At 36.0% G+C, this 576,716-nt stretch overlaps 1 protein-coding gene across 2 annotated transcripts; it reads left to right on the top strand.

Moving 5' to 3' along the window:
• The first annotated feature begins 115,002 nt into the window (after positions 1 to 115,002).
• Positions 115,003 to 568,410, top strand: Edil3 (EGF like repeats and discoidin domains 3). Of its 2 annotated transcripts, XM_038323643.1 has the most exons (11): positions 115,003 to 115,069; positions 223,354 to 223,482; positions 263,475 to 263,504; positions 317,461 to 317,589; positions 362,416 to 362,529; positions 397,787 to 397,968; positions 442,751 to 442,906; positions 444,291 to 444,435; positions 448,609 to 448,793; positions 534,977 to 535,132; positions 568,261 to 568,410. In XM_038323643.1, the coding sequence occupies exons 1-11, from the start codon at positions 115,003 to 115,005 to the stop codon at positions 568,408 to 568,410; spliced, it is 1,443 nt and encodes a 480-aa protein (XP_038179571.1). The 2 variants fall into 2 exon arrangements, with proteins under 2 accessions (XP_038179571.1, XP_038179572.1); XM_038323644.1 differs by lacking the exon at positions 263,475 to 263,504.
• The last annotated feature ends 8,306 nt before the right edge of the window (positions 568,411 to 576,716 follow it).

Genomic DNA, 576,716 nt, shown 5'->3' with positions numbered 1-576,716 from the left:
GAAAAAAAATATTTCTTTAAAAATAGGTGCTTGAATTTTTAAATAATTAATATACTACACTGTTAAATACTTTTATAACTTTTTAATGGGGAAATTTATATTATCACATTTGAGTACTCGTTTTTGCCTTAATATTTTTTTTCATCCAGAAATTTTGGATGTCACCTTGGTCTCATATATCACCTCAAATTCAATTAACCTTTCTTGTTTAGAAGGTTACACTTGGGTCTGATCAATTTAACTAGATATGTAAACTGATACTGACATTGGATATTATGATATGAAATCTAATAGATAATACTGCATTTTACAGCTACATGTAAAATTTTCTCTGAAATTCTCCTTTTAATTATGTTGTTTAGTTTTTTCTGATTTTAATATAATTTTACCACTTGTCCTTTCTCTTCCTCCTCCAGCCCCTCCAGTACCCCGCTGCTCTTTTGCAAATCACTTTTTTTAATGGAAATACAGAGATTGTGTGCCTGTCTTAGTTAGTGTTCTATTGCTGTGAAGAGATAGCTTAACCATGGAAATTCTAATAAAAGAAAATTTTTAATTGAGGTTCGATTACAAATTCAGATGTTTAGTCCATTCTCAACATGGCAAGAAACATTGAAGTATTCAGGCAGACATGTTGCTAGAGAAGTATCTGTGAATTCTACATCTGGATTTACAGTCATAAAGAGAGAGAGATACACTGGACCTGTCTTGGCTCCTTGAAACCTCAAAACCCACTTCTAATGACATACTTCCTCCAAAAAAACTGTACCTACTCTAACAAGGCCGCATTACCAAATCACTCCCAAGTAGTGACATTTCTTGATGACTCCAACATTCAACCACATGAGCCTATGTGGCTGTCCTTATTCAATCCACTACATCCTACCTCCTGGTTTCTATAGGTTCTTAAATATATCACAATGGAAAAATGCATTTAGTTCAACTTTAAAAGTCCTAAACGTCCACGTAGTCTTTTGGCAAAAATTTCTGTCCCACCAGCAGCTCCTACATAAAACCTTAAGACTTATATTAATTCTAAATCATTGGCCAATGGCTAAGGCTTATTACTAGCTAGCTCTTACAACTTAATTAGTCTATTTTTTTTTATCTAAGTTCTACCACATGGCTCATGAGTTATTGCATCATTTTATATATGTTCTGTTTCCTCTGTGTCTGGCTGGAATCTCCTGACTCTGCCCTTGTTATTCCCAGTGTTCTCAGTTTGACCTCCTCACCTAACCCTATCCTGTTCAGCTATTGGTCAGTCATCATCTTCATTAAACCAATAGGAGTAATAAATAGTCATAGCATACAGACAGATTATTCCACTGCAATAGTCTAGCACATTCAAAATCTCTTCTAAGACTCAAGGTGATCTCTTTACTGAAACCCACCATAAATCAAAATAAAAAAACAGATCACATACTTCCAAAATAGTGGCACATAACATGCATTACCATTCCAAAAGAGTGAAAAATGGAGCATAGTGATAAAATACTGGACCAAAGCAAGATTGAAAACCCACAAGACTTTATTTCAAAAACATATTAGTATGTCAGTAATTACTAACTGAAAGAATATGCTTATATGTTTGAAAAAGCATTTTCAAAACTCAATAAAAGAGAAGCTAATTTATGAGAAACATTAAAAAAGAATTTTCCTTTACAATTTAGTCAAAATAGTGACGTCTCTGACCATCTGGGTCTTGGCCCTGACTGCCCTTGAAGAAGTGAATATCTGCATTGATGGCTTCATTATCGTTGAATTCTAGGAAGTCTTTAATTCCTTTCTTTATTTCTTCCTTGACCCAGGAGTGGATCAATAGTTTCCTGTTCAATTTCCATGAGTTGTAGGCTTTCTCAGAGTAGTGTTTTTGTTAATTCTGACTTTAAACCATGGTGATCTGACAAGATACAGGGAGTTACACCATTTTTTTTTATCAGTGGAAGTTTGCTTTGTTACCAAGTATGTGGTCAGTTTTAGAGAAGGTTCCATGAGGTGCTGGGTGGAAGGTATATTCTTTTCTGTTTGGGTGGAATGCTCTATAAATGTCTGTTAAGTCCAGTTGAGTCAAGTCATCTATTACTTCTCTTATTTCTCTGTTAAGTTTCTGTCTGCCGACCAGTCCATTGTCAAGAGTGGAGTGTTGAAGTCTCCTACTATTAGTGTGTGTGGTTTGATATGCAATTTAAGCTTTAGTAATATTTCTTTTACATATGTGGGTGCTCTTGTATTAGGGGCATAGATGTTCAGAATTGAGACTTACCTTGATGAATTGTTCCTGTTATGAGCATAAAGTGTCCATCTCTGTCTCTTCTGATTGATTTTAGTTTGAGATCTTTGGAGTAAATTAGGAGCATGAGGATCTTGGGAAAGGGTTGAAGGGGAGGGGAGAGGAAGTAAGGGGAGCAGAGAAAAAAATGTAGAGCTCAATAAAAGTAAATAAAAAGGAAAGTGTTTGAGAATGATAAAAAGAAATCTATTTTGTTAGATATTAATATAGGTACACCTGCTTGTTTCTTAGGGCAATTGATTAAAGAACCTTTTCCAAACCCTTTACTCTGAGGTAACATCTGTCTTTGAGGTTGAAGTGTGTTTCTGTATACTGCAGAAGGCTGGATTCTGTTTTCATATCCATTCTCTTAGCTTGTGTCTTTTTATAGTTGAATTAAGTTCATTGTTATTAAGAGGTATTAATGACCAGTGGTTGTTAAATCCCTGTTATTTTTTGATGGTAGTGGTTGTGTGTTTTCCTTCTTTGGGTTTTCCTGATGGGAGATTATCTATTACCTTTGTTTTTGTGGCTGCAGTTAACTTCCTTTGGCTTGTGTTTTCTTTCTAGTACTTTCTGTAGGACTGGGTTTATGGATATGTATTGTTTAAATCTCGTTTTGTAGTGGAACATGGTGTTTTCTCCATTAATGGTGATTAAAATTTTTGCTGGGTATGATAGTCTGCATTCTTGGTCTCTTAGTGTCTGTAGCATATCTGCCCAGGACCTTCTGACTTTCATGATTTCCTTTGAGAAGTCAGGTTTAATTCTGATAGGTCTAGCTTTATATGTTACATGACCTTTATCCTTTCATCTCTTATTATCTTCCTTTATTCTGTATCTTTTGCATTTTGATTATTATATGGCAAGGCAACTTTTTTTGATCTAGTCTATTGGGTGTTCTGTGAACTTCTTGTACTTTCATGGGATATCCTTCTTTAGATTGGGAGAGTTTTCTTCTTTGGTTTTGTTGAAAATATTTTCTGTGCCTCTGAGCTGAAGTTTTTCTCCTTCTTCTATCCCTATTATTCTTGTTTGTTCTTTTCCCAGATTACCTAGATAATTTGTGTTATTTCTTGGACTTGCTGTTTTATTTGACCAATGAATTGATTTCCTCTATAGTATCTTCAACAAATGAGATTATCTCTCTTCTATCTCTTGTATCCTGTTGGTTATACTTGCCTCTGTAGTTTCTGTTCATTTACAAAGATTTTCCCTATCAAGAATTTCCTTGATTTGTGCCTCTATTTCTTGAACTGCTTGCCTCATGTTGATTATTTTTTCTTGATTTTTTGGGTTTCTTTGGGGGATTTATTAATTTCTTCCAACTTTTGTTTGTTTTTTTTTCCTCCATTTCTTTAAGGAAGCATTTCATTTTCTCTTTAAAGGTATCCATCATCTTCATAAAGTTACATTTAAAATTGTTTTCTTCTGCTTCTTCTGGGTTAGGATGATCAAGTCTTCCTATTGTATGATCACTGGGTTTTGGTGTTATCATGTTGCTTTTTAGGTTGCTGGGTAAATTCTTGCATTGGGACCTTTCTATCTCTTCCTTCAATTGCTGCCAGAAGTGTCTTTGCATCTTTATCCAATCCTTGCAGTGGCTGTATGAATCTCTAGAAATTGTTCTTGGTCTGCTCTGTTCTGTCAATGTCAGTGTCTCAGGGAACCACTGAGGTCTCTCTTAACCTACTCTCTTGGTCTTTTCTACTGGTTTGTTCCCCTGGTCCACTATGTGCAGTCACAGCTTGTGCTTTAAGTTCCTCTCTTGGTATTTTCTCTTGGTTATTTTAGCAAGAAACTCTCCTCTTGTCCTCTCAGTATTGTAGCAAGCCATGTTTCAGCTTTCTACTGAGGTTGCTGGGAGAAAGGCGAGTGTGGGGGCAGGATGTGGCTGGTAGCTTGAGGGGGATGGTGGATATGGGTGGGTATTGGGGAAGCCCACCAGCAGGAAACTCTCCTGCTAGCTGGCTAGAGAGGCCAAGGCAATTGGGGGAGGGGATTTTGCCCCACTGTGGAGAGCCTAGAGAGCGGTTTGTCCCAACACACGGCTGGTCACTCATCTCTAAGTTCCCTCTATATTGTAGAAATCTGTATTTCTGAGTTTTACCAAGGTTACAGGAAGATAGGTGAGTTTGGTGATGGGATGTTCCTAGTAGCTTGCAGGGTCCGGTGGATGAGGGTGTGTATTAGAGCAGCCTACCTGCAGGAAACTCTCCAGATGACTGACTAGAGAAGTCAAGGAAGTTGGGGTAAGGGCTAGAGTTTTGCCCCACTATGGAGGTCTTAGAGAGTGGGTTTCCCCACCACATGGCTGGTCATTCACTTTTTGGTCTGGTCTCTATTGTAGCAAGCTGTGTTTCAGAGTTCCCCTAAGGTTGCAAGAGGATAGGCAAGTTTGGTAAAGGATGGGGCTAGTAGCTTCTAATTTTATTATTATCTATTAATTAAATTATGAATTGTCTCTGCATGAATATAGTGCACTTTAATCATTTTCATCCTCTCTATTACTCCTTTTTTCACCTCTCCCATTTCTTTTTCCCATTGTTTTACTTCTGTATCCCTTTTCTTTATGTTTTATTTTCATCCTGGATTCCATGGATGGAAGAAATAGCATTAACATTTGTCTTTGGGAGAATGGCTTAGTTTACAATAATGGTGATTTCCAAGTCTATCTGTTGCCTTACCAAGGACATAATCTATATCTATAGACAATGAGGAAGGAAGCAAGAGAAAGTGCTAGAGCCACACACAATATAAGCTGTCCCTTCAGTTACACACAGGTAGACACTTACTTTTAGATAAAAGATGTGCATAAGTATTGTAGAATATTATTTTAAGATATTTCATATTTGTTTATGCAGTGGAACATTTGTTTTCATGATGCAAAGATGTATTGCATTCTTTTACGTTACAATTGTTTAACTCTGTGAAGCTGTAAGACCTTTCCTGTCAAAAGCACCTGATTGGCTAATAAGGAGCCAAATTGCCAATAGTGAGACAGGAGAAAGGGTAGGCAGAGTTGACAGGCAGAGAGAACAAATTGAAGGGGAAAAGAGAGAAAGGAAAAGAGACAAAGGAGCAAGGAAAGAACGGGCCAGTCCCTGAGCCAGACATGGCGTAAGAATGAAAGTAAGATGACAGAAGTAAGAAAAGGAAAAAGCGTGAAGGCAAAAAGTAGCTGGGATAATTAAAGTTAAGAAAAGCTGACTAGAAACAAGCCAGTCTAAGGTGGGGAATTTATTGTGGTATTCATTCTCCAAAAGCCAAAAGAGTAAAACGAACAATACATAAGATCACAGGTAGCTGGATGATTATGCATTTGGGTATAAGATAAGATTTCCAATGTTCATACCCATACTGTGAAACCAAAAACAGCAGAAACCACTTAATTATAGAGAAATAATGTTAGTACCAATGGCATCATTACATCATGAGATTGCTATGAAAGAAACAAGATAATACTGATGCTTTCAATTAATTGTTTATAGTTAGTATAGAAAATAAATGTTAGTTATTGTAACTCAGTGTAGAAGTTAACTCAATTCAGGAAATAACTAGGCTAGCTAAAAGAGAAAACAATTACATTTTTGTTTATTATAAGGGAAAAATTCACAAAACAGGAATGAAAAGTCCAAGCTCAACTGTGCTGAGAGAGAGAGAGAGAGAGGGGGGGGGGGGGAGGGAGAGAGAGAGAGAGAGAGAGAGAGAGAGAGAGAGAGAGAGAGAGAGAACCAGAGTTGCATGCCTTTTCTCTCCTGTCCTAGAAAACCACACCCTATCGTGGGCCTACCTCCAAAAGATAATTGGTTAACAAGACTTCTCTAACACCTCCCCCTTTTGCCTAATCAAGAGCCATCCAAACCCTATACAAAACTATATACAATAGGAACAGATATCAAGTATAAAATTACAAACAACATAAACAAAATTAAGCAAGGAATGTTTTAATAAATATTCTATTCTAAAGAATCTAAGTCTTGCATCAAAAATAGGCTTGGCTGAATCATAAGAGGAAGGTAACTATGACTATCTAATCTTCAACCCCATGGAAGGGAAAATAATGCTTGAGTTGAGTGGTATATGATGAAGACAATTGGCTACCTGAGCAATCACCCAAAGTATCATTTGCAATGTTTATGCAACCAACTTTGGCTAAGGCCTAATGTAACTGACAGACCATTTTCAAAGGCAGGGTATTTTTCAGAACTGTCTTACCCTGTCTTGGCAAGGTTTGGCAGTCTTTTTCCTTGTTTCCTGCTTATCAAGTATCATGTGCTTAGTCAGTGGTTGAGGCATGGGCAGTTTCTTGCCAAAGGCCAATTGTGCCAAGAAGAAAACAAACTCTGAGTGGAGTGTCTTTGATGCTCAACATTCGCTCGGGAATATATTGGTGCTACCAGGAGCAATGATGTCTCATGTCTACAGAGCCCTAAGTTATTTGAATGCCATGTTCTACAGATCCTTGAAGTGGTTGAAATTACCTATCTAAGCATAATATAATCTCTATGTATCTAAAGAACCTAATTAATCTGACTATATGTATAACAAACATGAACAACTATTGACCTATATTATTTAATACCTGTATAACTTAAATATTAAGACTTCATGTCAGAATATTAAGTAATCTGTAAACAAATGTGCAGCAAATGAGGACAATAACCTCAAAATGTAAACAATGTATAAGTATCTTGGCCAGAGGTAAAAATAATATATAATGCAATATGAAAATATATCCTAAAATTTGTATTAATATACAAAATGTTCTAAATAGAGGTAGAAACATGCATGCATACAGTCTGACAGAATAACTTTGCATAGGTGTACAAATATTGTAAACAGAAATAAAAAATATAATTTGAACTTGTATCAGTATACAAAATCTATACCAATGTAAATTATCCATAATAATAGCTCACAAGTATTTGCTCTATTATCCACTATTTGTATCCTTTTTTATTTCTGAACCTATATCGTTTCCAACCCAACTGCTAACATACACAAGTAATAATCAACAACCCCTTAATGGTGTTCCCAACCCTGAGGACAAACTTTTTTGGGAGAGGGGACATTATTTTCTAGAATTGCTTCCTGCTGTCATGGGGGCAATGTTCTCTTTATAGATCCTGCAAAAGTAAAGTGATGGTTAAGTTTCAAGATTACTGTGTAGTACATTTGCAAATAATTTCTGAGCAGTCGATAGGGCTTTTCCCTAAGTTCTTATTTGGAATTCTGGCCAGAACATCATGAGACAGTACATCATTTCAACAGCTGGTTCCAAAAAATTGATCTTGCAGTAGCATTATCAGCATCATGATGTCATCTCAACCAGATAGAGTTGCTGCGGTTGGGGCCCCATCTTCTTCCTGGAAACTTCCAATATTACTGAGGGAAAAGGATCTGTAGGAAATTTTATTGTTCATTGTGGAAAACGTGAACATTATTTATCTAGACATACATTCAACGAAAAATACAATATAGAAAAAGTAGACATGGAGAATGCAAATTTTTTCCTAAAGTTTTTCTTCTGTCCCATACCAGATGGCTCCTTGAAATATACTGGTTAATTCAATTCAGAAGTTTTTTCTATTATCCAATGTCTCTTTGCTTCTATTGTTGTTTTCTCATTAGTATTATGAACATTAGAGGTTAATGAAACACTATGAAATCAATTTCTGGGGTTTTTTCCATCCCTTTCTGTTTGTTAAGAATATCATTTATAGTTCAGTTTGACCATTCTATCACTGCCTGACCTGTAGGATTATTTGATATACCTGTAATATGCTTTATATTATAATAAGCAAAACCATTTCATTTTCTTAGTAACATGTGCTGGACCATTATCTGTCTTTATTTGTGCAGGGATACCTCTAACTTCTAATAAATATGTGATTACAGAGTCAGCCTTTTCTGAGCTCAAGGCAGTTCCCCATTAAACCCTGGATAAATGTCTATGATGTAGTGTACATATTTTAATTTTCCAAATTCCATAAAGTGAAACACATCCATCTGCCAGGTATCATTCCTTTGAGTACCCTTTTGGTTACTCCCTGCAAGCAATGGTGTTTGGTTGTAGTAAGAGCAATTAGGACATCTTTTTATAATCTCCTTAGCTTGTTGTCATGTAATAGGAAACTCTTTCTTTAAACCATGCTATTGACATGATGTTTTTATGATATTCTGAGGCCTGCGACATACTTCCAATAAATAATTGATCATTTCCGCATTACCTTACAGACCCATATGTGATCGGATGTGTGTTAGGTATATAGGGCAAAGCCTATTTCTGACTATGTCTTACACCTGAATGAATAACAAAGTCAATTTTGTATCATCTGGTATAAATTCAGTTGTTTCAATATTCAAGACAACTCTTTCTTCATAGTGTGAACCAGTAAATATAAAGTTCTTTAAAATCCCTTAGTACCATAAGAATAGCATATAATTCTGCCTTCTGGACAGAATTATAAGGGCTTTTTTCCACCTTACTTGGTTCTTCTGATTGGTAGCCTGCCTTCCCTGATTTATTTGCAGCCGTATAAAATGTACAGGTTCCAGTTATTGGTGTATCACTTATAATTTGGGGAACAATCCAATAAGTTCTTTCTACAAAGTTAAGTTTATCACTTTTTGGGATAATTGCTATTAATTCCCCCCCCCCAATAGCACAAGATCTTTGACATGGTTCATTTACATCCCATATTTTTTTATTTCATCAGTAGAGTAGTAAAAGGCATTATAATCTCTGCGTGGTCTATACCTGCTAATTGACAAAGTCTCAATTTTTCTTTTATAATTAAGTCAGAGACCTTTTCCACATAAGTTGTAATTTAATTTTTTAACTGGTTTATGTGGTAAAAAGATCCATTCTAAGATAACATCGTCCCTCTGCATTAGAAATCCTATAGGAGAAATTCTGGAAGGCAATATGACTAGAATACAATTAAGATTTGGATTTGCCCTATTCACATGTGCCCCCCCCCCCATAATTTCTCCTCAACAATTGTCAATTCCTTTTCTGCTTCAGCTGTTAATTCTCTGGGACTATTCAAGTATTTATTACCACCTAAGTGTTTGCTGAAATAAATTGTTAGATCAGGTGTTATCCCAACAGCTGGTCATAAACTGGAAATGTCTCCTAACAATCTTTGAAAATCATTAGAAGTCTGCCACCAGTACCTCCTAATTTTTACCTTTTGTGTGAGAATGGTCCATTGATATCTCCTAGTAGGCAGAGAGAGGTCATCCATTTGGTAACAGAGAAGGCAAAGGAATTCCATATCGTAGAGGGCCCATAGGTTGAATAATCTTGGTGATAGCTCTGAGATCAGTCACCATTCTCGATTTTCCAGACTTCTTTATAATGAAAAATACAGGAGAATTCCAAGGGCTAGTAGATTCTTCAATATGGTGAGCATCTAGTTGCTCTTGTACCATGTTCTAAAGTCTGCAGCTTTTCTTCTGTTTGAGGCCACTGCTTAACACATATTGGTTTCTCAGTTTACCATTTCAAAGGCAGGACCATTAGTACCTCTGAGGGTTAGTCAATTGCTTTGTGTTCTTGTACCATCTGAATGGCTGGTGACCTTTGTCTATAAAGTTTCTAATATCTTCCCAAGAAACATAAGGTTTTTGGGGGCTGTAGGAATGTTAATCTGAGTATTCCATTGCATTCCATTGTTGCAATTGGTCATAACCCCACAAATTCACTGCAATATTAGCTACTTATGGCTTCAGCCTTCCTCTATGTCCTTCTGGCCCTATGCATTTGAACAATTTCATGTTTTGTTTCTCTTGAGATAGGGTTCCAAGTCCTAGGAAATGAACATCTACCTCTTAAGGAGACCAATTTAGATGCCAAGATTCTGGAGTAATGATACTTACATCAGCACCCATGTCTAGTAAGCCTTCAATAAAAATGCCCTTCATACACACTCTTAATTTTGGTCTTTGATAATTTATAGAAGTCTGACAGAATATATGTTTCCTATGTCCTACTGGAGTGTTTGATTCATTCTCCACATCTATTCCACCATCAAGATCAACCAGACCCTTATTTTTTTTTTTTTTTTTTTGCAGTAGACAGTGGATTTTTTTAATTTTCCTGGTGAGACACATTCTTCACAGTAACTGGGAATGGTTGGATGTTTGTCATGGGGGCCTTCAAAACGCCCCAAGGAGTTTTATGAAGGTAATGGGTTGCCTTGTCTGTCTTTTGTTGACCTACGTCCATAAATCCAATGTCTGCCTTTGCTACACCTCCTACATATACTTGAAGGTTGAGTCCTCCTATTATTGCCATTCAGAGTAGACATTATTCCTAGGAATTCCTTGTCTACAATCCCTTTTCAGATACTCTATTCTACCACAATTAAAACATTTGGTATTTTGATGTAGACTCATATCATTAGAAATTGTTTCTCCTACCCAAGCTTCAGTACTATAGTCAAGTGTCTCAACATTCATTGTTTGAAAGATCCATTCATCCATTGGTGCTGATTTGACCTTTAAAGGCCCAAGGATATTTTTGTATTCTAAGCTGGCATTCTCAAAAGCTAAAGATTCAATTAGTATACATCTAGCTTCTGGGTCTGTTACCCCTGTTTGTACAGCCTTAGTTAATCTTTGTAAAAAGTCACTAAAGTGCTCTCTCTGACCCTGTTTAATGTTAATATATGATTCAATTCTCTTTCCTAGTTTTGTTGCTCAAAATTTTTCACTTCTTCTCTCCAATAACACTTCCAAAGCAGCTGAGGTCCATTTTCTAGGACTGTTGAGATCAATTGAATCCAATCTTGTGGCATTGTATTATTACTTGAAGTCCACATTTTGATCATTTCCCTAATGAAGGATGAATGTATTCCATAATATACAATTGCTTATTTAATTCCCTTTAGATCAGTCATGCGTATAGGCTTCCATGTATATTCTTTGACTACCTTAGGGTGTTTGGGGCCAGATACTCTTTCTGATGGTATCATTGGAAAAGCAGGTAGGACTCTGGGGAAGCTATCCCAGAGTTTATGTACTGATGAGGTTACATTTCTGTCTTTGTACCTTCTGTCCCTTGTCATCAAATTCGATAAATTTCTCAATATTTTCAATTTTTTTACCACTGCCTTTTATAAAGTCTGAATCTCCTGTCCAGTATTCTATTATAAAGACCTCAGTGAGGATTCCAAGGTGTGAAATCTGTCCAGTAAAGATAATGTCTGATCCTTGGACATAATTTTTACAGCATGCATATTATCTTTCTCAACAGACATTCTATCAGTCAATCTATCATAACCCTTTAACAGAGCCCAATTAACATATTCAACAGTATGAATTCTCTCAGACAATGTCTCAGCACCCTCTGTCATTGACTGGGTTTATTTTGTCAAATTGGTTGTATCTTTCTCCAGAGATTGAATTTCCCTTTTAGTTTGTCATTATCAGTCTGTAAAGACTGTATCTTTCTAAAAGTGCCTCATTCTTGGCCCTATTATCAAACCATGTTTTTTAAGGAGAAAATATGAAGGACAAAGTTAATTCCCAGAATCAAATAGAGGGATGTAGGAGGGAAATATTATAAACCCTGCATAATATCAGATGTGGTATAAGTAAAAAAGCTATTGAGTTCCTGGATTGTTAAATTGTCCATAATCTTGCCCCCTTAAATTATAAATTTAATAATTTATATTTTAAATTATAAATCTTACCTGTGGTTGGGTTTGAGCTGGAGTAGGTGTAATAACCTTTACCTGCCAGTAGGTATTGCAGCACACTTGTAGCCATGTGGGCAGTTTTAAACTGATTTTAGTGTTAAATGCTGAAAGATATGCTCAGATTAAAAAAATATGCAGTGTAAATCACAGACTGTGTGCTCCATGGTAGTCCCTGACTGGTCAACAGCTGCATGAGTACAAACAGTGCAGGAAAGCAGGGAAGCCCATGTCCTACCTGAACTTCCATGAGCACTGGAAAAACTGGACCCAGAAGGCAGGTGGCCAAGGTACTCTGAGACATTTACTGAGAAAATATTATTGACCATAGCAAGTGACTACTCAGGGCCACTGAATGGGAATTCTATACCCAAAATAAATGTTGTGAAGTCCTGAGCCCTATGATTTGGTGCACCAACTGTAGAAGTTAACTCAATTTGGGAAATAACCAGGCTAACTAAAAGATAAAACAATTATATTTTTTATTTATTATAAGGGGGAAAAGTCACAAAACAGGAATAAAAAGTCCAAGCTCAATAGTCCTTGAGGGAACCAGAAGGGGGGGTGGGGGGGAGAGGAAACAAACCTTGGTCACGTGATGTTTTTCTACTGGTCCCAGAAAACCACACCCTAACTTGGTCATTCCTCTTAAAGATAATTGGGTAACAAGGCTTCCCCATCAACTCAGAGTGGAAGTTCTCACTTACAGGCATATTGCACAACCTTCTAAACACTACTGCCTTTATCCATAAAATTAGTAAGTACACAGACTTAATTTCTTCTGTTTAATCTAATGAGAAGATTCCGTTTTATCGTGACTGTAATTATGTGATTTTTGTTCTACACTATCTTATAGTGTAGTATAAAACTATTATTGCAATTTTATTATTTTGGTAAGTATTTTTCAAATAATCACAGTTATTATCCTGATTACCAGTACTTATTTAACAGTACCAGAGAACAGTGTTTTGTAATCATTTTATTTTTCTACAAAATGGTCTTTAAACACAGATATTATTTCTCTTTTATAAAGCAAGAATATGAATCTTTTAAGAATTAATGAATTGACAAAGGCCATGTAAATGGGAGTTATGAAGAATACAACATGAATAGCAAAGGAACAAAAATGTAATTGGGAATAAAAAACAGGACAATGTGTTTAATGAGCATAATTTTAAAAGTCAGGGTTTGCTTGGGATTGCAGATCATGATGACAAACAAAAATCCAAGCTTCTCTAAGATAAAGAACAATGTTTTGTTTCCTACTATCTTTTATAGTAAGAACAATTTTCAATTGAACTGTACCAACTAAATTAGTAAATTCATAATTCTGTTTTAGTATTACATTGATAATGTAGCTGTTCGTTTCATTGAGACAGTCAGCTCCAAGCAAGAAGGAATATTAGTTAAATATTTGCATATTGTGTAAATAAGAATGCATACATGTGTACTTAAATGAAGAATAACCACTGAGCAAATGTGAAATACTCAGAACTCGGTGTGCTAAGGTGAGAGGGCAAGCCCTTGTCTGAGTACACTAAGTTCAGAACTCAGTGTATTGAGATTAGAAGCTAATCATGAATGTTTTTACATAAGGGGAAAGTTGGCAGAGCATTGACAGTTATCACTGCCCTTCTATGCAAACATCAAACAGCAAACAGCTGTCAGATGAGGGCCTGACATGGGTCAGTACTTACCACAAAAGGTCAGCTAGACATTTGTCTTTCCTAAGGACATATCATGTCTGATAACAGATGACATACCGAGAATTTCAACAACAACCCTCAGTTAAAATTCTAGCAAAAACCTAGATTATCTTTATCCTGATTAGCAGATTGTTTTTCTTTCTTTTTTGAAATATTGATTTTACAAATGTCTGAAGAACCTCGAGTACATATATATTTTCCCTAACGATATGATTGATAAAAACTACAAATATGACAAAACAACATAATTGCACAGAAGGAGTGAGTCATGTTGACAAAAGATAATTTTTCTCTCCAGATCTTAACATGAAACTTTTAAATGTAGTCTAAGTTTCAAAGTACAGAAGCAGGATAAAATATTACCATAACAGGATTCATAAGATGATAGTTAATATTAATCTCTCATTTATTTAACCAAAAGCATTGGATCAAAAGCATTTGCTCTTGAACCCTTTTTCATTAAGTAATTTTTAAATTTGCTTCCAAAGCTTCAAAAAGTAAGACTAAAAATGCAATCCAAAAAGCTGTTTAGATGCTGCTAGGAAACACTGGATCTCCATATTCTAAGAACAATATTCACCACAACTTACACAGATTTTATTGTATATGGCAGCATTCAGATCATTTTTCACATATTATTTCTTTAACATCTGACTTTATGAATGAAGAAACTATAAAGAAATTAAATAACTAGTCAAGGTGAGTGACTAACAGTGGAGGTAATTTCTTCTTTTTCTCTGACTACAAAATTCGTGGTAAACAGTGCTGTGGTTTTGATGAGAAATAGCCCCCATAGACTCAGCTGCTTGAATCCTCGGGCTATAGTTGGGTGAGTGTTTGGGAAAGATTAGGGATTGTGACCTTAGTGGATAAAGTGTGTCATGTGGAAAAGAAACAAATAGACATGCCTCATGGCCTTTTCTAAATATCCAGTCACATCGTCACTTCAGGAAACACTGTATGTAGAATTAAAAAAAAAAATGCATGGAAACACAATTCGTTTGTTTGTGAAGAGGAAGGCAACAGAATGAAAGAGTTCAAAGGGCCATAATTGATCAAAGTCATTATAGACATGTATGACATGTAAAATTGAATCTTATCATTTTGAACAATAGCTAATTAGCAATAAAATATATTTTTAAATTTTAGAAATTATAAAAAGGTTTTATAGGTTTGTGAATTAACCTCCTACATAAAAACACTGCATGGTCATCAACACAATGTGAAAATATCTTTATGAAGACATGCTTTCCCTTAATTCTGCAGAGATATTACACCATTCCAAAAATATAAACAAAATAATATTAAATCAAATAACAAAATTTAGTCCTGGATGCATTATTTCTGTTAAAATTGCTACTAAATATCTTGGAGAAAATATTTAAGCTTATTTTTGTTATTCCTTATTCATAGGATATTTAAAACAAACAAGCAAGGGTCTATGAAATATGTCATGATCAGAAGCTCTGATGCTCAGTTTGTACATTGATAATACAAAATATTATTAAGTCTCAAGGATATATTAAGTCTATATTATTAAACTGTTTCTCTGAAACTCTATAATTTTTATTTAACATTTTTTGTATTTATTTTTAATGTTTATGATAAAAATTATTTTCACTGATGCTGACAATTAAATGGATCTAAAACTTTATTTTATTTAAATACATCGAGATCAGAATACTGTCAGTACCTAGATATAAAATTATATTATTTTATATTAATCATATTATATATTTCATTTTCAATAAGTGGAAAGTAAGCAGTGCAAGGTATAACTATGAATGAATTATTCTAAAGTATACAGAGTTTAGGCATCATAGACATCAAGGAGCTTCAGTGTTTCCTTACTAACCACTTATACATATGAATTCATTTCATTCAGATGCCACAGTATAAGAATAGCCTGTTAGATCTAATTCTAAACTTCAGTTGAGCAATGCTGGAACTGATGCAATGAATACCTTCTCAAAAATACTATTATGTTTTTTATTGAAAGTAGAAAATTAATATTGTTTCAGCATGGTTTAAAGTATTTTCACTGAATGAAAATGAGTCAAATTCTTTTTCTGAAATGGCATTTACCATAACTTATATTTTTATGACAATTAGCACGTTGGAATGCATCAATTGCAGTGTAAGTATTTACTATAATGTACTTTTCGCATTTTTATTATTTGAAAATATTCTAGGTTGCATGATCCTATAGAAAACAAATGCGTTGTGCATTCTCACTAACTGTGGGAAGGCCCAGCAAATAAGAGATATCACTTCTGTAATTAGTTTATGTGACAAAGTGAATGGATTTTAGAGATATAATTAAGGCTTTTAGAGAGCAGACTTTAATCAAAAGAAAGATCCTGTTAGATGTCCTCCCCTAATCTGATAAGCTCACTTAAAAGAGCCAGAAGTCAAATAAAGAATGAATTGAAATGTCTGAGTCACTTTCTCCCTGGTTGAATAGAAGTAAGCTGCCTCATTGTACAGACAGGAAACTGTAACCCTAGGCAAGCAGAAGCATCTTGGAAGAAGAAAGTTTGGAGGAAAAGAGCCTCTTCCTTAAGAAGAGGTCACACCCTTGGAAGAAAATTGGATTTCAAACTAGAATGCTCATGAGCAGAACCGGGGAGCTGAAACTCAGCCTTGCAACCGTGAGCTAATGTGTTCACACTGATCTTAACTGTTTTCCTGTCCTTTGTCATACAGCAATGGAAAATTAACAGCGGCAGGTACTGCAGTTCTATTGACCGGCAGCAGAAGATTTTGTTTAGCACCCTTTGCATTACAGTAAGAAGTAACTGCAATGAAGCAATCTGAATGTCAAGGCAGTCATTAAGACAAAAATGACCAGTCTTTTAACCTCCTGACATTGCCTATCTTCTCTAGATGTATCAAATAGTAAAATTGAATAATTGCAACTTTATTAACTCCCAGTCAAGTTCTTAAGAAGAGCAGGATTAAAAAAAATGTAGCTGATATAAAAGCAGAGGTAGTGGCTGAGGAGATTACTCAGTGGGCAGAGGTATTTGTCTCACGAATGGGAATGACGTCTAGAGTTTGAAAGCCTAACATCCATGTTTTAAAAAGGAAACAAAAATAGAAAAAAAATGTAAAACATGGCCCCGGCAATTCTGAAGTATGCACGGGCCATCTGTTTATATTGAGTTAGATGGTCTGAGTTGATGAGAATGAATGATCAAGTCTCTCCCTCAAAACAAAATGGTACCTGACATTGAAGTTCAGTGAGTGAAGGTGCCTGGGTCTGAGACCGACAACTGGAGCCATATCTCAGCTACTCGCACAGTGTAAGCAGAGAACCAGCTCCTACAAGTTGTCCTCATACATCTACACTGTCCTTGCACATGAGGGCTCTCTCTCTCTCTCTCTCTCTCTCTCTCTCTCTCTCTCTCTCTCCATCTCTCTTTCTCTCTCCATCTCTCTCCATGTCTCTTTCTCTCTCTCTCCCTCTCTCTCTCACATACACACCACACCATCTCCACAAGGAGTGGAGGGTAATTTAAATTGATTTTTTTCAAAATCCAGACAGGCATGTTAGGAGGTAGAGACGCTGTTCCAAAAGCAAGCTAGCTATCTACCTTATTATAAATTGGAGCTCAATGTCCAGGTAAAGAACCCTGCCTCATTACATGAGATAAGGAGATATGAAAAAAAGACATGACGCATCAACCTTTGGAATCCATACACATGCACATATGTATCTATGCATTTTTTCCGTAGACATGCCCCCATTCACGTGCTAACACATGAATACACATGAACCAAGAACAAGTCATGGGAAGTCTATAATTGTCAAATCAATACTTCAAGTCACATTCTAACTTTTGTCTTCAAATATTGAGCATCAGTTTAACTTCATTTCCAAATTCCTCAACCTAGGCAATATATCATTAAATACATTGATTTAAAAACTCTCAGTTAAACTATGCCAACCAACTTTCATGTCCCTATGGGACTGCTGATGTACAGGGGACAAGCTGTGTGTATGATCTGTATGACATATAAGCTGTGCTGGGAAAACATATTCATCTTTCAGAATTTCCAATCACTAAAATATTTCTGACTGACTCACAGTTGGGGATTATTTTATGTGTGATGTTTTTGATGTTCAAGCTAACTTTTAAGTTACCTTTGAATTATGCAGCAATATGTATTCCTAGATTCTTTTGTAAGTTAAAGTTGTTAAGTCAAGTGTTATTTCTCTATTGAGTTCTCAGAAGTATAGTTCTAAAGGAGGAAAATGGACACAGAATAATTCTACACTGTGGAAATTACAAGCAAAGTTCTCAAAACTCCATAATCTTAGTATGAATAAAATATGAAAACACTTTAAAAATAATCTCAGGCAAATCTAAGATTTAATTGGAAAATCTGTTTTTAAAGTCATAGTAAATTATCCAAAGTGAAAATGAAACTCAAACAAAAAAGTAAATTTAATTTAGATAAGAATAAATTTCTGACAAATTATTTTTTCCTAAGAGGATGAATATTTCTGGACATCATCATAGGTGACCAACCTTTGGTACTTTCCTACAATTCAAGAACTGGCCAGGTTACTTTACAATGCTTATATCCTTCCCCAGTGGCAACACCAGGCGCTCCTCTAAGATAGATACCACATATATTCTCTTGAAAGACAGTGACTACTGGAAAAGAAATTCTTAATGCAATAATTACCTTACCAAAAAGTGGAAATAAGAGAGGAAAAATAAAGTGCTAATGAAGAAGTATGTTCATATTTAGATGAGAAAATGAGACATGATAAGAAAGAAAGAAAAAAAGGCATAGAGAAAGTAAGGAAAGAATGGGGGAAGGAAGAGAGAAAGGAAGGAGGACAAGTCATTAGAAGTCTTAGGTATAATCCAATTTTCTGCAGAATAAAATTATATCCACTCTTTAATAACTGCGTATTAATTGACTAATCTCTTCAATATAAGGATAATCTATATTTGATCAATCTACACAATAGGAAATTCAAAAATATATTCATGAGGTTGTGTCATATACTTCTGTTATGTGGACAATTCAAATTGCATGGTATTATTGTTCTGTTCTGTAAGAACAACAAAAATGTCTCAGTGTTCTGGTGTTCTGGGTGCCAGGAAAACTGAAGCTCTAAGGAAGAATTCCTCCTCAATGTATTGTTTATGTAGTGAGACAAATCCTATTTGTGAGAGCTTCACTTTCATGATTTGAATGTTCCCGCAAACCAAGATTCCTAATTTAATCACAATTTAAAGTAGGATGCCATCATAGAAATTTATTTTTAGTGGAGTCAAAACATTCATTCCATAGCACATAATCACGTAAACAAGCAGCTCTTAGAAGGGTGGTGCCTAAGAAAATATTTTGTTCTGAATTAAAATTCACCAACAGAGAGTGGAATGACTGCATTTGAAAAGATACTTAAATTTTTCTATTTCCAGAGCTTACAAAAGGAAGCACCAGCATCAGTCAGAAGGTATGTTGATGGAGAAGCCAATGTGATCCAAGAGATTGCATTGTGGATTCCATGCACTGTGGAGAGAAGGGACTCCATAAATGTGGAGAGAATGGGTAATATCCAGGAAGCAAGTTTCAGATAACTAATTTAAATAATTAGGCAGACTATGAACATGGACTTTTGGTACCTGGCATTGGTGCCTTCTGAGCAGGGCATATTGGGAAAGTCTGTAGAGTAACTGCACATGTGAACTCCACACTAGTGTGCATGCATACGAAAGCTATGTTTGCAGCTAAATTCTATGATAAATTGACTAATTTGGGGGAAGAGTTTTTACAGCCTATGCAAGGAGTCAAGTTGTTAAACATACCGTGCAGAAACTGGAAACATGGTTATTAACATGTGTTTATTACAGATAAGATATCTTTCTATATGAAGTAGGAGGCATAAAGAGGCATTTCCTGCAATGGATAATCTTCTTACACTTTTATACACCCATACATATAGACAGACAGATATGCATACTTACATACACACACATATATATATATATACACAGTTATAGTTACTTTGCTTCAAACTATAATTAAAACAGACTTGTGAAACTGGAAAACATATCCTTTATCACTAGAATAAAATAAAAATTATCACATGAAAAGAAAATAGAAATTGCTTTCATGTTACTAATCTTGAAATTCATCATATAAAACACCCAAATAAGGCACACAGCTAATGTTTTGTAATGTGTATTTTATTATTAGGGAAGAAAACAGAAAGGAAAGGCTGGGGAATATGCATTACTATTGCAGAGGTCCTGGGTTCACTTTCTGGGATCGTGTTGCTTGGTTCACAGCTATCTAAAACTCTTGTTCCAGGTTATTTTATGACCTAAACACACACACACACACACACACACACACACACACACACACACACACACACGAGATAAGAGAAAGAGAGAGAGAGAGATAGGTGAGAGTAAGAGAGGGTTGGGGAGAGATGGGGAGATAGAGAAGATAGAGACAAACAGAGAATAAATGTTTAAACAAAAAAGACTTGATTAGTACAAATGATTTTGTCTAAAAGCTCATCTTGAAACATTTGTGATATCTACTCCATTTGATACTAAGATGACCTTCCAAAATTTACAACTTTTAAACAATTGCCACAAAGAACAAAATTGTATCATTTATTAAGATATCTGTCCAAACCACAATAATTGCTGAATTTACAAATCATTGTTCTTTATAAATTCTACCTAATATTTAATCTGGCAAATACTAACCTTATTCTGTTTGTGCTTGCTTGCTTATCTAATTTTATTTTGGTTTTGGTTTTTAACCATCTATGTTATAATAATTTTTTAGGACTCAGTTCTGGTTACTTTTACTGGAACCTTTATAAGTCCTGAATTCATCAGATTCCACATTGTAGTTTCAAGATTCTGATTCTTTTCTACCACAAAAGTTGTCTAATGAGGTGTAAAACAGGATACTTCTGGATCATGACAGTTTATCGTGTGATCCAAGTTTTTAATCTGTGTCTGTCTGTGTATCTCTCCTTTCTTCGTTCCCTCACTACCCAGTCAGGTCATGTCTCAACCATGTTGGGTACAGCAATTAGCAAGCACTTGGTTGATTCTGCAAGGCTACTATTAACAAAAATGTGTTACTATAATTTTACTATTAACAAACATGTATTAAGTAGCCATCTTATTTACTAACCCATTCAAATATTGAAAAAGAAGAGAAACATGCCCCCGGCAATACTGAAGCATACATGGGAAGCCCATTTATATTGGGTATCATGGTCTGAGTAGATGAAGATGACAGAACAGGTCTTTTCCTCAAGAAACAGATTCCCTCGAGATATGAACTTAGATCACTGGATTCAGAGTCCAGTGCACTAACCATTACACCATAGGAGTTCAATTCAAATATTAAATTCTCAATACTCTGGTATTAGAGGGGTAAGGCTGATATTTTAACAACCTTAACCAAATAGACACAGTAACATTTTTATTATTATAGCTTTATTTCTTAAAATTAAAGAAAATTATTTTGCAATAAATGAATGAATAACTAAATAAGAATTAGAAAATAAACGTAACAGGTGACAATGAGAAAATGTAGATAATTCAAACAAAATGATGTGATGTGAAAGGTAGCAGGTACTGTTTGGATAAGAAAGTGCACATACCTGGATAAGGAATACTTTAACTAGAATCTGAATAATACGGTCAACTGGACTTGGAAAATCTACACAATGACAATGAGGAAGGGCAAACTTGTTATCTCCTAGGAATGAGAGGAAAGGCAGTGGTCTTGGATTTTTAACAAGGGGGGTTAAACATGCAATATCAGTTTGGAAGGTATAATTATCCAAATTATTTCCACTCAAAAAAAATCATACATGCCCCAAGCTAAGACATTCATGGCTATTATTTAAATAGTATGATTCTTATATTCAGAATAAAACTTTTAAATATTTGTATTTCTTTTGTGTCCATGTTTGTGTGTTTATGGGTTTTTGGTTGTTTGCCATGGAATCCATGGTCATAGGACACCGTTTAAGAGCTGGTTCTCCTCTTCTACCCAGTGGGCCTGGTGAATGGAACTCAGGTAGTCAGGCTTTACCCAATGTGTCATCCACCAGGGCCCCAGAACAGATCTTGATAACAGATCACTGTGTAGCATCTAGAAATAATTTAAATTCGGTGAATTTCCCAAACACAGAAGAGAAAACATGTGGAAGAGAAGAAAACAAGGACACACAAAGAGATTAAAAGAAAACAACAACAAAAACAACAAAACAGTGTCAGAAACTGGATTGATTAGGTCACATGATACGGAAACTAACACAGACTGTGTGCCAGCACCAGCCACATAGTGCAAGCCCATCCCACTCCAGAGATGCCAGATGGAGCACACAATTCTCCATGTTGTCACTTTGAACTCAGGAATCTACAATAGCTGTAGAAGAACAAATAACTCTTATGTAAGCCCATGTAATGTATGGTGATTTAATTCTCACTTCTATAGGAAAATAATTCAATGGGTAATCATTCAAAACATTTCAAATAAATATTAGGCTACTGATCTTTATTTATATTGGAAAAACAAAAATTATTGAGTGCTTGAATGTCTGTTAGTTTGTAATGGCCTTCTAGTAAAGAGGTGATTCCACAGAGACTGGTAAATGATTTTTATTAACTCATGTTTGTCACAGATAGCTTTGACTTGAATCCTGCAACCTTATTGGTTAGTTTTCTATCAGCTTGGGAACACCAGACATCTTTAATTAAGTCTCCTCAACTAGTTAATAAAAATAATGCCGAATTCATATTTATGCAATGAAATCTCATTTAAATTTAAATATTGTAGAATATTGTTTTAAGATGTGTTACATTCATTTATTCTGTGGAATAATTTTTAATGATGCAAAGATGTATTGAATTTCTTTTATGTTGAATTTGTTTAATTCTGTAAAATTGTTTTTCTCTGTCTTTCAAAAATACTTGATTGGTCTAATAAAGAACTGAACAGGAAGTAGCTAGGCAGGAGAGGGATAGGTGGAGTTGCCAGGCAGAGAGAATAAATAGGAGGGGTAATCTAGGATTGAGAGAGAAGAGCAAAGTGGGAGGAGCAAGAAAAGGAGAAAGAAAGGAAGACACCTGTGTCTATCCATCCCAGCCATGGAGTAAGAAGGAAGGAAAGACAGAGACTAAAGAAAGGTAAAATTTTCGGAGGCAAAATGTAGTTAAAGAGAAGTGGGATAATTTAAATTAGAAAATCTATCTTTAAAAAATGGTGAAGAAAGGCCAGTCATTTAGATGTAAAAATAAAATCATGTATTCATTTGGGTGCAAGTGGCAGGCCTCCCAAGAGTTAAAAAATATCAACTACATTTTGGCATACCAACATAAGGCTCAAATTACAATATAGGATCTGAAAAAAACTAAAACTAAAGACAGAACTCCTTTAAGAGACACTGTTCAGCAGCAGCACCAAGTTTAAAATGCCTGCCACAGCTAATGGTACCTGCATCCCAGAGCTGGGAGGTTGAAAGCAGTTCTCAGTCACATGGTGGAGATCCTAGCCACTCTACTTAGTAGTATTTTGCTCATTTGCACAAGAGATTAGAGATAAGCAATAAAAGAGATCCAAACAAGAAGAAAAACTCTAAAGAAGTTACAGTGTGCTTAAAAATGTGTATAGGCTTAAGAAAGGAAAGAGAAAGAATATAAACATTCATACAAAAGAGTAAATAGTTTAAAATAATAAAATAAAGTCTTCAAAAAGAAAAAAATAATAAAAAAGAAGAAGCCACATAATGATGGAAAATGTATAGGAAGTCAGGATTTTATACAGTATTGTGCTGATTTTGGTTTTTTTTGGTTGCTGATAAGCAAATGATAGCTGCTAAGACACATGAGATTAAAAAAGAAACCATTAAAATAAACCAATACTTTAGGAATGTCTTAACTTTAAAATGGAAATCAAGAATGCTTTGGGGAAGAGATTATGCTTTTGCTTCTATAGAAAACAAGATAATATGGGTTCCTCCCAGATTAATATGGATCAGGTTTGATCTTGGTAGACCTCCTAAATCTAAAAGGTGAAATATATTAACAAAGGTTATAGCTGGTGTTCCTATGATTTGGCATTATCTCACTTTTATCAGGGACCGCTAATGATGCCTTTGGCCACAGACAACAGGAAGCAATCTAGAGAAGATGATGTCCACATTCCCAAGAGATGGTGAAGGTGGTTGTTGGTTATATGGTAAGTTATGGATATTTGTTATCGTTTAGGGGAATATAGGAATATGGGATAAAAGTTCTTAATCTTATTTGCATTGGCATGAGTTTTGGTATAGTATAAAATTCTGAAGTTATTTTTGCTATAATGAATGTATGTTTCTGAAGTTTTGGCTTAAGCAGCTCGTTTACAAATGTAATATATAATTAAGAAATGAGGCTAGTAGATAACCTATAATAATCAATTATAGTAGCATACATATCTTTTCAAGTTTGAATAGATATATTTTAGACAGATACATGATTTTTTAAACAGCTTATGTAGCTACGGATTATGACATTTAAGATGTTTAATAATGTAAAGATTGTCATGGCAGCAAGAATTTGCTTCATAAGAGGATGATGGGCATCAAAAATACTGTATATGGAGTTTTTCTTTAGTTATAGAGTTTGCTTTTAATGTGGCAAGGCTAACCATTTGGGCAAGAATCTTCTATTGCCTTGACTACAGACAGTATACTCTACAGACTAAACAAGCAGGAGACAGGAAAAAGACTGTTGAATTTTGCCAAGACAAGGCAGGACAGATCTTTAAGATTCCTGCTTCACAGAAAAGTTTGCCAGATATTCTGTAGGACACGAGGAAAAGCAACTGATGAACTTTAATAATACAAGATTGGACAGTCATTCAAATATCCTGCTTCACTGAAAATTCTTCCAAATATTCTAGGCTTGTAGGCCAAAAATGGATACCTCAACATTGCCAGAAGAACTTTGGGTGACTATCCAGATAGTCAGATGTCTCTGTTCTTAGGTGACATCTTCCTGGTGTCTTTGATGGAATTAAATTCTAAATAGAATAACTGTTTTCATTAGTTATAATAGAAAGTAATTTAGGTATAAAATTTAGATAAGATAGATAATTGAGCATTTTCTCTTGATTTGCTAACTAAAAATACTTAAGCTAATGTATATTGAAATATATCAAATATCAGACTTCTTCAGTCCAGCTCTCAAGAGAGGAAATAACTTAGTACATAGGATGAGTTGGGTAAGTTTTGCTTATAGGATGACAGGTATTAATTCAAGAACCAGTGACTATACAGTAATACTTTCCTGTTACTGGAATAATTTCACCTTTTAAGAGTGTATGTCTGTCATAAAGAAATATGGTGTTTTTTTTATTTATTTTTTTCATGGTTTATTTTTTTATATTTAAAAATTTCCATCTCCTTCCCTCCTCCTCCCCCCTCCCTCCCCTCCTCCTCCCCCTTCCCTCCCCTCCTTCTCCTCCTTCCCTCCCCTCCCCTCCACCCATACCTCCCCTCCCTCTCTCTCAAGGCCAAGGAGCCATCAGGGTTCCCCACTCTATGATAAGACCAAGGTCCTCCCAACTCCCCCCAGGTCCAGGAAGGTGATCGACCAAGCTGAGAAGGCTCCCACAGAGCCCGTCCATGCAGAAGAATCAGAGCCCAGAGCCATTGTCCTTTGCTTCTCAGTCAGCCCCCGCTGTTGGCCACACTCAGAGAGACGGGTTTGGTCGCATGATCCATCAGTCCCATTCCAACTGGAGTTGGTGATCTCCCATTAGTTCTGTCCCACCGTTTCCATGAGTGAACGCACCCCTCTAGTTCCTGACTTTCTCCCTCATGCTCTCGCTCCTTCTGCTCCTCATCAGGACCTTGGGAGCTCAGTCCGATGTTTTTTTAAGGACAGGGATTTTTAGAGAAAATTATTTCTAAGAGTAAAGATCCTTGAGAAGTCACATTTAAGAGAGAAATAAGGGACAATATCAAGAACCCAAGTGAAACATGTTAGTGTAAGAAAACAGATGCCCTGTACAGCCTCATCAAAACACATCCACGATACTCAGATTAGCATTTGAATGCATCAAGTCTATACCTTCCCACTTTGCATATGCAGTGGAGATTTACCTCTTAAAATAAAAATTATTTCTTGTGTTCATTAGGCATACATGCATCAAATTATGGAAATTACAGAAAAAATGTTTGACCTATATGTGTAAAGGACACCAAATATAGAATATACACCCTATAGCTTGCAGGTGCTTAGTAGGTACCTGTTCAGTAGATGCGTGAATGCATGCAGGCTTTTCTCTTTTGAAAATGAGTTTAAAATATAGTAGGTCTCCACATGGGTTTTCTTTTTTTTTTCTCTCATTTTTTTTTATTAAAACTTTCCATCTCCTCCCCTCCTCCTCCCCCCTCCCTACCCTCCCCTCCACCCATACCCCCACTCCACCCCTCTCCAAGACAAAGAGTCATCAGGTCTCCCCTCACCATGCCAGGTCCACGGTCCTCCCAGCTCCCCCCAAGTCCAGGAAGGTGAGCAACCAAACTGACAAGGCTCACAGTGAGCCCGTCCATGCTGTAGAGTTCATGCTCATCGCCGTTGTCCTAGGTTTCTCAGTCCTCCTCCACCGTCAGCCACATTCAGAGAGCCCGGTTTGGTCCCCTGTTCCATCAGTCCCATTCCAACTGGACTTGGTGGTCTCCCGTTAGATCTGTCCCACCATCTCAATGGATACACGCACTCCTCACGGTCCTGACTTCCTTGCTCATGATCTCCCTCCTTTTGATCCTCATCAGGACCTTGGGAGCTCAGTCCGGTGCTCCCATGTGGGGCTCAACACGGTTATTTGTAGTTAATTCTCTCAATCATCCCCTTCTTTCTGACCCTCCCTTCTCCATTCACTTTGATTCCAGTCACATGGACACTTTCATAGTCTCCTATGCTTATTTACTACCACCTGGATATGTACATTCAGTTATGAGAAGATCTACGTACTGGAGAGAACAAACATGTTTGTCTTTCTATACTTCGGTTACATCACTAAATGTTTCTGAGTTAATTTCTTATGAAATTTTCTAACTTCATCTTCCTGTATGCCAATTGGTTATGTGGATCATATTTCAATATCAATGTTTTAATGGATATTTATGACAATTCTATTTTTTGCTGTTGTGAAATAAATTCATCAACAAATATAGATGTGTAAGTTTCTCTGTAGGATGGCAGATAGAACTCTGGCATCTGTCCAGGGATATAGCATGCAGAAACTCTTTTACAGTTTGGTTTCACATTGATTGCCACAGCAGCTGTATTAGTTTATACTCCCATCAAGTGTGGATAAGGTTTCCTCTTTTCTCACATCTTGCTGTCATTGATTGCCCTTGGTTTTCTTGATGGTGGCCCTAATAACTGAAGACATAGGCTTCCAAAATATTTTCATTTGAATTTTTATGACTAGAGTAGAACAATTCATAATATAGATACAGAAGAATTTAAAAATATACATTGGCCATTTTATTTTTTCTTTAGGAAATTGTCTGTTTAGACAATTGTTCTATTATTGTCTGAAAGTATGGAAAATTTTTTTCAGGGAAGACTTTTTTTCAGTTTGTTTCCTTTTTTCAAACATTTTTAAAATAGCTAACCATGGTTACCTCCCACTCTACAGGCTGCCTACTTATTCTGCTAATACTTTATTATATTTATGTACAAAACTTTTAACAAATTCATGTTATCTCATTTGTCAGTTCATGGGTATATTTTATGTTGTTGCTGCTATTTTCAGAAACGTTTGCTTATGCCAATGTCTTGAAGAGTTTTTCCTGTTTCCTTTTAAAAGATTCAGTGTTTCCAGTTGGAAAATAAGGTCACATTGATCCAGTTTAAATTGATCTATGTGTAGGGTGAGTGCTATGGATCTAATTTTTTTCACAGGTAGATAATTCAGTTTTACCAAAAAACATTCGCTGAAACTAAAGGGCAATCACAGCAACAATTTATAATTAATAACATCTCACATATTTGCCAGACAACTTGAAATATGATGTTTTAGCAGAATAATAATAGATTCACCTAGGACATATGACCTCCCTGCCCCGGTTTCTAAACCTGGTAAATAGAACTAAGCATGAGTTCCTTTCCATATAACGATCTTCAACTCAAACCAGTAAGAAATTGATTACCCAACATGCCATTAGAGGACCAACTGCACATCTTGCTAATTATATCATTTTTTTTTTGTAGTTTGTGGGATTCATGAAAGAAGTTCTTAATTCAGTAGGTAAAGGGTAATGAAGAATCCCATAACCAGCCAAGACTCTTGAAATAAGTAATGATGGACTGCTAGTCCTTAAATTTGACAGTTTTATCAACAGCTTCAAGTCTCAGAAATCAGTATGAAAGAGGGAGTAGAAAAAAATGGAGACAAAATTGTAACAATATATGTCAAAATGACATCGTCTGGAAGTGATGTAACCATTGTGTTCACAATTTTACGGAAGATAAATTTTTTTATCTTTTTGCTTTTTTTCAAAAGATCTAAAAAAAGTTGAACTGAGAGGTCGTTAGGTCTCATGCCTCCTGAGAAATTGTTGGCAATTAAAGGTTTCTGGGTGGAGGGAGTCGTCTCTTTAAGCCTCCTTTAAGCCTATTAAATGTAATAATCTGATTTTTTTCTGCAACTTAAGTTATTATCTTTGTTTTCATGACATTGAGGAGTTGTCAATATACAATGTTGTCTCACGTTTTTGTAGTGGTTTTTGAAATTATTATTGTTGTGTTTGTTCATCTTTTGAGATATATATGTTTTCTAGTTTGTAACTTCCCTACTTTGAAACTGTTTTTGTTTCCTTGTTTTGTTTTTGTTTGAGTCTTTTAGGAACATGCTTTGCTTGAATTTATGTTCAGGGAAAGTCAAATGTAGTACCTATAATCATTTGACAAAAATCTCTTTGATACCAGCAGAGGATGGTACTTGTCTCTTGAGTTTGCCCCACCGTGAATGATGTAGACAAGAATATTGTGGTGCTGGCTGTTGGAATACTGATTCATAAGCTAGTGACAGAGTTCTCTTGTTCAGCATCACCTGCTGTGAGGTTCCTGAGAATGCAATTCACAAGTAATCTTCATTCATTAAGAGCCTTTTATTGTCCTTGGTTTCTCAGCAGCCCTCATTGTCCGCCATGTTCAGGGAGTCCAATTTTATCCCGTGCTTTTTCAGTCCCAGTCCAGCTGGCCTTGGTGAGCTCCCATTAAATCAGCCCCACCATCTAGGTGGGTGGGAGCACCCCTCTCAGTCCTGACTTCCTTGCTCATGTTCTCCTTCCTTCTGCTTCTCATTTGGATCTTGGGTGCTCTGTCCGGTGCACCAATGTGTGGCTCTGTCTCTATTTCCATCCATCTCCAGATGAAGGTTCTGGATTTGGCTCCAACTACACATTCTGGCTTTGGAGGGGCCTAGCCTGATTGGATGCTCACCCTCCTAGACCTGGATGGAGGTGGGGAGGAACTTGGACTTCCCACAGGGCAGGGAACCCTTACTGCTCTTCGGACAGGAGAGGAATGGGGAGGGGAGGGGAGAGGGGAAGGTAAATGGGAGACGGGGAGGAGGCAGAAATTTTTAATAATATAAACAAATAAAGCTATCAAACATAAAAAATAAATAAAATAAAATAAAAAAGAGCCTTTTATAAGCTGGACCCAAATTTGTCTGCTGTAGTGACTGCTTTCTCTTCTTCAATTCTAGTCATCAACTCTTAGGTCTTTGTTTTTTATTTCAGCCCCTTAAATTCAGCATGTGTCTAGAGGAATTGGCTTGTCCACAGTGTGGATGTCTTGTGTTTCACTGAACAACTGCATTTTAATTTCCTATGTTTTTAAATTATCTTGGAAGAAGTTATGAATTTATCTTTCTTGCAAAGTGTACAGATCATTTAAGGTAAAATGTTCAGTTTCTTCAACCATGTAATTAACAATACTATTCAATTTTAAGATATTTTTCCCTCAGACCATAACTTTGTATGTAATTTTCCATTCTTTTGCAAAGGTACGTGTCCTGTGAAATGAAAAATTAATTATTTCCACAAATGCCACCCATGAAAAGGTAGTCACAGACCACATGAGAATTAAACTAGATTATTTGTATATTTTTTGCAATATATTTTATTTATTATTCAGTTAAAATAGATTCTAATGTTACCTTGCACAGATAAATTCTATTGGAGATTTACTACAAATATGTAAAAAAGCAATTTCCAACACTCATGAATAATTCAGAATTTCTTTTCACAAATCCATATACGTTTTCTCCCTAGAATTTGAAATTTCAGATTAGAAGAATCTCTGTAGACTCTGATGTCTCTAGAATGGTAAATTAGACTATTTAGAATGGAGTTGCCCGTATGTGTAAATATGAATGCAATGCAGAACAATGCCAATATCAAGGGTTGACTAAAAATCATCTGGAAGAAGATGCTGCATAGAAGCCCTGCTTACCCAAACAAAAGCATTCTTGAGACTTTCAAGGGTTTTGCACAATGGACTGTGAAATCTAGCTAAAGTAGAATATATGGGCTATGATTTTGGTGAATGAAACTGACACAAATAAATTAAATAGGAAACATAAAATAGATGAGATTAGTGTTAAAATAAAGGACACGGCATAGATGAAAGAGATAGATCATAATAGGAAAAATGAATGAGCCCTGATCAAACTTTAAAGAAAATAGGTTAAAGGTTAGTTAGGATTAAGACTATAAAATGGTAGTAGATATTTGTAGGCTGACTGGAGTTCTACAGTATTTAATGAATACTTAATATTGTTATTTATTTCACATTAGTGCTTAAATGTAGATTGTCCCACCAGTAGCAGCTACTGTGTGTGAGGAGGGAAGTATTTGGAGTGCTGAATCTCTACTGCATAGTAACTCCATACTTTCACATAGATGTGACTACCAGTAGCCAGGGAGATGACCTGCCTTAGTAAGGCATTACTAAGGATTTAGTTGTATTTAGAAAAACACTTGCCCTTTATTCATGTATCCTCTGGATCACAGATAAAGCTCCAGTTTACTATGGCAGTGTGCAGGAGACAGTATTTGAAATTTATCGTCCAAACCATTAATGATGCCAGAGGGATACACAACTAAAGATGAGAGGAAAAGGACTTGAAATACTTCATTCTGCTTCACCAGAGAATCTCATCATTGCTATTATTCTATGTGGTTAAAGTGTCTGTACTTTGAACTATCTAGGCATTGTCTCATTTAACCTTTACAGTTACTTCATGAACAAGCTATCATTTGCACCGATTTATGAGTTATTAATGTGAGCTTGGCAATTCACTGTTTCACAAACATGGGAAGGCGATCAATATTTTAATGGTATGTTTCACTTCTACATGTGGTTGTTGTTGTTATTATTATTATTATTATTATTATTATTTGTAAAAGAAAAGTATTGCTAAAGTTTTGAGAACCATTGTGTTTATCATTACACAGAACCTAGCAAACTCATCAATACAAGTTGCTTCAAAGGAATGTGAAGTATTTTTAAACCTATTTCTTTATAAAGTAGTATAAATAGTTATGTATTTTTTAGTTCTTAAATCTATGTTTTTTATGCCATAGCAGATTTTTAGCAAATATAACATACTAACAAGTTCTTATAAAAGAGCAAATGAACTAAAAAATACATATGTAAATACTAAAAAATACAGGGGCTAAAAAAATACATATGTAAATATGTGGGCCCATAAGTGACCGGGCAGGAAAGTGAATCAGCTGAGAGATGAGAATGAAAATTCCGTGCAGATTGACTTCATCAGCCTGGATCAGACTTTACAGTGTGCAACACCAGGAGATTCATGGTCAGCGTATTTAAAACACAGTACAATGTTGGAAAAAGTTTCTAGGCAGCAATCATTCCCAATCCAGTTTTCCAGGCAACAATCATTCCAGTTCCAGGTGCACAATAAAGCTTAGGGTGTGCCTACATAGAAACACCTTGCATAGTTCATGTGACCGTGATGGTGGGCTCTATACCTAAACAACCAAGAATCTAAGAAGGCCTCTAACCAAGATAGCATAACTATAAAATACATGTGATGTCACTGCTATGAGTTCTATTAACTGGAAATAGGAATGGGAATCAGATCTGCCTGTGTAGCGGAAGGTAGGTGAGGTCTGTTGTCACAGATAACACAAAGGTCACCAGGTTATTAACAATAACTACTTGCAGCTCTCTAGGTGGGAAAACAGGTATTTTATCTTCTCCATTGAAGAAAGGCCACTGTATGCTTTAATATTCCCAGTTTTCCTAGTGGTATGTGGGCAAAAAGACTTTGGAAAAGCGAATAGTTGAACTAAATATGTAAATATCCTCCTCCTCAAATTTTGAATCACAACCTCTTTCTTTTCTTTTCTTGAAACATTTTGAAATTTCAAATATTTAGAACATTCTAAAATGTTGCTAAAACAAAATAAGCATCAAGAATAATTTCATGCCAGTGTAGTAAAGCATTAGGTTAACAGACAAGTTATTGGATATGGAGAGACATTTTCTCTTGACCTACAGGTATACCTACTGTTTCTGTATAGACGGCTAATGTCTAGCTACAATTAGTGTTAATGTGAAATATTTAAGACAGTTTACTGAAAAGATAAGTAAAAGACTCCACAGGATGACAAAGAAAATAATAATATCAGACACAAGACCACCTCAGATAAACAACTTGTGACCTCATAATAGGCTCAATAAATCATCTTAAATAATCTCTTTATATTTTGTTGCCATTCTCAAATTGCTGCCACTTAAGTTAGTTAATTATTTATTTGTTGATGTGATACTAAAGTATAAAAAGGATTTTTAAACTTGTAAGGAAGATTATGATTCAGAACAGAAATACTTTGCTATCCAGATTCTTACAGGCTTTGGAATTATGTTCATTCTTTTGCTGTATTAGGGCACAGTCAGGAAAATGCATTAATGTGGTCAGAAAGGTTTCACTTCAGTCACTGGATTTCAGTCTAGAAAACAAGATACATATCACAGAACAGAAAAGGGGTTGCTATATCTTTTGATGGATGACTCTTGGGGTATTTAAATCCTTACTATTTTCAGTCATAATTAACAAGGATGATGAAAATAGCTTAATTATGTCAGTAATAATGATAACAATATGTACATGGGATATTTCATGTACGAATAGATATTTGTTAATTGTTATAGTTTGAAGGTGAACTGTCTGTCTATGGGCTGAGGTGTTTAAATATTTGGGATGCAGCTAATGGTGGTGTTTGGGGAAATTAGAGAAGAAATTGAATCTCACTTGAAAAGGTGAGTCACTGGATACTAACCCTGTGGTGTCACAGCCTAGCCTCATTTCCTGTTGGCTCCCTGTAGCTTAACTTTTGAGTAAATGTGAACAACCACCTTATGCTCCTGCCCCAATGTCTCCCCTTCATGATGTACACTTTCTTAAACTGTAAACGAAAAGAACCCCTTCCTTTCTGATATTGCTCTGTCACGTATTCTGTCAAGGCAACAAGAAAAGTCACTAATATATTAAATACTGAACTTGAGAACAAGAAGGTGAGCTTATTCATATTATAAATCTGAGAAAGGTTGGAACTAACACCTTTCTGGCTTTCTTAAGTTTCAAATTACTGTTATTCGCAGTTCTGTTCAAATTGTGCAGTCCATTGTTATTACTGTGTAAAGCTGCTTTTTCATTTTGGTAGGCTACGGTGACAATATATTATATGAAATAAAGTATGGTGCATACTATAATATGCAATGAAATCATCAAAATGATATGCATAATGTGCTCCCCTGTACCGGAACTAATAACTGAGAGTCACCTGTGACAATGGTTTGGTTCATAGCACAGTCTTTAAGTGACCTTTACCTCATAATCTTGTTTAGGATTTCTCATCAGAAATACTAGACTGAGAAGTGCTTAACTCCTTCAAGTGTATGTTAACCTTTAATATATTTCTATATAGATAGCCCTTAATCAATTTAACATTATTATGACTGATAGGATTTCCTGTTTTAGAGAAATTAGCTCATAATATGACTTAAGAGTTCCTGCAGTACAGGTAGGGAGCACAACACGGCTTCGAAAATTCTTAAAAGAGTTGCACATGGCAAGGACAGGGTATGTCATTTCTGTAAATTATATCTTTATGAATTACATATCTAAATATTAACTACTAAACTTTTGCATAAAAGAGCTTTCAAAATGTTCATTCAATAGCAAATACCTAATACTTCATGTTTGTATCACTAATTTGTGAATATAATGAGTCATGGTAAAGAAAGTGTATGAATATAAATTCATAAGGGAACACATACATGAACATGTCCATTTTGTAAGCATTTTTTGATATTGTACTGTGTGACAGTCATAGACATATAAAAGTCATTAAAGACCTCTACTATCACCTCCCCTCTTTTTCTTCCTTTTTCCTCTTCATTTTTTTTCCTTTTGTCTTTAGATGAAAGAGTTAACCGTATAGCCCAACTCTCCTGCAATTTCATCTGAAATCTAGGATGGTTGCAAACACATATCAATTCTGTTGTCTAAATCTCCAGAGTGTTGTGATCAAATAATGTGTCCTTATTGTTTTCCTAATTACCTTATTTAAGGTTGGATGCTCATTCCAATTTATGTATACCTGACTGAGTATAAATTTAAGGGACTGACCTAATTTGGAACCATCTTATCTTTATTAAAATCAGACTATGTCCATGAATATAAAAACATAAAATCCACCTTAATATATTGTTGTGATAATATAAATAGATTGATCTTAAATTTAATGTCTTGTGACTTATGCTATCTGTTTTTTCTTTTTTCTTTTTTTTATTAAAAATTTCCACCTCCTTCCCTCCTCCCCTCCCCCACTTCCCTCTCCAGTACAAAAAGCAGTCAGGGTTCCCTGCCCTGTGGGAAGTCCAAGGTCCTCCCTCCTCCATCCAGGTCTAGGAAGGTGAGCATTCAAACAGACTAGGCCCCCACAAAGCCAGTACATGCAGTAGGATCAAAACCCAGTGCCATTGTCCTTGGCTTCTCAGTCAGCCCTCATTGTCCTCCACATTCAGAGAGTCCGGTTTGATCACATGCTCCATCAGTCCCAGTCCAGTTGGGCTTGGTGAGCTCCCATTAGATCAGCCCCACCATCTCACTGGGTGGGCGCACCCCTCACGGTCCTGACTTCCTTGCTCATGTTCTCCCTCCTTCTGCTCCTCATTTGGACCTTGGGAGCTCAGTCCAGTGCTCCAATGTGGGTCTCTGTCTCTATCTCCATCCATCGCCAGATGAAGGTTCAATGGTGATATGCAAGATATTCATCAGTATGGCTATAGGATAGGGCCATTACAGGCTCCTTCTCAGCTGCCCAAGGAACTCGCTGGGGACATCTCCATGGACACCTGGAAATACCTCTAGAGTGAAGTCTCTTGCCAACCCTAAAATGGTTCCCTTAATTAAGATATATACTTCCCTGCTTCCATATCCTTCCTTCCTCCATCCCAAACGTCCCATTCCCCCAAGATCTCCCCATCCTCCCCTTCTCACTTTTCTCTCCCCATCTCCTCTTATCCCCACTCCACCCTCATACCCCAAATCCCAATTTTTGCCTAGCAATCTTGTCTACTTCCAATATCCAGGAGGATAACTATATGTTTTTCTTTGGGTTCACCTTCTTATTTAGCTCATCTAGGATCACAAATTATAGGCTCAATGTCCTTTATTTATGGGTAGAATCCACTTATGAGTGAGTACATATCATATTCATCTTTTTGGGTCTGGGTTACCTCACTCAGGAAAGTGTTTTCTATTTCCATCCATTTGCATGCAAAATTCAAGATGTCATTGTTTTTTACCGCTGAGTATTATTCTAACATATATATATTCCACAGTTTCTTCATCCATTCTTCCACTGAAGGGCATCTAGGTTGTTTCCAGGATCTGGCTATTACAAATAACGCTGCTATGAACAAAGTTGAACAAAAGCTTTTGTTCTTTGAACTTCTTCAGTTGAGAATTCTCTGTTCAGTTCAATGCCTCATTTTTTAATTGGGTTAATTAGCAACTTAAAGTCTAGTTCTTTATATATTTTGGAGATCAGACCTTTGTCTGTTGCTGGGTTGGTGAAGATCTACTGCCAGTCAGTAGGTTGCCGTTTTGTCTTTATGACAGTGTCCTTTGTTTGACAGAAGCTTCTCAGTTTTAGGAGGTCCCATTTATTCAATGTTGCCCTTATTGTCTGTTCTACTGGAATTATACGTAGGAGTGGTCTCCTATGCCATTGTAGACTACTTCCCACTTTCTCCTCTATCAGGTTCAGTTTGTTCAGATTGATATTCAAGTCTTTAATCCATTTGGACTTGAGTTTTATGTATGGTGATAGATATGGATCTATTGTCATTCTTCTACAGATTGATATCCAGTTATGCCAGCACCATTTGTTGAACATGCTTTCTTTCTTTCATTGTATACTATTAGCTCCTTTATCGAAAATCATGTGTTCCTAGGTTGTAGGTTAATATCTGGGTCTTCTATTTTATTCCATTGGTCAACTTCTCTGTTTTTATGCCAATAACAAGCTGTTTTCAATACTGTAGCTCTGTAATAGAGTTTGAAGTCAGGGATAGTAATGCCTCCAGAAATTACTTTATTGTATAAGATTGCTTTGGCTATTTTGGGTTTTTGTTTTCCATATAAAGTTGATTATTGTCCTCTCAAGATCTGTGAAGAATTTTGTTGGGATTTTGATGGTGATTGCATTGAATTTATAGATTGCTTTTGGTAGAATTGTTATTTTTACTATGTTGATCCTCCCAATCCAAGAGCAAGGGAGATCCTTCCATTTTCTGGTATCCTCTTCAATTTCTTTCTTCAAAGACTTAAAGTTCTTTTCAAGTAGATTTTTCACTTCCTTGGTTAGAATTACCCCAAGATATTTTATGCTATTTGTGACTATCCTGAAAGGTAATGCTTCTCTGATTTCCTTTATCCTTGGTGTATAGGAGGGCAACTAATTTTTTGGAGTTGATCTTGTATCCTGCCACATTACCAAAGGTGTTTATCAGCTGTAGGAGTTCTTTGGTAGAGTTTTTCGGGTCGCTTATGTACACTATCATACCATCTGCAAATAACGAAAGTTTAACTTCTTCCTTTCCAATTCAAATCCCCTTGATCCCCTTATGTTTTCTTATTGCTATTGCTAGAACTTCAAGCACTATATTGAAGAGGTAAGGAGAGAGTGGACAGCCTTGTTCCTGATTTTAGTGGAATGGCTTTGAGTTTCTCTCCATTTAATTTGATGTTACCTGTCGGCTTGTTATAAATAGTTTTTATTATATTTAGGTAGGAAACTTGTATCCCTAATCTCTCCAATACCTTTATCATAAAGGGGTGTTGAATTTTGTAAAATGCTTTTTCCGCATCTAATGAAATGATCATATGGCTTTTTTTCTTTCAGTTTATTGATATGATGGATTACATTGATAGATTTTCGTATGTTGAACCAGCCCTGCATCTCTGGGATGAAGCCTACTTGATCAAAATGGATAATTTTTCTAATGTTTCTTGGATTCAGTTTGTCAGTATTTTATTGAGAATTTTTGCATTGATGTTCATGAGTGAGATTGGCCTGTACTTCTCTTTCTTGGTTGAGTCTTTGTGTGGATTTGGTATCAGGGTAAATGTAGCTTCACATAAGGAATTTGGCAATGACTCTACTGTCTCTATATTGTGAAATACCTTAAGGAGTATAGGTATTAGCTCTTCTTGGAAGTTCTGGTACAATTTTGCATTGAAACCATCTGGTCCTGGGCTTTTTTGGTAGGCAGGTTTTTTTTTTTTTTCATTATTAAATTTGTCAGAAATGATTTATTTTAAGACTGTAAAAAACTATAATATAGGGCAAATCTTTTTTTTTTTTTCTCTCATGGTTTATTTTTTTTTATATTTAAAAATTTCCATCTCCTTGAGAGGGAGGGTGGAGGGAAGGGGAGGGAAGGGGGAGAAGGAGGGGAGAGAAAGGGGAGAAGGAGGGGAGGGAGGGGGGAGGAGGAGGGAAGGTAGGCAGGTTTTTGATAACAGCTTCTAATTCTTAGTGATTTACAGGTCTGTTTAGATTGTTCACTTGGTCTTGGTTTAACTTTGGTATATGGTACTTATCTAAGAAAATGTCCATTTCTTTTACATTTTTCAATTTTGTGGCATACAGGCTTTTGTAGTAAGATCTAATGATTCTCTGAATTTCCTCTGTGTCTGTGGTTATGTCCCCCTTTTCATTTCTGATCTTATTAATTTGCGTGTTCTCTCTCTGCCGTTTGATTAGTTTGGCTAGGGATTTGTCAATCTTGTTGATTTTCTCCAAGAACCAGCTTTATGTTTCATTGATTCTTTGGATTGTTTTCTGTGTTTCTATTTTGTTGATTTCAGCCTCCAGTTTGATTATTTTCAGTCTTCTACTCCTCCTGTGTAAATCTGCTTCTTTTTTTTCTAGAGCTTTCAGCTGTGCTGTTAAGTCTCCAATGTGTGCTTTCTCCGTTTTCTTTATGTGGGCACTTAGTGCTATGAACTTTCCTCTTAGCACTACTTTCATAGTGTCCCATAGGTTTGAGTATGTTGTGTCTTTATTTTCATTAAATTCAAGCAAGTCTTTAATTTCTTTCTTTATTTCTTCCTTGACCCAGGAGTGGTTCACTAGTTAACTGTTCAGTTTCCATGAGTTTGTAGGCTTTCTGGGGGTAGCATTGTTATTGAATTCTAACTTTATTCCTTATTGATCTGATAGTACATCGGTGGTTACTAGTCATAGATCAAAGGATTTTTGCCGAAAAGTTACTCTCCCTGATTTTAAACTACCACATTCACTTATTTTGTAACACATAAAACCCAATAAGCATTTATTTTAATTATGAGTTCTGCATGTTCTGCATTTGAACTGTAAATAATCCAAAACAGTCACCTTCCCCAGTCTGTTTATGACTGTATACTCGTAGAGGGGAAAACAGTACATAGAAAATGCCTAGGGCTGCAGAAACAGTCATACAGAAGAGTGCCAAGGGCATCCAGGCTCTTCCTAGGGACCCACAGCAAAATGTAAAACTGAAAGATATTGACATTTCTTTCAGAGACTTTTGCATCTTACATTTTGGTGCTTGGTTAGTGATATCATAACCTTGAAAAATCCATCAAGCATAGCCAATCTTTTTATTATGGCTCTTTGGTGACTAGAAAATTAACAATTATATGTAGTACCTTGTGTTAAAAATGCTTGAGAAGTGATACTGGTATATTTTCCCATAAGAAAGGCATTGAAATAAATGTTACACTTGTGGGAGGTTTAAAGACTTGCTGACTAATTGCTTGGGATGTTAAAATAAATACTTAGCCTCATGATAGCATTAAAATCCTCATCACCTCTTTTTGTGGGGGTAAAGGCCTTAGCTCAATTGCTCTCAAGTAGTTGTGGTATAATAAGCAGTGCCTATTACCCAGTCAACCCAGTGTTCAGGAAGAGTTACATAGAAAAATCACAAAAAAGCATCTATGTACAAATACAACTGTGTTTGGTGCAAATTTCAAACATCATCTTTGAGTCATGACATATCTGACTAATGGGGAGTATCATGTTATTGGGCATAATCAATATTGCCTTTCAGTGAACTGTTTTAATGAGGTAGATCTGGTTACTCACTGGGAAGCTAAGTACTTTCAGCTTAATGGATTAAAACCTTGGAGAAAACTAATTCTTTTGCACAATATAATTTTAATAAATAACATCCAAAAATACACACTAACCTTTAATATTACTGATTAAATAAAAAGGCTGAATTTTCTTCAGGATTCAAATCTACTCCTTTCCTAAGTAGATAAGGAAACTTAACATCTTCTCCAGACCATTTGGGCATCACTTAGGGAAGTTCTCAGTATACTGAAATAAATTATAACATTACAAAGATAAAAAGTCAATTATGTGCAAAACAAATCCTGGAATAAATAACAGTCACATTTGAACCTAAGTACAGTTCTATAAAGTATAATCATGTTTCCAAGCATCTTTAACATTTGATGGCACAGAAATAGGATAAATCCACAGGTATTATGTTTGAATGTTGGAAATCTTATTTTATTAATTATTCTATCATGATTTGATGCAATTTGTACCTTTTAGAATTTAACAATAATAAATGCATAATTCAATATTTGAATCCAGCTCCAGCAAACAGAACACTTTATTTATTTTATGCAGTGGCTCTGAAATCTTTGTAATAGTCCAGCAAATTACTTAATTACTGTAACTTGGAAAAGGAATTCAGGTTTTTACACTATTATGTAAATTTGTTGTTACACGTTGGTGACATAATGACAAAATTTTAAAAATATAAATGTTATTCTTAGAATAAATATGAAAGGATGAAGAGTTTGATAGCATGAGTCAGGCTTATAAATCCTCAATTTATTTACTGTTGTCAGAGTACTTGATGAACACCTCTAAATATCAAAATGCCTGTTTTTAATGCTTAAAATCGCTATAAAAAACTGGTCTACTATTGCTTTTATCTTTAGATGTATAAACTTTAGTTCTTTCTTGGAGAGGCATAAATTGGTAGCCATAAATAAGTCGATCAGTTTAAAATATTTATCATTTTAAAATTTATCCTCCAGGTTCTTCTTTGATACAAAATGATAACTGTAAGCTAAATATTCTTACAAAATACTGTGCCATCTCAAAGTAAGATATTATGATTGTGCTAATTTAGGTGGAAATATATTGAATACATTTTTACTGGTTACTTCTTTGTTTATAACATTAGATATTGATATTAGGTATAAAAGACACACAAATAGCTATTAATAAATCCATGTCACTTGCCTTTTCTGAATAAACAGCAAAAAACTTTAAGCACTTTCAGAGTAAAATACGTTGATCATAGATGTTTGAAGCCATCAAGATTTAATACAATATGGCATAGTATTTGTGTACATTGGATTAGACAGACCATATCAGTAGATCCTTAATTTCAGATAACAGGTTGAGATAATTGGACTCAAGATATATAAGAGGTCCATGTAAATCCAAGTTAGCTAAAGAATTAAAGTTTTCCTATGGAAAATGAATGACATTTTAAGGAAACTCATACTCAAGATAATGTTTTCTCTTTAACAAAGCAATATTTGGTGGGTAATAAAGGGAATTGTTAGATGCTACAGCAGGTACAAAGGAAAACTATTGATGCATTCCTCCAAAAGAGGCATTGGACTTTAAAGACAACCGTGAAAATATGATGAAAATTATAATAATGATGAAGGGGTAAGAAAATAATTTAAAAGTATTCAGAAGAATCAATTGGCAATAAGATAAGGTATATGATGGAGGAAGAGGAGTAAAGGACATGTACTCTTGAATTTTCCATTCGAGTGACTGTACACACTCTACAATACCAACCTATTAGCAGATCAAGGATAGTCTGATATGGAAGGGAATCTGGGCAGGATGTCATTACTAATCATTGCATTTTATGAAAAATCAACTGTTTTTACATTATTACATGATCAGTGTTAATATTGTGACTAAAGAAGTAATTTAAATGTAGAATATTAATTCTCAACTAAATTAATACAATTAGTATATCTTTGAGATATCATGACATTTTCTAAGAATATTTAGTTTGTAGTTATTATTTATTGTAGCCAATAAATGTGTGTATCAATTAAAAATATCTACCCAGACTGACCAAAAATGTGACCAACCCACTTTAATCTTTTAATTGAATAAGACCATCACTTAGTCATTTCCTGGTATGACAAATAAAACAAAGATCTTATCATAATTCATTGAAAATAGTTCAAAATGAAACCACACAATGATAAACACAGAAGCACACCTAACAATATTTAGTTTATCTACTTTCATGTGAGAGTAAGCTATTCTATGAACTGAAATACAGCAAAAAAGATCACAGGTCTTTTCTTGTGTAAAATTTAAGGTGCTCATCCATTGTGAGAAATAAAACATATATTGTTACAGACTCTAAACTTAATATTCTGTTATACATGACTTTCATATTTTAAAGTGTTAGAAAATTATATTCATTGAGTTATACTAAATCATTTTTTAATCTTTTATTTTCAATTGAAATTTAAATATTTCACCAGATAAGTTTTAATATGTTTTCATAAAGTATTTGTTATTTTATATTTCTACAATCAGTGTATTCTCAATTTTATTGTCTACTCTCTTTTTGCCTCACAATGAGTAACATCTCCTATAATATTTGTTAGCTTCTTCTTACTATATCTTCCAGACAACTGATTTTTTTAAATGTGGATGTCTTACTTTTCAGATCTTAAAGGTAATAAAACTTTTATCAATAGAATAATAGGGGTTACAGGTAATCTTATACTGCTGTCCAGATGCTATTCAGATTAAATAGCTCTCCCACAGGCAGTTAATGTGCCTGCTGAAGTGTTTGCAGTCATAGATTTAGTGCAGAGCCTTTCTTTTCAGGTCTCAGAATACTCTGTAGTCAAGGTGTTGATGTAGAAAAGAAAAACATGTTTCAGCTCAAAGAAATATACTCAATTCAGGTAGAACGTGTTTTCTGTAGTGGAGTGACACATTGCAGGAAAGATGAATTAGAAGTCAAAGAGTAACTACTGTTCTCATTGTGTCATAGTCTTAATGCTTTAAGCCATGGGAAGTCACCAAACAACTACTTGTCTCTTTCTACACATGTACAAATAGAGAAATATTTCTCCTCAAATAAGTAGAGGAAATTTGAAAGAGTTGCATTGATATTAAATTTATATTTCAAGAATGTAAATTTTAACAAAATTGAATGTACAATTTTTTCTTTATTCACCATTATTGGTAACATTTTGCACCTAGGAGTCATGTTGGGAACTTATAAATCTACATAAGCTTCCAACCCCATTCATCCTCACAAAGTTTATAAATCTAAAAAGAGAAAATCTAACTCTTCAGAATTACCAAGGGACATGACTTCAAGGACCAGACTTTCTTTAGTAAGCATGACTTCCTCTTCCAATACAGTTTAGAGAATCATCTCTTTTGAGGGACTTATTTTTGAATCTCCCTCTTACAACAGTGTTTCAGTCCCACAAGGTAGCAGTTCCCTTTATCCATACTCTGCTTTGCATTTATCTAGCATGTGTATATTACTTTCTAGCCTCATTCTATTATGCTTGCAGAGAATACTAGAAATCAGCAAACTAATATAAGCTAAATATTATAAACAGTATCAGCTTTCTGGGTTTTTTTTAATTTAGTATGTTTAGATAGAAAGGATAAGAACTTAAATATTAGAGTTCTAGAGAATAATTTATATTTGAAAACTGCAGTGTTTAAAATCTATTTAGAAATCACAGTATAGAAATTCCTGGCTAAGTAGTTCTTGATGACTGTAGCCCAGAAGAACAAGAGTGTAAATGATCCGAGTAAACTGTACTGTTACATAACACATGCTTTCTTTAGAATGGAGAGTAAATTAGTATCAATAAGAAGTACAGTAGGAATGGATACTATTGATGAAATTAGACAAAAAACATTTATAAGAATAAAGTAATACCAAGTAGGAAAATGCAAAATGAAGAAATAACAGACAAGGTTTGGTGAAATAAAAATGAAATCTTCTATAATTGACTATAGATACTCAAGGTTATTTATTTTGCTTAGGGCTCTCTAGAGAAGCAGAGTGAACATAGCAGATTTATTTTAGGGAAAGGATTATGAGATCTCAGAGGGTAGTTTTTTAAAAGTTTGCATTGTGTACCAGCCAGTTTGAGATTCAAGATAACCAAGGGTAGAGACCCATTCTAAATGGTGGCAGCCTGGACATTGGGAAGACTTGAGAATCTCCCATTTTTATACTCTTTTATGGCCTTCAACTGACTTCATGAGATTCACCCACATCATAAAGAACAATAGTTTGTAATTGGAGTTCTCTAAATACTAATTAAATCAAGTATCATCCTTCAAATTTACCATGGTAACTGGCAAAAATGACACTACAATGAGTTTCAGGCATAAATGACATGTCCTTCTTCACAGTTTCTTTACTGTAACATAAGTTATAATATATACTTGTAATATAAGTTTTAACATGAGGTGAAATCTCATTGACAGCAAATAAGGAAATTCTTACAAAGGGAATTTAATATTGTATATGATATTGAGCTGTTGTGAGCTTATTGGACAATGGAAACAGTCCTGGAGTATTCAGCCTATGTAAATAGAAGACAAGGTATGATGATGGGAGTATTTTGGGGTGTTTTGATGTAAAAGATACCAACCTTCCTTTGCTGGCTTTGGATATAGAAATGGGCCATCAAAGTTTGTGGCAAGCTTTTAAGATGTAAGAAGCAAGTAAATGGGTTCTGCCTAGATCATCCAGGAAAGAGGAAATCCTGCTGATACTTTCATTTTGCCCTACTGAAGCTGGCATTAGAAGGCTTTCTTTGAAGTCTCTATGATAAGAAAGTTTTATGGAGTGGAATGATTGCTCTGGTATGAAAGTCTCTGTTACACAAGAACGAGGACCTGACTAGGGACTGTGAACTCCCTAGTGTAATGTAGAAAAGCCAGGCGTGTTGGCAGTCTGAAAGTGAACCTAGCATGAGGGCAGACTGGTGGATCCCCGTAGCTTGTTTGTTAAACGGGATCTCCAATCTACGAGCCTAAGGTTCGGTGAAATAATGCAGAGTGAGCAAAGGACAGCTGACATCAACCTCTACCAACCATCTCTCTGCACACACATGCATGCACACATGTGCACAGCGTATCCTAAGCTGGTGCACAGATACAACATCGTTTATAAGCTTCTTGTAACTTAAGACAATAGCAATAGGAATGCCAGAGACACATCAACACAATCTAATTCTGCCACTTTAGAATATTACTTGAATTGACCAGTTCAAACAAGAACATGATGGTACAATAGAAATAATAGTGGTTTGTAGTAATAGAGAACCAACTTTGTCCTTGACCTTCACAAAATAACCAGTCAAGTGCACTTGCAACAGTCCTTACACTTTTGTAACTCACATATTTCCAGCACAAAATGACTATGATTAGAGATGCATCTGACATTCCTTGGACTCATATATTACCATAAATAGATATCTGACTCTATCTAAACTAATTCAGTTCTATCTTTCCATATGTGATGTTTTCCTAGGGTTTTATGTTTTGTTTTGTCTTAGTACAGCTATTTTTACAAATGGAATTCTGACTAGAAAATTGCTTAGGCAACTTCAAAAGATTACAGGTATAGAAAACTCCCTAATATTTCTAAATAGAAAAATAGGAAGTTCAGTGATTTACACAAAGACTTAAGTTTTTCCTGCAGGAACAAAATATAATGAAATCAGCTCAGCAGTAATGGTGCATGCCTTTATTCCCAGTACTCAGGAGGCAGAGGCAGGCAAATCTCTAAGTTTGGGGGCAGCCTGGTCTACAAAAGCTAGTTCCAGGACAGGCTCCAAAGCTACAGACAAACCCTGTCTTGAAAAAAAAAAAATAACAAAACCCGACATAAATAAATAAATAAAGTAAATAAATGAATAAAACAAAAACTAAATAAATAAACTGAAGTCCTGCAAGTCTACATGCATAAACTGGTTTCAGCCTTTGGAAGCATGCTTCCAAATATGTGTGCCCCTCTTCTCGTCATAAATAATTGGCATTCAGTGTACACCTGTTACAAGTTGCTGAATTTTCAACTCAAAACACCTTCATTGACTTCATTGGCTCTTTCATTTGAAGCCTGGATAAAAGCCTCTTCTGAGACAGGTCTTAAGTGTAGTGTTTCTGAATAAAGATAAAAAGGTTTGTGTAGAAAAACAAAAGAAATGATGGGCGTGTAGCTATCAGCAGGGACAAGAAACCAAACCAACCCATGATAATGTGGAGAGTATGAATGAGAAGGAATGTAAATTGCCCAATTCTAAGTAACAGGGACAATAAGCTGACTCTACGTGTGACTGCCATAACCAGTACCTGTAAGTGTATTATTATTTTTTTGGTGATGAGTTTATTGTCAGGGAATGCTTATTTATCAGGATATCATGTGCACATTGCTACTGAATCAACCCAGGATATTTAGGTTTATGTGACACCTCAACAGGCATTTATTGGTAATAAAGATACATAATCTGTTTTCCATGATATTTTTATTCAAATAATACTGTATTATTAAACACAACACCCCTCTCTGTGTGACAGAGACAGATGTAATCTTTCTGCTTGCCTGTGACTTTCTAGTCACTAACTGTTTATTCTCTACAATTCCCTCCTCTATCCTCCACTCAGTGATCCCTCATTGTTGCTATGAAGTTCTCTATTCTATAAACTCAATGGTGTAGATTTGACATTGCATCAAGAAAACTCAGTATGTACCTTTCTGTGCCTTGTTAATATCACTGCCTCTAGTCTCTAGGTCTGCCCATGTCATTGCTGATAATATTTCATCCTCTTTTTAGCTTAATAAAATTTACCTGAGTATGTATTTCATGTTTTCTTTACTCATTCACTACTAATTGGCCAACACATTAATCAATTATTAGCTATTGTGAAGAGTGCTGTAATCACTGCTGGAGAGCTCTTTAATGTATTGATATTATTTCTTTGAATATAGCTCTCCTTTAGAAGTAGCTACTAAGACATTTTTGTTTTCTTTGCTGTAAAACAATTTTATTTTAACAAAAGGCATTCACCCATTCTGCCTTAATTTCTTATGCAAAATCAAAATATTTGTCAAAAATAAAATTTAAATGACTGTGTCTTTCAATGTGCAGAATGCATAAGTAATAATTATTGAAATATACAGATTGATGAAGATTTGAACTCACAGCATTTCAACTAAATAATGAAATACATGTGCAAAATATTTTCCCTCTCCTTTGCATATGCACTATTCTTATGGAGAAATCCTAAGTAGATACCAAAGAAATGTATTAGTAGTATTGATATGGATTTAACCCAGGTAATGAGGAAGAAAGAAAACTCTAAAAGGCATATGAAACATCCTCTTACATTTCTACATACTTTATTACAAAATGTTTGGTTATAGACTTCTGAAGGTGACTTTGTTTAGCAGCCAAAAGTGATGAATAAGGATTTTCTGTGGGATAAAGTTAAATATTCTTTACTTAAGAAAAGAACTCTGCCACGATTTTTGCATTATATGTATGCTCAGTATTTTAGGAGTCTATCTTGGCTCTGCAAGTTATTAATTCAGTTTCTATTGTAGTGGGAAATATTCCTCTGCTTCAAAAAATATATAAAAATGTACAAACAGTATAATCTATTGATGTGTTACTAGTGTTGTGACTGTGACAGCTTGTCATATGCTTTGCAGAGAAAGTCATTAGCCAAATGGAAATTTAGGTCAGCTAGCATTTCTGAATGATATTTAGAAGATCACTGAAATTATTAAAAATGGGCTTCATATTTCATCAAGCAAATGTCAAACTCTATTTCATAGTCATTTATTTACAGTCATGGTCCCAGTGTTATTTTAGTATGGGACCAATGAAGATTAGTCATTTTATATCATTTACTCTCATGAATTCTTTAAAAAATTTACAATTTAACTGATTTTACTTTTGGGTTTTGTATTGTTTGTTAACCAATATTCTTAATCAAAATGCATGTCTCTGGAATATTTTCTTTCACAAGCTAGAAAGGTCCCCTCAGTGTATTATGACAATAGAAGTTAAACCAGCAACTTGGAAATTGCACATCACACTGTACATTTTGATAACCGAGTATAATAAATAGCATAGAATTAGTGTGGTCATGGAGCATATAAAAGAAATGGGTTGAAAATGTATATATGTAGCAATTACATGCATTCCTTTTAGTACTGGTGAGATATAGAGACAATAAAATATTGTCATAGATGTAGATTAAATGATGTGGATGTTTTATAATAAGCTATTGTTAAATAATGTTCATCACTCTACCATTGACTTTAAGTAACCTAGAATACATATAAATTCATGCACTCTACAAATATAACATATACAAGAAAGTAAATACATGGAAGAATAGGTGCTTATAACTTTTCTTACCATTCCCCTTATTAATAGTAATAATACTCATTATTTATTTGCTAGAGAACCTAGATTTCTCCATAGTTTCATAGGGTGCCTAGATAGCTAAAGATATTAGAATAAAATCCATGGAAATAGCAATTATAGAGAGACGTAAATGCAAAGAGAGAGGTTACTCAAAGGTTTAGAGCTCAAACTGCCATTGCAGAGCACCAGAGTTCAGTTCCCAGATCCAACATCAGTGGCTCAGAAACCTCCATAAGTCTACTTCTTGGGGAATGTGGTTCCCATGGGAACTTGTACCCATATAAGGCTCATGATTATCAGCTGAAGAAAACTGATTTTCCCTTCTTCAACAGGTATCAATTGCAAATAGCTTTTTATTTAAGAGTGCTTCACTCTGCCCACTTTCCCCTCTCCAAATGAGGACCCTAATTTTCAGGAACCTAAAGAGATCTTATGTGTGTTGCCACAGTCGCTAACAGTTTTTCCACCTCCTCTTTTGCATAAACCCCTGAACTTTGAGAGGAAGAATTTGACAAAAACATTTTATCCTTTGAAGAATGTTTCATAGTCACATTTTCTAGATTTTTTTTCCCAGTTGTATATCTCTGGATAATTCTCATCTACTATAATGAGAAGTTTCTATGATAGGTTTTGAGCTAGGCACAAACCTATGGGCCTAACAGTGTGCCATTAAGAGTCATTTAACAGAATAATATTAAGACTTTTCCTTAAAGTCCATTACTTATCTATTCTCGGGTTTGGGTCCACTTTATCAGTATCTGGTATAGCTTCTATCTCATGGAATGGGCCTTAATCACAACCAAAATGTGCTTGATTATGCCCATAACATTTGTGCCACCAATGCACCAACCTTGCAGACAATTCATTGTAATAGGATGCAGAATTTCTAGCTGAATGGTATTGGAAATTACCCTTCTTTTTTGGTAGCATGAAGAGGAGAATATGGATCACAATACTTAAAACTGTGGACGGTTTATAAACATGTAATAAATTAATATCTATGTTCTTTACATAGTACATTAAATGTATGTTACATGGCACATTAAAGCACCATGAATGGCTGATCAGTAGGAGTAAGATTTCTACTTAGGCGCCAGATTGACCCTTCCCTGTTCAGTGACATAAGCAAGTGTTGTTATCAGCAATAAGGCCTTACCTTCAGGCTTTGGAGAGCATTCCAAAGTTTTGCCAATAGCTTGTAATGTTTTACGGGTTCCATAACACTTCTTTGGTCAACAATTTAGCAAGATGTAATCCATTGTTGGCACTGGAGGTTTAATTTAATGGCATGTGGTCTCTACTTGAGTCTCTGTGTCCCCCATTATTTGTTAACTACATGTAAATTTCTTTCACATATGTGTATATTTTAGGAAGCTTGTAATGTTTTAGGTTTCCATATATCTTTTCAAGTGACCATTAGTATTAGTTGCTTCTCCTAGTATTCCCTAATTTATTGCTCTCTCTCATGCCCTGCCCACATAATTTTCCTATTTTATTCTAAATTTCCCATTAGCTCTTCAGAAAACTACATTCTCTTTCCTCTTTCTTCCTTGAGAGATTCTCTTTTCCCTCTTGGTCCCTTGCCTGGTACTTTATCTCTGTGATTATTTAGATTGTATCATACACATCAAAAATTTTAAAATGTAATATGCAAATATATGAGAAAACATGTAGCAGTTGTCTATGAGTTTTGCTTTTAACTTCATCCATTTACCTGTGCATTTCATAGCTTTATTTCTTAAGAGTTAAATGATATTACATGCTATAAATTTATGTTTCCTTACCACCCAAATTTGTGTCCTCTTCAGTTTATCATGTTTAAATCCTTAACATCCACTTTGTGTTTCTCATACATTCTGATATGTCTGGCTTTCCACAAGAGCATGGCTAAAACATAAGACATTATAGTCTTTTTTTCCAGTTTATTTATTTTTTATTAAAAATTGCCATCTCCTCCCCTCCTTCTCCCCCTTCCCTCCCCTCCCCTCCACCCATACCCCCACTCCCTCCCTCTCCAGGCCAAAGAGCCATCAGGGTTCTCTACACTATGTTGAGTCCAAGGTCCTCCCAACTCCCTCCAGGTCCAGGAAGTTGAGCAACCAAACTGACAAGGCTCACACAAAGCCCGTACATGTCGTAGAGACCAAGCCCATCGCCATTGTCCTTGGCTCCTCGGTCAGCCTCCACCATCAGCCACTTTCAGAGAGTCCGATTTGGTCCCCTGTTCCATCAGTTCCATTCCAACTGGACTTGGTGGTCTCCCATTAGATCTGTCCCACCGTCTCAATGGGTACACGCACTCCTCACGGTCCTGACTTCCTTGCTCATGATCTCCCTCCTTTTGCTCCTCATCGGGACCTTGGGAGCTCAGTCCGGTGCTCCTATGTGGGACTCTGTCATTTTCTCCATCCAATGCCAGGTGAAGGTTCTATGGTGATATGCAAGATATTCATGAGTATGGCAATAGGATCTGGACATTCAAGCCGACAGCTAACATCAAATTAAATGGAGAGAAACTCAAGGCCATCCCACTAAATTCAGGAACGCGACAAGGCTGTCCACTCTCTCCTTATCTCTTCAATATAGTACCTGAAGTTCTAGCAATAGCAATAAGACAAAACAAGGGGATCAAGGGGATTCGAATTGGAAAGGAAGAAGTTAAACTTTCATTATTTGCAGATGATATGACAGTGTACATAAGCGACCCGAAAAACTCCACCAAAGAACTCCTACAGCTGATAAACTCCTTTAGTATCGTGGCAGGTTACAAGATCAACTTCAAAAAATCAGTCGCCCTCCTATATACAAAGGATAAGGAAGCAGAGAAAGAAATCAGAGAACCTTCACCTTTCACGATAGCCACAAATAGCATAAAATATCTTGGGGTAACTCTAACCAAGGAAGTAAAAGACCTATTTGACAAGAACTTTAAGTCTTTGAAGAAAGAAATTGAAGAGGATACCAGAAAATGGAAGGATCTCCCTTGCTCTTGGATTGGGAGGATCAACATAGTAAAAATGGCAATACTACCAAAGGCAATCTATAGATTTAATGCAATCCCCTTAAAGATCCCATCAAGACATTTTAGTCTTAAAGTGACTTTAGTCACATTTGTCATTAAGGAGCTGCCTAGTCTTGAGTTAATGATTACTTAAGAAAGGAAAATAATGAGTGACCAGTTGATTTGATTAAGGTATGTATGTATATGTGTATGCCTGGAAAACTCACTATAAGCTATAAACTAAAATAAAAATGAAAATAGCATGTCTATTCACAATTAATAACTCTTGGCAACAGAAGACTTATTACAAAGGAAGATTTATTGCACAAAATCATTACCTATAAGACAAATGAATTTTTCTCTCAACATGGGCAACTGGAACTTATAAATCACATGAAATAATTGGAGAAGCTGGAGAGTTGTGATGCAAGCCTTAATCACATCACTCAGGAGGCAGAGGCAGGTGGATCTCTCTGAGTTTGAGGCTAGCCTGGTATACAAGAGGTAGTTCCAGGAGAGGATCCAAAACTAAAGAGAAACTCTACCTTGAATAAAACAAAAAGTAATAATCATTGAGAAGCAAAGCAAAGTCCTTTGATTGCTACGAACAATGTGAGCCTAAGTTGTCTGAAATGAAATGCTTTAGTGCTTGATTAACTTTGGTGGCTAACAGAGATAGGTGTTGACAGATTAGCAAGAAGGCCCCAATGACCCTGAATCTAAGTACTAAGAATGAAAGTAGAAAAGAGCTTCATCAAATATATCTTAATGAAATTTCAGCTCCAGCTGAAGAACCGTGGTCCACTAAAAGCCTAATGAAGTACTAGATGAGCAATTACACATATTGTTAAAGGATCAATCAGCAATGAATATTTCTGTGATTTGAGTAGAAAATTAAAATTAAGTTTAATGAATATGTAATCTCTTTCTCAAAGCTGAAGAGGCTTACATCTGTTTGATTTTTTTAAAGAAAGCATACATGGGAAGATTAGATGCTATAATATTCTTAAAAGACTGAACATTTTTATCAAAATATTTCTAGACCATTCTTGAAAGATTGAGAATTTGTTCCAAAAATATTTCAGTGTATTATATTTGCTTTACCAGACAGAACTGAGAATTAGTTTAATTCTGCTACTTAACTAATTCTAAGAATGTAATAATGATTCTTGTCCTCACTGAAGTGAGCCTAAGTTCCTCTTAGATTCATGTAACAAAATCAAGTGAAATATGTGTATGAGTTATGAAAAGTTAATGAATATAAAATAATATTGACCTTTACATAAAATAGAGATATTGTTAATGTAATTATTTTTATGAAGATACTGGTACTGTTATCAATGCAAAGTACTATCTGAAGATGAATATTGAAGTAAAGGAAATATGAATTATACATAAATATTGTTTAAACAATCTAACATAAATTCATCTTTAATAACTTGGAAAGCTAAGACCTTAGCAAAAATTATAAAATAAACACTTGCAAAAATGCTAGTGAAACTAAATTAAGTTCTTTTAAAATCCAGATAAAATGTTGCATTGATTATTCATGTTGGAGGATCAAGTAAATCTAAGAAATTTGTAATGCATGCTTCAGAAGATCATCATGTAAATGAAATTAGATATTAGATGCTTCACTCCAATAATGCCCAGTGCCCAGCATCAAGTTTAGAATTACTGTTTCCTCACAAGTATTATTTCCTTCACCAACTTCTATGTTATTTTCTTACTTATATCTAAAGGAAAAAAAAACAATTTCAGGATGATCTTTTCGAATATGCTTTCTATTCCTTGGAATTTTGAAATTTTAAAATTTTATTACTCTAGCTATGGGTCACTGGAGGTCACTATGTAGACAAGGCTCAACTTGAACTAACAGAATCCTTCTATCAATGTCTCCTGAGTGTTTAAAGGCATTACTTGATCAAAGGCATGTGTCATCACAGAGATGACAGCAAATTTCCAATTTCACAATACTCTCAAATAGTCCTTTCCAGGTAAGTGAGTAGTCCTGTGGTAAATACAGTTGGGGAGGTGACTACCATAAAGATTCTAATTACTCTCACTTGTCTCTTTAAGTTGCTGAGAAATAAGAGTTTCTGTAAAATTTAAAATAACTTAAAGCAATTTTGTAAGAAATGAGATAAAATGTGCAGCTGCTTAAAAGTGATTTCTGATTTCTCTGAAAATTTTGCCTTAATTTTTGATATTTTTGGAGATTGCAAAAATGAGCTCATGCATTAGAAATTTAATAGATTGTTGACTTCCTGCTGGAGGCTGAAAGGACTACAGTGCTCTCAGAACAGCCACAAAGAAAATAAATATTTGAGCAAGTATTCTGACTGACTGACATCACATATCTGAAGTGATCCAGATAAATATATTTTTATATTTTGTACTGTTCCCTTTTATTTTTATTTTCAATGACTTATATTTGAAATTATTTGAATTAAAGTATTTATTTGGAGAAAATGACAGGTGCATATATATTATTAATAAATAATACAGTCCTACATTCTTAAATAGTGATACACTCCATAATAACATCTTTCAAAACAATTTTCCAATATTATGGCCAGGATAATGTCATTCCTACAATTGATATGATCCATCATATTCATTCAGAGCTCCCCAATCAAGGGGACATTTATCTTTTTTTATTTTTATGTTATTTATTCAACTGAATGTTTTATTGTATTTACTACATTTGTGTATTAGTTTAATCATGCCTTTTATTTTTTTAAGATTATAATTACATTATTTCCTGTCTTCCTTACAAACCATCCCCTATAACACTCATTGCTTTCTTTAAGATTCATGACTTTTTTGTCATTAATTATAGTATATATAAATGTGAGCTCATTGGGGTCACTGTATAGACCAAGGTGGCTTTGAAAAAACAAGATTCCACCTGCTACTGCCTCCTGAGTACTGAGATTAAAGCTATGTGCCATGATACCGGACAAATTATTAAATTTATTATTGTTATTATTATTATTATTATTATTATTATTATTATACAGGGTTTCCATGCATAAGTGTCCTCCCTGTTATTATTCTGGAACTCACTTCATAGACCAAATTTCATCTTCTGCAATGAACCCTGAAGTTTATATGTTTGAGTTGTATTGCACATGTATCCATTGAGACTGGGCTCTATTCTGCATTTTCATTAATTATGGTTTTCTGTAATGATCATTATAAAGAGGAGTTTCCTTGATGAGGAGCAAGGACTATACTTACCTATGAATGTAAGGACAAATGTTTAGAATATAGTAAGGGATAATTCTACTTTAGTAATATGGTAGCTCTAGATTCTCCTCAAAGATTCATGACTTTGCTAGCCATTTTAATAATATTTATACTATTTATACCTAAAACCAGATTATGTAACTAAGCAGCGACAATATGCTGTTCACCACTTAGTCTTTCAAGTGCTTAAAATTGTTTGTTTCCAACATAGATATATGGGGAGATGATAATAAATCAATAGGTAATGGATAAAGATGTAGATAAATGGTAGAAGGATGCAGATATGGAGTTTCATTGTGTGTATGTACATGTACTTTTAATGCTTATTGTTGCAGAGTAACCCAGATATTCTATTATAGAGTAATATGATGTGAGATGCCCCCTCAGCATGCTATGAATATGTTTTATTTCCACTGGTTAATAAAGTAGCAGATTTATCCAATAGCCAGGCAGAGTAAAGACATATGAAAATTCCCAGCAAAGATAAAGGAAAAAAGAAGGTGAAGTCTGGCAGATGCCAGCAGCCACTAGAGAAGCAAGATGTTCTACATTTTACCACAAACTCATGGTAAAATACAAAAAAAAAGAGAATTAGGTTAATATAAGTTGTAAAAGCTAGTCAATAGTAAGCCTGAACTAATAAGTAAAAGATGTTTTTAATTAATATTAAGTCTCTGAGTGGTTATTCAGGAACTGGTGGTCAGGAGAGAAAACTACGGTTACAAATGGCATACCAAAGGGAGACTCTCAAACTTCCATAGGGCCTGAGAAAAGATTCTGAATGCACAAAAATGGAGCTGTACTAGGTTTCCTGCCTTACAGTTTTGTGCCAGCAGCAGCATAAATATATGTCTCCCATTTTTTAATTGGGTTAGTCAGAATTTTAATGTCTATTTTCTTTTTTTTAAAGATTTACTTATTTATTATGTATACAACATTCTGCCTGCATGTATGCCCGCATGCCAGAGGAGGGTGCCAGATCTCATTAAAGATGGTTGTGAGCCACCATGTGGTTGCTGGGAATATGAACTCAGGACCTCTGGAAGAGCAGCCAGTGCTCTTAACCTCTGAGCCATCTTTCCACCCCAATGTCTAGTTTCTTGAGTTCTTTATATATTTTGGAGATCAAGCGTTTGTCTGATGCAGGCTTGGTAAAGATCTTCTCCCAGTCAGTAGGTTGCCTTTTTGTCTTATTGACAAGTGTCCTTTGCTTTACAAAAGCTTCTCAGTTTTAGGAGGTCCTATTTATTCATTATTGCTCTTATTGTCTGTGCTACTGGGGTTATACGTAGGAAGTGGTCTCGTGTGTCCATGTGCTGCAGACTACTTCCCACTTTCACTTATATCAGGTTCAGTGTGGTCAGATTAATATTCAAGTCTTTAATCCATTTGGACTTGAGTTTTATGTATGGTGATAGATATGGATCTATTTTCATTCTTTTACAGGTTGACATCCAGTTATGCCAGCACCTTTTGTTAAAGATGCTTTCTTTCTTCCATTGTATACTTTTAGCTCCTTTGTTGAAAATTAGGTGTCTATAGGTTTGTGGATTAATATCCGGGTCTTCGATTCGATTCCATTGGTCAACATCTCTGTTTTTGTGCCAATACCAGGCTGTTTTCCTTACTGTAGCTCTGTAATAGAGTTTGAAGTCAGAGCTGGTAATGCTTCCCGAAGTACTTTTATTGTATATAATTGTTTTGGCTATCCTGGGTTTTTTGTTTTTCCATATAAAGTTGACTATTGTTCTCTCAAGGTCTGTGAAGAATTTTGTTGGGATTTTGATGCGGATTGTATTAAATCTATAGATTGCCTTTGGGAGAATTGCCATTTTTACTATGTTCATCCCACCAATCCAAGAGCATGGGAGATCCTTCCATTTTCTGGTATCCTCTTCAATTTCTTTTTTCAAAGCCTTAAAGTTCCTGTCAAATAGATCTTTCACTTCCTTGGTTAGAGTTACGCCAAGATACTTTATGCTATTTGTGGCTATCGTGAAAGGTGATGTTTCTCTGATTTCTCTCTCTGCTTCTTTATTCTTTGTGTATAGTAGGGCTACTGGACTGAGCACCCAAGGTCCAGATGTAGAGCAGAAAGAGGGAAAAGATGAGCAAGGAAGTCAGGACCGCAAGGCGTGTGTCCACCCACTGATATGGTGTGACTGATACAATGGGAACTCACCAAGGCTAGCTGGACTGGGACTGTATGATCATGAGATCAAACTGGACTCTCTGAATGTGGCTGACAATGGGGGCTGACTGAGACCCAATGATAATGGCACTGGGTTTTGATTCTACTTCATGTACTGGCTTTTTGGGAGCCTAGTATGCTTGGTTGCACACCTTCCTAGACTAGAATGGAGGGGGGAGGGCCTTGGACTTCCCACAGGGCAGGGCACCATGACTTCTCTTAGGACTGGAAAGGGAGGGTAACGTGGGGGAGTGGGAGGGAAATAGGAGGAGGGAAGGAGAGGAGGAGGTAGAAATTTTTAATAAATAAATAAAATAAAATAATAAAATAAAAGATATATGTGTCCCAGCCTGCCACCAGCCGCCATGAGCAAAGGTGCATGACAGGTTTCCTCAATCTCGTACAGCCCTGGTAGAAAGGGGATAATAGGCTCATCAGCCTGTTCTATGTGATTTATTTAGCTTTCACTCTTACAGACAATCAAAGTTTGTATGCAGGTTGCATACTACCTGATTGTAAGTTGGGGTGGGGAGGGTAAGAGTGATGCTCATTGTTACCTTTGCCATATTTAAAAGCTGAGGAAGGCAGAACTAAAAGTCAAAGGGGCTGCTTTGGCCCTAGCCATGCCCACTTATCAGTTTAAAACAGTGATCAAAAATTATTACAGATACATGATAAAGACAGTTTTTTGACAAAACAGTTGGATCACAGTGTGTTTTAAAAATGTACTTAGGTTTGGAAGAAAGAGGGAAAAGAGTATAGATATTATAAAAAGGTGTAAATAGTTTAAAAAATAAATCAAAGTCTTCAAAAAACAATAAAAACAATATAAGGGAAAAAGGCATGCAAAGATGGAAAATAAAGAGGGAGTCTAAATTTTAAATTTTTGATGGTTGATGGACAAGAGACAGCTGCTAAGTAATATGATTTGAAGAACAAACTAATAAAATGTACCACCTAATTTTTAAGCTGCCTTAGCTTTTAAAAAGAAGTCAGAAATATATTTGTGAAATGGAACTTAAAAGATACATTGCTTTGCAGAAGCCATTTTGCTTTTCTTAACATAGAAAATTAAAGGCTATTTATTTTTTGTCCAGGTTAAGATGGACCAGCTTCAATCAAGGGAGACCTCCCGAATCTTGACATAGTTCCATCAACAAAGATTACCACTGGCCTTTCCAGGACTTGTTCATTATCTCAAAATTTTATCAGGAACCATAGTGATAGTTCACTCACAGACAGCAGGAAGAATTTTGGAGAAAATGACATCCACATTCCTGATAGTTTTGTGAGGTATGGTTGGTCTTTGGTTATTTAATATGCTATGGATGTTTATAACATTTATGGAAATATAAGAATATAGGATAAAAAGACAACTATCAATCTCAGATATTTTACATTATCATGGATTTAAGTTAATTCTGTTATACTATATACATGTTTCTATTCTTGTTTAAAGGATTTTTGTATATTGATACAAATTTAAGGTAAATTTTTATGCTGTATACATATTTCTGCTCTTGTTTAAGGTATTATTTTATACAGCTAGTGAAAATAATATATAGTTCATAAATACAAATTAATAGTCATCTGTAATAGTCAAACACAGTCATATTAGCTAAGTTTTCTAGATATACAGAATATATTTAAAATAGGTAATCTTCAAACACGTCAAAGACCTACAGAATATGGCATTTAAAATATTTTAAGAACTTATACTTTTCTCAACAGTGAGACACATCTGCTCCTGGCAGCACCAATTACTAAAAGATGATGATGGACATCAAAAAAGCTCCTTATGGAATTTGTTTTCAGTATGGCAAGGCTACCCATTTGGGCAAGAAACTGCTTTTACCTGGTCTGTTTTTCTGTATGCTGTATAAACTAGATATATAGGATAGGAAAAAAATGAGTGATGAACTTGCCAAAACAAGTTGCAACAGTCATTCAGAGTTCAAGCTTTATGAAAGAGTCATTGGAGAAAGAGACTGACAAATTTTGCCAAAATAGATGGGATATCATTCAGATTTCCTGCTTCACTGAAAAAGCTGCCAGACAATCTAGGCCTGTTGACCAAAGATGGCAGACACAACATTACAGAAAAAATTTGGGTGGGTGAGTGTCCAGGCAGCAAGATGTTTCTTTCAATTCCAGATTTTGGAAGTTGCTTAGAGTGTACTTCCTATTTACTTAAGTAATATTATATCCTTCTGGGGTCTTTGAAGGAGTAGAAGACTAGATAGTTATAATTAGAGTTTTCCTTAGATATGAAAAACAAAATTAGACACAAAACTTTAGACTCAAAAAGGTAGGCTAGATAATAGAGTATTTTCTTTAATTTTGTTAAATACAAATAGACAACAATATAACTATAATTCTTTCTTGATAAACATGTTATTATATACAATTTTACAATATTAAATTTAAAACTTTACTTTTTAGTTAGACAGAAAAGGGAAGATGAAGTGAGATGGCTTTTTGTATTCTGTGAATATGTTTTATTATCATTGGTTAATCTGCTGATTTGACATATGTCAGGGCAGAATATAGACAGGTTGGAAATGTACGGAAAGATAAAGGAAAAATAAAATGGAGTCTGGGTGATGCTAGAAGCTACACAAAATGAGGGATGAAAGGTATCAAGCCATGTGCCTTATTGCAAAATATAGAATAGTAGAAATGGGTTAATTTAAGTTGTAATAGTGAGTTAATAATAAGCCTGAACTAACAGGCCAAACAGTTTGTAATTAATATTAAGCCTGTGAGTGGTTATTCGAGAACTGGTTGTTGGGAGAGGAACCTCCAGTTACACTAATAATTGTCAACTGAGCTACATCTCAAGTACATCAGTATATAGTTTAAGCTATTTACATTTGATATAATAATAAACTAAAATTTATGTACCATTTCAAATAGTATAATAAAAATTGTTTAATAATTTATGGTTATGAATTGTCATTGAGTGTCAGTAAACTATTTTGAGGCTTATCTTTATCAACCCCAATTCTTCATTCATGAAAGAACAATAAAGAACAATAGAATAAAGTATGACATAAGTTTTGTGTGACCTTTTTTGTAAAATCCTCAGTTATTTAGAAGATAAGATGTGTACTTTTTTGCTGTTCTGGATTTTTATTTTATTTTGATAAGTATATGACTTGGACAATGTTTTGAAAGTCAGTGAAGATGGTGGTATAGAGGATGCTGGGTTACCATTCTTGAAAGGAAGGATACAACCTGAAAAGTACTATAAGTATCTTTATAGCATGTGAGGTCAGCTTTGAATATCATGGAAATTCAAATACAAATACCTAATGGTTGCTAGAAATTGTCAGTTTTACTAAAAAGAGAAACCCACCCAGAATAATCAACAAATATTGGCATTATGCTTATTCCCAGATTTCCTATTCAGTCGTGGAATTGTGATTGTAACAGATAACTTTTAAACCACTATGAAAATCTTCAGTTCACAAACTATGTTTTTCTTACATATGTAGGTGAATGTCATCAATGTCAGTCAGGGAGGCATTGAAGAGATTGTGTACTAGGTCTCATGAAGCTTGAGGAAATCATTATTAAAGGTAAATCTTTGATAAAATGTAAATTATAATTAGGCACATGTGCATATAAACACACACGATCTCTTGGGGGAGAATTAATGCCCACTGTAAGAAACATCATAATAATGCTGTACTTGGTAATTTCTCAAGTCCAAAGCAATATTTGTTTCTCCTAGTTAACTAGAATTCCTGGATTTCCACTGGAATGGTTATACTTGGTTGTCAACTTGACTGTATCTCGAATGAACTATAATCCAGGAATGGGGGCACTCCTGTGATCAGAATCTTGAGCTGAAAAGAAAACATGCTTTTCATCCAGATCTTGAGTCTGGATGATACACGCCTTTAATCTGAACCTCCAGGCTGGAAGTCATACCTTTAATCTTGGCCACACCTTCTGCAGGAAGGGCAATGGAAAAATGAAAGGACTTTGTTACTTCCTTTTCACTTTGTCCTTCCCTTGTTAGCCATTCATTTACTTCACGGGCATTGGAGCCAACTTCTTTGGGATCCCAGCATATGTGGAAGACCATTTGATACACCCAGCCTTGTGGGACTGAACAACTCTAGATTCTTGGACTTTCCATTCCCAGCTTGCCATTGGTGGACTGCAGTCTATTATTCATTCCAGCAAATTATATATACATACATATATATATATATATATATATATATATATATATATATATATATGGAGAGAGAGAGAGAGAGAGAGAGAGAGAGAGAGAGAGAGAGAAGAATCATTCCATAAGTCCTGTGAGTAATACAGTTACAAGTGAAAGAAATCAATTATTTAGGTATTTTTTCTTTTTTATTGTTTTTTACTGTGCTCTACATTTTTCTCTGCTCCCATCCCTGCCTCTCTCCTCCCACTTCAAACCTCTCCCAATGTCTCTGTGCTCCCAATTTACTCAGGAGATCTTGTCTTTTTCCACTCTCTACTTCCCATATAGATTAGATCTGTGTAAGACTCTCTTAGTGTCTGCATTGTTGTCTAAATTCTCTGGGATTGTATTAGTAGGCTGGTTTTCTTTGCTTTATGTTTAACCTTTTTTTTTTTTTTTTTTGGTTTTTTGAGACAGGGTTTCCCTGTAGTTTCTAGAGCCTGTCCTGGAACTAGCTCTTGTAGGCCAGGCTGGCCTCGAACTCAGAGATCCGCCTCTGCCTCCCGAGTGCTGGGATTAAAGGCGTGCGCCACCACTGCCCGGTTTTGCTTTATGTTTAAAAACCACCTATGAGTGAGAGCATGTGATATTGTTTCAAAATAGGGGCTGAAAAATTGTAAGAGGTAAGGGAGTAGATATCCTTCATGGAAGATTATTATTTGCATAAGTGTACTGGGTGCTGAGTGTGTGTGTGTATGTGTGTGTGTCTGTCTGTGTGTGTGTGTCTGTGTGTGTGTGTCAAATTGACACAAGCTAGAGTCATTAGATGAAAGAGCCTCAGCAGAGTAAATGCTTATTTAAGGTCTTGATGTAAGGCATTTTCTCATTTAGTGATTAATGGGAAAGAGCCTAGTCTCTGGTGGGTGATGCTATCCCTGGACTGGTCCTGACTTCTATGAGCAAGCAATGAGAAGTAAGCCACTAACAGTTCCCCTCCATGGTCTCTGCATCAGCTCTTGCCTGTGCATTCCTGCCCTGTTGAGTTCCTGTCCTGAAGTCCTTCAGTAATGAACAGCAATGCTGAAGTATAAGTCAAATAAACCCTTTCCTCCCAACTTGGTTTTTGGTCATGGTGTTTCATCACAGCAATAGAAACACTTAGACGTTAGGCATGACTGGAAAGCTGAACACATGCACTCACAGTGGCTATCTACATGCTCAAGACACATGAAACACAAATTCAGAAAAAATGTCAACATGGAAGAGAGAAAGTTCATGAAACTTCACCAGTCACTGATGCCATAGGTAAATGAAGGCTGCTAGTTGAGAAGGTGTGAGTATCTTCAGAGATGTATTCCTAGGGAGTACTCATATTGTAGTAAATGGCCATAAAACCAGGGCATATGGCAGGACTAAGTGAACTCTGCAGGCTTTGGGGGAAAAAAAAACATACTCCTAAGAACATATCCATGTATGGGAATGACTTACTTTGCTCTGCGTCTGCACACTGCTTCTTCACAATTATGCTCATGAAGAGTTAGCCATTTCAGCCATTAAGTAGAGAGCTGACTGGGCTGAGCAATCAATTCCAAATAAAAATATCAAGAGTTTTTATTTACTATTACACATACACACACACACACACACACACACACACACACACACACACACACACCATTCTCCCTGAACAGCTAATACTTCTGCAACAGGAGTTAGGTTGTACAGAAGATAGTGAAGATGGCAAAAGAGACGGAAAATCTAAGACCAAAGTACCATCAGATTTACTACTTACCTGATGAGGACTCACTTCCTGCTTGACTGGTGACCATCTGCCATTGTATCTTCACATGACAGAAGGGACCCAGAAGCTCTTGGGGCCTCACTAAATGTTTCACAACCCATTATCTCTTAGCGCTCTCAGTGATGGTTATGCTTCAATGCTTGTACTTTAAGGGAAATCAAGTATTCAAATCACAGTAATGAACAGGTTTTGATGTTTCGTACGTTTTCTGTTTACTCCAAACTATGTTATTAACACTTCCCTTTTTTGTGTAGACGTTTGTAACAACAAAGAAGTATGCGCTCTGAATTAACAACACTAGAACAGAATGAACAAATCATAGTAGCTCTTTTCCAGACCTTCTGTGCAAGTTTTTCTAAACCTAATGAGGTTTGGTCTTAAGCTGTACAATTAATAATGTCTATTGATTCCACCCATTATGTTGTGATTGGAGCAATATAATTCCTAAGAAAATCAATAGCATCAATATACTTTTCTGAGAAAATGTTTACAGACTCTGTGCTATTTTCTCATAAGAACGAATAAGAACATTTTCCTTAAAAAATGCAAAAGAAGACTGTTGCTGAATATTTGCTTACAGAGCAAAGAGGTGTCTCTGCCTATGATGTCTTCCAATTGGTTCAATAGAGAGCTAAATGGTCAATAGTTAGGCAGGAGAGAATAGTGGGACTTTGGGCAGAGAGAGAGAAACTGGGGGGAGGAATCTAGGCGAAGTTTGTCCAGCAGACTCAGAGTAAGCTGGGTGTGACATGTTAAGTAAAGGTAACAGAGACACGTGAAAGAACATAGATTTTAAAGAATTAGTTAATTTAAATTATAAAAGCTAGCAGGACAAGCCTAAGCTAAGGGCCAAATCTCTGGGTCATTATTTGTGAGCTGGATGTTCCAACAAGAATATACTACTACCTTTGGTGCCGAAAGCACCACATGTATATCTCCATATGGGCTGAAAAAAAAACACAAAAGTTCCAAGTGGGCTTGGCGCTTGCTATGCACTCTGGAGCAGCACTTTTAAGAGGTCCTACTCCTGAGCACTTGAATGCGGCTTATGAGGGTCAGGAGTCATGCTACTTGATAGCAGGAACCTAGTTAGAATTGCCGACTGCACTGTGGACCCAGGAAATTCTCAGAGCTAGGGCAGATAGACTGTCTCCAGTCTGGGATCATTGGCATTGGATTTCAGCTCTCAACAACTCAAAGAAGGAAGAATCACCTGCTAGGCCATATGCTAGCAGTGGAAGGCCTAGCCATAGCTTAGCAGTTTAAGGTTTGCCTTGTATGATCAGAGGAGGCTATAGACATGTAAAAAGTCAGGTCTAGGTCATAAAACTTCTATACAGAATAGTATGGAGTAATGTCTCTAAATTGGCCAAATATAAATGGACTGGATAATGTAAATGTAATTCTCACCTGATAGTTGCTTTTATTCCATATAGTTTTACTATTTTTTAGTTAAAACACTTCCATTTTATTTAGACAATACCTGATAGTTTTTATTGTATATGGTTTTACTATGTTAGAGTTAAAACCTTTCCTTTTTAATTAGAATAAAGGGAAAATATTGCAGAATATTTGCTTACATTTTAATGATATGTCTTTGCCCATCAAACTTGATTGATTTAATAAAATGCTAAATGGTCAATAGCTAGGCAGTAGGGAATAGGTGGGATTTGTGGGCAGAGATAGAGAAACTTGGAAAAGGAATCTAGGCATGTAATTTTGCTAACAGACTCAGAGCAAGTTGGATGTAATGTATTAAGAAGAGGTAATCAAGCCATGTGAAAGAATGTAGTTTTCTTAAACAGGTTACTTTAATCTATGAATGTGGGACAAGTATGAGGCTAAGATTTCATAATTAACAACAATTCTCTGCTCATTATTTTTGAGCTGACAATCCTGACCAAATAATTACTACTATAGAAAGTATTTAGCAAGAAATACTCATGATATATGCTTCCCTGCTCCCATATCCACCCTTCCTATAGGGAGCCATCGGAGGGTTGTCAAGAAACTTGACTCTAGAGGGGTTCCTGGGTTTCCATGGAGATGCACCCAGCTAGATCCTTGGGCAGCTGAAGAGAGGGAGCAGGAAAAGGCCAGATCCTATAGCCATACTGATGAATTTCTTGCATATCACCATAGAACCTCCACCTGGCGATGGATGGAGAAAATGACTGAGCCCCACATTGGAGCACCGGACTGAGCTCCCAAGGTCCTGATGAGGAGCAGAAGGAGGGAGAACATGAGAAAGAAAGTCAGGACCATGAGGGGTGCGTTCATCCATGGAGACGGTGGGACAGAACTAACGGAAGATCACCAACTCCAGTTGGAATGGGACTGATAGAACATGCAGCCAAACCGGACTCTCTGAATGTGGCTGACGGTGGAGGCTGACTGAGAAGCCAAGGACAATGTCGCTGAGCTTTGACTCTTCTTCATGGACGGGCTCTGTGGGAGCCTTGTCAGCTTAGTTGCTTAACTTCCTGGACCTGGGGGGAGTTGGGAGGACCTTGTACTTAACATAGAGTAGGGAACCCTGATGGTTCCTTGGCCTGGAGAGGGGAGGGAGGGAGTGGGGGTATGGGTGGAGGGGGGGGAATGGAAGGGGGGAGGAGAAGGGGAGGCGATAGAAATTTTTAATAAAAAAATGAAAATAAAATAAAATAAAATAAAAAATAATAAAAATTTTATAGACATTCACAAAAATACTCATGATAAATGTAGTCACAAAGAATGCTTTAATATCCATACAAATGTTCAATTTCTGGAATAATTATTTGTGTCATATATACAAAATGAAAAAAAAAAAACTAGAAATGCCTTGGTCTCTAGCAGATTACCAGCCAAACTACACCAAAAAAGGAAATAGATTTCTTGGATAAGGGGCAATAAGTATTGGGGAAACATTTTATCTTTTCCCTTTCAAAAGATTTTTACCAGATAAATGTACATAATATTGAGGTTAAATTTGCAGGGTTTCAGTATCAATGGAGAAAGGTGTAAGACAAGTGAAATATAGTGTGTACTGCTTACTGTGAGTTTCAGTGTTGTCACATACAGAGCCATCTAAGCATATGAAGTGGAAATCTGAGGTGCCATTGATAGATTTGGAAACATCAGTTCTGGAATTCTTTTGAGTTTGTGATTTACTATTGGGAAGAAATCATTAGAAACTCCGGGGAAATGTCTTATGTTTTGCTTCATTGAAAAAACAGAAGACAATTAAGCGTATGCCTAGCAGTACAAAATGGATTTCCATTTCACTTTGTTTTCACATACTTGAGGTATTGACACCTAAATACTTGACTTCATTGAAATGTATTCGAGGATATTTTATTTATTGACAAAGTGACAGTTCATATAAGAATGATATACTCCTAGGAACTTTCTATATATCTTTTTTATATGAAGGAATGGTAAAACTATTTCAATTAAATGAAAGTCTGGCCAGCCTACTAGAAAATGAGGTTCTATGAAATGTCATGCCACTCCATTGTCTCAACCATGGCTGCTCTATACTAGTCAAGAAACATGTGAAATAGTCCAGGCAAAATGCTGAGCCAGCTTGCAGGGACAACACTTGTCACAGATCCATGAGGGAATCCAGCTAAAGACAGGAAAAGTACACAACCAATGGATACTTTTGTGAGCTCTTCTTAGCCATTGAATGCAAGTTATGCTGCTATAGGATACTGTTTTAGCAAAATTTCATTGCTATGCCACCATTCACTTCATAATTCTCTTTGCCCTGCACAATCAAAATCTGAGAAATGCCTCATAAAATGAGCTGTAGCATCTGCTTGAGATAATTTTGTTGTTAGTTTGTGACTTCACAAAAACGGCCAGCTTAACCTAGAATACAAGCATACTAAGATTTTATAACCTAAAATCATCATCAAAATTATGTGTTTAAAGTTTGATTGCTGATTTGTAACATTGTTCTTAGTAACTCTGAATACATAGCACAAAACAGTGTGTAGTCATCTCTTGAAAGTGAGTATTCTACAGTATTCTTCCTTCGAAATTTCATTTGTAGTCACCTCAACTTTAAGCTTCATTGTTCCTTTTGAACTTGTTGAGACCTACTCTTTCTTTAATCCTTACCCAGGATCTCATAGATAACTTCTCATCCTTTCCTAAGTCAAGGCATTCAATTTTCCTTGCTAGCATCATATATGTGGTAAAGTTTACATTTATATCTTCATGTTGTATGTTAAGTATCTACAATTACATAGATTTTAAAAATAAGTTAACTGACATTGTGTGTTTTCAACACTCATTTTGTTTACCTTTTGGCCTTAGTGCTAAACTCACAAAATACTTAATAATGCTTCCGTGAATGAAAGAATAAATTTAATTTAAAGTTATTAGAAAGTCTATTAAAATTAACTTAAACATTGAATATTGTACTTAATAATTCAAAAGACTAAAGCATTTTAAAAGCATAGTCAACTCTCTTAATTACCTTCATAACAAAAGCCATCAGATTCCAACTTTTCTGACTTCCTCTCAGGGTTCAGTCAGATTTCCTTAGTGTAGTGAAAGGATCTGAGGCTAGATCTAACCTGAGGGAAAAGACTCACATACTTGCACTTCCAGCGTGTCTTTTATTATTATGCTTGACATCTAATATCTTTGCCCTAACTCTGTCAATACTTTCTCAGGTCTGATTCTCTATCTTAATCTAATTCCAATTACTAACTCTGTTTTAATTCATTTTTGCTTCAATTCTTCCTCCTCCTCCTCCTCCTCCTCCTCCTCCTCCTCTTCTTCTTCTTCTTCTTCTTCTTCTTCTTCTTCTTCTTCTTCTTCTTCTTCTTCTTCTTCTTCTTCTTCTTCTTCTTCCTCCTCCTCCCTCTCTTCTTCTTCCTCTTCTCCTTTGTCATCTTCCCCCCTCTCCTCCCTCTCCCCCTCCCTCTCTTCTCCTTTTCCTTCTCATCCTCCTTCTTCTTCATTTTACTGTATTCTTTATCCTTCTACATTCCTTACCCTTCCAATCTTATTTCTTCTGCTGTTACAAATCCCCAAACACACCCCCCACATCCCCTACATATAATTTTATATATATATATATATATATATATATATATATATATATATATATATATATGATATATTGAGGGCCATGGTTAGTCCCATTCAGTTTCTCTGGTTGTTTAATCAGAGTCTTTAAGCTCCTAAGAGTCTAGGTGAATTGATTCTGTGGGTTTTGTTGTGATGCCCTTGACCTCTCTGTCTCCCTCCCTCTCTTCAGTAGAATTCCCCAAGCTCAGCCTAATTGTTGGCTATGGGTCTCTGCCTCACTTTCCAACAGTTACTGAATGGATCCTTTCTGATGACAACTGTGTTAGAAAAGCACAAATGACAGCTTGTAATGGAGAGGATTTGGAGTAAGGGGAACTTCCACTTCTTGTGGGAGTGCAAACTTGTATAGCTACTTTGGAAATCAATATATCAGTTACTCAGATAATTGGAAATCAATCTACCTCAAGATCCAACTATACCACCATTGGGCAACTATACAAAGAATGCTCAATCATTTCATAAGGATACTTGCTTAACAATGTTCATAGTATTTTTGTAATTGGCAGAACTTCAAGAACTATTAATAGATATGGAGAGAATTGACAGCATTGTTTGCTTCCTGATTTCAGTGGATTTGTTTAGAGTTTCTTTCCTTTTAATTTAATGTTGGCTAAAGACTTGTTGTAAATTGCCTTTATTATGTGTAGGCATGCCCCTGTATGCCTGATTTCTCCAAGACTTTTTATCATGAAAGGGTGTTAGATTTTGTAAATCTTCTTTCCAGCATTAATGAGATGACCATGTGGGTTTTCTTTTTCATTTTCTTTTATGGTGCATACATTGACAGACTTTAATATGTTGAACCATCCTGCATCTCTGGGATATAGGCTATTTCATCATTAATCTTTTTAATGTATTTTTGGATTCAGTTAGCAAGAATTTTATTGCATATTTTTTCATTGATGCTCACTCACATCAGGGAAACTGGTCCACAATTCTCTTTCTTTGCTGAATCTTTGTGTGCTTTGGGTAACAAGATGATTGATGTGGAATGGCTTTCTTTATTTGTATTGCTTTTAATGGTTGGTGAATAAAGTTGTTTTGGCCAGTAGCTTAGCAGAGTAAAGCCAGGCAGGAAATCTGAACAGAGATACATAGAGAGAGTAGGTAGAGTCAAAGAGATGCCAGCTGACACCAAAGAAACAAGATGTGTAAAAAAATGAGGTAACACTAAGTCCACATGACAATACACAGACTAATAGAAATGAGCTAATTTAAGATGTAAGAACTAGCTAGAAATATGCTTGAATCATCGACCAAACAGGGTTGTAATTAATAGAGTTTCAGTGTGGTTATTTGGGTTTTGCAGACAGAATGAAAAGTGCAGTCTCTGTTTACAAATAATGCCTCTATTTGTTTCTTTGTCACTGAACAGTTGTGGGAATGGCAAGTCAAAAATTTCCATTTACAGGTGACTGAGACTTCATAAAATGACCTTGATAACATTCCTTGTGTTTCTAGTTTGTGAATTAATTAGACGAGCATTGGCAGTATGTCTTTTTTCAAAGTCTGGTAGAATTCTGTGCTAAAACCATCTAACCCTAGACTTTTCTTTATTAAAGATTTCCATCTCCTCCCCCTTCCCTCGCTCCCTTCCACCCATACCCCCACTCCACCCCTCTCCAAGACAAAGAGCCATCAGGGTTCCCTTCACTATGTTAAGTCCAAGGTCCTCCCAGCTCCCCCTAAGTCCAGGAAGGTGAGCAACCAAACTGACAAGGCTCACAGTGAGCCCGTCCATGCTGTAGAGTTCATGTTCATTGCCGTTGTCCTTGGTTTCTCAGTCCTCCTCCACCATCAGCCACATTCAGAGAGTCCGGTTTGGTCCCCTGTTCGATCAGTCCCATTCCAACTGGACTTGGTGGTCTTCCGTTAGATCTGTCCCACCGTCTCAATGGGTAAACGCACTCCTCACGGTCCTGACTTCCTTGCTCATGATCTCCCTCCTTTTGCTCCAAAGAAAAACATATAGTTATCCTCCTGGATACTGGAAGTAGACAAGATTGCCAGACAAAAAATGGGAACATGAGGGTGGGGTGAGATGGGGGGAGGGGGGCAGGGGGAGAGAAAAGTGTAAACCTAGACTTTTTGTTGTTGTTGTTGTTGTTGTTTGGGAGACTTTTAATGACTGTCTCTATTACCTTATGGGTTATTTGTAGGATATATTTTAATTGTTTATCTGATCTTTATTTAACTTTGTTAAGTGGCACCTATCAATTAAATCATTTGTTTCTTTTAGATTTTCCAATTTTTTGGAGTAAGGGTTTTGCAAAATGATCTAATGAATCTTTGGATTTCCATACTGTCTGTTATTATGTCCCTTTTCATTACTGATTTTGTTAATTTGGATATTCTCTTAGTGTATTTTAGTTAGTTTCAATAACAGTTGTATATCTTGTTGATTTTCTCAAAAAAAATTTCTCTGTGTTTCATTGATATTGTTCTCTTTGTGTAGTGAGGGGCTGCGGGTTGGCCTGCTTTTCATCCTGCCTGGCTCCCGCATGGTTAGCTTTACACCCGAAATAACAACACACAAATTATATTCTTTTAAACACTGCCTGGCCCATTATTTTCAGCCTCTTATTCACATCTTGACTAATCCATATCTAATAATATATGTAACACCATGAGCGGTGTCTTACCGGGAAGTTTCTAGCGTACGTCCATCTTGGGCTGGAGCTTCATCGCATCTCTCTCTCTCAGGAGAGGCACCGCAGTCTGCCTAACTTAGGAGAGGCGTGGCATCTGACTGAGTCATCTACCTCACTTCTTTCTTCCTGTTCTGTCTACTCCACCCACCTATGTTCTAACCTATTAGGCCAAGCAGTTTTCTTTATTAATTAACCAATGAAATCAACAGATTGATAGAAGACCCGCCTCCATCATCTTTGAATCTATTTTATTGATTTCACACTGAGTTTGATTATTTCATACCTTATATTCCTCATAAGTATGTTCGGCTCTTTTTTATTCTAGAGCTTCAGGTTTTATGCTAGAGCTTCAGGTGTGACACTAACTTGCTGAAATTCAAAGAAGGTATATTCTTTGGTGTTTGTATGAAATGTTCTGTAGCTATCTGGTAGAACCAATTTATTCATAATATCTGTTAGATGCATTATTTTTCTGTTTAGTTTATGTCTGGCAGACCTGTTCATTAGTGGAAGTGGAGTATTAAAGTCTCACACTATTAATGTGTGAGGTTTGATCTGTAATTAAAGCTTTAGAAATGTTTCTTTTACAAATGTGGGTGCCCCTGCATTTGGAACATATTAGGACTTGAAATGTCATCTTGGTGGATTTTTCCTTTTATGAGTATTAAATATCTTTCATTTCTTTTGATTAATCTTGGTTTGAAATCTATTTTGATAAATATTAGAATAGTTAGACCAGCTTGCTTCTTAGGTCCATTTGCTTGGAAAATCTTTTTCCAGTCATTTAATCTTAGGTAGTACCTCTCTTTGTTGTTGAGGTGTGTTTATTGTATGCAGAAGAAAAATAAATCCCATTGCCGCATCCATTCTAGTAACCTGTGTCTTTTTATTGGCGAATTCAGTGTATTGATATTGAGAGATATCAATTACTAATGATTGTTAATTACTGTGACTTTGGTGATGTGGTGGTGGTGGTGGTGGTGGTGGTGGTATGTGTGTATATCTTTCTTTCTTTGGGGTTTGCTGCTGTAAGATTATTTCTTACTGTGTTTTCATGGGGTATAGTATCTTTTCTATGTCTAGATTTGTGGATAGATATTGTTTAATTGTTTAAATTGTACTTTGTTATGAAATACCTTGTTTTGTCCATCTATTGTGATTGAAAATTTTGCTGGGTATAGCAGTCTAGTTAGTACCCATGGTCTTTTGGAGTCTGTAAGACTTCTGTTGTCCATGAAATTCTGGCTTTTAGAATCACCATTGAAAAGTCACTGTATTTTCTTTTTAGGCAGGGTTTCTCTGTAGCATTTTGGAACCTGTCCTGGAACTAGCTCTTGTAGAACAGGCTAGCCTCAAATTCACAGAGATCTGCCTGCCTCTGCCTCCCAAGTGCTGGGATTAAAGGTGGATGTTACCACTGCCTGGGAGAAAGTCAGTGCATTTTTAACAGGTCTTTTCATGCTACATGTCCTTTTCTTTCCTTGCAGCTTTTAATAATCTTACTTTATTCTGTAAATTTAGTGTTTTAATTAATTTGTGTCCTTAGGACTTTCTTTTCTAATCTAATCTATTTTGTGTTATGTAAGATTCTTGTTCCTTTATAGTCATGTCCTTCTTTAGGTTGGGATTTTTTTCTATGAAATTGTTAAGTATAGTTTCTGGGTTTTTGAGCTAGAAATCTCCTCCTTCTTCTATTCCTATTATTCTTAGGTATGGTCTTTTGATAGTGTCCCGGATTTACTGGATTTTTTGATAGGAGTTTTTTGGATTTGACATTCCTTTGACTGATGAATCTATTTTTTTCTATTGATTGTTCAAACGCTGAGATTTTCTCATCCACCTCTTATAATATATTGGTGATGTTTGTACACGTATCTGTTCAATTACCCAGATTTTCTATTTCCAAAATTCCCTCAGTTTATGTTTTCTTTATTGTTTATATTTCAGCTTTCAAGTCTTGATAAGTTTCCTTAACCAGTTTTCTTGTTTTTTTTTTCTTCTTGACTTTCTTGGTATTCTTTAAGGGATTTATAGATTTTCTTAAATTTTTTGTTTGTCTCTTCCTTGATTTCTTTAGGAGATTTGTTTTTCATTTCCACTGTAAAGATCTAATATCTTTTTAAATTTGATTTTAAGACCATTTCCTTGTTCCTCAGCTGTGTTTAAATATTTGGGTCTTCTCCTTGTAGGATATCTGGTCCCCGGTGTTGCCATATTGCCATGGGTGTTGTTGATTGTATTCTTCCACTAGTGTCTAGGCATCTGGGTTTGGGATGATTATAGGTCTAGGTGCTTATATATGAGTTTGCCTTTGTTGGATGGTTGTTTGATTCCTTAGTTTTTGTTTCCTTCTTGGTCTGCTTATCTTTGTGTCCTAGATTTCTGGCAGCTGGCATGACTTCTGATCCAGTAGGGAGTCTCTGTCAAAGTCAGGAGCTGACCTTCTGGGGTCTACCTTTTACTGAAGAAGGAGGTCTTTGTTCTTCTTGTTGGTGTGGCTTGCACCCATTCTTTTGACTGGTATGGCTTGTTATTCTAACTGTTGTGGGCTGTCCCTGGTCTGCCTGGTTGGCCCCTGTGCCTGAGCAGTGGAAGTGGTTTGAGAACAGTGTCAGGCATCAGAGCAAGAGATGACCAAAGAGGCATGGCCTGCAGAATGGGTCCTTGGGAAGAGAATCGAAGCAGTTCAGAGGGTCACTTAACTCTTGTTTTGACTGGAATGATTCATACTTGAGCAGCAGAAAAAAAGTACTTTGGGGTTTGTAACACGGACCAACAGCAGGGTGGATTATGATCTGTTCTTCTGACTGGTGTGACCTATGTCTGAACAACTGAAGGAAATCCCTGACTGATGCTTTGTTGTTATGCTTTTATGTAGACATTCATAGCTAAAAACTTTCCACAAAATTTTTATTTACTTCCAGTATTTTAAAATGTTCCCTCCTTTGTTTTGTCAATGACACTTTTGATTAAGGTATACACTGTTAAGCCTACAAATACTGGTGTAGTTTCTGTGATCTTTTGTTATTGATTTCCAGCATTATCCTATTATGCTTTAATAAAACATAAAAAACTGTTTTACTTGTTTCATTTATTTAATAAGCTTTCTTTGTTGCTAGAATGCTGCTTGCTTCAGAGATGGTACTATGAGTGACTGAAAAGAAACCATATCATCTATTGTGTTGTTCAGCTATGAAGAGTTGGCTAATACCTGAGTATTAAAGTCACCCAATATTACTGTATCAAAACTTTAAAATTTTTAATGAAATTTTCTACCCAATTTTGAATTATACAATTGCTTATTATTAAATTGTTTTATCAATATAACTTTATCTCTTTTTAATAACTTTGGTTTGAAATCTACTTTTCTGAGTAAGTATTTCAGGCTTTTTAATCTTTCACTTGTTGACAGCAAACTAGCACATAAGGAAACATATATTTTACTCTCTAGGTGTCTTATGCTTTCTTGAGAAAGCTTATAGTTGACTCTTGATTTTTAATCCAGTTAGTTATTCTTGGTGTCTTTTTGGGTGGGGTGGAAGACATTTTGACTTAAGATTATTATTGAGATCTGCTTGCTAATTCCTGTCATTTTGTTTTCTCCCTTGTTTGACTGTTGTCCTCTCTTATTTGCGTTGTCACTCTGGTTGCTACCACCTGGTATGTATTCCTGCCTAGTTCTTATTTACTCACGTACTCCTTTTGTGATGTTTAAGTCTTCCTGTGTGTTTGTGGACAGCTTTGCTTCCTCCTCTATGTATACTCTTCCTAAATCAGTATCCGCATGTGTTAGTTGTGTTTGTCTGGAACAGTATGACTTTCTGCTTATCATAAAATGTTTATATTTTTCTATCTTCATTAAATGAACATTTTGCAGGAGACAGTAATTTGGGTTAACAATTATCTATTTTCTGGACTTAAAATATACAATCCCCTTTTTCCTGGGTTTTAGGTCAAATGATGAGAATCTGACACTTCATTGATGCATGAGCCTTCATAACTGAATTGTCCTTTTCCCTTTCTCTCTTCATCTTATTTCTTTGATTTGTACTGTTGAAATATTGACGAAATTGTCATAGAGAGGATCTTTGCTCACGTCTATTTGAGATTCTGAATGTCTCTTTTCTTGTCTCTATTTCAGACATACTTTTTTCGCAGTGGCTTAGTTTATTGATGTTATTTCACAATATTTTTAATTTACTGTTTTATTCTTTTCTACAATTTATATTTCTTTCAAAACCTTGTTGTTTGGGTGAAATTCTTCCATGTTGCTAATTTTTCAATCCGTCCAGTTAGATTTTTCTCAGCCATGTTGCTAAACTTTGCCTTTAGATGAGAGCTTCCACTTCAAATATTGCTATAAATGTTTATGATTATTTCCTCTTTGGTTTCCATAGCAATTTTCACTACTAAACATTTGAAATCTTTGTACATAAACTTATAACTACTTTGATATCTTAAATTTGTGCCTTTATATATTGTTTCCTTTGAAGAGCTATGTTGCCTAACTTTTCCAGGTTCCTTGTTTCCCGGTTTGCAACACATACAGTGGTTCATTTTTATGACTTCTCTGACTTTGAAATCTTCATTGTGAATTCTTCTCTTCTGGGAAAATACTTCCATGGAATCACTATGAGATAAAAAAAGAAAAAGCACTGTGCTGTAATTGCAACAAAACAAAATATATGAAATATAAAAATATGCTGAAAAATAGTCCACGAAAATATAACCCATGACTGTAGAAAAAGAAATAAAATAAAATATAGTAAATGAAGAACGTGCTATTAAGTGAAAAAAAACTCAGAAGAAATGTGAAAATAGTACATGGATGATAAAAAGGAATGAGAGAAAGAAAGGAGAAAAAGAGGAAAGAAAGTTTACAGAAATAAAGAGGTAAATGAGAAGAATAGAAAGAAATGCTATAGATTTGAAAAAATTTAAAAGGAAAGTTGAATATCAAAAGGAAGTTTTCTAATAATGAGAGAGTTGTATAATAAAGTTAAAGAGATCACAAAATAATTTGTTTTTAATATAATTAAACCTTTGCTGAACATGTAGTAAAGAAGGAAATGAGGAAGAAAAAAGAAACACCTAAAAATTGTAAAAGTCCAGACAAAAGCATCTTCTTTGCTGGATGAGAAACACCCAGACAATCTAAATACCTAGAAAACTCGTAGACAAGCTAACCTGCCTGGAGAAAGCAGAAACCAGCTGAGCTGTCTCATAGAAGCAATGAATACCTGAGCAGCACGGAAAGAACAGTATATGTCCAGTTTAGTTGTTTATAGCTTTGCAGCGTTCATCAGTATTCTGGCCTTGGTAAACATAACAAGAAAATGTTAACTATAAATTTACCAACGTAAAATGAATTGAATTACATGATTACTTTGGAAAAATAAAACACCATGGGGAAATCCACTTTAAAATCTTAGGTTTCCTTTGTACTGACAAAAATCTTAATGCAGGAAGAGAGTGATCATTGGAGAAGAGTTATTTAGAGGCATAATGTTACTCTTAAATAGTGAAATTTCTAACAGCAAAATTGCCAACCATCTTTTTATAGCCTTTGTTGGTGCAACTGTATTTGAGTCATTTCTGCTCCTGAAAGTTACCCTTTCCATATTCCTGTAATGTTAATAAAAATCATTAGTTCACCAAGTTGGTCTTTGATGGTAGGTATTGTTGCTCTGTCAATTATATATTTCAAGCAACCCTTAATTAAGGAGAAATTTTAGGGTTGGCAAGAGACTTGACTCTAGAGGGGTTCCCAGGTGTCCAAGGAGATGTCCCCAGCTTGTTCCTTGGGCAGCAGAGGAGAGGGTGCCTGAACTGGCCTTGTCCTATAGCCACACTGATGAATATCTTGCGAATTACCATAGAACCTTCATCTGGCGATGAATTGAGATAGAGACAGAGTCCCACATTGGAGCACTGGACTGAGCTCCCAAGGTCCAAATGAGGAGCTGAAGGAGGGAGAACATGAGCAAAGAAGTCAGGACTGCGAGGGGTACGTCCACCCACTGAGATGGTGGGACTGATCTAATGGGAGATCACCAAGGCCAGTTGGAACGGGACTGATGGAGCATGTGATTAAACTGGACTCTCTGATGGTGGAGGCTGACTGAGAAGCCAAGGACAATGGCACTGGGTTTTGATTCTACTGCATAGACGGGCTTTGTGGGAGCCTTGACCGTTTGGATACTCACCTTCGTGGACCTGGGGAGAGCCGGGAGGACCTTGGACTTCCTATAGGGTAGGGAACCCTGACTGCTCTTTGGCCTGGAGAGGGAGGGGGAGGAGGAGTGAGGGGAGGAGAAGGAAGTGGGAGGAGGTGTAAATTTTTAATAAAAAAAATAATTCTAACCATTTAATTTCTTTTTAAAAATATAGACTGTTTAGAAAATAGTAGGCTATCTAAGAAAGAACAAATTTCAATTCCAAAGTCTCTAGTTATGTTGATTTGTACTCCAATGAATATAACTCTAGTTGGCCAAACTGGAGTCATGTTACTCGAGTCTAATGCACTGGAAGTTGAGCTTGTACGTTGATGTCAGTCAACATGTGAGTCATTTAGCTGTCTTTCTTCTCAGGAACACAAGGAAGTCTTGGATTAATCCTGATCCCTTATACATCCATCAAATTGCAGCACATGTTTGAGATGGCATAGTCATTCTTGGGGGTAGGAGTAACAAACATTAGCTCACATAGTCAGCATTTTCAGATAAGAACCATCTGGATGGGCATTTTATTGATATATTCAATCTACAATTTAGGGGATAGTTTCACTCATAAGTCTTATTGACTTTTTTAAAAGTAACAAATGACAACAAGCTTTCATAATTCTACTTCATTGCTATGTTGCATTTTAAGTTTGAAATAATCTCAGACTTACAGGAGAAATCCCATTATGATATTTTTCCCTGAAACAGTTCAGTGTTGGCATGCTGCGCCCATTACAGACAGTCTTATTATCTGCTTTGCACTTTTGTTCCCTTACTACACTCTTCTGCCTGGGGAAAGGCAATCTGCCATGTCCACCTAATCACTCCAGAAAGGCCTTACTGAGGCAAACACAGAAAGAGCAGCTGTAATTATCCTTAGCTTTGCAAAGGACAGGTTTGTAAAGAGGTGCATCTTGTGTGATTATGTGTGCCCTCATGCTGATGGTGGGAAACCGTAGCGCCAGAAAAGTGTGGTTTCTCATTCCTTTCTATTATTGAAGGTTTGAGTCATGAGCTCTGAGGCTTCATGTGAAAAACATTACAGCTAGATAACAATAAAGTATATGGAACGGTATAACTCAGTCAGATATACTATCTGATGGTTAAATATTACATATCATTAATTATAAACGTAAAATAGCATCCTTAAGGCTGGTTGTGGTGGAAACAGTGGCAGAAGGACCAAACGTTTAGCATCATCCTTGATTGTATAGTGAGTTCAAGGGTAGCCTTGGCCACATGAGACCATGTCTCAAAACAAACAAATAAAACTGATTGTTTTTTTAAATGGTCTGGTATATCCTAAAGAAGTAAAATTTGTATGTCAGTCTAAGAAATTTTGAATATCTTCCAATTGTCTTATACTCAAATTTAGAAAATACTTTGTGCATATTTTAAGTATGCTTAGTCATGTGTTTTGTTACCTTTGTTTTTATTTATTTTTTATTTTGATTTATTTTATATGTGTTTCATTTTACAAGTTCATTATTGTAGATACCAAATATTAAAAGCTAGTAGGACCCAAGCTAAAAAAAATAAACAAGCAAAGAAAGATAACCTCTATTCTTTTTTAATCTCATTTCTGGAAAAGCCTCTTCTGTGGAGTCAGGAGCAAGGAATAAACATGCTATTAGTACTAAGTGCATTTTGTACAAGGAAACCACAAAGTACTTTTGTAAATCAATATGTTCTGAAAAAATATTTTAAAATCTATCCAGAGGGGAACTGATTTTCAAAGTGGAAAAATAGTTGCTGTGGTCCAAGAAGGTAATGCACACAGGAAGGCTCTCTTTCTTTTTCTCAAGATGCCTCTGACTTCAGTTTTTGCCCAGAGGCGATGGAGTTAGACATGTGGACCATGGAAGGGGAACAAAGGCTCAGTAATCCTGAGGCAGCCAGCAAGGTCTGACACTGCCATTACCACAGGCGAGCAAGATACACTGCTTCCCTTTCATCTAGCCAGACTTTTTGTGGGGAATTTTCTGCTGCTATAAATGTCACCATTTAAAAGCAACTTTCTGCCTCTAAATCACAATTCTCCTCCGATGATAATTATCTTCCTGTGTGAGGTTTTTGATAAGTAGAAAGGATACATATGTTTTATAAACAGTTTTTTTCTCATACTGTTTATTTTTTCCAAAAGCAAACATGTAATTCAATACACTCTGACTTGGAAATTTTACACTTAACATTTTCTTGTATTTCTAGGCAAGACATGGGGAAAGAGAGAACAATTTAGTTCAGAGTCATGGGGTTTGAAAGTATCTGGATTGTAGATATTTATATTTAACCAATTCACTGAGAAGTTATCAAGCCAACATTTAATAAATAGCTAAAATTACGGTCCCATGTGTATAGTGATAAATGAGATTGGTTCTAGGTCTGAAAGATACTCCCAGGCTAATGGACTACTCTATGGAGGGAATTTCAAAATATTTGGAAAAGTAACAGTGAAATTACTCTCTTATTTCCTCTTAATATCCACAAGAAGAGAGGTTTGCTTTAGAAACAAAAAAATAAATTGTAAGGGTCACTATATCTATCAAACATCTATTGAATATTCAAAGGTTTATATAATTCATGGAAAACAGACAAGAGAAGAAATCAAAATTTAAAGTGTTAAATTATAATGACCTAATCAAAAGGTGGTTTTAATATTCTGACAATAAAGATAATTCATTAACCTTAGCTAAAGTGTCTCTATCGCATTTTTTAAAGAAGTAGAGAATTAATCTGATGCATAATAATGCAATCTTGACAACTCCTAAGAATCGTCCATTTCCTTAATTGTCAAGATTTCTATGTATCTCTTAAAGAGTAATTATTTTCAGCCTGCATTTAGCTTTCACTTTGTAGACATCCTGCCCAGTGCTATGAGATAATGGTACACTTCAATATGTTTTATTCATTAAAAAAATACTGACTAAATAGATATTTTCAGCACATAATAAAAGTGTTCCCATTCCATTTAGCTGATGGATAGCCTCTTGTCACTTTTGTTGCCATTGCATCTCAGTAGAGTTACATGTTTATGGTGTCATTTTCAAAATCAATAAATTCTGAATTGATTTTCAACCACTTTAATTTCTCCCACCCTGCTATATGATCTGGTAAGGGTAAGGAAATGTGATAGTTATCTATTGTTGTGTACAAAACCATTTCAAATCCTAGTGACATAAAATAATAACTGGCTATTTCAGACATTTCTGTAGGCGGGATCATTCTGTGTTGGTTTTCATGGATTCCTTTTGGTGTGACTGGTGGGGATGGACCCAACCACATGTCTGCTGGGTTAATGCCACAGCTCAGATACTTGAGATTCTTCCACTTGGCTCATTCTTGAGGTTAACAGGAATTGGTTCCTTCATTGTTACTTCAGAGTTCCAAGGTAAATAGATTAGAAGTTCTCAGTTTTACTGAGGCCTGAGTAAGCTCCAGAACTCAACATTGCACTCGTTAGGTTTGAATGATTGAAGCTACCACTAGTGCCTCCCCAGGTACCAGGAATTATAGAAAACTGTTCCAATCTATGATACACAGCTCTGCACAAGGACATAGGCAGTGTGATTCTTAGAGAACAATATTCAAATATTTCATGAATTTGTAGGGTTATCATGTAATGTCTAGTTTGAAATATTTTTATAAACAGAGGAACACAAATTCCTTCCTATAATTTGAATATGAAAAGACAAGTTAATATTTAAATTTAACAACTATATTTAAAATTACTTTTTTATCAAAAATAGAAATCATGTCTCTTAAAACACTGATATTCTAGTAAAATTTGGAAATCATAAGCAAAAAATAAAATCACTGAACCTCTAAAACAACATTAGGTCAAGATGGTGTTTTGCTATTTTACTTTCTTTTTATTTTTGCTTTGTTAAAAAAAATTAAAATTAAAAGATAAAAAAATAAAAATAAAAAATATTTTGCTTCGTTGTTCACTTTTTAAAAAAATAAATTTATTTACTTACTTGTTTGTTTAATTTTTTGTAAACCTGGGGGCAGTTTTTGTTCCCTCTTCTCCTCCCAAGTCATCTCTCAATCCCTCTCTGCAAGTCATCTCTCACTCCCTCTCTGCAACCCCAGCCCAATCTACTCCTCCATTTCTGCTTAGGAAAAGGCAGATGTCCCGTGAGTATTAACAAAACATGGCATTTCAAGATGCACAAAGATTAAGCATCTCCTCATGTATTAAGACTGGGCAACTTGACCCACTATGAGGAGTATGCAAAAAGCTAGTAAGAGTCAGAGACAGCTCATGTTCCCACTGTTAGGAGTCCCACAAGAAGACATAACTCTAACGTGCAGATTGCCTTGGTTGGTTCTATTCAAGCTCCATGGTTGCCAGTTTAGTTTTTGTGAGCTCCTATGAGCCCAGGTTTATTGATTCTGTTTTTTCCTGTGGGTCCTACAATCCTTTTTCCTCATCTTCTGCAAGATTTCCAGATTTCTGCCTAATGTTTTGCTGTGGGTCTACATCTTGTTCCATCGCCTGCTGGATGAAACTTCTCTGACAATTGGGCTAGGCCCCAAACTGGTCACAGGAGATGACCATTTCAGGTTACCTATCCATTATTCTTAAGAATCTTAGCTTGGTGAAAGCATCCCTCACGGTTCTGACTTTCTTTCTCATGATCTCTCTCCTTCTGCTCCTCATCAGGACCTTGGGAGCTCAGTCCGGTGCTCCAATGTGGGGCTCTGTCTCTATCTCCATCCATCGCCAGGTGAAGGTTCTATGGTGATATGTAAGATATTCATGAGTATGGTTATAGGATCTGGCCTCTATGACAAGGACGGGCTCTGTGTGAGCCTTGTCAGTTTGGTTGCTCACCTTCCTGGACCTGGAGGGAGTTGGGAGGACCTTGGACTCAACATAATGTAGAGAACCCTGATGGCTCTTTGGCCTGGAGAGGGAGGGAGTGGGGGTATGGGTGGAGGGGAGGGAAGAGGGAGGAGGAGAGGAGGATATGGCAATTTTTAATAAAAAATAAATAAACTGGAAACAAAGAATCTTAGCTTGGGTCATCCCTGTAGATTCCTGTGAGGTTCCCTTGTGCTAGGTTTTTACCTGACCCCAAAATGCAACCCCTTTTTCCAGTAGCCTCTTTCAGTAGTCACCCCCAAATCTGATTGCTCATATCCCCATCCCCATTGTCCTCATTGTACTCATGAAATCTCTTTATTTTTCCTTCCTAGAGAGATCCACATGTTTCCACATGAACCCTCCTTGTTACCTAGTCTCTCTGGGTCTGTGAATTGCAGCATAGTAATCTTTTATCTTACAGCTAATATCCATTTATGAATGAGTACATACCATGTTTGTCTTTCTCAATCTGGGTTACCTCATTCACTCTTGATTATCGTATCATCAATATCAGGCATGCAGACAAATAGGGTAGATGTGAATGGTCATGAAAACATGGCTGGAAATTTCCCTGGTTTTCTTTTAGGCATAGCATTGCTGAGTTACAATATAAGTATCAGAGCCTATTTTCTTTATTGTGAGATTTTTGTTTAGTTATTGTTCCCTTTTATTCGCGTTATTTGTTAGTTCTTATTTTCATGTGAAACTGGGACTCATTTTATAATGTGACTACTGAGGACAAAGAACTTACTCATCTTAGTCTAAACATTTCAATCCAAACAATTTGATTTAAACTCTTAACAGATTTGCCTTATTGGGAAGCTAAGTGGCTCTAACTTTTTTCCAAGATCCACTTCTGGAATCTCATCCCTGTACAAAATGAGAAAAAAAAAGAGATGTGTTTTATACATGTAAAGACTGTTCACTAGGAGACAAGTATCTATTAAATCATAAACTGTATTTAATATTCTTAAGTCATTTTCATTAACTCTAGACATTGATTTCTCAGAACTAATAAATTTAAAAAACTTGTTTTGATACTGTGACACATTTTATCATCCCCTATCTAAAGCCAATCATAGGAAGAGAAATTCTCCTGATTTATATCTGGAAAGCAAGTGTTCCCCCACATATACATTAAGAACTCCGAAATAAAGTTGGAGAGATGGCTCATAAGTTAAGAGCACTGACTGCTCTTCCAGAGATTCTGACTTCAATTCCCAGCAACTAGATTGTGGTTTGTAACCATCTATAATGAAATCTAGTGCCCTCTTCTGGTGTGCATAATAAATAAATAAATAAATCTTTAAAAATAAAACGCAGAAATAAGCATGAAATGAGTTTAACAGTCTTTCAGAGGATAGAAATTAAATAGCATTATCTAATTGCTTTAGCTGATTCAATTCTAGAATGGAAATGTTATTTTACATTTATAAAATATCTGTAAGTCTAATGGTTTTAAAAATTATTTCAAGGAAAGCATAAAGCATTTGAAGCACATTCAAATCTTAATCAATAGTTTGATTTAAAATATATGTTAAGCATCAGTATATTTAAAATTAGAAATTAATTTTAAACTATGAATAAACATTTAACATTTTTACCTATATATCACCTTTTTAAAACTATGCTTTATAAAAAAAAGCCATGTTCTTCTTAAAATAATCCAGATAAGGGAAGTTTTTGCATTTTAGGACATAGACAGACTATGTTTAAATATATCAATTTCTTAAATAATTATGTGCTGGCAAGTGTGCCAGTTTCACTGAAGCTGTAGAGACCTGCAGCTAAAACCTATACACTAATATCCTCTTGGTATTTCCTATTTAATATTTTCTAGAATGATAACTCTGCAACAGAACACCCAGCTACCTTTATGTCATCAAGGGTTTCTTGCTTTTTCTGTATGGAAATGGTCATTTTCTTGTTAATGGATCTTTCAAACAACATTGGTAGATCACAACCTAGATGTCCTTCAGTGGAAGAGTGCATACAGATAGTGTGGAATATATATACATTAGAGTACTACTCAGGGGTAAAAAACAATGACAACTTGAACTTTGCATGCAAATGGATGGAAATAGAAAACACTATTCTGAGTGAGGTAACCCAGACCCAAAAGGATGAATTTGATATGGACTCACTCATCAGTGGACTCTAGACATAAATAAAGGTCAGTGAGCCTATAATTCCAGATCCTAGAGAAGCTAAATAAGAAGGTGAACCCAAAGGAAATTATATAGTTATCCTCCTGAATATTGGTAGATTGTCAGGCAAAAATTGGGATCCTGGGGGTGAGGGTGGGGTGGCAGTAAGGGGTAATGGGGAGATGTGGATAGAAAAGTGAGGAGAGGAGGATGGGGAGACCATGGGGGAATGGGATGGTTGGGATGGAGGAAGGGTGGATAGGGGTCCAGGGAAGAAGATATCTTAATTAAGGAAGCCATTTTAGGGTTAGCAAGAGACTTCACTCTAGGGGGGTCCCAGGTATCCATAGAGATGTCCACAACTAGTTCCTTGGGCAGCTGAGGAGAAGGAGCCTGAAATGGCCCTTTCCTATAGCCATACTGATGAATATCTTGCATATCACCATAGAAGCTTCATCTGGCGGTGGAGAGAGATAGAGACAGAGACCCACACTGGAGTGCAGGACTGAGCTCCCAAGGCCCAAATGAAGAGCTGAAGGAGGGAGAACATGAGCAAGGAAGTCGGGACCGTGAGGAGTGTGCCCACCACTGAGACTGCGGGGCTGGTCTAATGGGAGCTCACCAAAGCCAGCGCGACCTGGACTGAAAAAACATGGGATCAAACCAGACTCTCCGAACGTGTTGGACAATGAAGACTGACTGAGAAGCCAAGAACAATGGCACTGGGTTTTGATCCTACCGCATGTACTGGCTTTTGGGGAGCCCAGTCTGTTTAGATGCACACCTTCCTGGACCCAGATGGAGTGGGTTGGACCTTGGACTTCCCACAGGACAGGGAACCCTGACTGCTCCTTGGACAGGCAAGGGAGGGGGAAAGGAGTTAAGGGAGGGGGAGGGAAATGGGAGGAAGGGAAGAGGTGGAAATTTTTAATAATAAAAATAAATTAAAAATAGATTATTCTATAGACTGCTAGAACAGCCTTATGTTCTCACCATGGTTTGTATTTATTTCTGGGATTCTAGTAGAAAATATAAGTCACTGTGGTGATGTTTAGAGACAGAGATCTCATCACAGTTATGCCCTAATATTTTGTTGCTAAAGAGAAATCCTAAGAATCAGTCCTGCCCAAGAAATATTACTTTGGTAAATATTTCCAGAATTCTGTTACTTATGAATAAAAGAATAACTTCTAAAAGTGGAGTTCTACTGTTCTATGTAGTTTAAGATAAAATGGGAAAGACGTCTTAGATCACTATCTGGACTTAAATAGAAACTGAAAATAAACTTCAACACATAATTGTTAAATGCACATTCTGAGGTTATGATATGCCTTCCTACGGTGAAGCTTTTCAAATATTAGTTGGAATTTCAAATAACAGGACACATGTCATTAGATTGTGACCATAGATATGACAAGGAAAAGGTACCCATGAACATTCATGACTATAGTTGTCTATATAAGATCATCATAATGCAAATACCAATTGACCTGTCAGTGGGGACAGGAGGAATTTCACATAGTCCCACCCCTAAATGAAGAGATACAGGAAGTTAATGGTTATTGACAGAGAGAGAATCAATTCTCTGCAGGGACAAACTACTGTATAGTTGTCCAATCTCGAGTGATCAGTCCTAGACACATGAATATGGGAACAAAGTTCAGTGAACTTTGTAGGCTATGCTGGGAGAGGGGAGGAACTAGAGGGGGAAGAGTGAGATGCAAATACTGTGATTATATATGAAATTCTCAAGAAAACCCAAAACATCCTATCCCATTTCTCTTCTGGTGTTATGTAAAGTAACTTCCAACACCTTGAAAGCTAAGTAGATTTGGGGCTTCCAGTTGGATATCAGTTGAACATCCACATATTAGATGACAAAGGTAGGTTGTGACTTCAGCAATAGGGCCTTGCCATCAAGAGGGTAACTAGTAGTCATGTCAATACCCTGTGTTATTTTGTGGGTCAGAGGCTCTATGGGATCCCTTTCCTCAAGAACTTAACAAACTGCAGCCAATTCATGCCAAGGAGGTGTTATCTGGTGGGATAGATAACTAAGGCAGGGAGTGGTGGCTCAAGCCTTTAATCTCATCACTCTGGATTCATGAACTGATGGGTCTTTGCGAGTTTGAGGCCAACTTGGTCTATAAAGAGAGTTTCAGGAAAGTCAGAGTTGTTATACAGAGAAACCCTGTTTTAAAAGAGAGAGAGAGAGAAAGAAAGAGAGAGGAATGAAAAGAGAAAAGACATATAGAAGAGGTATTGTTTCCCATCTTGTATGATGACTCCAAGTAAATTGTATGATCCCATATAATTAAGGAAGCTTCTACAGTAGCAGGTCTCCATCTGGTTTTCAAAGGTCTTTAGTGTTAGTTGTCCCTCCCTTCATAGTGCCTCATTTATCCTATTTTCAGACTCAACAAAATTCCAGCATGGAGAAAATGCTGTACACACAAATTCCCACCCCTAACCAAGAGGCTATTTGCCACTGATATCTACTGGGAGATGGAGAATCAGTTTTTGCCAATGGAATTTCAGTGGATTATCAATCCCACTCTTGGGCAGTACAATACTCAGGACTATCTGGCAAACACCAAATGAACTGCATGCTTATTTTACACATTTATTTATTTGTTTGTTTGTTTGTTTGTTTATGGCATTTTCTGTTTTTCTATTTTTTATCTGTTCTAACTTTTTTTTCTGTTCTGTTTTGCTGTCTAGGGAGCCAGAAAGAGAAAGAGAACATGAATCTGGGGCTGTAAGAAGGTAGGGAAGATTTACAATGACTTGTAGAGAGGGAAAGAATCTGATGAAAACCTAGCTCATGAAAACATTCAAATAAAAACTATCCTTTTAAACAGTTTATCTAATCAAATTTCTCACATTATTTTAACAAATACTAAAATATAAAGAAGGCAAACAAATATAGTAGAGAAAGAATGAGTAATAAGTTTCTGTCTCTAGAAAACTTATTTTAGAATCATCTAAAACATAATACTAAACTAAAGGAACAACTCTGTCAGTGAGCATGTCTTAGGAACAGAAGTTTCTAAAGTGTTATTCCTGGGTAAACAGTGCAAGATTAAAAACGATTCAATGAGTAAACCTGGTAAATATTACACACTTTATACATATTATCTCCAAAACTTACTGGCCTCGTGTTGTCATATAAGTACCTATTTAAACATTAAAAAAGAAGGTGAATCAGAGAAACTCAACTAGCTTGTCAAAATGGAAGAGTTAGTATGGAGTTAGACCATGATCTTATTTGTTCCTTTACTCCCATTCCTCAATACCATAATCCAAGTCATTGATTTCTGGACCCTGGAAGCTATTTAATATTGCAGCCTAAGAATCCACATAAGGAACCATCAGTAGATGATTTGGCCATTAATTTTTCCTCAAGTCAGCTATGGAACATTAAGTTGTTTTAACACAGTTTTTCATACTATAAAGTGATTTAAATTGTGTGGCTTGTGTCACTAAAGATTTGAGTTCTGATTCCATAACATAGCTCTTTCTTAAGATGTATATTCTGTATACATCAAAAGTTCTATGGTTGCATTCGAATAATAATTTTATCAATTATTGATATTAAAGATCATTAGCTTTATTAAAAGAATCTGATAATAACTTTCAATAAATATGCCAAGGCCTTCTATATGGATGCTGAATACTTTATTTCAAAATAAATGATACACTACTAAATAGTATTGTAATGCAATACTTCTGTTTTCATTGGAAATTTCCGTCTTAACTGATGAATACTGTCAAATTTGGAAAGTCCAGTGAAAGAGAAAGTGCTCTGTTTTCCATGTTTTATATAATCCAAGGATATGTTTTTTTAGTTAAATTCACAATATAAAATCTGAAAAATAAATTAATGTTGGCATTAGAAAATCTCTAATGATTTTCTATTTTTGCTTTGCACACAATGTGAAATAAACCCAAATATACATCTCTGCTTGATCAAGATTTCACTAAATATAAATTTAAAATAAGTTTATTATCTAAATATGAAGTGCTTTAAGTATTTTCAGTATTTCAATAGTCACTACTAAATGTGTTTTACACTATATGTGAATTTTGCCTTGACTTATATCTAAGCACCAATAGACATGGATATCCTCTTCTTCAAATACTTCAAATACTTCAGTATTTGACCATCGTGTTAATGTTTTACCCATATAAACTCATGACAAACTAAACTATTTATGAATTTATAATATGGTAAGAAAAGGAGACCCAAATCCCTCCTGCAAATTCTTGCCTCACTTTAGAAATGAAACAATATTATTCTCAATCATCTAAAACCCAATTTTTAAATTTTTAATTTTAATTTTTGGAGTGACCCAGCCCATTTTCAGTATACTCTTAATGTATGTGACTCTGTTGGTTAGTTCAGGTTCCTGGTTATGACTCAGGCTTCAGTAGTGTGCTGGATTTCTTCGGCGTGCTGGGTGTCATCCCCTCCTCGACAGAGATGAGTCAGGGGGAACTCCTCTTCCACTGAAGCACTGAGTCAAAACTGTTTCAGACCGACAGAAGAAAGGTCAGCCCCACGCTAAGAAGTCTGCATCTTTCTTCTGAACCTGGGCAGGTTAATCTGATTGGAGCTGACACAGAAACAGACAAAATCAAGAGGAAGAATATATGCTATATTTGTAAGAAACTTTAATATTAATTGAACAATAGCTATTATGATTGTTCTTAGGAATTAATCACATAAATAATTCCTCATAATCAAAAATATTTTTGTAAACTGTATGTAAAAAGACTAATAGTATCTAATAAGTATTAATTAAATTATTTCACCTTCTATCACTTTGACTGCATTGCTTCAAAAATAATTTTTAGTGCTAAGTCCTTTTAAAGGTGCTCTTTTGTCCTTTACACCACTCTTTACATTTCCAGCCACCCACACTTCATCTATGGATATCTATTTACAGTTCAGAGCTAAAACAAAAAGTTGTCACAAGGCTCTTACTATTGTTCAAATACATTTTCTTAAAGTCTCCTAGTAATCATTAAATTTTATAGCCTTTCCATCCCTCACAGAGAAAGTTTTGGAGTCCAGTAACTTTAGTTGTTGCCTATTTTTTTTTAAGAACTATCTCCTTTAACAAGGCAGGAAATCAAAACCAACTACAAATTGTGCTGACTAAATGGAAATAGGAACATAATAACCAAAACATTGACATGAGATAGTTGATAGCCCTAAAAGCTCACGAATTCCAATTAAACACGAGGCAAGCTAAACTACATAACTTTGCAGGCAACACTGGCTATAATATCACAGAAATTAGAGCAATCATGTTCCTCAAGAAACACACAGTTCTTAATCCAGGAGCCAGAGAGAGTCACTCAGAACACTGTTCTAGCCTGATGCTGTTTAGGGCATGTTATATTATTCACAGTCCTTTTCAAAAGTGTGGGTTTTTTCTTATACTTTAATAGAAGAAACCATCTTATTCTATCAGATCTCTGGGTGCATTCTTTGCATTGAAACAGACAATGTTAGCCAAGATGAAAAATTACTAAATATATACTCACCACCCGAAAAGATGCTATCTTGACACATACTTTAGGAAAAAATAAGGTTTCTATGAAGCATGGAACAGTTTTCACAGTTTACCAAGTAAGACTCAAAGTGTCATCTGACTCTTCCAGAATTAGCTTAAAAAAAAAAGTAGGAAACCCACAGGGTACCAAGCCATGCAGAAGTACTATAGGACTGAGGCTAAAGTCAAACACTTGAGACAAAAATACAAGCTACAACACTGTAGTGTTTACATGAGTGAAAGGAGGTTCTTACTATATGAAATTTAAATGTGCTTAGCAAATTGCATGGGCTGTAACATAACAGATCTTTTTCTTAGCTAAAATAATTGTAAATGTAGAAAATACATCAGAAAATTAAAAGTAAAACTTAATACATAAATTTCAAATATTTTTATCATGATATATGTACACATATACATATATGTAGACATATTTATATGCATGTGTATATACACTTTGATTTTGAAAAGTAAAATTTTGCAAAGTATTTCTTACACAACTATGAACAATTATCAGCAAAACTGAATCACACTGTGTACAATCATTTCTATTTTTAGTTTGAGATTATAATATAATTACATCATTTCCTTTTAAACTCTTCCATATAACTTCTGTTGCTCTCTTTAAATCCATGTTTTTTCTATTAATTGTTGTATGCATTTATGCATATTTATATATACACATATTCCTAAATACAGCCTGCTCACTCTTTATAATGTTGCTTGTAAACTTGCTTCCTAAGCTGACCATTCGGTATCAGATAAGTAATTGGTGTGCTCGTCCCTGGGAAGACTGTTTCTCCCACTGTCAGCAATCCTTGCTTTCCCGTAGTTGTGTGAAGCTGAGGCCTTGTGGCCTCTCCATCATCTACTTGGGCATGAAATGAACAAGGACAATAGACATGCCCAAGGTAGCACATTCAAACATGAAACAATCCCAGTGTCACCATGCAAGAGAGGACATATAATTTTATTAATTAATTTTGGTTTTAATCAGTAGTACTTGGGAAAGGCTAGTTTACATACAACTATTGATTTATTAATGAAGTGATAGTTCTCCAAGAAGTTGAATGTATGTAGATTTTCATACATTATAAGAAAGTATGTGTTAATATGAAAAATAACCACAATTTATTCAAAATTAATAAATCTACAAAATAATTCTGGTACCTAAGGTTTAGGAAACATTGCTGAAGAGGGAGCAGAAAGACTGTGTAACTGCCAGAGGACCAGAGCATTTGCTGTGAATCTGTATCTTTTAGTAATGCCAGTATTAACACTCATAAAGTCTCAACAGCATGGCATGTGGTGGCTTCTCAGATGGGTCTCCTCTGCCCCAGCCTATTGTTTACTGTTTGTATAAACTCCCAGAAGAGCCCTTTGACTTTTGGAAGTTTCCTGTGAATTCTTTTGACATTTTGAGTTGGTTTTTTTTTTTTTTTTTTTTTGGTTTTTTCGAGACAGGGTTTGTCTGCAGCTTTAGAGCCTGTCCTGGAACTAGCTCTTGTAGACCAGGCTGGTCTCGAACTCACAGAGATTTGCCTGCCTTGCCTCCCGAGTGCTGGGATTAAAGGCGCACAGAGCATTTCCTACCTATCTAATGGATAAGTTTTAATATTAAAATGACAGCTGCATACCTCACCTGAAGAAGCATAATGATTTTTCAGCTATGTTGTAAACCACTGTTTTGCTCTCTTGTGGACATTACAGCATCGCTGGTACTTGGAAATTCATGGCAGTTGAGGTTGCTTGTAAAACACCCCCACAAGAAAAATCTAGTCAACATTATAGCATGGAGTGGGGAGAGGCTCTCATACACCAACTCTTTGTTTTTTTTTTTGTTTGTTTTCAAGGCAATGTAACTCTGTATAGCATTGTCTGTCCTGTAATTTACTCCCTAGACCAGGCTGGCTTCAAAGTTACAGAGATCCACTTGCCTCTGCCTCCCAAGTGCTGGGATTTAAGGCATGTACCAACACTGCTCCATGGCCATGCCCCCACTCCTCCTTATTGGGAATCTGTTGTCAGTTGGTGATTTCCCAGAGAGGGAGAGTCAGTTTAAGAGCATGGTCCCATGCAAAGAGTAATGGTGCATATCTTTTTCTTTTTTTTTTTAATTTCTTTTTTAACTTTTTTTTTCTCATGGTTTATTTTTTTTTATATTTAAAAATTTCCATCTCCTTCCCTCCTCCTCCTGCCTCCCTCCGCTCCTCCTCCCCCTTCCCTCCCCTCCTTCTCCCCCTTCCTTCCCCTTCCCTCCACCCATACCTCCCCTCCCTCCCTCTCAAGGCCAAGGAGCCATCAGGGTTCCCCACTCTATGCTAAGTCCAAGGTCCTCCCAACTCCCCCCAGGTCCAGGAAGGTGATCGACCAAGCTAAGAAGGCTCCCACAGAGCCCATCCATGAAGAACAATCAGAGCCCAGCGCCATTGTCCTTTGCTTCTCAGTCAGCCCCCGCTGTTGGCCACATTCAGAGAGACGGGTTTGGTCGCATGATCCATCAGTCCCATTCCAACTGGAGTTGGTGATCTCCCTTTAGTTCTGTCCCACCGTCTCCATGAGTGAACGCACCCCTCACGTTCCTGACTTTCTCCCTCATGTTCTCGCTCCTTCTGCTCCTCATCAGGACCTTGGGAGCTCATCTTTATAATAGTTTCAAGAACCAGAGGCAGGTGGATCTCTACTAATTGGGACCAGTCAGTTCTTTATACATATCACAAAACCAGCAAGATATGTCACAAGACCGTCTCAAAACAAAATAAGAATGTGGATGTTGGAAGGTCACTCACATTCCAGTGGATGGCACAGTAAACCTGAGTATGTGTAGCACAATTGGACTCTGGCTTTATTAAAAATAAAAAAGACATAATATCTCTGGTGTCTCCATATCAGAGACAAAGCAGGTGGCAATGGAAGTTCAAGTATCAGCCCACCAGGAGATAATTTACTGATGAGAGAATCTCGGATAGGCAAGACCTTGATATCACAGACTCCAGAATGTCTTTTGCTTCTCCTCTGCCTTTACATGTTTGCTGCCACCATCTTTCCCTGGTAGCTAGCATGGTGTGAATAGGTGTGGGGAGATCCTCACTGACTGTAATGCAGTCAAGGAAATATCCCATTCTACTCAGTGTTTTACCTGTGGATTATTATGAAGATGATGTCTAAGCTGTACTGTCCAGTTGATAGTAACAATGTTAGTTTAAGTAGAGTTTTATGATTAAAAACTAAAAGAAGGAAATGCCACACATCTAGAACACACAAGTTTCTTCTGAGGGGCCATATAGATTAATAATTAGGAAAAACAACTGAGTCCCAGTAGCCCAGCTAGTATAAATTTTTCTAATCTTAATATTGAGCGATATGTTCACAGGTTTTAGAGCACATCATAGCAGAAACAAAGGTTTGAAAAAATCTTAAAGTTAGACTAAGGTGTTTTTGTCAAATAGCTTTGAGGTGAAAAATCCAAGAAGGCAATCCAACGTTTTTCACATAGTTGAGTGACGAACTCTTTAAGGTCAAGGAACAAGAACAAAGCAGCCTAATTATCATTAGCTGATGCCTTTCTTGATAGAATTGGTTGATAACTAAAGGTAGATGATCATCAACCAGTTGGTTGATGACCAATGGGTATTAATTTTTATACCCATTTTTGCTCTCAATATCCTATTTAAAAAACTATTGATGAGTGGGTACGTACCTTAAAGATTTAAAATAGACCTAACTGTTTTTCATGTATGAGAATGTAGGTTTGTGAGTCCTTTAAGATTCCTTATGAGATTACTTTTCAAGATAAGTAATAAAGTGATTGTTCCTTTCTTGGTAACTACAAAACCCAACCTGCCAGTAAAATGACTGACTGAAAAGAATGTCATGCTTGCTTACACTCTGTTAATCTATAACAAGTTATTTGAGTATGAGTGCATGAGTGTTCATGTGTATAAATTGTTTTTCACCTGTAATATGTAAAATGTTAATCATGTAAGGGATATGAAAAACATGCTGTATTTTAATTTTTAGTCTTTATAATCATTCACTTAAAAAAGAGAATTAACCCACATTGCAATTTGTATATTGACTGAAAGATATTTTTGGTATTTCAGCTGCAGAGAAAAAATAGAGAGAGGAAGGAAGAATGGGAGAATAAGAAAAAATAAAGATAGAATTATAATGAAATATCAAGAATAAAGATAGAATTAGAAAGGAAATTGTAAATGAGGAGTGGTGGACCACTTCCCGCTGCCAGGCTCCCAGCTAGTTTTACCTGAAATAATTACACAGAAACTGTATTCATTTAAACACTGCCTAGCCCATTAGTTCCAACGTCTTATTGGCTAACTCTTACATATTCATTCAACCCATTTCTAATAATCTGTATTGCTACTTGACTATAGCTTACTGGCATGAGTCTAACCACTGTCTGTCTCTGAGAGAAGAGCTATGGCATCTCCTACCCTGCCTTCTTCCTCCCAGAATTCTGTTCTGTCTACTCCACCCACCTAAGAGCTGGCCTATCAAAAGGCCAAGGCAGCTTCTTTATTTAACCAATGAAAGTAACACATAGTCAGAAGACCCTCCTACATCAGGAAATATCAGGAATGAGAGAAGGAAATCATGAAAATAAAGAACAGAAAGTACAGAAAAAGAATAAAGAAGAAAACTATCAAGATAGTGAATGAGTTCCTTTTTCCTTTTACCCCCTCAGATAAAAAAGTTTTAGTATGCCAACCCTATGGATTCCCTTTGAATCCTGCTGCTGATGGAGGCTGACCCTCAGTCAGCAAAAGACATATATTTGGGGTGTTAGGGAGCTGGTCCAGAATTGGAGGGAGAAATATAGCTAAATATGAGCAAAATACATTGCATCTATGTATAAGATTCTCAAAGAATAAGAATATATTGAAAGTATTACAATAAATAAGTCACTGTTATTTTCCAGCCCAACTGAGTATTCCCTTTGGTTACCATTATTGCTTAGAAATGGCTGACATTGGAAGAGCCATGGGATTTTAGGTATCTAATATTGAAAACATTGAGTTGAGAACATATTTATTTAGTCATTGAAAATGAAACACTTCTATATGGTCTAATCATTTTTATCACAATGAGCATCTGCTCCATGTTGTAACAGTGATAGTATGATTATTTCAATAACGGCTAATGGGACTAACTCAGAACCAAGACAGTAGATACGGAGCTGAACCAGCAGGAAAGTACCAGTAGGTACCATTCATGAAGAGTGGATGAGAAATAAATTTGATACACTAGGTACAGAGATTTATTGTGTGGGAAATTCCTTGAACTATGTTTCTTCCTCATGAAATAGACATGGTAACCTTCATGCCTACCTTAATGGTTATGATATGAATAACCACTTAAAGGATATAAAAAATACTTTCACTAGTTTTCTAGCATCATTTTATAATGAATGATGCTAGCAAATAAATACAATTATTTATTTAGTCTATATATTTGAATCATATTTTAAAACAGTTCTTAGGTGAAGACATCTTCTCAAATCATTCACCAGGGCAAGATGGCTCAACAGATAAAGATACCTACCACCAAGCCCGATGAGCTGAGTTCATTTGTGGGATCCACATAATAGAAGGCAAAAAAGAAACTCCTAAGTTTTATTATGAGCTACATGCATGTAGACACACCACACACACACACACACACACACACACACACACACACACACACACACACACACACTGTTCTAGTATTCTGTCCATTTTAATGCAGGCCAACAGAATTTTAAAGCTGACTGATCTTGATAGGCTTGTGTACTCCTTGAAGACTTCATCTGTGCAAGAAAGAAAAAAAGCCCGAGTTCCTAAGAGTAAAGCAGCCTTTCCATTATGGTATGTATATCTGTGCATGATGTGCACATGGAAGTGCTGACATGTGTATGTCACAGCATGACTATGGGGAGTTGAGTTTTCCTTCTACCATGGGATCTGATGATCAAACGTAAGTCACCAGGCTTGCAAGGCAAGCCCGGTACCATCCGAGCTATCTCACCGACCCTGATTTTATCCTTCCTCATTCTTTCGTATTTTTGAGTATGAACAGGATGTCATTAACAGCTAAAACACATGCTGAAGAGTTTATAGAGTCATGATGGGTTTTTTTTCTCCAGATAAATGGACATTGTCAGCTTCCAGCTTACTACAGAAAGTAAGTGGTTTGAGGAGATTTTCTTGGCTTGGCAAGAAGCCAGGGCATTTAACAAAATCACAGACCGGAAAGCAGCCTTTTTATTTCTAAGGTACAAAATAGTGTTCTATGGCTTTTCAAGTCTAAAACTAATGTATTTTTTATAAGTGGTTTTAGAGAAAGATTATACATGTGTATCTGTGTGTGTATAGTCTACGATTTTATATAAATGGAATAAACTCAAGTTTATATACATTTAAGAATAGTATATGAGAGACATCAGAATGAAATAGTAAATTTGAACAGTCTTTTGTCATTTATATATGCCTATGAGGTCATAAGTAGGCATAACTGAAAGGATTGTAAGCTAGATAAAACATTTAAACTTTTGAAGAAAAATAGAATGTTGATTATTTAAGAAAATATACTGTCACTACATTACATTAAACATAAAATTATGATAATAAAAATGAGCATAAGTATAAATTGATAGTTCATATAAAATGAAAGACAAAATTGAGGAAATGGAGATATTTGATTTCACCAGCAGTCAGGAATTTTTGCTTATCAGACCCTATAATGAAGACTCTTAGATAATATACAGCAAATATGAGTGAAATACATACATGGTATATTATTAGTAGAAGTTTAACTGGGTAGAAAATTTGTATAAATATGACTCTATTAACATTTAAAGTGTACACATATGTTTATCCAAGAAAGTCTTACACCATGATAGTTCCCGCAGAAATAACTGTTGAGGTGTTTAGAGATCATTTCAAGTTTCCATATGCCATTATCTGAAATAATATTCAGCAGAAGCAAAAAGCAAATGTCTGCAGATAATTTTCAAACTAATGAATATTAAGTGAATGAACTTGTTTGCTACACACAGAAGTATCACACACATTCCTAAAATCACAATTAAAAATACAATGATGAACTGCAGGCCTGGGGATGCAGCTCAGTGGTAGTGTGCTAGCTTAGTGTTTATAAAACCCTGGTCTGTCTGACTGTCTCTCTATCTCTGTGTTTTCTACTATAAAAGTGTCTATGACATGTTATACAATGTATAAAAAGAGTGACATAGAAAAGGAAGATGAAAGCAACAAATTTTGAGAAGGGAAAGGTTACCCTGTATTCTTATGGACAGGTAGAAAACACTCTAACCTAATGAGTTGTTAAAATATACCATCTCCTAGTAATAAAAAAATTGAAAAGAGCATAGGTGTACATTATGAGTGATTGGCATTTAAAGAAAATCAAAATGAAGCATGACACTTGTCCTGTAATAGAAAATTAATTTAAACTACCTGGTTTTAAAATACATAAAACTTTATTGAATTGGATTAACATTATTTATATCAAAAATAAAATAACCTGAGAAAAATACACTAAAATATGATATTATAGGTTATAGGATTTACTAAACATTTTGCCTGAGCAAAGACTCTCTTTATTGTAGCTGATGGAAGAAAGGAAACACACAGGTGAACTATTTAATGATAAGCAGTAACAATTACATAGAAATACTGATACACTGGTAGTTTTAAACATGGGATGGTCCTTTTCTGATGTACTTCGACAGATGAGTTGTGGTATTTCTCTTCTATTCAATAAGATGGCCTGAATGGAATGTTTGACCATCGTCAGAAAATTATCTTTAATTCATGAGTTCATTTATGAAGTTCTGATTGAGCCTAGATATTATTAGACAGCAACAATACTCTAGTCATTATTCCCAAGCTGGCTGTGAGTTGGTGATTATTGCTCCCATGAGAAGAAATACTTAGTCAGAAATCCTCCTGACTGCCATTAGCAATGATTTAAGCTTGCCGCTGCCTTCTTCCTAAACAAGACTATGTCTTAGGGCAAAGGTGACATCTGAGATTAAAATGGGAGCTCAGCTGTAGAATGTTAAAAGCAATTGTACAGAACTAATTAGAAGCAAAAGGGCTACCTGCCTTCCTTATTAGGGAAGCGTGATTTTTGCAGAAATTGTAATATTAGCCTTCTGCATTTGAAAAAAAATTATGTTAAAATCTAAAAGAAATATAGAGAAATTTAAATACAGTATAACATGCTGCTGATGAGACAACAAAACATTTTGTGGTGGTTTTAAATATAAAAGGGAAACAGCTTACCAATTCTTTTATTTAAAATGAACTGACTGAGCTTGCTTGCCATGTAGTCTCTGCACTTGTTAACTAAACCCACGGTCTTTGAAGAGGACAGTTTTCATCACACAGTATCCTCAGGGTTAGTCTTGAACAGAGCTGAGTCACTGGCTCAGGAAAAGCCCAGAATGACACATTATTTAAAAGGGGAAATGAAAATGTTAAAATAATAGGGTTCTTTTAGCTGATGCTGAGTTCAACAAGCAAAGCAAAACTGGAAGTATTTCTACTTTTTGCTCTATTTCATCTTTTCTGAACCACAAAGAGAAGTAAAATAAAGTTATTATATTCAGTTTTTTTTTCTCCAGAAAAAAGTACAGTTGGAAGGTTGCTTCTTAATTTTCTGAGAAATCATCATACTGATTTTTAAAATGGCTGTACAAGTTTGCACTCCCACCAGCAATGCATGAGTGTTCCATTTACCCCCAAAAATCTCCTGCATAAATTGCCATCATTGTTTTTGATTTGGGTCATTTTTTCAGGTGTAAGGTTTCTCGGAGCTGTTTTGGTTTGCATTTATCTGAGGGCTAAAGAGGTTGAGCATTTCTGTAAGTGTCTTTTAGCCATTTTAGATTTCTCGGTTGAGAGTTAGTTCTCTGTTTAGGTCTGTAACCCATTTTTTTATTGGATTGTTTTTTAATTTCTTGAGTTCTTTGTATATGAAGCAACAAAAGCTAGCTTGCTGTTCATAGTCCAAGAGAATCTAGACAGCAATGGGGACTCTAAAAGAGACATACATGGATCCAATCTACATGGGAGGTAGAAAAAGACTAATTAGAAGTCTTTTTTGGAGCATGGGAACCATGGGCGAGGGTTGAAGGGGAAGAGAGAGGAAGGGAGGGGAGCAGAGAAAAATGTAGAGCTCAATAAAACCAATAAAAAATACAATAGGTTTTAAAACTTAAAAGAATACATGATTTTCATGCTAATAAAAATTGAAGTTGTTAACAGCCAGCTACAGTGATAAAAGTAGCCTTCAGGGTACTCGAAACTAAAATCATTTCAGGTTGATTTACAATATCTGTTTTTAGTTCATTTCATTATGTTACAGAAATATTTATGAAAACATTCCTTACATTATGAAGAAAACTGAAAACTCAGTTAAGCAAAAAGTCTTCATTTCACTTGAATCAGATGATTTTTGGACAAATGAAGTTACACATTGGAATGGCTATTTAAAACTTTGGCAATATAGTTCAAGATGTTCACCAAATCATAAATTGTTAAACAAACTAAATTCTATTTCTATAAATATTTGTAAGATCTGTGGGAATTCAAGCAAATATCTCAATCTTTTATGAATTTGGTGAGGAATTATGAAAGTTAGAAAACTTGTCCTCCTTTGCATTCTTTATAGTTTTGCTTAAATAGAAAGCTTCCTAAAGTCTCAGATCTGCAAGTGAGTCAAGGGTGATAACACTGTGATTTCAGTCACTATACATAGAGGGCATCTAGTCATTTTTTCTTTTAATGTGGTTTGTTGTATAGCCTATGCATCCAGGAGTATGTTGCTTCAGTTTTAAAGTACAAATATGAAATTAAACAGTTTAAAACTTGATTAGAATATTTATTTTTGTTTTAACAACATTCAAAGTAAAATCACTACAGTGTAATTTTCTTTAAAAATAAATATTGATGTAATTGAAAAATTTATGTACATTTTTGTCTCAAAATATGTTGTTTATACTTATGCAATTACCATGTCTATCATTTAATTTACTTCATAGTGAAGACCATGACAGGTATTGCACCTGCTCAATTTTAATGTAGGTATTATGATCGGTGAAGAAATGCATAGATTCAAAACATTTAATTAAATATTTTATATTACAGTAATAAAACAATCATTTAAAAGGAATTATAAGTGTATCATAAGACATGGATGCTGTTTTATTCATTTATAATAACATTTTTAATGATTAATGTATTAGGAAAAATGTACTATGGTTTTACCTGCAGTCAAAATTAGCAGAATGCATACTAATTCTAAACACACAATATTAAATGCTATTCTGCTTGTAGCTGAAAATATACACCTAAAACAACATTTTCTAAAATTTTAAACTATATTCATTTTCTTTTCCATATTTTGTATAGAAACAATGATTATAAAGAAAAATAACTCTTTAATCAACAGAATTGTCTGTTTAGGTTTCAGCCCTTTCAAACAAAGAAAATCCATAAAGATTATTTATTAATAATGCTTGCTATTTTCTATGGGTAGCACACACAGTTTTAGAATTCTCTTAGCACATTCTTTACTTCATGTACTAGGCTTATGTATAACTGTCTTTTATATCTTATTTTTCCCTTATGAAAAAATGTTTCTTATACAATATATTCTGATTACAGTTTCCCCTCCATCTACTCTTCTAGTTCCTCCCCACCTCCCATCGTGTCCTGATCCACTCTCTCACTGACACTTACTAGAAAAAGAACAAGCTTCTAAGAGATAGCAATAAAACATAACAAGAGCCGGGCGGTGGTGATGCACGCCTTTAATCCCAGCACTCGGGAGGCAGAGCCAGGCAGATCACTGAGTTCGAGGCCAGCCTGGTCTACAAGAGCTAGTTCCAGGACAGGATCTAGAAACTACAGGGAAACCCTGTCTCGAAAAACAAAACAAAACAAACAAACAAAAAAAAACATAACAAGATAAAACAAAATCTATCGCACTGAAGAGGAGCAAGGCAAACCTACAGAAAGAAAAGAGCTCAAGAGAAGGCAGAAGAGTTAGAGACCCATTCCTTTACATATTGGGGAATCCCATAGAAACACTAAACTTAAAACTGTTGTATATATGTGGATCTGGTGCAGACCAGTTTAGGCCCTGTGTTTGCTATTTCAGTATATAAATTCATCTCAGTTGATTTAGAGGACCTTGTTATACCTCTGGCTGTTACATGGATTCTACATCCTCTTTGGGGGGTTCTCTGAGTTATGTTGGCAGGAATTTGCTGACTATATCCCTTTTAGAGTTGAGTGTTCCAAAGTGTCTTTCTCTCTGTCTCCGTCTCTCTGTCTCTCTATCTCTCTCTCTGTGTGTGTCTGTCTCTCTCTATACATTTAATGTCTGGCTGTGTGTCTGTACTTTTTTCCTATCTTCAGGAGGAAGCTTATCTGGTGATGACTGGATAAACCAATGATCTAGGCATATGAAATACCATTAGGAGTCATTTTATCACAACTTTTGTTTTTAAAGATCAATAGTATTTGCTTTTACTCTAGGTCTCTGGGCTATCTAGTTTGTGGTTCTAAGTTATGCAAAAAGTATTGGGTATGAATTCCATCTCCCGGAGTGGGCCTTAAGTCAAATCAGACATTGGTTGGTTACTCCCACACATTTGTACCACTGTTCCACTGTCTTATTGTTTAGGACAGCAAAGATTTTGTACCTGGGTTGGTATATATGTTTCTCCTTTGGTATCCTGCAGAGTGTCTTACCATTCCAAGTATACCAGAACATAGGGAAGAAGATTCTCCTCCATAGGCACCAGTTAGACCTCTTTGTGTTCAATGAGTTGCATGGGTGTTGTCTGCAGCAATGGAGCCTTGCTGCCATTTTTTTAAACAACAACCCAGTTTTTCTTCGCAATATTCTGGGATATTTGTCTTATAAATTTTAAATAAATAAATCTGTGTCTCAAATTTTAAGCAATGCTGCAAACAGAACTGAAGAACAATTCAATGCCAATAAAGAGTAGATAAAGAAGGAAATAATTCAAGATGGTTTTCCAGCAGTTTTATTGCATTGCCCCAAATCATGTATTCAATATGTTATGGTGACGGTATATATAAGTATATGAAAATATCTTTATTTTTTTCTAATTGGAATATTTTGAGTGAGAGTTTTCTGTCAGTACAACCTAGAAAGTTAGGGTCTTTAATTCTGACAAATCTTTAGAAACATATTTTCCTTTTTAGATAAAAAACTACAAACTAACAAACAACAAAATTTTTTCTCCCACAATCTATCTTAGAACATTCATAGGCATTTGTTTTTTTTTTTATTTTTTTCTATTCTGACAGGGACGTTTTGACTTTTTATGGTGTCAGTGCTTTCGGACAGATGCTAGACTACACTAGCTTTAACAAATTGGTACAGGAACAAAATAATCATGTAGATTTGCAGGAAAATGCAAAACTAATCACATTTTAATGTTATACAATGCAAATCCAGTGGAATCTACTGAAAGCAAAATAATAATAATAATAATAATAATAATAATAATGGTAATAATGGAAAAATTTGTAACCATGGCTGCCTTTAATATTGGTTTATACTTGTGCATGATTACACATAGAGAAATAGAATTCTTGTAAACATACTACAGCCAACTATGAAAACTAGGGAGTTCATTTATGCCAATATGTAAAAATTTAGGTACATAAACAGAAAACAGACAAGAGCATAGAAGCAAACTTGGATCTACAGATAATTTACCAGTATTAGTAATATACTTGTCTCCTTTTCAACCAGACTAACTTATTCTAAAGCTTCTATAAGAAAATTAATGAATAATGGCCAGAGGGTAGCTTGAGGGATGGCAATGAGAGGTTTTACTATAGCAGTCATTAAAAATATTTGAACAAAATGTGTGCCATAGATACATGTAGAGTCAATCAAATGGTGCTGTGTAAAAAACAAGCAGAGACAAGCAGTAGTGACTAAAGACTCAGCTCTCTTGTGATATTAATTAAGAAGAAATGGATTCATTTAATATGTGTCTTTGGTATAAGTTGTAATCTTGGGAAAAATAAGATCTGTAGCAGCAATTTATAGAGAAATGAGTTGAATAAGAGTAGTTTGTACACTTATGAAATATGATACTCAAATAATTACTATAAGGCATTGAAAGGTATGTTATAAACCTAGGATAGAGAAAGTATATCTGAGCAAGATCTGAAGAAAAAGTCAGAGTGCAGGGATGAACAAATGTCATCACCCAGGTGTACTATACTTTATCACAGCTAAATCAACAAAGTGTTGGGGAACTAACAGAATGAATTTTAACATAACTATAACATACTGCACACTGAGTTTTTTTAAACATATATAGACTTCATAAGAGTTAATACAAAAGAGTTATCACTCCAATATAACCAAGGGGAAGGGAAGGGAAATGACAGCTCTGATAAAATATTAATTTAAATATGTGGAAATTGTTCAAGACTAGAAACAATAACAGAGAGTCAAAACAATAAGATACAATTTTCCTTTGTAAGATGAATGAAAGCCCTCAACTGCCATATGTGAACAATGGAGAACAATGGTGTGAACAGGGAGGAAATGTCCTGCCCTCCTCCATTCTTCACCACCTGTGGAAGGTGGGAGATCTGATCCTGAGGACAGGAGAACTGGTGAGCTGGCCCTGCCTCTCACATGCTACATCATTAGGCAGATTGATTCCCTACACCTCAATTAGGCAATACAATAGAACTAGCCCTGGTAGTCTAGGTGTGGGCAAGTCAACCCCAAGGACATGAGGAAGATATAAGAACTAGAGAATTAACTTCCCCTTGCTATTTACAACATAACATGAACTAGCAAGAGGAGTACTAGAGAGCTCACCCTGGTGTTGAGGGTGAAAGAGAGCTGGTGGGATGACCCACCCAGAAACCACACAGACCAAGACCCAAAGCTATGAGTTTTCTCATCTCATCATCTACCCTGTCTATGATCTGCTGGAGCATGTGAAGAAGCTGGTCATATAGATCCAAAATTATAACTTTCCATGACACAAGGCCAAAACAGAGTATCTAAGAAGAGACACAGTGAAAGGCCCAGTACTGATGATATAACAAATATTAAAAAATCTCAAACCAGACCAAGTACTCAATCCATTGAACACTTGCAAGTAAGAAAATGGTCTAAAGGACTCTGATTCATTGTGTCACACTGCAGCTTCAACAATTAGATTTTTATTTTTTCTTTTTTTTAATTTTATCTTGTTGTATCTGGGGGGAGGGGCTTTGCTAGGGTAGAGAGCAGATGTGGAGAGATGGGGAGATGAGTGGCATTAAGATGTATAATGTGAATTCCACAAAAATCAAATAAAAGCTAAATTTGATAAGAAATAGTAAGATAAAAAAGAGGAAGAGTCGAAGAGGAAGAAAGATAAGAAGAAAACAAGAAGAAGAGAAGGAGGAGAAAATGAAGAGGAGGAGAAAAGGAGGAGGAGGAGAAAGAGGAGGAAGAGGAGAAAGGGAGAAGAAAAAGAACAGGATTAAGAACAAGAATAAAAAGAAAAGGAACAAGAAGAGGAAGAAAAGAGGGAATAGGATAGAAGAAAAGAAGAAAATTAGAAAAGTAGTAGAGTGGAGTAAGATATAGAGGAGAAAAAGAAAAGGAAAAAGAAGAGGACTAGCCTGAAAGGCAAAGTCTCATTCCGAAGAGAACCACCCTCCCTTCCCTCCCCTTCTCCGCTGTTCTTGTTCTTAGTCTCCTCCCTCTCTACTTCTTCCTCGCTTCTCTTCCCTCCCCCCCCGCACTCCGCTTCTTCTTCTACCCCTCTCGCCTCCTCCTCTTCTTCTCTCGCCCCGCCTCCTCCTCCCCCGTTCGCCCGTCTCCCTGCCCCTCCCTTCCCCTCCCCGCAGGGCCTCCTCCTCCTCCTCTGCTCGCCCCTCCGCCTCCTCCCGCCTCCTCGCTCCTCCGACTCCGCCCCTCCTCCGAGCCTCCCCCCCCACCCTCCTCCGAAGAAGCACCAGAGAAGACAAACCACCAACCACCCATAAGACCAAATGAAGAACAAAGAAGAACCGAAGCAGAACCAGAAGAAGAACCTAGAAATCAGAAAACCCGAAGAAGCAGAAGCCAGACTAGCAAGCACGACTGAATATCGTATGCGTAGCTAAGCCTCGCATGACGGTCGTGGATCCGCTCTCTTTTCTTCTTTGTCGTTTCTTTCTTCCCGTTTCTCTTCTTCCTCCTTGATTCTTCCCTTCTTCTGCTTTTTCTTCTTCTTCCTTCTTCTTTCTGTCTCTCTTCTCCTCCTCCTCCTCCTCCTCTAAAGCCCAATCCCCAAAACCCATCCAACCACACCACACCCCCACCACACACACCCAAGCCTAAGAACCAGTAGCAGCGAGGTAGCACACACATTGAGGAGAGGAGTAAAAGGAGCACAGACACTTCAGGGCCACGAGTTCAGAAGACAGTGCCATATCCTAGAACCACACCCCACACCACCAATTCCCCAAACAGCACACATATGGAATCAAGAAACCTTTGTCATAAAGATGCAAATCTCTTAATAAGGTTGACCTCAAGTTCCTGAGGAATATGTGCTTTGTAAAGAAGCACAATAAGAATGGCCTGAAGAAGATTCAGGCAAACAATGTCAAATCAATAAGTGCCTGTTCAGAGGCCAACAAAACCCATCAAAACCCAAAGTGGTTAAGCCCCAGATGCCAAAGAACCCCAGCCACAATCTCAGCCATTGTTTTCATCACTCACCCAAACTATGAAAGTAGATTATCTACAGGGTCAAGGATCATAGACTCTGCCAACCAAAGCCCAAGGTTCAGTCCAAGACATTGGCCTCAGCTCTACCTCTGTCCCAGGCTCCAGCTCAAGTTCCCAAATGTTCTCAGGTTCCTGTGAAGGCACAATAGAAAAAGTTTCTATCCACTAATGTGAGACAAATGGGCTGGTGTAGTAAATGTACAACATTTGCAGATGATCAGTACCCTATGCTGTTTTGATAAATAAATTTGAGATAAGATATGTTCAAAAAATTGCAGGAGTCATCAACTGTTATAACTTAATGTTCAAAGAGACACATTCTTCGGTGAACTATAGACTGATGAATTTATATATCCTTTTTGAATGGCTACTTCACAACCTATGTAAATATTTTAAATATGCTCTCCTTTCACTAACAAGGCCACTTCAAGCAGCTTATCCTACTGAGTTTATCTTGCACATGTAAAAAGATCTTATTATTGTAATAATGCTTTTGATACTGAAAGAGTGGCAGAAAATTCAAAATTTTAAAAAAGGATGATTATACATAAACACTTTGCAACTTTTGATACACTTTTGTAAATACATCATTTTTAAAGTAAGCAAGATTTTATACTTTTCTAATAATTTAGCAAATATTATAAAGTTGTGTGTATACATTACATAAGCATTCTTTCAGGTATGTACATACACACACACATACACACACACACACACACACACACACACACACACACACACCACATGTGGCAGACAGTAGCTATTAGCTCCCTGCAGTTATCTCTAGTGACAAAGAAAATACTATTAGCAGGGAAATGTCATATATATATATATATATATATATATATATATATATATATATCTTCTCTACACTTTGAACTTTTGTTCTAAGTATCAACACTCAAAAATATTTTATGGAGATTAAAATATAAGTCACTAAAGTAGGCTTGTCTGGAAACTAGAATCTGGAACAATAGAAACTTCTTTTACAGAGCCAGACTTTAAAGGCAAAGGTTCATTGTTCTTGGTTAAGTTACAGGTTCCCTGGAAAAAGCACCAAGCAGGATGTGGAAACACCTTGAGGAGGACGTAAGGGAAGACAGCATTTGCTTAGAAGTGTTTACAGGAGGATGGTCAGGGAGCAACTATGGGAAGACATTGAAAGAACAAACAACACGGATCCTGGGGAAGCAGAAGAAAAGGTTTTATAAGTTATGCAAATGTTTTAAACATTTAAGTAAGTGTTTGGAATACCAAACTCAAACCCCATGGATCATAACAAATCAAGAAGTTCTGGAAAATGCTACAAACATATGAATTATAGCTATTTAAACTGAACTGTGAATGAATAAAATAAACAAGACAATTGTCTAAACCAGGGCTCTAACCCAAAAGTCTGAAAATAATTCCAGACTTCCAAACAGAGTTCCTGTAAAGAGGCCCTTCACTTCCATTTTGGCATCAGATGAGTCACTGGAAAGTTTAACACCCCATTTTCCTCAGTGTTCAGCAGACACTGTCTTTCTCCTTCTGTGCGGTATGGGGGCATTTGGGGAGTATGCCTTACAAAAGCAGTACAAGTGAGAAGGCACTGCAGTGTGGCCTGCAGCAGACTCTCCAACTCTGTTGACAGCAGTGGCTAAAGGCCTGGGCTCAGAGTGCTTCAGGCAAGCATTGGCTCCAGCACTGACAAATGTTATGACATACCCAATTCATTTCATTATATTACTTACTTCTTTTTTTTTCTCATGGTTTATTTTTTTTATATTTAAAAATTTCCATCTCCTTCCCTCCTCCTCCCCCCTCCTTCCCCTCCTCCTCCCCCTTCCCTCCCCTCCTTCTCCCCCTTCCCTCCCCTCCCCTCCACCCATACCTTCCCTCCCTCCCTCTCAAGGCCAAGGAGCCATCAGGGTTCCCCACTCTATGCTAAGACCAAGGTCCTCCCAACTCCCCCCAGGTCCAGGAAGGTGATCGACCAAGCTGAGAAGGCTCCCACAGAGCCCGTCCATGCAGAAGAATCAGAGCCCAGAGCCATTGTCCTTTGCTTCTCCGTCAGCCCCCGCTGTTGGCCACATTCAGAGAGACGGGTTTGGTCGCATGATCCATCAGTCCCATTCCAACTGGAGTTGGTGATCTCCCATTAGTTCTGTCCCACCGTCTCCATGAGTGAACGCACCCCTCTCGTTCCTGACTTTCTCCCTCATGTTCTCGCTCCTTCTGCTCCTCATCAGGACCTTGGGAGCTCAGTCCAGTGCTCCAATGTGGGGCTCAGTCACCTTCCCCATCTGTCGACTTACTTCTTCTCACCGAAAAGATGAGAATAACAGTGACCAATGGTTGCTAGAAAACATATTGCCACAAACTTGGCAGTAAGCACAGCCGTGTTTATAAGCTTACAGCTCGCTCTAAGGTCAGGAATCCACTTGTTCTTGACTGAATTCATATTACACTGCTAAAAGCTGGTAATGTATCTCAGCCATATAATTTTAGCTTGAGTAACCAGGGACACCAGGTTTGATCCTCAGTACTGAAGACAAAAAAGAATAAAGAGGACTGGTATAATTTGATTAGGTACTCTAAGATTCTATCTATAGTAAACTTAATTAACAACATTTTTAAATGACAGAAGTAATAGGAAATACAATTAGTTTTAATTTTGTTTTTATGGTAAATTAAAAATTGAGCTGCAAGCTTGCAGATAATTTAGTGAAAACTGAATTTAGGGATAGAGATGATCACTTATTAGTGAGAGATATTCTTAAATTTGGCATATGATTATAGTTTTATGTGTACTTCCTAATTATCTTATCATCACTCTGTGACAATTACTTGTTTGGGCCCTTGGATGCACCATACAACAGCATAACATTACAAGTTTTGTCCTCTTAGTAACTCCGTTTAACAGATGGGGGTACTGAGGCCTAGCAATTAACTGACTTTACTTGTGGTAAAAGAGCTATAACTGAGGTAGGGAAAATCAATTCAGATATGTTTGAACCTAGTATGTTCCAGAATCCAAACTCCTATCCAATACCAATAATCCTAAAATAAAACTTGCTTAAAGGCTGCATAAATGGCTTAACGGGTAAGAGTCTTTGCTGATCATGCAGCCTGCACATTGCACTATTACTAGGACCATGTGACACCACACTTTCCTCAGTAACTTCAGTTCAGGAATTTGATGCCCTCTTCTGGCCTCCGCACACACTACATGAATGTCAGGGACAAATGCCTTACCAATAAAAAAAAAAAAAAAAAAATTGGGACTCAGATATCAGGGTGAGAACCTGAATGATCAGAGAAGTAGCAGAAAAGTGACCAATGACCTCTTATCTCTTCCTTTCTTCCTTTTGAAATGCTGACATAATCTCTCAGACCCGCTTTAATATTTCCTATCTCCTATTTGTCCTCATTCCTCCAAAACCTCTGTGGTTAATTTTGGTCAGCTAGTGGCTAGCTATGCCCTCTGACTCAAAGCAAACTTTAATGACAGAATAAGATCAAAATATCACAAAACTTTGGACATACATGCAGGTAATACAAATACACATTAAATAAAATTTAAAAATAAATCCTTAAAAAACTATGCTCAGTTTAAGCAGATAAAATGAATTGCCATAGCATAGGTGGATTAACTAACATTTATTTCCTATTTATTGTATTTAGGAAATCCTAAATAAGGATGCTTTTAGATTCAGTATTAAAACATGTTTCCTGCCTTACAGATGGTCATCTATTTACTATGTCATAGTATCAGTGAAAAAGAAATAAACAGAGGGCAAGAGAAAGCAAAAAGAGGGACAGAGATAAAGACAGAGACAGAGATAATGACAGAGTCAGAAAGATAGAGAGACAGAAATAATATCTTTCGGGTTACTAATTCCATTCAAGATTGTTCTACCATCACCACCTAATTAACACAGAAGACTCTGGCCTTCAGAATTCATCATGTCTTAGTTTTTCTCTTGCAGTCTTAAATACCCTGATAGAAGCAATTAAATATGGGAAATGTTAGTTTCAGCACACTTCTGGATTATAGTTCATTTGGCAGTGACACCACAGTGCAAAGAGCTAGAGTCTTAAAACTCTATCTCTTACAGAAAACACCCCATGCTTGCTCTCAACTCACTCTCTCCTTTCCTTGTGGCTAAGTATTTACATTTGGTGAATGGTGGTGCCCAGAGTGGTCATGTCTTTCCATCTCAATCTAATGAAAGGATCTCCATAGGCATGAGCAGAAGCTCATCTCTTAGGCAAGTCTAGATCTCATTATATTGGCAACTGAGATTAATTATTTCACCTATATTCCTTGTCCACTTGATCCCAAGTTAAATCATAGCCTATCACCCCTTATCTCCAAATTCTCACATATTTATCATATAAGTCAAAATATTTTCCAACTTCTGAAGTACTGATAGTCTTTATTAGTTTCAACAGTTTAGAACTCTAAAATACAGCTGGCCAGTGATGGCATATGTCTTTAATACAAGCACTCAGGAGGCAGAGGCAGGCAGATCTTTGTGAGTTCGAGGCTAGCCTGATATACAAGACCTAGTTCCAGGACAGGCTCTAAAACTACAGCGAAACCCTGTCTCGATAAACCAAAAGAAATAAAAGAAGTCTAAAATACTTGTCTCATTTGAGACACAAGGCAATTTCTGGAATGTGAGATTCTATAAAATCAAAACAAATTATCTACTTCAAACTTATCATGGCATAGAACAAATCATCCCGTTTCAAATGGCTTAATATAAGCACAACACACAGCCAAAGTGAGACCAAAACTAAATAGGGCAAAGACCAAATCTTGCAACTCCATGTTCATCATCTCGGGATCAAGGCTAATAAGTCAACTACACAGCAAAGAGAGTATATAAATCTACCCCTCCATCTCTGCTAACTGCACAAAAACCTGTGCCTTGAGTCAGTCCACTTTATGCATGAAGCTTTCCTCAGTAGGTATCAAGTGGATCTGCCTTTTGCAGCATCTTTTGCATCTCTTGCAATTTGGCCTTAACATTCTTTACACTCTGGCTGCTCAGAGCCTCTTTGCACGGACTTCCACCCTGTCATTCACTGTCCTACCCAAATTGCTCTATGAAAACATAAGGCAACTCTCCATGATTTAAATTAACCTGTAAAATTAGTTCCACCTGGGTGACACTTTTAAATTTTGTTGCCAAGCTGGGATGTCAACCCCCACTTCTGGGACCAGAAGAGAATCACCTTCTGCTAGTTGACCAGAGGAAAATACCTTTTCAGGTGTTTGCTTCCGAGAATCAGGACATTCCTTCAGTTTCAGCCTCTGTTCTAGTTTAAACAATTCTCCTTCAGTGAATTTAAATCTCCATAAAATCATAAAATGATATCTCTAATGGATACAACATTGCTTTCAGGGACTGTTTCCTATTGCTCCAGTGTAACCAAGGACAGTTATGTCTCTCTCTCTCTCTCTCTCTCTCTCTCTCTCTCTCTCTCTCTCTCTCTCTCTCTCTCTCTCTCTCTCTCCTCCACAATTAAGCTATCATCTCTTGAAGTCCATTTCTTTTAAACTTCAGTGAACAACTCAGGACATAGGGAAGAATGAAACCCGGTCTTCAGGAAATACCATAGAAATAGTCTCTAGAATAGTTTCTAACATCACCTTTATTTCCTTGTGTACCTGGCCTCCACTGTCTTCTGTTTTCTCAGCAATCTTGTCTTCCAAACTTTCTCTAGAATGACCCATTAAGCTTTTTAGCCATGCAGCTACATCCTCTATAGCCCAAAGTAACAAAGTATTTTAATTACAGCTCAGTAGAGTTCCAAAGCCTAAGACCTGTGTGGCAAGGTTTATCTTGCCTTGACTCCACTTCCAGGCAGCAATGTTGTGTATTACTTTACCTTTCTGCTGCTGTGATAAAACACCCTGCCAAAAGTGACTCAAGGGAGACAGAGTTTAACCCAGCTCACGATTCAAGGTGTCTATCATGACGATGGAATCACAGCAGCATGAGCTGGAGACAACTGTTGACATTCCATGCCCAGTCAAGAAGCATCCTGTAACAGATACTTCAGTTCATGATCTTAGTCTCCCTTTCTTCTTATAGTCAAGGATCCCAGCCTGGCGAGTGATGTCACTCACAGTGGGAAAACCTGCCATGAACATTCCCAGTGGCCCAATTCCCTGGTGGTCATTCTAGATCTCATCAAGTTGATAACTGAGATTAATCACCACAATCATAGCAGGAAAGAAATATTCAGTTGTTAACAAAAATCAATAAATTCCCTGCATTCTCTCATTTGATTTTACTTATTTTTGCTTTGTTTTAAGTCAATATTCCTTCTTTGTGGTGCTGAATCTGTAATGTATTAACAAGTACACTAAGGAAAAGCTTGTCATGATGCCTACAAAAAAATGAAGTTTGCACAATGCTGGGTTAACCACTTTTAGAAAACCTTCTTAACCACAAAACCCTTAAGGAATTTAATATGTATTCATTCATCAAGGGTATATAAAAAAGCTTCTTTAATATGCAATGTTCCCAAAAATCATTTGTTCATGCAATACTTTTATTTTCCCTTTTCCAGAAGCCTATCAACATTCTTAGGATAAGAATGCCTATAGAAAACAATTTGGGAAATGCTATTTTCATGTAATGTATAGATCAATTTTAGCACTTTTGACACATATTTGGAGAAGCTGTAAAACCATAGGCTGGATCCTATGTGATTAGTAAAGTTCTCTTAGCACTTCATGTGCAGAAAAAAGTTCACTGCAGTATTCTGTATTTTACCCTTTCTTTCTTTGATTTTTTAATTTGCACAATCTTTTAAACATTTTCTATATCGCTCCTGTGAAAGAACTGCATCCATATATACAGCCCCACATAAGTGGAGTGAGCACGAAATGAAATTGTGAGACCAGCACAAAGGAGAATGTAAATGCACTTGTAATTGGAGGTTGTACTTGAAATCCTCACCATGAGAGGCTTGTTCGTAGATGTGCATTTTCAATAGGCAGAAAGAAAGAAGTGATCCACCCTGCATGAGTGCAGCTGTGTTCAAGACTATATGTTACCTTCTCCTGCAAAGTAAGACTTAAAAAGGCAGAGGGGCCAAACTGGCAACACCTTTCAAATGTGGTACACCACTTAATAAGGAATGACCTTCATCGTCATCATCACTTCATGTGTGGCCATAGACTGTGTATTTTGATATGTTGTTGTATCTATTTGAGTATAAAAGAAAAACAATACAAAATGAAAAACAGCAAAACAAAACTTTTCTTTAAAAGGGATAATCCAAAATTAAAAATTAAAAATGGGATACAGACCTACACAGAGAACTCTCAACAGACAAATCTCAAATGACTGAAAGGCATTTAAGGAAATGCTCAAAATCCTTAGCCACCAGAGAAATGTAAATCAAAACAAGTCTGAGATTTTATCTTATACCTAACAGAATGGCCAAGATCAAAAACACTGATGACAGTTCATGCTGGAAAAGATATCAAGTAAGCCTAGCACTCCTCCATTGTTGGTGGAAGTACAAATTTGTACAGTCGCTTTGGAAATCAGTATGGCGATTTCTCCAAAAATTAGGAAACAATCTACCTTGAGACTCAGCAATACTGCTGTTGGGTATATGCCCAAAAAATGCTAAATCATACCACAAGGACATGTGCTCAACAATGTTCATAGCAGAACTATTTGTAATAGACAGAACCTGGAAACTACCTAGATACCCCTCAACCAAAGAATGGGTAAAGAAAATGTGGTAAATTTACACAATGGAATACTACACAGCAGTAAAAACTAATGACATCTTGAAATTTGCATGCACATCGATGGATCAAGGAAAAAAAAACATATTAGTGAGGTAACCCAGACCCTGAAAGACAAATATAATATGTACTCATTCATAAGTGGCTTCTAGACATAAAGCAAAGAAATTACCAACCTACTTTCCACAACCCCAGAGAAACTAGACAACAAAGAGGACCCTAAGAGAGACACATGGATCTACTTAGAAAGGAGAAAAAGAAGAGCTGGGCGGTGGTGGCACACGCCTTTAATCCCAGCATGCAGGAGGCAGAGGCAGGCAGATCTCTGATTTCGAGGCCAGCCTGGTCTACAAGAGCTAGTTCCAGGACAGGCTCTAGAAACTACAGGGAAACCCTGTCTCAAAAAACCAAGAAAAAAAAAAAAACACCAGAAAGGAGAAAAAGACAAGAACTCTTGAGTATAATAGGAACGTGGGAGTCATGGGGGAGGGTAAAAGGAGAGGAAGAAAAAGGAAGGGGAGCAAAGAAAAATGTATAGCTCAATAAAAACAATAAAAGGGATGTGTTTAGTAGTCTACATTTTGCAGAAAAACATTAAAATCTTGACATGCTTCTTAGTATCATATCGTAGCTTATTAGAAAAGTAGAAATAGTAAAGGAATAAGAAAGAAAACACAATTTTATCCTATTCTCTCTCATTGGCTATCTTATGCAGAGTGGGTTCAGGCTCCGTAGTTTAGAATTTGCCATATATTTTAGAAGTAATCCTTTAAAGGTGACGTGTCATTTCACAAGTTTGAGAGGTCTTTTGTAAAGCACATGTCACAGTGTGAGTGCACTTTCAGAGTTAAATTATAGTCAGGGGCAAAGAAGTAGAGTTGTGATTGAGAAGAATGAGTTTACAGCTCTGAACAATACTGTTCCAACAGGGACTGGTTTAAGCATGAAAGTACACAGTCAATAAGTGCATCTTCTTTCCCTTGGCAAGATAACTATTTAAACATGTGTTACCTTCCTTACAAACACAACATGAGAAACACTGTTTTGTGGTTGATGATTCGTTATGATACACAGGATCCCCCCTAGCAGTCCTTTGCTGTTATTTTTCAATTAGAAAGATGGTAGAAGTTGAGGTTCCTAGTACTTGAGGAAGAAAATGAAGAGGAGGTCTCATGGTTGTTCCCTTTCAGCGCCTAATCCTGTAGACTGAATGCTTTCTTCAGTTGCTCTGTGCATGTGTTTCTGTCCTCCCATCCTCCTCCCTAACAGAGATTGGGGGAGGGCACAGAATCCTCTGTTTTATTTTGGTGCTTGGTACTGCAAGAATTGAATCTACAGTAAGCAATCATTCTAACAGAAAACAGAGGAGAAAGCACAATTGTAAGCCAGAGGCTGTATTTTTGGTTCAATCACTTTCAGTGCAAAATAAGTCCATTTATTTTAGTTTTGGTGGGGAGCAGCGAAATTTGATCCACCTGAGTGATGTGTAAAGAATCTGCTCTCTCCTCTGTTTCTCTGCCGTGTCCCCACACTCCTCTCGTTTTCTCATGTGAAACAGATGTCCTGCTTATAGGCCTCCTACTTGATTTTTTTTTTTTCTTTTCCACTGGGAGCAGATGAGCCCACAACCTTCCTCCCTGTCCTGAGCTTACTGATTTGCATATAGAACAACCAAGCAGCTGCCTGCCCTGCCTGATCTGGGTCTGGGTCCTTCTGAGGAATCGGAACACTTCTTTCAGCAGTGTTGGATTTCACCCTGCTTGAGGCTTCAAGAGCCACTTTGTAAAATCTCTTAACTTCTTTTCCTGGCAGTCCTGAAGTTCGAAGGACTCCTTTGCAGGGCTGACTACAAAACAAATCCTGGAATAACACTTTTTTTTTTTTTGAGACATCATTTGCGTTCCCCTAACCCTAGAGTTTCCATCATGTGTGGAGAACGCTCAAGCAATATAGGAACTTAGCAGACAGTGGCAGGTACCAGGGTGTGGCTGCCGCTGTCTCCCTTTCTCTTCCAGTAGAAGGAGCCACCTTCCAAGGAGGGGAGGGGGGCAGAGGGGGATTGAGATTGGAGCAGGCAAAAGAAGAGGGAGGGCAGGGGGGCGGACGCCTGGGGAGCCCAAAGCCAGCCTGCCAGGCTCAGTCTCACACGCGCGCCCGCGCGCCGCCACTGTTTGTACACAGTGCGCTCTTGGCCTGAGGCTCGCTCCCCTCCAGCTTACGCTTCATTGTTCTCCAAGTCAGAAGCCCCGCAGCCGCGGCGGCTGCGGAAGGAGCGTGAGCCGGAGTCATTGCTGGCTGCTTCGCCCGCGGTGCGCGCACCAAAGTCGGTGAGCCAGGAACCCAGGGAGCCCTCGCTCCGCCCGCAGCGCCTCGACCAGGACCCACCCACAGCGCCCACTGAGCTCCAGTCGCTCTCCAGCGCATCCACCTCCGCGCACCCCAGCAAGAAGCGGGGGGGACGACACCCTTTCTCCAGGGGCCATCACTCTTATTCGCCCTTTCGCAAGAATTTGAGCAAGCGCTGCAGGAAGAAGACGTACTCTTGAGTCTCTGACAGGGGCGGGGTCTACTGCTGTCCTGCAGGGCCACCTCGCCTACAGTGCCCTCCACTACGACCCGGACCTTCCCGGGTCACGTCAGGAATCATGAAGCGCCTGGTAGCTGTCTGGCTTCTGGTTGGACTCAGCCTCGGTGTGCCCCAGTTCGGCAAAGGTGAGGTGACTGGGCAGGGGTCGCTGGATGCGGGACGGGCGGGAAGCGCCTTTTGGAAATGCCGCTCAAGCGACCACAGTGGGTCTTCAGTGCGTGCTTGGAGTGGGGAGCGCCACGGAGGAGGCGACGCACCCTGGATGCCCAGAGAAAGTGCTAGCAAAGTCCGAGTAGAGTGCCCCGGGCTGAGTCTGAGAAGAGGGTGTGATCTAAAAAACAAGATTGAAGGGTGGGAGGGGGCTATTCATCCTGGGCTTCCTTTGCCACTGATTTCTCTGCAGGACCCTGGTTAGCAAGTGTGACTATTGCTGGTCGACGACAGTGAGTAGGGCTGTGATAAGACCTGGCAGGATCAAGTGTGTCAAGTGTGCGGGGCCATCATCCAGTTGGTGCTCAAACAGCTTCGATAACCGCAGGGCGGTAGTCTGGTTGCAGTGCTCTGGCGCAGGGCGGGGGCTAGGGGGTCTCTCAGCCTGGACCTGATACTGAGAGTTTGTGCTTCTAGTGAGATGGGGAGAGGTCTGCTCACTCATGGGCTTCCTTTCTCCCCCTTCCTGCTCCTGGGCGCATGACATCAATTACAACAACTCAACAACTCCCCTCTCTTCTAACCCCCAGGGGGCCTGAGCATTAAGGTGCACTCCCTTCTATAACTCTCGGTAACAGACAGCTGTAAGGTGCCAACCATCCTTCATGTGTCCCCAGCCCCGGAGCGGAAAAGTTGTTCGGAATTGTCTACCTATGCCTTTTATGGCTAAGCATACACGAAATTTCCTATTTCGTGTAAATAGGAACCAGCAAATAAAATAAAACAACATTTAAAAAATGCAGGACTTCAGTGAGTCTCCTGCTGAGTTGTCTCGGTGACTTTCAGGTCCTGTGAGACATTAAGCTTTGTAAATAAAAAATCTCATCAGAACCTTACCAGCAGGAACTGACTTGGAGCCAGGAACCCACAGAGAGAGGAGAGGGGGTTCCCAGATATGGGGTGTCTGTGCCTCTCTGTGTTCACGAGACAGGCGGCCCTTCTGAGACATCCATATGTAAGATAGTCCTCCACAGACAGCGTTAAGTGGAGATCTGCATACACTACAAGGGTTTAAAACGCTGTGGCTCTGGAAGTATTTGGGCTAAAAAAAATGCGTTGACTCGAATCCCTTTGAGATTAGACTAGTCATTGCGTGGATATTGTACTACAGCCATGCACCACCGATGTGCTGTAGACTCTTAGGAAACTGTGCTCCAGAAATCTGTGTTGCGGGCCAAATGCCCTCTTAGCCTTCAGGACTCATGGAGTGGCTAGTTCAGGTCTTTTTAGTTCCCTTCAATGTGGCCCTTGCCCGCCCCCTGGGTGTAGGAGTGAGTGTGAGATCTCTCTTTGCTTCTGTTTTCTAAAAGGCTCAGATAGTTACCTCTTAGAGGCAGCCACTCCAGTGAAGGTTAGCCTATGGAAACGATTCTGGAGTAGGTCGCCAAGTCTCCAGTGGTAAGGAAACGAAAAGGCTCCCAAAGCTGCTATTTTCCCTTTCTTTTATTTCTTGTCTGGATTCCTTCTGCACTTTGATGCCTGAATTGTAAGGGAACTGAGAAAGCTGAAAGCACTCCCTTCACCTCCGTCTATCTCCGCCTCCATTCCCACCCCAAACACACACACACACACACACACACACACACACACACACAGGTACACACAAGCACCTACATGGTGCCTCTGCCCCTATCTGACGCCTATCAAAGGTGAGAAGAAGCCTAGAGGACCTAATGAGTGACGGTGTTTGTCAGAGGACTTCTAGTTGCTGGAGCTGTACTGAGGTCTTGAAGATGCCCAACCCACGGAGGGCACAGTTTAAGGCACCAGTCAAGTGGACCATGGAGGTGCTGCCTGGGCTTTCCAATTTGGTCCTCTAGACAAAGCTCCTGCAACCTATTGCCTGCGTTCTTCAGCAGACTTGTCCTTCCTAAGCCACCCTATGGGTGGAGGAGGAACGCTTCTGGGAAAGAAGCAATCATTTTGCCTTAGCTCTTTCTGTTGAACTTGTCCCTCTCTGATTTTTTTTCCCCCTAGACCTCTGCAAAAGGCAGAGCTGAGCTTGCCTGGTGGTTCAAACAATTAAACTTTTGGAAAACTTACTGAAGCTAGTGTTAGCACTGAATTTTACTCCTCTTTTTCTTACCCATCCCCCATCATGTATCTATAATTTATCGAATGTCTTATAAAAATTAGTGTTTTCTCTTTGTGTGGATTCCAGTTTCCAGGCACTTATGCCTGGAACTTGATAATGGTAGGTAACTCCTTTTATTAGTCGTCTTTAGCTTAAAATTAAACCAATGGATCAGTCAGATTGAATATTTTATTAACTCCTAAATTATTCATTATTGTGTATTGCTTTAAAAAAATCCAATAACATGCATACAGTTGCAGTAGGCACGTGACATCTTATGCAATCTGTCCCTGTGCCTGCAGTTTGTGCCTGGAGTATTTAAGCAAGCGGCACAATCTAAAAATTTCTAGATATGCCCTAAATGCTATGAATTGTTGTCATTTTCATTTCCTTCTTTTAATCAACGGTGATCTTAGTTAATTCTACATAAGAAGAAATTAATACCTGAAGAATCTCACTCCAGATGATCCTAGGCTTCTGTGATTAACATAGTGACGTTTAAGCTGAAATAACAGCTTTCTGTGGGGATTTTATTATTGCACTTTGGGTCTTCATCACCTAATTTGCATGGCCATTAACTTTATACTTTAAGAAATAAGTGCTCGTATCATATTCAAGGTGAACCATTTTAAATTAATTTTAAAATATTCTAGCAAAGGTAACAGTTAAGTGAACACACTCTGCTGTGATTGTTTGAAACCCATGTCTGGGCTGTGCCAGACAATGCCATGATATAATAGAGCCTCACTTTTGGTGCTAAGAAAGTTCTTTATTTCTTAAACGTTTCCTTACATTTCGAATCTATTTTGTCTAGAAATATTTATGATTTGGGAAAAGTATGTACAATAAAATGGGGAAGTGAAATGAAATAGTTTGTTTTTCCTTCCTTGATCTTAAAGTTACAAAGATTTCCCCCAATAAGCAGATGTAGTGCTTTTCTGAACACTTCCTTAAATTAAAATGCTTGTTTTTTGATTAAATATCTTAAGATGAATGTCTATAGAATATTAGAATCTAGTGGACTCAATGACTGTTTTAATAAAGTTAACTGATCTCTCTAGGTTATGATTTTTTACTAATCACTAAAATTTAGCAATATACAGGATTAAAATATACCTGATTATAATAAAAAAAACATGGCTACTAAACACCCCCACAAAGTATAATCAATGGGTTTTCGTGCCTAAATTACTCCAAACTCTTACTTCCTTGCCAGTTATTATGATAACATTGTTAATTGGGTAATTTATTTTGAGATGTTTCAGCGTTTAAATGGGTGATAATAATAGTATTAACAGTATATGCAATCACTTGTGTACATTCTGTAGGGCTTTGGAGAGTTTTCTAAACCATAAGAAAGTGGTGCTGGTATTGTTTATTGCACACACTTGCAGGTGCTATAGCTTTGAGTGTGATTTATGGTATAACAGTTTTATCATATCCTTGCCAATATAGGGTTCTGGGCTCAGTTCAAGCCAGAAATTAATTGTGAGTGGAGGGTTTTATAGGATGATTTGAAAGGAGCAAAGGGAATGGGAAGGATGTGGTTACAACTTTCAAAAACATAATCTCATCTCAAAACCAAAAATAAATAAATAAATTAAAAGGGTAAAATGTGAAAAATAGGTAACATTGCAGGTATACAATCTGTACTAAAAAATTCTATCATAGCTATCAATTTGCTCTTTTTATTAGCTAACTAGTTGGAAATTTGGCACATTTCTTTAAAGCTATAAAAGCAGCCATGCTATTATTATTGAGATTTTAGCTGTGATTTTAGGAAGAAGCCCAGCATATTTCTTCCTGTCTTCTGCCTTTTCACAGCCTGTGCAATGACCGCGATACCTCCCTAATCAAAGTAAATGCATTTCTGAACAGATTCAAAGGAAGGCCATTGTGAAGTGGGGGTAATAATTAAAAGGTTTTGTGTAGTTACTATGGATGATAAAAATCACCACTTGATTGTTTCTGAATACATGTATAAAAACGGTTGGTTCCATAGTTGTGGAAGGGAAAAAAATTGAAATCCACTGTGCCCTCACCAGCAGGTGTCAGAATAATCAATGCAGATATTTTTTAAAGACCTTTGAAAGAAGCAAAAGAGGTAAATAAAAAATATTAGTCTGCAAATCTACATAAAATACTTTATACTGTCTATGAAACAAATGATATTTCTCACCAGTCCTTAAGAAAGACAGAAAGAGTAAATTGTCAGGACTGATACCATTACCTGTAGAATTCTAACTTAGAGACACAGGTACTACAAACAAAAATCTTACACTTTGGGGAACCCATTACTTTCCCAAGGAGTTTGTTAGTGCCTTCCAAGGTAATAAACATAGACTGTGGATGGACTTGTGGCCAAACAATTATTCCTGGAATTTCTAGCATGATTTCTAAGTTTCTTCTCCATGCCTACTCTAAGTTTCATATATATATGAAACTTATATATATATAAACATATATATATATATATATATATATATATATATATATATATATATATATATGTCCTGTTCTGCTATACCGATTTACATGTATTTAGACATTCATCCATCTTTGTACACATCTGTTATGTGGAAAATTCCGAGTGTCGATCTTTTTTCTACAGTGATGCCTTTGCAGAGCTAGCAATTCTTTAACTAATATAAATAATATGGCCAAAGGGGACTAAATATAGGTAGATTAGTCATTGTCTGTATACCTTTGAGGCAGTTATTAATACATACAATATGGCTATTATATAGCAATGTCTATAAGATACTCAAAATTATTTTTAATTTATATATATCAAACTTTTGTCCATTTTCATCTGTTGATATATCTTTTAAATCTGTATTACATATTCACTATTATATTATTGATGTTAGTTATGTCAGAATTTTATGTGGCCATTAACATACCAGATCTATTTTCAGTGGCATTATTTCTGTGCTAACATTTCCTAAAGTCAGAAAGAATATGCTCAATTCTGTCTCTCCCATTTTACTTTTTTCTTCTCCCTCCCACTACTTTGGTGGTTTGTAACTAGGAAACAACACTCAGGACAAAATCAATTTGACCTTTCTTCAGCATTATTAAAAGATTGTACAGTCACAAAACACTATGATTTTGTCATCTTTATTTTTGGAAGAAGAAAAATGAAAATGAGTGCACAGTGCCCTGTTTCTCAATCCCTGAGATTTAGAACAGTGACTATCAATTAGCATCTGAATTGAAGAACAACTCAAGGGTCTTATTGCTCACTTTGATCACCAAGTCTTGCCTAAAACTATCAACTGGGCAGTTCAACATGTGTGCCCAACAGTGCAGAAGTCACTTGCTCACAGCTCCATCTATGGAACACATAGTCGAAAACATAGAGGAAAGAATGAGAAACACTTGACCACATAGCATAGAACTCACCTTTGGGATGTAGATTAGATATTCTATTTTAAAAATATGTTTACCTTGACTTTGAAATTCCCTGACTGAATTTTCCATAACCATTTGTGGGTGTAAAAGTGTTGAAGTATTTACACACACACACACACACACACACACACACACACACATAAATGATAAAATGTTTTTTTTCTTCAATATATTTAAGAAATCTGCTTTATTGTGAAGGAGTTAAACATCTGAGAAATGTACTTTATAGGTAACATTTTTCTCACTATTCTATAGAAAATGGGGTGTTTTTGTAAATTTTTACCTAGAATAATCAAAAGCAGTTGATAGAAAACAATTTTGATTTACAGAAAAATAGTTTGTCTCAGAATTCAGATAAGGTGGCTTGAAATTACTGAGCTACATTTCTGAAGACAATGTACTACTGTAATCCGTTTAAACATGTGCTGATACAGAGGTAGTGACAGTGTTGGTTGTCCAACAAGGATGCCTGTGCATCAGTGAACACAGAGATTTAACTAGAAGAGTGTCAGCGAAGGCTCTGACACACTCCAGCATTTCAGGATGAGATTGTTACTACGCTGACAGACACACTTCCTCCACCCCTTCTGCTCTCTGAAACAGTTCTGTATCCAAGTGACTGATCACTTATTTATTCATAAGTAGGAAGGCCATGGTTTCCTCTCTTGTGACATGAGATGTGCTTAGGTTGGAGGCAATCTTTAAATGGGATTAGGTTGCTGTACAGTCCTGAAGGTTTCTGCTTCGTATTTGACAAAGTGGTTTATTTTTAGAATGAAAAATAATCCCTAAATCCCTTCCTCCACTGAGCTCAGGATGACTGTTTAGATTTTGCTCATACTGGAGATTATGAGGTCAGCCATAGTAAAATGGTTTCCTGACATTTGAGCAAGAAAATCCCAAATAGTCAAGTGGAAATATTAAATTGAAGAATATTTTTTTAAAAAAACAAACGGATCAATTCCCTCTGTTATAATAGTAATGTTTCTGGTTTGACTATGTCTGTTAATCATAAATATGTGTTAATCTTTTGCCAACATATGTTTCTCCAATTGTAATCACATCATTTTTTCTATATATAATACACACACATACACACGTGTATACATGTGTGTGTGTGTGTGTGTGTGTAATCTTGGAATGTTTTATAATAAGAAACAAAAGAAGCTCACCATTCAGATGTTTTAATATTTTTATTCCAAATTCTCATTTATTGATATGATACTCTCTTCACCTTATTGAATTACCATAGTATAGGTGAAACAACAAATCAGCAGTTACAAAAACATCAAAATGGGTTTTTAATGTTTCTTATATTGCAAGGACATATCACCCACAACCATACACACTCACTGTTATTAGAAGTAAATACACATTTGGCTTTTTATTATTATTATTTTAAATTCATATATTTTTATTTTATGTTTATGTATATATTTTCTTCACATGTGTATGTGAATTATGTGTGTGTTTGGAGACCATAGCAGCCAAGAGTGGTTGCCAGTTCCCCTAGGACTAACTTACGGTGAGCTACCACATGGATTCTAGGAACTAACCTGAATCCTATGCAATGAGAGCATGGGCTCTTACCTGCCGAGGCATCTCTCCAGCCTTGAAAGTGCACCCTTTAAATAGCACTCTACACACAGACACACAGACACACAGACACACAGACACACACACACACACACACACACACACATACACAGGTCAAAAACAGTTTCTGAAATATCTAAAAGTGCATGTTCCTCATTCTATGTAGCCATTTCTTACAATCTGTGTTTAGAATGAATCTCCTTTAAAGTTCTTTTTAATTTTTCTCGAAGAGAGAGCACTGATTTAGAAAGAATGCTGTTAATAACAGACAGAATATAAGGGGCTTTTATGCTTGTTATGTCTTCAATTCAGAGAAATGTGACTACAAAACAAAAGATTCCTTTATTAGACACACGTTCTGGTGCTCTTTGTATCTGCAATTTTCCAAAAAAGCTCAGATTTTTCCGTCATAATCCTACTTTTTATTCTTCCGTCTTTTTATATGAAGACTGCCACCATCACAGCATGAGCGTCACTATAATCTAGTCAACAAGAGTCTTTCACTGAGGAAGTTCTGTGAAGTAGGGTAAATAAGTCTAAGAGATGCATCCTACACATTGCACTGTTAGAGATACCAGTCATGATGCTCCTAACTCAACCAGGCAAGTACTAATTATTTGACAAATGAATAATAAAATCATTATAAAGATAACTTCCATGATCACATAGGACTAAGTAATCTGTAAATTAGGAAGTAAAGTACAACATGAAGAAAATAGAACAAATAATATATCCGGGCATGAGAAAGGAATGAACACAGGTATGGACACAAAGTATGGAAAAGAATATAGATTTTTTATATATATTTCCAATTCTGACACAGATATTTTTATTGTTAGTGGCCAGGTGAATAAAATATACTTAATATTGTAAATCTAAAATTTGAATGTGAAGCTTCATAGCTTCCATTTTGATGGCAATTATAGTTATATATACAGTCATTAAGTTATAGAGAATTTGGGACTGGTTAATTTGGGTGTTTGATGTTTTATTGCCTTGCAATTGTCTTATAATAAAGTTTATTTGAAAACTTCAAAAATGTTATAGATCAAATCTACACTGTTCCCTGTAACTACCAAATGACCTTGTATGGCAACAAGTTATACACTGCATATCATATAGATATATTCTAATTTTATTATTTAATAAACACATATATCCTATCCAACAACCAGTTAATATATAATTATTTTAGAAAATGAAATTTATACTTGAGGATTTATTTAAAATAGTAAATAATTTTAAATGAAATTTTAATAAATTAAAATTTAAAAAGAAAAGTGTCATAAATCCCTCCCCTTTTGTAGAAATGAATTAACTTTCTCTTTAGACAAAAAGAGTTAATAATGTGTCCTTTAGTGCACATTGCTATTAATGGTACTAAGGATGGCAGCAGAAAAGGACCCCTTGGGAAATGGTTTGCAACACAGCGTTTTGGCCAAATCTTGCCATTCAGTTTAATCCTAGCATGATTCTTATGATTGTATTCTAGAATTCTGCCAATTCTATGTTTGAATTCAGTGTTATTAAACACAATGTATAGTGATTTAATTTTTCTGGGAATTTCAATTACATAACATGGTGCAAAGTGATTTTGAAAGACAACACAGTTTTTATTGTTGTCGCTTTAATGAAAGTATTTAACTTACCATAAACATATGTGTGACAAATCTATAATTATAGCACCCTCATTTAATTTTGTTTCTATATAACCTAATAAAAAACCAAATGACCAAGTACTGTGACACATCCTACAGTCCATACATTGAGGAGGAAGCAGGAGTATCACAAATTCAAGGCTACACAGTGTGACACTGTCTTTAATAACTAGAGCTGAAGAAATTCTCATTGGCTAAGAGTATTCACCCCAAAAGACAAAAGCTTCCCTCACCCATTTGGTGGCTCATACAATCTGTCTATAACTCCAGTTCCAGGGATCCAACACCATCTCAAGGTTTTTCCAGACAATACCTGGACATAATTTACTTTATTTGTTTATTAAAAACAACAACAACAAAACAATCTAAAGCCTAAGGAAGACTAGAAGCATGCCAAGGCTCTGAGTTCTTTCCACAGCATTATAAAAACAAAGTCAAAGAGAACTTGAGCTCTAATAGCTCCAATAACCTGGCCTTCACAGAACAGGGAGAGCTTGTGATTGACTCCAGCTGCCCACAATTGCCACACATCTGTGACTAAGGTGTGTAGGAGTTCTGCTTTGTCCTAAGTTTTTAGAATGAGAAGATAAGATGTTGGCTGGTGTTCATTTTCCAAAAGTATTCCAAGTGCTTGCAATAGCTCTTACTATCCTCATATTGCTCTGTCTCCTCATATCATATCAACAAATGAGATGCCATCTGTTCATGCCTACCTCTGATGGTTGCCATCTCTGTGATTTAGATAATGTCTAGAAACATCAGTTAGTAGAATTTTTGATAAACTGAAATCACTCAGCTGCAAGTGTTTTGCATTTCTCATCCTTCCATGCCTCAATTTTTGCCTTTCATTTTCCACGTTCTGTACTTCCATTTGTGGTCACCACAGTAATTTTTTGTCCTATTGCTCTTCTTTTTCTACCTGTTCTCTGCATTTGATCATCTTGGGGGAAAAATCACACTTGAAGAATTTCTCCATTGATTTAGTTGCCTGGATGATTTCACTACTTTTGCCATCATCAAACGTATAAATAAAGTCATTTCCAAAGTTCTGTTCCTGTCCAACGCTAATTGGTGCTAATATATTTTCATCCCTGGTGCTTTGGCTGACTTTGGGGAACTGAGTCCTCATGCTGGATTGCCTTGCCAAGTAAGAATACAGGGGTAGGTGTTTGATCTTAAGGCAGGTTGACATGCCACGCTTTGCAGATGCCCATGGGAGCCTGCCCATATCTGAGAGTATATGGAGGAGGAGGTATTGAGGGGAGTCATGGGAGGAGAGAAGAAAGGGAAGGCTTTGGCCAGTATAAATCAATAAATATATTTTAAAAAAAAACATAGAGAAAAGAGAGACTGTAAGATCCACATTCCAGAAGTCCGAGTTTAGCTAAGGTTTAATAGGGCTCTGGAGAGAAATGAAGCAGAAAAGAAGAGGCAGATTAACTAAGAATATAGAGTCATTGTACAGAATGCAATATGAGTGTAATTTTGCCAATTAAAAATTTTGGAGCACAACCATGGGAATAGCTAGAAGGAAGACTGAAGACAAAATGGAAGAAAAAGTCTCAAGACAGCAAGTCAATTATTTGAAAAGTCATGTAAATAAGGATGATACAGACAAAATATATGTGTGATGAGAAATTGTGGGAACAATGAGAAAAGAGGGGAACTAAGGAATGAGGGGGATGTGGTAACCATCAGGAAGACATAAAGTAGACATAGCAGGAACTAAAGATGAATGCCATGAGTTCCAACGCACTGACTTTTAGCAAGGAAGGAAACAGAACAGTCTGGAAGAGACACTGTGCTTTTTCAAATCTGAATGTTTGTATGAGAAGCAAAGTTAGAGGCTGGAAAAGTAAATAGTGACTCAAAGGGGAGTTGATTTATTAGACTGGTCCAGGTATTTCTCCTTCCCACAATCCTTAGCCTACAGATTTGGCACATTAAACTTACAGTAGTTGAATTATCTCATAAATAGAGAGGCTTTATGTGTTTATACAAAGCAACTTTTCTGAAACTTTAAGGAAATATAAATGTTTTATATGCTTGGAAAGGTAAGATTGTACACTGACATCATGCCGGTTTAACAGCATCAAGTATAGGCCTGGTAAATTTACATTCAAGAATCATTTCACTGGAGCGTAATTAAAGAAATACCTCAAATCCACAGAAGTGTTTCTTCTAAATTTAGTGCTCAGCTGGGGGCATGGAGAGAGTTCTGCACTTGTTCCCTGACCCACTTTCGATCCATAGGACTAGTTTTTGTGTATTTTGAGGTCAATATTTAGTGGTTACAGGAAATGTCATATCAGATTGGTGGCCCTAATTCTTGGTCATTTTTAGATGATTTGTCTAAATTATTCTTACAGAAAAGAATTAATGTAATTTCCACCCGTTTAATGAATTTCCTTAATATACAGAAAGATTCTTTGATCCTTAAATTTACCTACTTCAAATATTCATAAACAATAATGTTTCTCCCTTATTATGTGGATGCTGGACTGGGACATATTCTCCTTCCTTATGTGATCCTTGCCAGCCATTGTTTTCATCATTTTAGTGGTTTGATTGGAAATCCATCCTACTAGCCTACTTATTTATACACAAGTTTGCCAGTTTCAACAGAAAATTCCAGTAATATGCTTACTTAAAACACTGCAATAGACACTTTTCTTTATTTTTAAAAATTTGAAACTAACAGTTAATTTTTAATATGTTGTTTGCGATATGTTTACGTGACTTTTCTTGGAGGTGATCACTTTCTATATAATACACAGGTAAGCCACAAGTCCTTTCTTATAATTCTATTTATATATAATTTTATCTAATTCTATATCTATTTCTGGCTGTCCCCTATTTTCTGCCATATTTATTACAGAGCACATCATTCAACTGAAATTGCAGTCTCAGAGAAATGCTAATAAATTGTCTCCCTAAAGTTTATGCTGTCACCCTGATAACACAGACAGACAGACACACACACACGTACATCCATGCACACTTCCATACATACACATGTATACACATAATATATTCACATCTCATACTCCAGAAATATGTTCAAATACTCTATACTTTAAATTTGTTATCTAATCACCTCGAATTCCCTTAATGTGTCTGTCTTGTGGTCTGTCTTGTGGTCTGTAAGTTTGAAGAAGGCAGAATAAACACCTTTTTGTTACTTAAAATATGTATATCCCTTATCCCATGTTTTAGTAATAAACATTAAGTTAATAGTTGCTAACTTACCCATACATGGTCTAGTTTTCATATGTTTCTAATTTTTGGACATTTTTAAAGAGAAGATTAATATTCAATTGTTATCTAACTGAACAAAATAGCTGGGATTGTATATGGATAAATGGAGAACTTCAAATGTAATCACACAGCGAAGTATATGTCACAAAACAAAAGTCTTTAAGGGCATTTTTAATTGTGAGGAAGAGGCTGCAGGCAGTCAATTTAACTGCTAATTGAGGTGCTGGACAATCTATAGCTTAAATTCTACCAGAAATAACTTTCCTGCATCTATGGCTTTTGTTCCTCCTCCCAACATGTCCTTGTGCGTGCTGAACCCTAACGTTCCTGGCAGAAAACTAAAGATAGCACCTGGCAGCTTTGTCTGCCTAGGATCTCAAAGCTCTTGAAACAGCTCTGTTTATCACTGTGTGTGTGATGGCAAGCTGGATGTCACCTCAAAGTGTTGTGCACTCCCTCAGGCCATCACAGTTCCGCTGTCCTTAAATGTTCCTGTGGTTCTCAAACTATATATGTCCTTGTAACTCCAATAATTGTAGGATTTCTACACTCAACTTGAAATTGTAAGAGGAAAATTCTTTCTAGAAAGGTTTGTACAGAGTAAAACTGGTAAAAGTCTATAATGTGTGCTTGTTCATGTGACAAGAAATAAACTTGGAAGGTTTTTATGGTTTTTTCTGTTAAATTCATGATGTCTTATAGAAATAAATAATTTATTATTATATATTTTATTATTTATTGCATATAAAGCTATATATTATTTACATATATTGTAAGAGCCTTGGTCTTTTGGCTGGTACAGTATTTCTGACTCTTCTTCCCTCACATTCCCCTCAGTGTTGTTGGAGATGGGCAAACTGGGATTATGTATACCGAATGATAATGCTTTCCGCAGAAGCCAGAGACCATCCAACAAATAACCAATGCCCCAATGCCAAGCAAGTAAATCCTCCCATCCAGTTGTTTATTCAAGGCATGGCCCTCCAAATTAAAAAAAAAAAAGTGTACCCTACTGCCAGTGCCCTTGCTTTACTCCTAAAACTGAGGACAAATCCAATGAGTGAAAAGCCACACACATAGAAAGAGACAGTAAAAGAATGGGCTGAGTACAGTGCTGGTAGTTTGCTCAAAAAGTCTATCTTCATAGTATCTGAAGGTGCTGTACAAGCTACCATGAGAGAAAAGTCATCGAGAATCCTACTAAGCTATAAAACCTATGAACTACAACAATAACCCGCCTAGTAAGATATCCCCAATGCTGAAATAGTGATTCTTTAAGCTGGAGAGTAATTAACAGCCTTCTAATTGGACATAAGACCTACTCATACTGTTTGTCTAATTCACTGTGCTAGCTTCTTCCTGTTTCCTAAGTACTTACCTTCATACTCACACTTAACATCAGCTCCGGCCCTCATCAAAGAAGTTTTATTTTGTCACAGATGGAAGGTGCTACAGAGATCTAGAGTTGGTGAAAAATGCATGTGACTGTAGGGTGTTAAGTTTTATCTAATACTGATGCGGCATCTATGGAAATCAGTGCAGGAAATTCCACTCAAATAAAAATAGATCTATTATTTTGCATCACTGCAGCACTCCTTGGCATATACTAAAGGACTCACTCCTATCCTACTACAAAGATCTTCTCAGCCGTCTTCAGTGCCAGTCTGTTCTCAATAGCTAGATACCAAATGAAGAGTGGATAACTGAAACTTGATGCATAAACAGATGCGAATTCTCCATAGCTGCAAAGGAAAAAAAATGAAGTCATGAAGTTGGAGGCAAATGGGCGGAACTGGAAATCTTATATGGAGTGATGTAACACAAACCCAGCAAGACAAACACTAATGTTCTCTCTTATTTAAGGGTACTAGCTCTGAATGTTTACATTTGTGTAAGTAGTCTAGAGTAATTTCAGAAGCCAGGAAAATAAACAAGGAGGGTTAAAATGGAGCTGCAGAGAGGGGGATGGGAGGACACAGTTGCCATGAAGAGGGAAGTGAGGAATGTAGTGAGAGGTTTAGCTGGGAGCAAAAGAGAAGGTAATTCAAAGAGAAGTGCAGAAGGAAAGATAAATAGCCTCAAGTATCATTGTTATATATCATATATTTGGAAACCTATTATTTTATGAGCTTACCCAACATATACCATATACATATGTATTGCAAACACACCCTCACTTGTGTGTGTGTGTCTGTGTGTGTGCGTGCGCGTATGGTCCCATCTTAATATTCTGTGTAGTATGAATGACGTTGAATATCTTTCTATGTATCTATTAGCCTTTTGTATATATCCTCTGCTGACACCATTTAAGCTCATTGCCCATAGTGGCAATATTTGCATTGCATCACTGAGTTTTAGGAGTTGTCTATAATTTCTTATCTATGGTACAGTACATTTCTAAAATCTTTCTGTATGTTGCCTTTTGCTCTATGAATAGCCCATTTTGATGCACGTTAAAACCATCACATGCCAATTTTCTCTCCTCTTACCTCTTCTTTTGGAATATACACGTCAATCATTGAAAAACTCAAGGTTGTAATAAAACTAGATTTTTAATCCCTAAAATTAATGAAATGTACGTAATTATATCTTCTTAAATGCATTTAAAAATTAAAAGTCATCTAATGTACAAATGGGGTAAATATATTTGTCTCCTCAAACAGGAGGCATTTAAAATCACTCCTTCTACCATTTTTGGAGTCTCCAATACATTACCCTCATCTTCCTTGCTCTTTCATACAAGAGAACAGCAGACCTGATTGGTCTGTCTCACAGTTGTATGGTTCCCACTGGTGACACTTCTTATTTTACTTCTCTTTTGGTCTCGCCAGTCTCTGCCTACCACCCTTCTGTTCTCGATGTTAATGACATAAGTGTTTCACTCCGAACACGAGCTAAGTAATTCACAGCCATTGTTTTCTTGCCCCTGACTTAAGTTAATAAGATGATCTCCATATTCATCTATCTTATCACAAATGTCAGAATTTCATTCTCTTTTATGACTAACTTGTATTCCATTTCATTTTCATTATCTCTTCATTGCCTTACAAACACGAAGCTTGGCTCCATTTCATCGCTTCATGATTCTGGATAACATGGTACAAGAAGTATGAAGTGGAAATTCCTTCCACATATTATTTGGTTTCCGATAGTGTGACTCTTAGTTTTGTGGTGTTTTTAAGTGTATGTTTTTAAAAGAAACTTCATTCTTTTCTGTAATGCTGAGCTACTTAACATTACCAGCAACCATTGTGTAGGAATCTACTTTTCTGCATATCTTCACAGTCATATGCGCTCTCTTATCTTTAAATAAACATTCCCGTGTTTTCCCCAGTGTTCTTGATATAAATGTTGAAGTGACAGGTGATGCTAACTATTTTTCAATTATGTTTGTATGACTTATCTTAAATTTATTTTTGTCTATTGCTATTTTGAAATGGTTTACTTTTATTATTTTTTTATACTTTGTGTAATCTAGATAATATTTTTCCTCTCATCTGTATTTTCCAAATGTTTTCCCATATTCTCCGCCTCCTGCTGCCGTTCTTTGTTGTATATTAGTCCTATAACTTGACACAATCCTGATTTTATATTTATTATTGCTTTCCCTGTTCCTTGGGTATTCTAATATCTTCTAATTTACTCATAGTTTCTGGACTCACTTTATGTGCTTAAAACATTTTAAGTTGAATTTTGTTACTGGAGACACAAAGGTTGTGGCAGTCTCTGCTGTTAACTGTTAGCCTGATTTGATGGAGAGATGCCTGGGAGAATAGTGTAGCTTTGTCTTTTTCAAGAGGATATGAGGGACAGTGACTAGTACAGAAAGACCCACCCTGAAGATGCCACTGTCCAATAGACTTTTAATGCATAGTGAACAAAAGCAGTTGTAAGCAGAGATTCTCTTTTGTTCCCTGGCAATCTAGACCTGAATAAACACAAAGAAACTATATTAATTACAACACTGTTTTGCCAATGGTTTAGGCATATTCCTAGTTAGCTCTTAAATCTTAAATTAACTTTTTTTTAAAAAAAAAAATCTATGTATCACCACAGAACTGTGGCCTACCTGTAAAGTTCCAACATCTTCCTCCTTTGGCAGCTACATGGCGTCTCTTTGTCACTGCCTACTCTCTCTATATGTCTTTGTTTAGATTTCCACCTGGCTTTACTCTGCTAAGCCATTGGCCAAAACAGCTTTGTTCATTAATCAATAATAAAAACACATATACAGAAGGACATCTCACATCAACATACCCTGAATGTGCCACTGTCCAATAGACTTTGAATGCATCATGAACAAAAGCAGAAGTAAACCAGCTATTATAAAAATTCTTTTAGGTTTCTTTGCTCATAGGATGCAAGTAGCTCAATTCTACCATGTCCTTTTTCATGGTGTATAAAAAGAGTGAGCTCCCAAAGAAATATAACCTCTCATATAATGACCCACTGTAAACCATTCCTTCTTTTAAATTATTTCTTTCAGGTATTTGTCACAGTGATCAAAAAATAAGTTCAAATACTACCCTTCTCTATGTGAAGCTCTAATTTTTGAAGCATAGTTTATTGAAAATACCCAATTTTTAAAATATGTGTTCATAAGACATTTGTCAAGAAATAAAAACAAAATTACTACTTGTAACAATCTATACCAGCTTTGTATTATATTTTGAAGCCACATATTATAATGTCACCTTTATTGTAATTTTTGATCAAGGTATTTCTAGCTACTCTGGACTTTTTATGGTTCCATAGAAAGTTTCAAATAGATTTATGTTTCCCTGTGAAGAATGTAATAGGTAGTTCTACACGGAATGTGCTTAATCCAGAAATAATTGTAGCTACTGCATCATTTTGCAATACTGAATCTTTCAATGTGTGAACTGGACATGTATTGGTCTTTTTCCATTTCTAGTTATAGAGAGTATTTTTTTTCTTTGGGAAATTTAGTCTAAAGTATATTTCTGCAGCTAATTGTGAAAGAGATTGTTTTCTTGGTCTCTATTTCATAGTATTTTCTACTGGCAAATGATAACACATCTGTTTCTGTATAGTTATTTTGTGACCTGAAAAAGTCCATCAATATGCTTGTGAAGTGACTTGCACTTTAATTTCTGAAACAGAAGACTTGAAAGCACATAGCAACATGTTATTTAATCCCTCAGTATTCGTACTTGTCTTGTTTTGAACAGGAATTATGTAAGTAGAACTGAGATTGCTCAGCCTCATGCTGTGACTAGCTGTTTACAATGTGCTTTTGAACATTTCATATTGTCAAGTTTTTACATAAAAAGCAAATATAATAAATTTGTGTAAGTGTTCAGAAATATATACAAAGATTGATAGTACTCTGACACACTGAAGGCTGCAATAACTAAACTTTAAGCTAACAGGCAACACCATAAAACTGGAAACGTTTGGGATGGAAGAGTGACTCTATTGTATTATAAATACAATGTTATATTTGGCCAAAGAGTTGGCTCTATGGTTAGGATCACTTATTGTTCTTGCAGAGGACTGGGTTTGATTCTGAGTGCCTATATGAGAGCTGACAATCATTTGTGATTCTAGTTCCAGGGGATCTGATACCCACTTTGGACTTATGGAGGCACCAAACATTTACAGTGTACATTCAGATGAAAGCAGACATGATTCGCATAAATAAATCAATATATATATATATATATATAATTATTGCTAGACTTTTGAAAAATAGTAGGCAAATGTGGCAAGAAAAGAGTATTCAGTGTTGCCTTTCCCTTTAAAGCTTAAAGATTAAATGTGTGCGCAGTGACACATTTAATGGTAGGACTTCATGTGAACTTTATTTCAGAAAAAAAGGAGTTCCTAGTAATCTTTGATTTAGCACTTTGTTTCACACCTGAGCTAAGACCAAATTAGATATATTGTTTTATAAATCCTATAAAAAACAAAAGCAACAACAACAACAACAAACCACCAAATTGACTTGCTTTTTAGATAACTACTCATTACACAGAATGGACTAAGAAAAATAGATCAAAATTGTACAGGTAGAAATGATACGTTCTTCTCAGCTGTATATTGCTGTCACCCTTTCAGACAGTAGTAAATAGTATGTCGATATGCTTCTTTGAATGTTTTGATTTGATGATGATTGTTATATGATAATTGTTATATAATTTCAGTAATGTCTTTTGATTAATGTGTGTACAATGTGGTATATGTTTGTGTTTGTACATGTAGAGGATACTGGATGATTTCCTCTATCACATTCTATCTTAATTTTTTGAGCAACTTCTTTCACTGAACTTTGATAGAAGTTTAATTCAGTTAAATGACTTTTTTAAGGTAGGAGACTAAAATTGCCTAATAGCAATGGGAACCCCCCTACTCAATCCAGTCTTTACTCCATTCCTGCTCAGGTTTGTATCCTCAAAGCCAAGTTTGGTCTCTCTGTTGCTCCAGTGTGGGTGCTTTAGCTGCTCAATGAATATTTTCCAATTTTGTTCATCTAGCAAACCTCTTTGATCAAGTGGTACACTCTAGTTCCAAATAAATCCTAGCTTCTCTAGATCTTGTATCTGCTAAGATTTTATAATTTAACTGACAGATAACCAATGTATTTTTCACAATTTCATGTTCCTAAGGTATTCTCAACTTATTTCAAATTGAAACATTATCATTGCATGATATGCAAAAGTAGGATGTCATCATGCTTAATATTAAGGCTTGGGCTTGATATTTAACAAACTTACATATGTTAAAACTTGTACTTTACATTCAATGATATATTGTAAAGTGTTGCATTATGTAATCTAATTATACACATAGCTGTATAAATTTTAGTTTAAACTGGGAATTACAGATAACATTTATCAAAATTATTTCTATGTATTTTGTATGTTACATGGGCATATTCATGATTTATTATGAGGACAATGATCCAAGACAATGCTTGAATCAATCATTGATTGATTTATAAAATCATTCTTTAGTTTTTAAAATCATCTTACACAGTTACACAAGAAATTAATACAATCTTAATTTGATGGGAAAGAGCAGCAATAGTAATAAATTTATTTTAATGAAATAAACACAAATTCTTTTATCTTTAAATTTAACTACTCAAAGAAGGTTATTTTTTCTTTTAGTTGAAATGATATTTTACTGTCCTTTTAGAAAATATTACATAGTATTATTTGATCACAGTATGGGGAAAATGGTCCTATAATGCTCTCCATGTCCTAACTGAATTGAAAGAGCAAAGACTGTATAGATGTATTGAACTTAAGATGCTTCAAATAGGGCAATTTTCCTTGATTATCTCTTTAGCCCAGTTGTCATATTCTTTTAAATGATGAAGAAGGAGTTATGGTGATAGAGTATTCTTGGAAATAACCATAAAAATGACGGAATCAGCCCTTGGTAGCTTTGAAGGCAGAAACAGAGACTAGGTCAAAGAATGCCATCATAGGCCTAGAAAATGAGGGAAGAATTTGTTTTCTTGGACTTCCAGAAAGAAATACTGTCCAGATGACATCTTCATTTAGCCTACGAATATCTATTCATGTTTGTTTTCTTAAATTTTAAGGTAAATTTAGACTGTTTGAGCTATTAAATTTTGCATTTTATCGTACAGAAACAAAAGGAGAGTAATGTTCTAAATGTAAGAAGAGCACCTTCAGCACTAATTTATCCCTGGTTTCAGCACACTGAATCATAAAAATATGTTGGCCGGATGGTGGTGGTGCACACCTTTAATACCAACACTCAGGAGGAAGAGGGAGGTGAATCTTTGAGTTTAAGGCCAGCCTGTTCTACCAAGGCTACACAAAGAAACCCTGTCTTGAAAAACAATAAATAATAATAATAATAATAATAATAATAATAATAAGCATGGTAATTATGTAAAAAAACAAAAAGCTTTGGAACCTTTATAGAGTGAATCTATCCAAAGGATCAAGAAAATTATAGAATTGTATTTTTATCACGTATTTTTCAATTTCCTTAAACGATATTAGTGGTTGTGGACTGAGCTATAACTTACACTTACTTCATTTTCTTAGCTTTAATGTGGAATGATGGTTTTTAACAGTTTTGGAACTCTGTTAAAGTGAACTTTCAAAGGTGTCTATATAATTTCATCATACTAAAATTCTGTCATGTTAAATATTGTTGTAGATAAATGGGCCATCTGCTCTGATTTGGATGCATGCTTCTTTTTCTGATAGAGATGTCCATACTCACAGATTTCATTGTTTTCATAACTTGACAGATGATTTTAAATGATGTCCCTAAAATGTGAAGCAAACATAAACCATAAACAGTAAAATTTAATTTCTTAAAAAAGAAAATGAAAGTTAACATAAAACTTATAAGAGAAATAAAATGTACACTGGATAATTCTTGAAGAGACGTCAGTTGCATGCATTGGACAAGAGTAACCTAATGCAGTTACAGAAAACAAATTTATTTATATTTTAAAGCTATGTTCTCATATGATAATTACTTAACAACCATTAACTGCTTAGGTATTCTAAATGTTACTAGTTATTACTAGCAAGCCAAGATATGAATCCTAAGAAATATTAGGATATGAGAGCCTAAAAATCACTGTTTTGCTTAAAGTTTGCATTTTGCATAAAAATATACAGTTTTGTCTCCTTGCTTTTATACAGGTAACTTGCAGAAGACCCAGAACCAGAATTCAGTTTTTATCAGCAATGGAACTTAACAGTGTCCAAGACTGTATTTAGATATTTGTTCAGAAAACACAAAGCCAAAAAGCAGACTGAGAATTATTGTCTCACAATTCCAGGAAGAGTCAAAGTACAGAAAATGTGCTTGCAGTCCTAATGAGATCAGACAGTTCGCTCAAAGTGTGCCTATCTTTGCCAGCCCTAAGATACCTTGCTAAATAGAAAAGAGACAATTTAAAAGAAAAAGAAGGGGTGGTAACATTTTAGCTGCAAAAGGCCTTGCTGCTTAGTTCTGCAGGAATCACTCATGTGTAGATATTGATTTATTGATATATGATAACATGTAATTAATATGCCTGGTGACTGTAAACTACACAGCAGATGTTTAAGACAATACCAAAATAAAAATTAAACATCTCATCATTTTATTTACATTAGGGTTTTTAACGTTATTGTTGTTGTTATTATCATTTATTAAATGTATTCTTTGCAAAGTCTGCATATGTATATAATGCACTCTAGTCACCACTAAATCTCTTCCCTCCGGTCTCCTTAATTACTCTCTCTCCTCTCCTTTCACTTCTCCTCCTGTCCTTTCCTCTCCCTTCCCCTCACATTCTTGTCTACTCTCCTGTGCTGGTTAGTTTTGTGTCAACATGACACAAACTGGAGTTATTTTGGAAGAGAAAGCCTGAATTAAGAAAATGTACTCAAATAATGGGCCTGTGAACAAGCCTGTAGTGCATTTTCTTGATTGGTGATTTATGTAGGAGGACCCCGTTTACTCTAGGAAATGCCTGCCAAGGGCTGGTGACCCTGGGTACCATAAGGAAGCAGGCTGAGAGAAGCATAGAAACAGACCAACAAGCAGCACTACTTCATGGCCGCTGCATCAGTTGCTGCTCACAAGGTCCTACATTAGTAACCTAACTAAAACCCCTTTTCAATATGTGTCTTGTATACTATTTTACTTGATTTGGTTATAATCATTTTTAAATAGGAAGTAAATTATGAAAACTAGTCTTGTTAAGATTTTACTTCAACTGAAAGTTGTAATTTTGCAACTTACAATACAATATTTTAAGGTATAGATATTTGAAAGATAGACTTAGATAAATAATGCAGGTATTATTTCACATAGTGACCTTTAAAATGTCACCCCTTCCACAGTTTTCAGAGCACGTGGATACAGTCATTACTCACACTAGCATTTCTGTGTATGGATGCTTTGAAATCATTGCTCTTTTTAACTGTGACCAAAGTTTTCCTGGCTGTAGATGATCGCCTGTTTACTTCTTCTTTTTTTTTTGGTTTTTAGAGACAGGGTTTCTCTGCAGCTTTTTTAGAGCCTGTCCTGGACCTAGCTCTTGTAGACCAGGCTGGCCTTGAACTCACAGTGATCCGCCTGCCTCTGCCTCCTGAGTGCTGGGATTAAAGGCGTGCGCCACCACCGCCCGGCACCTGTTTACTTCTTTGACCTCAGCTTTTTTTCTAAAGTTCTATGTGGAATCCCTTCATCTTATGAATATGACAAATAGGAACGCTTAAGTCTACGGCTAGAGAGATGACTCAGTTCTGAAGAACCCAAGTGTGGTTCTTAGAATCTATGTTTGGTAACTCAAGCCTACCTGTAACTTCAGCTCCAAAGAGTCAGCTCCTATTTTGCCCTCCAAAGGCACTTGCACACATGTGCACAATCATACACATACACACTCACACATGTACCCACACATGCATGCACACACACTTACATAAATAAAGCTAATAATAGCACAAAATTGAATATGTTGTTCAGTTTTCATTTGTATTGAGTGGCACGTGGATAGAATATGCATTACAAGAGTGAATGTGTAAATCAGCAGTAGGAAACATCTGCCTATGGAATATTTTTGTGTGCAAGTATAAGAAAAACAAGTGTGGCTGCTGTCAGAAGATGGCTTGATTCACTTTTCTTGATTTTTAGCTATCAGCACAGCTTTCAATGGCTCAGCCATCTTTCTAGCCTGGTTCAATACTCTTTATGAAGCTAGATAAAAGCATATATTGTGTTCCTGCAAGAATATCATTTAAATCAACATGTGAATATTTAAATAATATATAAACTTATTATTTTTTATGTGTGATGTGTGTTGTTTAGAAGTTCAAAGCTGGTTGCATGAATATGCCTACCCCAAATCTTTTAAATCTGTGTAATATGAAAATCTAGGTAATTTTTTTCAACAGGCCTTTCACTTACATTACAAACAGATATATCAAGCAATGTTCCATCCCACCAAGCAGGTAGATAAATAAAATCTGAACCTCTGTGAAATGGCCTTTGGCAGAAGTTTAATATTACCTAGTATTGCTTTGAGCATTTATTAATGGGAAGAATATAATTTAGTACAAATTTTCACATAAAAAAATGACACAAGACATAATTTAAGGAACACACAGTACTAAATATTAGATATATCTTTGAGATGTAAACAACTGAATCGTATTATCCCACACTAATAGATCTTACTATAGCATATGAGGACACCAACCTTGGAGCTAAGAGTTCCTGTGCTATACAACACGACCTTTCTTTATAGCACCCAGTCTCTGCACCTCCAATTCTTGATTTTTAGCTTTAAAAGCAACGCTAGCATCTACCTTGTGGAGCTGTTACGTCATGTGAATAAAATGAATTATTGATTGTTTTTGGAAGATTCCCTGGCAGGCAATAAGTTATGTATATTAAATTAATAAAAAAGTAGCTGATATAATATGTAATTATAAATATTATAATATAGTGTGTAAAATATGCAATAAAATACTGAGCTTGATACTGGTGTGGTCGTGCTGTGAAATAATTTCAATTTGTTAAATTATGTGAGCTGTGATATGGTATATGGAGAGAACAAAGGAGATCATATATTAACTGATGGGCTGTTGGGTTTTGTGTGATGTGTATGCATAAAAATTGCTATAACATGTGAACATGATTCCATTTAAACAGGAAATTTTGCTTAAAGACAATTTTCTTAATTTAAAATTGTTTTACAAATTACCCTAAAGTATGCTTGGAATAAAATTGAGTTTTAATATAAAATCATAAATATTAGTTTTCCTTCTCAAAAAAATGGATAGGATACTTTTTTTTTGGAGACAGCGCATGTTGAAGTGCATTTCTGCCTTTTGAGATTAGAGGCTCAGCTAATTGAAATATAACAGATCAATTCTTTACAATCACTCCTTAACCTATTGCTACAGGAGAGAAAGCAAGCTGCTGCAGGTCAAGGCTGCCCAGAGAGCACAGGTGAATACGCTGTCACTAATTAGTGCCCTCTGGATTTCATTTTCCTCCACACAAGGCTGAAAAATATCGGGGGCACTGTGGCTGGCCTCAAGACCTGTTCTTGGCATAGCATGCTGTTGTACTTTATAAACAACGGTGGTAAAATGCTTCAAATATTGGATTTAGAAGTTGAGAATATGGACCTTTTGAAAGGGCTTAATATAAAAAGGTTTAAAATAACACCATAAAGAGAAAGGGTTGTGTAACTCAGTTGTTTGTTGAGTTATAGTATTCAAGATACCTTAGAAGTATGTTCTTGTGCAGTACCATACAAACTAAATTAGAAAGTGTATATATTTGCCAAAATGATGATTGAATCAAATATTTAATTTCTACAATTTGAGAAATATTAAAATACAACACTGCTTTAATGACATGTGAAATATTTGAAGTGTAACTTTGCTAAACAATCACCAGATGAATGGGTTTTAAGAGTTGAGGTGGAGCTTTCATTTCTAATGTGTACTTTTGTGTGGTGGTGAATTTTCTCAGTTACAGGGCTAAAGAAAGAACAAACTAACACATAGGAAAACCGCCCATGTATTTTAATTGTCTTTAATTTAGAAATATAGATATTTAATTTCTTTTTGGTTTGACAAAGTTTTTGGTTTTCATTTAATTATTTACTTTTATTTTCTAATAGAAGGATGAACGTCAAAATGTAAAACATATAAAATTAAATGAAAAGACAAAATCAGGTGTTATTTTTAAATTTTGTAACACCAAGAAAGAACCATTGAAAGTTTTTGGATAAAGAAGGTTAACCAAGTGTTCTCTTTGAGGACCACTGCACAGTGGACACTTTCAGTGCCAAACCTATCCTCTGCCTTTCAGTTAGGAATGCTGAGTGTAATGTAGAGTTGCCCCTCACATTTCTGTTTAAAGTCTTTTCCTGGAATAGTTTGAGTGAAAATAATGAGGAATTAACATATTGATGGCCCAGTCTTTAATTACTTACCTCATAGACTTAGTGCTTAAGTGATCCAACTCTCATAGAACCCATGGTCTAATGCTTGAAAAATTCTTAGTTTTTGACATGAGACAATATCCAGAGTGATGTAGTTACCAGTATTCACTAACTGGTCATATCTATGGATTATCCTTCTTCACAATTCTTCTTGTTCCAGACTTTGATCTTATTTCATGTCTACTCCATCCCTGGAAAACTGGAGGGAGAGAAAAATTAAGTGGCAGGCAATGAAGGAGTATTTATTGCACCTATTAACAACTGTAGCATTTGATGCCCAAATCTTTAAAACACAATTGTGGTTAAAATATCTAAATACCTTTCACAAAAATTTAATTCATCTAGGATATTGACAGTTTTCAAAATGAAATAAAAAAAACTGTAATAGTTTATACTGGCAAAAATTAGTGATACAGAACTCTACTCTGATTTAAACTATAGCCCTGTACTGGAGAATAAAGTTAGTATAAAGATGGTCATAAGACAGGCTGGCATTTTTTGAATTTACATTCAATTATAAATTCTCCTTTAAAAACTACTCATTACAGTGGTTTATGGGTCTTTATTTTTCTTCTGAATTAATCCCAATCAGTCTTTTCCTTAAAAATTACCAGATTGAATATAATGTAAGAAAAAAAAGCCAAACTATGGTTATGTGTATTTAGGTAAAAAAGATCGATGTTTAACAATGATATATATTGTATTTACTTAATAAATGAGCACAAGCATTGTAACAAAATTAAACAGGAGTGTTGCTAGAGTTGTGAATTTGGTGTTCTCACAAAGGGGTAATGCTCTTTTCAGAGATATTTATAATATAAGTTAGAATTGTTTAGAGAAGTCAAATAACTTTTCTAATGAGACAGATAAAATAGGGCGTGCTGATGAACTGTGACTAGATCTGTGGATCTATTATTTTCCTTACATTCAAATGATTAGTGCTGCCTACATTTGAATATGGAAATGAATAGAGACCAAAATATTCATCTTCCTAAATATGTTTTGAGAAACCAAGTTAACATACAAAGTGTGTACCTAAGGCTAGGACTGAGAAGCCTTAACATATAATAGTAATTTCTCAACATATTTTGTCAGTACATTTTGCCGGCAAAAGCCAGAAAACTAACTTTAACTGAAGCAAAAATGGAATGCATTGTCTCATGTAGTTGAAACTTTCCTTGTCACACATACAGATGGATCCCGAGACTTAAATAATGCCATCAGAATTTAGCCTCATTCTATCCCTAGATCATGTGTGGGATTCATTCTCATACATTCCTCCCCCATACAGGCACCAAAATATAGCTGATAAATATCAAGCCTGGCAAACTAGGGTGAGCTTGGTCTCTGGAGAGATTCACAAACATCCTGTAGTCAGCATCACTAGCTCTGATGTCCTGCTGCTTCCTCTTGTCCTCTCTGGTTTTTGTTTTGTTTTGTTTGGTTTGGTTTTTATTTTGTTTTGTTTTTGTTTTTGTTTTTACAGCTGCCAAAAGCACAAGTAGTGATTTGGAGCCATATGTACTAAGTAACATTAAAGAGTTATTCAGAGAAGAAAACTAGAGAATTATCAGGCAGACAAAATGACAAACATTTACTATACTTAGAATAACTGAACAAGAACATGGTAAGTGGAAATAAAATTGGAGCATTCGGTTGTTCAAAAAACAGGGTAGTATTTATTCTCCTATGTCTGTATGGAGCGAATCAGAACTATTACTACTATTGGTTGATTGGTAGATTAATTAACTGACAAATGGATTGATTGATTGACTGATTGATTGATTTAATAACAGTTCTCACACTGGAGCCCAGACTAGAACTGAATTTATCATATAGTTCATCCTGGCCTCAATATTGTGGTAGTCTTCCTGCCTCAGGTTCCTGAGTGTTTGGACTACAGGCATGAGCCACTATGCTGACCTCTCTATGTTTCCGTAAGTAAAGTTTTATTGGAACATGGCCAAGCCAATTCATTCACGTTTTCTCACTGGCTGTTTTTGCAGTACATCAGCAGAGACTAGTAATAACAGCAGAAACAGTTTGACCTTCAAGTCTACAAGACTTATTTCATCTTTGAAAATAACAGCTTGGTGAGCCCTGCAACAGAGATTTAAGGATAAAATAGTCGAAGTAAATGGGTGCACTTTTAAAGAGGAATGAAATTCCAGAAAGCACCAGTTTTTAAAGAAAGTCTTCATTGTGCGTCCAGGAGACACTTTTCTCCATCCATTGCCAGACGAAGGTTCCATGGTGGTATGCAAGATATTCATCAGAGTGGCTATAGTATAGGGCCAGTTCAGGCGCCCTCTCCTCAGCTGCTCAAAGAACAAGCTGGGAACATCTCCTTGGACACCTGGGAACCCCTCTAGAGTCCGGTCTCTTGCCAACCCTCAAATGGCTCCCTTAATTAAGATATATACTTCCCTGCTCCCATATCCACTCCTCCTCCATCCCAACTGTCCCATTCCCACAAAGTTCTCCTGAGAGACCATGAGCAAGGAAGTCAGGACCACTAGGGGTGCGCCCACCCACTGTGAAGGTGGGGCTGATCTAATGGGAACTCACCAAGGCCAGACGGACTGGATCTGATGGAATATGCGATCAAACCAGACTCTCCGAACATGGCTTGAATGGAGGGCTGACTGAGAAGCCAAGGATGATGGCACTGGGTTTTGATTCTGCCCCATGTGTTGGCTTTGTGGGAACCTGGTCTGTTTGGATTCTTACCTTCCTGGACCTGGATGGAGGGGGAGGACCTTGGACTTCCCACAGGGCAGGGAACCCTGACTGCTCTTTGGACTGGAGAGAGAGAGGAGGAGGGAGTGGGGGGAGGGGGAAGAAAATGGGAGGAAGGAAGGAGGTGAAAATTTGTAATAATAATAATAATAATAATAATAAATTTAAAGAGAAAAAATTACCCGAGATGTCTTGAGAATAATATTTGAATACTTCTCAATTCTTTTGCTATTATGTTTCAGATGTTCCTAATAGGTGTTGTTTTGTCTTTCTACAAAAAAGAAAACTAGTGAGACTGGTTCCCCGGTAATAAAATTAAGGATTATTGAGGTGTTACAAAATAAGCTTATACTCTATAGCCAGTAGAGTCTCATCTGTGTGAAGAGAGAACAGATTCTAGTTTAAATGACTGTATGAGACTGTAAGAGCAGCAGGAAGGGTGGTTAGAGCAGGGCTGTTGGTTTCCTTCTGTAAAACTCAGAAGACTTACTGCCTAGGAAGCGCCTTGGAGCAGCAAAACATGATTGAACATTTAAAACATTAAATGGTTTATTATAATCTAATATTCTCAATAGAATGCAGTAACTTTAAAGGTTTTTATTTTAATTTTTGCAGTATTGGGTTCTTTACATTGTTTTGATTTTCATTTTTTTTATTTTTTAAAGAGAGAAACAGAGAGACAGAGAGTAATGTTGAGTAGACGTGGAGGTGGGGCAAGATCTGAATGGATCTGAGAAATTCGGGACATTGGGAGAGGGACAAAAATGCTCAAAATATACTGTCTGAAAGGAACTTTATAAAAATGTATGAAAAAAATTTCCCACAAAGGGAAGAAGAGAGATTATTAGAAACTATGCTAGATCCATTTAAGTGTCTTAATAAACTGAAGAAAAAATTTTAACTTATTTTAGCCATGGTAATATGTAACTTAGGTACTTTTCAATTTGGGCACAATCATCCTAGTTAATGCCTAAAAAAAATGCCTTCTATTTAATGAACATATGAAAAGTTGAAATATTTTATTTGAGAAAATAATAAACTATTACTGCTGCATTTTTCAGTGCTGGTAAAAGCTATCTTTTTTCTTTTCTTTTCCTTTCTTTCTTTTATGTTTGCTTGTTTGTTTTTCGAGACAGGGTTTCCCTGTGTAACAGCCTTGGCTGTATTGGAACTTACTCTTGTAGACCAAACTGGCCCTGAACTCACAGAGACCCTCCTGTCTCTGCCTCCCAAGTCCTAGGATTAAAGGTGTGCACCACCACTGCCAGGCATAAAATATCTTTTAATTAAAATTAATTTATGTGTATAAAAAATAACAGAAGTAGTTGAATAAAAGATTCTAAAGCTCAAATAAATGAAAAAATAATCTCCTTGTAGCAACATTAAAATGCCATAAAAGGTAACAGGTTAAATAATTTAAAATGCATTTTACTTAATATGTCAAAACTATTCTCAATCAATTATTCAAATGTGTATAAACAGAGTATAATTTTATGGTACCCATGATACTATTTTTTCTTATTATTTCTTATCTGAGTGTGTGTCTTCCATGAATAATGGATCTCAACTTAAAGGAAATTTTTCATTAAAATACTCTAAACTTTTAACTTCCATTAAAAATGTTGGTAAAAGACATATAACCAAACTTATTTCTTCCCAAATATCTGATTCACAGATAAAAAACTAATAATAATTGCAATAACAACTCCAGTCACCTTGGTTATGCTTTAATGTTCCATAGAACTTTGTGAGGACCACTGAGTTGCGAGGATAGATGATATGAGTTAGTTATATAGCTCAAACTGTCATCGAACACTGTAAACTTATTATAGTAATGTAACCTATATGAAAGTGGAGTGCTGTCATTTCTCAAGTAGTAGGATGAACTGGGGCATGCTTTGATGGCATTTGGTATTTTGTGGACTTTAAGTCTCTCTTAGATCCTCTTTTTACAAAGTTCTATCTTCCCAATAATTGATCAACTTGAATCACCATCTTTTCTTTAAAAGTAGAATAATTGTATAATCAGATTGTCTCTTAGGAACAGAAAGAGGAAGGGCAGAGAGACATAGGCAGAATAGAGAGAGATTTGAGACAGGCAAGTTTTTTGTTGTTCTTGTATTTTAGCTATTGAAATATCCAAAACTGATGTTTGCCATAATAAAGGTGATATGGGACAAGCATTTTAAATAAATTGGAGAGTAAACGAAGAGGAAAATGTCTATCCTGCTTTAACGTTGAAGGGAGCCTTATTAAGGCACGTGTACCTGCTCCTGCATATGTGTTGGTTCCTTTTTTGTAAATACTTAATGTACAAGAGTCTCATGCCAGGATTTTGGTGAGACCTCAATCCAAATGACCTGAGCATTTGAAGGAAATGGAGACAAGAGACTGGATTTTTCAGGACCAAGATGCAAGAGTCTCTCACAAGAGGGAAGACCCTGCTGCTGAGGTTCTATTTTTAATCCAACCATTGCTTCTAATAGAGACGGCAAGTGCAATAAACTACAAACACAGCAGACAGCACTTTGTTCTCTACTTCTGCAAACAGATGGGCATAAATAAAAGTATAGCTATGTGTGTACCACAAGATTTGTCCAGATTTGTTGTATTTTTCTTTCCATTAGCTTTCTGACATCTCAATACTAAAAAAAAAATCTCATGGAATTATTAAGTAAGTCCTATAATAATCATCATGCTTTCTCTAAAATGTAGTGATTGTACGCAATGTACTTCCCATGCCGGTGATGATAAGTTGACTCATCCTAAAATAGGTCAAAAACAATATTATTTCCCCTTTAGATTTTAGATTCAGGCAATTCATTAATAATAAAGCATAAATGTTAAAAATTATTTTTATTTCATGTAAAAAGTACTTAAAAACATGACCTATTTGTTAGACCATTTCAGGAACACAGCAAAAAATAAAGTTCATGACTCACACACATGAACACGCACACACACCACACATAAAAAGGATATTAACTTTAAATATAATGAGAGTTTGTATTATTTTACATGAAAGAAACATAAATAAATTTAAATATTCAAATATATTAAATGAGAGTTTTTATTTATAGAAAATGTTAGCCAAAAAAAGTGCAAAGCACAATGTTTGACGACTGTTTAAGTAACATCACAATAGTCTGCTCAGTTCTTTTTCTCTCAAGAGAGGAAGGAGGAGAGGCAGAGGGGCAGAGGCCGAAGGGAGAAAAATTTGAGACAGGCAAGCATTTTGTTGTTCTTGAATTTTAGCTATTGAAATCTCCAAAAGTGATATTTGTTGTAAAATAATGATAAGTCACAAGCATTTTAAGTGATTTGAACAGAGAATGAAAAGGAAAATTTCTATCCTGCTTTAATTATAAATGGTGAATCTGTATATGGTCCTGGCAGCACAATACAACAGCTGAAAAGATAAAAGAATAGTCCCCTTCATCTCATATATATATATATATATATATATATATATATGAAAATGAAAGTATTTACAAACAAGTTGATTGATAATTTTTCTGGAGCTATCAGAGGATAAGTTAACCTACTTCCAGTGCCTCTGACAATTACAAACTAAGAAACAATTAAAGTGACAGAAGACTTTTGAGTAATATCAGGGGTTAAATAGTGTCAATGTGGAGCTGTTTTAGGCAAATCATCCTGTTAAATTACATGTGTATGTGTGTGTGTGTGTGTGTGTGTGTGGTTAGGCAGTTAAGACATTGTGTTGGTAGTATTACATCCACTTCATTTAATTCTCACTAAGATTGAATGTAGACATAATCATATGTCAAACATGATTGAGCATCTTGTTTAAAGTAGTAAGGCTAATGTGTTGGTTAGCTCTTATCAAACTCATAATTTATGGCAAAATCAAACTTAAAACCAAATATATTAAGGAATTTTTCTTTCAATCATTATTTGCTCACTTGTCTATAGTTTGACTGATTGGGCCTAGGTATATGGCTTTTATCCTGCTTTGGGTTATTGGACTTAATCTCAGATTATACTAAATTCAATCAGTTTCATGGAAGTTATTCTTCTATGATATCTATTCAGAGTGAGTGACAGATGAGAACAATACTCACCACAGTACACAGACCCAATAAAGTTCCTGTTTACAGAATGTCTCCTTTTGGTATTTTGACCAGAGAAAGTTGTTTTATTTATTGTGAATTTTTCAAATATGAGCTTAGAAGAATGGTCTCCTTCATTCCTGGATCTAATCTATATGGGAAGTAGAAAAGACAAGATCTCCTGAGTAAACTGGGATCATGGGGACCTTGGAGGAAGATTGAAGGGGAGAGGGGAGACAGGGAGAGGAGCAGAGAAAAATGTAGGGCTCAATAAAGTCAATAAAAAAGAATGGCCTCCTTAGTCCTTCTCGTCTTAGCAAGAGTTAATAAAATTTTCAGTAATAGTTAGTTATGAGAGCTCTAGCCTGAACAGTATTATTTGCAAAATAATGGGAAGAATTTAAATGAGGGGAAACCTAAAGTTAATTTTCTAAATATATTTCTGCTCCACCTCTTTGACTATCAGATATACATTTATAAATATAGATCTGCTTTAAGTAATAGTTATGAAACTCCAGGGAAGCATGAAAGCACTTCTAAAATAAAAGTGAGAATGAACATAATTTTATAAAGGTGCATGACAAATCACCTCATATTTCACTTCAGCACAAAGAGAACAGCTTCATGGGTTTTCAATACTGTTTCATATTATTATGATTTCTTATTCATTTCATAATTAAACATTATAATTTTTAGTAAAAAATGAAATGTTTGCACTGATATAAAAGAGATTTTTCTTTTGGTGATGAGTCATTTCCCTTGACCGAAAATAGTGACAGAAAATATTTCAGGTCACCAGAATGTGTCCATTCACTCAGAAAATAACAGGTAGTACAAAATCACAGCTGTATGACTCCAGAAAGATTTTATTCTTCACATATATCCATTATTTTACATGCGTGAGAATGTTCTAGAGACATGCCCACTTAGGAAGTTGTTTTCTCCAGTTTCACTATGGTACTAAGAAGAAATAGTTCTGAGAGCAAGCATCTTGGTAATCAGAACTTCTCATTGACTCATTAAGAAATACCTCATCCAAGTTTTGATTTCAGGTTTGAAGAATATTCATAGTCTGATTCATGGAACATTGGCTGGGGTTCTTCCCAGGCTAGTCTTAGCCTGGTTCCATTTTACTGTAAACAATCACTGCAAATAAAGAACCACCCTGTGGCTAAAATTCATATACAGTCTAGGCAAGAACCAAATTATTTGGAAATTCTGCTGTCAGCTTGGGTTATGACTTTGAGCAAGTTTCTTAATCTTTCATTTTTTAAAAATTGATTTCATTTCAATGTAAATATACCATAGTCTCATTTTGAAATGATATATTACTATAAAAAAGGAACAAGTTAAATGGAATTACTATTCTATAGTGATATTTAACCCTTTCTCGGGTATGTTTTAGATTAAATGTGTCTGAGTTAAAGTTTACAAACTTCTCTGTGGTCTGCCATCCTCGCCCACTTGACTTTTAAAGATCAAGTCTGAGCACTATCATATTTTAGACAAATGCTTATATTTTTAATAGCATTTCTGGCTTGAGACTTACTGCTTTGGTCTGGATGCTCATTAAATCCTTGTATTATTGTCATCCAAATGCAGCTGTCTCTGATCCCTCCTCTATACAGTTCCAACGGTACCAGATTCATGATTTACAAAGAAAAAACCCTCAGATTGAGTCTTACATGTAAAACTTCTCATGATAAGGGCCTCATTTTCTTTCCCAGCGTCATGCTCAATCCTCCTAGTCACTTCTCAAAGACTTAAACGTTAGATCTTCTCCATATCCATTTGGGGTTGAAAACCTGTTCCCACTATTTAAAAACTGTACCCCAACTTTCCACCTGCCCTTACTGATACCTTGATTGGAATTCCTCCTCTGTAATCCCATTGCGTCTCTGAACATGTTTTCTTGTTGTTGATACGAGTTTGGTAATGTTAAAGGTGAGAAGGATAATGTTAACAGGTGAGCATTTTATAGAAAGTGTAGGCGGTCTGGGGTTCAGTTACCAGCACCCTCTAAATCATAAGACGAACAACTAAAAAAGAAAGTGAAAAGAATTAGGACACAATATTTTCAGTGGGATTAATAATCTTATAGCAGAAATGCAGAGGAACTCTTCAACCTTTTGTACTTTTGCATGTGAGAACACTGTAAGAGGAGGATAAGATTCATGGATAAGATCACAAATTCTTCCTACTCATTGAATATTTCCTAGTATTCAAAAACATAAAGAATAAAACATGATTCTTCCTAAATTAGCTGGTGCTGGTTTGGGTATAACAGTACGTTTTCTCCATCTTGTCCAAATCATCCACCTTCACTTTGTTTATAATTAATGAGAGTCCTGTGCATTGCAATTACCTCCCTCGCTAGTCACAGTTTCCATTTGGTTGTGCATACAATGAACTAGAAACCTAGCCATGGCACTCATTATAGCCTCAGACTTCTACTTAAACATGACTCAAAAGATTTATTTCACAAGTGATTCAAACAAATGACATGATTGAGCACTTTCGTTACCTAGAATTCCTCTTGCACATCTAACATGAAACAAGAAATAACCTGGGGGGTAAAAATGGAGGATAAAATAGGAAGACAAAAAAAAAAAACTTTATAGCTGCCAGAAAAAGAGAACTGGGAATCGGGGATGAATTAAATGAACAGCACAGCTGCAATATCCTTAGCAAGGAAAAAGAAGGGGAAAATCTATATTGAAAAAACATTCAGAGATGCAGAAGGGATGTAAAACACATAGACTAAGCACTTTGAATATATGGCACTCACACAAAGGAAAGAGTTACAAACAGCATCATAGACTAAAGCCCTATGATTCACAGTAACCCCCTCGACAGAAATGATGGACTTCATCACTGTGGGACCTGAGAGCACTAAGGAAAACGTACTGTATCGGATTGAATGAACTCTGCTATCACTGCAAGCCACGTGTAACTGTCAGAGTAAAACTGATTCCATTCACATCAAGACCTGAAACATGACTGCAATTGTATAATTATTAACAGAATGGCAGGTTGATTAAATAGACAAGAGGCATCGTGTATTGAGAAACAGCAAAGATTGGTTGTATTTCCCCACACGTCATCATTTTTATCTTTACTAATACTGTGTGCCATTCTCATTTTGTTCTGTTTCCTTACACCCAGGAGTCTTTTGGTCATGGGTTTATCTTTTCTACTTTATTAATCAATAAACAACATAATTCATTTTTAAAAAATTGGTTCATGTTATTCATTAACGTCACAGCATTTACAACTACATTTTAAGGACTACGCTGAACTGCGGGTCAGCAGTTACGACTGTCTGGCGGCTCAGCAACTGGATGGTGGTCAGTATTATTGTTCGTGCTGTGAAGTAGTTTTACACATGATGGATAGTTCATAAACTATAAAGGAGTTGCCATTTGTGAAATGAATATATCTGGAATGCCAAGTTTAATAGATTTTGCTAGAAAAATGTCCCAAACATAATGTCTCCCTGTGACATCATACCAAGCATTAAAGATAAGGGCAGGCAGTAATGCTAGCTTACTTCACAGGAATATATGCGTACTCACAAGTGTGTTTGCCTGTGTGATTCTCCTGATTCTCACCTCTCTCCAGGGTAGCATTTTTTATTAGTTTTCCTAGGAAGAAGCTAACCTAGAGAAGTTCCCCATTATAAAAGAAGTAACAGAAAATTATTTGACTCTAAACTATGAATTTCACATCTGTTAACTGGCATGCTGTTTTAGAAAAAATGAAAGGCAGCAAATGAAGTGACCACTGCTTTTGTGTTTATATGGAAGGTAGCTCACTGCCACAATCTGCAACAGCTGAGTGGTGCCCAGCATTGTGCTGACAGGGGTTGTTACAAAATTGGCTTTTATTCCCGAAAGCTATGGGCTGCATGGGCTCATTTCGTCCCAGCAACTTCTGATTTGACAGGGTGTTGAAGGCCATGTGACAAAGAACTATTTAATCACTGTTCTTACTGGGACATTAAAAGGTTCCTTCTCAATTTTAGTCTAAGTGAAAGATTTGCAAAGTTAGAATTTCAATGGAAATTCATATTATTTCTTATACAATTATTTAACTTATATTTAAATGCTTCTATGTCCTCTGGTCTGAAAAAGAGAGACATAAAAATATTGAGATCTTCTCAGCCAAAATTATTTAACCAAAAAGCATGTGAACCTGTGGTCATTATGAATTCTTTGAAAATCATACAATGTACTTTGAACATATCCATTCCACTTTCAACTCTGATTCTGACCGCTCTCTTTGCCTTTCCCATCCCACCTACTCAAATTTCAGCTTTCTTCGTCCCCATCCCTGTGCCCCACTAACTCTAATTTGTTTTGCCTAGCTGTTTTTGAAGTCAGACCTTCCTTGGCATGTGGTTGACCGACTAGGGTTCACATCTTTAAAGAAAACTTTACGGTCCCTCTTCCTGCAGCTATCAAAAGTCAATAACTCAGCTCAGGGTAGGATTTCATGCCCACCTGCCCTGCTCTTTGTGCTGTGAATTAGTCTGGCTCAAGCTTGCCCAGGTCTTTTAAAAATGGTATTTATTGAGAAAAAATAATTTTAGCAAGACCAGTATAAAAGGATATTTTAACAAAAAGATAAAGAAAGATATGAATTTTATGGTGTCATTAAAAATGGCCGTATCAGTGCCATGCAATAGTGGCAAATGCCTTTAATCCCAGCACTTGAGAGGCAGAGGTAGGCAGGTCTCTGTGAGTTCGAGGCCAGTCTGGTCTACAAAGCTAGTTCCAAGACAGCTAGAGATGTTACACAGAGAAACACTGTGTCAAAAAGAAAATGAGGGTATCACATGATGGTGAAGATGTTTTAAGTCCAACATTTTCATTATTCAAGGATATGAGTCACTCACGAAATAAATAACAAGTTGATTCAGAGATATAAATCATCAATCTTCGTAAAAGAAGACAAGGAATCAACGCCCATGCACTGTAGTACACAATGATTCTGGACAAATTGGCTGCAAGTTATATTTTTCTTCTGTAGTGATATTTCATTTGTAGTTTAATAAATAAAACTTGCCTGAAGATCAGAAAAGTAAAACAGTCACACTGGTCAGCCTTACAGAGCAGGCAACAATGACATGCATCTTTAATCCCAGTAGCTACAGTGACACATAATTTTAAATCCAGTAGCCACACTAGCTTACCATAAAAACCAGGCAGTAGTGGTCCTTAATCCCAGAACTAGAGAGGCTTGTAAAACAGAAGCAGACAGCTCTCAGTCTCAGTCTCATCCTGAGATCTCTCAAGGCAGGATCGCCACTTCAGACTAAGGTAGAGGTAAGAACTAGTGGCTGGTTGATTTGGTTTTCTGACCTTCAGCTTAGTTTTATTTATTAAAATACAAATGAAATGCCACTATGTTCTTCCCATGAGGTCACTGTGTAAGTGAATTCAATGAAACTCAGTGTCAAGAGGCACTCGCCTCTTTTCTTCCTAAACTTCATATAATCTTGTATTTGTAAATTATTGTAATTGCCTGGGTTCTCCAGGCATCTACAAATGAAAACACTACATGTTTGATGTTTTTGTTTTTGTTTTTATTGTACCTGGCATTAGTTATTATTCCACATTATGTGTGTATTCACAGTCATACATTTGAAGGTACTCGTGCATGTGTGTTAACGTTCATGAGGAGAGAGAGGTAAATTTGGTTGTTCGTCCATATGTTTTGTGTGTCTATGTGAATTCAATGCATTTGTGTGTCTTTACCTCCCTGGAAGGGTTGTCATAACAATGAACTTAAGCAAATAAGCCATCTCATCAGTATAAATTTCCAAACCATAATCTCTACCTAATGTTATTGATGGTTTAAGGTGAATTTTTCATATTAATTATGTTATAGTAGAAATAATATACTGGTATAATATATGGATATTGATTTGTAGTCAATTATTGATTCTTTTGATCTTGTTTAATCAATAAGTGACTCAAGTTTAAAAGCAAAACAATGGAAAACTTTTTGCATAAAATGATTTAATGTTGTAAACATTTTTCTTTTATTTATTACTCTTTGACACAGAAATTTATCTTTCAGCTTGAAATAAAACTTCTATAGAATTAGCATTTTAATTTCTTGTTTATTATAGAAACCAATAAAAATGTCTTTAATATTGTACTTCTGTGTTCTAGGATTATTTTGTACAAATACTTTCAGTGAAAGGTTAAAAGTCTTTGCTTCATTCTTTTCTAGTAAAATAATAATGTTGAAATATGAATTGATAATGCACTGTTCAAGTTATTAATATAATTGGAAGGCATGAAATTAAATTCGTCATACATATATACAAATTGATCTTACTGCTAAATAACAGTGAATAAGGTAACTTTTATTTAACTCTACTCTGTAAAACTGTTTCAAAGACAGCCATCAGAAAGAAAATAAAAGTAACTAAACAGGAAATATCAGTTATAATAAGGGTTGAAACACCCACACTTCTCTGATGTACTTCCTATGCCTCATAAAACTCCTGACTAGCAGCATGAATCATGTGAGCTTTTTTTCTTTCAGCTGGATGGCGTTTTATTTCCAGGAAAGAAGGTGTAGATAAGTAGGCAGCATACACTTACTCATAGGACTACTCTAGCCTCCAAGAGAGCCTGATTAGCTTAATACTAAAGGTAAATCAAAGACTTAGTTAAAAATAAAGCAGAAACAGCTAGAGATTTTTTCTGACAATTTATTTCTCTTTTGTAAATGTTGACTACTTTCTTATAAGTTTGATTCCTCACCTACACAATGTTTTTCTTGACTATGCACATTAAATGCAGACAAAGAAAGATAACTCATCAGCACAAAATATACTATGAATAAGAATGCTATTTTTTTTCAGTTTTTTTCTAGTAATAAACATGACTGATTTGTAAACAAAATGAACACATTTAGCTTACTTAATATAAGCCATGCATACATCTAGAGTTGTAATTACACTAATTTCAGTATAATAATTACATGAATTAATTCCATTTCTACTCTTTCAAAAATAGTCTTCTGCCTTGGAGAAGAAAATTTGCACAAAGCAATAGTGTAGATTTTACGAGTTTAGACATTGAGAAGAGCCTTCTGAGCTTTTCCAGTTTGAATTATTTGCATATTTAAGCAAGGTAAGGAGTCGGGCTTCTCAAAAGCCTTTTTGGCAGTTCAGTGTGATGTGCACTCCAGCCTGACAACTCCCATCCAGTCCATCTCCCTCCTGCATGCTTATGGCTGTCTGAGCGAAAGCACGATGCATGCTTCGGCATTTCTGAATTCCAACTCTTTTGGACCAATTTGAGAATTCATCCTTTCCTTTTTTCACTAGAAAAGAAAGAATCTAGTTCTTCCGGGAGTAACTGTTAACTCTGTGAGGTTGTTAGTTTATCAGCTTGACTTACGTGGCACATATTTATGTGGCACATATTTCATATTATTTGAGACAGAATTAGCGATGTGAGGGATAGTATTGAAGCTCAGTTTATAAACTAGATGCCTCTGGAAACTACGCATTTTCTATGTGTGTTGAGTACTGATTTGTCTAGGTATCTTGATGTTTAAAGTAGTTTTCTGAAAACAAGTGACATGTTAGCTTGGTGGTAAATAAAATAAAATTTCGTCTGCAAATTTGAGTATTCTATTATTAAGGTAAGGTACAACATACTTTATTTACAATTTCTCCTAATATTTCATAATACTGTTCTGTCATCAACAGGCTTCTCTCTTTATTCAATAAAGTTATTAATAAAAGTTAAGTGCATGAAATAACATGATTAAGAATTCTTTTTTAATTAAAATATAATTTTACATTTTCCTCTTTCCCTTTTCTTTTTTCTTTTCTTTTCTTTTTTTTCTTTTGCATCCCTTTTAGCAAGTCTTTATTAGGTCCTCACCATTGGCCAGCAATCAAGGATCCTTCTGATACACCTTTTTCTCTCCATCTCTTTCTCCACAGCCCCATCACTTCTCTTGGGTGATTTCTTTTTATTATTATTATTATTATTATTATTATTATTATTATTATTACTATTACTATTATTATTACAAATTTTCACCTCCTCCCATTTCCCTCCCCTTTCTCCCACTCCTCCTCCCCCTCCCTCTCCAGTCAAAGAGCAGTCAGGGTTTCCTGCCCTATGGGAAGTCCAAGGTTCTCCCCCCTCCATCCAGGTCTAGGAAGGTGAGCATCCAAACAGACTAGGTTCCCACAAAGCCAGAACATGCTGTAGAATCAAAACCCAGTGCCATTGTCCTTGGCTTCTCAGTCTGCCCTCATTGTCTGCCACATTCAGAGAGTCTGGTTTGATCACATGCTCCATCAGTCCCAGTTCAGCTGGCTTTGGTGAGTTCCCATTAGGTCAGCCCCACCTTCACAGGGGATGGGCGCACCCCTCGCAGTTCTGACTTCCTTGCTCGTGTTCTCCCTCCTTCTGCTCCTCATTTGGACCTGGGGAGCTCAGTCCAGTGCTCCAATGTGGGTCTCTGTCTCTATCTCCATCCATCGCCAGATGAAGGTTCCCTCTGATGGATCTTCTTGTACAGAATCAGGGCCTCCCTTCTCTTTCCAACTTTTAACTTCTACCATGAACACGTCATACCAAAGCCTTCTCTCATTCATGGCCTCTTCTGGCATGTGTGTGTGTATTTAATGCTTATATTATATTTGTGTTTATAATATGTAAGTATATATTATATATAAATACATACATATACACATTCACACACTAATGCACAAATATGATGGGCCATATATATATATATGTATATATATATATATGTGTGTGTGTGTGTGTGTGTGTGTGTGTGTGTGTGTGTGTGAAGTCAACATGCTGAGTCTGTTTAGTGTATACATATGTTTTCATGTGTGTATATTATGTCAGGGCTGACCACTTAGTATTGAATATCCAGTTATGAGTTTTCTCAGTGGGGGTGACTAATTCTTTCTCTCAGCATCTCTCGCTTGCTCAGCAGTTCTTCGTCTAGTAGCGGAGACCAGGAAATTCACCCTTTCATACTATCATGTTATTGGTATGTCCTCATTCAGGTCTTGATAAGGTATCATGACCGAAGCTGCTCTGTCATTTCTTGTTTTCAGGAGAATTTCCTGGTATTCTGGTTCTTACAGTCATATGCCCATGATATTCTCTGAGCATTAGGTTCATGGGTTGTACTGTTGTTTGTACTTTTGGGACTAAATACCCTATGTTCAGTATTTTTTTCTGCATTTTGTCCAGTTTCGGCTTTCCTTAAGAGTCTCTGCCTGCTGGAAAGTGAAGCTTCTTTGAGGAAGGATGAGAGCTACCTTTATCTGTAGGTATAAGGATAAGTATTTGGGATGCATTTAGGAATTATGTTGATTTAGTGTAGGTTCTCTTCTAAGACTGATGAGTGAATTAATTCTAAATAGTTGGTTAGTTGTCTGGTCCAGGCATGATTCATCTTCTGTTGAGAACACCTTAAGTCTTGGGCACAATGGAGAAAGGTCACACTATATAAGGGAACTGAGGAAGGAAGGAAATCAATGTCTAGGGATGGATGAAAAATGGTAAGGAAACCATTTTTTCTCACTTAAAATACGGCATCCAAGTTTATGAGTAAACATATTTGAATGAAAAAAAAAATGCTACCCCGTCTGACAATGTTCCCTCCAGGTGCCATAAACTACTGAAAATGTAAAACCAAATGCCAGGCTTGAGAAACCCTCCTTTTGAATTGTTGGCTAAGGGCATCCAAGAGACTTCTAAAACAATACAGGCCATTGCTGTTGCTCATGGTTGCCTGCCTGATGACGAAGGGAAGTCCGTATTGCAGAAGACACTGTAAATTGTGGACACCGGGCTCAGGATCTGAACCTCATCTGACATGAACACTTCCTTACAACTGACCAATTTTCATAGTCTTAGAGTCACTATGCTAGTTGCCATGGAAGGCAAGCAACCAATATTCTAGCTAGCTGTTGAACCAACAAACTACAATGACCCATATGGCAAAATATCCCTAAAGATGCAGTAGTAGCGGCACTCATATCTTGGTATTCAACAGCTCTCTAAAACATGATTTTTAGTGTTGCTCGTTTTGTTTATTTCTGAAAATCTTATTTAGTATCATTTCAGTAAATGTGCTGAGTATCAATTATTTTTTAAAATATCAAATAATTTACAGACTAAAGTGAAGATGAAAAGTAATTGCACTAATAAAAAAATTAATCATGAAAGAGCAAGAAAATGTCAAAATAGAAACAAAGGCAAAGAGTCTGCGAAATAAGTGGGATGACAATATGCTAACATCCCAGATGATCAGGTGAGTTAGTAAGGTGGAAGATTGTCACAGGCTGCAGTAGGCTGAAAGAAACCCTGACAACACTATGTAACAGAATCAGAGGTTTTCAGTATTAGGTAACATCTGAACACAGGTATGAAGATAAGAAGTTGGGGCAATTGTTTATTCTGGCTGTTTTTAGTGTTCACTGAGTATAAGAGAAACCCCAGCACAGATTGGCAGAAATTATCCACTTGTTACTTTACACATCTTGTTTTTCTTGCACAATGTTAATATTCAGCAAGCTGTGATAGCAAACAGATATGAGATTTCAGACAAAGCATTTGCAGTGGAAGATGAAAACTATGTTTATGTTCCTAGTTATACATCGCCAGCTCCTAGAAAGGATATATTGATGAACAACTTTTCTGTTTTTCAATAGGCATGCTTTTTTGCAGTTGTGGGATAGAAGAAATATTAGAAGAGGCATATTGAGTATGCCATCATTAGTATGCAGATACTGATGATTCATAAGTAGGGAGTGCGTCAGCTCTGGTTGCTTTTAATCACTGACAGTTCTGTGTCAAATAACTGTGACTCTTTTAAGAGATGGTCTTTTTCATCTTTCCTTTTCCGTCTCCCTAAACAGAAAACTAATTTGAAAGTTCCCTGAGGAAAATTTTAAGCTTGTGTAGAAAACAATGTGTATCTGCTTCTTTGCCTTCTCCCCGATGAATTAATCTTAGAGATTCAAGTGAGAGAAGTCGTAACTCACCAGCTGTTGCTGGCATCTCACTTTACTTGGGCTCCACACATCTTTTACTGGTGTGTTCCTACAAGGCTCTTGACTTGAGTGAAATTTTAATGTCGTTTGAGCTGAACAAATGTTTTCTTTCTGCACCAAATCACAGGCATGGGAGTGAGATAGTGGTGAGAACTTTATACATCTATAGGGCCATTTATAACATATATGCACAATCCTGGGCAAACCGGAGGCACCAGTCAGTTTCAAAGAAGTGAGCTCGATTAAAATCTCCCAGAACATTATTGTTGGATGCATTACACTATTGAGTGTTGAGTGTAGATATGCAAAGGCATATTTCTTGGCTATATTAAGATTTTATTTTTCTTTTCTTCTTTGTTAATATAACCACATCTTTCTACAGAACATAACAGAATAAAACAGGAGATGAGATGGGTAACAGCTCACATAACCTGTCTCACTGTGGTTTAACTGGCACCAATATTAGAAGCTTGGGTTGCTTCCATCCTAAGACCCTGCTTTAAGAAACAAGTTCTGTATCTAGCACTTAGAACTCTGTAGAAGAGGGTTGCTGAGAAGGAGTGAAACGTTTGTGTAGGACATGCTTCTACAGTTACATTTCAGAAAAGGTTTCCATTCCCTGCTTGTTTTTCTATTCTGTGATGATGGATTTTTCACTCATGTGGAGCAGGAAGGAATTGTAAGTTATAAGAATATGAATAAAAATTGCTGAATGCAATTTCAATACTGGAAACAAGTAATTTTGGGGGAAGCAGCCATTCATTCACTTAACAAAATCATGCAGGTAAACTCTGTCTACACCTCTGCTGCATATACTCACACAAAACTAAGTTGGAATAGTGTTTCTCCTACAACTGGAATAGTAGAAAAGACCTCAGATTTCTGTCTTGCCAGTGACTGAAAAGATATAAAATCATGGAATATTTTTTTCCAGAAAGGTTAGCCATAAATATTTGCTTCAAGGATGTTGAAACCTCAATTACCATTAAGTATGTGGTTCTAAAATTTACTATAAAGTAACATTGGGAAGTTGTTGTCTCCAGGATGAAACTGATGGAAGCACAAGACTCCCGCATGGGTGGTAAGAAGGAAATGTACAATTACAATTGCTCTTGCAGAAAAAGATCGAAATAGAATGAACTAGAAACAAAATAGCATTAAATACACAATAGCTAATCATTATGGAAAATTCAAAATGGAGATCAAATGTGAAATTTTTTTCATAATAAAAATTATTAAATAAACCCATGTAGAGTAATGTCTGCATTAATCTCCTAAAAATATAAAATGAAATTGGGAGAGACCATTCATCTGGTAGAGAACTCTTCAACATAAGCATAAAGAACTGACTTTGGAGACCCATGACCCACATATAAAGCCTGGTGTAATGGTGTTAACCTCTATTATCTAAACTGGGTGTGCTGGTGGGCAAAGAGATCAAAACCACAAGAGCAGCCAGCCTTAACTAATGTGAGTTCTGTGTCCTTGAGTGACCCTGTTTCAAATTAATGTGGCATGTGACAGACACTAGACTTTTGACCTTCAAATGTGTACATGTATATTAAACATACTTGCACATGTATGTGCAACATATACATCTCTACACATATAAATAAAGTTGGGCAGACAGACAGGTAGTCAGGCTAAAAGCAGGCAGGCTGACTAAAAACAGACATATAGATATACAGACTGGAAGGAATGTGGGAAAGGCAGGCGGGAAGACAGGTAAACAGGCAGGCAGGCAGGCAGACATGCAGACAGGTAGGAAGGTGGGAAAGGCACAGATTTCAAGCATTCCTTGGCAAGGCGGTAGCCCCTTACAGTTTTACCAGGAACTGGAATGTAAAGGAGGCTGAAGTTTCCTTTTACATTCTGTTGTTGACAGCGCTAGGGATCAACTGGAGTGGTTAATATCAGTTGGGGAGAGGACAAGAATCTAGACAGTGATACAAGCTACTTTAATTTTGGAAACCAAATTGCTTTTGTTTCTAGAATAGTCAAAATCCAAGGATAAAGAGGAACCTTCACAATACCATGCCTCTGGATAGTATGAAGTACATACAATTGTCCCTCAGTGTCCATGAGAGATGCTTCCAGGACAGTCCATGGAATGAAATCCATAGATTCTCCTATTTCAGCATTAAATAGAGAAGCACTTTTGCTTGTCCAGCACATATTGTCTTGATGCTATAAATCATTTCGAAATTGCTATGGTCCCTGAAACAAGTCCATTGCTATGTAAGCAGCAGCATATGACATGGTTGGGAGTGACAAGTGAAATATGCCTGACAGGTTCAGTACAGATGAAACTTTTCTATGAACACTTACAATGCGGAGTTGGTGGAAGCAGCAGAACCCAGGGATACAAAGGTCCAAATGACCTTTGTGCATATACATGAAGCCTGCTGACAGAGTAGATTTTAAATGTGCTAACAGCTTCAAGGTAAATATCTTAAGTGACAGACATGCTAATCAACTTTATTATAGCCACATGCATGTAACAAAACAATATACTACATGTTAAATATTTATTTTCTTGTCAGTGATACCTCAACAAGTGGGAACCTATGTTGGGTACAAGTACTAACTGACTATGAGTCTAGTTTGTACATGGAGAAAAAAATTGTATGAAAAAATCTAAAGAAGTTAAGAATGAGAAATACATTTCAGATTATTGAGTTATAAAAATATGAAATACAGAGAGTGCTAAAAATCAAATAAACAAACAAATACAAAAAACAGAATTCAGTGTAAAGATACTTACAATGCTTTTTACAAGCAAAAGCTCTTTGGCTAAACAGAAAACAAAAGAAGGAAAATTCAGAAAAAAAAATCTATATTTTGATATGTATACAGAAGGCAAGTGATCATTGCCGGGAGCCATTAGTCTGACTGGAGCCCTCTGGCTTCTGCTATGCCACCAACATGCAACAAATGTGCATACTTTCATTTTTAACTCTGGAGACTTTTCTTTTTTTTTTTTAATTCCTAATTCCTCTGACTAAATCATTTAATGTTACTTTAAATAAGTGTGTCAGTAATCAGTATCTTCTTTTGATGTAGATCTTTAAGGAACTTACTCCATTTTCATTACCCCGATGCTGCCCATTGATTTTCCATAAATCACTTTTTCTTTTTCTAATTTTTCTTTTTTTATGACTTTAAAAATATACCATTTCTAATTCCCACTTCCTCCTCTTGTCCCACTCCCTTTCCACTCTCTCCACACACCCTCTTCCATCCCCCTTCAATCTTAAGAGAGGGCAAGGCACCCTGCCCTGTGAAAAGTCCAAACCCCTCCCCACTACATCTAGGTTGAGCAAGGTATACATCCAAAAAGAATAGGATCCCAAAAAGCCAGTACATGCAGTAGAGACAGATCCAAGTGCTGTTGGCATTGGCCACACAGTCTGCCCCAACTGTCAACCACATTCAGAGGGACTAGTTTGATCCCATGATTGTTCATTTCCAGTCCAGTTAGAGTAGGTGAGCTCACATTAGCTCAGGCAAATTGTCTCAGTGGGTGAACCCCTCATGTTCTTGACCTCCTTGCTCATAATCTCACTCCTTGCATACTTCGCCTGGAACTTGGGAGCTCAGTCTAGTGCTCCGATGTGGGTCTCTACCTCTGCTTCCATCTGTTGTTGGACAAAGGTTTTTATGGTGATATTTAAGATAATCATCTGTCTGACTACCCGGTGACATAAGTTTAACGGCTGCGGTATCCTGACCTTGCAAAGGTAGCATAATCACTTGTTCCTTAATTGGGGGGCAAGGCCAGTTCAGGCACCCTCTCCTCTGTTGCTAAGGGTCTTAGCTGGGGTCCTCCTTGTGGATTCCTGGGAATTTTTCTAGAGCCTGGTTTCTCGCTAACCCCCAAACGATCCCTCAATCAAGATATCTCTTTCTTTGTTCTCATATCTGTCCTTCCTCCATCTCAACTTTTCCTATCTTTCTTCTTCTCTCCCTTCTTTCCTTATTTTGTTCTTTTGTTTATTTTTATTTATTGATGGGTTTATTGAAATTTTTGTTTTATTACGCTGTCTTTATCCCTTTTATTGAAAAGAGACTCTTTCTCCATATAACATATCCTGATGACACTTTCCCCTCCCTTTACACTTCCCACTTTGCACCTCCCCTCCAATCCGGTTCACTTCCTTCAGTCTCTCATTAGAACAGAACAGACTTGCGAGATAGAATCTTGCAGAGCTGTAGTGGCACACGTCTTTTATCCCAGCACTCAGGAGGCAGAGGCAGGCAGATCTCTGTGAGTTCGAAGCCAGCCTGGTCTACAGAGTAAGTGCAAGGACAGGCTCAAAAGCTACTCAGAGAAACTCTATCTCAAAAACCACTAAAAAAAAAAGGCAGGGTGAGCAAATATATATGCAGTCAATTCTCTACCCATTCCTCCCATTTTTCTGTTTATTGAAACAAAAATTTAAATATTAAAAAGTTTATTTTAATACAATATATTCTGATTACAGCTTCTCCATCGCCAACTCCATTAATGTCTTCCTCATGTTCTCTCCCAACCAAATACACACACACACACACACACACACACAAAGAAAACAAAAAATCAAGTAGGAGAAAACAACAAAAGAGCCAAAGAAAAGCACAGGAAACACACATTCAGAGAGGCATGCGCAGGAACCTGCCTCTGTCTGCCCAAACAATATCCTGACAAAACAATAGGAGAAAAAGGACCTCCAAAGATGCATTGAGCTTGCTTATGTTATGCATCTACAGGTGATCACTTTCTAATATAGAATATCTATGCTTTATCTTCAGATTCTCTAAATGCAAAACTATATAGCTGAAAGGGTAGTTGTCAGTGATGACCCCTTAAATATACAGGACAACTTCAGCCAAGGAAAAGGGTTTGATGCATTGGAATAGAGAGAGTTGCTGACCACAGTTGTCTTTACTGCCTTATCATTGAAAGCAGCAAAAATAAATAAACATATTCTAGCCAGAGCCAAACAAATTAAATACAAAAGGAAATGGGGAAGAATTGAAACCATACATTCCTTCAGTTCAACCAGTGTGAATAAACTTTAGTTTAAACACCAAAATTATTAAGTAAAAAGCCAAAATAAAATGTTTGTAGAAGATACATTCAAAGTGTGGATACGAAATGTTGGAAGTCAAAACACACACACACACACACACACACACACACATACACACACACACACACACATACACATTAGCATGAAAAAAGTTAAAATAAAATCTGGGCTAAACAGTATAGAAGGGATTGATTTCTTAACTTTTCAATTATTTTTCTATCAAAACATTCAGCAAGTGTGACCCATATTACAATTGCTCTTACAATTTCTTCCTGGGCATCCACCATGTAAAAGAAACCTTGCTGAAAACTTATTTTATTTTTTCTCTTATGCTTCATATAAGTTAGTATCATACTTAGCTTCAGCTATGATCTTGATAAAAAACCTAAGACCTCAATTCAGTAATGGTTTCTGTCAGATTGTCCTGCAGGAAGTCTATGGGGGCATTTTCTTGATTGCCATTTGACTTAGGAGGGCTGAGCCTACTGTGTGAGCAGTGCTGTCCCTGGGAACATGTACCTGGCCTACATAAAAGGTTGCTGAAATCTGGGTTCCTCCATCCCCCTTGCCTGAGTCCCTGCCTCCAGCTTTCTTCCATCATGCCCTGCTCTGGCTTCTGTGGATGCTAAACTGTGAGTTGTAGGATGAGATAAACCGTTTCTTCCCCGGGTTCGTTTTGTCAGTATTTGTTCACAGAAGCAGGAAAGAGGCTATGACAGTTGGCTTGAAGGCAAGCAACATGAGCAGGTCCTGGTTTGTGCCCTAAGTCTATGAATACAGATCTTCTCAGAGAGGGGTTCTTCTCCTCGAGCGCCCACCCGATGATGTAATCTAAGGAGTCCAGAAAAACTTCAATATCTCAGTCTCAGATCAGCTACAATATCTTGATGAAGTCTGAAGACTTTAATTTCCATGGCGAGTCATTGAGGGCATGTGACTGGACAAATACCCTAGGATATTTCAGCTTGCGTCACCCAATTTTTCTCTCAGAAGTCTGTTCCGTTGACCCCTTTGCCTACTCAACCCCCAACCCCAAGCAGATTTTCAGTGGGACAAAGCAGCATATCAAAACAACAGAGGATGTTGATTAAATTATATTCATTGAGCCAGCACTCCCTCAGTTGAATCATCAAACAAGATGTCCTTGTTCCCAGGCTTTACTACAATGTAGCTTCTGAACACTGGCATCTGAATTTTAGCGTTGAGAAAAAGCTCTTACTTATATGAGTGCTTCTGACCCACATATGTGTTTAACTGATGTATTTGAAATAGCAAAATATTTTTAAGTATTCGTAGTATAATTTTTTCAACCAGTATACTTTATTTAATGAATTTAAAGAGATTCACTTCATGAAACACGACTTACAGATAACTTTTCTAGGAACATTAATTACAGTAAATTCCTTTAATTAACTGCTTGTTACAGTTGCTCTCACAGATATGCTGAATTCAGTTGAGTAGTTTATCTACTTTTGGGATGGAAGCATGAAAGGTAGAAAGCATCATGGTATAATAAAAAGCAAACAGTGGGCAACTGTGGAGTTTGGTCCTGAGACATGTCTAGCAGAATCCCAGGCCAAGCACCTCCGATGTCAAACATCTCTCTAGTTCTCCAGATGAGAATTAAGGATTTCATGATTTATCTGTTTTGCTCTAGTCATTTATGGGTATAACTATACAGCTTTCACAGTGCCTGGAGTTTTCTGGTAGCTCGTATATGCAATTTCAACACTCTTATGTATATTCTAAACATCCAGAGTCAAACAATTATCTCAATCACTAAAAAATTTAGTGATTCATTATATTAACAGGACATAGATCAGTTCACATAGCTTTTACAGTCATCACCATATATACAGTCACACCAGAAAGTAAATGAAATTAAATATAATGTCCAGTGACCATTTAGTAACATTACATCACACTTCCTGTTACCTTCTCCCAAGCACTAATGTAGAAAGATTAAAATGAAAATATATTTATGTTTCAACTACATTTTTGGACTACTAGAAGTAATGAGATTAGCATAATAACTTTCATGATATTTCTTTGGTTCTTGGGATTCATTCCTCTAAAAGTCTCAATAAGCATAAATGTCTATTAAATTAGTAGGGCATTTTAAAGTTTATTGTCTTTAAGACACTGCAAAAATTTATGTGCCATAATATTTTACTTGAGAAACTTTAGACAAATTTTATTTTATGTATTTAAAATATTTCATATTATAGAAAGTAAAGCCATGGGAAAGAATTAAATGATGACAATTTATCTTCAGAATGTTTTGGAAGGAAGATTTATGTTCTTTCCCACAAAGGCAAATTGAAGATATAATTTTAGTAAGGTGAATTTATTAAATTTTGGAAATGTTTTAGGTTTCATTTCTGTACATCTGATTGATGCTAAGAATTCCCAATAGCCCAAAGTAGGCTTCCCTTCACACACATTCATTAACATGATAGCACACAATTAAATTCAATGCAGAAACAATAAAGTAAGTTTGGCATAAAGATAAAGTAGACATGGTAACATCATTGGAATGTGATGAAGGAGTCAGCACTGTGATGACTGAATTCATCCGTGGAGCTGCCTGCTGTCCCTGCCCATTTTCTACCTTCTGAACATTTCAACTAATGTGGCCAAATGAACTCCCACCTAATTCTCATTTGGTCATCCATGCTTTCCTTGATTTTTTTTCTGACTAAATGGTAATTTCCCTATGTTTTCTATGTAAATTTTTAGTACACACATTTCTTCTAAGGATTATAATTTTAAGTAATTGTCATTTAGGAGTCTTAAGCCATACAGGTGCCTTGCTTCTGGCAGTGAGTCTGATTTGATTAGTTCAGCTATGGCTTGGGCATTGTGGGTTTTAGAAAAGCAGTTGTAACTTCAGAGATGTGTTAAGAGGTCTATCTGACTCTTTACAGTTACCCAAATAATCTTCTCATCAGATATTATTTAAATTACAGAGAAAAGAAAGTAGAATTTCAGAAAGACTTAATGAATAACCGAAGATTAAAAAGCTAGGACAGCAAAACTATAGGATTCTATCCAAGATGTATTGACTACTGACTTCCTTCTAGTATTTTTGAAGCTGGACTGTTTCTGTATTGTGTGAATGAGATAGTATATGGAAAATTCACCCGATAATTTCTTTTATTGCAGTGTCAAAACACTCAAAATAAAAACATACATAAAATAAGTAAATATCTTTTATACCTCTATAATATTCAACACCTAAAGCAATAAAAATTGCTTCCCTCCTTATTTAATAGGAAAATACAGTGGTTCATTTGAATATGAATTGGTGTATTCTATGAATCTGACCAACAAAACCATGATATTTATTTGATAATTTATGTATTAGAAGGAAATTCTGAACTGGGTATTGTTTGGCCAGTAATCTCTGGAGACAGAGCAGGAGGTCCAAGCTTCTGCTTGATATCAAAGTTGAGCATGGGCAAATGAAATCCTGTTTCAAAACACACACACACATACACACACACACACACACACACACAGTGGGGGGATTCTAAAATGCCCCACTTGGTTTCAGTTGTACATATGAACTTTTTTAGATCTGAACACATGTGGATCCTGCAATAGAAATAACACATTTATGACTGGCCTCTGGGGGCACTTGTTTAGGCACACATACCTAAACAAAGATATATGCATACACATAATAGAAAACAAATATAAAAAACACACCTTTTAGGGCTAATTCAAATAGTATATTATGTCAGGAATGGAATGCTACTTAAAATATTTCTTCTAAGAGTTGTTAAATTATATTTTCTTCCAAAGTATATTTATCTAAAATATTTCAGGCACTGGGTAGTAGTGGTGCATGCCTTTGATCCCTGCACTTGGGAAAGAGAGGCAGGTGGATCTGTGAGTTTGAGGCCAGCCTGGTCTACAAGAACTAGTTCCAAGACAGGCTTCAAAGCTACAGAAAAACCCTGTCCTAAAAACTCCAAAATAAATAAATAAAAATGAATAAATAAAATATTTCAGTGTATATTTGGCAATTTATTAATTTATATACTCCACCCTTATTGTATATCCTATACTTATAGATATTTAGCTTATTGGTATGTTGAAGAAAGTACATCATAACTATTAAGGGGAAGTGCTCTGATATATTGTACATAGCTGTAAAAAGTGGAATGCCATAACCATATTTACCTATACTAAGAACGTGTAGAAACATGAAACAAAAGGTGTGTTTATTTAGATAAGGGCACACTCTGTACAAAGAAACTTGACATTACTTATTGTAGCTAATGTAAGTTAACTAAATCTATGCCTGGTCTGAGACAAACTATTTAAGCATTCATGGCTTAGAAGAGAATGTTCATGAAGGAAGCCGTTCATTATGCCAGAAATGAAAACAAACCAATTTCCATCAGATGTTGAAAAGATAACCCAAGTAACATATTCATCCAGAATTTATGGTAATGGAAAAAATCTACCTCACGACACATTATAGATGGATTTCAAACACATAATTTTGAGTGAAAAAAGACGAGAAAGTACACTTCGCATATATAAAACCCAGACACTGACAGATTGAGGGCACAGGAGAGCATGCTGGAGTGTTGAGAGGAGATAAATGGAATGGAGAGGTTCTGAGGACACATCTCTACGTAAACGTGGAGTCATGTGCTCACAGTTTGTGCTCTTTCTGGTTTGTAAATTGTAACTCAATCACGTATAATATAGATGGATATTTGCATGTTTGTCAACTTAAGAATGTTCCTAAAGGACAAAGACTCTGGATGAACAAACACGTGGGAATGGTAACTATTTGAATGATGAAAAAGACAGAAAAATGTGGCCTTCAAAGGTTTTGAAGTAGAACTCCAGATGACTGTGTGGCTCACAAGAGTGAGGCCCTACGAAATGTGACTTTATTTTCTGATGTGTGCATGTCTAATGCAATGGAATAAAAATGAAATTTAGGATAAGTGCTTTCCAAATTCTCCAAATGATTGAAAATGCCACTTTAGCATGGTATTCATAGATTGTGTGGTGTTAAGGAAGGTACAACAGAGCTAAAAAATAACATTGCTCTAAATCAGTGTGCCCACATTTAAAACATTTCCCCTAAGTCTTTGCATAAAGACTCTCTAATGTTAATAGGATGATTTCTAAAATGACCTCATCAGCATTAGCTCCCCATGAAGCAGCTGTTTGTAAAATTCTACTCTGAGCTTAGACGTGTTATCTTAAAGGAAGGTCTAAATTCTAGGCTCCAGGGTGTTACCCATCTAGAGAAGAAATTTAGAATATTGTTTTAAACTTAGTTAATGTCTTTGTAAGGATCTATTTATTTCTGTGAATTTTTTGCTCTTTAATTTTCATTTTTATTTTGTTGCTGTTGTTTGTTTTACTTTTGTGTGTTTTCTTGTTTCAGATTTGTATGCTATCTCTGGGATGGCCATAGGAATGTTTACATAACATTTTGTGGGACTATGGTGTACAGAGCTTCATGAAAGGCATTCTGATCACAAAGAAGATCAAACATTTTAGAGTTAGAAACATCAATCATTTAAGATTCCAGAGTTCTATTTGTGTAGATGTGAGAATGTCAGAAGAATCATGGAGCTGAGAAATTGGAGTTGAGGTGGGAGATTTAGTCTCAGCGTTAACCTGTTGAGAATCATAACACAGGAAGAAAAAAGTAAACATAAATGCTCTATGAAGTTTTCATAGGACACAAGTATGAATATCACTTGTATGACCTGCAAAAATCATTAAGGTTATATAAATGATTATTTACTCAGTGGTGGTAGAAGCTTACCTACTTACATGATGTAAAGGCCATGTGGACCTCCTAAGAATCATATGTCTTCCCTCAGAGACTAGAGCCTCATATAGCCCAGACTGGCCTTGAATTTACTATGCAGTCCTATATACATACATACATACATACACACATAACACAACTGTTATCAGAAAAAATAATCCATTTAAGTTTTCAAAATATTATCATATATCAATCATCAGACATATAGCTTTTCTTTATACATAGGGTATTTTTTATAAACCTAGGTTTTAGTTATAGATTGTCTTGATGGAAAATAAAGATTTTTACTTAAAATATTTATCTTAATTAATTGTTTATTTTGATTTTTAACCTAATATTTCTAAAAATGTCTAACTATAGCAATTATAGCTATTAATAAAAGTTAATTTACATATGCCCAAGAAAATAACTTTACTAAATAAAAATGAATTAGATTGAAATAAAATAAATGCTCTTTACTGATTTGTAACTATGTTACTGTTTTGTAACTATTTGTAACCATTTGTAACTGTAGGGTTTCTGTTGTAAATTGCCTTGAAGCTGATTAAGAAAGGACCTCATTTGTGGAAAGAGCTCAAAAATAAAAACTTTGGAACCTCTATTATGCAACAAACATTACTGACACCAAACATATCTTCTGCCATTAACTCTTGATTTATCCATTCACTGAGATAAACCTTTAACCTAAATCTTAATCTGCTACTAGAATCTGAAAGTTGCCTAATGTACCCAAGGCCTATACACTTTTTTTTATTTTAGCTGAACTCATTATGCTCTAAAACAATAATATTCATTAGCGCATATCACCCTGAGGTTTCTGTCTTACATATGCGATTACCAAAGTTCTGTCTTCAAAGCTGCCCTGTAAATTAGGGCCAGCAACCAGCTGTTGTGGCCCTCCTCTCTCTGCATTTTCAGATCATGTGTTTCCTGATCCTTCCTTCTCAGCCTAAATCACTTATTTGTAATAAATGCTAGAAAGTTTGGAAGCCTCTTAGCTATGAAGTCCTATTGATTGGTAATCTCTGCTTCCCTTGAATTTCTCATCCCTGGGTTTATTTCTCTCAGATAAACTATGGTGTGCTCTTTCTGGATTATCCACCTGTTCTTAATTCTCATGATCCTAATATTTACTTCTTACTATCTGCCAGATGACTCTTCAAAAATTTTCAGTTAATAATAAATAGTTGAGTGTGTAAAAGGCAGGAATCTCCCATGGTTCCTTTCTGTTGTTTCCATCCTGCCTTAGCAAACCTCGTTGTAGCCTTCTCCACCTTCCTAGCTACATCTTTGCTGCTTCCAACTTCAGACTTCCCAGACACTGCACTGCCTTCTGATCCCTATGTCTTTATAGTTCATTAGCTGTGCATGACTAAGTGTGGACTTCTATTATGTTTGCTCTTGCTCTCAGCTTATTTCTCTTTAATAACTCCCAAGGAGAGATATCATTTGCTCTCAGAATTCCAACCACAGCCTCTGTACTTTTATATTTCCTCCACCCAGTGTGGACACCCTACAGTTCTGACCAAACCTATATAAAATGTAATTTTCACAAGTCAGTTTCCATTTCAGGAAGCTACAGTGATTTTTTTTTAAAAAAATATTAATTCTGGATGCTATCCTATTGGCATCTTAGCTCTCATTTTAACATTAGCCTCCTGAATTCATTTATTTTATGAGAGCTAAAATTTTCATTTGTTGTTTGTTCAATCAAAAGATCACTTGTTCTGTAGGTCTGGGAGGACTTGTTCTCACAGTATAGCTGAAGTTGCCCCCAAACTCGGGGCAACTTCTCTTCTCTGAGGCTCTCATGCTGGAAGATCAGGTATGACTCAGATTATTGGTGGGGTTTGTTGTTGTTGATTGTTTGTTTGTCCAGATGACCCCTATCCTATCATTACAGACTCTATGAGGTTTTGCTCTCTTCTATTTATAAATCTTCACTTGGCTTTTGTTGTTTGCTAATTATTTATCTCTAACTTGGATTAGTCTATGGTCCTGCCGGTACTCTCTTTTAAAACTCTTGTGCATATTTTGTAAGATATGGAGCTTTAGAAGCCACTTCTTGGAAGAATAGATGCACAATACTTAACTCTTATTGGCTACACTCTCGGCTCTGTGTTCAGGACTGTAGAAAGCAGTTTACATTCTGTATCTACTTATTGTTCATGAAAACCCTCCTGACTGACATATTTGTTCCTCTTATTTTGCAGACAAGGAAATTAAGGACCACACACAGAAAATAGCTGTTGTTGGTCTCCTGACTAGTTCAGAGCAAAGCTTAGGTTTGGAATTGCACTCACACACATATAAGCACTCACTTGATTTGGAAAATTCCACTTGAGTGGGCTGCATTGGGTACTGCAGAAGCTATCTTCCCAGGAATGTATTCATGCAGTGAGCATAACTTTCTATCCTGAATGTTTTGCCAGATATCACAGCACAAAATAATAAAATGGTAGATGCACTAATAAGCCAGTGCCTTTGTGAGGGATTGATACATGTTTGAAACTGCACTCATGATTTAGCACTAACCATAAATTCTAAAAAGATGATTGAGACCTTCTCATTGAAATTACCTGAGAAAGCCACAAGTAATTGAGCTGTGGAATATGATGCATCCATGTGGCATTATTTCAAAGCTCCTAGTTTGCAGTTAGTCAGAAAGTCATAATTATTTCTATAGATAATAATTGCCACTAAGACCTGTCACAGTTAAAGGTGTGCCCTGATCTTAGAAACATGCTAGGAGCGCAAGGTTTCAAAGAGTAGTCTTGTCTTTAAAATTTACCACATTTCACAATTTCAGTGGAATTCAATCTTGGCTGCATGGATAGGTTACTGGCTCCTAAGTTCAAATTGCTGCATTTCAAGACAATGTCTAACCTAATTATGCAATTTGTTTAAACCTGGCTTGGATTCCAATACTTCTTTGTTCCCAGCAAAAGAAATGTATCAGAGAATTTACTTATTTATACTTAGTCACTATTCTTAGGTTAATTTCCCCAGTGAGCTTTTATTCTTCTCTTTAAAAGTAGAGTTAGGTGGAAAATAATCATTATTACAAAAAGGCAAGCTTAGTAAATCTGAAGAATATTTCAATTTCACAGGTCAGAAAATGTGGGGACTAGCTAATGGAAGTCGGGGTTACCAGCATGCCGCACTGTAACTGCTTAGTTCATTTTAATCCATAAGCAATAGAACCCACAGACTGGAAACTTACACCAGAACACCGAATCAAACATTGCAGATCCTGAGAGAGATCCTGCTTCATTGAGCTGGTGGATTACAGCCTGGATCTAAATGGACTCTGGAGACAGGGGCAGCACTTATGGGAACTGTGGGGAATGATTACACAAAACGGTCAGAATTCAATTTTGCAGAACAAATTATATACAATGTTGGCGCAGAAAACTGTTTCAGGATAGGCCAGAAAAAAATGTGTTTTTTTTTTCAAGGAGAAGAAAGTAGTTAATACAATTGCTCATGTATGTACTTAGGAATAAATCGCTGAAAATTTTAATATACATTATATTTACAATATATATGTATATATGTGAGTATTGATTAGAACCTAGATTTATTAATTCTAGATATGCTTTTTCCCTTCTATCTTTTCAGTTTGATTACCTTTCTTAAATACTATGAACACATTTATTATTTATAAATTGTTATAAAGTTTCAAATTCCAATCTAATGTATCTGTTGCTGTCCTAGGTAATAATCCTCAAAAACTAATGATTTTATGGTTCCCACATAATTGATATTTGTAACAATCATTTGTAAAGTTGACCTTCAAACATTAATTTAGGCAACTTAAATCTAGACCTTTGGCATATTCTTCTATCATCCTACTAAAGCAACACCAATGGAATAGACGTAGCCTTTCCAAACTACATGACACAGTCTGGCAGTCACCACTTGGGTTCTGCCATACACGTCATTTAAACAGCAGCTTTGTCCCAGATGTTCTACACTACATTAAGAAATCTCCATTTCCAGAAAACACGGTTTTGGCGCACTCTACGTGACGTTGACTTAAAAACTGTAAGTTTGACACTTTTGTCAGTCCATTGACAAATACTAAAAAATAGTTTAGTGTGTTATATTATGTAAAAACCAGATGACCCGTTACCAGTTTAGACTTTACATAGAAATCATTCTTGTTTCACCATGGTGAAAACATTATAGATGAACTAAGCTGTTTACTGTGGGTGTTAATGTGTTTGATTTTTAGTAAGCAGATTTATAAATATCTAAAGTCACAAATTGATAAAAGTATGGTTTAAAAATGATTAGAGAAACAATTGAATAAATAAGCAAATAAAGTATATTTCATTGTGATGAATATATTGCCCTGGAAAATAAAATTATCTCACCATGAAAAGTTGTTCATAGTATACTGTTGAACTGAAATGATGCTAGTGGAGTAGAGTATATGGCTTCCTTCACTTTGTCACAGGTAATATCAAAATGAAGAGGAATGTGTATTTGTATCTAAGTACATAATCATTGTACAAACACATGCATTTCCTTCTTCTTCTTCCTCTTCCTCTCTTCTTCTCCTCCTCCTCCTTATCCTACTACTACTACTCTTCCCTCCTCCTCTTCCTCCTTTCTCCTTTCTTTCTCCTCTTCCTTTTCTTTCTCCTCCTCCTCCTCCTCCTTTTTCTTTTCCTTCATTTTTTTTTGTTTTTCAACACAGGGTTTCTTTAAGTAATCTGTTGTACTGGAACTTGCTCTATAGACAAGATTGGTCACAACCTGAGATATCTGCCTGCCTTGGCCACCCAGAGTTCAAGGATTAAAGGCAAGTGTGCTTGTCTCTGAGAAGTGGGGTGTAAGAATAAGAAGTAAAGAAAAACTTCAACATGCCATTGCATACATTTTATTTCTGTTAGATATTTATAATTTTAGTCATGACTTTTTAAAATGTTGTTCATTTATTTATTTATTTCCTTTAATCACTTGTGTGTGCATGTATGCATATACACTTGTGTGTGGTCATGTCTATGGAGCTCAGAAGACAACTTAAAGGGGTGGGTTCTTGCTTTTTCTCCCACCAATTTTATTCTAAGTATTTAAATCTGATTTTCAATCTTGGCAGTAAGTCCTTTTACATTTTGAGCATCTCAGTGATCCTTACATGCTAAGCTTGAAAATAAAGAATTTGTGAATAATAAAATAATGAATAACATGTAAGTGATAAATAGAATAATGATTGCTGATCATCTTTCCACGTTGAAATGAATTCACTAAGTTATTTGGGAGGAACAACCCAGCATAGGAAAAGAGACTGTAACAAATTACTAATGGATGGATGTAGTTCTGTAGTTCAGAATGTTAATAAATTAGCATTTCACAACGTGAAGAAAGTGAAGTCTGTGTTCTAAAAGCTAACTGTATTGGTGGATATTGGTGGATAGTTATGGGAAAATAAGAGCAAAAATGTTATGGTGAGCGGTGTGGTTAGTTGCAACATAGTGGCCCTCTAAATTCTTTAATCTCTTACTTTCTCATATACAATTTGATTGGGTAACTATGCATTCAAGACACAAGTGTAGAAAGCATATTTCAAAAGTGCTTTAGTTTTGCCTTATGTTGTCCTTAATGAAAAAAACAAAGTAGACTTATCTTAACCAAAGAAAAGTGTAAGAAAGAAAATGGGAAATGGCAAAATAGAGAGAGTTCCAGTGCTCTCATCCACTGGAGTAGTCATGAAGTATCTTACTAGTCACTTGAAGACATCATGAAATGTTTTTAATCCAACTTCCTATTTAGAAGGGGATAGAATTGTTGGGATAGCAACCATGATGCAGAAATTACATTATTATCATAAGCAGTCATGTCCAAGATTGATTCACAAAAGACAGAAGGAACATTTGTATAACAGGCTAGACACTAATAAGACATATAATGGCTCACCTTGATCTCAGACATCTCTGTGGCACCCAGAGCTATGCAATGTATACCTGCCTCTTTCTACACACCACTCTGAAGACTGGCATACCTACTGCAAGGAATATTGCTAGGCTATATCCTTTGCTTGTCTTGTGAGACCCTGGGGCACAATCCACAAATATGAGGAGAATCACTCACACATGCACAGATATTAGACTATTCATTGAATAATGGTTGGTTCAGTGACCAAATAGTCCAAACAGTGCCCGAGATGAGGGCACTGATGTGATAACTGCAGGTACTTCTGTTTTAAGGATGTATAGAGAGATAGTGAAATCCATGTGATTTATTAAATTGTTGAAGAATATTAGAGAGAAAGTAGGGAAGGTCAAGTCAGAGTTCATGAATAGAAACTTAATGAATGTACGGAGTGTGGTGCCTATGAGAAGGAGAGTCGGGTAGATCTGTCAAGGTGTGTGATTCCAAATATACGTGGGGAGAATATGTGTAGAGCAGAAGCCACTTACCTCTCCGAGGTTGCTGGATCCGAAACTGCTCCCACATATGTAAACACTAGGAAACTCAATGACATGAGCAGGCACTTAGGGAGATGTGACTGAACTTGGATATGATTCTGCCAGTTCTCTGTCTCTCCTTGCATTTTTTTTGAGAATTAAGGGTATAAGGTCTGGAGAAGCAGTTCAGTGGGTAAATACACTGGCTTTGGGAACCTGGAGGCCTGAGTCTGACCCTTTGAACCTGGAGTTGAAGGAAAGAATTGACTCTTGAAATGATGTTCTCTGACTTATATGCATGCTCCATGATACATGTGGGCCTTCCATCAATAAACAAAACATTTAATAAATAAATAAAATTTAAATGAATATAAGTAAATTGACAGAGCTATGCTAACCCTTATGTAGGTTACCAGATTTCTATTTGAGATAAAATAGCTAGTTATGGGTTACCTTCTCAATTTTGTCATGCACAGTTATTACGATGTAAGCTTCAGGAGGCTACAGTGTGAGATATGCCACACTAAATCATTGATATTTGAAACATTTTATACCAGATGTAGGCATTCTATATACAATCAATATTCTTTAGTGAAAAAAATTTGTACTGATTTTTTGAAAAATATTTGCTTCAAATATTTTTCACTATATCATAGATTATATGTAGATTTGTCTCTCATCTCTGATTATATGAAAAAAAAACTATGCAACCTTTGATCAGGATCTTTCTCTGTCTCTCTTTCTGTCTCACTGTCTGTCTCTGTGTCTTTCCCCACCACACACACACACACACACACACACACACACACACACACACACACGAGTGCACACAGAAATACCAAAGGTAAAATAGCAATTAAAATATGTATATTTCTTCTTTTATTTTTATCTTCCATATCCAATTTTGACTAATCTTTGCAAAACAAAAACCCTGAAAATTCTCTTTAAACAAAAAATAAAAGCTCATTAGAAGAGGAGTATGGGTTCGTGGGAATGTTTTAAATGAAGTCTTGATTTGGTGAAGGTTTATCTCACAGACTGTCAGCCATGGCTGCCCACAATTGGATGAATGCCAGTGAAGCTATGCTCTCTAGCAAATGTATGACAGGCTTTTGTCAAAATAATGATAATTGTGCTTTTTATAATTAGATTGGAACTGACACATTTTAGCAAGGAAGACTATGACCAACCTATTTCTGTATTTCGCCCTCTAAAGTAAGACAGGCTAAGGCTTGCAAGCATGAGAGTGCACTGTATCACACATGACTTGACTTAACAGGATGATTTTGTGATTGACAAGTCTGAAATTCATGCTGTCATGAGAACTGTCTTTTATGGTTCATGCTGTTGGTTTCATTTTGCTTCAAGAATTTTCCTTTGACTTAAAAAAAGAAACTTCTTAGTAGATATTACTTTGTGAAGTTTCTAAGGTGTTTTATAAAACTGTATTAGCATAGGCCTCCATTTGTGTGTGCACACGTGCTAATGTCTCAGGGGCCTGGGGTATTGGATTCCAGGTCTGCTGCAGCTTGATAGCGCAGAAACACAGCAGCCTAATATTTGAGTAACTATCGCAGAGACTCCATTTCTTGTCTGTGAAAAAGGATATGAGTTTACCTAACTATAATTTTTTATGAATTAACAGAGAATTATTGTGGAACTAGAAATACTATGGAATTGAATTTGTTCCTTTTGCATTATTGAAATAGATTTTTTTCATACAATATGTTCTGATTAGTGTTTCCCCTCCCTCAACTCCTTTAGATCCTCCTCACTTCCTATCCCATCAAAATCTACACCCTTTATTGCCCTTTCATATTAGAAAACAAATAGACATCTAAAATTAATAATAAGATGAAAACAAACAACTCAAAATAGGGCAAACAGACAAAGAGAATAAAAGAGATAAAGAAAAGGCACAAGGAGCATATGTGTGTGCACATGCACATGCATTTGCATACACAGAAAACACAGAGAACAAAAAACTGGAGATTATAGCATATCCATTTGTTTTTTCATAAACCAACATCTATTTTTATGGATTTTTATGCTATTTGTTACAATAAAGTTTATTTTATGTAATCATTATAATTGTATATTATATATATTTATCTTGGAAAATTAAAGTCATTTTTATGCAGAATTAAAAGCACTTGATACTGACGAGTACTTTTAAGGGTCATATTTCAGTGGTATTGAATATGGCAAGCAGAAAAGAAAAGTGGCCTTTAAAGATTCTTAGTCTTGGAATGCTACAGATTCTTTTCTTTGGCAAAAGATACTTAACTCATCTAATTAAAGTTCTATGATCTGAAAAGAAGAAATCCTTGGATGATCTTGGCGTCAACCTACTCTCTTGCATGTTTAAAGTTTGTAGCCTTTAAGGTGCTGAATGGTATTCTTATCTTTGCTCTAAGAAAGTAGAGGGTGTATTCCTATTATACTTTAAACCACTGAGAACTATGGAGAACTATTAGTTTATACATATAAAATATGGATTTTTTTCAGTGATACAGCACAAAGGCTTGTGTTCCTGACAATCAAGACAAAAACCAGCTCTAAGAATTACAGCCTTTATTACTATGCATACAAGTAGCATTAACTTAGGATATTTATGATAGCAGAAAATGAAGATTAGTTACAAACAATGGATTAGTTAAGAAAATAGCATCTTGCCTGGCAGTGATAGCACATGCCTTTAATCCCAGCACTTGGAATCTCTGTGAGTTCAAGGACAGCTTGGTCTACAAGAGCTAGTTCCAGGACAGGCTCCAAAGCAACACAGAGAAACCGTGTCTTGAAATCCCCTCCCACAAAAAAGAAAATAGCATAAATTTAAGAAGGTAGAATTTTGAAACACTTTTTAATTTCTATAGGAACATAAAGGAGTGAGAATTTCAGATGAGCATTATTTTGAAGGAATACACATGGATTAGTTGGTCATATATGCTCATTAGGTATTCATATATAGATTCTATGATTATAAATGTAGTTATGCACAAGAAATTGTATTAATTATCTTAAATATATAACACTCAATGTAAGAGTCCTAAAATAGAGGGTGGACATCCTCTGCCATGTGCTTCTTTCTTGCTGTTCTATGCATCACCACAGTTACCTACCGGAGTTCTTGATTATGATTTTAGTGTACAATATTTTCCAACATGCCACTATCTCAGTGTCCAACAGCTTTCCCCATCATATTCCTATTGTTTAAAGTGTACACAGACTGTGACTGTGTCTGCACACATCACGACCTGTTAATGCATCCCAGAGAAGACCTCTTGTACTCAACCAGATGCTGGTTGACTTAGTGCTATGAACTAAGTTGTACTTCACAACATTCCATTTTTCAGCACAGATACATTTCATTTCTTGGACATTAATGAAGTGGTTCTTCTGGTTGTTATGACTCTTTCCTTGCTGGATTAAAATTCCATTGTAGCATTTAAGAAATTCACAAACAAAGCTAAGGGAAGCAAGTAGTCTAGAAAGGAATCAGAGGTATAGAGGCATAGAGGTTGAGAGCTGATTTTCATAGTCCAACAACCCAACATAATGAAAATTAATATTGAGTGAGGCAAGAAAGGCAGTCAGGGGATGGAAGAGTAGGTAAGGTGTGACAGACAGGTCTATTATGTTTGAGAGGAAGTCAGAGGGATGATATTGGTTCATGATGCATTCAAGGCAAGAACAGGTTCCAGGCAACCATGGAGCCAAACTGTTTCCTTTTTGACAGGGTGTTTCCTTTTTGAGGGGGTGGGAAAAAAATTGCCAAAGATTCTTCTTAATGTGAAACCTTAATATAAATGTATTTATGTTTTATTTTGTTGAAATTTGTTGGAATAAAGTGAGCGTGTATCTTTAGTAATAAATTTTAAAACTTTAACTTTTCTCAGAAAAAGAATTACTTTGCAGTCTTTAAATTCAGATAAAGTTTCATTTTAATTTTAAAATATGTGCTTAATATTCCTGGAATATGTGTCATTTTCCTAGGTCCTGTGGGAAATGTAGAATAGAACTGATTAATTCTGGGATCCAAATTTTATCCACAAAATTACTAAAATATCCAACTAAAATTGAATGTTGATAAAACAGTAATTAGTTGCTCATATAGATAGTCTGAGCTTCAGTGCCTGAAGACTCAAGCATAAAAGGGAGATGAGGAAGGTCCTAGGGCAAGGGGGGGGGAGCTTAATGTTTTTTCTCAACTAAGAGTCATATTCTTCTTATTATTCTTTTCGTAGTTTTTAAACTGAAACACTGGAATTTTAGCATAGCTCTGATATGGAATGCTCTTTTGTATGCTATGATTATGTATTATTAATTGGCTAATGAGGAAGCTAATTTGGCCAAGAATCAGGCAGACTAAAAGCTAGGTGGGAAATGCAAGCTGAGAGAAAAAGAAGTAGGAGTCAGAGAAATGCAAGCAGTCACCAGAGAACAAAGATAGGAGGTAACAAGCCATAAGTCTCATGGTAAAATATAAAATAGAAATGGTTTAGTTTAAGTTATAAGAAATAGTTAATAAAAAACCTGAGCTAATAGACCAAATTAGCTTTATAATTAATATTTATAATTAATATTAATTATAATTTATAATTAATGTTTATAATTAATATTAAGCCTCAGAGTGGTTATTTGGGAGCTGTCAGGAGAGAAACCTCCAGTTACATAGTTCTCAGAATTAGCTATTAAATTTATGGAAATTTTGTGACTGACATTTTTTTGGTTTTTTTTTCTATTGTTTTATTGATTATTATTGAGTTCTACTATTTCCTCTGGTCCCCTCCATGCCTCTCCCCTCCCCGATTCAACCCTCCCCACAAGATCCCCATGCTCCAAATTTACTCAGAAGATCTTGTGTGACTGACTTTTTACATAGTAGCTCTTTGTTGAATATCGAAGATCATTGAACCTCGTAACAATGTAACTGAGTTGCTTTTTCTGGTGGGTGTGTTCTGATGGTCCATTATTATGATGGTAGGCTCTCCTGTTTCTTTAATAAAGTTGTCAAATGTTTAAACTACAGATATTGTTGCAATTTCTTTAGGCTCTTTTTCATTTCCTTAGAGTTCAGATGATACCTAATGATAGCCCATCTTTTAATGGCATATTAAACAAATATATAAGTTAAAATAAAACAGATATTAAATTATATATGTATATATGACTACTTAAAACTTTTCACTGTATTTCTGTTTGAAAAATAACTTATTTATGGACTTTATAGCATATAAAGTTTTAAATTAATCTGTGAGAGTTTTCAGTGAGATTGACTTCCTCTTAATATGCTACCATGTTTCTGCTATTTCCTCTAAATCTTGCAGATGGGATACACAGTATGGTTCTATTTGCAACAAATGAAAAATAAGTATTTATATGTTTGTAGATCTATTAGGAGTTTTTATGACAGTCTATATGCTTTAAAATGTGAATAGACTAAAATGAATTATTTTAAAGGTTAAATGCAGGTTAGCTGTCTTTCTACTGAAACAATTAACAAACTCTATTGTATAAACCTTTACTTGTCCCTTCTTGACTTTTCTACCTTGCAAATGAAGATACAATGCTCCTTTTTATGGTAATCAGCTGTGTAACTGTGGAGCCTCATTAGGCCCTACAAGCAAGTCCACAAATAATGGAAATCTTTGAAATTTTACCTATTGAAAATTTTATTTTAGTGTATTGTGTTGCCCTAAGATGTTTTATTGTGTGTGTGTATCCTTAACTATCTTTATATTTATATTTGAAAACACATGATAGCATAAATATGGTTAATACTCTTTGCCTTGGTATCTGTGGGGAATTTCTTCAACTTTGTGTTATTTCAACTTCAATTCCTCAACTTGAAAATTGTGTTTATTGTAAGAGTACTAACTTAAGGGCTTTTAAGAAAAATATTATATTTTACAAGTTGCTTGGGCTTGATCAGTATCCCATGAGTTCTAAATATGAAATAAACAAATGGATCAACAATGCAAGTCAGATATTTTAAAGAAATTATATTTTCAAATCTTTCAAAAGAATTAAGGTGCAATGATTGCAAGATCATTTGTCTTTGTATCTTCAGTTGTCAGTGTTCAAACTGTTTATCATCTCTCCCAACAGATCACATGTCACTGGGTGACACAAATCTGTGCCAGTTTCTTGTTCTGTTTCATGTTCACACTGCTGAAAGAATTCAACAAAAGAGCATTTATCAATACAAATGCTTTCCTGGCTCCAGAACAGTGCATCTTATTCAGCATGAGAAAAGTTGTGAAATTCTAAATGCCTCATGATGCTTCATGCTGAAAACAAGCTTCAAATTTTGAATATCATGATTTTATATTTTCTAAATTGTACTGTTAGCATTATCAACAATTGTAGCTATTGTTCATAGAAAGATATGAATAATACCAGATATCAAACTTGCAATACAATGTCCTAGGCTGCTAGAAGAAGTAGCACCTAATAGGTGGCTTGAGATTAGATACCTATCTATCATAATTTGGCAGTTTAGAAGTTTAAGATCCAGGTATCAATAGAGTTCTTTGCTTCAGAAGTCTGTTTCTCTGCCCAGGAAACACATGATTTCTCCCCATTTTGTCTTGAATGTGTCTATGCCATGCTCTTCTTGTGATGGCAGTGGTTGTCTTGGATTAGGGGCTTAAAGTCATCAGCTAAATCCACTTAAACATTTTAAGATGCCAAAACTAGAGCTTAACCATAAGATTCTGTGGAATTGGTACCTCAACATATCCTTTGGAAGACATAATTATCATAGTAACGTCTCTGGCCAGAGCCTAGTTTTCTGATTGTGTTTTTTAAATAAGCAAAGGACATTGGCGCTGGGCTCTGATTCTTCTGCATGGACGGGCTCTGTGGGAGCCTTCTCAGCTTGGTCGATCACCTTCCTGGACCTGGGGGGAGTTGGGAGGACCTTGGACTTAGCATAGAGTGGGGAACCCTGATGGCTCCTTGGCCTTGAGAGGGAGGGAGGGGAGGTATGGGTGGAGGGAAGGGGAGGGAAGGGGGAGAAGGAGGGGCGGGAAGGGGGAGGAGGAGCGGAGGGAGGGGGAGGAGGAGGGAAGGAGATGGAAATTTTTAAATATAAAAAAAAAATAAACCATGAGAAAGGAAAAAAATAGCAATAACATAATTTAGTAAGACATTTAACTTGCTTTTTTGTCCAATCCTTATCAAAATCAATCTAGTTGTGATAAATATGATTTGGTCAAAATTTATGTGAATATAAATAGCCAAGGCAAAAAAATCATTTTTTGCTCAAAAAATCATATATTAAAATTATCAATTTTTAGTAGAAATTTTTGTAAAAGTAATTATTAGTTAATTAGCAGTTAAATAGGAAGTTATTTTTAACATAAAGGCATTTGAATACAATTAAAAATAAATAGCGCCCCACATTGGAGCACTGGACTGAGCTCCCAAGGTCCCGATGAGGAGCAGAAGGAGCGAGAACATGAGGGAGAAAGTCAGGAACGAGAGGGGTGCGTTCACTCATGGAGACGGTGGGACAGAACTAATGGGAGATCACCAACTCCAGTTGGAATGGGACTGATGGATCATGCGACCAAACCCGTCTCTCTGAGTGTGGCCAACAGCGGGGGCTGACTGAGAAGCAAAGGACAATGGCTCTGGGCTCTGATTGTTCTTCATGGACGGGCTCTGTGGGAGCCTTCTCAGCTTGGTCGATCACCTTCCTGGACCTGGGGGGAGTTGGGAGGACCTTGGTCTTAGCATAGAGTGGGGAACCCTGATGGCTCCTTGGCCTTGAGAGGGAGGGAGGGGAGGTATGGGTGGAGGGGAGGGGAGGGAAGGGGGAGAAGGAGGGGAGAGAAGGGGGAGAAGGAGGGGAGGGAGGGGGGAGGAGGAGGGAAGGAGATGGAAATTTTTAAATATAAAAAAAATAAACCATGAGAAAAAAAAAATAAAATAAATAGCATACTCTTATTGCAAAGTACAATGCACCTCTTGTCTGTTGATACTCTGCTTTGCATTCTTGTTTTGGTTGTTTCTTTTGTTTTGTTTTGTTTTTTGAGACAGAGTTTCTCTGTAGCTCTAGTGCCTGTCCTGGATCTAGCTCTGTAGATCTACCTATTTCTGTTTCCCAAGTGCTGGGATTAAAAGTGTGTACCACCACCATCTGACCGATTCGTATTCTTGAAGAGCACTATCCACTCATATTCTTTGATTACCCATTGCTGTAGATTTAGTATGAATGATGAGTAGTCACTTAACTAGTGTGAATAAAAAATTGAGTTTGCAGCTGTAACTTCAAATGAATGCTGCCATCTAGTCTACATAAGTATAGGGTGTGTTAATGACAGATGTACTTGATTGTACTGAAGTTTGCCTATAAAAATGACTTGCTTTTAAAGTGTTATGTCATGCCGTTTTGTTTTAAGAATTTATACTCTTAAACTATGCTTAGAATGTATATTAAATTAAGTTTAAGAATATATATTAAATTAATATATATTACCATAAATTCAATTTTACTTGTCATTTACATATATTTTTCTTAACTTGAATCTCTTTTGTGTGTGTGTATATATATATATATATATATTACTCTTTTTTTCAAGATTGCTTTTTCATATGTATCTTTTAAAAAGGAACCATATTTTCAGTTTCAAAAATTTAATTCAAGAACACCTCTCTTCAAAGTGTTCTTTGTTCTCTATTTATGTATTTTCTCCATATACAATCATAAAAGTTGATATATCTGTTCAATGTATAAATATAGATATTGAAATAATTAAATATTTCAAAATTTCTTGATTAACATTCTTGTTCAGAAAATGGAAATCAGATTGTTAAAGAAAAACATTATGTCTTAATTGATTTAAAAGAATTAAAAAAGATAAACATGAGATCTTTTCTCCTTTCACTACTTTTTAATCTTACAGCACCTACTTGGTGACTCAAAGGATTCTGAATGACATGTAACCTCATTGTGGGGCAGGTACTACCTGGAATCTTTTTCAATGGTCTATATATTGAAACTTTCAAGAAACTTGTCAGGAAGATAATAATATGAACACATCTTTCTATTTATAACTTTCCATCATGGAGAATATTTTTAGTGCAGTGTTGCTAGCAAGTGTTCAATAGCTGTCTGTTCAAGAATTGAAACTCTGTTACTTGGAATAACGTAGGAGAGGCAAAATATTACTTCCACGTTCTTTGTGACTTTGTGTAGGCTGATGAATTAAATTAACATAAGGTATACTTACAGGATCAAAACGTGTTTGTTTTATTTTGTAAGGATATAGAAAATCAACAAGAAAGTAAATGACCCAAAATTAGAAAAAAAATTGTTCAAGATAGTAAGATAAACAAAAAGTTGCAGTTATATAAAATAACTAAATTGTGAGAGGAGGAAAATAAAATTAAGAGATCAAAATGATTTAAGTACTTATCAATTGAGAAATGATTAAAGAAAAGATGGCATGTGCGTTTGTACTTATATATTACATATATATGATATGTGATATACATGTATGCAATGTTGTATTATTCACTCATAGAGAACAAGAAATTGCTGGTACTCATAGTGGATGTATGGAACCAACAGGCATGTTGACTAAGATAAGACTGGTATAAAGAGACAAATATTGCATATTTTCTATAATATATGGGAATAAAAAAGAAAGCGTGAGAATAAAATGTTATCTATGGGATGAGAAGTAGGGGTAAGAAGTAAGCAAAGTGGAGGGGAAAACAGCTGGAGGAATGATCAGAATGTCACACGTCAAGATATAAAAATATCAGTAAGTCATTATAGTTTCTAATTTTTAATGAACCCTTAACAATTCTAATTAAAGATTTGTACAGTAAATGAGATAATCTTGATATTTTTTAGTAGTCAACACATTCTAGAGTCACCTTGGAAGAGTGTATCAATGGGATACTGTCTATATTAGATTGGCCTGTGGGCATGTCTCTGAGGAATTAGCTAAATCACCTAAGGTTATATGAGTAGATGTGAGCCCACCAAGGCTGCCAGAAGTCCCCAGGCAAAGGATCCCTGATTGTGTAGTAGTTGATAAAATAAGCGAAGTACTATCATTTATCCATCCATTGCTCCCTGTTTCTGACCATATATGTCATATGCCAAATTCCTTCAAGCTACTGACTCTACGGTCTACCATAACCTAAGACTGTGATCCAAAATAACCCCTTTCTACCAAAAATTGCTATTTTCAGTGCTTTTTCTCACAGTGATGGGTAACTGATCTGAGATAATAACCAATATAAATAGTCCTGTCCTATCAAAGTATGCATATGCAGATATTATTTATCAATAACACCCTTTCCTGGTACCAAGAAAGCTTCTTTTTTTGGTTCCATTTGGAAAAAAATGTGAAAATGAGTCCTTTTTATTTGGTAATTATGAAATATCCTTAACTAAAAATGATCCTGATGCCACAGTGATAATTTGGGGATACTTTATGCGTTCCTATAATATTTCAAATATTATCTTCATTATTAGAGATGATGTGTGTCTGAATGTATCTCCAGAAACCCAAATGAGTCTAACATGGAGATTTAGCTGGAAACAGAAAAGCTTTTGTAGTAAGAGAAACAAGACTGGCCAGATGGAGGGATATACAGTATCAGAAATATAAGAGGGTCTCAAATGCATATTACTAGGGACTGTGATACTGGATAGCTCCAATAGACAACACAGTGTTTGTTATAGTCCATAATTAAGAACCTGTTGAGGCCCAAAATGTGAGCCTAATTTCCACCTTGTCTGTTGGTCAGAGAGTTTGGAGGTCACTCAAAATGGTTGAAGCATAGTTGCATGTCCCAACTCAGGATGTGATTGCTTGATTCTTTTGATGTTAAGATAGCTCCATTCAATCCTGACAGATGGTCAGGATATGCAAAATACTTCTGATTTTAATTCTGTAACTATGAGGTCACATGAGGATAAGTCATGAATGCCTCTTATGGCTTGGTTTGAGTACCTCTAATGTTACGGCTGATGTAAAATGATATAATAAAGTCAACAGAAAAGTAGGCCTGGGAAAATGGTCAGGAAACGTCAACATGTTAAATATGAGATAGAAATAGTCATCCGATTGAGTTTATAATTCTAAAGTTTTGAGGGATGTATTAATGAGATAAAATTATTTAGTCATGAATTAATGAATATTTATACAAAAGAGCCTGAAATTATTGTTGGAGTGAATATAGATAGAATGCACAAAATACTGGGCATTGAAACATTCTAAAATTAAAAGTTAGAATGAAGTTAAGCATGGGAGTACATGTCTGTAATCCTAGTACTTGAAATGCTGAGGCAATGGACTTATGAGTTCCTGAGCTGGACACCAGATTACAGATACTGGTAATAACAGAGAATAGGTATAACATAGAACCTTCAAAACAAAGTAGTAAAAAGAAAAAAAATTACATGAGGAGTAAAAACTCACAAGAAAGGAATGGCCAGAGAAGTAAGTGAAAATCCAGGGTGAAAATTGTTATGGCAGCCAATAAAGAAATTATTTTATGAAGTAAGCAGGCCTCCACAACTGCTGACTGGTCCTGTTAGGAGAGGATTAAAACAGACAGTTGCATTAAACAATGCTTTTACATTCAAGGTGTTTGCGTTATTTTCCTATATTACTATGCAAACTAATGTCTAGGTACATATACTTGTATGGTATAGATATGTCTGCATTTAAATCCCAAATATTCATTTAGCTTTTATAATTTTGTTGATTTTAAAATTCAGGCTAGATTACTAAGATAAATTTCAGTAGCCATGTTCAAAAATATTACTTAGACATAAACATATGGTATTGCAAATATTCAAACTGTGAAGCAAGTTTCCTCTTGGAATTTTGTTATTGACAATATGGAAATATACTCTAGATAAGATCAAGAACTTTGGATCAGGTACCCACATTTAACATGCTTAATAAGATATCCTAAGATAGCATCACAAATCCTATAATATCAAAAATGAGTTGAAAGTTGTAAAGATTAAATCAAATTTTTCTTTAGTAATTAGGATAGTACCTGTACCTTATATGAATAAAGTATGTAATTAAACATAGCTTTAAATTAATAGAATTCTGCCATTATAAAACCTATGTAGATACTCATTCCTTTAACAATGTTACACAGACCACCACCAAACAGAAGGCTCTCTGCTTGATACTACAGGCTATTAAGTGATGCACTTTGTATCATTGAAATTGCTTTTTGGTCATAGTCATCTAAAGTGTGGGGGTATTTTCAGACAAACACTGACGGGATACCCTAAACCATGCAGTAAGTAGGTCCTTCTAGCCTTCATTAACCTCCTGCAACAGCATGGCAGACACTTCATGGCTGAAGGGTGGGCAGAGTTCCCAGACATTCTGTCCAAACACCCTAGTGTGGAGATTAGGCACGTGCAGGCTGCTCCATTGGGAAGCCAGAATGCTGAACAGCTGAGGATGAGTTTAATTGATTATAATGTGAAGTGTAGGGCTGTATTTGATGAGGACAAAAGAAAAAAATAAAAACATGTACCGAAGAAGTATTGCTTCTGAATACCTCTAAAGGAACAAAGTACAGTAGTGTGTGTATGCTATTACCCTTTTCAAACGAGTAAGTTGTTCCATAAGAAAAAATGCAATCATGGTTTCTGTAAATAAAGAAGCCAACTAAATTTGCAGTGCGGCGGGTCTCTGGTGTAGCATTGAACAGGACAGAAAGCACACTCTACGTGAAATACAGTCTTGCTTCAGAGTGTGGCAGCCTGCTGAATTCCTTCACCCTAGGTTTGATAAGACCTACAGCATGTCGTATCAGTCTGTACCGCAAGGTTTATTGTTGGATAGTTTTCTATATTTTAGAGAATATTTTATTTATTCTGTTTTTCTCTAATAAATCTTCCATACTTTCATGTGGACATATATCTCTTTTGCTTTCGAATGAGGAGCAGATAATATTTTTTGTAATAAGTCTATTATCAAAAAGAATAGAAAAGGAGGTATCTTTGTGAACTAAAACACACAACATTGTGTGTGTGTATGAGAAAATACAAAAACACATGATAACCATAGAATTAAGAACATATTTAAAATTCCTAACTGCAATCTACTGTCTGTGCTATTCTCGGGAGAACATGGCACACAAAGCAGTGCTCAGGAATATTTATGCAGCTTGACTATAGAGTTCACTGTAAGCCTAAAGCTAAAGCAAAAAATTTAAAGATACAGAACAAAAGTTTCATCCTCAGGTCAATCTGTGGAAAAATACTCTTATGGAACCCCCATAGCATGCGATTCTGACTGCCAGCAATAATCTTCAAACAGGATAACCAGGACATATTTGTAATATATTTTTAATGCTGTGCTCAGCGTGCCTCTCCATTTCCATATAAGGTTCTGGCAATGAAATTAATCAGTGCTCCCGGATCCCTTGTGCCATTTGCAGACTAGGTGCCCTGACACTTTTCCTCTAAAGGCTTTCCATCCGAGTCCATCACTTTCCTTCATTAAATCCATTGGGAAGGCAGCAGCAGCCACCAGAAGCATAGCAATGCATACCAATAACCTCAAACGTCTTAGTTACATGTCAGTTTATCTGCAACCACACAGAATCATTACTGCGACATAAACTTGGTGTTTAGTATAGTTTCCACTAATTAATATATTTTGTCATTGGGCTCCAGAGCAACATTAAGTTCCTAAAAGTGTAAAGACAAAATGTCCTGGTTCATTCAACTGGCTTCTTATTGCATATAATATATATATATATAAGTATGTATACTAGATATCACACACTTGAAGGATGAAAGTCTCTGAATGCATGGTGAGTGATTTCACTCCAGAAAAGTCTCCCATGTATATAATACATTAGTATCTCATAATTGGTTTTTCTGATGAACAAATCTCTATCAGATAAACTGCATTTGGAAGATAAATATTATAGCTCATACATGTGTGCATTTATGTATCATATACATACACACATATCTATATCTATATCTATATCTATATCTATATCTATATCTATATCTATATCTATCCACTGGACTTTTTTCAAAGGTTTATTTTTAATTGTATGTATATGTGTGCATCTGTGTGTGGGGATGTGAGTGTGACTACAGTTGCCCAAAGTGGCTAGAGCTGCTGGGGACCTTTGGAGTGGGAGTAAAAAATGTTCTGTGTACTGCAAGGTGAAGGTGCTGGATAGGAACTTGAGTTTTCTGAAAATGCAGTACATGCTTTTAAACACTGAGCTGTCTCTCCAAGTCCCCAGGAATAGACACTTTTAGTGTATGTTAATTAATAGCAGCTTTTTATCATTAATTTTTTTCTTTAAATCAAAATATGTTAAAGTCATAATATTAGACAGTTCATGGTCAACTGATATTCAACAGGGTCCCAAGGAATGTTCAAATGCCAGTATATTACAGGCTGATGTTTATACTTCAAATATGCTTAAATTATAGTCTTTTGGAACAGTTTTTTTTATGCTTGTAGACACATTCTTGTTGATATTGACCTCTTCTGACACTTGGGTTGCTTTATAAACTAAACTTCAACCTAACACACACTGTTATCTGGATTAGAGAATGTCACTAAAAATAATAGACTTTATAGATTTTTCCACAGTGTTTCTTGGATAGTAACTGATAGTTAACTATAAATCCTAAAGTTATGCCTTTCAGCAAGAAAAATAGTAACATTTTTTGATCATACCAAAACAATGGTAATATTAGCCAACATGTTGTCACATTCAATAATGTTTTAGGGAAGTCAATGTATCAAGGCCTTTGTTTTTATTCCATCATTCCTTTTCATTTAATTACAATATAATTAAGCTGTTTCTCTTCTCCTTCCTTCTCTATCTATTCTCTTTGTGTTCCTATGTCTGATCTTCCCTGCTTCCCTGCCTAGTTCATGCCTGCTCTCCTTTTACCATTTCTGTTACACATAAATGATGCAACATAGAAATACAACCTGCTAAGTCTATTCAGGTTTGCTTACAAGGACTGAATACTAGGTATCGGATAAACAATTAGGGTGTTAGAAGAAATTTAGAAGTTTGTATTGTTAAATCAAGAAGGAACACTGCTTAGCCCACAATAACAAATGAGGTAAAGACAATTAGCCCTGAAGTTGCTTTCCATAGAATTATTCCTTTCATTAGATCTTGAATTAGTTATATTCAACTGTACACAGATAGTCATGGCCCTGTGCATAATGACAATATCTTAGTAAAAGATAGGCCTTTGTACTTAAAGATTCGATGGTCCAACAGGGAAACAAAAGTAGTATATGGTTATAATAATACCACTGGAGAATAATGATGGCGTGTTTAGAGTTGGTATCTTACTACTGATAAATGTGGAGAAGGAGCAAAAAAAGTGCTTAAGATATGGAATATGAAGTTTTAGGATAAAGGTTAACAGTTAAAAGTAACTAAAGGTTAAAACATACTTATTTGGAGCACTGAAATGTTAACTGTGTACTTGCTCTAATAATTATCCATGTTAAATAACTCAAATCACTAATAAATATACAAAGTATATTCTTTATTAATAAAATTCATAGAAAAGCAATTTTAAAATTTATTAACTTACTGTCTTTGGGGTATGTGCTATACTGAGGTAGGGTAGCTTGGAGAAAGAAATATTCTCCACCATGTAGATCCCAGGAATTGAATTAATTCAACTTTCCAGGCATGGCTTCAAAATTCTTTCCCTCTTGAGCTTTCTCACTAACCATAAATGCACATTCAAGCAAGCATTTTAATTCATTTTTTAAATTAAATTAATGTATTTGCAAAAAGAATGCAGTTGGGATGCTTGGCTAAGAAAGAAGCTGGGTAAAATGGGGTGGTAGTGGTGGGAAGTGAAAAAGACTCCAGAGTGATGTGTGATAGCCCAGCTCCTGGGATGTGGGGGATTGAAACAAAATTGATAAGAACCTGCTTTGTGCAGTAGAGACTAGTATTATTGTCTTCCTTATAGAGTTTTGGAAGTATAAAATGCATATTTTAAATTCTGAATATAATTATTTTACACTGCTATAGAGATGCATAAACTGCATTATCTTTGTGACAAATTGAAAACTTGAGCCCATGGTGTCAGTTCATGTTTACTGCATTGTTTGGCACCTGTGTCAAGACAGAGATTTGTGGGAAAGAATGCAGAATAGAGCAAAGCTGTCCATGTTGTCATTGTTGATAAATGGAGATAAGGATGAAAATTCTGGTGCATCGATACCCTTGCAGTGGTGCTTCCCCAACAACCTAAGTTCCTCCTACTGAGTTTCATCTAATAAAGTTTCCATCACCTCCTCACAGTACTATACGTTACTAAAGATTCACTTTAGCACATGGGTCTTGGGGGAAGGGCATTAAAGAGTCATATTAGAACAGTATATGGGCCCTAATTTACCATTACTGAGCATATACCCCCAATGGGAAATTTTTATTAAATTTCCTGCTTTTGCAATATTAATTGCAATGCACAATCAAATGTACAATGATATATATAGAAGCAGTTTATTGAATTTTCTTACCCTTCCCACACCACATTTGATTAGCTTACTGATAAGGGCAAACATAGTACATGTTGACTTATTTATCAAACAGCATATGACTTGAACTGAAAATATTTTTACACGGACTGAAACCAGATATTAACAATGAACACTAGACTAAAGATGAGAACTTTCACAAACTATAGTAATGAAATTAGGTAAATACAAACCAAGAAAAGAAAGGTCTGTGATATCTTTCCCAATAAGTGAAAATAACAAAAATTTGACCATACTAAGTATTGACTAAGTTACAGAGTGTTCCATCTTCTGTCACAGGCATAGTTAAGATACAACTATAATATAGAATGTAAAAGTAGGTCTGAATACTTTAAAGAACAAATAAGGAGTAATTCAATCAATGTTTAGCTGTGCACCAGAACCCACATATAGTCATATAAGTTAATGTAATATATATATATATATATATATATATATATATATATATACTATTATTTAAAAACAATGCTATTAATGCTTTGTTTTGTTTAAAATTTGTTAAAAATAAAAATACTGAAATTGGGTACACTTAAACCATACCAATATAAGTGTTAATTAAAACTTAAATTCTGAGTACTTCTTTGTATTCTTCAGTATATCATAATTTGACAAAGTCCTGCCTAGAATTACGGTCCATTATTACTACAGCAAGATCAGAGAAATTCTGGTTGTCATCATCAGAAGGGGAAATGCTATGGTCAAGTACACAATCACAACTGCCCCCGCAGAAAAACTGTGCATTCACCATTCCCAGACTGTGACCCGGATACTGCCAACAAATCATATTAACAGGGAGCATTTTGAAACACTGATTAGATGCATAGCTGAGTGTCATCTGCACTATGGCGTTAGAATCGGATGAAAGTACAAGTTCAGTGTGGAAACTAAATGTATTAAAAACAGACTCCCTGTTATTAAAAGGGAACATGATGACTAGAAGATATTCTAATGCTAAATGAAAAATAGCATTAAATATGAAGTAATTTTAGAAGAAAGAGCTCCCTCTTGATGTAGGATTCCCCTCTGTATCCTGTATCCTTATTACCATTGGTTCATAAAGAAGTGTGTCAGCTTATGGCAGGACAGAATTAAGCAAGGTGGGAAACTCAAACAGAAATATATATATAGAGAGAGAGAGTAGGCAGAGGCAATGAGACACCATGTAGTCGTCAAAGGAGAAGAACATGCCAAAACCTTATGAGTAGGACACAGCTTCGTTCCACAGAGGGTGAGAAGACATGGATTCCTTCCAGACTAATGTGGTTTAATAGAATAAGACCCCCCAAAAGTCTTGATGAACCCCTTAAAATACTTCACCCATCAGAAAGCATGAAACAGTTTGGAGAAAACTATGCCCAAATTCCCAAAATGATTGTTTATAACTGTTTGTTTTCATTTAAAAGGGGTTGTGTATAAGTGATTAAATGGCAAAAATCAATCTATTTCTAAAAATATAAAAGGGGGGAGATATGATACAGAGATGTATAATTTTCATTGGTATGGATCTTGGTCTATTGATACAAATTTAAGGTTGATTTTGGTACACTGTGTATGTATTTCTATTCTTGATTGAGGTATTTGTTGTGCAGCTTATTTAAAAACATAATGTATAATTAAGAAATATAGATTAATAGTCAGTCATCTGTAATAATCAAGCTTTTAATTATGTTAGTTAGGTTTTCAGGATATACAGAGATATATTTCAATTAAATAACTTTCAACACTTGAAAGACCTTCAGAATATGGCATTTAAAAGGTTTTAAGTAAAAATTTAGGCTTTTATCAACAGTGAGATATGTCTGCTTCTGGAAGGACCAATTACCTGAGTGGTTGATGGGCACCGAAGAAATTTGTTATGGAATTTGCCTTCAATGTAACAAGGCTACCCATTTAGGAAAAAATTGCTTCTGCCTGGACTGCTTGATGGTATGTTGTATAAATTAGATGTACAAGAACCACAGAAAAATGACTGCTGAACTTGCCTAAAGAAGGTGAGACAGTCCTTCAGCATTCCTGCTTCATGAAAAAGTTTGTCAGGCATTCTGCAGGACTCACAAGAAAGTGACTGACAAACAGTCAATATAAGTAAAAGAGTCTTTGAAATTTCCTGCTTCATGAAAAATTCTGCCAGATACTATGGGTTTGTAGGCTAAAGATGGATGCCCAATTTATTTATTTATTTATTTATTTATTTATTTATTTATTTATTTATTGGTTTTTCGAGGCAGGGTTTCCCTGTAGTTTCTAGAGCCTGTCCTGGAACTAGCTCTTGTAGACCAGGCTGGCCTCGAACTCAAAGATCCGCCTGCCTCTGCCTCCCGAGTGCTGGGATTAAAGGCGTGCGCCACCACCGTCTGGCTGGATGCCCAAATTTTACAGAAGAACTTTGGATGATTGTCTAGGCTGTGAGGTGTCTCTCGTATATGTAGAACTTTTGAAGTTGCTTACAATGTACTTTCTGTTTACTTACATAGTATTATATCCTTCTGGAGTCTTTGCTGGAGTTGAAGAAGGCAGATAGTTATAGTTTTTCTTAGTTGTGATAAAAGATAAATTATATATGTAACTTTATACTCACAAAGAAATATTGTAATTGTAATTCTTGCTTGATACCTGTTTTGTTATATGTAATGTTGCTATGTTAAAGTTAAAACCCTTTTTAATTAGACAGAAAATGGGAGATAAAGTGTTTTTCCCTACGTATGCTATAAATATGTTTTATTATTATTGGTTAATAAAGAAGCTACTTTGGACTGTGGCAGGGCAGAATAAATCTAGGCAGGAAATCATAACATATATATATATATATATATATATATATATATAGAGAGAGAGAGAGAGAGAGAGAGAGAGAGAGAGAGAGAGAAAGTGGAGTCAAAGAGATGCCATGTAGCTGCCAAAGAAGGGCACACCAGAAACTTTCTAGTATGCCACAGCTTTGGAGCAATATACAGATTAACATAAATGGGTTAATTTAAGATGTAAGAGTGAATTAATAAGAAGCCTGAACTATTAGGCCAAGCAATGTTGTACTTAATATAGTTTCTGTGTGATTATTCGGGTGTGGGTATCAGGAACAAACAATCAGTCTCCATTAACACCCTCCCTTTTTCTTTTCATAGTCCCCTTTAAAGTGGTTGAGATTCAAACGTGGGAATAAAATGTCAGAAATATTTATAGTCATATATGATCATGGTTGATTAAAGTAGAAGTGAGAGAGTCTGAATGGATTGACCTCAGGTTAGAAATCACACAAAAGTCCTGAAATGATTTTGAAATGCTAGTAGTCAATAATTGTAGTGTCCTTTGTTGGACACTTACTTAGGAAACTGTTCCTGGGATTTTGCAGTCTTTAATGTGTTCATCTCCCCGTGTAACCCTGTGTTTTAAAATGTTTGGTTTTATTTATTTTTGTCTTTTCATATCTTCAGAAGTGTTTTACAAAGCACACATTTTAAATGGTTAAATGAGTCTCTGCTGTAGACACAGCTATGCAGTACTGACAGTCTCAGCATGGAAAGGATATAGGAAAATATGTATTTTAAAAGCATAGCTAACAAGTGAAGGAAAAAAATCCCCACATCATAGTCATAGGAACACCACCTACTAAGGGAAAGCTTATAGTCTAGGAGGATTCTGACTAGGAAACACCGGTTCCTAGAATGTGCTAGGAGGATAAAAGTCACTGTCGAGTGAGTGCTGCAAGACTAGATTGCCAAGGGGATGAAAACGCACCCAGAAATGTAACACATCCATGGAAAGATATAAATGTCATGCTTAGTGCAGATCTCATTTGAGCACAAGTCCATGTAACACAAATCCATAGCCTCTTACTGCAGCACATACTGTTAAAACTTTCATAGCATGAAGGTGTTGGTTAAGACCAGTGGGAGAAACTACGATCATCAGTCTTTACGTTTGTACTGACACATTTCTTTGCTTAGCAAAGGTGACAGCAAGGGAATGCAGTCAGGGACACAAGTGCCAGGGCATTGCTAAGAAGTGATTCTTTGTTATAAGGTTTGGTAGAGAGCAAACATACAGAAACATTACATTTTGCCGTCCTTATACTCAGCCCATGCCCGTCAGTGCTAACAATCACGTGGGGAAAGGTGAAAAGCAAATGTGACCACGGCGCCAAGCACTATAAAGCACAGGAAATGCTCAGCTTTTAGACTTCTGTGAAAACTGGACAGCATCAATTCTTGAGCAGTGGTACATTAAATAGGAGGAAAGAGACCCCAGGGATTAAGTGCTGGGCTGCATCAGTCCACTGACAATGAAGTAATGACTATTTTTGTAGAGAATTCTGGGGCATCTGGGAAGCATGAGCAACAGCAGACATTTTTGGAGTGGGAGGTGAATGTGTGTGTGTGTGTGTGTGTGTGTGTGTGTGTGTGTGTGTGAGAGAGAGAGAGAGAGAGAGAGAGGGGGGGGGGGGGGAGGGAGGGAGGGAGGGAGGGAGGGAGAGAGGGAAGGAGGGATGGAGGGAAGGAGGGAGGGAGGGAGGACAGTGTATTACAGCAGAGAGGGCAGCAGAAACATCTTGAAGAGGCTGTTGCTCTGCATTTTGCTCTGGGCAGTGAGCACAGAAGTAACAAAAGAACAAGCTAGAGCAATCTGAGAGGTCAGAGTGCTCTTCGTACCAGTGTACCTGTCCAAATCCGAATCCTGGGGGCACAGTTATGAACAGTAAAATGTTCTGCGAATAGAAGTTCCAACTACAAATACTAAAGAAATGATTTTAGGGTGTGAATAGCATATCATGTTCTAAACAAACAAATATATATATATATATACATATATACACACACATACACACACACATACCATTGTGTGTTTAGCTACATGCAGAAACAATGTTTCTGTTAATATAATTGCATAGAAATAAAAAATGCAAATGCAGGAGCCAGACAGACTTCTTTAATGATGCAGATCTGTATGACATGACTTCTTGGAAAAAAATTAGAAAAACAGTTTGGACTGTCAGTGGGATGGTGACAGATTCTCACTGATTATAATTTGTTTTATTGATCTGGATTATTTAGATAAAGCCATGCTTTTATAAGATTACACCATTCAAATTATACCTTCTTTCTAGAGGGAGGTAGACTGAAAAACTTTGACTACTGCAGAGCTTGTATACATTTTTCATTGTTGAATTTGGAAAAAGTTGATTGGAAATTTAATAGGGAATGAGCATTGAAGTGCTCTTACTTTATCCTTGCAATGTAAGGCCAAATAAGAAACTGAGGCTGTGGCAACTTTTTCTAAGGTAACAAGGTTGAAGTTAGCAGACCTGTGATGTAAACTGGCAATCCTATGGAGTCTGGGGCTGCTATTGCTTAAGAGATGCACCACAATTCTAGAATGCAAACAGCAGACAGATGTGGAGGGACAGAGCTGAGAGGTGGCAGAGAATCCTGGATTCTCCCCAGAAGACAAAGGATCTGAACTGACGTGTTCAGTGCCACTATGGTGATATACTGTGTACCCAGAGTCTGCAGCGTTTGTCTGAGCCTCTGGGGAAAGCAAAGCCTGATCACAATAAAAAGAGATTTAAATTGACAGTAGACTCAGAGGATGTGTTATTGCTGCCTCCACTGATCCTTGCAATCACCCAGAGAGTATTTTTGTCCCCTCAGCCTCATATGACCCTGAACCTATAATAGGATTCCTATAAATTGGAAACCTATAAATAGGATTCCAATACTTGAAAATTCGGTGAAAAAATGAAATACAGAAGATCGGAGTTTTCAGCTTTAACCTTATGAATAGAGATTTTGAGGAGATAATTTTACATAGGTGATTCTGTAAATCCAGGGGATATTTGAATTATTTTTTTCATACAATGTATTATGATTACAATATCCATCTCCCCAATTATTCTTAGATTCTCCCAACTTTCCAAACAACACAAACACACACCATTTTCTATAACTCTCATTAAAATATGCATAGAGATTAGAAATAATTATGCTGTAGGAAGTCTTACAGCCAGTGGTTACCTGCCCATTGGGGTGTAGCCTCTTATACTATATAAGCCAATGTAGAGCATGTGCCCACAAAATTATAATAAAATAAAGTAAGAAAAAATAATAATCCAGAAAACCACCAGAATAGGACAAAACAAACAAGCAAAATTCATAATAATAATAATAACCAAAAGAAAAGAGAGGATGTATCCCAATATGTGCTACAAAGTTGGAAACAAGACTTTGGAATTGGAAGGCAGGAATCATATTTGAATTCTTATTTCATGCCAGATTTGATGCTAAAAATATAAATAATTCTGAAATTAATATGCCAGATCCTTATCTTCTAGTGACAACAGAGCTTATTTAAAAGAAAGAAGGAAAGAAAGTAAGAAAGAAAGAAAGAAAGAAAGAAAGAAAGAAAGAAAGAAAGAAAGAAAGGAAGGAAGGAAGAAAGAAAGAAAGGAAGGAAGAAAGAAAGAAAGATGAATTACACAAAAGGTACAAACCTCATGTGAGGTTATTTCACACTTTTGTGTGTTCCTTTTGAAATACTCTTCCCTGTTATCTCTCTAAATTTCCTAAGGTCTTCTTCACCCTTCCGTTCTTAATCATTTGTTCTTCTCTATAAACTTATGTGTATATCATTTTCCATTTATAAAACAGAGACAGAAAGTAGGCTATTTGATTAATGTCAGCTGTGACTAAAACCTTACCAATTTCTTTGAATTATTTGGGGACTACGCGGAGGACATAAACAGGTATTATTAGAACTCAAGTACCACTGAAGAGGACCCTACAAAGGCTGAGCTTTTGGAGAATGTCTGTCAGCGGTGTAGTGCTAATGGATGAGATGCCTTCTACTTAATAGTGTATCCAGAAGTGAATACATCCTCAAAGGAAGAATTTTGGCTTCATGCATTACCAAGAAGTTCTTTAAAAGGATAAGCCTTGCTTGTATTTTTATTATCCAATAAAAATCCTAATGTTTACAAAGGGGTGAAAAGAAAAATATTCTAAAGAGTTACTAAACAATGATAGAAACTACAAGTATGGTATAATTGTAATTATTATATATTATATATGTAATAAGAATAAATTATTGTTCTATATGAAAGTTTAAATATATGTTGATTTTATAGTTTTGGGTGTTACAGCAATAATATCAAATGTTTACAAAGTAAATAATATAAAATATTTTAAATTTTGCTCTTAATTTTGTAGTAACATATTTGAAAGTAGAGATAAAAGGTCAAATTTTATCTGCAATTACACTTCTTTATTTACTATATGATAAAAATAACAGTTTTTAAAGATCTGTACATGATAGGCGTCTTGTAAATGATAGGAATGAATATAAATGATATTTCCCACAATTCTGAAAGCAGGCGCGGGCCAGCTCTTTGTGAAGAGCCCATTTCTTGGTGACCTCTGTAGCAGAAAGAGGACAGGACTCTCTGGTGTCTCCTTCACAAGGACATCCTCATTGTGTCCCACGATGGGTAGGATTCTAATCAATGATATTGGAAGGAGCATAAACAATGAAATCTGATGCACCTAGGACTGAGGTGGTTAAGCACACAGGGGCATCATTTATTTGAATTTTAAGAAATTGATTTCATGTAGTACACTGTTATTAAAGGGTCCAAACACTAAGATGATTCTTGGTCCATTTTATTTTACATTTAGAATGTGATTGATACACATAGGTATTTGCTATGATCATGCAAAGGACATGAGCCTGAAGCTATGAGGTATATCAAAAAGTGATGACAGAGACACAACACATTGACAATTCTGATAAATAATTCAAAAAGCAGATAAATAAATGTTGACAGATTGTGAAGGAAGTGGTGAAAAGTCATACAAGTAACAAACACCCTGGGAAGTTTGTAGCTATGCATTTCACAATATAGATATATGTTTGAAACAGCAATTATTGAAAAAGGACATCATGCTTTAAAAGAGAGCTAGAAGGGTTATAGGGTAAGTTTGCAAGGAAGGAAACAGAGGGGTAATTGATGAAATTATAATATCAAAAAATAAAATAAACGATTTGGTTTGGCTATGTTTCAAGATAGGGGTTCTCTGTGCAGTCAGAGAAAGCAGGATGGCCTCAAACTCAGAGATCTGCCCGCCTCTGCCTCGTGAACTCTAAGATTATAGTTGTGTGTCACCATCGCCTGGCAAAAATGAAATTTTAAAGTCACAGAGGCACTTAAAAAAACAACTACCAATCAAGTACAGAAAGAAGACTGAACACCTAAACATACAATTCTGGACACACAATTTAAATTTTTGTTCAGATTCATAAATAAGACAATGTAAATATTTTATAAAATAATTGTCTATATTTATAAATATCTTCACACTATAATCTAATCCTGGCTTGAAACTAGAGTATATTTCTCAACTCTTTATTAGGTTCGTGTCATAATAGTGTTGATCTGTTACTAGCAGTTGTATTTGGAAAAAAAATTAAAAACAAAAACAAAACAAACAAAAAAGTTGGCAGAAAATAGATGAACTACTTTTACACTTATCTATAAGATTTTTGTTTTAAAATGCACTTTTAAAAATAATTGCAGCCATTTCCTAGGGATACAGCTTATATAAATGTCAGACAAACTTTTAGAATCCTTTGACAGCCATAGATTATGAAAACTATGCTTGTCTTTTATTTAAGTCCCAGTGTACTAGATATTTCAAAATATCACTATATTGTTTGATCACCTTAAGGATAAGAATTCCCAGATTCTGTTTGAAGAGCTAATGCATATGTGTGCAATATGAACAATTAAGTTAGGAATACAAAACTACAATATCCATTGGATATAAGCAATTATTAACTTCCAACTGTGTCACCACAGAGGTCTGTGACTTACTGATTTCAGACAGTTCCTCCCTCTTTCAATTAAAGAGCTAAGGGATGTTTTTAAAAAAAACAATTTCATCTTCTATCTCCTTAAAAATTATTTTTGATAAAAAGTTATGTTTACCCCAATTTACTGAAATAAAATTAATAACCTTCATTAGCTGAACTTAATATGTCTATTTTATTTTTCCTAAGAACATCCAAATACATACATAAAATGTCCTTCTTTCATGAACTTCTTAAATTCACTTCACTGAAATTGGACTAGAATATTATTTGAAAATGGTGTTAGTACAGATATCAGTTGTGAAGGAATAATGTTAAAATGTTTAAGATGTTCAAGTCACATTTTCCACTAAGAAATTTAAACGAGTGGGACACAAATGTTTATTTTTAAAAAAATTGCAGGAAGACATTGGAAAAATAAATGATTCCATCTTCATTGTTGTCACTGTCTTGAACAAATTTAGACAGTAAAACATAGTTGTCTACAGTAAGAATACAGTATTCTTTATAGGGTTTTAATCAATGAAAAATTGTGCAACTATGAAATAAGATGGTCTCAGTTCTTTTCCTACCTTCTGCCTCCATCATAAAAACAGAAATACAGAGTGATAAGTATATGGAACTGTTAGGGTGCATGAATACAAACATCTGGATAAAGAAGCATAGGATCTGCACTGGGGTGACATTGCCCTGTCTGGGTCATGGATTATAGCGTTGCTCACACCAGAACAGGTGGAAGGTGACATCTGGGGCTCCCAGGAATGATCATACATAACGCTAAAACAAAGTGTCATTGGGAAATCATGATCCATTGTGACAATTCTGCATCTATATGCTTATTTTAAACATGCTTTGTGAATTTACTTATCTCTCATGTCATGGCCTTCCCTTTATGTGCTAGGTCCTCTGTGAAGTATCTTGCTAATACTCACTCCTTCGTCCTCAACGCAACCCTAATATCTAAGCATATTTCTATATTCACTTTTTCCTTGTGGAAATCAGCCATAAAGTGACATAATTTAGTGTGAGTATAAGGACATTTCTTTCATAATCAGAAGATTCCTCTTCTGTTTATCCCGATAAGAGGGTGGCTGTCTCCTTTATAGAGTGATTTATCAAAAGTATGAAACTGAAGATTCAGATCAACACCAAGCAGTGCCCTTAGGGAAAAGAAAAAAGTATTGCATTTAGTTTCCTTGTGATGATAAAATACCAACAAAAAGCAATTTTAGGAAGGAGTGTTTGTTATAGCTTATATTTTAAGGGCTTCTGTTCCATGGGAGTGCAGAAGACATTGCAGCCAGAGCTGGATCACACTTCATCTACATTGAGGAAGTGAAGAAGTGAATGTGAATGCTTACTATCACTGGTTTTTCTTGCTTTTATTCAAACTCAGATGTCAGCTCTTAAAATGCTGTTGACCTACATTTAGAGAAGGTCTTTCCCCCTCAAATAAGTTACTCTAAATAATCCCTCACAGATGCCTACAAGCTTGTCTCTTCAGTGAGTCTAGGTCTTTTAAAGTTGGCTGTTAATAGTACCCATCACAGACAGGAGCAGTGTCAGGAACATGTTTTTTACGTTTAGGACCAACAGTGTGTGAAGGGAGTCTTTCTGATTTGACTTCCCTTGTGAGTGACTTTTTCTCATATAAGGGAATGTTTGTGGGTCCTTCAAAGACTTTAGTCCTGGAGTCACTGTAACCAGATATCACAGACAAACAAAGCCCAAACTGTTGTAAAGAGAAGGCACAGTCAACTCCTGAGTTGAGTACATTCCCAAAATAAGACAGTAGTGTCTATGACAAACAAAGCTACTATAAACATACTTGAGCACATGTCCTTGTGGCACGATTGAGCATCCTTTGAATATATACTCAAAAGTGGTATTACTGGGTCTTGAGAAAGGTTGTTTCCTAATTTTCTGAGAAATCATCACACTGACATCCAAAAAGGTTGTACCAACTTGCATTCCCACTAATAATGCAGAAATGTCCCCCTCTCCCCAGAACCTCTCCAGCATAAGTTGTCATCAGTGCTTTTGATTTTGGCCATACCCCTTGATCAAAAAATGGATAAGAAAAATGTGGTACATTTACACAGTGGAGTACTACACAGCAGAAAAAAATGACAACAGCTTGAGAATTTTGCAAGAAAATGGATGGAAATAGAAAACAGTATTTTGAGTGAGGTAATCCAGACACAGAAAGACAATTATCACATGTACTCACTCATAGGTGGTTTCTAAACATAAAGCAAAGAAAGACAGCTTACAAACCACAATCCCAGAGAACTTAGACAACAATGCAGACACTAAGAGAGACTGACATAGATATAATCTACATGGGAAGTAGAAAGTAGAAAAAGACAAGATCTCCTGAGGAAATTGGGATTCTGGGCACCTTGGGGGAGGATTAAAGGGGGTGGTGAGAGGCAGGGAGGGGAGCAGAGAAAAATGTAGAGCTCAATAAATATCAATTAAAAAAAAGACAGTGGTGTCACACATGCCATGGTTCTATGTTCCCATTTATATTAGGGAACAATCAAGACCTTCTTACTGTCAGCTTCCAGAAAATGCATTAATGAACCACTAGTTCTACACATTTCAAGGTACATATGTTTTTCTCAGTGTTGTTTTAAAAAAGTGTGTGAACCACTTTCCTCTGAATGGCCAAGGGCTTGAGGGCACCTTGCAGGTTGTCATAGAAACTTGGCAAGTTTAAAATCATTGGCATTTTGTTGAAGACTCATGAGTTTATTAGGTGCAAGTCTCCATTTAAACCTCACTTGACCTATGTTTGGAAAAGTCAGTAATGGGAACCTTATGGTTTAGATTTACATATTAAGTAAGATCTTGTGTATGTACACACACATGCCTTTGTGTGTGTGTGTGTGTGTGTTTCTGTATGTAGTTTCTGGAAATGATCAATATGTTAGTTATTATAACAATATATTTTGGAAATATTCTTTAAATTCAAAGAATCATTGCCTTTTGGTACTTTGATTTTTGAGATAATTCTGTCATAGTAAGTCTATAATTGTAATTATTACTTCTGGGTTTTATTTTAGAACAGGGAGATTGAAGAAACAATGTTCATATAGAAAGTCACTAAAGTTTAGATTGAAGAGTGGAAATCATTTTGTTTTGTTCTTTACATCGAGACATAAAGTCAGGATGAAGCTTATGAAGGCTAAACAAAATGTATCTTTTCATGGAACATACTTGTTATGCCTTTAGATTGCAGCTCAGTACTCTTAAACAATATCAACAGTGAGCAGTTTACAATTTCTCTTTTGTTAAAGGATGAAGCCAATCATTTAAACATTAAGTTATGAGCTCCAAGAAAATCTTTTGGGCAATAGCAGAGTAGAAACCCTGAAACTGAGTTAACACTGAGGATCTCTAATAACTTTGATTGCTGCCAACTGAGCTCTCCTGCTGGAAGACTTCTTCACTGAGCCTGAAAATGATTCTGGATCTAATCTTGCCAATAGTTTCCAAAACTGAATTATAATCCCAGCGGTATTATATTGCAGCTGATTTAGTAATTGAATAGTTATATTAACAAACATAAGGCATAATCTCATTAATCAATTAGAAAAACCTGATAAAGTGCCTTAAGTGAACATAGGTAAAATTTTTTTCCAGATTTAAACTAAACTCTCAGTGATTTACAAGCTTAGATTCTATCAAACACACTAGCAGCTAAGTGCTTCACGAAAAAGCAAAGGCACACACATCTTTTGTAAGGAGTCTGAACATCATCCTTACTTTTCTTTGCTTAGTAAACTTTACTTTTTCTTTGTTTTAGTGAGAGTTTATGGACATTTTAATTCCACATCCAATTCCATGCTAAACTATGTATTCATAATACCATATTTTGAAATGGAATTACTTTTACTGCTGCAAGCTGCTTTGCATACTAAATAAAACTGGTGTGTGTACGCACACACGTGTATGTGTGTGTATGTTAACTAGATATGCACATTTGTATTTGAAAATGTTCAGTAGACTCCAAAAACAGGAAATTTAAGTTGTCTAGGTAAAATTGAAAGAATAAAATCAGGCAGAGTAAGTCCAAGTTCCTCCCAGCTCCCCCTAAGTCCTTGGACTTAACATAGTGAAGGGAACCCTGGTGGCTCTTTGTCTTGGAGAGGGATGGAGTGGGGGTATGGGTGGAGGGGAGGGAAAAAAAATAAAGAAAAAAAAATCAGGCAGAGTAGATCACTGGATAGATTTGTCTTTATTTCTTACTCTAGTTTGCTGGGTCTTGATCCAGTAAGATCATGGTGCATGCTTTCAGAGTTGAGTGGTGCAATAAAGATGCAAGAAAGAAAATATTTTTAGAGAATGAGTGTGTAGGTGGCTCAAGTCAATTTTTAAATTTTTCTATGATAGTTTTACTTTTCCCTCCTACATTGCTTATAGCTATATTTTTTTTTTCTCTCAGACCACAGGTAAGAGAATGGGAAATCACACTACATAGATTTTCATCAGTTGATATTATTTATTTGGTACTAAATTCTGAGTGTGTTACTCAAACTTCTTTGCATTAACTTTTCATTACTACCATTTTAACTGTAAGTGTAGCCTTCACAATATGTGGCCATTATACTTCATCGGAAGCAATATTAAATAAGTGTTAGGTTAATGGATTTCTTTTCTTGTTAGTGATATTATTGTCAATTTTGAAACTTAAATGAAATTTTTTTTTGGTTTTTCAAGACAAGGTTTCCCTGTAGTTTCTAGAGCCTGTCCTGGAACTAGCTCTTGTAGACCAGGCTGGCCTCGAACTCAGAGATCCTCCTGCCTCTGCCTCCCGAGTGCTAGGATTAAAGGCATGTGCCACCACCGCCCTGCAACTTAAATGAAATTTTAACCTCTCTCTCTCTCTCTACATATATATATATATATATATATATATATATATATATATATATATATGAAATACTGTGTTAGAAATGAGTTTCCCATTAATTTTGCCCAAAAGGGGTGACCGACCAGAATAGAATATATGTTTGTTAAATAAGCAATATCAGTAGTTTAGTGACAGAAATCTATGTCTCCTCAGCTTTAAGAGATTATCAACTCTGAGACACATGATACTTCACACCTGTACTCTGTGGGTGAAGGAAACATGCTGAGTTCTTGAAGATCTCTCACGCGCACCATTGTATTTCTTGCATTGAATAATCATTATATATTCACTTCTCTGTATTTCTCATTTTAACCTTGGTAGTTATATTTCTACTTCTACATAGCTGCCAATTAAATTTTAAACGCTGTTAGTCTTTTAATTAATTGTTTTCTTATTGCTGATAGCCAGTGTATGTGACATCAGGAAATACTGCAAGATAAACACAATGGAAAACAGTTAGATATTCTTCTGACCTCCCTATGAAGTTGAAAGCATTGCACCGATTTCTTCACACATAGCCTTTTAGTTCTCTGTCTCTAACTTTAGAGCGATCTCACTGTATCTACCCCTTTGCTGTTCAGGGAAATGAGAAGATGGGGACACATTTTATAAACTGTCCATGTGTTTGCACATGCTAAACATCCCCTGTGTCTGTTTTGCACTAGTAATTCATTAAAGCAAATAATTCTTTGCTGTATCTTCCCAAGTGATAATATCTCAGAGTTCATCTTTATAGAACCAATCTTATAAACTGTCCCTATTAGAGAGTAGCAGAATCATAGTTACACATTGCTAAAACTAATGAAAATTAATTTGGATGCAATCCCAAACCAATGCTTACAAACCTAAAAAGTGACAGAACATTAGTGGTCTTCTAAATTGAAAACCATTTATAAAAGATAATACATAATATGCATAAAATTTTTTAAAAACTATGACATGATTCTCTTGTTATGCTTCTATTCAAAATAAAGTTAGCAAAGATATCAGTGTGTCATCAGTTCATAATAGATTGCACTGGAGAGTACTAAAAATATAGAGGTTTGAAGCTGTTTGTGAAGCAGAGTGTGCTCGCATTGTTGGGTGCTATATACTTGATAAGCAAAATTGCTTTATGCTGACAGAATCTCGGATGTATTTTTAAGCCAAAAACTGAGGCATGGAGCATGGTCATTTCTGTCCAACTGTGTTAAACAGACATAAATTTATGTATATAGGAAATTTCAAAAAAGATACCAAGGAATGAGTTGCAGTAATAATTGTCATTTAGGGTTAAGGAAAGGAAACTAGGAGAAAGAATATGCAATGGTCATATACTTTCTTTAACTTTTTGTGGAAATTGTGTAGTGAGTTCCTTTAACCTTTTAAGAAAGGGTGTCTTGTATTCTTTTACAATCAAGAAATGATTGTAATCTTTGAAATTACACAGTGAAAACTTAGCTTGACTGTAATTCAAATTAGTTATGATTATAGGTAAGGAAGTGAATTGTAATGGAGAAGTGATTTCTGCTTTCTTTATTATTTATTTTTCAGATTTTATAAAGTAAACACAGCATTTCTAAAATTAAGAAAAGCCTTTAATTTTAAAATGGAAAGTATAAAAATAACGATTAGTAGTGTAGGTTCCTGAGTTAATTTTGTAAGGTTCAAATACTGTGAAGACAGGCAATTTTCTAAATTATTATTTAACAATAAAAGCATTCAAAACATTGTTGGAGCATGGTAAAACAGGCCTCATTTTTACAGTTACTGAAAACCTAGTGGAAATAATTCAGATCATTACCAATATCAAACAAGCTTGGCTGATAGAAGTAGGTCATATCGTTAAGGTGATACTCATATCTGTGTAGAAATTCTCATTGCGATATTTGAAATTACAGTGCTCTTACATTTTTAATGATGAAACATTCTGCTGCATTGTGTAAGTTAGCTATAAGACTAATTTTGTAAACATCACATGCGTTCAGGAAGGACTGACTTTTTCACAGAGAGAATACAATATTGACTGTGGTTTCACATCTCATTTGCATCTGGAAAAGAACCCTATGTTGCAAGATATATAAAGTATCCAATACTTTCCCTGGCTCTGGCTTGATTATTCCTTACTATACATTTACTATTGGCAGGACAGGCTAGGACTATTAAAAAGGACATTAATCTCTTTTACTAAATTATTACTGAAGCATGTGTCCATGAATTCGCAGAGCCTCTATTTCTACACTGACAGTGCATTATTTTCACACAATTGTTTGTTATCATCATGGTCATCCTTTGAATAAGAGCAGAAATGGAGCTCTGGAAGAGGTAAGGAAGGGGGAATCTCTGGAGGAAATTGGAGGAAAATGGGGCATGGTGTTGAGTAGGATGTTTTATACACACGGTTTCTTGCTTCTCAAGCATTGCTGCCTATGTGTGATCTCCTGGGTAAATTCTGAAACTTTAAAAAATTCCAGTTTTTTCCATAGGTTGATTCAGTGTTGTTAACACCAACAGAGTTTAAGCAAAACAAAATAAAATAAACAAAAACAAAACAGACAGTGGTAGCACGTACCTTTAATTCCAGCACTCAGGAGGAAGAGACAGGCCAAGGCAAATCTCTGTGAGTTTGAGGCCAGCCTGGTCTAAAGAGCAAGTTTCAAGACAGGTTCTAAAGCCACTAAAGAAATTCTGTCTCGAAATCAAACAAGCAAACCCAAAACAAAAATATCAGCAGTTTCTTGTAGTGATTAATGAGTTAAGGACTGTGTACGATCTTAGCATGAAATAGTGAAATGCTTGGTGGTTATTTAAGACAAAACCTATTAACTACTCTTGCTGAGAAATAATATGATGTTCTAATAGATAGTTTGAAAGAAAGAGTAGAATTATTTAAGAGCATATAGCATTAGGAAGACTGAGAAAAGGTTGTATTTACATATTTAGAAATATGTATGCCAATATAAAATAAGTAGATAGCAAAAGAGAATTATAAGTTGGGAAGGAGGGAAGAAAGGGGAAATGATATAAATATATATATATATACATATATATTAAAATTAAATAAATTTAAGAATTCTATCTCTGAACACACTAGAAAAAATATATTATTATTTTATTTTGGGGGAGTTAGGGCATTATAATTTTATACTTTCAATAGTTAATTGCCAGCCTACCACATCATACCCATTTATACCAGATTTTGAGCTAGTTCCACACAATAAGGTTCCATTGAGACATGGTTAATATATAAATAGCAGTGATTATAAATCATTATTACATAAGTCATGAACATATTTTATGGGTTCTGGTATTTTTCCTCAGAAAATTAGGAAACAACCTACCTCAAGACCCAGTAATACCATTTTGGGGTATATAGCCAAAGGATGCTCAATCATACCACAAAGACATGTGCTCTGTTATGTTCATAGCAGTATTGTTTGTCATAGCCAGAACCTGGAAGCAACCTAAATGTCCCTTAGAAAAAAAAAGAATAAAGAAGATATGCTACATTTAAACAATGGAGTACTACACAACAGAATAAAATAATGACATCTTGAAAATTTCAGGCAAGTGGATGGATCTCGAAAACATCCCATTGAGTGAAATAACCCAGACCCAGATATACAAATATAATATGTACTCACTCATAAGTGGATTTTGGACATAAAACAAATAAAAATCACCCTAAAATTCACAATACCAGAGAAGTCTAAGAGAGACATAAATGAATCTAACCTACATGGGAAGTAGAAAAAGACAAGATCTCCTGAGTAAATAGAAAGCATGGAGATCATGGAAGAGTGAAGAAGTGGAGGGGGAGAAAGGGAGTGGAGCAGAGACAAATATATAGCTCAATAAAAACAATAAAAAATACCATAAATATATTTTAAAGTATAAAGTAAATGGGGGATACAGGAAAATTTGGAGGGGGGAATGAGGTGGTTCATTGTACCCAAACACATATGCATAAATACACATGAATAAAACAGATAAAGAAAATTAAAATTCATGAAGTGGAGGGAAGAAATAAAAGAAGAATTCTTGAAACAATTTTCTTAGCTTAGGTTTTCTTAGCTTAATCACAGTGGTGATGAGAGGAAGGAAGGGGTAGTTCTGCACAAGCCCTTCTGGATCCTAAGACACTTTTCCCCCAGCACTGGTCATATGCCAGAGCACTACTGTTGCAAGAAATCTTAGCAGAACTTGGGACAGGCGACTTCCATAGGGTTTGGGAATTTAAAGGCCTATACCACAGGTGATTTTAACTTGAATGCACCACCCCCTTTTTTAGGAGTTGCTGGCAAAAATGGCTCCAAAATGATTCCAACACTGAGAAAATAAAAGGCAAGCAAGGACAGAGCCTCACCTACTGCAGAGGATAATAGACACTAAGTTGGTAGTCTTGGCTGTCGCTTGTACAAAACTTGCCCTCCTGTCAGGATGGGCCGAGAGCTTTCATTTATCACAGAAGTGAGGACAGGTAGACACTGAGATTAGCAACCTGTAAACCCTGGCATTGGGGCTACTGAGATGAAGGAGGACATGGGCTTTTGACGCATTCAGACGCAGAAGCTGTCCATTTCTGTGCCTAATGGCTTCCTTTCAGCAAACCGTTACATTACTATTTGGAAGGCCGGAAGGATACCAAGCCTCCACTCCCTCAGACTCCCTTAGATATACTTAGGGTAAAAGCACTAATATTCTAAATGGACTTCCATTAAGACATCAGGCACTCCTGAAGAAAGGGCTCCACTGCCCTGCTTACAATAGGTTGTTCCCTATAAAGATGCAAATGGGGTGTTAGCAGCAATGCCTGGGCACTCATTATGGCCAAGGAGATCTCAGAACTCAGCAGATTCTACCCTCTGCTGAATTAATTGCTCAGGTGTCTCTTCGCCTTAGGGACTCCCTTGTATTAAACAGCAGATTGTTCATTGAGGCCTTACATCAGAATAAGAGAGCCCACACTAGAAGCTTACCGAGATCATTACCCTTACTTAGCAGTAGGCACAACTACAGAGAATTCCTTTTCCTTTCTTGTTCCCTAGGATGAATAAAAGTGGCTAGTAGAAAGACGGAACTCTGACATATTTAGCCCATATCAGAATAGTGTATAAGTCTATTATACTATTTATAATCTATCATCTATTTATAAAGTGTCTTCATGCAAACATACCATGTTAAAGATGAATACGACCTCTTTCCTTACTTGCAAAATTTAACCACAATCTATATATGACTTTTCCATTAAGATTTTCAGCATATAAATTGGCTAGATGCCTCTTGGCCAGTATGTTATTGGAAGAGGACTAGTTTGCAGTTTTGCAGTGTGTGTGTTATTCTGATTGGCAGGCAGATGAGGGCTTACTCCTGGGTTTGTGGTTGTAGCTTACAGTGTTCTGCCATGAAAGACTGATATTTTAAACATCTTCGCAATAAGTAGCTGCAGACACACTTGAAGCACTACAAGGTACCCTTTCAGCTTTGATCAGCTGTAATTGATATTAAGTCATTCTAATGCCGCCTTACAATTATAAATGTTGAAAGAGGATTCTAAAAGAAAAAAAAAAAAAAACAGGATGAGACTGTCTAATTTCTGCTTCGGTAATTTTCCTGCTACATGGAGTGCCGAACAAAATGTCCTATTCCTCTTGTGGATTTACTGTGCCTGACAAATTATCAGTCTAATTTGCAGGAGTAAGAGCTGTTTTCCCTTAAGGATTATTTTCAAACTGTGGGTAGGCAGATGTGGTTAGGAAAGGCAGGATTCATGATCTAATGTTTGAAAAAGAAGGCACAGTAATGCAAGTGTTGAAGATAACCCTGGATTTTATCTGTTTCCGAGCTCTTGTTTTCGTAAAATCACCATGGGTTTGTGTGTGTGAAGGGATCGATGGGCTGAGTCAAATCTTCTTGGTGCACTGCATTATTTATGCAGAAGCCAAAGTCTACCTTTCAAACTTCTGAGTTGTCCTCTCCGGTCACAGGAAGGAACTGCAACATTTTCTGAGAGGAAAAATTCAGTAGCTTGTGATGTTTACATAATTGTTAGATATATAATTTAAAACTATACCCTTTTACAGTATTTTTTTTTTCAATAAATCGGCCTCAGTCTGAGGTTCACCCTGAGTTCTGTGAGCCTTGCCTACTTATGTTGTTAAGACACAAGCCTGGCCCTCATTGTGGTGCATGCACACTTCAGCTGCTCACCTCGAACCACATAGGTGGCAGGTCCACGCTGTAACCAGTTCTTGTCTGTCAGGGCAGGGAAATTCTTCCTCCCCTTTGATCATTTTTACCCCTGTTTTTCCAAGAAAATGTTTTCTAAGCCCTGCAGGTAAATATTAACTTTTTCTTTTCTCAAACTTCTGATTCATTACATTTGTAGCAGCCCCCTTCATGAAAACACCAGATGGGAATTCTCTCAGAATGTGTCACAGCACACGCAAGGGCATAACATCCAGCCGGAACTTTTTCCCAGTGTCTCACTCCTCAAGCAAAACACTATTTCTGCATGTTCTCTGAAAATCCTCTGTTTTTCTGACTTCTTATTCTTCTAGTTTATCTTTTGCCAATAACCTTGTCTCTGCTACTAGACGTTTCTTTTCATCATCAATACACTACCAGGTCCCTGACATGTATAGTCAATACAGTCAGTTTCAACCCCCAAACCTTCTGAGTTGCAACGACTTGAATAGCTTTGATGAAGACATTTTATTGTCAAGAAACTTTGCTCAAACTTACGTCATGGATTATGCCATTTGATCTTCACCAGAGATCATTGTCTTTTCAAAGAAGCCAACGGTGATATAGAAAGGGGCTCCTCTGAAGGCAGAGGAGAATGTTGAAGCTGTCCCATCTGACGTTCTTAATCACAATAACATGAAATAGAGTGTGCAGCAAAGCATCTGTGAAAATCCTGGAAAAAAAAAGGAAAACACTTTAGTTTCTTAGGTGAGCACAGCAAAAACATGCAGGCACTCCTCAAGCCTGAAAGTCTTGAGAATAATGATTGCAGATTGAATCACATCTTCTCCCATGTGATGGGCCGAACTCCAACAACCAAAAAGTTAGCCACTCATCGACCACATAGGGAGCCATTAGTCTCAATGAAACATTCCATTTAATCTGTCTTCTTATTCATTTATGACTATATTTAGATGGTTTGTTAATTAGTTTATATACTTATTAATGTATTTATTGAGAGAAGGGGTCTTGCTTGGACTCTCCAGTGCCACAGTTACAAGCCTTTCCGCTGCAGCCAACAGTCCCATTTTATTTACCAAGGTGGCATTCATGGTCCCCAATTTCTTGAATTTATTTGCCTAAAGGTCATTGAGAGGCAGCAAAACCTGTAAATCAAGTCAGCATATCTGAGCCACTGACTAACTAATCTGAGCTGTATGACTCTGTTGGCCACAGGGTTTCTATCTAGAGTTCATTTACTCTCTGAAGGCTTCCCAGTTCCTATGTCTGAGTTCGGATCCTTTCTTAGGCTTGTTTTGTCCTACATAGCACAGAAAACCATCTCTTGTCTTATATTGTATCTACTTTTGGACTGTGAGAACATGTAATATTCTATGCTGGTCCTCCAAATATGTACTTTTAGTGGCACAAGTCACTGTCACATTAGCTGTCAACTGAATAACTGCAAGGATATCTATTCATAGTTAGAAATAGAAGCAAAATACTTTAAAAGTTTACTTTATTGTAAAATAATAATTATCTGGCTGCTGTTTGGATCACTCCTTCATTTACACAAAGACAAAACATCTTAAAATTAAATTATAGTTATTCTATATTTATCACTTAGCATATGTCCTTGTTTGCAATTTGGCAGTTATAACTTACTGGAAAAGGTTTCTTTCCTAACTCATAGGACACTAATAAAGAACGCTTGGAATTCAAATATCTTTTCTCATTATTCTCCCTAACATACGTTCTTCTGGCCTTTCATTTCTCTTCTTTCTTTTTATTTTTCTGTCTATTATTTTCTGCCTTTCCTTTGTCTTCTTCAGTGCAATGTAGCACTTGTATTTAACAGTGTTGAAGGTTGGATCCCATTGCTCAGGACGCTGACTTAATTGGACTGAGCATCAAGCATTTGAGAAACTCCCTTGTGATTCCAATACACAGCAAGGTCTGAGAACCACTGGGTTAGATCATCTTTAATGTACCATTCAGTTTTAAAAAAATCCTAGCCTCTGTTATGTTAAAGGACTCGCTGGGTGTTTTAAAACACAAAGTGTATCAAATATATTCTCTTTGTTGGAGTCTAAGACATATTTCTATCTACTTATATAGGAAACTTTGATTGAAAGTTCATAAGTTATTGAAAGTTATTGATTTTCTTCTAGGTAATTTAATCCTCTCTGCTATTAGTATTTGGAAACAATTTGCAGAGGAATAGGTGTCCTAAGAAAGCAATGAAACCCTCTGAATTGCACTTGAGCATGTTTTTTTAGATTAGCCTCAGAATCCTGTAAGTGCGTTTGTGTGTAAGGATTCCTTGGGTCATATATCTGATAGGAACTCTCAGGGTTTTCTCTGAGTAATTTAGGATGATGATGTCACTGAGGTACAGAATCAGATGGTCTTTCAGAGCAAAGATGTTCAATGTCTATCAGTAATATATCATATCCTATTATTCCTACATATTTCTAGTATTTCTTTCTATTTCAAAAAGGATTTTTCCTACTTAAATTACCCATGTTATACAGTATTATGCAGAAGTTATTTTTGATTGCATGCTTGTCTGTTTTGTGTGTATATGTCAATGTGTACCAATGTGCGTGTATACCTATTTGCATGTACAGTGATGAGCACGAGGAGACCCGAGAACATCTTGGGTGGGTATTCACCTTCTACCATGTGGATTCTGGAGAGGGAACTCAGGTTGGGCTTGATAATGCATATTTTTGAGAAGCTGAGCTATCTCAAGAAGCCTATGAATTATTTTTGAAACACAAAAGCATAGAATCAAATCACTCTATTTTTTAGAGCTTTCTTTTGTATTGAATCTTTGAGAATTTCTCACAATGTGTTTTGATTAAATTTGCACCTCTCCCAACTCCTCCCAGATCCATTCCCTTATCCTACCTACCAAAATATGTCTTTTCTTTTCTTTTCTTTTCTCCTTTCTTTTCCTTCCTTCCTTTCTTTCTTCCTTCCTTCCTTCCTTCCTTCCTTCCTTCCTTCCTTCCTTCTTTCTTTCTTTCTTTCTTTCATCCATTTTAAATCTATCAAGTCCACTTTGTACTGCTCATTTATTTTTAGATGTGTAGCTCTTAACTAAAGTGAAGTCCGCTTATCGGGGGCTACATTCTTAAAGAAAAAATATGCTTCCTCTCCCACCATTTACCAAATGCCAATAGCTTCTCAACTAGAGACAAACCTTCCTGCCACCTCATTCTCCATGGTGGAATTCTTTCTGAATTGAACTTGCGTAGGTCATGTCCATATTGCCACAACTGCTGTAAGTTGATATGTGCAGCTGCCCTACAGTCCCCAAAGGACACTATTTTTTTTTATAATCATCCACCCCCTCTCACTCTTGAACTATTTGCTGACCTTTTCTGCAAAGAACCTTAAATTTGGGAGGAGAAAGTTTGATAAAAATGTCTTGATTTGGGCTGGGAATTCTGTGATTCTGTGGTCACTTATTCTCTGCACCTTGACAGGTTGTGGGTCTTGTATTAATCACCATCAACCACAATTAGAAGCTTCTATGACAAAGTTTGGGAGATATACTGATCTAGGTGTGTTAAACCATTAGGGATCGGTTTAATATGATATCCATGTAGGGAATAAGAGTAGAAATCTCTCTTAGGACTTATGTCCTGTTTAGACACAATTTTTTGACCAAACAATGATACTAAGTAAGAGTCTCATCTTGTGGAGGGTATTTAAGTACAACCAGAAAGTAATTGATGACTCCTATGGCATTGCTGGCACTGCTGTTCCTGTGAGCATATCTCAATAGGCCAGTGGCTTTGTAGCTTGCAGGATTTACATCTGAATAAGAGTAATTATTAAAAGCTTCTTATGATAACAAAATATTATTTTCAAGAACTATAGCAACTAAGTAATAGAGGAGACAAAGCTTCCAAATCAGGACCTACATAATGGCTCGGCCTTACATAGTGCAATCTGTGGTATCTTCAGCTATGTGAGATTAACCACTTGTTTTGGAAAGTAACCTAGAGCATTGGAAATAGTGCATAATGCCTGGAGATCCCACTACCCAAGAGTCTACAAGAGGCTACATATTTGTGGGACTGATATTTTTATTTGTTGTCCTCTGGCATTTAGTATAATCATTGTTTATGGTTACCGTCGTACAGGGTAACTATATTTTAACATACACACAAGTTGTACAATAATATGCAAGCTTCCATACGAATTCTTAAAAATTCCATTAGTATATTCATCCTTCCTTATTGAGTGGTAATTCATGTCTTTTTAATAAACTGTTGAAATATACAGTGGCCATAATTTTTAGTAAGTGAGAAAAGGTTTTAAAATAGAATTGTATACATTCAATTAATTAGAATATACATGATATATTAAGGGATAACAACTTAAAAAACCTATTGTCAGTTTAAAAACAGACATTTTTCCATGTTTTCATATAGAATAAATCATAAGAATGCTAACATTTTTTGTAGGTTTTGGCAGCTTGGCTATACAAATTCTCATGAGCTTTATTTCATTTTAACTAGCATTATTGCTCAATTGTGAACAAGATTTAACTAATCATTTTATGCACTCAACTGATAGTTGTTTCAAAATTCTGACTTGGGCAAATGAATGCAAAGATTTTGCTTTCTTTCAGTTTTTTTAATGAAGTAGCATTATAGCTGCCATGTTCATTGGAAGAGTAATAAATTGAAGGTGGCATAGTAATGTGCAGTTTCACATTTCCCTGGTTGTGGGATGTGAATTCAAGTGTTTCCTGTGTTTTGCTTTCCCACATTTCAATATGAGTTGCAACATCCTGCACAATTACCATGCTGAGACTCTGAATTGATTAAGTAATTGATTAAGTAATAATTTATGTTCAAGAAGTAAAATTCTTGAGTAACAAAACACTTTCTTAGTTTTCGTTTTACAACTTTATACGAGTGTGTTTGTAGAGGAGGAAAGAGGTCAGAATAAACATTGAGTCTCTAGTCTCATCTAGCAGAATAGATAAAACAGGGACTTCCATATTCATCTAAAGAAATTTCTAATTTATTAATGCTATGCTGCAAACACTTGAATATATTAGTAACACTATGTAAATATATTAATAAGGCAATATCAATATACAACTATGTGAAAACAACATGTAAATAATAAGTATATTTTTAGATCCTTAAGATATATAAATCAAGAACACCATATTTTATTTGTTGCACTAGGAGAATTAAATATGGACTTTCAAATTACACATGTTTCTATAAAAACTTGTTCTCCTAGCAAATACTTAATGTCAATCCATTACTGTGTCGCATATACAGATCTTGAATGAGTTGCCCTCATCACTCCTGTTCCTACCATGATAGCTAGTCACTTGTTCTCTCTAAAAAGAAAGGTCTTTCTTCCCTTTTGAAATTGCTCCCTTCTGCTCATCTTTTAGTTCACAGCTATGATGAAGACATTGCTTGACTCTCAATGTTAAATAATCACTTCTTTGTATAGCATTCTATATCAGGAAGATTTTTCTCCTGCCTTTGTTTTTACAGCGAGCAACACACTGTTTGCTTATTTGTAAGGCTTTCATTATTCATTTCTTCTATAATACAAACTCTAAGAGTGCAGGAACATTATATGTCTTATTTCTGCTGCACTTTGGCATCTCAATGTGGTTTCTCTGGCAAACGAATACATGATGGATAAGTCAGTAATTCTCTGATGTGCAAATAGAAGACAGACACAAGCTTACCTAGAAAATACAGCACATAAACTATTTGAGATTTTAAATATCAATTAAACTAATTAGCCATCTTGTATACCAATTTCCACTGTACTGTCATAATAGAATATTCTTTTTATGTTAATTAGAACTATCATAGTTGTATATACTGATAAAATAGAAAATGACATTAAAATGTACCGATTTTTTGTTTCTTGGTTTTTTTTTGTCATTACATATTTGTTCTGCTCTGTTTTTTTACAGAAAGAGGTGATAGTTAAGATAACTACAAATGTTACTCTAAAAGTTCAAGGTTCATGGCTTGTGAATAGATAATAAGAGAAAATAAGATATTCTTTATGTCTCTTTCAACATGAAGTTACTGGCAACAAGTAGGGGTCAGTGAGCAAAATGAAGCTAAAGCTGAAGTTGACTATTCCAGTCCTTTCAGAACTCGTGTGTGGGTGGAAAGTTCAGGCAAATGGTAAGTTAAATTTAGCCTGCAAAGATTTCTTACTCCTGGGAAAAATAATTGCTTCATTCTATTGCCAAAAGGCAAACCAGCATCAGCTTAATTTGCCCAACTCTGCCATAAACTGCAGATGGAACTATAAAACATAGTTAGAATAAAATTAAACACATCTGTCCTAATCTAAAGAAGGTGAGGCTAGCCAGCCAGGAAACATCAAGGTATTAATATTGTGCAGATTGCAGCGTGCGCAGCCATAGCACAGTGCCTGCTGACAGTGGAGAGAAAGGGATTGCAATCTGTATTGTGTTTTTCCTTGCTGAGCTGCCTTCCTGTGCTGATTGCCATCATAGTTTTAAGACCTATCAACCTAGGGAATGACTAAATAGAAACAAATCATTTATTGAACTCCAAGGTCTTATTAAGTTTTAACTGTGATATTTTTTCTCTCCTTCAAGTAGGCATTTCCTTACATTATTTTGAATTGCAGAGAATCAGAAGTTTTGACAAATACATCAGTTAGACCAAGAATTTACCCAGGACTCTTACTTTCTCTTAAGACTGACAACCCATGACTACACCTTGATAACTACTGCATGTAGAAAATAGCAAAGTAAGTTGATGGTTTTGGTGAACAGAAGAAAAAGAAGAGTAGCTTTAAGATTGAATGCTATTATATAGACGCTGCCCAATCAAATTTTATGGGACAACATGCTTTTTCAGATCCATGGTAAGCTTACAATCCCCTCTTCAGACTTGGGGGATGCCCCATGGACTCAGACCGATTTGTATACAGCCAAAATTCAGGAAAAAAACCACTACTGCCTGTTTGTGCCTGTCCCAAAGGGATTCTGTCATAGTGGGTTTTGCCCTGGAGCTCCATACTGTGTTACAGAAGACTTCATTGTTCCTGGCTATTTCTACCTCTGCTTTCTTCATCCCCTCCATCCCTTTAGTTCTTCTCATAAGTCTAAGAGATGCATTGTAAAATGAGGTATTTCTTTGCTTGCTTTGGTGTTTTATCATTCCATCCTCCGTTGGCATTACCTTTATATGTTTATCATTGTAGGCAAAATGATTATTTAGGATACTATAAAGACCATAGAACTTTCATCTGGCGATGGATGGAGACAGAGACAGAGATCCACATTTGAGCACTGGACTGAGCTCCCAAGGTCCAGATAAGGAACAGAAGGAGGGAGAACATGAGCAAGGAAGTCAGGACCACGAGGCCTGCGTCCACCCACTGAGACTGTGTAACTGATCTAATGGGAGCTCACCAAGGCCACCTGTACTGGGACTAAATGAGCACATGGTCAGACCAGAATCTCTGAATGTGGCTGACAATGAGGGCAGACTGAGAAGCAAATGATAATGGCACGGGGTTTTGATTCTACTGCATGTACTGCCTTTTTGGGATCCTAATCTATTTGGATGCGTACCTTCCTAGACCTGGATGGAGGGGGGAGGGCCTTGGACTTCCCACAGAGCAGGGTACCCTGACTTCTCTTAGGACTGGAGAAGGAGGGAGGAGAGAGAGGGGGGAGGGAGAGGAAAATGGGAGGAGGATGAAATTTTTAATTAATTAATTAATTAAAAAAAAGTTGGAAAATAAAAAAATTAAAAAGTTAAGATTGTACAAAAAAGAAAGGAAAGGAAAGGAAAGGAAAGGAAAGGAAAGGAAAGGAAAGGAAAGGAAAGAAAAGGAAACGAGCAGTGTGGTGGTCATTGAACTGCCAGCATGCAGTCATTATTTCTTAGTAAGCTTCTGTAGATTCTTTTCTTTTCCTGGTTTTAGGTAGAGGCTACAGGGCCTTTCTGAACACTAGACAAGTGCTCTGTGGTTGAGGCTTTCCTTAGAAGGCTACACTTGTTACACTCTTGACTTCCTTTTGATGTCTGAGTCTTGGAAAACATTACTACAATGAGAAAGCTATTATAATTGTGCATGGAAGAAACAGATTCACAGTAGGACCCTAAGGCTTATTTTGGCTGCATTTGGTTGTTACAGTTGTCTTTGTTTTGTGCAAGGCCACAACTTTATGTGCTGGTCAAATTATCCACCTAATATGAGGAACCTTGTGAATCTCCGTCAGATTTTGACATAGTAGATTTAACTTGTGAAAACTGTCACAATTATGGGGCCTAACTTTTAGTCTAACACTTCTTATATTTTTTCAGGAAAAAAATGTTTTTTTTTATCTACTTGGATATTTACTTATGAGCTGAAAAATCTCTCATCTACCTCTGCGTCTTATCTCAGCCCTTAATAACTCACTAACATTTAATAATTCATGGTGTAGGGAAAGCCCTCCAATTCAATACCAGCATTATTATTAGAAATATTTATTTGAAATGTTACAGATTTCTAAAATGAAACAGATTTTTCAGATAAAATACTGCCTTTAAAACCAAATACATTTTACCTTCTCTTAAAACTGACTACTTAGTCATCCTGTTATGAACTATAAAAATCAACAGATTTCTTGCTTTACCTCAAAACCCACACCTATTTTGTTACAATGCCATTTAGATTAATTGTATACTGTAGTAATTTTTGTGATTACTATCAGTTAACATGATGTGCAAATATTAGTGTTGTGTGTAAGACACAAAGTAGAGAAAATTTGCCAATATGTTGTGACCTTATGTTTGAGAATGTGGCTAAGAAGTGGGGTACTTGTATATTTTCAAGTGCATAGGCTAGATTCAGGATGTGTAGAAATAACAGGAAAAATGCAAGCACACAAAACTTAAATCAAAATATAGTATATTTATAAAATTGCTAATAGAGTAGATATAAAGTTTGATAAATGTAAATTTAAGTTTAATAAATTAACCATAATTCTAATAAGTTGTTACTCTATCATGTTATATTCATTAAATACATGCAGAGGTTTATTTCAACTAAAAATGTTTACAAGCTTTACCATAGTAGAAATTAGTAGGCATCTGCTGACTAATTTTATGAACTCTTGACACAACCTAGCATCTTCATAGAGGGAGGAGTCTCAAGTGAAGAAATGCCACCCTAAGATTGGGCTGTAATCAAGATTGTGGGGCATTTTCTTAATTAGTGATTGATATGGGAGGGCCGAGGGCCCAGTCCCAGCCCTTTGTCGATGATGCCGTCCCTGGGCTGGTGGTCCTGGGTTCTATAAGGAAGCAGGAGGAGTAAGTCAGTAAGCAGCCTTCCTCCCCTCCATGACCTCTGCATCAGCTCCTGCCTCCAGGTCCCTGCCCTGTTTGAGTTCTTGTCCTGATTGACTTTGATGATGAACAGTGATTTGGAAGCATAAGCCTGATAAACCCTTTCCTCCCTGAGTTGCTTGAGCCATGGTATTTTATTACAGCAGTAGTAACCCTAAGAAAAGGCAAAAGCAAAGTGAAAAAATAACACAATGAGTCAAACAACAATAAAGTTCAGAAAATTAACAGCTGGGCTCCAAATTGCTGGATAATCAAAAGAACAAAACTGCCAACTTTACATATTTCTAATTCTATCTGTCCATCGACATCAATACTTGTAGTGTGTACTATGAGCTACAAAAAAAGGAGATCAGTTTGTATGTGTGTATGTGTGTGTGTGTGTGTGTGTGTGTGTGTGTGTGTGTGTACTGCAAAGGGCTTTAACTGCTAGAAAGAAGCAATTCAGAATGAGCTTTTCTTGATTTTTGAATTAATATAAATGCAAACCCAAAGAATATCTCTCTTGCTAAAACTCTCCCAGACACTGCTTTTTTGTCAATTTAAATAAGACTTTATAAGTATCTTCAGCTTGCCTTGGCCTTATGGACTTTACAGCAACAACTTCTACTGCCTGGGGAAGGCAAATCATGTTAGGGATAATGCTGAAAACAAATGAAATTATGAAGGACACTTCAAAATTTTTCTGGTGACTCTTCAAGTACAAATTTTCTTTGTACTTGGTAGATATGTTGCTCATCACTCTTCCTCAGGAAAACTGTATTCACTTTAGGGGCATCTTCCTTCATGCATTTTTTAAATTTTATTTCATTTTTTCTTCTTATTATTATTATTGTTACAAATTTTCACCTCCTCCCCTCCTCCCATTTCCCTCCCCTTCCCCCCATTCTCCCTTCCCCTTAGTGATGCAATGAAGTAGATTAAATCTGTGGTTTAGATGATGCTAAAGATGCTGCTGATTATTCCCCCTTTCCTTCTTCCTTTCTCATTTTTTTTTTCACATTGTAGGTGTCATCTTATCTTGTAAAGTCTCAGTTGAAATGTTTGGATGAATCTACCTCAAGTTCTCTTTGCATAGTAATTCATACTTCTCTACCCAGGGCTTTACCTAAAGGTTGCCTGTCATTCCTTTCACATTGCATTGGCAGAGCTACCCTAAGTATGCCAGCTTACTCAGGGGCACCTCTCAGGATTTCGTGATGCCCTTTGATTTCTTGAGAGGCCCATTTATGCTCCAAATGAGTTCTCTGAACTATTTTTGTGAACGTTAAAGCACATGAATGACTTTATGATGGGGTTATATCTTTCTGTCAAAGTTTTAAATTTGACCAGTTATTAGTTTGAGTGGTTAAAATTGAGCAGTGGTTTCATTTTCCAGTCATATCCTGGTCCCTTTATATTTCTTTAAATTTCAGTTAAAGGGCTCTGTGCTTGGCATGCCTCTTTCTTGTAATAGCTCATCATGTGCAGATATTAAGAGCCAACTGACATATTAACAGTCTGTATGGATACCTCATTGCTCCATCCAAAATGTTATCACATATGCTTTCTGTCTTACAAGTTACTACAGGTGACAACTTCACCAATTGTCATTCTCTGTTCAACACTGGTGGCCATTTTTCTAATCACCTCTACCCATTTTTAAAGTACCAAGATCCATCTGTCACATAATACCAGCGATAAAGCCACAGTACTGAATGTCTTTGCGTTGTTACACCTTCCTTTTCGGTTGCATTTTCTCTCTGGATCTTCAATACTTCAGTCAATTCAAGAAATTCAAAAAGAGCATTGGCCTGAATTCAATATGTGTTTTAGTTCTTTGGTACCTTCAAATCTATTAACATCCTGTTGACAATGTGAGTACATGTGCCACTTGCAGATTCTAAGAATCTGGAAATACATCCCAGTACATTAGAGAGAGGAACCAAAACATTATAAAGGAATACTAATAGGGCTGTGAAGAGATTTATTGAACTAATTACAAAAAACCAACCAAACCAAAAAAAAAAAAAAAAAAAAAAAAAAAAAAAAAAAAAAAAAAAAAAAAAAAAAACCAAATAAAAACCAGTCTAGCCCTGATTTTCAGTGAGCTGTTAGACCAAGTAACCTGGGGAGTTCTAATGCTAAGATAGACATGAAAAGTCAAACTCTGACTTTCTGTTCCCCAGGTGACATTTGCAACCCCAATCCATGTGAAAATGGTGGCATCTGTCTGTCGGGATTGGCTGATGATTCATTTTCCTGTGAATGTCCAGACGGCTTCACAGATCCCAACTGCTCTAGTGTTGTGGAGGTTGGTAAGTGCAAGATTTCAGCATCTCCGTCATCATCATGATTGTTTGTCGCATGACTCACAGATGTGACTCTTGTGGGCTGAAGAGCCTTTGTAAGATTCTATTGAACTTCCTAGGCTTTATTACTGTCAATTCTATTGTTTTTATTTGGCATTATAATTATATTTTTATTGATGATATTCTTAAAATATTTTATTTTTCCCAACTTAGTGATTAGTACTATTATTAAACTCCAAATAATAATTTAATAAAATTAATTCCATATCCTTCTGATATTAATAAAAATATTTGGGGGCAAAGAAAGGAGAGAATTCTTGTGTTGACTTAGGTAAAATCATTAAATTTAGCAGGACTTTTTTTAAAAAATTGGTAATGTGTATTAGTACTTTAGAAATCTAAATCACTACTTTTCTCAGAATATGAGCACACACACCTTTTAGGAATAAAAAGAAGACAGCATTCCACTGCAATCCTCAACGAAACTCTTTAAAAAAAAACTCATCTTTGTCAAAATTGATCCATGTCGCTGATTATTTGCAAAACCACTTTTTAATCTGTGAAAATTCTCATTGCTATAGATTTTGTAACTTTCATTGTTTGCAAATGACTCTCAATTAAGAACATGGCTATACTTTAATGGCTCCTAGGAGACTGACCACATTTCAGTGAATGGTGTCCCCTCCTAAGATATGTGGACAGAACAGATTGGAGTAGATGGTTTATACAGTTTCAAAAAGAAAAGGATATAAAGTTGGATAGGAGAGAGTTAGGAACAGGTATGGAAAAAAAATTAAGAAGAAAAATAGGGGTGAATTTGATCAAAATGCATGTATAAATTTCTCAATGATTTTAAAAATATTTTAGAAACCACAATTTGTAAGCTCCTATGCAAATATTTTCTCTGGGTCAAAGCAGTATTTTAATTAGATCTGGACACAATTGTATAACATGGTTTATAGTTGTTAAGTATGAAATAAGATCATGTTGAATAAAGTTTTGTCAGCCACCATTGTTGCTGGAAAACTAGACACTTCAGTAGCTATTGGTAAAGAATTTGGAAAACAACAATTAGCAGTGTTTGTAACCAGGGATGAGGTTGTGTTACCTATCTTTGTATCTGATGCGTCTGACATAGGCTGAGTTTAGGAAGAGCCCCATAACTGCTAGCTGAACAATAAGAGGAGTCTATAAATGAAATCATTATTTGCTATGTTCAGATTCCAGTTATGAACATTAATGTGTTTTGTTTTTTAATGTGCTTCTTAGGTTTTTACACTACACTAGCATGATTGAATCTGAATAACAATTGGCTTATGTCATTGCTTAAAGCACTTAACCAGCTTAATTCGCATCAAAGATAATTGTCTTTAAAGGTTTTTATTAAGTCATCAATATTTTATGGAGCTTGACATTATTCCATAGAAGTAAAGTTGGTAATCACTTTGACCTCATCTGTACATATATAAAGTAGCATTTTAGAGTTCAATATGAAAATCATATATTCAGAAGTCTATCTTACCGAAGAGAATTATAACTGTATGTACTTCTACCAGGAATGTTGAAATTTGGAATGAAAATTTAGTGTCATTATTTTAGTTCCAACAATATCAAATTCATAGTTTCTTTGTAGAATAAAATGTTTTGTCTACATTTTATAACTACAAATTCTAAACCAGAGACAAACTGATAATTTTAATTGATGTCCCACTTTTAAGTATTAATTGATCAGCCATCATTTCATCAGAAGAGTGGTTTAAGAAAGCTGTCACACTGCGTAGTATAGTTAGTTTAGTGACACCTAAGGAACTGGATGCTTATACAATTATATTTTCGTCAGGTTTATCTTTATGCAATTAAATCCCTTATAAAAATTAGCTATTTGGTAATTAAACTACATTATTTTAACTTTGTTATAACAGGTTTCATTCAACCTCTTTCTTCTGTAAGGTATATTTAACAGTTCTTGGAAAAGATGAAACGTTTTTTTCCACCCCACAATGAAACGTACCATAGATGTTATGTCAATTCCGTTTTATATAGAGAGCTTTAACATCAAAACAATGGAAAATTTACTGTAAAACTTAAATGTAACAGGTTAAAATGCTCTTTGTGTGTTAAGGAGCATTGATATTTTAATCTGGGTATGTATATGTGTGTATAACCATATGTGTGTGTATAACCATATGTGTGTGTATAACCATATATGTGTGCACAGCACTGACACATACTGGAAGTGCATGTGATGTGGAGGCTACAGGAAGACTCTGGTGTCCTCTTCTACTGCTCTCTAGCTCATCATCTTGTGTCAGGTTGGGAATTAGGTGACCCTGTGGGTTTTTAGGTAGACTGGCTAGCCTTCGCAATCCTTCTGTCTTTTTTTTTTCTATTTATTTATTTATTTATTAAAAATGTCCACCTCCTCCCCTCCTCCCATTTCCCTCCTACTCCCCCACTCCCTCTCCCCCTCCCTCTCCAGTTCTAAGAGCAGTCAGGGTTTCCTGCCCTGTGGGAAGTCCAAGGTCCTCCCCCCTCCATCCAGGTCTAGGAAGGTAAGCATCCAAACAGACTAGGCTCCCACAAGGCCAGTCCATGCAGTAGAAACAAAACTCAGTGCCAATGTTCTTGGCTTCTCAGTCAGCCCTCAATGGCTTTTCTATCCAATGCATCTCTGGGGTTACAGGCTCATGTGGAAACACCTGGTTGCATATGTGGGTACTTGGGATCCACGCACGGGTCTAGATGCTTACACAGTTAGCATTCCACCCCAGACTTTTAAAATTATTCATTAATTTAAATTTGTTTCATTAAAAGATTTAGAATTTAGGAGAAAATCATAACTTCCCGATTAGGTAAAGCATACAAGCATATTATTTTCATTTCTGCGCCCTTTCTCAAGCTTATATTTATCAAGCATATATTAATGTAATATTGAATAATTATTGAGTAAAAATACTAACTAGCAAGTGCTTTTAATATCTTACCTACTTTAGGATTTACTCTATATTTAAAATGTAAGGACCAAATATTTGAAATATTATCTTTTTAACACCCTCACTCTGCCTTTTCAGTTGATAACTGCCTGAGATATTTTGTAGTCGTTGTTTCTCCATATTAGGTAGCAAAAGAGACAAAATATAAAGAATAATGAAATTTTATATATAAAATATTGAAAATAGAAAAGTGAATATTTTAGGTAATAACTTAAAATAACATAGAGCTATGATATTTTTACTTATACATTAAATTTCATTTAGTTATATATAGTATTTTCATGTTATTTTACAATGATATATATTTTATAATCATTTCATTATTTAAATATACTTCTATTCCACAAGAAAAGAAAATGAACATACTCATAATTGTCTACAAAATATTATAGAAATCCCATAAGTCTTCAATCCTATGCAAAGAACTATAGACAATGGAGAAAAGTTAGGAGCAAGAGACCTGGGAAGATCATAGCAACTGGCTGTCAACTGCTAAATGGTAAACACTGAAAACATATATACAGGTAGTATTTTAAAGACTGAATAATTATATTTAGAAACATTTATACAATGTTTATATATATACATAATATATATTTATATATGCATACAATAACAATTAATTTAAAAGAAGCCATGAACTTGAAGGAGGGGTGCATATATGACAGGGTTTGGGAGGAAGAAAGGTAAGAAAGAGAGGGACAAACATCATACTTATAAAAGATTTAAAAATTGTATTTTAGTATCATGTTTTAATTTTACATTTGTCTCAGTGATATATCTGTCAGTCAGGGGTAATTTCACATGTATATACATGAAAATTCCATCATGATTTTAATTCAGACCTTAATAGTTTGTCATAGCCCCATTTAAAGTTTTCCGTGCTATTCAATTCAAATGACTTTCTCATCCCATTTTGGGATTTTGTTTTTTCTGCACAAAACACCTAGTGTCAAATAGGCTTGAAGCATATAACCACTTTTTCTATCGATCCTCATATCACTTACATTCTTGACACATGTCTTGGAGGTTAAGACAATTAACTCTCCCAGTCTCTGTCTCTGTCTCTCTGTCTCTCTCTGTCTCTCTCTGTCTCTCTCTCTCTCTGTCTCTCTGTCTCTCTCTCTCTCTCTTCACTTGCTCATTTTCTTGCTCTTTCACTCTCTTTTGCTATCTTGCTCTCTCCTTCTCCTCACACACTTAAATTCCCACATTCATATCTGTTGAACCTCTTCAAATTACTAAGATTTATTTCTAATTCCTGTAGAAAGCAATAGGAAACTTTGCCTTGCAGCAAATTAAAGCAATAATTGCCACATCATATCCTTGAATTTGAAGACATCACCTACCAAATGCACTAATTTCACACAGTTGTACTCTGAATGCTGGTTATCTCTCCAGGCATTTGTAGACAGAACTCCACATTTCACGTCTGGATCATATTCCTATACAACAATGTGGAGCTGTTTATACAGATCTTACATAAAGAAAATGTCTATTGATAGTGAATAGCTTAGAGTTTATCAATGAAAATATCAGTAATTTTTAAAATATCTATTTTATGTAACACAATGCTGTGTTTGCTATTGGATTGAGTAATTTTTTTAAATCAAAAATTATTGATAGTAACAAGTATAAGTACAGCCACATAGTACATTGATGAAATGAAAAGGAACAAAAACAAATGATTTTAAGAAAACTTATAATCTTGGCTAGAGCTGTAGTTTAGATCAATTAATTTTTACTTCATGCAAGATCAGTATTACAACCCCAGAACTCTAATCAGTCAATCAGTCAATCAGTCAGTCAGTCAGTCAGTCTTAATATTCCTTCATCCATAATCAAATAATTATAGAGTTTTTTACTTAATGATAAAGGTGAACATTATACTCATAGGGATTGCTATAGATTGAGGAAGAAGAGATGATATAGATGATGAAAACTATGGACAGCTAGGTAATAAATAGGAATACTGGTCTAAATACATAAAATTATAAATAAGTTCCGTGCTGCACGTACATGTCAGAGAATTCATGCATGAATGAAAACCATAACATCTACAAATAACTATAAGTCTAACCTAGAAACTAAGGAACTAAACTTACTCCATATTAAAGACACTATATGTGAAAGTTAGGGGATAAAAAGGTCACTAACAAATCTGTATTTCCTACCAAAAACAACAGAGATGATTAACGTGTAGTAAAGATGATGTTGCTGGGCTTGAGAGGAGACGCAGTAGACTGGAACAGATTGACCATAATACAGGTTATCAGGCACCCTTGGTGTCATTGAATGGGAAGATAAGAACCTAGCAAATTGAGTGGAAGCACTGAGAGTTTAGAGGATACAGTGGACAATTCATACAGCTGAAACAAAAGGACTCCTCTTCTCCTTGTCTTTTTGTTAAAAAATATTTTATTTGTTTTTATTAATGGAGTGTAAATGGGTGTATGGGATGGTTGCATGTGTGAGAGAACGTACCAGTTAGTTCAAAAGAGGGCTTTGTTTAGGTCACCTATTACTGGAAATTATAGACAAGTGCAAACTGCCCAACATGTGTGCTGAGAACTTAATTCTGGTCTTCTGGAAAAGCTATAAGTTTTCTTTCTCATAAAAATTGTAAGCCGGGCGGTGGTGGCGCACGCCTTTAATCCTAGCACTCGGGAGGCAGAGGCAGGCAGATCTCTGTGAGTTCGAGACCAGCCTGGTCTACAAGAGCTAGTTCCAGGACAGGATCCAAAACCACAGAGAAACCCTGTCTCGAAAAATCAAAAAAAAATTGTAGAATTTTTTGAGATACTAAAGTTGAGTACAAATAGATATGGAGGTGAAAAGTAAATTCAGCATGTCAGATATTAAATTAGAAGAATTTGCTAGACATATTTCAAGATGTCAAACACAGATTTTGAAGTTATAATTGTGAATATGGTTATTAGAATATGGGCAGAATTTAGCATCTGTCCTTAAGAATTACCTCCTTAGCAATCAGGGAAATGCAAATCAAAACAATGCTGAGATACCATCTTACACCTGTCAGAATGGCTAAAATCAAAAACACCAATGATAGCCTTTGCTGGAGAGGATGTGGAGTAAGGGGTACACTCATCCATTGCTGGTGGGAATGCAAACTTGTGCAACCGCTTTGGAAAGCAGTGTGGAGGTTTCTCAGGAAATTTGGGATCAACCTACCCCAGGACCCAGCAATCCCACTATTGGGAATTTACCCAAGAGATGCCCAATCGTATTACAAAAGCATTTGTTCAACTATGTTTATAGCAGCATTATTTGTAATAGCCAGAACCTGGAAACAACCTAGATGCCCTTCAGTGGAAGAATGGATGAAGAAAGTGTGGAATTTCATATTAGAAAGTGTGGAAAGTACATATTAGAGTACTACTCGGCGGTAAAAAACAATGACATCTTGAATTTTGCATGCAAATGGATGGAAATAGAAAACACCATCCTGAGCGAGGTAACCCAGGCCCAAAAAGATGAACATGGGATGCACTCACTCATAATTGGTTTCTAGCCATAAATAAAGGACATCGAGCCTATAATTCGTAAAAAATCCTAGAGAAGCTATATAAGGAGGTGAACCCAAAGAAAAACATATAGTTATCCTCCTGGATATTAGAAGTAGACAAGATTGCCGGACAAAAAATGGGAACATGGGGGTGGGGTGGGATGGGGGGATGGGGAGAGAAAAGTGTGAAGTAAAATATTAAAACTAATATAAAAAAGGCAGGCACCACCACACAGCTGGCTATGGTAATTTTTATATTTTAAAACCCTAAAAAAATTGATTAATGATTAAAGCTGGACGTGAGACCAAAAAAAAAAAAAAAAAGAATTCGTATGATATTTTCAATTACTAAGGCAAATATTCCTCAGTATATTATTTATTACTCATTCAGTTATCAAATATTTGAGTGTCTCCTATGTGCACAGAGCACATGACAGCTTAAACATAGGCTTTGTCTTTAAAGATCTAAGGGATTTGGCAGTGATGTTTGAAAGATCAAGAAGTTAGCATTTTTTTATAAAACCAAGAAAAGTTCTGAGATAAGGAACCAATATAAATAGAAATGTGGAGATAGGATTCTAGAAGACAGTAGAATTTGAACACAAGGATGATTTTTCTTTAAGACGAATATGTCATTACAATACAGAAACACTTTAAGCCTAATCTTATGGCTTACTATAAGCTACTAGGCATCTTAAGGTGATAATTAACTCATATCAGGCTTGGAATTTGGTAATACTATGAGACCTAGCAGTCTTTTGGGGAAAAAGAGAATATTACAGAAACGGGTTTATTGAAGCAGTTCATAGGAAGACATAGTGACACTGGTTCTGCCTCTGTATCTTCAGGCTGGTTGGTGTCTACAAAGGCTCCCCATTTCCAGCACGTAGGGAAAGAGACACAATGGCATGTGATTCACTTCTACCATACTCTCTCTTGGTCTCATCCCAGCCAAACCTATTTTCATTTTACGATTGATGTTATGTTTCTAGAGTAGATTAAAATTTTATTTAATTTCTGTCCTTCCAAGCTCATTAATTCTAATCTGCTCCATTGTTCCTACATCATTATGGAACAAAAGGCTGTTTATCCCAGAAACATGAAGACACATTAGAAATAAAGCTGCGAGCTGAGTGTGCATTTGACTGTCCTGTGAATAACCATATTCACACTTATCTTTTAAGAAATGATTGGTTGTAGAATATGAAACAGTGTCCCCATCAGACTCTGTCTGAGACAGTTCTGGTCAGTCGCTGTGAAATACCAGAATGATGACAAACTTTAAATAGACCTGGGAGGTTTGAGGCTATTTTCAGATTTCCAAATTTTAATTATCAAATGAATATGTTTTATATTTTAGTAAAATGTGTATCGTAAATAAAATTATAAATGCTTACCAGATTCTCCCATTAATATTACTTTGGGACCAAGAAAAGGTAACAAAGGTAACACATATTTTACTCCATCTTATATGAAATTATTATAATGAAAGCTAACTATTCTATATGGTCTAAAACAGTTTCTTCCAGAGCTGATTGCTTTGTGAGATAACTGCAGAGGTCTCCCAGTCAACGAGAGCTCAAGAGATTATCTTTATAGTTATATTTACTTACTTTTCTAAACCAATAAACATTTGCAAACAAGTAGAAGTGTTTGGTTAGATGTCAAATACTGTACGTTTCTTTTCCAGCAAGTTTTGACTTTACTTGATTTTGAATTTTTGAATTTACTTGAAAAAACAGATATATCAGGGGCCAGACCACGTTACTTATACCCCCCCCCAGAAAAACCTTTTAAACCATATAAAAATCACAGTGTGGCTACATTCTATTTTTCACGTGAATGAATACAAGCAAAAAAAAAAACAGCATGTTTTTCATATTCCTTACATGTTTGAACATTTTATGTATTTCTGGTGAAAACAAGTTGTCCACAAAATACAAATATATTCGTGCCCAAGAAACTCAGTATAGAACAAACAAGGTATTTTTTTTCAGCCAGTTCTTTTGCTGGAAGGCTGAATTTTGAAGTTATAAAGAAAGAACCAATCATTTTATTGTTTGTCTCAAAAGATAATGGTATAAGAAATCCTAGTAGAATCATAAATCTAAACTTGTATATAAAATAATCAGTCAGCTCTACTTTAAAACTAAGGTACATAAGAACTCATCAATAATTTTGTTGTTAAAATTTGGAAATTGAGGTAGAAAAAATCACAGGAAATTAATCATAACCCTTGGTCACCAACTTGTCCTGGCCAGAAAGGCACATCAGCTAATAACAATTGGGCTGCTTTGTTCTTAATTATGATTTTTATTGGGTTATACTTTTTTCTGCTCCCCCTTCCACCCCCTCCCCTTCTACTCTTTCCCATAATATCCATGCTCCCAATTTACACATGAGATCTTGTCTTTTTTTCCTGCCTGTGTAGATCCATGTATGTATCTCTGATGGTCCTCTTTGTTGTCTAGGTCCCCTGGGGTTGTGAAATGTAAGCTAGTTTTTCTTTGCTTTATGTCAAAATGCAGCCTGCCAGTAAAAGAACTGGCTGAAAAGAAATCCCTTGTTTGCTCTACAACAAGTTTCTTGAGCATGAATGTATGTGTATTTTGGGGACAACTTGTTTTCACCGGTAATACATAAAATGTCTAAAATACACTTATGAATAAGTACATATTATATTTGTCTTTCTGGGTCTGGGTTACCTCACCAAATCTGTTTTTTTTTTTTTTAGATCTATCCATTTGTGTGCAAATTTCAAGATGTCATTTTTTTTTTTTTTTACCACTGAGTAGTACTCTATTGTGTATATGTACCATATTTTTCTTTATCCACTCTTCAGTCGAGGGGCATTTAAGTTGTTTCCAGGTTCTGGCTATTATGAATAATGCTACTATGAACATACTTGAGCACATTTTCTCGTGGTATGATTGAGCATCCTTTTGGTCTATACCCCAAAGTAGTATGGCTGGGTTTGAGGTAGATCATTTCCTAAATTTCTGAGAAATCACCATACCGATTTCCAAAGTGGTTGTACAAGTTTGCTCTCCCAACTGCAATCAAGGAGTGATACCCTTACTTCACATTCTTTCCAGCATAAGCTGTCATCAGTGTTTCTGATCTTGGCCATTCTGAAAGGTATAAGATGGAATCTCAGTGTTGTTCTGACTTCTACTTCTTTGATGGCTAAGGATGTTGAGCATTTCATTAAGTGTTTTTTCAGTCATTTGATATTCATCTGTTAAGAGGTCTCTGTTTAGGCCTATACCCATTTTTTGGATTATTTGTTCTTTTGATATCAAGTTTCTTGAGTTATTTGTATATTTTGAAGATCAATTTTCTGTATGTGCGAGGCTGGTGAAGATTTTGTTCCCATTCTGTAGGCTTCAGTTTTGTCTTGTTGACTATGTCTTTTGCTTTACAGAAAATTTTCAATTTCAGAAGGTCCCATTTATTAATTGTTGCTCTCAGTGTCTGTGCTACTGGGGTTATATTTAGGAAGTGGTCTCCTGCGACAATGCATCCAGTTGTACTTCCCACTTTCAGTTTTATGTGGTTCAGTATGGTTGGTTTTATGTTGAGGTCTTTGATCCATTTGAACTTGAATTTCGTATATGGGAATAGATATGGATCTATTTGCATTCTCCTACACATTGGTATCCAGTTAAGCCAATGCCAATTCTTTTTTCCATTTTATATTTTTAGGTTTTTTTTGTCAAAAATCGTGTTTGTAAGTGTGTGGATTGATACCTGGATTTTCAATTCAATTCCATTTCTCCCCCTGTCTGTTTTTATACCAATAACAGGCTGTTTTATTATTGAAACTCCTTAGTAGAATTTGAAGTCAGGGACTGTGATGCATCTAGAACTTTCTTTTTTTAATCCTTGTAGGCAGTACTACAAAAAAGTAGTTTTATTTTATGCATCAAATAATGTTTATAGCATACCTATAAACTCATTAGCTTTTTAGTTTAATGTTTTTAATTCGTTATTAATCATTATGGTTATAATGTTAGTTGCAGACAGGAAGATCTAGCAATTATATATTAGCTTGTGAAAAAAAATCAAAATAGGAAATCAACACACCTTATTATCATTGAATACGGAAAGCTGTTGTTCTCCAGTTGGGAAAAAAAGGACCCATTTACTGGTAAAGCTTTAATTTGTAGCAGAATGTAATATATATATATATATATATGTGTGTGTGTGTGTGTGTGTGTGTGTGTGTGTGTGTGTGTATTAAATATACTAAATGTTCTTAATATGTTTATATATATATAAATTTATAATATATATAAACATATTAAGAACATTTAGTATTTACCATTTAGACAACTGTTTTGTTCTGAGATATTTTTTATTAGTAGAAGATGGATACTTTGTATGTGTGATGACAATGGTTATATCATTAAGCTTTTTTTGCTTAACAGATAATCACAAACATTTATAGATTTTAATAAAGTATACATATTATAGCTTTGTAACATAATGAGTGGATGATATATATTTACTTTTATTGATAAATGAATTTTTCATGCACGTGTTTATGGTTTCTGTGTGTGTGTGTGTGTGTGTGTGTGTGTGTGTGTGTGTGTGTGTGTGTGTGTGAATGTGGGCATGTACCAGTCACAGCACATAGGCAGATGACAGAGGACAGCTTTTGGAAGTTGGCTTTTTCCTTCCACCTTGTTTTCTGGGGATCAGACCCAGGTTGTGATACTTTACCTGCTGATGCATCTTCGTGTCCCTGAATGAGTCCTCATGTGTCTGACGTCTTACTCTAACATACTCAACTTGTTGTGAGCCACAGTCACTAGATCCGTTGTTACAGATGAGATTTCAAAGATAGTTCATCTGATCTCCTCTGGGTTTTGCTGTCTTCAATATCAGCAGTGTTGAAGTGCCCAAGAATAATAAGAGCAAATATAAATGATGAGGACTTTTCAAATATAGCCTATGCCAAAGACTTCATTTGAAAGCTTTTTTTGAGAATTGATTTCATTGAGCTGTACAATTTTCTCTCCTCCCCTCCCTGTCTCTCCTCTCTCCTTTAACCCTCTCACATCATTCCCATGCTTTCAATTTACTCAGGAGATCTTGTCTTTTAATACTTCCCATGTAGATTAGATCCATGTATGTCTCTCTTAGGCTCCTCATTGTTATCTGGGATTGTGATTTTCTTTCCTTTATATTTAAAAACCACTTATGAGTGAGCTCATGTGATAACTGTCTTTTGGTATCTGGGTTACCTCACTCAATATGATGGTTTCTAGCTCCATCCATTTGCCTGCAAATTTCAAGATGTCATTAATTTTCTCTGCTCTACGGTACTCCATTGTGTAAATGTACATTTTCCTTATCTATTCTTCGGTTGAGGGGCATTTAGGTGGTTTCCAGGTTCTGGCTATGACAAACAATGCTGTTATAAACGTAGCTGAGCACATGTCCTTGTGGTACAATTGAGCATCCTTTGGATATATACCCAATGGTGGTATTGCTGGGACTTAAGGAAGTTTCCTAATTTTCTGAGAAATCGCCATACTGACATCCAAAGGGGCTGTACCAGCTTGCACTCTCACTGGCAATACAGGAGTGTGCCCTTTCCCACACAACCTCTCCAGCGTAAATTGTTATTTATTTTATGAGCCATCCATTTATGTTGCGAAGGTGTGTGTACAGTACAGAAGAGGGTATTGGGGCTAGTTTATTACCTTTCTTATAATTGCATGTTTAAAATTTGATTTTTGTCAATAAAAACATTGATAAATATATGCAAAAGTTGTAGTTACTGTAGTTATTAAATTATAAAATCTAATAAAATTAATCCTATCAAATTTCTCTACTATTACTTATAAATTTAAAATTTGCATTATACATGTGTGTATATTTGTCTGGGGTATGTATGCTGTACCCACTATGTGAGTGGGTGCACACTGGGACAGAAGAGGACTTCAGGTCCCCCAATCTGAAGTTATAGGCATCTGTGTAATACTCAGTGAAGAATCTGGGTAATGGATTTAGGTCCTCTGAAATAGCAGTCAAGTGCTCTTAAACCACTGAGAAATTTCTCCATCCACTGGTTATTTATCTTACAAAGAGAGAAAATATATAAACAGTTTAAAATGGAAAAAGCTGTATTATTTTATTTCAGAATAATCTAATGAAAACTAAAGTTCCAATGTAAAATTAAAGTGTTCATGTATTCTAATTTATATTATTGGGAATTTAATGAAATGTGTGGTTTTATACATTTATGAAAATGAAAAGTACTATTTTAAAGTAATAAGACTGGTTGTTATGGCTCATACCTGTGACCCAAGTCCTCTCAAGGCTGAAACAGAAGCTGCAGTCAGAGCTAGTCCAGGCAAATAGCAAGACAGCATCATCTTAAAGCTGCAATCACAGGCCACTGTGATAATATTCATCTTTAGAAAATGTACCTTTTCCCACTTGAACACTTTCATAAATAAGCCTTGTAGCAGACTTACAAGTGGGTTTTAGAACATTTAAGATATGCTAGCACTCCTGAAAGTCTCAGATCTTATTGTGTGCGTTTCCTTGGCTATTGAATTTTAATATGAATACATGCCTCTTTTCTTGGAAATTGTATCTTCTGTTTGCTTCCTTTATAGTGAGTTAACTGTACACTGAGCTATAGTATCCAAATTATAACAAATCATTTTTGAATTTAAATTTGAAGCAATAAAGACAAGGTCTTAAAATGCTATCATTAGTGAAATTGATATGTTTTTAAATGGACAAAATGTTCTTCTTATACGTTTATAAGGAATGGAAAACTAGAATTTCCTTTAGGTTTAGTTGCTCAATGGTATTTGCAGAAAAAGCAACAGTGGAGACTGCTCAGTTCTTAAGCACAATGACGTTGTATTGGAAACTACGCAGCCAAGCATGGTGATACATATCTTATAATCCCAGAAATTGGGATACAGTTGTAGTAGGATGCCCAGTTCACAGCTAACCTAGGTAATACAGCAAAACCCTGTATCAAAAAAAAAAAAAAAACACCACAATATCTAATGCCATAAAAATTATATAAAAAGACTGAAAATCTAATTATGGTGTCTTTTAATTGAAACAAATCTCAATAGATTTAGGTCCAATTAATGATAGTTCTATTTGGAGTTATTTATTTCCATAGTAGAAACAAAAAAGTATGTACTGGTTGATTTTTCTAAAAACACATTGTAACTAAGCATGATTAAATAACATAAGAAAATTATAACCCCTTTGTTTCACTTAAACCCTTGATTACTATAATAGTATATAAATTATCTAAAAGGGACAAAATTAGCCGAGATAGATATTAAGTCCGGTGAGTTTGAGTAAGACTATGAAGAAGAGATCAGTCCCCGAAATTAGGAGAAGTATGTTAAGAAATTGACATTTAATCAAATAAATATTTTTGTAGATTTGGAGCCTGTCCTAGAACTAGCTCTTGTAAATCTTGAGCTCACAGAGATCCTTCTGCCTCTATCTCCCTAGTACTGGGATTAAAGGCGTGTGCCACCACCGCCCAGCCTAATCAAAGAAATCTTAGCACTGTTCTGGAGCACCTTTGTTACAGATTAACTGAGGTGAACTAGGAAGACCAAATGATGGCAGAAATGATAGAAGCATTAACATCACCGGTCTGGCAAGAAAGGATGATGACTGACTCTTGACAACATTGGTGTACTCTCCTTCTGCACATCACTATCGACACAAAGGTGGAAAGAGGAAAAATGCCAGTGTTAGTAACTCTTTGAAAATAAATATTTTTACAGATAAAGATCATGATAAAAAAGCGAGAAAACTTTAGAACCTGCCCCACCATTGTCCACAAAACTGGTTGACAGCAAACATGCTCTAGCAGCATGTTATTTGCTTTGAGAATTATGTAAGCAAAGTTATTGAAATACAGATGAAGGCATCAGTGCTTTGTTGAGGAACTGGAAGAAGAAGGCAATGTTTGTGAAAGTTTGTTTAGTCCCATTCCCTGAGGAAAAGTGACATTTCAAGATAACTTTGTACATATACATATATATATATATATATATATATATATCAAAAATAATAATGATATATATATATATATATCAAAGTGTTAGTGTGTGAAGAAAGCTGCTGCAGCACATGTTGCTTAGTGCACATTGGCCTTGCATAGCCCTGAAATGGCTCTCATCATCAGGCTGGGCATATTCAACAGCTTTCCATCTTGTTCTTTAAAAATATAAAATTTATTAAACTTAAATAGACAACAATTCATATTTATTATCATGATTTCCATCACAGCATGTAAAATCAAATGGAAAGGATAAAACTTTATTTCCTCAGAAAATTATGGAATCATAAGTATGTCTATTCACTTACATATTATCAATGGAAAATACGGCAAATTTCAAATAAGAGTCTGTGCCTTTTTTATTTAGCGTGTTGATATAGACACATGAGGAATTTACCTTATTAGAGTTTCTCAGCAAAATCAGGGCTGCACATCTCCACAATAGAGAGCCACTGGGAACAGTGTTTATAGTGTGCCCATCTCCAGGAGAGCTGAAAATTTTCTACGGATGCATCTATATGTAAATTTCCCTTTTTGACCAGTAGCTCAAGTTTCTAGGACAAAAGACAAACTTGATATGCTACACAACAGCTTCTGTTTCAAAGGTCTCATTAATTATCACCCATAGACATTAACAGTGTTACTCACTGAAATGATCTTGATTACATACTGCAAGGATAGATTCACTGCACACAGCCATACCGGCATGGTGGCAGTGTCTTCAGGTAAGAAACACTGAAAGGCATAAGCCAGAAATATTTCATGTGGTTAATTGATAGCCTAATGACAAAGGTATATTTTATCCATTAACATTGCCTTATTTAACACTATACTAATACCACATGTATATGTATATATAAAACATATTTATACATCAGAACCTATTAATCAGAAGGTGATCTAATACCAGTCTCAGCGTTAAATAAGGAGTGAGTTTGTGATGAGATATAATGAGTAGACCAAGGTAATATATTCTTCTTCAAGGGCAGCAAGGTAATTACATAGGTTACCCCAGGCTTTCTCTACAATATAGTGTTCATGTTCCAGTTACACATATGAGAATATATAGAAACAATGGTTGAACCTGAGTCAAAGTATATTACATATAAGGATAGCATTTGTCATTTCTGGAAAGGATTTATGAAATTCTGAGGTATGTAGCTAACTGAAGGAACTGGTTCTAAAAAGAAATGCAACCTGGTATTGTGGTTAAGAAGCAGAAGTGAGCTATGCTGTGTTCAAATATTGCCTCTTCTGTTTGTAATCTGTTCTACGTATTTGAAGTAGGACAGCCATGAATAGAATATACTTAAAAATGTAAATGTACTAAGCATGTCCAGACATTGTCTTCCTACCATTTCCTAAAAAATGAACATGACAGATGTTTACAGTGCATACACAGTATTAATATGTGTCATGTAAAGGTGCTGAGGTATAGGGAAGAGTGTGCTTATGTAATAATCAAATGTTTCTTCATTTTCTATAAGGGACTGAAGTATACACAGTTTTGGTCTCTCAGAGTTTTTAAGAACAATTTGTCTTAAATGGGTCTTAAATGGGTACATGGGTCTTAAATGGGTACATGGGTCATAAATGGGTCTTAAATGGGTACATGGATGACTGTACTGTCTAAGACCAATATACACCACAGCTACATATGGAATGCTCTAAGACCAATGTACTTCAGCCACAAATGGAAGATGGTACTTTCCAAGACCTATGCACCACACATACATACATACATACACACACACACAAACACACACACATATCTGTTTTTAGCATTTATTTTTTTATTTAAAAAACTATCCTTTTTTATTTTACATGCTATTCCTAGTTCACACTCTCTCTATTCCCATTCCCACCACCTACACCATCTCCTCCCTCCATCTGCTCCTCTGGATAGTTAGGCACATTGCTTTGAGGAAAGACTAAAAGCCAGCCTACTATATCTAGACTAAGCAAGGTATCCCACCAAAAAGAATGGGTTCCAAAAAGCTAGTAAAAGCAGCAGGGATAAATCCTGGTCTGACAGCCAGTGGCCCCACAGTCTGCCCCAGCCATACAACTGTCACCCACATTCCAATGACCTAGTTTGGTCTTATGCTGGTTCCTTCCCTGTCCGGTTGGAGTTGGTGAGCTCACATTAGCTCAGGTAAGCTGTTCCAGTGGGTGTCCTCTTCATGGTCTTGACCTCTTTGCTCATATTCTCACTCCTCTCACTGTGCCACTTGACTTTAGGAGCTCAGTCCAGTGCTCTGCTGCGAGTCTCCGCCTCTGCTTCCATCAGTTGCAGGACGAAGTTTCCATGGTGACATTTAAGATATTCATCAATATGACTACAGGGCAAGGCCAGTTCAAGTACCCTCTCCACTATTTCTTAGGGTCTTGGATGGAGTCATCCTTGTAGATTCCTGGGAATTACTGTACTTTCTAAGACGAATGCACCATACATATATATATATAGATGGCTGCATTTTCTAAGACCAACGCACCAAAGCTACCTATGGATGACTGTGTTCTGCTTTACTCTACTCATCTGCAAAACATGGATCAACACTTTAAACACACTCAGCAAATCACTCTGTTCGAAGTTCTTCAAACAGTTTTTACATGATTGAAAGTTCCATCTAGGGGTTAATAATATACATAGTTAAGCCTTTTACTCAATTCAAAAGCTGCGTACAGAGATCAAACACCTACACCTCTGAATAGTTTCCCACCATTTTAGTCTCTAATAACATTAGTGAAGTGTGTGGTAAATCCTGACCTATTATTTTTAGATCAGATTTTTCTGCTTGTGCTTGAATATAAAAACTAGGGCTAATTTAACTGTCAGATTTTGATGTTATTAAAAATTTTTCTTTCAACATATAATTTGACAAATCACCTCATTTGCTATGAGAAAATAACCCTGTGTTTTATTATTTGAAAATTATGAATAATGTAAGTAAGGCTTGCATAATTAAGAGTCAGCCTTTCAGGAATATAGCTTTGCATGCTTAGAGCAAATAACTTATGAATTGATTTTTCTTTATAAGACTGAAGAATGGGCCTCCTCTAAAATATAATGAATGCCAAGTCAGAATTTATGACAACACATCAATATTTTGTTCTTGGGTACGGTATATCAACAATAAGCCATGTATGGCTTTGCATAAATATTAAATAAAGGAAATAGGAACCCTACAAACTTCCATTTAACCGTGTATATTCAACATCCCTAGACAGCTTTGATTCACCCCCAACAGATAATCTTCCCTTTCTCGGTGACCTCCAGATAAGATGTCTCCCTCGGGATCCATGCAGCTGCAAAAGGATGTGCACAGTTGCACCAAAAGTCATTACCAAGTGCAGAAAACAATGACTGCATGAGTGGAAGGGATGCTCTGGGCCCCAAGTGAATGAGATCATGCCCAGCCCTGCAGAAAACTTTCTATGACATGGCTGACTGTTGAGATGAACTCAAAGGAAAATGTAGCTCCTTTGCTGCTACTGTTAAGTTAGAATATTTTATGTGGAAAGTGGTGTGATAATAGCATATATGTAAGAAAAGTGAGAGCTCTCTAGAAAAAAATTAAATTGTTGCCTGCTCAGATTGTGGGGAACAATGGGTATCAAAACAAGAAGGTGGTCAGCCCTAGGATGGGAAGGCCTCTGGACACTCCTTTATCTGTTCCTGCATAGTTTAATTGGTGTTATCAAGTTACCCCAATAGCATGATTCTAGAATCTTTCAATGTTCATTATTATTGAAGTTTGAAATTATTACCAAAATGTGATGCAAAGTTCAAACCTGAACATCAACTGAGGAAGTTTTAAAATAATACTTTAGTACCTGAGGCCTGTCTTTTAAAGATCAAGTGTCCTAAGTTGTACCTTTTTCAATTGTTTTTATTTATTCTCCATCCTAGATTCCATTTTTTCAATCTATTAATTATTTTAATTGTTTTCAATGGGACTAACAACTAGTTGATTTGAAAATGTATAAAAGTGTCTCACTGGAAGACAATACTTGTTACTACACCAGAAATTCTAAACACAAATGAATTATTGCAAGGAACAATAATTACAGTTTACACAGTTTTCCAAAGGCTCTTTAACAAGTAGAAATGTCACTTGATGGGGGGGGGGGGATTCTGTTTTATTCCATCACATCTTGTATTCAGCTTGAGGGTCTCCTTGTCCTAGGCAGAGAGCAAATCATTTCACTAAGAAAAGAAAGTGTGCTTTTACAGTCTGTGAATGCTAATCAAGTACATGTGACCTACATCCATTTTGAACACTTAACTGTAGAGAAAAATGAAGTGCTGGAAGAATAACTTAAGGACTTTTCTTGGCTTCAAACATTTACCTTCTTTTTCTGATTCTAAGATACTTTCAATATACATATACGGTGCATATGCCACCTCCCCAACTCACATTTCCAACAAGCATTTTTCCTCATCTGATGCCTTCTGCTTCCCAGCCAATCAGACTAGCCTTTGGGCAGGAAGAGAATAAGAACGCTGCTACCCTACTGGTGTGTCACAAGGAGGAAAGGAAATTAATTCTTTAGTTCCTATTACAAAATCAGGTTTTTGTTCTAGGACCATAGTCTAAAGACACAACACAATTCTATTTTTTGGTACTTGAACCATATCAGATGACTATTCACATCTTTATTAACATTTTTAATATCTCCACAAATTTGAGATTTTTCAACAGTAGACAAACTTGCCACAATGAAAACTACATAAGTGAGAATGTTAAAAAAAATTAAGGACCATGAAAGATGTGATAGTTGTATTAATGTTTCACTGCCTGGCATATCATGCATAGAGATATTATTCTATTGTTCTCTAGAGGTCAGCTCTGAGAAAGAGACATAAGGAGTTCCCTATGAGAAGCAGAGTGCCCAGAACTGTGAACAGTTTCTTTCTGAATGAAAGGTTTACTATATCACCTTCATGTTTGCTTTGAACTTTCTTTCATTTTTCAGAGGCTGTGAAGGGACTATTCCTTACACAGTTTTTAAAAGTTCCAATTAATAAATATTAAGAATGTCCATTCACAAAACAAAATGTATTTTTTTTATTATGTATTAAATAGTTAGTTAGTTAGCGCTGGATCACATCCAGAGCTGGTGTGTGTAGAGTTTATATTCTATCCCTGAGTTACAAGCCCAGTTGAGAAAAAAGCAATGTAAAGATAAGAAGCACAAGTCAAAATCAGCTCTAAATGGACCTGCAACATCACCCAATGTTGTCCTCTTAACCTGCATGTGTCTGTTTTCATTTGCATAAGTTGTGTTTTTTAAAGGCATTCCAATTAAGGCAAGGAGAAGAGGAGCCTCGGGAGACAAATTGCAGAAAGGGAAATTACATTGTCACTGGTTTAACATCTAAACATATTTAAAGAAATTCCTAATGGTTGAGGAAAGAAAGTCTTTCAGTTTAGATCCAATTTCAATAGCAGAACAAAATGACATAACAGGCATGCATCCATTGCTGAAGAGACAGTAAACACTGCAGAAGACATTAAAGTCCAGGAGACTGTCTTGTACATTATTCGTATGAGTTAAAGCTATGTTAAGGAAAATGTTCCGTTGACTAGAAAGAAACAAGCAGGTCCAAGAGGAACATTCCATCTCCCTTCAAGTTACACCTTTCACTATTTTTTATCTTATGTTGAGTTTTGAAAGATTTGTGGATTGTTAGTTTTGTGAAGACATTATTTCAAGCATACAAGCCATATGAAATTTTTGGAATTCTTGTTATGTCTAAATACTTAAAGAAAAATAATCTTTCTTGAAAGCTTTGTAAAATTCAGCAGTGAATTAACTTATAATTTATGGTAGTAAATATAAATATTTATATAGTAAATATAATTTATAAGCTTATATAAGTATATAATTTTATAATATATACAAATCTATACTTATGTAAGTATCATAAATATTATATTTACATGGTAAATATAATTTATAAGCTTATGGTAGTTGAGCTTATAATTTCCTCCTTTTATCAAAAATAGATCATTTTATGATACAATATATCCTGTCTAAAATTTCTGCTCCCTCTAGCCAACCCACTTGCTCCCCAGTTCCCTCCTTTCTTGATTCACTCACCACTGCATCTCAATAATGAGAAACAAGCTTCAAATAGATAACAACAAAACATAACAAAAAAATATAAAAAACAAACAAAAAACATCACTTCAAATTTGGTCAAGACAAACCAACAAAAGTAAAAGAACACAAAACAAAAAAAGGAAATTGAGAAGAAACAGGAATAAGAAGCTCATTCATTCATATACTCAGGAGTCCAATAAAAATGCTAAAGTGAAAGCTATAATATACATGCAAAGAACCTGGTGGAGACCCATGTTAACCTTGTGGATGCTGCTTCAGTCTCGGAGGTCATATGATCTTGGCTGAGTTGAATCAGAGAGCCTCCTTCTCCTGCTGTCCTCCATTCCTTCTGTCACTTACACTATTTCCCCATCCTCCCTAAGATTCCCTGAATTCTCAAGAGTCAGATATGTTCGAGACATCCCATTTAGAGCTACTGTTCCAAGTTCCTTCTCTTTGCTTAATGTTGGCTGTGAGTCTCTGTATTTTATCCTGTCTCTTCCAGGAAAAAAGATTCTCTAACGATGGATGAATATAGAACTCATCTATAATTGAAGTCATTTTATTGGTACTTGTAGTAATATTTCATTTGTAATTTAGTAAATAAAACTTGCCTGAAAATGAGAGAGTAAAACAGTCACCCTGGTCAGCCTTACAGACCATGAAGTGGTGGCACACACCTTTAATCCCAGCATTAGAGAGGAATATAAGATGAAAGGAGACAGCTCTCAGATAGTCTCATTCTGAGTATTCCTGGAGACAGGATTTCCATTTCAGACTGAGGTAGAGGTAAGAGCTAGTGGCTGGCTATATGGCTTTTCTGACCTCAAGTTGAATCTCAATATCTGTCTCTGGGTTTTTATTAATTGGACTACAGTTTATTTTTCTTTAGTAGTATTTGATTTTTCTGATTTTTCTGTAGGTCTATGACCTATCTAGTCTCTGATTCTTGGTTACTCAAGCAGTGTGAGGTATGTGGTCCATTTTGTGGATTGGGCCTCAAGTCAAAACAAATATTGGTTGGTTATTCCCACAAGCTCCCTGCAAACATTGCCCTAGCATATTTTGTAGGAGGACACCATTATAGTTCAAAGGTTTTGTAGCTCAGTTGGTCTGTACTTTTCACTTTTGGTAACCTACAGAGAACCTTCCTACGCCAAAGACACTAGAACATAAACATGAAGATTCTTTGTATGCAGAGGCTTGACTCTCCACATTCAATGAGTGGTGTGGATGTTGTCTTCAGCAATGGAGACTTGCTGTCTTTTTGAGCAGAGCAAGGTATTATTTCAATAACAGCTCTATTGCTGGAGATTCTAATGGGATCATTTGGCAAACAACTCAATTGTTTGTGATCCAATCCCAGCACTGGAAACTTCCTTTGGTGACAAGAGGTGAAAAATTTGGACTCTATCACTTTTAATATTTGGAGACTTTATTAGGATTGCCTTCATATATTTTAGGAATTTTCCACGATGCTAGATTTGCATAACATCCCTCAAATGGCCCTTAATTCTAATTGTCTCTTCTCTATTCCCTCCCTCAACCTGATCCTCCTGTTCCCATCTTCCCTAACCCCTATGTAGTGAGAGGCAAGCAGGCCTGTTTTTCATCCCACCCGGATCCCACACGGCTAGCTTTACATGCAAAATAACAACACACAAACTGTATTCATTTAAACACTGCCTGGCCCATTAGTTTTAGCCTCTTACTCACATCTTGACTAACCCATATCTAATAATCTGTGTAGCACCACGAGTGGTGTCTTACTGGGAATGATTCGGCCTGTCTGACCTGGCCGCTGGTTTCATCGCATCTGTCCCAAAGAAGAGAGGCATGGTGGTCTGACTAACTTCCCAGCATTCTGTTCTGTCTACTCCACCCACCTAAGGGCCGGCCTATCAAATGGGCCAAGGCAGTTTCTTTATTAACCAATGAAATCAACAAATAGATAGAAGACACACCTACATCACCCCTATCCACCCATAAACTTTATTTTATTTTCCCTTCTTAAGGAGATCCACGAGTACACACTAGTCCTTTCCCTATACCTAACCTTTCAATGTCCAAAGATTATAGCCCTGTTGTTATTTATTTATGGGCTAATATCCACATATAAATGGGTACATACTGTATTTATTTTCTGGGTCTAGTGATTGTTCTAGTTCTATCCATTTTCCTGCAAAGTTCGTGATATTATTTTTAGTGGATGAATGCTACTTTATCGTATAAATAAATGTACCACATTTTCTCTATTTGTATTTTAGTTGAGGAACATATAGGATTCCAGTTTCTAGATATTATGTATAGAACATCAAATGAACATGGTTGAGCAGTTGTCTTTATGGTAGAATGAATCATCCTTTGGTAATATGCTCAAAAGTGTACCACTGGATCTTGAGGTGGATTGCTTCCCAATTTCTGTGGCACTGCTACACTGATTTCCACAGTGGTGGTACAAATTTGCATTTCTACCAGCAGTAAATGTGTGTTCTCCTTGTTCTACATCTTGGCCAGCATGAACTGTCACTTGTTTTATTGATGTTAACATACTGACAGGTGTACTATGAAATCTCAAAGTAGGTTTGATTTGCAATTCCCTGATGGCTAAGGATGCTAAAAAATTTGAGTATTCTGTTTTGAGAATTCTCTGTATAGATCTGCACACCATTTTTTACTGGATTATTTTTTTTTGATATTTAGTTCCTTGAGTTCTTATGTATTTTGTATATTAGTCCTCTATCCGATGCAGAGTTGGTAAAAAAAAAAAAACTTTCCACTCTGTAGGTTGCCACTTTGTCCAATATACAATGTCTTTACCTTTGTATTTTTGGTTGTGAGCCTAGCCTTTAATGGCTGAGCCATCTCTCCAGCCTGACAATGTCCTTTCCCTAAAGAAGATTTTAGATTAATGAGGTTCTATTTATTAATCGTTCATCTTAGTGCCTGTTCTATCAGTATTTGGTTTAGGACTCTGTCTCCTGTGACAAAAAGTTAGGGGCTATTTTCTACTTTCTTTATATCAGGTTTAGTGTAACCAGTTTTACACTGAATTTTAGATTGATTTGGAGTTGAATTTTGTACAGTGTGATGAGCCTTGGTCTATTTGCATTCTTTTATGGAGACATAAAGTTTGGTTAGCAACATTCACTGAAGATGATGTCTTTTTGTGAGTGTATGTTTTCTGTCTTCTTTATCAAATATCAAATGTCCATAAGTAATGTATTTAAATCTATGTCTTCAATTTTATTCCATTGGTCAAGAAGACTGTTTTTACAGCAATACCATGCTGTTTTTTGCTTTTTTAAAAAAGCAATAGCTTTGCAGTACAGCTTGAAACCAAAAATAGTGGAACTTCAGGAGTTCTTTTAATGTTCAAGATTGTTCTGGCTATTCTGATTTTTGCTATTGTTTGCTTTGAAGCTGAGAATTGTCCTTTTAAGATATGTGAAAAATTATGTTGAAATTTTGATAGTGAATGCATTGAAACTGAAGATTGTGCTTGGTAGAATATCATTTTACCATGTTAATCCTGCATCCATGAGATCTTTCCATCTTCTCATATCTTCTTCACTTTCTTTCTTGAAGACTTGAAGTTGTTAACATACAAATTTTTTACTCACTTGGTTAGAGTTACCCTGTCAGCAACAAAGTTCTACAAGAATACTACTTGCCAGGGTAGGGGCATGGGGATTAGAAAAGTAAGTAAAGAGAACGAATGGGTTTTAATGTATTAATTTTGTACCCAGTTACTTTGCTGAAACTGTCAACTTAGGAGTTCCCCAGTGGAATTTTTAGGGTTATTGATTCATAATGTCATATCATCTTCAGATAAAGATAATATGACTTCTTATTTTCTAGTTTGTATACCCCTGATCTCCTCTACTTGCTTTATTGCTCTACCTAAGGCTTCAAATGCTATATTGAATAAGCATGGAAAGAGTGACCAACCTTGTCTTGTTCCTGATTAAGGTGAAATTTCTTTGAGTTTCTCTGGATCTAAGCTTCTGTTGCCTATGGATCTATGTTTAGGTATATTCTTTTGCCCTTCCTTAATCTCTACAAGAATTCTTCCATGAAAGGATACTGGATTTTGCCTAAGGCCAGCTCTGCATCTAATGAGATAATCATGCTTTTTCTTTGTTTATAGAGTAGTTTTTAAAATTAATTTCAGTATATTTAACCATTTTTTAACTCTAGAATAAAGCCTACCTGATAATGGTGGATGATCTTTTTGATGTGTTCTTTGATTAGGTTTGCAAAAATTTCATTGAATATTTTTGCATTTATATTCATAAGGAGGATTTATCTATAATTTTGTTCAATTCCTGTTTGATTTTTCTGCAAAGGTCCATGTTTATTCAAAGAGTATTGTTTAACATGTAAGAATGTACTTTCTGAAGTTCCTATTCATGTTTATTCATTATTTTACCACAGTGACATGACAGAAGCAATTGTCTTTCTGATCACTTTATTGGTGGGGGCTTGTATTGTGGTGTGTAATACCAACAATCTTAGGGAACATGAATACTTCATAAAGGGTTCTATGTAGAAAAAGTGAAAAGTTCACTCCTAGCCTAATACTATGAAGCAGAATAAAACTAATATTGAAACTTCACAGATATCCTAGGATCAATTATATGTTTCTGGGGAATTTTTTTTATTTTTCCATTCAAATATTTACACTTCCTTCCCTCCTCCCAATCCCCTCCCACTCCCCCACATTCCCTCCTCCCTCTCCCTCTTTGCTTGAGAGAGGGCAGGGAATCCTGCCCTGTGGGAAGTCCAAGGCCCTCCCACCTACATTTATAACCTGTTAGAAACGTTGATAAAATAATTTTTAAAAACTACTCAGTTGGGAGCCAGAGGAACATTTTTGTTAACATTTGGGAGATAAATAACAGAATTCCATGCAAGCTATTAATATCAGAGGTTGGTTGACTTGATGATCAAGATAGATATGAAGAAGAAAAATTGGCTTTTTTTAAGATAAAGTTTGAGAAAGCAGTCAAGTTCAGCAATGGAAGTTTGAAAGCAGCTGTACAGTGGGAAGGCATTGTAGAGAAAGAGTGAGAAGACACTGAATGTCAGGAAAGGCATGCGTAGTGTTTTACTTGTTACTAGGACACATAAAGAGGGAAAGGACAACAAGACTTAAGTCAGAACTCTGAAGATGAGGAGTGAGGAAGCGTCTTCCTTCAGGATTTGTTTCACTTCCTGTCTCCAGAAATAAGTTGAGTTCCCACCTTCTACTCACTTCCTGATAAATGGATCTTAAAAGCTGAAATAAATATTTCTCTCCTTGTGTTCATTTATTTCCAAGCAAACTAGAAAAGACGTCACCAGTAAAACAAGAAATTATGAAACTAAGGGAAAGCACTTAAGATACAGGCATAGAAAAGAAGTCTCTTTTTCTTTTTCTTTCTTTCTTTTTCTTTTTTGATTTTCCAAGAAAGGGTTTTTCTATGTAGCCCTATGGCCTCTGGAGCTTGCTCTGTAGACCAGACTGTCCTCAAACTCAAAGAAATCTGCCAGCTTCTGGGATTAAAGGCATGGCTGCCACCATCGCCAGGCAACAAGAACTTTCTTAACTGACTCAAATTGCTGAGGGAAAACACCCAAGGATTAACAAATGGCATTTCAAGATATTCAAGTGTCTCAGCATAATAAAGGAAGCTGTTAGCAGAATGAGCAAAAACCCCAGAGAATTATCTTAACAGCTATATTTCAGTCAGAATAGTTCTGTCTAGAAAATATAATGAACTGTAAGCAAACAAACAAAACACTAAATTATCTAACTGCCAATCAATAAATGAGCTAAGGAAATGGACAAACGTCCCTCAAAAGAGCAAATGCAAATATCAGTAAATAATTTTTTAGGTATTAAACATCTTAACTGTCAGGAAATATAAATTAAGACTACTTTGATAATACATCTCACCTCAGATACAAGGACCACCATCAAAAACAAACAATCAAGAATGCAAAGTAATGGACAAAATGCTAGTAAGGACCTAGGAAAAGGGAGCTGAAGCAGCCATTATGGAAATTCCTATAGATATTTTACTTAAACTAAAAATAAAATTGCCACATATCCTAGTTGAGTTTCTGTCATTTCAATAAGTACCCTGAGCAGCAACAGCTTAGAGAGGAAAGGGTTTGTTTGGCTTCCAAGTTACAGCCCATCACTGAGAGACTCCAAAGTAGTAACTCAAAGCATCAACCAGAAGGTAGGAACAGAAGAGGAAAGGATGATAAGGTTGATATCTATGTGCTTGCCTTGGTTTGCTCAACTTCTTTTCCTATGATGGCCAGGCACACCAACCCAGGAACAGTACTGTCATAGTAGATTGAGTATCTATACATGAATCAGAAGTTAGGAATATGCCCTACACTGAGAAGAAAATCAGAAAAACATCACCCTTCACAATAACCACAAATATCATAAAATATATTAGAGTAACTCTAACCAAACAAGTGGAAGACTTGTACAGAACTGCAAAGAAGCAAAAATATAAAATGGAAAAAAAGAAAGCATATTTAACAAATGGTGCTGGCATAGCTAGATATCAACATGTAGAAGAATGAAAATAGACCCATATCTATCACCATGCACAAAACTTAGGTCCAAATGCAAGTCCTCAACATAAAGTCAGCAACACTGAACCTTGTAGAAGAGAACGTACACTTGAATGCATTGGCACAGGAGAACACTTTCTAAATATAACCCCAGCAGCAGAGACACTGAGAGAAACAATTAATAAATGGGAACTCTTGAATTTAGAAAGCTTCTTTAAAGCAAAGGACTTGGTCAACAAGACGAAATGATAACCTACAGAATGAGAAAAGCTCTTCCCCAACCCCACTTCAGACAGATGTCTGAATCTAAAATATACAAAGAACTCAAGGAATTGATCATCAAAAGAACAAATAATTCAGTAAAAAAAAAAAAAGGAGTACATACCTAAACAGAGAACTCTCAACAGAGGAATCTAAAATAGCTGAAAGACACTTAGGGAAATGTTCATCGTCCTTAGTCATCAGAGAAATGCAAATCAAAACAATTCTGAGATTTTATCTTATACCTGGTCAAGATCAAAGACACTGATGACAGCTTGTTCTGGAGAGGTTGTGGGGTAAAGGGAACACACCTGCATTGCTGGTGGGAATGCAAGCTGGTACAGCCCCTTTGGATGTCAGTGTGGTGATTTCTCAGAAAATTAGGAAACAACCTTCCTCAAGACCCAGCAATACCACTTTTGGGTATATATCCAAAGGATGCTCAATCATGCCACAAAGACATGTGTTCAAATATGTTCATAGCAGCATTGTTTGTCATAGCCAGAAACCGGAAACAACCTTAATGCCCTTTGACCAAAGAATAGATAAGGAAAATGTGGTACATTTACTCAATAGAGTACTACACAGCAGAAAAAAATAAAGACATCTTGAATTTTACAGGCAAGTGGATAGATCTAGAAAACATCATACTGAGTGAGGTAACCTAGACCCAGAAAGACAATTATGACATGTACCCAATCATAAGCAGTTTTTAAACATAAAGCAAAGAAAACCAGCCCGCAAATCACAATCCCAGAGGATCTAGACAATGAGGACCCTAAAAGAGACATACATAGATCTAATTAACATGGGAAGTAAAAAATGACAAGATCTCCTGAGTAAATTTGGAGCATGGAGACCTTAGGAGAGGGTTGAAGGGGAGGGGAGAGGTAGGAAGGAGAGCAGAGAAAAATGTAGAGTTCAATAAAAAAAAAAAATTTTAAACAGTAAAAATGCCCTAAAGATGTGCTCATACTTCTGTCTGGTAGAGGGTGAGGTTCCCTCATTCCAGCTGTGTCAAGTAGATGCGCATTAAGTGTCACACTATAGGACCTGACTGTACCTCTCCTAAGCATATGCCTAAAGGTCTCCATATTCTACTTCCCAGACAGTTGCCCGTCTATATTTATTGACTCAACATTGAAAATAGCAAAAAAAAAAAATGAAATCAGACCTGATGTCCATCACCAATTGTGTAATGAAATGTACTTCCTAAGCACAATGAACTTATATTTACACATATAGAAAATGAATTATGAAGAGATCAAAAAAATAATCGCTTTGGTAAAGGTTATATATTAAGTAGGGTAATTTAGACTCAGAAAGACAAATATTATATGTTTTTTCTTAAATGGGATCCTAGCTTTTAACATATATATAGAAAGCATATGTATGTATATAGTTTAAGATACACACACACACACACACAAACACACACACATATGTAGATATTGATTGGTCTGGACATGTAAAAAAGCCATGAACCTCCAAAGGTGATAAATGACACTAAATATTAGGGAGCACAATAGTACACATGTTCCATGAAAGTAGAAAAAGAGCTATTATGTGCTTGGCCTAAGATGAGCAGAGGAATAGAGAAAAAAGTGGAAAAAAAACAAAAATAAATTATATTTGATGATAATACAGGGAAAATCAAAGAGTGATATATAGAGTATAATTTTTAAATTTATTTTAATAAAAACATTATATTCATGATTTAACAATATAATAAGAGTTAGAATAAGGAATTTTACCCTGGAATTTACTCTTTGTTTCAAAATGTTGTTGAGGACAGATCTAAGAGTTCCTTGATCTAAGAGTGTAACTAATAAGACTCAACTACCTTGTGTCTTGTGCTATAAAGACATGGGTAAGGAATGTTTTAGTTCTTCTCCATCTATGATTACCATTACAAAAATAAATTACATCCCACAGGAAGAAGTTTTAAATATAACATTGCCTAATCTAATTAAATGTTTGCTATAGAAAAAGGTTAATAACATAGATTATTAACTCATTACTTATAAAACATATTTTGTATTAAGATTGTAGTTTGTTCTATATTTAATGAATTTACTAAGTAATACTTATGGTTCATATTTTGTCATGATTCTAATGGAATTTGATATTGTTTAGAAACATATTCTTCCACAAAAGACACGGCAAAATCTATACAAGTATCTTTCACTGAACAGTTAAATATAATATGCTATAGTCATAAACTGAGCCATTACTCTTTAGGCAACTACTCAGTAAATATAATACAACCACTGTGTGTAATATGTTTCAGATTTTTAAAAAATGAGGCAATAAACTGATTCAGACATTAACAGCTATTGCTGTCAAGACTGAGAGCCTGTGTGCAGTCACTGTACTCATGGATTGAGAGGACCATCTCCTGAAGACTGTCTTCTGACCTCCTCGTATGCAACACAACATGCGTGCACATGTATGCTCACACAATAAATGTTAATAAAATGTAGAAAAGGTTCTATAGCATGGTTTTCAAATCTATTATATTATAGATAGCACATATTTGAAGAATTGTATGTGTTCTAAATTTTTAGTACAGTTTCTTTAAAATTTATTATATATGCACTTTGAGTTAACTCAGATAATTTGAGAAATATTTGATTTTCTATTGCAAACACTAACTCACTATCACAATTGTCTTTCTGCCAGCACATCTTAACCAGCATTAACATTTTATGTTCATTGACTCTATGGTTTCCTTAAGTGGATATTGTCACTGAGTTTTATGCCAGCATTGCTGATCTTTTCCTTCCATTGTAGGATTTTTTTTTTTGCTTTTAACACATTTGCTTTGTACATTAGGTCATTTGTTCACGCTTAAGGAAATGAATTGAGATTGAACTGAACAGTCTCTCAGACAGATTAAGTCCAATGAGCAGGTATCTGATGGTATCTGTCCCCACTACTTGCAAAGTCAAATACATAATTCGGCTGCTGTGACCACATTCATAGAGAGAACAGATAATGCATAGAGAGAACAGATAATTTCAGGTTCCTGGTACTTTGAACCACATTAATCATTCTTACTATAGGGCAATTTATCTCTTTCATATTCAATTTTCCAAATATTATGACTAGATTAATTCTACTGAAAATGAGTAACTGTCAGGGATAATTTCACTAACTTCTCATCTGTTTTATCCCTTGAAATGTCTTTCTATTTGACCATCAGTCATTTAAAGATACCTTTGCTTTAACTTCCTACCATCACTTTAACAGGGTAATGATTTTACAAAATGTCAATAAATTTAACCACTGGGTTTTATTTTCTCATCTCTATAATTGAATAACTACCTAAAACTATTTACTCATTCCCAACTATGATCACTATATGAAATTAATATATAACCATTACCCTTAAAATAAGGATACTGTCCTACTTGGAAAACAAGCCTACAAATGATTTGGGGCTGTATTTAATTACTATGGTTTCTAGGCTATAGTGTGAGTGTCAGTGGAGAGTGGGAGGAGGTAACTGTTTATTCTAGAGACTAATTCCCCCTAAGTAAGTGACTGGGTATGGAGTGAAATTAACCCAAGAAGATGGAATAAGCTTACATATGTGAAGAGGGTTGAGTGATTAAACAAAACATGCTTTAGAACCATCAGAATATTTAATTGTATGTCCTTTTATGATACAATATACCTTAACCATTGTTAACTAAGAAAGCATGTCTTTAATAAAAGCTGTAATATTACGTAGACTACACAAACTACTCGACTGTAAGACTTGTCGTTACTTTCATAAATAATTCTTCTAGCCAACAGAAAATAGTAAAACCAAAGTTTTATACTTTAATTTGTACCTTTTACTATTAAATTCACTGTCGGGTGTATTTAAAATAATTCAGTATATAATTAGCTGTAAAGCCCATATGAGTTCTATTGCTGCCAAACATCAAAAATGCCTGTTGTGGTCCTTGTAATTAACCTACTGTGTTACACTATTGTTTGATGTGTTCTGAGTATTCTTAACAATTGTAGATGTAATTATTTATGCATCAAATGTCAGTACTCTTTGTCTTTCAAATATAATATCTTTCCTTTCTTGATCCATAACATGAAATTAAATTTACTTATTGAAATAATATATTTAAATATATAGAGATTTATATAACAAAATGTAGATGATCATTCAAAGCTTTCTTTTATCCTATTAGTATTATTGTATAAGAAAGCAGTTGAGCTTCATTGAGTAACAAAAATGACTGAATTAAAAGACTCTCCAACTTTACTGTGTTTGGATATTTATCTTTGAACTCTTGTTCTGCTTCGGGTTCTAGAATAGAAATCTTCTCTCATATGGTAAACAAAATTTGATTCAGTCTTGTCTTAAGTTCTGTTTATAGGGAAGACTAGTAACCATATAAGACATGGGTATGCAAATGATATGCATATGTGATTAGCTTTGCATATTATTAATATATTTACATGCATGCTGTATTATTACTAAGAACTTAAAATTCATACGAAATTCTTTTAAAAGAGGAGTTTTTTATTTAGTGTTTATTTTCCTTTCAAATATTGCATGCACTGAGTGAAATTCCTATATGCTCTGCCATTCTTATAGAGTCTAATTGACCTCTTTCTAGATTGCCTGAGATGTTTTAGGAAAGTCTTTGTCGTACACTCAAACAAGCAAGAAGATGATAACTGACATTCTGATACTCTAAGTCCTATTTTCATTGAGCCAACAACCAAAAACAAAAACAAGGAAGTGAACAACAACAACAACAAAACATACAACTTATGCTGTTCTTCAAATATTTCTTGTCTTTCCAAAAACAGCCTCATAAGCAATATAATATACATTACTTTTTTTTTTTACTTTTTTTTTCTCATGGGTTTTTTTTTATATTTAAAAATTTCCATCTCCTTCCCTCCTCCTCCCCCCTCCCTCTGCTCCTACTCCCCCTTCCCTACCCTCCTTCTCCCCCTTCCCTCCCTTTCCCTCCACCCATACCTCCCCTCCCTCCCTCTCAAGGCCAAGGAGCCATCAGGGTTCCCCACTCTATGCTAAGTCCAAGGTCCTCCCAACTCCCCCCAGGTCCAGGAAGGTGATCGACCAAGCTGAGAAGGCTCCCACAGAGCCCGTCCATGCAGAAAAATCAGAGCCCAGCGCCATTGTCCTTTGCTTCTCATGACTGAATTTAAGTCTGAAATTTTTTGCCTTTTTTATATCTTATAATGAAGGCACACCAGACTTTTATCTGGCATCAAACAGGCATGAGTAATCATATATGAACATTATCAACACCTTTACTTCATTACAGTTAAATATGAAACACTTTAAAATATCAGTAAATATTATTACATATGGAATAGCTAATTGCATAGTCACTTATATGCTAAAAATCATACATTTGCAAAAATTAACTGGGTTTATGGCATAGTAAACAGAATTTCCTAAGTCTCTATGAGTTGATCAGTATAAACATAATAATGTTTGCTGAAATAATAAGTATCTACTTTATACTTCCTAATGTGGTTTCCCTATGAGATGTGAAGTCACATTGGCTACAGAATTGTTTGTAATACATAAATTATCCAAGTACAAAAGCTCATTTAAAATCCAGAAAGGTTAAAGGTACAAAAAGTACATAGAGAATCGCTTAAACCACAAAAACACAGAAAAGTATTCCCAGTGAAGACTCATGTGTTTGCATCAGAGATTCTTGGGGTAACATACAGACTATTGTGTTTGAGTAGTTATTGTACTGCACAGTTGGTACCTGAAGAAGGAAAGGGAAGAGTTTGGAGGGGCAAGGGTATGTATGCAAGCAGAGGAGTCTTCCAGTGAAATTCTCCTGCTCTTCCTGTGTACTCTCCCACTTCCTATACATATGCACACTAGAATGTCTGGGAAAAAGAAGTGATCTACTTCAAAATCAAAGGAGTAACCCTGTCTCGAAAAACCAAAAAAAAAAAAAAAAAATCAAAGGAGTAGTTTTATTGTATTAATGGATACTGGAGAGTTCTGAGAGCCTGAGTTTGCATGCATTTTTGGTCTCAACTGCCTCAAATAATTTTAATGCATCCCAGCATACTTTAACAAGCAACTGATTAGCATGAGCCTGAACAGTAAGCTATCAAAACATTATAGAGAGTAGTTTTTCTCATCAGAATTCATGTTTTGTATGGGTTACTGGTTCCACTAAATTGTCAATTATAGTTTCCATAAGTTCTGTAGTTAACTAACCAGGTTAAAGTTTTAAGTGATTATATCCTTTTTCTCAATAATATACACATACAGTATCGATAAAAAATTTTATATAAAGTGATCATAACTATACGCATATAAATATTTCCCCACTCATTTAATAATATATCTTAAATGATAAACAGAGTGAAGCAATGAATATGGAAATAATTGCATAAACAGTTATAGGTTTGCAAAAATATTTTGTTATAATTGAATTTATGTAAACAAATGTCTAATAAATCACTGTAAATGGCTTAGCATCCAGTGAATCTTATTTATTTTTCTTTTGAGACAAGCTTTCTCTGTGTTACAGTCCTAGCTGTCCTGCTCTGTAGACTAGGTTGGTCTTGAACTCACAAAGATCACCTGCCTTTGTCTCCCAAGTGCTGAGGTTAAAGGTGTATGCCATCATTGCCCAGGTACTGAGCCTTCTTTTAAAGATAATATTAATTATAATTTTTTTTTTGGTTTTTCGAGATAGGGTTTCCCTGTAGTTTCTAGAGCCTGTCCTGGAACTAGCTCTTGTAGACCAGGCTGGCCTCGAACTCAGAGATCCGCCTGCCTCTGCCTCCCGAGTGCTGGGATTAAAGGCGTGCACCACCACTGCCCGGCCTTATCAATTATAATTTTAAGTTGTTTGATAACTCGTTAGGTTTCTATAGGCTTCCTCATCGACATATAAAGGATCAAGAGAAGAATCAATATGAAAGGTATACTTACAGGCACTTTCTCAGAAAAAGCTGTTTCTCCCCACGCTGGCACCAATGGAGTTCTCATTACTCAATGTTGTTGGCAAACGGTGGCAGATCTTTTCTTCTCTATGGTGGAGAGTCAACCAGTATTAGATAGAAAGTAATTTGATTCTGCAGTTTGTGATACATTAAATATTATATGAAATACAGAAATCAGTTAAAGTGTAATGAGTGTTGGATATCATTTTATGCAGGAACTGTGTCATTCTATATGAGAGACTTGAGTATCTAGGAATCAAACCTAACAAGAGGCATATTTATTTCTACACCTGGAACAGTGACTATGGGTAAGAAAAGAGGGCAGATTTTGCTTTAGGTACCTTTAATTCAAACCTACTGCCATTTTCTTCCAATTTCAATAGTAAAGATAACAAAAATTGACAATAGTATGAGAAAAAAGTGAGAGAATCGCAATATATATTTCAAAGTGATTTTATTTTATTTTACTTATTTTTCCCTGCTTCTAACTTATTATAAACTTCCACCAACTGGACCCATGGCTTCCTTCCAGTTAATCAACTTTGATGGTCTACTGCCATCATTTTCAGAAAATAGTATTCACAAAAGCCACCTGCATAGCTTTTAAAAATGCAACAGCCTGGGATAACGCCCAAAATTCAAATTCAAATTCAAAAGATATGCGAAACGTTACAACATTTTAGCAAACACCAAGGGAGAGTTTGCTATGCTTGATGAAAGAACAGTCTTTAGTTAATTCCTGAATGTCAGATGTTTCTTTACTGACTGTCTTCCTAACATCACACAAATTGCAGTGCATTTAAAGGTTGACATGAGCAACAATTTTATTAGTTGCTTTGTTTAGTGCTTATATATTAATTTCCAGAACTAAACAAGACTGGCTGGGGTCAGATCAATATCTTTATTAACCAATGAGTTCATGACTGACTCTAAGAAGCAAATAGGAAGAGCACAAGTCACATGGCTAGTATAACAGTACTGTCTATGATGCAAGATTTTGGAAATGACATTATTCAGACTACTGATATCAACTTTAATGTTTATTTTTATTCTGAGACTTGAGTTACCACCTGTTAATACATTTTGATGTTTTGCTCTGTGATATAATTAACCTACACAGAGCCTTTTCATACAACTATATAGCTACTAATTAGTTAAATGAACTAATGCAATATATGTGTCTTGGTGAACTTGTATATATTAAAATTATGTGTATTCCTTAATTAAACCTAAATATTGTTGAAAATCAAGTTAGAGACTTCATAGAAATAAAACCCTATACAATACTCTGCTCCTGGTTATTCTATACTGTCCATTAGTGGTAAAGATACTTTAAGGTATGCCAAGGCCAAATATAAATTGAGAACACTTCCTACTATTTTTTTTTATTTGTTGAGGCAGGATTTCTGCCTGTAACCATGGCTGGCCTGGGACTTGCTTTGTAGACCAGGCTGGCCTCAAACTCAGAGAATCACCTGCCTCTGCCTCCTAATTGCTGGCACTAAAGGCATGTGCTGTCTGGCCTACTTTGTACTTTTTTAAACATTGGTTTTAATATCAAGCAGAACCAAACCACAACAATAATTATGTTTATATGTGCCTTTTGGGAACTTTCTAGAGGCTGTAAATCCTGGCTAATACATTCAAAACAGACTAAAGAATCTTAGCCATTCTACTACTTCATCTTTGTATATAGCTGCTTCTTCATGCTCTGTGTAACTACAGGCAGGCTCTCACTTTTCTGTTTATATCCCTGCATTGCACAAGACATAGGGAAGTCCCCAAAAGGACTTATTACCTCACCCCAATGTTAGATTTTTGTACCCCAATGTTAGATTTTTGTTTCATTATTTTATTTCTACTTAGGCTTAAGCACAGTTGAAAATATGAGGTATCTGGACAGTCCTTATTTCATGTCCCAATTTGTAAATGGTAGTGAAAAATTTCAATAGATTCTTTGTCAATTCTGTTTTTACTTTTTCTGAAAACGCACTGAATCGGCTTTTGCTGAACAATAAGGTATAAGGAAAGACTACAGTTTTTCAGTCAAACTGATATCATCTCAAATTTAAATAGACAGTTTTCCACAAATTTTGGAGTCTGTAGAATATGTGCAACCTCACTAATCTTCAACTATTGGTTGCCTTGAGAATTAAATTGTTTTAATAATGTAACATAAATAGCTATTTACTTTTATCCATTTAAATAACCAGATATTTGCAATGAACTATGTAAGTCAAATCTTTTGCAGGTCTTTTGGACAATTTCCTACCTAGAAATTAGGAGGCTACCAGCACTTCCTTCTGTGAATGTGTTATGGTATATTTTGGACATGATGAAGTGAAACAGCTTTTTAAATATTTCTATTTTCAATGTCATGTGACAACCATGTTTGCTCTCTCTATTTTTTTCATGGGCCAATGACGTAAGCCAAAATGGGTGTGGACAGTACTGTAAGGACCCAAAGTAAGCTTGTTTAATGTAGCCAGTGGAGCTGGGACTTTAATGGAAAGAGTGGAGAACATTTCCTGGTTACGCAAGATACATTGATTAACAAATCAAGCTTGAATGGGGATAAACCATTCAAATTAATAATTCTTTTATTTTAAAGCATGGCAAACAAAGTGGAATAGCGTTGGCTTTTGACATATTATTGCATGCTTATTATATGTGTGGGAAAGATAGATTGCATAAGAAATTAGGAAACTGTTCATGCGACCTCGGCTTTTCACTCCTAGCTTTCTGTGTTTCCTCCCAACATGCACACCCAACATGCACACATTAGGCTACTGCTTGTTGCCTCGGTGCTCTCAAAAGCCTCCGTATTCAAAGCAGGAATCAGCATGATTGACACTGTAAGAAGTTATGGTTTTAATAGCTACATAGTAGTATTACATTTCAATATTACAAATTAGTGCCATTTAAAAGGATTCTGAGTAATTAGTTTGACAAAAAGGCCAGACATCAGTTCTAGGTTTGGGAAATACTGCAGTTGGATAATTTTTTTTCATATTATGATCTCTGTTTTTATAGTATCCATGTTTATCTTTATGTGGGCTGAGGAATACATTAGAAGATTATCTGGATGCATTCTTTAAAATTTCTATCCATAAACCTGGGTGTCATGGTTCATACCTATAATTCCTATACTTGGGTATGGGGGCTTGGGAAGTTTAATCATTTTGATTCTGTGAGTTCAAGGCCAACTTATAATTCCAGGTCAGCCATGGGCAGACAGTGAGACAAGGAAACAAAGCACACATTCATGCCTTTATCATGGTATCATTTATCATTCCTGATTCTTGATGTGTGTATGGTACACAGCAATGACTGAATGTATATGCGTCAGTGTTTGGGTGAAAAGATGGGCTAGGGAAATGACAGACGGTATGCACAGTGAATGTGCACTAGAACATTGTTTAGAAAAATTCACCATGGTGTTGAATCAGTGGGTTTAATAAACATGTTCTATCACACAGAGTAATAGTTGCTTCTATTGACAAGACTTTTAACTGAATAGAAAATGAGGGGGCTGGAGAGATGGCTCAGTGGTTAAGAGCATTGCCTGCTCTTCCGCAGGACCTGAGTTCAATTCCCAGCAACCACATGGTGGCTCACAACCATCTGTAGAGGGATCTGATGCCCTCTTCTTCAGGCATAAAGTCATACCTACAGATAGAACACCTATATACATAAAATATATAAATGAACACCTATATACATAAAATATATAAATCTTAAAGAAAGAAAGAAAATGAAAAGTGAATCCTTCGTTGGAAGTAGTCCTGAGAGTTGTGCTTATTTTGATTCCTGTCCTTCCAGTTGTAATCCATGGATGGAGAAGTGCACTACGAGCCACACTAGTAGATCTACCAACCTTACATTAAAAAATTAAAAAGGTTGAGAAGGCATAGCCGTATCTCATGGGAGTAGCAAACATCATAAAACTAACACAGTAGCTTGTCAAAGGCCCAGCAAAGATGGACTGCATCATGGCTGCCATGCCACCTTTAGTATTCATCTCCATGTGTTGCATGCTTGGGAGACTTTTAATATTTGTACAATTGGGGATATTGGATTGATGGAAATTTTCTGATCACTCATTTTTGCCTTCCCCCAGGAGCACTGCTTCTAAGTTTCCCCAGGAAAATCCTGAGCATGCTACCTCTTCCTCTTTTAGGGATATTCTTATCTATTTGAAGGGCTTCCTTATACCTTGGAAGTTGTGATGTACATTTAGAAGCCAGAGATCTTTTTATGATGGTCTGAGATATTATTATAACATCTACCCCGTCCTTGCTCTTGGACAAGATAATCAAAACAAAGTAAACTTTAAAAGGTCAACATGATTTGCTGGGCTAGAGGAGTTGGCCACAGCTCACATTACAAGCCTCTTCCTTCTATACACTCAAGCAATTCCGTGGCATACACAACAACAAAGGTAAATTAGCTGAAAGTACCTTAGCCCACAGAGGAACTTACATTGATGGACAAAGAACGGTATGGACAGATGATAAAAGAAAGAGGTGCTTCTCTTTCTTATAAAAGATAGCTCATGCAGGACCACTGTGTGTCTTGTGACCAAGGGAAAAAAAGAATGACAGGATTAGACAGAAAAATCAATTCTATAAAGATAAAAAATGTAAAACATTGTATTATGCCAGAATTTGAATAATAACTGCAGTAGATTTGACCGAAGTAGTTTTCATGGACACTCTTACTATTAAGAGTTAATAATATACTGCTCACTCAGGAAGTGGCAATCTGCCCAGGCTAGCTTGGAGTTTTTTTTTTTTTCTGTCTAGCATCCTTAAAGACACAAGAGCTACCAACCTGAAAACTGGTTGCCATATGCCTCTAGATTCTTATAAATTGGGTTATGGGGTTAATGAGTAAAAATTATTATAAAGGATAACTCTTTATCTTATGACCCCAGATGTACAAGAGAAAAAGTTAAACACATGTTGAGAAACAAAAATGCTATGATCTATGTTCTGGGTCAACATACATCGCTCCCCGCTTACCTAATTATGTAAAGATAAAGAATCATCCTGACTGCTAGTTACTAAGCCTGGAGAATCTCACCACCATTGTGGCCTGGCTTACTTCTTACCTTGCCTACTCCATGCCCTTCTTTGGAACCTGTTAACTACTGGGGGACCATTCCCAGCATCTATATATTATATATGACTAATATTTTGAAAAACTGTTTAAGACCTCATAAACTAAATTAGAACAATAAAATTGTCCTTTATAATAAATACATACATTAAATAATACATACATTTATTTGCATTTCCTCTAATTAATTATATAAAGTTAGACTATTAAAAAATTGTAGTCTATGCCAAAATTATCAGACATTGGCTAGTAGTGATTATTTGAAAATATGCAGCATATTAATGTTCAATTTTTGTCTCTTTCTCCCCTTTCCCTTCCCCTACCACTGCCTACTCCATTCCTCTTTTCTGTCTACCTCATCTGCATCCCTTTAATATAGCATCAGATGAAGAAGAGCCTACTTCAGCAGGTAAGCTTCCTATATTACAAAGACTTGTTTTCCTATTTATCAGTCTATCAATGGAAAATTGACCTCAGTAGCTGAGTATTCACCTAGTTATAGGATGAAGTTACTGTATCCTCCACAGCATCCACAAATGATGTTTAAGTCAGTGATGATGGTACACACCTCTAATTCCAGCCCTTAGGAGTCATGATGAGTTCCAGGGCAAAGTGCCCTTTGCAACGAAATCCAAGTCAACCTGGAATACATATTATGATTCTGTCTAAAATGAGCAAGTGAACATACAAAAACAAAACAAAACAAAAAAACCCAAAGGCCCAACTTTTTGAAGTATACTTTGTTCATGTTTTGACCAGAAAATTAGCTGTTTTGTTTGCATTTTTATTTTATAGGCATGTTATATTAAGCTAGTTTGAATAATGTTATTTCAGAAAATTTTGTGAAAGAAGAAAATAATCTCAAATGAGCTATTACATAGGAAATTATAGCAACACCAACATTAAAGAATATGGAAACATAGAAAACTACTGTACTGAAATAAATGCTTAAAAATAATGAAGGTAAAATTTCTCAATTAAATCCCAAAAGAGAAAAAATTATAATCTTTCTGAAATATTTCCCAAGGCATTATATTGTATTGTAAATATAGCTACAACATCAGGCATGATATTTAAATTTAAGGATGAAAATTATGTGGCTGACTAAGTCACATATTTAAATTTTTTAATTCACATATTCTTAAGGTAATGATCTTCTATTATATAGCATAATTTTGTTTTCATCTAACTAATTAGGATTTTTAAGCATAGTGTCAATCCTGAAGTGACTATCACAGAGAGTGTCAACGTCTGCATTGGTAGAAGTGAATATGGGCTTCTCAACATGTTTCCAGGAATGTGAGCCAGCCAAAGAGAAACACTAGGAAGTAAAAACACAATTCCGTGAATATATTGTAGATACATTGCACTTAATTGGCAATAATAAACCACCAGAATGCCAGACAAGTAGCTTCCAAAGAATGAGGCCTGAGATGAGGTCACTGTAGGCTCTGAAGAGGAACAGTCTGACGAGGTCAGCACTAGAGAGTTTTCCCCTATGGGATGGAGGAAAGAACTTAGGGTTGAGGAACACAGCAAGGAAATGGTTCCCAAAGCTAAAGTCAACTTGGGTTGATGACATGATAGAGATGATTGTAGCTCTGTGCTTAATCTTGATTATCAATATGATTTTACTGAAAAAAAAAATGCTTAGAAGATTAGTAAAACACTCCTCTAATGGAGGCTGCTTTCAGAGAGGTTTCGTTGACATAGGAAAACCCTCACTGGTCAACTCTAATAAGCTCCCAGGGAAACTGAATGGAAAAAGCCTACAGAAGGGAAATGTCTGTCTTTCCTAGACATGAGATGAGCCACTCCACCATCAAGGCCCACATTTATAAACAGCAACTCATGTAACCAGTTGCTGTGGGACAATGTTTTTTTATCCTGTCACTTGTATTATTTTTAATAAAATGCTGATTGGCCAGTAGCCAGGCAGGAAGTATAGGCAGGGCAACAGCAAACAGGCAGGAAGTAGAGGCATAGCAATGAGAATTCTGGGAAAAGGAAAGAATCAGTCTTCACTTGTCACCCATATGCAAATGAAGCCAGGCACAAAGCAAGCAAGATGTGACTGCATCAATGAAAAAATGCCAGGCCACATGGCTAACACAGACAAGAATTATGGGCTGATATAAATTATAAGAATTAATTGATAAAAAGCCTCAGCTACTGGGCCAATCCATTTATAATTAATGTAGACCTCAGTGTATTTCTTTGGGACTAGATGGCTGCAGGACTGGGTGGGACAGAAACTTCAGTCAACATTCAATGAATAAATAGTTCTTCTCTTTAAAATATTTTTCAAAGATTTATTTATTTATTTATTATATATACAGTGTTCTGCCTGCATGTATGCCTGCACAACAGAAGAGGGCACCAGAACTCACTATAGATGGCTGTGAGCCACCATGTTGTTGCTGGGAATTAAACTCAGCACCTCCGGAAGAACAGCGAGGGCTCTTAAACTCTGAGCCATTTCTCCAGCCCCTAAAATATTTGTTTAAAAAATGGACTTTATCATGGTGTGAAAGTCTAGTTAGCACAATGATTCTGTTGGAGCTTATGGATGAGGTGCACTCCGTTCTATTCATCAAAGAAATTTTGCTCAGCTCCATGGCCTTATGGTTCCTACTTTTGTGTTAATCCAGGGAAGGATTGTCCTGTAAGAACAGATTTAAAAAAAGATCAAAATAAGATGGTTATGGCAAAATAATTAGTATATGCTTTTTATTGATAAATTGCAATGATACGTGAATGCTATATAACATAGCATACATTACAAATGTCCCATCAGTGATTTCAGGTAAACCCACAGGTTGTTTCAATTTCCCATCATTAGAATGCTCTGCACTAATTTGGATGAGGAAAACTCCTTTACATTTCTCCTACTCCAGTTGGCACTGCACACCTGTTCTCATCAGGCCTGTGAAATTCACGTGACTGAAGAGCAGGTTCATGGATTGCTGAGCCTCTTCTATCTAATTTATGACTTTATTTTGCCTCAACTTCAAAACTTTGAAGTTGAGATGTTTCTGAACAGATTACTTTGTATTCCCAAACCATAGTTTGATTTATCTTTGAGTATTAATCCTTACCTTGTCCTCCTCTTTCTAGACCCAGGTAATCTAATTTCTGCTGACATATCACATTTTGATATTATTATCTGTGAATTTGGTTGCTTCCACTGAAAAATAATTTTGTCTTTGAATCATAAGGATTGATTATAATGAAGTATTAACTGTCTTTAGCTTATTTATTGTTTATTTTTCTTTTTAAAATATATTCTTATGAAAAAATGAAACCAAACATGTTTTCCCTCTTATTGTTGAATTTACTTCAGAATTATCTAAACATTATAGAGTTTGTGATGTAATATATATATTTAAAATATATAAAAATTTAAAATATATACATATATTTGCTTTCAACTATATATAATGGGCTCTTTTAGCAATTTATTGATACGCAGTTTAATACAATTAGCTGCTGTGCTTATGCTGTATATTCACTCTGTAGATGACCATTCTCTAAAACTGATATAGAAATCCAAGCCAGCCAATGCCCCAATAATCCTTATTCTACTAATGGTTTATATGTATGTAAATACTTTAATTTCACATATATCTGATATGATGTGTGCAGATGTAGAATTATCCATGTTGTTTTAGATGTCAAAAACTCTTGTTAAGGGTGATTAGCAGCCCACTTTATGTATTAGTATATGTGATAATTTCCTTCTCTACTTTTCTATGGATGAACACCAAGATTGTTTGCATACCTTAGCTATTATAATGTTGCAGTGAATATGGTAATTAATGCATATATCTCTATGAGATGATGGTTATACATTGGATATACAACAAGAAGAGACTTTTGCCTTACTTGGTAGTTTCATTTGTTTGAGGAAATTTCATAGTGTCTCACAGTAACTCCAATATTCATTCCCCAGAGAAATCAAACACGATTCCCTGAACATTTCCATGACAGACAGGCAAACTGACAGGGAGACCGACAGATAGACAGACATGTACGCAAGTATGCACACAACTAAGAAGCCCATTCCAAATAAATCGAAACATATAAATATAATGCTTGGAACACATAAAAGTCCTAGAAGTAAATTGAGCAACAGACTGAATCCTGGACCTGTGACCTGGAAATGATGGTTTGGGTATCACAATAAAACGCAGACAGCAAAAGAATTAAACAATGTGAGCACACAAAATCACAAACCTTTCCTGAAGAAAGCAATCATGGCCCTGAGAAAGCATCCAGTGGGAGGGATGTAAGACTTTTAACACCTGGCATGAACTTAATCTCAGAAAAATAAACCCACTCAATACAGTGACAAATCCCAAAAGAATTGGTTAAAAACTAGATAAATGTATTTCATGGACCCCTCTGCAAATCTGGTGGAACAATGCCATGGGAAAGGAAGTAAATGTCACTGATCATGAAGGAAATATAAATCAAAATGACAACAGTTCATCACTTCAGGTGTGTTAAGAATACTTTTATCAAAAAGCTATAAAAGTTCTTGGCAGTGAGAGCTATATTATAGTTTGTAAAACCTACCCTCTTCTCTATTTGTTTATAAATTTAACTTTTCATAACTTAAACAAAACTCTGCATATTTTATATTAGGTTTCATGATAGTGGCACTACCTGGATTCAAAAGCATACACAATCTACCTTTGAGATCAATGATGCTCACTACTTTAGCACTGACATTGTTCCCTTAAAAATCTTTAAAATATTTTTAATCTATCAGTTTAGCTATTTAGTAAGCACATTTTATCACATATAGTTTACATATACATATAAAAATGTAAGAAATGGTGTTACTAATAATGATAAGTTATAGTTTTTTTTATTCTTTTTTTTCTTTCTCATGGTTTTTTTTATATTTAAAAATTTCCATCTCCTTCCCTCCTCCTCCCCCTCCCTCTGCTCCTCCTCCCACTTCCCGCCCCTCCTTCTCCCCCTTCCCTCCCCTTCCCTCCATTCATACCTCCCCTCCCTCCCTCTCAAGGCCAAGGAGCCATCAGGGTTCCCCACTCTATGCTAAGTTCAAGGTCCTCCCAACTCCCCCCAGGTCCAGAAAGGTGATCGACCAAGCTGAGAAGGCTCCCACAGAGCCCGTCCATGCAGAAGAATCAGAGCCCAGCGCCAATGTCCTTTGCTTCTCAGTCAGCCCCCGCTGTTGGCCACATTCAGAGAGACGGGTTTGGTCGCATGATCCATCAGTCCCATTCCAACTGGAGTTGGTGATCTCCCTTTAGTTCTGTCCCACCGTCTCCATGAGTGAACGCACCCCTCACGTTCCTGACTTTCTCCCTCATGTTCTCGCTCCTTCTGCTCCTCATCAGGACCTTCGGAGCTCAGTCCAGTGCTCCAATGTGGGGCTCAGTCACCTTCCCCATCTGTCGCCAGCTGGAGGTTCCCTCACGGTCCTGACTTTCTTTCTCATGTTCTCCCTCCTTCTGCTCCTCATCAGGACCTTGGGAGCTCAATCCGGTGCTCCAATGTGGGGCTCTGTCATTTTCTTCATCTATCGTCAGGTGGAGGTTACTCTCGTTCCTGACTTTCTCCCTCAAGTTCTCGCTCCTTCTGCTCCTCATCAGGACCTTGGGAACTCAGTCCAGTGCTCCAATGTGGGGCTCAGTCACCTTCCCCATCTGTCGCCAGCTGGAGGTTCCCTTACGGTCCTGACTTTCTTTCTCATGTTCTCTCTCCTTCTGCTCCTCATCAGGACCTTGGGATCTCAGTCCGGTGCTCCAATATGGGGCTCTGTCATTTTCTTCATCTATCGTCAGGTGGAGGTTCTATGGTGATATGCAAGAAATTCATCAGTATGGCTATAGGAACTGGTCTTTTCAGGCTCCCTCTCCTCAGCTGCCCAAGGAACTAACTGGGGGCATCTCCCTGGAAACCTGGGAACCCCTCTAGGGTCAAGTCTCTTGACAACCCTCAGGTAGCTCCTTAAATTAAGATATATGCTTCCCTGCTCCCATATCCACCCTTCCTATATCCCAAGCACCCCATTCCTCCGAGCTCCCCCCGTTCTCCCCTTCACATTTTTCTCTCCCCATCTTCCCTTGGCCCAGTCTTGCCCAACCCTCAAGTTCCCAATTTTGCCTGGCGATCGTGTCTACTTCCAATATCCAGGAGGATTACTATATCTTTTTTGGGGAGTTCACCTTCTTATTATCTTCTCAAGGATCCCAAATTTATAGGCTCGATGCCCTTTAATTATGGCTAGAAACCGAATATGAGTGAGTACATCCCATGTTCATCTTTTTGGGTCTGGGTTACCTCACTCAGAATAGTGTTTTCTATTTCCATCCATTTGCCTGCAAAATTCAAGATGTCATTGTTTTTTACCGCTGAGTAGTATTCTAGCATGTATATATTCCACAGTTTCTTCATCCATTCTTCCACTGAAGGGCATCTAGGTTGTTTCCAGGATCTGGCTATTACAAATAATGCTGCTATGAACATAGATGAGCATATGCTTTTGTTGTATGATTGGGCATCTCTTGGGTAGATTCCCAATAGTGGAATTGCTGGGTCCTGGGGTAGGTTGATCCCGAATTTCCTGAGAAACCGCCACACTGCTTTCCAAAGTGGTTGCACAAGTTTGCATTCCCACCAGCAATGGATGAGTGTACCCCTTACCCCACAACCTCTCCAGCAAAGGTTATTATTGGTGTTTTGGATTTTAGCCAATCTGACAGGTGTAAGATGATATCTCAAAGTTGTTTTGATTTGCATTTCCCTGATAGCTAGGGAGGTTGAGCATGACCTTAAGTGTCTTTTGGCCATTCGAACTTCTTCTGTTGAGAATTCTCTGTTCAGTTCAGCGCCCTATTTTTTAATTGGGTTAATTGGCATTTTACCGTCTAGTCTCTTGAGTTCCTTATATATTTTAGAGATCAGATCTTTGTCAGTTGCATGGTTGGTGAAGATCTTTTCCCAGTCAGTAGGCTGCCTTTGTGTCTTAGCGACAATGTCCTTTGCTTTACAGAAGCTGCTCAACTTCAGGAGGTCCCATTTATTCAATGTTGCCCTTAAAGTCTGTGCAGCTGGGGTTATGCATAGGAAACGGTTCCCTGTGCCCATTTGTTGTAGAGTACTTCTTCCCACTTTCTCCTCTATGAAGCTCAATGTGTTCAAATTAATATTGAGGTCTTTAATCCATTTGGACTTGAGTTTTGTGCATGGTGATAGATATGGATCTACTTTCATTCTTCTACAGGTTGACATCCAGTTATGCCAGCACCATTTGTTGAAGATGCCCTCTGTCTTCCATTGTGTACTTTTGGCTCCTTCATCAAAAATCAGGTGTTCATAGGTTTGTGGTTTAAGATCCAGGTCTTCTATACGATTCCATTGGTCAACCTCTCTGTTTTTATGCCAATACCAAGCCGTTTTCAATACTGTAGCTTTGTAATAGAGTTTGAAGTCAGGGATGGTAATGCCTCCAGAAGAACCTTTATTGTATAAGATTTTTTTGGCTATCCTGGGTTTCTTGTTTTTCCATATAAAGTTGATTATTGTCCTCTCAATCTCTGTGAAGAATTTTAATGGGACCTTGATTGGGATTGCATTGAATCTATAGATTGCTTTTGGTAGAATTGCCATTTTTACTATGTTGATCCTCCCATTCCACGAGCAGGGGAGATCCTTCCATTTTCTGGTATCCTCTTCAATTTCTTTCTTCAAAGACTTAAAGTTCTTGTCAAATAAATCCTTCACTTCCTTGGTTAGAGATACTCCCAGATATCTTATGCTATTTGTGGCTATTGTGAAAGGTGATACTTCTCTGATTTCCCTCTCTGCTTCCTTATCCTTTGTGTATAGGAGGACGACTGATTTTTTGGAGTTGATCTTGTAACCTGCCACGTTACTGAAGGAGTTTATCAGCTGTAGGAGTTCTTTGGTAGAGTTTTTGGGGTCGCTTATGTATACTATCATATCATCTGCAAATAATGAAAGTTTAACTTCTTCCTTTCCAAATTGAATCCCCTTGATTCCCTTATGTTGTCTTATTGCTATTGCTAGAACTTCAAGCACTATATTGAAGAGATAAGGAGAAAGTGGACAGCCTTGTCGTGTTCCTGAATTTAGTGGGATAGCCTTGAGTTTCTCTCCGTTTAATTTGATGTTAGCTGTCGGCTTGCTGTAAATAGCCTTTATTATATTTAGGAATGACTCCTGTATCCCTAATCTCTCCAAGACCTTTATCATAAAGGGGTGCTGAATTTTGTCAAATGCTTTTTCAGCATCTAATGAGATGACCATATGGTTTTTTTCCTTCAGTTTATTTATATGATGGATTACATTGATAGATTTTCGTATGTTGAACCAGCCCTGCATCTCTGGGATGAAGCCTACTTGATCGTAATGGATAATTTTTCTAATGTGTTCTTGGATTCGGTTTGCCAGTATTTTATTGAGAATTTTTGCGTCAATGTTCATGAGTGAGATTGGCCTATAATTCTCTTTCTTGGTTGAGTCTTTGTGTGGTTTAGGTATCAAGGTAACTGTAGCTTCATAGAAGGAATTTGGCAGTGACTCTTGTGTTTCTATATTATGAAATACCTTAAGGAGTATAGGAATTAGGTCTTCTTGGAAGTTCTGGTAGAACTCCGCATTGAAACCATCTGGTCCTGGGCTCTTTTTGGTAGGGAGGTTTCTGATAACAGTTTCTAATTCTTCGCGACTAACAGGACGATTTAGAGCATTTACCTGGTCCTGGTTTAACTTTGGTATATGGTATTTATCTAAAAAACTGTCCATTTCTTTTACATTTTCCAATTTTGTGGCATACAGGCTTTTGTAGTAAGATCTAATGATTCTCTGAATTTCCTCTGTGTCTGTGGTTATGTCCCCCTTTTCATTTCTGATCTTATTAATTTGCGTGTTCTCCCTCTGCCGTTTGATTAGTTTGGCTAAGGGTTTGTCAATCTTGTTGATTTTCTCCAAGAACCAGCTTCTTGTTTCATTGATTCTTTGGATTGTTTTCTGTGTTTCTATTTTGTTGATTTCTGCCCTCAATTTGATTATTTCCAGTCTTCTACTTCTCCTAGGTGACTCTGCTTCTTTTTTTTCCAGAGCTTTCAGGTGTGCTGTTAAGTCACCAATGAGCGCTTTCTCCGTTTTCTTTAAGTGGGCACTTAGTGCTATGAACTTTCCTCTTAGCACTGCTTTCATTGTGTCCCATAGGTTTGAGTATGTTGTGTCTTTGTTTTCATTAAATTCAAGAAAGACTTTAATTTCTTTCTTTATTTCTTCCTTGACCCAGGTGTGGGTCAGTAGTTGACTGTTCAGTTTCCATGAGTTTGTGGGCTTTCTGGGGGTAGCATTGTTGTTGAATTCTAATTTTAATCCATGGTGATCCGATAAGACACAGGTGGTTACTAATATTTTTTTGTAACTGTGGAAGTTTGCTTTGTTACCAAGTATATGGTCAATTTTCGAAAAGGTTCCATGAGCCGCAGAGAAGAAGGTATATTCTTTCCTATTTGGGTGGAATGTTCTATAGATGTCTGTTAAGTCCATTTGGTTCATTACCTCCATTAAGTCTTTCAATTCTCTGTTAGGTTTCTGTCTGATTGACCTGTCCATTGGTGAGAGAGGAGTGTTGAAGTCTCCAACTATTAGTGTGTGTGGTTTGATGGCTGCCTTGAGTTCTAGAAGTGTTTCTTTTACATAAGTGGGAGCTTTTATATTAGGGGCATAGATATTCAGGATTGAGACTTCATTCTGATGGATTTTTCCTGTTATGAGTATAAAGTGTCCCTTTCCATCTCTTCTGATTGATTTTAGTTTGAAGTCAACTTTGTTGGAAATTAGTATGGCCACACCCGCTTGTTTCTTAGGGCCATTTGCTTGATAAACCTTTTCCCAACCCTTTACTCTGAGTAGGTGTCTGTCTTTGTGGTTGAGGTGTGTTTCTTGTAAACAGCAAAATGTTGGATTCTGTTTTCGTATCCAGTCTCTTAGCCTGTGCCTTTTTATAGGTGAATTGAGTCCATTGATATTAAGTGATATTAATGACCAGTGGTTGTTAACTTCAGTCATTTTTAGTAGTAGAGTTTGTGTGTTTCCCTTCTTCTAGTTGTGCTGGTGAAGGGTCGCTAGATGCCTGAGTTATTGTGGGCATTGTTGGACTCCTTGGTTTGTGATTTTCCTTCTATTACTTTCTGCAAGGCTGGATTTGTGGCTGCGTATTGTTTAAATCTGTTTTTGTCCTGGAATATCTTGTTTTCTCCATCAATGGTGAATGCAAGCTTTGCTGGGTATAATAGTCTAGGCTTGCATCCATGTTCCCTTAGTGTCTGTAGCACATCTATCCAAGCTCTTCTGGCTTTCATGGTTTCCATTGAGAAATCAGGTGTAATTCTGATAGGTTTCCCTTTATATGTTACTTGACGTTTTTCCTTTGCAGCTCTTAATATCTGTTCTTTATTCTGTATGTTTTGTGTTTTGATTATTATATGGCGTGGGGATGCTTTCTTTTGATCCAGTCTATTTGGTGTTCTGTAGGCTTCTTGTACCTTCATAGGAACATCCTTCTTTAGGTTGGGGAAGTTTTCTTCTATAATTTTGTTGAATATGTTTTCTGGGCCTTTGAGTTGTAATTCTTCTCCTTCTTCTACCCCAATTATTCTTAGGTTTGGTCTTTTCATGGTGTCCCAGATTTCCTGAATGTTTTGTGTTAAGAATTTGTTAGATTTATTTAGTTCTTTAATCTGTGAATTTATTTCCTCTATAGTATCTTCAGAGTCCGAGATTCTTTCTTCCATCTCTTGTATTCGGTTGGAAATACTTGTCTCTGAAGTTTCTGTTCGTTTACTCAGAGTTTCCATTTCCAGTCGTCCCTCAGATTGTGTTTTCTTCAATACCTCCATTTCATTTATCAGGTCTTGTACTGTTTCCCTTACCTGTTTGATTGCTTTTTCTTGTTTTTCTTGTTTTTCTTGGGTATCTTTGAGAGATTTATTTATTTCGTCTACCTTTTTGTTTGTCATCTCCATTTCTTTATGGCAGTTTTTTACCTCCTGTTTAAGGTCCTCTATTATTTTCATAAAGTACTGTTTAAGGTCGGTTTCTTCTATATCTTCTGGGGTAGGGTGTTCAATTCTTGTTGTTTCGGGATGTCTGGCTTGTGGTGATGTCATGTTGCCTTTCATGTTGTTGGGGGAGCTCCTGCGTTGGCGCCTGCCCATCTCTTCCTTCAATAGGAGCCCGGAGGCGTTTGGTGTCCTAGACCAATCTTTGCTGTGACTGAAACTGGTTGGATCTCCCCAGTGCCAGAGGAGGACCTATTCCTTGAGTCACAATCTGAAGAAGCCCACACTCCCTTGCAGGAATCCTCAGACCTGCCTGGAGGCCAGAGTCTGACTCCTCTGGGTGGATGGCCTTAGAACAGGAGCAGGACACCTGAGAACACTAGGGAAAACTTGGGAGACACAGGGACCGGAGAAAGGGACACAAGCCTGCAGAGGGAGGTGGGGATAGGGGGTCTGTGCTCTCTTCCAGGGCAGGTTGCCCCAGGGTCCGCATTCACTCACCAGTTCAGATGGAATGTCAGGGCACAGGATCAGGGATTCCAGGCAGCCCAGGGTCGCAGCCCAGACCAAAGGGCGAAGGTTGGGGCAGGGCGGGATGGAATACCACACAGCGAACCTGGCAGCACAATCTGAAGGAGCCCGCACCCCTCCGCAGGAATCCTCAGACCTGCCGGAGGCCAGAGTCTGACCCCTTTTGGTGGATGGCCTTAGAACAGGAGTAGGACACCTGAGAACACTAGGGAAAACTTGGGAGACACAGGGACAGGAGAAAGGGACACAAGCCTGCAGAGGGAAGTGGGGGTAGGGGGTCTGTGCTCTCTTCCAGGGCAGGTTGCCCCAGGGTCCGCATTCACTCACCAGTTCAGATGGAATGTCAGGGCACAGGATCAGGGATTCCAGGCAGCCCAGGGTTGCAGCCCAGACCAAAGGGCCAAGGTGGGTGCAGGGCGGGATGGAATACCACACAGCGAACCTGGCAGCACAATCTGAAGCGATAAGTTATAGTTTTGTTCTATCAAACAAGAGGTTATTAATAAAACACTTTATACCTATACCAAAACACAATGATTCGATATTTTTCCTCTAATTTTTGAAACATTTATTATTAGTCCTACAAAACCATTGTTTCTGTTTATGGTGATGTCTTTTTTTAAGCTATGTAACATTTATTTTAGGTCTGTTTTCTATTTTCTTGTGGAGTTTAATTCTGCTTGGTTGACTTTGCTCAATTATTCTAAATCTCATACATTTCAGAAAGAAATGATATCTTACCCAACTATTTCCTAATGAGCAATAGCTGCTTCCTCATTTTGATCTTTGTACTTTATTTCCTTGGGGCCTGAGACAGAGCTCTGCATTCTTATTCCTCTTTCTCTTCTATTTGTCAGGAATTTTCTATAATCCTTTGTAGAGAAATACATATTTTTCTCCATTGCCTGAAGGAGCTTTACTAATTATTTTATCAAGAATAGTCTTGTTCACAAATATATTCAAAAGAGGCTTAAATATTAAAACCTAATTTATAAAATCCAAAGTTTATTGCTACAGTTTGTAAAACAAGGAAGAAGCAATTATCTCTAGATTCTAGGAGAAATGGGGAGAAATCACAGCTTCTAAAGATTTAATTTTCTAGTCCTCGAAGGCACTAACGTAAAAGATCATAGAATGAAATTTTTCTATTGATTGTTGTGTAATAATAATGCTGAGATATTGGGAAGCAATTGCAATTTTCATTCTTGTTATATGTACATAACAATTTTTATATATTACTTGGATAAACTTTGTGGTAAAACAAGAAATAGCTTAGTCTCTAGAAATGTTTTATAATTAAACCATCAAAGGAATAAAATTATCTTTAAACTATAAAGAATTATATATATATATATATATATATATATCTTCATCTACATATTTATAATTACATACAGCTAGGTAGGTCATTTACCATTATTTCCTCAAAATTTACAAAATTAGAACAAGCAGATTAATTCTTATTTTTAAGTAAATTCTCTCAAGTTACAGTATGAACAATGCTTATTTTCTGTGGCATGTTTATGTATCTCAAAATGCATTCATTCAAAATAGTCATGTGTTGTGATATGGTGTTAGCTACAAGAAGCAAATTTTCCATATGAAATTATTTATGCTTATTTGCTACACATCTATATATAAGAACACTAATTTGCATATTATATATTAGTATACATGATATATCTATATAATTTTTACACATAATACTTTATATTCCATTCCACACTTAATACTTTCTTTTCTTTTTTCTCTCACACAGCACATCCTAATTACAGCTTTGCCACCTCTGCTCCTTCAATATCCACAGTACCTCACTTTACTGGCAAAATAGAACAGGCCTCCCATGGATGGCAACCAGACTCAGCATAACAGTATGCAATAAGACCAGACACAAACCCTTCCTATCAATTCTGGACAAAGCAGCTCCATAAGATGAAAAGAGTCCCAAGAGCAGGCAAAATAGTCATAGACAGCCCTACTCACAAAATTCCCAAGCTAAACAATGACAGAATACACACAGACGACCTAGCACAGACTGATTCCATGGTTGCTGCCTCAGTCTCTGTGAGCCCTGCTTAGTTGATTATGTGGGTCATGTTCTCCAGTATCCTCAATTTCTCTGGCTTTTACGTTTCTTCCTCCCACTATTTTGTGGGGTTCATTGATCTCCAATTAATATTTGGTTGTCGTGTCTCTGCATCTGCTTCTATCAGCTGCTGGAAGAACCCTCTCTGATTACTCTTGGGTTAGGTACCAATTTATGAGTATAGCAGAATGTCATTAGGAATCATTGACTTTTTTTTCCCAGGCGTGTTTAGTTTTATCTGGGGTCCATGGACTGTTCAGCCTCTGGTTCCTGGGCTTTCAAAATGTATTTCTGGCTTGAGCTCCCTCTTGTGCTGTGAGTCTCAAGTTGGACTCATCATTGGTTGGTCACTCCTACAAGCTCTGACACCATTGCCCTAGCACATCTAGAGGGCAGGATAGGTCCCATCTGTAGCTGTGTTGGTATCCCAGTTCCAATATTGGAAGCATTGTCTGTTTACAGAAGATGGCTATTTCAGCCTCCAAACTTCCATTTCTGGAAGTGCTCACTAGAATCATCCTCATAGGTTCCGTGGTTGTTGCTTCAGTCTCTGTGAGCCCCAGGTTTATATATCCCACCCAATTCTAGTCATCTCTCCCCCACCATCCTTTCCTCCTCAACCTGATCCTTCATGTTTCCATCCACACCAAACCCCAATCTGCCAACAAAATCAATTGATCTATTCCATTCCCCCACAACAAATACTTTTTAAATAGATAATAATGAAAAATGAACATGTGATTTTCTAAATCTCTTTTCCTAGTCAATCTGTATCTAAAATTATATTTCTAATGTTATAAAGGAAATTAAAGAATATGTTGTGAAACTACTATTGAGAAAGTTATATAGGATTGATATTTCAGTCTTTTTCCCTATTTCCCTATTGATATTTCAGTCTAAATATGGCATGAAAAATAAAATAATCAATTTTCGAACAATGTGTCATTAAGTGTGCATATGCGTGCATGAAAGGAGAAGAAAAGATATTCTTTAACAGCTATGTGATTTTGTTGAGTCTCTGAATGAAAAATTGCTCAATAATGACACTAAATTCTTCCTTTGTCTTTCCCTCTTAAGTTCACTTCAGGCTTCTGCATTATAAATACATATATTTACACAGAACATGAATATTTATCTTAAAACCTGTTCCCATCCTGGTGTGATCTATGTGGCAGTAGCTATTGAGACCCTATGCACCCTTAGCTATGTCCATTAGAGGAAAAGAAATGATAGTAAATCTCTCCATTTTTATTTCTTTTTGAAAATATTTGTTTTTGTAAAATGTATTATGGTCATACTCCTCCCAGACCATTGCCATACCCCACCCACCTGTTCAATCCCACACTGTTCCCATATCATCGCCATATTCCACCCCCTTGTTCACACCCATACTCCTCCCAGACCATTGCCATACTCCACCCACCTCTTCACACCCATACTCCTCCCAAAAGATTGCCATACTCCACCCACATGTTCACACCCATTCTTCCCCCAGATCATGGCCATACTCCACCCACCTGTTCACACCCACACTCCCCAATCATTGCCATACCCCACCCACCTGGTCACACCCACATTCCTTCCAAACTGTCACCTTACCCCACCCACCTGTTCATCTTCATGCCCTTGAATATATTCATAACTGTTCTTTTGCAGCCCTTGTCCTGCAGAGCGATACTGTATTTCTCAAGGTCAAGTATAATATGAGTTGTTAGGTTCTGGAGGAAACATTTTCTTGGCAATTGATTTTTGTGTTTTGGGGTTTGAGTTTAGGAAACTGGAATTTTGATGATTGAGTTGATTCTACATTTTGAGGTCTGATTTTTTTCTTTGTTGGGTTGGTGTTCTGTTTCTTGGTTACTCTCTGGATCCTAGGCAAGAGTCGGGGCTGTGGGGCCACTGGTAGTGAACACTTCTGCAGAGAAGTGGCTGGCAGAAAGAAATGGAGAGACTGATAGGGCCTGCAGGAAAGAACTAAATTGGTTACACCCAAAGAGACAAAGTTCCAAGGAAGTTTAGGTGTTGCGGAAAGAAGCCTCCTTCAAGTAGGCTGCAGCAGGACAGAGAGGATGTCTGGAGAGAAAGTGATGGACTGATTAAGTAGACTATATGCATCTTTAACAAGAGATTTGGTCTCCAGTGAAGTAAGCTGGTGTGGGAAGAGGTGCTTCCACAAGCAGGCTGCTACAGAGCTGAGCATGAAACTGGAGAGATCAGAATGGAAGACAAGAAGTATATTGAAATCGCTTCGCTGAGACCCAGCCTGGCCTAGCAACTAGGAGGCCCTGGTAAAAAAAAAAAAAAAAAAAAAAAATTGATCTATTCCATTCCCCCACAACAAATACTTTTTAAATAGATAATAATGAAAAATGAACATGTGATTTTCTAAATCTCTTTTCCTAGTCAATCTGTATCTAAAATTATATTTCTAATGTTATAAAGGAAATTAAAGAATATGTTGTGAAACTACTATTGAGAAAGTTATATAGGATTGATATTTCAGTCTTTTTCCCTATTTCCCTATTGATATTTCAGTCTAAATATGGCATGAAAAATAAAATAATCAATTTTCGAACAATGTGTCATTAAGTGTGCATATGCGTGCATGAAAGGAGAAGAAAAGATATTCTTTAACAGCTATGTGATTTTGTTGAGTCTCTGAATGAAAAATTGCTCAATAATGACACTAAATTCTTCCTTTGTCTTTCCCTCTTAAGTTCACTTCAGGCTTCTGCATTATAAATACATATATTTACACAGAACATGAATATTTATCTTAAAACCTGTTCCCATCCTGGGAACAAAAGGAATGGAGTTGGTCTCCAAGCGAAGGCTGAGAGATTCTGGAGGAAAGGGCTAAGTCAGGTCCGCAGCAAGATATGAAGTCTCGGGGGGAATAATGATCCCCCTTGCCTTAAAATGGATATCCAATGAATACTCTCATTGGGAAGATTTAATCCCTTCTGACGTTTCTAAGTCAGTTGGTCATCCTCTCTTCCTCTAGGAAAACCAGGTGATGACATCTTTCCCTGAGAATTGTAAGCTCTGTACAAGAGGAGGTGTTTCTCATGAACCAGAATTAGGTTGCTCCTAAAAAACAGAAAAGGGGAATGCATAGGTCAGTGACAGCTAACGCCAAGCCGAAGTGCCAAAGTCACATCATTTCTGATGTTTTCTTCATAGCTATTCCCTTGGGGTTTCTGTTTTGTTTTGTTTTTATACATTTCTTCTTATTTTGTAAAGTATCACATGAATCCCTGGAAATTTCATTGTTATCAAGTAGTCTGATGTGCATCTCTGTTATGCTAAAGCTGACACACACATATAGACTGGTGCAGTCTGAATTTTAAACTCCAAATTAACTGAAACCATTCTTCTATTGATGCTCCTAAGCACCCACTTTTTATGCCTACCATGAACTACCCTGCATTATCTGCTCTGAACTCATCTTTCCATTTTCAACTTTAGTGACCTGCCTTTAGGTAGCTACTAAGTTTCCTCAGTATAATGTCTTAGGTTCTGCTGATGCTGACTGGCTCTCAGACAACTCAGAAACTCACATAAACTCCTGCTCCTTCACTTTTTTTTAATTTTGAGATTATTATTTGCTACATTTTTCTCTTGTTTTGTTTCTTCCAAAGATACTCACATACCCTTCCCTGCTCTTGTTCAAATTGGTGGTCTCTTTTTTCCACTAGTGCTTATTGTTTGCATATATGTGAACTGGTAAATAGGAATTTTGTAAGTGCAAAGACTGGAAATACAGTCAAGATTCTTATACTGCAGCATTGGGTCAAAGTTTCTTCTCTATGAATTTGGAATTTAAGTTTTTCTTGTTGTTGAGTATTTATTCATGAAAGTTTTAATATTTTTCTTGCTTCCTTTTTATTACTTTACAATTTCACACATTATCCATTCTATGATATTATTTTCCATCCCATATGTCTTACCTGTCCTTCCATACTCCTTACCCATCCAAATTCACATTTTTCTCCCTTAAAAACAACAAAGCAAACAAGTAAAATTACCACAGCCAAAACTACAAAGTTCATTTTGTGGTGGTAAAGTTCTCCTAAGTACTGTCTGTGACCTAAGCATGATTGATATATCCAGTGGCGTATCCAAAAATCATATTTAAACATATACATATATTTATTACATGTATGTTTTGAATATGACACATCATATGATATCAGGTGTGGAATATTCCTCTCAGGGTGTCATGTGGGCCCTCAAAAGTTTTAACTTTGTAACATTTCACATTTAAGATTTTATTTTTATTTAAATTTTGGGGGGTATGAAATAGGGTTTCACTCTACAGTGCAGGCTAATCTTGAACTACAAAAAATTCTCCTCTTTTATTTTCTAACGAGTCCATCACAGTATTTCTTTGTTATTTGATTTTCTGGTCATGAATTTACCCAAAGTTGACCCAATAAGGTTACAGAAAGGTATAAAATATAGTGCCTCAGAATTTGATGTTTGAAGGCAGGCGTGAAGCTTTCCATATTATGATTGGGATAACCAAACCCTTGGGCATTCAGAATAGAGCATACAACTTTCAGTATTTTTATAATAAAATAAATATTTATCTGCTGCCTTTAAAAAATTCTGCTTCTGTAAATTAACTTCTTGTATCTGTAAAATTGGATAATTAAAGTTTCAAACTTAAACAAATCCCATAAGGATCAAATAATGATAGTATGATGATAATCTTTTGAGACACAGTCTCTCTGTGTGTATTCCTGGCTGTTCTGGAACTCACTTTTAGACCAGGCTGGCTTGAACTCACAGAAATACATCTGGCCCTGCCTCTTGAGTGCTGGGATCAATGGTATTCACCACCACCAGTGGCTTATGATAAAGGTTCACAATCCAAAACAGCACTGTGTTTCTGAACACATTTTACTAATTTTATTATGATTTTGTTGTTATTGTTTTTATTTTAATATTAGTTGCAATTTTAGACAATATTCTTTGTAATGCATATATAATATTCTATTTCATTTTACTATAGTACATAATATATAATAGTTATAAATCTATTATATATCTACAACTCAAAGAGAAAAATATAAAACATATAAAATATTACAAGCAAAATAATGAGCATTGAGATTAATTTCCTTTGGAAAAACTTGAGTTTGAAATATATGTTTTAATTGTCTAAGTTATACAGAAGAACTTTTCATTATGTGTATAGTAAAGCCATTTGAGTTAGTGTGCCTACTGTGGTGGTTTGAATGAGAGGTCCCATAGGCTCCTAAGTTTAAATACTTAGTCCCCCATTGGTGCAACTCTTTGGGAGGAATCACATGATGTGGCCTTGTTAAAAGACATGTGTCATGGAGAGCTAAGGTTTGAAAGGCCGTAATCATTACTTGACAGTTGTGAGCATGACTTCCGTCATATTCTTCAGTCTGGTGGGTAGAAACTGAAGCCAGTGAAGCCCACCTTAAAGCAAGGCCACTCATGGACTTCCTGCATGGTTCTCAAGAGTGAGCAAATAGTCATCTTGGAACTGGGTGGATCATAGAAAATGCCCAGCAGGTTTTAGATTTGGACTATGTCAAGGGGATTTTCATATGTCACATCGTTTTTCACGTTGGAATAAAGGGCACCTTCTTATGTTCTTCAACAATTCACTCCCCCAGGCTTTCATGGTTTTATACCCTGTGTTTCAAATGTCAATGTTGATTTGAATCTCGGTCCACCTTGCACATTAGTTTCTTATTTTTGTATCAGCTGACATAAACAGAAATGCATTGGATTTTTTTTCCTGTTAGTCATTACTGAAATGCCACCTGCTATAGCTATAATAAGTGTTATATAGTAAGTACTTCATAGATTTTTGTTGTTTGATTAGGTCAATGACAAATTAAGTCAGACTGATTTTATGCAGTTTTAAAAAGCATTGCTTATTCAAGAAACCAGTTTCCTTTTCATGGGAACTCAGAGGTTTGCAGAAAAGTTGATAGATACATTTCCTTGATGAAAATACAAAGGAAATAATAACATGATTATTGCTTGATACAAATTTTAAACATACTTTAAATTGCTATTTAAACTCTTTGACCAAATAAAAGGGCCATTATATTGATCTCTATTTTTTCCTTTTGTTGCAGCAGAATATGCTTTTTGTCAGTATTCTTTCAGTTAACAATGCTAATAATGTGGCCATTGTTAATATTTGCTAGCAGGAAATCAAATCACGGAAACATGACAACAACCAGCAGATTTTTGATGCTGGGAGCTGATAGAGAAGATTGCATCAGGAAACAGAGGCAGCTCAAAGATGATCCCTGCCATGCAGGGCCTCAGGAGATTTTATATCCAGTCGATTTCCTCAATTACAGCTCCAGGAGGATAAAGAAAGAGAAGTTTCATTGATGAGGGGCGATCGCTACAATTATCTGTGAATGTAAGGATAAGGTTGATGATATAGCTAGGAAATGTAATGGCCTGGTAAATCATGGTAACAGATGCTCTTCTAAGATCCATGAGCTCAGTTCCCAGAAATCTGACTTTAGTACCTGTATGACAAATCCTCCATGTGTGTGCCTGAAGTCTGATTAGAGAGCCTTAGGTTACCTCCAACAGGTGAGTGCCCCTAATTGAACCATTATGAATATTTTGTCATGCTAGGCATTGTTATGGTTAGCAGATGTCAGAGCTGGGTAGGACTATTAACTGCTTTCCCTCTTTTGGAAGCTTGTACGGTATTTTCTGGTACTATGGAGGCCAGAATGAAGGAAAAAAGAAGACTATAAGGTTTGGTTCAGCTTGAAAACTCAGAGTCCTGTGCCTTAAGCATGTGGTGTCTTCAGCAATATGAGTGTACCATCAATCCATGAGAAGCAACAAAGGGTAACAGATACAATCTGTATTATTTTGGGAGTCTCTTGGACTACCCTAAGCAATAATTCTGAAGGATATTTCCCCTCCCTAATATTTGGATTTTTGTTAGTCTGTGGTTCTTGTGAATCCACATTGTCAACAATATTGGTATAACTACCTTTAAGATTTTAGATAAATAGATTAAAAAGATTTTGTATATATATATATATATATACATATACACATATATATACATGATATATATCATATAAATATATATTGATAGATAGATGATAGAAAGGTATCATATATTATATCATTATTACATATCATAAACATAATATTTAAGCATATATTATACTTACAAATTATATATACTTACATATATGTTTATATACATGTATATGCGTCCACTTACCAGGAAGTTAAGACAGATGGAGGAGGGGGGAGTGACAAATACCCCAAATGTTTTATAAAATCTCAAGGAATCTTTATCTTTTAACTATATTCTTAAAACATATTTTGAAAAAAGAAAGAAAAATGTATCAGTTCAAACAAGGTCTTCTCATGCTGGAATTCATCAAGATTTAATGTCTTCCACAATTCAGAATTATACATCTCTATGAAATAAATTCAAATAAAAATGCCTGTTAATTTAACATAGGGATGTTTAAACATTATTGTTTCTAAGGTTGCACAAAGGCTCTTTATAAAGAATGAACAGTAATTTCTCAGGAATAAAAAGATAAGAAATAAGACTTTAGCATTTACTGGTCAAGGATTTTTGTCTTATTTTGCTTATTATTCTTAGATATTGTAATACGGCCTTAGAATGAATTCCCCAAGTCTCTTTTAGTACTTAAGTTAATGACAGATTGTGTTGGAGTAATTTTGTAAATTCTCAGACTAGAAGAATAAAACTGAAGTGAACGGCATGTTTTAACATTCTGTGTTGTGTATTTTGTCAGTACAGAAACCACTGAAATGTCTGAGTCATGTTTAGTTCCTCAAAACCTGTCAGCATCACTAGTTCACTGTTCTCTTACGAGAATGTTCAAGCAAGCTGTCATACTTGGGAGATATCTAGGAATATATAGATCTGTAGAACAAAGAGATTAGCATATTATTAATCAAATGTAATTCTCGTACTCTTCAGTTTCTTTTGGTTTCCATCACCAATGAGTGCTGTCTTCTTTCTGGATGCTTGCCTAAATGGCTGTGGCAAAGAGACAAAACTGTCGATAAATGTTTAATTTTATTTATATTTGGGTAATTAGTGGGTCACTAAATAAGATTCTTTAAGGTATTATTTCAAGTGTACTAGTAGAACTCTGTGCCTGTTTTCTGTTGTGCTTGTTTTTGCTGTTGTTTTTATCTATTTATTTTACATCTCAACTGCAGCCTTCCTCTTCCCCATTTTTCCCACCCAGTCCCTCTCCCTCATTCTCTCTCTTCCACCCTCCAATCCCTTCCTCCTACTTCTCCATGCAGGAATGGGCAGGTCTCCTATGAGTATCAATAAAACATGGCATGTCAAGTTGAAGTGAGACTGAGCTCCTCCCATATATTAAAGCTGAGAAAAGAGACCCAGCATGAGAAGTAGGGTCTGAAAAGTTAGTAAAAGTGTTGGAGAAGTACCCTGTTCCCACTGTTAGGAGTCACATAAGAGGACCAAACTACACAGCTGTAATATGTGCAGAGTGCCTAGGTCAGTCTCATACTGCCCCCCTGGTTGTCAGGTCAGTCCTTGTGAGCCCCTATGAACCCAGGTTAGTTCATTGTGTGAGCCTTCCCATGGTGTGCTTGACCTCTCTGGCTTCTACAATCTTTCTCTGCAGGATTCCTGAACTCCACCTAATGTTTGGGTGTGGGTGTCTGCATCTGCCTTCATCAGTTGCTGGATGATGCCTCTCTGATGAGAATTGGGCACCATTCTTGTCACAGGTTAAGGCCAGTTCAGACTACTTATGTACTATTGCTAGGTGTCTAAACTGGGGTCCTCCCCATAGACACCTGGGAGATTACCTTGAGCCAGGCTTCCACCAGACTTCAAAATGTCCCTCAGTAGTCCCTCTCAGCATTCTCCCTCTCAGTGCCTACCAAACCTGGTCGATCATTTGACCTTTTCACTCTTTCCTTAGTCCACCCACAAAATCTCTTCTATTTCCCTGTCCCAGGTAGATCTGGGTGCGCCCCCAAGAACTTGCCTTCTTACCTAGTCTCTCTATGTCTGTGGATTGTATAGCAGAGTTGTCTTTTAGTTTCAGCTAATATCCACTTATGAGTGAGTACATACCATGATTATCTTTTCTTGGTCTGGGTTACCTCACTCAGGATGATTTTTTTTTCTTTTTCCATTCATATGCCATCAATTTTTCCAGTGTCCTTGGTTTTAACAGCTGAGTAACACTTCATTGTGCAAATGTACTGCATTTTCTTTATCCATTTCTTGGTAGAAGGATATCTAGGTTGCTTCCAGGTTCTGGCTCTTACAAATAAAGCTACTATGAACATAGTTGAGCACATGTCCTTTTTGGTATGATTGAGCATCCTTTGCATATCTGCCCAACATTGGTATAGCTGGGTCTTGTAGTAGGTTAAGTCCCAGGAACTGTCACACTGACTTCTAAAGTGGCTGCACAAATATGCAATCCCATCAGCTCTGTATTTTTCTCCTTGCTCCACATACTCTCCAGCATGATCTGCCACTTGTGTTTTTGATTTAAGCCATTTTGACATATGTAAGGTGGAATCTCAGAGTTGTTTTGATTTGCATTTCTGTGATGTCTAAGATGTTGGACATCCCCTTAAGTATTTCTTGAGAAATCTCTTTAGATCTGTACTCCATTTTTTAATGGATTTGTTTGGTTTGTTGATATCTAGTTGCTTGGGTTCTTTATATATTTTGGAAATCAACCCTATCACATATGGGGTTGGTGAAGATCTTTTCCCATTCTGTAGGCTGACATTTTGTGGTATTGATGATGTCCTTTGCTTTACAGAAGCTTCAATTTTATGAGACCCCATTTATTTCCAATGTCAATGCCTGTTCTGTGCCTGGTTTTAATGCATCTTCATAACTGTATTTCCCCACAAGAGGTAGGACAGCCTCCTCTACTATAGATGCCCTGCACATTGTGGCTAGAAAAGTTTAATTCATTTTTGGCTGTTACAGAATGCTACACATCTGCAAAAAAAGATTTACCATTTACACTCATCTCTTGTCCTGTGTTTCTTGTCTGTTTGTAACACACAGTGATTTCTCATTTTCCAATTCTGAACTTATGCATCTGTTAGAAATGCTTTCTACAAAAGCTGACTATGGTTAGCATGACTGCAATAGGGGGTTGATTTTCTCAGAAATCACAGGTTTGCTTCCTGCTTTTTACTTTAAGTGCTTTTTTGAATAGGAAAGAAGGAGTAAATTAGGGATTTTTTAATAAATGATATTTAGTTTTATCCTATGTGAATTGGTGTTTTGCCTGCATGTATGTCTGTGTGAGGGTGCCGGGTCCCCTGGAACTAGAGTTCTGAGCCACCATGTGGGTGCTGGTATTTGAACTCAGGACTTCTGGAAGGGCACTTAGTGTTCTTCTGAATGATCTCTCTAGCCCTTGGGAACAAGAGTTTGAAGGAGGCAGTAACTTACATTTACCAAAGTACTAGGAGTCTTCATATGTGAAATGTAAATAGAACTTTTCCTTTATGTAGATTGGGGACACATCAAGATCATGACTCATCCCTCCATTTCCTTCCCAGAAGTGCAAATGGTAGCATGAAAACCAATATATCCTACATGATTAGGCAGCTGTCCATAGTGCAAAACCTACTTCATAGTACCTTCTTGCAGGGACATCCTCTAGCCATTGTGAAAATTACAATTAGTAGGTCTTCCCAATTTCTTATGCATTTTGAGCATCTATAGATGTACACATTTTCTGAAACTGTTAAAATTTTAATTTGTCCTATTTTATTTAGAAAGGTGTGTTGCAGAAGCCACCACTGGTAGATATATGAAATCCTGATTACTACCGATCAACCTATGCTATGTTAATCTTTTATATATGTACATACAAATTTAATGCATTTTCACATTTACTAAATACTTATAATGTGACCATAAATTTTGCAGTTTGAGGTGAGATGGCAAAACTAGCACTATTTATTTTGCCTTTTGATGACTTCATTAAAAGATTTGCTATTTCTGCAGTTGTTACCATTACCAGCATACATTATTCTCCTTATTGTTCAGAGCCCTTGCCCTTTCATGTGGAACGTTTTATAATTTTTTACTTATCATGCCCACATTTCCAACATTTCTGCTCTTAAACTTTAGTAATATTATAACTTGCAACAAAGCACAAGGATACTGAAATTACTGATCTTATAAGGGATATGGTCACTTTGTGGGTGGAATGTATCATGTAGACACAGTGGTTGGAAGGGTGATACAAATTCAGGCTGGAAGGAAAAAAACAAGAGCAAGATTTTATGAGTGCCACATGATTACAAATCAGTGTATTCCTTTTTACTATTTTGCACTTACATTTTGAACTAGTCAGCTGATGGTAACTGACACCAGAGAAACATGACTGTGCTCAAGTAGGAAGACTATGCTGGAACAGATCTTAGTTTGAGCGATGCTTGCTCAGGAAGCACAGTGCCCATGACTTGATTCCCATTGTCCCGTAGAGCCAAGGATAATGGTGAACAATTGAAATCTCAGAATTTGGGAGGTGATGTTAAGACGATTAGAACTTTAGAGTAAGCTCTCAGGTACATATCAAATTTGAGGCCAGGCTGGCACATATGAGATTAACTCTAAAATGACAGAGAAAAAGACTTACTCTCATGGTTATTGAGCTGAGAATTCTGAACTCAAGATGTCAACAAGGCCAAGGACCCACTGTACCACAGACTCTGGAGTCTTTTTGTCATATTTCTTGTTTGTAATAGGTTTTGACATTCTTTCATGTCACTGATTGAAGCCACATTACTACAGTCTTGGCTGTCACCTCTTCATTGACATTGTGTCTTTTCTGATGTCTCTATCAGAAGAATACTTGTCTTTCAATTTGGGACTTCTATGAGGGACCAAGATTGATATCATCTTTAGATCCTTAAGCAGTACATCTCTGTATAGAATATTTTTTAGTAAACAAACATTCACATGGCACTATGCCTTGAATATAGGTATAACACAAGTTTTTTGTTTTAGCAACATTCAGCTTGCTAAAAGAGTAGCTTAGATTTATTTAATATATAGTAGTGAGTTGGGCTGATAATTTTTGTGTCTTTTACTTTTATGTAATCAAGTATGTGGAGATATAAAAATATTCTTAAGAATGGGTGGGACTCTGTATCTCTTACAGATTTCCTGCATGAAAATTGATAATGAAGCACAATGATGAAATTAATGCCTCCTGGATAACATAGCAATCTGTGGACCATAATAACTGTGAATAAAGACCAACACAATACCACAATACTGAAAATTTAAATCAGTATCAGACTCTGTGTGTGTGTATGTGTGTGTGTGTATGTATGTTTTCTTTTGAAAATCAATTATATAGTTCTTGCATGTGAAGTTTGTAGATGACAATGTTCTGTCACAATGCTGAAAGGTTGGAAATGCTGGGAGGAAGCATCAATAGATATCACCCATAATCTCCAAATAAGTAAAAGAAACTATTTAATATCTAGAAGTAAAGATCCAAAGTAATGTATAAAGTCTCCAGATATCTCCAATGCCTCACCCAAATGAAATTCAGTAGCAGAAGGATTAATCATTACTTCATTGACTCTATACAAGTGGGTTTGTGTAAGAAGCTGGATAGCAGCTATAGTAAGGTTTATATAAGGAAAAAACATGAGGCTTAAAAACACATAAGGATCGGAAAAGATATTGTCATAATATCTTAAGTATTCATAGGATCTCTCTCTCTTTCACTTTCCATCAATGAAATTGACCTTCACAAATTGGGTATTTCATAATTATGTAATTTTATCACTTCTTTTCATTATATTTGCTCTTTCACTCCATACAGAGAATCAAATTAGATAACACTAAGAAAATTCTTATTTTAAATAAAGTGACAAATATTAAAAAGCATAGATATAAACCTTACATTCTGTTTTAATATTGCCACTTGCAGATAAAAATCAGCTCAATATATTTACCAGTTTTGAATGGAAAGCAAATGTTTGACATGATAAAAGCATATAGTTCCTTGTCTAAGTTCATTTTAGCAATTAGGAGGCAAAGTTTAATCTTACTATAATGAATTTATCTTTTAAAGTATCCCAATCCTATTTTCTTTCATGACAATTTTAACATGCAGATCCTGTGATTAAGCCAATGTATTTTTTACACATTGAAATTTTCTTTTAAAGTGGCTGACAATATAACATAAATTATAACGTGCTTAGACACAAGTCCAAACTCCCAGATTCAGATAACAAGAGATAAGTGTTTCAGTGTGGTGTGGATAAGACCCCTGGGAAATCACCATGTGGAGGAACTTGAGAGATAGAGCAGAAAATACCAATCGATGACTGTGAAAAATGTGTCAAGAAAACATTTTAATGGAATTTTTTCCACTTTATTTACCAGCGAACAGGATAACCAATAAGTACATGTATCTCTATCACTGAGTGTTAAAGCCCTGCCAATTTCTCTACCCTATGATTGATAGAAGCCCTACTGTTCACCATATGTTATTAAAGAGCCACGTTCTTCAAGCAGACATAGTTTCTTTATATAATTTTCAATATTATGGGCATTATACATCTCATATTACTTTTATGAAAGACATGGAGGCTTTGGAAATAACATCTGGCTTCATTGTTTTTCTTCCTCTTTATCATGTTTCTGACATCTTCACTGTTTATTGGAACGTTTCTAGTTTACACACAGAGCATTTTGAGGCTTACTAATACTGATATCAAAACCAAAATGTGATGTGAATAGGTTTGAACACATATGCACACTTTGCAAAAAGGTTTAACTTCAAAAAATAAACCTTCTTACAGGACCTCTGCATTTAAAAATTATACAAAAGTAACATTTTTCCTTTAACACTTGAAGCCATCTTTTGATAGTTTATGTTGGGCCATTTGACTTATACTTTTAAATAGGCATAGCAGAAAAGAGAATCTTAAGATTTGGGGATGAGTAATATGTTATTTCAAAGACTTGCAGGCAATTCTTTGAAGGAAACTGATATGTAGTTATGAAGGACCTTCAGAATTTCTAAGTTAATTGATTTAATTAAGTTAATTGAAAGAAATTCAGAAAGAGCAGCGTGTATGTAGATCCCTAGATAGAAAATAGTTGGATAATGTCTAACCCTGATGGTTCAGTGGAGATCTATGGACATTTCAAAAGCAGCATCAAGGAAGTTGGAAGAGTTTTAATTAAATGAAAAATAGAATAAACATCAATGATCAGATTGTAAAACTTCAATTTTATTTTACCTTATATTCTGATGAAAATTAAAGAAAAAATTTCAGTACCAAGTTTAATTAAATTAGGCAATGCAAAATATTAAGTTATAAATGTAGCAATTTTTCTGTATTCTAAGTTTCAAAGGATTTGCAATGGGTATATGAATTATATAAAAGGGAATTTGACTAGCCAAGCTATATGAATTTATAATTTCTACCTGAGAAAAAGAAACAATTACTTTACAATTACTTTGTACTAGCACCAAGACAATGGGAATAGATATAGGGGGGCCATACCTTGACAAGGATTACTTAGGTCTGCATACCCCTTTGCTTTCTCTTTAAACCTAAACCTCATGTCAGAACACCAAAAATGAACTGGGGGACAGAGGATTACTAGATCTGGATCCCTCTGTTTGTCTTATGGTGGCCACATGGATTCAATATCTTTACTCTTTTATAAAAGCTTAAGAAACAAAATAATAACTTTGTAATCCAGTAATTTGGATAATATGCATGATGATCATCATCACATTGATTTGTTCATTTATTGTGCAAGGTGAAATGGCCCTTATGCTCATTTTCCCAGTATAAAACTAATGCAAGCCTGCATTTTGATTAGTAGTAATTTATTTCAATAAGACTCTCCATCTGTAGTAGAGAGAACTTTCTTGATGGGGGGGTGAAGACTACAATTATCTGTAGAATGAGGACAAATTCTTAGAATGTAGTTAGGATTATGCTGGATAAGTGAAGTGGTGAGTATAGGCTCTCAAAGATCCATGACTTTGCTAGCCTTGGGGAGTTGTCCAGTGTTCCAATATTTACAGCTTATTTTCATAAAGATTAATTTAAATATATTTATATAAAATTATTTACAATTTTGTAATATATATACAATAACAAGTAGATAACTCTCTGACATGTAATTCAAAGTTGTTTTTTAATGACAAAATCAATTTACTTGAGAGTTGTTAGTCATTTTTAAGGAAATGTCAAAAGCAAATTTCAAACTTAAAATTTTTCCTTCTTCAGACATAGCATATATAAAATGTAAATTTACTTATTTCATATAAAATTAATAATATTTTGTTTCCTTGAAGAAACTTTTGTAAAGAACTATTGACTCATATATCTAGAAAGGGGATAATACCTTGTCCTAACTATGTTAACTGCCACTTCTGTCCATTTTGTTAAAGATTCTATCATACTTAACTTCATAACCTTTAAATTAAGTTATTTAAGCAAATTCTAACTTGGGATTTCAATAAAGACTACTTTAAATATTCATCTAATTCAGAATTTCCCATGAATTTAAGTATTATGCCCAACAGGAACATGTGCTGTTGGCACATCACAACCAGCACCGTGATTCCAAAGCCATTTGAAAGTGAAGTTGAATTAATTTACATGTAAGATTTAATTATGTTAAGGGGTTCATTCAACACCTGTTGGGTCATCTTTGTTACAAATTTTTTATTTGAAGATATAAAAATCTTTCCAGTGGTAGTATCTACTTAATTCCCTGGGCTTTTAGTTTAGGCAAACATGGTGTACAATACTCCTAAAACAGACCATTATTGAGGATTGTTCTGTCTTATATTATGCAGAGTACAAAGATATGAAACACTGATTCTTTTTCTGATTTTTCTTTTCTCAAGTTACCAGTTAGATACCTCTAGCAATTTAAAGATAGTATATCTCATTAGCTTCACTGCAAGATTCAGTTTGACCATGAACTCTTGACATTTCCCTTGTTTGGTGAAAGTGCGCTCTATCACTTGGCTACAATAATATATGTACCCATTTTACTGCTCTTTCTAACTACACATTTATTTTCTCTTTGCTGTCTTCCCTGTGATGCCACTTGGGTTCCATTAGTTGTGTTGTGGATCATATTCTCAAATCCAGGAATCAAAGACCTGTGGTGTCTCTAGTCTTTCACTGAAATGTAAATTGTAGTGACCTCTGGAGAGTCAGTATGGGAAAACCACAGGTATGGCCAGCTTGCATGTATGGGAAAATATTCCCCGTCTTACTTGTTTTTCTAGTGCTGTAACTTGCAAACAACCCGTACATGTCCCTTACATTTTCTTTCTTCTTCTGTGTGTACACCACAACCAATTTCTGTGTCGGACATAAAGCACTTAAATGACATTTAATTCCCACTTCTTACTACATGTTGCTTTGTACCTGTATTAGGTTTTTGTTTCAAATGCTGTCAAGTCTATAGCTAATAAATGTCCCTAGCGGTACAATTCTAAAACTATCTTTGCAGAAAGTTTTTTTAAGTATTAGGAAGTAATACCCTTTATTTATCTTAATACTTTCTTAAGAATGTCATTTCTTTTGTCATGCTTATAGTTATCAGTGGTGATCTGTTTCTACTGGCAGCACTGTGACAATACCCACCAAGTTAGAATGCTATAGTCACTTTTAAAAAAAGTTGAGCCACACAATGTCTTCTTTATTACATGTGTCATACTTTCAAGTTTGGTGTCTTTAATGAATATGCTTTGTTCTTTGTAGTCTAAAAAAAGTAATAAAAAGACTCCTTCAGATTCGCACTCCTTTAGTTAGTTAAGTTGGTCTTAACTGCATGAGTGAAGTATAATTAGACCCAAGTTGTTCAAAATAGAAGAGCTTTTAGAATACCCACCCAGTATGAGGCACTAGACAGTCTCTGCTGACTGTAGACACCTAGAGTTTTCAATTAGGCTACATCTCACCAGCAGCCTCTGCTGTCAGAAAGCAGTTGTAGAAAGCATCCCTAATTGCCTATTTCTTCTTACCATGTCTACCAGAAATCACACATATTATTTCTCACTTCTTAAGTGGAGAAACTCCTACTGCAAATTCAAATAACAAATCTAAAACTTTACTCCATATTAGAACTTGCTAGTCATTCTAAGAAGCAGAGGCAAGGCTGTGGGTTTGAGAAAACTGAGAACAACTGAAAAGCTTTACCTCTACACTAGACAAATATTTTCTGACTATGGAAAGCAGATTAAGACCCTAAGTATGCTATTTGAGATATATATGGGCATCCAGTGAATAATGAATTAAAAACATACATTCACTTCTCTAGAATATTCCCGTGTCAATTCCCATAGATCTATGCATTTTGTCACCACAAATGCATATTGTTCTATTATTCAGTAACAAATATCCTCCTTATAGAAAATATTTCTAATATGTTTAATCAGAATGTGTACAAAGAAATGATCAGTCTTCCAGTATTCCTTCTGTAGGACCAACAGTTAAAGCAGGATAGAAACAAACTGAAAGACAATTTTGTAACCACTTCCTGAAAAGATTCAAGTGGTTCATATTTGAGCATTGGTATCCAGACTTCTTATTACTATATGAAATTTATGATACAAGAATTAAAAGTATCATAGTCAAACACATACTATTAAAATGGTGTTAATTTACCTTATTCCAAACTTGAGAGCTTTAATAGAATACTATGTATTCTACCAAGTCCAGTTGCTAGAGAAATAATTTCCACTGGCTTTTTTTTAGAGCAAATTGCATCATAAATCAAATCAACTAGATTTGTTAATTTCTTCACAAAATCCAACCTCCATTTGAGACAATTTTTCACTTTCTCATTATGCAAATACTTTCCACCAAAGGTGCTATCAATTTCTGTATAAGTAATGCTATTTGTTATGTCCATTGACCTTAGACATACTTAACTAATCTCTTTAGTTTTATATGTTAAGTATAACATAACATGTTACAAAACTCTGTGTGTGTGTGTGTGTGTGTGTGTGTGTGTGTGTAGCACTCTGTCAGCATAGAATTGTTTTTTTCTCTTAAAACCATTCCACTGCCTCTTACATGTTGTTCTCTGAGCTTTAGTTGTAGATTATATTGTAGTTGTATCAAATAGGGTTGAGCAACCCGCAGTCCATTGTTCTCTGCATTTTGAACATGTTTATATTTTGTTATGTCCCCTGTCTGCTACAAAAAGCATATTCTTTGATGTGGGGTAAGAGCTATGCCTACCTGCAGATGTAAGGAACAGGATTTTGAACACAGTAAGATACTGTCCTGAGAAACTGGAAGTAGTAGTTTCTACTGCCTAGTCTTTGGCTTCATTAGCCATGTGCTGAATGTAATTCAGTAGAATTACAGTGCCAGACTTGAATTCCCTTCTGTTGAATTGGTTTTAAGCCACACGAAATGGCTGTTGGTTTTCTCAAAGATGTCAGTGCCATTATTGCATCTTTGAAGCTATATTGTGGTGTTAGTCAATGCTGTGGCTCCTAGGCATTACAACAGAATGGGATTATTGATTCAGTTTTGTTGTTGGCAGCTTTCACACTACCTTGCACTACGACAACTGATATTCTGCAGGAAAGTAGCCAATACAATTATTGAGGCTATTGACTATATATCAGTATTTCTCAATATTCCTAGATTCTGACACACAGTAGGCTCATAATATAATCTTTATGTCTGAGGAATATTTTAAGATCAAATTTTTCATAAAAATAAGCTGGGCTTATAAACAATTTCTGTTTAAGCTCAAATATGCTGCTTAGATCCTAGAGAACATACTTCCTTTAAAAACAAACAAACAAACCAGAATATTTCTCTTACATTGTTTTGATATAGCTTGATAAGATAATACTGAAAGGTAATCCTATGAAGACATTTTCTGGATATACAACAATGATTTGCAGTATACATCTAAAAGATGTATTAGCCTAATGAAGGACAAATACAGCTTTGGTTACAATTAAATCTAAGGTTCCACTTACTGCAGAGATATAATCATTTACCATAATATGTTGACAGTGTTCCTGATGACGTTTAGTTGCATTAGTGAGAAGAGAAAGTTTTATCTAATGAGCTTTCTGTTTAGGAGAGGGAGACAGAAAACAAAAACTCAAAATCATAATAAGTAAGCTTCATGCTATATTAAAAGAGGATAAATGCTATTGAGAAAGCTCACAGTAAGAGAGAAAGCAACTATGATTTGCGTAGGAATTTTAGACTTACTAGGCTATTTCATAGTACCATTGCTCAGGAGCAACTGAGGAAAAAGTTTGATAGAGATGAGAATGATAGATAAAGGCCTTCTCAGTTAAAGTAGCCAGGTCAAGGCTCCTGAGATAGCGGTCTTGCTGTCATTTTCAGCATGGAAACAAGAATTGTGTAGACAGCTGATTTAATTTATCACAATATAATATTACTGAATTATTCATAATAGCTATTTGCTTGTATTTTTTGACTTTGTAAAAAAGATAGTATTTTTGAACACAGAAAAAAAAACACCATTTTCACAGAGATACCATAACCAGAGGTAAGAATGACATATTATTAAATATTGCAAGGCTTGTGAAATACAGTTACTCAAAGCAATGATTACAGTGTTTCATTTAAAGGTGGCAGACTGAGTAGGTCCTAAAGAAAGGAAAGAGTTTCACCATGGGGATTATTTGCTCCCTTTGACAAATATATTGTGAGATTTTAAATTCTTTAAGTGTCTAGCATACAGAATGATTAAAATTATTTCATCCTGAAAACTATTAAAGCAAGTGTAATAAGATGTAGTTACTCATTACATATTACACAAGTATATAATCTTAAATAATATGTCAGTTTCTGAAAGTCATAGTTCCAGGCATTTTTGGAAATCAACATATTCATAGAAACCACCATACTGTCATGTACAACAGTGTAAGGCAAATGTTTATAGCAAGGTTTTGGAAATTGCAATATTTATAAATTATTTAAGCATTAAATAGATAATAATAAATCTCTTTATATCATTGTCTGTAACCTACCTCAATTAGATTTATAAAATATTTTAAAATTTTTTTACGGGAAATATCTTGCTATGAGCTATTTTAATTAACCATGTGAAAGATTCACATTCTGCCACTTGCAGCAAATTCTGTTACTTGGGAATGCTTTTGTCTATGTTAAACTGATCTTAAATAAAACATTGCAGACTTACTATATTTAAATAGCTGATTGGCCATCCAATAACTAATTAATTACTTAAGACGTTCATTTGTTTTTGTTGTTTATTTTTGAGATTGTATTTTAATTATATTTCCCTTTCCCTTCCTTCCTCCAAAACCTTCTATATAATCCACCTTGCTCTCTTTTATTCATTGCTTCTTTTTCATCAATTGTGGTTACACCTATTTATATATACATATATACTTATGTGTATATGTATATACATATATACTTATGAGTTTAACCTGTTGAATACATATAGTGTGACTTGTATGTATGTTTTCAAAGTTATCATTTGACACGGGACAATCAGTTGATGTCATCTTCCCTGGGGAGGACTACCTTCAGGCTCACAGCTTGCCTCAGTTACATGTAGTTTTTGTTTATGTGTTGAAACCTTACAGACTACCCCGGTCCAGTTTATCATGTTCAAAAGTGTCCTCCTCCTTCTGCTCTCTTTGCTTGGACGTATTAGCCATATTAGTGAGACTTCAGTTGTATAGCTTCTGGTGCTAGTGAGAGAAACAATCTCACATCAAAGTGCCTCATCCTCTGGCTCTTACAATCTTTCTGCCCTCTCTTCTGCAATGCTCCCTGAGCCTTAGGTGTGGGAGATTTTTGTAGATGTATCCATAGGAACTGAGTTCCAAATTTGCATATTGATTAGTTGCAGTTTTTGGCATTGGTCCCTGCCTGTTGCAAAGAGAAGTTTCCTTGATGAACATTGGAAACTGTGTTTATCTTTATTATAATAGATAGATAGATGATGACAGACAGACAGACAGACAGACAGGCAGGCAGGCAGGCAGGCAGACAGACAGACAGACAGACAGACAGACAGATGATAGATAGATAGATAGATAGATAGATAGATAGATAGATAGATAGATAGATAGAAAGATAGATAAATTAAATGGGGTTTTAGGGATTATATTACTTTAGTAAATTAATAGCTATAGATTTTTCTCTAGCACTGATTAGTTAGCTAGGTTTCCAGGACCAGGCATGCTATTACTTTTGTTGAGTGGGACTTAAGTCAAATTAGAGAGCTGCTGGTTGCTCCTGTACCCTAAGGATTATTATGCCATGCAAGTCATTGATGATGTTCATAGGAGTCACAGCGCACTAGGACTGTTGGTTGCCTCCCCCCTTTGGAAGATGCATGATGTCTTTTCGTACCATGAAAGCTGTAATTTGCCCTTTTGTGTGTTATTTCCATGCACTCTAATACCATTTTATAAAAATGAAGTTTATTGGAGTAATAAAAATTAATTGATGAAATTAACCTACAGCATTTTGAACAGGGGAGTGAGCTCAGTATCTCTGTCCAAACAGATGGTGATATCCTGGTTATCTCAATCAACAAATTTTATTTGGAACAAGAAAACATTTTAAATATTAAATTGCAGCACAGCAAAAACTGGATTATTGCCACTTCTCTTTATGTTTTATAAGAAAATTTAATACAGTATTAAATATAGTTCCTGAGTCCAAAGAAAGTGATATTAAAATGGAATATGTATCTTTTTATCATTTGAATTAGATTAAGGTGGGCTTCGATGTCTCATAACTTCATGAGTGGAACTGTGCCATTTATGAACTGAAGGTAATCTTAGCAGCATTCAGTAGAAACGTGTCAGCAAGAATGGTTTCTTTGAGAAAGGACATAGTAATTACTGTGGTGCTGTGTAAAATTTGCCTATCTATATTCATGTGATTAATGTAACATGGAATTTACAAATTTGAGTGCATAATACTGGAAATGTCGGAATGAAGATTTTATAGTAATATGACTCTGGCTATATATATTTAATACTTGTGGGGCATAGAAAGTGAATTGTGCTGAATAGCTCAACATTTTCAACTGAGTTTGCAATGATAATGAGTTGGTGCATACATTAACTGGATTTCCAGACTTCTCAATATATGTCGACCACATTTCCAGGCACGCAGGAGATGCACAGTGTTTGAGGCTGTTACTGTTTATTTAATTATATTTGTTTATTTAGTTATTTGTATTACATATTTATTTATTTGCCTTTCCTGTGCACGGGTTAACCCCATGAGCAAAGCTTTGCGGAACATTTCTCGTCATCATTTATAGCAGTATAAACTGGACTCTCCAATCAGAATGATTTAACAAGAATCAGTCTTAGATATATCCTGAAATACAGGGCTTCAGGGATGTGTCATGACAGTACCACCCACCTCTAGATCCAGAATAGGACACTTAACAGAGAACCAAACTGAAATATAACCAAAGAAAATGCTCCTTATAAATCCAAAAATGAGTATCAATCCTTAGCATATTCTTCGGGTTTTTTTTTTTTTTGAGACAGGGTTTCTCAGAAGCTTTGAGGCCTGTCCTGGAACAAGCTCTTGTAAATGAAGTTGGCCTCAAACACATGGAGTTCTGCATGCTTCTACCTCCTAAGTGCTGGGATTAAAGGCATGTGCCACCATAGCCTGGCTCCTTAGCATATTCTTAACTGTTTATCTTTCATTTCCATCAAATATCCTTTCATTGCCCAGGTTTCCTCTTATGGGATCATATAAGCCAAATTTTAAGAGCAATACATGCTGGTAGGATTTAGATTATAGCTTTTCCTATATGACAGAGATTCTCTGTGTAAGAAAAAGGACCAAACAAAATGTCCAACTGAACTGAAATTATGGCTCTTGAAGGAGCGCATCCCTTAACCTAATTCTCTCATGCAGTGACTATGCACTATATACTTGGACGTGTGGAAAACAGAGTACTTGCAACAGAACTAACAGGTCCAGGTGCTTAGTGCTAATTTTGCTTATGACAAACTCTGTTTTAAGCAATTACTACTGGACAAAGGTGTCATTTTCCTGATAACTTCTTTCATGTCTTTGACCAGCTCTTGACATTATGCTAGGCTTTATGCTAGACTGTTTGTTCTTTGCTTATGTACTCTCCTTTAGTTAGTGGGCACATCCATGCCCATTAATTTCCACCTACACCTAGGAACACTTACACTTGTGTTTCTCGGGCATATTCTCCACGACCTAGCAGAGGCTGGGTTCTGAGAAACCTGTCTTCAGGGACTTCTCAACTCTTCCGCAGGAGAACCAAGAGTTCCCGTTCAGCTCTGCTTTGTCAGCAGGTGGCACCAGCGCTCATGCACCAAGCTGTGAAATCTGGAAAAAGGTCATCCCTGAGCAGTCTCAGACATCTGCCTACTTTCTCCATCTCTGCATCAACCCAAGCCAGGCCTCCTTGTGTGCTTTTCCTGAACCAGTGATGTGATGTTGAGTTGGTTTACTGTATCTTTACTCATCCTTTTCAAATATCGTCTATACAGCCCCAAAAATTTTCTTTAAAGTTGAAATTCAGGCCAGCTATATTATTTTTAGACATGTCACTGTATCTTTTACAGATTTTTTTTCCAATAATGCTTACAAAGACTTTACTTGCTTAGCTCTTGTCTATCCTTTGAAACTGGCTCCATTTACTTAAGCTACACAGGCCACCTTATAGACCTCCACTTTTCTCCTACTTCTGCTTCCATAGAGCGACACCTGGGACATGCTTCTTTCTTTACAACTACTCTTACTTAGTGTTTGGGTTCTAATTTGTGGTTTATTTCCTTCACATACCTAATAGTTTTAGGTCATAGTACACTTTCTTTAATGACTGATGTGTGTGGAATTCCCCTCTGTATGCTGTGAATATGTTTTATTACCATTGCTTAATTAAAAAAAAAAGCTGCTTTGACTATGGCAGGGCAGGAAAAAGCCAGGCAGGAAATCAAAACAGAGATAGAGAGAGCGAGCAGATGGAGACAAGGAGAAACCATATAACTGACAAAGGAAACAGACACTGAGAGCTTACTAGTAGGCCACAGCCTCTAGGTGATAGATAGATTAATAGAAATGGGTTAATTTAAGATGTACCAGTTACTTAATAAGAAGCCTGAGCTAATAGGACAAACAGTGTTGTAATTAATATAGCTTCTGTGTGATCATTCGTGTCTGGGCAGTTGGGAAATGAATGAGTAGTCTCCATTTACAAATGATATACTAAACAATTCAATTTCTTGGTGTGATTATTTGATCAATGTATTTCTCTGTTGCTGAAAACCATGGAAGATAAGAAATCAAAAGTCCTCTGATCATATTTAGAAAACTATTCAGTAAGCATTGTGTTTGGAACACAATAATAGCTCCACTCTGACCTGAACTATAAGGCCAACAAACAAATATGTAAACTAATAAATCAGCAAAAACTGGATAATTTTTTGCTGGGAGAATAAGAAAAAATAATGGAAGATGATTGGTGAAGATAAAATCTTGGAAAGAACTAGATTTTTTTTTATTTTTTATTAAAAATTGCTATCTCCTCCCCTCCTCCTCCCCCTTCCCTCCCCTCCTCTCCACCCACACCCCCACTCCCTCCCTCTTGAGGCCAAACAGCCATCAGGGTTCTCTACACTATGTTGAGTCCAAGGTCCTCCCAACTACCCCCAGGTCCAGGAAGGTGAGCAACCAAACTGACAAGGCTCACACAGAGCCCGTCCATGTCGTAGAGACCAAGCCCATCGCCATTGTCCTTGGCTCCTCGGTCAGCCTCCACCATCAGCCACCCTCAGAGAGTCCGATTTGGTCGCATGTTCCATCAGTCCCATTCCAAGTGGACTTGGTGGTCTCCCATTAGTTCTGTCCTGCCGTCTCAGTGGGTGAACGCATCCCTCATGGTTCTGACTTTCTTTCTCATGATCTCTCTCCACCCGCTCCTCATCAGAACTTTGGGAGCTCAGTCCGGTGCTCCAATGTGGGGCTCTGTCTCTATCTCCATCCATCACCAGGTGAAGGGTAAGGCTCACAGTGAGCCCGTCCATGCTGTAGAGTTCACATTCATTGCCGTTGTCCTTGGTCTCTCAGTCCTCCTCCACCGTCAGCCACATTCAGAGAGCCCGGTTTGGTCCCCTGTTCCATCATGAGCAAGAACTAGATTTTTTAAAGAGTAAAGGAAGAAAAACCTTTGGAGATAGGAAGATACTTAAGCAAAATTCATGGAGTAGAGCTGACTGTTATGTGCTAGAAATTTAATGCAATTTTACCTGGTTAACTGTTATGACCAGATTTGTGAAAATGAACTGCCCCCTTTATGAAAGTAAAGAAATAACCCAAAAATGAGTATAAAAATGTACAAAGACCGATAAGAAAAATATGCTAACACAAAGCAAAATAACACAAGAGCTTACAGTAAGCAATAACAAACAAAAGCATGGAATTTGATTTGTGTTGACTTTTTACTCCTGGCCGTGAGGCATGCCCTGGAGTGTGGTTTAAAGATCTTAAAGGAAAAGGGATATAGAAAGTACAAGGAATAAGCATGAAAAGAAATAAAGCTTATCTTTGGAAAGGAAGAAGTTCATTCAAGTGTGAGAGTGGGCACTGGAAGGGCAGTCTCATAGGGGATCGACTGATTGCTAAGTATAATGATACAAATAAAAATGGTCTCACTGAATTCACTGAATTTACATGGTAACCTAAATATTTCTCTACATTTTTTAAACATATTTTTGATTGGAGAAGAAAGTATATATGTATATGATGGAAAGCTGCCTTCTCAGAATGGGATAGTTCAAACGATGTCTGAAAAACCAAGAGCACATATCTTACTCTGTAGTAGCACTGGAGAATGGCATCTTAGACACTATGTTCTAATTTCATTGTTTCTTCAGAAATCTTCACACTGACTTTCATAATGGCTACACTGGCAGATTGCCACCAGCATTTCTCTTCTCTTTTCCCACATACTGGCCCAGCATTTGTTGTCTTGATTGTGGCTGAAATGAATTGTAATTTCAGCTTTAATTTACATTTTTCTGATAGTTAAGGATGCTGAACACTTTATTTCAAATATTTTGGCCATGTGTATTTTTTTCTGTAAGCCCACTTATTTATAGAAAATACGGTATTTGGGTGCATTTAATTGTGTGTGTGTGTGTGTGTGTGTGTGTGTGTGTGTGTGTTAGCACATGTATTCATGCATACACAGGTAAATCAAGGATCTAGGAAAGGAAAAATATGGGAAGAAATCTTAAAGGCTTTGGGTAATATGGTGAAGTATGTGTGACATAAACTAGCAGAGGTGTGAAAATAGTTCAATTTTTTTTAAGGGGCTGGTCACTGGGAGTTTGGCCATGTGCCAATGGGTATGAGTCCATTAACCTGGGAGGAATGGGAAGTGAGTATGAATGGTGTGCAATGTGTGACATTCATAAATAATTAGAAATACTGTGTTGGGAAACAAGAAATTTCATAGGAAGATGGGGCTGAGCACAAAGGGCTCAGAGAGAGATTCAGACCAGTGGTTCTTGAACAGCGGAGCAAAGTCCCTGAAAGGAGCTCAATGACCCCTTTCACAGTGGTTGCCTGACACCATCAAAAATACAGATATTCATAACAGCAGTAAAATTACAGTTATGAGGTAAATGAAAAATAATGTTATGGTTGGGAATGGCCACAACATGAGTACCTGTATTAAAAAGTCACGGCATTAGAAAGGTTGAGAACCAGTGACTTAGAGAGAAGTGAAGGGAATGGATGCTAGACAAAGTGTGCATACAAATGCCATAAAGAAACATATTCTTTTGGATGCTATCTTTAAAAAGTCAACAAAAACGAAGAACTGTTGTATAGAAAAATATTCTGAACATTTAGAACACGTTATTGTTTTATAATGACTTATAAATGTCTTTACCTCAGTTGATATGTTATAGACACTCACATTCTCTTAGAATCTCAATTCTTTTTTTTTTCTTTTTTCTTTTTTTGGTTTTTTGAGACAGGGTTTCTCTGCAGCTTTTTTAGAGCCTGTCCTGGAACTAGCTCTTGTAGACCAGGCTGGCCTCGAACTCACAGAGATCCGGCTGCCTCTGCCTCCCGAGTGCTGAGATTAAAGGCGTGTGCCCCCACCGCCCGGCTTGCATCTCAATTCTTTAATATATTTATGCAAAAGAGGATAATAGAAACTCTGATTGTATTTAACTAGCTCTTGGTTGCCTCATACAAAGTCCACCTACTTCTTTTTGGTATGGATTCAATATGATGCACTACAAACATGCAAACGCAGTTAATTCCTGCCCTTTGCCTCTCTTTCACTGTTTTGGTTTGGGCTTTGCCTTGCTTTGAGTTTTGCCTTGGATGAATTTGGTGACTTTTTCTGTGTTTAAGTGAGCATCCCCTGCATTTTCCTTCTGTGATTAAGAGGCTTTCACTATGCACCCTGTTTGACATGGTCATTACTTAATGCTCATTTAACAAAATTCTACAAGACCAAATTATCACAGTGGGTGAAGGAACAGATGGCCAGCTGGCCGGGATCCATGCCTGCTTTGTTTGATGCTTTCTCAAGTCTGCCACAAAGAAGCCACATGTGCGACCTTAGAAGGCAGTCCAAACAACAACTGGCCTGTCCAGCTGTGCGTCAGTGTTCTCAGCTGTGAAGTCAGACTCTATACCTTTCCCGTCTGAATGCAGCTGGGTATCTCCTGCAGGGAACTCTCTGCTTGGTGATTAAGATGACAATCACAAAGGTCAGATTTCAGAAGAAGAAACAGAAACCGTTCCACCACTTCCTATAACTGCTTTCAAAGGAAAGAGGATTATGCAAAAGTGCATCTATTTTATATACCCATTAATTTATAAGATTGTGCACCATTTAATATTTTAAAGATTGCAACAATATTCGACATAGAAATTGTGGCTTGACTCCAAGCTACAAATGGGTAGGATTAATAAAAGGCTACAAAAACTATATCAATTCTGCAACCATTACAGTTTGTTATTGATTATGATAGCAGTTTGGCATTCATATTGAAATTATGAATATTCCAGTCAGTTAGCATTCATGCTTGAAATATTTCACTAGTGTCTGGTGATAAAGAATAAAGCACAGAGGGATACTTTGTACAAGCAGTTAATTATGGATTCAGGGAGACAAAAGAGACCTATCATACAGTTACGAATGAAGCAGTATACAGTGAGATGCTAAGCTGAAATACAGGCAGCAAGCTGAGTGGGAGGTGAATAAGGTGAAGAGCTGTCAAGGAAAGATTGATGAAGAACAGGGAAATTCTGCAGTTGCTTCGAGTTGCATGGAACATAGTGAGATTGCTTATGCTCTGGAATCATGGGCCCAGAAATTTCTATAACAATCTTACAGAAAAGAATGGTCTCTATTCTACTATTACATTTCTCTTCTACTGAAATATGAAAGTTTATAAGGTAACAGTAGCGAAAGGAAAATATGAGTGATAAGTTTGGACCCTTTACCACCTACAAATGTAAATCCTTAAGTTTTGTGTGTGTGTGTGTGAAAACATAAGTTATTCTCCTCCTTTTTCTGCTTCTACTTCAGTGTTTGCCTGAAGGTATGTCTATGTACCACATGCTTGCAGGGCATGTAGTGGCCAGTAGAGGGCATAAAATCCCCTGAGCCTGGATAGTGGTGAGCGGCCATGTGGGTTCTGTGAATGCTGCTCATTAGGAAGAGTAATTAATGATCTGAATTAATCCTTTAGCCATCTTTCCAGTCCCATTTTTTTGTTCTTCAGTACAGAACTGGTTGATTCTGATATAAGTGACCTGCAAAATATTTTTTTTTTTTGGAAACAGCCCTCTAGGTAAAAATTTTTGAGATGATTTCTTTGCATTAGCTAAAATTTACTGAAAGCTGAATTATAAATTAGCCTATGTTTTTATTCCAAGTTTGCACCGAATTTCTCACACTGAAACTCTGGGCTGTTCTCCTTTCCATGCCTCATTTCTACTTCTCTAGTGTTTATATTATTGATGGTGGTGGCTACAAAATGTCACTTGATCTTCTATTTACTAAATCTAACAACATTACGATAATATGATATATCCGTTAATTTGCCAAAGATTCTATATGCCAGCTCTTCTATTAAAAGACATATTTATAGATCCCATTTTAAGTCTTAAAAAAATCACCTTGTCTTGTGTTCACTGCATATTGCTCTATAATTAGAATCACACCTTCTTCATGCAGCAAATATTAGCCATTAACTCACATATGCCCAGAAATAACATTTTTGTCACTTTAAAGCATATTCAGTGTAAATGCAGAAAATGCTGCAACATTCTGATCGGGTGATAAAACAGTCAGAATTGAGAATTCCTGCCATGCATGTGGTGTTTGAAAGCTTACAATAGCTGAAGAGAAGTTGCCTGAGTCTGGGGAAGGGGAGAGAACACTTTCCAATAAGGTGGTAGCTGCAGCAGTAGTTACTGACATCTGAAACAGAAAATCATTCCACTAAAATTTGTTACTCATAATTTAAAGTTGGAAGCATATTTAATAATGGGTGAATGATTTATCACCTCCTGTGCCACAATGATTAAAAATATTTATCAACTTAGGTACATATAGTAGTTTTCTCAGCAAATTTATGATTTATAATCAGAAAGCCTAGTGCTAAACAGGAGTTTTGGAAGGATATAGGTCTGAAGGAAATCTGTTGTTAGAAGCAACTTGTTGGTTCCTGGATGCTTAGCCCCGAAATAATCACACAGAAACTGTATTAATTAAAACACTGCTTGGCCCATTATCTCTAGCTTCTTATTGGCTAACTCTAACATCTTAATTTAACCCATTTCTAGTAATCTGTGTCTCACCACATGGCTGTGGCTTACCGGAGAATGTTCCATCTGGCTCCGGTGGGGCTACATGGCTTCTCTCGCATTCTTCCTTCTTTCTCCCAGCATTCAGTTTAATTTTCCCCACCTATCTCTATTCCCTGTGCAAGCCCTAGATAGTTTCTTTATTAACCAATGGTATTCACAGCATACAGTGGAAAATCCCACATCAGAAATCTTTCTTTAAAATTTCTTCCTCTCATACTATTGCCTGTCTTCTTTGATGATACCCAGGTACCCACTAGTAGATAATTCCCAGTCATTGCTACTAGTTTGGAGAGCTTTCTTGACCTTTACCGTTGGGCTGGAGAGATGGCTCAGTGGTTAAGAGCACAGCCTGCTCTTCCAAAGGTCCTGAGTTCAATTCCCAGCAGCCACATGGTGGATCAACCATCTGTAATGGGGTCTGGTGCCCTCTTCTGGCCTGCAGGCAGAGTACTGAGAATACTGTATAATAAATAAATAATAAAATATAATAAATAAATCTTTAAAAAAAAAAAAAGACCCTTCTAAGCCGGGTGGTGGTGGCGCATGCCTTTAATCCCAGCACTTGGGAGGCAGAGGCAGGCGGATCTCTGTGAGTTCGAGACCAGCCTGGTCTACAAGAGCTAGTTCCAGGACAGGCTCCAAAAGCCACAGAGAAACCCTGTCTCGAAAAACCAAAAAAAAAAAAAAAAAAAAAAAAAAGACCCTTCTATCGCTTCACTATAATGACACTGCTGATAAATATGATCATTATCAGTCAATTCGGATATTAAGTTAGGACCGTGGTTCCCTCAGTCAACTCCATTTCCATAAGAAAGCTGCAAACTCAAGGACTATAGCTAGAGATTGTCTCCTTCTTTGGAAAGACTGAATATAAGAGTCTTCAAAGTATAAAGCAGCTTAAACCATACAAATGTGTCTTCTCAAGTTCCAAAGGCTGGAAATCCACATTCAGGGTGTCTCCTTGCTGTTCTCACATGGCTTCTGAGATACAGAATCATTACTTACCCTTTGTATGGCCAAATACGGTCTCCCAGTGCAGACCTGCAGAATAGAGTAGAACACTCACGTATGACTGCATTTAACGTTAATCATTTCCTTAATTGCTGGGACCTGCATTCACATTCTAAGATCCTAGAGATTACAGTATTATTTGTAGTTTGACTGTAAATTGCCCTTCAAAAATCTTATAGATTAAAGCCCCTGCTCCCAGATAATGTAGCTAATCTGTGAGAAGTGTTCAGATCATGAGAGCACAAATTAAAGAATAGATTAGTCTATTTATTTTATTAAATCATTGTAATAGGAGGTGGGGCCTGGCTAGGAAGGGGCTTCTCAGCTTCTTCAAAGTGCATATAGCCCTAACTCCTCCCTACATCTACTGTTTTTCCCTCATTCTCTTTCATTCTTTCCCTCCATCACTTCCTTCCTTCCCTCCTCTCTCTACCTCTCTATGTCTTTGTGGGTCATGTGTGTGTGTTTGTGTGTGTCTGTGTGTGTGTGTGTGTGTGTGTGTTTTCTGACACAAAACAGGACTCTTGGCCCTAAATTTTGATTTAGATCTAGTGTTTAAAAGCAGAATTTATTGTTATTAATTCCTTGAGCATTTCAGACAACACAATCTGAACATATTTACTGCCTCAATTCTTCCCTTTACTACACTCTCGGCCACATCATCCCTTTCCACCCAACTTTCCAACTTTGAGATTAGTTCTCTGCTCTTCTTCTTTCACCATGGAGACCAGTTTGTGTTGTCCATTTTGTCTTGCGATTGGCGCTTCCTTGAGTATGTGGTTAGCCTACCAGTAATCACATACATTACTTTTCTAAAAAGAATGAAAGAAAAAAAATACTCCCCACCTCCCAAAAGCCGTCAAATGCTCATATCCCCGCAGCTAGTGGTGGGATAACACATCCACCTCCCCACTCTATATTCTGAGATTTCAATTGTCCTGCCCCCAACAACCACCAGCTCATCCCTGTTTTTTTGAGGGTATTAAGATCTGATTATTTAAAGTTAACATCCAGAAATGAGAAAAAAAGTAATGCTTATTTTACTAGGTCTAGATTATCTCATTCAGGATCATTGTTTCTGTCTCCACCCATCTACTATTTACCTCTCTTGCTGTCTCCAACCACTATAACTTAGCAGCTCTAATTTATCAAAACCCATCTGTCTTGATGACCCCTTTATCTTAGACCTGTGAAAATGGGGTCACATAACCATGGATCCAAGCCTCTGAAACTAATGTTCAAAGAAATCTTTGTTAAACAATTTCTCTCAGATATTTGTCACAGTAATGAAAAATCTGACTACCTCAGGCATCAACATAGAAATTTTGCATCTTGAGCTCACAGGGTCCTTGTAGATGTAGATGTAAACTGATAAATATTTGGTCATGAATTCATACCAAATTTAGAGTGAGTTTGCAGTTATCTTCTGATATTGGAAAAAAGAAGAGGGGAGACAAAGAAATGGAAGAATGCCTGTTAAGACAGGTGGGGGGGGGATAGGCCTGATGTTGTTAATAACTAAAAGATGTAGCCAGTGGCCTTGCAATGCTCATAACCACATGACATCATTATCAGGAGCCCTGGGAAGTGGGAAGATGAGTAAAAAGGAGATTGTTATTTTTCCAAGAGTGTAGTTGATGCCTTGTTTTTGATTTCTGCCCTTCGGAGCTCAGAGGGAATATTTCTGCTGATTCAAGCTACCAACTGAGTGGAAATTAGTTGCGGCCAAACTGAAATGAATGCGAGGCCAGGAGAGCATGCCATGAAACCACTGGTCATCTCAAGGCCTCCTGTGAAGGAGGCACACTGAAGCCTGTGTCTTCCAAAGGAGACAGTTTGTCAACACATACAGGAAGAGTGTCTGCTTACCCCAGATTTTAATTTGCACGATCTTCCTCAAAGCTTTTATAGTTTAAAGAGCAATCTTATTCATCTTGATGATTTTTCCTCAATAATGAGATTGTTTTATTTTGTTTGAAGTAGCTTAATTCTGTTGTTAAATATAAAGTATTTTGGACTAGCTCATCATAACACAACTGAATGTTGTACATTTATATTTATGAGAAAAAGATCAAAGGAGAAAACAAAAACAGGAGACTGCATAGAAGACATTTGGAAAGCACCAATCTCATCAACATGTCTGAAATAATTTCTTCTTTTCAACTATTTTTCAGTATTTCTATTCTTTATTATTATTAGCTACATGTTGTGTTTGGGCATGTGTGATTGCAGGCGCCTGCAGGGTCCAGGAAAAGGTGCACTAGAACTGGAGGTATATGGGGTTGTAGAGCGCCAACATGGGTACTGGAAACCAAACGCATGTATATTGCAAGAACAGTGTTAACCACTTAGCCAGCACTGTGGCTTCTTGGTTATTTTTTAAATGGAGTGGCGAAGGTTAAAAAATGACAGTAACAAAATATCAAAATCTTAATAAACATAAGCTCATGTGTGGACTTCAATATGCTTTATAAGTAAGATGAGTGTCAGAACCGGTTTTTGATTCTTGTTTCCTCTTCATTTGTCCAGCAACAGCAACTCGAAAGCTTGTGCTTTTACAAGGACTACACTGGTTTTCTTCATCATGTCATCTAAAGTGTACATTCAACGTTAGCCATTAATTCCAAGCCTTTGGAGGCATAATCTCTAAATTAGACCAGATCCGAATGTGCACAAACACAGGATTGTTAATGGATTTGCTTCCTAAGATTCTGTATATTCTCTACAACTGTCGTAATTGGAGCATAGTGCTTATTGTGTGAGAAGGTAACTGTGTTACACATAAGAAAACAATTTTAACACTATTATTAGAATTATGAAGAGAAGGAAGCAAAATAGCAAAGTATATGAATCAGTTGTTTTTGTGAACAATTAATCTTGTTGGCATACTTAAATGAACTTGCATAAAGATGCCTGGAAAGAATGTTGTTGAGCTCAGTTGTTCATTAATTTTGATCACATGCTGTCCCCATTGTGTTAGGAGCTACTTCAAAATTCCCTAGAAAAGTATTGCAGCATTGATTTAAAAACTCCCAGAAGCCTTTCGCATTTGAAAGTTCATTTATGTTCTTTTTTAAGAGCGATATTATGAAAGTGTTTGGGTTTAGTAAGATGGCTTAAAACACCAACCAGAACCGATTAGTTCTCCACTCTCTCTGCTTCTATATGTCTGTAAGACAAAATGGTGACACCGTCTTTAGAGAGCTTCTTACAGTAGGAAGACACTGATGACAGATTTGTGGGTCTTCTTTCTGTTAGACATCTAAGTGGCTCATAAGCATGAATTTGTTCTCAAACTTTGTTGTTTCATTGTTTGTTTCAATGCTATGTGCAGGACTGACAGGTTACAGGAGATATGCTTCAAATATAATAGAGTCTGGGCTGTTAAAATCAACATTGTAGAGCATGGGTGATAAGGGGTATTAAATGTCTAAAGTTCATTATATAAATGTATGAAACTGTCAAACAGTAAAAGTTTTAAAGAAATTACCATAATACCAGAGGGAAATCTCAGAATGAAATTTCTATAAACCATTTTCTACACAATGACAGGTATTAATCCTGAGTGAGATTAATTAAATTTACCAACATGCACAGTACTGGCCAGCTGTCAAATGTTCATTAAAATCAACTGAACATACTGGAGAACTGAGTCTACTCTGGTAATGTGAGCTTAGTCTTCCTGGGGCCCTCATTCAAAGCACTGACTACAAACTACAAGCACAGTGCCCAGAACATACTAAGTGCCTCAAGAATAGATACTACTTTTGTAAGGTCAATTTTATTTTTACCAGTACAGAAGAAACAACTTCACATATTAAAATCATTTACTTTTATTGGTCAGTATACTAAAAACTAAAATAATTTAGTAAAAAATTACCATCTGGATATGGATAGGTGGCACAAAGATGAAAGATTTCCCATCTCCTTCATTTTCATGTGATTAACCTCTTTATCACTCGGAGAAATGAGAGTTAGAAATTATTGTGGTACATTTTGATTATTTATGTTCAATATCAAATACAAAGCAAATCTGAGTACCAAGCAAATTTTGTAAGTGCTCACCTAAATTCATTTTATCGTTATGTGCTGAATTACTTTCTATTCACTTTGCTTGGCTGATGTTTGAAGTATACGGCATTACTGATATGTGGATTGACCAAATAACAAATAAAGCAATGCTAATAATGTTGTACAAAGTTACATACTTCGTAGTCATATGTTTGTCAAAGAATGAAAATGCATGCGGTAATGATGAAAATAATACAATACTGCAATTTAAAATGACAATTTTAAAACTTCAACCATATTAGAGAGAAAAAAGAGAACCAATTACAAATTAAGAAGGATTGAGACTAGTAAAGTATAGAAAATTCTAGAAAATAGCCATTGATGTTTTATAGAACTAAATCTAGAAAGGGTATATTCCACAGATGTCAATATTACCATTTGTTATCACCATAACTTTATTTCATCAGCTGTAAAAGGAATTTACATGTAGGAAACTGAACTCTTCCCATATGATGTTTATGGCCTAAAAGGGCAAAGGATAAGAAGTCACCCATCTGATTACTCAAACTTCCTGCATTAAGAAATCAAAGAGTTCAGAAAAGGTATATAGAAATTAGGGTTGGAGGCTACAGATCTGGCTCAGTGGTTAAGAATGATTACCCCACAGTCATGAGAACTGGAGTTTGGATCTCAGAACCTTATAATACATCAGATATCCCTACCAATGCCTGGTTCGAGGTTGTAGGATTGCTGGGTTTTGTATGTGCATCCAGCTCAGATGCACAAACATGAGCCCCAGGCTCAAAAAGACCTTCCTCAAAAGAAATTAGTGGGAAGTGATAGAGGAGGATATAATACACTCTTTTCTGATTTCTGCATACAAGAACAGGTGAACCCAACTGAGAAAGAAAATTCATGCACTCCCACATACACAAACACACACTCATGTTCATGTGCTCGTGCAGTACACACATGCACACAGAGAAAAACATAAACATAAATGCACACACACACACACACATGCAAATATAAAGACTATACAGATTTAGGCTTACACATAATTATGATAAAATTATACTGGTGAAATTGAATTCAAAGTTTATAATAATGAGATAAAACATCATAAGTAGGTCTTCTCTATATATACATAATATCTAACATATTCTGAATCAATTTCTGAAAATACTCTGAGATTCTTACATTAGAGGAGGCTTGGAGTGTTGCATTATTTATAGAAATATGCTCAGTGAATTTATGCTGACTGTTTACATCTGTCATAACTAACATTAATGCACACACTGACAACAAGAGAGCAAGCATGGCTTGCTAGGAAGATTGTAGACTTTGTAGTCAGGCAAAGTGTGATTAAATTGATGATTAGATATGTTACTTAACCTCTTTGTGCCTGTCCTTCCTCCCACAAATCCAGGATATATTCTTTCAGTATAAAGAAAAATAAGAACGTAAGGGTCTCTGTAAAAGAAAATCCTAGTCCCATTTGATTGACTTTACCCTTGTTCTTTTATACACTAAATTTTATAGAGTGAGAAAGAAAAAAAAATATAGAGTGAGAAAGATACCAACAGTAAAGGCAATCCTTTCCTAAAACCATGATGTCAGCTGAGGTCATGATCCTCTTTGGGATGCAGATACAAAGAGCTTAAACTCACAAACTCACATCTGCAGAGAATCCAGAGACTGAACCAGGATTATTGTACAGACTTTATTGTATCCCCAGGGATTTAGGATTTAGGGTTCCTGGGTCAACCTTATCTCCAGGTTTCTGTATTAACTGGAATCCACTGAACTCCATCCCCAGCAACACTTCTTCCCTTCCCTTCCCTTCCCTTCCCTCCCCTCCCCTCCCCTTCCCTTCCCTTCCCTCCCCTCCCCTTCCCTCCCCTCCCCTCCCCTCCCCTCCCTTCCCTTCCCTTCTCTTCCCAATGTTGTAAAATACCACAGATTTTCTACTGACTCTCTCAAACACACCCCCACAGACTCCTAAAATTAGCAGACATTGGTGGATAGCTAGATCACTTAAAATATAACTCACAGAAGATCTGTAAAAATGACTTAAGCCTGAATTATGGACACTACTATTTTTTGATAGACACTTTTCTTCATGAATTTAACCACCCAGGGTTTGAATTGAACCACCCAGCATTTCATCGGCCCCTCTCACCATGGGGACTTTCTTTTCAGCTTTGTGTTGGATCCATTGCTCTCCCCCATCTTTCCCCTCTTCTTTCTTCTACTAATGTCTCTGATTTCACTTTCTTGCCTTGTCTAATTTTCCAAAGATAAGTGGCATAGTGTGCCATCTCAGCCAGGCTCCCATGCACCATTGTTCTTCAGAGAGACTTTAAATGACCCACTGCATGGCCTCAGTTTTATCTCCTAGCAAGACCAAGTAAAATCCTTACATTCAGTTCCTTTATTAATCCCCATGGAGTTTCTTAAGCCAAAGTGAATGTGGGAAAGGTTTTTATTCTCTCTACTATAATTACTCCACTCTCTCGAGGAAGCAAGAATAGCTTCATTACTTTTGCTTTTAATAACTATTTTTTCTCCCAGGTATAATTCCTTAATTCTAATTTTCTTCATATATGGCATTTTTTAGATTTTACTGAATTCTTATTAGGTTGTGTTTTCTTATATGCTAAATTGTGAGATTGGTTTAGGTAGTTTTCATAGTACCCTGTTGGTTCAAGATTATATAACCACTTGGCTATATTTTCTATTTTCTCATGCCATATATATGACTATCAGGTGACAGTTACTTAAAAGATATTTTTGCTTTTTTTCTTATTTAAGAGAAAATTAATGATTGAAAGTCTTAATGCCACTTTTATTTGGTTCTCTCCTCCTGAAATCACAGATTCTCATTTTTAGATATATATATATGCATCTCTGGGGATATTGATCTGCTAAATACTATCAACTTCCTTTAGCCTTCAGCTTTAAACATCAGCACAGTGATATAAAGGTAAAAGGGGAAACCCCCATGGGAGGACAAGGTGTTTAATTTTAATTAGGCATGTTAATTAGGTGAGTTTAAGGGGAATTTGATGACTAGACCTCAATATTTTGATAGCTGGACCTTGGTCATCAGCCTCAAAAGGAGTAAGTGGCCAAATACAGAAATAAACCTTGGTGGCTAGTTTTGGGAATGTAACCTAATGGGTTTTAGCAAGGCAGAGGGATTGGGAGAGAAGTGCAAGGCCACACAGAGCCATATTGTCTTTTGAACTACTGTCCCTTCACCAACCATATTTGGTAGAGCATCTTATTTATACCAAGTCTTTAGTATTATTGTGTCCAATGCTCTGCCTTCCATGTCTCAGCTGGAAGTTCTCACTCTTCTCTACATCTGCCTCCAGAACTCTGGATTCACTGACAAATTATCACGTGTTTAGTGTCATTATCATACCAGCAGTTTTCTAACAGCAGCATTTAACTTTCTTTTCCAATTAGTTTTCCATCACAAAGTGTTCTACCATCTGTAGTTTAAAAAACAAATTTCTCATGATTAGTCTCTCCCATCTTCCATCAGTTCTTCCATCTAATAACAGTTATTTTATAATAGCATTTTATTTGTATTTTAATAAATACAGCTTGCCTAAAGATAGTAAAACAGTCCTACTGGTCAGCCTTACAGACCAGTCAGTGTGACGTAAACCTTTAATCCCAGTAGCCATACTACTTTGCCATAGAAACAGGGCAGTATATGCCTTTAATATTAGTGGTACACACCTTTGATCTGAGCTATAGAGATGATCATAAAATGGGAGCAGACAGCTCTCATTCTCAATCTCATTCTAAGACTCTTGGATGCAGGATCACCATTTCAGACTGAAGTAGAGGTAAGAGCCAGTGGCTTGCTCTTTTGCTTTTCTGACCTTTGGGTTGAACTCCAATATCTGTCTCTGAGTTGTTGCATGGAGGGCCCGCTTGTTTGTCTGGCCAGTCAGTTAGCTTAGCCCCAAAATAACCACACAGATATTGTATTAATTAAACACTGCTTGGCCCTTTAGCTTTATCTTCTTATTGGCTAACTCTTACATCTCAGTTTAACCCATTTCTATTGATCTGTGTATCACCACATGGCAGTGGCTTACTGGGAAAGATTCAGCATGTCTGGCTCTAGTGGCTCCATGGCAGCTCTCTCTGACTCTGCTATCTTCATTCCATCATTCTGTTTAATTTTCCCTACCTACCTAAATTCTGTCCTATCAAGGTCCCAAAGCAGTTTCTTTGTTAACCAATGAAAGCAACAGAAAGACAGAATGACCTCCTACACCATTGAGGTTTTATTAATCATGTATCATCATTTTATTTACCTGGCCTCACATTCTTGTCTAATCTACATTTCCAAAGATAAGTAACTGTAAGGAAGTGTACTATCTCTTCTTGGCTCTCATGCATCCATTGTTGATCAGAGACACATTAATAGTCCATTGCTTAGCATCAGCTTTATATCCTACCAGGACAAGGCAATGCTCCTGTATTCTAATCCTTATAACTTATTTTTGTTCTTTTTGATCTTATTTCATCTTCCAGGGAAAGCTTTTCCATGATTTCCCTAGAGTTTTTTCCAAAATCTCTCCTCTAGGTCTGTCTTCACTCAGTTAGCATACACTCCTGGATGCTGAATGCAATGCCGAGCATTGTGCTGAATGCTTATGAGGGACAGAGGAGATCAGAGAGCATGAGTGTTTAACATTGTCCCTCAGACTGTGACACTGCCTGTCACTTCTGAAAGATGAAAACAATGATAAAAATAAAACATTTCCTTCAAAAAGCTTAGATTGACAGTGTGGTCGAGAGAAACCTCAGCTGTACCAATGAAGCACTCCTGAGTCAGAATAAACATTTGTGGAGTCCTGTGCCAGGGGACTCGGCCCAGTTTGATACCACACGTTGTTCTGTCATTGCCTCAGGAGTGTGACCCAGAGTGAACATTGTTGCAGCAGATCTTACACAGTGGTAGCTGGATGCTCCCAGCTAATCACACTGCTAATAGCTGCATTTGGCCAGGGAACTCTCAGAATGACTCTATTTCATGCAACAGTTTAAAATATTTGTTGAACTAACATTCTCAAATCCTACAACATGATTATCATAGCCACTTACTCAACATGCAACTCTTCATTAGCTACTGGATTTAGGGTTGACAGGACAGTTTCTCGGAAGCCAATTTCCATCTCAAATTTATGAAAATTCAAAAAATGACTGCAAGCATCATCTATGAACTTAACTTTCTCTATATTGGTAGAGTCGGATGATTTTTGCTTCAGAAAGATCTTTAGAAACTGCAGTATTAATTGTTCTACATGAAGAAGGTATTCCACAATTCAGAAATTCTGATAATAATAATTGAATCAAGGCTATTTTTGAATGTATAAACTGTGGTTGTACTGGTCTGCATATTTTAATATACAAACTCTTTAGTGTAACCATTAAAGTAAATTTCATCATATTAATATTTGCCAAAAGACCACACCAAGGCAACAGAAAAATTAAATGATTTCCCCAAATCACATGGCACCTATATTTAAATTCTGGCCTCTTACCAGAATTCACACACCTGGTGCTTTTTCTATAGACTATCAAGAATAAAATTGTCAACTGGAAATGTTGGTAAAATATATTTTATTAAGCACATGCATCATGAAGTCATTTTTTCCCCTGTCTTTCAGGTCCCTGCATCCCCAACCCATGTCACAACGGAGGAACCTGCGAGATAAGTGAAGCGTATCGAGGAGACACATTCATAGGCTATGTTTGTAAATGTCCGCGGGGATTTAATGGGATTCACTGTCAGCACAGTAAGTTATTTATATTCAATGTGCATTTATTTTTATTGATCTATTGTGTACAAGTCATTACCCTTCTTGTTTGCAGTCAAGTCATAGATGTGTAGAGCAGCCCGAAGCCCAGGCATTTTGGCTCATGCTGCCTCTCTACAGCACATGTCATCTCCCATGATGAGGGCTGTTTCAGTCTCCATACTCTGTGTGACTAGCAATTTGCTTGCCAGCCCTTGTCATTATTATTCAATACAAGTTACAATATGATGTCAGTCATGTGGTAATATTTGTCTCTCTCCTTCGTACTTGTCCATAAACTACATTCTCCAATATTCCAGCAATTATTCTAGTGATTAGGTTAACAAGCAATGCTCAAGAAACTAAGAATACTCTCGACTCTAAACAATGTATAACTCAGTGTTCCCCTTCTTACATATTGACATTTCTATATGCAAAAATCTCTGGTCATTCAACAAACATAAAATTGCCCAATGAGAGACTTAGGACCTTTTCCACTCTGCAATCTCACATGCAGGAAAGCCACAATAAACTCCAAACTGCTGACAAATGATCTTACAAAGGTGGCCACATGCATGCTGAATGCAGAAGGTGAGCATGTGTATTGATAAGGACATCAAGGTTAGGGCTAGGGAGACAGCATGGGGTAGGAAGAGTGAATATGGAATATTGCCAATGAATACAAAAGTGATACTTAGCAAAATGGTTTAGACAAATCTTGTCATATCAGCCCCATCAGATTTTCAGCTGCCCAGAGCAAACATATTATGTCTTAACTCAGATACTGGAAGCGGCCTGCGATTTCCTACAGCCTTTCCAATATCAGGAATTTGTAGAACTTCTGGAAGTTTCTTGTAAGAACTGAAATGCTCTTGTTCCTTTCAACTGGCACCTGGCCTTCCTTGAGTGATCTCTAAGTCTCAGATCATTAACAAGCAAATTAGAGGCTATTCATTTTCATACCTTACATTCAGAAGTGCCAAGGTTGATTGTCTTTGAAGGTAGAATCACAGCTCATTCTCCACATGGGAGCATCTCAAAACATACCTAGAAAGACTAGGATAGCGACTCTGCCTGCATCTCTGGTTTTTCTTTTCACTGAATCCCATGATGGAAATATGAGAACCATTTCTTCCCGGAGTATAAAGATGTGCTACCAGATGCAAGGCCTGGGGTAGACAGCCTTCCTACTCCTGTAATCGAGTATGAACTTCTTGTATTTAGTGCACACAAAGGATCTCTCCAGAGGAAGAAACAGATTTTTATCATGGATGTTTTCAAAAATCTGCTATGGGGGATAAGTAAAAATCCCTGGCTTCAAAATAGTATAATATACATATTTTTATTGAAAATAATTTTTCATACAATATATTTTGATGGTAGTTTCCCCCTCTCCCTACTCCTGCAAGGTACTTCCTACTTCACTACCCACTCAACTCTATGACTTCTTTTCTCCGTTTCTATAGAAAACAGAGTAAACAACAAAAACAAGTTGGATAAGAATAAAACAATTAAAGCACAAGAAACACACTCACACTTGAAATTTAAATGCAATCACTTATGCACAGTGTTCAGTTGTGAGTCTGTTCCCATTCCCACTTACTGTAAGAAGAAGCTTCTCTGATGATAGCTGAGCAAGACTGATCTTTGGTTACATCAGAATTGACATTAGGAGTCATTTTAACACTATGTTTTTTAAAAGAACAATAGAATTTGCTTTTCCCCTAGGCCCGATGGCATATGCAATCTAAGGTTCATGGCCACCCTAGCAATCAAGGTACAAAGACTGAGGATTTGGGAAACTTAATCTTAAATGGGATGTCCTCCTCAAACCCCTCTCTCAGGGCTCAAAGAGCTTCAGTGAACCGGAGGCTGAAAGATTATAAGAGCCAGAGGTGCAGGATGTCTTCCATATACAACAGGGCAGATGTACATAAGAACTCTCAGAAACTACGACAGCATCTTCAGAGGCCACACAATTTCAAGATAGATGGCCTCTGTCCTAGTTAGGGTTACTATTGCTATGATGGAACACCAAGCTGAAAAGCAACTTGGGGAAGAAGGGTTTATTTGGCTCACACGTCCACATTGCCATTGATCCCTCAAGGAAATTAAGCAAAACCTCAAACAGGACAGGAGCCTGTACAGAAGTTGAAGCAGAGGCCAGGAGGGCATGCTACATGCCAATTTGCTCATCATAGCTTGCTCAACCTGTTTTATTATAGAATTTAGGATCACAAGCAGAGGGGTGGATTCACCCTCAATACAGTGGCCTCCCCTCATCAATCACTATTTTTAAAAAATCCTATGGCTAAATCTTATGTAGATATTTTCTCATTTGTGGTGTCCTCCTTTCAGATGACCCTTGCCTGTGTCAAGCTGACATAAACTAACCATCTGCTTCTAACTCCCACGTATGGTTAGCTGAGCTATTTATTGTGGAACATTAGAGATGGGTCAGTCTAATATAGTTCTTTATCCCATATACCACAGTGGGACATTCAAGTCTTTTCCCACATTCCCTTATCTTATAATATAGAAACTTGGAATCACAATTTATTCCTGAAGTCCAAGTCTTACTTTAAAGCATGAGACTTCCCCCTTTATAGTAACTTACATTCCAAAAACTTTAACTGCCTCTCAAGAATTGCAATGGAAAGCCCAAGGCTATGAAATTCAATTCTGTATTGGTATTTTATATCTAAATTACCCAGTTTGTCTCCTGTGGCATGCATCATTATAAGAAGTGAGGAAAAAATGATGAAAGAGGATTGAATCTGGATTTAGAAACTGGGATTTGAGACATGACCTTTACAGTTATTGGATAAGTGACCTTGAGTCAGTCATTTGACCTTTCCTCAAGTGAAAACATATAAATTAAGGAATTGAGCTAGAAATAGGTGACCTTGGGGTCACATAAGCCAAGGGAGTATTATGACTAAATGGAGGCTTGCTCACTGCACAAAGGTTATCAAACCTTCCTCTTTCAGGTGGAATTGGAAACGATTAAACATTGGAAAAGCAGATTTAGAAGTGCTAGAGGCCCTCAGAGATTCTTCAGGTAGGAGAAGTAGAAAGAGCTGTTTAATCCCTCGATAGGAAAGACAGAGAGTCAATTTTCTATTCTCATAACAGCTTTGTGACCCAGATATTTCCTAAGTCATTGCTACCCAAGGTGTGATGAGATCTCAGCACCACCCATAAGCAATTTAGAAAAGTAGACTAAATATAAATTAACTGAGTAGAATTTGTGTTTGATCATGATCCCTTAGTTGATCAACACACACACACACACACACACACACACACACACACACACATTCATTGACAAATCATTCATCAGACTTGAAAAATCTACATTTACCATATCAGAAAGAAGAAATGATTTCTACCTTCTGTTATATCGTAATAGATATTAGACAAAGCATTTATTAAGGTTTTTGAAATCAAACTATTTTGAAAGTCAATAAATTGAGAAGTGTACTAATATCCCAGTGATATTTTAATTCATGTGTAGCATACTTTTATTTATACAAATAAAATGTAGTATTTTTGTTGAAAATAGATTGCTTTTCATACAACATATTTTGATTACTAGTACCTAGTTCCCTTAAGTTTCTCCCAGCTCCTCCTATCCCCAACTGGTTCCTCCCTATTTCCTGCTCACCCAATTCATACTATTCTTTCTCTCTGACTGAGAAGCCAAGGACAATGGTGCTTGGCTTTGATTCTACTGCAAGGATGGGCTCTGTGGGAGCCTTGTCAGTTTGGATGCTCACCTTCCTGGACCTGGGGGGAGTTGGGAGGACCTTGGACTTCCCATAGTGTAGGGAACCCTGACTGCTCTTTGGCCTGGAGAGGGAGGGAGTGGGTGTGTGGATGGAGGGGAGAAGAGGGAAGTGGGAGGAGGGGAGGAGATGGAAATTTTTAATAAAAAAATAAACAAAAATATTTTAAACCTCCTTATTGCATGGTATACTCACCAGCAATGAGTTACAGACTGTTGTACACTTTAATAGCATTTGTTACTGTTAGTTTTGCATTCTAGCCATTACAGAGATTTTTAAATATATCAAAAATGTAATGAAATTATAACCTTATATGAATTTTATAATAATGTTAAGTATTAGGTTTGATGTGCAATTGGAAAAATTATATTTGTTTTTAAAATGACAAAGAAAGTATGTGACATGCACATACCAACTTTGTTATGTGTGTAAATTAAATCATACAAATTACAGTATGAATTGGTGTCTAATTTAGTTGTCAAGACAGTAGGCTTCTGAAAGGTTTTTCTAAGCATAGAGTATTCTACAAGATGCTGCATTTAGAGTGTGCTCGAAGTACTCATATTTTTGCTTGTTGCTTAGTAACAAATCTAATGCTGTTGAGAAGGACTATTTCTTCATTACCAGGACTCTGCCCGTCTTCCCAAGGAAGCATTCTCCCAACCTGCACACTCAGTTCCACCGCTTTCAGTTTCTTCCTCTTCAGAAAAGAAAGGCTGGCCTTGAAGCCAACCAAGCTCAGGAGTTAAATGGTTGGCTTATTAAAGACACAGTCCATGTTATTAGGTTAGCTCAAGATAGAAAGCTCTGTAACCTCCTTTCTCACTGAAAAAGTTGCCCAGAAAAAAAAAGTAGAATATAACATTTTCTCTTTATAGATTTTGCTGCCTACTGTAAACCAGGCTGATCTCAATTTTGAGTTATAGATGTTTAGTTTAACACTTTCAGCTACTGTTCACTGTACTCATGACTCATTTCATTTTTATAAACTGAAAGATTTATTTTTATTATATTTAGGAAATAATATTTGTTACCTCAATAATTAATGGTAATTGTGCCTAATCATGTTTGACAATTACATGTTTTTTATTGTTTCTATGCAATTATTGTCCTATTTCTACACTATAGAATCAGAATATTTGGCAAATATATGGACTTCATGCCTCATAAATTTTTTACTTCTTTTACTATTTGCCATAATACTATAATCACATCATTATTACCTTGCCTTCCCATTTATGCCTTCTTACTTTCATTCAAACACATAGCCTCTTTTTCCACTAATTCCTGCTACATATGTGTGTGTGTGTTGTGTATGTGTATGTGTCTGTATGCATGCATATTCTTCAGTACATAAGTATGAACCGCTCGGTCTGTGTATGTTAGTTTTAAATACCCATGTAATCTTTAGCTGCCTCAAACATAAGGGCCGCTAACTTACTGCCTAGCTATCTATCTACAGTGTCATATCTAGAGGAAGCAACAATTTATGGGGAACATTATGGATTAAACCTGACTTTGAAATAATTCTTGATCTATAGATGTATGGCCATTTGACACTTAATCATTCTGAACTTCAGTATTGCTCATCAGATTTCTCAACTCAACCGAAGCTTACTGAAGTTTTGCTGTGTTGGATACTGGAAACATGATGTGTACAAACATGGAAGTAAATAACTTTTGTCTTACCTGCCTACACTGGGTATTTTTAGGGTCCTAGGCATCGTCTATGCACTCACTTTAAAATTCTTACAGCTTAATGCTGGGAAAAAGAGGGGTGGAGTCAGAGAGAAGCCATGAGGCTGCGGCCAGAGTGAGACCTGCTGAAACTTTAGCCGGTAAACCACAGCCGCATGGCGATACACAGATTAACAGAAATGGGTTAAATTAAGATGTACGAGTTAGTCAATAAAAAGTTAGAGCTAATGGGCCAAGCAGTGATTTAATTAATACAGTTTTTCTGTGATTATTTCGAGGCTAAGCAGCCAGGAACTAACTAGCAGACTCCCTCCAAACAACATGCATGGTTTATGAAGCCATACATGGTTAATGAAGACTTGAGTAGATGTTTACAATGTTGATATTTGGAAAATCATTTAACATTGATTACACGGATATCATAAACATTTATTATTTTTTTCTTTTTTCTTTTTTTGGTTTTTCGAGATAGGGTTTCTCTGCAGCTTTTTTAAAGCCTGTCCTGGAACTAGCTCTTGTAGACCAGGCTGGCCTCGAACTCACAGAGATCCGCCAGCCTCTGCCTCCCGAGTGCTGGGATTAAAGGCGTGCGCGACTACTGCCCGGCTAAACATTTATTTTTTACTAATGAACTTGAGTAGGAAATAAATTACCTTTTGTTGGACTATATAATACATTTTTATCATTTCTAATATGCATTATTACAGTATTTTTTCTGTTTTCTATGACTTGACTAAGATAATATCTAAAATTTAAAAAGCATCAATAACAAAACACATATTTAGGTACTGATTTCTAGATAAGTATTAAAACCATAGCTTGTAAATGTATGATGATAAGGTTTCTCTCCCATCTACCATTTCCTGATTAATCACTGTGATACTCAATATTAATTACAAACTGTTTGGCCAATGGCTCAGGCTTATTACTAAGTAGCTTTCACAACTTAAATTAATCCATTTCTAGTAAACTGTTTATTGTCACATAGCCCATGGCTTACTGGTAATGGTCTGGCATCTTACTTCTCCAACAGCTACTGACAGTTCCCTGACTCTGTCTTCTTTTGCCCTGTATCTTTGCTTAGATTTCCCTTCTGGCTCTATTCTGGCTGGTTATTGGCCAAATCAGATGCTTTAGTAACCAATAGTAATAAAACATGCTCACAGCATACAGAGAGACATCCCATATCCGCATGCATGCTATGTGCATGTGTAGAGATCAGAGATAACCTGAGTGAATTTCTCCTTCCTGTCTTCCATGTGGTTCTGGGATCAATCTCAAGTAGCCAAGCATAGAAATAAATGCCTTTACCCTCAGTCTTCTCAGTGATTCAAACTATATATATTAAATTCATAAAGTCCAACCCAGAGATAAGAAACTACTTTCAAGTGATGGTTGTTGGGAGTGGAAAAGTAAGGTTTTGTCCGGGATGTGTCCACTGAAAGGCATATATGGATCAATAGATGTTTTTCTGTATCCCCCACTAATAACCCTCTATTTAAAATAGAAGATAAGAAAGCACATAAAGTTAGGAGGGAAAAGAAGTGGTGGGAGATAAGGAAGGAATCTTAAGGCAGGAAACGGGGCTTTGATGAAAACATTATATAAATATACAAAATTCGGGAGCAATAAAATATATTAGAAAAAAGACACATGATAAAATCAGTCACCATATGCTGATTTTTATCAAGCGTAGGGCTGCATCATGCCTGATAGTGCATTCCCAGGCCACATGCTCTGCTCCCTACCAGCTAGGAACTAGCGTTTCCTCACAGGGACTGATCCATGCGTCTTCATATCTGTGTTATCCTATGCTTGCCTGGTTTGTTTTTTATTGTGCACAAGTTTTTTGCATGCTGCTGTAAAGTAAAAGGTCTGCAGTATAAATAAATAATTAAAACTGTAATTTTCAGCTAAGATACAACCATAAAAATCAACTGACAATACATTATCATTTTGTCTTTCCAGTTAGCTGAGTTATAATTGTACGGTACAGTTGACTTTCAAGGAAACATTTCAAAGAAAGATGTAAATCAAAACTAATATAATTGCAAGATAAAATACAATAATCGTTTTGGAAAATAAGGGCATAATTTACATTGTAATGAAAAATCTGGACATCAACATTGTATTGAGTGAATATTTACCAGTGTTGGCTTTAGTATCTAACTTGATTGATTTTGGCCCTCATTTTCCTTATTGATTTAGTAATCATATTACAGCATATATATATAGATAGATATAGATTAGATAGATAGATATAGATATAGATATATAGATATAGGTATATATATGATGAATTAACTTTTGTAATTCAGAAACTTTTAATAATTTTAATAACAACTTAGAATAGTTCTAAATGAAAATATCTTCCCTTAATGACCTGAAAAATACTATTTTATGTGGAAAGTAAAGGAATTGCTTGACTTTTGTAGTAAGATAAATACGTTTTTTTTTTTTTTTCTGGATGATGAACACAGGCATATACGATGAAATACAGGCTTTAACATGTCATACAGATTTGAATCAATAATTCTGATAAACCCTGGTTTTCTTCCCATGTGAGTTATTTTTCTCATTTGTATGAATGACCATTTAGATAATTACTAGAAATTTAAAGCAGGAAAGAAGAATTTTGCCTTAGATTATGAGAGACTGGTGATGTCCACTGTGGCCAGGAATACATAGCTGAGGAGGCAGCAACTGATGAAGCTGATGGCATAATAGCTGCATTGAAGGGAAGAGGACTGATGCTCAACTTTCTTTCTCATTTTTCCATTGTTCCTCAGTCTAGGAATCCAGTACATTCCATACTTCCCTCACTGGTTTTGTTCTTTCTCTTTTAAGTTAAACATTCTTGGAACATTGTCACAGACATATCAGATGTACGTATCTGAGGTGACTATGAATCTCTCAAGACAATGATGAGGGTCAGCTCACAGTTTTAGTTAAGCAGAAATCACCGGATTGATTGCTACTTACTAGATTTCATCTAAAAATTCCTGGGCAATTTAAAACAGTTGTAAGTGCTTTCGTGTCATTATAAAATGTATGCATTTGTAATTTATTCATCATCTGCTCAGTCACTGGTTTTCCAAAATACTCTTTCCTTTTAGCATGACAGAAGGAACAGGACTGAAATAAATACTGAATATGTAAGAACTAGTTATGGAATGGAGGAGTGGAACACTAAACTCCTCAACTTAGAAAGTAAGGACTAATTATGCTATAATCTCTTTTAGCAACAGGTGTGTGAGGGAGAGAAAGTGAGAGAGTCACACACTAACCAAACATGGAGAGAGGGGAGACGCTGTAAATGTTACTGCTCTTATTTTCTTTTCAGAAGAATTAAGACATCTGGGCCTGATGTCTCTGTATGTTCTGTGATTTGTTAAAAACTATCCAGATTCCATTTCCCCCTCCTATCTTCTCCACCAAACCACCATTTCCAGTGTGACATTATGCTAAATGTTTTGCTGTCTGTGCACTTCTCCCTTGTCTATCACCAGTATAGACAGCTTAAGTGACTGCCTTAAATGTGATATTATTACATTGGGTCATTTCTGTATTCAAAAATATCCAAAGTAGCCTAGCATGCTCAAAGTTGAATCCAAACTGCCTTGCTGAGACCCAACGTGTTGGAGCTGCTGATCTCCCTGACCATCTTTTACCAACTCATGTTCTAATGATTTTCTCTCAGTTCCTTCTTCTCTTGTCTTCAGTCACAACACATTTGCTTTAAGTCTGGGACTTTTGCATCTGTCATTTACATGTTTTGCTCTTTCCTAGATTACTACAATGCTTGTCCCTTATCTTTATATCAGACTTTGACAAAAGAGATACATTTCAAAGTGATAGTATAGTGAATGGAAGGGCATTCTGTTGTACCTTCCTGTACCACCTCTTTAAGCAGCATGTATTATTATTATTATTATTATTATTATTATTATTATTATTATTATTAGGCATTCACACTTATTACTCACACCATAATGTATTCTGTATTTATGGTGTTTATCCTTCTATCTAAAGAATAAAGTTCCATTCTAGAATAAACTGTTAATTTGCTAATGTTTTATTCCCACTGACTTACCTGAAAGAACCTGGGTTATAGTAACTGTTTGATATGTATTAAAAGAATAAAGGAATATATTTGTGTTGACAATAAAGCAACCATGTGCATTCTGTGATGTTGGCCTCTGAAGTAAACAAAAAGGAAACAGGAAGTGTGTGCCTTTTAGAGCCCATGAAATTAATGAGCAATGAAAGACCACTTCACCTGATAATGAGGCTTATGGCATAATGAATTTGGAACATTGCTTATTTTCTCTCTTCTTTTTGAGAATACCAATATTCATGATCTTTTTGATGGTTCTGTGTCATACATAAGTTTTTAAATAATGACTAATAAATAATTGATAGAAAATTCTTTTAAGAATTTAAAGCTTTTTAATTCAGTGACCTATAAGACATAGTCTTTGATGAGCAGAAAAAGTCAAAATGGAGAATTTAATAACCACCCTTATGGGAGTGGACAGGTGATTGATGCAGGAAGCAAAGTAGCGTGTACCTAAAAGCCATGGTAAGGTTCCTTTGCATCTTCAAATAAGCATGTTCTAATAAAAATACAGTAGGGAAAAGCCCCCACTCATGTATAACTACAGTTGTCCTTGACATAGTGAATGGGTTAATATTGCCATGTCCGTCGTGACTTGTTTCGTCTGAAATATTAAAAAGCAATGAAAAGTGGTCTCGATCAAGATTGCCTAAAGAGTGATTTGACCCATTTGCTACTAGTCTGCACCATTATTTCTCCTTTGTAGTTAGCAAACTGTTTTCCCCAGTCACTGTCCTTTGAGTAAACAGAACACTTCCTCAGCCACCTTTCCCAATTCACCTATGCCTTATAACTGCATTTGGACAATGCAAACTGAAGAATTTCATAAGCTTCAGTTATACAGCCAAAGGTCTATACACTTTGAGTGTGGTAATGCAAGGCAGGACTTAGTAGTGTTGGCTATATGTTCAGGACCAGAGTTATCCTTATGAGAGAAAATGCCCTGAGAACTCAAGTTCACATTGAGAGTACCATGAGTGGTTTGCCCTGGAACTGATGGCTCTGGTACGTGTCCTTCAAGGACTATGCTCTTTTTCCTAATGCTTCCTCTAGGCAGTGCTTTATAGTATCTGGTAGAGGAAATCTATGGTGGGAACAGTTCAGTGGAAGTCACTGCATGTATTTGGATGTGTTCATTATAAATCATCAGTTCCCTAACAGCAAGAGGTCAGCTATGCACATGCACTCCTCATGCATTTCACTCCATATGTGATGTAGTTAATTTTACCAGCTCTATGAAATGAGCCTTATGCTTTGCCAGACTTTGGCACTGATTGCATTCCTTGGTGTCATTTCTATTCTTTCATGCGGAAATGCTCCCCAGAGCTTTCCACTTTCCTTTCTTCTTCCACATTTGGTGATTTTTCCCCATGTCCAGCCTTTGCTGAAGCAGTTTCTATGCCCAGAAAGGCCTTTCACTATTACTAATCTCCAATATCAGGTCTTATGTCTCTGTGTCTCACAAAAGAAAATACTCGTATATCTCACCTTCTATATATTTCTATTATTTCTGCCTATTTCTTTATTTGTTCTGTATTTTCCCGGTCTTATGTATATGAAAGGTATATGATTGTCTTAGATGTACTTGATATCTTGATATTTAACTGTATTTTAAAATTATGTTTTAAGCATAATAGCCACTCAAATATATTGGGCATATTAATAAACACATGAATAACAGAAAGTGTTGGAAGCCACTTGTTTAATTTGGACAACTGAAAGAGAAAAATGAAGAAAATACAGTGAATAGCAAAAGAAATCATTGCTATATCCTTGATTGTTTACAGTATCCCTGATGCCATTGTTTCTTCACCTAGGCATTTATCTTCTATGTCTAGAAAGATGCCTGCCTTATGGTAGCTTTGCAGTATTTGCTTAATGAATCATTGTTAAAATGTCTATTTTAAGTATTTTGTATTTTCGTATTTCATAATAACTTATATTTCCATTTCGGAGGAAAATGGTGACTAGAACCACAAAAGCTATTTTATCTAATACAGACTAACAACACTGAAATCTATTGAGCATCCTTCTTAAGTATCTATGGCTCAAAGCCTACAGTACAGATTTATATTTCTGTTCTTATTCATAGTTGTCTTAATATTTAGGGAATTTACTATAATCCATTTCAACTGATATATGTATGAAAATTATGTACATTAAAAATAAATCAGTATTTTCAGCTTTCCCATTTGGCCTCCATGTGTAATGAGGAAATCACAGCATGATATAACCAGAGGTAACCAGAGTCCCACATACCAACTTCAGAAGATCCATTCTGCTCAGTGGCAAGCAAACAATTCCATGTTTATATTTAAAGTTATAAAAATAATTTGTCTTATTTTGATAGATTAAGAAATGGGATTCATTTATAAATAGATATGTTGTTACTTGATAATAATATGCATGATATTTTTCAATATGGATAGTTATTTTCTATATCACCATTTAAACATATATGTCTATTTTATATATATATATATATATATATATATATATATACTTATATATGTACTAAATATTGACATGACATTTTATTCCTATAAATGACAAAATAATCTGTGTTAATATAAAATTGTTGATTTTACCAAAAATTTTATTAATTCATTGACTCAGGATGGATAATTTTGATTCTCAGTTTTACTGAGTAATTTCTTAATTCCTGTGGCATTGGATCCTAGACTCTCAATGACCTTCTTATTTATAAGTTCACCTTAGATATATAATACATAGTTATATTTAGAGTCTCTTATATAAAAACTAAACAAAAATGAATACATCTAGGTTTCTTGAAGGAACTGAACTGTTACTAAGCTATTTTTAAGTGATGCATGAAGTTCAAGGCTGTATAATTTTTTTCAACTTGGAGTATAGTCATGCAATAATACAAATGACACCTTTCATCTAAGAATGCAATGTTTTTCTTTCCTCTTAAGAGCTACTGAATTGAAGAAAATATTTATAGCTAGCTATCTTTCTGATACAGTTTATGACTTGACAGTTTCAAATTGTTTGGAGTAAATTTAAAGTTAACCTCCCAGTGATTTTATGGGTTTTAAGTACTTCAGTCGATTTGGTTCTGTGACTTGAACGTACAGTCACTTTTTGGGGTTCAAACTCTTTGTCCAACTTTTAACTTCCTGTGCTTTGTCAATTCAAATTAGAGAACTTTGGTGGATTTTTGAAGCCATCCACATTCTTTCTTTCAAACACTTTCTTTAAAAGTTATGATTTATATAAAGCATATAATTACTAATTAAGGGACTAGAACACTATGAAACAGGGGTATAAAGAAGTAAGATGAGAGATTCTGTTTTACATTCATTAAGATTTCTTAGAATATAGTAGATTTGAACTGATGCTTTGAAATCTATGAGCCCTGCAAACAAATAGAACCTCTGGCTGACACCATTCTGGACCATGACAGGGCAAAGGCAGGGATGCTTAGGGGATAGGACAGAGATTCCAAAATATGAAAGTGAAGGAATGTGAGTGGATTCCCTGTGGAACCGACTCATCTCCCCCAAACCAAGCAGCTCTATGCTTTTGGAGGCATGAGTCTTAAAGCAGCTTCCAGGGAATCTCCTTCATTCTTCTGCCTCATGGTCCACAAGGACACACACACACACGCAAATGGTATAGTGGCCAATCACTGAAGGGGAACTATGCGTGTGGAATTCTCAGTAGTGAAACAGCATGAAATTGCCTCATGAAGACAAAGAACCTATAATTGAGTTTCTGTTGCAGCCACATCAACATAAGCATGAAGTAAGACTCTCATCTATAATACCAGAGAGAGAAGAACACAGTGTTTGGATGAAGATATTCTACAAAAAGAAAAATAATGCATCCCTCTTTCCTTCCCAGCTCCTTTTATACATGATGCCAGCAGTAAGCTCTGCCTTAAGCTTCAAACCAGGAACCTTCCTCTAACATGCGCTCCACAGTACAGGCCTAACAGGTCCCAGGAGCACACACACCTAGAAACATGTTCTGTCTCCCAGTGGCAGAATTTTTTCCCAAATGACACTGAGTATACAGGCCTGTAAGAGTTCCTTCTCTATGTCTGTTTTCCCATGGATGGACCATATCAATTAATATATCCATTCCCCAGCTCAGCAGCAGGTAGATAAACACAGGTGTCAGCGTGAGGGTGAAGCAAATCATGGAGTTTGGAAATGGGCTTCCTTCAAGAACTATTTTGGCACACATTGTCTTGTTTCCATTTATTTTATAGAACTCAGAGACACGAAAGTTCTACATTTTAGCACAGCCTCCTACATTTTAATAAAGCAAACAGACACACATTTGAAATAATTTATTCACATACTTATAAATTTTAGCTATCCATCATTATGAGGGAGCTGCCATGCCAAAGCAGCTTTTCCAATGCTCAGAGTCCCAGATTCCCATAGACTACAATGATCCCAAAATGCAGCAGGTGTAAGCAAGGAAAGAGAAGTCCCAAATTTAATATCCTTTTGAATTTATACACAGTACATGGAATTATTTTGCTATTTAAGATACAATTGGGGAATTGCTTATTAAATGAAAATATGCTCAAGGCATTCTATTGCCTAAAAATGACTAAAAATCTCAGTGAAGTTGTTTGAAAAGATAATAGAGACTCAGAAACCAACAAATACCAAGTGTTTATCTAAGAGAAACTTTTGACCTTTTTTTTAAAATTTTATAACTGCGTAGCTCTTTAGATGAAGAAAGCAACAGAGATTTTATGTTTTGAAAGAGACCACTGCTCTCACAGTCGCCCACATTACCCAGACCTGAGTACAAGCTGGTGTTACCAAGCCTAGGTTTCCAAAGGAGGCATCCTGAAGCCCAGAAAAAATAATTTTATTAGTTCCTCTAAAAGATAAAGTAAATATAAAAATAAATAATATAATTTTCTTTCTATAAACATTGAAATGTGACCAATATAGTTCTATCAACCACTAGACTGATATGTATTCTTAATTTATATATTGACTCAGACTACAAGAGTCAAAACAAAATAAAACCAATGTATGTGCACACACACACTTTCCAAAAATATCTATAAAAACTCCTGTGTTCTAGCTTCTATATAGGAATTTAAGGTGAGCTAAATTACAAATTCAGGTTATTTACTTTAAATACCACTTTGTGTAATTATAAATTTCTATTCATTAAACTCTATGATAGAGATGTGGAAAGTAGATTTCCTGGGAACCCTGTAGCTAAATATTTACACCTGTCAGTTCACAAGAAGCAATAGAGATATCTTTAAAATATCACAAAAGTGTATGTTGTTTGTTTTCATTTTTCTGTATATACATCTGTGATAGGCATGTAGTATATGATTTTATGAGTTTTGAAATAAAGAGGTTGTGGAAGGGGAATAAAATGTTTTAAGGACTACATCAATACTCCATACATTGAGAATCAAAGAGGCATGCAAAAATAAAAAGTTACAGCATTGGATTCCATAAGCTGGAGGCTGAAAAAATAAGGTAAATTACAGAATTTATTCTCTAGTACATGCTTTTATGTGAAAAAAAATTTCTTGAGGATCTTAGTATAAAAACTTTAGGATATATTTATTTATGTCTTATTTTAAATTATCTACCTTACTGATGAATAAGTAGTAAGCAGACACAAGCTGCTTTACCAATAGGTAGCATTAAACAATGCTGCCTCATGTTTGTTAGTAGATTCCTAAACTTTTGCTTTGGTAAACACTGTATCTTGTTGATTTTCTGAGTTCCCTTTCATCTCCAGGGACTTCTATTTGTAGCCTAATTCAGGACACGTCTTGAGAAACAGCTGACATGTTTAGATACGTATGAATGTAAGTGAAGTTTTCTTGTTTTGTTTTGCTGGTGGAAATTGAATAAGTTATATTCTCAGTATTGACTTTAATTTCTTTCAGTGTCAATACTAATCATGAAAATTTCAGAACAGCATTCTCCTTCTGGGTGAAAAAGTAAATTGCTAAGACCTTGAAGGTTACCTACTTTTGTGAACTGTCAGATACGAGTGGAGAAATGAGAATGCCAAGATGTTACATTACCCTGCACAAAGAAATTGATAGATTCATAAGCCAGTCATATTTCAATTACTTTTACTGTCAGTTTTATTCTGGTTTTATGAATGTGCTCCCTTTTTTTCTGTTTCCTCAGATGCAATGAAGCTTGTTGTGTCTCAGTCTTGTCTGTGTGCTATTTTAATGTTTTAATTAAATGCATCATGCTGCTTTGTTAGAGCAACATTTTGTTCAGTGGTATATCCTAGCTATTATTGTCTAGAAAATTTCAGAACCTCCCTGTTTATTGGCGTCAAACTATGCAATATTCTAAGTGAGACATTGTTTTATTTTAGTTATCCCCTCTAAATACGAATGCATTTTGTAAATTATGCATTTTGAATTCTATATGCTCTTATCTTTAAATGTATAATACAACTCTAGAAGAACTGATTGCAACTGAAGAGCAAATGTTCCAACAGAATTTAAGAATAAAAATAACCATCATCATATCCGTACCCACGTCTACATGGGCTTCATATAGAGATTAGGCTCGTGGGTAACACATCTGTAGTTGGGAATACAGTGTTAGTTATAATGAGGGAGCAAAATTGAAAGGGCACAACGGATAATGTGATGGAAAATAGAAAGAGTTTATATTTAAAGAATAGTATCTTGTAGAGCAAAATTAAATAATATTGCCAGAAAAAGTTGATATAAACATATACTTATTCATGTATGTTTTCTTAAAACCGTTGAAAGTTCCAGACCTCTTCAAATCACCCCGATCTTGTAGCTCATCCTCTTTCTGTAGAGTACTTTGGGGAAAGCTAGCCATGTTTTCTCCTATACACATCTCAGCATCAAGGGGCTGAAGCAGGAAAATCAAGAGTTCAGGGCTGGACTATACTACACAGTGAGACTCTGTCTCATTTAGTAAATTAAATGACAGGCAATAATGGTCTGAATATTATTCAATTGATTACTATTTCACATGTGAAAAGAACATATGACTGTTTTAAAAGCAACCAGGTAATTCCCCTAATTTATTTTTAAAGTGAAGACAAAGGTTTATGTACAGATTCTAATAAAATACTTTTTCAATAGTTTAATAAAACAAAAAGGTAAAGCAAATATTCTCTGAGCTTTGTTAAGAATCCGCTTACTTTATTTTTTTCTAAGAAAATATTATGACCAAATTAATTCCTGGAAATCAATATTATGTTTAATAACTTTTTAATATAAGTACTGTCTACTTGCTCCTCATCGACTTCCCTAAATTTTTACTGTGGCCTATATCCCATATTCATAATTATCATTGTAACACAACTATATATGTATGTGTATACATATATACACATACTCATAAACACACACTATATACACATGTGTATATATATATATATATATATATACACATGTGTATAAAACCTGATGAATCCATTTAGCATTGATGATATGTACAATATATTTAGGAGTGGACATTTGAATTTAGACCTCCTTGTACAGGAGTTTATCTCTTTAGGAAACAACTGATTCTCCTTTTCTCAGTATTCATTGACTGCAGATCTTCATCTGGGGTGTGTACTGGTTTGAATAAGAATGTCCTCCATAGTCTCATGTATTTGAATGTTTAATTTCTAAAGAGTTGAACTGTTTGAATTGAAAGGATTAGAAGGATGAGATGTGGCCTTGCTAGAGAAAGTGTATCACTGAGAGAGCATTTTGTATGTAAAAAGATCACTCGAGGTATAGTCTCTCCTCTCTCTCTCTCTCTCTCTCTCTCTCTCTCTCTCTCTCTCTCTCTCTGATTTATATATAGCTCTTAGCTGTTGCTCCAGTGCCTGCATGCTTGCTGCAACGTTCTCTCCACCATGACGATCATGTACAAAATCTCTGAAATTGCAAACAAGTTGTAAGCTTTTTCTGATAAAAATTGTGTTGATCATAGCATTTCTTCACAAAAATAAAGCACTGACTAAGACAGGGTGTAACCATGTGAAAGTTCCCTGTCCAAATTAGCATGTCAGCTGTTATTATCTCTATGATAGTCCTGTTCAGACACCCATATTATTGAGATTTCATGAATGCATTTTCTCCTCTTCTAACTAGGGAACAATTGTCCTGTTTCTTCCCTTCTCCATTATTTTTGAGTTTTCAGTAAAAATTTCTTTTATAGTTGAGGTTTAGGTACCCCGTGGTTAACTGCATTTTTACCAATGTGGCTTCTATAATGGTCTCTGTCTGCTTTACAAAGGTTCTAGATGAAGAATCAGAAAACACTTATGAAGTTAAGTATTTAGAACACAGATATAAATTATATTAATCTAAGAAAATGGTACTAATGGGTTCTCTTCTCAGGTCTAAGCACTCCCAAGCCTTGGGTAATCAGTGGCGTTTACAGTACCAGGTGCGGGTTTCCATCTGTTGGGCATGAGTAAGTCCCATTATTGGCATTCAGTTTTTGAAAACAACAACAGCAAACAAAAATAAGATAATGAATAAAGAAACCCAACATGTTTATTCAGTGACTGTTTTTTGATAAGTTATAATTAACATTAGGTTTATGATAATATTTTCAAACTTATTTGGGTTTTGGTAAACTCCCTCCTTTTCTCTTCCATCCCTTCTTCCACCCCTTGGATGATCTTCTACCATTTCAGCCCCTTAGTCTTTCTCTATAGTGTGTGATAATATTCCTCTGGTTTGTTGTTTCAGACAAACACATATTGAAAAAGTGTTTTATGTACTACATGTTACATTTTTAGAAAAGCACAGTTTCATAATCCCTTCTCTATATAATCTCCAGGACAAGGTCAATGCTTTAGCAGGAAATGATCTCTTCTTTCAACTAAGGAGTAGTAGAAGAAATTTCTTTGTGTTCTGGGCTACCATCATCCCAAGAGGAATAACAGTCAAAAGTTGAGTTAACTTTAAGAATAGAAGTCTTTTCTTAACAACCCTGGAGGAAATAGCAAATATTTTAGTTACTTTGAAAAGATGAGAAAGTGCATTGCCTATTTTAAGTCTTTAAATAGATAAATGATGATAGATAGTTGGAAGATAACTGGTGGCTGGAAATATAGATAGATGATAGATTGAAATAAGTTTTCCTATCTATAAAAATTGATGTAACAGTGGGGAAAAAGCACAATAAAGGATATAAAAACTACAACTCCAGCTTAATAGGATATTATGCGCTCATCAGCCTTTGTGGATGCCCGCACACAAATATGCACATACTTTCACATCTCTATGCCTAAAGATACAGACATATAAGCATAAAAATAATTCTTTAAAGAAAGAAAGAAATGAACAACCCCAAACAATAAGATTGATTTCTGTCTCCCTGGATGAAGAAGTATAGAAGATTATCATGTTGATTGGAGAAGAAGACAGGATCTGCATCCCTAGCCACGAAAGTATGGAATAGAGTCAAGAATGTTCTTCACCTAGTAGAAAGGGTCTGTGATTTTTCTATGGCATCCTCATAAAGTACTGGATGCAATTTGACAAGAGGGCAGAAGCCTTGGAGCAAGTTCTGTGTCTGTGCTCCCTACTCAGAGGTGCTAATCATACCTTCAACCAAGCACAGAGAAGTGTGTTCATGAAAACAAACCCGTACATGTACCAAAGAAACAAGCCAGAAAATAGTAATTGTTAAGTGTTGAATTTATGTAAGGAGGTAGTCAAGTTTCACCAGATAGTTGAGGTAAGCTGCTCAAGACAGAGTAGCGAGAGTATCCTACGAAATCTCTTTAGCAAGAAGAGAGTAGAGACATTGAAAACAAGATGCTACTGATCTGAAAGCTTAGTACCTGTTGGCTAGTTTTTATGTTGTCAGAAGGTACTACCCAGAGGAGAAAAGTAACTCTGTGTCTTCCTGGTTTCTGAACCCTTGTGAGTTAAAGTAATGATTGATCTGAAAGTATATGACCACAAGTCCAATAATGAAATGAATGTCAGGGAATAGTCATTAACTTTCTGATTAGATATGTCTCCTTTTCAAGATGGAACCCCCAATCAGCATTGTTATCAGGGCCAAGACACTATTACCAGACAGATCATATGCCTTAGGGGAATAACTACTGCTATCATTATGATAAATTGACATGGTATTAAATTAATCTCCAATGATTTGTTATTGTACCCATAGATTAGGATATCTCTCCATGTTCATTAGAGAAACATTTTTTATAGTGTACACAGGGCCACGTAAGTAGTGAAGGTGCAGAGAATAAGAGAATGAATATTAAATGAGATGGCCATCTTCACTCAGGGATCATTGTGGAAGAGGATGCAGAAACATAACGAGAGGCAGAGGGAATGGAGGATGACAAGGACATTACAGGACAGCTGCATATATGAACTCACAGTGATTGTGACAGCATGTGCAGTATCTGCAAAGCTCAAGATTGGAGAGAGTAGGCAAGCATAAAGTCTCCCCTCTAGCTGAAGAGCTATTGATATATGAGAGATACTGGAAGGAAAGGATTCAGTTTTCTTTAAGGATGTGAGCTATGGTAGGTCCATCCTACTCCAGTGGATAACCCCACATCCAAAAGTATATGAGCAGCAGAAATAGGACATGACATGATTATAAAAACAAATGACTCAGTATTGGGTTGGTAGAGCAGGGTTAGTAGATCTGACAGAGGTTTGGGCTTGGTATAAATATGATCAAAACATGTGGGATTCTCATAGAATTAATAAAATATTTTATGATTCTAATAATAAGTACACATGTGCTGCTGTAGACCATGATTCTTGGAATTGTTTTAAACTTGTATTAACTGACTGTGCAGTGACTAAAACAAAACTATAGAGCAGAATATATAAAAATCAAAACTATTAGTAGGGCTTTAGAGATAGAAAAGAGATTTGAAGCATAATGCAGCAGGCTTAATGTCTAAAGATGATAAACAAACAGCAGGGTTAAATATAGTCCTGTATTTAAGGTTACAAAGTAATCACTGTAAGGATGAAATAGTATACAACAAAACTCAAGAGTGGAGCTGGAGAGTTGGCTCAATGCTCTTCATACTTTATAAGAAGACCTGAATCTTGTTCCTAGGACCTTTATGTGGGATGGTTCCCACTTGTCTGTAACACGTGGCCCATGGTCTCTGGATCTCTCTTCTGGGCTCTGCAGGAATCTGTACTCACATGGCAAACACACACACACACACACACACACATGCACATACACAGACACACACACACACATGCACATACAGAAATGCACACAGGAACCTAAACAATAATAACAATAAACAGTAAAAAAGAAAGTGTTGAGGAAGATCATTTCTCACTTACCTAATGATAGTTACTGATTTTGAAGAGAATAAAGTAAAAAGTCATGAGCTAAATAATGTCTCAAACATCACAAAGTAATATACAAAACTACAAACTCTATCCTTACATAACAGGGACTTAATATAGTTTAATGATGAACCTGGCATGATGTTCTGTAAACTTCATAAGCATTTTGCATTTCAGTAAAGCAACATAATCAAAAGCTCTCAGATCCTCTTTACTCCTGCATGTCTACCAAATTATTTTATGCATTTTATTCACCTGTGAAAAGTTTCTAGCTTGGAAACATATTAACATTACTTCTAAATATAATTCCGTAGTTCATTTAACTGAGACTCCATAATCCCTCTCTCATCCTCTGCAGCTCAGCACGAGGAACTTAAATGAGTATGTGGAAGATGCTGCATAAACTCAAATCATTAAACTCAGAACTGGTTTAACAAGCACATTAAGTGTGTGGGGCTCCACATATACTACTATTTACTGATACTTAGTGTAAGTCACAAGTCATTGGATTTTATTAAAGGAAACTAAGCCATTTTGTCATTCTTACAGGACTATTACAGAAATACAGTTTCTAGTTTGAACTCTTCCTGTCTGACAGTAGGAGGTCCATGTGTCACTTGCTATGGAAATAGTTAATTATTTTAATCAGATTCAATGGCTATGATACAAATAGCGAACCCTGAGGCTCACACCTCCAATGTGAAATTTCATGGTAAGTAATTACTGGATATAAGATTTCCATCTCAATATAATTTAAAAGAAATAATAAGCCCTGAATACACGCATGTACTTTGTAGGATAATATACCTTGAGAAAAGTACTTCATGATTCTCACATGGAAATTATGATATCTTGAATGGGTCATAGAGAAACAGATAGCTTACTCATAAATATACATAATGATTTTTCCTCAGAAATCTACTGGTAATAAGAACTATTAGGGAAGGCATTAGTAACCCCAGGTACACTATAATGTGTTTCAGATTTCTGAAACTCAACGTATCAGAAGGGGATTCAGTCTGAAAGTAAAAATCTGAGAGAAAAAGAAAAGTATCTGTTTCAGGGGCTTTCATCTTCAGTTAAGGCCCCTGGAAAGCATCTCCTGGGTGACAGAGATAACCTCATAGCAGCACACAAGCTACATAAAAATACTAGAATTTCTTCACTTCTATGAATATAGATCCTCCTATTAGTAGTTCGATTAAGCTACTCAGTCTTGCTAGTAAGGCCTGCACTTTATTTGGGTTGCCCAGTTCTTGTTTTGAGCCAAAATATACTGGAAAGGAAAAACGCCTCACCTTTATGAATCTTAGGAAGTTGGCATTTTCTCATTAATTTTCTGATACAGTAATTGTTGTTGTACATTGTGGTGTGTGTGTGTGTGTGTGTGTGTGTGTGTGTGTGTGTGTGTGAATAGCTTTCTGCTCACAGCCAAAGAATACGTTGGATGATCACTGTTTTTTCTCCAGCTTTGTTGAGAAACAATTGACACAAAATAAGATATTCTTTAAATATTGGAGTATGCTTCATTCTGACACAGGAAGGCAACTGTGAAACCAGGACTTTTCTAAATATTCTGAGCCCCTTTTGCCTTCCACATTCACTCATCCCCTTCATGTGCCTGTAATTTCATCTCAACCTCTATACTTTATGTCAACACAGATTAATTCATTTTCTAAAATTCTAAAAATGGAATCAGATAATAAGTACTTTCCTTTGATTTCTTTATTGAGAATAGTTTATTAGAGCTTTTTTATTGTTTATATTAAGAGACATTTTATTGATAAATAGTGACAATGGTATTTATCTGCTGCAATTAAAACATATACATACAAATGACAAATACCAAATTTGGGAATATTTTTAAAAAAGATTCCATTAAAAATAAAGAGTAGCCTATTTTCATCTGCATTGGAAAAAGATGTAGGGGTCAAATGGCTTCGTACTACTGCAGATATGTTTACATGAGGTTCTGTCAATTTGTTTTTCATAGTGATTGTATTACTTTATATATAATCTACTGTATATACGTTTAACTGTGTTCTAAACAAGACTCACTAAAGCAAGCTTCTTAATTTCCAGCCATTGTAACACATATTCAATGGCATCTTAATTTGAATTTCCTTTATAACTTTGATGACAAAGGTGTTGAATTTCACATCATATATTTCCTGCCATTGTAAAATTCATGCTTTCATGAACATTTTGACCATCTTCTGAAGTTACTTATTTTTTATTACGCTGTTAACAATAATTCTTTACATGTTGCAAATGTAAATGCTGTCATAGATCCTTGACTAAAAAGTACATTCTGCCAATTTGAGGTTTGATTTTTAATTCCTTTATATTGGACTTTGAGCATCAGGCATTTACATTTTCGATCACATAGAGTTTATCAATGTTTTTTGATTAACATTTGGTATTCTGATTTTAAAAGTTTTGTCTAAACTGAGCACAAATATATTTTATTTAATATGTATTCCATGATTTTAAAACAGCTTTAGATTTTACTTTTTGTGTCTGCAGTCTATTTCAAGAAAGTCTATAAGTGGGGTGAGAATGACCCTAAATTCTTCTTTTTCATCCAAATAAATAGCCAAACCTTATGGAAAGTCTTCAGCATTTGCGGGATCACTTTTGTAATCACAGTGTTTTTTTTGTGTGTGTGTGTGTGTGTAATTCTTCATGCTTAGGATCTCTTAAGCTCTTTGCATCTATTACTGTTTGGGACAAACTTACACATTTACTCTCAAAGCTTTCTGTTTTTCCATTATAGGAACATTATAGGAATTTTTCAACTGTAGGGTTCCCCAAGTCAGTAATGTTCAGAGTGCTTTGTACATTTGTGTTTATTTTGTGTGTTGTCTGTTAGTATGCCTTTAGCATTCACTAATCTGCAGGGGATATGGCATGTGTGGACAATAACCTACTATTATCCACAGCTCGTTCTCAATTCAGTTAATTCATTATTGTTTTCATTTCTAAAAACTCAGTGCCCTTCTGTATTTACCAGGTCTCTACCTGAAACTTTCAATGTGTAGAAACCTGTTACAGCAATCTGTTAAATATTAGTTATTTGTAAATTATAACAATGGCAATGTCCTGTCTTATTGAAAGTTCTATGCTTTGCTGTTTTCTGTATCTTCTTGAGCTCATTTGTCTTATGCAATTTCATTCTTTAGAAGTATTTTGTCATTTTTGATCTAGCATAAATGATTTAATAAGTAGGGCCAACTAAGCTATATAATCCATGTGATAACTTGTCTTTCTGTGTCTGGCATATTTTGCTTAACATAGTGATGTCCTGGTCCATCCATGTTCTCATAAACAGTAGGATTCATCCTTTTCTGTAGGTGTTATTCTATTGTAATGATTTTCTCTACTCCTGAGTTGATACTCACTATGACTTCCACATCTTAGATTTTGTGAACTATATTCCAATGATTATATGCATGCAAATGTCTCTTGATGTGAAGACATCATTTACTTCTGGTATTTACCCAGTACTGAGATTGATAGATGACATACTCATTCTAATTATAATTTTCTCATGATATCTATATTGCTTTCCATAGGACTATAGGAGTTCATACTCACAATTTGTTCCTTTCCCCAAGAAAGTGCCATCTCTCTCTGGACTCTGTCATGCCATGCAGTCCTGTCACATTCCTCTCTACATACTAACCTAGGCAGTGTTAGAATACATCTAGGGAAAGACTGCTTTACAGGCATTACCTGAAAATTCTGATTCCTATTACTAAGATCAGGACCAGAAGCAAAGTTATTTAGAATCACCCCTACCATGACTATCACTTTTACTGAAAAAATTACATGATATTTGTGTGGATTGACAAATATGGACATATAAATAAATTATAGAAATAATGGCTAACTTTTTAAGCAATGAATAGTGAATAGTTGGTTTGAAACAAATTCTTACAAAGTAGATTTAACTGGCTGGTATTTTTTAAAGCTCTGCCAAGATTAACCAAAACATCCTGTAACTATGGAGGCAAGATTCTGGAATGAGAGAACTCCAGTCACCCTGTTTCATTTAATGGAAGCTGAAGCTACTTGGGATTTGAGGTTTTTCTATACTTATTAATGTTAACTTAAGCCCATCATATAGATACCCCACTGATTGATCTTCCAGTGTTTACAGAAAGCTGAGGTACAAATTTAATAAAATTCATTGTCACAATTTGTGAGCAAGTGTGGTATTTTTTAATGATGCACTTCAGTAGCATTAAAAGCTGCACACTGCTTTATATTAACTACTGTCTTTCAAGTAACTCTAAGAGTGAGTTGCTCTTTTTAAATATTTCATAAAAATTCTGCCCACTTCTTTAAGAAGAAAGCCAGAGAAGTTGCTGTATATAAAAATCCTCATCATAGTTGTACCTACTTCTCTTCCAGGGATATAGTAAAATATTCTATAAAATAATATGAGTATATCCTAAAACTTATTGCAAGGATCAGGCTGGTTCTTTCTAAACCCTTCAAGTTTATAAGTTGCGAAGTTTCTTGCCATCAATTACTTTATCTAACCTTCAGACACTTTAAAAGTTTTGTCTAATTCCCCATTGTACCATCATATTTATTTAATCATATCAACATTTAGGAGTTATCAAAATATATATGCCTAGGACGTAATTGTATTTTATTAATGAGTTTTCTTGTATCTATAGTTGAGAATCCAGTTGTTAAAAACATTTAAAGAAATGAATTAAATGTTTAGGTTGCCTTATTCTTATACATATAAACAAACTGTAACTGAGTATAAGTACCTGACATTTAAATAAACATTACTTAGAACCAATGTTTGAATATTCATAGTATAAAGTTACTGATAATAAAAAATTAAAGACCAATGAACAGAAACACAAAGTTTAACTCTGTGAGTTGAAAGTTTGAGTTTATCTCCTTAAAAAAAATCTTCATGGTGGAATCTTTAAAGAGTATATTGGCATTAAGTCTTTCTGTTTATACCTTGTACTTGAAATAAGTGGTCACTTGTAGTTTCATGTAGTTCCTGTCTTCAAAACTTACTATGAACTAAATTGCAGGTTGCAGTGAAATTCTTGCCACCACTTTACAGAACCATCTGGCATTGTCTGCTAAATTGAATGTGTGCATTCAAATGAGCCAGCCATTTTACTCCTAGACATGTACTTAGAAGACATTCAATACATTAATGCATCAGGAGACAGCTACAAGTATGGACTCTGATCTTTTTATTTCCAACAACACAATGTCATTACAAGTAAAACAGGAAAATGCCCGTAGTTTATTTCACAGTGGTGGACATATAGCAATGAAAGGAGATCACTGTAGTCTTCTGTAACAACCATGTGCAAGAGACACAAATAGAAAAGTATGTACTGAATGACTGACATTTGTAACTATGACATTAAAAGTCAAAACAGAAGCTGTATACATTGAAAAACTATAAAAAGCTGTTGAATTGAAAGATAACAGGAAGATTTTGGGGTGCTTAGGAGGATTCAAGTGCTTGACTTTCCCAAGGGCACTACTTTTCTTTTTAATAATTACTCATTAACTTTATTATTTTGTATACTTCTCAACATGTACATTACATTTCAAAGAGATATTTTTAAATAATATTAATTATTACTCAGGGTAAATAGCAAAACATTTATTTCAAAGCTATAAAGTCTATCAATACCCTCTAGAAAGAAGGAATCTAAAGCAAAAGAAACTCTTTATCTAGGTACAAACCTAAATGTTGTATGTTAAAGTAAGCAAAAATCAAATAGTTACTTCATTAAAGAAAAATATCTATGATGATAACAGGTGTGAACTTAAGAGGCAAATTTCTTAAAGCCAATGAAACTCAAAACATTTAAACTTAATAAAATTAATAAGAGAGATAAAAAGAAAAGTTGAAATGGGGGTATTCAAATTCACACCTTTGGTCAGTTGACCCTGAGGAAATGTGTTAATATTTCTGTTATTATAAATACTATTCCATTAAATATGTTGAAGTTTTCCTTATTGAGTCTCTTGACATATTAAACAGAACCTTAAAGGGAAGTGTGGAGTGAGAATGGATGTATTTTAGGTGAGAGTTGAAATAAAGAATACTGCAGATCCTAACACAGAATATGTGGCTGTCTGTTTAATATTACGGTTGTTTTAACCCTGGGAAATCTGATTACATTTTCAACCTTGCTATTCTCCTCTTCCTTTGTCTATAAAATATGCATAATAATAGTAACTAGTTGATATCATACAAACACACAAACACACACACACACACACACACAAACATTCTTCAGCTAAACTTATTAAAGTTCACACAGAGGAAATGCCTAAAAATTATGAACTGCTTTACAAAATGAAAGCAATAGATTTTAGCTTGAACAAGAGCCTAAGGAAAACCATTTGTCAATAATGATTTTCTACTTTATGTAGTTTTCCTCAATGGTCTGCTGAATGTACAAAATTTAAAACGCAACCATATGCTGAAGTTAAAATGCTTATATGGAAAAAAATGAAAACTAAGGAAATCACATTCTGCTCAAAAATTGAAGTCCAATTATTGAATGTATATGTCCAGGCCAGTTTGCATTTCTAGTAAATAGTAATAAAACAGTAAGCATATTACAAAAATACCATGAACTTAAATTTTATTCATTACATCTGATAAACCAGAATATGCCTTGCAAACCATGACCAATGTTCAAAATTACACAACCATAGTAACTAATATCTTAAGGAGTTGATTGATATGTACTCAACATGTTTTTCTCTGATTTTCTGAATGATTTTTCCAATTTTCTGGTAAATTCTTCAGTGTCCAAAGGCTAAAGTTCAAACTTTCAAATCTGATTCTATGCCCATAAAATCCAGTCTCTGTCTCCATATTGACCCCCATCTTTAATGGCCTCAAATCGAGGCTTTGTCTCCATATTAATCCTGTCATTAATGACCCCAAATGTAGTCTCTGTCTTCATATTAACCCTCATTGTTAATGGCCCCACCTCACTAGGCAAAGCCATCTAAGGTGCATGTTCCTTAGACTTAAAGAATTTGCTTTCCTAAAAATATTGTGTTCTTTCATGTTCCTACCTGTTTAATAAACCTGAAAAAATACTTCATGCTCATCTTTTAGCACCAGAAAATTAATTTCCTTTTAAAGCAATATTCTACATTTCCTCTAGAGAAATCCAATGTTGTTTTGTCAATTATGGTACATTTTATACATAATATTAATGGGTACATATATCACTATTACTATAGCTCTTACTGAGTAGAAAAGAGTCCAACAATTTGAAGTAAAGTGATGTAGGCATTAAAACAGTTTGAGAGAGGGGACATGAAAAGAATTTAAAAGAGGAAGAGAAGAGGAAAGTGATTAAATTGTGTTTAAATTAAGATATATTTAAAAGAAAACATCTTGGAACAAAAAAAAACTTATCAGTGGGTTTATGTGTGTAAGTCAGATGTATGTATGTGTGAGACATGTAGTGAGAGCAGCAGGCCGTTTCCCGCCACCCAGCTCTCGGCCACCCGGCTAGCTCAGTCGGTAGAGCATGAGACTCTTAATCACAGCGCCATGGGTTCGAGCTGAGCGCCATTCTGTAGTGAGGAGCAGCGGGCTGTGTTCCTCCAAGCTGCCTGACTAGTTTATTCCCCGAAATAACAACACACAAACTGTATTCATTTAAACACTGCCTGGCCCATTAGTTTCAGCCTCTTATTAGCTAATTCTCACATCTTGCTTTAACCCATATTTAGTAATCTGTGTAGCACCATGAGATGGAGTCTTACAGGGAAAGATTCAGCATGTCTGACCTGGCGGCTGGCTCCATGGCATCTGTCTCAGATTGGAGAATCATGGCGACTGCCCAAGGCATCTGCCTCACTCCCAGTATCCTGTTCTGTCTACTCCACCCACCTATGTTCTGACCTATCAGGCCTTGCAGTTTCTTTATTAATTAACCAATGAAATCATCAGATAGATAGAAGACACACCTACATCAGAGCCAGGTGTATATGTACATGTGAGTCAGGTTTGTGTATTATAACTCATATGTTTTGTATGTCTGAATCAAGTGTATGGGTATGTGTGATCCACATGAATGTGTACACATTCATATGTGAGAGTGCAGGTGCATCTGTGCTACAAGTAAGTAGAATTCAGAACAACCTCAGGTATAAATCCTCATAATCTTTCTTTTTTGCCAGGGTTTTTTTTTGTTGTTTGTAGATGTATTCCTTAGACAAGCTGGTCTGCAAGCTCCTAGTGATTTTTCCTGTCTCTGCCTCTTCTCTGGATGTAGTAGCATTGGGACAGCAGGCCTGGGATAATAAGTCTGGTTTAAGATGGGTTCTGGAATTTGAACACAGGTTCCCATGATCACCTGGCAAGTGTTTATCCATTCAGAAGATAAAATCTCTTAAAAAGGAAACATTCAGTTTTGCCAAAAAGAAAGCAAGCTCCATGTGGAGTGTATTCAGGGCCCAACATTCTCTTGGGAATATATCAGTGCTGCCAGGAGTAATCATGTCTCATGTCAACAAAAACCTAAGTTATTTAAGTGTCATATTCTACAGTTTTTTGATGTGTTTAAAGACTACCTATATATGTGGAATATAATCTTTAAGTATCTAAAGATTTTAATTATTCTAAATATAAATATGACAAACATGGATGACTAATGACATATAATTCTTAATATCTATATATCTTAAAGACTAAGACTTCATATTAGAATATTAAACAATCTTTAAACAACTGCACAGAAAAGGAGGACAATGAACTCAAAATGTAAACAATGTATAAGTAATTTGACCAGAGGTAAAAATGTATAGTGCAATGTGCTAAATATATCCTAAAATTGTATCAATATACAAAATGTCTTAAGCAGAGATAAAATCATGCATGCATACAATATGACAAAAAAATTATATAGGTGTACAAATATTGTAAACTGAAATAGGAGCATATTCAATATAACAAATATAATTTGAATTTATATCAATATACAAGAATCTATACCAATGTAAATGTCTATAAATAATAGCTTACAAGCATTCACTCTATTACTATTATTAGTGTGTGTAAGCACACACTAGTCTTCCTATTATCCCAATTTCCCATTTTTCTTTCAAAAGAAATCCCTGAGCCAGCATAATTTTCACCTCAACCTCCAACCCTATAATAGTTATAATCAACTTCTAATTGATGTACCTAACATGAAGACAAACTTTGTTGGGAGATGGGTCGTCATCTTCTAGAATTGCTTCCAGCTGTCATGGGAGCAATTTCTTTCTATGGGATTCTGTAAAACTAAAATGATGGTTAAAATTCAAGATTACTATCTGGTGTAATTGTAATTGTCACTGAGTATTCATTAGGGTTTTTCTGAATTATTATTTAAGTTCTTGCCAGAATATTTTAAGAAGGTGCACCACTTCAGCTAACCAAGTTGGAATCATTTTCAGCCCCTGGTACCCAAAGCTGATCTTAAAGTAGTGCTATTAACATCATAATGTCATATCAACCAGGTGGAATTGTTGTTATGGGGCCCCATCTTATTTCTGGAAACTTCAAAGGTTACTTCAGGAAAATTTATAGCTCATTGTGAAAAACTTAAACATTATTCATATAAACGTATAATTAATGAAAGGTACAAAGAGACAAAAATAGGCATGGAGTGATGTAAACTTTTCCCTACATTTTTCTTCTTTCTGTCCCATAACAGATGCCTCCTGATATGAGACTCTGAATTTTTCTTTTAACAACATGCTTGGATTTAGAGGATAGTCATTGTTTAAATCCAAAGTTAGTTTTAATTTTTACGTAGAGATATATACAAGTTCAGGTTACCCTGCAGATGATACAGCATTATAAGTCAGATTTCTTTTTGCTTAGTGATTCTTTCTGGATAGCTATCTTTTCTTCTTTAGGCATCTAGATATCCAAGATCTCTCGGCATTTTGAAGATGGGTATTTTCCTGCAAAGACAAGAACAGAACCCTGCCCCACCCTTCTGAGGTTTCTTTACCACCTGTATGACTATCACTCTGTGGATGAGCTGTCATTTCTCTTTCTCAAGTGGTTTCTCTTTTTCAAGCTGAATCTTTTTTTTTTTTTTTTTTAGTTTTTATGGTGTCCATAACTTTTCTTCTCCTGTGGAATCAAGAGTAAAACCCCTTCCCTAAAGTAGCATATCTCCTGGTTTTCATTGTGAGGTCAACTCATCTTTGAAATATACCGGCTGATTTAATTTAGAAGTTTTTCTATTATCCAATTTCTCTCTGCTACTGTTGTTCCTTTCTCATTATCATTACAAAAGCTCAAGGTTAATAAAGCATTATGCAATCCATTTCTGGGGGTATTTTTCCATTCCTTTAAACAGAAAAATTACAAGGGTTGGTTGAATCTTCAAAATGGTGAGCTTTTAGTTTGCTCCTGTACCAGCTGTTCTAAAGTTTGCAGTTTCTCTTCTCCTAAAGGCTCTTGTATAACCCATATTGGTTTCTCAGTTAACCATTTTAAAAGTAGGCTTATTGGTACCTCTGAAGGTTTGCTAGTTGTTTTGTGTTCTTGTATAGCCTGAATGACTGGTGACTTTTTGATAGTACCTTATAATATCCCTCCCAGAAACATGGATTTTTGGAACTGCAGGAATGTTAATCTGGGTATCCCATTGCTGCTGCAGGTCACAAACCTGTAAATTCACTGTGATATTAACCACATATGGCCTCAAACTTCTTCTTTGTTAATCTAGCCCTATGCATTAAAACCATCTCATGCTTTGCTCTATTTGAGATGGTGTTCCACTTCCTAGGAATTAAACATCTGCCTCCAGAAAAGGCCAATTCAGATACTAAGATTCTGGAGTAGTCACATCCACACCTGTGACCAGTAATTTTTCAATTACAATGTTATTTATATCCACCCTTAGCTTTGCTCTTTGCTTATTTATAAATGTCTGCCAAAATACATGTTTTCTATTTTCTATTGAAATTTTTTACTCATCCTGCATGTTTGATTCATCATCCAGAACAGTATGATTTTTTACAGCAGGCAATGGATATTTTAATTTTCATTTGAGGCATGTCCTCCACAGTGATAGGGAATGACTGAACCATGTTTGGCCTGGAGTCTGTGAGAGGCTCCCAAAGGAGTTTCCTGATGGTATCAGGCTTTTCTCTTGTTGATCTACATTCATTGGTCCAATGTGGGCCTTTGACACATCTTCTACATAATCCAGAAGTTTGAGACCTTCTATTTTTGTCATTCCAAGAAGAGACATTATTTCTATGAATGCCTTGTCTACAATTCCTTCTTAGATGTCTTATTCCACCACAATTGGCATTTTGACATAACCTCATGCCTTCTGGAAAATTGTGTTTCATGCCCAGGGCTAAGTATTATATTAAAATGTCTCAGCATTCATTCAACACAGAATCTATTAATCCATTGGTGCTGATCCAACCTTTAAAGGTCCAAGTATTTTTTTTTGCATTCTAAGCTGGCATTTTTCAAAAGCCATAGATTCAATAAGTACTTATCTAGCTCCTCGGTCTGTTACTCCTATTTATTTGTACAGCCTTAGTTAATCTTTGAAAAAAGTCATGACCTTGTTTAATCCTAGTATGTTATTCAACTCTTTGGTTGCCTGAATTCTGTCCCAAGCATTTAAAGATGTGTTCATTATAAGGAGCTTGATCCTGTGGGTCAGCAAAGTGCCCTCACCAAGAATTTAATCTTATGAAGCCTCAAATACTTTTGCTCTTCCCTGTTGCTCTAAAATTTTTGCCTCTTCTTGACTGTAGCATTTTCACAGTAGTTGTGGTCTTTTTTCCTAGACTGCTGAAACTAATTGAAACCAATCATGTGGGGTATCGTTATTGCTGGAAGCCCAAGTATTTAATGTCTCACTAACAAATAGTGAACACAAGCCATAAGATACTACTGCTTGCTCAATTTCTTTTAGATCATTCATTCCTATAGGTTTCTATCTACATTCTTTGGATCCTTTTGGTTATTGAATGCCAAAAACTTGATGTTTTGTCAGTGATGATTGAGGGGTAAGTAATTATAACCCTTGGTAAGTCATCTCTGACTTTGAAAGGTACTGGTGATGCTAAGTCTGGTCCTTGTAACTTCTCTCCTTACTCATCAGATCTGTTAATTTCCTCAATTGTTTCAAATCATTTTACCACTGTCTTTTTTTAAAGCCTGAATCTCTTGACCTGTGAATATTTCTAATGATTTCATTGATGCACATAACCTCTGGTCCTCATTCTGCACATATGATTCCAAGGTATGAAATTTTTCTATTAAGGATAACTTCTCATCCTTGGATATTATTTGGATTTAGTGCAGATTGCCATCCTGAAGAGATACTCTATCTACTAACTTATCATAACTTTTTAAACAGGTTTCGATTGTCAAATTCAACAGTATGAATTCTTTCAGATAATTTCTCAGCACCCTTTGACATGGATTGAATTTTGTCTGTCCAATTAATATTACTTTTTCAATGGAATTAATTTTTTCAGCTAACTTTTAATTTTTAATGATATTAATCCTGTCAGCTAGCTGTTAATAATTAGTGTGTAAAGACAGTATCATTTATAAAAGTACCTCACTTTTGGCTCTGTTTTCAAACCATTTTATTAAGAAAATAATATGAAAAACAAAGCCTGGTCCCAATATCAAATAAAGGATGTATCAAAAAAACCCCACATAAGCCTTGCAGATTACCATCCATAGTATAAACAAAAAGGTCATTAAATTCCTGGATGGTGATACTGTCTGAAAATTTATAACTTCCAAATTTATTGATTTTTTTATTAATCAAATAAATTTACCTTTGTTATGAGATTTCTGTTGTTGTTGTAGGTGTAATAATCTGTATTGGCCAGCAGGTGTCACAGTTGTGGCTGTGTGGCAGAGAGACAGGGCCTGCTTGCTTCTGAGTTGGTGTCTCCTTAAATACTGACAAATATGCTTTGCTTGACAAATTAAGAGCAATTAAATTTGATTCTGCACATAGAGAGAGTGTTTTGGTAGCCAGAATATCAAGGAACCCAGAACTCGTGATCCAGGAACACAAACCATAAACTGCGCAAGTTGCTGTGCAGCATGGAAAGTGCTGGGGGAAAGCATGAGTGAGCCCCAAAAAATTGCCAAGTTGCCAGGCACCTGGCCTGCCAAAGAGGTGGCTCCGCAGTGGTGGGATTTTGGCAAAAAAAAAAAAAAAAAATGCTTAGTAGGTGAAATCAAGCCAGGGAGGCAGGTGTGGGAGACCTTTGGCAAAGTACATTTTGTGCCGATTTCAGTAGACATGGAGTTGGTATCCATGTAGGTGCAAGATGTAGATGGATACTATAAAGTAGTCCCATACTAGTTCAGAATTGAGTATAATAAAAGGTTCTTTATTATGGGTTGACTCACAGATCACAGTCCTCTTCACCAGTGTGGAACAGGAACTGAATGCAGCAGCTGATAGAGACAGTCTGTGCAAAATTGAAATCAGCATTTATAGTGCAAGAAAACACACTCAAGTGGTCTAGTTTCTTACATGCTATTGGCTGAAGGAGTTCCCACAGCAATAATTGACAAGTTTTCAGGCAGAGGTGAGTAAGGAATATGATATTTTAGAAAGAATGGCCAGCAAATGAACCTTCGATTTGTAGCTTATGTTAACTATTGTTTTTCACAACGAAAACTTACGTAGGTATCAATATAAAATAGTGAGTGGCATGTGTAGACAGTGGTTGAAGAAATAGCTTTGAATTTAGTATTTTAAGATGAATTACTGATAGTAAGATGAAAAACAAGTTCAAAAGACATAAAGACATACAAGATTAAAAAAACATTCTTACTGGTTCAGAAATGCCTGGGAAATGCTCTGGGTGGTTCTGATTATGAAATAATTAAGTTCAGCATGTTATTGGCAGAACAGAATTCTATGAATTCATCAATAGCTATTCAAACTTGACAGAGAAATTTTAAAAAGTAAAGGCTGTCGATGAGAGATATTATCAAATGCCTTAGTTTGTGAAGCAATAACTGATAGGAGGTTGGTACAATATTGGATAGTTAAATGGGAAGCTGAGATATGTTTTAAGAATAAATATTGGTAGAATCTTGAAAACAAGCCCTCCATAACTAAATTTCTATCACTAATAATCTCATAAGGAAAAAAAGACACCCAAAGGTAAACAAAGGAGATCAAGAAATTTAATCTTTGAGAAAAAAAACAAAACAAAATACTGTCATTGTCTTTTTTATATCAAAAGAAATGTTTTCAGTCTGTGGATCCCTGTACCAGCTTAAAGTTTTAGGACTTAGTTTATACATGGAGAAGAAAGGCTAGATATCAACCAAGAAAGAAAATAAAACAGATTTGTATTCTAGAATGAACATTTGCACTGTACTTAAAACACAGTTATCCAAAGTTGGCAACGTTAATGTAGTTACACAAATGGGTTCGTAGTGCCTACCAGAAAGTATCTACAAAAACTTGATACAAACAACTTAAGAAAACTCCAGAATCAGCTCCCTTCCCCTGCTTGCTCCTGTATCAGCCACCACCACACTGCATCATACTGGAGCTACTTGGAGTTCTAACCAGAAATTTAGAAAGACAATTTTTGAGATCATTGTCCTTCCCTCCTATTCAGTCATCTCACCTAAACCTAGGCCATGAACCCTAAGATAGACATCAGTCACCCTTTTCAACCCTGTTTGCCTATTGGCCATCCATCACTCATTCTTTCCCAACCCACTAACCTGTCAACCATCCTGCCTTCTATAAGAAGCTGATCCTCCTTGCTCACTGAAACTATATTGCAATTACAGTTTAAGGGAGTGTATCTCAGCAGCTTTTCTCTTGCACCTCCTACATTAAGCCACACTTAACCAACAACTCAAAATATCTTTGGTACAAGAAAGTATTAGTAGATCGATCATCTATTGACTTTGAAATGCATGAGGAAGGAACTATCAAATGCAGTTTTCTTTTACACAGTTAATTGACATCCAGTCACTCCAGGTTTTAGGTTATTGCTTGCACAAGATACACAAGAAAAACACTCAGGCTAAGAATAAAAAGAATAGCTAAATACTTCTCAGAGTATTGGTGTATATAAGGTGAACTCTCCAAAGAACAGAATTCATATTGACTGTGGTGGTTTGAATGAGAATGATCATCATAAACTAATATGTTTGAATACTTGTTCTCCAACTTGTAGAACTGTTTAGGAAAGATTAAGAGGTATGCCATTGTTAAAGTTTTCTCACTAGTGCAGAGGAATTTTAGACATAAAATCCCAGGCCTTACCCAACTTTCATTCACTATCTCATACTTATGGATCAAGATGTAAGTTCTTAGCTCCTACTCTAGCATAATGACTACCTGCTTGCTTGAAATCTAGCTCCCAGCCAGGATAGTGATGAGCTCTAAAGACCTGAAAATGTTAGATCCTATTAAACTATTTCTTCATTAAGTTGCCTTGGTCATGGTGTCATATAATAGCACCATAAAAGTGACTAAGGCAGAAGTTGATAATAGGAAGGGTAAAGTTGCACTGACAAAATTGATCATTCTGCTTTTGGGGGAATAAGAAATATTTGGGGACTTTAGACAGGGAAAGTGATTGAACACTCTAAGCAGGTCTTAATTAGTCTTCCTAGTTACTAGAAAGAAGTAGAGCCTAGTAACACACTGGAATATAACAGTGATTTGAGCAAAGGCTTCAGAGGGAAAATTTTAACAGCTAGGCTAGAGACTTGTGATATTTTGACAAAAAATATGGCAACTTTTTCCCCTTGTCTTAAGAATCTGCCTGAGGCTAAGTTGAAGTTTTGGGGGCTAATTTTGTTGGCAGAGATTTTAAGCTAGCATAAAATTGGCTTTGTCACATGGTTATTAATGGTCACCCATATGTAGGCCTGCAATGAAAAAAGAGCAAGCAAGACAGAAAGAAACACAATGTACAATTTGAGAGGAGTGGAGTATGAGAAAATTAATGTTAGATGAAGGCTTGTGCTTAAAGAAATAAGAAGATTCTTGATTTGAAATGGAATAAAGGGAATGGTGGCTTCAGGGCAAAATCCCTTACAGCTAATCCTGAAATATACAAAAAGGAAATGTCTGAGAAATTTTCTGCTCCTAAAAAGCACCAACAAATCCAAGATATGTAAATTCCATTCAAAGGGGGGGGGGGGGCGCAAGTTCCATCCTAAAAAGGCAGTCAAATTTGCCAGCAATGGCCACATTGTTTTGGCCTTAGGTCAGGAAGGATACAAGGTTAAAGGGGTTAAGCATTCTTTCTCTTGTTAGGATAGCTGTTTAGAACATTTGAAGGGCAGAGGAGTTTCTTTATGAAGGCCCTGAGAGGCTATTTTGCATAAATCTGTGAAAGTGGAGTATGGATTATGGTGAAGACCCCAAGAAGGCACTTCTAAAGTGCCAGAACTGAGGGATATCTGCCAAGAAGAGCTGGAGATGGTGCATGGAACCAGCCTTTAAATGAAATGTGTTACAATGAGCAAAGCTGGGAGCACAGAACCAGATAAGTCCTTTGACATTACACATAGAAATACAGGATTTGGACTTTGCCATGCTGGATTTTGGTCTGTTTTTAGTCCAATATTTCTCATCATTCCCCCAGTTCTCCCAATTTGGTTATATATATATATATATATATATATATATATATATATATATATATATATATATATTCTGTGGCACTGTATGTTGAAACTATGGAATTTTATTTTATTTGTACAAGTGACTACAATTAAGAGATTATAATCTCTATGTAGAAAGATATATAACTATACATATAGAGAGAGATGAAAAATAGTAGACAGACAGACAGACAGACAGACAGACAGATAGATAGATGAGAGATTGACTATGTATACTGAGAACTTGGTTACCATATGCACTAGTTAGTTTTATGTCAACTTGATGCAAGTTAGAATCTTTGGAGAAGACTAATCCTCAATTTCCTTAAGATCAGGCCATAAGCAAAACTGCGGGGCATCTTCTTAATTAGTGATTGTGGGTGTGCCTGCTCCTGCCATGGCAGTTCTGGTTTCTGCAAAACAGTATGCTATAGTAAGGAGGCCACTTGTTCACTCCTGGCCATACAGATTCAAAGTAAGCATACAGAAACTGTATCAATTAAATCAAGCTTTCTTAGGTTTTATGTGGGTTTAGCTGGCACACATTGGCACACCAATTTGTAATTTTCAATTCAGTTTCCCACACCTACCTCTATGCTGCCCTATGAAGGCTCAAGACAGTTTCTTTATTAAACAATGGTATTCACAGCAAACAGAGGGGAATCCTACATAAGCATGCTGAATAAGGCATGAATTGCATGCCAGTAGTAGCATTCCTCTTCCACCTCTGCATAAGCTCCTGCCTCCTATTTCATACCCTGATTCAGTTCCTAGCCTGACTTTCTTCAGTGATGAAATATAATATGGAAATTAAAGCAAAATAAACATTCATATTCTCCATCCTTTTCTTCATAGTGTTTCACCATAGCAATAGTAACATTAACTAGTACACTGAGTATTCATTCTTTCTTAAAGTTAGAAACAAGTCAAATAAACACATTGTGAAGATGTGTTAGATGTACTTGCAAGATTAGACCCACAATGGCTTTCTTCATTCTGGTAATTCTGCAAACCCCATAACTACTCAGTCCACAGGATAAGGTAGAGTTAAATTTTGTGTTGAGGATAGGATTTCTGGAGAACTGTGGGATTTGTACTAATGTCAGAAGACCAATGAAACTTGGCACTGATGTCAGTGAAAGATTCCAGTAGGATTGGTAATAGGATGTGTGTTTTCACTAAAAAGGAGTGAAAATAGACAGTCAAAAAAAAATTGCAACTTTACCTTAGACCTCTTTCTATGTGGACACCCATTTGGAAGGCACTGTCATCTAGAAGATGGTCTCCACTTCAGATGATTTTTTTTCAGAACATACCCATATAGACTTGTGCAGAAGTGTGTGCCTTATTTGATTATAGATCCAATCCACTTGACAACCTAGATTAACCAACATAGCTACCAGCATTTACAGGGCTACAGAAAATAAGCGTATCACCATGGTTAAGCATCTTATATTATGCAGATATGAATGAGCCTGTATAATTAGGTAAAAATCCAGGCTCATAAATTATTGTTTAATTTTAAGGAAAGCCAACTGTTCATTTTCTCATACCTTCTCATTTTTATTTACTTTACTTTTTTCTTTATCAAAAGGCAAAATAAAACAAACAGAAAATAGGAAAGGGGCCACAAGAAAAGGCAAAGGTAATTTATGTGAAAACTCCCAGTTTCTCATGGGAAACTCAGAATGATGAGTCATCTGAAATTGTGTGTGCATCATGGCCACTGTGTACCAATCACACTATATGGTGAATATGGAAATTCGTATGTATCATGTTCTCTGTGTGCCAAACACACCCATGTGCTATTCAAAAATGGTGAATAGCAAAGTTTTATGTTTTCAGAAGTCATATTCTTTACCTTATTAGGAATATATTATGAAACCACTAAATATTCTTACAAGGTTGTCATGGAAGCTTAGTTATTATTATTATACTTGAACTGTAAATGTGTTTGGGTATGGCAATCTTTATTTATGTAAGGTAATGACTAGAGTGTCATGTGTTTCTTAGAAACAAATATAATCCCCATTTCTCTATATTGAAAATAGATGTGGACTTTTTCTGAAAATGATAATGATTTGATCTGTGACAAAAATAAATACCTTCAATCTATTATACAGATTTAATTTTCATTTCACCACATTGTATCCCATGAACATTTCTATCTAGTCTTTAATTAAACATGATTTGCACAAATTGAGGTCAGTTTTCATTTAGACTGCTTGCAGTGTTAATCACAGTGCAAATAGGCACCATCAACAAAAGAGCTGCATTACACTAATACATAAGCATTACTGTGTAATTGCTGTCTGCTCTTTATTCCTGAATGTTACTAGATAAGGACACATGGGTTGATTTGCTAAATTTTCTATTGTATTAAGCATATAATTTATTTAAGACTTTTTATGTATTTGAATTTAAAGGCATTTTGTGTTTTAAAAATCTGGAAAGTATACATTTAAGTTTTGAAAATACCCTTTCTTGTTACATTGGTGTATGAATATAAAACATTTTGAGATCAGTAGGTACAACTATATGATTTTAATCTCTGGATAATTATGTTGACTTTCTTTGAAGAATCAGATGACCATAATTACAACTTGTTTTATTAATCGTTATCAATATGCCCTAAAGGTACCTATGGTTGAAAGTTTTAAAAGATTATTTATCACTTTGATTCACATTCACATATTGATAAGACTAATTATTGTACAAACATCTGGATGACTTGGCAAAACAAAGAGAGGCGTGTGAGTTCATCCTTGCTAACATGTAAAATAACTGGTTATCATAATATTTTTGGTGGTAAAAATTCCATTCTTCTAAAACTTGAAGCACAAACAATGATTGATTTAGCTGCTGCAGGGTATTTGAAACTTAAAATGAACATATTCAATGTCTTATAGCATCTTGCTATCCTTCCAGAAAATGTGACAGTGTTCTCAGCACCCACATCAATAGGATCACAATTGCTAATAAGTGGTGTAGGAGGGCCCTTTGTTTGTGTGTTGCTTTCATTGGTTAATGAATAAAGAAACTACCTTGGCCTAGTTGATAGGGCAGAATTTAGGTAGGTGGGAGAGACAGAACTGAATGCTGGGAGGAAGAGAGGCAGAGTAAGAGAGAAACCATGGATCCACTGGAGACCGATGCTGGGAATTTGACCTGGTAAGCCACTGCCATGTGGCAATACACAGATTAATAGAAATGGGTTAAATTAAGATGTAAGAATTGGCCAATAAGAAGCTAGAGGTAACGGACCAAGCAGTATTTTAACTAAAACAGCTTCTGTGTGGTTATTTTGGGGCTAAACTAGCCAGGGCCTGGAACAAACAAGAAGCCCTCTTCTTGCAACACATAAGTCTAGGAAACCCAACACCCTCTCCTAGCTAACATCTATACTATACTCAAATACAAAATCATGACAGGGAGACTTCTTATTAATTATGAAACCTTGACTTATAGTTCAGGTTTGTTTCTAATCAGCTCTTATAACTTAAATTAACTGATTTCTATTTATTTTTGAGTTAACACATGAATTGTTACTTTTCACTCTCCTCTTGTATGTCTTACTTCTTCTGTGTCTAGCTGATGACTCTGCCTTTCTTCTTCACAGAACTCTCTCTGTCCAGAAGTCCTGGTTATACCTCTTACCTAGCTATTAGCTACTTAACTTTTATTAGACCAATCACAGTGACACATATTTACACAGCATAATAAAAAATTTCAAAACATTTTTCCCTTTTTGTCTAAATAAAAAGGAAAGGGTTTTAACTCTAACACGGTAAAACTATATACAATAAGAGTAATTATCAAGTTATAATGACATTTTCAATGCCCATTCTATCCATTTGCATTTGGAAAATTCAGGAAAAAATTCTATTTTTAATTTTATTTTGGTGAGAACAATGTTTTACACCTAATTTACCTTCTATCATAATTATGAAAATCTATAAGTATCTACTCTTCTACTTTGTCAAAGACCCTAGAAGGATATAATATTGCCTAAAAAAAACAGAAAGTGCAGAGCAAGAATCTTCCACAACTAAGAAATGTCAGAGTCATCTGAAGGTCTGGGTAATCTCGCCCAAGTTTCCTGTAGTGTCGGGGCATATATATTCAGTCTATAGAACAAAATCAAACAGACTTTTCTGTAAAGCAGAAATTTTGAAGGACTGTTTCACTTTGTCTTGGTAATGCTTGGCAGAATCTCTTTTGTGTACTGCTTGTGACAACATACTGTCAGTAGTAGAGAAAAGAACAATTTCTTGCCCAAATGGCTAGCTTTTGCCACAATAAAACTAAATTCCACATGAATGTTTCTTTGATGCTTGTCATTCTTTTCTGAAGTAAACTGGTGCTGCCAGGAGCAGACATTCTTCACTGTGAAGAAAAGCCTTATCTTACTGTAAAATTTTAAACTCCATATTCTGTAGGTCTTCAAAGTGTTTGAATTATTTCTCTAAATTATATCTCTGTATGACCTTGAAAACATATTTAATATGACTATAAATTTGATTGATATAGATGACTTGTCTTTTAAAAATATCTTAAATAGATTTCAAGGACTAAAACTTTACATTTTTAAATGAGTTGTATACTTTAAAATAGAGTAGAAACATATACACAGTAAAATGAAACAACTTTAAATTTGCATCAATATAAATATCCATACTGATGTAAAATAGTTGATACTAGTGGTTGCTCAAAATTAGACACAACAATTTACCATTTTATCCCATTATTTCTGTAATGTATTACCCATTTTTTTTCTTTCAGAAAAAGACCCTTTAATCTAATCTCCTTTGTTAAACATTATTCCTGATCATGGTCAATAACAACTTGTTACTAACCTTGCTAAATGATGACAAGCATCTGTAACATCCAAACCAATAGAATTACAAAAACACCAACCCAAACTCTTGGGGATGTGAGCATCATATTCTCTTGGGCACTTCCTGTTGAACAGGAGTAATGGCATCTTGAAAAGACCCTAAGAAAGCTTAGTTAATGGCCATGTCTGGAAAAACTAGCCATAAAAATTGCTGTCTATTCTCTGTGGAATTGGAAAGTTCAAGGTTTATCTGTAGTCTTGCTAGAATAGTCTGTAAGATTAGGCCATTTCACCCAGAACCCTTGAAACTGTTCTGGAAACAGAACTCTGAAGAAACTGCAACAGAGTTACTCTGAGAGACTGAAGTACATGGACCACGTATTTTTATTGGTTTCATGTTCCTTTACTCTGAAAACAAACAAACATTTAAAGGTAACATAAATATCTGCATTAACCCAAGTTAGGATTGTGTATTATACACAAACCAGCCAAAGATGATTTTTTGTTTTATTTTTGAACAGGTAAAATATGCATCACCTCTCACAGTTTTTCTAGGGTATTTTATGTCTATAGTTACAATTTTCAGGAAGACTTTCCCTCTCAAACTAGATCCTCTTTAACCTGAATAAACACCACAGATTTGCATTTTCTGTGAAAATAAAAGCAAAACCTCTTCCTCAAAGCAATACATTTTTGAACTTGTATTTTAAAGTTAAGGAATTCCCAAAGTTTCTAGGCTATTTTAATTCAGCAGTCCCTTCCACAGTCCAATATCTCTCAGCATCTGTTGTTTTCTGTTCATTAGCATTTAAACCTTCAAAGTAAATAAAGCACCATATAGGATCCAGACTCTCTGTGCTTTTTATCTTTATGTGGATTTTCCTTTTACATTATTTTATTCTATCTTTTAAAAAATTATCTTATAATTTACCTTTAAAATATTTTTATACCCATTTTCTTTTCTTTATTAAACCTATATATATTTTTTAAACATACTGTATTCTCTTTAGAGGTCTTTAAAGTATGGATCAGTCTTAACTCAGTACATAAAGTATTTGTCTAACAGAGTGAGACAAATCTAAAGCTGCTATGTCAGAAACCACATGGCTCAGCTTAGGAAATGGCACTAGTGCATGGTGCTGGTGGCTGGCTCCAGCCCACAGACAGCAAGTGGTAGTCAAACTTCTGTTTGTGGTCCACTGGAGTGACTGAGGTCACCAGGAAGCATTGATTGACTCTATGTTTTGAAGATTTTTGTAAACATTCTTGGGCCTCATGTGGATATATGTGACCAGATATTGGGTACCGTAAGTAATAGGCTTTTTCTTTGGGCTGCCAGTTCACAGAAAAAAGTAAATTTAAAAAAATTGTGAGGACTTCTTATTAGTTATGAAACTTTGGCCTATAGCTTAGGATTATTAAAATTACCCCATTTCTATTCATCTATGTGTTGCCACATGACTCTTGACTTTTATCTCTCCTCCTGGGTGCCTTGCTCCCTCTATTCTGGCTAGTGATTTTTTATTTCTTCTTCCCAGAACTCTCCCTGACCAACAATCTTGACTATATATCTAGCCTAGCTTTTGGCCACTCGACCTTTTATTAAACCACACACAGTGACATATCTTTACACGGTGTAATCAAATCACTCACAAATCATACATGCAAACACACACAAGTACACATACAAAAATTTTTTTAAAAACTCACATTACTTTTTCTGTTGTCTAAAACTATCATGGAGATTAGTGTAAATCATTAAATGGTTTCTGTTTTGCATGGTTTTACATCATGTGTAGTAATGATATAGCAAAGGTAAGTCCCTCTAGCCATCCTAACTTTAAAAACTCATGAATGAGATTAGGAAGTGATCATCATTTACACTTATTATACTTTACATGAAATGAGCTTTAGCTATTAACTCTAATTTGCTTCTCATCAAAGGCAAACTATTTAGAAACTAAAACCTCTCTGTCAGTTAGAATTTTAATGAATTAAGATGAAATGAGACAGTGTTAATTGGCAGTTATTGCTGCAGGATAGATTTGAGATCTTGTAAGAGAAACCAATTCATCTCTACCAGGGCTAATTTGTTTGATTTAATTCTAAGGATGCACCAAATATTTCCCCAAACTAATCATATTTTTTTTCAGAACTGTGGAATGGTTTAAGTCTGATGGTCTTTCATGGATTCTCAATTCTATTTAAAATTGATCTAATTTTTTAAATAAAATGCTGTCTTAACTATATTTGTGTTACTAAAAGCTGTGCATATAAACTCAAAAGAGTAACATTATTCAGACATTGTATCAACATGCTTACATTTTCTAACATCCAGTCATTTGTGTCAATACCTCTTTCCTGTTGTTCTTTCTGCCTCAGATATAAATGAATGTGAAGCTGAGCCTTGCAGAAATGGTGGAATATGTACAGACCTCGTTGCTAACTATTCCTGCGAATGCCCAGGAGAATATATGGGAAGAAACTGTCAACATAGTAAGTCTTATATGTATTTATACATACACCTGTTTTTGCTTGTTAAGTCTACATTTCCAATGGAATATGGACATAAATTATTATCATATGCTTTGAGAATGCATGATTGATTGAAGTGACTCATTGCATATGTGTTCTTATTGACACACATATTCTCTGGGGGTGTTATTCAGTCCAGAGACATGGAGATGCAAAATGCATAATCTGAAAAGAATGGGAGCTTCTCATCAGATACCCAGGCTTATTTCTGCATTGCTCTCATTTCACATGTCAATATACACAGCACTGAAATTTATGCCAAACAAGGGAGATGCATTGGATTGAAAATATAATGGAAATAAACTCTGTTGCAGTTAACATGCAGAGATAAACCAGAATGCAGCAAGGATTTGACATGCAAATTCTTTGTATTCTTGGAACCTATGACAGTAGAGTTCTGATATCTGGGTTTAATAGCTAACAAAATGCTAATAAGTAAGAAGAAATTATTCCTTAAGAATTTATTTTTTAATTAAAGTTGGGAAGAAGAGTGACAGGAATGTAATCAATGGAATGGTGCTTACCTTGAGGTAAACCTTTGTAAATAATAACACCAATAACAGTATTTCATAATTTGGGGACATTAAGGAAACTTCATAAGGTACTGATTTTATGTATATTGTGCCCTCTGAATAACACAATAACTTAATTCAAATTCATAATAATCATTCAGGTGGATATTCATCTATAGAAACTCAGGCTGATATTTCATATGGTTTTCCCAAGTTTTCACAACATAAGTCACAGGATCCAGAACTCTGACTTCCCAGGCTCCTTTAAACTGAAGACGCTCTCTCTATACAAGATTCCTGTGGCTGAACATACAGTATTGGTGCATGCTGCCTCTTGCTCTCTGACTTGCAATGAATTTATATAAACAATTGAAAGAATGATGAAGGAGAACGTGTTTCTCTTAAGCAGCGATTTCTATAGAAGCATGCCTTGATTATTTTACATCACTTAGCACTCATCTCAAATAACAGGAGTATTTAAAGGCTATGATTGAGTAATTACTACTTGTTACTGCTTGTACTAGTACTAACAAGACTTGAGTATAAATGTAAGCATTCTGAGGACTGTGGACACAGCTGACAGTTACAGCACTTGCTTTCTATGTATGGGATATGGTCTTGGTTTGATTATCATCTTTGGAGACCTAGCTTGCTTCCTATTGCTTAGGTTGATTAACTATGTAAAATCTAAAAAAACTCACACAAACAAACAGAAAAAATAATAAGAAACATCTTTAATTTTCTTTGTTTTTCCCATTTTTATAGAAATTTTCACTTTAGGCTTTACATTAAAGCAGATTTGCCAGTACAATTAAATGAAACACTTGAATCAGTGACATAGCACATTTAAATGCAAAATTATTCATTCATTTTAAAAAACAAAATATATTTAAGTGCAAAGTTAATAATATAAAAATAAATATATGAATTATCATAAAGTATGATTCATTTAGTGTAGCTATAATGCACTATTGCTTAATTAGAAATAAATTTGCATCTTATCTTTTATGATTTGGTGTACAAATATAAGACTATCAACTAGCAAATCACTTATATTAAAGTTTGAATAAATTATAATTATTTCAAATATGAAGAGTGAACTCTTCTCTGGAATTGATGGATCATGTCTTTAATCCTAAAATTCAGGATGTGAAGGCAAAAAATTCCTGAAAAGTCAAGGTTACCTGATCTACACAGTAAAATCTTGGCATGCCAGGATTGTATAGTAAATTTGTTCTATTGCCTCTTTCCCCCAGTATAAGGCAACACTCCACATTTAACATTAAAATTACCTATCAGGTATCTAACAGTATCTTTAAATATATTATTTTTTATGATTCTTTTTTTCATGGTTTATTTTTTTATATTTAAAAATTTCCATCTCCTCCCCTCCTCCTCCCCTTTCCCTCCCCTCCCCTCCACCCATACCCCACCTCCCTCCCTCTCCAGGCCAAGGAGCCATCGGGGTTCCCTACTCTATGTTAAGACCAAGGTCCTCCTAACTCCCCCCAGGTCCAGGAAGGTGATCAACCAAGCTGACAAGGCTCCCACAAAGCCCGTCCATGCAGAAGAATCAAAGCCCAATGCCATTGTCCTTGGCTTCTCAATCAGCCCCCACCGTTGGCCACATTCAGAGAGTCCGGTTTGGTCGATTTTCCATCAGAAATCCCATTCCAACTGGAGTTGGTGATCTCCCGTTAGTTCTGTCCCACCGTCTCCATGGGTGAAGGCACCCCTCACGGTCCTGACTTTCTCATGTTCTCCCTCCTTCTGCTCCTCATTAGGACCTTGGGAGCTCAGTCCAGTGCTCCGATGTGGGGCTCAGTCATTTTCTTCATCTATCACCAGGTGGAGGTTCTATGGTGATATGCAAGAAATTCATCAGTATGGCTATAGGAACTGGCCTTTTCCGGCTCCCTCTCCTCAGCTGCCCAAGGAACTAGCTGGGGGCATCTCCCTGGAAACCTGGGAACCCCTCTAGAGTCAAGTCTCTTGACAACCCTCAGATGGCTCCCTTAATTAAGATATATGCTTCCCTGCTCCCATATCCACCCTTCCTGTATCCCAAGTATCCCATTCCTCCGAGCTCCCCCAATTCTCCCCTTCACGCTTTTCTCTCCCCATCTTCCCTTGGCCCCGTCTCGCCCCACCCTCAAGTTCCCAATTTTTGCCCGGCGATCTTGTCTACTTCCAATATCCAGGAGGATTACTATATGTTTTTCTTTGGGTTCACCTTCTTTTTATCTTCTCAAGGATCCCGAATTATAGGCTTGATGTCCTTTAATTATGGCTAGAAACCGATTATGAGTGAGTACATCCCATGTTCATTTTTTTGGGTCTGGGTTACCTCACTCAGAATAGTGTTTTCTATTTCCATCCATTTGCATGCAAAATTCAAGATGTCATTGATTTTACCGCTGAGTAGTATTCTAACATGTATATATTCCACAGTTTCTTCATCCATTCTTCCACTGAAGGGCATCTAGGTTGTTTCCAGGATCTGGCTATTACAAATAATGCTGCTATGAACATAGTTGAGCAAATGCTTTAAATAAAGGCTATTTACAGCAAGCTGACAGCTAACATTAAATATATTATTAGTAGTTGTTTATTAACTATAGTTATAGGTGGATTATGGCAAAATAATTTCAGTTTAGATTTGTATATAGCTTATACAACACACTTGCTTTAACATGTATTACTTTCCATTTATTTACTGCAAGATTTGATTAAAGTTCATTCATTGTTCTTTATTCTTAATGAAATCACTTTTGATTGGCATGAATATCATTTAGGTGTCCCTGTATTTATTAAAATATCACAAAATTTCTCTAATTAAAGTCTAAGTGTAGTTTCCCTTGATTATTTTAAATGACAAGCTCAAGAGCTCAGGGGACCAATTTCATAAACAGCTTGGAGAAAAATGATGACGTTCTGTAATGATAAACGCATCCTTGTGAGAACGGATGCGTTTTGTCATTTGTGTTTAACTGGATGTGATACTTAAGCTGAAATAGTGCAATGGAAATTGAAAGTATATTAGTTAACTAATCTAAAAATAACCGGACTTGATTTTATTTGTTGGGTTTTGTAGCTCACAATAACCATATGCATTTCCCTCTTAAGTGTTTAAATAGGACATAGTTAAATTTCAGGAATGACACTAAAATGCATTTTCATCACTATGCTATTTATGGATAAAATAGTTACCCATAGAGCTCATATAATGCATAACTCCAGAACATAATGCCAAAAAAGAATTGAGACTCATATGATTTGGGGTGATGGGAATCAAAAACAAAACCAAACTCTTCCGTAGGATATAAGGTGATGCTTCAGAATGCCAAACTGCTCTAGCTAGCAGATGAGCAAAATAGTGTAGGTGCCTTTATAAACCTTTGTTCTAAGAATTCTGCCTATAATTGTAACAAAACATAATATATGTGTACAAATTTTGAAAATTTAGAGCTAGGTTTATTTGCCTTCATTTTCAGCAGCCACAATTGGAACCTTCACTAACAAATTAATTTATATATGCAAATACCCAGATACATATAATATCTACTTTTTTCTTCTACATACATGTATATTTGTCTTTTTGCTACTAGTGTGTATGAGCCAATATCTTTCTATTAACACTGGTTTACTCAGTTGAAAAGTGGTCAAACATTTTGTAAATACATGTGAAATGCATGTTACACCCTTGGAACTTGATTGATAATCTTGAGATAACTTTTAATGACAGCGGTCATATCATAATTTTGATTTTAATTTAAGGTCGTATTGCATGTCAAACTTTCCTCTACGTAATTTAGAAACCAACATACTTAATCCTCAGCCACATTTGAAATAGGTTCTGTCTATTTCCAGCTCCACTTTATGGAGAAAAAGAAGCTAGAGATTAATTAAGTAACTTCCTTAGGTTTTGCATGGATAGTAAACTATAGTTTAGCATGAATCCCAGCTAGCTGCAGCTGCATAACCTGCAACCTTGCATATAATGTTCCTGCCATTTGTGGGACAAAGGAATGAGTTTGTTACACCACACAGTTTCAAGCACTTGCCTTTGACGAGTGACCTTAAGTCATCCTGGCAATACGGGAGGAAAGAACATAGACTTTACACTCAATAGAACTGGAATTCAAAATTTCCTTTCTGCTATTCCTTTCGACATACAACTGAGTTAATTATTCATCTTAAGCTTCAGATTCCTCATCTGCAAATTGATTTCTACTAATGGCCAGTGTATTAGCCGCATATATCAAATATTTTGTAAAAATATCTATATTAAAAACCATAAACAATGTCACAAGAATTTTTTTTTACTTATTAAGAATGGTATTACTAATGAAGCCTCATGGTATCTTTAAATATCTATGTAACTTTATTTAGTTTATTTTTATTACATACTCAACTTACCCATGCTTAGTAACTGAGTGTATGTGATTGAGAACAATATGTGTGGAAGACAGCAATAATGCCTCAGATGACTCAATTTTTAAAGCGCATGAGGTAAAAAAAATACTGAGGCATCTTCAATTTTATAAAGATAAATACTCTTAAACCAACTAAAATAACTCCAGGAGACAGCAGTTACTATCTTTTCTCTTCTTTAAAATATAAAGTCAACCATGAACCCTTAATTATTCATTCATGCTTGTGTGTTTATGGCTATTTTAAGATATCAATGCTCTTTTTCAAAATCCTTAGTGAAAAGAAAATATACGCAATATATTTGGAGTAAATAATGTATCTTCTTACAACATAAAGATGAATAGATATTATGGCTTATGCTATATAGCACTTAAGAAATTCACCAGTAAAATAATCCTTGCAGGCAAAGGCCATGTAACCTCACATATATGTTAATCATAAAAGACTGATCTATGGACGTGAGAATAGTACAGGTTAGGATGTGATATTGTGGGAGAGCTGGAGGAAGGTAACAAGTTATAGATAGGAAAAATACGTTCTGGAGAGCAGTTAGGTTTTAGAGTAACTAGAGATAGCAATAACATAATATTTCAAATAGCTAGATGATATTAATGTTTTTATCTCGAAAAATAACAGTTATATGAAGAGGTATATATAACTTGATTTGGACATATCACACTTTGTTAATATATAATTTTGCTTTTAATCTACCATTTAAACTGGTTTTTCAAAAAATTTTATTGAAACAACTGTGTCTTATATTGGAGAAATTTTATATTTCTCTTGTGATTTGGTTTATGTCATCAGACAGCACCATTTCCATCGATTTCTCTGTAAATGACATAAATGAATTCTTCCTTATGGTGGAATAAAAGTTAATTGTGTATATATACTGCATTTTCTTTATCCATTTTTGAGTTGATAGGTAAATAGGCAGCTTCCATGATTTGACTCTTGAGAATACAAGAGTCTTCCAATGTGGCTGTGCTTGTGGCCCTGTTGGTATGCTCACTTAATGCTCCTTAGGTATATACCCAAGGAGTAGTATGGCTGTGTCATGTGGTAATTCTACTTTTACTAAACTGAAGAACCCAATAGTGACTCCATCACTAACCCTGTGTATACAATTGCCTTTCCCATGAGTTCTCATCAGCATTTGTTGTCAATGGTTTTCTTGATGATAACTGCTAAGGTGAAAGTGAACTGGAAACTAGTAATATTAGAATAACTTAGGTAGAAGAAAGTTACCAATAAGAGTAGAGAGAGATATAAGGGAGAGTAATGGATAGTAAAATATAGATGTATAATACATGTGTATGGAAAATTCCATAATGAAATGTTTATCTATACAATTAATATGTTTATAAGATGAATGGATAAACAAATGGGCAAATAAAAGGCATATTTTCATGTAAGAGCCTGCTCCTACAAAGTCAGCTAGGGTTCCTGGAATGGAGAGTCATTAAGGACAAAGGAGAGGCAAATGAAAGAAATTGAGACAAAAGATATAGAATAGAATTGGGAAGTCTGTCTATCAGCCTGTTGGTCAAATCAAGCAGACAAACAGTCCAGAGTTTATTTTAGAACTTGCTTATATACAAAAGCAGGACAAACCGTGGCACAGACAGTCAGTCAGTATCTAACCACAGGCCATTCCTGTCCTTAAATGAGCAGCCTCCTCTCCAACATGCACTTGAAGCTTGAAAGCAGCCTTAATTTCTGTTTTGATATTCCTGAGGTGTGGTGCCAGAAGTATACTTTTGTCTAGATAGTGTTCTTTTCTCATGGGCAAAATGCTCTTTCCCATGGGCTAAATCAGAAATCTCCCATAACCCTCAAGGTTATTGGAAAAAGCAGAGCAGGTAAGCTTGAACTCAAATGTCTTATAAATCAGAATGGACTCCAGATGGAGACTGAGTCACACAAAGGCTCCCACATTTTCAAAATAAATTGTATATAAAATAAGATTCTTAAAAATTATCAGTGTTGGGGAAAACATTAAATATGAATAAAAGCAAATAAATCAGATTACATTCAAATATGTGATTAAATAGACCAGAGACAAATGGTTTTTGAAGAATTCTTGGCATGACTACATAGATATGAGGTTTTATAACATCTGTGAATAAATTGGTTTGTTCTCTAATTACATCCAGCTACCTTCCTTCTGAGACTAGGGAGCAACAATAATCAGAATGGAATCAATTTCGACTGTCATGCATTACACAGATTAATGGTGTAAGAAAGAATAATATAGACTCAGATTATAAATACTGACAAGTGTCATGGAATCAAGCAAGAGAAACTATGACAAAATCATTACACAATAAAGATTTTAGATGAAGCCAGAAGAAAGTACTTTTTTTTTCTCATTTTTTTATTCAAGATTTCCATCTCCTCCCCTTCTCCTCCCCCTTCCCTCCCCTCCCTTCCACCCATATCCCTACTCCACCCCTCTCCAAAGACAAAGAGCCATCAGGGTTCCCTTCACTATGTTTAGTCCAAGGTCCTCCCAGCTCCCCCTAAGTCCAGGAAGGTGAGCAACCAAACTGACAAGGCTCACAGTGAGCCCATCCATGCTGTAGAGTTCATGTTCATTGCCATTGTCCTTGGTTTCTCAGTTCTCCTCCACCGTCAGCCACATTCAGAGAGTCCGGTTTGGTCCCCTGTTCCATCAGTCCCATTCCGACTGGACTTGGTGGTCTCCCGTTAGATCTGTCCCACCGTCTCAATGGGTAAAAGCACTCCTCGCGGTCCTGGCTTCCTTGCTCATGATCTCCCTCCTCTTGCTCCTCATCAGGACCTTGAGAGCTCAGTCTGGTGCTCCTATGTGGGGCTCTGTCATTTTCTCCATCCAATGCTAGGTGAAGGTTCTATGGTGATATGCAAGATATTCATGAGTATGACAATAGGATCTGGACATTTCTGGCACCCTCTCCTCAGCTGCCCAAGGAACTAGCTGGGGGCGTCTTCCTGGACACCTGGGAACCCCTCTAGAGTCAAGTCTCTGCCAGCCCTAGAATGGCTCCCTTAACTAAGATATATAAGAGTACTACTCGGCGGTAAAAAACAATGACATCTTGAACTTTGCATGCAAATGGATGGAAATAGAAAACACCATCCTGAGCGAGGTAACCCAGGCCCAAAAAGATGAACATGGGATGTACTCACTCATAATTGGTTTCTAGCCATAAATAAAGGACATCGAGCCTATAATTCATAAAAAATCCTAGAGAAGCTATATAAGAAGGTGAACACCCCCCCCCAAAAAAAAACATATAGTTATCCTCCTGGATATTGGAAGTAGACAAGATTGCCGGACAAAAAATGTGAATATGGGGGTGGGGGGGATGGAGGGATGGGGGGATGGGGAGAGAAAAGTGTGAAGTGGAGGATGGGAAGAGCTTGGGGGAATAGGATGGTTGGAATATAAGAAAGTACTTTTTAACCTAAGCAAAAGGACATTGGAATTGAGAAATTCACAAAAAAAGACGTAACAACGAATGTTACCTTTTCATTAGCATAGTGATTATGGAATAGCCTAGTGTCACAGTGAGACAACACCCAACCTGATTTCACCTGCACTGAAATCACTGAAATAACAAGCCATGACACTCAAAGAATTGCTTTAAGTGAGGCATTCCCTGTACCAACCTGTACATCACAGATCTGGGCTAAGGCCCATGTCACATAGTACCTACCATTTGAATACAGGAAGTTTTTGTACAAATAAAAAAAACGGATTTTGTGTTTTATTACAGATCCATTCTTCTGCCTTCAACTCCATCAAGAAGAGCTTGTCCCATACTGTCATTAATGGGTCCTAGGCATGCAGGAGAGATTCCTTTAGAGATCAAAGTGTGCCATGAGTAGGGTTCACACTGTTTGGGTTACTATATCCTCCCATACCATGTTGCAGAATACGGAACATGGTGAGCTGGGCCCTGAACAGGGCCAAGCACCAGTCCCTGGGCCAACAGCAGACCAAACCCACATCATAAAGAAGTGGGAATTTACCAAGGGTAATAGAGTTGAAATTATAGGCAGAATGGCTGAGTGGCTGTGAGGCCAGTAGATTGCCAGACATAGTCCTCTATGCAGAGCTTCCACAATGCTCCCATAACACATGTTCTCTCATAAATCTCATATCCTACAAAAGGTATTGTTTAGGGAGAAGAGCACACTGGTCCTTAGAATGATAATGAAATAAAAGAGAAAGAAATATAAACAACTGGCTCATGTAGACCTTTCTAGAACTCATGAAATACCTCTAACAAGTTGGATCACATTCTCATTTTTTTGTAGATTAATATTGGGTTGTAAATGATGAATGAAATACCATACAATACTTTAAATTTTATTTTATGGCACTATTCCTCTATTGTTACATTGTAGATGTCTTGGGTTTTCAATTTAACCTTTTATTTACCTTTCTTAGATTAAAAATACGAACTGCTACAGTTATAATCTGGACTTGTGGCATGTGAAACTATCAAAGAACTTAAAGCATATGTAGTATTAAAAGTGAAAAAAATGCACAAGAAAATCATTAGAAAAGAAATTGTTCCAAGTCTAGAATCTGGGACCTAGTTAAAATAGAATTTTTGTGACAGATTTTAGATACCAAACACTAACATTGCACATTATCCTCAACATATAATGGGAAGACATTCTTGTACACATTGGTCAAATTTAGGGACTGATGGTCATTGTGAGCCTGAAAGAGTTCATTCATAATGAGGAAATTAGATCAAAATCCACAATGATTTCCTGTGCTATCATGACCAGCAGCAGCAGGGGTGCATGCCTTTTTCAGATAGAGAAAGGTTATAGATGGTCCCTCAATAACTGCAATAACCCAAATGATAGAGTTATTTTCAGAGCTCTCACAGATTTCAAATAGGTGCAATAAATTTTACTGGCAACCTGGAGCTTAATTTAACAGTGACAGAAGCAGCATGCATGATTCCTACCGAAGGCTTTCAGTGGTGCCAAGGCCATGTGTGCAATTCTACATCAGGGCTGTCTGCATCTGCTGAGAGAAGCAGGCAAAATAAACTTCTTTCTGCCTGGGCGTGTAGAATTTGCCAGTGTAATTAGGACAGCTGAAGAAAATAGGATTGCTTGTTATAAAGATGTGGGCTGTCCCCTGGAAACTCTTAGAAGATAAAATTCAGATATGGAAGCTAGAGCACCCTATTTGGATTGGTACCATCCTTTCAACTGGGAGGGATGGGCCTTTCTTCCCCAAATAAACTAATTAAAGTTCTTGATCTGTATACCACAGCTTTAAATAAAATCAGTACACATCATGCACAATACACTTCGGGGATATATTAACTGCATGGGAATCAATCATATGCAAAAAATAAAATGAAGTGAAAATAAGAGCTAACTACATTTGCTATGGATTAGAAATGTTATTTAACCCTGGAGACAATGTTGTTGTAAATATATTTTTATTTGTTTACTGGTTTTAAAGTTTTAAAAGAAGTTAAGTTGCAAATGATAGATTTCAGTTAATACCTCTTGGAAAGCTAAATGTATTAATATACTTCTAGAATCATGTTAATTAAAACTTAGCTATTAAGAAATAATTAAAAACAGAGAAGGCTGGAAGGCACTACTAAGAGATGAAGTGTGTGTGTATGTGTGTGTGTGTGTACGTCCACACATGTGTGTGTGTGTGTGTGTGTGTGTGTGTGTGTGCAAAATCACAATGAAAAACTAATCTAAGGTTGGATGTGGTCCCATGTGCCCATCACCTCAGCACGAAGGAGATAGAAACAAGAAGCTCAATAGTTCATGGTTACCTTTGGTTGTATACACCATGGGTTCAAGTCCACCCTAGGCAAAATGACATCTCATTTCAAAACTCAAAATCAAAACAAAATAATAATCAAAAAAATAAAATAAAAATCAAGTAAGAAAGAAGAAGGAAAATCATGTTTGTAAAGAATTGGTCAATAAAATAGAGCCTTAGGAAAGAACTTCTACATTAAAGTTTCAAGACATTAATGGCCCTTTTGTATCTGCAGCAGCAGGTAGAGAAGCATGCTGGATTGAGGGTCTAGACTGAGCAGGTGTAAGTCAGAGATAATAATCACAGAGACAATCCCAGGTTATGGGGCATATTAATCTGAGCATATAACTTCAAATAGACATTAAAGCAGAAACGGTTGTAAAAATAAATTTCATAATACTTACCTGAAAAGCTTTATCTGGTCAATTATATGCTTTCTTTTTAGAACTATAAAGAAACAGACACATAAAATATCCAACATGAAATTGACTTGAACTTGAGCATGGTTCTATAAAAAGAACGAGAAGTGCAGAGTGAGGGCACTACTAAACTTCAAGGAAAACTGGTGTGGGCCAGAAAATAAACTGTTCTGACAAAAGAGAAATGGAGAGAACCAGAGTCATATAAGGAAGCCCATAAATGCAAGGCACTATTATCCAACCACAATATACCCAGCATGGAAAATGCAGTTCTAAACTCAGAAAAATCCTGAGATTGCTGCCTTGGCTCCATCCAAGTAAAATTCACTTTACATTTTCTTACATTCAAACAAACAGCTTTGGGTGAACACCTATTAAATGATGACTCATGTGTAAATATTTCTTCTTATCTACTAAATAGTAACGTAATAATATCATCTCCTTTTCCAATAGAATTATTCCTGTATTCTAAGATAACTAATAATCTTCCTTTCATTTTTTAATTATTGTATTTTTGAGATTATAATATGATAACATAGATTCCTAGCCTTTCCTTTCTTCAAATTCATGTGCCCTTACCTGCTCTCCTACAAATCCTTGTCCGTTTTTACCCACTAATTGCTATTGCAGGCATATATGTATTTGTATATACACATTTATTTTCATAACCTGCTGTACCATGAAAGAATGTTTCCTGGAGAGACACAACACATGCCTGTTCCCAGATATGGATCCACAATGTACCAAAGCACAGATATGACCAAAGCCCAACGCGGTGAATCAGTGAATTTTATTGGGGATATTTACAGAAATAGAGGAAGTACTCACTTACAGGTGCAGAAATGACTCAAGGACAGCTTCATCACAAAGGCCCACCCTAGCACAAGTGACAGTTCACAAAAACTGGAAGCCAAGAACATGCTACATAGCCAGCAGTCAACTCAGCAGGTTGAAGAGCATACTTCCAGTTTGTCCACATTTCTTCCATGCTCTTGGCTGGTGTCTGCTTCTTCCAGAGAGATGATCTGCTCTCAAAGTTTGCTTTGCCCCTTGCCTTATCTAATTTTTTTTGCAGCTTGTATTGCTTACTGTGGAAGAGAGAGACTGAGGGGATCTTGTCAGTTTCAGGGACTTGCTGAAGCCCTTTTGAGTTGTTTGCCTTCCTGGTTAAAGATCCTAAGTTTCTGTCTCTGAGGAAACTGGAACAAAAAATGTGCTCAGCCCACATAGTGTTATTTGTGTGTATATTTTCAGGACTGACCATATCACACGGGAAAATCAATTGGTGTTTTCCTGATGGGAGACCACCCCTCCCACTCTCAGCATTCCCCAGACGCCTGTAGTTCTTCATGTAGAGCTGAAGTCTATGGGCTTTCCCCTGTCCAGTTTGGCATGTCAATTGTTGTCTTCCTTGTTCAGCTCACTTGTGAGACTTTATGGAAAAAGTTTTTAGTTTAACAGAACATGGATACATGCACTACTAACTGCATTATTGGTCCCATTCTTTTAAATAATTTCTACTAAGTATGTAACCAAGGCAGAGGGTCTCAAGGTATGAATGAACAAAGGAGCTTGAACAAAACTCCATATATTGAATTTTCAATAGTTGCCCAAATATATATATTCTCTGTTCTCTCTCTCTTTTCTTTCTTTTATATTTCTTTTATATTATATATATATATGCTGGAGATTAAACTGATAGCCTTGTGATTGCTGGGCAAGGAATTCTCTAGTAAACTAAGTCTCGAATCCCATGAATATATGAAATGACCACTAGAATATTAGCACAAAGCCATGACAAGCAGTAGCAGATATCACACACATTTTCATATCACATTATACTTGATTTACATATCTAGCAATATAAGGAATATTTTTCTTAATATAAAATTTATCAAACCAATTATTAGGTATTTTAATAATGTTTTAGTAAGTATTTATATACAATACATTTTAAAGCATTGTGTGTTTTCTTGTATTTTATTCTGTTCATTCAAGGGCATTGTTCTGAAAAATATCTATCAATATCACCAGCTAATAATGGGTGATATTTATGTGATATCTATGTAATAGAAAGGACTTTAGACCCCTAATTCATGGTTTATCTGTAACCAAATATGTTTCCTCTGTATAATGTGAATGAAGCTTTTGGAGTTAAAACTTGTCGCTGAGAATTGTCACTGGATGCCAATGTCAGCCAATTACTATTCTCTCTAATGAGTTTTGTTTTCTGTCACCATGCATATGATACCTAACGGGAAAAAAAATAGAATAAGATATGTATTAAACACAGTGTAGGTTTAGAAAGTTCTAATGTGTAGAAAGATGAACTCCTCTATTAACTCTTATTTAAAAGGCAAAGGGAAGCCAACTGAAGACTACCCATGACATACCTTCACAGCCACCATCTCTGACCTGTTGGAATCTCTTAATCAATTATCCGTGTAGAAGTTAATAGGAATTGGTATTTGACTACTAGTGTCTTTCGCACAGGTGCTGCATAATAAGTCACTGGTGTATGAGCTCATAAAAAGTGTCAGTGGTTAAGAATAAGTAGATCACCTCAAGAATAAGTAGATGTGGACTCATTACCAGAGAAGAAAGAAAGTACACCTGTACATTATTTTTTAAAGTTTATTTTATTTTATGAATGTGTTGCTTCCATGTGTGTCATGTGCAAAGGAAGTCAGAAAAGAACTGGAGGTACAAATGATTATGAGCCACCATGTGAACGCCGAGAATTAAACTTAGTTCCTCTACAACAGCACCCAGTGCTCTTTATCACTGAGCTGTCTCCCAGCATCTGTTACTGATTTTTAACAAGTTATGTGTCACTTTTAAAGCCTTAATTTAGGACTAAATGTAATTGTTTTTAAATGGTAGCTCCTTTTTAAATATTAGATTCCGTTACACCCCGACATGTTTAATGCAGTGTATGTTTCCCAAAACTATGCTTCTAACAATTGCTTAGACTTTCTTTAACGATGTTAATTAAATGGACACAGGTATAAAGTATAAGGGATTGTCTGTCTAACAACTCAGGAGTTTTCAAAAACTCTAACAACAAAGTTATGCTACAGGCTGAGACAAATATCAAAATACATAATACATGATCTTTGATACTAAGACATATGTATATTGTAGTTATGACCTTCATTTGGCTTCTCTGGTTTGTGCAAAGAGAACCATCCTATTTACCTGGATAAAAAGAGGAATATCTTCAAATTATATATAAACCCATACTGTAAAGAAAACTAGTAAATTGCTTATATTTAGGTTATGCCCCTCTATTTCTCTATTATTAGTTCTATATCAAATAGGCTGCCAGAAATTTTTATTCTTACATTCTTATTCTATTTCTTTTGCTACAAAAGATGAGTTCCATTTATTGAAAATTCTCTGTTATAAAAATATTTGTATTTAAAATGCTTCCTTTAAATAAAGGTTCAGTAAGTAGGTCAGCAAGTTGTACATGAGACCTTACTAGCAACATAAAATGACAGTCGGGAATTTTTATATCTGAGTAAAAAAAAGAATTCATAGGTGTTTTTATCTCCTTCTCTTCACATGGGAAGTGCTATCTTTTGAGAATTATTTCATTATTAGAGCAGTTTGACAAAATTCCTTGTGCTTGCTCCTTTGAGTTTATTAATTATGCCAAACTATAAATATTGACATGAAACTATTATTAATTGTATCACTACAGCGGTTGGTATAGACATAAAAAAGTAAATGTTCTATGTCCTGTGAGTCAAAGAACATAATATTTAATCCTAAAATAGTTTTAAGAAATACGCAGATTTTTACACTGAAATTAATATGCCAACAGGAGAGGGGACAATTTAGTCTAAGGCACTAAATGTAACTGATTGAAAATCTCTCACGAACTTTACAAGGAAGAGTAATGTCCTCAGAAACTTATTAAAATTTTCTTTATTTTTTATCATTAAAATTAAGGAATATCAGGAAAATACTTAAAAACATAAAATCATGTTTTGGTTTCCTCTCCATTGTAAATGGAATCTATTCAAATCCTCTACATGCAGCATTTTGTCAAAGGCCATACACAGACTGCTTACTTACTGCCCTTTAATTGCTGCCAGTTCCTTCCTTGTCTTGGTGTGCCAAATCTTTCCTCTGATCTCAGTTTTCCAAGGAAAGACATTTGTAGACATTTCTTCTCATTATATTTACTGCCTCCCCTCAACATCAATTAAAATACATGCATTGTATTTTACATTGAATAAGGTATATTTGGGGAATTAAGTAGGTAACTAATGTTCCTTTGACTTTAGTAATATTTACAAACACAGACACAAAGAGGAGGCCCACAAAGACACACACACACACACACACACACACTCAGAAGGGGCTTACAATCACACACACAGAGAGAAGGAACTCACAAACACACACATACACACACACACACACAGAGGGGGCGCACAAACACACACACAGAGAGGGGAAGGGAGGGAGAAAGAGAACAAAACATCGTCTACTATAATCTTGAAAATGAGAAACAGAAAGTAATATATTTAAATGTATGAACAGAAAACTATTTACTCTAAATTAAACTGAAGTTTTAAAAAGAAAAATTGGAATATTTTTCATGTTCGTCTTACAGTTTTTAGCAACATAAAAATGAAAGACGGCCACTGTTTTACACTCTACTTTCAGCTTCTCTACTCTCAAAAATATAATTATAGAGTTTTTGAAATCTCACTAGCAAAACTAGCCAAGGAATGTCGCAATAAGGCTGCTTTTATTAAAGGATGAAAAGATTTTTCTTTTTTACTATTCTGCTTTAACCACATAGTACAAGATAGTTTCAAAAATAGTGTTTCAGTTAGTAACTTTTGCTGTTCATTAGCCATGCTTATGAAATTCAAGGATAAAATCTCACTTCCTAAATGACGAAGGTTGGTGGTAACTATAATTAATTGAATAATTTTACTCTCATTACTATAAACATCATTAAGTGCAGATGATGAGCCTTGGGTCCACGTGAGTGTGACGACAGTGGACAGTGGGAGTGTGGGGAATGCCCTGTTCCTAACACACAAATACTTAGCTAGCAGTTGTTCATTGGTATTACGATTGCTGTATAAATATAAAAAGACTACTGAAAAGACAGGTGACAAATGAAGCCCCACGTAAAGCCACAAAGCCCATGCTAAATAGTGGTAATGATCTGGAAATTCTGGATGAGCTTTCCTCTTGCTAGCAGGACACCTACGGTCTAATATCCTGTTCCACGTGGTAACACTGCAAGCACTTACCTCCACAATTGATGCTGTGCCACTCCGTTACACAAAAAGCAATGTTCTGTATCACGATGGACTTTCTTTAGTGAACAAATATAAAAATGACCCCTATATTTATAGTGACGCTAAACAGCAAGAGAGGAACTATAAAGAGGTAGAAATTATTGAGGTAGCCTTTGCACAATCCACCTCAGTTATGCATCTCTATATATGAAATGAAACCAACTTTAAACTTAATCCCACGAAGCTATGCCCTGCAATATAATCACTCTCTACCTTACTAAAGTAAGAAATGTTATACCTGTGAATTATGCAGAGGCAAAACACGTATGTGCACACACACACACACACACACACACACACACACATGCATGTTTAGGTTTGTGAGGACTTGTGTATAACACAGTGTGCAGAACCAAAAAGTCAGATTTTTGGTCCTTGTCTTCAACTTCACTTAAGAGATTTTTAATTACTCACTCGTGCATATGCCAGGCTTGCTAACTCACAAGCTCTCAGGAATTCTCCTGTTTCTAACACACATCTTGCTAGAGGAGCGCTGGGGTTACAGACTAAGATTGAAATCATGGATTTTAACTCTTGTCCTCATTCTTGTATAGAAAGTGCCTTATGAACTGACATATATTCCTTTCCTAACTACCCCTTATATATGTGTGATCATGTGTGTGTGTATATACACATATATGTATATATGGAAAGTGTATATATTGCCACATATGTAAAGATCAGAGATCAACTTAGTGTTAATTATCTCCTTCATGTTGTGGGTTCAGAGGATCAAACTCTTATTTTTAGACTTGGTTGAAAGCTTCATTACCAACCGGGTCATTTCACTGTGTCCCCAGTCTCAGGGTTGAATGATATGTGATCCATGTCAAACCTTAATCTTCAGTCTGTGGCAGAAACAGCAGGAACAGAGATTACAAAATAAATTCACCTGTATTCTCATTTATAAATATGAATTTCTTTAACTTTTCCATGGCTTCCATGATTTTGCCATGTTTTTCACATAAAATATGTCTGACCTTTACTGCATTGCCACTACCTTTAGGGCCCTGTGCTTTCTTGTCAGCACTGTCACTCCCAGAAGCGGCACCTCCTTTCCCCCCTTTTCCAGAACCACTTTTCCCCTTTGGCGGCATCTCTTAGGCTTGCGGAAGGAAGATAAAGCCAGGCAAGGGGGTGTCCTGGGTTGGATGACCAGAGGGTCCATGGTAGAACCGTTTCAAGAAGCAGCATTTGACTTGCCTATAAGTGGGATGGATGAGCCTGTGTTTACAGACCCACCAGCTAAGACAAAATTTGGATGTCATATTATTATGGTTGAAGGAAGAAAATAAAAGCACATGAAAGACTGAAAAATATATGAATTTCATAGATAGATGGCCAATGTTCAGATTATTATTTCTATAAATTTCTTCACTCTACTTAAATGTCACTAAAATTGCAATGCTTATCATGACTCAATAATAGCACACAATTTTGAAGGGGAGCAGGTAGGATGTATAGTATGTTCATCTAGAGGAAATCAACATGTTTAGATCGTACTTCTTCTAATTGTGGAAATGGAGGAAAATAGATATATAAAAGTCTGGAACTGAGGTTAAAATGTATCCATAGCATTGTTGAGAATGATAAAAAGGAGATTCCATCAATTATCTGAGCCTTAATAGAAAGATCAAGTTATGTATTTGAATACCTCTTACTGCCAGTCGCTATTAGTGATGCAGGAAATATACCAGTCAGTCTATCAGGAAAGAACCAAATACAAAAAATAAATGTCATAAAACAGTATAATGTTACATGAAATTCAGATATACATTTATAAGTGGATATAAAAAATATATGTGCAAAAAACATATAAGTTCTTTTTGAAAGTTGCAGTATGGACTTAGATTTTGTTGTATACCAGGATTGACAACAATTAATTGAGACTAGAGGATTAATGTGATAAGAAAAAATGATAGACAGTGATTAAAAACTATTTCAGATACTGTTTTCTGGGTAAAAATTATTCTAAAATATCTAGTATGGCATTGCTAAAAGGTAAATAGTAAACATCTAATAAGTTGACCCTCACCTTCTGAATGTTTAGCATTCATCAAAAATTATTGATTTTGGAGTCTGAAGTAGTAAGATTTTCAGACAATTTCCTTTGCATACAAAAATTTTTATTAATGAAAGTGAACCATGTGAGAAAGAGTTGGCAGATGCACAGCCATGAGTTGAGCTGTGATGAAGTTATCCATAGCAGCAAATGATTACTGTAATTAATGACAATTATGGGTGCCTTGATTTCAAAATATTATTTTGTTCTTCTTAAAACACTGTACATATGGAAGTTACAAATCACTGAATTTAAACTCTGTGGCAAATCTGTAAATAGACCATGAGAAAAGATTAAAGCTAGTAGGGTTATATCCAGATGTTTAAGGGTGGCTGAGCACAAAACACACGGTGTAATGGATGCATAACTTTGTTTGTGAAATAAACTTTACTTACACAAATTGTAGATGCTAGAGTATATATTATGGTTTGTAATATATATATATATATGAAGCATATTAAAACACTTAATTTACTGCTGACATTTTCTCTGCTGTGTCTTGCATATCCTGAGCACAATCTTGATAATCAGTGGCAGTTTTTCTACTAAAATTATAGACTTTGGAAAATATGGTTATTTGATAATATTTTTATACTGTTTCATATAATATTTAACACAACTGGCTCTTTATATCTTTTCAATAGTACAGTGAAACCTTAAGAGAATAAACCCAAAGCCATTTCTTTGCAACAAAAGGACCACATGTAAGGAAAATTGCCTGAAAACATACATACAAGTGATAATATTATATAGACTGAACGAGTTTTATGTGAGTGTTATGTAAACACACACACACAAGTGACCTTATACTGTTTGAGTGATTATATATGTTAATACATATGCACACACACATATACATACATATATACATGCATACACGTGTGATTATACAGACTTAAGAGAAAATATACTTGTATACACACACACACACACACACACACACACACACACACATATATATATATATATATATATATATATATATATATATCCGTACAAGTGACGTTATATAGACTGAGTAGGTTGCATTTAGGAATATAGGCATACACACACACATAAATACAGACAAGTGATATTATACAGACTGAGTAGGTTGTATTTAGGAGTGCATATGTGTACACACACTACACACACATGCACACACACACACAAACGTACACTATACACATACAAGTAACATTCCACAAACTGATTGGGTTGTATTTAAGAATGTAAATGTGTTCAAACACACATATGCAAACAACAGCAATTAATTAAGGAAATGGATATTTTTGAAAGAAAGCAAGGAGTTTATAGGTAGGGGAGTTGGAGGGAAGAAAGAGGAGGGTTGAGTATTGTAAATATATTGCAATCTCAAAAACTGAAGTAATAAAAAAGAAATATTATTTTAGTTTTCGGTGGCTAACTACTTTGTGTTGTTGTTGTTATTGTTGTTTGTGTTCTTATTCTATTGATAGATACTTCTCTGAAAATAAGTCTCTGCCTTCCAGTCAAAGTCACATTTAAATATACCAATTTTATGATTTTTTTTCAATATATCCTGTATGTGACCTTGGACATCAGAAATAATAAATAAAAGCAATATTCATATTGTTTGCTAATACATGTGTCATGCTGGAGCAGAAAGGGTGTTGCCAAGGAGGGAAGCAGGGGTTCAGTTCAATAGGAAAAGCCAGATACTTTAACTTTCTGATATGCATTTGAATAAATGACATATTACTGACTACTTCAGCAAAACTGCCAACAGCTAAAACAGGATCTTCATTCATTGTAAATGTAGCATTGTTCAGATATTAAATTGGTTGGAAAATACCCATCATGTATATGCCTTTTCAAGCTGAATCTGATTTGTCACAGTGTTAATACGAGACTCTTCTATAAGAGACCCTTATTTTCTACCACTACAGAGAAAAGTGCCTGCCAAACACAGACCTATTTTAAAAGGAGGTTATTTAATTAGTTATTTTTATTTCCAGCGAGGCTGGCAATATACTGCGGGGATTCATTTCATTTCCATTCATTACAGAAGGCACGGTTTATATTTCCCCCAGGCAAAGAGCTTTATCTGACAAGTTGAATGCTTTAGTGACAAAAATATCTGATGATGGATATGGTATTAAGGAGATGCCAAGTGACATGATGCTCTGAATCACTTTCCATAACTGTGTGATTAATGGTTGTGCATATGTGTGTATTTATAATTTTTATTAGTGAACCATTTCATGGGAATATTAGTAGGTTTTGTTCTCCATTTTTATTTCTCTTGGAAGAGATGGATAGATTTAAATCTGTCTGAACTGATGGAATATGTTTAAACCATAGGTCTCTAGTTATTTACAGTAAAGTCAATTTCATCCATCCATGCATTTTATATCAGATCTCTTTAACTGCAGTAAAACAACACTACAATATTATGAAGGCATGCTGGCTGCAATCGGCTTACTAGGTTCTAGTTCAGTACCTGCTCCTGTCCGTCCGAACAAGTGTATAAACGAGTGATATCTGATACATAGATGATTGATCCCTTTGCACATAGTTTGAGGTGTATTGATATTCTATAGATGTTTTAAAAATAAAGACACCAGACTCCTACACCAAGCCATTCTGAATCAATTGTTACGAGATGTGTCCTAGCCCTAGGACTTCCTAAAGAGCTTTTCACATTAACCTAATGTGTAGCAAAACTGAAAACTGGAACTTTCAAAGGCTAAGTAAATTCCCCAAGGTCGCATCATTGGTAAATGTGCTGTAGGAGTTCAAACCCAAGCCTCCCTGACTCCTGAAGAGAAACTGGTCACATACTTTATGAAAAGCTCTGATTAGTGTGCACTTTCTTGGGATGAGGTCCCCTTCATGCTCTCAGCCAGAATTGCAGAGAAGGACAATTAGCAGTAGAGAATTTGCCAAAACCAAATGAGGTGCTTTACACTCTTATAAATTATCATTAATTACTTTATATTTAATTGTTACTTTGGTTTTCTCTTCCTAAAATACTTTATGTTACAGTTATGCACTGCAAAATCTCCAAAGTCAAAATAAGTGTTTCCTGTTTATTTTCTTTGCAGTTTTTGTTTAACTAAAACAGTAACTAATTTCTTTTTATTTTCTATTTTTTTGAGACAGGGTCTCACTGTGTAGCCCTGGTTGTCCTGGAACTCACTATTGTAAACAGGCTGGACTTAAATTTACAGAGATCCACCTGCCTCTGCTTTCCTGCTGCTAGGATTAAAGGTGTGCCCCACTACACCTAGCTGATGTGATAAATTTCAAAATACTGTTTCCAAAGATATTTTAGTACAATCCTGTCAGCACAAATTTAATTTGCAGAGTTTATCTTTCCTGTATCTATAGAGGAACTGGGAAATTAAAGAAACTACTGAGCTAATGCTGTATTTGCTTCCTAAAATACCACTTGTTCCTTTGTTTCTTTTTCTCTTTGAATACCTTATACTATTTATCTTTTTTATATCGGAAATAGTGACTATGTCTTATGATGCCTGAGCTAGGGGCATTTTACTTTAAAATAAAAAAAACACCTTTCTAAGAAAAGCAAGTCACTTTTTCTTTGTTCATGTATTTCCAGAAGTCAAAATAATACTTGTTGTATTTTGGGTGAATTAAGATATGTTTGCATCTTGATGACCCTACCGATTCCTGGTTTGTGATATTATTAAGCATATAAGTGTGGCAAGCAGACATTTGCCAGATGCAAGCTACTAGATAGGACCTTCTTTTCTGTAATTCCACAGTGAAAGAGACATAGATTTATTTTGCTTTAAAGATTTATATCCAGGGATGGTTTATGCCTATAATTCCAGAGACTGAGGTGAAAGGATCTGGACTTGTATTGTAAGCTGGTCTGGTAAAACATTTCTCAAAAAACAAAGCAAACAAAAATGTGAAATTAACAGAAAAAAGTAAAGCATGTGTTTATAGTATAATCATTTAATTTCATTTAAATTGATTATATAATATATATATATATGGAATATACCTTTATATGAGCATGAAAACATTTTTTGTGTATTCATCAAATGAATTATATATCAATAATGTATTATGCTGCAATGTACAAAAAATATCTACTTATTCTATATGGACTTTTAAAAATACATCTAATGCTCAATTTCATTTGAGAAGCTAAAGATTTAAATTTGTATTTAAAACCTCAGCAAGGGAGTCACAGGCTTTAGCAATTTCTCATTCCAATAATCAATGTTCAAAGAGGGTTTTACCTGGACACCATATAACATCAGGGTCTTCTTTATTATTACAAGTGATAAACTTGAAAGGAAACAGAGTCAGACTCTCTATTTCTCCAGGCTCTTCTCTGTTCAGCACACTGTAAAACAGTTCTGGTGTGAGTCTTTGCTGAGTGAGAGATAATGTATGAGATGCTAGCCTCATCTTTAAAAATTCATAATAAAAGTACTCTATTAATTCCCCTAGAATATTCTTCTCATAAAACAAGTAAAGTATTCTCTGTTTTAGTATCTTTACGTTTATTATGCTCAAAATTCCTCATTGAATTATCCCCTTCAGGACTTCAGAAGTCATTGTAAATTCAATATACAAAACCTAATGGTACTGTCTTCTATGGGAATGCTCAATTTGTGGATGGCTTGTATAAAAATATTCATCTTCTGTCTCAGCTGCATGATGAAAATATATGTATGTATACATGTATGTAGGTGTGTATGCATACATGTATGTATGTATATATATATATATGTGTGTGTGACCAAATATGAGAGAGACAAATAGTACAATTGAGACTCTAAATACAGAGACTACATTTGAAAGAAGCTAGTGGTTTTCAGTCTTTCCATTTGCCTCCCTTGCAGAGGCCTGGGGTGGAATCCCCAATAGTGAAGACAAAAGAGCATCATCCTTCTAGTCAGCTAATCATTCTCTGGACTGTATAGTTAACAGTCATTTCTCTTCCAAATTAATAACACATTTCTTTACATTTTAGGATAGAGGATAGGAAATAGATGATTCTAGAATACAAATGAATGGATCATTATCTTCACATTTTCAGACCATTGTGGGCTTTTTTTTTTTTTTTTTTTAGAATTTGTCCTATGATTTACAAAGTCTGGTCTGAAATCTCATTGTGCTACACGGTGCAATCTGCAATATCTTGCTGGACCTCTTGTATATCATTTGACCTTCAGAACAATGAGATATCACATGTGTCTGAGATAATATCTAGCATGAAGGAGAGTATAAAAATACTGCACAGGGGTAGTAGAACTGCTAATTACAATGGGGACTATGCTTTAGCTCAGAAATAAAGACCATTGTACAGTTTGCAAATAATATTGTTTCAAACCAAGTTTCAGTGAGAATACTTTGTAACACTTGTCCTAATTTGTATCTGAGAAAATAACTTAAAATATATAATTAAATTAAAAGTGTGGAGATGTGTCTTAACCATGGGTTGAACATGTTCATCCAGCATTGATGCTGCCCAACAACTAATTCCTTCTTTAGCATTTTATTTTGTACCTATATCCATTGTTGACTCTATACTTTGCAGATATATGCTTTGGAAGTAAGTGATTTTATACCTATTTATCTGTATATATGTTTATGTATATACAGATAGATATACAGATATGCGTACACACATCTACATATCATTGATCTTCTTACTGCAGGATTTTGACTATTATGACTCTTGTTTGACCTTCATAGCTTGAGAAAGATACATAGTGCACTCTGAATGGTATCCTGAGTACAAGTTACTGAAATTTTGCCTGGCTGTATGCTTGCTTTTAGCACCTGAAAAACCCCAAAAGCACTTCTGCTTTAAAAAAAAAAAAATGCAGCATAAGCAAACGAAAGCACACTCTCTGTTGTCTTCCTGGAGCACACTTTACTGTGGTGGGTTTATTATCTTTAGATTGTGCTGCTTTCTTTAAATTACCACAGTAAGATTATCATACTTTGAATATTCGGAAGAAAGGACTTTTCTACTTAAGTAACAACCAGCATGTCTCATAAATACACATGCAATTTAGCTTTGGGGATATTAAGGGATAATTTCCTGCTATAATTTGGTTTATTCATAGGCTTAACTTTTCCCTGAGTTAGACCAATTAATCAAAGCTAATAATATATCATAATTGACTTGAGATAAGGCAGGTGAGAAAAGCATATTTTCACTTCACAGAGAAAGAAGCTAGATAGCTGATAACTAAATCCATATACCATGCAGCTTTCATTTAAAATTGATATTTCCTCTACGTCCAAGAGTTGATTCTTATATGTTCTCATGCCGCCCCCCAAAAGAATGAGAATATTCTTTTTAAAGGTATTTGGCTACCACTCAATACATAGAGTGGCAATATCTGTATTCAAAAGATTATTTCATTTCAAAAAAGAGGGAATTATAATTCCAAATGTTATGGTTGTTCTACTTCAGCGTTCAAAACTGAGAGCTGCAAATTTGTAAGACATGTGCTAAGTGTTCTGCATGAATCATAGAGAGGCATGGCTTCCACTTTTGAGAAGTTTTATATATTTGTTTTCCCAGCATATAATCAGGGTATTTCCTGGTCTTTCCAATAGTGAAACTATCAAAGCACAATTCCTAATGAAATAGGAAGAATAGCTCCTAATGCCTCATATCATAGAACCGCAGCATTCGTGATCATGAAAAAAAAAAACACGACATATCTGACCTAAGCAGTCCATCTGTTACAAAGAAATTCAAATTGTACGTGCAATCCAATAAGCATACTTTTTAAAGAAGTTTTAATGGTAAGGTTATGAGTTGTCCAAGTGTGTCTCTGTGGCTTATATGCTGGTGCGAAGAAGTTCTTGGGTGTGGAAGGAAGCAAAAGTTACACAACAGATATTCTCCTTTAGCTTCTTTTAAGATGACCCCTCTGAGCATTTTCAATTGGAGGTGAACAGGAACGCTCCCTTGGTATCAATGAATCCTGGGTGTAGGAAAGGATCCTTTTGCCTTGACCTCTTCACATGCCCACTCTGTCTCCTAGGAGATCCTTTTCATCCCCGCTCCTGCAGCAGAACAAAGTGTTCATGCTCTGTTACTGACCTCAGTCTTCTGCTAGCTTCCTGTCTTTCCTCCATTTCTTGCCCTCTTTCTGCTGACACTCCTTCCTAAAATCTGGAGAATGATAACGTTAAGGGAATTCAGATCAAAGGCTTGGAGAATTAGCTGTCAAGTGTCATCAGAAAATACATTGTCTGAGCTTTTTTTTTTTTAGCCCTCCGGCCACAGTGGAAGAAAAAGTCTTGATGCCTTCTTACCGATTTAAGGCCAGGTCTCAAGACAAGTAAAATAAAACAAATACTATGGATAAATAAAATCTCTGGTACAAGTGGCTCAGCGGGATGCTTCCCTTTGAATCAGCGTTAATTTCTGCAGACGTGGAGCTCAGCAGTAATCTCTTTGCCAGTCCTCCTGCGCAGTGCAATTCCCATGCCATGCTAAGCACTGCAGAGGACTTGATGGGACAAGAAGATGAGACGCTTGGAGGAAGAGAGGGCTGGAGGTGTTTGAAAGAGATTTCTCTTTTGAGCGGCTTTAATTTGAAATCCTTTCATTCTAGAGTTGCCTGAATATCGCGGTAGAGCAAATGAAAGCAGTACACTCCTGATACAATCCAGCAGTGCTTCTCGCTTATTTAAAAGGCTTAATCAGCACACCGAGAAGCAAGATGTAAGATTTCTTGACTCCGCTTTACTTGTCAGCTGCAAGATCAATAAAATGTAGATGCAACTCTTTGCCACACTCCAGGGAACAGCTTCACTCCGAAGCTATTCTCCTCGCCTTTGGACAGCACTCTGGAGATGGCACTTAAGCCTTGGCCCCAGCTGGCCCAGCTGCTCTGGTTTCAACCTGCCAGGTGACATCATTCTGTTGCTCAATAGTAATCTGAACATAGGCTTCCGGGTCAGGAGGCATTTCCAGTCCATTCAGACAACCGGGAGTGTAGTTCTTTTAAGTGGTTATGTAAATGATGCCTGAGAACATGGAGTCTTTACTGGTGAATGAGCTCATTAATTTAAGGACATTGCATTATCTGACAAACGCCAGCACAGGACAAGGACAGAACCTCACCAGCAGCAGACATAGACTACTGTTTACTCTGCTGCAGTCTGCATTCAGCTGCAGAACTGGGCACTGATCACAGTGCCACTGCACCTACTATAGAGGTACTGGCGGGGCATTCCAGAACCCCTAGGAGATGCTGTGCAGTAGCCTATTGAAAATAAAATGCTCCCATTATTTGTCCCGTTGGAAGGTAGGGGGAAAGGCAGGAGAGTAAGGAAGGGGAACTGTGGTTGATATGTAAAATGAAAAAAAAAAATAAAATAAAAAATTCAAAAATAAAAATAAAAAAAGAAGTCCTCCTTCTTAATAAAGATATAAAGAAAGTTTAGAGAAGGTCTCTGAAACCCTTTGGCAAATATAAATGAAAATGATTTCATTTTAAATGAATTACATGAATAAAACTTTGCAATGACTTTTAGAATTTGTCCTGTTGTTACTTTACTTCAGTCTTTGTTTTCACAAATGGGTATCTTCTCTTTGAAAAGTATGCTAACAAACCCTTCCCAGGGGGATCTGTCTATGTTTCTGTTAGGGTTCTCCTTGTTACCTAGCTGCTCTGGAGTCATGGACTATAGGCTCATTATCCTTTGCTTTATGTCTAAAATTTACTAATGAGTGAATACAGAGCGTGCTCATCTTTCTGGATCTCATGACCGAGAAAACATAAGGGAACGGGATGGTAGATATGGGTAAGGACAGAGAGGAAGAGCAAGGAAAGAGATAACTTGATTGAGGGAGCCATTTATGGGGCTAGCAAGAAACCTAGCACTAGAGAAATTTCTAGGGACCCACAAGGATAACCCCAGCTAAAACCCTAAGCAATGCGCTAGACTGTTGAATTCTCATTGTAGGTCTTACCCTCTCTGAGGAGTGGATGGAGGATGGGGTGGTCGTGAAAGATGGAAGGGGAGTGGAATGAGGAGAGGGAGTGGGAACTGGAATTGGTATGTAATATGAGAAAAGATAGATTTTTAAAAAAATAAATTTATTTAAAAAATAAATTAATTTTTAAAAACCATGCTAAATGAAGTTTGTTGTTAGATACAATGAGATATAATCCCTGCTTACAAAGCCCCACTCACTCGTGTTGGCAATGGACATGCAGACACAATAAAAATGGGTAGTTCAGGGTTTTGATTGAGTGCCAATGCAGGTTTTTCCTTTCAATTCTGTCCCTGCAGCTCTGGTAATGGGAGAGTGGGCAATTGAAGTCAGTGGGCTATGCAGGTGAAAAAAAAAAAAAAAACGCATTCTTCAGTGTTCAATCCACCAGCAATAATGAGCTGTGATAAATTCCTCTAGAGAAATTGGTTTTAATGATTTTGAATGTTAAAGACAACATGTGTTGCTATCAATTTGTTTTGCTATTTTGACCTTTGAGAGTCAGATATCTTGTTTCCCTACTCCAATCTATTGCAAATCATTCACCAGTTCTACTAAATGTGCTTTTGAAGATTTCTTAACTCTTCCTCTTTGCTAACTTTCTTTTAGATATACATTCTTTATTTCACTGGGACAATTACTATTACTATGTGTATAGTATTTCTATAATTCTGTCCTCTATAATAAATGTATCTTTTGTAGTATAGTGAAATAATCCACATTAAATGAGAATGTAGTCATTATTAGAATATTTCAAAAACACTACCACAGATATAAGCAAGCTCTTCATCAGAAACTTGTACTGTATCTCTGTTTCTCTCCACCAGCTCATCACCACACTCTGCAAATGGATTCTGGTCTAGTGACCCTAAACACCTTCTACTCCCACACCATGCCAACCTACCTCCTTCCCTTCACTTCTATGGTAGCTCTTATTCTCTTCTGGTATTCCTTTGTTAAACCCAGATTGGGTTACAATTTCCTCTCCCAACAAATCTGTACATTCAGCACAATCTATTATACATAACATAAAGTGCTACTTTTTTATCTCCTCTCCACTCTGGAGCCAAGTCCTCCAGGAGAACATGATTGTAAAGACAACTTAATGGCTTGCACTTCCTTCTCTTTCAGTCAATTGCATTTAGAATTACCTTTCAGAAAATCCACCTCTGATTGTGTAACCCACTGTCAATGAGATTCACAGCTCTTATTTTTTCTTCGTAGTACTTCCAGGCTATGCTATTTTCTAGTTATTTACTTGTTTGTAGTTCATGACTGCAGAAAAATATTAATTCTTTGAGAACAAAGTTATTTTGTTGTTTGTTCATTCCCTTGTATGAACACTACCTACGAAAGTGCCTAGCTTGTAGCATACTTTAAATGGATACGTATTTTTAAAAACCGTTCTAATTAATGGAGGGTAGATGCATTTTAGACAGATAAGCACATAACAAGATTTCAGTTAATTAGTCGAACTTGAATTTGTCTATGATAATTTTTTTAGGTTTTTCTAAAGGAATTAAACTGATGGAAGGAATGAAATGTGTGTGTTTATGTATAGTGTGTGTAATTTGTAATTCAGCTCATTCAAAATAGTAACAATTGCCTTATACATGAGAGGCTGAGAATATAGCTCAGTTTATGAGATGGGGTGCCTTAGATGTCCCAACCCTGTGCTACAAATATGGAGGCTCCTGGAGAACTGCCAGTTCCTTGTTGTCAATAGAAACCTGAAATTCTTGATATATATTAGAGAAGGAATCTATATCGGCATCAAGGTAAATCAACTCGGCAGCAAGAGGAAAGGCCAAGTGAGGAAAAGGTGAATAATAATCCCTTTTCCATCTCCCTTTATAATCTGGCTGCCACCAGAAGGTGCTAACTACATTTGGAGGGGATCTTTGTGCATCATTTATGGCAATCAGAACAGTCCTCAAGTGAGGCTTTCTGCTCCGATGACACTAATATGTGGGAAGTTGACATTAAAACCAACCATGCTAGCTATCCATATTAAATAAGCAGTGTTCAGGCCAAGGACAGCCTCCAGTGAACACTTTAGAGTTCTGGGGAATAGCAGCACACAATAGTCTCGGGTACTTCTTGACCTCATTCACTTTTGTACCTTGCTGTAATTCTCTTCCACCTACTGTTCCAATACATCTCAGTTTGTGAGCACCTTCGTATTTCGAAGGCCCTAGAAGTAGTCTTCATATTCCCTTGTATACTCTACTCAGGGAAAGAGAGTTCCCCAAATAATACAGCAGCAGAAGAAATATATTCAATCTTTGAAGAGACACTCAGCATCCCACATCCATTTTTATAGTGTTAACTTGCATTTCCTTGTCCTTAGTAATAAAACAGTGTGGTATCTTTTTTCTTCTTCAAAGTATAACACTAAAAATCAAGTGTAAATATTCAGAGAAATATGATTTTCAAACACATAGTTGTCATTCTATGAAGGATTTATCAATTATTAGCGCACATTTCTTCTTTAATTGGCTAATAGTGATGGCAATGCATCCCCATAATATATTTATTTTAAGCATCCTACTATGAATGGTTAAAGGTAACTTAATCTTAGTTCTATAGACATTTGCATTTTGAATTGTAACATCTTTCTATATTATTAAACTGTTGGATTTAATAAAGCAGTGAGGAAGAATATAGCACAGGCTAAACAAAATTAGATTCTGAGCCTTTCATGATGATGACATCATTTGTTTGTGATTCTCATGATTATTGAAAGAAGCTGCTCTTGTGACAATGTGTCCAGGTGAGATAAATATACAGTTAGAATTTATTCATTGGTTCCCTATTTACCAAACAATGCTTTGGTAGCTACGTTCAGCATTTATTTATTGAGTGCTTGCAGTGTTGAAGGCACTGTGCATCTAAAGTTATAGAGGTGAAATAGATCTAGTGTTGCTTAAAATAAAATGGCTAAAAGGCCTGAATCTGAGTCACTTCAACTGGGGTCCAGTTAAAGTAAATTTCAAGTGACTTTACAGAGTCGAGCTCTTTATTTACAATAAAAAATAATAATCACACCTTACTTTTAGTGCTTTCACAACTGATAAATTGTGTATTATCACAACCTCAAGCTATAAAATAACATAGGGGTTAGAGAGATGGTTCAGAAATTAAGAACACAGGCTAAACTATGCAGTGGTGGTCATACCCTTAATCCCAGCTATATCTAAAGTCAGAGGCAGCTAAATTTCTGTCAGTTTGTGATGGAGGCGTGGTCTACAGAACAAGTCTACGGAACAAGTTTCAGGACAGCTACACAGCGAAACCCTGAGAGAAACCCTGTCTCAAAAAAACCCATTAATTAATTAATTAATGGCACAGGCTTTTATTAAAAAGACTAAACTTCTATTCCCAGTACCTACATGGTAGCTCAAAACTATCTAACTCCATTTTCAGGAGATATGATGTCCTCTTCTGGCTTCTGTAGGCACCATGTTTACATGGTCCACAAACATACACAAAGGCAAAACACCATACATATAAAATAAAATATAAGCTTAAAAACTAAAGAAAACATAGTCATAGATAATTAGCTTGTAGAAGATAAGATGTTGCCTCTTGCATTCAGGCTTCATTGACCAATACCTCACAATTGAGTTTACGGTGCTGAACTTATCTGATATATGTAATTGAAACAGTAGACATGCAAATGTTATAAGATTGAAGAAAACCAGCAAGATGGACTTGAGTACTGGTAAAAGCAATGCCTGCAAACTGGACAGCATAAAAATAAGGTTCCTCACTTAAAAGTACTTAATAGACACCCATCCTCTATAAATATAACAGGTGAGCATTTTTTTTCAATTTATTGTTAAATGAATGACCCTGTGTGAATAATGAGAGCTTGGCATAAGTTGGGAGTCTTATAACACAGAGATATATAGATATAGATATAGATGATAGATATAGATATAGATATGCATATACATATAGAGAGAGAGGGAGAGGGAGAGAGATGAGAGATGATGATGATGATAGATAGATAGATAGATAGATAGATAGATAGATAGATAGATAGATAGATAGATAGATAGATAGATAGTCTGAATCACTCATCTAATAAAAAGAGTTTAAATCACTGTGGACTCTGCAGTGTCACCTAGAGACTTCATACTTCCACATACACAGTGTCCCATCAACCTTTATCTGCATCTGCCTATTTAAGGCCACTTCTAGTGAAAAAAAATGAATATTTTTCATGTTTTGTTTGGTTGTTTGAGACAGGATCATATACAGGTCAGGATGCCCTGGAATTTACTTGCAGCTTTGTAACATAAGGGGGCCAGGCCTGCTTGTTGGTTGGGATTTCTGTCCCGCCCGGTACCCCACAGCTGGCAAGCCCCAAAGAAATAACACAGAGATCTCTATAAGTTATAAAGCTGATTGGCCCATTAGCTCTAACCTCTCACTAACTCTCACATCTTAACCCATTTTTCTGATCTATGTTAGCCATGTGGCTCAGTACCTTTTTCAGTGGTGCAGATCATATCCTCCTGCTTCTGTAATCTGGGCAGGAGTGGGAGGAATCAACTTCCTCCTTCCCAGAGTTCTCCTGTTCTCATTACATCATTTCTACTTCCTGTCTGGTTTTCCCACCTTTACCTTCTGCCTGGCCAATCAGCATTTTATTTGAAACATAATTGACAGGTTACAGACAATTCTCCCACACCACAGCTTGACAAAAACCTTGACTTTTATCTTTATTTCTCTATCTCCCTATATTGGTTCACATGAATGCATCATCAAATGGGGTTTATGTGGTACGGAAATAAGACCTCCAGCTTTCTTCATGGTTTACCAGTACAACCGTTCTATATTCTGTATTCTCCACCCCAGAAGAGTTTCTTGCTACCATAATCTCTATTCTTTCACTCTTTTGTCTATGCAAGCAAGGTGATACTGAAGCTTAGATACACATACAATTTCACAGGTGAATTTCAGCATGACCCTAGTTTCTATGATATTACTTACAATTATTATTATGACAGAAGATACTATTGAAGATATTTAAACAGAAATTTGCCTTCAATTTGCAATCTATGAGTGTCCAAAATACAAAGAAGTAATTTGACTACATATGCCAGTTCCTAGTAGAGACTGTGCTGACTAATTGCTATCACAGAGTTCATGGATCTTCAAACCTGTGCTTTATGAAGCTTAAATGAGAGTTTCATAAAATGAGAATTTCTTTGAGTTACTTTGGCACACATCTTGTGGGCTAAATCCTGTGGAATCTACCCTTAACTTACAGTAGTTGAACTCTATCATACAGTTGGCTGCAAAATGATCCAAAAAAAGATAGGCAATAAAGTGAAAATCATCCATCTGTATTCAGCTTATGACAATGCAAAAGTTCATAGCCAATATTTGCTGATGTGTTCCTTAACTACAAGGATTTACTGAACAGTGTAGTTGAAAATGTAGTCCCTTCTCAAAGTGCTGAAAACAATATCCTCTATAACATAAGGTATTTAGATATACATCCCCAAATGTGATTCTGTTTTTCCTAAAACTGCCATGCAATCTAATTGATTAAGCAAGGCTCTGCAGGACCGTCAATCTATTTAGTGGTCTAAACTAAACAGTCTGCAGTCAACAGTCTTTCTGCTTCCAGAATCATTGTATCCAAACATTACACAAACAGAAGACACAGGTCCCTGAAACTCTTTTAATGGTGATAGTCTTTTTTAATTACTTTTTTACTTATTGAGAGGTAATATACTTACATCATTTCCCATTTCCCTTTCCTCCATCCAAACTTTGCATATACCCCTCCTTATTCTCTTCTAAGTGCATAGCCTCTCTTTTTATTAACGCTACACAGACAAATCTAAGTTCAAATTTTTGAAAACGTAGCTACAATCTCCACCCCATGGGTTCTCAACCTTACACAAAGAAATACAGCCAAAATGTGGTGATATTCATCAAAAAGTTAGGCTTCTGCAGTTTTTATAGTTTAACCAAGAGCAATCATGAAAGTTTCATAGCTTCTTATGGAGTTTGCACAGCTCTTGAAGTTTAAAATGTGAAAGAAAGCAAGAGTCCGAAAAATCAGCATTCGATTTTTTAATGTTAAGTGTTTAAAAATATGAGAATTTGTTTATTATGCAGTTCCTAAAACTGTAATTTTTAATTTGAATGACTTCAAAAGGAGATGTAGAGTTCTTTAAGAAAGTAAAAGCAAGTCAAATGCATGCTGAGAAAGAGAACATTGTCTAGATATAACAATTCAAGAGAATTGCAAAGAAGCCATTTTCTTAGGTTGACCTCATCTTTCCTAAAGTAATCTGATGAAATAATTACTTATCTATATTTTATATTTCCATCTTTAAAGTTTTAAAGCCACTTAAGTGTTGGTAATTTTCAATGAGCTGTTTAATCCACTGAGCATGTATTAGAAAAGAGAATCATGTCTATGTCAATGAAAACAGTGACCAATAAGAAACAAAATTATTAAATTTAATTAATAAAGTAACTAAATTAATTAAAACCTAAAGTAATCTTGATAGTAATCACCAATCAAGATGATTAATAGGAATTAACAGTATAAATAAGGGCAATGTTCTCTATTCACAGGTTCAGGAATTCACATAGCGTATTATAATAGATATCAAAATAGAATTGTTATTAATTACCGAAATCTGCACTAAAAAAATTCAACATATGAAATGTTAATGAAATTTTAAAGTCAAACACTAATTTTTACTGTGTTATTTTACGAGTATAAAAATTTAACACTAAATTTAAAATAAATGAAGTGTTTTGAACTACATAATGTATATTTGAAACATAACTATTTGACTTTAACATTACTGCTAATTTTAAGAACTAAATACATTTAGTATATAAGAACATATGGTCTTAATGCATTCTTTAACCTTAGCAATTTATTTTTTATTAAGAATTTTTTAAGGTTCCAGATTGCACATTTGTATAAAATTACTAGATATTTACATTTTAATGCACAAACTAAACATGCAGAATTGTACATTTTCAATAAATTCTTTTAAATAACAATTTAAGTTCTTCACATACTATAAGTAGGAAAATGTCAAGCATGTTGGTTCATAGCTATGTGTTCTTTTAGTAGAAGTATTGGAATATATTGTTTTTGTAATTCAGATGACATAGGTAACTATTATATAAATTTCAACAAATCATATATTGAGATTTTATGAATGTATTACTGATTTACTATAAAAATTGAAGCTTGATAGCTCATAAAAGTGGAAATCATTATCATCACAATAATTTTGATTCAAAATTCATATACACTCTTGTCAAGAAAAAAATCACCAACTAATATTTAAGGACTAAAGACTCTTGAGTATTACTAAGCTTTGACAAGATGGAATGTGAGACAGGTTAGAATATAGGCCTTTTAAAATAAGTAGCTTTTCTGATATAGCTCTCTCTTTAAGATGATACATCTTCACATATCTAAATCACAGTAAAGAAGCTGCATTGTGAGAAGCCACTTTCAAATACAAGGAGCAGTCACTATTTGCGAATGTAGTAATCCGTGACAGATCTGCCAGTGGGTAGGGCTGAAACCGTATATGGTACAAATTAATCTCATTAAATGCTATGCCACAGAGTATGTCATCCTTATGGTTTCTGATACACGTGTATATTTTTCATGACTTCTTTTCAGAATGCTCTGGGCCATTGGGAATCGAAGGCGGGATCATATCCAATCAGCAGATCACAGCTTCATCCACCCACCGAGCTCTTTTTGGCCTCCAGAAGTGGTACCCTTACTATGCTCGGCTTAATAAGAAAGGACTCATAAACGCCTGGACAGCTGCTGAAAATGACCGATGGCCGTGGATTCAGGTAACAGAGGGATGGGACAGAGCTGTCCTCCAAATGATCAGACTCATTCATGGGAGTAGATTAGGAAGATTTTGGTGTGATTCTTTCTCATGTTCAGAGTGTAATTCGGTTTATGATGAAACTGTGCAAACTCTGAAAATGTGGGAAAGAGATGCATGCTCTGAAGATGTAAAAACAATACTAAAATGGGAGCATTCTTAGACAGAAAAGCCCTGCTTTAAGTTGTACTGAAAAAAGATATCTATCATCATTTGCATGCGTTTGTGCATACAACATTAACATTTAATAACAAATTATGAGACTAAAAAGAAACAATTTCATCTACGTATTCTTTTTGAGAAATAATTTCCCATGTACAAATGTAACATGTACAATGGGTCATGATAATATCCCACGGTATAAATAGAGAATTTTTTAAGCATTCTGAGGGGCATTACTATGTATCAGTTCTGTAAAAGGCAAACCTTTCCAAAGAAAGTTTCATAGTATAAAGAGTAAAACAATATAAATATGTTACAATCTTCACGTTATAGAAATATTTAAAGTAAGTAGGTAATTATTTTATAAGTAGATAATAATATTGTAGAATTAATTACAAAGCATATAGTTCTTGAAGGGCATTTTTAATTTTTTTATTCATTTCTTTATATTTTTATGCACCTGGACAGCAGTTCCCCTCCCTCCTCTCCTTACAGTCTCCCAACACACAGCACATTTACTACCCCTCTGTTTCTATTCAGGGTAGGCCTCTCATGGATATCAAAAAATAATGGTATATCAAGTTGCAGTAAGACTAAGTACCTCCTCTCCCACATATTAAGGCCAGAAAAGGCAACTTAGTATGAGAAAAGATCCCAAAAGCCAACAGAAGAGTCAGAGACCACCCTGCTCCCACTGTTATGAGTCCCACAAGAAGACCAAGCTACACAACTGTACCTTATTTGCAGAGGGCCTAGGCTGGTTCCATGCAGGTTCCTTGGTGGTTTGAGTTTATGTGAGCTCCTATGAGCACAGGTTAGTTGATTATGTGTATTTTCTTGTGGTGTCCTTGACCCCTCTGGCTCCTACAGCTCTTCCTACCTTTCTTCAGCAGGATTCCCTGAGATTCACAGTGGATTTTATTCTCATCAACCAGCTAATTTTAAAACAGGAGAAAGCAACAATATATTGATATATTAAGAGCTTGTCCAGAGAAGAAATATTATAGTAAAGCTGACATCTCAAATTCTATCCATTTAAGCTTCCTGGGCATTCAAGCAAAAGCATAAATTAGATATATTAGGAAGACAGAAAAAGATGATCAAAACTGATTTATATGACATATTATACCTCTGTTCATGTGGTACCTTAATATAATCACTGTCTCTCATATCATTAATAGCACGTACCAAATGTCAGAGTCCTCTTGTGGAAGCTACATGGGTCAGGAAATTTTGATATAAGGCAATTTTGGAAGACAGCTTCCACTGAACTAGATTCTTGGAAAACAGCATAATTAAAGATGCTACATGAGAATCTAGCAAACATCAATTAGAAAATGAGGACAAGGAGAGTTACTGGAGGAATGTGTTCAAATCTGGTGTGGGAGATTGCAAATGCCCTAGGGTCATTAGAAACTTTGTACCTCATTCTGTTGCCATAAAGTACAATGAGTCTTCTTCTGTCTCATCAGCCAGCTCTCAAATAATGACACAGAGACATCTTATTAATTACGAAATCTTAGCCTATACTTAGGCTTGCTTCTAACTAGCTCCCTCTTTTCCAAGAAATCTTGAGCCAGTGTCATATCGTTATTTGTAAAAAAAAATTTGAAAATAGAGATAAATACTCTCTCCCCAAATATTTGAATATTTTGGTCATATTTCTTTCTCATATACTCCCCCTCCCTACCCAAAGAATTTCACCTTATTTTTCTCTTTCTAAACAAAATAAAACATAACAGTAAAAGAACACCAAATGAAAATAACAACCACCAAAAAATGCACACAAAATCATAGAGTCCTATTTGGTATTGGTCAGTTACTCCTGAGCATAAGGCCTACGCTGGAGTGTGGTTCATGTCCTCAGTGTTAATGTGTTGGTAAAGACTTACCTTTCCTCTCCCAGCATCTATTAACTGAAAACATCTTCTTAGTAAAGGGTGATGGCTACAGTCTCTGTGAGTTCATACAATATGTTCAGCCATATTGTATCTGAGAAATGCTCTTTGTTTGGAGTTTTCCAAAACCTCTAGCTCCTACATTCTTGTTGCCTGCTCTTTTGCATAAATCTCTGAGTTTTGAGGGGAGGAGTATGATAAAAACATTCTATTTTTTGTTCTTTTTATTTCTTTTCTTTTATTTTTTTAAATATCTTTCTTTGTTTTACATACCAATCCCAGTTCCCACTCTTCCCCTCCTCCTGTTCTCTCAACTTTCGCTTCCACCCTACCTCCATCCACTCCTCAGAGAGGTTAAAGCACATTGCTTTGAGGAAGGATCAAGGTCATCCCTACTATATCTAGGATGAGCAAGTCATTCCTCCAAAGAGAATGAGTTCCAAAGGGCTAGTACAAGCAGTAGGGATAAATCCTAATCCCACTGCTAGTGGCCCTGCAGTCTGTCCCAGCTATACAACTGTCACCCACACCTTGTCACCAGAGGGCCTAGTTTGATCCTCTGTGCTGGTTTCTTCCCTGTCTTCACTGGGGTCTGGTCCTTTTTTTTTTCTGAGAACATACAACCTTGTAAGAGTAAAATATAGATCTGCATTAACACAAGTATGAAATGTGCAGTGTATACAAGTCAGCTAAAGATGATCTCTTATATTTAAGCAGGGAAAAGTCACCTGCTAAATTTATAAGTCTGTTTGGACTTTATGATCAAACTCTAGCCATGGAATATGAAAGGATGGCATGTAATAAGTCATGACAATTCTGTAGCCAACAAACTTTATCTCATCCAATCTCAGAGTTGTCCCCGTGCAGAGGGATCAGCATACATGTCACCTGTCCTGTAGTCTTCCTTGGCTTCCTCCCTTGAGTCTGCAGACAGAATCCTCAGGAGGTCTCTACCTATCAAATCTCATCTTCATTGATTTTGAAGAAATTCATAGCTTTTTGTTTCCTATTTTTGAAAAAATAAGGCATAACCTCTCCCCCAATGCAACGTATTTTCTGACATCAATTTTAAACAAAATTAAAAACATCCTTAAAATATATAAACTGGTTTAATTCAGTAGATTTTTCTACAATTCAGTATCTCTCAGGAGCTACCATTTTTTTTGTTCATTATCATTTAAAAAGTTCAAAGTCATCAAAGCATCATAGAGGAGGATTCATGTTACATAGAGGGGGCCTGCTTATCGTCCCAGCCGCCCGGCTAGCTTAGCCCCAAAATAAACACACAGGAACTGTATTAATTAAAACACTGCTTGGCCCATTAGCTCTAGCTTCTTATTGGCTAACTTTTATATTATTTTAATCCATTTCTATTAATCTATATATTACTATGTGACAGTGGCTTACAGGGTAAAATTCCCAGTGTCTGTCTATGGCTGCTCCATGGCATCTCTCTGACTCTACCTTCTTCCTCCCAGAATTCAGTTCCATCTTCCCCACCTACCTAAGTTCTGGCCTATCAACAGGCCAAGGCAGTTTCCTTATTCATTAATGGCAATGACATCACACAGAGGGAACTCCAACATCAGATGCAGACTCCTTGTGTATTTTCCATATGTGGCTTTTGGGGGGGGTGGGTATTACTTTACTCTCTCTTTAAAGACTTTACTATTACTCTTAAACTATTTTAATGACAGTGTAGATCCATTTTCTTTTCTTTCTTTAACATTTAAGCATATTTTTAAGCATACCCTACCTGTTCAGAGGTTTTTTCATTCTTGACCTAACTTTACTAAGTACCTGCAGTATTCTCTGACAGTGTGAGCCAAGCCTTCACCTGCTAGGCCCTTTGTTGTGTGGCTAGCTTATGGCACTGGAAGCTGGTTCTCCCCACTTGGTTCCTTGAGAGACTAGCCTCATGTCAGAGGCACCAGGGGGAGTCACATTTACTGCTCAGCTCTGTGTAGCTGCTTAGCCCACTTTCTGGAGTCCCCATGGGCAGAGAGGCCCAGGCAGTGACTGCAATGGTGCCAGCTGGCATGTTTGTTTCAGCTGGCACCTCTGTTTCATTCTGCATGTTTGGCTCCCTGATGTTCCTGACAGGTCTCCTTTATGCCTCGATTATCTACTCTTTCTATCTCTCTTGCTTAGCTATTGACCCTTAAGATTTTTATTAAAGCAATCACAGTAACACATCTCTCAGTATACAAATATTATTCAACAATGGAGCCCTCTGAATGAATTTTATTGGGTAACAGATTGCTACACCATGATTTCAATGAGAGAAACATGGAGCATGTCATGTTACTTTATTAAACATAATATATTTAAACGTTTGTCTATAGGCATTAATATCAATAAAATTGATTTATGGCTGATTAGAAACACTTTCCTTCTTCAAAACTAAGCCAAAATCTCTTTTAGTGTCTTTCTTTGTTTAGACCTCTTAGGAAATTATATGTAAATTAGATAGCCTTTGTCTTTGTAGCTATATAGAATTTAAAAAGTTCATATTTTCTTCGTGAATTTATGTTGGCATACATTTGCAGAAATCAACTCATAAGTTACAGTTTGATTTTTTAATGTGTTCACTGTTCATCTGTACAAAAGGTATCAGAGTGTAGAAATGCTACATCTATAACAAGTTGCCAGCAGATTAGTGTACATATACCTCATTTTCATTTTGTATTGCCCAGTTGAATAATATTTAAGTGGCTTTTTTTCCCATTTCCTAACTATTGTAAATAAAGTGACAGTGAACATGACTGAGCAAGTATTTGTGGTATAGAACATTTCCTCCTTTGGACAGCCTTAAATATACTATTATATCTATGCACAAGTAGTTTGTTTTATTTTTAGAACAGTTTCTTATGCACTTAACACAACATATCAGTCTTTCTTTCCAAGTAAGATATTTATATGTTCTTTGTCCCAGGGAAGAAATAATTCAATGAGATAAGAAAATGGTCAGTTCAGAAAAGTTTAGATTAAAGATGAGCTGGTCACTTAGACAAATTAAAGATGTATCATACTTCTAAGAGGAATGGTGACCATGAAGGTGATAGTATGTGACGGTCAATTTACTTTTTATGCAAAGATCATAATGAATTCAGGAGAAATGAGCAAGGGCAAATCTAACATGTTTGTGGAGGAATATCACATGTCCACGAAGAGCAAAAACTGAAACCCATTCACTCTTGTTTAATACTCAAGGTTTGTTTATTATGCTCGGTGTGCACACATAATTATTGCATTCTTTAAGAGTATGTTATTGTACGATTTTTTCAAAAGAAAAATCCTTTATCAATTAACTAATACTCATATTTAAGAGACTGACTCTTATTAGATACTAAATTCTCTGTGTTGAAGAATACATTATTAAATTCTCCTGGTTTTTTTGATTCTTTTATTTATTTTATTCAGTCTTTCAAGTTAGTTAAGCTTTTGAATACTTGCTTAAATCCACTTTTAATAAGTGCACTTGTCTCTTAGTCTCTCAGGTATATGACTTAATACACAAATTTTAGTATACACCTTAACTTTTTTCATTAACTTGATAAAATGAATATCAAAGTTAGCAGTTTCAATTTACATTCTGAGCAATTATTAATGGCACCATAATGTTCATAATTCTGACTTAAATAAAGGGTAAGTACAGTAAATACAGCTTAACATTTTTTTATTTTATTTTAACTAATTTTTCTGACCTTCTACTCTTCACTTGGATTCGTTCCTGCTATTAAACTGCAGCCACATCACATTTCACATCACTAGCACCCTAAGATATAAGTTTATATTTCTGAATAATGTAGTGAAAATAGGAATGTTGCAAGGCCCATATGTCTTTAAATACTTCATTTAAAAATCTAAAAGTTTGTATTAAAACCTTTGAATGATTTCCTAACTAAACACGATTAGCCAGACAGACTACTCGCTAAGTATTTTTAAAGATATATTTTCCATTTCTGAATATTTTTATGAGAATATGTTATAGTGTTCCATGTCTCATCCTTTCTCTCTGAGATGATTTTGGGTCCCTCTGTACTGAACTTTCAGCTCTTCGTCTTCAGACTGCTAACAGACACTGGACACGCTCTAGCTCTTCGTCTGTGCAGACTGCTAACAGACACTGGACATGCGCTAGCTACTCTAGCTAGTTCTGTGTAGACTGCTAACACTGTAGCTCTTCGTCTATGAAGACTGCTAACTGACACTCACTGGACATGCTCAGGTGCTCTGACTTGTTTTACTAGTAACAAAAACAGAGCAAAATGGTGTTTACCTTTGAGATTTTCTGAATCAGCCAGGCTTGGAGATTCAGGTTCCTGTGTTCCAGGCCAGCCTGGAATACTCAATGTAAAATATATATATATATATATATATATATATATATCCTAGTAAGTAGAGTGTTTGCCTGTGTCCTAGATTCAGTCTATAGTACCCTTTTGGGAAACCAGGGGAGAAGCTTCTACATATGGAGATAGAAAAGAAAGGAGGAAAACTAACAAATTAGTCTATTTGAACTTATTGGTAGAGCTCAATAACTTATCCAATGCAACTTATTTTAGTAGTCCATTTAAAAAAATAAACCTTAAAACTGCATAAATACAATTGGAACACAAGAAAATTCTTATCACCCTAGTAATTGTATAACTAAATTATTATATGAAGATATGTCTGATGGGAGATAATATAGTATAATACTTAAACACTCAACTGAAAGTTGAATTGCTACTTGTCTCTGTGGTGGTGGCAGTGTTTTAACACTGATTAACGCAGATTGGATCTTTTTTGGTCTCAAAGTAATCTATTTTACTTTAAAAAGATTTGGCTATGATGCTTTTTTTGAATCACATTATATGTTACTGTAAATGAAAGATATGTCCTATATTTCAATTTTATAATGCTCAGCATTATAGTTGCCTGGCAAAAATAAAATCTTCTTAGTCCATCCTCAGACAGCATTGCCGTAAAAGTTGCCTCATCTGCCTGGAAAGCATGGGCTGTTGTTATTCCTGTTTTGTTTGTTTCTGCCTTGGTGAGAGAAAAGGCCATTTAAAAAAAAACAACAATGAGTTTATTGGCAGTGAGGATGGACTTGGGGACCTGTCCTGGGAATCACGGAGAGTGATGACAGTGAGCTGGAGGAAGAGAGAGGAGCGAGCAGTGAAACAAACTAGGAAAGGAAGACAGTACAATTGCCCTGCCCAGTGAAAAGTGTGCAAGTTGCCAGGAGCCTGGCAGAGTGTTTTCTGGGGGTGTGGTTAGCTTTAGTGTCAGTGGGTAACTCAGTGCTCTGCAATTAGCTATGGGACAGTTTACTTTAGTATTAACAGATAATTTGGGATTATGTGTTAGCAATGAAACAGTTAATGCTTTGAAGTGACTCTTCCGTATTAAGAAAAAAGACACTATCCCAAAGAAAATCACCAGAATCCTGCAGTTCAAAAACTACTGATAGTTAGTTGATGACTTTATGTTACACAATTCACTGCTGCAAATTTTATGCACGGGGAGGTTACTTGTTCTTCCTTCCTTCCCTTTTTCCTTCTTTCCCTCCCTCACTCCCTCCTTTCTTCCTTCCTTCCTTCTTTCTTTTTGTTTTTAGAAGCTATTTTAACAGTGAAACTAAGAGTTCCACAAAAACAGTATAGTCATCATGGTCATTTCCATGGTAGCGCTTTTTAGGTTGTTTCTCTCATATATTGTAATCATCTGATGATAGGATTTTTGCTTATTTTCAATACATTTCCATAACATCATATTTTAAAAATTTCTTAATAGATTCATATGACTTAATACTGAAAGAATAGGGAACATGAAACATAAAAGACAGGTTCTATTTTCCATGGAAATCACATAACAACAACATTCAAGGATTCTGACAAAACACAAACAACTGGACTCTGTCTGCACAGCTACATATGATATCCCACTGCTGGCATTTATGGTACAATGAATCAGAAAAGTGATGGAGGCTACCTATTTGTTTCCTGGCTGCACAGACCTGAAATATTCACACAGAAACTGTATTAACTAAAACATCGCTCAGCCTATTAGCTCAGGCTTCTTATTAACTAACTCTTACATCTTAAATAAACCAATTCCTATTATTTTCTCTCTCACCATGAGGCTTGTGATTTAGCGGTAAGCCTCTGTGGCTCTGCTTGGAATTTATGCCTTACTCTATTCTGTGTTGTCATTGGCTCAAAGCAGTTTCTTTATTAACTAATGGTAATAAAACATTCATATCATACAGAGGGCAATCCCACATCAGGTAGAGGACCCGAAGATCATAAAAAAGCAATATCCAGCATTGCCTTCCCAATTACCACAAACTACTTTCACATGCAACAATAGGGATACATAAATAATTTACTGTAAATCACGTATGGAGAAGACTGCTAGTTAAACACTGTGTACCCAACATCACAATGACACTTCTTCTTGCCTCATTTATGCTTCATTCCTCAACTGTGAAAACTTTAATGTTCAGGGTCATCTAGATAGCTCGGCTGGTAAGGGTTCTTACTGCCAATCCTGAAGACCTGAATCAGAACCCTGGGACCTAAATGATAGAAGAGATCTAACTCCATCAAGCTGTCCTTAACTTCCATAAACGGTCTCTGCCATGTGCAGGCACACTACACACACACACACACACACACACACACACTGCAAGAACACAAACAAACTAAAAGCACAGACACATTCATACATACACACACACTAAAAACACATACACTCATACACACACATACATGCACACATACTAAAATGTAATAATAAACATTTTTAAAAAATATTTTATTAAGATTTTTGCAGGGTTTTAATAAACTTTTTACTATAATCACATCACGGGAGTCTAGAAACCCAGATGTGCTCTTGTAATAAAAATGTATCCTGTCTCTATCAGATTCATGTTCTGAGACAAAATTAAAAATCCTAGTGTTTTCCTAACATCCAAGATTTGTAATTTTACTCTCAAAGACATAAAAGTAGCCTCAGTACTGCTGTTCACAGTATATACAGAATCCTAGGGACTTGCTTTAAAGTAAAGTTTAGCATCCGTCAATCTCTTATGAGATCATTTAGTAAGTATTCCTTGTATAAAATACTACATGTTGGTGAGAGTTTATGGGTGGAGCTTCTGATATCCCTAGAAGACACAGCGTCACAGCAAATTGTCTGATACTCTGGTACTTACCAATCTTTCTAAATCCATTTCTGCCAAGAATCCCAAATTTTACCAAATGACCAACCAAGTAACAAGTAACATTAAGCGGACTGTGCCCGATGTATTTAGAAACATATGTAAATATGCTTAGACATATATGTATGCAGTAATACCATGTGATAATAGGGGCCATGAAATTGAGATGAAGCAAGGTGGAGTATGTGAGAGGATTTGAAGGGAGGAGAGGGGATAAAAAATTATGCAATTTTATTTCACTCTAAACAGAAATAGATAATTTTTTCATTTTACTTGCTGTACATGTTAGGCATGAGGAGACTTTTTAATTTGACTCTTGGATTTACAAAGAATGAGATTTTAAATACCGTAATACAACCTTCATATGTTCAAACTGTGCTAAAATGGAGAAAACCTGAATACTGAGAAGGAGCAACTCTCTTTTCATGAGAAAAACATTCAAAATTCAGAATTTCTGGATATAGAATCTGCCTTGATTTTTTTATGTGTGTGTGGCCACTAACCTGGTTCTTTCTTGGTGTCTTATCACACAGCGGGTAGGCACCCTCTGATATGCATAGGTCTGTTTCTGGCATGTGGAACTGGAAAAGACAGCACTCCAAGCTCAAATCAGATCTGAGGAACTCTATTATCTGCCAGAGCTGCTTACAGATCTATGCAGCTAACTGTACTCCTCAATATTGCGAGGCAGAATCCTCTCAGCCAAGGCTGTTGAGCTGGCTTACCAGAATTCCCTGTGGGGAATGCTCTTAATGAGTAGGTGTCACTTCTGTCCCTCCTGCAGAAGTTGAGCACAGCTACCTCAATGCCTTCTGCACGAATACAGAAAGTTTCCTGGCAGCCTGTCCTCAAGTACCTACATCTGAGAAATACAGAGAAGTAGGAGAAATGTGTGAGCCTGAAGTAACGGCTTGACTGTCTCTCCATGTTTATCTTCTGGGAACTGGTGGTATTACTATTTGGACAGGACTGAAGGAATGCCTTATTTCCACAGCAGACTCAGAACAAATTTGTTCTGCCCCAGAGCCTCACTGAAAACCTCCTTGTGTTGAAAATATGACCACGTACCAAGCCACCTGGCCTCATTCTGAAAGCTCCGTTTTTCTCATGGCAGCAATTAATTTAAAACCCTCTTCTGTCTGAGAGTTTGAATTTTCAAAACTAACCGAACATAGACTAAACGAAACATACCTAGAAACAGATGCCTTCCTCATGGCATGAACATGACTGTACAATCTTGAGAACTCTAGCTACTCTGTGTGTTGATTGACCCCTTCAAGCCAGTCGTGTTGATATCCTTTTATTCAGGTATGCAGATACCGCTCAGTCATTTGGGTTTGCTAAAGGTTTATGATGCAAAATTATCATTCAAACTCAGACATGAAGCATGAGACCAGCTTTGAACATGGGAGTCCCTTTGCTGGATGGTTTTCAACAGCTCTAGGTAGTTTCTTTTGATTGGGAGTGGGTAGGAGGTGAACATGGTAAATAGTGAGTGTGAGGAAGTGTTAAAATTTCCTAGAGCTTGAAGGTAAGAGTCTTGTATTTATCCACCCTCCAATAGTTAGCTGCTTGCCTGTGACAGTGGTTCTCAAACTTTACATAAAATCCACATGAAGATCTCTTTGGAAATGGCTCCTCTTTTAAGAGTTTCAGAATTGATAGGTTAGAGAATTCTAAGAGCAGATACCTCATGTTCATTTTGATCCTGATGATTTGATTGAAGCTCACTCTCTAGCAAAAGATACTTTCTTCACTGTAGTGCTGTCTCTTCCACTGTTAGAAGCAACTTCATTAAATAGCTCAAGATTGTGGAGAGCAGGGCACAGCACACAAAAAGTGCCCCCGGTGTGAGGCATTTTAAAACAACGAATTGTAACAGGGCTTGACAAATCCAGGCTACCCACTTCACTTCTCTTGGTGATTCCTTATTGTCAGCCTGACTATGTTCTGTCACTCTTGGGAAGACCCATATTGGTACACAAACTGGTATACTCGTGTTCAACCACTTTCAGTAGATGTTTCTCGGCAACAGGAAGCTTTCAATAATTAAATCATAATTAAATAGTAAAAGGAGTGTAAAAATATCTGCATCTCGCAAGACCTGGCTTTAAATGTTTTATTGTTAAATCTGCCATCACGTCTTTAAAAAAGAAGGCCCTATATTTTAAGAGGCCAGAATATAGCGAAAAATCATTTTACACTTTAATTATTGAAGATAACTTTGGCATTTCCTCATATTTTAGGATGGTCTTATGTAACTTTCTGTTACAATTTGGGAACCAAGTAAGCTAAGTCCAAAAGAAGATGGAAAGAAGCCAGAAACAGCAAGGAAAGTTCCTACTATACTGAAGAATTTAGGGGTTACGTTTGGAATGAATAAGAAAGTAAAACATGAAAAAGTAAACTGCCTCCAAAGTGCTAAAGTCTAAGACAGTGAAACTAACTTCACTCTCAATATTCATTAAGGATTTTTCAATGTCTCCTTAACTTTGTCCTAACTAGAATTTTGAATGAACTCTTGCCAACCATCTTATTGTGAACACACAGCACAGTAACCCTCAAGAAAACACCTCTTTGTGCAGGTATATTTGAGAAAGTGGCCCATCTATTTACTTTCTGTATGAGAGTGTCTAGAGTGTAGTTGGAAAGGTAGGTTTCCCTCCCTGGAAAGAGGGTAGAAGTAGATTAATTAACCAGATGCTGTTGCTTTAAAGAGGTACTGGCCTTTCTCATTTCAGTATCTGCCACCATCCCCTCGTGTGTATTATGACCAGAACTAGTGGAAGGAAGTTTGGGAATTTCCATTCAAACAAGACAAATTCAGAGCAAGTGCGGATCCTGGGATAAGGTGTCATGTTTTTCCTATTTCCATCAAGTCATTTTATAGACAACAAACTTCCCCGGCAGAACTACTGTGCAGGGCTCACAGGAAGAAAATAACTGAACTTTGAGTTTATGAATAAGTGAGTCCATTTTCCATTAATGGTTTTGAGAACATATTTTTATATCATATATTGGCTACATTTTCCCCATGTGTTTATTCTTAATGTTGCTGCTGCTGCTGCTTTCCTGGAATTGATATATTTAATTAAGATTGTAGCTGTTTGAGCCTAACATTGGTATACTTAATATAGATTGCTTCATTTTCTTATGATTTTGCTTTTTGGAAAAGTAATCTAACTCACCCTCATGCACAAATAAGCTCATAGCTTTTGTACTTCTATTATGCACTTAATGCTCCAACAGTTTGAAGCATTTTTGCTGCAAGTTCATAACATATAGGCCATTTTTTTAGTTCTCACATTTAAACAACTCTGTTAAACTCAGGCCTTCTTAGTTGATTGTTCTCATTACTGTGGTTAATAGATAAAGTACTAAATTTAGAATTAAATGTGAATTTTTCTAGTTTAGCTTTCCTAACAGGAGCCCAGCCTGAGCCAGTATCTCTACATAATGATATTTTTCAAGCCCTATACCAAACCACAGTAATCTCATGGAACAAAAACTCGACAATTTAATGTAACTGCCTATGGATCATAGACTTTCCCTTGGGAGGTGACTTAACATAAATGTGAAAATTGTACACAAAATATAAAGAGTTAATTATCTAATATGTTTTAGAATGCTTCCCTTGGTTTCTAATCTGCAGCAGATGAACTACTATTCTTTGAGCATCTACTATTTATAGTTTTTAAAACATATAGAAGTGTCCCATGCTGACATAGAAATTGTTTGAATACAAACAATATTTCAAATTTGAATGGGGGACCTCATACTTCCTTGTGTGGGCATTTGGTAAGGTAACCCATGATTTAGGGCAAGTAACAATTATATGTAGAGAATTTGCTCTGGGACGTGTCATCTCATGGAAGCATTTGAAGAGGACTTTCTTCTGCTTTTCCTGATTGACACACAGCACCTGTTGCCTGATTGACACACAGCATCTGTTGCCTGATTAACACACAGCATCTGTTGCCATGGCGCTCAGAGCATCTTCCTTTTGTTAACCACCATCGCAAGGCCACTTCCTAGAAGACTTTCCTGTCTCCACCTTTCATCCTGGACTACATGTGACTCTCCTTGTATAAAATCTGTAACTTCTTGTTTTTTCCTTTATGTGTCTATTTTTAGTTATTTTTTCATTTGTCTTGAGGGGGCACATACCATGATCCATGTTTGGAGGTCAGAAGACAACTTTCAAGAATCAGTTCTTCCAGACCACTGTGTGGGTCCCAGGAATCAAAATCAGATGATCAGGCTACATGGCAAGCTTTTTCACCTGCTGTGCCATCTTCATGAACCCTCTATTTTCCATGCATAGCAGTTCCTATAAAGGTGCTGAAGGGTTACCCTATTAGATAGCTTATTTGATGAAAGAATGGAACATGCTTGGCTCAACAGTATCAGTGACTGCTCTTTTACAAACAAAATTACATTACAGATTTTGTTAGTCCTTGGTACATATTTATTTTTAAAAAATAAGATATGGAGGGAAATAAAGAAGTTATACTGTCTGTCTTTGGTGTTTAACTCTTATGCAGGAGAATCATACTTATATAAATAGTGATAGTCTGTTGAGAATTAGCGTCATTTTCCATGACAATAACAATGGCTATTAACTCTCATCTTAAATAAAGTTATTTATCCATCTTTTGTTATAGCTTCTTTGTAAATAAAGAATCACCATCAATAAAGCATCCTTTCAGAGTAGTTCAAATCACATAATAAACATGGAGTCAAACTTTGACTATATAGCTAGGGATTGACAAAAATATATTCACACCAGTTCAACAAATATGTATTGGGAACTGTAGATAACACTCAACTTCCTTCCAGTATCATTTTGAGGTATTTTCATACAAAGGAATTATGAACCAAGCATGTTTTATTCTATAATTTTTTAAAATAATAACTAAAGCAACCTTTGATTTGAGTAATTGAGGTGATGAGGCTCAAAGGGTGGTGTCTGGGGACCTTTCTTTAGAAAGTAGGGCATGCCTCTTCCCTTCCACTTCAGATTCCCACTATCCTGATGTCAAGTTCTCATAAGCACTCAGCTTAGTCCTCGCATGGTCCAGATAACATAGTAAACAATAAGACAGAAGGTTCATAGTTTCTTCACGCATTGGTTCTTTCCCTACTCACGTGTTTATAAAGAAGAAAGTGACTTATAGGACTGTTATTTTGGGTTTTCATCATTCATATTAAGTGAACTGTATCTCACATAAGTCTGCAAAGTGGCCTGTACTAGCTCCAAGTCAGAGTGGAATAAGGTCATTATGATTTTTGAGGGTAAGTTAATTACAAATGAACCATAAAAGGAAACATTTTTCTCTTTACATCAGGTGAGGGGGGTTGCAAATGGATCATCATTGCAGAACAAGAAATTATTTCTTTTTCCTTGATCACACACGACCCTTATAATTTCACAGCACACATGCATCACTTCTAGGTCAGAACCTCTGGTGTCATGGCAGCTGAGCCAAACCTTGGGCCCTCTGTGACTGCAACCTTGTGGCAAGCAAACCCAGTGAAGTCCCTTGACCTTTTTATGTGTTAGTATCTTGTCTGCAGTTCATACAAATGGGTATTTTTATCCTTCCAGTCAGGGAAGTTTTCATTTTATAGCACCCATCCTCATGTTGCAATTTGTTTTGTGTCTTTTCCTCTTTAGATCACATGTGACAAGCCCAAAATCTCTTTTCAATCTTTTTATTTTTCTCGTGCATTTGAATAATGTTTATAGATTATAGTTTTATAGTTTATAGTTTTAACCTGTTAATGAGTTAACCACATCTAATGATATTTTTCTCTTGCTGAAAATAGACTTTTTTAATACAATTGATTCTAATTATCGTTTTCCCTCCCCATACTCCTCCAAGTTTTTCTCTACCTCTCTTCTCATTTGCATCCATACCCTTTCTGTCTCTCATTAGAAAACATACAGACATCTGAGGGATAATAATAAAATAGATCAAAGAAAATTAAATTGAAATAGGAAGAAGTCAAAGAAAAAGCACAAGACTGTTGCACACAGGAATCCCAGAGAAACACAAAACTAGAAACCATAATATATATGCAAAGTCCCATAAGGTTTTTAAAAAAGAAAAAAAGTAAGAAAGAAAGAAAGAAAGAAAGAAAGAGAGAGAGAGAGAGAGAGAGAGAAAGGAAGAAAGGAACAAATGATGGAAGAAAAGAGAAATGGAAAAAGAAAAGCCTTGACACAAGTTTCTGAGACAAAGAACTTCCAAAGATGCCATTGAGTTTGCTTTCTGTTAGTCATCTTTTGCTGGGCATAAGAGGTATGTTTCCCAGTGAGACTATTAGGAGAAAACTAGCCTTTTGGTGAAATGTTAGTGCCTGAGCATCCACAGGAAAAAAAAAATGGAGCTGTGGCAATTTTATTGAGAGCAATCAGATTTTGTATACATTTATCAGAAAAAAAAATATAGCGATTACCAGGGTCAATACAGTTGTAATTGCAGGATACAATGAAGTCTGCAAGCCACAAACAGAACACAAGATTAATGCCTAAGACAAGTTGTCTTGTCAAGCTTCCATGCTTACTTGACCACTAAGGGATCATACAGAGAAACACAAAGCCTGAATGCTTCACTGTCCGAGGGAGTGCATCTCTCTCATAAGTCAGCCAGGCCAGACCAACTCCATGGTTCTCTAACACTAAATCAAGTGTTGTATCCATTTCTATCCATTTAATATCTAACCATTTTTAAGAAAAATTGAGTGTCATATCTGTGTAATAAAGAGATTCAGCATTAAATTAAGTTTAGATGATATTGTGGAAATTGGTAATTGCTATAGTGAAAAGTGTGTGTGTTTGTGTGTCTGTGTACATATGTGTGTGCCTATTTGTATATGTGTATCTGTGTCTGTGTCTGTGAATGTATGTGTATATGTGATGTGTTTCTCTGAGTGTCTGTGTATATGTGTGTATTTGTGTCTGTTTCTGGATGTGTGTCCCTGTGTGTATCTGTGTGATTGGAAGATGGAAAAAGCTACTATCATAGCTGGGTGGTGGTGGTGCATGCCTTTAATTACAGCACTTGAGAGGCAGAGACAGGCAAATCTGTATGAGTTCAAGGCCAGCCTGATCTATAGAGGAGGTTCCAGGACAGGCTCCAAAGTTACACAGAGAAACTGTGTCTCAAAAAGCCAAGGAAAAAAGACTACTAACAATTTTTTAATTGACAAGTAATGAGAAAATAGTGAAATCTACAGTTCAATTTGTTCTCAAATAATGACAAGCATTAGAGGAAGGGGTAAAGACATGCACATATGTAGATACTTTTCCCAAGGAAAGTTTTACCCTCTCACTGGACTTAGGATCTTAATGTTCCTAGGTGAAAATATGGGGAACTGCTAATTCGTGGTTTCAGCATTTCTCTTTTATGTGATTAAAATGCTTAAAAATTAATCGTGGTGATAGTGGCACAATTTTCGTGAACAGCAACAAAGGCCAGTGAGTTATACAGTTTATGTGGGTGAACTGTATAACATGCAATTACATCTCAATAAAGCTGTGTTGTAGCAAAAAAATAAAAATAAGAAGCCTTCCACAGGGTGTAGAAAACACGATATTATTGCTTCTACTTAAAAAGGTATGCAAAGATATGTATGCTATTGTAACTTGATCATATCAAATATAGCAATTATAAAAAAGTGACAAGCATTATTTAATTCATCTATTTATAATAGTCCAAATGTGATTTTAATACTTTGTTAGATGAAATTTTCACTGCTTTTGAACCACGGGAACATGTGAAAGGTAAACAGACGCCCCACTCCTTTCTCATTACATACATCCTAAAGCCGGATGACAGACGTGCTAGATAGAAATGTATGTTCTCAGTGGCGAGTGTGAGGCAACTTCTCTACACTCAGGACACTGACAAAATAACGGTGAAAAATAATACATGTACTCATTTAAAATATTATATTCTTGGAGATTTAAAAATGTTACATACAAATATATTAAGGTGCAAAGCAGAAGTTAAAACTTATAAAAAGATGTCACGTATGATTTTAAAATAATTTCTTAGTTTCCAACATTTACTCAGCAAGATTATTTTAAAACCATGTAACCTGAGGCTGGGGAAGTGACTCCATCGGGTGCGTGCCTGTCACACAAGGACAATGTTATAACTTGAGTTTCTTGTACCCGTGGAAGAAGCTGGCATCAAGGTTTATGGAAAGAGGAGGCAATATTTCTATTTTTTGAGGCTTTTAGTATCTTTGGTTGGGGTGAGATAGGTTGTCTCTCATATCCCTGCCTGTCCTGGAACTCACTATAAACAAGGCTGGCCTTAAACTTATAGAGATGCACCTCCTCTGCCTCCAAGTGCTGGTATTACAGGCATTGCCACCACCATAGCTTGACTACTTTTAATATCTATTTATCAAAGTGGGAAGTGTGAGGTTAGTTTGCTCATCAACACCAAGTAAACTAAGCCCTAAACACACACACAAACTCACACACCAAAGTCAGTTAGCACAGGATGCCTGTATCCTAATGTTGTTTTGCTGGCTTCTCATCTGCTCAGTCAGGGTTCTCAGAGAGTTACCACTACATTTTAGCTCCTAATTCTTAATCTCAGTCCCCCAAATACTATTTCAAACAAAGGTGTATTTGTTCAAATTTGTTCTAAATGTTAAGGGACTTTGGGTATTTTGCTATTTATATTTTTGTTTAAGATGATCAGTTAAAACATGCTAAGTACAGTACCAACAAGTTCCTTGGAAGAAAACTATTTAATTAGAAATTAATCTTAAATACAAAAATGGATAGGCAGTTGGGAGAATTAAAATATACTAATCTAGGAAGAATTTGCTACAGACTGCACTGCAGTTTTGTATCCAGTGAGATATTTTGGAGATTATGAAATATTGAAAGAGTAAGCTTGATGGTAAACGCTAATTAATGTACCATAAACATATGTAAATAAAATAAACAAATCATTTAATACCATTCCTAGAAAGTGCATTTAGACTAAATAATAAGGAAAAAAGCCAGCTAAAAGTTAGAATGTTCACATAAAATTTTGAATTTTAGTAATAATGTTAAGTTGTCAAGACGAGCATGGATACACAAGGATGGCGAGCTGTCTTCTACAATTGTCATAGTCTGTCAGAGGAGCAAACAAAGACAATAGGCAGTTTCCCAGAGTCCAGCGGTGGGAGTGCAGATGTGAAGTTGTTTGCATAACAGCGCAATGATCTCCTGATTATTTTTTCCTGTTTTCAGTAATGCCAAGTGCATTCCATGATGGCAGAAAACAATATCCTACACAGCTTGCCATACTTCGCAAAACAGCACGTGTTTGCCTTGCAAAATTTTATCATCATTTCCTCTTTTCCTGAAATACCTTTCAAGATTTTCTTTCACAGTATTTTTTTCTGTATTGAAGGAAATTGCTCAAAAGCCCCACCAAAAATTTGTCTTCAGCTGCAACTATGCTTTGCATACATTGAATGGTATAGAATACCCTGACAGGTGATCCTGGTAGCTACTTCATTGGCCTGGCTTTTATTTGCATATGACAAAGAATATTCAGGGATGGTCATAGTGAGTGCATGAGGGTCTTCCTGTCTGTTCTTCAGTGTCCCTGATAGGGATGTGTGCTTTAAAGAATTCTGTTTGTTTCAGCTGGAGTAATTAGAGATTCTATTTTTATTTTGCCTTTCTGGATCTTTCAGCGAAGTGTTTGGTTATACCAACTTGAAATTCTCACTATAATGGTCAGAGCAGTAGCAATCATTTATTAAAATGTTGTGGGAGATTCCCCATCCTCATTATTAGGCTAAATCTCAGAAGTAACATACATCTTCATGCACACATCTCACACACACACACACACACACACACACACACACAGAGAGAGAGAGAGAGAGAGAGAGAGAGAGAGAGAGAGAGAGAGAGAGAGAGAGACAGACACTTGTCATAAAAACCTTTTATGCTATCTGCAATGCCCACATCACACCAACTACAGACCTACTGCCTCTTAGCTCAGTGATCCAGAGTAAAGAGAAAGGAGCCGCCATCTAACCTTTCTTTCTCCTAGCAGACCAACTCCTCTGAGCTTACATAGATAGTGCATGCCTTTTGGCAACACCTCTAGTTGACCAAGTGTGTGTGTGTCTGAGTCTGTGTGTGTGTTTCTGAGTGTGTGTGTTAACAAGGTGACCTCGTTTTCTTTGTTCCCTTTATGTTTTGTTTGGAATTAGCATTTCTGGGGACATGGCGACGTTAGCTTCTCCCGTACTCGTTGCTCTTCTTCAGTTTCCACTCTGGTTTCCTAGGATGCAGGGGAAACAGAGGGATCACATTGTTTGACTTCCTTTCCTCATTTATTTATTTAGGTTATTTAATGAGCCTTTTCAAGTTATCATATTTTTAAATAAATAATTCATTCAATTTTTACACCAGTTATAAGGGGTAAGAAGGAAAAGGACCAGAAAATTAAAAATTCAGGACATGGTCTTAAGTCTCTATCTCATCTCAGATAGTCTCTGTCTCAGATGTTATCCATGAGAGTTCAGGACTATCTTAATGTGTGTGTGTGTGTGCATATATATATATATATATATATGTGTGTGTGTGTGTGTGTGTGTGTGCATATATATATGTGTGTGTGTGTGTCTGTGTATACACATACACACACACACACACACACACACACACACACACACACACACACACACACACATATATATATATATATATATATATATATATATATATATATATATATATATACCTTTATACACAAGCAGCAATATAAAGCAAAGGTGACTTTTTGCCAGAATGTGAGTCTGTAGATGACAGAGCAGATGAAGAAATATTCACGACATCAAGAGTCAAAAGAGAGGAGATGGCACAGTACAGAGAAAGTGCATAAGGAACAGGTGGAGAGTCAGACTGAAGTGCTTTTCCTTGCCAACATTCCTGGAAGAGCCAGCAGAGCACAGCCCTGCTGGGGCATTGCATGTGATGCATGCTGTGTAGTGAATGGGGTGTTTTCCTTTAAGTGGAAGTTTTACCAGGTGCAAGGAGTCATATGGAGACAGCAGCAGTGATGGTTAAACCCATGCTCTTTTCCCATCCCTTTATCAAAGTGGGTAACTAACTGCACACATATTGAAGGCTGACCAATGCCCAGGCCACCGGAGGATAATTTAGTCACCCTTGGATTTAGCACTTCAGAGCTGTGTAATATCAATGATATTTAAGGGGAAAACAGGTTTAAATTCTATTACATACATTTTTCATTCTTGGGTCAACCCCATCAACAAATGTATTATTAATACTTCAGATTTCATGTCTTCTAAAAAAATATATTAGTGAAGTTATACAAGTGTAGAATCCTAAATGTTAATTATTTCCCCAGAGTGAGAGGCTTTATCAGTAATTTTCCCTTTTGCAAGATTTTTTAAAAAAATCATGTTTGTAGATAAAAAGCAATCTTTCTTAGTGTCATTAATGTAGTAGACCCCTGCATAACCCCAAGGAACACATTCCATTTGCACCTCCCAGCTCTCTGAAAGTGTGGTTGGTACTCATCTTGTCTATACTGTTTTCCCATAAACAAACACACATTTGTTAGAATTTGCCCTATGAATTAGGTTCAGGAAAAGATTAACAACAATTAAATGGGTGTAAAACAAATGCAACAATTACTATAGTTAAATGTTTAATATTTGTAGATTATTTATTATATTTTGGATTTAATGTTTTCAAATTCCAATTAGCCACAGTAACGAAAGAAAAGAAAAGAAAACTGAATAAGTTGGTGGCTACTGTTTAATTACATTACCAAGTTAGATTAACATGTACAATTGCAATTTATGAAAATGCTCTCTCGCACACATGCACAAGCACACACACACACACACACACACACACTGTCTTGGAAAAACAATGTCAGACTGAGTAATTCAACTCAAAATCAGAAGAGGGTTTTCTAGCATGCAGAAGGCAGACATAGAGTGTGAGACTGTGTGGATTCACTGTGCACATTGCCTGGATTTTTTTGGTGATTTAGATGACCCTGATGAGATCCTCCGACAGCCAAGAAAACTAGTCAGTTCCACAAGGAAACTAATCAGTTCCACACAGTAAACACTGCTTCGGGGCTACTCTCCTGCCCTAAACACTGATAGAGCCTTCCTAAAGCCACATTCTTGATGTTCTCTAAAACTCAAGCCTCCATAGATGGTGTTTATATTGTTCTATACTGTTATATTGGACTATATTATATTATATGATGTCATATTAATTACATTATATATGATGATGCAGATGAAAAAAAGGAGTTTCAATACTTTATAACTTTTAAGTTAAACATTATTTTCCAGAACTTTGGGTAATAATGCATATGTGTTTATTTTTTTAACCCTTCAAGTGATAGTTTTGCAATCCAAAGTTCAAGAAGATCATATTTACTACTGTCTACAAGACTCAATATTCCTATTATCAAACAATAGAGATGATTGCCTGGATGTTTTTCTTGTTTTGTTCTGTTTTCTTTTGCCTGGAGGGTATTTTTGTTAACTGCTGCTAAACAGATCCCTCCTAGTAGGGGACTATTTTCATGCTGACCAGTGATAACAGTTATCTGAGGGAGGAACAATGCTGTTCTTTCTGTTGCCAAACTCAACATTCTTTCTCTGATCACCATATATATAGAATTTCTTCCCTCCAATTACCAATTTTTCAAGCACATGCTTTCTTTTCTTTTTTAATAATTTATCTTAATTGTAACACTAGCCTGAGTTAGTATCTGCTACATAGGTTAAAGGTTCAGGAAAGATCACCTTCCTTCTCAGATGCCAGTCACAGGAAGTATTTTCTGACCAACTAGCAATAAATCAGTCTCCCAATACCAGGAGCTTGGGTAAGAATGATTTACTAGGATAGCTCACAGAACTTTGGACAAACAATCGTGTGTTTCAATTTATTGCAAAGGTTACTAGGAAGGATGCTGAAGAACGGTCAGATGAAGGGACACTGAAGGAAGTATGAGAAACTGTGCTGAGTGTTGTGTGTCCTTGCTGTCTCTTCTGTATCATTTTCCAGGAACCTATCCGGTGTCTTCTATAAACTGGGTGCTGTATTTGGATGTTTAATGCACACTTTTTATATAAACATAAATGATAACACCACTGAACTGTGAAAGTCAACAAAACCTTCAGCCTCTCTTGCTTCCTTAAGGGTGTAAGTTAAGACTGAAAATTCCCTATCTCTGATGACATGGATGGTTCCCTTGGCAACCAGATCTAACTTGAAAATGAGCCTACAAAGAATGACTTCATCAAGGCAAAAGAGGTTTTTATCATCAAGGCTGTTAGAGGGGATTTAGGAGCTCTGTGGCAGAGGTTTCAATGACTCAGGAAATAACAAAGGATTTTCTCCTTGGGGGTTGGAGACTTGCTTGGCTCAGTGAGAAAGAGATATACACTGTTTTTCTGAGGTGCAGAGCTTGGTTGCCAGTTCCATTTGGGATGACTGACAACTGCCTGCTAAGAACAGTCTAAGGACAGTTCCCGATGATCAAACACCCTCTTTGGCTACCTTAGGCAACTGCACAGGCACACACATACACATAATTAAATATATGTTCTTTTAAGTTCGGTCTGTGTCAAGAACATGGTCAGTGACTAAATATAAAGATATATATTCTCTCAGAACCCATACCTAGAAGGATTTCAAAGTTCTATTTCAGTAATCTTTCAGTCTTTATTGAATATTGTATGCTATGTGTGTAAAGAAAAAATATAATGATAATTTTTATTATTTAGACTTCCTTTCTATATTTTTTCAAAATAATAATTAAAATTAACATTTTAATTCAATATGAAGACAATGTATATGCAAAAGTAAAATATTCTAATGTAATATTTTATTCATTTGAACAAAAATTAAAGCATTTCTGGAAGTAAAAATATTTCCAACTTGGTCTCTCTTATCCTGTAGTTTCTTTTGCCTTAAGTTAAATGGCATATCCCTCACTCATAGCCATAATACATTCTCTTTCTCTTATTTTCTGTCTTAGAGAATCTTTTGTTGCTTATCTTTTGCATAACTTTTTTATTTCCTATATTTTGAAATAGGCACCATTTTAGCAGTCTTCTGAGCATCATTGAAATCTTATAAAAACAAGAATTGGAAGTAAAGTGCCACCAAATAAATTGATATGACATTGGTATTCGCACCAACGAGTCACCTATGTGTTAGGCTGAACTTATAAATTCTAGGACTAGTAGAAGTCTGAACCCTAAAACTCAGAGGCATTCATAAGCCTGAAAACCAAGCATTGTTCTTCTTTCTGGTCCACAGCCTGAAGCTTAGGGTAACAATAATCATAGAATCAACTACCCACACAAATATCTACACCAACAAACAATTAAAGGCTATCACACTAATACCTAGATCCAACATACAAATACAATCATGAGCAAAGACAATATGCCTAATCCAGAAACCAGCAAATTCTGAGAAAATTAGGAAAAACAGTACAAAATATAAGCTTAAAATTTAACGAAGAAATTTAATTCCCCCCTACACCAATGAAATAAAACTTGTAATGAAAATCTCAGATAGTCAAGCAAAATCTCAGAGGTAAGCTTCACCAAGAGATTAAAAGACATGAAAAAGATAATTTCACATCTTGAAGACAGAGTTGAAGAAAATCAATAATTCAGTCAAAAGAAATGGTAACTCTAAAAATATCCAGGCATAAAACATCCAGGAAATCTGGGATGTGATGAAAGGAATAAACCTATGAATAATAGGTATAGAAGAATGAATTCAGTACAAAGGCACAGAAAATATTTTTAATAAGATTATAGTAGAAAATTTCTGGAAGGAATTTGAAGAAGGAGATGTCTTGCAAGAAGTATACATAACACAAAAGCAGAAAGAATCAAAAAGAACACTGTCCATGAGACGTAATAATCAAAACATTAAAGGTACAGGGTAAAGAAAGGATATTAAAGGCTGAAAGAAAAAGTCCTGTCTTTTATAAAGACAGGAGTCACTGGTCTGGTTCCAGGCCTCTGGTTTCTGCTACAGTATTGATACTGGACCCTCATTGGGACTCCTCTTGGATATCCTGTTGTTGCTTTTGTCATAGATATCCTGAAGCTTTGGATCTGCAAGTCTGAACCCTTCATTTGCTCCAAGAGTTCAGAGAAAAGGTGGATGTTGGGATGAGTTAACTTATAGCCCTGGTTCTGGACATTCTGCTTGGTTCTTCATCCCATTTTTTAATTGTGTTATATTCTTGATCAGGTTTTTAGTTCTTCATATACTCTAGATACTAACCCTCTATGAGATGCTGTCTTAGAGCTTCTGTTGTAAAGAAACACCATGACTCTTTGCAACACTTGTACAGGGAAACATTTAATAAGGAGGCTCACTTACAGTTCAGGGGTCCAGTCCATTATTATCACGGTGGGATTTTGGTAGCATGCAGGCAAGATTGGTACTAGATAAGTAGCTGAGAGTCCTATATCTTGTAGGCAACAGGATGTGGTCTAGTGTTACCCTGAATGAAGCCCAAGCCAAAAAAGAGACTCAAAGCCCGCCCGCCCCCACACTTAATATACTTCCTCAAAATCACACCTCCTAATAGTGCCACATTCATTCAGGGCCATTTTCTTGGGAACTAGAGATTTGTGTGCAGTTCCTAGCATGAGTCTGGGACCACCGAAGGAGTAGGCCTTAGTAAGAACCTCTGCAGGTCCGGATGCAAGTCTGGGAACTGCCAGAGAGTAAACTGGAGCCAGAGACACTTGCAGGTCCAGGCCCAAGTCAAGGACCTCCAGAGGAGTTAGCCCAGGCCAGGGACATCTAGGGAAACAGGTCTGAGTCAGTGACCTAGTACGGAGCAAGCCTGAGCCAGCAAATTCCACAAGAGCAACCACTGAAGAAGCAGCCCAGAACTAGAGACTTCTATGGGTCCATGCATGAGTCTGGGATCTCCAAGGGCATAAGCAAGAACCAGAGACCTCTGTGGGTCTAGGTGTGAGTCTGGGACCACAGAGGGAGTAAGCCTGAGCCAGAAGGCCCAAGGCAGCAACCTCAGCAGAAAGCAACCTCCATGGGCCCAAATGACCCCTGGTCTTGCAGAGCAAACCCTGGGAGCACAGAGTGACTTCCAGGAACACCAAGTGACCAGCAGGGTGACTGGGTGGCCCTGATTATACCATGAGGAGCAACCGTCTGACCCTGGATCCACTGGCACCTGGAAGATTGATGACCAGGGTCACAGACAGCTCCAAGTATGCCAATCAGAGAAAAGATAGGTAATCAAGGTTAAAAAAAAATGTAACACCGAAAAGACCAAGACAACACGAGTAAGAAACTAGTGTCCCGACAACATAAAACTTGAACCACCACATACAGATGAAACAGATGAAAATTACCTAAAAAATGACTTTAGGAGAATGTTTATTTGAGGCCCTTAAAGAGCAAATGAAAAGTTCCCTCAAAGAAATGGAAAAGACAAACAAAAATTGGAAGATATCAACAAATCCCTTACAGAAAACCAAGAAAAAGCAATCAAACATATGAAACTATTCAAGACTTGAAACCTGAAATAGAGACAATAAAGAAAACACAAGCTGAGAGAATTACAAGGTCATTTTCTTTCAAACTCCCTCAGATGTAAAATTAGTAAATATATTTTCCTATTCCATAGATTGTTGCATTGTGTGAATGATGGTGTTCTTTCCTGTGTGTAAGTTTTCAGCTTCATATGGTAATATTTATTAATTGTTTGGCTTAATGTCTGTGCTCTCAGTGTCCTGCTCAGAAAGTCCTTTCCTGTGTCAATTAGTTCATCAAAATTCCCCACTTTTTGTTTTATCAGATTCAGGGTATTTTGTCTTATGTTTAAACTGTTGATCCATTTGAAGTTGAGTATTGTGCGGGTTGATAAATATTGATTAATTTACATTCTCCCAAACACAGTCGTCAATTTGACTAGCACCATTTATTACAGATGCTATCTTTATCTGACTATTTTAGGTTTCTTTATCAAAAATCAGTGTGTGAATTTATGTCTGTGTCTTGAGTTCAATTCCATAAATTAACATGTCTGATTTTAGGCCAGTACCATGTTCTTTTGGTTACTATAACTTTGTAGTACACAGTAAGATGTTTTCTCATTAATACTAAATTCCTACTTATTGCCCCATCCCTTGTCATTCCCCAAGGCAAGACTGATTAGGCCCTGCCACCCAGACTTCTTTAGCCATAATGACCATTCCAGGCCACTCTAGACAGAATAGTGGCCAGGTCCTGCCCTACAAAAGACAAGCAGGCCTAAGATCAGGCCACACAATCCCTAGATTCCCAGGTCACACTCGAAAGCTGCACTTTTCCCCCAAGGAGCCATGTTCCTGTTCAGTTCTTTGCAGCTCCTTGCCCAAGCATAGGCTGCCACCCTGCTGGGTTCTCCTTCACAATAAACCACTTGTGTGAGGTTTGTTGTGCAGTGTGACAGGATATTCCTTGCTCCTGACTGCTAGGATGCCTTTTCTTTCAGAGCTGGGAACCTTATAAGTAACTTATTGGAAAACATTTGCTTTCTATCTGAAATTCATATGCACTCATAAAATACATTCCATTCTGTGCTTTTTCACATATGCTTATTTTTTTGTAGTTTATGTAAGTTCAGTTTACATTTGTAACACTTAAAATGTAGTAGGTTCACTGTGTGAGAACTACCAAAGACACAAACGTACACACACAGATGCATACTAGAAAACTAAAGCATAACAAGTCTATGTGTGCAGAGACAGGTGTGTATGGGTGTGTGTGTGTGTGTGTGTGTGTGTGTGTGTGTGTGTTGTGTGTCTTGCTAGGAATCAAACTGTGAACCTGTCATGTGCTGGATAACTTATTCTACTGCTGAATTATACCCCATTTTTCTGTATTTTATTTCTTCATTCTTCTGGAGGATTCTCTTCACACCTCTCCTCCTCTTTGCTAATGTAGAATTTTCAATTTTCCATGAGCACGGCTACTTTCTTTTTTAAGGCAACATACTTAGAAATAAAGTTTCTTGGTTTTATTAACAATGAAATGTGGCAAGCTTACACATTCACCATGAGCAACGTAATACCTCACAAATACTGAATATTCTGGTTTTCTCTTCTCCTATCTCACGTGTGTGTTTATACTTATTTAATTTGTATTTTGTTTAAAAGAAGTTACATATTTAGTTATGGTCATTCCTTTCACCTTGATTACTTTCATTTATTTTAACATCATTTACTTGATTAAATTTGCATTCTTTTTCCTCTTTGGGTTATGTGCATGCAAATAATTATGTGTATACTTGAATGAACCCTGAGCAATGTGTTTGTGTCTGTGCTTTGAAAAAAAAAATGCTTCTTTAACAATAATGATTGTCCACACATCGCTTCGACAGGGAATCCTCAAAGCCCATCTGGGAAGCTCACAAGTTATATTATTTCCATGAAATTTATAAATTCCTTCCAGTCTTTCACTTACTACTAACAGTATAGACAGTGGCACCAAACAGAATCACTGTCAATGATTCGTCTCTAACATGCACATTTAGGAGCAAAACAAGAACACACTGTTCATTTTTAAATTCCCCTAATGAAGCTATAATGATAACTGACTTAATTAACTGTCAGTCCCTGTTAGGGCTCTCACATTCTGTGAGAGGCAATGGGAATTGTAAAAAACATGCTTTGCTTAGTGCCGAAATTTGATAACACCAGCTAACACACTGTGTGAGTCAATGATTTTTTAATACAAACTCCCCTCCCTCATGATTGCAGCAACAGGTTTATGTCAGAGAACAATTATCAGATAAACTATAGCCGTCATTCCTAGCTATTTGCCAGAGTTGCTCCACACCAGGGAAAATGGCTGACTGTATTTACTGATATAAAATCAGAAATTTCAAGTTCAAATTAGTGTTAAAAACTTTATAAGCAAATGTGATTTTGACAGCCTATAACCAACCAAAATTTTCTTTTGATAAAATTGGTCTTGATATTAATTTATATGACTCTTTTGAAATTAATTAGTATCAACTGTCATCACTTAGAGAATCAACATAGCTTAGTGAGGCAGGATGTTAGAAACTATCAATGCACAATCTTACAAAATGGCACATGAGGGCTCTGATTCTTCTTCATGGACGGGCTCTGTGGGAGCCTTCTCAGCTTGGTCGATCACCTTCCTGGACCTGGGGGGAGTTGGGAGGACCTTGGTCTTAGCATAGAGTGGGGAACCCTGATGGCTCCTTGGCCTTGAGAGGGAGGGAGGGGAGGTATGGGTGGAGGGGAGGAGAGGGAAGGGGGAGAAGGAGGGGAGAGAAAGGGGAGAAGGAGGGGAGGGAGGGGGGAGGAGGAGGGAAGGAGATGGAAATTTTTAAATATAAAAAAAAATAAACCATGAGGAAAAAAAAAAAAAAAGTAAATATATAAAAAAAAAAAAAAAAAAATGGCACATGAGGAAATGAACTCTCTAAAGCAGAAGACAATCCGCAGACCTTAGCAAACCAGATATGAAAAATTCATTGGGAGAATTTGTATTTCAGACAGCAAGTAAAACTTAAGAAGTTACTTTTACTGAAATTTAAACAGATATCCCAAGCACTGATTTGATATAAAAAATATTTAGAATTACGGGATAACTTATTAAACTATATCTTCCTTGTGCAGCTCTATGAAGCTTTATTTTTTCATACATCTCAGACAATACATTACATTCCTATGGATTCAAAGTGGAAATAAGAGAGAAGCCTTTCCAAGTCATATCTGAAAGAAATTTAGAAAACTCTGAAGCATCGGGTGGTGCTGGTACACATCGTTAATCTCAGCACTCAGGAGGCAAAGGCAGACTGGTTTCTGTGCATTCAAGGCCAGTCTGGTCTACAGAGTGAGTTCTAGGACAGGCTCCACAGATACACAGAAAAACCCTGTCTTGGAAAAAACAAAAAAAGAAATATAATAACCAATGTCTCAGTAAGTATTTGTTTATACTTAAATAATATATTTTTTTTTACAAAAAAAAGGTACTTCTGGTAGCCTGTGACAATTTTATTATTTTTTAACTTAGTAGATATTTCATTTGAAATATAATTAATTTATTATTGCTATTATCTCCTTCTATGTGTATGATGTGAATTGGTCTCTATATGTCATGGTCATGTGTGGAGATGAGAGAATAATTTTGTGTTGTGAGTTTTATACTTCTATCAACACATGAGTTCCAGAAGATACTTGGGTTATCAGGTTTCCTCAGCAAGAGATTTTACTCCCCAGTCACTTTTCAATCTGAATTAATCAGCATTTCTGAAATGATCTATTTTAGTTGTTTAACAAAGTAATGACACATACATATTTAAAACCACACATGCATATGTTATGTGTGCTTTTAATGATTTTGAACATGGCTTTCTGAGACTAAACATTTGAGAAATAATTTCCCACAAAACCCGTTCTAGTTCTTAGTTTTTGTCTTTTGTTTATTTTGTAACAGATCCTTACTCTGTAGGCCAGTCTCCTTCATGACAATCTTTCATGACAATCTTTCTGTCTCAAGTGCTAAAGTCAAAGATATGAACCATACTGTTTTGCTAGTCAACTTTTGATATTTCAGATATCCTTACCGTTACTATTCTCTTGCTATGAACATTACCTGTGATGTATTGGTATCATAGAAACCTTAAGTTGTTTGGGTTCTTTAGACGTATATAATTCACTGTGTGTTGATGGATTCCTGGTGTGTTTTCTGTATCAATAAGCTAAGAATTCTCCTCCAGTATCTGCCTCTCTCTTCTTTTCTCTGTCCTTTTCTACTCAATTCTTTTTCCTTTTTCCTCTACATTCCTATCCCTATATCTGTCTGTCTCTCATGCTTGTTCTTTTGATTTACAACTTGCCAGTATCCCATGTTCTGAATATCTACATCTTGAAAATCCATACTTATCTCCCGATAGACAGTTTAAATCATTGGAAATTTGCCTTATTACACACAGTTCTGAAAGGATCAGCTTGGAACTATTATCAAATCACTTTGTATGATTATACTCAGAGGACACATTCTGAAACTACGGTTGCTGAATTGAATAACATGTGCACTGTCAATTTGTTTCATGTAACCAGATAAATCTGTTATTTAAAGTCACCAGAAATACGTAAAGGTCATTGTTAATAGTGTAGAATCAAAGTTTCTGTTCTTGACCCTCTTGGGTGAATTGGAGTGACCTCTCTATTTCACTTAATTTCAAGTAAGCAAATAATACTTTGCTCTTTTTTAAATGGGTTGTGTTTTAGTTATCAATTCATAAGATCATCTAATTCATTGAATTAACCAGTCTTTGTTGTGATGTAAATTGCAAATTATTAGTTTTTACTTGTATTGGCTGGTTGACTTTTCTCTTCAAGAAATTTGTTCTATGTAAGACTTCATGTCTCATGGGTAAAAAATTTTTATCTTTGATACTATTTTTGAAGACATTATTTTGTGTGTCTGAGTGTTTTATTTGTTTGTATGTATGTATTTATGTACATATGATGTATGTATGTATTATGTGTGTGTGTTGCTTGCATGTTTTATGCTTTTGGAGCCCAGAGAAGACATTGGAAGACCTGAAACTAGTTACCAAAGGTTATGATCTGCCATATTGGAACTAAGACCCAAAATTTGGTCTTTTGAAAGAGCAGGAAAAGCTCATAAGTGCTTAATCATCTTTCCGTGCCCCAGATGAGATTATTTTAAATTTTCTGTTTTGCTCTTTCTAGCCCTTAGGTTTTTTTAGTTTTTATTTTTTATTTAACTGCTCAGTTTGTCTGGATTTTTTTTGAAATTAAGTAGTAGATGTTTATTTCTCCTTATTTAAAATACCTACCAATTTGAAGCAATGTTGATTTTAGTGTTATTTTCTCTGTTATACAGTCATTCATTTCATATGGAAAAGCATATATATATATATATTATATATATATAATAAAAATTTAATCCTGCTCCTCTTTTGTTGTGTTTTTATATGTATCACTATCACAATGGCTTAATATCTTTTCTCTTAATTATATAATATAATATTCTATATCTATTAATGTGATTTTGCACACATGTATCTGTACATGTAAAGCCCAAGGTCAAAGGTCAATATTAAATGTCTTCAATATTGTTCTGTACATTGTTCTTTAATTATGGGAAACAAGTTCTCTCACCAACCCTGAAGTTCAACAATTTACCTAGATGGGGCTGTTCTGCAAGCCCTAGGAATCCCCTGTTTCAGTTTTTCGAGGCTTAGTATTATAGGGGCCCATACCAATTACAGCTGTTTCCTCATAGACACTGAGGCTCAAACCCAGTCATCATCAGCATTTAGCCAAATGAGCCTTCTCCCCAAGCAATATCACTCTATTTTAACTATTGACATTTTTCATTTACTAATTGCTGGTATAGATTAATAATTTGATAACTATCAATGAGGACATTTAGTATAATTTAAATAGTTTCATTATTCCTTTTCATTGTCACAATGAATTTTATATCATCTCCCAATATAGACAATTGCTCTGTTGCTTTCTCCTTTTATTTGTTTTTTATTTTGTTTTGTTTTGAGAGAGGGTTTCTCTGTGTAGCCCTGACTATCCTGGAACTCACTCTGTAGACCTGGCTGAATTCAAACTCACAGAGATCTCTGCCTCCCAGTAACTAGGATTAAAGGCATGTGCTACCACCACCCAACTGCTCTGTCCTATTCTTGAAAGGCTTTTAACCATGTCTTCTGGAACACTATTTTATTTACCTGTTATTTATCATTGCTCCTTTCCTCCTTTGGATATTATATTTAAGTATATTTTATGTTCATTCATAATAAGGACAGTTGGTTTTTAGTTTATGTATTTCTTCTATGATATTTAAAAAGCCTCCTCCCTCACACTTTTAGTAATCTGTGAGTTAACTCAAGAGGACTTCCCGCAGCAGAAGATAGTCTTTTTCCTCCTCAACCCTATACATACTCCCCTGAAAGACACTGATCTTACAAACTCTGCATCTTTGCTTTGCCATAGAGTCCCTAAGTAAAGTTATGGAGTGCCTAGTGTCAAACACACAGCCTGGCTAGTAATCAAAGTCTCCCATTTCAGTCCAGTCCCATAATTTATGACTGATTCTCATGATTGTTGGCTGGAACTGAGTGAAGGGCATACAAACAAACTGAGAAGGAAAAGGGACCTATCTAGAAGTTTCCTGCCCAGTATTGTTCAGCCCTTGGAGTTTCACTTCATATGCTTCAGGTATAAAAAGTACTAAAATCTTAAAATATCCAATTGCTCTAAGGATGTCTCATAGTACTATTAGGATTTTATTTTTGCTAGTTGTGCTTGTGCGTGTGCGTGTGCGTGTGCGTGTGTGTGTGTGTGTGTGTGTGTGTGTGTCTGTTTCAGAATGTGATTAATCTCAGTCATTTTCCTTCAACTTCTTGGAATAGAATGTTAGATATAAGTCACAAAAAAGAGAATACCATCCCAACTCCATTCCAGCTAATGTTTCCAAACATGGCAAACTCCATTCCTGGGAACAGGAATGTGTGCTCCAGAGCAGAAAACACTGAGACAAGAAGGGCATTTGCTTTTTATTCTGACTCAGGTGGTGGCTGTATCTTTGCCCCATGGTCTGGATCTGACCTCGCTATCCTCTAAGATTGCTATTTTATTCAGTAGATAGTCTGAAAAGCCTTTTGCACAGGAAATGAATGAAGAAGGAGAAGGGGATCATGTCTTCATGGAGAAAAGGGTCACTGTCTCCAGGCAGGCTATAGTATTCTTAAAGTACAATAAAGGCCTTTGTTAAACAAAGATTTTACTGGATGGAGAGTGTTAAAATTCGCATAATTGTCTTACAGGATGGAGGGGATAAAATATTTTATTTTCTTGTCCTAAACACAAGTTTTACAATTTTTGATTGAAAGGCTTGTATCTGATACTTCTTGCAGTATCATGTCCAATAGCAGATGCAAGGTAGAAGCCCACCAGCAGATTTTAAATGCTGACTTTTCAAAAATTTAAAGCTCATGGTTGTATTTAGACTGACATGCCTACACATACATACATATATACATGCAATACACACAAACATAGATATTTACACACTACCTAAACATACATATTCACATACACATATATGCACATATACACACTCATACACACATACACACAGCATATATATATATATATATATACAAATGTATAAACACATACATACACAGATGTACACCATACACTTAAGAGTTGTAGCCCTAAGTACCTTAATAATGCTTACCTCTAGAAGTTGTTTACCAAATTAGTTTTGGATGGTTACTATGATTATGAATTCATGAAGATATTCTCCTTGATATCCCTTAATATTAAGTGTTAAGGACTAAATTCTGGTGGAATTATTTTAATTTAAACCACCCTAACCCTTAAATAAAAACCTGAAAACCAAACTAGAGGTAAATATTTTAATATTTTTTCCACGGGACCAAATATTTTCATGTGTATACCATATAATGCTTATGTATCAAAATTCTATTAACATCCTTTAAGCAGTGCGTAAAATTAAACTTCAAAGCTTAGACAAATTGAACAACATTACCAAGGAAGGAAGTCAAACAGTAGCTGTGAATACTTCAGTCCTTTTTTTTTTTTTTTTTTTTTTTTCTCTTTTTTTTTTTTTTTTCCCTCATGGTTTATTTTTTTTTATATTTAAAAATTTCCATCTCCTTCCCTCCTCCTCCCCCCTCCCTCCCCTCCTTCTCCCCTTTCTCTCCCCTCCTTCTCCCCCTTCCCTCCCCTCCCCTCCACCCATACCTCCCCTCCCTCCCTCTCAAGGCCAAGGAGCCATCAGGGTTCCCCACTCTATGCTAAGACCAAGGTCCTCCCAACTCCCCCCAGGTCCAGGAAGGTGATCGACCAAGCTGAGAAGGCTCCCACAGAGCCCGTCCATGAAGAACAATCAGAGCCCAGAGCCATTGTCCTTTGCTTCTCAGTCAGCCCCCGCTGTTGGCCACACTCAGAGAGACCGGTTTGGTCGCATGATCCATCAGTCCCATTCCAACTGGAGTTGGTGATCTCCCATTAGTTCTGTCCCACCGTCTCCATGAGTGAACGCACCCCTCTCGTTCCTGACTTTCTCCCTCATGTTCTCGCTCCTTCTGCTCCTCATCGGGACCTTGGGAGCTCAGTCCAGTGCTCCAATGTGGGGCTCAGTCACCTTCCCCATCTGTCGCCAGCTGGAGGTTCCCTCACGGTCCTGACTTTCTTTCTCATGTTCTCTCTCCTTCTGCTCCTCATCAGGACCTTGGGAGCTCAGTCCGGTGCTCCAATGTGGGGCTCTGTCATTTTCTTCATCTATCGTCAGGTGGAGGTTCTATGGTGATATGCAAGAAATTCATCAGTATGGCTATAGGAACTGGCCTTTTCAGGCTCCCTCTCCTCAGCTGCCCAAGGAACTAACTGGGGGCGTCTCCCTGGAAACCTGGGAACCCCTCTAGGGTCAAGTCTCTTGACAACCCTCAGGTAGCTCCTTAAATTCAGATATATGCTTCCCTGCTCTCATATCCACCCTTCCTATATCCCAAGCACCCTATTCCTCCGAGCTCCCCCCGCTCTCCCCTTCACACTTTTCTCTCCCCATCTTCCCTTGGCCCAGTCTTGCCCAACCCTCAAGTTCCCAATTTTGCCTGGCGATCGTGTCTACTTCCAATATCCAGGAGGATTACTATATCTTTTTTGGGAGTTCACCTTCTTATTATCTTCTCAAGGATCCCAAACTTATAGGCTCGATGTCCTTTAATCATGGCTAGAAACCGAATATGAGTGAGTACATCCCATGTTCATCTTTATGGGTCTGGGTTACCTCACTCAGAATAGTGTTTTCTATTTCCATCCATTTGCCTGCAAAATTCAAGATGTCATTGTTTTTTACCGCTGAGTAGTATTCTAGCATGTATATATTCCACAGTTTCTTCATCCATTCTTCCACTGAAGGGCATCTAGGCTGTCTCCAGGATCTGGCTATTACAAATAATGCTGCTATGAACATAGATGAGCATATGCTTTTGTTGTATGATTGGGCATCTCTTGGGTAGATTCCCAATAGTGGAATTGCTGGGTCCTGGGGTAGGTTGATCCCGAATTTCCTGAGAAACCGCCACACTGCTTTCCAAAGTGGTTGCACAAGTTTGCATTCCCACCAGCAATGGATGAGTATGCCCCTTACCCCACAACCTCTCCAGCAAAGGTTATTATTGGTGTTTTGGATTTTAGCCAGTCTGACAGGTGTAAGATGATATCTCAAAGTTGTTTTGATTTGCATTTCCCTGATAGCTAGGGAGGTTGAGCATGACCTTAAGTGTCTTTTGGCCATTCGAACTTCTTCTGTTGAGAATTCTCTGTTCAGTTCATCGCCCCATTTTTTAATTGGGTTAATTGGCATTTTACCGTCTAGTCTCTTGAGTTCCTTATATATTTTAGAGATCAGACCTTTGTCAGTTGCAGGGTTGGTGAAGATCTTTTCCCAGTCAGTAGGCTGCCTTTGTGTCTTAGTGACAATGTCCTTTGCTTTACAGAAGCTGCTCAACTTCAGGAGGTCCCATTTATTCAATGTTGCCCTTAAAGTCTGTGCAGCTGGGGTTATGCATAGGAAACGGTTCCCTGTGCCCATTTGTTGTAGAGTACTTCCCACTTTCTCCTCTATCAATCTCAATGTGTTCAAATTAATATTGAGGTCTTTAATCCATTTGGACTTGAGTTTTGTGCATGGTGATAGATATGGATCTACTTTCATTCTTCTACAGGTTGGCATCCAGTTATGCCAGCACCATTTGTTGAAGATGCCCTCTTTTTTCCATTGTGTACTTTTGGCTCCTTTATCAAAAATCAGGTGTTCATAGGTTTGTGGTTTAAGATCCGGGTCTTCTATACGATTCCATTGGTCAACTTCTCTGTTCTTATGCCAATACCAAGCCGTTTTCAATACTGTAGCTCTGTAATAGAGTTTGAAGTCAGGGATGGTAATGCCTCCAGAAGTACCTTTATTGTATAAGATTTTTTTGGCTATCCTGGGTTTCTTGTTTTTCCATATAAAGTTGATTATTGTCCTCTCAATCTCTGTGAAGAATTTTAATGGGACCTTGATTGGGATTGCATTGAATCTATAGATTGCTTTTGGTAGAATTGCCATTTTTACTATGTTGATCCTCCCAATCCACGAGCAGGGGAGATCCTTCCATTTTCTGGTATCCTCTTCAATTTCTTTCTTCAAAGACTTAAAGTTCTTGTCAAATAAATCCTTCACTTCCTTGGTTAGCGATACTCCCAGATATCTTATGCTATTTGTGGCTATTGTGAAAGGTGATACTTCTCTGATTTCCCTCTCTGCTTCCTTATCCTTTGTGTATAGGAGGGCGACTGATTTTTTGGAGTTGATCTTGTATCCTGCCACGTTACTGAAGGAGTTTATCAGCTGTAGGAGTTCTTTGGTGGAGTTTTTGGGGTCGCTTATGTATACTATCATATCATCTGCAAATAATGAAAGTTTAACTTCTTCCTTTCCAAATTGAATCCCCTTGATTCCCTTATGTTGTCTTATTGCTATTGCTAGAACTTCAAGCACTATATTGAAGAGATAAGGAGAGAGTGGACAGCCTTGTCGTGTTCCTGAATTTAGTGGGATAGCCTTGAGTTTCTCTCCGTTTAATTTGATGTTAGCTGTCGGCTTGCTGTAAATAGCTTTTATTATATTTAGGAATGACCCTTGTATCCCTAATCTCTCCAAGACCTTTATCATAAAAGGGTGCTGAATTTTGTCAAATGCTTTTTCAGCATCTAATGAGATGACCATATGGTTTTTTTCCTTCAGTTTGTTTATATGATGGATTACATTAATAGATTTTCGTATGTTGAACCAGCCCTGCATCTCTGGGATGAAGCCTACTTAATCGTAATGGATAATTTTTCTAATGTGTTCTTGGATTCGGTTTGCCAGTATTTTATTGAGAATTTTTGCGTCCATGTTCATGAGTGAGATTGGCCTGTAATTCTCTTTCTTGGTTGAGTCTTTGTGTGGTTTAGGTATCAGGGTAACTGTAGCTTCATAGAAGGAATTTGGCAGTGACTCTTGTGTTTCTATATTATGAAATACCTTAAGGAGTATAGGTATTAGGTCTTCTTGGAAGTTCTGGTAGAATTCCGCATTGAAACCATCTGGTCCTGGGCTCTTTTTGGTAGGGAGGTTTCTGATAACAGTTTCTAATTCTTCGCGACTAACAGGACGATTTAGAGCATTTACCTGGTCCTGGTTTAACTTTGGTATATGGTATTTATCTAAAAAACTGTCCATTTCTTTTACATTTTCCAATTTTGTGGCATACAGGCTTTTGTAGTAAGATCTAATGATTTTCTGAATTTCCTCTGTGTCTGTGGTTATGTCCCCCTTTTCATTTCTGATCTTGTTAATTTGCGTGTTCTCCCTCTGCCGTTTGATTAGTTTGGCTAAGGGTTTGTCAATCTTGTTGATTTTCTCCAAGAACCAGCTTCTTGTTTCATTGATTCTTTGGATTGTTTTCTGTGTTTCTATTTTGTTGATTTCTGCCCTCAGTTTGATTATTTCCAGTCTTCTACTTCTCCTAGGTGAGTCTGCTTCTTTTTTTTCCAGAGCTTTCAGGTGTGCTGTTAAGTCACCAATGAGTGCTTTCTCCGTTTTCTTTAAGTGGGCACTTAGTGCTATGAACTTTCCTCTTAGCACTGCTTTCATTGTGTCCCATAGGTTTGAGTATGTTGTGTCTTTGTTTTCATTAAATTCAAGAAAGACTTTAATTTCTTTCTTTATTTCTTCCTTGACCCAGGTGTGGGTCAGTAGTTGACTGTTCAGTTTCCATGAGTTTGTGGGCCTTCTGGGGGTAGCATTGTTGTTGAATTCTAATTTTAATCCATGGTGATCCGATAAGACACAGGTGGTTACTAATATTTTTTTGTAACTGTGGAAGTTTGCTTTGTTACCAAGTATATGGTCAATTTTCGAAAAGGTTCCATGAGCCGCAGAGAAGAAGGTATATTCTTTCCTATTTGGGTGGAATGTTCTATAGATGTCTGTTAAGTCCATTTGGTTCATTACCTCCATTAAGTCTTTCAATTCTCTGTTAGGTTTCTGTCTGATTGACCTGTCCATTGGTGAGAGAGGAGTGTTGAAGTCTCCAACTATTAGTGTGTGTGGTTTGATGGCTGCCTTGAGTTCTAGAAGTGTTTCTTTTACATAAGTGGGAGCTTTTATATTAGGGGCATAGATATTCAGGATTGAGACTTCATTCTGAAGGATTTTTCCTGTTATGAGTATAAAGTGTCCCTTTCCATCTCTTCTGATTGATTTTAGTTTGAAGTCAACTTTGTTGGAAATTAGTATGGCCACACCCGCTTGTTTCTTAGGGCCATTTGCTTGATAAACCTTTTCCCAACCCTTTACTCTGAGTAGGTGCCTGTCTTTGTGGTTGAGGTGTGTTTCTTGTAAACAGCAAAATGTTGGATTCTGTTTTCGTATCCAGTCTCTTAGCCTGTGCCTTTTTATAGGTGAATTGAGTCCATTGATATTAAGTGATATTAATGACCAGTGGTTGTTAACTTCAGTCATTTTTAGTAGTAGAGTTTGTGTGTTTCCCTTCTTCTAGTTGTGCTGGTGAAGGGTCGCTAGATGCCTGAGTTATTGTCGGCGTTGTTGGACTCCTTGGTTTGTGATTTTCCTTCTATTACTTTCTGCAAGGCTGGATTTGTGGCTGCGTATTGTTTAAATCTGTTTTTGTCCTGGAATATCTTGTTTTCTCCATCAATGGTGAATGCAAGCTTTGCTGGGTATAATAGTCTAGGCTTGCATCCATGTTCCCTAAGTGTCTGTAGCACATCTATCCAAGCTCTTCTGGCTTTCATGGTTTCCATTGAGAAATCAGGTGTAATTCTGATAGGTTTCCCTTTATATGTTACTTGACCTTTTTCCTTTGCAGCTCTTAATATCTGTTCTTTATTCTGTATGTTTTGTGTTTTGATTATTATATGGCGTGGGGATGCTTTCTTTTGATCCAGTCTATTTGGTGTTCTGTAGGCTTCTTGTACCTTCATAGGAACATCCTTCTTTAGGTTGGGGAAGTTTTCTTCTATAATTTTGTTGAATATGTTTTCTGGGCCTTTGAGTTGTAATTCTTCTCCTTCTTCTACCCCAATTATTCTTAGGTTTGGTCTTTTCATGGTGTCCCAGATTTCCTGAATGTTTTGTGTTAAGAATTTGTTAGATTTGTTTAGTTCTTTAATCTGTGAGTTTATTTCCTCTATAGTATCTTCAGAGTCCGAGATTCTTTCTTCCATCTCTTGTATTCGGTTGGAAATACTTGTCTCTGAAGTTTCTGTTCGTTTACTCAGAGTTTCCATTTCCAGTCGTCCCTCAGATTGTGTTTTCTTCAATACCTCCATTTCATTTATCAGGTCTTGTACTGTTTCCCTTACCTGTTTGATTGCTTTTTCTTGTTTTTCTTGTTTTTCTTGGGTATTTTTGAAAGATTTATTTATTTCGTCTACCTTTTTGTTTGTCATCTCCATTTCTTTATGGCAGTTTTTTACCTCCTGTTTAAGGTCCTCTATTATTTTTATAAAGTACTGTTTAATGTCGGTTTCTTCTATATCTTCTGGGGCAGGGTGTTCAATTCTTGTTGTTTCGGGATGTCTGGCTTGTGGTGATGTCATGTTGCCTTTCATGTTGTTGGAGGAGCTCCTGCATTGGCGCCTGCCCATCTCTTCCTTCAAAAGGAGCGCGGAGGTGTTTGGTGTCCCCAAAGAATGATGGATCCTCCTGCAGACCCAAAGAACGATGGATCCTCCTGCAGACTTTCAGGTCCCCTTGCAGGCCAAGCAGCTCTCAGACAAAGGCCTACCTTGCTCCGGGCAGTCAAATGAAGGAGGGGACCTCCCACCGGCCTGGGTGTACTCAATTCCAGGTCCCCAGAGCCCAAACAGGCTGAGCTGTGGGATTTTGTGGCCCCAAAGACGGGAGGATGAGGCAGGGGGAGGGGGGGAGGATTCTGGGTGCAAGCTGGGAAGGGACAGGAAGAGAGAGGCAGTATCCGGGGAGAATAACCCCTGCAGGAAGAGCAGGAAGTGTGCTGGTGGCAGGGGGAGTTGTGGAGAGTCGGTGGTCCCTCTCCGGGCAGCTGCCGCGGTTCGGGCACTCACTCCTCACTCACCCCACAGAATGATGGATCCTTCTGCAGACTGTGAGGTCCCCTTGCAGGCCAAGCAGCTCTCAGACAAAGGCCTACCTTGCTCCGGGCAGTCAAATGAAGGAGGGGACCTCCCACCGGCCTGGGTGCACTCAATTCCGGGTCCCCAGAGCCCAAACAGGCTGAGCTGTGGGATTTTGTGGCCCCAAAGACGGGAGGATGAGGAAGGGGGAGGGGGGGAGGATTCTGGGTGCAAGCTGGGAAGGGACAGGGAGAGAGAGGCAGTATCCGGGGAGAATAACCCCTGCAGGAAGAGCAGGAAGTGTGCTGGTGGCAGGGGGAGTTGTGGAGAGTCGGTGGTCCCTCTCTGGGCAGCTGCCGCGGTTAGGGCACTCACTCCTCACTCACCCCAAAGAACGATGGATCCTCCTGCAGACTTTCAGGTCCCCTTGCAGGCCAAGCAGCTCTCAGACAAAGGCCTACCTTGCTCCGGGCAGTCAAATGAAGGAGGGGACCTCCCACCGGCCTGGGTGCACTCAATTCCAGGTCCCCAGAGCCCAAACAGGCTGAGCTGTGGGATTTTGTGGCCCCAAAGACGGGAGGATGAGGCAGGGGGAGGGGGGGAGGATTCTGGGTGCAAGCTGGGAAGGGACAGGAAGAGAGAGGCAGTATCTGGGGAGAATAACCCCTGCAGGAAGAGCAGGAAGTGTGCTGGTGGCAGGGGGAGTTGTGGAGAGTCGGTGGTCCCTCTCTGGGCAGCTGCCGCGGTTCGGGCACTCACTCCTCACTCACCCCAAAGAACGATGGATCCTCCTGCAGACTTTCAGGTTCCCTTGCAGGCCAAGCAGCTCTCAGACAAAGGCCTACCTTGCTCCGGGCAGTCAAATGAAGGAGGGGACCTCCCACCGGCCTGGGTGCACTCAATTCCAGGTCCCCAGAGCCCAAACAGGCTGAGCTGTGGGATTTTGTGGCCCCAAAAAGCCTTCAGTCCTTTCTGTAGCTGTCTGACCTCAGCATGGAATCTACGCAATGCATGGCTGCATGGATGTTCCTATTCACATTCATTGAAGGACACAATGTGCTTGAAACACCTCAGGAAGGACTTCAGTCTTTTATGGTCACACAGTGTCCCTGCTATTCTGTGTAGAAATATAGTCCTTGTAACAAGTCATATAAAATGAAAATATATTTTTGAATATAAGTACTTAGAGAATAATTTAGAAATTTTCAATGTGATTTCCAATAAACAGTTAATGTAGTTCCCAGTATAGTCCACAAAGCAGGGTGAATCTAAGATCAGTTTTGCCTGGAAGGAATCAAACATAAAAAGTTGTGGCCGGGCGGTGGTGGCGCACGCCTTTAATCCCAGCACTCGGGAGGCAGAGGCAGGCGGATCTCTGAGTTCGAGGCCAGCCTGGTCTACAAGAGCTAGTTCCAGGACAGGCTCTAGAAACTACAGGGAAACCCTGTCTCGAAAAACCAAAAAAAAAAAAAAAAAAAAAAAAAAAAAAAAAAAAAACATAAAAAGTTGTAATGGGAAAGGACTAGGTCTACTTGCAATAGGTGTTTATGGTGACAATGCCTCTAAAGCTATGGCTTAGTCTCACTCTAAGGCCATCTTATTTATTTATTTATTTATTTATTTATTTATTTATTTATTTATTGGCAGCAACTTGAATTCCTGGTTTAAGTTTGTGTACCATCATGGAAGTGAAATTCTCACTTACTTGTGTTGAATTACTATTTTTCCAAGAATAATAATTCTAACTATGTGATTATCAGTATTCTTAAGCCTAATGAAGTCCTAGAACCTATACTACAAGCACAACTTTGAAAAGTTTTGTTTTCAGTTGGGTGGTGGTGGCGCACTTCTTTAATCCCAGCACTCAGGAGGCAGAGGCAGGCAGATCTCTGTTAGTTTGAGGAAAGGACTACAGGAACTAGTTCCAGGACAGGCTCCAAAGCCACAGAGAAACCCTGTCTCGAAAAACCAAAAAAGTTTTGTTTTCTTTAGTACTTAATGAAAACATTGCTGATATTTAATTGCAAATGTTTACTTAATAGGAACAAGTCAAATGAGGTGATGTTTGAATAACTGCGTTTCTGCATTCTTAGAATATATACCTAGATCTGATCTTGTTAAATACTCAAGAAAATATGAACCTTTTAAAGCAATTCTTAATAGTTTGTAGCAAAAAAATGAAATCAGATTTTTATTATATAATTCTGATAGAGTTTTTTCCATTTAGGCTTTAGAAAATTACTATATAGCTCATCAGCCAAATTTCTAGCTGAGATAATTTGGCTGTCTACAAGAGGCGTAAACAAGATAATTGAAATGAGATAAAACATAATTGAAAAAGTAATTCTCAGCAGTATGAAATGTAGTTTAAAATAAAGGCTGGCTTCCAAAATGGGAAGAAATATAATACAAAGTGCCAACTGTTTATGTTCCATGTATGGAGAAGGTTCAGACTCTTAAGACACCCCAGAGAAATATGAGAAGAGGATGAAGGTTCATAGACAAACTGGTTGCATAGCAACATGCAAATTACTAACACAATGAAAAATGTCTATCAGGGCTTACCTTGTATAGAGTACACAGTAAGAGCATCATATCCAACCATCAGAGGACTGAAACAAACGTAGATAAGTACTAAGTGTAGCAAACTTATATTGAGGAGTGTGTTCATTTTCTAAGCCTGGGAACAGGAATGGAGCTGAGAATGCAATCACACCTATAATTACTGTGATGTCTGACCACAAAATGAGAAAAACAAAGTTGAATGTATGGGCCAATCCGCACAGCATTGTTGTAGAAACATGGTACCATTGAGAGTTCTATAACAGAAAAACTGTTTAGGAGGACAATCTGGGTTAGGGATTGTAGGCCTCAGAATCTAGATTATCTCAAGACTAGCAATGTTAAATTTTACTGAAAGATAAGGCAGTTCTGCTCAGAAAAGTGAGGTAGGAACTAACTTCTTTTAGTATGTATGTATGTATATCAAAATCTCTGGCTTTCTTATATAATAGTAAGGCTGAGCCTTGCAGAAGTTGGCCCAAATCTCATGATGTTCACAGAGTAGGGAGACATTGGGACATTAAGGAACATGGGATAGAATGCTGCTGGCTTCTTCTTTCACAATGTCTTTTACTTAAATGCTACTCTCAAAGACTCTTCTGACCATAAAAACGCCTGTTTATAAACATCTGAGACTTTTATGAGTTCTTTTCTAAAAAAATGTTGCTAAATTAGTAACTAATATAAACGTAAATGACATTTAAATCCCTCAATATGTACTGGTAGATAGGTTAGTGCTTTACAGAAATTTAACAAAAAGAGTAACTTCCTGTTAAGTATACATGTATGAATATAATGAAGGTATTAAGTAAAAATGAGTTTGGTGTTTATTCTATATAAATAAAACATATTCCCATCATATAAATTTATTAATTGGTATAAAATAAAAGTCAAAACAAGCTTTGTCTTTGAATAACAGAATAATATTTTTATAATGTAGCTGTCTATGATTTCTGCTGCAAACTGATTTACAATGGGAAGATATATCATTTAGAAAGTTGCAATGGGAGAAAAAAGCAACTATTGGTTGAACCTCTAAAGTTCCCCATCCCTTGACATTTTACACAACACAGCAGAGATCAAAGGAGAAAGAGTCAGAAATAACAGATGCTTATGATTAGTTCTGGCATCATTTCTGTTTTTTAGCTTTTCTCCCTCTAACACTTATCTTACTCTGGACCCTCTATACTTTATTGTTAAGGAAAACTCTGGAGTCCTCAATCAGAGAAACACACCAACAATCAAATCGGCACTAGAGGTTCACAGTAATAACACAGAATTACTTTAATGAGAAGAGTGTTCCCATCATTGAATTCATGAAGGCATACCTATACATATATACCTATACATCATAATGAACCAAAGAGTTTCAAGTCTTCTATTTTAGGGGGACATTGAACATGTAATAGGTTATTTTATATCCCATAAGTCTATAATACTTTGAATTTAAATATATCATTGCTTGATATATTTGCATGACAAACACCAAATAATGATAAGCACTTCATATCAGCTGAATAGAAAAATAAGAAAAATATTCCATTCCCAGCATCAATATTGATTGCCAATATTGCAACCCTGACAGCACTAAAAGAGATTTTCATTGACTACATTTGTCTCCTTAGATAAATTTGCAAAGAAAGATGAGAGTTACTGGTGTTATTACCCAAGGAGCAAAAAGGATTGGAAGCCCAGAATACATAAAATCCTACAAAATTGCCTACAGCAACGATGGGAAGACCTGGGCAATGTACAAAGTGAAAGGCTCCAATGAAGACATGGTAAGACTAGCTCACCATACGGAATTTAACTCAGTTCTATGACGGCCACGTTACCATGTGACACCTGAGACTTCTGTTAGAGGCTTACGTTAAAATACATTTCTGCAGCTTTTTGGATTTAATTGGTTAGAGGGAGCAGGACTTCCCTAAATTAGAAATTTCTAACAGCTGTCGTTTAAGATTTTTTCAGATTTTAATTGGTGCTCCGTCAAATACTTGTCAAAAAGTTACCAGAGTGACGTGCATAACAGGCAAGCTGCTTAAAGGACAATCAGCTTTCCAATTTAGCCTCCTTGCTTTTACAGACAGCCTTCTCCTCAATCAAATAATTGTCTTGACTATTTTAAAAACAAGAACTTTGAATTATAGAAAGGATGGATATCTGTACATATTTTGCACTGGAATTGTATTTGTTACAGAGCAGAAGAAAATGTTGCAAGGAAATGAATATGGCATCTAATATCTTCTTTTCCTTTGCTATTCAGGATTTTAAATTACATTTGAAAGTCTGATTAAGAAGGACAGAAGGAAAGATGCTTACCAGAAAAGTCTATTTATTTGCAAGTGGACAGACTTAGATTAACTTGAAGGATTTAGGGTGCTAATTTCTATGAGAGAGATGCTAGATAGACAACAGAAAAGGTATATAAATAATATAGATGATAGATCGTTTATGGAGAGATAGAGAAAGAGAAAGGGGGGGGAATGACTTTCTCTGGCCCTGCAGTCCTGGCCATTAAAGTGGTAAAGGAAAAGGCTGAAGACATAGCTCAGTAGACAAGACCACTTATGGTCCTTGTGGAAGACCCTGGGTTAGGTTTCCAGCACTTACACTGTGGCTTACACCAGTCTAGTTTACTACAATTTTGATGGATCTGGTATCTTTGTCTAACTTTGGTAGTTATGAAACACACATTGTGCACATACATGCATGTATGCCAACCACTCATACACATAAAATTAAATAAGTAAAAATTAAATAATTTTAAAAATTAAAGAATTTATGAGGGAAGTATGATTATGTCACAGTCCACAGTGGTTAACAGATTTAATTCATATTTTATATGTGGCTTTTTGTTGACTGTTAAAAGCAAGGTGTTTCCTAAATTCTCAATAATACTTTATTATAATCTTTTAAGAATTCTGTCAAGTGTGAATATTTTCACATATATGAAAAGAATTAAAGAATATACTGAAAATGTATATGTATGTACACACATATACACGTATATGTATACACAAAGGAATAACAGTCTCACTCTGTAGCCTATGCTGACTTTGAACTCATGGTGATCTATGAGGATAATGGTGATCCACCTTAATAATGTTATTATAGGTATGAGCCACAGGCCGAGCTTTTAAAATCTTGTATGTCTTTACACAGGTGTTTCGTGGAAACGTTGATAACAACACACCTTATGCTAACTCTTTCACGCCCCCAATCAAAGCTCAGTATGTCAGACTCTATCCCCAAATTTGTCGAAGGCACTGTACTCTAAGAATGGAGCTTCTTGGCTGTGAACTTTCAGGTAAGTCTCCTGTTTCCATTATGGAAGTGGCTTTGACGAGGACAGAAAACATCTCTGTATGTATTACCTACTAATCACTAGGTTTTCAACACACACGCAATTTTATGTCTTCTACAAAATATGTAGGGCATGGTTCAATGAGAAAATGCATGTTGTTTATATGTCAAATAAAGTTATAAAGCACCCTGCAGAAATCATATAGAGTCAAGTACATCTCTGTGTAATCAAATAGAATACAAGGAATTCTCATGAGAAGTTGTTGCCAAAAGATGTGCCCCATTGATTTTGGTTGCAAATATGATTTATGTTTGGTAATGAAAGTTCAATTTAAAAATACAGTCTGCTTGACCTCATAAATTGTGTAAATTTAGGCTGAAAGGCCAAAAAAAATCACATTTTGTCTTTAAATTTGGTGCTTTCTTTTTAGATTTTATGGAACATGTAAATTTGTCATCCCTCCCTAGGGAGGAATACTTCAACACCAAGAGTACTACTATAATTCATTCTTTGAGCATTCTCAGCTAGCAACCTGCTTATTACATAAGTCACGGCTATCTAGCTCAAGGGTACTCCATCAAAGAACACGGAGTTAAATACTTCTCCTGCAGGAGCATCACAACAGGATACAAACACAGAAACTTTATGTCTGCATCCCATTTTATTTTTGTAGCTATATTCTGAACTAAATAGAAAATCCTTTCTGCTTATTCCACTCAACTGTGATTTAGAGGGCAGTTATTGCATTTCATGCAGATAAACTTGCCTATCTTTGCCACCGTCTCAAACTATTTCTTTTGTTCAAACAACTGTGAATAAATTGGAAAGTTCACTTGTGTTGTGTTTTAGCATAATCCCCCAAACAGGAAAAGCCTCTTTCCAAATTTGAAAGAAAACTGCCTTTATAAAAAATTAAGTTAGTTCTTTGAAAATTTCACAAATATATTTAACTTATGCTTATTGCTCTCTCTCCCACCATCCCGTAACTCCTCTGTGCAATGAACCCACATTTTTCCCACCTGCCCTTTACTGGCATCTTTTCCTCTAGGAGAAACTGAGGAGCTAATGTAAGCAAACAGAAAACAGTATTAAAAACAGCATTTTTAACAAGCCCATTGCATTCAAAGAAATTAGAGTAAATTTGCCATATGAGTGAATCTACTTTAAGGATCACATGTGCATTAGCTACATAAGTGTTGTTTACGGAAAATGTTTTCACTGACATTAATTATCTTAACAGAGAGATATTTGTAATTATTTGTACCAGATTATTGACTGTTAGTAAATGTGAGCAGACTTATTGCTGTAGAGAGTTTATATTACACATCACTTTATCACCAGAGGCCAGTGTCATTTCTAAGCCGTTCATCATAAAGCAATCACAAGAAAACCAGACTATGATGAGGTTTGCAGTAAGCCCTCTGGTTTTTGTTGTTGTTGTTGCTTAATATCACCTTCTCCAATGCTTCAATCCTTTGATTCATGAGGATCAGCCTCTCATACATGACACAGTTACACCCTTAAGGTGTAAAAATATTTTGCTTTCAAGCTTGACAAGGGGTTATTCCTGACTCTTTACAGACTTCGTTTTCTGAATAGGAAGTAGTGCTCTGAAGCCCAACACCACAAATTGATTTTAAACGTTGGTGCAGATAACAGTATCTATTGCTGACTGGTTTTAAAGCCTGGAGTGTTTCACCATAGAAGTAATCAATGCTTATGTTAATACTTTATTTTTTTAGGTTCTATTCATACTGGTAGAAGAGGTAAATGATTTTTATCCACAAAATCAAGTGAATGGAACAGGAGATTTGTGGGATACAAAGTCCATTGCTAAATAACTTAGCTGTGATTCTTAGATATAAATATTGACAGATATTTATATCTTATAATATCCCATTCAGTTGTGTGTAATACTGACAAGTCTTCCTTATTGTTTTCAACAGTCATAGATGTTTAGCATCGCCTAGAAGCAGCTCATCTCTCCTTGGACACTTGAAAAGAACATCTTTTAAATTGTATGAAAGATGACTTAGGACATTTGGGAGGAAATAGTTCATGACCATAAATAGAAAACTAAAACTCATTCACCCATTCTTCTAATTAATAATTATTTAGCATTTCTCCTTGCTATATAATGGACATTAAAATTGATATGAAATGAATTTGGTGATTAAAAAGAAACTAACACAGGCATTTCCATCTATTTTTTCAGATATTTTATTAAAAAAAGCAATAAAAAGTCACTCTGTTTTTCTATTTCATGTATTCTGCAAACTAAGCACATTTTTTAAAAAGACTGGTCTCCAGCAGTAGGTGAAGGCAGGCTCCAATTTAAGAATTCAGAGTCAAGAAGGGAGTGCACATGACTTCGGAATTGCCCGAAGACAAATACCACGCCACTATGGCTATTAGAACTTTCTAGAATTTGAGATCTCTGTCAGGACATTGAATTTTTTCCCCTCAGAATTCGCATTTTGGCTTTATAGTCTCTTTACCATTGGGTTTGGATGTATGTTTTGTCAATAAGATTCTGGCTAAGAAAACAGTCTTCCGTGTCAATGTTTGTATGCAGTTGAAGATGGAGGTACAGACTACACAGAGGAGTTGCAGGACAGAAGATATGATTCAGACTGACTAGTGCATACAGTGATTATAATCAATTACTGTCAGTGGAGAGCACTATGCTTTAAGTCTTGGAGCCTACACATAAAATAGTCTACACGAGCAACTGTACAGTTGTAGGAAACTATTAGGTAAGAGCTGATAGGTGAATACTTGGAAACTTAGCACTACTTTCTGTTGGAATGAGTTTTATGGAAATCTTAAAGGAGCTCATTTTAAATGAATATTGATTGTTTCAGCATTATTTTTAAATACTTGGAATTTAATCAACTACTTTCCTAAGATACCTGCCCAAGGTAGGTTCTGTTGGTGCTTTCATTTTGGATATTTGAACACTGAAGTTATAAGTTATAGGTTTAAGACCATGCATTCAGTGAAGGGAAGGGGGAAGGTTAGTAAGGTCAGTAGAGTATGGGAGGAAGGAAATAGAAGTGTTCTCTCTCTCTCTCTCTCTCTCTCTCTCTCTCTCTCTCGCTCGCTCGCTCGCTCTTTAACAATCTAATTCACCTTGCCAGATCCTTGGCCAAAATGTAACAACTTTTATAAGGAAGTCTTAGTCACTGGACAATATAATAACATACTCTTATCTCCTACACAAATTTGATTAGTTGTTTTAGCACACCCACACATGGATATTACATTTTTAATACCACTTTAAACCAAAATTTCATAACACATCAAAATTGGAAATACATGTAGCAAATTTGATAATCTTCCAAAATATAGGTATTAAATGATATTTAGTATAAATATAATAGTTTATGGAAATAATAATAATGGTTTTGGAGTTTTTATTATTCTTCTATTTTAATATTCTAAATTCCACAACTGTACAATTCCTGGCACATGGTATATACTAAGTAAATATTATCTTCATCCCTTCTAGAAGAAGACATATTTATGACAAATTAATCAATGTTATAATTAGCATTAAGTGTTTCAGCACTTTCGTGTCCTTCCAGAACTTAAAGGCTGAGTAAGGATTGATAGAGCACAAAGCCAACCTGGCTACATTACATCTGAAATGTAAGATTAGAGCATATTTCTTAGACAACAAAATGCTGTCCAGTTTAGAATATGACTGTGAAGCAATTTAGGAAAATGACTCTGTACTGGGAAAATTCCATCGACGGTATTATGAAAACAAATAAGAGAAAACCAAATATACTTTATGAGAAAATGCCAGTTCTCCAAGACACACTGAAATTGTTGAGAACTAGGGACCAGTCATGAGGCTCTCGGGAATGAGACAGCAGAGAGCATTTCAGCAATGTTTTCATTTTGCAAAATCATCTATCACAGAAAAGTATTCTGAATTGTTTTCAATTTTTCCAAAATACATTCAGACAAAATAGCCTGAATGGGCTATCTTGTTTTTCTATTTTATTCCAGATTTAGTTCTGATTAGAGCTCCTCTTTTGAATTTAGACATCCTCTCTTTGGGAGAACGAATAACATTATTTTCAGTCTTCTCTTGCCACTCTGAAATGAACAAGGAAAAGTTCCAGAATGATCAATTGTTTTCTTCATAGAGTTCTTCTCTTTTACCAGGCTGTTCGGAACCTTTGGGGATGAAATCAGGGCATATACAAGACTACCAGATCACGGCCTCCAGCGTCTTCAGAACACTCAACATGGACATGTTCACTTGGGAACCAAGGAAAGCCCGGCTGGACAAACAAGGCAAAGTAAATGCCTGGACCTCTGGCCACAACGACCAGTCACAATGGTTACAGGTAATGGCCTGAGACTATTTTACTGCCTACCACTCTTGTGCTGTAAAAGATTTCCTAGTGGCTAGCTGAATGCCAGAATCATTATTTTATATTGCTTTAAATTGGCTTTCATATTTGACTTTTCCAAAATGGAAAAATAGAAACAACTTATGAAATCATATCTCTGGCCTTTATTTACTCAGCATTGGTATACAGATGCAGGCTGTGGACAAGTTGGCTGGGTAAATTGTACCAGATCACACTGTACATACCTGATCAAACCTATAGATCACCTGATCACATTTGAGACAATTTGCTTGTTAAGTTTTAAATGTTCTGATGTTTTGTATTTTATTTAATATTGACAATTAACATCAGGATCAAAGAACACTGAATTCATGCCACTGACCTCCAGAGAGTCTTGTAATGTGAAGACTCAGACAGAGTATTCCTTTTCCTCTGGTTGCAAAGCATTAGGATAATTTGAGTACACTCTTCCCCCGTAGAATTAATTTATTAATTTTAAAAAGTGGATTCTACAGAGTCTGTTGGTACTTCCAATTAATGTACCATTATATCTGATTCATTTTAAAATAGTCCTCTAGAAATACCTTCATTATGGTATACCTTTGTGCATACATAGTCTTTCTACTGTCTTCGGTGACAACAAAAAACAAGATGGCTCAATTTCATAATGAGATTAGTTTCATATTAGTTTCTTTTCATAAAGGGGCTCCACTTTAATGTTACATTTTATTAATGAGGTTCAAAACCTGGGAGAAGCCATGATATGTCTCTAAACCATGAAATCACCTAAAACAACAAATGCTAACTCTCATCAAATCACATTTATTGTTGCCAAGGTCACCTGAAATTTCCAATACTCCTTTTCAGTTTACTTACTGGGTTTTACCATATTATGTTCCCACAATTGGGAATATAACATTTTTTTCTATAGTTGCCTTAAATTTTCCTGGACTCTTTATTTAGCTTACAAACATCATAAGTGATTATATATGAGTTTCTGTTACAATTTTTTAAAGTGTGGATGTGTTTACTGTATATTAGTTTGTCATCCAACGTGCTTTTCTTAGCTAGCCGGTAGCACTTCTCAGTACATTAAATCATTTTTGTAACAAGTGATTATGTGTCATGCGACACTGAAGCATCACACGTGCTCAAGCCCCAGTCCTCTTCAGGCTCTGAAGACGGCACTTGTTTCTTAGAGCTCATCGTTCAGTTGACGAACATGACACCAAACATGTTTTTCTTGGCCGGATGCTGCTAAGTGCTCTCTCCCAGCACCGGCCCTTCATCTACCGGTTATGCTCTCACTGATGTCTCTCTTACCAACTCCATAGGCTCAGAGTAATTGATTTGCCAAAAGTAAGTGATTCCAGCTACTAAAATGAAGACCAAGGTATCTTGAAATCATGACCATTCTTACAATCCCGTCAATTCTTGATCTGAATTGCCACCCCTGTTTCTTGGGTTCATCCTGAAGCTCATTAACCATCTTCCCAGTTTCTATTTCTATACTTCAAAAAAAAAACTCTGTTTTGCTAATCATAACTTGTGAGCATGAGTGGGAGGCATGTTCATGAATGTATGCTAAAATGCAAGTGTAGTTTTAGTTCACTCCTGCTGGAAATTGATCAGTTGTTTTCTCTAGGCCCTAGCATGAAGTATAAATCCCTAACACAGCCAAAAACCCTTGCCCTGGTTTGTCCTCCTTTGTCTTTTAGCACACTGGTTTTCATTTCCTCACACTTTACCTCCATCTGTCTCTCACTCCTCTGTTAAAAATTTACCCTTCCAAGAGAAGAGGAGAACACAAAATCATCAGCCTCTAACACGAGATCCATCAGGGTGACATTGGATGTTCCTTTCTGTGCAAAGGCTTGGCCGTTAGCTATGCCCTACCTGTATCTGATCTAAGATCTCTTTTCCTATGTAAGTTTCACATTATCATAGATGATGATACCTTCTAAGACCACCACAGAGGCCCAAAGTCAGATCATACTGAATCATGTATAGATTTTTTTCCCAATACGTTTTGCAGGATTGTCAATTAGTGAAAGAGCTAAATCTAATCCATCTTTGTTTTGTGCTTTAGTGCCTCCTTTTCATTATGACTTTATGTTTGCGTGCAATTTAGAAGTAAAATAAAACTTACTTGAAAAAAAATCATTTCAGCATAATGATAGGTTATATAAACAACATATCTATTAGTGACTGGTGGGCAGGTAGCACACACAGTGGAGATCATTGAACAAAGAGATAATTCATGTGTGGATTGAACAAAACGGGACAGCTCAATATCCCATGGCAACACTCAGAAAGAATGGTTATTTAAGAGTTGTGAAATATTTATTTCCTGAATTTCTACTTAATGCTTTTGAATTGGGTTACTTATCAGTACCTGAAACATGAGGAAGTGAAAATATAGAAAATAGGACTTCTGATTTACCATGTTTTCAGAAATGTAGTAATTACCCTTGCTGTAGTAATGTAAAGCAAATTCGAAATTATAATCCCATGCAAGGCTGTTAGCTTCAGAATGTCTGCTATATTGAAATGGCAGTCTGTTTATTTTCTCAGCTTGTACTCCAGACCCTAAGTAAATATAATAATTAATACTGACATGTACATGATACTTCATAATGGCATGTTGCATGGAAAAAAAATATTTCAAGAAAAATTCAAACAATGCATTTTTGCCTTATAGTATATATTTGATTTTTATCATAAAAAGACAATTATAATTGTTTCAAATAATTTTTTGTATTAGGTATCAAATTAATTCAGACATATTTTACTTTTGAATAACAACTGCAACCCTCACAATTATCATAAGATGTTAAATATATGCATATATGTATAAATATAAATTTTATCAAAGATCAAGTTTTTAAAACACATCAAATTCCTAGTGTGCATAAACCATGGACAATGTCCATTGCCTTTCTTAGTATTAACAATAATAAAGATAAATAAATTTTGACATTTGGCTATAAATTATTTTAAAATTATAAGATCCAAGTCACCCCAAGGTTATATCTGATTATAAGTAAGCTTATTCATGATTTATAATGTCATGCAGAGTACTGCAAAATATTGTACACGCAAATAGCAACTAGGCATATGGATGTATTCTAGAAATATACACATAAAAGAATGGCTAAAGGCAAATATCTCTAGAAAGATAAAAATGAAACAAATACATTTATAAAAATAGAGATGTGATTTTCATAGCCAACTTCCATCCATCACTTTGTTTAACCTGTCTGTCTCCGTAAAGGCTCTCGCACACTGGCATTGATTTATTCTCTTGATGACATATTTTCTGTCAATTCTGAGACTAGTTCTTCAAGTGGATATCTAATTTTTGTCGTGTCAAAACATATCCAAACTCTCCAAGGAAAAATAAACTGACAACTTCCTTTATTTATATATTTTCCTGACATTGTACAAGGAAAAACTTCCAGGATATGACAATTTTTCCATATCTTCTACTTGAGAGGATGCAACCTCTGTTACAACCAATACAATGTTAACATGGTTGTTGTGTAGTGTATTGTTCAAACTATGATTAATATTTTATACAAAACAGTGTATACAGTGATTTTGAGTTGTTGACATAGAGGCCAATTTTTATACTTAAACAAGGTTTCTGAGATCATTAACTTAGCTGTGTTTTAAAATATAAGTAATAAATCATGAGCAATAGCTCTTCTTAAGGAAAGCCATTCTGTCATCTGAATTATCTTTCTTCATTGCTAATTATTTTCTGAATTTTTTTTAAAAAGTTACTTTCACATATCAGCAATACATAGAAGAGGTTTATTCAAGCTTAATGTTTGGTTATAACCTAATCTAATAATATTTGTAAATGAAATTTATTGTAAGTTAATCCTGCCAAGTACTCTTCCATTTAATTATGATGTATTAGAAAGAATTTTTGTGTATTCCTTTAAGAATTCCTATGTTTTAAATGTAACTTCCATGTAATGCTTATTAGTATTCTAATCTTCTTGTCTGTGTCTTCTGTGATATAGCAGTGTCTGGAACTCTCATGATGATAAGCTATGTTAATGTTTCATGTGTAAAGACCATGATTAATAAGCTTTCTTGAATTATTGTTAATCATAAATCCTTATGAAAGGTATACCTCAGCATGGCAGAAGTGTCCTTAGGTTCACAAACAACCTTAAAGGAGGTGTTTCTTAGACTTCTTAAAGAATAATCTTCTACCATGCTATGGTACAATCACCTAAACTTTATAAAATAATCAAACTTTGTACTAAAAGCTCCATCATGATGGCTCTAGAACCCTGCCAAAGTGAAAGTATATTTTCTACTTCCCTAAAACTCTCATTGTTGCCATAAATGAAAGAGCATATGCTAATAATACCTGATTTATGGATATTCCTCACACACAGTTGGATTATCAAAAATTTACCCTATAAAAAAGAAAAAAAAAAACAATTGGCACTGGGTTCTTCAACTGCACATTTGATTAGTTGTAGTTTTCTATAATGACCTCCATTGTTACATAGAAATTTCCTCAATGGGGGTGAGAATCACACTTAACTTTGTGTGTTAGGAAACCTATTTAGAATATAGTTAGAGATTCTGCTGGTTAAGTGACATGGTAGTCATAGGTTCTCCTCCAAGATTCATGACATCACTAGCCTTGGATAGTTGACTAGGTATACAGAACCAGGCATGATTTCCTTCATGTTAAGTGGGTCTTAAGACCAATCCAAATAGAGAGCTTTGGTTACTGCCACAGCATGTGTATTATCACTGCACCCTTGTAATTTCCACACCATGCTAGCCACTGTTGGTACTCATAGGCATAAAACTGGGTAGGGCTCTTGGTTGTTTGCCTCCTTTGGAAGTTTCAGTAGCCTTTGTTACTGTGAAAGCTACTTTTAAGGAAAGAGTTGTTCAGGACATGTGCAACTTAGGGGCCTCTGGATACGGGGCCTGAAGTGCATAAAATCTTAAGCAATAAGAACTTCCAACACTGGAGTTGTCTCTTGAATTTCTCTGACCAACAACTCAAATACAGCTTCTTGCCTGGTATTGGCTTTAGATAAGTAGTCTCTGTTTTTTGGAGAAAGCATTGTCAGCCCAGATGAGAAAATTTGATTTAAACTATATGTGCATATTTATAAACATACTTATGTATATGATAGCTAATTTTGTAGGTAACTCATTAACAATAAGGAACCTTAAAACTTTTCCAAATATCCTTATTGTTATTTACTTTTCTCTTATTTTTCTGTATTTGTCTTCCTCCTCTATAACTAGAGCCTCCCCATATTTCCCATTTCAGATCATGTATCCTCTGCTTTTTCCCTCTGTATGATCACCAACCTCCACTCCAGTAATGGGTCCTTTTCTTTCTTGGTTCCTGAAGTTATTCCACAATACCTACTCACATCAGCAGATTTGAAGCTAGATGCCTCAGGCAAAAAAGAACATGTAATTCTGCTCTTTCTGTGTCTAAGTTGCCTCATTAAAGCAACCCATGAATCAAAAAATTGGGATCAGTTAAGTAGAGGAGGAAGAAAGATTCTAAGAACAAGGGAATCAGGAAGTTTGATGTGATATTCTGTCTCCTAGTAATATCAGAATGTACACCCATAGAGCCTCACAAACGTGACTGCCTGAACATGAGTTGAGCAAGGACAAGATCAATAGACAAGTCAAAGTGGACGGGAAAAGATCATGAGTCTTCAAACCCACTCAAAGAGCTATAGGCAATAAGTAATTCTGAGAATGAAAAAATTGTCTTCCCCAAGTAAGAGAATCCAATTGGTTATCCAAAAACAACTGGTCAGCCCTAAAAACATACATACAAGTAACAGAAAAGGAAAAGGGAAATTATGTAATTATACTATCATTTCAAAAGCTAAAAAAAATTAAAATTAAAATTAGAAGTAATAAAAATGAATTTCAATCACATTTTGGTTTTGTATTTTAGAAATCACTTTATGAGATTATGTGATTAGTTTTTAGTGAGATAGTCAAAAGGAATGAAGGATTTTCAGCTAAAACAAGAGAAATTAATTAGTGTCTAATAATTCCTTGTTTCCCTTCTTGTAGTTTGTATAACATCAAGATATGATCTTTAGGCACCACCAATTATAATAAAACATGAGGAATTGTGTGCTGGTTAGTCATTTGTCAACATGACACAACACAGAGTCTTCTAGTAAAGTAAAACCTCAGATAAGAAAATATCTGCATCAACTGAACTGTAGGCAAGACTATGAGGCATTTGCTTGATGAATGATTCCTGTGGGAGGGAAAAGGTCATTGTAGGTAGTACCTCCCCAGGACAGGTGGTCACGAGTTGTATATATTAAAAAAAAAAAAAAAAACAGGCTGAGTGGCATACCTCCATAACTTCTGCTTCAGTTCCTGCCTCCAAGTTCCTGCCCTGACTTTCCTCATGATAGACTGTGAAATGAAGTTTAGGCCAAATAAGTCCTTTCTCCTCCAAGTTGTGCTTAGTCAAAATGTTTCATCACAGTAACAGAAAAAAATGTCGAGGCTGACATGACATGTTCACCTGCACTTTGGGGGAAGAGTGAGGATTGAGAAATAGACAAGAGACAACAGATAAGGTTGGGAATGCATCCAGTTAATACTGAATTTCACCTCATGTTTATTTCTAAAAACCCTTATGTACCCCAAGTCAAAAAGAAGGGAAAGGCAAAAGAATTCTTTACCAATACAAAAAGCAAACAAAATAATTACATTCTTAATACCCAAAACATTAAGTAACCACACCCTAGGCACAAACGTTCTGTTAATAGCCACACATTAGGTCAAACCTGCTGTCATATAGCCTTGAAGGAGCATGGATAGGTGTGAACTCTCTGACCTTCAGTCAAGGTGGAACATATCCACTTCTGTGAGCACCCACAGATTTCCCACTTTTTAATATAATTAATAAAACCTGTACTCCTGCCACTTGACAGACAGCTGTGCCTGTCTTATATCGTCTTCTTCAACCTTCCAAACTTACCGATAATCGTTACTTAAATTTTGTCGTGCATGTTCTGTCTTAGAATGCCTGGATGGAAAAAAGATCTTACCTAATCTTTGACTACCAAGCCTCTTCTCATAAAGGGTTAAGGGAGAGTGCATCACTAGATTCCATATACCTCTGAGCCAACTATCCATCCAGAGAGTTTAAAAGTAACTAGATAATCATAGTTAAGCTAATCATGTTTTGCGATACACATGCTCCTATAGCCACAATACCTTCTAATAAAGGAGTAAAGAATGACCAAGATGGGAGGCCTTTTTAAATTGGTCTGGGATATCTTTAGCAGATTTAGCTGCATTAAAATCCAAATTTGTCTTATTAGACATCAAATCTAAGGACTCATTAGCATTATGTCAAATTTTTCTCAGATAAGCTCTAACCTTTTCTAAACAAGAAACGTCTTCATAATGAACTCAAGTAGTTAAAAGTATTATCAGGTCAATACCATAATTCTAGTATGAAAATTAACAATAAATACACAGTTGGTCAAATTACAATTAACTTCGTTCTAATCAAAAATAAAGAAAACGTTTCTGTGATGAGTGAACTATGGGTCTTTTTCCTCTCTATCGTGCAGTTGTATTGCTGCTACAAACTTTCAAAGATGTGTTTGAATTGTTCCAGTCCCTGAGAAGCAGCAATATTTTTATACCATTCCTCTTATGTGGAACGGAGGCTTTAGTAATGCGTTGCCACCATAAAGATGCCCAATTGCTTCAACAAGTCCCTTTCCCCAAAGGAAATATTTTTGAGGTCCCAGTTGTTATGTCCTCCATGTAAACAGCAGATTGAACACCAAACTGACAAAGTTAACTTTTGCGTCCCAAGATATTTTGTAAATACACAGTCAAACATTTAGTCAATTTCCTGGCTCAGCTCCAAAGTAAACAGGACTCATAGAAGTCTGGAATTCTGTACAGCAGTTCTATCAGGAAGTTGGGAATTATCAACCATTACCATGATCTCCTTCCCTTCTCAGACTGAAGACTGTTAACATCAGACGGTCAGGTCAGCAATCTCATTGCCACTCCTGAAGAGGGGGTCTCAGCATAAATAATGCCATTGGGACTGGCACTCCTTTGTTCCCATACATCAGGCCAAACATTCAGGCAACTACCGAGCTTCTTTCTCTTTCTGTGAAAAAAAAAAAAAAAAAAAACACAAACACAAACATGCCATTAACCCCATATTAAGACAGGGTCAGAGCCTTTCCATAATTCAGAACAAGGGCCTTTCTATTTTGCTTTAGTGAAGGTGGCTCTGATGCCATCATGTCAAAATCTATCTGTGATAGACTGGCTCACAGGAAAGAAATTTAGAATAAAAAGGGCATGATTTAATGCATTATGTGGTGACTAGGGGTAAAACTCCCCCTTATTTATTTTTTGAAGTTGTGTTTTCAAGGAGCCGTGGGCATGCTCTACAATTCCCTGTCCCTGAAAATTATAAGGAATGTCTGTTTTATGCTCAATATCCCACTGGGAAGAAAATTGCTGAAATGTTTTACTAATATATTCATATCCATTATTCTTGTTTACAATTTTAAGAATTTGCATATTTGAAAAATCATTTTAAGTTAGTTGTCACATACTTAGTGGCTTCTTCAGTTTGTGTGATGGCCATTAAGAAACCTGAATATGTATTGATCACCACATGCACATACCTTAATTTGTAACATTCATTTGTCGTAAACGAATAGGAAGCAGACCTCAAGGATTTACTTCAAGGTGGGATACAGGTTAATATTTTGAGAATATATCACATTGGTTAACAATCTGACAAGCATTTTCTCTTGTACTATTTTGATGAGGTAAAGCATGTAATTGCTGAGCAAGCTCATCTTGAGATAAAGTAATCAACTGAGTACATTTATTAGCTAAAGCATTGCCTTTAGTCATTAGACCAGGGATATTTGAATGTGCTCTAATATGACCCACAAAGCATGGCTTTTTTTTTGATGAATGGTGTCTTGAATTGTACGAAACAATATACTAACTTGGCTATCACTAGGTCCAATGTGGGGGAGGGAGGAGGGCTCTATGACTTGATCAACTCTAAAATATAATAATGAATGTCAGCATATAAATTAAATGTATTATTTGAAAAAGTTGGAAAGTCAGAGCAACTGCTCGCAGCTTGACTATTTGAGCTGACGCTGCATCCGTTTGTTCTACATATCCTTTACTATCAATAGCATATGCTGCTCTTCCATGAGAAGAACCACCTGAAACAATTCACAAAGCATCCTTTAAGAGATCTTTCATTACAATTTTAGGAAAAATAAAGGAATGCACTTGTGCAAACTGCACCAACTGGTCAGCTGAAGAATGATTGTCAGTTTTGGCCTAAAAGTTGAGCAAATGGAATTGCCTAAGAATCATTATTTTGAAATAACCAACCAACCTGTTGTCTAGTATAAGGAACGTTGATCACACTTAGTTCTCTTCTAAAGTATCACCTACATTCTATCAGTCATTTTGTATCAAAGAAGCTACTGCTTCAAAATAAGGGTTTAAGATCTTAACTGGAGAAACAGGAAGATGCAGCCATAATACTTGTAATGGATTAAGTAAAATGCGGGCCATGAGACCACACTGAAGGTCCCTGAGCAGGGGCAGGCAGCAGGTTCAGAGAGCAGCCAGTCCCAACTAGGGACAGTGCAGTTCCCCAAGTAGCTGCAGTGGGTCACAGGGGCAGCGAGTCCCACAATGACAAGGAGAGACAGACAGATGGGCACACCAAGAGACCATGACTGAGGTCTCCAAAGGCGGCTGGTCCCAGGCAGGGAGCCATGTGGCAATGAGAGACAGAGGGATAGACACACTCTGCAGAGGTTGTATAAATATTTAGCGGGTTATGGAAGGGAAAGGGAGAGGGAGGAGAGCAGAGAGAGAGACAGAAGGGGTAAGGGAAGAAGTGAAGAGAGACAGAAGCTGACTCTTTGAGAGGGAGATGAAAAGGAAGGGACTCAGGTATAGCTGAAGATCAGCTTGCCATGGAGGATGGGGAAAGAGTGAGTGTGGCTTGTATCTTAAAAGAACAGAGCAGACCATTATAATACTGCCACAGGACTGAATCTTGTAGGGAAAATATATGCTTGCCAAAGTGATCATAATTAATGTAATGTACCTGCTGAATCTATATGGCATATTCCACCAGAACCAGCAGCATCTGTAAGATGTCTAGGGGAACTGAGATCACTATTCCCCTTAATAATCTCATCGAGGGTCTCCAATCTCTCATAGGCAATTTTAAATAGTGTCAGAGCCATTGAATATCTCCCAAGAATTTCTGAAAGTCATTCAAAGTTTGTAAACTATCTTTTCCAATTGCCAATTTTTGAGGCTTAATTTCTTTAGGATACAGCATATGTCCCAAATATACAATCCTTTAAATCTAAAATAATCTAATCCAGGCTGCAAAGCTCCCATTAGATGACAGGCAGCATTAGCATTTTCACAGATGCTTGCCTGGGTCGGGAGGCAGCTCCCTAAGGATGCAGCCCATCATTGTTGCTGTCTGACTAGGACTGAGTGGAAGCTGTGCTGTCAGCAGCTCAACCATTTGGCTGTGGACAAGAGAGCTGGTGCAGTGGCAGCAGCTGCTCCAGGAGGCCTCAGCCCACAGCCCTCTCTGGGCCACATGCCTGGGCTCCATTGGCTCTCTCCCTTGCTTGATCAGTAGTGGCGGCTGCTCCCAGACCATAACACCCACAGTTCAGACTGACCAGGAGCATGGGTGGGGTTGCACTCTCACTTCCTGGAGTCCCAGGGCAGTTTGAAAATGGCAACAACTGTGCCACGAGCGTTGGAGAGGAGGTGGGAAGTTTAAACTATTTACAAACTCTAAAAATTTCTGTATTTGCGGCCGCTGCACCTGAGCCCCTCTGGCCTTTAAAATATCTCTAGGCAATTGTACAGACAGCTGATTTCTTTTACCCTGACCCATAGCTACAATTTTATTTACAATTTTATTGGCGATATAGTCACCATATTTTCACATTTACTATTTATTCAAGCGCTCACTTTTTACTTTACACCTTGTGTGTCTTATTCATCTGCAATCTCTATTATTTTTTTATACTCAAGCCCCACGCTAGGCACCATCTGTCTGGTCTGGCCCGACATATTCATCTGCTATTGGGGGGAAGAGTGAGGATTTAGAAATGAATAGACAAAAGACAACAAATACAGTCGGGAGGGCAGCTGTAAATGCTGAGATTCGCCACGTGTTTATTTCTAATAGCTTTTATATACTCCAGGCCAACAAAGAAGAGGAAGGCAAAAGACTACATTACAAGGATACAAAGTGTAATGCCTGTTATGATTTAAGTAAAAATGCTTCAGGTCCCAGAGTGGCTTCCAAAGTGAGGGCAGGCAGCGGGCTGTGGGTCCTGAGAGCAGCCAGTGCCAGACAGGAACTGCGCAAGGGCACAGTTCCACAAGTGGTTGCTGTGAGCCTTGAGGGGAAGCAAGTCCCAGTCATGGTGGGTGAAAGACCTCAACAGGGCAGCCAGTCTCTCGAGGAGATACAGGGTGGTGGGCACAACACAAGACCACACCTCAGGTCTCCGAGAGCAGCTGGTCCCAGGCAAGTAGCCACACAGCAGGCAAGAGACAGACAGACAGGCACGTAATGCAGAGTGAGGTTGGATATTTATTTAGTGGGTTATGGAGGGGAAAGGGAAGAAGGGGAGAAGAGGAGAGGGGGGAGGGGCACAGGCACAGCAACAGCCACCTCTCTGGGAAAGAGACAGATAAAGACAGGGACTCAGACTGGAAGCTGGGGGGCATGGCTTATATCTTAAAGGGACAGGACAGATCATTACCGTGCCCAGATCATAGCATCACCCCCAAACCAACTAAGAGACAGAGTCCTGTGTATAAAATCAAAGAGCCTGTATTCTTACACTTGGTCTCCATGTATCCAATATATTGGAGTTATCAGAGAGCCCCTGAGCTCAGTTAGGTTTTGGTTTTTATAGTAGAAAAGGTGGGGGTGAGGGATTTCTAAGGTTTAGGACCCCTCATTGGCTGACATTTGTCTAGGGGTGTCCTGGTCAAAAGCAGTGGGTGTGTGCTGGCAGGTGGTCCTATCTACAACTGTTGGAAAGTTAGGAATTTCCTTTGGGGGAGGGGATCTGTTCCTGGGTGGTGTCTCTGTAGTCTCAGTTTGTAGTCTTTCTTAGAACCAGATATTGCCTTAGTTTAAACTACTGAGACTTGGGCCTCTATTGAGCTTGTCATACCTGGATCCTACACAAAGAACGAACAAAGTAATTACCTTTTTAATACTCAAAACATCAAGCAGCCACACCCTAGGTCAAACCTCCAGGCAGATAACCTTGAAGGAGCAAAAATAGGTCTGAACTTTCTGACCTTTAGTCAAGGTGGAGCAGACCCACTTCTGTGACTCCCACAAAAAATAAACCAGGACTCCTCTCTCTCCCCCCTCTGTCTTTTTTCTCCAAAGTAAAATTTCAAGAAACACATTGAAATATAAGATAATATACTTTTAAATAGGTAGAAAATTATGAGTGATGTCAACAAATGACAGACTGACCTCTACAAATTAAATAAATTTTGAAATAAGTATAAAATTAAATAAAACTTTTATTTATCTAACAGATACTTCAGCTCTTATCCAAAGATAGTAAAAAATAGCAATTTAAAGTACATGTTATGTCATCTTCTCATGTTCCGTAAGGAAACTCCACTTTTTGAACCATCATGTATTTTAAGTGATTTATCAATAACTTTCAACAGCTGAGTAATTCTCCATAACATTTATTATCATTGTTGTAGAATGATTCAGCATGAACAGAAAATATTTAATCAACCAGAAATGAAAGTACTCATATCATGATCTAGTATATTATAAAATATCATTCATTTTGTGTAATTTAAGAATATGAAGAAAAATATGAATGATTTCAGATTGATTGGAAAACTTATTTTAAAATAATATATGAGAAGTTGCTGACAGTGAATAGACTATATAAGTATACACCTTTTATAAGTATATTCCTTATTGTTGATGACTATGGAAATACATAGTTGATTGTTGAAATAAATTTATCAAAGTTAATGAGTGACAATAAAATAAAAATGATTGTCAGCGATAAAAATGCTGACACAGAGAATGGGTTTTTTTCTATTGTATGTGAAATTCACTAATTTATGGTTGTCTGCACAATATTTCAACAAAATTAGTGAAATTAAAAGAATGGGCAGACTACAATTTTAATGTTAACCTTTGCCTGACAGCATCTTACCCCACAGATGATCATTTTAATATCAATTTGGTAGAAATGTGTAAGAAAGAAATGGATTTAAACTTCCAAATTAAATAAGTCTTGTTTAATTTAGTTCATTTCTGATTGAAAAGATTGTCTCGGCCATAGAATTCATATCTGCTAAGAAGTGACTGGTTTCTCAGTCTCTACACTACTGGTTTACAGAAGGGTGAAGGAGGGTTTTTCACGGATCAAATGACCATTGGGCCCCGATGTATTATTTCTCAATATGAAGAAGTATCCTGATTTTTTAATGCATACTGCCATTAGTAATCTCACATTTAAAGAAAATATTTATTAAAAAATTCTAAAAGAAAAAAATCTGTTATTGAGGACATAGATCTGAAATATCTATTGTAATTTTTAACACCCATGTACTTTGAAGTAAATACAAGAATTCAAAGAAGCCGGGCGGCGGTGGCTCACGCTTTTAATCCCAGCACTCGGGAGGCAGAGGCAGGCAGATCTCTGTGAGTTCGAGACCAGCCTGGTCTACAAGAGCTAGTTCCAGGACAGGCTCCAAAGCTACAGAGAAACCCTGTCTCGAAAAACCAAAAAAAAAAAAAAAAAAAAAAGGAATTCAAAGAATGACCTTACTTTACTACAAACTATCTTTAAAATAGCTATAACATATATAACATACACATACAGATAAAATAAAAACTGCTGTGAATAAAATAAAATTACAGTTAAAAGAATTACAAACTCTTGAGTGACATTACTGAAAATCACCAGAGAATCAGGAGACCTTGACCTATCTGAAGAGAATGACATGAACACACACTGGAACACTTACATTGAACTCCAAAAGTTTGAAGACTGAAGAAGCAATGCAAGGAGTAATAAAGAACTACCAAAAGACACTCCTAACACAAAATATGAATATGAACAAGTATAATCCATTAATTGAATGTCAACATTGGAAAATGTTTGTTATTCTCACAAAATTAAACATAACAATATGTACAAAGGAGGCCACTATTAGCAAAGGTTTTGTTTGATAATGACACTCTTGACATACTCAGAGTCATTATGCTCCTTTTCCAGGTACACTGCTTCTACTACTGATGTCCAACCTGCTTTAGTATTATAATGGCATGAGTTTCTTCTCTTATCAAAATGTTCCTACCTTTCTTCTGAATTTATGTTTTATATCAACCATGAGGATAAAATAGATTGCTTGCAGAAATTCTATTTTTAATTGTTCCTACTCTCAGTAGCTTGGAGGAAGCAACATACTAACATTGGAGCTCTTGCACAGCAACTGATGCTTTGTGGTTGTAGCAGGTTGTCAGCATTCTACACAACTACATATTGTCCTTACGATTTGATAATGCAGGCATTAAGAAGTTGTTTTTGTCTTCTTTATGTTCTTATTGTATCACAATTATAAAATGTTTTGTGATGAGCAAAAAAATAGCTATAACATGATTCTATCAAAGTAATTCTCTACTATCCAAGTAGAAAAACAATAGAAATAAGCAAAAACATAGCTGAAGAGAATATTTATACATGAACATTATAGAATTTCAAAAAGTCATGAAAAAAACATAACTAAAAATGGAAGTTCTTTTGCTGTTAATAAGCAGTGTTAGAATCTGTAGTGATGAGCTGCGGGCTGGCTTCCCGCTGCCCGGCTCCCAGCCACCGGCTAGCTTATGCCCCAAAATAACAACACACAAATTGTATTCTTTTAAACACTGCCTGGCTCATTAGTTTCAGCCTCTTACTCACATCTTGACTAACCCATATCGAATAATCTGTGTGACACCATGAATGGTGTCTTACCCGGAAAGATTCAGCATGTCTGACCTGGTGGCTGGCTTCATCGCATCTGGTTGTAGAGGCAGGGCAATTGTCTGAGCCGTCTACCTCACTTCCTTTTCCCTGTTCTGTCTACTCCACCTACCTATGTTCTAACCTATGAAGCCAAGCAGTTTCTTTATTAATTAACCAATGAAATCATCAGATAGATAGAAGACACACCTACATCAAGAATCCATTGAAAAGATGAATAGCAGGATTGAAACCACTAAAAGTGTGTTCAGCAGGTCCATTTATGATTTGAAGATCATGGACATTAAATGACGTGTGTGTGTGTTTGTGTGTATGTGTGTGTGTGTGTACACAAGCTCTCACTCAAATAAACTTTATTTTGTGACACTAGTTATGTTTTCATTATCACTTCTAATGATAAAATAGTAACATCTCTCCTTTAAAGCAATGAGTTGAAAGCAAGCCAGTGAGTAAAAATTAGACCTTGAGAATTATGTTTGGAATCAGATGAGCATTTGTAAAGATTCCCAAGGAAAATTGTGTTCAGTTTTAATTGGTGATCTTATTTGTCTGTGCAGCAGCCCTTCCAGTGAGCTAATAGGTTTTGTTTGGTAATGAGGTTACGAGTCAGAGAGGCTTGCTGAAGACTGGACAGTCAGACTGCATGCAAAGGGGACAAAACATATATTAGTGCACGCAGAGATATTTATCAGAGTGTTTATCAAGTTGTCCTGAGAGTGGGGTGACTGCTTTTCTCAGGAGATAATACCCTTGACCAGTCCTGAACAGCTGAGCCCTAGCTCATTTATCATGATTGACAGTTCTTTGTATATCTAGTAATCTAGCTTCTTCACTTAATTGGTTGTTCTCTATGATTAAAATTATATATACTATTATAATTAGTAAACATTAGTAAGCATTGTTAAACATTGGGCACTAAATATTTGGAAAGTACAGTGTTGTTTTAAAATAGAACAAAAGAAGTAGAAGGAATAATTATTTTCTTCTTGCAACTCAGTCATGTGTAATTATACATATACACCATATTTTAGATATGTTCTTTGTCTAAAAAGCTTCCATAGTTAAAGTCATGTGGTTTGGTTGGTTGAGTTCATCTAAATTTTATTTCAAACCAATGACACTATAATGTATAGGTAATTATATTATGCTTCTTTCTTTTATTATTTATAAGAATGTGTGTTTGTATGCATATGTATGTGTATGCATGTATTAGTTGTCAATTATTTAGTTGCCAGTCAATATCAAGATAAAATACATTTATATGGAGAATATTGCTGTTGGGAAAATATAGGCCACTGAAGCAGCTTTCACATCTTTTCTGACTGGTTTGTTTTGGGGAGCACTTGTAATCCACCATTCCAGACGATAGCTTCAAAAGCTTGGTTCAGCCAAACATACATGGTCAGATTCTTCTCTGATACATATGTACATATTTACATATTATATAAATACACACACATATATACTATCTTATTCTTATTATAGAATGAATACACATCATCAATTATGAAATAATATGGCTCATTTTGAAAAGCAACTTAGAAATATTACACAATACCTTTTTTGGAACACATTTCACATGTTCTGTAACAGGAACTCTAACCTATAAAAACATCATGTATCTCTTAGAGACTTTACATCCTTAACATGCTGGTCATCGGCTTGTTGAATAATAGATTTACATTTTTCCATGTGCTTTTCATCTATTGCTAGTTGTTTTTCTAATCAAAAATTTTTAAATTACTTTTAAGATTTACTTATCTGCATGTAGAGCCTGAATACTAGAAGAGGGCATCAGATCTCACTACAAATGGCTGTGACCCACCATGTGGTTGCTGGGGATTGAACTCAGGACCTCTTGAAGAGAAGCCAGTGCTCTTAACCTTTGAGCCATCTCTCCAGCCCTAATCAGAAATTTTTAAAGAATGCAGACATATATATGCTTAAGTTTTTAATCAATAAAAACAGTTCCTGTGCCCATTTGAATATTTTATATTATATAAATTCTCTCTGCAAGGGTTTGCAGCATGAAAAAGAGAAAAGCAAAGAAATAATTACCTAGAATCACGATTAACAACTTGTTCTATATTTTTAAAATGCAATGCAGATGAGAGTCTTGCACTAATTGTTTTCAAGTTTGTATCTATCTCAAATGTCTTTTATACCTAGTGTTTATACAACACAAGTAGCAAAAACGAGTGTTGTTAGTAAGTGAATAAAATTTGGTTGCTCACCTTCCTGGACCTGGAGGGAGTTGGGAGGACCTTGGACTCAACATAGTGTAGAGAACCCTGATGGCTCTTTGGCCTGGAGAGGGAGGGAGTGGGGGTATGGGTAGAGGGGAGGGGAGGAGGAGGGGAGAAGATGGCAATTTTTAATAAAAAAATAAATAAACTGGAAAAAAAATAAATTAGGTTTCTTTCTTTCCCACATGACGAGGTTTATCAATCTTTCTTAGTAAACAGTGAGTAATACTTTTGTTAAAATTGGGGTCACTCTTGTTTTCTCTTCTTTTTACTTCCTACCACCTACTGGGGCTTCAGCCTTCCTTTCTTGCATGAAAAGCACCTTGGAGTTTTAATCCCCAAGGCTGCCAGACTTGATGTCCCTTCATGAGTACCACAAAACCCATCTGTTCCATTAGACATATGTCTGATGATGTGGGAGGAGCTGTAACGCAAGATAATGGGGCTAAAAGCACTTCAGAATGCAACACTAAGTATATATGCGTATGTTTCTACAGCTGCCTCAAACTTTCTAATGGGAAATAGAGACATTTCTAAAAATAAGACAACTCAAAGCTCTCAGGGGAGGAAAGCACACCAACAGCTGCTTGTATCTGCTTACATCCTTGGTGTCAAAAGCATTTGTTCCAAGTTTGGTTAAAGGACATCTGCATCTGAGTCTACTAGCAGATTGAAATGCTCTTAGCTCCATCCTCTGACATGCTCATGTTATTGGGTATGTGCTACACACAGAAAAGTGCATTCAAGGACAAATACACTTGGATTCTTCATGACAGATGAAGTTTTTAAAAAGATGAATTATTTCTAGGCAACTATTTTAATGGGCTTTACATATATTTAATTAAAATGATTGACTATTAAAACTCAGGCTTATGTTGATTGACATTTATTAAATTAAAACAACAAATTTAATTATTCTTGACTCTAGAGAAAATAGTCTATCAAAGATACACATTTAATATAAATAAAATAAAATCCATTAGAAAGTGGGTATATACTGTAATTCTGGTTTTCCCTGGCATGCATTTGATGAAATCTAAATAGGCATAGACATATTGCTGCTCATTCTCAATGACAAATTGTCTAAACAGTGGTCATGAATATTACCAATATGTAAGGAGGCCTAGCATAAAGTGCATGCCTTTGAAAATGTATTCAATGATATTGGTTTAAACAGCCGATCTCTGCTTAATTGTTGAAGAATCATTTTAAATGAACTTATATATTTGATAAGCTACTGCACAATATAATGATTAGTGTGTTAAATTCCACTGCAGAATCCTCTGGGTTCAAATGGTTTTTTTTTTTTTCTGCTAATTATTGGTTGTGTAACGAGTATGGTTAAGCAATTGCATCTATTTTTAACTATTGTAATCCCCTTATTCACTAAATAAGAAATGTACCGCCTATGTTATAGGGATCTGTTCAGGATTAAGGGGTTACATGTGTACAGTTTGAAGGGCATCATTGCTTTGAAAATGTTAACTAGTTTGCTGTGTTGTTCTTCAGAATGACTTAGCGCTTGACTTAGCGCTCAGTGATACCGAACATGACATCTTCTGTCTTTTACGGTTATCAGATAAAAATACAGGAAACTTTGCTGAATCTGAATTTCAAATAAATGTTGATTAAGTTTTAGGATAATGTTGTCCAAAATATTGTTGAGTAATATTCGTTAAAAAAACTCCATTCTGATTTATGTGAAATTAAAATTGAACTAGGACTCTGGTATTTTATTTTGCCGAATCCAACAATCTTATTAGATTTCTTCCTCTTGTAATATCTAATTGTTAAAAAAAGCAAGGACATTAACATAGGGGTGATGTTTAGCTAATAGATAGTGGTTCTAGTAGGATTGCTTGTCTGGACCATTTTACACTGTGCCCTACCCCAGATGAATAGATGTTGGAAACATTGATAGTTGGTTAACATCTGAGCACATATACTTAAATTGATTTTTATGTCTAAATTACTAATCTCCATTATTTTCTGAGGAAGAAGAGCCAAATGATTTTTTTAAAATTTTGTCTCTGCTGTACCAACAACTGGGAAGGGACATTCTATCATAAGTTTCTTTCAATAAAAAAAAACAATTCAGTATAGCATTTTCCATCTCAGGAATGGATTAATGTTGCTAGGAACACCTCTGATTAAATATTCTGAGCCTCTTGTGTTTATGGTTTGTAGAAAGTGTTTTTCAATGACATTTAAAATCTCTGAGTTTACTTTCTTTGAGGAATAGCAGGTTTATATTATTTAAATAACTGATAACCTTTACAATTTTTATATTTTATATCACATCTTTATATTTTCTCCTTTACCAACAGTTTCTTCATCTATGAAATACAGTAAATGCCATTTTCATTGGGCTATAGGAAGATTGAACTCAATTACATAAATAAAGCTTTATATATTATGCCCAGAGAATGAACATATGCTGGGTGAGCTCTATCTCCTCAACACTGATAGCTATTCTAGAAGTTAGCAGTACTGAAGAAAATTTGACTATACCATCAGAGGGCTGGGGAGAGAATTCAGTTAGAAAAATGCTTGCTGAACAAGCATGATGACCTGAGTACTGAATCCAGGAATCCTGCAAACGTACTCATGTATAATTGAAGGGATCCTGCTGTGTGGGATGGGAGGTGAAGACAGTAGACTCTCCTGAACCTCGTGGCACAGCTACTGAGGTGGTGACCACTGTGAACAATAAGCAAGCCCTACCTTACCCAGGGTAGAAGGCAAGGACCTCACCTCAAGTTGTCTTCTGACTTCTGCACAAATGCTCTGGCACATTCTGCATGCATGTGTGTGAGCACACACACACACACACACACACACACACACACAGAGACACGGTGCACACACAAGTTTCCAAAAAAGAAAAGAAAACATGATATTTTTGTGCTTAGATTGGAGTCTAATCATTTCATATACTCTAAATCTTTATAATTCTGACTTTTCTGTGAGAGCTCAGTTTAAGTATGAAGAGGAAATGCTGAGATCCACAATCACCACCAACTCATACCTGTTATTCGGTGTTTTATTCAGCTTTCCTTGTTCTGTAAAGGCACTAACTTGGTTATGGTAGCCCATCATAAGAAAGAACTGTATTCCCAAATCACAGCTATACCATTCAGTCAAGACACCACATCTTCCTTGTTGAAATTATTTAAGATATTTTTTGTACCAGAATTGTCATGGGGAAATCATAGGGAAGGAGGGAGTTAGTGGTAGAAAATAAGTAACTTGCATTGGTATGGCAAGCTTATCATAACTTATGTAGAGAGAAGAGAGACTTTGGGAGAACTAAAGGACGAGGTCACAAAGCTACAGCTGTATTGGTTGGCGCCAATAATTTTCTCTCAGATGAGAAATTAAAAGAAAGAATAATATAGCTTGGACCTTCTCTCCCTTAACTCATCTAAGCTCAGTTCTCACACTGGTTCTCAGCCTTTCTCTACATGTCAAATGTCACAAGCAGCAAGAAGTATGAATAACAAATGACTAAGAAATAATCATTGAACAATTTTATGTTTTAGAAAATTCTACACACTTTTTTTTTGTTGTTTGCTTGTTCAGACATGAAGTTCTTTTTAATATAACTGGAGAACTGTGGGGCTCTACCAACTGTTCAGCTCCTGCAACAAAAAAGCAACTTAAAAATAAGGCACTTTAAAATTATATTTATAAATAACATCAGGAATTAAAATACAAATAAGCCTTAAATATAGAAAACATATTATCTCTAACATGCAGGAATTTTATTCTCTGGGGTTTTTTTAATACACAGAAACCCATTTATAAATAGCATTAACAAATCTTTTCCAAGATAGCTTTTTATTGTTTTAAATAAGTGGAACTATATTACAGACATCTGTCTTATTTGTTACTGCCTCCTTTCTAATTTGAGATGTTTACCTAATTTTTGAAGTTACAGATAAGCTGTTTTGTAGAAAAAATTCTATTAAATCTTACTTGCATTTTTCTACTTAATCATTATGCAAATAGAACTAGAAAGGAAATGGAAATGAGCAGTAGCATTAAATTGGCCTATTGCTACTTCTTTAGATTAATGCTATTCATCCAAAAGCTTCAAGTTTCATTTGGAGTACTCCACCCAGGAGACAAAAGCAACATCACATCTCCAAACAGGAGTGGCTTTCACTGCTGAAGGTCTTTGAAGTGCATGTGTTTAAATTCAGCCCTTCCTCTGCCCGAGCCACTGATTATGGGGCACACCTCAGTGACAGAGGCTACCAAGCTTTTCACCACCATCTCGAAACTCAGATGAAAATCTAATTCCACGCAGGCACAACCTGCCCTGCCATATGCCATCGTTCTCAGCTGAGCAGAAGGAGATAACTGTGAGTATGAGAAGCATCTTACAGTTTACCTTGCAGTGCTTAGGATAAAGAAACCCAGCTAGGAAAACAGGGAAGGCATGAATGTACACATTTGCAGGGTCTGTCATCTTGTCTGTCAGAGGCATCAATTACCTACCTAACAAGAAGAGACTAAATATCTGGAAACGAAGACAATATATAACGAGAGTGCTTTAATAGAGGGAATATTCTCCAGAACTAAAAGTTTACAATTTTGCAACTGTATTGAGCAGCCAATTTGACAGTTCTAATCCTTGCATGTCTTCAAGTGACTCCTCTGTCTATAATGAACAGCAAGTTTGTAAAGGTGTACAATTTCCTAAATTGTTGCCTGACACAGATAGTCTTCACCATTCATCAAGGAAATTTCCCTTGCCAACAGAGAGAAACCACTACACAAAGCTAAACGAATCCAAATGCAGCATTGTTGATCTCAGTTCTAATGCAAACATCTACAAAACGCTGCCACATCTAGGGCAATAGGACTGTTCTGGAAGAGGGAGCTAAAGGATTGTAAGAGTCAAAGAATCAAGGAGTTGGCTGGAAGACTGTGTCTCCTAGTAATGTCAAAGCTACACTAATAAAGTCTCATTTACATGACTGCCTAAACATGAGCTGAACATGGATGACACCAATAGAGATGTGAATGCAGATGGGGAAAAGCCCACAAAGCCTCATTCCTATACAAAATACAAGTTTGCTGAGAGCAAGAGAAATAGTCTTCCTCAGGGAAGGGCACACCAATTGGTTTTCCAATGCCAAATGATCACCCCTGGCAATATACATATGAGAAACATAATACAGATTGAGGAGAAAACATTTAGTTATATATATATTATAAACATATTAGCATATAAGAACAATTAATGACAAAAGCAGCTATAAGATTGAAAGAGAGCAAGGGGATGTATGAGAGAGTTTGGAAGGAAGAAAAGGAGAAACATGGTAACTGTAACATCAAAAGTTTTAAGAAGATTGAATTTCGAGGAAATGTCTAAAAAGTGTTATTCGTGATGATTTCCTTAAAATCTACAAATTACCTGGGTTCTTTGGCTTTGCCATCAATATTTTTCAGGCACCTGGGAGGATGGTCTGCCCCTTCTGCACTCTAAATATTTCTTTTCAAAATAGAGAGAATGCCACACAATGAGTCTGCCTTTCTAATTGATACCTTGTCTTATGTTCAGAGAAAGAATAATGTCTACAATTGTGTATAAGAGTATAATTGACTCAGAGGGACTCTAGAATCATAGTGAGAAGTACACACAATAATCATCCTTAACCCAAAGATGGCATGGTTTCCAACATGGACAAACCTAGGAGACAGGTCTCCTGAATACAAAGTGATATCATCCATCATTATTCAGGAAAATGTGTCCCAGTGATTACTGGCTTTCACTCCACTGAGTTTATACTCCTCAACTATATGATATCTTTAATTAAATTTGAATATTTTAATAAATACCATCTAAGTATTGCATTTGCTTCAAAGGATATTTTTCATATGAACTCTAGCACTGGACTCTTGAGTCCAGAGGTGAAGTAAAAAACAAAATTTCTAACCTAGAGAATTTCATCGACAATAAAGATAGCTATAAATTAGAAATTTAATATAAATTAGAAAGAATAGACAATGTATAATCTAGTACATTCTAAGACTCTACTGTAGATCCAGTAGAAAGCTAGCATAGGACTTAGTGAAGAGTTTTGAGAATTGATTTGCTAGAATACATGCCTTAAGTTTGGCTTGGGATGGTTATGCCTCCATAAAGGAGTTAAAGTATAATTTCAAAATGTTTCAGAAAAAAAGAAACAATGTGTAGATCCGTTGATTGTACAATAAAAATCCCGAAAAGATTGAGAAGTAAGAATTTCAGCTAATATCAATGTCACAGGAAGCTTTGTTGTACTAAACAATGTATTTGCATTTCATTTTATAAAGTGATATTTGCATTTCATCTTATAAAGTGATAACATGTTTATAAAATGAAAAAAAGAATTTTTAGTGAAATTGTTTATCAATGAAGCATGCTATTTCAAAAACCATTTCGCAAAGTTTATTGTGAATTAAATGAAAGTAATTTTAGGGTATCATCATCTTTTAAATATGTAATTGATTTTATCTTTTAGCGTTTTAACAAAGAAATAAAAACAAGCTATTTAACATGAAAAATAAACTGTTTCTCTAGAAAACATGAAAAGAATCAAAATAAAATTGTCCTTTTTTCATAAATGAATAAATGATATCTTTCTTAAGATTTGAGATTTAGTTGCTATAGCACCGTGAGGGTGTATTTAACTCTTTGGTCTCCTAAGTTGAATCAAACGTTAAGAAGAAAAAAAGGGAAAAAAAGTAAAGAAAACAACAACAAAAACAAACTTGATTTGCCTAGATGCGCAAATAATTTTTTTAATCAGAAGCTAGCACTAGTGCGAATTCTGTCATGTGACTCAATTTTAGTCTTTCCCAACCTCATATTCACTTAAGAATTCAACATAATTTCAATACAGTCTTACTGTTTATAATACAAGGTAATGGCAAAGATTTCCCTTCTTTAAATAATAAATCTATCTTTCCAAACTGTAAGTACAAAGAATAAATAGACCAACTGTATTTTTAGGACTGATGGGACTTGGTGTCATTGCTGGGGCCACCTTTTCTCAGGGTTTCTCAGGGTATATTGAATGGTAGAAAGACTAGATTCTGATCCCTGTGCTCTAAATTTTAGCTCTGTATATTATGTTTATTGGTTATGTGTGGACATTTCCCATCTAAGGATGCTTCATCTTCAAAATGAGGCTAGCCTTACATCAAAGGGCTAATATAGATTCAGAATGACATGACATCCATGAGTGTGACTTGTATGTCGATGGCGTACATACAATGCATGGAATTCATCCCTTGTTCAGTGGGCAAAATGGCAGTAAGAGCCATCATAGATGGATTGGAGGCAGTTTCTCTTCTGTGTTTGTGTATATGTGTGCAGTCTCCCGACAAAGTTTTTTTTTTGATGATATGTTTATTATCATGATGCCCTAAAGGCAACTAACCTATGATCTAATGAAGTTTCCCCTTATGACATCTATAATTACATGATCACTTTTTCTCTCCTATACTGAGAACACGAGAACACATCCTTCAGCCTTTGGGAAACAAACATATAAAAATCAGTTGAATTTTCTTAAGCTAACAAAATGTGAAAGGAGAAATAAGTGTCATTGTTTCTTCAATGAAATTATTCTTTCTAATTTAGTCGTATACATCTGTGTTTGTGTTCAGTGACAAGTGTAATTATGCACCTGCAATGTGGGGCTCTTCTCATTTTAGTAAAATTTATGAAACTATTTTGAAAATACACAAGCAATTACTCGTCTACAATGTGTAAGTTTGAATGTTGGCACCTTTTTAAACTGTCAATATTTTGACCTACTGCCTGCACACAGGAGAAGCACACAGAAAATGCCTCCACCAATATTCCCTTTTTTCATTAGAGCAGTGGTTCTCAAACTGTGGGTTGCAACCTCTTCGGAAATGAACGACCCTTTCACAGGGAGTCACATATCAAATATCTGGCAAATCAGATATTTACATTACAATTCATAACAGTGGCAAAAATTAAAGTTAGGAAATAGCAAAAAAAATAATTTTATGGTTTGGGGTCACCACAAACTGTATTGAAGAGTTGCAGCATTAGGGAGGTTGAGAATCACTGCTTTAGAGTAAGCTGAAGATCTTGGTCTCTTCTTACTGATTGACAGCAGTGAAGAGTTATCCAATGTTTCCCTTCAAGATAGGACTGCTCAAAGAAGAAGACAGCTATGATTCTTGAACCAGAAACAAAGATGTGGGGACCGAGAAACCCCTTTTTAAATTAAACTGCTATATTAAAATATTTAGTCACAGAAAACTCAACTTTTAGATTACTTAAAACAGAATTGCCAGGAATTACCTTGTGTCTGTGTCTCACAGGAACCTGCAACAGACTTCCACTGATACCCTAGATTCTATGCATTTCCTCCAAAATTCATCAAATATAAGAATGTGTTCATCATTAGCTTCTGTGAATCATATGAAACTTAACAGGATTAATTTTGAAGTCAGAAAAGGGAAAACTTGAATAACGTATGCTAAGGATGAAGAAAGCAAGTCCCTAATTTCTATTCATTGAATTATTTTATTTCTAATACACAAAATTTATTTGTGATCAAGAAATAATAAACTGAAGAAGAATTCATTTCCATAAAAAGAAGACAGGAGGCAGTGCACCAAGAAGGTGGATAAGAATGGATGAGCAGCCTAAGCCGGGCGGTGGTGGCGCACGCCTTTAATCCCAGCACTCGGGAGGCAGAGGCAGGCGGATCTCTGTGAGTTCAAGGCCAGCCTGGTCTACAAGAGCTAGTTCCAGGACAGGCTCAAAAAAAAAAAAAAAAAAAAAAAAAAGCTGCAGAAAAACCCTGTCTCGAAAAACAAAACAAAACAAAACAACAACAACAACAAAAAACAACAACAACAAAAAAAAGAATGGATGAGAAGCCTATACCAGAATGGATGAGCAGACAAGCAAACTGTGTATCTAAAAGTTGGAGAAACTCCAAAGTACTCTTTTATGAGCAAACTGGGGCGGGCAGCTTATTTGCCTTGAAGTATCACCTTCTTTCCAATAGAGGAACAGCTCAAAGATAAAGTTCCTGAATCTCTCGTATGCGTCCAAGTGGAGACTTCTCCAAACAATCCCTTAACCCAGCTGAACTCTGTTGGATACAGCAGTTCACATGTTCTTAGCCATTCACTCCTCAATCTTAGAGTACACATCCGAATATGTTGGCTTTGAAGAAAAAATAATAGTGTATATTCAGAGCAAAGGCATCATTTGTATTTCTGAACCTGGAAGGACTATTTTCTAAAAGACGTCAGCATTTATTGTGTGTCAGAACAGCATTGTCCCCAAGTCAAATTCCTGTGCCTTTTTCTTCCTTTCCCATTTCTTGAGACATTCCTGAATGCTTCAGAAGAGTGCTCGGTAATAGAGCTTTCTATCTAAGCTATTATTGACATTTACAAAGTTTCTTTTATGTCCACATAACTATATAGGGCAAACATTACAAAACTGTGCCTTGAAAATACAGTTTGTATAAAAGAATGTGGAAGCTGAAATCCCTCTTATATCTGCTTAATAATTCACTTCTATAGGCAAGTATTTAATTTACCTGCGTCACTTACAGGAACCAACCTACCTTTAGGAAATCTCTAGTCACTCAAAAATACCATCTGTCAACTAAAACATCACAAATATTATATTTGGTAAATAATTTTATTTTCAAAATGAGTACTAAGTATACTTAGTGGATGCTTTATTATTTTTTCTGTTTAGTTGGTTGGATTTTAGGGAAATGCCATATAGACAAATTGCAAAGGCCAAGTGGATTTTAAAGGCTATGCAGTGGATCTCAAGGATAGCCTTCTAATGACCTTCAATACAGAACAGTGTTCATTGATTTTCTAAGAACGATCCCTTTAAAGGTTATTGGTTCAATTATACAGTACTGGTGTTTAATCCAGTTCAGATAAAACTTTTATTTTTAATTAAATAGGAAAACACGTTTTGCAATCCTATGCACAGTCTTCTCTGAATAGCTCTTTCAGAAAAAAAAATGTGGATTTCTCTGAACTGTGTAATTCTCAAGCTCTGCTTTCCATTCTCTTTTATATGGTTATATATTCTCTTTTATATGGTTTATATAGGACATTTTCACCTAGTTCACTGAGGTTCTGTGTTAATGAAATTTTAAATGAAATCCTCTATAATATTTTGAGTCCTCAGAGTGACTTTTCTGTTATTTTCTTTCATTCAGAGATTTATGACTCAGTGCTGCTAACAAAAGTACCATAGATCAAGTAACTAAAAAGAAAATAAGGAACTAAAATGACATACCTCTATCTGGAGCCTGGGGAGCCTGAGGTCAAGGCACCACCGCAGTGGTGTTAGATGAGGCTGATTTCGTGGTTCATACATAGGTAGTTCCTCAATGTGTTTTACATGGTAAAAGCACAATGAGAAAAGCCTTTGTCTGTTATAATAAGAATACTAATCCCATCTATCATATGATCTGGTTACTTCTAATCAGCCCCAAACAAGCATTATGTTCCATGCAATGAAGTATTCAGTGTTTGAATTTTAGATGGCTATATAGACCTTAACATCTAGTGATAATGCGCTGGCAGAATGGCCAAGTAAATCAGTACCAAACCACATCCAGACAACTACCTGAAAATAAAGTTTTCCAGCATTATTTATCATCTAAATACCCTGATAAATACATTTCAGTCAAACCATGAAAAATCTTCTGACCTCTGCAGGCAGCAGACATGCTTGTACTACACATACATACAAGTAGGCAAAACAATTAATATTGAAATGTTTATAATGTATTTTTACAACATGCCCGTATTAAACTGTTAGCCCAAACTGACATGACGAAGCCTTTCCCTAGTGTATCAGAAGGGAACGTCTTTGAAGACAGGGTGTAGTGTCTCCTAAGGTTAAATGAGTTCAAATGGGAAATCTTAACTCAATTGGCCTTATGGGCTTGTAAGAAAAAAGATTTGGATATTAGCATACAGGCCCACATGTTGGAAAGACACTGGTAGAACACAACTGTCTTAAGCCATTGAACTGTTTGAGAAGGAAACAAACCCACCAAGTCTTGACCTTGGAATTCTAGCCTCCACGATGATAAGGAAATATACCTTTGGGGTGTTCAATCCACAATCTGCAATGATTTGCTGTGATATCCCAGCATGGTCTTACAACTATGAAATCAAATCAGTTAGTGCAAAGAACTAGTGGAAGGGAAGACGGGGAGAGTCTAACCCATGGCATAGTTTGGAAATAAGGGGAGGCAGTCACGTGGTCACCTAGCAGTCTCCCTTAGCCTCTCCCTTCTTCAACATCTCCTCCTACCATTCTGCCATTCTCCTACTGTAGAAATCAGAATTAGCATCCCCGTGGACCATTGTGCATAGAAACTGTGGTGGGAATAAGATGATGCCAGGTTTAGGGTAAGATTTATAAATATAATCATAAAATATACACATATACCATAGGAACACAATTTTATTTAATTGAAGCATAATCCATCAAGTATGTTAAGGTATCCATTAGATTGTTTCTTTATATGTGTATGTGTGTGTGTGTGTGCAATATGTGTGTATGTGGTAACGTGTTGGGGCATGAGTGTGGGGCTGTGCATGTACATATGTATAACTTGTGTAGAAAGGGAAAGTTGACATCAGAGTCTTATTGGTTACTTTCCACCTTCTTAATCATTGAGGCAGAGTTTCTTCATTTAACCCAGAGATGACAGGCATAGCTAGTACGTTTCTGCACCTTCCTCTAGGAATAGATACCAGGTATCTACCTTTGAAACACCAAATTTTCTTTGCCCATTTGATAATCTTGTGGGTGCTGGGAATGCAACCTCAAATCCTCAGGCTTGTTTCTTGTGTTGAAACCTCTAGTAATTGAGCAAGCTCTATAGCTCCTAAATTAATATAGCTAAAATATTCTACATTATAGTAATATAAACACAGCCCAAGAATAACCCGGAATTCAATGTGCATATTCTTACACTATTTGTCAAGTCCTGGCTATGTCATGGAAATATGCTTTGCATGGATATATTTTCTAAACAATTGTAGATATATGTATTTCTCATAAAAGGTATCTAGCTTTACATTTTGATGTTTGTGAAGTGGAGACTATAAAATTTAAAGTAACACACACACACACACACACACATACACACACACACACACACACACACACACACACACCAAAGATCTGTGGTTTGAACTTTCTTACAAATGTAATCAATTTAAAAAACATTATTAACAATTCCTAGACATGTAAATATTTTGTGATCATGAAGTATGTCATGTGTAAAATCAAAAGGCTACCTAAAGTAATAACAAATACAGAACACTGACTAGACCCCGACAGAGTGACAGACTCAGAAAAGCACTTCCTATCTCAGCTTTTCAGCACAATCTGTTTAGATACACGGTCTTTTCATGAGCCAAAATAATTCCAGTTCGCAGAGAACTCCGTTCATTGTAGTTAACCTAATTACATTGCCCTTCGTTAAACAAAGCTTCTTGAGTATCTTCTCTGTGTAAAGAAGTGCTTAAATAGCTTTAAAAAAATACATCCCCAGGATTGAACACAGTGTCCCATAAATTTTCTAATTAGTGTGTACAAGACAGTGGATATACTTGGCAAGTGTGTCTGCCTGCTTTTGTCATTATTTGATTAGTGCAAATTACCATGATGGGAAGTGTTCTTGTTGTTTTCATATTGCATATTTTAGTGTATTATTACTTCAAGAAGAAAACAGGTGAAAATGATTGATGTTTTGTGACTACCCAAACATGTTATACTGAGGGAGTTCACGGATCACAGTTCCATGTTAAATTACATTTTTAGCATTTGTGAGGCCTTAAGATCTATCGAGAACTACACAACACAACACACACACACACACACACACTTTTTTCTTTAACTTCAGGATACCAAAAAATACTAAAAAAAAAAAAAAAGGAAAATACTTTATGTAGAGTCAGGGTCTCTTGTGCTTTATCCTATACACGTTAACATGTCTACTATGCTGTCCTTGTTCACCTCATGGTAAGATATTATGAATGTAACTTCTGACATCCTAGGTCCTTCAAGTAATATCATAAAAACTGAGCATGTTGAGTTTCTGAATTTATGAATGTATAAAATATGTATGCAATTACAATTGATAGAAAAGAGGCCTTGAATTTGAAAGAGAACAGGAAAGGTATATGGAAGGACTTGAAGGGAGGAAAAGAAAGGGGGAAATGTGATTATATTATAATCTCAAAAATAGAAATAAATAATTTTAAAATATAACCCAAAATGTTCCACAATTAATATCAACATAATCTTAAGAAAGCTTATTAAGTAGCATTTATGTTTTCATTACTATTATTGTTATAAAAGATATAGAAATATATGTTTAGGACTTCAATATAGATCGACCCTCCTTGTTTAAACTTAAAATTATACATAAGCAATATTACATATACATTTAGAAAATGCATGAATATGATAATATTCAAGTGATTATGTTTATGTATACACATGTATTGTAAACTACTAAATTTTTAAAGTTGAAAATTTCACTAAAATTGTTCCTCAGTTGAATCATATGTACTTATATATTATATTTATTATATTATATATGTATAAATTTATTAAGTTTTCAGAACAATGTTGTGAAGCAAATGTTTTAAACTAAAAGGACAGAGAAGCAACTTTCTCAAGAAGACATGGAAAATATGGCAGATTCAAGATTCAAGTTTGTATATCTGATTCTCAATCGTGCAACTTTTCGGTCACAATTCACTGCCTATGGAAGGGAAGATCTAGGAACCTCTGAAATATTTTATTGAGGGTTTACTTGGATAGCCTTGCACAGCACAGTGGTCTACAGATGGCAGTTGTGAGGAGTGCATTTTAATGACTGAGTCTGTAGAAGCGAAGACTAGTTAGGGACACTAAAGGCAGGTAGCTTGACATGTCACTGGGGTAAAGAGCAGACAAAGGAATATATGTGTTAGAGGTACAGGGATAGCTGCACATAACCAGGAGAGTATGAACTCATTTTGCCTTTTACAATTGAATTGCCAAGAAATAAAATCTGATTTGAGGATACCAATTTCCTAGGAGATGTGGCAGTACAAATATTCAGAAACTAGTCTAAAGTTGATGTAATTCCATCTGCGGTTCAAGCAAAACCAAGCTGAAAATTTAAGTTATAGACAATTTCAGCTTCTCAAGAAGGGTGTGTGGCATGAAATAAGAGGCACTTTGTGTGACCTGAAACATGTTCTAGGAGTCCGGTTTTATCCCGTGCTTTTTCAGTCCCAGTCCAGCGGGCCTTGGTGAGCTCCCATTAGATCAGCCCCACCATCTCAGTGGGTGGGTGCCCTCCTCGAGGTCCTGACTTCCTTGCTCATGTTCTCCCTCCTTCTGCTCCTCCTTTGGACCTTGGGAGCTCAGTCCGGTGCATCAGTGTGGGGCTCTGTCTCTATCTCCATCCATCGCCAGATGTAGGTTTTATGGTGATATGCATGATATTCATCAGTATGGCTATAGGATCAGGCCATTTCAGGCTCCCTCTCCTCAGCTGCCCAAGGACTTAGCTGGGGATATCTCCCTGGACACCTGGGAACCCCTCTAGAGTCAAGACTCTTGCCAACCCTAAAATGGCCTCCTTAATTAAGATCTATGCTTCCTTGCTCCCATAGCCTGTGTGGATGCTCAACTTCCTAGACATATATGGAGCGGGGAGGACCCTTACTGCTCTTCGGGCTAGAGAGGGAGGGAAAGGGGAGTGTGGGGAGAGGGAGAGAAATGGGCGGCGGGGAGGAGGCAGAAATTTTTAATAATAAATAAATAAATAAAACATCTGTTGGCTAAAAACAGAAACCATATTCTACAAGTGGTGCTGGGTGGGGAGGAAATGCGTTCATATGAATCACCTGGACATCTTGTGTAAATGCAGATGTTGAGTCAGTCCATCATGCAGTGAGGTATTCTGGGACACAAGCAAGTACACATCCTGTACGTCTATTTAATTTCCTACTGGTGGCTTCAGGAACCCCACTTTAAAGAACAGATACAAGTTGTTTTTATAGACCCAAATTTATATCTCCATTCTGAAACATAACCTGAACCATTGCTTTAACCCTGTGTTTTGTTACTGTCTGGTTAATTGAGTTTGATTGATATGATGTGGGAATGACATAAAGAAACACAGAGTAATTTATCATGACCTTGTCTCCTTCTTCTTTGTGCACGATGTTACAGTAGACCATCACTGGAGGATATACTAAGACATATTATAAACACATTATCATAATGCTGTAGGTTTGCCTGATACAGTTTGTTGGTGTGAATATTTTCACATAATTTAACTGATACAGAAACTCTGTAACAAAAGCTACAGAGTGCTAGAGAGACAATAGCAAATGCTGTCAGCTAAGAGCAGCAAGATTGAGTTACTTCTCTTATTTGAAAATCCTGAATATTTCATCCAGGTAAACACCTGCAACATGAACCCTTTCCTGCAAATAGAACATGAAAAATTCAGCTGCAAGGCTTCTCAAGGGGATTTCCTTTAGAGCGGTATTAGTAGCAAAGTTAGTTAAATATAACTTTACTGACTACTGCATTGTGAGACTGTCATTCACTAACTTTTGTCAGTCCAGCTGGCGTGTTCAAGGAAAATATTAATTTTCTAGCTGGAAAGAAAATATTAATATAGTGAAGAGAGTGGAGTAATAAAGTAATGAAAAACATTATGCCTTTTGGGGTCCTAAAGAGTTTCTTCATTAAGTAGTCCTGGAGGAAACCTAAATCCAGACATCATAATTTGAAACAATACATCTCCCTAACTACATGAGCTAATACAGTTTGAGTTCTCTGCTCCTTACAGCCCTAAGCACCATACAACTAGAAAGTGTAAGATTCAATGTGGGAACCCAGGGTCTGAATTCTTGTTCATGGATCTTTCTTCCTGCTCCTAGCTCTACGTGTTGCCTTTTATAATGTCAGGTTTAAAAATAGGATCTTGAAAAATAAGCATCAAGCTGGGGAAACATTCACTTATACCATGGAAAGTGCCAGGTCCACGGCTTCGTATCTAATGATTCTTTGTAATTAATTGTCAAGTAATTGAGAGCTGATACATGACTAAATAGCACAAGTTGATCAGTGGGACCAAATGTTTGTTATTTCCTGCAACTCTGCTAGATGCTGTTCAACTTTAACACAGATTTTCACATTCATATCAAATCATTCCACATCCTAGGAATGATTAAAAATTAATTCAAGGATATATTCCAGAAAATAAACACAATTACCCTGAGAGCAATTTTCTAAGAAAGGTCAGTATGTTCATAGCATGCCTGGGTCAAGCTAATTAGAAATAAATATAGTTACAAATTCTCTATTGCCTCTGAGAAAAGTTTGCCTGTCGTAAACACAAAGACTAATGTGGATTGACATAATCTCCAAATCTTGGAAATTAGATTATAGCCCCTCATTGATACTGCAGAGCAAGTTAAAATTTAATGTCCTACATATAAAAGAAAGCATTGAAATTAATTATTCAAATTTAATCTGCTTCTCTCCCTTAAAGAAATGTAAGTTGGAATTGATGAGTGCTATTGTGTCACCTAAACTGTAATCTGAAAAGAGATATAAATATTACATAAAGATTTTTACTATTGCTTGATAATGATACTGATATTTTCGCCTTATGTGAATTACTAATTGGGTCCATGATAAATATTTCAATGAAAATTATATATAGACAGATTAATGTGAACTTTGATATCCAGTACTCCCTGGAAAAGGCTAAATCTCATCAGTTTCACATGTGAGTATCATGTAAGTGTTCAATCGTATATCTTGATATAGACTTAAGCTATTAGTACAGTGAATGTGGGGCCTCGGGAAGGAAATAGCCCGTGGTGGAAGTCCTCGTGCAATTTGTGCAATCAGTGACTAAAAATACACTGCAAAAACGGTGCTTCAGAGTTTACTGTTCTAAAGCATGTGATGTTATAGAGCTGGACATGCGACAGTTCTGTGCTGTCTGCTAGCTATAGGTTCTCAAAATCATGGAAACTCTTCTGCATATTGTGGTCTGATCAAATAGCTTAAATAATTCCCTTATTTAGATCCTAAAATATAAGGATCTACCTGTTAGCCTTTTTTTGTTTTGTTTCTTTTTAATTATAATTTTGTGTGGTTGCGTGTTTTGTTTTCATGTGTGTCTGTGCAACACATACATGTAATGCCCCCAGAGGTCAGAAGAGAGTATTAGATCACCTAGGACTAAAGTTACTAACCATTTGGTTATTGGGAATATAACCTGGATCATCTGGAAGAACAGCCAGTGCTCTTAACTACTGATCTATCTCTCCTGGCCATGCAAATTGTTTTAAAGTAGTAATTATGAATTCATGGAGATGATGATATTAGGTTTGATGGTGTTATTTGTGGTTTTGTTAACATATAGTGTACATAATGGTGGGTTACATTATATTCTCTCACGCTTGCATTTCATTTACTTTTGCCACATTCCCATGCCTATTACCCTCTTGTCCACCTCACATTTTTACTGATATCTTTTCTTTCTTTCTTTTCTTAAATGGAAAATGGATTGCCTCATACCATACATGCTGGGTACAATTTTCTTTCTCTCCACTTCTTTTGCTTTGTTTAATTGTCAAATATTTTATTATTTTATTGATAAATATTATATTTTCTGAAGCTATACAGCAGGATAACATATGTATATATACACACTATATATATACATATATATGATTGCCACTTTCTTGTTTCTTAACACACTCATCACTAATCAAGTTTTAAATTAAAATCTTAGAACTTGTGTCAATTACTTCCTAATAAACGTAACTTGTTTACATGTTTTATATTTAATAATTCTTGTCACATACTTTGTTCTCTATAAACCTTAAGTGGTTTCCAAGTCATCCTTTCTTTACAGATTTTTTTTTCATGTGATGCATTTTGATTTATTATTCTCCTCCACCAACACTCCTATACCTAAACCTTTCCCAAATCCTGACCTCCACAACTTCATATCTCTCTCCCTACCCCAACTCTTTAGTGTATGTCTTTTTATTTGGCTTTTTTTGCTTTGATTTCATTTATTTTTTACTCTTATCTCTAAGAAATATGTATCTAGTTTGGTGCTATATCACAGTTATGGACTATTTTCCCGTTATGAATAAAATCTTGGCTTCAATCCCAAGAAAATCTCAAAATATGCATGCTATCTTTTCTTTATTCCAGCTAAAGGTAGAATTTTTGATATGCATACCTGTGTATGTAGAAACCTACACTCATTTTCCCGTAAAACGTGGACAAGGAAATATCAGAAGAATAAGAAAGACATTTTTCTAATATAACCACACTCTGAAGAGGACAATGATCTATGGATATTTTTAGAACTTTCCCATCAATTCTTACTGTTCTTGCTTAGAAAAACAGATAACTGCATAGATAGATAAATCACTAGAATAGGTGAGCCTACCAAGATGTGTATGAGGTGTATGCAGATAAATAGCTTACACATTTAGCTGAATTCATTGTCAAAGATTTCTTAAAAATACATTAATTCTTTAACTTGATAACATTTTCTTCTGAAAGTTAAAAACATGTCAATAATTCTTATAAAAAGTTAATAAATTTACTCTCTTAATTAGAAATCTAAACCCAAACGTTTTAGATATAACAGCTACCATTTAGATGTTAGATTATAGTAAGAATGGGGTCGACTTGGTTTTTGTGCTTAACATGAGCAACTATATCTTGAGAAAGTCCACAGGAGACCTTTCAATCTATTTAACTTCGCTAAAATTTTAAATTAACTAGTAGTTAATCTTGACACTCGGGTAAGGATAAATTCAATTAAAAAATTTACTAAGAAAAGTTTTTATGCACATCATGGCATTTTACAACATGTCTTTAGAATGCTGGAAGAATTTAAATTTCCAAAGAAGGTATTTTTGGATGTGTGTGGGAGTTGGAGTGGTTATAAAATCGTAAATATACTCATATTTGTTGTGAATATTCAGGAAAGAGGCAGCAACTGCAGTTTCTTTCTCAAGTTGGGACATGAGGCACCTTGGTGTCAGCATGTTCTGTAACCAGGTCTGGGGAGAGGGTGGCAACACTTCATTAATAACAGCTACAGACCTCCCACAGATGGCTTAAGCAGATACTATTAACCCAAATCTCTACAGCTCAGTATCTAAAATAAAGATGATGTAGAACAAAATTGCTAAGCCACTTGGGGGCTTCTCTTTCAATTTGGCTTTATTAGAAAGTGAAGAACAGGTCACTCTCAATTCTTGATTCATACAATCCACTTTAATGATGAAGGACCAGGTCATTTGAACGAAAGGTCTCTGTAATGTTTGTTAAAGTCAACCTGTAATGTGTGTTAAAGAAAAACCTCTTATGTTTTTCCTTGCTTGGGATATTTGGGATTTTACAGTTTCAGATATAATGGCTTGCCAACAGCAAAGGCAAGCTTCGTAATACCTGGCCAGTTCCTTGAGGAGGGAAATGCACACGCGTCACAAGTGTTCCAACTGAAGGCAGAGACCACCATGAGGAAAGATGGGAGACAAGAGCGGTTTTGAAGCCATGGCTTTGGCAGTAGACCAAGAGTAAGTTTAAAGACAAGTGAGACCAACCTGCATAGATTTATTAAATAAATAATAAATAAGTTAATTAAATAATTCAAGTCCTTTTGACCTATAGTGTGCTAAATCCAAAAGACAACAGGAACCTTGACATCCTTCCTTCAGGGAGTAAGATGTTTAATCGCTTTGAAAATCAGGAGTAAATTTTCTAAGATTTTTTTAAATTACATGCACTTCAGTGTCTGATGAAGTTGATTTTCAGAGAAATATCAGATTATGGAAATGACACATTGCTGCAAAGTCGGGCTTTCACTTAGAAAGATGAAAAGCAGTGCACACCACTGCATTCTCATGTTTGAATATATACTTCAGATAATCATGCCTTAAGAGTTAAGATAGGAATGTGATGAGTGTCCTCTTGCATGTTCAGACGTCAGGGAAAACAGGAAATTAAGTGGAGAGGAGGAAGTCAGTACATGCTCAGATTCTCATATGGTGGTCAAAGAAAGGTGAAACTTCTGTTGACTCTCCATGGAATAAAACAGGCCTTCTTAGGGAGTCTGGTCATTTGTTTCTCTAAGTCTATGTAGAAACATTACTGGAAATGACAGAATTTATGATCGGTAAATTTATGATCAGATGACAGCATAAGTAATCATTGAAAAGAAAACACAAAATAAATTGAATTTGTAATGATTACTATTCATGTCATATTACCCAGTGAGCGCATACTCTTTATTCCATCCAAACCATGCCTCATGCATTTCCCACCCAAAGAACGAAGTTCCCTCAAGTATTTCCATGTTTACTTAAAAAACAAATTTAAAAAGCTTGACATTTTGCACTAATATGCCACAACATGTTATTTGCTTTTTAACAGCATGTTATTTGTTATTTAAGATAATCCAGAGGTATGGTAAAATTTGAACAGAAAAATTAACTCAGTACTCACTGAGTTTTATAAGAATAAACTGGCAAACCATGAGAGAAGCTTGCCAAACTATACCAGAAAATCAGGTTATAATATTGCTAAACAAAAACCTTAGCATACACATTTGGAAAGTGGAATTATCTTTAAAATGAATAAAAATTATTGTAATAATGCTTACTGAACCGTCACATCACCTGCATCCTAACACATGGAAGAATAGACTTATCCCTAGCCAAGTCAGTCATGGCAGCCTAACACATTGTCAGAGAATATAATATAGCATTAAATCTCTATGGTGCTTCATATTTTACAGGAATTATAAATCTGGACAGCAGAATTGGGGTTGAATGTGAGGGTAAATATGAAAGAAAAATATCAAGAGGAGGTTTACTGTACACCATTTGTATTGATCCTCATAAAAACAGTGAAATCGTAGGGCAAAGATTTTTTCATTGTATTGTCCATGAAAAATTGAGGTTTGTGATGCTGAAAGATGAGGTCAGATGCTATGAAACTAAGTTGTACAGGAAAATCCAACTGTGAAATTTCAGTCTTTCATCCCTCAGAGGAAGTATTCTTTTCTGCCGTTCCTGTGCTGTCAGCAATCTATGATCTCCTACATCTCGGAAACAAAGCACTTAAATTTAATATTTGTTCAGCTTGATGAACTATACGATCCATCAAACATAAAATACTATAAGGAATTGAATCTTAGAACAATAATTTCTAAAACACTGGGACCATAATGAGACTTTTGAGAAAGAAAAGGAAGAAATAAAACGAGGTTTACAAAAAGCTACCTCTTGTTTTGGTATGCATAAAGAAAATCTAGCCTAACACTGAATTTTAGATTTAACTTTTTGTTTTGAATTTATTTTTAAGTCACACCAATAAAGGTAAATGCACCCTAAGGGATGCAGTGCACATGGTATTAAATATATTTCTGAAATGATAAATATGTAAAGCAAAATGGTTTTCTAGGAAAACTTTAATCACAAATGAAAGCTTTCAGAGGCATTCCCACCTTATAAATATTACTTTCCAAGAGCTTTTCTGGTAGAAATATGGATATTTTATTATATTATTTGTCTGTGTATCTCTGCATGTCCATGTATGCAAGCAAGCATAGGTACGTTATTGTGCTTGTGGAGAGTCAGAGGTTGACATACTAGTCTCTTTTCTCCTTCCATCATGTGGGCCCCAGGGATCAAACTCAGGTCCCCACGCATAGATTCAAGTACTGTTGCCCACTGAGTGATTTCCCTTGCCAGGATTTTTAATTTTTTAAAGAATAATAAAGGTTTAGACAACTAGAATGGGAGGAATATAATGTTATCTCATTTGTCGTGTCTGCTCCAAAATAAATACTGAAAAAGAAAGCCTGTTGAAAATAATAGAATCATGATTTACTTCAAGCAAATGGAGTATTAATTTTATCATACATAGTAGGTTCACAGTATTAGCCATGATTAGGAAGATAGGAAATCCAACATGATATGAATCTCTATAGCTAATCCCAGAGTGTGCCTCATACCATAAAAAAACAGAGAGAAAACATCTTTTACTTTATGTATAATTAAATTCAAACTAAAATAATTGGGTTGGCTAATTTCTCAACTATATTAGCACAAGTTGTTTTTAGATTTTATTGATTTAGCTTAAAAATTGACAATAAAATGTTTGGCATGTAAACAATTTGTATCTTAAAAAATATATTTGTATATCCTAATCCATCAACACAGACTTCTCATATTATTTACTGTTAAAAAAACATATACTGATACATGTTGTATTCTCTTAATCACTGATGCATCCCAACCTTCATAATGAGAAAATATTAGTAGTCATAAATATTTATTGTATAAATGATCGTTTATGGCTCATATTGTTCCCCTCCCCCCAAATTCCTCACTTTATACATTAAATATCATAACCCATAGGGAAGAATCTCTGTATTTGGCAACACAATATTCCTGATTCCTTTTGACAGATGTCAAATAGTTTCATTGTTCATTATCAGAAAATTGGGGATCAAACTCGGGGTAATGTTCCTATAGAAGCAAATTGTGACCAATGAAAAGGCAAGGGCCACAGTACTCGTCTGGAGTTTGGGAGCCACAAACTCTACAGAGGTAGAGCTGGTAAACTAGTTGGTAAAGTACAAGCCAGCCACACTAAAGCCATCAGGGGAGGGGAGGTGCATGGAAGTGCTGTGGTAGCTGCAGAGTCTAAAGTGATGTATGTTCAGCCATTAGTTCTTTAAAGACAGGATCTCTCCTTGTGTCTCTTCCTGCCTGTAATCACAGGTTATCTCAAACTCCCCATTCTCCTGCCTTCACCTCTCAGGATTTCAGGCATATGCCAGTGTGGCTGGCTGAGAATAAATATTGTGTGTCATTCTAGCTCAGAACACACACTTGTTAAATCACAAGTGGTGTGTTACATTAACTGAGGCTTCCTAATAAAATGGAAATTTTGTGATGAACAATACTTTTTAGTGTTTTTAGATTAAATGCTTGAAAAATAAATTTGAGCTGCTTTAATTTACATTATGTTTTTATATGTAATTTGTTTCAAATGGGAGATGAGGCTCTTAACTTCGTTCTTAGAAACTGAGCATGAAAGGATGAAAAGCCTCCCTTGAAAGTTAGAAGATTTCTTATTATTTAAAAAATGTATCTCTAAAACAATTTAGAACATTTTTAATTCTTTAAATCCACCAGCTTTATGTTCATTTAATTGGGAAGAAAATCTTGTAAGGTTTGAAGTGCACATTTTATCTGAACACAGTAAAATCTGCATATAAATAATAATGCACCTAATAGATATCATGTATTCGGTTAGGGTTCTGGAAATTGTAAACTATTTATAGGGCAATAACTTTGGTTTCTTTAAACTGACAAAGAAAAATGAAATCGCATCTAAAGGTATTTGTAATTTCTTTAACTATTTATCATCTTTTTAATAGTTCAAAGTAGAGTCTTTACAAATAGTAAAGATGTTTTAAATCATAAAGAATAGCAAACTTTATTATTTATTAATTTATGTAAATGGGATATGTCCAAATCATTCGTAATCCAGGCCACTGTGCATGAGCAAACTCTGCTGTAGAAATTACTAAAACACAAAGTTAAGCAAAGCTTTTTAAAGATGTTAACCAGGAGTGCTGCCAATCCCTCTTGAAAAATGCTGTTATACTTACCGAGCTTAATGTCAGATTTTATTTAATACAAATACACAATGGGTGATCACATTAAAGTAGTTGATTTACATCATTTAAACTAGAAATGATTTCACTTTCCCTTTCCTAGGACTTCACCAGTGTCCAGTATTAATTTTGAAGGAATTGTAGAAACATGCATAAAGGTAGCTTTTCCATATCAATTATCTTTATATCTTAAGGAGCAACTTTTAAAAAACAATAATACAATATCTATTTATAAATCAAAGAAAATAAATCCTAAAGTGTAAATAATTACTTCTCTTATACAAACATACTTATCAGGATAAGCTATCAGGGGGCTTGTCGAGGAACCTTTTTTATTGTTTTGATAAAACACCATGGCCAAGGCAACTTATACATGAAAGCATTTAATTAGTCTTAGGGGTTCATGGGGTTGGAGGCCATGATGGTAGAGCAAAGGCATGGCAGCTGACACTGCTGAACACTTGCATCGTGATGATCCACAAGCATGAGACAGAGAGAGTCCACTAGGAATGAGAGAAGGCTTGTGAAACATCAAAGCCTACCCCTAGCAAGTGACACATCTCCTTCAATAAGGATCCTTTTAATCCTTCCAAAACAGGGGGTCACTGCTTGGCAGGCTTTCCTGGAGGTGGAGTCTGGACCAAGGAAACTCCCAGTGGGAGGGGGACTTCCAAAGATGGATGCCTGATATTACATTCCTGACTTTGTGTATAAGGGGTAACAGGGAGCTGATACTTATGGCCAACATTTTAGGATCTTTTTGGATAAAGGGGTGTCAGCTCAAGTCTGGCTTCTTCCTGCGGACATTGAGCCACATGGGAGAGAAGGGAGCTGAGAGTCGGTGGGTTCATGCTCACAAGAGGTGTGTTTGTAGTGGCATCCAGTTTACTGTCATCCTGGAGTCCTCAGGCAGCTGTTTTTGGAAGGAGATGAGAAGGCATGTGGCTAGAAAAAAAAATGTTATTATTGGTCCTATGAATGAGGCTAGTCATGGGAAGTCACTAACTGCCAGAAAGAATGGGACAGGGAAGTGACTTGGTTGTACAGATGAGTCTCAGGTGTATAACGGGGACACAACAGAAAATAAAACCAGATTTTAATTGGTAGGTGTTCTTGATCCAGGAGAGTTGGTACCAATGGTGAAGTCCCAGGAGCTGGTATAGGTGTTGGCATTGTCTAGAGACCACTTTGTAAGTTGCTTTGCCCAGACAACAGGACTGACCTGTAAAATATGCTTGAAACTGGCTGGAGTTAAAATAGGCTCAGGAGACTGTTAGTTTTTTATCAGACCTGCTTTTTGGTACAGCAGAAACCTGTAGGTATCTGTAAGAGAGCTGGAACAGATTCACATCTTGGTGTCACGGCAAAAGGCTATTGCTTTAGGTTAAAAGACATAAACATTTTAAAAAACAGTTAAAGGGAATTGGGTACTTTGGATTTTTAAGATACACCTGAAACCTGTTAGTCCTGGACTATGAAGCCTGTTAAAGAGGCACACCTGTCTGTAGTTTAGCAGGAACCTTAACAAATAAAGTAATGAGCTACCCGTATCTTAAGTCATCAAATGCTATTAGACAGACAATTTTAAGATACAACTAAAACCTGTTAATCCTGAACTATGAGGCCTGTGAAAGAGACATCCCTGATTGTATTATTAGCAGGAAAAATAATAAATAAAGTAATGAGCTATCAGTACCTTGAGTCATCAATTGCCGTAGTAAGTTAACGGTACTAAGTCATCAAATGCCATTAGACAGATCTAAAGGGATAAATGAGCAAAAATGAGACAGCTTTTTAGCTACACAGGCAATCCCAAATTTCTCCTCAGTACTTGGAGAACACAGCCTAGAAGCAGTGTTTTCCGTTAGCTGTTGAGTACAAGAAGCCCAAGGATTCTCTTGTGAGGGGGACAATTTAATCTACGTGTCTTAGCAGGATGAGAAGATTGATTCCCTGGGTGGCATTCAGGAAGCTGAAGAAAGGAAAGGCCACTTTTTGCTATGTGAGTAGTTCTGTTAAACCCAAAGGCAAGCCTCAAGGGAGAAGGTGTTCTGTAACCATGCGTCTTCTTGAACGCTCAAGGGTGCTGTGGGAGCTGCCATGTCTCTGTGTTAGAGGCACTTTTGTTAAATGTCATCCTCTCAGATCTTTAAAGGCACTTGAGAATTGGGTACCGTTACTTGTTATTTAAACTGAGCATATGAACTAAATTTGACATGTATTTTATCCAATTAGTTACAGTTTACCAATGCTAGTAATAAGTCAAAGAATACTAGCACATGTGAGTACTCTGACCCAAGATTGCAGAGAGGTCAACGTAGAGGTTACTCACATGTTTGTATTTTTCCAAAGCTGTGGTAGTCTGGAGTTATAAATTTTACTGATCATAAAATGAGCACACATGCACACAAAAACCTAAATTGAGTATACTATGAAGACATACCCACAAAGTTACACAGACATACTGTGAACACATTATTCTAACAGACAGACAAATAAAACACTTTTAGAAACCTGTGTCATCTGACCAACTTAAAATCCCGGCATAGTTACGTGGCAGAAGCCAGGAGAGTGGAAGGACAGGGGGAAATATATCTGTTTTCGAGGATCTCAGAGTGAGACAAACAGCTAGAGAAGCAGAAAGGGGGAGCAGGGATGTAGAAGCGGGAAGGAAAGTGGGGAAGTGGGGGTGGGAGCACTCACATAGAAACCAAGGGCTTTTATAGCCGTGTTTCTTTCATGTCAGATGTTAGCCCCAATTTAAAAGGATTTTTGTAAGAGCCAGCCGAGGGGTGTTTGAGCAATTGTCTTTGAATCGCAAGGATCCATTTAGAAGCCTATGTGTTAAAAGTGCTGCAAGATCCCTGGTAGGCCCGCAGAGTAGCAAGTCCCAGGCAGAGAAGGCTGCCGACCCGGAGTGGTGGCTGGTGCATGGCAGGCTGGCTGGTCCTAGCGAGGCGGGTGGGTGTGAGCAGGCAGTGGTAGAAGGCACATGGGCAGACACATCATACAGAATAGAACTGGATATTTATTGCTTAGAGGGGGGTGGGAAGAAAGAGGAGAGAGACAGAGAAGGGCCCTAGAGACAGACAGTGCACCTGCCAAGAGGGACAGTGAGTATCTAAGATGGCGAGAGGAGGGCAGGGGTCGCCAGGAGTGGGCGTGGCTGGTCTCTTAAAGAGATGAAAACCATAACACCATGCCTATTGGAAATCAAGTCAGTTGTAATGTGTCCACCAAACAGAACTTTTGAGTCAAAACAGGGGTGCATGAGAAATGAGTGGTAGACATCTCCAAACATCCAAGTCTCATCTCAGCCAGGCACGGCCGCGACTTCATTGAAAAGCCTGAAAATCGACAAAAATGAAGATGCGCAAATAGCCCCCCTCCCCAAACCCGGGATCCTACCAGCCATGTACTCCAAAAGGGAAACTCACCAATTTGAAGCCAGTGGCGAGTGGGGGAGAAGGGCGTTTTCCAGAACGCAGCGCTTGGCCCATAAGAAAAACAGACTTCCCCTGTAGAAACTTCGATATATTAGGTATATTTTTTAAGATGTTAGGAATAATACTAAAATGAGCCTCTCCACTGATGCAAATAATTCCAATCGTATCAAATTAGACCGAATAAAAGATGCCCACGTTTAATGCAGTGCCCCCTGGTGGTCTGGGAGCATGGCGAGGGAAGAGAGAGAGGGGAAGACCACACTAAACCCAAAGAGCATATGTTCCTTTTCTAGATGGCAGCATAAATAGCCTGTGGATGTAGTCCACTGCTTGGCAGGCTTTTCTGGAGGTGGAGTCTGGACCAAGGCAACTCCCAGGGCAGGGGTGTTTCCAAAGATGGATGCCGGTTATTACATATGCCTCATCCCTAAAGACTAGCTCTCAGAGTATCCAAAGGTTCTATGTGAGCTACTAGGGAAGAAAAACAATCAATAGTACTAGACAGTTTTAAAGACCGTAAACCAGAAGCATATAAAACCCAACAAGGTATCTCTAAGGGTGTAATGTGGCACCTATATCTTGAGAGTAACCAATAGCTTCCTAATTGGACTTTATTCTCACTCAATAGGAAAAAAAATCATGTCTAGTACTGCAAACTGAACCAGCTATTCTTGACTGGAGCAGTCATAGATCCTAAAGGAGAAACTCCTATATCTGCTTTTTTTTCTAAGCATGTGTAATTTATAACTATATTCAGAATAACAACATTTTGAAAAAACATAGTGAAGCAAATAAAGGAAAGGCGGAGAATACTGGCAACCCTGCATAGGCTAAGTAGAAAGCAAAAACGCAGTACTGAGGAGATTTAAAGAATGCTCTTGGGAAGGATTATGCTTTAAAAAGTACCCATGCTGCAGATTAGAATTTTTATTTGATGTAATTGAAGGTAAAGTTTACACTGATATATGTAATATTCAGAAATATTCATTCTACCAGTATAAAGGGAAGGAATGTGAAGTCTGAATGCCAGGCTTTGTTCTCCAAACAGCTCCTACCACAATCCTACAAAGCAAGCTTTTAATGAGTTCCTAAGAGGTGAGCTCCTTGCTTGCATGTGTGAAAGCTGCCTCTCTGGTTCTCATCTGCCTCCTGTGGTCTCTGTCTTCCCCAAGTTGCCTGTTTGTCATGCAACTTACATTAGTGAGTTGGCCTCTCCAAGTCCCTGGGCTGCCTGTGCAATCCCTCAATGTCTGGTTAGAGTCCTGTTTTCCAGCCATTCCTAGAATCTTTCCAGTTTCCAATCATCTAATCCCCCTTTGCATGGGCTCAATTTGATGTTTGTATAACAACTGACTCATGACAGTGTTCTTTACTCTTGACATTTCTTGGTGCCATTAATCTCTCAAGATCTCCATTTAAATGTTAGTCTCATTAAATTAAACATCAATCTACCTGGAATTTGCTTAACTGTCTGACAATAATGTTAGCATGCTTAAGTTATAGATGGGATTTCAATGTGCTAAATATTTGTTATTCAAAATAAAAGCTTAATGAGGCCCAAGGAGTGAAAATTCCATCTCATCACAATGCAGTATACATAGTTTAAGTTTGGAGAAAAAGCTGGAAATTTTCACTAGCTCAGTTTTTGTCTCTTTAGCAGAAATGGTCACTAGGTTAATGATTATCATTTCCAACATTACCATGTTAAGATGTTTATATAACAAACAACAAACTCAGACAGAAATAAACCTCATTATCCAGAATCTTATAAAGAAACAAGTATTATTTGGGGATTTTTGTTTTGTTATGTTTTATTCTATTCCTGGAAGAAAAAAAAACCTATATTTGTGAGGACAAGGCAAAACATACAAGCCAGAGTCAATTATGGTCAAAGATCTATATTTACCAGATCTTGGAAAAACAGACTGATAAAATACCTTTTTCTGTTTGTAGTCAACTAATAATTATTAGACTCCCTTTTTAAAACCTCATCTCAACACCTATTGCATTTCTTAACCAAATATTTATTTTAAAAATTGTTTGGTCAAAGTAATATCATCAACAAAGATTTGTATCTTGGCTAGGGAGATGGCTCATAGAAAAAAATAAGACTTGATAGGCAACCATGAAGACCTGAATTCAGATCCCCAACCTACTTCAAAGGTAGACATGTAAGAAACATGTTTTTAGTCCCTGCTGCTACTGTGAGATAGAAGATGGACACTAAAGAATCTCTGGAGACTCAGGAACCAACTTACAAAGCAGGAAAACAATAATGAAAAAGTAATTTAAAAAATCTCTCAAGCAAAGTAGAGGGACAAAGGCTATCCTTCAAGATTATCTTCTCAGCACATATTCCATGGTATGTGCACACCCACATTCACACATGAGTGCACATGTACACACACACTCACACACATACATGTGTACCTGAGCACACACACAATTTAGATTTTTCCATTGCACAAAAAGAGTTACATCTTTTATTATAACGCACTTCTCAGCTGAATGACTTGGGGTAGGTGCTCTTTAAAGCACCATCAGAGACTTCAACTATTGGCTTGGCTGCCTCTACCCTCTGTTGTTCTGCATTTTTTATCATTTTGGCATCATAGCAGGACTCTTTCAGCCAGAATAGGCTATTGCAGGTTTAATGCCAGTGCGGGTAATATAACCATAACTGTCCTGAAATATAGGTACCATGAAAAGTTATATACTGTAGTAAGAGACTTTATAATTTAATTGATTTGTGTCCAGTATTGTAATAAAGGCTTGAATTGTCCAGTAGCACTTACATGATATAACGACTAACATGCTTCTAGGAGCAACTAAAGTTAATCAGCAACTTGTTCTCCTTTTATCTAAGCTATTCATCTCAAAATATCTTCAGATTTACCAGGCATCATTAAATTTGACTGTTGAAATAAAAGAGCTTAAGATTACTCATACACAGGTCACAGAAAAATATGGCCATAGTGGTTGTACTTTAAGTTTCCTAATTGATCAATTATAGGAACCAAGGTTAATTTAACATACTCATTGTCTGACCTCATCACATATAAAGTCTATGTGTCAAGAACATTATCAGACTCAGTGTGTTGCTTACATAAAAGGATAAGTCTACATGAGACTTAGAGCATTTTCTCTTCTCAGTTGGAAGTTTTAAGTCAGGGAGAAATAGGCAAATGAATAAAACATAGTAATAGAATGTAATAAAGCAGAAATTGAGATACAACCATTGAGAAATATCACAGATAGAATACAAATTTCACTGACCATTAGAATGATTCACCAGGAAAGATTTTGATATTTTTAATCCCTAAAGTAATTATGTGATAAGTCTTACTTAGTTCAGATTTTATTAAAAAAATTTAAGAATATTTGAAAATGGATTAAAGTTTCGGCTTCCTAGATTTAACAGTCATTTTTAATATGTAACAGCTCAGCAGTTTTAATGATTATTGCCAAGTAATTTTACTCTTTAAATTGATATAGAGATAACTTCAAATGGTTCATCAATTGCGTGTCAGGTATTGGTATGATACACTATGAAGTGAAATTCATGAAATAAATGTTTTCCATTCTATTTTATAATTCATCCATAAAAATATGTGCTTATGTGCAAACATCATGACTTCAGCCAGTGACTGTCAACCTTCAAGGGAGGGATGGGGTAATAGAAGGGAAATTGGGGATTTTGTTAGAGTACATTGTACTTTCTCTAAAACACTAGATACAAGATGCATTTTGAAATGTTTTTCATTTCTTAAGAGCAAATTTGTTATAATTTTTATTAATAAACGTATATTGTAAGCAAAAGAAGCCAATATAAAGGAAAAAGCAATGCATATCCCCCCCCCCCCATTTACTTTTCTCGTTACTGTGGTATAAAGCTAGGAGAACCATTGAAAGATGAGAGAGCTGTCTTTGGGCTCACAATTCAGGAAACAGATCCCTAATGGAAAGGAAGGTATGGAGATTAGGGAAAATGGGCCTGAGTTGCAGAATGATGCAGTATGGCTTAATTACACCAGAGACTATCAGGAAACGAAGGCATTAGGCAGAACCGAGCAGATATCATTTTCAAGACAAACCCCAATGTCTTACTTTCATTAGCTAGGCCATACTCTCAAGATTTCACATGCTCCTAAGACAGTGCCATCAGCTGAAGACAAAGTGAGTCTTTAAAACATGAGTCTTAAAGGGTCCTTTCACATTCAAATAATAGCACAAATACAACACACACGGGGGGGGGGGAGAGAGAAAGAGAGCACCTCTGATGAAAGACTATTTTTGTACACCATTGGTTTAAGAAATGCATACAGAAGATAAATAAATAAATGAAAAATATATCAGGAATTGTAGAAAGGCTTTGTAAACAATGATGTTTTAATTTAATTTTATTTCAATCAGAAATTCCAATGGAAAACAAGTTCCCTTGAAAAACAAATTGAGAGATGTTTTCCTCTATAAGCAATTTAGGGAGAAATACTCTAATAGATCCAGAGTTTTTCTCTAGGCAAGAAGTAATTTGGAAAGAACTAAGCAATCTGGTATTGGCTAAAGTGTTTCTTTCTCATAAAATGCCAGACTCAAAAAAGAATGCCTAACAATTACCAAAATCCATTGTAATACTTTTATCCAGATCTTTGTTTTCTGCAGCTATTTCAGGGAAACTAGTTATTAAAAGTCAATTTTCACTCTACCCAAACTTTGCTGACTAGGTGTAGGCTAAAATAAGCAATGGTGAAGTTTTTTGTTGTTATTGGTTTTTGTTTGCTTGTTTTTGTCAAAGTAAAACCTCTACACATCCTGGAACAGTAGAATAATTAATAGGATGAATGATCCTGTGAAGTCCATAGATGATTTGTAATGCCAGTTTCTCACACACTCTAGAAAACGTAACTTGGTAAATGATTAAAATGCCTCCTTTTTAACTTTGTTTATTCTAGATAGAAGGATAGCGCAGCCACAACTAATAAAAAGTATTTGTCTAAAGAACCCCATAAATCAAGCATATTTTCCCATAACTCTAAGGTGATGTAGAATTGTTAGCATCACATAACGTTCGATACATAATTTTACTTTCACTGGTTTATATTTGAGAAGAATATCTGTGCCATGAAAATCATGATATTTAATAACTTGCTTCAGAATATCTTCCCAGACCCCCTCCACTATGATAAAATGATGATATTTATATTGTGAAAGGGTCAAAATATAGAAAAAAAAATGTGCCCTACTAGGGCTTCTAATTTTGATTCAGAAATAGAACAAAACATATGGTGTTTAAATAAATATTTTCTTGTCACATTATCAATTTTGATTATGTAATAACAATACTATGCAATCTCAGTATTCAGTTTATAGATATTGGCCATTTGTACAGTCAGTAGACACTGCCTTAACAAAGAAATATTTGTAAGTGTGGTTTATTGCCACCTGAATTCTATTCATTAAGAGGATCACTTATTCTTATCTTTCATGTCTTGATTATTTTAATATTTTTTCATGTCAAAATAAATTTCCTACTCCAGAACAACAACTAGTGCTTAGATATTGAGCAGTAATAAGTTTGGGGAGGCTGAAGGAGGTTCCCCATCAGTTAATTGCCTATAAAAGTTTATATTTCCATATTATTTCTTGAGAGAAAAAAATGAAATATATTTGACTAGTAAATCAAATATCACTTTAAGAAATAATTCTAGTGGGAATGAGATGGCCCAGAAATTAAGAGTGTTATTTCAGAGGACCCAAATTCAGCTTCTATCGTCCATGTTAGGTGTCCTACAACTGCCGGCTCTAAGAAGCCAAACATCTTTCTTTGATCTCCATGAGCTGCTCACATGTATATACTTAATAAACACACAAAATAACTAAAAATTAAAATAAATCTTAAAAAATAATTCTAGCCTTATAATTCCTGAATACATTATGTTACAATGTTCCTAGTATATAAAATAGTTCATATATTTAAATTTTATCCTACTTCTTTAAGTTATGCTTGGTCTAAAGTAATTAATGAGATATAAACATATTTGCAGGTATTTTCATTTCTCCATTGATAAAGCAAGTTAAAGCTGGACTAAAGTGTGCCCTTAATTTCAATAACTTTACAACAAACACTTTATCTGCTTACAGTGCTGTGTTTCAGTTACTTCGTTGTTCCTGCTATTTCTTGTGTCTTCATTAATCAATCCGTGTCACTAGGGCAACATTTTGGAACAATCATGTTGGCATGATTTTGGTACATTATCTTTTACGAAGCTGCTTTTGAAAATTAAATCACTATTTTTGTCTTAATGATGAATATTTAGAGAATATATTATCAAAATCAAATAGACAATTTCCTTATCAGTGTCTTGCTTTGCTGATATAGAATTTTCATCCGAGGAAACTGTGTTTAGATGTCTAAGCACTGTGAGGCTCTGTTTACTCTTTGCTGTTAGCCCTCCTGTGCTTTCACAGTCTGTGCTGGCAATCCCCACCTAGAAATGTATGCCGGGAGTTCCACCTGCCACTGTTCTTTACAACTGAATCCTGTGTAGTGCATGTGCTGAAGATATTTAAAACCTCCAGGAGCAAAAGGTAGATTTCAGAGCATGAAATGGAAACTTTCTGAGAGTAATTGCCAAATAAGTTAACTGAACCAGAGGATGTGAGAAGATAGTCTAACCTAAGAGAATTTGAGGAGATATGAACCTCCCACCAAAATGGGGGTATGGGGCTAGAGAGCTATAGGGTTCAGCAGTTAAGAACATTGGATACTCTTCCAGAGGACTCGGGTTCTATTTTAAGCACCAACATGTTTCCTCACAAGTGTCTGTAACTTCAGTCCCAGCAGATACAACACACTCTCCTGGCCTGTGTGGGAACCAGACACACATGTGCTACAGAGAAATGCATCCAGGCAACACCCCCACGCACATGTAATTAAAAACATAAAATATAGCAGTTGGGAAATGGAATTATGAAATCATTATGCCAGGGAAAATTGCATGGCCCATCATCAAAGCAAGCATCTCTACCCAGAGAAAGGCAGCACCCAGTGACTATAGATACTATGTACAACCCCAAATGTGCTTCCCAGCTTTCTAGTGCTGTCAATAACACATTTGTTCACCCATAATTTTCTTTGATCTGCCTAAGTTTTGTCCAAGACTAATTGGCAGAGAATGAATGACAGAGTATGATTATATGCGGTTCAGAGCATGAATGTGTTAACACTCATGATGTTCGTGTGAAGTTAAATAAAAGTGAGAAAATAGAGGTGTGATTAAAGAAAAACATGTTGTTGGATGAAATTTGGAAGCAGATGGCGAATTGATGAGGCAGATACAGTAAATTGAGTGATTGGTTACCAGGAAGTACATTTAGCTCGTTCCAATTAAAACAAGACTTAACTACTTCACTGTACACATATCTGCTATAAATGAAGACTTTTTACACTGTCAAATATTTCTGGATATGCTATTCTAAAAATCAGGTATTTTGCAGTTCACTGGGTGTGGAAGGGAAGTGGGAGTAAGCCAGTTGATCTAGGACTTTTAAATAAGGCTGTGAAAGCAAAATATGTAATAGAGTAATAACATTTTAGAAGCAAGGAACATAAATGTTTAATCAAAAGAAAGGCTTTCAGAAGCTGAAAATATAGGATGAGTTGAAATGATTGAATTTTTGAAGAATTGATAACAGCAAGAGTTTGCATTCATTCACAAACACTCTCTTTACACTTGGTAAATAATGCAAAATGTTTTCTTTCCCCCTTCCTCATATTGCTTGCTGCCCTGCACTTACCTGTGACCACAACCCCGTCTTTGCTGTGGGACTGATGACAGTTTACCAAGTCATCTTTGTGATATACACTTTTTGTCTGGGATAACGGTATACAATTTTGAATAATAAATTGCTAATTTTAATGTATGTATTTTTAACATTACAGTTTCTTTGACTTTGGAGTCCAGGAATGGCTAAGTCAGGTCCCCTGTTCAGTGTCTTAGATGACAACAATTGCAATATTGGCTGGTCTCCTTTCTCATTTGAGGAAAAGTCTACTTTTAGCACATTCAAGTTGCTGATAGAATTATATTCTCTGTCACCAGCCGAGAGCCCACTTTTTTTTTTCTGGTTCTCAGAGGAGGGCTATCATCATGGCTTCGAAGTCTGTTCCTAGCCATGCATAAAGGTGAACAGTGAAACTATTTCCACTCTGCTAAGATATCATCTCCTATGAAGTGGCATGTTTGAGAGAGTGGCACACATTTAGGAAGAAGGAATGCATAGTCGTGTGGACACTGTGGTTATAAGAGAGGAGACCTAAGCTCTACACCAGTCAAATGTTTCTTATTGAGTCTGTTAAACTCTTTCAATCTAAACTCTTCACTGCAAATTCTAGAACACATTTACTTAGACGCAAAACCATTATCTGGAGAAACTTACTCCCAATTCCCAAAACACAAGGGCACTGAATAGTGCATAGCAGCATTAGGAAAATATCAACATTTTTCTGCCCCAAATATCTTCTCTGTCTGGGAGCCCTCTCCATTGCACAGTGCTCTTAGACAAGCCTCACTCTTGGACAGGGAGAGTCCAGATAGTCTGAGCACAAGGAGCTGGTGGGGGGAGGGGCGCTTACGGGGAGGGAGGGGAAGCCAGACAGGACAGGACGTGGGGCAAAGTCAGAGAGTATCTTCCTTTACTAAAGAAACTGTCAATCTTGTCTTGCTCGTGGAAGAGCAGATGGGGTGCGGGTGGAGTGGGTCTTCTGATTCTCTTTGTTTAGCATTTGTTAAAAATGAACATAAGCTTAGTTTCTCGTGTTTAACCAAAGAAAGACATAATTCCAAATTTAAGAGTTTTATTCAATTATCTGGATAAACAAGGAAATTAAAGTAAGAAACACAAAATTTACTCTATAATTATCAGATTTATAAGCCAAATACTTAGTAGCTCTCCCCCCACCATAAAATTACTTTTCAATGGGAAGCTCGGTGTTCTCACACAGAAGGTCCTTAGTGGTGGTCAAAGTTTGATAAATGTGATCCTTATTCACCATTATACTTCCACTCCTTCTCATTGCACCTGTATATTGGGTTTTATATTGGTCTAATCTGTTGCTAGGAGACACTGCTTCTATTGTTTTAGGAGCAAGCAAGTTTGTAACTCAAGGAAATATGTCTTAAATACCTTTTAGCAATCATCCTCTGTAAAATATCATTATATTCTTTTTTGTTCCATATCTGTCTTATAAACAAGTATAACAAATTTGCAAAAATAAGTCAGGAATAGTTGCTATTGGCCTCACCTTATAGGAGAGGAAACAGTTTGAAGACAGTATGCAGTTGTCTCAGGATACCAGATAATACATGACTGACATCCAGTCAGCTACTGCCAGTTTTGCAGAAAAAAAGCTTCCACTCAAGTTCTGGCTGAAGCAGAGCAGCTCTGTAGAAAATCAGCCAAAGAAGAATTGAGAGAGAATATTAGGTTTATCTTCCTTGACATTATGGAAACCATAGTTTAACTGATAACTTTTTAAACTCTTAAATAAAAATATACCTATATTTTAACAAATATGAAACAAGCATTTTCATGTCTCTCTTTAGGAGTGGCCCAAATCTGAGAAATAGGAGCTTTCTTCTGTGTCAGCAGATTTTTGTAATGATGCATTATTTTATCGTTCAGTTTGATAAGCACATAAATCACTTGAAATATCAACACCAAAATGTATTGACTTTGACTGCTTTAATGCTGTTGAATTACTTTCTTCTTTATATACTAAGGACGCCTCTTACTAATTACAGTATGAATATGAAATAGTAGTGTGTGAACAAGAACATTCGTTTTCAACTGAAAAAAAGTGTAGTTTTGAAATAAATGTATCCAGTGAGGGAGGGGGCACTGCACATAATGCTCCATTTATGATTTATGATTGACATTGCATGACATCATAATAAATGATATTTGAGATTAATCTTACTAAATAATGCATCCCTTCATACTACGTATAAATTACTTCCAAACCCCAAAGAAACATGAAAAGAAAAAGATTTTGGATCAACACTCCTAAACTTGGGCAAAGGTACAATCATTTCCCTTCAGAGTAAGATATTGAAACATGGCCAGACATGATGAGTCCTTGTGTATAGGGCTTATGTAGGGAGAGTGATGCAAAGGGACTGTCCACCTAATAACAAAGCTGCATGAAGTAACACTAAGCATTATCCAAAGATATATGGAGGATCTGTTCTTTCTAGCAATTGATTTTTTTTTTTTGTATGTTTAGCAGCAGCATTTTTTTTTTTCTGGCACATATGAAATGTGGGAATTTCAACCTCAGGTTTCACCCTCAGATTGCTGCAGGAAAGCTGGTGGAAAATGGACTACATATTTTGATAAATTGTAAACATTAAAAGGTCAGCATACTAACATCAGAAATTAAATATAGAATACTGTTTGGAAGGCTGGAAAAACCAAAAAAAAATTAATTTGTGTCGTTTCACATGAATGCAAGCTTCTTTTCAAAAAGTCATAAAGTGTCGTTGGAGTGTGTTCTGGACTCACAAATTATGTACGATAATGGTCATTTATGTTATTTGTGAATAAAACAGGCTGAGACGGAGCTATTTTCAAGTGTGGTAGTCCCTATAAAAATTTATACCTAGAGACCGCACAGTTTTAGAGCTGAACATAAGACTGAAAAACAAGACACAGCGTGCTGAAGGTCAGGTCTGGGCACGACTAACATCGCATGTTATAAACATGCTAAGTCTAGAGAGCTTAAAAGATTTGCTCAAGTGGGACATATGGTGGAAAATTAATTATCTATACTTTTGATATTGCCTATTCATAGTAAAAATCTCGAATCCATAGAGAGTAAGTTTGTTGTCTTGCTTACTGTGTAGTTGCTATAAAGCTTTTCCAACAAACTCAAGCTCTTGTTCCTATTTGATGGACATCCTCCCATACACTCCAAGGACTCAGATTCTTTATCTTCTCCAAGCGTGTAGAGCCCTTTCAAGGGACATAGCATTTGCAAACGGACTCCCTGCCAAGACTTGCCTTCCTTCCTTCATTAACCCCTCAAGAAACAGGTTTGTTTTGGATCTGATAGTTTTGTACTTTTCTGTGTCCTTGGTTCCTCTGCCCAAAGGGTCTTGAGGGCTTTAATCTGTGCTTGCAGAAATTTCCCCTCACTTAACCACAATAAGATTTTACTGACTTCAGGACCTCAGACATAGTGAACACTCATTAAATCTTGATTGGTGTTTGAATTAATTTGAGCATAAAAATGATTTAGAAGTAATATTATTAGCATGTACACAGAAAAGCACAAATATTACCAAATAGAAAGGAATCTCAATAATCTATGCCTATTATTTTAGATTTATGATTCAAAGAGGTCATGAAACTACAGCATAAAAGTTCAAATTTTAAATACTTGTCTCCTGGCCTTATTATCATAAAGTATCTGAGAAAAGGAAGTTTATGATGTAAACTACATCTTCTTTATCTGAAATTTTGCTGTTATAGAAGAATAAAAGGAGCACAGATGTTGAAAAACACTGAAAGACTAATGTAGATGGAGACTTTTTTTTTCCAGCCGTCCAGACACAAAATAATCTCACAGAAACTATATTAGTTACAACACTGCTTGGCAAACCACTTAAGTGTATTGGTAGCTAGCTTTTATATCTTAAATTAACCCATTTCCATTATCTTATATTTTACCACAAGGCTTGGGTTTTACTGATAAGGTTCTGGCCTGTGTCTGTCTTCTTTGGCAGCAACATGGAGTCTCTCTGACTCCGCCTTCTTTCCTCCGCCATCTGCTTAGAATTCCTGCCTTACTCTATTCTGCCCTGTTGTAGGCCTAAAGCTACTCTATTCATTAACCAATAAAAGCAATATATATACAGAAGGACTTCCCACACCAGACTAAAGCTATTGTTTTAGGTTTACCATCAAATCATATGTTTCATTTTTTAGACTAAGTGTCATAAAGGAGAAGGCATGAAATGCATATTTATTTATAAGCCAGCACACTGAGCATCCTAGCATTTTAATCAGTAAACACTCATTGTTTTTAATGTTTTATTTTCCTGTTCTGCCTTGCAACTCTGTATTTTTAACATGAAATCTCATGTTTCACTACCTTAGTTGACTCTGTAAAAGTAGATTTATTCCAGCATTAATATGATCACATCTTAAATCTTAACATAAGAGCAGATCCTATTTATATTATCAAAAAGGAATGGTTTTAAATAAGTGAATTAGCATAGTGAATTTTGAAATAAGTTTAAAATAAGTTTGCCTAACAGCAATCTCTAAAACAATGAGCAAGAGAATTCAGCCAAGTATAAAATTAAATGTAATTTACTTAAGTTGTGAGTGTTTCTAATTAGTGATTTCAGACCTTTATTTTCCATTTTAATGTAGAAGACCAACCACCCCCAAGTTCCCAAGCATTGTACCAGCATTGGGCCCACAATTAAGCTAAATCATTTCACTGATGAACAAACATTGTTTTCAAGCTGATAGTGAAGAAATGAATGAGTGTCCTAGTGAACATTTTGCCTCTTCAGAATATATTATACAGCAATGAATATTTCAGCTCTTTCATACAAGGTCTTGTTAAAGCAGAGGAATCATGTCAGAAAAGAATAAAAAGTGCAATGCTGTCATGAGTGATTTCCATTCCTTTTCTTTGATTTCTTATCTCTGGAGGAATTCTCATGCAAGGAGACAATAACAGAGCTAGCACAAAATGGAATCCGCAGGCAGCAAACAGAGTTTGCTGAGTTATTATAGAGTCTTCCTTTACTTAGGGTGGAAGGGAATGAAAACAGAATCGTGCTTCAAGCAAAGATATTCCAGAGTCGTAGAAACCACCGGGTAACCTTGCAGTGTGTGCTCACCAACCTTACGTACTTAGTGCTATATGATGCCTTAGCCATGTGGCTAATCCTGCTTCTCCCCTCCTTCAGCAAAACACATTTGTCTCAGGCAGAAGATCTTTTAATATGGATGAGTTCCTTTTTAAATCATAAACAGTAAAATGCAAATAATTGCAGGTCTACCCTGGACCCTAAGGTCTTCATTAATCCACAGGGATTCTTTGGCACTGATCTCCCTGGCTTCTTTGTGCTTTGAATTCCAGCTCCCACAAATTCAGGGGACATCAAGCATTATGCAGATTCATCCCCGGCCCCCAGCCCTACACCTTGGGGTTAGACTCTTCTAAGACTTTGGAGATTTAAAGCCTGACCCAAGAATTCTTAGCCATATATTTTTTCAGTTGCCATGTCTGTTCTCCATTGCCTGGAGGCTTGTAATTGCTTTATCATGACTTATTCCTCTGACCACATGCTCACCTGGTTCCCTAACAGATTTCTGGAATAGTATTTTGCATCTTCACAAAAGAATTCACGGTTGTTTACCTATGTTAGTGTTTCATGCCTTAAAGCGTTTATCACAATTGAGTCTCTAAACTTTTAGCAGTCATTCATAACTGTAGCTGAATGAATTCCCACAAGAGGTAAAATCTGGTTTTCCAAGATACTTCACCCCATATATTCTGCCCTAGCCTGTACTCCTCATCCCTAAATCTGCAATTACTCTCGTCTGGCCTCTTCAGGTAAGCCAGAGTTCAGTTCTGAATATTCTACTTTCCAGCAGGATTAAGAGACACACAGAAGTAAAGTCCTAACACCCTTTGTTCTTCTGCTTCTCACATTTACTGGGGGGAAATGACCTTGCATCCTAATGCGTCCACCTGCCTGGGATCCTTATCTACCTGTTTACCCCACTCTTTCCTCCCGAGTGCCACAGACTGTCTGCTTGCTGTCCCTTATCTTAATTTAAACTCTGATTAAACCGAGTCAGTGGTGCAAAGAAAAAAATGTGCATTCACCTCCACTCAGGCTCTGGTTTTTCAGTTCCAATTACATTCTTCGAGTGTAGACACCTTCATCTCACCCTGTACTGCTGACAAAGCATTAGGGTCACTCTCACCAACTTTCAACCACTTACTCTCCAAGCTTACACAGCACAGGGCTGCCAGAGTCATTGCGCTCTCAGTCTAAATGTGGAGTTCTTAACACTCCACCTTGAATTTTCCCTTCAGCAATTCTTTGTCTTTGATCAAACATAAATTGAGTCTTTTCTTTACTACTCATGATGAAAAAGTCGGTGCTGTGCATTTTAAAACCCAGCCTCAGCTTTTGTTTTTGCCTCAGTTTCTTCTGCTTCGTCTGTCTGCCGGTCAAATGACCGAGTTCTCAGATGCCTGATAGATGAAGACCTGCTAACAAATCTGGAAGATCCAAAGCAAATGGAAGAAAGGGAACTCATTGAGCTCTAACTCTAGCCGGAGTCGAACATCCTTAGTAAATTACTGCAAATATAATGTGAGTCTTACTGGTACTCACAAGACTATAGGCGAGACAGACTCGAGAATCTAAGAGGCACCAGGTACATCCAGCCCCTTTCAGACAATTGCAAAGATATCTTCTCACAGCACGTGGGGTACAGAAACGTTCACACTGGAGCAGATAAACAAGAAATAAGATGCTTCCCTGCCGGAAAGCTGCTCACAGGTATTCTTCCTCGGATTCTGAACACAGACAAAGATTGCTTTCCAATATGTCTCCTGCCAGGACCCTTCTTTGGGATAAATCTTGAGAATACTAAACACAATAGCCATGTATTGGATATACCTGATAAACATGACCTTGGAGAAGCAACACAGGTTTTCTGAGTTTCCTGAATTGTGAACTTATATAAAAATAGAACCCACTCTGGTTTTATTTGGTGAATAATATAATTATGTACTTCATTACATATTGTCTAATAAGCACTTGGTAAAATTATTGTGTCTGCCTGCTAGAGTCAAAAGTGAGGTCTACTCCACAATCAGGAAGAATCCCAGCAAAGGCTCCGTAAAGCCATTATCCTACGTTGAATGAATCTCAATTATAAATGCTAATTTTGATATATTAGTTGAAATATTAGCTTAGGCCTTACATAAAATTTAAACACTAAAAGTCAGAACACAAGTTATTGAACATCTGGTTTTATACTAAGCATCAAACTTTATGAGAAATGCTATGAAAGGAAGAAAGAATATATTGGCAAGCCAATAAATACTGTTCAATTGATGTTATTAAATTTTCTTACTATTATACATGGTCATCAAGAAGGTCTTTAAAGTACATTGGTTATATTGATTTTACTAAGTGTTATAAGAAATAACACTTATAGCAGGTCATTTAATTCGATATAGTTTCCATATGAGAACTAGTCTATTATTTTGGGAGACTCACTTTGTGAAATCACTTAAGGAATATGCAATTATAGTTGCTAGTCCATGTCTACATGTACCCTGATTATTTTATACCAAAGGCAGAAGAAATATGAAAATAGGTCATACAAAATAAATTTAGGAGCAAACCACAAAGTTCTGTGTGTGTGTGTGTGTGTGTGTGTGTGTGTGTGTGTGTGTTTAATGAGCTACTTGTTATTACTGATATGAGTTCAGGCATAGTAAAATTAGGTATAAAAGATCATACAAATTGCAAGCAAAATTAAATTCTTGTATACATGCCTATATGTGTACATTTATATTCATATATGTGCATTCATTTATAGTAATAGTTCTATACTATTTCAGTTAATATTTTTGCAGAAAATTTTTGAAACTGAGAAATAAAAATCATCCAACTTGGTTATTTTGTAAGAGTATTTCTGCTATTTGAACTCTCTGACCCTATGTGTGAATTTTAAAACTAATTCATCATTATCCTCAAAGAAAGGTATTTGGAATTTTCACTGGAATTGTGGTGAATATCTAGATCATTTGGCAGATTTTGCATTTAAAAAAATGCTGCGTTTTCAAATTCACTTGAAGTTTACAAACATGCTGAATTTGCTTTTTAAATAAGAGCTTTAAGTGGACTGTAATGGATTTTCTACATAGGAGTTAATGTCATCTGCCCACAGAACTAGCTAAACGTCTTTCTGGTTCTGGGTGTCTTTTTACTTACTTTTTTCTATATGACTTTGGGTCCTTTTGTATCTTTTCAGTAAACACTAAAGAACACTGTAGAAATAGCTCTCTTGGCCAAAGTGCCCATACTAAAGTCATCCCAAGTTAAGCTATCACTTTTCAATTCTGCAATCTAATTTCAGCAAGAGGGGCATTAGGAGTGGTTAGGAACAGAAACCAAAGGTCATATTGTGTCTTGCTACACTAGTCTGGGTAAGAAAGAAAGAATTCCTGGGAGACTGAGATAATTGGTGACCCTGTTAGAACAAAGTGAGAACAAATATGTATTTGGCTACCACTGGGCATTAGTGGCTCTCTTTGCTTACTTTCTAATTGTTGTCTTAGTTAGGATTTCTATTGCTGTGACCAAACACCATGATCAAAAGCATGTTGTGGGATGAAGGGTTTAGTTGGCTTAGACTTCCAAATTGTAGTCCATCATCAAAGGAAGCCAGGGCTGGAGCCTAGAGCTGATGCAGAGGTCATGGATGGGTGTTGCTTACTGGCTTTCTCATTCATAGATTGTTCGGCCTTCTTTCTTATAAAATCCAGGCCCTCAAACCTAAGGATAGCAGCACCCACTATGGCCTGAGCCTCCCCAGTCAATTGCAAATTAAGAAATTCCTTACAACTGAGCAATGGTTGTGTGCTCCTTTAATCCCAGGGCTATGGAGGAAGAGAGAGGTGGATCTCTATGAGTTCCAGGCCAGTATGGTCTACAGAGCGAGTTTCAGGACACAGGGCTACAAAATATAAAATTAAAACAAAAGCAAAAAGAAAGAAGGAAGAGAGAGAGGGAGAGAGGGAGAGAAAGAAAGAAAGAAAGAAAGAAAGAAAGAAAGAAAGAAAGAGGGAGGGAGGGAGGGAGGAAGGAAGGAAGGAGGAAGGAAGGAAGGAAGGAAGGAAAGAAAGAAAGAAAGAAAGAAAGAAAGAAAGAAAGAAAGAAAGAAAGAAAAAGTTAAGAAAGTTATGGAGGCATTTTGTTAATTGAGGCTCCTTCCTCTCTGATGATTCTGACTTATGTCAAGTCAACAGAAAACTAGTCAGTACATTTGAGAATTTTACATATTCCTATTTATCTGCAACTCGTTATCTCATTTATATTAATTTAGTCAAATACTACAGTTTTGAGAATTTCCCTATGTTTTGCATGCAATGCTATTACAATTGTTTAAAGCATTGAAGAAATATACCCCTTTGAGGTATCACTTATCTTAATAGACTTTATGCTCTGCAGTTATCTCCTACAAATGTACTGCTGCTGATAATGCTCTCCTTTATGTCTCCATATAATCATATATGATAGCTTATCTCAGGAATGCATTTGGGGGTAAGGTTCTTGAATGGGTGTTTCTGTACATTTTCAATGTCACTAAACATTAGCTATCTCTACACTGTTGTTCTAGTTTCTTTTATTGATGTGGTGCTAAACCATGCAAAGGAAACAGCATATGGGAGGCAGATTTATTATACTTCTGACTTCATTATTTCTCCAATATTATGAAGAGATACAATGATCATGGCAACCTATAAAAATAATATTAATGGAGGGAAGCTTGCTTTCAGTTTCTGAGAGTGAGGCTATGACCATCATGGTGGTATGTATGACAGCAAGCAGGCAGGCAGGCATAGTACTGGAGCAGTAGCTGAGAGCTCACATTTCATCTGCAAGTTAGAGGAAGGAAGATGGAAAGAGGGAGAGTGTGTGTGTGTGTGTGTGTGTGTGTGTGAGAGAGAGAGAGAGAGAGAGAGAGAGAGAGAGAGAGAGAGAGAGAGAGAGAGCTCACTAACTGGATATGGCATCACCTTTAGAAACCTCAAAGCCCAAGCCCACATGAGTCACACATCCTAACACTTCTCAACAGTTACTTCATTAAGGAACCAAGTATTCAAGCCTACGAACCTATGAGCTTGTGGTGGCTGTTCTTGTTCAAATTACCACACCATATCTATAATTACATTTCATATTTGTCCTTTGTACAGAAAGTATTTGCTTTTCATTTGGTTGGAGGGAGACATACATGTATATATGTGCATGTACTCTTGTTTCTTTGCATGTGTGTGTGTGTGTGTGTATATACTTGTAGACATCATAGGTCAAAGTATCATGTCTTTTCCTAATGCACCTCGTCTTAATTTTTTGAGACAAAACTTTTTCTGAATTTGGAGCTTGTGTTACCGTGTAGACTGGAAGATTTCCTAGCTCCTGGGATCCAACAATCTCTGTCCCTCCACACCTGGGGAGAAAGTCAAGTGCCTGCCTCCATGCTCAGCCTTTCCATGGTTCCTGGGAATCTGAATTCAAATTCCTGTGATGAATAGCAAGCAATTTACCCAATGAATTCTTTCCCCAGATTTTATGTATGTATATATGTATGTATATATGCATATATATGAATTTTACTTTATTTTATTTTTGATAGCCTGTCTTAAAATTCACAATATAACAAAGAATTACCTTGAATTTCAAATTCTCCCATTTCCTCCTCAATAGCCCTGTATTACAAATATGTACCACCACATCTTGATTATAGGTTTGCCTTTTGCAATGGTTTACAGTTCTCAAAACATTTTGGAGATGGTCTTTACCTATGTTTTTTGCATAATTTAGCACTTACTGGTTACAAGAATTTTATTTTACTGTAGTAATATCTTCTTAAAGTTTTGCTTAACATGATTTCTGCCCTTATGGGACCAATGACTTACTTCTATATATATCTTTCAAGAATACTTAAAGGTTTTTCTTTACATTAAAGAAATTAAGTCACTAGAAATCTATTTTGGCATATGGTCAAAAGAAAGACTCCAATATTTATTTTCTGTACAAATAGCCAATTTCTGCTGCATTGTTTGCTGAATCTACTTTCATTTATTCTCACCGCCATCTGTGTCCCACAACAAACTCGTAAGAAGCACAATTTCTATCTTTATTTATTTACAATTGCCAGTGTGTCTTTCCTCATCACCATGCTGCTAAATAACTACCATATCTTTCTTGCTTTAAGTCCTAACATTGGGTAGTAGTAGCTCATCTCACACCCCTTGCATGCCTCTGCTGTTTCAGGTGGGGTCACTTACTTATTTGGATTTTCTTATTCCTTTTTTGTTTGTTTCCCAATAGATTTTATGTTAATTCAGAAAATCATTATAAAATTCTAATGGAAACATTAAAAACTATAGAATAACTGAGGCAATTAGATATACCTTTAAATAATAATACTTCTCATTATAAAGTATGCTCTATCATTTTGCTTATCTATGTTAAAATTCTTTTTTACTAAGGATTACACTTCTCTTTTTTTTAAATTAAGCCACACCCCTTTTTATTAGCACTCAATTACATTAATACTTTTGCAAGGCAGATACTGTAAATGAAGTCCAAACAGATCTTCCTCATGTGGTTATTTTTTCCTTAAAGGAGTTGCAAAGTGCCAGACGCAGCCATTCTGAGGAACATCACAAAGGAGTGATTTGGAGGCATAATAGACATGTTATCATCTACAAAGTTCATGCTTGAAAACTGTATAATTGACTCATACACTTCTCTATCCATAAATAGGATGAATGAAATGAAAAGGATTTATTGGTACATTGAATAGGTTTTATAATTTTATTTCTAATTGATTAAAACTTGTAGACAAAAATGTTAATGTTTTCTATATCTTGTAGGCTCTGTGCTAAGCTATGTTATTCACTGAGACAAAAAGTGACCTTAGTGTGCTATGTTTGTCCAAATTTAGCAGTTTCAGAATTTCACCCCAAGTTTGATGTTTATGTATCTGTGTGTGTGTGTGTGTGTGTGTGTGTGTGTGTGTGTGTAAAGGAAGATGTTTATTTTTTTCAAAAAGAAAATTTTTAGTTCAAGACTTCAAAGGTAATTCCCTTTAAAAATGAGGAAATAGTCAGTAGATAATTTCTGGTAAATTATTCAAAAGAATAAAGAAAAACTATATCATAGTTAGGGTTTCTATTGCTATGAAGAGACACCACAACCATGGCAACTCATATAAAGGAAAACATTTATTTGGACCTTGATTATAGTTTCAGAGGTTTAGTTGATTATCATCAAGGCAGGATATGGTGGTGTAAAGGTTGAATATTGTGCTAGAGAAGAAGGTAGGGTTCCTCATCTTGATCTGCCAGCAGCAGAAAGAGACTGTGTATCACACTGATTATATAGCTTAAGCAAAGGAGATCTCCAAGACCACTCCCACAGTGACACACTTCTTCTAAAAAGGCCACACCTACTAATAGTGCCATTCTCTATGGACCAAGCATTCAAACACTGGAGTCTACAGGAGTTGTACCTAGTCAAACCACCACAAACTAATATGTTAAAATGTGACAGAAATACAAGTAAAATGGAAAAAATAAACACAAATATTTATGCTAATAAACAAATTAGAATAGATAGCCGATATTTATCATAAATAATGAACCTCAATGTCATACTAAAAAGTCAGATGTGTTTAGGAAAAAAAAATAAAGAGAGTAACAAATGAAAAACTGAATAAAATAATGTATCATTGTTAAGAAATTAAATCTGAATTTCAGCTTTCAAGTGTAATTACTCTTCATTACACAAATGTTCCCATGAAGCAAAAACTACTTTAATTCAACAATAGTTTCTTTCTGGGAAATGTGCTTTGTGAAAGAATGATTTTCCTGAACCAGAATTGAACAAAATATATCATAAAAAAGGATAGGAATGGAAACTTCACACATGAATACTGATGCAAATGTTTTAATAAAACACTTAGAAATGGTATCCATTAAAGTATAAATACCTTCACTAGTAAATAATAATCTATTTCAAGAATGTGTAAGGTCTTTATTTTGAGAAGGCATCTGCTAGCATTGTCATAGTTACTTTTCTGGTAACTATGGTGATGTGAAGAGACACCATGACCCAGGCGATCTACAAAAAAAAAAGCATGTAATTGGGTGCTTGCTTACAGTCTCAGAGGATGAGTTCATGGCCATCATGGTGGAGAGTATGTCAGCAAACAGGCAGTAAACTCTGTGGATTGGTAGCAAGGAGCTAACATCTGACACACAAACCTAAAGCCAAGAAAGAAAGGGCAGAGAGAGAGGCAGAATAACTAGAATGGCATAGCTTTTGAAACCTCAAGCCCACCCTCAGCTACATCTCTCTCTAATAAAGCTATACCTCCTAATTCTTCCCAAAAGTTCCACTAACTAGAGCCAAGCATTAAAATATAAGACTATCAAGTACTTTCTTACTTGAACCATGTTAAGTGTAGTTGATAAACTGAGATATTAAAACTGTGATTTAAACTTATCTTTTTAGTGTAAACTGAGGACATTTTAGAAACCCACCCTTATCTTGTGAAATTAAATATTCTTATATTTCTCTAAGAAAAGTCATAAGATATTGGTAAAGATAAATGTTTTTAATGTCCACATCAAAAAATAAGCACAAGTCAGGCCTGAACATTTGCTCAGTGGTTAAGAGCCCAGAGAACCTGTGTTCTGCTCCAAGCAGCACACGGCTGCTCACAGCTATATATACTATAGTTCCAAAGGGTCCAAGACCCTTACTTACTTCCCTGGGCACCAGGCATGCACATTTACGTGCCAGAAAAAAAAAAACACCCACATGCATAATATTTTTGAAAAATTAACTATTTTTTAAAAAAGGAATAAACACAGAAATGTTCATTTTTCTAAGTTTAAAACTCACAACCCTAAAGCAGTAAACATAAAATGAGTAAATACACTGCTGTATCTGCAAACATGGAACAACAATAGAAATAAGTGAATTCTAATAATTTTAGAATTTCACTGTTGGTAACAGGAAATATACCGATTTTAGAAAACAGCTCCTAAAATATTTCCATATAATATTATTTATGGAAAATTTTAAAACAATCTCAAAAAAGTTGTGAATGTTAAATATTACAACATGTCTGGCTTAGCTATATTTGAAAAGTAAAGGTATTTAAATAATTCAGCATGGATAAAAGTACAAGATTATAATGGAGATGGTCACACTGATTGTTAATGTTTTCATCACTTAACACTTTTAGTATTATGTGTGGCTTTTATATATTAACTAATTGAGAACTAGTAATGATTATCATAATACGAAATAAATAAAATTTGATAGCATTCAATACTACCTAGTCATGGTTTTATATTTTTCTAAAAAATTAATAATAAATGGGAAAATTCTCAATAAAATGTATTCACCAAAAGACTATTAAAAAGTGTACTCTGTACAAAAATGTTAAATGTATTTCTTACTATTTGTGTTTTATTGAATTATTTCAAATAATTGTTATAACTTGAAAATACAACCTTATTGGCTGGTGTAGTGGGAGAATTTTCCAAAGACTACTATTTCCTTTGTCTTTCACAATTTACCTTTTGATCTTCCCAGCATCCCAGAAGTCTCTTGGTACTGGTATGCACTGTTTGAATGCTGATCAATGTCATTTCCTGCTGCCCTTAAGGAAAGTGACCGTGCAAGCATTGTAGGCAGCATATTCCAACAGAAGGTCATGTTTTTCAGCAATATAGAGTATTAAAGTGAGGAAACTATTCTGTGACCTCTATTCTGGTTTTCCCAGTTCCCTTTAGAGAGCCTTCAAAGAGACATTGCCTTGTTCCACCACTGGCTGTGCTTAAAAGAAACAGTTGCAAAGATTCTTCCATTTATCATTTCTTGAAATGCACAAGGTATTTTCCTATTGGAAAAGACATACCAAAACAACCTCTTTAGGTGTAATTTTTATTTCTGTTTTTATTGCTTCTCTTTTGATTGTAAAATAACTTCTGATATTATAGTTTAATATCATTTATCTAATAATTTATGTTATTCTTCCCTTAATTAAAACAGAATTTCATTAAAAAGTTCTTTTGATTTCTAAACCTTTAACGTGCAAATATCAAATAAAAATAATTTGTATTTCTTACTGTCTATGTCTAATTATGCAATAATACTTCCAATTATTTTTCAAGTTACAACTACAGTTAAAAAGTTGTGGTGCACATGCCTTTAATCCCGGTACTAGGGGAGTAAAGGCAGACAGATCTGCCTTTAAAGCCAGCCTGGTACACAGCTAGTTCCAGTCTTCCAGAGCTACATAATGAGACCCTTCTTCAAAACGAAACAATGAATAAATAATTCAACAATTTTGGTCTTTAATGCTCCCAATGAGATATTAAACACAGGTAAATTAAAATAATCAAGTGATGAGGAATTGATATCACAAATTCCTTAATTAAAGGTGCAAAAGTAAGGTATAACTTGGAGGTTTATAAAAATCTTGACCATGTGTGCAAAAATATAGAGTAGTTTAATATAATGAGCTTACTTCAAGTGATTTTTAATCCTACATGTTGACTGTCCCGCTCAGTTCTGCAGCAGTTAAGTCACAAAGAATCACAAAGAGGTCTAAATTAGTTATAAACTGATTGGCCCATTAGCTCAGGCTTCTTATTAACTAATTCTTATAACTAAAATTAGCCCATAACTTTTGTCTGAGTTATCCATGCAGCTTGGTACCTTATTTGGCCAGGCAGTCACATCCTGCTTCCTCTGCTTCTGGGTCACAAATGTAGACTTCGCTTCCCTCTTCCCAGCATTCTCATTGCCCCACCTCTACTTCCTGCCTGGTTGCCCCACCTATACTTCCTACCTGGCTAATGGCCAATCAGCATTCTGTTAAAAATAATACAAGTGACTGGATAGAAGACCATTGTCCCACAGCACCCACACTCACATCAACTTTAAGACCCTAGGTCTCTGGGCTAACTACCCTCTGGTTTTTGGTTACCCAAACAGTGTTAGGTGTGTGTTTGCTGTGGGAACTCCTTCAGCCAATAGACTTTAAGATACCAGCCCAGTTGAGCATGGTCTCTTATACTATAAATGCAGCCATAAAGCTTCTGTGCACCCTCTTTCTCTCCCACCTACTGGATTTGGTTCCCGTTCCCCTTTCATGTAGAGGACTCTGATCTGTGAGTCTACCCATAAATAAATAACCCTTTATTATACTCAATTTTGAGCTAGTGTGGGATTACTTTTAAGCATCTTCAGTCCTTTTTGTGGAATGAACCTTATATAAAATCAGACATTGGTTGGCTATGCCCACAAGCACTGTACCACCATTTCCCTAGAATGTTTTGCAGACAAGAAAGATTGATATTATAGATCAGAGGTTTTTCTAGCTGAGTTAGTGTATACATTTCTCTTTCAGTAGATGTCAGAGTACCTTTATGCACCAATGAGACTAAAACTTAGGGTAAAAGCCACCATCTTGACTTCTCATGTTCAATGAGTTATACAAGTGTTGTCCTCAACAATGGGACCCTGCTGTCAGGTTGTGGAAAGCAACTCTTTCTCTTACCAACAGACTTGGTTGTTTGGGGATTTCATGGTACATCCTTGACCTACAATTCAATTGAGTACAACCCAGTCCACTACCTCAAGCCTTGTTTGGTAACAAGAGAGTCTGGTTGAGATTCTGTATTCCCCATCATTAGCAGAACACACTAGAATCACCTTCATATAATTTAGAAAGTTTCCACTGCTGTAAGTTTCCATATAATTTCTTTAATGTCCCTCAATTCCAGCTGTCTCTCCCCCCATTCTTTCCTTCTACCCTGTCTCCCCTCCATTTCCTCACCTGACCCCCTTTCCTGTTTCCACTTGCCCCAAGTCTATTCATATAATCTATTATATTTCTCCCTATCAGAGAGATCCATGTGCCCCCTAGACCTTTCTTCTTTCCTAAACTTACCAAGTCTACAGATTTTAGCTTGAATATTATTTACTTAACAGCTAATATCCACTTATAAGCAAATAGAAGCCATATTATCTTTCTGAGTCTGGGTTACACTCAGAATGATTTTTTTCTAGATCCATCCATTTTCTTGTAAATGTCCTGTTGCCATTTTTAAACAGCTGAGCAATACTTTAGTGTGAAAATATCCCACATTTTTTTAAACCCATTCTTCTGTCAAAGGACATCAAGGCTCTTTCTAGCTCCTGGCTATTATAAATAAACATTGTTGAGCAAATGTCCTTATGGTAGGATGAATCATTAAAGTTATTCTTAATAATATTTTCAGAAATCTTTTCAGGAGCATGAAGCAAAATTTCAGCTACACAATGTACACCTGGGCTTTTAGAAATTGATCAATGACAAGCTATGCCAATTCTCTCTTAAAAGAAACATCATTGCTTTCTAAATTATATGTAAGTTATTGCTGATAGTATTCTTTGCTCATTCAGTTTGGCCCCAACAGATTTTTTAATATATTCAAAAATTTTATTGTGCATTGCAATACTCTTTGATCAATGACTTGTATTAGTAAATTACCAACCAGTAAGTAATGGCCTTATCAATTGAAGACTGATTCAATTAATGATAATTCTGAATTATATTCATGGAATAAATAAGTCAAGGCTCTTGCCTAATCAGAATAAGTCTTGAAAGGTGAATGAAGAAGGTAAGTTAATTCTGCTCTCTCCTGAGGCAGCCCTGCTTTTGAAGAACTCAGCAGAAAGTCACTTTCAATGATACACCAAGAAAAGTGCAATTCTTCTTCCTAGATTTTGAAGCTATATTCTTCATCCTGCTTAATTTTTAGAATATAGAAATTAGAGATAATGGATAATAACTAGCATGTTTATCTAATAATAAATATAATTAAGTATAAGTTTTCATATTAATTTAAAAGCAAAATTATAACGGGGAATTACTATGATTTACTTATTATAAAAAAGACAAAAAGATAAGTAATTCTCCCTTAGTGGAGCATCATTAAGTTATGCAAGTCTACAGCAGCACATTATGTCTGGCCTTTCTTACTTTTTTCAAATTTATGTATATTTAATAATATTTATATTAGTTTGCTAGTATTTTTAAATTATTCACTAAGGAATACTTTTTAATACGAGCAAAGTCTAATGGGATTCCCTTAATTATGTCAAAGCTTCCTTCAGAGTTGATAGAGCAGAATCAAGTTTAAGACTTTCTCTGTTGAGCCGGGCAGTGGTGGCGCATGCCTTTAATCCCAGCACTCGGGAGGCAGAGGCAGACAGATCTCTGTGAGTTCGAGACCAGCCTGGTCTACAAGAGCTATTTCCAGGACAGGCTACAAAGCCACAGAGAAACTCTGTCTCGAAAAACAAAACAAAACAAAACAAAAGACTTTCTCTGTTGAGCTTCTGGAAAATTCACTTACATCTTTTTAACTCTTTCAATTTGTTCATCATAAGTGTTGCAGCCTTTGATCCCTTCCATAGTCCTTGCACTATGCACACCAATTTTTCAGTCTCTGGACAGCATCTCTTGTAATCATATTATGAAATTCCGATACTTCAATCAGTAAAACAGGCCAGAACCAAAGGCACCCTTGGCTGAGGGCCCTGTGGCCACTTTATTGCATCCAGAAATTCAAGGTGGCAACAGTACAGCCATTGATAAGGAGAAACCAACATCCAGTATCACAGACCATGCAAGAAGGGAGCAGGGATACAGTGAGTATGCTACTTAATTTATTGTAACTTGTGAAACCTTTCAAAATATGTCACTGGAATGCTTCATGTACACAGGGCACAGGGTGAATAACGAAGGATTATTTCCTGACCCTAAGATTCTACATCTTGAGGAGAAAACTGATAATAATATGATAGAAGGTAAATTACCTAATTGGGAACTACAGTTATACAAACAAAATCTCCATTTAAACAAAAATAAGAGACCACTCAAATTTCATATTATCAAGAAAATAACATGCCCTATCTCTATTTGAAGAAAAGCAGAAAGAACAGAACTGTCCTTCAGTCAGCTTCAGTTGAACCATGTCAAGGTTTGCCAGGCTTTAGGAAGGATGCCAGAGATAGTGTTGATAGAGGAAAGTCTGAGAGAAAATCAAGGAGACTTCCTTACACTGATGATTGGAAAGGGAAGTTCATTTGGTCAGTAACAACAATTCTCCCTTCTCAAATCTAAGGAAAAGAGAATTCATATGATTGAACCGAGGTGATTATTCTTAATATGCAGTACAACAAAGGAGAGAAAAGTGTCCCGAGGCTATGAAAAAGCAGGAAGAGATGATCCATTTTTCTGTGTATTCAACTGTTTGTAGAACTCTATGTAAAGATGCTATTCTCTAGAACATGCGGGGAAGTGAATGCTAAAACAATGAGGAAGTCATTGTACCTATGTTTAACAAAGAAATTTAAACATTTCAATGCTGTAGATACATGGCTAGAAATAAAAATATTAACATTGAAGAAGACAAATGGGGAAACTGTCTGAGAATACATGGTGGAATTATAAAAACTAAATGATGATGGGGAAAATGCTACAAATAAGAAAATAAGTAAAGATTTAGTATTTGAATGATTGGTATTTAGGGTTAAGAAGAAAAATAAACACTTGAAAATATGGAGATACATAACATCTCAAAAATTGAAAACTGAATGAAGTTAAATGTGAGACAAGAAAACCTTTAAGTCCTATTGCATTGTCTCTCAGGAAACAGAATTTAGCTTGTGAAATCCATATCATTCTATCAGCATAATCAATCAGCATATCAATCAGCATAAATGAAATCCTTACCAAGAGATATTCTGGTAAATAATGATGATCGATAGTAAAAACTTCAAGAAGAAAGCATCAATCATATAATAATCAGGCAGGCGAGGATGCAGATTTTTAAAAATGTATCACTAAACAATTAGAGAAAATTATAATTACAAAAATATAGTATGTTCCCATACCACAGCACACATAAATATGGGTTTAAATAAGCTTGTACTCACACACATGTACATATTTATGCACATACAATACATACATATAAATATGAACCCAGGATAGCTTAATATTAAAACTGAATAAATATAAATAAATAAACAAATAAATAATAAAGGAAAAATATAGTAGAAATTATAGCACTTGTAAATAATTTTTAGATGATGCAATTAAACAGGTCTTTTAAGGCACAAAATGTTATACAATCACAAACAAAAGTTAGATTTTTATAAGGAAAAACTAAAATTTATAAAGTCAAATGTAAATTAAAGTGCATGGTCATATCTATGGGCCTACAAATGCTAGATAAACTATCAACCTCAAAGAAGATCTGTAATAGGATATTAAAAAGGAATATATATATATATATATATATATATATATATATATATATATAGTGAGAGTAAAAAAGCAGGAAAATGAAATGAAATGTCATTTAGTGCCAATTCAGAACATGAAATTGAAAACTGACCTTTCTAGGGGGATGTCATGAACAAACTTTTCTACGAGAGAGTTGGTGAGTAGTAGAGGGAAATTGTACAGCAGATAAAATCCTGTAATGTGGACAAATGCAGACAGTGCATGCTGTGACTCAAAGAGCAATCTCTTTGTCTACAAAGAAGCAACAGCAATGAACAATGAAACATAAACAAGTTTAGCTTATGTTCTTGCTCTGGATAAAAGAACTGGAAGAAAATAATGGTAAAGAGGAATTGATAAAATATTTTTCATAGATCATGTTCTGCAATAAGCAATATAATATAGACACCACAACTTGTTGTTATTATTATATGCAAAACACCCAAGATAAATCATACAAAATTCAAAGCTGCATATACACTGTGAGCTAAGCTCATGAAAACACTTTGAATTGTGTTAAAACAAAAGGCCTTATTAGTTTTTGTGAATATAATTCCCTTTTATTAGCCTTAAGACTCTAACAGGCTCATAACCACCAAGATACCTGAACCATTAAGTTAAAATATTGAGTCGAACTGATTCCATGATGCTAAATTAATCACTTTAGCAAGTTAACCATCATAGGCTGACAGCATATGGGTATGAAGCTTAAGCTGGCATATGGCTCTGTAGAATTTGTTACTGAAGGGAACTGTTAAATATAGGATTTTCTCTAATTAAAGTCCAGGGCAGATAATAACCTGGATATTTGGAATGGTGGCATATTACAATTGTCCTGCATAATACTGCATGACCACCTGAGTCAGAAAGCTACTCCTGGAACCACACATAGGATTTTTATTACTTAACCTTTAATTTTTAAAATATAGCATAATAAAACAAATTGCTACCTTAAATGGTTAAAACTACTTTTGGAAAATAACTATTTTAACAAAGAAATAATGATAAGGGATTCTAAAATTCATATATTACTAAACATCCTCAATATTTTAAGGAGTCTAAACCTTAGACTAGTGAGATCAAATCAGTTATAAAGGCTGGCTATCATACCTTAATAAAATAACACACAGCATTTTATTTTCATGGTACCTTCTGCAGAGGCTTATTTAACTTTCCCGATAGAGATTGAGAGAGAAAGATGAGCACATAGGCAGATAAGGAGCATCCACCTCCAGCTGTGTGAGAGCACTGACTCTCAAAATTGAGTTTCCAAACATTAAAGACATATTAGCTACTTGCTTTTACCAATAATCTTTATGCTAGAACTACCGTACTTCATTGCCCTGACCAAAAATATTATGTCTTATAGAAGACAAAACAAACTGGATTAAGGCAGATAGTGCAGAGAGTGTTTTCTGGCAGGACACTTGATGACATTGTTTCTTAGCCATCAGTTTGTTCCTATTCAGGGAACCTACTAAAGAATCAGCTCCAGTTCAAGCAACAAGACTTTTATTGAGAAACTGTTACATGTAAGTTTCTTGTCATAGAGATTCAAACAAGATGCAGTGTGCTATGGCAAATATAGAGACATGAACCAGCCCAGTGCCCTAAACAGTTGATCCTATTTGAGAGGTACCTTGGGAGATGGAAATCTAATAGAATATCGAGTATTTTACCCCAAAAGTTTACAGTTCCACTTCAATTCAGATTGACAGGAGAAACCAGTCATTGGCCAGAACTCCCCATTTCCTGCTCAGGGTAGTTCTGTGTGTGCCCTGTTTCAGCAAGTTCATTTCACATATGAGTCAAAATTGTTTTATACTGAAAGAAGCCTTCTTATGGCTATTCTAAATTTAGTGCAGGGAAATTTAGGATAAAGTCCAGGTTGAAACAGATTGCTGCCTATGCTGCCTGTTTAAGTACAGAAGCTGGCTGAATTGAAACAGAATGAGAAAAACATTTCTAGATTTTTTAAAACAAAGGCTAGAGGAGGGGAGCAAGTTAGAGTGGGTGGAAAACATACCTTTTGGAAAGAGTCAAGGCATTTAGGAGAAAGCATCTCCACCCAGTAGGAAACCCAGATGATTGCAGGAATCACCACAGAAACAGATGCATGCCATAAGAGTTGTTCTCAAATCTCAACTGAGGATTCATAGGCATTTGGGGTTAAAGAGTCCACCCTGAGTGGTTCATACCCTTGAGCAGTTGAATTCCTGTGTGTTTGCAGTCTGTGATGGTACACAGTGGTTCATTGCTATCAGGTACTTATTTATTTTTCTGTTTTGAATGTCAATAAACATGAAGAACATTATGATAGACATCAGGCTTTGACCACATGTCTCTGAGCAACTAAATTTGCATATATAACAGTAAAAGCTACCCATATTTTTAAGCTGAGTCAGCCAAAGAGCAGAGAAAAAATTCATGTTAAAACACAGCAGCATTGTTTTTGTTGCTTTTTATATATTGTGATTTTAATAAATATAGTCATTCCTCACAAATTATTCAGTATCCCAAGAAAAAAAGGAAAGGTAAAATCATTAATTCATTGAAAGTATAATTCAATGATTGAAAAATTCATCTGTGTGGTAGAACCCTGAAACAGAATGAGTTAGCATAGAATCTCGACCTTTATTCCCTGTTAACCATTAAAATGTTTGTTCTGTTATGTTACTTCTCTACATATTTGTTTTCTCATGTGTAAAGAGATAATATAGCACTTGGCCAATTAAAGAACCGAATATTGAATATGCCGGGATACCTCTAGAACAGTATGAGGCAACATCCATTCCCAAAACATCACATTTGCTATCCAGCATTCTTGCTTGACTGATGAGGTGTTTTAGATGACATAACACATTGATAATATTTCTACTGAAATATTTTCACAAACAGGTAGAGGCATTTCTTTATCTTAATCAATCATTTAAATTTAGCTTACTATTTAAAGTGGAAGTTCATCCAAATGAGAAAAAGTCTATATAAATTTAAATACACACACAAACACATTTGCATACATTTTGTGTGTAAACCCACAGTTTAATACCTAGGAAAATTTTCTTATATTTTCGATGAATATTTGTGCTACTAAATATGATCTCTTTCTATTTATGCACCACGGCTATCTGTTATCACTCATGACCTATAGCTGACCCTGACCATCTGTTTGGAGTTACCATGCAAATTCATAAGAGAGAAGACCAGAAATAGGAACAAAAGAACACAGTTTTTGGAAGTACACATGAGATTGTGGTGGTAAAGGATGATAACTTAAAGGATGTGGCACGGAGCTTAGTCATTGGAAATAGTCAGAAGATGATGCATTGTCCAGGCAAAAAAGATTAATAGCACACAGAAATAAACAAAAAGAAAAACAAGGGTGACTTAAAAAGTTGCCTGCCAAGAAAATCAAGTTTCTAAGTTGGGTTTTCATTAGAGTTGCAAGTTGTAAAAAAGATTCAAGAATGAGTTTATAGTAAGTAGGAAAATTTTGGAATTGTTTTATATCATTGGATGAAAAGAATCCATAACCCCCAGGTTTCACTTATATTTTAATAATTTTACTACATAATATCTTAGTTTTTCATTCAATTCTTTTATACTTTCCACTCATAGCGTTTTATAGAAGGAGGCCACTTGTTCGTTTCCCGCCTTCCTAGACAACTGAAATAACCACACAGAAACTGTATTAATTAAACCACTGCTTGACCTTTTTAGCTCAAACTTCTGATTGGCTGGCTTTTACATCTTAATTTAACCCATTTCCATTATTTTCTATTTTACTATGAGGCTTGTGGCCTGCTGGCAAGGTTTTGGCATGTTGCAAGGGAGAGGACCACTTGTTTGTCCCAGCTGTCCAACTAGTTTACACCCAAAATAACCACACAGTGTTAATTAAAACACTGCTTTGCCATTAGCTCTAACCTCTTATTGGCTATCTCTTACATATTAGTTTAACCCATCTCCATTAATATGTGTATTGCCACGTGGCAGTGGCTTACCGGAGATTTTAACCAGAGTCCATCTCAGGCAGAGGATCCATGGTTTCTCTCCAACTCTGCTTTCTTCCTCCTGGCATTCAGTTCTGTTTTCCCCACCTACCTAAGTTCTGCCCTATCAAAAGGCCAAGGCAGTTTCTTTATTCATTAATCAATGAGAGCAACACATGAACAGAAGAACCTCCTACACCACTGGCATGTCTGTCTGGGGCCGCGACACCATGGCTTCTCTCTGACTCCTCCTTCTTTCTCCCAGCATTCAGTTTAGTTTTCCCCACCTAGCTTTGTTCTACACTATCACAGGCCTAAGACAGAGTCTTTACTAACCAATGGTATTCACAGTATATCGAGGGGAATGCAACATTACCTCTCCATTTCTGTTTAAATAAAAAGGAAGGTTTTAACTTTAACATAATAAAATTACATATAACAAAACAGCTACCAAGCAAGAATTACATTTACAATATTTATATCTACTTTTTCTTTTATCATATCTAAAGAAAACTAACTATAAATATAAATTCTTCAACTTTATCAAAGACTACAGAAGGATATAATATTACCTAAGTAAACAGAAAGTACATTGTAAGCAACTTCCAGAACTCTAGAAATGAGAGACACCTTAATGTCTGGACAGTCACCCAAAATTCTTCTGTACCACTGGGGCATCCATCTTTAGCCTACAGGCCCAGCAGACTTTTCCATGAAACAAGAAATTTCAAAGGCAGTTCTGCCTATATTGGCAGTTTACCAATTGCTTTCTTTTATGTCCTGAATGTGTCTGGCAGACTCTTTCATGAAGCAGGAACCCTGAAGGCCCATTCTCACCTTTAGGCAAATGAGCAGTCATGTCTCTGTGGGTCTTGCATGTCCAGTTAAGCAGCCTAGGCAAGAACAGTCTTTTGCCCAAATGGCTAACAGACTTCATAAGGAGCCTCTTAGATGCCCATTATCCTCTTGAAGTAGGTTGCTGCTGCCAGGAGAAGTGTCTCATTGTCATGAAAAGTCCTAATTTTCTTAAATATAAGTGCCGTATTCTGAAGGTCTCTGAAAGATTTAAAGAATACCTATCTAACTGAAATATATCTCCCTATATATAGAAAACCTAACTAACATTACTATGAGCTTGACTATTATAGATGATTATCTATTAACCTATATTTCTTAATTGACATTACATTTTTAAATGAACTACACAAACACAATGCCTTAATTAAGAGCATATATATATATATATATATATACATACACACACACACACACACACACACACACACAGTATAACAAAATTGACCTTAAATTTGTATCAATAAACCAAGCTTCATACACATCTCTATAGCATATCCCCCTTTAAATATAAAAAACATTTTAAACAATATTTGGGAATACAGTGTAGTTCTGTAGACTATTTCCTTTTGGTTGGGGGTGATGTTAATCAGGATTTTCATGGTGTGTCCTGTATGCTAGGTTCATCTCAGTCAGGAGTTGGGCAAAGTAATTTTTGGGGGTGTCAACAGTGACCTTTCAGGGGTTTTTCCATATTAGTCTGGAAGGATTCCATAGGTTCTCATCCTCTGTGGAAACAAAAGAAGAACCTCATTTCCAAAGCAACATATCCTTAGATGCAAATTTTGGAATCAAGATATCTTTAAAATATATAAATTGGTTTAGCTTAGTAGCCCATAAAATGAAATGTCTCTCTGTACTTATCTCCTTCACAGTCAAAAAATTCAAAGAAAATATAATAATATTCATAATCCAATATCTCTGTGTATATTCTATCTTTATATGGCTTATTTTTCTTGATCTATATTTTATTATCTTTACTTCTTTAATCTATGACTGTACTTTTTTATATTACATTTACCATCTCTTTACTCTTTTTCTTCTTTCTCCCAAGCCTATGTACATTTTTTAAACACACTGTTTTTCATTTAGAGGTCTTTTATTTCTGAAACTGTCCTTACTGTGTATTGGTAATCCTTTTCTGACTAGGGCTAGGTGATTCTTAAAAACCTAAGTGGCAGCCTTGCTACGGCAAACAAGGCCTTGCCTGTCTACAGAGTTCTGCATGGCAGAGCTGTTTGCTGCCTCTGAGAGCCATGCTCACAGCCCCATTTTTAGGCACACAGCCAGTCTATGTTGCCATTAAGCAAGCTGTAGCACTCTGTTCACAAACCTCATTTAAATGCTCGGCCTCCTGAAAGAGCCAGATGTCACACTGGCAGCATGGCTCAGAAAGCTGGCATTTCAAAACCATGCAGCTTTTTATCCTGCTACTGTGGAATCAGAAAAACATAACCTTTAATCTCTTAAAGGAGCAGCAGCATGCCACCAGCAAAATGCTGGCTACCAAGAAGCTGTGTTTAACTCTGTTCTTTTGTGTCTAAAATGACTTTTTAAGATTTTGCAGTTTGTTTTTTTTTTTGTGGATGTAGCTAGCACATGTTGGAGTGCCAAGTAGTAGTGTGGAGGCCACTTGTTCATTTCCCAGGTACCCAGACTGCCAAAATAACCACACATAAACTGTATTAATTAAATCACTAATTGTCCTTTTTAGCTCTAACTTCTTATTGGCTAGATTTACATCTTAATTTAACCCATTTCCATTATTTTATAATTTACCATGAGGCTCATGACCTACCAGCAAGGTTCTGGTGTGTCTGTTTCTGGCAGCAGTTCCATGGCTTCTCTCTGACTTTGCCTTCCTTCTCCCAGCATTCAGTTTAGTTTTCTCTGCCTATCTCTGTTTTACCCAATCAGGCCAAGCCAGTCTTTATTAATCAATGGTAGTCACAGCATACAGAGGAGAGTCTCACATCACCTCCCCTTTTCTGTTTAAATAAAAAGGAAGGCTTTAATTTTAACATAGTAAAATTACATATAACAAAACAGGTATTAACCAAGAATTACAGTTACAATATTTATATCTGCTTTATCTTTTATCATAACTAAGGAAAACTGTAACTATAAATTCTTCAACTCCATCAAAGCCTCCAGAAGTATATAATATCACAAGAAGTACATTGTAAGGAACTTACACAACTCTAGAAATAATAGAGACATCTTGTTCCTGAACAGTCACCCAAGTTCTTCTGTACCATTGGGGCATCCATCTTTAGCCTCCAGCCTATAGTATCCAGAAGACTTTTCCATAAAGCAGGAAATTTTAAAGATAGTTCTGCCTATATTGGCAGTTTGCCAGACACTTTCTTTTATATCTTACAGAATGTCTAGTAGAGTCTTTCATGAAGCAGGAACCCCCGAAAGGTCATCTCACCTTTAGGTAAATTCAGCAGTCATTATCCATGACTCCTGCATGTCCAGTTGACACAGCATACTGTCAAGCAGTTCATTCAAGAGCAGTTTCCCAAATGTGTAGCCAACTCCATAAGGAGCCTCTTTAATGCCTCTCATCCTCTTGAAGTAGATTAGTACTGCTAGGAGCAGATGTGTCTCATTGTCATAAAAAAAAGTCCTAAGTTCTTAAAATATTTTTGTTTTGTTTTTGCAAGACAGGGTTTCTCTTTAGCTTTGGAGCCTGTGCTAAAACTAGCTTTTGTAGCACAGGTTGGCCTCAAACTCACACAGATCTACCTGCTTCCCAAGTGCTGGAATTAAAAGTGTGTGCCACCACTGCCCAGCTTCTTAAACATTTTAAATGCCATATTCTGTAGTCTTTGGAAGGTTTGGAGAATGCCTATCCATCAGAAATACATCCCAGTACATCTAGAAAACCTAACTAACATGACTACAAGCTTGACTCTTATAGATAATTATCTACTAACCTATATTTCTTAATTATATATTACACTTTAAATGAGCTGCACCACAATAGTCAAGAGCAGAAATATACATATAACAAAATTAACTTTAAATTTGTATCAATAAACCAAGATTCATACCAGTGCAAATCTCTATAGATAACCCCCTTTAAATATAAACAATCATTTATGTACAATATTTGGGAATATAGGCATAGTTCTCTATAAACTAGTTCTTACTGTTTATTGGGCAAAGTGATTTTTGAGGGGTGTTCAAGGCAACCTTTCAGGGGGTCTTGGTCCATAAAAATCACATTAGTCTCAAGGAATTCCACAGGTTCTCATCCTCTGTGGAAACAAAAGAAGAACCTCTTTTCCAAAGCAACATATCCTTAGACCCATATTTTGAATTCAAGATACTTTTAAAATATATATGTTGGCTTAGCTCATCAGTCTCCACAATTAAACATCTCTCTGCAGTCAAAAAAATTCAAAGAAAACACAATAGTGTACATAATCCTGTCTCTCTGTGTATATTCCATCTTTATGTGGCTTTTAATTTACTGCTTTTAATCAATGATTGTCTCTACTCTGTCTCTTTAAAAACTTTACCCTTTTTAAAAAACTATTTACTTCTTTTTATAATGCTCTATATTCTTTTTCTTCTCTCTCCCAAGCCTATGTACATTTATCAAACACTGTTACCCATTTAGAAGTCTTTTCCATCTGAATTTGTCTTTATTGTATATCTGTAATCCTTTTCTGGCCAGGACTGCTTTTTAAAATGCTAAGCACTTCTTAAAAACCTAAGTGGCAGCATTGCTAGAGAAAACAAGGCCCTGCCTGCTTGCTCAGCCCAGTCCAACATGGAGGGGCAGAAGTCTTTTTAGGATGAGGCATGCTTACAGCCCCTTTTCTAGCCATAGGGCAGGTCTATGTTGCCATTCAGCATGCTGTAGCACTCTGCTCACAATATCCATTTAAATGCTCAGCCTCCTAAAAGAATCAGAGTTTGTGCTGGCAGCACAGCCCATGGCCAGGAAGCTGCTGTTTCAAAACTGCTTGGCTGTTTTTTTGGCTACTGCTGAATCAGAATGACTTTTCTTAAAGGAACCCCAGCATTTTGCCAGCAGGCAAAGCCCGTTAGGGAAAAAATATGGGGCTAAACTTTGTTTTTTATGGTCTAGAATTTGTTTCCAAGCCCTCTCAGGTTTTACACGGATATAGTCGACCATGTTGGAGTGCCAATTTGTACTAAGCAGCTGCTTGTTCATTTCCCAGCTGCCCAGACTCCTAAAATAACCACACAAACATTATATTAATTAAATCACTGCTTGACCATTTTAGCTCTAACTTCTTATTGACAAATTTTTACATCTTAATTTAACCCATTTTCATTATTTTATATTTTACCATGAAGCTCATGGCCAACTGACAAGGTTCAGGCATGTCTGTCTCCGATGGTGGCTCCGTGGCTTCTCTCTGCCTCCTCCTTCTTTTTCCCAGCATTCAGTTTATTTTTCTCTGCCTACCTCTACTCTGCCCTATCACAGGCCTAAGCCAGTATTTTTATTAACCAATGGTATTCACAGCATACAGAGGGGAATTCCACATCAGGGGTTTTTATTTGTTTATTTGTTTATTTTTCTTTTTTCTTTATTCTTTAAAACAATCTTTTCTCACTTTACATACCAATCCCAGTTCCTACTCCCTCCCCATCTTCTGCTACCCCCCCCCATTCCACCCACTCACCCCACCCCCAATTCACTCCTCAGAGAATGTAAGATTGCCCATTGGGAGTCAACAAAGTCTGGAACATCACTTTCAGGTAGGACCAAGGCCCTTCTTCCTATATGTTGACTGAGCAAGGTATTCCTCCAAAGAGAATGGGCTCAAAAAAGTCAGGTCAAGCACTAGGGATAAATCATTACTGCCAGTTGCCCCACAGAATGCACCAGCCATACAACTGTCACCCACATTCAGATGGCCTACTTTGGTTCTATACATGTTGCCCCACTGTCAGTCCTGAGTCAGTGAGCTCACACTAGCTCAGATCAACTGTTTTTATGGGTATCCCCATCATAATCTTGACCTCTTTCCTTATATTATTGCTCCTCACTGTCTTCTATTGGACTCTGGGAGCTTTGTCCAGTGCTTTAGCTGTGGAGCTCAGCATTGCCTCTCATAAGTTGTTGGATAAAAATATTCTATGATGACAATTAAGGTAGTCATCAATATGATTACAGAGCAAGGCCAGTTCAGGCACTCTTCTCCACTATTGCTTAGGGTCTTAGTTGCAGTCACCCCCATCGATTTCTGGGAAATTTTTTACTGACAGGTTTCTTGCTATTCCCATAATGGCTCCCTCAATCAAGTTATCTCTTTTCTTGCTCTCTCCTTGTCCTCCTGCATCTGCATCTTGGCCACCCTGTTCCTTCATGTTTTCTTCCCCAATCTCCTTCTCCCATCTTCTTCCCCTTCTTCTCTTTCTTTGCCTCCACCCTCATGCTCCCAATTTTCTCAAGAGAAATTGTGTATTTCCCCTTTCTGGGGATATTTACGTGTGTCTCTCTTAGGGTTCTCCTTCTTTCCTAGTTCTCTGGGATCATGGACAATAGGCTGTTTATCTTTTGCTTTGTGTTTAATATCCACTTATGAATGAATACAAACCACATTTGTCTTTCTGGGTCTGAGTTACCTCACAGGATTTTTTTTTTCTAGTTCCATGCACTTACCTATAAATTTTAAGATGTCATTGTTTTTTACTGCTGAGTAGTACTTTTTTGTGTAAATGTACCACATTTTCTTTATCCATTCTTCAGTCGAGGGACATCTAAGTTGTTTCCAGATTCTGGCTATTATGAATAATACTGTTATGAACACAATTAAACAAATGTCCTTGTGGTATGAATTTGCATCCTTTCTGTATATGCCCAAGAGTGTTATTGTTGGGTTTGAGGTAGATGATTCACAACTTTCTGAGAATTGAGACTTCATCTTGATGGAATTTTCCTGTGATGAGTATGAAATATCCCTCTCTATCACTTTTGATGGATTTCCCAACCCTTTACTCTGAGGTAATGTCTGTCTCTGAGTTTCAGGTGTGTTTCTTGTATGCAGCAAAAGAATGGATTCTATTTTCATATCCATTCTGTTAGCCTGTGGCTTTTTAAAGGTGGATTGAAGCAATCAATATTAAGAGATACTAATGACCAGTGATTACTAATTCTATTATTTTTGGAGGTTTTTTGTGTATTTCTCTTCTTTAGGATGTGATGGTATGAGTTTATCTGTTGCCTATGTTTTTGTAACTGCAGCTAACTTCTTTGGATTAGAGATTTCCTTTTAATACTTTCTGTAAGACTTGATTTGTGTATGACTTGTTTAAATATGGTTTTGTCATCGAATATCTTGTTTACTCTGTCTATGGGTAGTTGAAAGCTTTGCTGAGTATAGTAGTCTGGACTAGCATTCATGGTCTATTAGTGTCTACAGCATATCTGCCAGGACCTCTGGCTTTCAGAGTTTCCATTGAGAAATCAGATATAATTTTGATAGGAATGCCTTTATAAGTTTCTTAGCCTTTTTCCTTTGCATCTCTTAATATTTTATTTATTCTGTATGTTTGTTATATGGCAAGGAGACTTTTTTGCCAATCTCTATAGTGTCCTGTAGCATTCTTGTATCATCATTATATACTTCCTTAGTTTTTAAAATGTTTTTTCAATAATTTTGTTGAATTTATTTTCTGTGACTTTGATCTAGAGTTCTTCTATCCCTGGTATACTTAGGCTTAGCCTTCTCATAGTGGCCCAGGTTTTATAAATGCTTTGTGTTAAGAATTTGTTGGATTTAACATTCTCTTTGAGTGACAAATTTATTTTCTTTATTATATCTCCTACTCCTGAGATTTTCTCTTCCACCTCTTGTATTTTGCTGGTTGTATTTGCATCTGTAGTTCCTGTTCATTTACCCAGATTTTCCATTTCCAGAATTCCCCTAGTTTGTGTGTTCTTTATTGCCTATTTCAATTTTCATGTCTTGAAATGTTTGAACTGTTTTGCTTCACATTTTTGATGTTTTTTCTTGATTTTCTTGACTTTCTTTAAGAGATTTATTTATTTCTTCCAATTTTTGTCTTTTCCTCCATTTTAAGGGAATTTTTCATTTCCTTCTAAAGGATCTCTGTCATCTTCATAAAGTTATATTAAGGTCATTTCTTCTGCTTTTTTTGGGTTAGGATTTTCATGTCTCCATGTTGTGGGAGCACTAGGTTTGGGCATTATAATATTGTTCTTTAGGTTGTTATATGTATTCTTGCATTGATGCCTACCCATCTCTTCTTCCAATTGCTGCAGGCAGTTTCCTTGCCTTTTACTCTAATCCTTGCAGTCAGTGTCTGTGTCTCAGGGATCCCCTCTTGAACTGATGATTGCAGTTGTTGCCTTTGTCTCAGGAACCATTCTTGATCTGCTCTGTGCAGTCACCCTCTGTGTCTCAGGGAGCTTCTGAGGTCTCAGTGGATGGATGAGTTTGGAGGCAAAGTGGAACTTGCAGATTACAGGGTCTGATGGGGTTGGGGCATCCTGCCCACTGAATGACTAGCACAGCTAAGGTAGGTGGGGGAGAGACCTGAAGTTTGCCCCAGGGCCTCGGGCCTACAGACTGGGATGTCCAGCTCTGGAGCTTGTCACTCACCTCTTGATCAACTCTGTGTAGTCATATCTGTGTCTCAGGGAGCTGCTGAACTCATGGGGGATGAATGAGTTTGAGGACAGAATGGACCTTTTTGATTACCAAGTCCGATGTTGTGGCAGCCTGCGTGCAGGAGACTTGCCTGCTAGTCAGCTAGTACAGATGACTAATAGGATTTATTCATAGTTTTTTCACCACTTTGTAGGAAAAACAAAATATAATAGCCTAAATATACAGTTAGACTCTCATATTGTTAATTCTTCATTTTCCTTTCTTTTTTCCAGTTGCCCTTACATATGTCCTTCAATTTTGAACACTTAATTTCATCCTCAAATTATTTCTGAAAGGGAATTCTCAATGCACAATTATTAATATCAATCAACTATACATCCCTGAATTCAACAAAATTCACAGGAACTCAGTGGGAATCTTATTTAATATTTAATTATCAAGTGTCACATACTGTCTGTATTCCTCTTTGTGAAACAATAATTGGTGTTTAATTGACCACATACTCTATTACTTTGTTTTTCTGTGATCGAATTGATTGCTAAATCTGTACATTAAATTATAATCACAAATGTACAAGGTCAGTGTCATATGGTTGCACAACAAGTGAACTAGTTTAATATAAGAAGTACTGGTAAGCTAAACTGACCATCGCTTTATTTTAAAGTCTTTCACATGGTGGATGAAAACATCTTAGACTATATATCTAATGGCAAGATACAAATATAAGTCAATGATGAATGCATTCATCTCTTTCAAAGTACAAATAACCAGGAGGATTTTCTCTTAGCATTTATGTTTTTCAATCTCTTGAGTTCAAAAGTTTTGCAAAATTATAGTGGGTTAATTCATTCCATTTACTGACTGTGTTCTTCTCTTTTTAGGTTGATCTTCTTGTCCCTACCAAAGTGACAGGCATCATCACACAAGGAGCCAAGGATTTTGGTCATGTGCAGTTTGTCGGTTCATACAAACTAGCCTACAGCAATGATGGTGAGCACTGGACTGTGTACCAGGATGAAAAACAGAGAAAAGATAAGGTAATTGGTCTGCATGCTTTTCTCAACTTCTCCCAGATACTCCTCCCCATTTTTCCACCCATCGAACTACATGTCTCTTCTTTCGCTCTCTCTTTAGAAAACAAAGCAGACAAACAGGCAAAAAACACATAAGAAAAAGAAAGAAAAAGAAGAAAGAAAAAACAGACAAGAAACCAATAAGCATACACAAACACACATCCTTTAAAACACAAAACCGTAAAGCATAATATTTAGCAAAGAGTAAGTAGCCGGGCGGTGGTGGCGCACGCCTTTAATCCCAGCACTCGGGAGGCAGAGGCAGGCTGATCTCTGTGAGTTCGAGACCAGCCCGGTCTACAAGAGCTAGTTCCAGGACAGGCTCCAAAAGCCACTGAGAAACCCTGTCTCAAAAACCAAAAAAAAAAAAAAAAAAAAAAAAAAAAAAAAAAAAAAAAAAAAAAAAAAAAAGAGTAAGTAATAAAAAGAATGCCCAATCAGTTTTGAATATATTCTAAAAATAATAACAATGCATACAATAAACCATGCTAAATAAGAGTTTCAAATAAAAGAGTTTTCAGTAGAGATTATGATAGTAAAACCTATTTACTAATAAAGTAAATATTTTTATTCATAAAAATTCCCCATGCTATACAGCAAGACATGGGTATATGAATTTTACTTTATGTCTTCCAAACTTAGAAAAGGAATGACAGAGCCAGGCGGTGGTGGTGCATGCCTTTAATCCCAGCACTCGGGAGGCAGAGGAAGGTGGATCTTCGTGAGTTTGAGGCCAGCCTGGTCTAAAGAGCTAGTTCCAGGACAGGCACCAAAGCTACAGAGAAGCCCTGTCTCAAAAAAAAAAAAAAAAAAAAAACAAAAAGAGAAAGAAAATGAATGACAATTATTCATATTTAACATATGTTTACTGCTAAGACAAATATTACTATTATTTTATAAATAAATTAGTGGTATTATAATAGGCTTCTTGATCCTCCTTATTCCCCAGAAAAAGGTGAGTATGCTATCTGCCCATTCCCACAATCAGATGCAATAGGGAGTCGAGCCAAAGCAGGAACTCAATTTATTACTGTGAGCATCCACTTATAAAGATTAAGTGACACCCTGTTATGTAAGGGCACCTCCAGCCAATGAGAGGCAGCCAAACCCTCCCCCTGCCTGGATGGACATCTATCTAGTTTTTGCTGTCTCATCCTCACTGAAACTTGAGGCAGGCCTTTCTCTGTCCTACAGGACATGAAGTCTAAACCCTGAACTTGAGCCAGGCTTTTTTCTGTCCTGTAGGCCTTGAGGTACAAACCCTGAGATAATTTTGGCCCAACAGTATTAGAAGAAACATTTACTTGCGAAAAATATTTTAGTTTGCAATTGTTCTACAATATTCATATTTCCTTGATTATGTGACACATAGACACTTTAGAGATAGACAAATTTTGTACTAGATCATCCAAGTAAAACAAATTCTTGTGAAGTTTTCTTTTGTATATTATAACTTGGAAATTTAATTTTCCTAGAAATAAATTATGTGCTTTTTTGACTATAAACACCCTATAGCTCTTTGGATATGAAATTCTTATTTATTAACTTCTGGTCTCCTGGAACTCTTCATTTATCAACTGATATCAGTTTCTGTGGAACTCTGGAAACAAAAAGGCTTAGAGATTGGTGCCTGATTCTGGCTGCATATTATAATTCAACCCCAGGTAGCTCCAAGGCATTGCATTAAGTGATTAGTTATCGACCCTTATACAGAGCTTGAGACTTCAGAAGATATCAATTGAAACACATAGCTCAAGGGTTAGGGTAAAGTTTAAGAAACTCACACATTTCAAATGTTTTTGAGTCAATAACATTTTAAGTTAGGTAAGGCCTGTGTATCCTTGCTATTGGTACATTATGAAGCAACAAAAAGCTTGAGAAAAATTTTCTTACTCAAGTCGTCAAGGCAAAAAATGTATAAACCTGCCCAGAAATCCACAGGCTTGGACAGCTATTTCAGTGAGACATCAGATTGCATTCAGTTCAACGAAGCTCATTTAGTAGAAACCATTTTAGGTTATAATTTAAACTGCCCACATCTGTTTGTGTTTTCATATTTGTAAATAAGCCACTTAACAGTACAGAATGCATATATGTTTTACATTTTAAAATCTCAGAAGCTCTTATGACATCACATTAAGTCTTTCATGTGTTTTATAGGGCAAAGTTCTATTTTTTAATGGAAAAAAGAATTCATGTAATAGATTCTGATCATGGCATTGTTTTTATCCAGCTTTTTCCAGATACTCACAACTTCCACATCCACCTAACTTATATTTTAGTTTAGAACAACTACTGTTTCGTTAAACAAAGTAAACTCATGTTATATTTTACAATCAGTGGCATCTCAGCTCAAATGTATATTGAATATTTTGTTTAAAATGTCTTCAGATTTATTTTATGATCTACAAACAAAATTTTTCAGCAAACGGTTATAAGGAATGATTTTGCCTCCTCTGAGGGGTTACAGACACTGTTCTGTAGAATTATGTGCCTCATGAAATGCAGGTTTTAAACTTCCTACTTTAAACTTTATATGTGAATTAGTCTTGGAATTTGTTTTAAGACAGAGAAGTCTTTTAAACTATTTTTCAATATGTACTCAAAATAAATAGTAGTTAAGTCTTTATAATCAGTGGGGCATGGCGACACATGCATATGATCTCAGAAAACTGAGGCAAGAGATCTGGCACAAATTCAAGGCTAACCTGAGTTATTTTATGAAACTATTTCTAAATCACAAAACCTAAAACAAAAGAACAAGCAAGCATTCATTTGTTGAAATACTAATCTCTATTTACATTTGAGATGTAAATTAATGCTTATACTTGAATATTTTAAGTTGTTTTACTGATAGACTCTGTATTTGATAATGAATGCACTTGATCTTGTTATCACAGCTAGAAACATATGCAAATACATTCTGTGAAGTTGCTGACGTTATTGCTAAGTTGATAATGTTATTCAAGTTCTCTGCATCCTCCTGGTGTTTCATCTACTGACTGTTACTGAGAGTAATATGACTATCTCTCATTATTACTATGGGTTTGCCTATTTTTCTTTGCCTTGTCATCTTAGTTGCTTTCATATGTTAGCACAAATAAGGTCTTATTGTCATTTAATATAGTAAAATTACATATACAAAACAATTATCAAGCAAGAAACATAGTTACAATATTTAGTCCATTTGCATTTGGCAAAATAAGGAAAATACTTTATTATCTATCTTATCTTTGAGAGTCTAATGTTTTATATCTAATTTATCTTTTATCATAACTAAGGAAAACTATAATTATAACTATCTGTTTTCAACTCCATCAAAGACTCCAGAAGGATATAATATAACCTAAGTAAGTAGGAAGTGCATTCTAAAGACTCTCAAAGTCCTAGAAATGACAGAGACATCTTACTGCCTGGACAATCACCCAATCTTCAGCCTACAGGCCCATAATATCTAGCAGACTTTTCATTGAAGCAGGAAATTTGAAGACCTGTTCTGCCTATATTGGCAGTTTGTCAGTCACTTATCTCTATATCCTGCTGAATGTCTGGCATTATCTTTAGTGGAGCAGGAACCTTGAAGGACTGTCTCACCTTCTTTTGGCAATTTCAGCAGTCATTTTTCCTTGGTCCTACATGTCCAGTTTATATAACATACTATCAATCAGTCCAGGCAAGAGCAGTTTCTTGCCCAAATGGCTAACCTTGTCAGATTGAAAGCAAATTTCATAACAAGCTTTTTGAATTACCATCAACCTCTCTGAAGTAATTGGTGCTGCCAGAAAACAGACACATCTCACTGGTGAGAAGAATTTAAGTTCTTAAAAATTTTTAATGCCATATTCTGTAAGACTTTGAAGTAGTGAAGATTTTCTAACTGAAATATATCTCTGTATATCTATAAAACTAATACAATCAAAAGTTTGATTATTATAGACGACTTACTATTAATCTGTATGAGTTAATTATACATTATATTTTAAACTATGTAAACATAATACCTTAAACAAGAGTATAAACGTACATATTACAAAATTAACCTCAGATTTTTATAAATAAGTCAAAGTCCATACCAATCTAAAGTATTCATTTCTATAGCACATCCTCCTCCTCCTCATTTTTTTAGAAAGAGATTTCCTGTGACCATTAACCACTTATAATCAACCCCTTTAAATAAAAACAAACATTTATAGACAATTGTTTTTGGAATTTGGGCATTGTTTTCTCCAAACTGCTTCCTGATGCCTGTTGGACAAAGTATTTTTAGGGTATCTCTTTCCTTGCTCTCTATGTCTGTCCTCTTATCTCGACCACCCCATTCCCTCAACTTCTTCTCCTCCCTCCTCTTCTCTCCTTCTGCCCTCCCTCTCCCCACTCCCATGCTCCAAATTTCCTCATGAGATCTTGTCTATTTCCCCTTCGCAGGGAGGATCTCTATATGTTTCTCTTAGAGTTCTCTTTGTTACTTAGCTTCTTTGGGATCATGTACAATAGGCTGTTTATCTTATGCTTTATGGCTAATACCTACTAATGAGTGAATAAAACTATGCTTGTCTTTTGGGGTCTGTGTTACCACATTTAGGATTTTTTTCTAGTTCCTTCTATTTGCATGGAAATTTCAAGATGTCACTTTTTTTTCATTGTGTAAATGTGCCACATTTTCTTTATCTGTTCTTCAGTTGAGGGGCATCTAGGTTGTTTCCAGATTCTGGCTATTACAAATAATATGCTGCTATGAATCTAGTTGAACAAAAGTCCTTGTAGTAAGATTGAGTATCCTTTGCATATATGCCCAAGAGTAGAATTGCTGGGTCTTGAGGCAGGTTGATTTCTAATTTTATGAGAAACTGCCATACTGATTTCCAAAGACAAAAGCAGTTTATTTATTAACTAAGAGGAATTAAACATATTCACAGCATGCGGAAGGTAAACCCACATCAGCCAAACACAGTATACCAATGATTTTCTTTCTGAACTTAAATAAGCCATGCCCAATAGATTCTTTACATTTTATACATATTATTTTGTACACCTGTATTTCATCAGAACTTTTCAATATTAAGTAAAAATTTAAGTATAACTTTTTACCATAGTTAATAGGAACACTAGTTATTTTAGAACAAAACACTTGCTGTATATACATTTCTACTTATTTTTGATTCTTTTTACTTCATTGACAATTTGCTTTAACAAATTTTGGGGTTGTCAATCTGAAAGTCTATTATAAATATGGATGCAATATTCCAGATGTAGAAGTCTGTTCCAGCTTTTTTTCAGATTCTTGGTTCCCTATGGTAATAAGTGCTCAAATAGTTTTGTGATAATTTTCCATAGCTTTAAGGGCCCTTGGTGTTGTTCCTGAATTCAAGGGTAGGTGGAGTTGCTTACTAAGTGGGGAGTAGTTTGAGGGATTCTGTATTTGTATTGCTAGAGTAGCTTACATAATCATTTTTCTATTGTCCATGCCTCTTCTCATAATGAATCTGGTCTTAATCATAAGAACTATGTTTATGATTATGACCCAAATCTTTGCTTAATAATGCAGAAACAAAAAGTGATAAATCTGGAAGTCTCTATAAAAGTTTATTAGAGGACAATTTTGCCTTTTTGAATTTGCATCCCAAACCACTCAGTCCACACTGGCCTTTCTGTTATACATATTCCTTTGGTATACGCTTGAATTTGGTTGTTAAGAAGGATGGGGGAAGTTATAGAATTTTTTTTCCAGATGGGACTATAGAGGTGAGAGGCTGATGAGGTCGCTAGGTATATTACTGGGTGAGTGGTGTACACACAAAAGAGTGTACTATGACCATAGCATATGCAGGTGGAGGAACCAGGTTTATGAGGGTCCCATGCTAAACCAGCTCCTATGCTTGCCTGCCTCAATGAGATTATGTAAGGAAAACAACCATCAAATAGTAGTAACTCTGTTTTACCATACATAGTGGTGAAAATAAAATTCTAAAACGCATAAATGCTTTTTCTGTTTTTCTATGGCACTAAGTAACTGATCTTTAGAGTGGTTATAAAATAGTATTCATTTACACATAGCAATGTCTGCACAGACACAGAAATGTATTCATCTACCTGTGCATACCCAAGTAGCAAAATCCAACTGAAAGCAAAAGGATGCTCTGTCTTCATCCTGTAGATGTCATGTTCTAGGCATCCTCTCATAGCATCCACAACTCTGTTTGTTAAGAATATTCATTATTTAGTCAGGCCTAACTCAGCCTGTGGTGACACATTAATACAGTCCACACATCCTTAGGGTCCTCTTTCCAGGGCACAGTATTTCTTAACACTGAACTGGCTTTTAGCTTTCTTCAGTACGTGGCTTCAGCGGCCAGTTAATTTGAAAGTCAAATGTTCCCTTGCTCTTATGAAGGTGACATTTGTTTCAAACTTCTGGAGTACTGTTTTACTATGTTTAGCAGGAAAACTACAAAACTTGACAGAAACTTTCAGTGTTTAATTTTTGAGGATAAAACTGAAAGCAAAACAATAATAAATTTCAGGAAGAGTTCATATATGGAAAAATTAAAAGTTAAAAATAAGTTTTCAGTAGAATAGTTACAAAGCCATGGTGTCATGATGCGAATTTACACTGCAGGCACTTTGACGATGAAAAGGACTGCTCATATTTTATTTCTTCTCCATCCTTCAAGTCATTAAGTGTTTGAAAACCCTAAAAGCATGAGATGAAAAAGAATGAAACAATTCTCAGAAATATTGAAAAAGAAAAACTTTTAAAAATAATTTTCTAGTACAATGCTGTGGAACCTTGAGAAAGAAAGACACATTATTGAAAAAATGGGTAAAGCGTCTCAATTCACTCATGCTGGTGACCTTTCCTACCCAGGGGTTCAGATACAAAGCTATCTGACCCCCATACTCATGGGAATGTCTGTTGAAACACAGCCTATCTGGTGGTTCTTGCCTATAGGTCTAGTTCAAGATAGGCAGGAGGACCACTCTGAGCCTGCATCCAGCTTAGATGTTATATAATTTTAAGGTAACCATGGGGTACAGAATGAAACTAGGAAATAAAAGAGAGAAAGAATGGGGGAGGGTGGTTGATATTAAGACAGGAATTTTTTAAAAAGGAGGAAAAACAGTAAATAGAAAATACAGACTCTGGTCCCTGCCTCAGAGTTTCTGCAGGTAATACTTAAGTCTGAATGTTTATAGAGACCATAGTTAATACAAATAAACAAATATGGGAAGGACAATCCCAATCAACTCTGCAACCAAAATTTAAAATTTGAAACAAAACAACTTTTTGTTTTTGCTACTCAGAAGGAGACGCATTATAATTCTTTGGACTTTGACTGACCTCTGACTAATTAGTAAACATCAGTGTGAATTAATGTCTTCAGAAAGTTTTTTTTATTTTAATAAGTTCACAAATTCCATTATGAAGAGCTTCACTTAAATGCTTTATATTTACAATAATAGTAGACCAAAATCATAGAACTAAGAAATTAGGAATATACCTAGAGGAAAAGTTCCTTGAAGAAATGACCTGCAATGGGCTTTTTCTTTTAGGCTACCAACCAGCTCCCAAATCGTGACATAGAGACTTCTTATTAGTTATAAATGCTCTTTAGAGAAGGAGAGAGCCATGCTTCAACTCCAAAGCCAACTTTAATTTTGAGTTGAGTTGAAACTACAACTTTTCTGAGAAATAGAGAAATATAGATGTTTAGGTAGTGAGATTTTACCTTGCAAAGAACACTGGTACCATAAATCAGATTTTAATTTGCTTGGTAAATTTTCTGGATAGTTTTCCCTTCTTCTTTAGATGTCTAGATACCCAAGGTCTTTTGATACTTTTAAGATGGGTATCTTTATTTTCTTGTAAAGTTAAGAAAACCAGATTACTTCCCTGATCCTTATTTGTTGAGTTTTCCTTTTGACCTGTCACATGGGTCGATGAAGCACCATTTCTCCTTATTAGGCGTTCTCTCTTGCAAGAACCAAATCTTTATTACTTTTGATTGTATCCATAGCTATTATTCTCCTGTAGAACAAAAATGAAATTCCTTCTCCAATATAACACATGTCCTGTTTTCCATTCTCAGGTTAACACATCTTTAAAGTACACAGCTGATTTAAAGAAGGAGTTTTTTCTATTGTCCAATGTCTTTCCAAAGCCATTGTTCCTTTCTCATTAGCATTAAAAATTCAAGGTTAATAAGGTGTTATTATGCAATCCATCTCTGGAGGTCTTTGTTCCCCCTAGCTGTATACCAAACATTTCTTTTAGTGTATAATTAGATCTTTCTACAATCACTTGTTCTGTAGGTTTGTTTGGTATACTTGTAATAGGCTTTGTATTATAATATACAAAAAACCCTCTTTCATTTTACTAGAGACCTATGCTGGATCATTGTCTGTATTAATTTGTACAGGTATTCCCATGATGACCATGACTTCTAATAGGTATATAATTACAGAATAATTCTTTTCAGAACTCGAAGTAGTTATCCATTGAAATCCTGAAACACGTGACTATAATATGGTGTACATATTTTAATTTTCTAAATTCTGTAAAATAAAACACAGTATTTGCCAAATTTCATTTCTTTGCATACCTTTATGGCTACTTTCCTCAGATAATGGCGTTTGGTTATAGAAGGAACAAGTAGGAATTCTTTTTCGACTTCCTTGGCTTGTTGCTGAGTGATAGAAAAATAATTTTTTAAACCTTTGCTATTGTTATGGTGGGTTTTTTAAAATCCTGATGTGTCTAGTATATTTCTTATTAATAACAGTTCAATTTCTTCATTACATTGTGCTAAAGAACCTGGCAAACTCATATGGAATCTTATGTGTGTTTTATATATATATGTAGGATGATTCCTATTCCTGATAATTTCTTATAATTGTATAAATAATGAAGTTAATTTTCTTCTATCAGGAATAAATTTAGCAGTTTCATTTGTAAAACATTTCTTTCTGCATATTGATAGTCAGTAACTATACTGAGAGGTTCTGTAAAAATCTATTTGTACCATATTATTCAGACTTTTTGCACAGAATTGTAAAGGGCTTTGAACTACTTTGCTTAAGTTTCCTGGTTTACAACCTGTTTTCCTAATTTGTTGGCATCAGTATAGAACGTTGGGACTTTAGAAATTGGTCTTCTACATACAATGCATGTAAGGATTCCTTTTATGAATTTAATTCTCTCATTTTTGAGATAACTGTGGTTAATGTTTCCCAAAAAATTACTGCAAGCTCTTTGTCAATAGTCATTATTTTTCCCTTGAAGAAGAAATTTCCTCATTAGTTAAAGGTACTATAATTTTTGCTGGGTCCATTTCTTAAGTTGACAAAATCTTAATCTTCCTTTTAAAATCAAATCAGAAATCTTTTACACATGCCTCTAATTTCTTACACTGTTTATGTGGTAGAAATAGCCATTGCAAGGAAATATCTTCACTCTGCCTCAAAATCCCTGAAGGGGATTGCCTAGAGGGTAACACAACCAGAATGCAGTTAAGTTTTATCTCCATGTGATCCATATTTGCATTCTGTAATTTCTTTTCCACTAAAGTCAATTCTCTTTCAGCTTCAGCTGATAATTCTCTTGGATTATTTAAATTCTTGTTCTTTTCTAGGGTCCTAAACAAATTACTCACTTTCTCAACTTCTATCTTAATAGTGTCAATAAATTTGAAATATCTCCTAGCAATCTTGAAAGTTACTAAGACTCTGCAATTGATCTCGCCTGATTTGTACCTTTTTAAATCTAATTTTTTGTAGACCTATTTTATATCCTATAGAATTAATAGAATCTTCTCTTTGTGATTTTTAAAGAATAATTTGGAATCCACAGCAAGACAAAATTATCTTTATTTCTACAAACTTTTTTTTACTTTTTAAATGTGTACACATTAAAATTTTAATGAAACAGCCAATAGGTTATCATCCATTTAATGATATATTATATATTATGGAAACTGTACACAAATTATGTCCAATGGATTTTGCATAAAATATTAGCACAGGATGGAGATAGTTAACTTTTCCTATGGGTGTACCTTCTATTGATATCTCTTAACTTGCTGAGAGTTGTTATATGTAGGCACCATGAAGGCAATTTTTTCCCCTATCTTTGTCTTGTAATGGTATAGTGAAAAAACATTCTTGTAAGTCAGTAACTATAAGAGTATATTCTTTAGGTAATAAAGAAAGCAAAGGCATTACAGGCTGTAGAGATTGCTTAATTTATGGCTCTCGGGTCTGTCAAATTCTCCAGATTCTACAGGAGATTCCAAGAAATGGTAGATCCTTCAATATGTCTAATATTTAGGTGTTCCTGAACCAGCTGTTGTAAACCCTGTAGTTTCTCTGATGTCAAAGGTCACTGCTTAACGCAGAGAGGTTTGTTAACCATATTAAAGATAGGGCCATTGGTACCTCTGAGAGATCAACAGCTGTTGCGCCGTGTTTGTACTGTCTGAATGGTCAGTAACTGTTTTTTAATAGTGCCTTATAATATTCTTCCCAGAAACATGAGTTAGTCTATGTTTTATTTCTGAGGCTGGAGGAATGTTAATCTGGGTGTTCCATTGCTGGAACAGATCACGATCCCATAGATTCACTGCTACATTAGCCACATATGGCCTTAGCCTTCTCTTCCTGCTGCCCCTATGCATTCAATCTATCTCATGCTTTGTTTTACCTGAGATAAGGTTCCAATCCCTAGAAACTGAATATGTACCTCCTGAAGAGGCCAATTTGGATGCCATGATTCCAGAGTAATAATAGTCACATCTGCACTTGTGTCTCATGATCCCCTCAATTACAATGTTGTTTATCTATACCCTTAGCTATAGTCTTTGGTCACTTACAGAAATCTGCCAAAATAGTGTTTTATGGTTCTTCCTGAAATTTTTTATTCATCCTCCAAAGCTATTCTATTATTCAGAGCAATATGTTTTTTTACAATAGGCACTGGTTCCTAGGACTTGGGAATGACTGAACCACATTCAATTTTGGGCACTGAAAGAGGCCTCCCAAGGCATTTCCTGATAGAAAAGGTTTGCCTTGATTGTACCTTGTTGAGCTGCAGTCATTGGTCCAATGTCAGCCTTTGTCACATCTTCTGTATAATCCAGAAGATTGATTAGAATCTTCTATTTGGGTCATTCCTAGAAGGGATATTATTTTTAGGAATGCCCTGTCTACAATTTCATTTCACATGGCATATTCAAACACAATAAAAAAAGCATTTGGAATTTTGATTTCTTTTTAGGCCTTTGGAAATTGCCCCTCCTATCCAGGCCACATCAGTATAGTTAAGAAACTCAACATTGGCTGTGTGTAAGTTCAGTTTGTCTAAGGATGCTGATCTGATCTTTAAAGGTCCAATTGTCTTTTTGCATTCAAAATTAGCATTTCCAAACATGTGTACAGCATGAAAACAATGATCTCAAAATTGGAACAATATATAAAAATGTCTTAGTCAAAGGTAGAAATGTATAGTGCAATATGACAAAAAATCCTAACTTTGCATCAGTATACACAATATCTTAAGCAGAAGTAGAAACATACATACAGTATGACAAAAGTAATTTTATATTTGTGTACAAAAACATTTTAAGCAGAAATAAGAATATTATACAAAATGACAAATATAATTTTGAATTTGTATCAATATACAAGTTATTTTAGACAGGAATAAAAAATATTGTTACATATGTAACAATATACAAGAATCTATACCATTGCAAATTGTCTAAAACTAATAGTTATTAAAGTAGTTTACATGTAGATACCCTAATCTACCTAATTATCCTATCCTATCTATTCCTCTTTTTTCTATATCAAATATGATTCCTGAATTTGATTATTATTATTCTGCCCACAACCCTATAGTAACTTATAACCAAAACAGAGAAAAACCAAAATCTATCTATATCATCTGTTGTGAGAGGGGGTATCAATTTCTTAGAATTACTTCCAGCTCTCTTGGGGGTGATGGTATCTCTATGGGATCTTGTAAAAATCTAAAACAATGGTAAAGTCTTAAGAGGAGTAGCTGTAATATTTGCAGCTGGTCTCTGAGTAAGGCTTATCTAATGTTCTAATATAAAGTTCTAATATGACGTTCTGTCTGGAGTGTTGTAGGAAGGTGGACAATCTCAGTTAGCCAAATTGAAATTGTCTTGGGCAGCTTATAGTCCAAAGTTGATCTTTGAGTGGTGTTTGTCGAATTGATGGAATAATTATGAACCAGGTAAATTGTTGTGGACTTCCATCTTCCTTCTGGAGACTTTAGAGATTGTTATTAGAAAATTTTCACTGTGTAAAACTTAAGCATTATTAATATCAAGATGGAAAGTTTAAATTTTAAGATAGATATTTATGCAAAGAAAGGTACTATGCCATCAAAAGTAAGTGTGGGGAAGAACAGTATTTTGATGAGATAGCAGAGTTTTGACAATAGTCTTGCCAGCTATATCTTAACCTGTTTCTCTTCATCTACGTTTTGCCCCAGAGCTGTTTACCTAACTTTCCTTATGTATATCTTACCTTCACTGATTCTTTTGTCTGTCTATCTGGTGACTGCCTTGCTTCTGGCCCTGGGCGTGTCCCACCCTTCCTCCCTTATCTCTTCCTTCTTCTCTCTAAGTCTAGACTTCTACTTCTCTTTATTCACTTTACCCACCAGCCTAACTTATTTCTCCTCTGTCTAGCTATTGGATGTTCAGCTTTTATTAGACTATGAAGTGCCTTAGGCAGACAAGATGAAACAAATGCAACACATAATTAAACACACCACAGACAAATGTAACACACTTTCACATAAAGTCATATTCTACAACATAAACAAATGTAACACAACTTTTCTTAGTTAAATTAATATTCCACAACAGTGACATGTATATTCATTCAATTGTTTGCATGTAATAGTTAGAGAAGACTGTAACTTAGCATGTTATAGTAGAACCTAGATTGCCATTTATAATGAGGAAAGATGCAAAACCTTCTATTGTAGTGATGATGAGCTGCGGGCTGCGTTCCTGCCACCTGGCTAGCTTATGCCCCAAAATAACAACACACAAACTGTATTCATTTAAACACTGCCTGGCCCATTAGTTTCAGCCTCTTATTGGCTATCTCTCACCTCTTGACTATCCCATATCTAATAATCTGTATGCCACCATGAGATCGTGGCTTACCAGGAAAGATTCAGCATGTCTGACCTGGCAACTGGCTCCATCGCGTCTGTCTCAGAGAGGAGAGGCATGGCATCAGACTAACTTCCCTTTTTCCCAGCATTCTGTTCTGTCTACTCCACCTATCTAAATCCTGCCCTATCAAAAAGACAAGGCAGTTTCCTTATTAACCAATGAGAGTCCTCCATCATTCTATTTCATCAGCATATTTTAAAGACCTAAGTGTAGTCAACTAAGTACATTGTCTGATAGATTAAAACCAGGGAGTTTCCCTGCACAGATTGCCAGTTTCAACGCCTATGACTTTCTGGTAGACATAAAGAATTATTGATCTTCTTAACTTCAATCCCTTTCCTAATGTTTGTAATGATGACCGGGCCAGGGAGATGATTCAGTATGTAAAAGCTCTTGCCACTCACTCAGAGACTTGACTTCAAATCTTGGGATCCACACTGTGGAAATTAAGAACTGCCTAATGCCAAGTTGACTTTTAACATACATAAACATCACTGCAAACTTTCCACAGTCTGCTCTGAAGGATATATTCAACTTCAACAGGATTGCAAATGCCACAGAACATCCCACTGAAACTCTGAAGGGATCACTATCAAAGAACTGAAATTAAATGTGGAAGTTTAAAGCCCCTCAAATCCAGTCCATAGTAAAGCAGCAGTCAGCAGAATAAACATTGGTAAGGCTGTCTCTTGAAAATGTTGTTAGAGTGAGAATTCTTCATCTGAAAAATTCTTTTCAGAGATAGCAGAGTTGGCTTGATAGGAAAAAGTACTTGTGTAACCAACATGAGAAGTTCAGATTCTGAAAACACACTTATATTGCAGTTGTGGTAACATGGGCCTAGAATCATGGTGCTGGAGAGGTACAAACAGGAGGGTTCTTGGCAGCTTGCCTGGCTAATTAGTTTACCTCAAATTGGTGAGCTACAATTTAGGTGAGAGACCCTGTTTACAGATAATAATTGTAATAGTAATGTGGAAATAAACAGACAAAAACACTCAGCATTAAACTCTGGCCTCTATATGTGTGCATTCAAACAAAAGCCAGTACATACACACATTCCACAAGCACATATGTACAAACTCACACACATACTTTAAAAATAAGGAGAATGGAATCTACTGTGGTAATCAGGGAGGAAGATGCTTGGGGCGGGGACACAAGTAGTGAATTGTCCTGTCAAGAGAGCAGCCATACTGCTGATCACTTGCCCAGTGGTGCTATCCCTCAGTATCAGCCCCCAACGCCATTCTCAAATAAGGTTGAATGGAAAGGAAAAGAAGTTTCCTTCTGAAAGCAATTTCCAAAAAGGAGATTGCTGCACACAAACTCGTAGATTTCAAAGATAACAAGTAAATTGTGCCACGTGATAGAAACGCAGCCACAGTCATTTTGCTTTCCCACTTGGATGTTTGCTGAATGACTTAATTGAAAGTGACATCAACGAGACAGTGATATAGTTTTAAGTGTTGTATGAAAGTAAGGATGTTGCTACTTAAATACACACCATCTAGTATCAACTGTTCAGAAATAATACCTGCTTTTCTTTGCTGTAATTCAGCATTAGGGACTATTCTAGCTTTGGTTTCCATTGCTGTGAATACCATGACCAAGGCAGCCTGAGGGGAAGTGGGATTTATTTTTCTTATATTTCCACATCAGAATCCATTATTGAAAAACTTAGGGTGGGAACTCAAGGCAGAACCTAGAGGCAGGAGCTGATGCGGAGGTCAAGGAGCAGTGCTACTTGTCTTGATCCTAATGCCTTCTTTAGCCTGCTTTAGTATAAAACCCAGGACCACTGACCAATGGTGCACCACCCGCAGTGATTGGGCCCACCCTGTCAATCAATAATTAAGAAAATCTACCATGGGCTTGACCACAGATCAGTCTAGTGAGAGAATTTTCACAGTTGAGGTTCCCTATTTTAAAATGACCCTAGTTGTGCCAAGTTAATATAAAACTGAGCCGGCATAGGGTCCTTACTAATATAGGTGTTATAAAACAAAGAATATAACAAATTTCCATATTCATATAAATGAGGGAGTCAATGTGAGATTATGTGAGATTAATATAATTGAAACATTTCCTGCTTTGCTTTGTCCTCTGAACACTCCCATGTACTTCTACCTGCTCTCTTTCAAATTCATGGCCTCTTTATTCACTAAATGTTATTGCATTCACACACACATATATGTGTGTGTGTATGTATATATATATATACACATATATGTATATACATACACACACACACACACACACACACACACACACATATATATATATATATATATATATATACATTACATACACACACACACACACACACACACACACATTCCTAAATATAATCTGTTTGGTCCAGATAGTGTCACTTGTATGTATGTACTCAAGGCTGACAGTTTGGCATTGTACAAGCAATTGATAAACTCTTTTTTTTTGTTTTGTTTTTTGGGGAAGACTTATATGAGTTTCCCATTTTCTTTTCTTTTCTTTCTTTCTTTCTTTCTTTCTTTCTTTCTTTCTTTCTTCCTTCTTTCTTTCTTTCTTTCTTCTCCATTCAAAAATTTAACTTCCTCCTCTCCTCCCATCCCCCACCCACTCCCCCACTCACCCTTCTCCCTCCCCCTCCCTCATTAAGAGAGGGCAGGGAATCCTGCCCTGTGGGAACTATAAGCCCCCTCCCCCACTTCCAGGCCTAAGAAGCTTTGCATCCAAATAGATTAGGGTCCCAAAAAGCCAGTCCATACAGTAGAAACTAGTCCCAGTGGTTTTAGCAATGGCCTCTCTTCTCAGTCAGCCCCCATTGTCAGCCACATTCAGAGAGTCCAGTTTGATCCCAGGTGTCCACGGCAATGTCCCCAGCTAGGTCCTTTGGCAGCAGAGCAGAGGGTGCCTGAACTGGCCTTGCCCCAGTATCACACTGATGATTTTCTCGATTATCACCATAGAATCTTCATCCAGCGATGGATGGAGATAGAGACAGAGACCCTCATCGGAGTAAGGACTGAGCTCCCAAGGTCCAGTTGATAAACTCTTTGCTAGAGAGGATCACCTCTCCTGCTTCCAGCGTTTTCCCATTGAGTGTAGTTCTTTGTGTAGGGTTGAGGTTTCACGGGTGTTTCCTATTCTAGTTTGTTATGTCCATTCTGTCATCCTTGTTACTTCAGGTTTGGACAGTCACATTGGTGAGACTTCGTGAATGTAGCCCTTGGTGTTGTTAGGAGTCACAACCTCACAGCTAACAGCCTGATCCTCAGCTTTTACAATCTTTCTGCCTCCTCTTCTGTAATGTTCTCTGAGTCTTAGATGGGGGAGTGTTTTGTAGATAAGTCTACTTGGAATAAGCTCCATATCTCTGCTTTCTCATTAGCTTTGGTGGTTTTTTTTTTTTTTGTAGTATTTTCCTACCCACATCAATGAACATCATGCCAAATAACCTCAAAGGTGCAGTAGTGGCTCACATACCTTGGAAGTAACCAACAGCTCTCAAATTGGATTTAAAGCTTGCTTAGGAGGAGGGAAATCATGCCTGGTACTGAAAATCTAGCTAAATATTCATTGCTGGTGAAGCCATCATTTTTGGAAGAAAATCTACAATTCTAATTACTAAGCCAACATAGTCCTTACCAACAAGATATAACTATATGTCCTTCTACCCACAGAAAAGCATTTCTGGATTTTAGACCTTTGTGAATTTCTTAGGAATGTTTCTGTTTTGGTAGAGTTTAAAGATCAATGACGAGCTGGTACTTTTTGGTCTTAGATTATATCAAACAACAATTCTGCCTAGGAATGGAGAGGGGCAGCTAATTGCTACACCATGGTCTCATACTACAGGCAATAATGATGGCAAAGGACTGACGGTTTTCAATAGCTGTAGTTGTATTATTGACGTGGTTCATCAAAACTGATTAAATGCTATTATAAAATAGGCAGTGATAAAAATAATTAGTGTAAACATGAAATCTTTGAGTCTTAATTTATCTCAGCTATTATATGACTATATCATGCATTCATGATAGATCATGCCTATAAACCCAATACTTTGGTATAAGACAGAAGAAATGCAATTGCTTCCAGGTCAACCTCTGCTATACATTTCCAGGTCAGCTTTGGTTATAGAATAAGACCATGCCTAGAAAACAAATTAATTAAATAAATAAACAAGCTGACAACATGTTGCCTAATCTGGAGAGATTATATAAAGCAGAATTTTATTTCTGAATTTTATATGTTGGCAACTTTAAGATCAAGGTACTAGAAATTTTAGCATCTAGAAAGGTAATCTTTCTAATATACCACAACAATAAGCAAATACACAGACAAGGATACAGGCAACACAAAATTAGGAACACTAATCTACAGGCAGATACACACTGGCCGACTGGTGAAGGCAAAGGCTCTGGCATCTCACCTCAAAGTTATTTTTGAACTGTTCAGCAAAAAAAAAAAGGCATTCTGCTAGAAATAATGCTATCACTGCCATATCAAAGTTGACTTTGGGGTTTGCCAAACATTTTATATCACATTATTGTGCTGCCTCATAGTCTACTCCCATGTCAAGTGTCAGCCACGTTATAGCTGAATTGCATTAAATATCCCTATATTGTCTAAACATAGATTTTTTACAGACTTCTGTTCCATACATTTATCTGCAGCTTTTAAATCACCTTCCTACAACAGTACAGTAATTGTCACTTATCTGAAGCCAATAACTAAGCAGGACACAGCTAGAGAGGGATATCCACGAACAGAAGAGATGATTTGCCTGAGTAAAAATGGGTTTCTAGATCCGAATTTACCTACTGAACTCTGAACACGATAAACAATTTGGTCAAATGTCAGTTTGTAACCAGGACCTTGTTATATTGTTAACATGTGCAAAGACAAGACCGGAACTCACTCCTCAGAAGCAATTATGAAAAGAAGGCCCATGATCAAGACTAGAAGACAGGATGCGCATCCAAATGCAGACAGCTGAGCAGAGCCAAATTTGGACGCTCTTGAGTCTAGGTTGGAGATGGCTTGAAGAGCAGGAAGGGACACGGAAAGCAGTACATGGGGCAGAGAAGAGAAAGTTAGGAAAAGAGGGTTAGCGGTGCCTCCTGCAGTCACAGCTGTGGAACAGAACAGCATTCTGGATGATGGAAATCAGAAACTAGCAAGAGTGACAGGCTGGCCACGGGGACAAGCAAGAGGCCATCTTATTGTAAGCAACTCATGAATTTACAAAGAACCATTCAATCTATTTGTAGACATCGTGGAAAACTAGTTGTAATTCATAAATAGACTTCAAGTTTCCTAGAAGAATCCTTTGTATTCTATTCTAGGCTCTAAAAATAAAGACATGTGATATAAAACAGACAACCATTTTTAATAAGTGAGAAGTTTAAGTTCTTGTCAGTATTTAGATTTTTTAACCTTCTTTGTACGAAAAAACAAACCAACAGAAACATTCTTGATAACAAAAACAAAGAAGCAAAATAGAATAAACTAAAGGTGCTAACAAAATACCATCATGAAAACAATACCACACACAAAATCCATAAATTGGCATTTGGTTAGGGTGGGTTGGGCCTGGCCTAAAGATATCATTTATATTTAGTGACAGTAACACCCCAGGAGATTCTACAAAGATAATTTTAAGGATATTGACAGAGAAAAACAAAACAACACAGACATGCTTTTTCTTTCTTGATGCTAATTATTTTATGCCCCCCACAACCCAGGACGTTTCTTTTAGAGTAATAGATAAACTATCCTAAAATTTGTCTTGCTAACAATTTGTGTTTTTGTCTTGCTAACAGATGTTTTCATAAGAATTAAAAATGCATATGAAAAACCCTAGCAGCATAAACAAAAAATACTTATGAATAACAATAATGAAAAGTTTGATTTTATACACATTATTTTATTAATTTTCCAAATTTTCAAATATCAAAAATTATTTATTTTCACTTTATGTAGTTTTGTAATTGTTTCTTTAATTGAAAACACACTTTTTTTTATACTATACAAGAAAATCGGATCAAGATTTCCCCTTCCCCAGTTCCTTCTAGATCCTGCCCACTGCCTCACTCACCCAAATACATGCTTTCTTTCTCTTGCTCTCTTTAGAAAACAAACAGGTAAAGAAAAAAAAACCTAACAATTTATTTTTTAAATACTTTACTCATTATGAATCAATAAACATGTCCTTATTCGAAATTCCGAGCATCCTTTCCTCAGGTTCTTCTTATATAGTACTAGCTCTATAGTGATATGATGATAATGCTCCTCAACAGAAGACATTGCTCATTACTCAGTCTGGATCACACTTGTACTTCTACCGTGAGGAGTAGTCATCCCTATTAAGAACCTATCTTTGTCTTAAAATGTTAACATATTAAGATACTTACCAGTGATGGGCTTCCAACAGAATAGTCAGAATTAACAACTTTAATAGATTATTTAAATTAAGGAATGTTATTACTGATAGTAAAGAACCTAATATAGGTAGGAAACACTAACTGGAAAAAAACTACTGTCTTTTCACTAAGAAACACACCAACATCTAAGCCATGTGAACTTTGATATGCATAAGGTGAGTAACCGGCCAATCTGACTTTGAAAGAGCCCACACACACCCTTGCTTCTGGAATGATAACTGCTGACCAAAACATGGGCAAAAGACACTTTGATCCTTATTTTATAATAAAACAATCACCCCAAACTAAATATTAACTATGTGATATAATTTGAGGCTAAAAAATGCTCAAGGACACTAGTTCTATGTGGCACATATGCCAGTTTTATTATCCACCAACATGCCATCAGCAGCAATATGTTCAGCAATTAAAAGTCTTTCTTCAACATTTTCAAAATGGCTTAATTAAAGTGCTATTCTTCTGGCTTTTTATAGTCTCGGTCTCAAAAAGAATAAAAGCACCTGTTAGATGGCCATGTTAATGATAAACTGTAAAGGACCCCTAAATCTTCCATACCCTATAAAGTTACCCTCTTAGGATATTTTCATATATTTCCTTTACTTTCTAAAATTGCAAATGGGAAATTTATCAACAGTGTATACATTTGTAATATATCAATTGTATGGGCACACTCTTGGAACATATATAACCTTACACCCTCCTGGGCCTTTTTAAAGAGGCAGTACATTTCTCATTGTCACAGGGTTTTGCTGTCATGGATTTTTTTCTTTTTTTTTTTTGGTTTTGATGGCAGATAAGTGTAAAAACCGTATTTAATACCGAAGTATAATATTTAACAGGAAGCTCTGAAGCTTCTGTTCTGAATACTGGTTCTATGTAGAAGTCCACTTATTTGTATAGACTTTTGATCCAGTTAATTTTACTGTATGACTTTTTTATTTATTTACAAGGGTACTTAAAATAATAAAGTTTATAAAATAACAACAAAAATTTCACTACTGGAAACACAACCTTAATCTAAAAAAAATCACTCAGAAAAGATAAATCAGGGTCATCTCAACATGCAATCCCAGCATCCCCAAAGAGCTCAGAAGATGGAAGACAACATCTCACTTCCTATCTTCTAACAAATCTAGAAAGAAAATAACTTTATCTACAAGTGAGATATTTAATAGATTATATCAATTAAAATAAGTTATTACTTTCACATAAAAAGTACACTTTTGTTTCTTTTCCTAATTTTCATAGTACTCTATTAGTACCTGTAAGTAATAGTAAAGTTGATGGGTATTTTTCTGGTACCATGTATTTTTTTAATAATCAACTTACCCATAGTTCCCCAAGTAAAAGATGCAAGATTCATTTCAGACCAAAGCAATACCTGCTCAGCTTAATGAAGAATTTTCTCTGTTATATTTGCCAAATTTAGTCAAAATGACAGCGTACTTAGATACACAGGAATCAGACAAGCATGAATTTTTAAATATAACTATATTGTAAATGCTTGTTTTTGTAGTGCTTGCCATTACAGATTCTCTAGATTTTTTGCCTGCACCTTGTGCTTTCATGAGGAAGCTTAGGGCAGATAAGAGAGAATGCCTTCTTCCTGTTCCTGGACAAAATACACAAGTACCTGCTAACAGAACCTGCTCATTTATTTCCTGGCTGCCAAGACACAAATAAACACACAGAAACTATATTAATTACAACACCACTTGACCAATGACTCAGGCATACATCTAACTAGCTCTTACATCTTGAATTAACCCATTTCTATTCATCTGTGTATTGTCACAAGACTGTGACCTACTGGAAAAGGTTCTTGGTGTCTTTCTCCTTCGACAGCTACGTGGTGTCTCTTTGACTCTGCCTGCTCGCTCTCTCTATATTTCTCTTCCAGCCTGGCTTTGCTCTGCTAAGCCATTGACCCAAACTGCTTTATCTATTAACCAATTAAAACAACACATATACAGAAGTACATCACACACCAAGTGCATCCCCAAGTCGGCACTCCAGTGCAATTCTCACATTCAACTTGGCCACAAAGAACTGGAAGAAGGGATCTTACTCTATAATATTTCATCTTCTAAGTACTGATCTGGCCTGAAAGGAACATGGTTGAAAGCTTCAATCACTTCTATGCTCAAATACACAGCATTATATTTTGTTAGCTCTTGCCAAGATAAGGTGAAACTTCAAGGAGAATTGAAGGGAGGAAAAGGCTCCTAATGTCAGGTGAGAATTACCAAAAACACATCAATTTCTCTACTGTCGTATAGTTTGTATTTTATCTGCTATGGAGGACCAGAAGCAGTCCACAAATTTTTTCTGATGAAATGGAAAATACCTGGTGTGATTTAAGAGACTGAGAGTTGAGCTGGGGGCTTCAGGGGAGAGTGAGGTGGCGTGGTCCTCTCAAAGAAAGGAAGAAAGGTATTTCTACATTTCCAGTGTAGAAGTGAAAAATAAGGATGTCCTTTTTCCCTGATAGGTCCTGCTAATGTCTTTTGGAGACATCTTTGAAAAGCAGATGATTTTCTAAAACTATTCCTTTTCTGTGGGGATATTTCATATGACACTGATATCTGAGTGCCAGAAGGCAGATAGTTTAAATATATAGCCACAGTTTAGAATGGAATATTTTATGTTTCATAAATCTTTATAGGCTATCATTCTGTGTGATAGATTTCCAAGAACATTCTTGTCACTTAAGGTAGCTTTCATCATAAAAGAAGTTAAATATGGTGATGTCCCCTAGCTGCTGGCTTTTAGAGTGAGCTTTCTAAATGCCAGTAGGTTTATGTAGATGGAAGCGAGCGGCGGGGCTATGTCCCGCCACGTGGCTAGCTTTGCCCAAAATAATTACACGGAAACTGTATTCTTTTAAAACACTGCCTGGCCCGTAGTTTCAGCCTCTTATTGTCTAATTCTCACATCTTCCTTTAACCCATATTTAGTAATCTGTGTAGCACCACAAGGTGTGGCTTACCAGGAGAGATCTTAACCTGTGTCCATCTTGGAGAGGAGAATCATGGAGACTCACTATGGCGACTTCCTGAAGTGTCTCCCCAACTCCTGCTACCCAGCATTCTGTTCTGTCTACTCCGCCTACCTAATTTTCTGTTCTCTTAAAGGGCCAAGGCAGTTTTCTTTATTAATTAACCAATGAAAGTAACATAGACAGATAACTCTCCTCCATCAGGTTTAGAATAGGAATAGCTGTAAAGAGTGGGCTTCGCTCTGCTGTTTCTCTGGGTCTTTGTTCTGGGGTCACCAACAATAACAAAGCAGAGTATGAGTTGCTATCTTTCTTTTTCTTCTATTTTTGAAATTATAATGTGATTAATTCTTTTCCCCCTTCCATTTTCTCCCTCCAAACCCTCCCATATACCTTCTTGCTTTTTTTCAAATGTATGTCCTCTTTTGTTAATTCCTTTACATGCATATACATGTATATGCCTGCTCAGTCTATATAACGTTAGAGTTATGGATACCAGCATAATCCCTAAGACAAATCTAAGCATTTGTCCTTATGACTGCAGAATTCAGTCCTCATTCTTCTTCAAGGAAATGTCTCTGTGTGACAGGTACAATTACAAAAAAAATCACAACCTATCAAAATGCAGAGTATAAATTTCTTTGTGAAGACTATGTGATCTTCTAAACACACTATCTACATGGGCATGGTACACATACCTATAATCCTAGCATCAACTAGATTTCTGAGGCAGAGGCAGGGGAACTGTGAGTTCAGACCAAACTGGGCACATAGTGTCGCCTTATTGAGATGCAGTGAGAGATGGAGGAAGAGTAACATGTTCTCTGGGTATTTGAAGCCAAGTGTGTGTATGAAAACTGTTCCCAGAAAGGATAGAACTAACTCCTGTCCATTTTGCCTCTCATTTGGTTGGATGAATGTTAGAAATTCCTAAATAAGTCTGTTATTCACAATAGTCTAAGGACCTGAATCTGTGCTTTGACAGGAATGGAGGGGGTTGGATAAGACAAAGAGAGATTATTGCTTATTATTACACAACTAAGAATGAAATATTTCTATGCAAGATCAGAAAAATGCAGATTTTCAAAAGCACTGTCAGTGCCAGTCCGTTTTCTTTTCTTTCTGAATAATATTAAATGTGATGAGAGAAGGAATTCTGACAGTCACCATGGAGCTGTTTCCCATTCAAGACGTAACTGTCAGCCAAGCAGTTGACATGTTAGTTATATGAGAACAAAGGAGAATGTATGGATTTGGCAACAATGAAAAGACAAAGTGTGTGGAGTATATGAAAGGGACAATACATGAGTAAATTGTTCATCAACTGTTATGGGAATACCCATTGGTTCCTGTTAAAAAGAAACTACAAACTCGTAGAAAGAACAAGTAGTGAAAATCACAGTGCAAGGGTTCTAAGTGAGCATCAAACGCGTGGCTTGAGGTTTTTGTTTGGGTTTTTTCTTTTCTTTTTTTTTTAATCTTGCAGTGTAATCGGAGATCAGAGTTTTACATGTACTCAGAGCATGCTATACATCAGTCCAGTAAAATGTCCAACTGCCTGAAATAATGTTGAACTGCCTGAAGTGAAAAACAAAAACAATCCTTCCTTTCTACCTAAGTACAACAAAATTCAAAGATTAGAGCCATAAGGAATGGCTTGAGAGTAACCGTCCAAGTCCAAATAACTTCCTGGAAAATCCACTTGTTTATTTGTGATTTAAAATCATTTCTGCACTGGAGGAAAACTGCAAAAATAAAAAAAAAAAAAAGGTCCCAGGATATTTCCTTTTACTTTCTTCTTAATGTAAAAATTGTCTACAGTTGGGCCTTTGAAACTAAATCTCCGGACAGGCAGCTTTCTTGAAAGACTTATATGATTTCATTGAGAGTCTGAGAAGCAAACAAACCTTGAAGCAAGCAGGATCTCTGTAAAGGACCTTATGGAACAAAACATCATTCTGAAAGGAGCACAGATAAAAGTGGGAATCCAATGTGAATTACGATACGGAACGTTTTCTGTGTCACCATGTTCTATGGCTCTCAGAAAACTGTGATATTAAGTTGAACCTGAAGAGCTCGCCAAAATAACAATCTTAAAGAAATTTATTAGCTCTTGCAAAAATATTAACGAAATTCATGCATATAAAGATAGTGAATTATTTTTCACCAAAATATTGAAAAGAATAAGTGATTCTAGCTAGAATATATTTAGAATATATATGTATATATAATAATATGTTATGTAATATATTAGGTTTGTTTCCATGATAATATATGTCATTTGTAAGGTAAAAATAAAAGTGTGAATATGAAATAGATCCTGATAGAAGAGTGTCTAGATTACTTATCTAAGAGTACAAATAAATAAATGCCACTAGATTGCAATATCAGAATTTATTCAGAAAATAATAATAAGTTAGTTTCGAAACATAAAAATCTGTTGTAGGCGGTCCTGGACACTGGGGAAAGCTTAGATACAATGCTTTCTAGAACTGGAGTCCCTAATTGAAATTATTAATGTTAAAAGTATTAAAAAGCCTTCCTTGAAGTTGTTGGCTGTCTATACCATTGAACACAAATGTTAGATTTTTCCTTATTTACCCTAGCATGTGACATAAACACTGGTGGTCCCAAAGATCACCTTAAGATCTGAATAATCACTCAAAATACACACAGGATGTATTTTAGAATGCTGTGCTCACAATTAAGATAGTGAAGAGGCATGGATAGAAATCCAACAAATGAAGTGACATGCAGTATAGCCCAGGATAGCCCATTCAGGAGTGAAACTGACCCAAACTCCCACCTAAATGACAGTGATAGTATAGACCATTCAATGTGTCCTATACCCCACAGGAGCACAAAAACGTGTGAGGAGACAGGACTTTCCAAAGGTTTACAGTTGACCTCACAGGAGCTAAAGGCAAAAACCAAAATTCTCTCAGGGTAGATGTACCCTAGACTATACAAAGTTGAACTGGTGTATCCCTGAAACATCCTGGATCTATAACCACTATGAAAGCATTAACTCCCGATTCCTAAATCCTACTGGAGATACATCGACTAGAAGTACATACAAAAGAAAATGTACTTCAATACACTACACTTACAAAAATAACAAGATGACTTTGGGGGGAGAAAGGAAAACTGATCAGTAAACATGTTAGAGGTAGTGGTTGATGTAGGAGTGTCTTCTATCTGTTTGTTACTTTCATTGGTTAATTGATAAAGAAAACTGCTTGGCCTGATAGGTCAGAACATAGGCAGGGAAGACAGAACAGAATGCTGGGAGGAAGAAGGCAGTGAATCAGACACCATGCTTCTCCAACCCGAGACGAATGTAGGTTAGAATCTTCCTGGTAAGCCACCACCTTGTGGTGCTACACACATTAATAGATATGAGTTAATCAAGATGTGAGAGTTAGGCAGTAAGAGGCTAGAGCTAATGGGCCAAGCAGTGTTTAAATAAATATAATTTGTGTGTTGTTATTTTGGTTGTAAAGCTAGCCGTGCAGGAGCCGGATGGGAACGCAGCGCACAGCTCCTTCTACAAGTGGTTAATACAGAAAAAGTATTTTCTACTTGTTCTCTTACCTATGACAACGTGCATATTTTCTGAAACTGAGACATGTAAATTTATGCCTCTGGCTTCAAAGAAAGTCAATGTATATATTTCGTTGAATCTCCTTTGACTCAAACACAGAAATGGTCACTGCTTAATAGGGTGTGTCAGGTGGAAATCATTTCACCTGTAACTATAGAGGGCAGTGGTTCCAACCTCTAGAGGTAAGATGGAAGGTACTTTGTTTCTCATGGTTCAAAGTGTGTGCTTGCTACAGTACTATTCGGATATCCTATAGTGCTGGCTGCTCCCTGATACCCAGCTCCTTGCTATGCAGTCCAGTGATCTGAACCTCTTAGGATGGATTCTCATTATGCCCTGTTATACAAAGAAACATTTCCTAGTATATTGGAAGTTACCTGGAGTGTAGATTCTTATTTCCTTATTATACTGAAAATAAATGTACTTGTATTTAGACTAATTTTGTTACAGAGGTTCATTGGGTTAGTGGAATTGATTGCAAAGGAAACTTTCAAAAATAATGCAATAGCCACTCAATCATGAAATGGTTTTAGGATGCTGGAAAATATCCTTAGAAAATTAAATTTCCTGATTAATAGTTGGAGTCTATTCTAAAAGAATCAGACTTGGCTTGAAAATTTTACAAATCAACCAAGGCCAGAGCTTCATACTTATAAATCTTTTTTTGAAATATATATTTAAGCAATTAAAAATTATTAATCTTTTTACTTAAATTAATTTTTAAATTCTGGAGTATGATGATAGACACATAGAAACTAAATTAAATTATTGATTTTCCTAGACTATGGTCAATAAATTTTAGAATGAGAAACACTTAAATCTCAGTTCTAAACATTATTTAAATAAAAACTATTTCTTTTAACTTCATTTGTACACTCTAACACTATGAAATTTGTGTGACTTTAAAAAATTTAAATTCTATCATTTAATTCAGTTTGAAACTCTAAACTTTGAAAAATATAAAAATATCTAAGCATGAAATTAATAGTGTTAACCATATAACAACAAATTAACATTTCTGAGTTTACTCTAACAAGCATGTGACCTAGATGTCACACATCAAAATCAGATTTTATGCTCACGTGTACATAAAGTACATAGTAACTTTATGAAGTAAATATTTAAATTCTAATGTCCACTAATTATTTTTCAATAGATTAAAAACTTATTACAAATCCTATGATGAACTTTTACAATATCAAGGGTTGAATAAAACAAAAATCAGTATAGTTTTTTTGTTTCTAGTTTAATATCTTCTTAGAAGTAACACAATGGAAACTACAAGCTTAAGAAAAAACATCTGAAAGAATAAGTTTCTCTAATTATTAGTATGTATTGATCATACTATCATGTCTACAGCAAAATTGTGCCTGATTCTTTCTTCTATTTATATTATGGTATATCTATTAATTAATTGTCACACTTACAACAGGGGTCATTCTATGATCTGCACACCAGAGGAGCACAGTCTGGAAATGATGAAATACCAGAGATTTTTACCCATGAGTGTTCAGTTTGAAATGCTAAATTTCAGTTTCTGAAGATATTTGTGCTACTATTGAATATGTGAACATATTTTTCTTTTGTTAGACAAGTTTCTGTTCTCATTGATAATAAAACACTGGACCAATGGGTTGAGAGGAATTTCTAATCAAATTATAAACTTCTCTCAGGAGGCACACACAGACACACACACACACACACACACACACACACACACACACAAACACCACACACACCAAACCTCCTGAGTCCTTTTAGTATTGCATATGTAACAATAATAATCAAAGGAAAGGTCATGAATTTGAGAGGGAGTTATGGGATAGGACACAGGAGGTGCTGGGAAGGAAAGCGTGGGCTGGAAATGTAAGAACAGCACTCACAGCAATGGAAAAATTGTAAATTTAAAAATTTGAGACTTTTAAACTAAACACATATCTTTCCTATTAAATTGTAATGTGGCTGAGTTAGGTCAAAGTCACATGTGAGAAATAAAAAGGGTGTGGGCAGGGTTAGTGAAGGAGCTCAGCAGTTAAAGGCCCTGACTACGGAGCTAGATGAGCTGAGAGGTCCATACCCAGGGAGGACACGATGGAAGGAGGGAACCAGCTTTAACAAACTGTCGTCTGACCATGACATGAGCATACATGCCCCTCTCCACCTCCCAAATACACATGTGCACAATACACAAACAGACACACATAGATAAATAGACACACACACACACACACACACCCCAATAGATGTAATAAAATAAATATAGAGGCACCTGATTCTAGGGAAATCTGGAGTTCTTCAACTCAGATTCATTAGTTTTGTGGATAAATAGTAGATTAAAACAAGGTTCCTGGGAAGCTGAGCTAGAAGCGGTAGTTGATACCTAACTTCTCTACTATAAATCTACTGCATGAAAGGATAAGTGAATATAAGTATAGAATTTCTCTTCTTCATAAACTCCTTCTCCCATTCTCCAAAATACAGGAAAACTACCACCCAATCTAATGGATTTTTATAACTGGTATCTCAAGTAGATTTATTCATTTTAAATTAACATATAGTCATATCACTTCTTCCTTCACTATTCTCCCTTCTTACCCTTTCATATATCCCCAATCCCTCTCACAGTCATGGCCTCTTATTCTTTATGGATTAATGTTTATACATACTTAAACAAAAATGAATAAATGCGTAAGTACTTCCTGAGTGTATTTAGTGTTGCTTGTATATGATTCCAGGGCTGACCAGTTGGTATTTGGTGACCAACTGAAGACTACTCTCTGGGAAAGACTAATTTTTCCTCTCTCAGCACTAATGTTAAGCGTTTCTAGTGCTTTCTTCAGGGTTGGTGCCCTGTGAGTTTTCCACAACCTACATTGGCATGTCAGTTGGTTTTGTCCCTGTTCAGGTCTTGTTTAGGCAACCATAATACTGATTTCCTCCCTGGAAATTTTCATTCTTTCTGTCCTCTATCTCTTACATACATCAGCAAAGTGTACACATAATCAATAAAACAAACAGTATGCTTGTGCTAACACAATGAAGAAGATGTGTGATGCACAAGAGTGTAGACTTTACTCAGCCATTGTAGATTTGGCTGATTCTAGTCTTCAGGAGCTTGGGGAAGCAATGTACCAGTACCCAGAACTAGTCACTATTTGAAGGATCTAAAAAAGTTTCCAAAATACTGAAAGAATAGAAACATGTATAAGACAGGAACCTCCAGCTGGCGACAGATGGGGAAAGTGACTGAGCCCCACATTGGAGCACTGGACTGAGCTCCCAAGGTCCTGTTGAGGAGCAGAAGGAGCGAGAACATGAGGGAGAAAGTCAGGAACGAGAGGGGTGCGTTCACTCATGGAGACGGTGGGACAGAACTAATGGGAGATCACCAACTCCAGTTGGAATGGGACTGATGGATCATGCGACCAAACCCGTCTCTCTGAATGTGGCCAACAGCGGGGGCTGACTGAGAAGCAAAGGACAATGGCTCTGGGCTCTGATTCTTCTGCATGGACGGGCTCTGTGGGAGCCTTCTCAGCTTGGTCGATCACCTTCCTGGACCTGGGGGGAGTTGGGAGGACCTTGGTCTTAGCACAGAGTGGGGAACCCTGATGGCTCCTTGGCCTTGAGAGGGAGGGAGGGGAAGTATGGGTGGAGGGGAGGGGAGGGAAGGGGGAGAAGGAGGGGAGGGAAGGGGGAGGAGGAGGGGAGGGAGGGGGGAGGAGGAGGGAAGGAGATGGAAATTTTTTAAATATAAAAAAAATAAACCATGAGGAAAAAAAAATAAAACACCTTCATTGCCAAATCCAAAAAAAAAAAAAAAATAAGTTTAGAATAGAAACAAAGCACAATTTTGTAAGTCAGATGATTTTTTATAAGAAATCACACACAGAGAGACCAGTTTGGGACTCACAAAAGCTGAGGTGTAATGTCAGACATAGTAGTACTGCACTCTGGTGATCCTAGAATTTGGGAGTTCTTGGCAGAACCACATTTTGCAGGACCAATCAGGGTCACATAAAAAGATCTGGTCTCAAAACAACAATAGAAATAGTGAGGTAAGCTGTGACTTTCTGACTGTGACAAAGGATATACTCAATTTCCTACACACTGCTTGATGGCTTCATGCAATTGATATATGCAGTGGTCTAATAGATTTTGGTCTGTAGAAACCAATGACAATCTCATCTTAAAAGCATCAAAACTGTTGCTGGGGGGAGCATCTTATTGTTACATTTTATATGATATTATCGCCTGTGCTGAGGATTGAATCCCCACCAGAATCTGATTTGAATTTTAACTAGTATCACAGAAGAGTTCACAGCAGAACAAAAAATTTGGAAACTCGTCCATGCTTAGAGAATTGTCCTTTTCCTCCCTCTTGCTTCTGTTAGGTTACAATTATGCACGCCTGTTCAAAGCGCCTTGAGTAAGTTTTACTTGAGGTCCCATATATTAGCAAATGCTTGAGAGCTCTCCAAGATAACCACAAACTCATCATAAGATAATTAGCCTTATGCTTAAATTAAAATTGTGAGTACTTTTTCAAAGAATTTGCAGATCCCACAGCATCTCTCTCATCTAGTTGTCTTCCCTTGTTATGGGGAATCCATAAATGCCCTTAACCCTTTCAAATCCTGATTAAAGTGGGTGTCTCAAACACATAATTCTGGAAAGCTTACCAATTTTGTTAAGGCAACAATAAATGTTGTGTTTGCCTTACTTGCTCAAGTAAAACACTGAAATTGCATTTCCAGCAACATCTACTGTGCTAGAGACCAGGAAACAGGACGTGTGCTACATGTTTGCACAACAAAAGCATGATGTCCCCTGAAAACAAGCAAGTTCATGTGTTGCACGCTTGGTGCTTTACGCCGTCATTACTGTGAGCCTTTGAAAAATAACCTGTATTTTCAGTACTGGTTGATTAAGGTTTAGATGATTGCAATATAAATCTGGGCAATTTTCTATAGTCACAAATTTTATAAATTTTCCTGTATTATCAAAATTCATTTACTGTTAAAATGAATGTCCAGATATCTGTGTTTTTTACACTTACACTGGAAATTGTATAGCTGCAGTCATTTTCACAATTGATTTATTTCATCTTATATAGAACTAAATATATGCGTATGACAGGGAGGGTTGAAGGGGAGAGGAGAGGAAGGAACAGGAGTGAGGAAAATATAGCTCAATTAAAACAATAAAGTATAGGAAGAGCTAAATATAGTTAATAATTATAATATGGAGGCTTTACAGCTCCTTATAGAAGACTGTAACAAAGTGTAGAAACATAAAATTGTCTTTTTCTCTATTTCTTTTCTATGAAGTAATATAACACTTTGATAACTATTATATATTTTGCAATGCATATTAATGAATTTAAACTCAACTATTTCAAACAAAGACATTGTTTTTTAGCAGCCCGATATGTCCCTGATCAGTATAGGCCAAATCCCTACTGAAAAATTTTAAAAGTTCCATTAACTGAAAACAAGTCAGATATGCAAGCATGGTATATTCTGGATATAGCACTGCCCTGTATTCTTTTATTCAGCAAATATTTACTTGAAACATATCTATGAAGATATATTTTCTGTCAAATTAAACAGTTACTGCCCTACCAGATGGGGACTGCACTTAACATTTGCCATTCAGGGCAAATGATCTTCCAGTAGAAGCAGCAAAAAGAAAATCAAATAGTCTCTGTCGTTTGCCTTTGAAATTTGTTATTGGAGAAGGGGCAGAGGAAGCCCGGAGAGAGTTAAGCTCTGAGTGAATGTGTACTTTCATATGGGCATGACCATGTCAAGAACTGCAAGTCCCAAAGCAATGGGACAGCTGGCTGAGCTAACATGAGGCAGGCTCTAGAGAGGCCGCAAATCTCTCCTTGGAAGTAGGAATGTGCGATTTTGAATACTAATGTAAGATCGGTGCATGCAAAGACTACAGCTTCCTCATCTTTAAAGCTTGAGACGGCTCACCTACAGAGACATCTTACAGACGCAGCTAACTCATTCCTCTGTGTAGTACGTAAAACCATTCTAAGGTGGTTGAGTGCTACACTGACAGAGAACCTTACTCAATCCCAACTTCACTGTATGTGTTTCTGAGTTAACTTCATTCCCTCTGATTCTACCAAGGACTCAGGCTGTGTGGGCTGCAGCATTTAACATCATCATCATCATCATCATCATCATCATCATCACCATTATATGTGTATGAATATTTAACGTGAATTTATATCTGTGCACCACATACGTGTCAGATGCCCGTGGAGCCGTGAAGAAGCAGGTATTAGATCCCCAGACCTGTGGTTACCGATGGTTGTTAGCCATCATGCAGGTGTTGGGACTCAAACCCAGATTCTGAAGAGTGCTCAGTGTTCTTAACTACTGCTCCAACTCTCCAGCCTCTGCCATATCTATTACTCATCACCAAACTACCTAATGCTTTACAGGAAGATACACACACTCCTGCTCACACACACAAACACAAATATGCATACAGAAACACCCACGCATTTGTATATACCCGTACTGATGCATCCCACACAATAAGTAGTAAAGAAATATTATAATTACAAGTAAAATTGTAGCAAGGGCGATGGCACATGCTATTAACCCCAACACTTGGGAGGCTATGCTGGAGGTTCTCTGTGAGTTTCAGACCGAGTGGTCTAAAAAGGAACTTCCGGGACAGTCAGGACTACACAGAAAAACCCTGTCTCAAACAAATGAATAAATAATAAACAAAATATTTAAGTTTACAATGTGCACTACAGATAAGAAAACAAGCTTACAGACGGAAAGGACTATATAATCATGTTCTTTGCTCTTCTTTATTAGGTTTTTCAAGGCAATTTTGACAACGACACTCACAGGAAAAATGTCATCGACCCTCCCATTTATGCACGACACATAAGAATCCTTCCTTGGTCCTGGTATGGAAGGATCACTCTGCGGTCAGAGCTGCTGGGCTGCACAGAAGAGGAATGAAGGAACTCCATATCCCACAATGCATTTCTTTATTTCCCTACAAGTATCTCCATGAAATGAACTGTGCAAAATCTGATGGAAGCTGAATGAGTTTTCCTTTACTCATGAAAAAGTGTTCAAATTTATGGTAGGCTACTAACTGGCTTTTAAGGAGTTCTTAGCCTGCCTCTTCAATAACTTAATTTAGTTTTTATTGCACAACTCTCTTAAGTAACATCACACTATCTCTGAATTACAGTCCTCCTTCTCTGAATTATATACCTTGGTTGAAGTATAGTGGGCAAAGCAAGTCTCCCTTTTACAGCAAAAGTAAAGAAACTCATAGTTATCAGATGAAAGATTAAAGAGAGATCTATGGTTACTGTTCAACCAACACTTATAAAACATTCAATTTTAGCAATAAGGTTTTTTTTTTTTCTGTAATGAATTGGGTTACCTTGATTGTTTCCCTGTGCCTAACCCTATTAGTGCTTATTACAGAGACTTGGAGAGGAATATATTATATGCCATACCAATCATATAACAATTCTATTCTTATTTTCTTTACTTCTAATAAAAACTAAGTTCTTTATGTTCAAGTTTATATTATTTATATGTGACATAATCAGTTATTATCTTTTCTCATTGAATTTTCACCCTTTATTTACCTGAAAGTATTGTGTTTATTCACATACATGGAACATCTGTTAATACTGAACATACATTCAACATGATTGGTTATCAGTAAATGGTTCTATATTAATATAAGTACATTGAACCTGAATTTTTATTTTTGAATGAAGCTCTATCTCATTTCCAAAGACCTCTTTTGAGAATCCCTTATCATTTAGTTAAAAAAGAAAGAGCAACAAAAACACAAAGCCCTGGAATTTAAAGTTTCCTTTTTGTTTGAAATAATAGAATCATTCGCTGTGTGTTTAAGATGTTAGCAAATGTATGTGAGCCTAGTGCACAGCTTGGCCAAGTCTACTCAACATATCCTTGCATATTTCCACTCTTCCTGTGAAATGAAAATCCCAACGTTGTTTGAAACCAGTGGTGGTTTCTCAAGAAAGCACATTGCAGAATTTGTGAGAAGCAATGTATTTACTAATGACAAAGTCATAAACCATTTTCAAGATTAAAATTGATTTCTATTTCTTTTGTGCTTCAAATGTCTTAGAAAACTAAGCAATTATCATAATAATTTGTTATTGATAATGGCAGAATCATTGATATATGTCTCTAATTAAAGCTCATGCTGCCTCTATAGATGTCCTCCACACCTAATTTATAATCCTTACAAGTATTTATTTTATAAGACCTTGACATAGAATTATTGGAGTTTTAAATTGAAGGCCCAGGAAAAGAAAGGATGGTATGTATATGAAATGCTAAGGCCCTGCAAACACTGATATATTTTGGTTTATTTTTCCTTTAATATGTGTGTTGTATAAGGAAAGTCACTGCTGTTATGTCCTGTCTGTCCACGTGTTCACAGCATTTCTCAATGATGCAATTATGGAGTATTGTTCAATCACAGTCAAGAACTGAAAGAGAAAGTCAATCAGATTGCCATTCTAAATGACAAATTCATTGGTAACCATCAAGCCAAATGTTTGCCCCATGCCTACACACTTACTGTATCAGATTTGTAAAAAAGTGCTGATTTTCCGTATATAAAATGTTGAATAATTTTCAACATTTTCTGAAAACAAAGTGCTATGTCCTCAATACTGTTTTCCTATGTTATGTTTAAAATTGTCAGCATAGAATGCTTAAAATAGTATTTTAAATTAAAACAGCATTCCATACAATTGCATATGTCCTAATAGTGCAGCTCTCATGGTCCTTGTTTCTATCAGGGATAGCAGCACTACTATATCTGAAGGTGTTTTACTTTTCCTTATCTTTAATGTTAAATTCTAGAAATTATAAATAATATTTTATGTCAAAATAGTTTTTCAAAACTATTCATGGCTTCATAAGATATTTTGAATTGTGTTCTCTTGATACCTGTTTAAAATTCGTGTTCCAGAGGAGTTGGGATTAATGGTATTTGCTACTGTTTGGAAAGTCAATGGAAGGGTTTTTCTTGCTTATGCACTTTTCCTCTGCTCAATGTGCTTTTCATCACATAGCATGCCCAGTGGATAAGCATTTGTCAACAAAGGATGCTCACACAGAAAACAGTGGCAGGTACTGGGAAGTAGCTTTCATGTCAGCTGTATCCACGGCTTCATCAAGCTGAACCATGATGTTTTAATTCTATGTACAAGTAAAATTTTAAAACCATCAGAACGCAGAAGAATTACCTAGTCTCATTTTATTATATAATTTTCACGTGCTAATCCTATAATTTATGATATTATGCATTAATTAACTTTTGACATATCTATTTCATGTATATCCCAGTGTAATCATTTGTCACAGATACTAATTTCTACTTTAGGGTTGACTTTCTCTTTGTGAATGTCTACATAAAGATAAGCATAAATTTTGAAGACCAGGTATTAATGACTGTATCTTTGATAGACAACAAATTATGAAATATAGCATTGAATGCTGGCATCTGTTCTGTCTGTAAGGGCAGATATAACTAAGGTACACATAACTTTTGCAAATTTTCAAGCTGTGTAGTATTTCAAGTTGTTTTTTTCTTTGTAGATATACTTAAGTCATATAGGATGTTGTAAAATCAGTATGACCCTGTCTAGTCTTCAAACTTAAAATAAACTTTTGAAAATCTACGTTACTTTTGAAGTTGTCTTAATTAAACAAGTCTATCGGAAAACATAAACTGTCCATGGTGCACACTAACCTTGAACACATACTTTGCTTAATTTTTATTTATACATATCAGCAAAATAGGTAAATAAAAATAAAGAGATTATAATAGTTTTCAAAAGTAAGACTGCAAAAACTTTTTATCTGTTTCTATGTACGTTCTTCTATACTTTTTACAGAAATTTGGCAGAAAATTTGCAAACTATTAATAATTCAATCATTTTTTCTCATGTATACTTAGAGTAGTGAAGTACAAGACTAGTAAATATGTTGTTATTAATATGATATTTCTACTGCTTCTCTTATTCTTTCAGTTAATGATTCTCAGGAGTATATTGAAGGAAGCCCTTTGGTAGTAAGTAATAATGAGACACTAATAATGTCTATTTACGTCTAACTCCCGTTATTGCTTAACAGAAGTCTGAACACATGACCTTTTTTTTTTTATAAATACTTATTTTGGCTTTGTAGATGTCACCAGTAAAATAAGCATGTGTTATCCCCACTTTTTAATCATTTATTAGGATTCAAAAAATTAGAGCAAAACTTAAGTGTTTTTTTTTTTAGAATAAATCAGTTTTAATAAAAGGAGAAAGAGGGATACTTACAAAGCCAAGGCTCCAGCGAAGCAGAGGGTGATGTGGGGTAAAAACAGGGCGTCTCTGTGCCATCCGGTTCTTTATAAAGGTACCCCTCTCCCCTGGGGCAGCCATGCCCCTGAACGCAGGGATTGGGCCAGCTGCCCCAACATCTCCCCCTTTTGTCTAAATAAGGCAGATTCAGAAACCAAATACAACTATATACAATGGGAATAGATCATATAAAATTACAAGAAGCAAACAATATTAGGCAAGGAACATATAACAAAAAAATTTTACTAAACATTCTACTTCAGGAAGTCTAAATAATGTAGAAGGTAGCTACAATTATCTAATCTTCAACCCCATCAATGATCTGAGAAGGGAAGTAATATTACTAAAGCAACCAGGAAGCACAAACGAGAAACTTCCAAAATGTGCAATAGAAGACAGAGACAACTGACTACCTGGGCAACCACACGAAATCTTATTAGCAATGTTGAGGCAACCAACTTTGGCTGAGGCCTGATATTACCTGACATACCATTATACAACGGCAAGGAACCTTTAGTAGAACTATCCTATCCTGTCTTGGCAAGATAAAACAATTCTGTTTTATCCACTTATGGATATTTTGTAGCTTAGTCAGTAGTGGAGGTATGGGCTTTTCTTTGCCCAAAGGCCAGTTCTGCCAAGAAGAAGACAAACTCCCAGTGGAGTGTCTTTGGTGCTCAACGTTCTATTGGGAGTAGAGCATTGTTGCCAGGAGTGATTGTGTCTCATAAATATAAAACTCTAGGTTAGATTAAAGGCCATGTTCTACAGCTCTTCAAAGAGGTTGAAGATTATGCTATCTATAGTAAATATAATCTCTATGTGTCTAAATAAACCTGATTATCCTAAATATAAATATGACAAACATATAGTTCTCAACACTTATCTAACTGTATAGTTTTAAACATTTTTTTTCTTTCAACGTCTGTGAATCTGTGGTAGAGCAAGTTTCATGATCCTGTATTCCTACATGCTCCTATTTAATTGCATTTTAATATGAATGGTTCAATGGGGTTCCATTTTTTGCCTAATTTTTTGCATACACAAACATTCATAAATGTGTTTTCATTAAGTAAAAACAATTACGAAAATATTTTCAATAAGTTCTATAGTGAATTATGAAAGCCACTCTGTGAAATAAAATTTTTATTATGATAGCAGATTATTGAGAGGAGAATCAACTGAAAGGCCTTCAGAGAGCAGCTGTTTCAGGATGCAAAAGTAAAAGGAACACTTAGAATTCCAGGAGAAAAGCCTCATGAGGAGGAAACAACTCAGACAATGGGGAAAATGATAGCACAAGTCGGTACAACCTGAAAAATGGTTTCTACAAATTCAGTTTTGAGATCTGAATGTATAACTCTAAATAAAGATATTTTTTAAACTAAAGTAAAAAAGTAAAAATATTACTGTCCAGAATGCAATGCTTCTTGGCACTTTTACCAATATTCATTTTTACAAAATTAATGATCACAGCAATTCATTGCTTCTTTGTGAAAATATTGCTTTTGAGATATAAACGGACTGTTTTGCTCGAGGGAAAAAGAAGGATCAAAACATTTTGCCAGTGGAAAATGTCTCAGCTGCTCTGAAACAAGATTCACGGCCACATTTGTCCTCACAGAGTCAGGAATGCCTAGAGTAAGTAGCAATTTCTCTATTGATTTTGAGGGAGAAAATAAGATGTTTTTGATTCTGTTTTAGTAGCCACCTATAATTCATACCGGGCATTTCACCTTTGCTGCCAAGGAAAGTGTTTCCCAGAGTAAGTCGCACTTACTAAAGGGCTGTTTCTATTCGTTGAATTTGGTAGCAGGAAAAAGGGAACGTTTTTTGGACAAGGCACCTCATTTATTTTTTCAAAACTTGCATAAGTCAATTTGAGTAATTTCATGATACCATTTCTACTGAAAAATGTTATAGTCACATCTGCAAATGGTCAGCACATCTCACTGTTGAGCATAGCATATGGTGATTGCCTCGGATACAATTTTACATTGATGTTCTTAAAGGTATGAGTCATATCCTTCCGTATTTATATAAAACTCCATCACACCCTTCATCTGCCTACACATCAGTATGTTAGTAAAGAAGATGAATTGCAAGGCAAGCTCAACCCACGGCCTTCTTCTACATGGGAGCAGCAGCAGGCAGACCCGCGGTGCATTCAAACAATGTGTTCCCTGTGGACAGAGGAAACGAGATTCTGACAATCACGTAAGCGCAGTGGTTGAGAATCAACAGGAAGATAACCGGAGCAGGCTGTGCGCATTTGATAAAAAGAACAGGAATGGTTTATGTGAAAGTCACACCAGCTGACAGACTCTAACTAGACTGACACGTTTCATAGTTGTCCGTTCTCTGTGATATAGAAAAGGTCAAAAGACAAACCAAATAAAACTCTAAAGGCACTTCCTTTCAGAAAAAAGGTCTACAGACCAGCTGGATAGCCACTGTGCTTTTAGAAGCCAAAGTATTTTCTGTCTGGGCCTGAGGGAAGGAATTAGAAATTCAGCGAAGGGATTAAAGGTAGCAGTTCACAGAGGTAACAATAAATGTGTTTTGCTTGCTGGGTTTTGGAGATTTTTTTAACTTAGATATGTAATATATTCTTTTTGCCCCAACATCAGAAACATCCCCCCAAAGAACCCTATTAAATTGCATGAATACACTGCTCTGAGGTTAGGTATGTGGGATCTGGTACTCCAGGTACAGATTTAAATAATAATGAAATAATTCAAACTGCTAATGCAAACAAATGAGTGAGATGAAATATATATATATATATATATATATATATATATATATATATATATATATATGGACACGAAAGAAATGGAATGGTAGGCAGAGAGGGGACTATCTATAGCTATTTTTTTATCATCAATTATGGCCTTGACTGTGAGTGTTCTTGACACAATAGATCACAATACAGCATATTTTTTAACTCTGAGACATAGCCATAAACATTCAAAACCTTGTCCACATTATCACTGAGTTGCCTTGTACCCAGTTGGTGTCTGCTGGCCACTGGGTTTTTGAATGTGTCCTAGCCAGCGTGAGTTTCCAGCTGAATTTAATGGATCCTGTCAATAGGAAGTTGCTAGTGGCTTGAGTTGGAGAAGAGTTTGTGGCTAGAAGCCTGATAGGATTTCTAAGAGGAAAATAAACCATAATAAACAGAATTGTGTGGATTTCTTCTATCTGGAGGGAAAAGCTCTTTGCTCTTCTCCTCTGTAAGGTACTCGATTGTGATATAGACTTTTCTTCCAAACATATCCTTCTGGATTTTGTGGGGAGCAAACATCTGTGACCTTTCAAATGTGACCAGAAGGTAGGTTTTTGAGGCATAGCTCAAGACTAATAGTGTTAGACTTTTTACTTGTATTGAAACATAATACAGAGTGGTTTGCCTGTTTGCCTTAAAAGAGATTAAATAATGTTTAAATGGACTTTATGGAATCAGAAGTTTCTCTCCTGCCTACCAGTTCCCAAATAACCACTAAAAAGCTTAGTATTGAGCTGGGCGGTGGTGGCGCACGCCTTTAATCCCAGCACTCGGGAGGCAGAGGCAGGCGGATCCCTGAGTTCGAGGCCAGCCTGGTCTACAAGAGCTAGTTCCAGGACAGGCTCTAGAAACTACAGGGAAACCCTGTCTCGAAAAAAAAAATAAAATAAAATAAAAATCTTAGTATTAACTATAAATGTTTGACTTATGGCTCAGGCTTATTACTAGATAGCTCTTACATTTAAATTAACCAATTTCTATTAATCTATGTATGCCACATAGCCATGCTGTTACCTTATTTTTTGTATGACTTGTTTCCTCACAATTGGCTAGTGTCTCCCAGAACTTTCTATAGTTACCTACAGTTTAAAAATTCATAATATGAGCTGGGTGGTGGTGGCACATACCTTTAATCCCAGCACTCAGGGGGCAGATGTAGGAGGATCTCTGTGAATTTGAAGCCAGCCTGGTCTGCAGAGAGAGTTCCAGGACAGGCTCCAAAGCTATAGAAAAACTCTGTCTTGAAAAGCCCAAATAAAATAAAGTAAAAAGAAAAGTAATATGATCACCTCTCACATCCTTATTATTTCTAGAATCTCAATCTGTTAAATATGTATGCTTCTTCTCAAATTTAATATAACAAGCTTATGCCCCTGAATTATTGCCATATACTATAATTCAGGTCCTGGAAGATTAAAATTTTTGTATTTAGTGTTTCTCTAGATGTATAAAGGAAAGGTAATATATTTTGTAAATAAGACTGTTTCTAAATAGTTTTCTGGAAAAAGTTAATGGTATTCAACTTATGTTTTATTGGTGTTGTTGTTAACTATTAAATTAATTCAGAAAGGTAGAAGCACTTATCTTGTACCAGCTGTATACGACACTTTGAAAGTATAGAGATGAAAAATCTGATGATAGCTCTCAGTTTATAGGATGGAACTAGGGAAAAAAATAAAGGAAACATATATGAAAGCTTCTACAACAGTACAAAAAATAGATAGATTTTGACCATGTTGTAGGGCATTGATTATAGCTTAATCTTAAGGTTACCCTGTGATAGTTCACTATGCCTATTCTTGTTTTACTTCAATGTGCATTGAAAATGTGCATCAATGCATACTGGAATGGACACAATAGCCATGACATACCTCTAGCTAAGCAGTTATGAATTATTTTGTAAAGTCTTATAAGGTCCTATATAATATACCTTTAATACCTCAAAATGTATTTGAAATAAGAAATCAGTGACTGAAAATTGATCACTACATGACTATACTTTAATTAAAAATGACTGATCAATAGACTTACTATTGAGATATATTTGATAGCATATTTTAAAATGGTAAGTAACAAACCAAATATATGAAAACAACAACTAAAAGCAAGATGAATAGATT

This window comes from Arvicola amphibius, chromosome 3 (assembly GCF_903992535.2).
Source record: "Arvicola amphibius chromosome 3, mArvAmp1.2, whole genome shotgun sequence".
Classification (NCBI taxonomy): Eukaryota; Metazoa; Chordata; class Mammalia; order Rodentia; family Cricetidae; genus Arvicola; species Arvicola amphibius.
The sequence above is the reverse complement of the archived record's forward strand: the minus strand, read 5'-3'. Positions and strand labels throughout refer to the sequence as shown.

What these genes read in the sequence shown, in the direction of transcription:
- Edil3 (XM_038323643.1), top strand. Translation starts at nt 115,003, where the DNA reads ATGAAGCGCCTGGTAGCTGTCTGGCTTCTGGTTGGACTCAGCCTCGGT. An exon ending in TGTGCCCCAGTTCGGCAAAG is followed by an intron (nt 115,070 to 223,353) that starts GTGAGGTGACTG and finishes TCTGTTCCCCAG; the next exon opens with GTGACATTTGCAACCCCAAT. An exon ending in ACCAGTCACAATGGTTACAG is followed by an intron (nt 448,794 to 534,976) that starts GTAATGGCCTGA and finishes TTCTCTTTTTAG; the next exon opens with GTTGATCTTCTTGTCCCTAC.